General features: G+C 45.2%; 10 protein-coding genes across 41 annotated transcripts; 6 read left to right on the plus strand and 4 right to left on the minus strand.

Annotated features, from left to right (window-relative positions):
* Nucleotides 1-14,939: 14,939 nt before the first annotated feature.
* DPEP2NB (DPEP2 neighbor) lies at nt 14,940-17,190 on the minus strand. Its single transcript, XM_014738501.3, has 2 exons — nt 16,973-17,190; nt 14,940-15,862 (listed from the first exon to the last, which is right to left on the minus strand). Exons 1-2 carry the CDS (start codon nt 17,037-17,039, stop codon nt 15,561-15,563), a joined length of 369 nt encoding a protein of 122 aa, XP_014593987.1. The 5' UTR covers nt 17,040-17,190; the 3' UTR covers nt 14,940-15,560.
* Nucleotides 17,191-19,647: 2,457 nt separating this feature from the next.
* On the plus strand, nt 19,648-55,083 carry DUS2 (dihydrouridine synthase 2). Of its 5 annotated transcripts, none has more exons than XM_001498725.5 (18): nt 21,483-21,959; nt 22,436-22,566; nt 24,065-24,139; nt 30,463-30,605; nt 33,398-33,443; nt 35,805-35,896; nt 36,999-37,042; nt 38,182-38,242; nt 41,538-41,585; nt 43,984-44,049; nt 44,230-44,300; nt 46,285-46,371; nt 47,763-47,931; nt 50,316-50,437; nt 51,729-51,878; nt 52,994-53,081; nt 54,196-54,269; nt 54,492-55,083. In XM_001498725.5, exons 4-18 carry the CDS (start codon nt 30,480-30,482, stop codon nt 54,727-54,729), a joined length of 1,482 nt encoding a protein of 493 aa, XP_001498775.1. In that variant the 5' UTR covers nt 21,483-21,959; nt 22,436-22,566; nt 24,065-24,139; nt 30,463-30,479; the 3' UTR covers nt 54,730-55,083. The 5 variants fall into 5 exon arrangements, 4 of the variants coding, with proteins under 4 accessions (XP_014593913.3, XP_014593914.3, XP_001498775.1 ...); XM_005608352.4 differs by having other exon boundaries at nt 21,869-22,083; XR_011437360.1 differs by lacking the exon at nt 22,436-22,566 and having other exon boundaries at nt 19,648-21,959; nt 51,729-52,083.
* Nucleotides 55,084-60,262: 5,179 nt separating this feature from the next.
* Nucleotides 60,263-188,268, plus strand: NFATC3 (nuclear factor of activated T cells 3). 2 transcript variants are annotated; one of them, XM_023637171.2, is made up of 11 exons: nt 60,273-60,816; nt 95,363-96,491; nt 98,536-98,698; nt 128,669-128,868; nt 134,308-134,480; nt 137,818-137,958; nt 149,222-149,277; nt 150,341-150,467; nt 160,419-161,426; nt 176,383-176,486; nt 185,373-188,268. In XM_023637171.2, exons 1-10 carry the CDS (start codon nt 60,714-60,716, stop codon nt 176,481-176,483), a joined length of 3,201 nt encoding a protein of 1,066 aa, XP_023492939.1. In that variant the 5' UTR covers nt 60,273-60,713; the 3' UTR covers nt 176,484-176,486; nt 185,373-188,268. The 2 variants fall into 2 exon arrangements, with proteins under 2 accessions (XP_023492938.1, XP_023492939.1); XM_023637170.2 differs by lacking the exon at nt 176,383-176,486 and having other exon boundaries at nt 60,263-60,816.
* Nucleotides 188,050-201,391, minus strand: ESRP2 (epithelial splicing regulatory protein 2). 5 transcript variants are annotated; one of them, XM_070263047.1, is made up of 16 exons: nt 201,052-201,391; nt 194,598-196,116; nt 194,381-194,509; nt 192,765-192,878; nt 192,538-192,652; nt 192,075-192,173; nt 191,799-191,853; nt 191,620-191,730; nt 191,412-191,544; nt 191,288-191,330; nt 190,821-191,122; nt 190,495-190,707; nt 190,190-190,388; nt 189,864-190,050; nt 189,385-189,550; nt 188,050-189,308 (listed from the first exon to the last, which is right to left on the minus strand). In XM_070263047.1, the coding sequence occupies exons 2-16, from the start codon at nt 194,793-194,795 to the stop codon at nt 189,219-189,221; spliced, it is 2,154 nt and encodes a 717-aa protein (XP_070119148.1). In that variant the 5' UTR covers nt 194,796-196,116; nt 201,052-201,391; the 3' UTR covers nt 188,050-189,218. The 5 variants fall into 5 exon arrangements, with proteins under 5 accessions (XP_070119148.1, XP_023492940.1, XP_023492941.1 ...); XM_023637172.2 differs by lacking the exon at nt 201,052-201,391 and having other exon boundaries at nt 194,598-196,545; XM_023637173.2 differs by lacking the exon at nt 201,052-201,391 and having other exon boundaries at nt 191,620-191,727; nt 194,598-196,412.
* A 5-nt stretch (nt 201,392-201,396) lies between these two features.
* On the plus strand, nt 201,397-211,807 carry PLA2G15 (phospholipase A2 group XV). Of its 2 annotated transcripts, none has more exons than XM_001498913.5 (6): nt 201,397-201,666; nt 204,833-204,989; nt 207,014-207,132; nt 207,380-207,478; nt 207,876-208,100; nt 209,885-211,807. In XM_001498913.5, the coding sequence occupies exons 1-6, from the start codon at nt 201,552-201,554 to the stop codon at nt 210,394-210,396; spliced, it is 1,227 nt and encodes a 408-aa protein (XP_001498963.1). In that variant the 5' UTR covers nt 201,397-201,551; the 3' UTR covers nt 210,397-211,807. The 2 variants fall into 2 exon arrangements, with proteins under 2 accessions (XP_001498963.1, XP_070119159.1); XM_070263058.1 differs by having other exon boundaries at nt 201,532-201,666; nt 208,001-208,100.
* On the plus strand, nt 207,962-251,689 carry SLC7A6 (solute carrier family 7 member 6). 9 transcript variants are annotated; one of them, XM_023637181.2, is made up of 10 exons: nt 207,962-208,100; nt 225,548-226,103; nt 237,346-237,471; nt 239,407-239,551; nt 240,204-240,327; nt 240,543-240,646; nt 243,829-243,925; nt 246,406-246,555; nt 246,670-246,853; nt 247,327-251,689. In XM_023637181.2, the coding sequence occupies exons 2-10, from the start codon at nt 225,584-225,586 to the stop codon at nt 247,419-247,421; spliced, it is 1,545 nt and encodes a 514-aa protein (XP_023492949.1). In that variant the 5' UTR covers nt 207,962-208,100; nt 225,548-225,583; the 3' UTR covers nt 247,422-251,689. The 9 variants fall into 9 exon arrangements, 7 of the variants coding, with proteins under 7 accessions (XP_023492949.1, XP_023492948.1, XP_023492947.1 ...); XR_011437362.1 differs by lacking the exon at nt 207,962-208,100 and adding an exon at nt 213,790-214,531 and having other exon boundaries at nt 246,738-246,853; XM_023637180.2 differs by lacking the exon at nt 207,962-208,100 and adding an exon at nt 213,790-214,531.
* SLC7A6OS (solute carrier family 7 member 6 opposite strand) lies at nt 248,291-258,765 on the minus strand. Its single transcript, XM_001499093.6, has 5 exons — nt 258,279-258,765; nt 257,877-258,155; nt 254,041-254,244; nt 252,463-252,598; nt 248,291-251,551 (listed from the first exon to the last, which is right to left on the minus strand). Exons 1-5 carry the CDS (start codon nt 258,471-258,473, stop codon nt 251,421-251,423), a joined length of 945 nt encoding a protein of 314 aa, XP_001499143.3. The 5' UTR covers nt 258,474-258,765; the 3' UTR covers nt 248,291-251,420.
* Nucleotides 258,497-302,272, plus strand: PRMT7 (protein arginine methyltransferase 7). Of its 6 annotated transcripts, none has more exons than XR_011437361.1 (18): nt 258,497-258,649; nt 262,613-262,722; nt 266,297-266,333; nt 271,525-271,674; nt 276,511-276,619; nt 282,767-282,879; nt 284,866-285,107; nt 285,319-285,499; nt 288,956-289,083; nt 289,483-289,618; nt 290,650-290,733; nt 291,114-291,161; nt 291,837-291,926; nt 297,147-297,308; nt 298,429-298,503; nt 300,631-300,791; nt 301,075-301,786; nt 302,045-302,272. XR_011437361.1 is itself a non-coding variant. In XM_001496879.5 (18 exons), the coding sequence occupies exons 2-18, from the start codon at nt 262,628-262,630 to the stop codon at nt 302,222-302,224; spliced, it is 2,088 nt and encodes a 695-aa protein (XP_001496929.1). In that variant the 5' UTR covers nt 258,497-258,649; nt 262,613-262,627; the 3' UTR covers nt 302,225-302,272. The 6 variants fall into 6 exon arrangements, 4 of the variants coding, with proteins under 4 accessions (XP_001496929.1, XP_014593782.1, XP_070119152.1 ...); XM_001496879.5 differs by having other exon boundaries at nt 301,690-301,786; XR_002806795.2 differs by having other exon boundaries at nt 258,522-258,649; nt 262,545-262,722.
* Nucleotides 302,273-303,325: 1,053 nt separating this feature from the next.
* On the minus strand, nt 303,326-388,691 carry SMPD3 (sphingomyelin phosphodiesterase 3). 2 transcript variants are annotated; one of them, XM_070263052.1, is made up of 9 exons: nt 388,489-388,691; nt 331,970-332,039; nt 316,409-317,947; nt 310,981-311,056; nt 310,709-310,864; nt 309,060-309,149; nt 308,678-308,741; nt 306,651-306,813; nt 303,326-306,383 (listed from the first exon to the last, which is right to left on the minus strand). In XM_070263052.1, exons 3-9 carry the CDS (start codon nt 317,732-317,734, stop codon nt 306,282-306,284), a joined length of 1,977 nt encoding a protein of 658 aa, XP_070119153.1. In that variant the 5' UTR covers nt 317,735-317,947; nt 331,970-332,039; nt 388,489-388,691; the 3' UTR covers nt 303,326-306,281. The 2 variants fall into 2 exon arrangements, with proteins under 2 accessions (XP_070119153.1, XP_070119154.1); XM_070263053.1 differs by lacking the exon at nt 388,489-388,691 and adding an exon at nt 334,487-334,619.
* Nucleotides 388,692-466,293: 77,602 nt separating this feature from the next.
* On the plus strand, nt 466,294-534,712 carry ZFP90 (ZFP90 zinc finger protein). 8 transcript variants are annotated; one of them, XM_070263062.1, is made up of 6 exons: nt 466,345-466,610; nt 466,802-466,869; nt 478,100-478,226; nt 478,557-478,652; nt 485,937-486,004; nt 486,611-488,496. In XM_070263062.1, the coding sequence occupies exons 2-5, from the start codon at nt 466,837-466,839 to the stop codon at nt 485,945-485,947; spliced, it is 267 nt and encodes an 88-aa protein (XP_070119163.1). In that variant the 5' UTR covers nt 466,345-466,610; nt 466,802-466,836; the 3' UTR covers nt 485,948-486,004; nt 486,611-488,496. The 8 variants fall into 8 exon arrangements, with proteins under 8 accessions (XP_005608417.1, XP_005608419.1, XP_070119163.1 ...); XM_005608360.4 differs by lacking the exons at nt 485,937-486,004; nt 486,611-488,496 and adding an exon at nt 482,105-485,903 and having other exon boundaries at nt 466,294-466,539; XM_005608362.4 differs by lacking the exons at nt 485,937-486,004; nt 486,611-488,496 and adding an exon at nt 482,105-485,903 and having other exon boundaries at nt 466,294-466,500.
* Nucleotides 534,713-535,133: the final 421 nt, after the last annotated feature.

Consider the following 535,133-nt stretch of genomic DNA (forward strand, 5'->3'; position numbering starts at 1 on the left):
CCAGGGCCCAGATGTCTAACACCCCAGGGGGAAACTCTACCCCAGCAGAGCCAGGCTGCGTTGAACCAGAGAAGGTGGACACTATCTCTGTAGAAGATTAGCTAGGCAGAAAATTTTCTTTAGCGTTTGTTTTCGGTCATTAAATAGGCCAGCACTGCTAGCCATGGCCTTGAGGTGACCACACAAAGCCAATCACAAAAACACAAACATCCAGACCCTTATTCACCCAGGGGCATGTGAGCACTCACACCCAAGTGGCAAGCAGATGTTAGCTAACAGAGTGGCCTGTCCTCCCTTAAACTCATATGAGGTCATCTCTGTGCCCTGCTCTGTGCAAGGGGAAACAAGCACACACTGGGGAAGTCTTGTCCTCTAGGAGCCTCAGTATCAGACAGACTTGGACATAAGGACAATTTTGGGGTAGAGGTTATGACAAAAGTTATCCAGATGTTGTTGGCAGTGGGCAGAAGTGGAAACAGGGTGGAGGCAGGGAAGCCCAGGGCCTGGCTCCAGAGCTGACCTTAATGTCATCTGTGATGCCTCCTGCCCTCTGCCCATCCCTCTCCTTTCAGGGCATCTCCAAATCCTGCTGGTTTAACCTCAAAACATCTCCCAGACATATCTCATCTCTGTTCCCACCGCCTTTTCCCCTGTACAGGCCACCTTCATCTCTCACCTCCTCCTACTCTCCCCTCCTCCAGTCCATTCCCCACAGAGCAGCCATACCTATCCCTCTTTGAAAACTCTGATGTCATCCTCTTGCCTAAAGTTCTTCTGTGGCTTCTCATTGCTCTTAGGATATATCAAGATTCCTTTATTTGCCTTTCAAGTCCTGGGGAGTCTGCTCCCGCCAGCCTCTCCAGTCTTAGCAAATACCACAAACCCCCTTGCCCTCTAAATTCTGGCCACACAAGCCATGCTTCCTGCTGCCATAGGGCTTTGGCACATGCTGTCCTTTCAGCCTCCAGCTGGTGGGGCTGCTGAGGCAGGGCCAGTATGGAAATCTTGCCACCAGGGAGGGGTACATGAATGAGCCCCTTCTCTTCTAATCCCTCACCTATGTGGTGTTTACATAAATCAAGACCTGCAGAGGAGGCAGTGGCAGAAACAGGCTTCTCGTGGGACCAAGCTTACTCTAGTGGCAGAGTCCTCCCCACCGCCCACGCCCCCGATCTCCAGTGTATTGCAAGAAAACGCGGAGAAGAAGTCAGGCTGAGAGAGAGCCACACAGGCCACCTCACATGCTCAGAGTGCAGAGGTGGGGCAGAGGCAGCGGCTTCAGTATCCAGCATCATCCAGGTGATAGTCATCTGCATTCAGGGGTCCTTGGTCCTGGAGACTCATGCTGCCCCTGCTTCTTTCTGGGTGTTGTTCTGGTTCTACTGCCATGATGACTGACATAAGTAAATTCCCAAGAAACAACAATCTCCCCAGCCAGAAGACAGCCTGGCCACCATGGACACACATCCTCCAATCACAAATCTGAGGCTACCCTTCTTGAAGTCGCAAACAACTAGCGCATTATCCTTCCTCAAGAGGCAGCCATGGTTGATCTTGCTAGCAGAAGTGCAGTAACCACTAAGGCATCTTTGTCTCCTGCTTCCACCCAGACTTCTCCCTAATCCCCACCTTCCTCTTCCACATCCTTGCCAGCCTCTCCATCCAACATTCCTGGGGCTGCTTTTTGATGGAGAGGACTGATGACTTGGGTCCTCTTGCAGCAGGGCTCTGCCTGATTTTAGGCGGTTTGGAGGATCCAGTATGCAAGATCCCCAGAGCAAAGTCAAATGTGGTGTCTGACAGGCTTGAAGTGTCTGACTAGGCTGCTTTTGGGGATCAGATGTTCTGGTGACTTAGATGTGAAGCCCACAGGACTTGGGCCTCTTGTCCTGAAGTTGGTTTGCATGCTGTCCCATGTCCTTGAGGTAGTGCCATCAGCCAGGGGGAAGCTAGAGAGCCTGGGGCACAGGAGCTCAACCCAGGAAGGCCTTCCAGGGAGTCCCTGGGATTCAGATGGCACCTCTTGAACTGTGATATTCAGTTGCCTGGTGGGGGGTATATCATGAATAACTCTGCCAAATCCAAAGCCTCCTTGGTGATTTACCCTCTCTAAAAACAAGGACATCAGTGAGCCTCTTGGATTATCCAGGTTCAGGTTTTTCTGGGACCTCTTCTTCCCCCTCCCCCTCCTGCTTCTGGCAGCAGTCTTTAGTGGTTGCCCCTGCTAAAGCTGGCAAGGGAACTCAATGAGACCATGACCACCGTATTCCAGCACCTGGCACCACACCTGCACACAGCGAGTACTCAACTGGTATTCATTGAAGAGTGAATCATAGGAGCTCAGGAGGCTGCTGCCTTCCCTTCCTTCACAGAACAAGAGCATGTGACGACAGTGACGACACATGAGAGCAGCCAAAGTTATGGTGTGTCCGGAGCTGTGCTGCCAGTTAGTAGCACATAGTCCATTCAATCCTCATAATAGCCCACAAGGCAGGTTTCTACCAACCTCATTTTCTATGTGAGGAAATTGAGGTTCAGCTAGATGAACTTAACTTTCTTAACCAAGAGCTGGCAGGAGGAGCTGGAATCTGAAATGAAAATTCCCTTATCCCCAGATTTTTTGAGCTTTGCTCCCTCTAATTCTGTTTGCCCTCTGTGACCACTCCAGGTACAAAGCAGTTGCCCCAGCTATATGAATGCCCTTTCTTGGCCTCTGTACCTCTCTGTCTGGAGGCCTCCCTGAATCCAAATCTGGAATGCCGGGCAGGGGAATTCCTGAATTTGAGGGCAGCTTGTGAGGACAATGGGAGAGTTTGTGGAGGAGAAATGTACCTAATCTTCAGTGATCTAGGGCTCTCTGGGACCCCAGGACGGACACACCAGAGTCTTTGTCTCTTTTGCCTCCTCCTCTGTGAGTGGTCCAGGCCCTGAGGGGACAGAATTTTGGAAAATGGCTACCAGCCACTTGGTAAGGCCTGCCCTGTCTGCTTCTGCATGTGCCCCCTCACCTTCTGTTCACTTCTGCCAGGGTCTCCAGGATTGGGCTAAACTGGCCCTATCTTCAGTAAGGGTTCATGGGACATAAGGAAGCCATCTGGGGAAGCCAGCAGTGGTAGGGAAACTAGCTCACTGGCCCTGGGACAGTACCTTCCTCGAACCTGGCTGAGGGGGAGGACAGGTGTGGGGAGACCAGCTGCTGCACAGGCAAATGATCACAGAGATGCCTTCCTAGCTAAGTCAGACAGGGGTTCCTTGGACTTCTTGACTTCCAGCTGCTGCTTCTCTCACCAGAAGAGGCCTCCAACCCCTTACATCCATCTGTTTGTCCAAATATCATTTACTGATCACCCACTGGTGCTGGCCCTTTGCTGGGGTCTGCAGTGAGGGGGCTGTATAAGTCTCCAGTTATCTGGACGTGCTGGCATAAATACACAGAAGTATGGGCTGTGGGGGCACCAGGTACTGGGAGTCAGACCTGACCAAACAAACGTTTATTCCACAGCATATGTGATTTCTCTTTTAGCCTCAAGTTCAGACTTGCTGTCTCTTTGCTCATCCTGGCCTGCTCATTTCCCAGGTCTATGGGATCTGTCTTCTGCAATCACATGCTGTGCACAGCACACCCTGCCCCAGAGCCCTCCATGCTTCCTGTTTTCATGCAGGAAGACTGCCCTCCTCTGCCTGGCTTCCACGGCTCCCACAAGCTATTTTGCCCTGTGAAACTGACTACATGAGCCCTCACTGATTCCAAACATGACTGAACATCAAGATTCACATGAGAAACCTTTATTTTTATTTCTTTTAACTTATTAGGGAAAATTTCAGACATATAAAAAAGCAGAGCGAAGAGTATATTGAACTCCTATGTACCCATCCCCCAGCTTCAACAATTATCAACTGATGGCCCATATTGTTTCATTTATATCTTACCCATCCCTTTCTACAGAATTTTTTTTTTTCAGGAAGATTAGTCCTGAGCTAACATCTGCTGCCAATCCTCCTTTTTTTTTGCTGAGGAAGACTGGCCCTGAGCTAACATCCATGCCAATCTTCCTCTACTTTATATGTGGGACGTCTACCAAAGCATGGCTTGCCAAGCAGTGCCATGTCCACACCCGGGGTCCGAACTGGTGAACCCCGGGCCGCCAAAGCAGAATGTATAAACTTAACCCCTGTGCCACCGGGCTGGCCCTACAGAATATTTTAAAGCAAATTAGACATTTATTTCATCAATATTTAAGTTTGTATCTCTGAAAGATAAGGGCTCTTTTTAAAAGTCTGATCATGGCAGAGGCTCTGAATAGACATTTTTCTGAAGAAGACATACAGATGGCCAACAGGTACATGAAAAAGTGCTCAACATCACTAATCAACAGGGAAATGCAAATCAAAACCACAATAAGATCACCTCACACCTGTTAGAATGGCTATTATAAAAAAAATAAATAAAACAAGAAGTAACAAGTGTTGGTGAGGATGTAAAGAAAAGGGAACCCTGTGCACTGTTGGTGGGAAAGTAAAGGATGTAGCCACTATGGAAAGTAATTTGGAGGTTCCTCAAAAAGTTAAAAATAAAACTTTCATGTGATTAAGCAATTCCACTTCTAGGTATTTATCCAAAGAAAATGAAAACACTAACTTGAAAAGATATCCCCACATTCATTGCAGCATTACTTACAATAGCCAAGATATGGAATCAACCTAAGTGCCCATCAATGGATGAATGGATAAAGAAAATGGTATATATACCATAGAATATTAGTCAGCCATAAAAAGAAGAAAATCTTTCAATTTGCAAAAACATGGATGGACCTGAAAGGCATTACGCTAAATGAAATAAGTCAGACAGAGAAAGACGAATACAGCATGATTTCACTTATATATGGAATCCAACAAAAAAGGAGCTTATAGATACAAAGAACAGATTGGTTGTTGTTAGAGGTGGGGGGTAGTGGGTGGGCAAAATAGGTTAAGGGGGTCAAAAAGTATAAAATTCCAGTCATAAAATAAATAAATCATGGGATGTAATGTAAAGCATGGTTACTATAGTTAATAATACTATATTGGATAGTTGAAAGTTGCTGAGAGTAAATCTTAAAAGTTCTCATCACAAGAAAAAAAATTTTATAACTATATATGATGACAAGTGTTAACTACACTTATTTTGGTGATAATTTCACAGTATATACAAATACTGAATCATTGTGTTGTACACCTGAAACTCACATAATGTTATATGTCCATTATACCTAAATAAAATATAATTAATTAATTAATCAAAGACAGATCACTTCACTACCATACTATTACGGCACTTAAAAAAGTAAAAAATATTTCCCTAATATCATAAATTATCTATCATGTTCAAATTTCCCTGATTGCCTAATTTTTAAACAATTGATTTGAAAGATAAGACCCTCACATTACATTTGGTTCTTATCTCTCTTAATCCATGGGTTCTTCTTCCTTCTTTTTTCTTCCTTGAAATTTATTTGTTGAAAAAAATCATATCCTTTGAGCTTTAGAGTTTTCTATGTTTTGGAATTTGCTGATTTCATTCCATGTTGTCATTTCATATGTTCCTCTGTCCCTTGTATTTCCTATAGACTGGTAGTTATGGGAAGCTTCTAAAACTTCAGATTTCTGAGCATCATGGCACAGTGAGCTGTTCCCTTAGTCTCTTAGTCTCCTAAGTTACAACCAAATGCACATTCATTAACCAATAAAGGATTCCTTACAAAGCACAATGTGACATCTGAGAGATCCATGCAACCACACATCTGAAGGTGGGGGTACTGGATTCCTGGGAAGCAGTGGAAGGAGGTGAGTGGATTCCCTCCAACTCCCAAGCAACAGAAATGTAGGTCACAAGTCCTCAAGCAGCAGCCAGTGTGTGACTGTAAGAGGATGTCGGGGAGCAGGCAGACCTGTGCAGGAATGCTTTCTCTTTTGGAGTGCAGCCCAGCCTGTGGGAATGCTCCACTCTGGCTGGTGCAGCTCAGCCACCACGTGGGTGCCCCCACCAAGTGCAGCAGCTCAGGCGAGCCACTTGTGAGCACAGAATAGGCTCATGCACACAAAAGAAAGCTCCCCTGCACCCTGCCTAGTGCAACAGCTCAGCCAGTCCCCAGCCAAGGCAGAGGTTCTGCATCAGAGTGTCTGTGCGCATATGTGTGTGACCCACCAAGAAGCTGGGCCCAGTGGGCAAACACAGATGAACCCTATCAGCACAAAGGGTTCAGAAAACAAAGCTATTGCCCTCCCCTAGAAGTGGCAGGTGGAATCTGAGACCTGATACTATCACTATGCGCAGGCAAAAGATCACTTCATCAAACACCATGAAGAACTACATTAACACCCCAGGGCAGAAGAAAATTGACAAGTCCCCAGAAACCTCTGCTGAACTCACAGAAATTTCCAATCTAAATGACAGAGAATTCAAAATAGTTGTCATAAAGAAACTCAACAAGTTACAAGAAAACTCAGAAAGACAGTTCAATGAACTCAAGAATAAAATTAATGAGCAGAAGGAATTCTTCACCAAAGAGATTGAAACTCTAACAAAAAACAAACAAGAATTCTGGAGATGAAGAACATAATGAATGAGATTAAAAAAAAAAATCTAGAGGGGCTGGCCCTGTGGCTGAGTGGTTAAGTTTGTGCACTCTGCTTCAGTGGCCCAGCGTTTCGCCAGTTTGGATCCTGGGTGCAGACATGGCACTACTCATTAGGCCATGCTGAGTCAGCGTCCCACATGCCACAACTAAAAGGATCCACAACTGAAAATACACAGCTGTGTACCGGGGGACTTTGGGGAGAAAAAGGAAAAATTAAATCTTAAAAAAAAAAAATCTAGAAACTGTAAAAAAAAAAAAAACAACCACAGAACTGACATTATGGAGGACAGAATTAGTAATTTAGAGGACAGAAATATAGAAATGCTTCAAGTGGAGGAGGAGAGAGAACTAAGACTTAAAAAAAATGAAGAAACTCTTCGAGAATTGTCCAACTCAATTAGGAAATAAAACATAAGGATTGTAAGTATTCTAGAGGGACAAAGGAGGAGAGAGCTTATTTAAAGAAATAATAGCTGAGAACTTTCCAAACCTGGGGAAGGAACTGGACTTACAAGTATATAAAGCCAACAGAACTCCTAATTACACCAATGCAAAAAGACCTTCTTCAAGGCATGTAAGAGTAAAACTGGCAAAAGTCAATGATATGGAAAAAATATTAAGGGCAGCAAGGAAGCAGAGAATAATCTACAAAGGAACCCCAAGCAGGCTTTCAATGGATTTCTCATAAGAAACCTTACAGTCTAGGAGAGATTGGAATGATATATTCAAAATACTGAAAGACAAAGACTTTCAGCCAAAAATATTCTATCCAGTGAAACCATCCTTCAAATATGACAGAGAAATAAAAACTTTCCCAGATAAGCAACATCTGGGCAAGTTCATCACCACTAGACCTCCCTTACAAGAAATGATCAAGGATGCCCTCATACCTGAAACAAGAAGGCAAAGGTTTACAAAGCCTTGACCAAGGAGATAAATAGACAAAATCAGAAAATTGCCCCCTCTATCAGAACAGGTTAGCAAACAATTATAACATAAAAGATAAAGGGAAGGAAAGCATAAAAATGACTATAAACACTTCATTTTGATCACAAACTCACAACACAAAACAGAATAATTTTTGACAACAATAACTTAGAAGAGGAAGAGGAAAGGGATGGAACCTGCTTAGGCTAATAGAGAAAAGAGGCTATCAGAAAATGGACTATATAATCTATGAGATCTTTCATATAAACCTCATGGTAACCACTAAACAGAAAATCAGAGCAGTGACACAAATCATAAAGAGAAAACTGAAAAAACATCAAAGGAAACCAACACAGTGAAATGGCAGTCAGAAATACAAAGGAAGAGAAAAAAGGGAAATATAGAACAAGCAGAAAACAAGATACAAAATGGCAGTATTAAGCCCTCATATATCAATAATCACTCTAAATGGAAATTGATTGAATTCTCCAATCAAAAGACACAGAGTGGCTCAATGGATTAAAAAACAAGACCCAACATTATGTTGCCCCCAGGAAACACATCTTAGCTCTAAAGACCAACACAGGCTCAGAGTGAAGGAATGCAAGATGATACTCCAAGCAAATGGCAAGCAAAAGAAAGCAGGTGTTCCAAACTTATCTCAGACAAAGCAGACTTTGAGATAAAAAAGGCAATGAGAGACAAAGAGGGGCAGTATTTAATGATAAAAGGGACACTCCATCAAGAGGACATAACACTTATGAATATACATGCTCCTAACACAGGAGCAGCAAAGTATATAAAGCAACTATGAACAAACCTAAAGAGAGAAATTAACAGCAACACAATAATAGTAGGGGACCTCAACACCCCACTTACATCAATGGATAGATCATCCAGATAGAAAGCCAACAAGGAAATAGTGGACTTAAATGAAAACCTACACCAAATGGAGATATATATGTATATATATATAAGATTCCATCCAAAAGCAGCCAAATACATATTCTCCTCAAGTGCACATGGAACATCCTCAAAGATAGACCACATGTTGGGAAACAAGGCAAGCCTCAATAAAAGTAAGAAGACTGAAATCATATCAAGCATCTTTTCTGACTACAATACTATGAAACTAGAAATCAACTATAATAAAATAGCTGAGAAAGTCACACATCTTTGGAGACTAAACAACATTCTACTGAAAGACCATTGGATCAATGAAGAAATCAAATGAGAAATCAAAAAGTACCTGGAGACAAATGAAAATGAAAATACATCATATCGGCTTTTTTTTTTGAGGAAGATTAGTCCTGAGCTAACATCTGTGCCCATCTTACTCTACTTTATATGTGGGATGCCTGCCACAGCATGGCTTGACAAGTGGTGGTAGGTCCACACCTGGGATCCGACCAGCAAACCCTGGGCCACCAAAGTGGAATGTGCAAACTTAACTGCTGCACCACCAGGCTGGCCCTCATACCAACTCTTATGGGATGCAGCGAAAGCAGTTCTAAAAGGGAAATTCATAGCAATAAAGGCTCACCTGAACAAACAAGAAAAATCTCAAATGAGTAATCTTTCATTTTATTTATTTATTTAAAAGATTTTATTTTTCCGTTTTCTCCCCAAAGTCCCCTGGTACATAGTTGTATATTTTCAGTTGTGGGTCCTTCTAGTTGTGGCACATGGGATGCCGCCTCAGCATGGCTTGATGAGTGGTGCCATGTCCGCGCCCAGGATCCGAACTGGCAAAACCCTGGGCCACCAAAGTGGAGCACGTGAACCCAACCACTCGGCCAGGGGGCTGGCCCCCATCAAATGAGTAATCTTAAACTACACCTAACAGATCTAGAAGAAGAAGAACAAAGCCCAAAGTGAGCAGAAAGAAGGAAATAATAAAAATTAGAGCAGAAATAAGTGAAATAGAGACAAAACAACCCCCAAAACCCTCCAGCCAAACAAACAAAAAAACCCAAAACCAGTAGAAAGGATCAGTGAAACTAAGGGCTGGTTCTTTGAGAAGATAAACAAAATTGACAAACCCTTAGCCAGACTCACTAAGAAAAAAAGAGAAAAGGCTCAAATAAATAAAATTAGAAATGAAAGAGAAGAAATTAAAAGGGATACCTCAGAAATACAAAGGATTATGAGAGAATTCTATGAAAAACTACATGCCAACAAATTGGATACCCTAGAAGAAATGGATAAATTCTTAAACTCATACAACCTCCCAAAACTGAATCAAGAAGAAATAGAGAATCTGAATAGACTGATCACAAGTAAAGAGACTGAAACAGTAATCAAAACTTCTCAAAAAACAAAAGTCCAGGACCAGATGGCTTCTGTGGAGAATTTTACCAAACATTCAAAGAAGATTTAATACCTATCCTTCTCAAACTATTCCAAAAAACTGAAGAAGACGGAATGCTTCCTAACTCGTTCTATGAGGCCAACATCACCCTGACACCAAAACCAGACAAGGACAACACAAAGAAGGACAATTACAAGACAATATCGCTGATGATCACGGATGAAAAATCCTCAACAAAATATTGGCAAACCGAATACAGCAATACATTAAAAGGATCATACACCATGATCAAGTGGTATTTATACCAGGGACACAGGGATGGTTCAACATCCACAAATCAATCAATGTGATACATACACCACATTGACAAAATGAGGAATAAAAATCACATGATTATCTCAATAGATGCAGAGATAGCATTTGACAAGATCCAACATCCATTTATGATAAAAATGCTCAATAAAATGGGTATAGAAGGAAAGTACCTCAACATAACAAAGGCTATATATGATAAACCCACAGCCAACATCATACTTAACGGTAAAAACTGAAAGCCATCCCTCTGAGAACAGGAACAAGATAAGGGTACTCACTCTTGCCACTCCTATTCAACGTAGAGGTTAAGCCCAGAACAATTAGGCAAGAAAAAGAAATAAAAGGTATCCAAATTGGAAAGGAAGAAGTGAAGCTCTTGCTGTTTGCAGATGACATGATAGAAAACCCTATATATATATATATATACACAAACCTAAAGAAAACCCTAAAGAGTCCACCAGAAAACTAGGGTACAAAATCAACTTACAAAAATCAGCTGCTTTTCTATACACTAACAACAAACTAGCAGAAAGAGAACTCAAGAATACAATCCCACTTACAATGACAACATAAAGAATAAAATATCTAAGGATAAATTTAACCAAGGAGGTGAAAGACCTACAACCGAAACTGTACTGAAAGACTATGACTGAAAACTATAAGACATTATTGAAAGAAATTGAAGATGATGTAAAGAAATAGAAAGATATTCCATGCTCATGGATTGGAAAAATAAACATAGTTAAAATGTCCATATTACCTAAAGCAATCTCCAGATTCAATGCAATCCCAATCAGAATCCAATGATATTCCTCACAGTTATAGAAAAAAGAATCCTAAATCTCATATGGAACAACAAAAGACCCCAGATAGCTAAAGCAATGCTGAGAAAAAAGAACAAAGCTGGAGGCATCACAATCCCTGACTTCAAAATATACTACAGGGGCCAGCTGGGTGGCATAGTGGTTAAGTTCACACACTCCACTTTGGTGACCTGGCGTTCACCCGTTTGGATCCTGGGTGTGGACCTATACACCTCTCATCAAGCCATGCTGTGGCAGTGTCCCACACAGAAGAACCAGAAGGACTTACAACTAGGATATACAACTATGTACCAGGGCTTTGGGGAGAAAAAAAAGAGGAAGATTGACAACAGATACTACTTCAGGGACAATCTTCCTAACCGAAAAAAAAGCATATATAAAAAGAAAAAAAAAAGAGTGGGCTTACCTCTGTGAAAAAAAAATATAGGAGCCAGCCCGGTGGCACAGTGGTTATGTTCGCTCATTCTGCTTCTCGGTGGCCTAGGGTTTGCTGGTTCGGATCCTGGATGTGGATATGGCACCTCTTGGCAAAAGCCATGCTGTGCTAGGCGTCCCAAGTATAAAGCAGAGGAAGATGGGCATGATGTTAGGTCAGGGCCAGTCTTTCTCAGCAAAAAGAGGAGGATTTGCAGTAGTTAGCTTAGGGCTAATCTTCCTCAAAAAAAAAAAAAATATATATATACATATACTACATACATATATATACATATACAGACATACATATATATATATATATATATACACATACGACAAAGCTATAGTAATCAAAACGGCATGGTAATGGCACAAAAACAGAAACACAGATCGAGGGAACAGAATTGAAAGCCCATCTACGACAGTTAATCTTTGATAAAGGAGCTAAGAACATACAATGGAGAAAGGGAAGTCTCTTCAATAAATGGTTTGGGAAAACTGGACAGGCACATGCAAAAGAATGAAAGTAGACCATTATTTCACACTATACACAAAAATTAACTCAAAATAGATGAAAGATTTGAACATAATACCTGAAACCATAAAACTCCTAGAAGAAAATATAGGCAGTACGCTCTTACCAGTCTTAGCAGCGTCTTTTCAAATACCACGTCTACTCAGGCAAGGGACACAAACAAAAAATTAACAAATGGCATTACATCAGACTAAAGAGCTTCTGGAAGGCAAAGGAAATCACAACCAAAATGAAAAGACAACCCACCAACTGGGAGAAAATATTTGCAAATCATATATCCAACAAGGGGTTAATCTCCAAAACATATAAAGAACTCATACAACTCAACAACAGAAAAACAAACAACCTGATCAAAAAATGGGCCGAGGATATGAACAGACATTTTTCCAAAGAAGATATACAGATGGCCAACAGGCACGTGAAAAGATGTTCAACATCTCTAATCAATAGGGAACTGCAAATTAAAACTACAATGAGAATGGCTATAATTACCATCAGAATAGTTATAATTACAAAGACAAAAAATGACAAACGCTAGAGATGATGTGGAGAAAAGGGAACACTCATACACTGCTGGTGGGAATGCAAACTGGTGCAACCACTATGGAAAACAGTACAGAGATTTCACAAAAAATTAAAAAGAGAAATATCACATGATCCAGCTATCCCACTATTGGGTATTTATCCAAAGAACTTGAAGCCAATGATCCAAAGAGATTTCTGCACCCCTGTGTTCACTGCAGCATTATACAGAATAGCTGATGCAGAAGTGGCTGGGTGTGCATTTCCAGGCTCTGCTTTCTTTTCTGACCCTTGGTGGCAGAGGAAGAGGAGAGAGGATTGAACTGTTTTACAAAACTGGCAAAATAAGCATATAGCATCCTCTGACTGTCTCCTAGGTTCCCAAGTGCCCATCAAGTGATAAACAGATAAAGAAGATGTGATATATATATATATAATGGAATACTATTCAGCCATAAAAAAGACAATGTCACCCTATTTGCAACAACACGGATGGACTTTGAGGGTATTATGATAAACGAAATAAGCTAGACAGAGAAAGACAAACACCACATGATTTCACTCATGTAGAAGATAAACAAACACATGGATAAAGAGAACAGATTAGTGGTTACGAGAGGGAAAGGGGGTTGGGAGGTGGGTTTAAGAGGTAAAGGGGCATATATATATGGTGATGGATAAAAATTAGGCTATTGGTGTGAGCACGATGCAGTCTATACAGAAACTGATAAATAATAATGTACACCTGAAATTACACAATGTTGTAAACCATTATGGCCTCAATAATATAGTTTTCAAAAATAATTAAAAAAATTAAATAGTCAAACAATAAAAAAAAAAACGTGGAATATCAGATTCTGAGAGAGAGGAAAAGTTGTTCTCTAGAAAGCTGATTGAAGGATCATATCAGATGTGGGTAAACAAACTTTTTGAGTAAGAAAAAAAAGAAACCTGCAGATTTCAAGACCCCACCCTAAAAACATATTCAGTGGGTGCTCGGGATCTCTAGTTGTCCTAGAGCACCAGGTGAGTCTGTTTGCCTCATGTTTGGGATTTGCCAACCTATGTGACTCCCCCAGTAACCACAAGTCTGCCTCAGTCACACCAAGTCTCAGAGAGAGATTCTGAGGTTCTAATTTCCAGTAGTGGGCAGTGGAGGTCACTACAAAGAGGCGTTAGCTGTCTTTTGTGGGTTAACTAGACTCACCGAAGGAACTTTCTGGAAACCCCAGGGCCTGTGTCCCTCCTCTAACCCAGGTTAGGGAAACTTCTTAAGTTACCAGCACTTTCTCTGGCCTTGAGGGTGTGTGTCGGGGGAAGGAACCATGGTCTTGCTGCTGTGGCCCTGAGAACAAGCGTGCTGTCCACAGGGTGGGTGACTTCACCTGGGCCTGAGGGCTACGAGCTGCTGACAGTGCCCCCTTCTGTTCTGCGCTGATGAGGCAGGTGGGCCTGGGATACAGGCCCCAACACTGTGCTCTTTCCTCTCTGCTGATTTTCTCCCACCCCGACTCCCCAGGAACAACTGTCCCCTTACCTGCTGAGAGAGGCATTCCACTGGGAACAGCCAGCAGCTCATTGCCGTGGCACACGGCACTCAGTGAGCTGTTTAGCATCTACATCAGATCACTTCACTACCCTGTTCAAATCCCTCCAATGACTTCCCGTCCATTTAAGACAGGATGCTCTCCTCACCATAGCCAAGGCCTGCTACGGTCCAGCCCACGCCTACTTCTCCAACCACATCTTTCATCCTTCTCTGTCTTTCCTCACCAGCCCGACTGCTGGTCCTAGAACAGGCCAGCCTCATTCTTACCTCAGTGTCTTTGCACTGGCCATTTTCTCCTCCAGGAATACTCTTCCTCCAGCTGCTCACATGACTCCCTCACTCACATCTCCACTGAAATGTCACCTCCTCAGAGAAGCCTTTCCTGACTACCTTGTGTACTATAGCACCCCTTCCTCACTCCATCCTCTTATCCTATTTTACTTTTCTTTCTAGCAATTATAATTACTTGAAATTATATTGTTCACTTGTTTCTTCCTTTAGTTTGTGGGTGCCTTAGGAGAGGGGCTTTGATCATCTCATTCACTGAAATATCCCAAGACACCAGCACAGTGGCTGTGAGATAACAGGTGCTCAATAAATATTTGTTAAATAAATGGATGGATGGGTGGATTAGTAGATGTAACAGCATCTTCTCAGTTCTGCCTCTCCTCTCCTTTCACACACACACACACACTTGCACATACAGAGGGAAGTACTCATTAGGCTCTGCATTTCTTAAAGAATGGGCTTGTGTCCTGCCTGAATTTGCATAGCCACATAGTGAGAAGCTGCACCCAAGGGCCCGTTTTAGAGGCAGAAGGTCTTAGAGGACCAGGTACCACATGTGGGAATGCACTTGAAGGGAACAGGGAGGTTTGGGGCCTGGCCTTGGACAAGCTGGATTTCAAGTCACACACTGTTACAGAAAATCATTTTATTGAACAGAAAGGGCTGGGAATAAAGGAGCATGTGAGCCGCAGGGGAGATGCTGCTTGCCTCTTCATCCTGTTCCTGCTCCAGGGAGCAGGTCTTCCTGGGTCTCTTTATTCTGCCTCCTGAGACCCCAGGCAGGAGGCTCCCTGGGTAGCCACAGATTGCTTCTTTCAGATTCAAAAAGCCCAGCTCCTCCTGGTTTGTGCTGGTAGCTGCTGGCAATGAGTCATGCAGGAGTCCATCTGGTAGACTGGGCCCCTGATAAAGCCGCCCTGCACTGTCTCTCTGCTCCTGCATCCTCCTTGGCTCGCAGAGTGCAGACTTTTCTTTCTTCTGCCCAAAAAGGGACTCTAGAGGATGGAGCAGAGGAACAGCAGGTTTTCTTCCAGGCCAGCTTCAGTCCTGGGATGCTCAGAGCAGCCTCTCATTTCAAACCTCAGTTGCTGAGGCTCCTTGCCCATGGCCAGTTAGTATGGAAGGAGGCTCCTGGTGGAGAAAGGCTCAGACAGAATGGCTCAGGTTCTAACCTCCGATGGTGGGCAGTGGGGCTCACGGCAGGAAGAAGCATTAGATGTCTCAGGCCGTTAAATGTTTGCCCTCTCTACAGACAGACTCAGCCAGCGAGCTTCCGTGGGGTCCACCTTCTGCCACCATGCTGCAATCGCTGAATTTTGGGGGTGGGGCAACCTAGATCTTTGTCCGGCTCTGCCACAGCTCGCTGTCTCTTGGGCGTCTGCCTGGGGATTGGCTTCTCTGCTTCCACTTTTGCTGGGGTGGCCACAGGAGCATCCCCATAGGCCCTGCAGCCACCAACCAGGCAGTATGTCTCTCCATGCCAGCCCATCTGGGTTTCTCCACACCCTCGGTAGAGGACATGGTATAGACAAGGTGTAGGAGGAGTAGTGGGAGCCACTGCTGGAAAGAAAATCACAACTGATCAGTCACTTCTGCTGGACACAGTGTCCTGCCAGGACCTCCCCTCTCTCACGTCTCTTTCAGCTTCTGGTTGAAAGCCCTTTAATCTGCTTGGCATCCAAAACACAGCCTTGGCCCATCACCTCTGAGTCCCCTAGAGAAGCGATGTCGGCGGCAAAAGCAATTCCCTGGAGCCTATGGCAGCAGCAGACCAGGAAATCTCTTCCCCATTCCTAGAGAAAACTGTAGAACCCGAAAATAATTGCAATGAGGATCCCTTCCATCTCTCCCTTCCACAACAGAGAAAACATTTCTTAAGCTCTGTCACTTCTGAGGCTTTCATGGAAATGCCTTTCAAATTTTAGAAAAAATAATCTAATTTTAATCGGTTAAGAACCCCTTTCACCTTGGCAACTCCTCTTGGGCCTCGTTCATTCCACCTGTTTCAACCACCATGAACTGTAGCCCTCTGATACTTTTATCTAGGTTAGAAGAATGGCCAACTACTGAGACAAGAGAACCGGAGGTTCAAAGCCAGAATCTGGCAACCAAGTCTAGGCTCACATCAGCCCAACCTCCTGTGACACCGTTTCCTCAGCCCTCCAGGCTCAGAATCACTTCATCACTCCCCTTGCCTCCTCTGTTCTTCCCATCAATGTGACACCACTCTTTCCCCCAGTACTCAGCAGCTCAGTATCTGAGGGGACTCACGTGCATGTCTACATGACAGCACAGTGAAGGTGTCTGGGTTGGAAGGTGAGGTTCAAGAGGGGTTCTTCCTCAAACTGCTCCATTTATCGCTTGCCAACAAAAACGCACTTTTGCTAAGAGGCCAATCAGGAAAGGGTCTGAATGGAAGCATCTTGTAGCCCAAAGGGAAAGGCTACCTTTGTAAACCTTTCTGAACACTCGCCCAATGGTGACGTTTCACTGGTCCTCAGCAGTGAGCAGGAACAGTGTGGGTCCCTGAGGGGGCCCTGGGCCACAGGCATTACTTACAGCTGGGGATGTTCTGAGGTGTGGTGGGCAAGCCCAAAAGGAACATGTGGCAGCCAGGTGAGGTTGTGTGTACACCAATGCCTCTTACACAGATGCCTGCACTAGGCCTACCTGCTCCGTTGCCCTCCCAGGGGACAGAGGACAAGTTCGAGTTAATATAGAAGATCCGGTCAGACATTCTCTCTCAGGCAACCTAACAGATCGGTATCTGGTAGAGAACTAGTCGGGAAGTTTCCCCAAGAGCACCACGTTTGCGTGGTTATCCTGCCATGGAAACTGTGAGGTTTGTGAGGTCATCACTACCCAGTGAGGTCACATAAGGAATCTGTGACTTGAGGGGCAGGCTTCAGGTTCCTGGGGTTTTGTGGAGGAGAGTAAGGTGGAGGTAGAGAGGCATCCTGCCTGGGCCCTCACACCTGGCTCTCCCCACTCATGCCCTAGTCAAGTAGCCACTCCCTGTGGAGGATACTTGTGGGCTGGCACAGCCTCAGGGACCACAGAAGGGCAAAAGAAACCCATATTCTGAGACTGGCTGGAGAGGCAAGATTAGCTTAAGAGACTGCTGGGTTGTGTGTCACTGATCCTAAGTATTCAACAGCTGGAGAGGCAGAGATTTGTGTGGATTGGAAATGAGAGAAGGCACCTGGATGGTGGGCCTGAAGGACAAGTGAGATTTGGACCCATGGAGAGGAGGGAAGATATTCCAGGTGGGAAGAATAAAAGCAAAGACTAACTCTTCCTGACCTTGTCCTGCCCCAAATGTAAATTCATAGATCCCTCACATTTTCACAACTGAGGCCTCCAAAACCCGAGAGGCTAAGGGGTCTACCCAAGGTTACACAGTACTGGAGAGGTGTTCTGCTCCATGATAGGGCTCCATGTTGGGACTCTGGATTTGTAGCTGATAGGAACATGAGGGCAAGCTCATCACATTCCAGGGACATGGGGAGAGATGTTAAAGGTGCTCCAAAGCAAAATGAGGGTCTCGAATGATGTCGCAAAGTGGGAAGGATGGGTTCATTTAAATATGAAATTTAAAACAAATTCATGACAAAATGACATCATACAGAATGACAGCCTAATCATTACACTCCTCTCTCCCCCAAAAGGGCAAATAATGACAATCCCAACATCATGAACGAAAGAGACGTGGGCTCAGCTGGTGAAGAACCTGTTCAACACCGTGAAAAGGTCTTACTAAAAGCCGATTTGGTCCTACTCAGAGGAGGAGGAAAGAGATAACTCTGCTCTTAGCCTGATCAGGCCCATGGGAAGGAACTATATTTCAGGCAGCCTTTGATACAGTGTGGCCAAGAACTTCCTAGCAATGAGAGAGAACCTTCCTTAGGAGGAGGCTCCCTGTGGCTGACCTTGAATAAGCAAAGATGGGACATTTGTTGACTGGGGCTGTTGCAGAGGGGATGTGCCCAGGAGGTAGAGACTGTCCAGGCTACTATTTTAGAGGTTGGCCACTCCCAGTTGAGAAGCACCTTCTCTCTACTCCTAAGTTGCCTGATCAGCGTGGTACAGGATAGGACAGATGAAGTCAGGCATAATTAGAGCAGACTGCTTTTGGGGAGGGCTCTGGAGGAGGTTCATCCTGGCAGGTGGGCCAGCATGAGACCCCTCAGATTCTCCAAGGCTCCAGAGAGATTACTCACCCGGGAGCACCCCTCTGCTTTGGTGGGGCTACTGAAACCTTATCTGGATCTGGCGGGGTCTCTGGGGAAGGCAGAACAGCATACACAAAAGGTTTATCAACTTAAGAGGGTTTGAGACTCACCTGGAGAGTACACAAAACAGCTTAAAATTACTCGTACATGGATTCTTGGGCCAACCCTCAGAAAACTTATCCAGATCTGGAGTGGGGCTCAGAAATCTGCTGGGGCTGGCTGGCTGGCAGAGTGGTTAAGTTCACACGCTCTGCTTTGGTGGTCTGGGGTTCGTTGGTTCAGATCCCAGGAGTGGACCTCCACATCACTCAAGACCATGCTGTGGTGGCATCCCACATACAAAATAGAGGAAGACTGGCACAGATGTTAGCTCAGCGACAATCTTCCTCAAGCAAAAAGAGGAAGATTGGCAACAGATGTTAGCTCAGGACCAATCTCCCTTACCAGAAAAAAAAAAAAATCTGCACTTTTAACAAGCTTCCTGGGCAGTTCTACCATCGTGGTCCAGGGAGAGCGTGACCAAATTATTCTGTAAAGTGGGTCACTTTTGAGAGTCAAAGCAGGCAATATTAAGAACTGAGTCAGGCATAGATGTAAACAAGGAATATTCAAGGAAAACAGAGATGTAGAGTAGTTCTGTGCATGTATCACATTTGAAAAAAGCTAGCATGGTAGCTAAGAACACAAACCTTGGTGTAGATAAGACCCGATTCTGTCCAACCTACTTGTCTGATTTTGAGCAAGTTCTTTGTCCCTCTGAGCTTCAGTTTCTTCATATGGAAAAGAGAGCTATGATTGTACATTTAGTACAATACTCTCTTCTGGCAAAGGCTGCCCTGGGCCCACTTCTGTTCTCTGAAACCTTACTGTCTTCTGTTTGCAAGTATTTTTAGGTTGTTTCGTAGAGCATTATATTTCGACTCTGACCTGTTCATTACTTTAGGCAAAACTCATATACGGCAGCAGAGACTGGAACCTAGAAGTCAGAGGATGCTACACGCTTATTTTGCCTGTTTTGTAAAACAGTTCAATCCTCTCTCCTCTTCCTCTGCCACCAAGGGACAGAAAAGAAGGCAGAGCCTGGAAATGCACACACAGCCACACTTCTGTGTCAGTCTGCCTTTTATTCTTCTGCCAGTACTTCTCAGAGAGATTTCAGCAAGAGTGCCCAAACCTGCCACGGGCACTGCTGGTGAAGAAAATTTCTCCCTACTGCTAGTTACTTCACCTTTCCCTTTTCCTGGCGGCTTAGTGGATATTTTGGGGGCAGGAAATAAAATCTAAATATTTATAAGTGAAACCATCAGTTGAAAGAGCCTTTGTCCTAGGTGTGGTAGTTTGGAGTGTGAATCTTCTCAATCCAATGAATTCTGCCCCAGTGGTAACTATTATTAGGGGAGATCCATAAAAACATCATTTATTGTTAGAAATCATGACATAACGCAAGCCAAAATCTACTTTATTTTTCATGAGTCATAGGAAAGATGACAGAGAGCCATGCTCAGAAGTTCACCCTCCCGTGCTGGCCTGCTGCTTACCAGGCCTTTGGGGAGGTGACTGGGCAGCCCAACACATCCTGCTGACAAGCGTGCTCACCCACCCAGGGCTCAGGGAAAGATCTCTGTTACGGCATCATATTTAAGCCAGCTGTAATCAGGTTTGCTGGGGCAAAGGCTCTCTCACTGAGGACCCTAGTCCTGGAAGGCTTCTCCTCCGGCGAGCTGCCAGCTCAATCTTCTGAACCAGGCTCACATCCCAGGGATGGGTCACAAAGCTAATGACTGTTCCTGGCACGTCGCTTCCCACACGGCCCACCCTCCCCGCTCTGTGGATGTAGTCTTGCAAGGTGAGGGGGAAATCATAATTGACAACCAGCTCCACGTGGGTGCTGTCCAAGCCCCGAGAAGCTATGTCTGTGCAGAGAAGTATGTCTCGGGAGCCCTTTTGGAAGCGCTGGAAGATACCTGCCCTCATTGAGGCTGGCATTTGTCCCTGCAGCCTGAGGTGTTGGATTTTGTGGTCATCTAGAATATAGCCTAGCCAGTTCACAGTGCTGGAGCTATTACAGAACACCAGAACTGTTCCTGAGGGGCCCGTCCTATATGCTCTGTCATGCTGCTTGAGGATCTGTACCAACTCAGTCACCTTCTCTGCTCCCTTCAGCCTCATAAATGTCTGTCTGACATGAGGCATGACACAGTGGAGCTTGGAGCTGGTGATAGTGGTTAGAGAGTCTGGGCTGGCAACTTTACTCAGCAGCTGGCTTACACCTTCGGGAAATGTGGCCCCCACCAGCACTAACTGAGCTTTGGGATTGAAGGGGTCTTTTAAGTCAGCTGGGCCTTCCGCTATATGGCTCTTCTCCAAGATGTAGTCCACTAGTTCCAGGAAGCTTTCATCCAGCAGTGTGTCTGCCTCATCCAACACCAAGAAGGAGAGCTGCTCCAGGCTGATCAGTTGTCTTTTCAGGGCCTTCCACAGAGCTCCCGGAGTGACCACTAGTACATCTGCTGGAGGTTGTTTGGACAGTTGCAGCTTGATTCTACTCATGCCATGCCCTCCCCCTAGCTCCCGCACCTGAAGGCCCAGGGAGCTGCCCAAGGGCTGGGCCACGGCACGGACCTGTTCGGCTAACTCTCGAGAAGGCACAAGGACCAGGCCTCGAGGAGCAGGGATACGCTGGGAGTCCAAGCGTGGCCGGCTCAAGAGCAGTTGAAGCAGAGGTAGTAGGTAGCTGAGGGTCTTGCCACTGCCAGTTTCCGCAGCGCAAAGGATGTGGCGGCCGCGAAGTAGTGAGGGGATGGTGCTCGACTGTACGGTTGTAGGCCGAACGACTTCGGGAGCAGCTTCCTGTAGCGCGTGCAGCACGCGAGGCTCCAGACCCAGATCGGCAAAGCCGTCCTCAGATGATAGGTTCCGTAGCGCTGGTACTTCGTGTTGCGCGCGCTCGATGGAGAAGTGGTCCTGGCGGGCGCGCCGATTCTTCCAGCCACGCGAAGCGAGCGGCGCGCGCTCCCAACGGCCCAGCGTGAGGCGCGCCGGCTGGTTCAACTCCTGCCGCCGCGCCGAGATCAGCAGCGGGCCAGGTCGCACTAGCACCGGCCGCGGGGGACTCCGCCGCCCACTCTGCCGCAGTTCCTGCCGTCTCAGTAGAGCCCGCGGGATGCGCACCACCGGCAGGGGCTCGTCGGGACCGCGGACCGCCAGGTCCCGTCGAGGCGCCAGAAGCAACCGAGCTGCCAGCGACAAGAACCCCGGCGGCCGTGCCAAAGCCATATTCTCTTTGCTGCAGGAGAGGCGCGCGACAGTGACGTCACGGGCGCGCCAAGGCCTCGTGGACGGTGGCTGGCGCGGCTCAGTAAGGCTTGCGGATTTGGCGAACCGTGAGGAAGAAGCGAGGACCTGTAGAATTCGACAGCGGCGAGGTCTGTAGTTCCAAACAGAGGATGGCGACGTCCAGATCCGGCTAGCCTTGGGGAAGGGCGCACAATGGAGGCAGGACCGGGGTCCCCCAGTGCGCGCCGGTGGGGCCCTGGCCTTATGAACCAGGTCCGAGCCCTGCGTTTCTCCTTTGTTGCCGTCACCGCACCTGTGACGGCTTGTCCAGTGCCAGTCTCCCCATGTAAACTCTGAGGGTGCAGTGATGTTTTCCCAAATGTGGTCCCCGCGCAAGGTCTGGATTTAATAAGTGTTTATTGAGAGTCTGAATGAATGATCAGGCCTAGGGGCCGAGACAAGGGCCAGCTGTCTTATATCTAGACTCAAACGACCCCTTTCCTGGCTAGCTGAGAGCCCAGAGGGCAAGCTTGTGGCCTTCTCTCTGTGTATTGGGAAGTAAGATCTTCAGGCTTTATTTCAAGCGGAGTGCTCTCTTCTTCACACTTTTTTCCTTCCTTTTCAGCCAAGGTTCACTGTCCATTCCCTTGTCACCTCTCCCAACTTCTCATCCTGAGCCCACCACTTTTGCAGCCTGCTCAGCTTCGCTGGCTTCCCACTAGTGAGTAGGGTCCTTCTACCCTACCAAGTGATCAGGTATGTGGCTTGTCTGACATAGCCCTGTCAGGCAGAATATTGTACTTGAATTCAGATGTTCAGGTTGCAAAAAAAACCACCCTGCACTGTTTGTACTTCTTGAACAGATCTAGAAAATGGGTGTCAGATCTTTTCCATAGTCCCCAGTACCTGGAGTGGGAGATAAGGTAAATGTGGATTAACCACCTGGGAAATTCTTGACATCTGGAGAAAGTGTTTTAGTTTCATTAAATACCATTAAAAAGATAAATACTTAGGGCCAGCCACGTGGCTAAGTGGTAAAGTTCCATGCTCTCCGCTTCGCTGGCCCCGGGTTTGCAGGTTGGGATCCCTGTGTGGACCTGCTCCACTCATCAGCCATAATGTGGAGGCATCCCACATACAAAGTAGAGGAAGATTGGCACAGACGTTAGCTCAGTGCTAATCCTCCTCAAGCCAAAAAAAAAAAAAAGAGGGTTGGCAATGGATGTTAGCTCAGGGTGAATGTTCCTTACAAAAAAAAAAAGATGAATACTTAAAAAATTTCAAATACTATTTTGATACACGAATAGACTTTCTGGACATTTAGCTTGTAAACCAGCAGAGGAGAGAGTTTTGAATAGTAATGGGTGAAGAGAGTCGTTGGATAGAGCAGTGGTTCTCAGATGAGGGTGATTTTGACCCCACCCTTCCCCACAGGACATTTGACAATGGCTGGAGACATTTTTAGTTTTCACATCTGGGGAGGTGCTACTGGCATCTAGTGGGTAGAGCCCAGGGATGCTGCTAAACATCGTACAATGCACAGGACAGCCGCCGCCCCCTGCCCAAGAATTACCTGGCCCAAAATGTCAGTAGTGTGCTGCTGAGAAACCCTGGTTAGAGGATGAGGACTGAGGAGAAGCTGAGGTTACCACATGTACTCTGACTTCGGGTAGGCACATTTGCCAGACTTTTGCACTGGCCCTGCCCCGTCCCCAGAATCTGTAGCAGGCACACTGATGCCATTGCTTGTCATGCCCTTGGGCTCAGGAATGTTGGGGGGTCCCTGAAAGTCATAAACACAGGAAGGAGTGATTCAAGAGGGTGAAGCTGGAGAAGGGAACTTTAGGGAGAACAAAGCGGTCCTCATTTATTTGGAGAATGGGCCAGCTGGAAAAGAGATGAGGTGTGCTGTGCAGTGTACCATTCCAGAAGGCAGAACTGGGACGGATGGGTGACAGGGAGTCAGAATCTGAATTTGGTATAAAGAACTGCTATAGCAGCTAGAATTGCCCAGATCTGTTTTGAGAGTGCTGAGTTTTCTGTCATTCAAAAGTTCATACAGAGGCTGGATGACCACTGGTTGGTGATATGATAGAAGGGAATTGAGGTAAAGGATGCTCCAAGACTCTGTAATTCTATCTTACTCTTATGATTCTTTCCAAGAACTCAGGGCTCCTTCTTCTTTAGCTAAATAGCTCCTTGGACATCTGATTCGACAGGTTTCATCCATTTACATGTGCCACTATTTTTTCAGGTATAAAACGGAATTTCTTTGCACCAAGCCAGAAGAAATACATTGAAGGCATTATCAGAAAAGAACAATACATAGGTATGTACTTGCATTGGGGTTTTGTTCAAATATTTGGGGCAGGGTAGCTGGTTAGTCGTTGCTTTCTAATGCTCAAGCCCTTACGATATGATTACCTCAAAATGTCATCGGGATTGGAGCCTGTTTCTTCTTGTCAGTTCATCAGATACTGCTTAAGGCCCCTCTCTTTTCCTCCCGCTCACAGCAGACAGTAAGCAACCTCTAGTTGTTGAGATACATGCTTTATAGTATAGTGCTTTAGAAATAAGAAAAGTTTACTTATTATGGAAAAAAGTGTAAGCTTAACTTGATCGTATTTTTTCTCAGGGCTGCCACCACGGTAACTTATATTGCCTGGTTACCCTCTAAGTTTTAAAAAGAATTGTTCCTTGGGTCTCAGGTGATAATGGTACATTCATTTGTTCATTTATTCACTCATTCGATAAATATTTTCTGAGCACCATGTATGTGCCAGGCAGTGGTCAAACAGTGAGCAAAACAGACAAAATTCCTGCCCTCATGGAGTTTACATTCTGATTTAATTGGTTTGGGGTAAGGCCTGGACATTGGTATTTTTTTTAAAAACCTCTCCATAGGATTCTAGCATTTGGCTAGGTTTGAGAATCATTGGGAGTTGAAAAGCATTGCAAAAATAGAAAGTGGCTATTAGTATTCCTTCACTATTCCTCCATTTTCCCGCCTGCATCAGAACTTTTGTGCAAGTGCTGGCCATTTTCTTTTCAGCCCTTTTCACTATATTGCTTAGACCGTTCCACCCTCTTTCTAACCCAAGTCCCTACCTCCTTCCTGTCTTTCACCTTTCCGTCCATCATCGGTTGCCTGAGTGATCTTACTAAAGTACAGCCATGCCTGTGTCACCCCTTGACTCAAAAGCCAGCAATGGATTCCCTTTGCCTACAGATTATCTCCTAATCACTGTCCAGAATCTGGCGCCAACTTTATCTCCTGCTGCTTTCTTACCTGAATCTCGTTCACTCAAGTGGTGGCTCCCATGCAAGTTGCATAAAAGGCTTGTAGTCCTTTACTCGGTAAGCAAGGGAGTGGGTTAGTCATTTGTCTGCTTTATAACCAAACTTGAAGTATGGCAAGACACTTTTAATGCAGTTTGTCTGTGATAGAGTTCTTCTGTGGCTGAAGCATGAACCGTCTCATGGCTTTCGTTGCTAATTAGCCTGTTAACTTCTTTTTACAAACTTATGCCAGATTGTGTGCTCTGTGATGAGGATCTGTTGATGAGCAAGACACAGTGCTTGCCCTCACCTTATGATGAGGGAGGCAGATTGACAGTTTGTTCTTGTAATTATAAGAGTATGTTCCATGCCAGGGTAGGAATGATCTCAGAGGGGGAGCCCTTACCTTGTGTTTGGAGGATGTGGATCAGGGAAGGCTTCTTGGAGGAGATGACATCTGTATTGAGGTTCTGAAAGGCTAGTGGAAATCAGCCAGATGGAGGAATAGGGATGTGGCTTCTAGGCAGGGGCAACTGTTTAGAGACTCCAGACTGATAGAGTGGGCCAGTTTGGGAAACTAGAAATACTTCAGAACAGCTGAAGCTTGGTGCAGGCTAGTTAAGAGGGCAAGAGGCAAGTGATGAAATATGAGGCTTCTATGGAAGGCAGGGACCAGACCTTGTTTGCTATCTTAAAGAGCTTGGACTTAATTCTACGGGCAATGGGGAAGGCTTCCAAGAATGGGAATATCGCATCCTGATTTGTGTTTAGAAAGACCTGTCTGGCTGCTGGAAGGAGCCTAGACTGGACGTGATGGGCCTAGAAGCAGAGGGACTGGTTTGGAGGCTGTTGCTGTGGTTCAGTTCATAGATGATGATAGTGACAGAGCTGAGAAGCTCCTTAAGGTCAAGAGCTTAGTTCTTTCCATTTCTTTACCTTTAACAGCTTACACACTACCTTGATCCTAAAAGAGCTAGTAGATGTTTGTTGATGTAACAGTAGACTTAGAGTGTGCTGAGAGTGTAAAAGTCTGATGATGAGAGCAGTTAACGTTTATCAAGGCCTTACTGTGTGCCAAGAACTGTTGTGCATCGTGGAATTTACTCTTCACAGTATCCTACCTGACATAGATTCTCTTGGAGTCTCATATTCCAGAGGGAGAAGCTAAGCCTCAACTAGGTTAATTAATCTGCTCAGGGGCAGATTTGGGATCCAGTGCAGGTCTGTTTTATTCCAGAGTTCAGAATCTTTTTTTTTTTGAGGAAGATCAGCCCTGAGCTAACTACTGCCAATCCTCCTCTTTTTGCTGAGGAAGACTGGCCCTGAGCTAGCATCCATGCCCATCTTCCTCTACTTTATACGTGGGATGCCTACCACAGCATGGCTTTTGCCAAGCAGTGCCATGTCCACACCCGGGATCTGAACCGGCGAACCTCAGGCTGCCGAGAAGCGGAATGTGTGAACTTAACCACTGCACCACCGGGCCAGCCCCAAGAGTTCAGAATCTTAACAGTGATATGCTGTATCACACCTCTTTCTCTTACAAATATAATGGATCATTTTAGTTTTTTCTCATTTGCACATGTTTTAAGTGGGAAATAGGATAATTCTCTAAATATGTAATCCTAATTGACTTTCATATTAACTCTAAATTTGTGTTTTAAAGAAGTCGCTTTTAAAACAAGGTCATAGTCTTTGGGAAAATTGACATGGAAGAGATTGGTAAAGTTTTTCCATTCATTGCTTTCCCTGAATAGTGTTATATTCAATCTGAAACTCTTATAATTAATGGGATGTTGTATCTATGCAACTGAAGTTAAAGTTACTGTCTGAAAAGGGAATTGGGAGTAATCCAAATGTCATAGAGGAGACCAGCCCTAAAAGGGCTGGTATAAGAGATTTCCTGAGAATGTGTGACTACAGTGGTGATCTAGGGGTGACCTGAGGGCAGGTGAGTGGTTGTGACAGTAACTGGGAAAGGGTGGGGGCTGCCTAGCTTCTCTGACAGGAACCTTCTTGGAGGCAGGCAGTGTGCCAGAAGGAGTTCCCAGACCAACCACCCTGTAAGAGGATGTCCTTTTGGCCACCACAGAGGTGAGTGTTCAGTCACAGCTTATGAAGCAGCTGCTTAAGGGCTAGGTACTAGGCTCAGTGCTAGAAACCTGGCGGTGAACTCAGCAGCCATGCTGTGTCCTCGTGGAGCGTATTGTCCTGGTGGTCTAGAGGAGGAGCTGGGGGTTAAACAAGAGAGACCACGAGGAAGTGTGGACACATGGCTTGTAACTGAGCTGTGGGGAAGCACAAGGTGTTGTGAGAGCATGTGACCAGGGGCCTGAAGTAGATTGTCTTGTAGGGAAGTGTCTCCAAAAGGGGGACATTCAAGGTCATGAAGACCTTGGTGTAGGTGTGCATGAGTGAGTCAAGCAGAAGGTTCCAAACAGAACTGCAAGTGTACAGGTGCCAGGGCAGCAGAGAGCTTGGTGTGGGAGACTTTAAAAGAAGGCCAGGGTGGCCAGAGCAGAGACAGTGTGGGGGAGAGGCTCCAGTGAGGCTGGAACAGGTCATGCAGGGCTTTGTGGGCCGTTAGAAGAGTTTGGGATTTGTCTTAACCTCAATGGGAAGCCACTGAAGGGTATAAAGAGGGAAGTGGTATTATCAGAGTTGCCTTTTTAAGATGCTATGCTGGCTGCTGTGAAGAGCATGGATAGTAGGGGGCAAGAGTAGATTTGAGGAGACCAGATAGGAGGCTGGCTTGGTGCACAGTGGTGGCCATGGAGATGGAGCAAAGCAGATACGTTCAAGGTATATTTTGAAGGTTATTTCAACAGGAGTTAGTGATGGATTGGATGTGGGGAATGTGGGTTAAGGAGGAGTAATTGGATGAATGGAGGTGCTACTTACTGAAATGGGAAAAATTTTCTACCTACTCATTGGCCTGGTTAATGCCTTGTCCTTTACACCTTGAATCAGTGATCATTTCTTAAGGGAAGCCCTCCTCAACCCCTGTCAGTCCTTTCCCTGCAGACGTAGGCTACCACAACCTCATATAACTGCCCTTTCATAGTACTGTACGCAAATCTGTAATTTCACACATATTTCTAAGTTCCCTTGTACAACCCTGTCTTCTACTGTACCTTTTTTCCCCCACTCATCATTTTATTTCCAGTGCCAGGCAGTGCTTGGCATATCATAGGGGCTTAATAAATGTCTGTTGAATTAATAAATGAAGACAGAGGAGGAGGCTTCAGCGGGAAGATCCAGCTTTGTTTTGTACATATTTACTATAAGGTGCCTTTAAGACATCTGCATAGGGATGTGTATTGAGCAATTGGTGTGAGGTTGAGATACCTTTGGAGATCACCAATGTATCACCAATATTTTAAGCCACTGCCAGGGAGGATGTGTGGAATTAGAAGGGAAGAGAGCCCAAGACTAAGGAGGAACCTCTACATGTGGGTAGAGGAGGTGAAACCAGCAAAGGAGACTGAAAAGCGGGGGCAGAGAGGTGGGAGAAAAACCAGGAGAGGGTAGGGTTGAGGAAGCTGAAGGAGGAGAGAGATCAAGTGAAAGGCAGGCTCAGCTGTGTCACGTGCTGTTAGCAAAACGAAATTGAGGACAGGTCAGTGTCTAGTAGTTTCGGCAACTTTGAGGTAGTTGGTGACTTTAATCAGCGCAGTTTTGGTAGAGTGGTGGAGGTAGAGGTGGAAGCCAGGCCAGAGGGGGCTAAGAAGTAAAAAGAAAGTGGAGACAGTGTTAGTAACTCTGAGCAGAGCGTACTTGACTAGCTTCATGACTATTTAGAGGGTACCATATTTGCTTAAAATAAATAAATTAATATTAGCAGTTATCTGTGGGACACGAGATTTTGATTTTGTTTTTTTTTACTCCTGTTGACTTTACCTTCAGAGTATTTTTAGAATATGATCACTTCTCACCACTTCCATTACCAGCTCCGTAGCCTGAGGCACCATTATCTCTCACGTTGGCTACTGAAGGACCTTCCAAGTGGTCTTCCTGCATGTACCCTGCTCTTCATGTAGCAGTCCTGTGATCATAGGGAAATGAGATCAGTCCTGCCACTCCCCTCCTTAAAATCCTTTACTGGCTCCTATTTCATGAAGAGCTAACGAAGTCCATGGAGTGTCCTATAAGGCCATACAGGATCTGACCACTGTGTCTTATCTGCTTACTTCTATTACATCATGTATCTGACTTCCGTTAGTCTCTTTTCTCCCTTCTGTGCTCCAACCACCTTGGCTTCCTTCGTTTTCTTTCTTTTTTTTTTTTTGAGGAAGATTAGCCCTGAGCTAACATCTGCTGCCAGTCCTCCTCTTTTTGCTGAGGAAGACTGGCCCTGAGCTAACATCCATGCCCATCTTCCTCTACTTTATATGTGGGATGCCTACCACAGCATGGCTTGCCGAGCGGTGCCATGTCCACACCCAGGATCCGAACCAGCTAACCCTGGGCCGCCAAAGCGGAACGTGAGAACTTAACCAGTGCTCCACTGGATGGGCCCCTTGGCCTCCTTCCTGTTCCTCTAACACACTAGGCCTTGGCACTGGCTGTTTTTGCTGCTGTATACTCTTCCACTAGATACCGACTTGGCTAACTCAAATCTTTGCTCAAATGTTATCTTCTCATTGAAGCCTATTTTGGCTTCTCTATTTAAAATTTTAACCCATGAGGGTGGGGGAAATGGGTGAAGGAAGTCAAAAGGTACAAGCTCCCACTTATAAGATAAATACGTTTTGGAGATGTCATGTACAGCATGATGACTATAGTTGACAGTACTGTATTGTATATTTGAAAGTTGCTAAGAGTGTAGATCTTAAAAGTTCTAGTAAGAAGAAAAAAATATAATTATGTAAGATGATGGATAACTAACTTATTGTGGTAATCATCTTGCAATATATATCTCTCTCAAATTATTATATTGTACACCTTAAACTAATACAATATGTCAATTACATCTTGATAAAACTGGAAAAAAATTTTAATTCATCCCCAGTGTTTTCAATCTCCTTTCTCCCTGTTTCTTTTTACTCTATGGCACTACCAATTTTCCAACATACTATATAATTTATTTATTTGTTATGCTTATTGTTTTTGCCTGTGTTCCCCCACTAGAATGAAATTATTGCCTGAGCAGGAATTTTTGTCTGTTTTGTTCTCTAATGTGTCCCAAAAGACTGGAACAGTGACTGGCACTTAGTAAATATTTGTTGGATGAGTGAATGAGCTTGCGTTATTTTTGTCATCAGAGAAAAGAAAAATAAAGTGCTTTGTGTTGGAAGGAAGAAGGAAAGCCTACCCTGGGTAACAGAGATTTTCTTCATTTGAATTTCTGCCTCCTGTTTTCCCTTTCTTTAGGCTGTAGCAGAGGAGGAATGATTGTGAACAGCCTTTCGCTGTGCTACCACAACAAACTCATCTTAGCCCCTATGGTTCGGGTAGGGACTCTCCCAATGCGGCTGCTGGCCCTGGACTATGGAGCAGACATTGTGTACTGTGAGGTAAGGGGATCCTTATTTTCCAAAGGGCTTTTCCTCAAGTGCAGCCTCCCCATCTGTAGGTGGGGATGGTCAGGAGTTGGAGGGGCAGAATTGGTACTTCACAGGTGCTCACTGAAAGCATCAGGAGACAAATGTGCATGATACTTACAAGTTCTGAGATCCTTGCTGAGGTCCAGGAGCCTGGGTACTGTGGAGGCATTGTGGGGTACCTGGGCCAGGTGGATAGATGAGCATGGTGTCAGGTCACTGCCCTGGGCCCTATAGGAGTTAATACACATTCAATACCTGAATGAACGAACTCAAGGTTAGAAAGAGGAGGAAGAGATCCAGATTCAGGCCAGGGAAGCTGGATGTGGTTGGTTTTGGGAGCCACAGGATTTTCTGGTGGCAGTAGCTAGTAGACCAGCTACTTGCTGGCTGCTCTGGAGAATATCTGGGCTTCAGACTCAGGTTTAGAAATCACGTCTAGGCTTCAGACTCAGGTTTAGAAATCACGTCTAGGAAAAATAGAATTACAGGAGTAACTGATATTGGATAGTGAGGGAGTGTGAGCATTGGTTCTTAATTGGGCATGTATCAGAATTATCTGGGGAGCTCCCTAAAACCCCAAATCCTGATATGTCCCCCAGGTGGGTGTGAGAAGTTTAAGAAGCTACCCAAGTGCTTCTGATATTTCCATCTTTAAAAGCCACTGGTGATGGGGTGGGGACTGTGGCTATAAAAAGGCAACACAAGGAATCCTTGTGGTGGTGAGACTATTCTTTGTCTTACCTGTATCAATGTGAGTATCCTGGTTGTGGTATTGTACTTTAGTTTTGTAAGATATTACTTTTGGAGGAAATTAGGCGAAGAGTACATTGGATCTCACATTCTTGTAAATGCATATGGACCTCCAATTATCTCAAAATAAAAAACTTAATTAAAAAGGGAGCCACTGGTATAGAGAGAAGAGAGGGCCTAAGAGGGGATTTGGGAAGAATATACCCTTACATACTGGGGGTATTTGTGTGTTGGGGTTGAGGGACAGTAGTTAATGACAGAAAAGTAAAAGAGTGAGAGAGATAGGCACATTAAGAAGAGAGTAGTGTCAGGGAAGGCAAAAGTCAGGTTTGTTAGCTATCTACTATCTCAGATGATACAGAGAAATCTGATTGCAAAAAGACCAAGAAAGTATTTGATTTGAAAACTAGGTGGTTGGAGGACAGTTGTGGCACAAAGACGTGAACACTTGTAGGGTTAATGGATTGAGGAGTGAGCAGCAAATGAGGAAGTGGAAATAGGGCTGGTGACTTCCCTCAGGAATTCCAGAGGTGAAGGGAGGAAGAGTATAGGCGAGGAGCTGGAGGTGAAGGAAGCTGGTTGAAGGGAGTTGTTTTTAGGCAGCTTGCATGTGTGTAGCATAAGAGGAAGGACTTAGCAGGGAGGGGAGGTCTGAAGATTTGGAGGAATGAGGGGGATGGCTAGGGCCAGGTCTTAGAGAGGACAGGATTCTTGATGAGGTGGTGGTACCTGCCTTCTTCTGAGACAGGGCAAGGAGGAGAGGGGAAGATGATGAAAGGGAGGGAAACCGAGGGGTTTTGCCTGAGAGACTCAATTTACAAGATGTAGGAAGCCAGTCTTCTGTTGGAAATGAGGGTGGAGGAGTGGAATGGGGACCTGAGGAAAGTAGGTGAAGACATTTTAGTCCTGTTACTGTTACTGTGGGGAATGAACGCTGGGAAGTTTGCCTGGCAGCCAGGTGTGCACAGTGATGTTGGTTTGCAGCTTTAAGGGAAGGAGAGCTAAGAATCCTGGCAGGAGGATACTCAAGGGTATTGGCATGCCAGTATCTACAGCAGGGCAGGGGCAGAGGCATGTAGGGTGCTGGCAAGGTGAAATGGGCGGGAGGGATTATGTATTGTCCAAAGGTGGGAATCCGAAAGGGAGGTTCCAGAGTTCAGGATCACAGAAGCCCGACACCTGACTCTTGAGTGAGTGTGAGGATGAGTACCAGGGGTGAGAGTTTCTTCCTGTGTTCTTCTGGAGCCCCAGAATCCCTGGGCATGAGCTTCTGGGCAATGCAACAGGTGCCTGGCTCTTCTGATTTGTGTTCTATGTCTGTTGAAGTGATAAAGCAGAACAGTTTTGTCTCCCACTGAAAGGTAGAGAATCTTAATCTTTCAGGAGACATGGGCTTTCCCTTTGTTTTTATGATCCTGGTTTTGAAGAAACCCTCTTTTCCTTTCTTTCCCTAGTCTGTTTGAATATTTCCAGAGCTGAGGAGCTCACCCCTTTTGTTTCCACACAGTGTGACCCATGTTGGATAGGGGTTTTAGACTTTTCTCTCCTGTGTTGATCTTAAATCTTCCTCGCTGTGCTTCTATTCACTGGGCCCACTTTTGTCCTTGGACATTTCCTGCAAACCCTTCACTGCCTGTCATTTGTGTGGGATGAGCTGGGTGGTTCTTTGAGGGTATGGACTGGAGCTGAGACTAGTAGATGAGGAAAGTGTCCAAGTATCCACATTTTGCGCTATTGTCTTCTCTGTGGCTTCCTGAGTGGCTTGCTCTTTCTAGACCCCAAACATCTCCAAGGTTCCTGGGAAGAGCAGTTGATTGAGGGTAGCTCACTCAGGCCCCTGCTTGCCATGCTTCCATGGGGAGGACAGCACTACATGTCCCGAAAGCCATTATGTGTTTTTGGTAGTAGGGTGACAGGCCAAGTGTCCCCATTAGGGGTGTGATGAAAGTCCTCCCCCAACACCCAGGGCCTACGAGTCCAGGACTGATGAGTGTCCTTTGATTCCTCCACAGGAGCTGATCGACCTCAAGATGCTTCAGTGCAAGAGAGTTGTCAATGGTGAGTGCAGCTGTGGTTCCAAGATTGTGCATGTGCCTAGTCATGCCCAAGCCCTACCACCACCCTTGGCTGGTTGCTCCTTGCCTGGCCATGTAACTTTGTGGATCATGTGCTCTCTTGAGAATAGTCACTGCTTTTCAGAGACTGTGACAAAGAGCCGGATGTGAAACAGGCTAAGAATGCCTTCCACGTGCAGGCTTCCTGGTGTAGAAATTGCCAGATTTCATAGTACAGGAAGGACCTTAGAAGTCTTGGAGTCAGGATGGCTTCAGCATTAGTCCTGGCTCTGCCACTCCCTAGCTATGTGACCTTGGGCAAATCACATGACCTCTCCTACCTCAGTTTCTTTAGCTGTAAAATGAAAATCATAATCCCTACTTTACTTCAATCATAGGGTTGGAGTGAGGATCAAATACGATAAGGTGCATGTAAGTACTTTGCAGATGGGAGTGGTTGTGCTGAATTGTGGTTTTGCTTATACTTTATTGATGAGGCTGATTCTGCTTTGATTAGAATTGTGGTATTTGAGGTTTTTGAAATATATACACATTTTTGAAATCTCAATATAAGTTTGCTAGAAAGTATGACTCAACTTTGTCCTTGTTTTAGATTTATATTTTCTTCTTTGTTATGAAAAATTCAGTTTTACAGACCTCTATAACCTAGAAAATGAAAGTCCTCCATAATCCCATACGTGAAGAGGTAATCACAAAGAGGAATGGTGTGTATTTTTTACACATTTAGTAAAGTGTGTGTATAAAAATATAAAGTGTTTATATATTTCCTTTCCTGGCCCCTTGGGATCAAGCTACACGTTTTGCCACTTACTTTTCCACTAGGACATTTTCCCATGTCACTACTTACAGATGGCTATGTCAGAATTGATTTTGCCAGTGCTTTAATGGAGGTTTCAGTATTTTGCTGTTAGAAATAAAGCTGTAGTATAAATATTTAAGTTTTTGTGGTTCTTCTCTCAGACTTCTTACTACCAGTCCTGAGCTATCTCTGTTGTTGGCAATCACTTTGATTACCTCTCCTAACATGCCACTGCCTTTATCCTACCTTTTTAATCTTCTAATCTGTCTGGTGCTGGGATGATAATAACAGCTTCCATTTATGGAAGTGCTTTACTTACATTAAAGATCTCATTTATTTCTCAAAATAAATGCATGAGGTAGGCATATTCTCCCATCTTCCACGTTGGATCTCTTTCCATTTGATAGTTATCTTTGAACGCTAATAATGGTAGTACCTATTGTAGAGCTTCATTATGAAGCGCATATGAGATTCTTGTTTGCAGTAGTTATGTTCTGTGAAGTTGTTGTGAACACCATTGCTCCTAGGGGAAATACAGGGTTAGGTTCCTGGAAGCCTCTGGTCACAACATTTTCATTAACAGATCAATACATAACTTTGTTTTATGTGTGTTTCTGTTTAAAGACACGTAATTTAATACATTCTGTTGATTCATTAACATTGAACACACAGCCAAGAGCACTATCATTTTATGTCTGAACAAATCTTGTCCAACACATATCGTTTCTCCATAAGGCATATCACAGCCTTGTTATGCTTGGTGACACTAGATAGCACTTCAGCACTCTGCTTGGGGCCATTTTAAACAGTGAGAGCAGCAAGAAAAAGCACAAAAATATGGCATTAAATATGCCACCATAAGGACACTGGTTTACAGTATGAGAGCTGAAACCAGAAGGCAGAGCATTGCCTTTTTTGACCTCGGCTGGGAGTATGTGTGTCAAGTAACTGAAATTTTTTGCAATTCTGTGCATATCTGTAAATGACCACAAAAACGCCATGAGTATGTATTGATTTTGGGGTTACAAATAAATTTTAGCAAGCAGGCAAATTTGCAGATATACAACTGTAGGTAATGAGGGTTGACTGTAATGTAGTAAATCTCTTCTCATGGTACCTGGCACATGATAAGTTGTTAAGAAACAGCAACTTTGCTGAACTTTAGAGTGACATCTTCTGGGAAAATTTGGGCAAAATCTGAAACACAGACAAGATTCCTTGTATGTATATTTTTTCCCTAACATTTAAAAAATTTGGAAATGTAAACATCACACAGAGAAAGTGCATAAAACATAAGCATGCAGTTTAACAAATAACTGCAAAGTGAACAACCACGTAACTAACCATCACCAGGTTAGGAAACGGACCATCATCAGCACCTCAGAAGCCTCCCACGTGCACACCGATTTCTTTTAAGAGTGGTCTACTTCTAGAGTTCCTGTTTTCCCTTCAAGGTAATACTTTTGCTGTGTTTTCTTGCAGCAGTTAGGCTAAGTTGAACTTGCTTCTTCATTGGGTGGCCCCATGTGTTTTGTTTTCTTGCAGAAGTGCTCAGCACAGTGGACTTTGTTGCCCCTGATGACCGAGTAGTCTTCCGCACCTGTGAAAGAGAACAGAGCAGGGTTATCTTTCAAATGGTATGAGATCCCAGGGCTGAATGCCCTCCCAAGGCTCACCCATTCCCTAGATTTCCAATCTCATGCCTTGTGCCAGGCCAGTGTCAAATGGCCTGGGCTCCATGGCATAGTGGTGGCTTCCTGAAGACTCTGCTTTAATATTTTCCAAAGATCTGCTCATGAGTGATTACACTGTTGGAGACAGCTTATGGAAATCAAACTATAGCAATCCTATTACATGCCTCCAGGCTCAAATTTAATTTCTTTAATTATAGGAATTGTCTATTTGGCATGACATGTGTGTATATATATATATATATATATATTTTTTTTTTTTTTTAAGACACCCCTGATTTTTTTTTAAAGATTTTATTTTTTTCCCTTTTTCTCCCCAAAGCCCCCCAGTACATAGTTGTATATTCTTCGTTGTGGGTCCTTCTAGTTGTGGCATGTGGGATGCTGCCTCAGCATGGTTTGATGAGCACTGCCATGTCTGCACCCAGGATTCGAACCAACAAGACACTGGGCTGCCTGCAGTGGAGCTCGTGAACTTAACCACTCGGCCACGGGGCCAGCCCCAATGACTTATATATTTTTAATCCCTAGCATTGGTTATTCAGATCATGGTCTTTATTTTTATGTAGTCTGTATATGTTTCCCATAGGAAGAAATGAGGTTTCCTCAAAAATAGTTAAGATTTCTGTTAGGGTTGTAATGACTATGTAGCTCTCTTCTCTCACTTTGGGCATTTCTTGGTGCTTTTTCAGAAATAGTTTCTGAATGATAAGGTTTTTAAAAAATTGATAACAATGGATAGACATATAATAGAGCAAATGTACCAAAATATTAATTGTAGAATGTAAATGGTGGGTATATGAACGTTCACTATAAAACTTTTTCAGCTTTTTTGTATGTTTGAAAGTAATCTCAGCGTTGATGACATTTTCTAGGCCCACCAGGTCCACTTTTTGCCTCCAATAGTGAGCTAGTCCAGTGGGCTGGCTGTTTAAGAGAACACCAGCCAGACTCCACTTGCTGACGTGTGGGCATAGCATGCATAGGTGTGTTTGTGCGTGTGTACCTGTGTCAGGGCAGTGGTTGATGCAGCCTCTTGTATTCCCAGGGGACGTCAGACGCAGAGCGAGCCCTTGCTGTGGCCAGGCTTGTGTAAGTTCTTCACTCTTGGGACTGCCTTTGCCTCTTCTGTGGGCTCTGAGGCCTGGTGACATTGGAGGTGACCACCCTTCTGCCTCCTAGTTCACTACCTTCTCTTTCCAGGTTAAGAGTGTCTGGTTTCCTTCTCTATTTATGGCGTTTGAGGGCTGGCCTGGGACTCATGTGCACACTGTGCCCAGATCCCAGATAACCTCTGTATGGGAGCCTGTTTTTTTAGTGTTTATTTATGAGGCTCCCTTTCCAGGGACTCTCCTGACTATGAACATGAGGTTGTAAATCTCATGAATTGTAGGTAAGACTTTCCGCTTCCTAAATTAACAAAAGCAGGAGAGTACTGTGGTTAAGGAGATGAACTTTGGATTAGACAGACCTAGGTTAGAATTCTGGCTTTGCTGGTTGTTAACTATGTGACCCTGGGTAAGTTACTTAACCTCTCTGAGAACTTAGTTTCCTCATCTATAAAATGAGACCAATAGTACTACCTCCTTCTGGCATTATAGGAAAGGGTAAACGAAATAATCCTTGTAAATATCTTGCAGTATGTGGCACATAGTGCTTAGTAAGTGTTAGCTGTTGTTATTAATTACAATAGGAGTGAGAAGGAACTCAGGGAGTAGTTGCTGCTGATCACAGACTGTTAACTGCGTATATTGCAGAAGGTGAGGTAAAGGTCCTTTCTATATCTGAGAATTGTTTGGAGTAAGCCAACTGGCAGCCCAGCAAACAAAGGCAGTCCTGTAACTGCCATCAGAACCAGTGCTCTGGGAAAGGGCTTTTATGCTCATGTCACTTTTCTGTGTTGACAAATGGCTTTCACTGCCTCAGTCAGGACCTCAACTCCGGGATGGAGTTCAGTGTGGCTGTCGCTTGCTATTTGAGTTACGCACTACAACTCCAAACCAGCAAAGTCCTGTACAACTAGCCCTTTATTGTGTTCTTCCTCTTGAGCTCTGCTCAAGGGAGGCAGTGGCACATTTTAGAGACAGGATTTTTCAGTTTCTGTCACTGAGGGTTGGTGTGTTTCCAGGGCCAGGGACATGGTCAGAGGTTCATGAGCACAGACCCATGTCTTGGTACGTTCTACCCTCAAGTTGAATATTTATTACCTTTTCTCCTTCATGTTTCTCCAGAGAAAATGATGTGGCTGGTATTGACGTCAATATGGGCTGTCCAAAAGAGTATTCCACCAAGGTAAACTGATTTTTCATACTGTTCACAAATATAGGGTGCAGATTAAAGGAGACCAGTGAGACATGGCAACTAAGTATAGTGTGTGACTCTTGACTAGATCCTGTACTAGTTGGGGAAAATGCTCAGAAGGATACTATTAGATCAGCTGGAAAAATTGGAATACAGACCATGATAGAGTAGCTAAGAATACTATATCAGTGTAAATTTATGAAGTTGGTAACTCTTCTGTGGTTGTGTAAGAATATTCTTATTCTTAGAAAATACTGAAGAACGCATCTTTTAAGTGGCTTGTTAGAACCCTCTTTATAAGAAGTTCCTTAAATACTTCACTATATGTGTTACAGAGTGGGTATTACTTAATTTCACTGAAAAAAAATACACACTGAAATATTTAGGGGTCAAGGGCTATGATATATGTAAATGGTTCAGGAAAAACTTTATATGCACACACATATACATATATATGTGTACATAGACACGTAAATAAATATACACATGCACACACACAAAGCACTTGTGCCCAAGTAATAAAACAAATGATGTAAATGTTAAAAGAAAAAATAATGCGAACAGGGCTTTGTCTTTTCATGAATAAAATCAAGACATACATTAAAAAAAAAATAGTATGTAATACATGTGTCTCCATTGTCATATCAGAAGAGATCAGACCAGAGTGCTGTGGTAGCTCAGAGACAGCAGTGGAAAGGCCTCCCTTAAACTTGGGATCCTATAGGGAAGTGTGGTCCTTGAGGAGGAGGTTTGGGACCCTGCAGGCAGAGCAAGTGGCACAAGCAAGAGCTTTGGAGGCCAACATGAAGTAGAGGCAGAGAGCCTTGATTTGACGAGAGGGTTGGGAAGTGGGAGACGACGAGGAAGCAGAAGAACACAGGATTAAATCTTGGTTGGGACCAGATTAGCTGGACTTGGACTTTAGATATTTCTGACCTTTTTTGAACAGAGAAGATGTGTAGTCAGAAACTTAATTTCCTTCCCCAGGGGAAACCAGTGTTACTAGTTTCTTGTATGTCTTTGCAAATATATTCTATGAAGAAAAATACTTAGAAATACCCATCTGGAAGCTATGTGTCTGGTAGATCCAAGTGGAAAGAGGCTAGAGATGGGGACACAGATATAGGAGGTGACTGTCCTGGGTCCACAGGAGAGACCAGGGCTCAAGAGAGGAGAAGCCAAACTGGAGCAGAATTTGACTGGATTTGGCTGGCAAGTGATTAGACTGGGTATGGGGAGGTGGGGTGAGTGGTGGCAGTAGAGGGAGGAAAGACTGGCAATCAGGAGGATGGTTGGTCTTCAGCGTCATCAGGACTGCTAGAGGAAAAGCATGTTTGGAGCAGATGACAAGTACAGCTTGTGGTTGGCTGAGTGTGAGGCACCAGAGGGCCTCCTTGAGGGCTGCCCCTGGGAACTTATTGCAGGGTGTGCGATCAGGGTCTTCAGTGTAGGTATAGCACATGTCCCCCTGGGCCCACTGCCCAGAGTCAGCCTGTCTGCTCTCAGGAGTTAGGCGGCCTGGGGACGTTTGCTTTAGGCTGGGAGACTGAAGACTGCCGGAGGGAAAGGCCCTTGACATGCTTGAAAACCAGGGGGACTTGTACACAGCTGCTTCAAGAAATTATGGAGGTGTGAAACTTGTCTATGAGGAGTTGAAAACTTTGGACTCTGTTTTGCAGTCTTCTAATTAGTCCTTTGTTCTCCTGAGTTATGTAAGGAGCAGAGTTGAAATTATTGGAATAATCTCCCTGAGATCATGGAGTGGAAAAAGCAAGGAGCAGACTCGTATGGGGGATGGGGAACGAATATTTATATATATTTACTTTTCTCTTCATAGAAGGTATTTGGAAAGACACAAGAAACTAGTAACACTGGTTTCCCTTGGAGAAGGAAACTAAGTTTTTGTTTGGTTTTGCATAGGGAATAAATTCCCATTGCAGAGGTGCTACTCAAAATAATTAACAACTGGTATAGCACTGGCACCGACCAGTCAGAACAGATACCTATCGGTATGCCATACCACCTCAACACCTGGTCTCTTACTGTTCAAAAATTGAAGCCATAGGAAAAGTATAAATTGACAAGTTTTCCATTCCTCAGGGAGGGAGAGTTCTTACTTTTTACACTTTTGAACCTTAAAATTTTGGTGTTACATATTCAGAAAAGCAAATAAGTTAACTAGAAAGAAAGGAAGGAAAGGAGGAAATACCAATGGAGAAAGCCATTGTTGTGGAAGGGGCAGGCAGATTTTAGATCCTGTGATTCTTCAGGGAAGGCTGGATTGTGTGTGAGGTGAAGCACAGACGGAGCCAGGGTGAGTAGCTCCTCCACCCTTCCCATCGTCCTCTGAAATGCAGGCTCGGGCTGGCCAAGTCTTTGGTGGTTCATTGTTCTCCCTGATTCTAATCTGTCATCCTTAAACGTGAAATTAAACTGTAATAACTGAATTTAAACCTTCTGAGCATTCTAGTGAGCATTCATTAGTATGCAGTCTATATACTGACAGCATATATTTATTGGATTTGTTTTTCTCTCCTTCACCTCACTCTTAATAGGTTCAGATTTTTAAAACGACCTCCCCCGCCCACCGATTATTGAAGTAATTTATATCATTGTCCAGAACTTGGATAATATAGAAAAGTACAAAAAAGTCACCAGTAATCCCACCATCAAGAGACAAGCACTGTTGTTAATGTTGAAATTTAAGTGGCTTCACAGGTTGTTGGTTTCCACTAGCTGGGGCTTTTGTTAGAGTTTGACATTGGTCTGGGTACTCAAGACTGGGCCATTGTTGCTGGCAGGGGAGGAGGGCCTAGACAAAGATTTGCGGGTTATATGCCTCTGAGTGGCTTTGCTAGCGGTGGTGGTACCAAAGCAAGTGATAGTAAGATAGGAAGAAGGTGCATTTGATCTCATCTCAAAGGAAGAATGATTCATTGTTTTTTTACGGGCTTGGCAGATGGTGGGGTTTAGTTTATTAAGACACTGAGACCTTGGGTAGGGAATGAGGAGTCCTCAAAAATGATTTTTGTAGAACCCACTTTTAGATAGATCTGTGGGTTTTGCTATGGGGATCAGAGTGATAACTTTTAGAATTCATCAAATTCTGATCCCTGATAACACGGGCGTGGATGCTGCTGCTTTCCTACTTGCTTAGGGCAAGTGCTGATTTGGTCCCTTGGCAGTGAGTGCTGGGGTGGTGCCAGGTTGCCACACCATGTTGCCATACCGTAGGGCGGCGCCACCCTCATCCAGCTGTAAGGAGACTCTGTATGCTTTTCCTTAGGGAGGAATGGGAGCTGCTCTGCTGTCAGACCCTGACAAGATTGAGAAGGTAAGTCCTATATGAGTGAAAACAGAGGTCCTTAAACGTGCCTGTGGACTAGAGTTGCCTGGAATGCTCCCTGCTGCCCGAGGCAGATTTAGTGTATCAGTCACTCCACTTGGGGTCTGGAAAATTTTTAAAAGGCTTCCCAGTGATTCTGACGTGCAACCAGGTGTGGGAACCCCCGAGCCAGCCTACAGCAGCCTTAGAGTTCCTTAAAAGCCAGGGCTAGGGACATGAGAGCCAGGGGGCTTGCAGACTCATTTAGAGCCTCCTCTGTATTGCCTCTCTCTATTCTGAGAAGATCATGAGTGCATATGCCAGGCTACCTGCTGGTTGTGGACAGGCTGAGTGGCTGTGGGGTGGGTGGGGTGAGAGGGGTAGCTGGTTACTAATTTCCTTCCTGGTCCTGACCATGTACATGAAATGAACAGAAATACTGAAGAAAGTGCTTAGTGCTACTTGGGTAAAATATACCAAAAGGAAGTTCTGCTAAACAGAGAATTGGATCAAACCAGCTGACGTTGCCTAAATCACCAAACACCAGAGGATTCTGTCAGCACTTGCAAAGGAACCCTACAGAGACAGTACTGTCAGCCTCAGGGATGGGACTAGAGTGAGGATTTTTTATTGCGTATCTTGATGGATCTGGCCGTCTCCCCCTTAAAGGGTAGGTGCTCCTTTAAGGCCTGCCAGAGTGACCCTAGGACCTCAGACCCATTCTGCCTCCTGGGGCAGCACCTGGGGGTTGTACCTTCCTGCCAGTCCCTGGCAGTTGTGCCAAGGCCAGCAGGTTCTGTCTTGCCCATGATCTGTCTATCTGCCTGTCATCCTAGCTTCTTGGTCTGATGTCTTCTGGAAGGGCCTGCTTCAGCCTGTCTCTGAAAGGTCTCTTCTACTGCTTCTTGCAACCTGGTTCTCTGCTGCCCCCACCTGTCTAGAACCAAGACCGGCAGCAGCTGTCTGGGTGTCCCCTCTGTTCTGCTCGACAGCGATCCAGTTCTTCAAGGAGAGCTCTTGGGATCACCTTCCCTCCAGCTTGCTTGATCTGAAATTTTTGATGAGGGAAGAAGATAGCAGTGCCACAGACATTCAGTATCATCTGTACATCTCTTGATCTCTGATTCTGATCTGGTCTTGCTACCTCCTTGACGCTTTCCTGTATGACTTCGTGATCTTTCTTTGAAGTCCTTTGCAGTTACTATGCAAATAAACTTTTTCATATGTTGAATATGTTTTCTTTTCCTTTACAAGTTTCACTCCTGTATATCTGACTCCCCTAAAGAGATGGGTACCTGAAGACAGGGCCCAGGACCTGTGAAGCCTTCCTGCTCCCTCACTTGGCAGATCCTGGAGCAGTACTCAGGGAACATTGCCTTCAAGCAGGAAAGTAGCTGTCAGCTGTGTTCTCAATCAGGACTAGGCCTCAGAATGATACTGAGGAGGGAGTGTGTTAGGCAGAGCCTTTAAAAAATTTTTTTTCCAGTTTTATTGAGAAATAATTGACGTCACTGTAGAAGTTTAAGGTATACAGCATAATGGTTTGGTTTACATATATTGTGAAATGATTACCACAAGAGATTTAGTTAGCATTCATTACCTCATATAGATATAATAAAAAGAATAGAAAAACAATTTTCTCCTTATGATGAGAACTCTTAGGATCTACTCTCGTAACAACTTTGCTATGTACCATACAGCAGTGTTAACTGTAGTCATCATGCTGTACACTACATCCCTAGTGCTTACTTATCTTGTAACTGGAAGTTTGTACCTTTTGACCACCTTCCTCCTATTTCCCCTTCCCCCACCCCCTGCCTCTGATAACCACAAATCTGATCTCTTTTTCTATGAGTTTGGTTTTTTTATTAGATTCCACATATAAGTGAGATCATACAGTATTTGTCTTTCTCTTCCTGACTTATTTCACTTAGTATGATGCCTTCAAAGTCCATCCATGTTTTTGCAAATGGTAGGATTTCCTCTTTCTTTATGGCTGAATAATACAGAGCCTTTTGAAAACATATCTTCCTAAGCCCTGCCCCTAGGGACCCATTCAGGAAATATGGGGTAGAATCTAAGATTCTGTATTTTCTTATCTTCTCCAGGTGATTCGGATCTTTGCCCTGGCAAAGGATCACTGTGTTCTACACAGGCATGCATGCAGATCCATTCATTCATTCACTTACCAAATATGTGTACACCGTTATGTACCAGGCAAGGGGCTACTGGTGCTGGGGCTCTAGCATAGAAAAAAGGTGGACTCCTTGCCTCATGGACATGTATGTGGACATAGACATGTCCATGCCGCTGTGATGCATAAGTCTGTAGCAGAGTTAATTAGTATGAGCAGTTGTGGCTGTTTGTTCCAGAAGAGGCAGGTACTCTTGTGTTCTCATCTCTGCAGATCCTCAGCACTCTTGTTAAAGGGACACGCAGACCTGTGACCTGCAAGATTCGCATTCTGCCATCGGTAAGGATGGTTGGGTTACCTTTGAAGGTCCATTTTCTCTGGGGATGTCGAGTTGGGGGTGCGAATGATTCTTGAGGAGCTGAATTAGGTTTGGAGGAGGGGGTGGAGCTGAGCCCACTTTAGGAGCTGGCACCTGCTCCCTCGGCTTCAGTAACCACTGTATGTGGTCCTCTTCCTCAGCTAGAAGATACCCTGAGCCTTGTGAAGCGGATAGAGAGGACTGGCATTGCTGCCATCGCAGTTCATGGGAGGTGAGTGGTCACTTTTCTAGCGCCTGGCTTGCTAGGGGGTCCTCAGCCATCTTAATAATCCTTCACCAGACTCCAGGTACCAACCAACTTCTCTTCTACATCTACAGCCTACCTCTGCCTAGCTCTTTGACATCCTATAAGTCCCAAGGGCAGTTGAACCCTTTATAGGCTTTATTTTTGTTTAATTCATTGAGCACCTACTGGTGCTAGACACTACACTGAGCTTTAGAAACACAGGCCAAGAGGAAGAAGAAACACCCATACCCGCAGAATGTGTAAATGGTAGAGTGTGAGTGATTTGCTCAGAATCGTACCATGTAGCCAGGGAGTGGTGGAATTAGATCTCGGACTCTGAATCACATTTTCTTTCCACTAGGTTGAGCAATAGCTTCTCCCCTGAATGATCCCAGGCAGAGTGCTGTTCTTTTAAAGTCGCTGTCTCTTTTGTCTGCCTTTGTTGGACTGCCGCTGTCACAATGACTACTTTAAACAGTCCTTGTTTCTGTAGCTCATGTGCTCTCTGCTGAGAGCTGAGGTGTTGCTGAAGGCCATCCCTGGTAGTCAAACTTGTTCCCTGTGTCAGGAACAAGTGTATTTTGTATAGAATCGCAGGTCAGCAGACTTTTGTCAGAGTGACCTCTCTTCTCTGAGTGATGCTCCTTTTGGGTTCAGGGGTCTTGTAGGAACAGTCCATTTTTTGCTGGTTGTGTCTATTACAGCATTTTCAGAGAATGGAACCTAGAACTCCAACATATAAAAGAGACAAAAGCAGAGCTGTGCAAGTTGAAGCCAGTAGGGGGAAGTGAAAGGCCACACACATACACACATGCTCCTCCCTGAGACAGCAGGCTCTGGGCTCAGACTGCTTGGTTTCAAATCCCAGCTCTGCTGCTTTTGGCTGTATATCCTTGGAGAAGCCACTTAACCTCTCTGAGCACCACATTCCTCATTTGAAAATTAGGATAATTTCTGCTTTATAGGGTTGTCGTGAGGCTTTTATGAGATTGTGAATATGCAGCCTTGGCACAGTGCCTGGCATATGCTATTATCTGAATAAATACAGCTATTCCTTTTTATCAGTAGTTGGAAACACTAGGAAGACAGATTTGGGTAAGTTTAAGGAGGAACTTTCTGGCCATCAAAGCTGTTAAGGAACAGCTAGAACTGGCTGCTGGGGGTGCGGGGAGGTGGAGGTGAGGCTGAGTTGACAGGGCCTTCTGAGGCCCTCTGATCTCTGACCCTTTTGTTGAGGAGAGTAGCGGAGGGAACACACCCAGACAAGACCTGGGCAAGGGCCATCTGGTCGATGACCTCTCTTGCTTGTTCCTGAGCACAGCTTAGGTCAGGGCTCACCTCAATATTCCTAAGACTTACTCACTCATACACAAAAACTTCTTGCAGTTGACCTTGGAAGGAGGGGCCCCAGGTTGTGGTCTTGCATCCCCTGTGGCTTGTCATGACAGCCAGGGTCTGTGGCCCTGTCTGCTGGATCTACCCTATGCCAGGTGCTTCTCCCTGGGTTCAGCTGCCCAACTTGTCCCCAGCATAGGCAGCTGTGTGGGAGTGGCCAGTCTGAGCTGTGGCAGCTGTTCCTAGTTCCTTGGGGAGGGCAGGACTGGGACAGTAGGGGCAGCATTCTTATGGCACTGTCCCTCATCTCTGGCAGAGGTGAGGGGAAGTCAGGGAAAGGTAGTGTGACCTTAGGAACCGGGCTACCTACATCAGCCCCCTGTAGCCATGCCTCACCTGCAGGCCTCCAAAAGCTGGATTTGTCTTCTCAGCATGGACCTATGCTGCTCCTGCCCCTCATGCCAGAGGTCATGGAGAGCCATCCCCTCCAGCCCAGACGCCTGTCTTTCATGGCCACATGACCTTCCTGAGGTCCAGTAGGGAGGACAGTAGGGTTTGGCTAAGGTAACCTTGTGTCACCTGTGATGTGGCCTTTAGCACTCAGCTCTCAGGCTCATCTTTTTTCATCTCCAAGGAAACGGGAGGAACGACCTCAGCACCCTGTCAGCTGTGAAGCCATCAAAGCCATTGCTGAAACCCTCTCCATTCCTGTCATAGCCAAGTAAGCCCCCACTTCCTCATCATTTACTTTTTTATCTCCCACCTCACTCAGAAGGGATTTGAGCTGGCGTACAGAAAACAGAAAAAGATAGCATTAAAGAATGACCTTAAGGGAAAAGAAAAAAAGGGTGGGATGAAAAGTGATGTTGGGAGTGAGGCTCAAAAGTACCTATTATGTCCTTTGGCCTCTGATGAGTGGCTGATGTAGGTGTGCAGTAGGCAGGGGCCCAGGACATTCTGATTGACAGGTTGAGGATAGGAGTGTTCAGGGGAAGGGAGAGCAAGAAGGTGGCCGCTGAAGCAGACCCAGGGGAAGGTGATGTCACACCCAGACTTAAATGTGCAGGGTGTAGGGTGAGGAGTCCCAAGTCAGAACATGTGGAGCTATAACTCAGGGAGCATAAGGCAGGTCACAGTCCAAAGCCCAGACAAGCATTCTGGGCAGCTACGGGACCAGGAACCTAGACTGGTAGGTGTGAGGTACCAATAACTAAGCCCCAAGGCTTAGTAGTAAGACACTCTCCGGTTGCCATTGGGGAGCTGGTCTGTGTAGGCCAGTCGGAAGTCCAGCTCAGCTTTGTACCTTAGGATGGCACAGAGCCTGAGGGCAAGTTGGGAACAGAGAAGTTCTAAAGCCCTGATTCCTTGACAGAAGGCATGCCTCGCTGGTGGGAGGGAGGGAGGGAGCTAAGAGTTAGGGTGGTAGCCAGACCCGGCTTTCCCCAGGCCAAGGAGTTTTAGAGGTGGCTTGGAGAGTGTAGGGCTAATCAAGAGCCTGCACCCTATTGCTGCTATTGCCACCTGAGGGTCTCCCCACAACCCTAACACACAATGCTGTCTCCGGACTGAGGCTGCTGCCTGGCTCCTAATGGAACAGATGAAGACAGAGCAGTTTTCAAGGCGCCCTTGGTGCCACAGGGTGGCAGGAAGGAAAATTGCAACCAAACTGGGCCTCCTTCCTTCCTCTCATGGTCACCACTGCATCTGTTCCCTCTCCAGGGTTTTGACCCAGCTGGTTTTGCCCAGGTTAATGGGCATAGAGGTGCCCCAGCCTGGGGGTTTTCCTGTGATTTCAGTATTTACTTTCAGACCCATGTCTTCAGATGTGGGCTGGCTTTAGGCACTGTTTAGGATTGGGGGAAGGAAGGTAAAATCTCCGGGATACCTGTTAAGTCCAGGCACGGTTTGGGCTGCTTTAGTGTGTATTGTCTCACTTGGGGCTCCTGACTCCATAGTAGGGTATGTATTATAATCTCCAGTCTCCGGAAGCACTCATGGCTGAAGGACTTGGCCAAAGCCACACAGTTAATGAGTGGGAGATCTGGGGGTTGCCTTTTTCTGAAAATGCTGGTATGAGGATAGGGACACCCCTTATCCCCCTGTGCCTTTCAGTGGAGGATCTTATGACCACATCCAAGAGTATTTGGACATAGAGGACTTTCGACAAGCCACAGCAGCCTCTTCAGTGATGGTGGCCCGAGCAGCTATGTGGAACCCGTCCATCTTCCTCAAGGAGGGTCTACGGCCCCTGGAGGAGGTCATGAAGAAGTACATCCGATACGTATGTCTCTGCATTTTTTCAAAACAAACGTTTCTCCTTGTCTGCCACATTCCTGCAGAAAGCACTTTGGGAGAGCCCCTACTCCCAGCTCTTGTTGTTCCTCTCCTTTTTTTCTTAGTTCATTGGGTCCCCCCAGCTGCAATGTGAAGAGAGGGTGCTGGGGAGATGTATGCCTACCATCACCTCCTTCTAAAGCTTCCAAGGTGTGGGAGGCATAGTAAAGACCCCTGGATCCAGGATGCTATTGGGGCCCCAAACACATGATATCTCTCTTTCTCTCTCATACCCCACTCCCCACACATACACACGCATGCACAATGACAAGGGGGTCTGTGTCACTGAAGACATCCATGCCAAAGTGTCGGCACTGGAGCAGCCACAGCCAGGAGGAGTCATTGTAGCTGTTTTTCTTTTTTCTTTTTTTAATACATTTCTTTTTTTTTTTTCTCCCCAAAGCCCCCCAGTATATAGTTGTATGTTTTTTCAGTTGTGGGTCCTTCTAGTTGTGGCATGTGGGATGCCGTCTCAACATGGCCTGATGAGCCGTGCCAGGTCTGTGCCCAGGATCCGAACCGGCGAAACCCTGGGCCCCTGCCGCAGAGCGCACAAACTTAACCACTTGGCCACGGGGCCGGCCCCTTGTAGGTGTTTTCTTGAGGACAGATTCTCTCCATAGAGACTTTTCACCAGTCAAAATCACTTCTAAAACTCTTTTCTTGCTAATCCCCAAAATGCTTTAACTTCTGACTTAGGGAATAGGCTAACTTTAACCCTCTCCTTAGGGAAGAGCTTTTCTTCCTCACTGGGAGCTTGATGGTAGTAGCAGAGGTATTTCCCTAAAAAGGAATTTTTTTGGCAAGTTCACCTGCCCTGTCCCTTTGTTATAACCCTAGAACTCTGTGGGACTCTGTGATCGCCATGCATGCTACAGGCAGAGACAGTGAGTGGTCCTCAGATTCTTCCTTGAGTTGGGCCTGAGCAGAGGGTATGGCCCTCACCTAGAGCAGACTCCTACCCTCCTCTTCAATCCTGGGGCTCACACCCTCCTGGGAGGGTCGGGAGCTTCTTAGATCCTCCAACGGCCTATACCCTCTTCAAGCTGTGGCTATACCTGGGAAGTTGTGGCTGCCATGGCATGTGGGTATCCCCAGGGCTATGTAAGCTAGGGGTGGTAGGAAGCCCTGAGGCCTGTGTCCAGAGCTGGACAGTCTCTGTCCTACCACCTCCCTTGCTCAATGCTGCAGCCCTCCTTCCCTTGGTTCCAGGTGTCCTGTTGGGCAAGTTGGTGACCACCCAGTTTTCCAGTGGCCTGGTTTGGCCAGAGGCAAGTGGGTTTGCCTTAACCCAGGTCAGCTGTCTACCTTTTCTGGCCAACTGGCAAGTCTTTGGCAGAGAAGATATGTTCAATAGTGCTGAGCTTGCTCACTGGGTGAAAGGTGATGTTATCATTCCTGCTCAGCCCGTCCCTTGGCAGCTCCTCAAGAGGGTGTGTTGTCCCAGAAAAAGGGAGCAGCTTTCAAGCATAGGCAGGGCTGTTTCTGGTCCAGCCAGTTGTCTTTTGTCTCAAAAAGCTGAATCAAGGTCTTGCCGCCGGCCGGGGCTTACCCACATCTCCCTGTTTTGTCCTGAGCATGCCATGGCACCTTCCCAGGCACTTAAGACATAGGCCTAGGTGGAGATATTAGAAGAGTGTAGGGGGTGAGGGGTGGGAGGGGGTTCTGGAGGGCTGGGTTACCCTTCACCCACTGTTCTCCTGCCTGTCCCAGCCAGGCGGGCTTCTGCTGGGTATCCCTGAGCAGTCATCTTGCCTCCCTGAGCCTACTTTTCCCAGTCTGTGGAGTAGTGGTGACAGCTGCATCTCACGCTTGTATAGCTCAATGAAGTGACAAGTGCTTGGTAGATGGTGCTGTGCTTCACCCATGTGGGGGAAATTGGAGACAGGCTATTAAAGATATGGGAAGGGAAGGTACCCATGGTGGTTATAACGAATAGAAGAATGTCACCCCTGTCCTGGCTGGTCCTGCCACACCAGAATTTGGCTTGTTCCCCCTCCCTACCCTGGAAGATGCTTGGCAGCAGGTTCTCTGTAGTAGCCTATGGTGGCTGAAGCAGGAGGGGCTCCCTGTACATCTGGACCTTGGTCAGGTTGTCCAGTAGAGTGTGCTTCCGACCCTGGGCCTCAGGTGTGACGCTCAAGCTTTCCACCACTAAGGGGAGGAGTAGATGGCCAGGATGGAGGTGGCTCTTCTTATGGGGTTATGCTGCCTTGGCTGCAAGCATACCTCTGGTGTCCCCTTGTAGCCCTTTTCCCTGCCACCAGAGCATAGCTCAGGCCTCAGAGCCTGCCTGGGCAGCAAGTAGGCTCATGCTGGTTCTTCTCTCAGGCCGTACAGTATGACAACCACTACACCAACACTAAGTACTGCTTGTGCCAGATGCTACGAGAACAGCTGGAGTCGCCCCAGGGAAAGTTGCTCCATGCCGCCCAGTCTTCCCAGGAAATTTGGTGAGAGGGGCAATGGGCTGTCCATCTGTCCTGCAGACATTGCCCAGGCTTGACCCTGAGCCCTAAGCTGACTTCCCCAGGGTACCAGGGACACAACTTCTGGAGGCGGATGTGCAAGAGTGGGGAGATGGTACAGCTTTGCCTCACAGAAGGGGATACTTTCAAAGCTTTGGAACTTTCCATCCCTGGACTGATCTCAGCAGCAAAATTTCAGGAATTGGGGCACTGGTAGGGTGGAGGAATGTGAGGGCTAGGCTTGGGAATTCCTAGGGAAGAAAGAGCTTTCCCAGTAACAGATCTGTCATATGCTAGGCCACCAAGATCTGATGGTCAGAAGAATTGGGGTTGTAGAATGGAGCCCCTGACCTGAGCCTGTGCCCACACTTCATCACTCTGCAGTTGAGAGGCCACCCCTTGGTCCTCTAGATCTGGTACAGCTCCAACTCAGGCAGTTGACATTTGGGGCCCCTCACAACCTGGCCTAGTGTCTGTTCCCATAGCTCCCTATTTACCCATCCTTTTTCCCACCTCCACATCTGTACTCGTAGTGGGTCTTCTACCTGAATGCTCTCTCCCCCTCATGTTGGCTCCCTTCTCCGAAGAAGCCTTTCTGAACCACTCTCGCCCCCAGGCATCCATCTTCGTGAATGTCCTCCAGCTCTCAAGATGCTTCCTAGAAGGGAAAAGCTTTGCCAGAACCTTCCTCCCCACCCTGGGCTTGGGTGTTGGTTCTGTCCCTACTCCACATAGCTTAACCAGCTTGCCCAGGTGTCTTGAGAGCTCACAAGAGTATAACTCTAGTTCTGGGTAGTACCTCAATTTAGGCTAGGCCTAACTGCTTGTGGCCAGGGCAGGAAGTGGGGAACTACTCAATGGTTGGGCCTCTGTCTCTTCCTCCCGTGAGCCCACACGAGGATGAGGCTGTGTATATCTCTGGCACTTGATCAGTGTCGGTCAGCTCACTCACTGTTGCCTGGGGACACCTGCCTGTGTACTCATCCTCAGAAGAGAGGCTGGGCTCAGTTGGTGGAGGTGACCTTTAGAACCTTTTCCACCCAGCCCAGCCTGCCATCCACTGTCCACCCTCAGCGGCTTACATTCACTCTCCATCTACCAGTACAGGCTGATCCCGGGGGCGGGTCAGAAGCACCTTCTGATGGCCAGGTCCTGGTGATGTTTTGGTGTATGTTGGAGGGTATTTCTCAGTGTTGGGGCCCTGAGCTCTTGCAGTAGTTCTACTAATGCATGGCTCTACTAAGGGGCTTGCTCTGCTCTGCTTGTCCCTCCATAGTGAGGCCTTTGGCCTTGGTGCCTTCTACGAGGAGACCGCACGAGAGCTGGATACCCGGAGGGCCGAGCTCTTGGCCAGGACCCCAGAGGCGGTGGAGGAGCCAGCTGAAGACACCTCTGGTATCATTAAAATGGCTGTGAAGTTTGACCGGTAGGTCTCCAGCTTCGCCTGAGCTTCGTCCAGGACCAGTGCCCTTGGGTCTGACTGGGCCAGCAAGCTGGCTGCTGTACATGGTTAATGCCAAACTTAGGGACCACAAGTCTCCTTGGTTTGGGCACTTGTTCGTGATTTTCAGCAGTCAAAAGAGGCACTTTGGAGGAGACAGTGCCTGAAAGCCCAGGCAGCACTGTTAGGGGTGAGCATGTTTCCCAAGGGTGACTAAACTCCACCTTTTTCCTGACCCATTCCCTCCCACAACTTGGGGTCGGGAGATTTGTCTCCTTCTGTTCCTGAAAGGCTGTGCTTTTTCCCTGGCCCTGAGCAACTAGCTGCCTACAAGGAGCTCCCCAATAGCAGCGGAACTCTAGCCCTCATCTGTCTGTGCAACCCGTGCCCACACCCACTGCCCCTCACCAGCCCTTTGGTGCCCTCTCTAGGTAGAAGTAGCCTCAGGCTGATTATTGCCTCAGACTATGACTCAACTTTGAATGGGGCCCTCATCCTTGTCCCCTGCCATCTGGAATCTGAGCCTTTCTCAGGGCCCCAGGCCCAGACCAGGAGCCAGTCTTGTCTGGCAAGGGCTTAGGAGCAGTATGGGCACAGCTGTTGAGAGCTTCTGGTGGGAAGTTGGAACATGGTGCCTCCCACCTTGTAACCCTGTCACAGGCTGACTCTGAAACCAGAGTCCACTGTGTCCAAGGCAGCAGCAAATCATCCTAACACTTGGCAGACATAATCAGAGTGGGCACTCAGCTAGATCCCTGAGACCATTGTATGGCTACCTATGTTCCCGACCCTGACTCACTCCCTTCTGATCTTGTCTTGAGAGGAAAACTGGACCTTCCTTCTTGGCTGTTGAAGGCTATTTTCCAGGCCCAGGCTGGAGCTCGGAGTGCTGGAGTTCACATTGTGCCCTAATTCCCCAAGCTTGCTGAAGCCCATTTTCCCTTTACGTAGAACTCAGGCCCAAAGCTACTGGTAGGACAGAAATGGGAGCTCAGGGGAATAGATACAGGAGTCTTAAGGCAACAGCCTGATGTCTGAGTTCCTACAGCTCCTACCTATGCTGGTGGGTGGGCCCTGACTCCTACCCTTTCTTTCCCCAGAAGAGCATACTCACCCCAGGTCACTCCCAAGATGTGCCTGCTGGAGTGGTGCCGGAGGGAGAAGTTGGCACAGCCTGTATATGAAACGGTGAGTTCCTGGCTGTGGCCTGCCCTAGAGCACTCCCATAGCTGGTGCTGTCACCCCCAGCACACCCACAGTTTGTACCCTGAACTCCAGACTGCTTGGCTGGAGCCTGGCTTTGCCCTCTGTGGGCATGCAGCAGTTGCTAGTGGCCAGGCCAGTTGCTGATAGACCCTTCTCTTTGATAATGGACCTATTGTCTAAATCTGGCCACTTTCATAAAACTAAACTAGAGACCTAAGTAAGGAGCTTCTTGGGCCAGTCCCTGCCAGCATCATTGCTTAGGCAGGGAAGACTTCTCTGGAAAGGGCCAATTGGCTTAGGAAGGATGTTCAAACCTAAAAGTTAGAAAACATGTTTTTGGACCAGGCCTCAGCCAATGGGGCACAGAATTGGGCCCCAGACATGGGGCCCCTCGGTGGAAACTTTGAGATAGTCTTGCTTGACCTCCTTTGATCCCCATGGCTATGCCTTGTTTAGGTTGCTGTGTCTTTTCTGGACTGGCCTTCTGACCTCCACGCTTGTACCTTCTGGGCCTTGTGTCCCCCTCCGTCAGACTGACATTTCCAAAATGAATCTGACCTCTACCTCCCTTGCTCAAGTCCTAATTAGCTCCTCAGTGCCTTTGGGATCAAGCCCTAGTGCCTCAGTCTGACCCCCTGCATGCCTTTCTGCTTCATGTCTCATCCACTCAGCTTTCTGTCCAGCCACGTCACCTGGTCACTCTGCCAGGTGTACTTTCTTTACCCCAGTCCCTGTCTCCTCTCAACCCTTTGCCATCTGGTGAACTCCTCATTTAAGGCGACCTGACCCATCCAGATGTCAGTAGGAGGAGGCTCCATAGTCACGCGCAGCTAAGGGCTCTGATGGCCCTTTGCTTATGTCCATGACAAAACTCCTGACACATTGGGATGTCATTCTCTGTGTATCTGCCTTTCTTTCCTGGAAGATGCAACCAGGCGCTTCTGCTGGAAAAGGAGCATATGTTACAAGTAGCCTTCATTTGAGTTAGTTGGGAAGTACTTCCTTTTATCTGCCTTCGGTATGACCCTGGCAGGTAGGCCTCATTCCTCTTGCCCTTGTGCAGTCATCCGTATTTCCTTTGCGCTCTCTGCACCAGGTTCAACGCCCCCTGGATCGCCTTTTCTGTTCTGTTGTCACTGTTGCTGAGCAAAAGTACCAGTCTACTTTGTGGTGAGTGTCCTCATCCGTGGACATGAGGCTTGGGGTGGGGGGGGTCCTGATCCTAGCATTGGCCTGGGAAGTTGGAGGGATGGTATACCTGGGCAGTAGCATCCCTGGGCGATGACCCCTTCCTCAGTTTTGTCAGAATCTCTGCCAAGGGTGTGTAGAGTCAGGCCTCCCAGCCTCTAGTCCTGTCTATCTGCCTTATTGCCCCATGCCTCATCTGCCCAGGGACAAGTCCAAGAAACTGGCGGAGCAGGCTGCGGCCATCGTCTGTCTGCGGAGCCAGGGCCTTCCTGAGGGTCGACTGGGTGAGGAGAGCCCCTCCTTGCACAAGCGCAAGCGGGAGGCCCCTGACCAAGACCCCGAGGGCCCCAGAGTTCAGGAGTCAGCAATGCCTGGGGAGCTGTGCAAGAAGCCATTTGTAGCCTTGGGAAGTGGTAAAGACAGCCCTCTGGAAGGCTGGTGACCACTGTCCCTACTCTGGTCACCCCCTTCACGAGCCTGGCCCTCAGATGACTATGGGTACAGAGCATGAACCAGATGCCATTGAACAGTTTGCTGCCTCTGCCTGGCAGCAGTTAAGAAGTCTTGGCCTGGGCCATCAGCCTGGAGACTGGGCCAAGGGGTACAAAGAATGCCCATCTCGCTTGGTGGGTCTGAGTAGCAAGGTCAAGTTCCCAGCGACCTCAGTATTTTCTTTGAAAACATGAGCTTTTCAGGCGGCACCTCCCCAACCTGACATTGGGTACAGTGCAATAAAGACACCCTCCACCCTTACCCATGGCTGGCTGCTTCAGCCTTGGGTATCTTCACATACGGACTGATGTCCTGGCGTAATTATTCTACTCCCACCCTCTATGTAGAGCTGGAGCTTCCTAAAGCATATCTCCTACCCATTGTTACGGGTCTGGGTGGAGGTGGTGGACCGGGTATCACCTTAATGCTCACTGGACTTGGGCTGAGCCAGGAAGGCCCAAGAACCCCATTCTACTGATGGTAAACCTGAAGCACTGGCCATCATTTGGCTTTCCTGATGAGAGGGAATATGGAATCTGGGGGAACAATTAGGGTATCTGGTGTCCCAGTAAGGGACCAGCTCAGGTGAGTAGAGGGTACTGGGTCTGACCCCCAGCTGGCTGGAGCTCAGATCTATAATATGCCTGCTCTGGGCAGAGGACATTGGAAACTGCTGATGGCAGCAACTTGGGGCCCTTGTGATTGCTCTCCCACACCACTACTGCCGGCGTCCCCCCACCACCTCCCCCCCCCCACCTCCTCCCGTTTGGGCCGGAAGGAAGTGGCAGATTCTCTTTAATTTCCTCCTGGCAGTGAGAAGCAAACAAACGGCTACCACATCTTGTGGGGCCTCCCCCGCTTACTGGGAGGGGCATTTTGACCAAAGGTCCCTGCCCAGCACCGCCCCTGCTTCCTTGGCTGTAAACATGTTGCTTCTCCCCTTTTCCAAGCTCTACAGGGAGGAGGAATTCCCCTCTGGGCCAAGGCCATGTTCCTCTCATCTCCCCAGGGTCAGGCTCCTGTGCCAACCACTAACTCCTGGCTCTGCTGGCCTGAGTCGAGGGTTGGGCAGGTGAAGCCTCTGTCTCAGTCCCAGAGTGGCCCCTCTCTGCACCTACACTTGCTCTTCTTACTGTATGCAGATAAGGATACAGCACTATCAGTGGCCTCCCAGAACCCATCGCTCTCTGACCTTGGGCAAGTCACTTCTAGTCTTCTCTGGCCCAAGGGCCCTGCTCTGAGAGTGGGATCAGCTGTTCTCTGCCTGCTTGAGGCTGCCTGGAGAATAAATAGGCTAGGCCCGTGGTAGGGTACTGTGTGGCTAATGGGGTCACTCCATGCTGAGGCTGGTCTAACTCACTTCCCAGACCAGTGCTCCCAGAAAATGGGCCCCACTCAGGAGAGAGACTGAGGCTTGGTTCAGTCTCAGCCATCAAACTTCAGGCACAATTTATTTCTAACTTTTTTTTTTTTTTTTTACAAAAACTGTCTCAGAGAAAATGCCGCCTTTTGCCTTTCCTTACACCCCTACTGGAACAGGGCAGACAGAGAGGCCCCAGTGGACCCCCAGGCATCCTGAGCCAGTCAGACCTTGTGGGAGGACTCTGTGTAGGCCAGGTACCGAATCTTAAGATCCACTTCCCCAGTGGGGTTGGGCTCTGTCCTCAGGCCTCTTGTCCCACCAGTGTGGTTTCCCTGGAGAAGCCACTTCTGTGGCAGGGTCAGGTTCGTTTCTGGACTATGGGGAAGGAAAGGCAGGAGTAGAGGTCAGCTGCTAAGATAGGGCCCAGGAAAAGCAGTGGGAAGAGGGCCATTCACAGGTGAACAGGGGGAGAGGGGCTAGTGTGTGTTCCATCACTGGGGATATCTGGCAGAGGTCCTGGTTGAATATGTTGGTTCCTCAAATGGTCCCACTTTAGCCTACCTCAGTGATGCCTACCCTGGTCTCAGAGTCACCTGCCTGCCTAAGACCTGGGACTGACTGGAAGGGCTCAGTCAGGTCTGAAAGCTCCACCTGCTGTTCTCACCATGCCCACCTTAAACTAAGGCCACTTACGCTAGTGGCCACAACACTTATCCATCCATTCCAGTCACTTTAATTGAGGACTTTCTCTTAGCTCATCACATTTTTTGGGACAAATGCTTTGTTATGAGCACGAGAGGAAGGGGTGAGTAAGGCTGGTTCAGAAGGTGGCAGGTCTTCTGAAGGCCACAGCAAGAAGACCAGACTGTGTGCAAAGATGAATGGGGAATCTCTTACCCCTACAGTCCTGCTTATTTAGTTCCTTCCAGGTGTCACTCCTGCTCAGGACTCTTCCATGGCTCTCCACTGCCTCTGGATCAAGTCCAAACTCCTCAGCCTAGCATTTGAGGACAAAGTGCTGACCCTGTCTTCTCAGCACCCTTTGCTGACTTCAGCAACTAACTTTCTTTGATTATACTTGGCTGGTCTTATTGCCTCTGCTCAGAATGGGAGCTGCTCAAGGGCAGTCCTTGTGTCCCCTATGGCCAGCCTTGGCATGGGGGTGGGGAACAGGCACAGAAGAAGAATCAAATAAGAGCTTGTTAGGGGCGCAGTGTGTGGCATGGAGAGAAAGAGCTGTTCTAAACTCTTTCCTCCAAGGCTCCTATTTCCACTACTGTGGAACAAGGAGGGCTGGACGGGGCTAAGTTATACCATCCTATGGCTCAGAGGCCACTGGAGAGTGGTCAACAGTGGCGTCTCAGGGCCAGGCTTGTGGCAGCTGTTGAAAAAGATGGCTTTCCCTAAATCTCAGGCTTAGCTGGCATTCTTGCAGGAGGGAGCAGGGGTGTACAGGGACTCACACAGTCCTTGTCCACCAACCTGGCCCAGTCTGGGGTTCTGACTACTACACTGGTCCCCTGGGCCTCCTGGTTTCACAGGGCTCTCAGAAGGCTGGAGGCAGGTCAGATGGCCTCCTGCCATCTAAGAGAGCTTTGGAGCTGGCCTGAGGAAGAGTTCATGGAGGAGGTCCTGGCCCTAGCTGAGAAAAAGGAGTGGAGAAAGTTTTTGTATTGGTGTGCAAGTAGGGGACAGACCCCTGTCACAGCCTGCAGAGCTCCAGCCATTGCTGCCTTTCTTACAAAGGTGGTGACACTCTTCCTGCAGTTGGTGCCTACCCCTGTCCCAGCCCTCATCACTCCAGGTTAGGGTTTTGTTTTCTCCAGACCAGAAACCTTCCCCAAGGTATGGCCCCTTCTAAGTGTTCTCCAGGTGCACAGTGGCTGAGAACACAGATGCATCACTGAGCATTTGATGAATGGTTGAATTTTTCAACCCATCTGCAGCTTCTATGGTCCCTTCCCAGTGGTGGGGCTGACAGGCCCAGGTTCTCCCTGCCTTCTCCCTGGCCTGGCTGGCTGGCTGGCTGAGCTCCTGGTTCAGATCAAGTTATGCCTGGAGAGCACAGGGGCTAGATAAAGGTCCATTTTATCGATCCAGATGATAACCTTGGAAGTATGTGTATGTAGGGACAGGGGGACACATCCTGCATTAAGTTTTATGGAGAGTGGGAGGTGAGCTGGCCAAGCTTCTGGGGCCTTTCACTATACCAGGGTCATGTTACATGTGGTACTAATTGGAGGGCTAGCCATCTACCTAGGCCATAAAACTGCAAAGTTAGTGTGGTGTTTGAGCTATGAGTTCCACACTAAGGCACTCAAGGCTGGAGATCCTTTGATGGTAGGATAGCTTATTGGGTGGATATTCCACGCATCTGATGCCATTTGCTCTCACTCCTTGATGACAGTTATCTTCTCCTGTCTCTAACCTCACCCTCCCCCAATCCAATCCAGTGATTCATCCAGAATTCTGAACATGGAAGTCCCCTGCTTTAAACCCTTCCATGGCTCCCTACTGCCCTCAGGATGAAGTCCAGATACCTTGCAGTGGCCTGCAGCACTCTGCCCATTCATCCTGCCTTACCTTTGTCTTCTGCTCGCTGCATGTACTTTCTGGTCTCCAAGTCTTTGGAAGTTTGTTCTCTGCCAGGAACCATCTTCCTTATCTTTTGCCCATCTTTCTAATTCCTATTTAACCCTTGGAGGTCCTGCAGCCAGGGGATTATGAACCTTCTCTGAGCTCCTGGCACAGCCCTAGTCTCTCTGTACAGTGATTATAGATTTGTTGGCTTCCTCTTCCCCACTGCTGAAGGGAGGCTAATTTATCTCTGCGACCCAAGGTCCAGCACAGGTATGGGGACAGAGCACAAGGCAGGAAAAGTTTTCTGACTTAGGGGATGAACCGATCCAAGATGAACATCTCACTTACTCTGGACATTTCCTGTCCTCCTGACCCAAGGTCTAGTTGGGCTCTCCATAGCGCTCCCTAGTAGCTCAGGTTATCAGTCCATATGTTGACTCTGCAACCCACTCCACCTTGCCCTCTTCTCCCAGGAGCTTTTTGTGGGCGGTTGTGGGATGTGCCTGGGCCCTTGCACCTGCACCCCAGCCTCTGAGACATAGCGCCCTGGGTTTCTCCAGCAACGGGCTTCTAGGGATGCTATGCCCTGCGGGGCCTGGAGCTAGGGAAGTCCCTCACCGCTGCCTCTCCCAGCTCCTGGTCCACTCCTCGCCTTGGAGGAGCCCTAAGTAAACAAGCCAGGCTCAGCGTCCCCGGGCATGGCCTTCACCCCAGACCCCAGGAGGAGGCATCTTGGGTCCTCTCGGGGAACGACAGGCCCGCTGGGGAGTGGCCGAGAGCGAAAAACGGTTCTTCAGACACAGTGTCACTTCCTCCCCACTAACAGCCACTGTTTAGGTAGCATAATCCCTCCCACTTTCATGGATGTGCATTTGGATGCAGAGGTCACAGAGGCCGTGAGTGGCGCGAGTTCACAACGGGCTTTCTGATTCAGTCTGCCCGACTTCCAGCAGGGGACAGACCCTGCCTGTCGCGCTTTGCCGAGGCTTCGAATGTGCCGGTACTCCTCGAGGGAGCAGCTGCCAGGCCGTCTCCTGGGGGCAGACAAAGGCGCAGCCAGCCAAGCGCGGGCCCCGCCCCACAGGGGTGGGTCTGCAGCGACCCGGAGCTCAGACTCGGGACATGTCACGCAACCCAGGTCTCCGACTCCGCCCCAACCTAGCTGGAGGCTCGATCCGGTGCCCGCCCCCTCGAGACTCCGCCATTAGGTTTGGGGTAGGGGGATTAGGATGTGAGTGGCGTCCACGTAACCCTCCGGGGCCCTGACACCTTCTCCGTAGCCAGCCATCGAGAGTAACACTTCAGTCGCCCGTTACCGAACCCATAACCCCAGAGCTCTGTAGCCCCTTCCTCGACGTGAGGTCCGCCCAATAAGGAAAGGGATTTTCTCCAATTGGCGGGTGGTGGGCTCCCCAATCCAATTAGAGAGGGCTATCGGCCCCACATCCCGGGCCTGGCTTAGAAGGAGGTGAGGGAGGGATAGAGACCGAACTACAACTCCCAAGAGGTAGCGGGGCTATCCAGCTCTCTACGTTCACGTGACTTCCTCCTCCGGGAGAGGGAGTCACGCGGTAGGCCGGCCGCCCGAGGCGCCAGTGGCCTTTGGGCTGCACAGTCCGATGGGCGCGCGGTAGGGGGCGGGGTCGGGCGCGCAGCACGGCGCGGGAGCGCGCCGGCGCCGGCGGCTGTTCGGGGGCGGGGAATATCGGCTAAGGCGACGGTGGCGGCTTAGGCACCAGCGACTGGCTGTGGCGGTGACTCCTGCTGCATTTCGGCGCGCGGCCACCTCTCGAGTTCGGAACGGAACGCTCAGCGTCGCGGTCCCCGCCCGGAAAGTTTGCCGCGGAGCCGCGACCTCCTGGCCGGCGCGGCCCGGCATGAAGCGGCGCTGAGGAGCCGCCGCCGCCGCCGCCGCCGCCGCCGCCGCCGCCGCCGCCGCCGCCGCCGCCGCCGCCGCCTGAGGAGGAGCCGCAGCACCCTGGGCCACGCCGATGACTACTGCAAACTGTGGCGCCCACGACGAGCTCGACTTCAAACTCGTCTTTGGCGAGGACGGGGTGCCGGCGCCGCCGCCCCCGGGCTCGCGGCCTGCAGGTGGGTGCCGGGCCGGGCGGGACCGAGGAGCGTCCGCTCCTCTCCTAGCTCGTACGAGCTCGCCCCCTCACTGGTCCCTTGGTTGTCCGAGTCGTAACACCGTGTGTGTTTGCGTGTGGTGAGTGTAGAGCGGATTTAAATCGCTGAGGAGGCGTGTGGGTCGCAGCGACGTGAAAGTGGCCGCGGGCTTGCCTGGGAGCGAACTAGTGGGGAACTCGACTGCGGGACGCCTGTGGCCAGTGGACGCTGGGGGTTTGGAGGCCGAGGGTCGGGGCCGCTGCCCAGGTGGCGTCTGATTGTCGCTGCTTTGCCAGCGTGGTGCGGAGAGAATGTTGTTATCCCCGTGAAGCGTAAGCGCACTTCGTTTTTCATCTATTCTAGGTGGTTTTTAAAAATCTTTATTTGGAAGATGCTCATTCTTGAAGTGTAGGAGCTCTAAAATTCGTTTCACATGTCTGTTTAAATCTCCTTTGCCAGGAGAGTAATGCTACCGTGTTAACTTCCACTTGGGCAAGTTTATGGCCCACATTTAATTCGAAGTGTAGCTATAACGGGACTTTTCTGAAAACTGGGTTTCTTTTCTTGAGCAAAGTGTTTCGGAAGATTAAAAAAAAGTGGGGTACCTTGTTCATAATATTCCTAGGAAGTTCTGGAAATCAGTTTTTATTTTAAGAAAAAGCTCACCTCGGAAGATGTTTTAAAGGAGATCGTGAATTTGGAAGGCTGGGCACCATAATGCTTGGAGGTCAGACCAATCAGGAAATAGAAACAGGATGGCTGGGGACTTAGAGCTCTCCTGTGACCTGGTTTGGAATACTGTGGTTCATTAAGTTGAGTTTCCCTATTACATATGCAGGCGAACTTCAAAAGGGAGATGGATAAGACTAATCCCTATTTATTCTTTCTGGATATTAGATGAATTACTTCATGTTCATGTTGATGTTCAACAGACTTCTGTAGAATTGCATTGAAAAACGTATCTGAACGTAAGGCATAAGCATTCTCTGGGCAGTATTTGTCTTATCAATCCTTTTAGTCTTTATATGTTAGATGTCTTTTTCAACGTAGTAAATAATTTATAATAGGTATTTGTTGGCTGCGTTTCTTTCAATTCTACTAACATCATTTAAGCCCCTATTGTTTTGAGGTACTGTTAGGTACTTGGTAATGTTAGGATGGATGCAATGACTGAGGCCCCTCACAGCGCTTGGGAAATGGGTCGAGGGACATATAACCCAAATAACTGTAGTAGTAGGTAGACTGAATGGTGGTGCATGTTATAATAGGGGTAGAAATGGGGAAAAGTGGCATTTGTGGAGAGAATGGCATTGAATTGTACTTAGATTATTGAGATTTAACAAAATAAAGACAAACCGTTTGAATGAGTGTTTTCATTATAAAGAAGATAAACAGTTGATGATGTCAGCAAACTTTTATTGGGCACAAACTTGATTAGAGCACATTATATACCAAATATATGATCAATAAATATGTTAACCAAAAATGAATAATAAGGGAGTATTATCATATGAGTAGGAAGTGTATATACATGCAAAATAATGAATAACATTCAAAAGCTGTGAAAACAGCTTTTTAAGAAATGATTTTTGACGTAGAAACCCAAAAAGCCATTTTGATATTAAAATGGGTCTAGAAGGAGTTAAGATTTAAAACTTGATTTATAATTGAAATTCCCAAAGTTAAACTTGAGCAGGTTTATTTGTGACAAAAAGTCCACCTTAAAATATTCTAGTGGGTATTTCGTTTTTTTTTTTTAAATTAAGGTGAGATACACATGACATAAACCATGTTAAAGTGAATGATTCAGTGGCATTTAGTGCATTCACAATGTTGTGCCAGCACCACTTCTATCTAGTTCCAGGACATTTTTATCACCCCAAAAGGAAACCCTGAACCCAATAAGCAGTTGCTCCTGGTTCTCCCTGTCCCCTTCCCAGTCCCTGGTGGCCCAGTCGCTAATCTGAGATGTCTCTGGATTTACCTATTCTGGATATTTCATAGAAATGGAATCATACATATGTGACCTTCTGTGTCAACCTTCACGTTGTAGAATGTAGAGTGAAGTAGTACTACTTCGTTCCTTTCTATGGCTGAATAATATTCTATTGTATATATGCCCCAATTTGTTTATCCATTCATCCAGTGAATGAATGGGCTTTTTCTACCTTTTGGCTATTGTGGATAGTGCTGCTATGAACACCTAGGAGCTAACATTTAAATTCTATTGAGAAAGATAGGTTTTACATTCAAAGCTAAGTTTTCAAAATTCTTTGTTCACAAAATTAGTTTTCATTTTAATAAGCATAATTTTGAGTGTGTAGTTTGAAGGAGCTAAGTGGATTAACTAATATGCTTTTAGAATGATAATATACAGTGAAGTCGGTCATGAGAACAAATTGCTTGGTAGAATTCAGATCAGTATCAGTGTGTTTACTTGTTTTTGGATTCTCTTCCTCACTGGAATGGAAGTTCCATGAGGGCAGATAATGTCTATATCTTGTTCATAGTGGTATTATCAGTGCCTAGCACAGTGCCTTTAACATGGTAGGCATCTAATATTTGTTGGATTAATGAATACATACTGCTTAAGTTTTGAGTCAGTGCTCACTTTTTTTTGTGGTAGAGGAAGTTGATGAGACTTGTTTCAGTTCTTTAGCTTTTATTGGTCAGTTCCATAAGACAGCAGATCTTGATAATTTTGGGCTTCAGGTTTTCCATCTCTCTAAAGTTTTGAGTGTACTTGTATCTCATCTAAATTTCCATACAGAAGATTTTTTGAAAAATATTTGGAGGAGGGGGTTAGTGGATGGAGACTGAGGACAAGCCAAGGGGCTGAATTTAGTGAATGTCCTAAGCAAGCTTAATAAAGTGCAGATTAGATGATTTGATGATTTAACACTTGATAACATCAGATCGGTTTGTGATTGACTTTTTAAGGTTATTGCTTACAGAGATGTGAGCAATTTTCCATTAAAGAAAATTTAAGATCCTAGAGTCTTTAGCTTTTTTTTTTAAAAAAAATGAGGACAGTGCTAGCTTGATTTTTTCATTTAAAAATTAATCAAACTATTCTGTTTAAACTTTCTTTTACTTAATGCCTAGCTTCAAAATGAAGATATATTTCAATAGTAAATTTGGGAGAATTTGAAATTGGTTAAATGTGTAATGTATTTTATTAACATTATTTACCGTTATAAAGGGCAGCTTGTGGTGCTCTGTTTTCGTGTATTGAGTGTATAGCTGTAGTTTAGTTTGATGTTATCATAATCTTTGCTTTTCAAATTTAAAGTTTAATTCTTAGGGTTTGTTCATTACTAAATAATTGACCTTCTAGCCCTGAATGAGAATCACTGGGAAGTGTATGCTATCCTGTATCTTATCTATGGCTGCTTTTTTAAAGGGGAGAAGTATCTTAGATACAATGTGTATTTTTGTAAGAAATTTAATTTATGATAAGATATGTGTAATTTGTCAGATATCACTTTAATACACAACTTTTTCATATGTAAAGTTGAGGAACCTTTCCTAGATCATTGTCCTTTTTAATCTGTGGTGTTTTTGCTTTGTTTAGTGTTTGGAGATCTGATTCATGTATTCTTTATAGTTTACTGTCTTTAGATAATTTCGTTTTCTCACTTTTCAATTTTTATTGATAATTTTTACTCAACAGTTTTGTTATAGCTTGTGTTAAATGAGATAATGTGTTTAAAGCTCTTAGCACAGTCCTTGGTCCAGTGGTGCTCATTGATTGGTGGTAGTTAACATTTCTTTAAACCCACACATGCACACACACACAAACTTGTGATAGGTTATTTTTTACTTCCTCCTCTTTTCTAGACTCTTTTCCCTATGTTAAACTAAAACGTTGAGAGAGAGTAGGGGCAGATGAGAGATCCAGTCATTTAAGCCTTACTTAAATGTCTTGGAATATTTGTCTTAGACATTTTTGTTTTATCCTCTTAATTCTATTATTCTTTGCAATCTTACCTTTTTTCTCATATCTTACTAAATATAAGTACTGAAGTTCATTCACTTTTAATTATGTTTTTCTACTTTCTTGAATTAAGTTGTTACTGCCTCAGTATAGTGTGAAAGATGGTTGTTTTGCTAACCATACTAAGTATAATTGGATATTTAAATCAGTACGAAAAAAGGGAAGTTGCTTGTATGGTTTCCTACCATCGGTCAGGTTTTTCTTTAGACTTGAATGTGGTGAAAATATGTATTAGCTGATTGGTCAGTGATAAACATTTCACCATTTCACTTGGAAGAATAATATATTGTTTCTTTGACATTTTTCCTGATGGGGTAGAGGATGCTTCTGGGGGTATTAGCAGAATTTTGTGATGGGGATTGGTGAATAAAAGTTTTAGTGAGTGTGGGGAACAATGGAGGAAAAAATTTCAATGTCATATTGTTTTGTTAAAACTTTATCATTCTAAGAGCATTGCTGTGCCTGCGCTTTCTTAGATTTTCCCATTTGCCAATACAGAAGAGATATTTTGGCATATATTCTAAACTATTAGCAGAGGTAATACTGTAGTAGTTTTATTAGAGGATATAAAAATTAAAACTTGAGTATTATGTACATGGTCAAGAAATTGTAGAGGTCTAGTAAGGCCTGTATCTTAAGCCTTTAAGGTATTAATTTAGAGTAATTTGTAGAATCAACTTCTTATTATGACTTACCTTTCTGTGGCAACCAGTAAACTTTGCCTAAAATTATACGTATTTTTATTGAAGGCGTATCCCAAGTTCTGCTTTGGAGTTTTGCTCTGTATTTGTTTTTTCAATGAAGTGTGATTGTAAGAACATTTTTGGTAAGAAAATGTGGAATTAATTTTTCTTCAGAGAAAGTAATAATATGAATACTGATTTTAAAATGGAAATCTTTTAAAAGAAAATAACAAGTTGTGTTACTGATTGTGAAGTGTAACTTGTCCTTTGCTTTCCTTCTTAGTATTGAGTAGTTGATGATTCAGTATGGTGGTGTTTTATTTTAAATAAGATGTGAGGTTGAGGAAGCCATAATGCAGTGAAGTCAATCACATTACTCTTGAGAGGATGGAAACCTGAGTAGGTTGAGCTTCATTTGATAGTAAGCGGTAGTTTGACTGCGCACAGCAGTAACATAAATAAGGGAGGTGTTGTCTAAAGCTGTCCTGGTGGGACAGGGGAGTAGACACAGCAGACTTGGCAGTAAGCCTGGCTTCTAAAACAAAATCCAAGTCATCAAATTTGCCCAGGCATGCCATATGAGGTTCAGGTAACAGTGGAATTTAAGAGGAGTGAGTTTGTTCAGGGAGGCTTAGGAGAATCATAAGCAGGAGCAAACTTTTTTGACAGCCATAATTTTAACTCAGGTATAGCATGGATCTGCCTATATTTCAGCATTTCTGGTAATGTTTATATAATTATATTTCATGACTCTCACCTGTTTGCCTGAATTTGGTAAACTTTAGAAGAGAGGAGCAATTGGACCTGTAAGGTTTAAGTGGTGTGATCTATGAATTGTCTGAATTGATAGGTGAAATTTAATCATTGGTACACTTCTAGTTAACATATTGATATTCTTGTGTGTAAGGGAACTACATGTCTATGAAAGCTTGAAAATACTTGGTACACTGGAGAAGTAACTTGAAGGGCTTCATTTTCTTACAAAATGTACAGTGTCGATAACTCTTATGTTACAGAAGCAGGTGAGAGTTTTAATATTTTACAATTTGTTTTCAGTGTCTTAAAATAAATTTTTTTATTTCTTAATTTTGTGTTAAATTTTCACAAGCTTTGCTGTTTATTTTAATTAGAAAATAGGTAGGATTATGTGAGCTTTGAAATTGTAACTTTTTTCCAATAATGTTGATTTGCATCACATGTAAAAATATTTCTAAAGGCATTTTTTTCCATCAGCATAATCATTGGCTAGAAAACTTTAGTGGACAGTTTGTGAGTTGTACTTAAATGTAAATATTTTTCAATATTGATTTAAAATAAAAACTTACGTAAAAGTGGCATTCAGGAAAGAAATGACATTCAAAAATTGTTGAAGCTAAATGATCGGTATATGGGAGTTCATTATAGTAGTCTCTCTACTTTTGTGTATATTTTAAAATTTCCATAAGAAGTTTTAAAAATGACATTCAAAAACTCTTCAAGCTCTTTAAGGTGCTAGATTAGGATAGGAAAAATGTTCGCTTTAAAAAATAACATCGTGAAGTTGATAGTATTTGCTGTTGCATGTAATTTTTCAAGAAAACGATTTAACAAATAAAAATTGTTATGTGTCTGATTTACAAAATATATTTCTTCCTTTGATTTTGTAGTATTAGCAATGGGGTGGTGAGATGAATTAGTGGTGGACATAAATAGGAAGTAAAGTGATCTTATGATATGCTTTTGGGTAGGTATTTTTAAATTTTCAAAATATTTTCTCAGTAACTGTATGGGGTCAGAAAAATTCATTTATTGTTTAGTTAAGGGCTTAGAAATTATTTTTAAAAATTTTAATGTTTGATCTTGTTGCTTGTATCCATCAGTCTCTTATTTATTAAGTATTGTCAATTCACTTGAATTTTTAAATTTATGATCATATGAAACTAGAGAACTTGGTCTTAATTTTAAGACTAGATTTTTAATCTTACTATTAAATTAATTATATTTAATTATAATTAAATATTTATATAATATATATAATTATATATAATTAATTATATAATATATATAATTAATTATAATTAAATTAATTAACTATAATTGATAGAGATTAACTCACAAAAATAGTAGGCATTTGATTTGGCAAACAAGATCTGAAATTTATATCTTACATTTTGCCATTTGTGAGATCATATTGAATACTAAAGGAATATAAATTTTAACTCGTCCTTTATATAAGGAAGTCTTTGGGGAAAGTATAGAAAGTTTTATTTAAATGTTGCTTTTTAAATTTTTTATTGCAACATAAGAGTTCTTATAGTTTTCACTTCCTTTCAGTAAAGGTTGTTCAATAAAAATGACATTCAGGAAAAAAATGACATTCAGAAATTGTTGAAGCTACATGGTAGCTATATGGGGACTCATTATACTCTACTCTCTACTTTATTTTTGAAAACTTCCATAATAAAAAGTTTTGAAACCTTTTTGACCATGATGCAGAGTAAGAAATATGTTTTATATTTCAACCTAGCACACACTACTTGTTTATACATGGACAACTGAGATAGAAATTTCAGATAAAACAGCCATTTACCTTTACTCCACCCTGACATTATCCTGACATTTTCTTTTTCATTATATTAAAAAATTGTTGGTCACGACTCATTAATTGATCACTACCTTCAGTTTGAGAAACAGCTCTAGGAGATGGTTTCATAGTTCTGATTATATTAAAACTGTTATGACATTGAGATGTTCTTGTTATTCAAGCCATATTTCCCATGTCTGTAGTTCCTTAATACGTTTTTTAAAAATTATTTTTTAAATTAAATTAGCTTATTGCTGTCTTTTTATTGGGTTAGTTGGTTACTAAATTTTTCCACTTCCTGAAAATGAGTTATATCTCCCCCTGTCTCTGTACTCTGTGGTCAAAGTGTTGGTCACCTCCTGTTTGGATTTGTGTAATTTTCTCTTCGTATTTTATCCCCCCAAATTCAGTTTTGAAAGTCACAGCTAAGGTTATCTTTGATTCCTGCTCCCTTGCGTTTATATCCTGCCTCTTCTCTGATCTTCCTCATTGTGCTCCACCTATTTTATATCCCTTACTCTGTACGTTAATATCAAGTTCATCACCTTTAATTTTATTCATTTCTTTTTAGTCCCAACATGAAACCTTTCCCTCCACCCCTTTGTCTTAACTGCCTCTGCCATCCGCATGTTGTTTCATAGTCTTTCTCCCTTTTGTGAGGCTATTTAGAAACATTATTTTGAGGTACTCCTGAGCTAGGTCTGAGTTCTAGATTCATGTCTATTGCTGATCGTGTGACATTGCTAAAAAGCACAGAATAATTTCAGGCTAATTCAGTCCTTTCATTTTACAAGAGAGGAAATTGAGGTTCAAGTTGACTTGCCCAGGGTCTTTTAACTAGTTAGTTGCAAAACAGAGATCCAAGACCTCTGACTCCTAGTCCTTTGTCCTTGTCTAATAAGTTGCTTAATTTCCTTTTGTTTTTTTAAAGATCGGCACCTGCGCTAACATCTTGCAATCTTTTTTTTTTCTTCTTCTTCTTCTTCTCCCCAAAGCCCCCCAGTACATAGTTGTATATTTTAGTTGTGGGTCCTTCTAGTTGTGGCATGTGGGATGCCGCCTCAACATGGCCTGATGAGCGGTGCCGTGTCTGTGCCCAGGATTCGAACCGGCGAAACCCTTGGCCACCGCAGCGGAGTAGGCAAACTTAACCACTTGGCCATGGGGCTGGCCCCCTAGAAATTTTTAAATGGTAGCATTGATGCCGCCAGATCACTTGAGGGTACCGCCACAGCTAACTGTTACTAGGCCCAAATTTAGCTCTTTTGGGCCTCTTTGCTTCCTTGTGGATCTGGAGGTCAAGAGATCATATTATTTTAGGTTTCAGGTAACGAGGATTTGGCCTTTCTCTTTGGTAACTCCCTCCCATTTTGTCCTGATTAGGGTCTAATTTGTGATCTTTGCAGGCTGTTTTGCACTTCATATTTAAAATTTAAAGCATTTTTAGATTTGTCATCAAAATTGCCCTAAACCTAAATGAGGGAAAAGTTCAGAATTTAAAAAATGCTAAATTACTAGTTAGGCCAGTTTTTTTTTTCCCCTAAGTTACCATTTTGCTTTTCTATGTTCCAAAAGATATGTGAGTACTATTTACTTCTTTGGTTGAATTTAGAACCCAAGTAAAATTGCTCTACCTTCCTTAGCCACTGACACACATTTTTTTCCTTAATATTTTGATCAATTTGCCATCTGCTGCTTATTCTTGTCTCCCAAGATCAGTACTGCCTTTTGGACTTCTCTTTGTTTACTACCTGTTTCTTTTTACACACACCCAGTTGTCTCTGAGCTTTACCACAACTTTTCAGAGCAAAGGCAAGAAGGCTCTGTTGTTATGTTACCTAGTAAATGTTGACTGATTACTGTTTTGAAACTTGTGTTAACGTTTTATCTTCTGATCGCTATTTGAGAAATAGTAATACTTTAAGTTTTCTAGTTGAAACATGTGCAAGGTAGTTATATTTGGGGTTGTTGTTTGGCAGGGGAGGGAAAGAGACACAAACACTGCCTTCACATGGCTCTTTTCCTTTTAAGAATGAGGAAGGACTTTTCCAGAAGCTTACAGCAAACTTAACCTCTCATTTCATTGACCAAAATTGGATTATATTCCCTTTCCTAAATTAGTCACTGGTAAAGACAGATGGAATTATTCTTAGCCAACCAGGCCCATCCCTTGGCCTGAGGATGTGGTTGGCTTCTCCTGAAACACATGGTCACATGGGAGAGGAGTGGTTACATGGAATGAAATTTGTTAGGAACGGAGGAGAAAATGGATGCTGGGGGTAGAGGCTGGGAAAATCAACCAAAAGAATCCTCTACATTTACTATCTGCAGTATGCTAGCAATTGAGGAATTCTTTTCTCCTCCTTTGTTAAAGTTCTTGGGGTGGATGTGAGAGCTTATATGTAAGTGCAGAGAAAGACAGAGAATGAGGTATGGCTATTGGGTTTCTATGAATAGTGGACTTAGTGTCTGGTGGGTGGGATATGTGGGGCAACAAATTGCTGTTCCTTGTGTAGTTCAGGTGGAATCAGATGGTCATGCAGGCATGGAAGCATAAACACAGAGTCATCTAGTTAAGCCAATCCTCATTTTTCGAAGTAGGGATAGTAAAGTATTTTAAAAATGCTTTTTAAAGAAGTGTTTCATTTCACTCTGTCTTTAATGCTATCGTTTGTTTAAGGATGAAATAGAAGGATATGCACTGGGAAGAGAAAGTAGATACCAGACAGAAACATTGTATGAGATCTTAGAGTAACTCAACGGAAGGGACCTCAAGACCATTAGCTGAGTGAATATACTAACCATTCAGTCTTTTAATAAAATGTATTGTCTATTATTATGTGTGAATATGATTCAGTTTATTGGAGTAGATGTGTAAATAAATACAGCAATATTTATATAATACAGGTACATAGAAGGCCTTCTGAGAGCATAAATGGTGAAGAGCTTGACTTTGAGAAGTCGGAGAAGAGGTTGCAATTGGGCTGAATCCAGTAGGATGATTCCCTAGATAGATAAGGTAGGAAATACATTTCAGGCCCATTGATGACCACACCCAAAGACACAAGTTAAAGACCATGGTCCTTTAATTTGGAAAGGTTTAAGATCAGGCTGTAGTGTCCAGATGTGACTAGAGGACAGTCTATTATGCTGAATTGAGGAGTTTGGATTTTAGATTGAAGACAGCAAGGAGCCATTGGAAGACTGCAAGCTGGACAGGAATGTCAGATTTGTGGCTTAGATCACTGCTACACTGTGGATAATGTATTGAGTAAGGAAGGAATGGAGGCCAGGGCAGATGTTGTATCTGAGAAGTGATAAGGGCAGAGGAGAAGAGATGGCAAAGTAAAAATAAAGCTGAGATAGGTTTAGGGGAGAGAAATCAATAGGACCTGGTATCACTTGAGTAAGGAGAAGAAGGAGGCTAGGATTATTTGTTTTTTTCTAGTTTGGGTCAATTGTGGTAGGAGGAGAAGCAGATTTGGAGGTGGGGAGGGGAGAGGATGATTCTGTTTAGTAAAATTTGCCAGGCACTGTGAAATGTTTGGGAGGTTTATATACCATTTTACCTAAGAGTGATAAAGTGTGGAGAAATGACTAGACAACATAAAAGGGAGTTTGGGCTCTTGCGGCCTGCGGTGTAAATTGTGGGAAGGTGACTAGGAAATGTTTCATAAATAAGAGTTGTTTAGTAAGATTTGTTATGTGGATAAGAGTAGTTCTCCTATTCCTGGTACTGGAGAGGGGACCATCTTTACAAATGGAAATTTATGTCACTTTACAAAGGGAAATTTATGCCCTACTTTTAGGCAGAAAGGGAGAGAGGACAGAGAGTTCTTCTTGTTTTCTGTTTTTCAGTTGCCTTCAGCTCAAATAATCCTTATGTCAAATTGGCATGTTTTGGGGTGGCATATTCTGATCCCTTTCAGTAATAAACTGTACTTATTTAAAGTGTGAAGTTTGATATGTTTTGACATATGTATATCTATGAAACTTTCACCATATTCAAGAGAGTGAACATATCCATTATCTCCAAAAGTTTCCTTGTGTCCCTTTGTAATCATTCCCTCCCACTCATCTTTCCCCCTTTCCCAGACAACCACTGAAGTCACTATAGAAAACATATAAATAGAATCATGAAGTATATACTCCTTTTTGTGCGGCATTATTACTTTGAGATTTGTCCATGTTAATGAACATATCAGTAGGTCATTCATTTTTATTAGAGAGTAGTTTCCATTGTATGCATATCCCATAATTCGTTTGTCCCTTCACCTCTTGAGAGACTTTTGAATTGTTTCCGAGTTTTGGCTATTACAAATAAAGCTGCTGTGAACATTCATGTGTAAGTCTTTGTATAGACACATATTTCCTTTATCCTTGGATAAATACCTAGGCATGGAATGGTTGGATCATATAGTAGGGATATATTTAACTTTTTGAGAAACTGCCAAACTGTTTTCCATGGTGGATCTATCATTTTTCATTCCTATTAGTAGTGGAAATGTGTATTTTCACATCTTCACCAACATTTGGTAGGGTCAGTCTTTTTCTTTTTTTTAAAAGATTTTATTTTTTTTCCTGTTTCTCCCCAAAGCCCTCTGGTACATAGTTGTATATATTTTTTAGTTTTGAGTCCCTCTACTTGTGGCATATGGGAGGCCGCCTCAGCATGGGCTGATGAGTGGTGCCATGTCCATGCCCAGGATTTGAACTGGCGAAACCCTGGGCCACCGAAGTGGAGCACACGAACTTAACCACTCGGCCACTGGGCTGGTCCCGGTATGGTCAGTCTTTTTAATTTTAGCCATTATAATAGGTGTGTAGTAGTATCTCCATGTAGTTTTATTGTATATTTCCCTAATGACTAATGCTGTTGAGCATCTTTTTATGTGTTTTTTTGCCATCAGTGTATCCTTTTTTGTGAAGTATCTATTCAAGTCTTTTGCCTATTTAAAAAAGTTTTTTCGATGGCGTACTGGTTAAGTTAGTTCATTCTGCTTTGGCAGCTGGTGGTTCACAGGTTTGGATTCTTGTCTCGAACCTACACACCACTCATCAAGCCATGCTGTGGTGGTGTCCCACATGCAAAATAGAGGAAGATTGGCACAGGTGTTAGCTCGGGGTGAATCTGCCTCAAGGAAAAAGAGGAAGATTGGCAACAGATGTTAGCTCAGGGCCAATCATCCTCAGCAAAAAAGAAAAAAAGTTTTTTATTTTGAAATAATTATAGATTCACAGAAAGTTACAAAAAAAATATAGAAGGAGGCTCTGAGTGTCTTTCATTCAGTTCCCTCCAATGATAACATCTTGCATAACTATAGTATATTACCAAGACCAGGAAAATAACATTGGTACAATCCACCAAACTCACTCAGATGTTACCAGTTTTACATGTGGTCATTTGTGTATGTGTATAGTTTGCGCAGTTTTATCATTATGTGTAGATTCCTGTAACCACTACCACAATCAAGAGACAGAACTATTTCGTTACCACAAAGTTCCATCTCACTACCCTCTTTATAGCCACATCTACTTCCCTTCCTCCTCCGTGTCCCCATCTCTAATTCCTGGCAACCACTAGTCTGTTCTCCATCTCCATACTGTTATTTCAGGAAAATGTTGTATAAATTGAGTCATATGGTATTTAACCTTTTGAAGTTGGCTTTTATCACTTAGTGTAATTCCCTGTTGATCCTTCCAAGTTGTTGCATACATTAAGTTTGTTCCTTTTAATTACTAAGTAGTATTGCATGATATGGATGTATTATAATTTGTTTAACCTTTTACCCATGGAAGGACATTTGATTATTTCAAATTATTGACTATTATGAATAAAGTTGCTGTGAACATTTGTATACAGGTTTTTATGTGAATATAAGTTTTCACTTCTCTGGTATAAGTGCCCAAAAGTGAGGTTGCCTCCCAACCTCCAATATGTGAGTTTAGTTTTATAAGAAACTGCCAAACTTTTACATTCCCCCGAGCAGTGCAGAGGTTACCCAGTTTCTCTGCATCTTAGGCAGCATTTGGTATTATCACTATTTCTTATTTTGGTCATTCTGATGGGTGTGTAGTGGTATCTCATTATGGTTTTGATTTATATTTCCCTAATAACTAATACTATTAAGCATTTCTTTTAATCATCTGCATATCATTTTTGGTCAAGTGTCCATTCAAGTCTTTTCTTCTTTTAAAATTGGATTTTTTTTTTATAGTTGGGTTTTGAGAGTTCTTTACTTTTTTTAGACACAAGTCCTTTATCAGATATATGCTTTGCAAAGAGTTTCTCCTAATCTATGGCTTGTCTTTTCATTGCAATGTCTTTTGCAGAAGTTTTTAGTTTTGATGAAGTTTGATTTATCAATTTGTTCTTTTATGGATTGTGCTTTTGCTGTTATATCTAAGAAATCTCTGCCTAAGTTCCCAAAGATTTTCTCCTGAATTTTCTCTTGGAGGTTTAATAGTTTTTGGTTTTACATTTAGGTTTGTAATCTATTTTGAGTTCATTTTTTGTGTATGTGACATATGGACCCAAGTTCATTATTTTTACATAGGATATCCAATTCTTTCAGCCCCATTTGTCGAAAAGGCTTTTCTTTCTCCACTGCATTGCCTTTTGCCATCTTTGTCAGAAATCAGTTGACCATATATGTGTGAGTTTATTTTTGGATTCTGTGTTGAGCTATGTGTCTATCCTTTACTGATACTACACTATCATGATTACTACACCTTTATAGTAACTTTTGAAATCAGGTAGTGTTGCTTGTCCAACTTTGTTCTTTTTCAGATTGTTTTGGCTATTCTTTTTTGTTCCTTTTTTGGTGAGGAAGATTGGCCCTGAACTAACATCTGTTGCCAATTTTCCTCTTTTTGCTCGAGGAAGGTTCTTGCTGAGCTAACGTCTGTGCCAGTCTTCCTTTATTTTGTATGTGGGACATTGCCACAGCATGGCTTAGATGAGTGGTATGTGGGTCTGCTCCCAGGATCCGAACCTGTGAACCACGGACTGCTGAAGAACAGCACGTGAACTTAACCACTGTGCCACTGGCCTGGCCCCTGTTTTGGCTATTCTAAATCCTTTGCCTTTCCATAGAAATTTTAGAATCAGCTTGTCAATTTCTTCAAAAAGCCTACTGGAATTTTGATTAGGATTGTGTCAAATCTATAGACTGGTTTTGTATTGAATCTTCCAACCCATGAATAAAATATCTTTTTCCATCAATTTTATTATTTTATTATTAATTATTTTATTATACATCACTATTATTTAATTTCTCTCAGCAGTGTTTTGTAGTTTTCAGTGTATGGTTCTTACACATCTTTTGCCAGATTTATGCTTATATACTTAATGTTTTTTGATGCTGTTGTGAGTGCTGCTGTAAGCATTCATGTGCAAAGTTTGTGTTTGGACATATGTTTTTATTTCTTTTGGGTGTATACCTAAGAGTAGAATTTGTGGATCATATGTTAATTCTATGTTTAACTTTTTGAGGAACCTCTAAACTCTTTTCCACACTAGGTGTGTCATTTTACATTTCCATTAGCAGTGTGTGAGAGTTCCAGTTTCTCCACATCCTTGCTAATACTTATTTTTTTGTTTTTGGTCTCTCACTGTGATTTTGATTTGTATTTCCCTAATGATTAATGATACTGTGCATCATTTCATGTATTTATTGGCTATTTGTATACCTTCCTTGGAGAAAGATGCATTCAAGTCTTAAAAATAGTCCTATTTTGGGGGCTGGCCCAATGGCCGAATGGTTAAGTTCCCCTGCTCCACTTTGGTGGCCCAGGGTTTCACCGGTTCGAATCCTGGGCGTGGACATGGCACCGCTCATCAAGCCATGCTGAGGTGGTGTCCCACATGCCACAACTAGAAGGACCCACAACTAAAATATACAACTATGGACTGGGGGGATTTGGGGAGAAAAAGGAAAAAAAAATCTTAAAAAAAATAGTCCTATTTCTAAATTGGGTTATGTCTTTGTTGTTGAGTTAGAAGAGTCCTTTATATATTCTAGCTACTTTTTTGTGGTTCTATCATATGCTTGTAGTACAGTACATTCTTTTTACGTGGTGTGCATTCCATCCTGGAATCCCCCAAACTCCTAGTTGATTTTTAAAAATTTGCATACCTTAAAGTTTATTCTTTGTGATGTACAGTTCTGTGCGTTTTGACAAATGCATAGAATTATGTATTCCTTACCCCAATACCGTACAGAACAGTTCCATCATCTTAAAAATTCTCCCATGGGCCCCCTTGTAGTCACCCACTTTCTCTTCCCTCTCTTTCCCTTCCCTTTTTTCCTTCGTCTGGGTTCTTTCACTTTGCAAAATGCATTTAAGACTCATGCATTTCATTGGATGAATTAATAGCTAGTTCCTTTTTATCACTATAAAATATTCCATTGTGTGGATGTACTACAGTTTATTCATTCATCTGTTAAAAGACATCTTGGTTCCTGCTGATATTCGGCAGTTGTGAATAAATCTCCTGTAAGGAGTCACATAGAGGTTTTTGTGTGAAGATAAGTTTCCAGTTCTCTTGCTCTTCTCAAAGAGTCATGTTTTGGCTTCACTGATTTTTTTCTCTTGTTTTCTGTTCATTTATTTTCTGCTTTCATCTTCATTATTGCCTTCGAAGTAGAGGATTTTCTTTCTTTTTGAGGAAGATTAGCTCAGAGCTAACGTCTGCCACCAATCCTCCTCTTTTTGCTAAGGAAGATTGTCCTTGAGCTAACATCTGGGCCCATCTTCCTCTATTTTATATGTGGGATGCCTGCCACGGCATGGCTTGATAAGTGGTGCGTAGGTCCACGCCTGGGATCCAAACCGGTGAACCCTTGGCCACCGAAGCACAGCATGCTCACTTAACCACTATGCCACTGAGCTGGCCCCTCAAGTAGAGGATTTTAAGGAGGAAGAGTGCCTACTTCTTCAGGGAGATTGATCCAGGTGCAGACTGTATGAAGAACTGTTTGGGTGGATGGATGAGACCTAAAGCCAGATAACATTGAAAAGTGAGGAAGTAGAGACATTGACAGTACACTACTCTTTCTAAAAATTAAGTTTTTAGAGCATGGTCTCTCAACTTTTGTATCATTGACATTTTGGACTGGATAATTCTTTGTTTTAGGGGACTGAGTTGTGCATTGTAGGATGTTTAGCAGCATCCCTGATCCCTACTCACTATATGCCAGTAGTACTCCTCCAACTGTGACTACCAAAAACGCCTCCAGACATTGTCAGATGTTTCCTGAGGAGCAAAATTTACCTCTATTGAGAACCAGTGTTTCAGAGGAAGGAGGACAGAGAAGACCCTAAAGAACTCAGATCTCAGGGAAGCTTTTGAAAGGAAGTGGCAGATTGAAGGAAGTAGCCAGTGGAAAGAAGGGGAAGGTTGAAGCTGTGAAAGAGAAGATAACTGATGGAGCTAGGGAATGGAATTTAGAGCATAGATGGAGAGATTAGCATTATATCGGTGATGGGTCACTTTTTTCTGAGAGAACAGGAAATAAATGTAGGTATTTGTAGAGATACATATGTGTATTTTTGAAGGTGGTGTAGGATATGGTGGCTCCCTGCTGTCTTTGTCAAGTAGGATCAAGAGCCCTTGCTAAATGGGGTGTCACTATGGAGAAAATGACCAAAGAGATTAGAGAAGGTTTGGGATATGGGAAATAGGAGTAGGAGCTGAGCTGGAAAAGGCAGAAATGTTGCTGAATGGCATTCAGGGCTCAGCTCAGTATACAATTTGAAGATTTCTGTTCCTCACAGTCTGGATGGTGGTTGTCCTGTCCCTGCCGACCCTCCCAGCATTATTTGACTACTTATGTGTAAAAACAGAGAAGACAGATCATGCATTGATTCTGGGCTGAAATTTGGTGGGTAGAAGGTCAAAGAGTGGTTGGAAATGAGCTGCCGGGAAGAAGGCAGTTGAAGTGACAGAATTTGAGATATAGACTAGATAAGGAAGGAAGTAAAGCCAGGAGATAAAAGATAGATTGAGAGAAAAAGGGGGGTTAAGAGACTGTACATCTAGAATAGCGTATAATGGAGTGGTTGTAATGGAGTAAGAGAAGGAGAGTGATAAGTAGTTGGGGGAGTGGTCAGAGATAGGAATTTGAGTTTTAAGATTACAGGAATCAAGTGGGCCCTGGCAATTTCAAGTTCCAAGTTATGTTCCTGGGAATTGGATGCTGAAGTGAGGTGAGGGTGAAGGACATGATTGTTGAAGATGCCTAGGATCAAGTAGACTTGAAGAGTAGAGGAAGCCTATGCCAGATGCCAGTGACCTAGAGGACATTAGATAATGGTAATAACAGACGGAAGGTGGTTTAGCTGGATGGTGTGGGCCTTCCAAAGACTGGCAAGAATTGTTCCAAAAGCTGGGAGAGGTGCGTAAGAGTAGTTGAGAGAGTGCTGACTCTGTCTTTTGGCCCCAGAGTATGCATTTGAGAATTGGTGAATGAGCAGCTGTACACTACAATGACTGCCAGAGAAGCAGGGTCCTCAAGGGAACCAGCCTTAAGTTTGAGGGATGGGGATGGAGGGAGATTCCTCTTAAGAGATTGAGACCAGAGAGGAGTCAGGTGGAACGTGTCATCCTTGTTAGCATCCTGAAGCCCACTGGAAAAGTGCAGAGTAGTAAGAGAGAAAGAGAAGAAATGATCTAAAAAAGAATGCTGGGTTTGGGAGAAATGGACAGACAATATTACATGGTATTTCTTTCTAGAAACCATGGTTCTTGTACACTCATTGGAAGTATAAGAATTAGTATTCATGTCACTGTGGTAAAGGACTTACTGATGTAATATATTAGGGGACTACTTTTTTCCCTTTTTTTCAAGATTGGCACCTGAGCTAACAACTGTCGCCAATCTTTTTTCTTCCCCTGCTTTACCTCCCCCAAATCCTCCCTGGTACATAGTTGTATATCTTAGTTGCAGGTCCTTCTAGTTGTGGCATGTGGGATGCCGCCTCAACATGGCCTGACGAGAGGCGCCATGTCCACGCCCAGGATCCAAACCAGCGAAACCCTGGGCCGCCGCAGGGGAGCGCTCGAACATAACCACTTGGCCATGGGGCCGGCCCTAGGGGACTACTTTTTAAATTCTTACATTGTGCTTTTATTATCTGATAATATGCTGTTAGTTTTTTAAGTGATGGAACTCTATCATTGACTTAAAAATTATAGTCAATAGTAATATGCAGATTATTGAGACCCAGATTTCTGTTCTATTAAATGATGTGTATAATAAATCTTACGTTTATTTGATATCTGTTCCAGACATAATGCTAGGTGTTGATATAGATTATTTAGAATCCTCAGAACAATCTTTCAGTGTAGATATTATCCTCAATTAACAGTTAAGGTAATTGAAACTCAGATAATTAACTTGATGAAGGCAAGGCAGCTAGTAAATGGGACTCCAAAGTCTGTGTTCTCCATTGTGTTTTTCTCCTTTGATCCTCCCCTTGGGCTTGTGCTACCTCCTTAATATGATGTACAATCCAGTTGTTGTCTAGTGTGGTCTTCGTGTATTCTGTATTTGTGTTGGAATCATAATTAGACAATTTTATTGTTTTCTCTCTGCTTTTAAGGGAATTTTTTTCCCAGCTTCTCATGGTCGTTTTGAATTTCACCTGCCATAGTAGCTACCATTATGTATAACTAATAGAAATAGTACAAAATTTGGAAGTATGAATATATATTAGATATATTGTTTATTCATAAGTAAGTTGAAAAGGAGAAGTTCTAAATGCTGATAAGTATGGGTCACTGTTTTCAAAACAATTTACCTGCTTAATTGCTACCACAATTTCTTGCCCCGGTGGTGAGAGTGTCACATAGGATGGACTCAATGGCTCATTATTATAATCTAGGTAGATTTGAATTTCTCCTAATTATTTTTTCCTTGTAGGCCACTGTAATGGTTATCTTAGGAGAAAATTAAATTGTTCTGGCATTCTTTTCCTTTTTTTTTTTTTTTTTTTTACAAAATCATACTAGTACATATTCTGTGTTCTCTTAGATGACTGTAAATTGGCCTTATTGATTTTTTCCTATATGTGGATGTTAAGCTGTGATTCCAGTACCATTTCTGTGCTATCGACTTTGTCCCTATAATCAAGCATAGTAGTGCTAAGTAAATGGTTGCCAAATGATTCTGCTGTTTTTTTTGTTTTCGTTGTGAGAATTCCTTTGATCAACTGTTCATTATTATTTTTCAGCAATGATAGGACCTAAAGACAATGAAATTCTTTGCTTTTTAAAAATCTTCACGGGAAGTATTTTCTTTCTGCTTTGGTGGGATAAGTAGAATTGAGTACCTGTGTGAAATTCCACATTCATTCCAGCACACTGCTTCTTAAAATGTTCTTGAATAAAGAGGATTTCCTTTGCTTAATGAACTTGGGGTATAAGTTAGTTCAATTTCTCTTGCTTCTTTGTTGCGTTATTTTTTCAGACTCTAGCTGTGCTAATATAATCTTATTTTCAACATAATTTTTCTTTTTTTATTACTTACCATTTTTTGTAATGTTCTGATTTTCCTTTCCAAGTTTCTGAATTGTTTTGAATTTAGGCAATTGATAGCTTGTTAAACCTCGTTTTTCTTATAAAGTGCTCTTCCTTTTTTTTTTTTTTTTTTTTTTTTTTACTTATTACAAATATTATACATGCTTTTGTTAAAGAATCAAATTGTTCAGTAAAGCTTCTCTGGAAGAGGTAGTTCCTTGATTCTGCCTCTGCCTTACCTTCCTTTTTCCCCTGCCTGGAGGCAGCTCCTTTCAGTTCTTTTAGCAGTTTCTTTTGGTATTTACCTTCAAATCTCTAGATAACATGCTTGTACCACTATTTCTTGATTTTTCAGTTTTAGCCATTATCTATGAACTTCCCATTATGGGAAATGATGTTTTAGCACACTGTCATTCCCAATTACACACGAGCATATTTCTCATTCCCCAATATGGTTATATCATAATTGTGATTAGATTAATATTGTTTACATTATTATGACTACATATTGTCCTGTTCATAGCTAAGTCATATAGTATACTATTATAATTTTTCCTTCCTTGTACAATTTGTTAATTGTTTTTAAAGTTAATGACTGTTATTGTTCTGTGTACTTACGCCAGTTCATTCTTAAAGTTTCCTCTAGGTGCCTGAATCTCATCTCAGTGCTTTCAAACACATCAGTTAGTCTGTCAGTTTTATTTTCTTGGAGACTTGTCTCAGAGCCTTCTAAACTTCTTTAATCTGGACTGGTTGTTACCTAAGCTATTGTACATCTGTCATTCTGAGATCTCCCTTCTCTGTCATCTTGAGGAGTCCCTTTTGCCTTTCTGTTGTGTTGGATGACCTGTTTCTTGGATACGTGTCCTTTTGCTTTATTACTTTATACTCTTTTTGGTGGAGTACTTCCTCTAGTAGCTTACTGAAGGTAAAGTTTTCAGACCATACATATTTAAAAATGTCTTTATTCTCCCCTCACACTTAATTATGGCTGGTTGTAGAATTCTGGATTAGACATAATTTTTTCTCAAAGTTTTGAAGGTGTTGCTCTCCATTTTCTTCTAGCTTCCAGTGTTGCTCTTGAGAAGTCTGAGGACATTCTGATTCCTATTTTTTTGGTGAGGAAGATTGGCCCTGAGCTAACATCTGTGCCAATTTTCCTCTATTTTGTATGTGGGAATACATGGCTTGATGAGCGGTGTGTAGGTCTGTGGCCAAGATCTGAACCAGCAAATCCTAGGCCACCGAAATGGAGCATGCAAACTTAACTACCACACCACTGTGCTGGCCCCTGATATTCTGATTCTGGAGTCTTCCTATGTAAACTGTTCCCTTTCTCCCAATCTTTTAAGTTCTTCTCTTTGTCCTTTGTGTTCTGAAATTTCTTGTTGGTATGTGTCAGTGTGGATCTGTTTTCATCCATTGTGCTGAAATCACCTTCAGTGATGCTTTATTTCTTCCTCTTCATTTTCTGTTCTCTTCTTCTGGAACTTTAAGTTACAACTGTGGCACTCCTGCACAGATTCTAACATTGTCTCCCATTTCCTATTTGTCTCTTTGCTTAACTCCTTGAAAAATTTCTTCAACTGATCTTTGAATTTTTCTTTGAGCCTTCCATTTGTTAAATTTCTAGGGATTCTTTATCTTTTTTAATAAGCACATGTTCTTGTTTCAAGTTTACAATATCTTCTTTTTACTCTGAGGTTACTGAGGATAGGCTTTGTTTTTATTTTTGAGGTTTGCATCTTACTGCGTAGTCTTCTTCCCCAACTTTTCTTTTCCACCTCCGCCTTTAATGTTGAAGCTTTTCTCAGACGTTTGATGATCTTTGACTATCTGCTTATTTTTTAAAATGGGGCACCAAAATCTTAATGGCAGTTCCGTGATCACAAGCAGCACTTGCTAACTGCAGGCCTCATTGTAGGAGTTTTGCTAGGTTACCTGTGATGTCATTAACTGTAGGTCTTCTCTCTTAGGCTACTCAGATTCCCAAGAGAAGAGTCTTCCAGTGTATTGCCTGAAGAGTATAAGCCCATTATACTGTGAGCCAAGAGATGGAAAAGTGCTGGGTGTTTCAATATACAAGTTTTAGAGAGACTTTATCTCATCACTCTATTTTCAGTATGGTTACCCTGGCCCTCAGTTGTTTTTTTGTTTTACCTCTTCAGGAAATCCCAGTCTTCTGCCTAGAGTAACAGGCATCCAGTAGTGCAGAGTGAGGAGGTGTGGGAAATTGGGAAGGATTTTAGTGACTCATTAAACAAACTTTGTACCAATCCTGTTTTCAGCTTTGCCTTCACCTTCACTTCCAAAAGAACCTGGTAGTGCGTTTCCTGAGTGTTTGGAGTTCTTTGTTGGAAATCAGTTTTCTTTTCACTGCTGTCTTAAGTTGTAGCTTTTTCAGGTGCTAAATCAGTTACCACTTGTCCTGCATTCCACCTTCTGAAAGTTTTGTTGCCATGGTTCACCTCCTGTTCTTTTTGTTCTTGTAACTTTATACCCTTAAAAAAAATCCTTTTGGGAGCCAGCCCCGTGGCGGCCGAGTGGTTAAATTTGCATGCTCCGCTTCGGCGGCCCAGGGTTTCACCAGTTTGGATCCTGGGCGCGGACATGGCACCTCTCATCAGGCCATGCTGAGGTGGCGTCTCACATGCCACAACTAGAAGGACCCACAACTAAAATATACAACTATGTACTGGGGGGCTTTGGGGAGAAGAAGGAGGAAATAAAGAAAAGATTGGTAACAGTTGTTAGCTCAGGTGCCAATCTTAAAAAAAATAAAAAAATTAAAAAATCCTTTTACTATCGTTTAGTGGTGTTTTGGTAGGGAATGGGCAAATGTGTGTCTTCAGTCCTGTCTGGAAGTTCTTTCAATTTGTTTTTGTTTTTTATTGAGGTGAAATTTACGTAACATTACAATTAACCATTTTAAAGTATATAATTAAGTGGTATTTCATGTATTTTCAATGTTATGCAACCACCAGCTCTTTCTAGTTTCAACACTTTTTCATCACCCCTTAAAAACACCACGTATCCATTAAGTAATCACTCAAGTAATCACTCTTCATTTCCTCCTCCCCCAATCCTCTGGTAACCTCTGCTCTGCTTTCTGGCTGTATGACTTTGCCTATTCTAGAAATATCATACAATATGTGATCTTTTTTGTCTGGCTTCTTTCTTTTAGCATAATGTTTTCCAGGTTCATTCATGTTGTAACATCTGTCAGTACTTCTTTTCATGGCTGAATAATATTCCATTGTATATATACACTATAATTTGCTTCCCCTTTCATCTGTTGATGGATATTTGAATTGTTTCTACCTTTTGGCTATTACGAATAATCTTGCTATAAATATCTGTGTACAAGCTACTGTGAAGGTGCATGTTTTCATTCTCTTGGGTGTATATACCTAGAGGTGGAATTGCTCGGTCCTATGGTAATTCTGTTTAACTTTTTGAGGCACTGTCAGACTGTTTTCCACGGCACTGCACCATTTTACTTTGCACCACTAATGTATAAAGGTTCCTATTTCTCCACATCCTCACCAACACTTGGTATTTTCTGTGTGTGTATGTGTGTGTGTGTGTTTTTGAGGAAGATTAGCCCTGAGCTAACATCTGCCACCAATTCTTCTCTTTTTGCTGAGGAAGACTGGCCCTCAGCTAACATCTGTACTCAACTTCCTCTCCTTTATATGTGGGACGCCTACCACAGCATGGCTTGCCAAGTGGTGCCATGTCTGCACCCGGGATCCAAATTGGCAAACCCTGGGTCACTGAAGCGGAAGGTGCGAACTTAACCTCTGTGCCACTGGGCCAGCCCCTGTGTGTGTGTTGTTAATTAAAGCCATCCTAGTGAGTGTGAAGTGGTATCTCATTGTGGTTTGTTGTTGTTTGTATTCTTTTTTTCCTTCTTCTCCCCAAAGCCCCCCAGTACATAGTTGTATATTTTAGTTGTGGGTCCTTCTGGTTGTGCTTTGTGAAATGGCGCCTCAGCATGACCTGATGAGTGGTGCCATGTCCACTCCCAGGATCTGAACCGGCGAAACCCTGGGCCGCCAAAGCAGAGCGTGTGAACTTAACCACTCAGTCATGGGGCTGATCCCCTCATTGTGATTTTGATTTGCCTTTCCTTAATGACCAGTCATGTTAAACCTAAATGTCTTTTCATGTGCTAGTTGGCAGTTTATTTATCTTCTTTGGAGAAAGGTCTATTCCGATCCTTTGCCAGTTTTTTAAATCGGGTTATCTTTTTATTGTTAAGCTGTAAGAGTTCTTTGTATATTATGGATACTAAACCTTTACCATATTTGTGATTTACAAATATTCTCACTTTCTATTTTTTTTCCCCAGGGAAGGATTTGCCGTGATCTAACATCTGTTGCCAGTCTTCCTCCTCTTTTTTTTTCTTCTTCTCAAAGCCCCAGTGCATGGTTGTATATCCTAGTTGTAAGCCCTTCTAGTTCTTCTATGTGAGCCTCCGCCACAGCATGGCTACTGACAGACAGATGGTATGGTTCCGTGACTGGCAACTGCCCAAGTGATGAGAGCACAAACTTTAACCACTAGACCATCAGGGCTGGCTAGGCTTCAGTTTCTTGATAATGCACAAAAGTTTTTAATTTTTATGAAGTCCATTTCATCTAGTTTTTCTTTCATTGCTTATGCTTTTAGTGTCCAATCTAAGAATCTATTGCCAAATCCAAGCTCATGAAGGTATACACCTATGTTTTCTTCTAAGAGTTTTATGGTTTTAGCTCTTATATTTAGGTCATCGATCCATTTTGAGTTAATTTTTATATATTATGTGAGGTGGCGGTTCAACTTCATCCTTTTGCATGTGGTTATCCAGTTGTCCCAGCACCAATTGTTGAAAGGACTGTTCTTTTCAACCCTTTGAATCATCTTAGCACCCTTGTCAAGAATCAGTTGATTGGGCCAGCCTGGTGGTGTAGCAGTTAAGTTCACGCGCTCTACTTCGGCAGCTCGGGGTTCACCGGTTTGGATCCCTGGCGCGGACATACGTACTGCTTATCAAGCCACACTGTGGCAGGCGGCCTGCATATAAAGTAGAGGAAGATGGGCATGGATGTTAGCTGAGGGCCAGTCTTCCTCAGCAAAAAGAGGAAGATTGCTGGCGGATGTTAGCTCAGGGCTAATCTTCCTCAAAAAAACAAAAACAAAAAACAGTTGGCCATAGATATTTGGGGTTTATTTCTGGACTCTCAATTCTGTTCCATTAGTCTATGTGTCTGTCCTTATGGCAATACCACACTGTTTTGATTGCTGTTGCTTTGTGGTAAGTTTTGAATTATGAAGTGTAAGTCTTCCTGCTTTGTTTTTCTTTTTCAGTATTATTTTGGCTGTTTCAGGCCCCTTTCAGTTTCATATACATTTGAAGAGTGGTCTTTCCATTTCTGCAGAAAAAGCCATTAAAATTTTGGTAGATTGCATTGACTTTGTAGATTGCTTTGTGGAGTATTGCAATGTTAACGATATTGTCTTCCAATCCAGAAACAAAGGAAGTCTTACCATTTATTTAGGTCTTCTTTAATTTCTTTCAGCAATGTTTTGTAGTTTTTAGTGTACAAATATTTCACCTCCTTGGTTAAATTTATTCCTAAGTATTGTACTCTTTTGGAGGCTGTTGTAAATAGAATTGGTTTTTTTAAAATTTCCTTTTTGGTTTCTTCATTGCTGGTATATAGAAGCACCACTGAATTTTAGGTGTTGATCTTCTACCCTGCAACTTTCCTGAATTCATTTATTAGCTCTAGTTGTGTTTTGTGAATTCTATGTGATTTTCTATATATAGAATTGTGTCATCTGCAAATAGAGGTAGTTTTACTTCTTCATTTCCAATCTGGATGCCTTTAAAATATTTCTTTTTATTGCCTAATTGCTCTGGCTAGGACTTGTAGTACAATGTTGAATAGCAGTGGTGAAAGCTGACATCTTTGTCTTGTTCCTGATCTTAGAGGGAAAACTTTCTGTTTTTCACCATTAATATGATGGATTTTTCATAAATGCTGTAGGCCATTTTAGGGAAGTTCCCTTCTATTCCTGGTTTGCTGAGTATTTTTTTTTCTTGTGAGGAAGGTTGGCCCTGAGCTAACATCTGTTGCCAATCGTCTTCTTTTCGCTTGAGGGAGATTGTTGCTCAGCTAACATCTGTGCCAATCTTCCTCTGTTTTATGTGGGATGCTGCCACAGCGTGGCTTGACAAGCGGTGCTAGGTCTGCACCCGGGATCCAAACCTACGAACACTGGGCCACCAAAGCAGAGCACACAAACTTAACCACTACCCCACTCGGCTGGCCCTTGAGTGTTTTTTTTAATGTCATGAAAGTGTGTTGAATTCTGTCAGATGCTTTTTCTGTGTTAATTCAGGTGATCCTGTAGTTTTTTCCTTCATCCTAGTATTGTGGTAATTGATTTTCATATGTTGAACCATCCATGCATTTCTAGGATAAATTTCATTTGTTTTTTTTTTAATATGCTGTTGGATTTGGTTTGCTAGTATTTTGTTGAGAACTTTGTGTCTGTATTTATAAGGGATGTTGATCTGTAGTTTTCTTGTAGTATCTCTGTCTTGCTTTGGTATCACGTTAATACTAGCCTCATAGAATGTGTTAGGAAGTGTTCCCTACTCTTCCATCTTTTGGAAGAGTTTGAGAAGGATTGCTGTTAATTCTTCTCTAAGTGTTTGGTAAAATTCACCAGTGACGCCATCTTGTTCTGGACTTTTTTTCTTGGGAGATTTTTTGACTACCGATTGAATCTCTCTACTTGGTATAGGTCTGTTAAGATCATCAATTTCTTCTGAGTCAGTTTTGGTAATTTATGTGTTTATAAGAATTTGCCCATTTCTCATAGATTGTCTAATTTGGTGGTGTACAGTTCATAGTATTCTTATTATTGTAGTATTCTCATATATATTTTTACCAACACCAGTTATAACATTCTACAGAATCCACTTAGGTGACACTCAGCTATTGTTTTCTCAACTTCTTTGAAAACATTCTTGCTTGAAGTTGTTCCATGCACACTGTTCATAGAGGCTAATTCTTCAATCACTTTAAATTCTGCAGTGACTCTTCAGATAAATAATAATTGAGGAGAATCGGTAATATCTGGTTACACATCAGGAGCCAGGGAAAACCACTTGAAATCATTTGCCTTGTTTTGTAATTGCCTATTGATGTTGCTACCAACATCCTCAATTTTTCAACCGACCGTTCTTGCTGAAAGGCTAATAGTTTTATACAAGTTTGTTTTCACTGAACAAGTTTCTTCATTTGCTGCAATCAAACACAGTTTAAATAAATCACCACTAGTAAATGACCTTCTTTGCTTGGCTAACAAATGAGCCATTCAGAAACTTTCTTTTTCTGAAGAAATCCCACTGTGATAAGATACTCTGTTTATTCTAATTTTTCTTTTGTTTTCCTGTGAGTTAGGAGTATTGTGATGAATGCTTACTGTGGCAATGCTGGTGTATAAGGTTTTCTTATATAACCCAGCCATAATGTCATTGCACAATAAACATAATGCTATGCCATCTAATTTGATAACAAAATAACCCACACTCCGTTGTGCCTTTAAGTCGTGTCATTCAATTTGAAGTCCACTTTACTCTTTCCTGTTTTGAAGTGATAGGTATGCACTGGTAAGTTAAATAAAGGTTGCAGTCAGTATTCGTTGCCCTCAAAATGCTGTCAAGTTAAAGCTGTCACTGCAATTTGTTAGTGCACCAAGTAGCAGTGGGAAGCAATATCTCTCACAGGTACTTAGCTCTGCCCTTGTTGTATGAGAGTAACTGTAGACACCAAACAAACAAATGAGCATGGCTCTGTTCCAATAAAACTTTATTTGTGGACACCAGAATTTGAATTTCACATCATCTTGTATTATAATACAGTATTTTATTTTTTTCACCCATTTGAAACCATTCTTAGCTTGTAGGTTGTGCAGAAACAGTGGTAGGCCAGGTTTGGCCCATGGGCTGTATTTTGCCAACCCCTGCTTTATAGTGTAGGTAAAGATATTCCTAGGCAACCTCTATTACCCAGATAACTGCATGCTTGCGTTGGGCCCCCTGGTGGCTGAAGGAACACAGAGTAAATAAATCTTGAGATGGTCAAATTTCTGAAGCACCATAAATTTGAGAATTTTATAGTTGGAATTATGGGCCTGGGACCACTTATCATAGTGAGATTGTAGAAGCCACTCATATCATTTCCAGAGCTTGGGCTTTGGTGACATTTGGGAAAAAGAGGAAGCAGCACTCCCCCAAATTTTATATTCAGATCTCTGCAGTGATTTAAGACATCGTTATGATGTAGAATATGTTTGCTTCATTTACAGTTTATTTGGCAAAAGGGTGTGGATTTCAGCATCAGTTAACCACTGAAATGACATTGGTACAATAATTACATTTGAATGAAACTATATCTTCCAAGGGTGACTTTCTTTCCTTCTCCCCTCTTTTTTTCACTCAAGGGGTTGAGGTTTAATAAATTAATAGTTTTTGCTACCTTATCAAGTACATTCTTAAGTAAAACTGGGTTTTTATTTTTTAACTATGAATGTGTGGTGTGAAGAATTCAGTGACTGTTAACAGTTGGGTGCTGCTGTCCCACTTTGAACTAAGGTGCCAGCAGTTTTTTGTTTTTTAAATTGTGGTAAATATACATAACATAAAATTTACCATCTTAACCACTTTTAAATGTACCGTTTAGTGGCATTAAGTACAGTTGCGTTGTTATGCAACTCTGGGGTGAGTTTTTGTAATATACCGTTTTGAACTCTTTATTTTGTGACTGGGATCCAAGAATGAAATCCACCTGCTCTTGTCAATCCTTGATTTACTACAGTATTTATGAAATAATGAACATGAACTAAATTTACAATTTGTATATTTTTAAAAGAGAAATGTAATTTGTAAAGAAGCAATACACTTAGATGGAATTCTTAAAGAACAAGTTGTTCTGGATGATTCTAGGTACTACCCTTAGAATGTAGGGATGGTTCTACCCTTTGGACTGTTTGCCTGTTTTTTCTTGTCTCTTTCCTTTTCTTTGCAACTATTTTCTCTCCATTTTGATTTCCTGCTTCTAATCTGTGGACTAGATGAACATATATATTACATGTTATGAGATCTAAAATTGTATGTAGAGGGTCTGAATGAGGGTCCAACGAAAATTCCTCTGAGTTAATGTATGAGCTTTTATGCAATATATGTTGGATTGATCGGAGACTTGTTTTACTTCTATCTGCTCAACCACCTTTTGAATAGGTGACATTGTCAGCTGAGTTGTAGAAAGTTCTTGGCTATCGTCCTAATTCAGCCAGCCTGACAGCTTGCCAAGAAAATAGATGGTTCAAAAATTCCTAATTGAGGGTTTTGTTGACATAACTTGAGGATTAATATGGATTCTATAAAGGAAAGTAGTTTCAACAACTTTAACAAATACTTTACTATAGACCTAATAAACATCAGGGACTTACTTGCTAGGTCTGGATATACCGCAATCAAAATTATTCTCAAATATAATAGAGATCATATCACTCCCTTTTTAAAACTGATAGTTTCCGTTATCCGTAGTATAAAAATTCAGACTCCTTACCATGATCCTTCTAGGTTTTGCTTATTTCAGTTCTCCCCCTTCAGTTGTTGGCCCTAGCCACATATTGGGCCTTTCCCTTTCTCAAAGAAGCCAAGGTCTTATCTGACTCAGTATTTGGTTTTTACTATCCCCCTGTGTTGGAACTATCAGCTTCTCTACCCATCCCTCCCCCTACTCCTTGCTTTGCTCCCTGTTTCCTGTTCATCTTTCAGGTTTTAGCTTACATGCTGGATTCTCAAAAGGGCCATCCCTGTACTCTTTGTAAAATAGGTTCCTTCTTTAGTCTCTTTTCCACCACTTAGGAGTACTTTCAATTTTTAATTTATGTTTTTGTCACTCTCCCCTGAGACTGTATGCTGCCTGAGGGCAGGGACCATGCATGTCTTATTTACTATTTATATACCTCTAGAACAGTTCCTAGAACATTGTAGTCACATTATAAATAGCTATTGAATAAATTAGCATTTTCTTCACTTGGCTTCTGGGATGCCACACTCTTTTGGTTCTTTCATTTCATTGACTCTCTCTTCTCATTCTTACTCATTCTTCTTTGTCTTCCTGATCTCTAAACTTTGGAATCTGCTATGCCTCAGTTGCCTGCTTTCTACGCTCACTTACCCTAGTCATCTCTTCTGATTTTATGGCCTTACATTATGACTCTCAAATTTTCATGGCCAGCCTGAGACTTTATATACAAGTATCTACGTGATATCTCCACTTGGAAAGCTTATTGGCATCTCACATTTAATGTGTCCAAGATAGAAGTTTTGATTTCATATCTCTGAAATCTCTCTCACTTTCTTCTTCATTTCAGTAATTAGAAATACTGTTCTTATAATAGTTCAGGCCCCAAACCTTGGTGTCATCCTTGATTCCTCTCTTTTTCACGTGCAGTCCATCAGTGAGTTCTGTCTGCTCTGCCTTAATAAAAAAATCTCATTTCTGACTGCTGCTTCTACTTTTATAACCCACCACCACCCAGGTCCTGTGCTCCATTATTTTATACTGGGATTATTACGGTAGTCTCTTAAATGTGTATCAGATTATGTATATCAGATTCTGACACTCCTTTGATTGGAACCCTCCAGTGGTTTTCCATCTCATAATAAAAACTAGTTGTTCTATTGGTCTGTGAGGCTTTACTTGACTAGCCAGTGCTCCCCACCCTCCCAGCCCTTATTCTACCCCCTCACTCAGTTCTATACCCACTAGTCTTCTTGCTTTCTCTGGTACACTCCAAAACTACTCCATCTTCAGGCCTTTGACCTCTTGCAGTGTTTTTCCTCTAGATTTCTCTATAGCTCAGTTCCTCATACCCTTTTGGTATCTCCTTGGGTATTGGAGACAAAACCCTTTCCTAACATTCCTATCTAAATTAACTTCCTCTCCTCCTTGCACTGTATTCTCCTTACCCTATTTTATTTTTCCTTATAACAAATGCCACCTTCCATATGTTACTAGAATGTAAATTCTATGAGGAGGGGGATTTTGTTTTGTTTACTCTTGTGTTTTCAATGTCTAGAACATGCCTGCTATATATAGTAGCTACTCAAAAAATATTTGTTAAATGAATCATCACATTACCTCTGGTTTAGGGCAGAATACACATATATGGTTGAAAAGTGAACAGCGCAAAGTTGGTACCCCAAAAATGGCAAAATAGGAATGTAGAAAGAAACTGATTTATTTTATTTTATTTTATTTTTGAGGAAGATTAGCCCTGAGCTAACATCTGCCACCAAGCCTCCTCTTTTTGCTGGGGAAGACTGGCCCTGAGCTAACATCCGTGCCCATCTTCCTCTACTTTGTATGGGGGATGCCTGCCACAGTGTGGCTTGACAAGCGGTGCATAGGTCCACACCCGAGATCCAAACCGGTGAACCCCAAGCTGCTGAAGTGGAACATGTGAACTTAACCACTGTGCTACCAGGCTAGCCCCAAGAAACTGATTTCTTAATGACCTTATTGAACTGATGAATAACCAATTCTGGAACTGTCCTACCTTTGGACTTCTTGTTATGTTGGATAAGATTCTCCTCCCCCGCCCAAGATGTTTTGCTTAGGGTTTTCTGTTCTTTGCTGCTTAGAAATTTTGAATTTTGTGCTGAACCATTTTACTTCTAAATTACACTAAATTTTAAAATAACATCCTGGTTGAAGAAACTAGTAAAATTGATACTCATGTCCCTCCACTGTTGCAAATTAAAACAAGTCTTTTGAAACAAATGTCTCTATATAGTAGGAGTGGTGAAAATGTGGGTGCTCTTTGATCTGGTAACCCCACCCTTAGGAATTTATCCTCGAAGACAATTCAGAAGGAGACAAAAAGGTATATGTATAGAGATGTTCAATATACACTATTTATAAAAGCAAAAAGTAGGAAATAAATATGATCATTGACCCTTGACATTTTGCATGGCCCTGAAAATTGTTTAGAAAGTTTCTGTAAAGCTCAATAAAATATTTTTGAAAACACTGAAAAAGTTGTATGTTATATAGGCTAAACAAATCTAGGCTGTTAGAAGTCAGTATAGTGGTTACTCTTGGGTGAAAGGTTATGACTTGGGAGGGTGCCAGGCGGGGGCGGTCTGAGCTGTTCATGTTCTTTTTTTTTTTAAGGGTGCTATTACAGGGTGTGTCTATTGGTGAAAACTTATCATGCTGTGTACTTATGATGTGTGCTCTTTTATGTATGTATCTTATATTTCAATAAAAGTTTAGGAAAAAACCCCCAAAATGTTGTGATCATAGGTATATAAAATATATACCCAATATATAGACCAAGACATATACAAAAACGTTGTGTTAGGTGATAGCATTTGTTTACAGTTTTCTTTAATAATTTTCTTACAGTTAGATAAGAAACAAATTTTTTTGACTTTTAAGAAACATTTTTATTTGTGATAAAATATGCATATTATATTCTCTAACTATATTTTTATAACAGCTTTATTGAGATACAACTCACATACTGTACAGTTCACCCATTTAAAGTATAAATAGGGGCTGGCCTGGTGGCAGAGTGGTTAAGTTCGCATATTCAGCTTCAGCGGTCCGGGGTTCGCTGGTTTGGATCCCGGGTGCGGACATGGCACTGCTTGGCAAGCCATGCTGTGGTAGGCGTCCCACATATAACGTAGAGGAAGATGGGCACAGATGTTAGCTCAGGGCCAGTCTTCCTCAGCAAAAAGGGGAGGATTGGCAGCAGTTAACTCAGGGCTAATCTTCCTAAAAAAAATATATATATATAAAGTTCAGTGGATTTTAGTATATTCACGGAATGGTGCGACCATTACCACAACTAGTGTTAGAACATTTTCGTCACTGCAAAAAGAAAACCAACACCCATTATTAGTCACTCCTCATTTTCCCCCAAACCTCTTCTTTTTGTTGTTTATTTTTTATAGCTTTTTCTTCCAGCTTTTTATCCCAGTCAAATATGGGTTTTCTTCTTTGGAGCTCTGACTTCCTACTCCTCTTTATTCAGTAAGTGGAATGCAAGAGTGGAGTGAATGGTGTATTCAAAAAGATGTTTCAATTTATTAGGACATATTCCGGAGTTAAAAAAAATTAAGTAGGATATAACATACCCATCTTAAATTTTAAAAAGGGAAAATCTAGGTAATTGGTGTGTATTGAGTTCTTGCTAAATATTAGTCATTGTGTTAGGTTACTTGTTTTAAAATGGTCCTGTGTGTTTCAGATGATACTCTACTCACCTCCTGTCAGTTTTATAGAAGAAACTGCCTCCCCAGATTGAGGTTCAAGCAGATTAAATAACTTGTCCAAGTTCGCACAGCTATGGAATGGCAGAGCCTAGGGTTTAAACCTAATGGGTTTTGTTTTGTTGTTTTAATACATGTAAAAACTCTTTACTGAATATATTCACTAACCACAGAACATCTTAAAAGTTCTGAAATCTAGGACTTAACAGAGATAGTTAAATTATAGGATGCTGGCTAATGATAGCAACGCCAGGAGTCTAAAGATATGTGTTATTTTCCAAGGGTACTAATATAATGAAACAACATGATCTCCTTCAGTACTTTTCAGAAGAGGCTAAAGGTTTGTGCTTCTCTCTGTTGTATCTATGAACAGTTTTGTCTTTAGTTTCCCAGTGATGAGCTCTTTGGAAAAAGTGAAGGTGTTCAACCAGCACCTTATACTGGGGCTTAGTACTTCTGCCTCACTGAAAATGGAAAATAATCACTCCTTCCTAAAAGTGAAATTGCAGAATACCCTTATTGTTCCCGACACTGTGGTAGGAAATTTGGCAGGACTTGTTTAGTGTTAAATATTCCAGCAGGGGGTGCATTTTAAAATTTCTACCCTTATGAGGGTTACTTGATCAATCATAAGTTAAAAAGCTTAATGAGTTATTTCCTAGTTGAGGTAAAAGATCCAATGGGATCATGTGGCTTTTGTAACCTAGTCTGCTATGAGCAAAGATATGAATTCTTGATGGTGTGACTATGGAGGAAAAAGCTGTTACTGTTAATCATAAACATTTCCTTAGGGAAAAGTTCTGAGTTTTACCACAAGGAAACTGGGGCCTTGAAGAGGTTAAATGATGTAACTAAGAGCTCACAGTTAAAGGCAGAGGTGGACTAGAGTCTGGGTTTGAGTGTATAAGCCTTTTCAGTAATAAACTTAGTGTTTATACTTACAACTAAAAACCTTTCAAAGACTCTGTTTTGTCCTTTACTCCTTTTTTAACCTGCAGACCCTAGATGAGGCTGAATTTATATGATTATGTCATTCTATAATTCTATCAGTTGTTTTGAGAATTATGGATATGATTATTTAAAAAATAAAAGTGTTTATTTTCAGATAATTTTTTCTGGTTCTCATTTTAGAAAATGTGGAAATAAAGAAAAAGAAAAAACTTCATGTATAATTACATATGTAAATATGTAGTAATTGCATATATCTGCAGAAATAACCAGATACATTTTTTTAAAAAATACGTACCACTCTTTATTGGAGCTAATGATGTACATTTTATGTCCTACTTTTTTCTCTCAAGATTATTATTATTATTTACTTTCTCATCTAGTAATTTATATACATCTAAATTTTCTAATTCCTTGTTTTGTTGATTTTGTTTTTTTTCTTTTTGCCTTCTCCCCATAGATCTTGAGCCAGATGATTGTGCATCCATTTACATCTTTAATGTAGATCCACCTCCATCTACTTTAAACTCACCACTTTGCTTACCACATCATGGATTACCGTCTCACTCTTCTGTTTTGTCACCACCGTTTCAGCTCCAAGGTCACAAAAACTATGAAGGAACTTGTGAGGTTCCTGAATCTAAATACAGCCCATTAGGTGGTCCCAAACCCTTTGAGTGCCCAAGTATTCAGATTACATCCATCTCTCCTAACTGTCATCAAGAAATAGATGCTCATGAAGATGACCTACACATAAATGACCCAGAAAGGGATTATTTGGAAAGGCCTTCTAGAGATCATCTCTATCTTCCTCTTGAGCCATCCTACCGGGAGTCTTCCCTTAGTCCTAGTCCTGCCAGCAGTATCTCTTCTAGGAGCTGGTTCTCAGATGCTTCTTCTTGTGAATCTCTTTCACATATTTATGATGATGTGGATTCAGAATTGAATGAAGCTGCTGCCCGATTTACTCTTGGATCCCCTCTGACTTCTCCTGGTGGCTCTCCAGGAGGCTGCCCTGGAGAAGACTCCTGGCATCAACAGTATGGGCTTGGACACTCCTTGTCACCCAGGCAGTCTCCTTGCCACTCTCCTAGATCTAGTGTCACTGATGAGAACTGGCTGAGCCCTAGGCCAGCCTCAGGACCCTCATCAAGGCCTACTTCCCCGTGTGGGAAACGGCGGCACTCTAGTGCTGAGGTTTGTTATGCTGGGTCCCTTTCACCTCATCATTCACCTGTTCCTTCTCCTGGTCACTCTCCCAGGGGAAGTGTAACAGAAGATACCTGGCTCAATGTCCAGGGTGGATCAGGCCTTGGCCCTGCACTTTTTCCATTTCAGTACTGTGTAGAGACTGATATCCCTCTGAAAACAAGGAAGACTTCTGAAGATCAAGCTACAGTACTACCAGGAAAATTAGAGCTCTGTTCAGATGACCAAGGGAATTTATCACCATCCCGGGAAACCTCAGTAGATGATGGCCTTGGATCTCAATATCCTTTAAAGAAAGATTCATCTGGTGACCAATTTCTTTCAGTTCCTTCACCCTTTACCTGGAGCAAACCAAAGCCTGGCCATACCCCTATATTTCGGTGAGTTGATGGAAATGACTGCCAGTCATTTGTTGTGCTTATGGGTTATTGGTGGCATGTAACTATATTATCTCTATAGAATGGTTTGACCATTTTTCCTCCTCCTCTTTTTTTCTCTTTAATTTCTTCCAAAGTCCACATTTATTTTCCTTTGAGTCTTAAAACTGTTTTTAGATAGGCTAAAGTCATAATTTTAAAAGCATATAGATAATAACAAATCACATTTAAGAATCCCTGGAAGGAATTTTCTTATCTAAAAAACCTTCTTGTAAAGGTTGATTATAATATGAATTAAATTAGTAATAAAACTAATTGAGAATAGGTTTTTTATATTTTTAAGAGCTCAAAATACAAATTAAATTTGCCTTTTCATATTTGCGGCAAGTATATTTTTTCATAATTTATTTTTTGTCTTTTGACTTTATAAGTTTGTGATTTTGTTATTGTAGAGGAATTTTTAACTTTTGTGTATTTAAATTTGTCTATGCCTTTTGGTTTTGTGTTATATTTGAAAGCCTTACCCTACTCTGAAATAATTAAAAATAAACAAAAAAATCTAACTCGTATTTCTAATGAAGTTTTTTATATATATTATTATTATAATATATGTATGTAACTATATATAGTATTTGTATTTGTATAACATGTAAAATAAAATATATATTATTAAAAATATTAAACATGGTAAAAAATATATAGATATATAATGTATATGTTTGAATCTTGAGTCTAACTAGGGACTGGAGTGAGGAATAGTGTAAAGACTTTATTTTCCAAATGGTCTGTCAGTTATCACAATACCATTTATAGAATAAATCTAGTCTGTAATTGATTAAAAAAGATAATTTTTGTCATTTATTATATTCCCACATGGAGTTGGGTCTGTTTACTTTTTTTTTAATGCTTTTTCATTGATATAAATCTTTATTTCTGGATCCAGATCTTTAGAAAAACATAATGTGGAATTATGGTAATTGAAGATACCTTTTGAGCCTATCGCTCTGCTTCTGAAAATTATCTTAATCTTTTCAGTGGTTTGCTTAAGTCTGCAGAAGAAGTGCAGAAACTGAGAGTTGATGAAGCTGAGTTGTTTCAGACTAATAAAAATTAATACCTTTGAGTTTCACAGTAGCTAGTAAAGCTAGGCTGCGGATATTCAAGGAAATAATGAAATAATTTAGAAATTTACAGTAGGAATGATTGTATTTCAGAGGTAGAAGAGATCTTAAAAGTTCCATTTCACCAATCACTAAGAAGATATTACTTTTTAAGACAAATCATTCTAGCTTTGGGTTCATCAGTATTTGACCTATATACATAAGTTCTTTCTTTTCTAATTTCATGTTTTCAGTGTTAATATGTCTAAATGAACCTGTTGCCTTTAAGCTATTTAAATTATCTTATTGATCAACTGACATTTGTCTCTAAAATTAACATTTAGAGATGCTGCAGTGATAGGCCTTGTATTTTTTCAGCCAAGTATGTACTGAAGTTAAATTTTTACCTCAAGTTGCAATACATCACTGACTATAAGTAATATTTCAGAGAGACAGGGAAAAGAGCAATAGAGAGGAAATGGGAGAAACAGCATGTACAATAGACTGACTTCTATAGTTACACACCAGGGAGGGAGACATATGTACTGAGTGGTATTTGAATCCTTGGGGAGATACTGACACACATACAATACACAGAGATGTTCATTTTTGCTTTAAGAAGTCAAATTATTATTATTTTGATTGTTTTTGTAGTTAGGTACACATAGTTGAGAAACAGTTATAGTTTTACAAACTGTTAGAATTTGTCCTTTTAAAAAAATACTGGAAAGAAAAAATAGATAAAATCAGTTTTATTCTTCAGGTTAAAGAATTCTTTCTTAAGCACCCACCATATCCAATGTTATAACTTATCACTAAGTAAAGTTTTATTTTGGAATACTTTACTTCAAAGATCTTGAAATGTTGGTGCTGACAAAGAAGTAATTTGAATCACTGCTTGGCAATAATAGCATGGTGAAATGCGTCTTTGTGTGTTTTGTTTATAGCACATCTTCATTACCTCCACTAGACTGGCCTTTACCAACTCATTTTGGACAATGTGAACTGAAAATAGAAGTGCAACCTAAAACTCATCATCGAGCCCATTATGAAACTGAAGGTAGCCGAGGAGCAGTAAAAGCGTCTACTGGGGGACATCCTGTTGTGAAGGTATGAGGTTTTGGGGGCATGTTTTGCAGATACTGTACATCTGTCTATGATAGAATCTATTCAGTTATGTACTACTGAGCCCAAAGAGAGAAAATTCAAACTAGAAACCCTCTGTTGAGGTTTTGTGTCCTTGTTGATATGACAGTACTTCCACGTTTTTTTTGCTAGGCTAAAAGATATTCTTCCTGGCATGACTCCAGCTGGAGAAACTCTGGGGAAGGAAAATTGTAGTGGTCAAACTGTTGTTTTTCTGATTTAAAAAAAATGACTTTATTATGTTTATAAATATTATACATGCTCATTAGAATCCAAGTAATACAAAAAAGTAGAGAGAATAAAGCAGTAAATTACCCCGAATCTAAACCCCTCAGAAATAAGCAATTGTTTACATTTTATTAACACCCCGAATAATTCTGTGTGTATGTTTAGTGGAAGACTGGATGGATGGCTAGAAAAATGAATGAATTTTTTAAGGATAGGATTATACTGAACATCTTTGTAATTGAAATATTTAATGTATTTTTTACTTGAATTTATTAGAAGAAAATAGAACTAAAGTAAAATTGTAAAAATTATGTATTGTGCGTGTATGAAACGGATTTAATATGGAAGTTTTGAATTACACCAGTTGCATATTAACTTTAATTTTACTTGAATAAAACATTTAAAAAGTGAAACAGAAGGAAAACTAAGAATTACTAAATCTTGGATACTATTCTTCACTCTAAGAGGACCTAGAAAATCTAAGATCAAAGTGATTAAATAAATTAAGAGATTGAATTATTGTTTTAGATTTAGATAGTATGAATTGACTCCCTGCTCTGAAAAATGAGGTAATTAATTGTCTCTCGTAAACTTTTTCCCTCTGCTCTTACCCTCCACCTCCTGAATTTTGTTGCTTAATTTATTTTTCCTTCCAGATCTACACCCATCTCCACATCTTGTGCCCGCTGACCCCCATTGTTTAGCCTTAGTCCTATATCTAGTTGGATTCACTGATTACTACGAATTCTGTTTCATTTATTTCGTTGTGTTTGTTGTTTTTTTAGGGAGGGCTTTGGATTCTGTATTCCTTGAGTTCTTTCACATTTGAGAATGTTTGTTTGTTGTCTTTATATAGTCAAACATCAGAATGGCTGTATATTAATAATCTTGTCACCCCATTTTCTCTCTCAGAAGTTATTTTGTGGCATTGTGTATTGTAGCTGAGAAATTAATTATACTGAAGTGAATTTGAACAAACACAATTTATAAACTATCATTTGCTGTACCAGCCATGCTTGATGATTTATCATTATCATCTAAACATGTTTTATAGTTCTTGACAAACAAAGCTTTACCTTGTAGGTGGGTTTTAAAATGACTTTGTAGCAAGAAATGTTGGTTATAGAAAAAGAGATCAGATTTGTGGTTACCAGAAGCAGGAAGTAGGGGATGGGGGATTTGGATGAAGGTAGTCAAAAGATACAAACTCCTAGCTATAAGATAAATAAGTACTGGGGATATGATGTACAACATGATGACTATAGTTAACACTGCTGTATGGTATATTTGAAAGTTGCTGAGAGAGTAGATCCTAAAAGTTCTCATCACAAGGAAAAAACCTTTTTTCCCCCTCCCTCTCCCTCTCTTTTTCTTTTTTTTTTTGGTAACTGTGTGAGGTGATGGATGTTAACTAAATTTATCATGGTAATCAATTTGCAATATATGTAAATCAAGTCATTATGCTGTATGCCTTAAAATTATACCATGCTGTATGTCAGTTATTTCTCAAAAAAACTGAAAGAAAAAAAGTAATGGCAGGAAAACTCAACATAGGAATTCTGCTATTTGTTATTAGAGTCATATTTTGATCTTAAATGAGACCTTATTTCATTTTGAATAAGGAGGAAGGTTCTTTGTTTTCTGTATCTTTGAATTTTCTTACTAGGAAAGAAATTGCTTGCAAGTGCTTAAATGAAGAAAAATCTTTTGGGAGTCCAAGTGATTTGTTTTCACAGTATTCCTTTAATTAAAACTGATTACCTGCTTAAGAAGAGATTAACACTTCTGATATCATCAATGTTTTATATTCTCCTTGTGAGTGATATTTTTTTTCTAAGTGAAGAGTTATATTATTCATTATACTTGAAATTATTGACTTAACCAGAGTATGTCTGGATGTTGATGTTCTTTATCAGTCTTTCCCAGTACCTATGATGCTCCCTTTCAATCTGAGATTCTTTCTCCTTTGTGCAAGAAAAATTTTCTGTCTTATGTATATATATGTTTCCTGTTCCATTTGTTTTGTCCTTTACTTTAGGGACTCCATTTATGATGCAAATGTTGACTTTTCTTTGCCTGTCCTTCACATCTGTGTTCTTTTCTTTGGATATTTTAATGTCATTTCTTATCATTTATTGTGATTTTTTTTAAGCCTTACCCTGATGTTTTTGATATCTTTGTCACTTGCTGTTTCTAATTCACCTTTTAGATCTGCAATTGTGTTTTGAATTTTAATTTGATTCCTTGGCTCCATTTTCCACTTATTTAATATTTTATCATTATATTTGGTCTCATGATTTATTGAATTTATATTCTTAAATTTTTTTGTGTGGAACATTGATCAGCAATCAATTTCACTATTTTGGTTTTTTTCTGTGTATGTGTTTTTGTTGAGGGGAAGTTTTGTTTTCATTTTTTATTATATTCTTCAAATGTCTTTTGCTTAATTTATTCCTGTTTTCATTAAACAAAAACAAAAAAAAGTATATTATGGTTGCTTAATTGCCAGGCCCCCCCCCCCCCAGCTTTGGTCTGTAGCCTGAGGGGCTTGTGGTAAAGTGGTAGAGAGTTAGTTTAGGATAGGCCTTGTTGGATTTGGCTCAAGAGAGTGGACAATATCATATATTATGGCCCACTTCCAGTATTCTAGTATGTATCATATTTTCATGAGCTTTGCTTGTTCCCCTAGTACACCTCAGAGTTCTGAAAGATGGTAAGCACCCTTGACCTTTTCTGCCTCTGCCAAAGGTCCTGGAACAGAATGTGGATCTCTTATTCTTAAGAGAAAGTTTTTCCTTGACTTTCCTCAGAGTTGCCTACTTAGAGCTTTAATCTACTTTGCTACAAATTATCAGTAATTATCATTCTCTATTTTATTTTCTCACTTTATTACTTTTATTGCATAAATTTACTCATTAATTTTATTTACTCACTTTTCCTTATTACTCTTCTTGGCAGATGAAGGTTTGGTTTGGTTAGCAGCTCTGCCACGCTGCCAGAATCTTCTGTTTCACACTACTCACCACCTCCTCCCTCCCCCTTTTGAAGTTGTTCTCTTTTTGGTCGGTTGTTGCTGGTAGATTTTTAGCTGTTTCCTTCCCTCCTCAACCCCCCAAACGTTTTGTTTATCTCGTTAGGTTTTAGGGGAAGAAGATTGTGATACTTCTTCATTTTACTGTCTTTATCCAAAAGTTTTCTTTTTCTAATATCAAGTGAAAAATAAACATTACATGATGAGACTAGGTCATCTCAAATTGGAAGTGAAACTGATACCTGATTCTACATACTCCACCACACTTGCAGGGTTGTGTGCTTTGTATGGCAGGAACACTCTATTTGTGTATGCCCACTTCTGAGACCACATTGTTCCCACTAACAGAGGTGGGCCTTCTCTAGCAACTAAGACGACTATTTGTAGATTTCTCTGCTAGTCTGAGAATTTTTTAATACTCAGAAAGAGAAAGAGGAAGTCATGAGTTGCCATTCCAGACTGGCTTGAACATCACAGACCAGTGTTGTGTGTGCTTGGTTCTCAAGATTAGGAAAAATGCCTTAGGGGCCAGCCCTGTGGCCAAGTGGTTAAGTTCGTGTGCTCAGCTTCAGTGGCCCAGGGTTTTGCTGGTTCGGATCCTGGGCACGGACATGGCACCGCTCATCAGGCCATGCTGAGGCAGTGTCCCACGTAGCAGAACCAGAAGGACCTACAACTAGAATCTACAACTATGTATGGGGGGGTGCTTTGGGGAGAAGAAGAAGAAAGAAAAAAAAAGATTGGCAACAGATGTTAGCTCAGGTGCCAATCTTAAAAAAAAAAAAGCCTTAATTTGGCTGTGTATGTGCTTTTTATTTTCAATGTTTTATTACTATATAAGAATACATCACTGAAGTATAAAAGTCTTAAGATGTACAACTCAATGAATTTTTAACACACACATATACATATATATATATATCTCTCTCTCTCCATGAAACTACTACACAGGTTATGATAGAACATTTTAAGCACTTGAGAAAGGCCCCTTGTGTCCTTCTCAGTTTGTACCCCCAAGCAAAGGTAATCTTGCTTCTGACCTCTTAGCACTATAGATTAGTTTTTTTATTCTTGAATTTCGTATAAATGGAATCATACAAAATGTCTTGTTTTCTGCCTAGCTTCTTTTATTCGACATTCTGACTGTGAGATTCATCCATTTTGGATTTTTGTAGGTTTTTTCTTTTTCTTTTCTGCGTGGTATTCTACATTCTTTTGCATGTGGCTGTCCAGTTTTACCAACACCATTTATTGAAGAGACTTTTTCTCCCTTGTGTGGTCTTAGTCCCTTTGTCAAAGATTAGCTGTCCATAGATGTGTGGTTTTATTTCTGGGCTTTCAATTCTGTTCCAGTGATCTATGTGCCTGTTTCTGTACCAGTACTATAGTTTGTAGTATATTTTGAAGTCAGGGATTGTGATGCCTCCAGCTTTGTTATTTTTTCCTCAGGATTTCTTTAGCTATTCGGAGTCTTTTGTTGCCCCACATGAATTTCAGGGTTCTTTGTTCTATTTCCTTAACGAAAGTCATTGGGATTCTGATTGAGATTGCATTGAATCTGTGGATTGCTTTGGGTAGTATGGACATTTTTATTATATTTATTCTTCTGATCCATGTGGATGGAATACCTTTCCATTTCTGTATGTCACCGTGGATTTCTTTAAAAAATGTCTTATAGTTTTGATTGTATAAATCTTTCACCTCCTTGGTTAAATTTATTCTTAGATATTTTATTCTTTTTGTTGCAGTTGTAAATGGGATTATATTCTTATTTTTTATTTTTTATTGAGTTAATGATAGGTTACAATCTTGTGAAATTTCAGTTGTACATTATTGTCTGTGAGTCGTGTTGTAGGTGCACCCCTTCACCCTTTGTGCCCACCCCTCACCCCACCTTTCCCCTGGTAGCCACTAATCTGTTCTCTTTGTCCACAGGTTTAAATTCCTCATATGAGTGGAGTCATACAGAGATTGTCCTTCTCTATCTGGCTTATTTTACTTAACATAATTCCCTCAAGGTCCATCCATGTTGTTGCAAATGGGACAATTTTGTTCTTCTTTGTGGCTGAGTAGTATCCCATTGTATATATATACTACATCTTCTTTATCCAATCATCTGTTGATGGGCACTTAGGTTGCTTCCACGTCTTGGCTATTGTAAGTAATGCTGCAGTGAACATTGGGGTGCATGGGACTTTTGAAATTGCTGACTTCAAGCTCTTTGGATAAATACCCTGTAGTGGGATAGCTGGATCGTATGGTAGTTCTGTTTTTAGTTTTTTGAGGAATCTCCATACTGTTTTCCATAGTGGCTGCACCAGTTTGCATTCCCACCAGCAGTTTATGAGCGTTCTTTTTTCTCCACAACCTCTCCAACATTTGTTACTATTTGTTTTAGTTATTTTTGTCATTCTAATGGGTGTAAGGTGATATCTTAGTGTAGTTTTGAATTGCATTTCCCTGATGCACAGCGATGATGAACATCTTTTCGTGTGCCTATTGGCCATCCGTATATCTTCTTTGGAGAAATGTCTGTTCATGTCTCCTGCCCATTTTTTGATCGGGTTGTTTGATTTTTTGTTGTTGAGTTGTGTGAGTTCTTTATATATTATGGATATTAGACTTTTGTCGGATGTATTACTTGCAAATATTTTTTCCCAGCTAGTGGGTTGATTTTTTGTTTCAATCCTGTTTTCCTTTGCCTTGAAGAGGCTCTTTAGTCTGATGAAGTCCCATTTGTTTATTCTTTCTCTTGTTTCCCTTGTCTGAGAAGACATGGTGTCCGAAAAGATCCTTTTAATACTGATGTCAAAGAGTTTATTGCCTACGTTTTCTTCTAGAAGTCTTATGGTTTCAGGTCTCACCTTTAGGTCTTTGATCCATTTTGAGTTTATTTTGGTGAATGGTGAGAAAGAATGGTCAATTTTCATTCTTTTACACGTGGCTTTCCAGTTTTCCCAGCACCATTTGTTGAAAAGACTTTCTTTTCTCCATTGTATGCCCTCAGCTCCTTTGTTGAAGATTAGCTGTCCATATATGTGTGGTTTTATTTCTGGGCTTTCATTTCTGTTCCATTGATCTGTGCACCTGTTTTTGTACCAGTACCATGCTGTTTTGATTACTGTAGCTTTGTAGTATGTTTTGAAGTCAGGGATTGTGATGCCTCCAGCTGTGTTGTTTTTTCTCAGGATTGCTTTAGCAATTCGGGGTCTTTTGTTACCCCATATGAATTTTAGGATTCTTTGTTCTATTTCTGTAAAGAATGTCATTGGGATCCTGATGGGGATGGTGTTGAATCTGTAGATTGCCTTAGGTAGAATGGATATTTTAATTATGTTTATTCTTCCAATCCATGTACATGGAAGGTTCCTCCATCTCTTTATGTCATCATCCGTTTCTTTCAGAAAAGCCTTGTAATTTTCATTGTATAGGTCTTTCACTTCCTTAGTTAAATTCACCCCAAGGTATTTTATTCTTTTTGTTGCGATTGTGAATGGTATTGTGTTCTTTAGTTCTTTTTCTGTTAGTTCGTTATTAGAGTATAGACATGCTACTGATTTATGTAAATTGGTTTTATATCCTGCAACTTTGCTGTAGTTGTTGATTACTTCTAAAAGTTTTCCAATGGATTCTTTGGGGTTTTCTATATATAAGATCATGTCATCTGCAAACAGCGAGAGTTTCACTTCTTCCCTCCCTATTTGTATTCCTTTTATTCCGTTTTCTTGCCTGATTACTCTGGCCAGGACCTCCAGTACTATGTTAAATAAGAGTGGTGATAGAAGGCATCCTTATCTCGTTCCTGTTTTCAAGGGGATGGTGCTCAGTTTTTGCCCATTGAGTATGATGTTGGCTGTGAGTTTGTCATATATGGCCTTTATTATATTGAAGTAGTTACCTTCTATCCCCATTTTGTTCAGAATTTTTATCATAAATGGCTTCTTGTCAGATGCGTTCTCTGCATCTGTTGAGATGATCATGTCATTTTTATTCCTCAATTTGTTGATGTGGTGTATCATGTTGACTGATTTGTGGATGTTGAACCATTCCTGTGTCCCTGGTATGAATCCCACTTGATCATGATGTATGATCCTTTTGATGAATTGCTGAATTCGGGTTGCCAAAATTTTGTTGAGAATTTTTGCATCTGTGTTCATCAGCGATATTGGCCTGTAGTTCTCCTTTTTCATCCTGTCCTTGTCAGGTTTTGGTATCAGCGTCATGTTGGCCTCGTAGAATGTGTTAGGAAGTGTTCCATCCTCCCTAATTTTTTGGAATAGCTTGAAAAGGATAGGTATTAAATCCTCTCTGAAAGTTTGGTAGAATTCCCCAGGAAGGCCATCTGGTCCTGAGGTTTTATTCTTTGGGAAGCTTTTGATTGCTGTTTCAATCTCTTTACTTGTGATTGGTCTGTTCAAATTGTCTGCTTCTTCTTGAGTGAGCCTTGGGAGATTGTAGGAGTCCAAGAGTTTATCCATTTCCTCTAGGTTATCCATTTTGCTGGCATATAGTTTTCTGTAGTATTCTCTTATAATCTGCTGTATTTCTGTGGAGTCTGTTGTTATTACTTCTCTTTCATTTCTGATTTTGTTTATTTGAGCTTTCTCTCCTTTTTTTTTTGTATGTCTCGCTAGGGGTTTGTCAATTTTATTTATCTTCTCAAAGAACCAGCTCTTTGTTTCATTGATCCTTTCTCCTGCCTTTTTTGTTTCCATAGCATTTATTTCTGTTCTGATTTTTATTATTTCTCTCCTTCTGCTGATTTTGGGCTTTGTTTGTTCTTCTTTCTCTAATTCAGTTAGGTGTAGTTTGAGATTGCTCATTTGCGATTTTTCTTGTTTGTTAAGATGTGCCTGAATTGCAATGAATTTTCCTCTTAATACAGCTTTTGCTGCATCCCATATGAGTTGATATGGTGTGTTATCACTTTCATTTGTCTCCAGGTATTTTTTGATTTCTTCTTTAATTTCTTCAATGATCCATTGCTTGTTCAATAGCATATTGTTTAGTCTCCACATCCTTGTGCCTTTCTCAGCTTTTTTCTTGTAATTAATTTCTAGCCTTATAGCATTATGATTGGAGAAGATGCTTGTTATTATTTCAATTTTTTAAAATTTGTAGATGCTTGGCTTGTTTCCCAACATATGGTCTGTCCTTGAGAATGTTCCATGCGCGCTTGAGAAGAATGTGTTCCCCCACGTGAAAGCTTTTCCCCGTTAGAGGGTTTCTGCTGCATGCGTCTGTGGGAGTCCTGGACAATCCCCAGACGCGGGGCCCCACCCCCGCTGCTTCCCTCACCCGGGGCAGTGATCCCAGTCTCTAGGGGAGGGAGCGAAGTTCTCTCTTACCCCTCTCCAGCTCCTCCAAGGTCAGCTCCAGCCTCTCTGCCCTCCGTCGTTTGGCTGCTGTGGGTCTCTGACGATTTCTGTTATTAGGATTTTTGTTGTTGTTGTTGGAAAGCAGTTGCTCTTTTTGGTTGTAATTTGGAGGGGAGAGAGTCCCGGGTGAGCTCACACCGCCATGTTGCTGACATCACTCGGGATTGTATTCTTGAGTTCGCTTTCTGTTAGTTCGTTATTGGCGTACAGAAATGCAACTGGTTTTTGTAAGTTGATTTTGTACCCTGCAACTTTACATATCTTTTAATGTACAAAGCATTCATCTTTTTTGGTATATGTGTAGGAGTGGAATTGGTGGTTTTTCAAAGGAGCTATACCAATGTTTACTCCTAACCAGCCATGTGTGAAAGTTCCAGTTATTCCACGTCAACATCAATACCAGTACTTGGTTGTTGGTCTTTTAATTTTAGCCATTCTAGTACGGATGTTGAGGTATCACATTGATTTTAATTTGTGATTTCCTGATGACCAGTGATGTTGAACATGTTTTCAGTGTTTATCAAACATTTGGCTATCCTCTTTTGTGAAGTGTCTCTTCACATCTCTTGACCAATTTTTAAATTAATTGTCTCTTTTTCTTATTGATTTGTAGGAATTTTTAATATTTTGGATATAAGTCCTTTGTCAGGTAGTATGTGTTGTAAATGAAATTTCTTCTCCTAGTCTCTTGCTTGGTTTTTCACTTTCTTAATTGTGTCTTTTGATGAATGGAAGTTTTTGTTTTGTTTTGTTTTTTGCTGAGGAAGATTCTCGCTGAGCCAATCTTCCTCTTTTTGTGGAGGAAGATTCAGCCTGAGCTAACATCTCTTGCTAATCTTCCTTTTTGTGTGTGAACTGCCGCCACAGTATAGCCAGTGATGAGTGGTGTAGGTCTGCACCCGGGAACTGAACCCAGGCCACTGAAGTGGAGCGTGCCAAACTTAACCACTATGCTGCTAAGAAGGCCCATGAATGGAAGTTTTTAATTTTAATGAAGTCCAAACTGTCAGTCATCTTTTCCATGGATAGTGCTTTATATCCTGTTCAAGAACCTTTACTTAACGCTGAGGTTATGAAGACAAGTTTCCTGTGTTTTCCTCTCCAATCTTTATTGCTTTATCTTTTAGCATTTAGGTCTATGATCTATCTCAAATTAGTTTTTGTGTATGGAATAAAGGTAAAGGTTAAGATGCATTTTTTTTCTTACGGATAGAAGTTGACCAAGTACCATTATTAAAAGCCCATCATTTTTCTACTGTACTACATCGGTTCCTTTGTCATCAATCAGGTGACCATATACCTGTGGCTGTCTGTCTTAACTCTTCATTCCATGCCATTGAACTATTTGGTCTTCCTGAGTACCATGACTACATTGCCTTAATTATGGTGGCTTTATAGTAAATCTTGGCATTTGGTAATGTGAATCTTCTTTTTTCTTTTAAGATTGTTTTGGCTATTATGGGTCTTCTGCATTTCTGTATGAATTTTAGAGTCATCTTATTAATCTCTACCCCCCCAAAAAGTAAAACTCTCCTCCTGGGATTTTAATTACGATTATGTTGAAAGTGCAGGTCAGTTTGGGGAGAATTGACCTCTTAATAATATTGATGCTTTCAATCCATGAACATTGTCTATCCCTCCATTTATTTTGTCACAGGCATACCTTGTTTTATTGTGCTTCACTTTATTGTGCTTCACAGATATTACATTTTTTACAAGACCCTCCACCAAGAAAAAGATTACAACTTTCTGAAGGCTCAGGTGACGGTCAGCATTTTTCAGCAGAAAAGTATTTTTTAATTAAGCTATGTACGTTGTTTTTTAGATGTAATGCTATTGCACACTTAATAGACTACAGTATAATATAAATATAACTTTTCTATGCATGAGGAAATAAAAAAATTTGTGGGACTTGTTTTATTGCAATGTTCACTTATTGTGGTGGTCTGGAACTGAGCCTGCAATGTCTCTGAGGTATGCCTGTATTTCTAAATTCCTCTTAGCAGTGTTTTATAGTTTTCAGTGTAAAAATCTTTCACATCTTTTCTTGTTTCTAAGGTCCAGTGTTGTTTTTTTTGTTTTTTTTGTTTTTTTTTAGGAAGATTAGCCCTGAGCTAACATCTGCTGCCAATCCTCCTCTTTTTGCTGAGGAAGACTGGCCCTGAGCTAACATCCATGCCCATCTTCCTCTGCTTTATATGTGAGATGCCTACCACAGCGTGACCTGCCAAGTAGTGCCGTGTCCGCACCTGGAATCTCAACTGGCGAACCCCGGGCCGCCAAAGTGGAACATGCACACTTACTGCTGCGCCACTGGGCTGGCCCCATGGTTCAGTGTTTTTTAAATGCTATTACAAATGGTGCTTTTTTTGCTGAGGAAGATTGGCCCTGAGCTAACATTTGTTGCCAATCTTCCTCTTTTCGCTTGAGGAAGATTTACCCTGAGCTAACATCTGTGCCCATCTTCCTCTATTTTGTATGTGGGTCACTGCCACAACATGGCCGCGAGTGACTAGTGTAGGTCCATGCCTGGGAACCAAACCCGGGCCTCTGAAGAGAAGTGCACTGAAGTTAACCACTAGGCTATTGGGCCAGCCCCTATAAATGGTATTTTTTATTTCGTTTTCGGATTTTTTGTCTGTAGAATATTGAAATGCAGTTGATTTTTTTTGACTCTGTATTCCTTGACCTTATAGTTTATTTTAGCTCTTTTGAGTTTTCTAAATAGTCAGATCATCTTTGAAAAATGAGAATTTTACTTCTTTCTTTCTAATCTTTATACCTTTATTCCCCCAGAAAACTTTGTTATGGTAAAATACATGTAACATAAAATTTACCATCTTAATCTATTTTATTTTATTTTTTTTGAGGAGGGGTAAGGAAGATTGGCCCTGAGCTAATGTCTGTTACCAATCTTCCTCTTTTTGCTTGAGGAAGATTGTCACTGAGCTAACATCTGTGCCTATCTTCCTCTGTTTTGTATGTGGGATGCCACCACACCATGGCTTTGTGAAGGGTGTATAGGTCTGCACTCAGGATCTGAACCTGTGAATTCCTGGCTGCTGAAGTGGAGCGTGCAAACTTAACCACTACACTACTGGGCTGGCCCCCATCTTAATCATTTTTAAGTGTACGGTTCACTGATATTAAATGCATTCATAATGTTGTATAACTGTCACCACCATCCATCTTTATAGCTCTTTTCATCTTGTAGAAGTGAAACTCTATACTCCCTTCCTCCTTTGCCAGCCCCTAGAAACCACCATTCTACTTTCTGTCTCTATGATTTTGACTACTCTCAGTACCTTGTATAAGTGAAATCCATATGATATTTGTCTTTTTGTGACTGGCATATTTCACTTAACATAATGTCCTCAAGGTTCATCCATATTGTAGCATATGCCAGAATTTTCTTTTTAAGGCTGAATGATCTTTTGTTGTATACACGTTTTGCTTATCCATTTATCCATCGATGGACAGTTGGATTGCTTCCACATTTTAGTTATTGTGAATAACACTGCTGTGAACGTGGGTGGGCAAATATCTTTTCAAGACCCTGTTTTTGGTTCTTTTGGGTATATGCTCAGAAGTAGAATTGCTGGATCATATGGTAATTCTATTTTTAACTTTTGGCGGAACCACCCTTCCCACTAACAGTGCACAAGGGTCCCCATTTCTCTACATCTTCACCAATACTTGTTATTTTATGGACTTCTTGTTAGTAACCATCCTAATAAGTGTAAGGTGACATCTTGTAGTTTTCATTTGCATTTCCCTAATGATCAGTGATGTTGAGTATCATTTCATGTGTTTATTGGCCATTTGTATATCTTCTTTGGAGAAATGTCTATTCAAGTCCTTTGCCCATTTTTTGAATTAGGTCATTTGGGTTTTTTGTTGTTGTTGTTGTTTTTCCATCTTCTTCTCCCCAAAGCCCCTCAGTATGTAGTTGTACATTCTAGTTGTAGGTCCCTCTGGTTGTGCTATGTGGGGTACCACCTCAGCATGGCCTGATGAGCAGTGCTGGGTCCATGCCCAGGATCTGAACCGGCAAAACACTGGGCTGCTGAAGCAGAGTGTGCAAACTTAACTGCTCGGCCATGAGACCAGCCCCTAGTCTGTCTTTTGATGCACAAAATTTTAATTTTCATTAACAATACACAAACCGGGATTTATTTTGTTGCCTCTGTCTTTGGTGTCATATCCAAGAAATCATTGCCAAATCCAATGTCATGAAGCTTTTGCCCCATGTTTTCTTCTAAGAGTTTTGTAGTTTGTCATACATTTAGGTCTTTTATACATTTGAGTTAATTTTTGTATATGGTGTTAGGTAAGGGTCCACCTTTATTCTTTTGCATATAGATATCCAGTTGTCCCAGCACCATTTGTTGAAAAGACTCTCCTTTCCCCATTGAATGGTCTTGACACTGTTGTCAAAAATCATTTGACCATATGTTGAAGGGTTTATTTCTGGGCTCTCTGTTTTGTTCCATTGGTCTATATGTCTGTCTTTATGCTAGTACCACAGTGTTTTGGTCATTGCAGCTTTGTAGTATGTTTTGAAATCCAAAATTGTGGCACCTTCAGCTTTGTTTTTTGTTTTTGAAGATCGTTTTGGCTATTCAGGGTCCCTTGAGATTCCATATGATTTTAGGATGGGTTTTTCTGTTCATGCAAAAAACGTCATTGGAATTTTGATAGGGATTGTATAGAATTTACAGATTGTTTTAGATAGTATTGACATCTTAACAATAATAAATCTTTCACTCAGTGAACGTGGGACATGTTTCCATTTACTTATGTCGTCTTTAATTTCTTTCAGCAGTGTATTGTAACTTTCACTGTACAATTTTTTCATCTCCTTAGTTAAAATTAAATATTTTATTCTTTTTTATGCTATTGTAAATGGAATTGGCTTCATAATTTTGTTTTAGATTGTTCATGTATAGAAATGAAACTGATTTTTGTATATTGACTTTGTGTTCTGCTACTTTGTTGAATTTATATAATAACTCTAATAGTTTTTGTGTGTGTGTGTGTGTGGAATTGTTAGGATTTTCGCTGTATAAGATCATATCACCTGAGAACAGAGAGAATTTTACTTCTTCCTTTCCAGTTTGGATATCTTTTATCTCTTTCTTGCCTAATTGCTCTGGCTAGAATGTCCAGTACTATGTTGAATAGTAGTAGTGACAGCAGGCATCCTTGAGTTGCTCCTGATCTTAGAGGAAAAGCTTTCAGTCTTTTACCTTTGAGTATGATGTTTGCTGTGGATTTTTCATATATGCCTTTTGTTACATTGACATAATTTCTTTCTATTCCTAGTTTGTTGAGTGTTTTCATCATGACAGGGTGTTGAATAATTGCCAAATGCTTTTTCTGAACCAGTTGAGATAATCCTGTGTTTTTTTCCCTTCATTCTGTTAATGTGGTGTGTTACATTGATTGATATTCATATGTTGAACCATTCTTGCATTTTAGGAATAGATCCCACTTGGTCATGCTATATAATCCTTTTAATATGCTACTGAATTCAGTTTGCCAGTATTTTGTTGAGGATTTTGCATCAATGTTCGTAAGGGATATTGGTCTGTAGCTTTCTTTTCTTGTAGTGCCTTTTTCTGGCTTTGGTATCAGGGTAATGCTAACCTCGTAGAATGAGTTAGGAAGTGTTCCCTTCTCTTCAATTTATTTGAAAAGTTTGAGAAATCTTGGTATTAGTTCTTCTTTAAATGTTTGGTTGAATTCACTGAGTCTAGGGCTTTTCTTTGACAAGAGATTTTTGATTGCTAATTCAATCTTCTTGCTAGGTATAGGAATATTTAGATTGTTTATTTCTTCATGATTTAGTTTTTCACTTGTATATGTACCACATCTTTATCCATTTGTCCCTTGATGGGCACCTAGGTTGCTTCCAAGTCTTGGTTATTGTAAATAATGCTGCAGTGAACACAGGTGTGCATATATCTTTAGACATTCATGTTTTCATGTTCTTTGGATAAATACCCAGCATTGGAATAGCTGGATTGTATGGTAGTTCTATTCTTAATTTCTTCAGGACTCTCCGTACTGTTTTCTATAGTGGCTGCAGCAGTTTGCACTCCTACCAGCAGTGTATGATAGTTTCCTTTTCTCCACATCCTCTCCAACACTTGTTATTTCCTGTCTTGTTAATTATAGCCATTCTGATGGGTGTGAGGTAATACCTCATTGTAGTTTTGATGTGCATTTCCCTGATAATTAGTAACGTTGAACATCTTTTCATGTGCCTGTTGGCCATCTGTATATCTTCTTTGGAGAAATGTCTGTTCATTTTTTAATTGGGTTGTTAGTTTTTTGGTTTTTTTTTTTCCTGCTTTTTCTCCCCAAATCCCCCAAGTACATAGTTGTATATTTTAGCTGTGGGTCCTTCTAGTTGTGGCATGTGGGATGCCACCTCAACATGGCCTAATGAGTAGTGCCATGTCCGCGCCCAGGATCCGAACCGGCAAAAGCCTCCGCCAAATTGGAGCACACGAACTTAACCATTCGGCCACGGGGCTGGCCCTGGTTGGTAGTTTTTTTGTTGTTGAGATGTATGAGTTCTTTATTTTGGAATATCCTACTGTTTAATTTGTGTCTTCCAGAAGGGAAAAAAAGAAAAATGGGGCAGGGTGAGGGGTGCCAGCCCTATAAATCCCCTGGAAGTCACTTTAGCCAGACGAGGAGGGGCTTGCAACAATGAGGGAGGTGCAGCATCAATGGCTACCCACCTCTTTATCTGCGCCTCTGTTATCAGAAGCAGCAATCAGTGATCAGAGCACAGATCCCCAATATTTAGAGGACAAGTATTTTTTTGTCCACATGGCTCCCACCAGCTGTAGTGCAAGTTGCTCAGGACCATACCATGTAATTAGGGGTAGGAGGTGAGTAGCTGCTACTGTGCTAATAGCTGAAATTGATCAAAATTAACCACAATTTACCCTCCAAATCTGTCCCTGGAAGTTGCAAGCCTTCAGTAGATTCCAGAGTTCCAAAATGGTTGTGTCAGACAGATTCTGCCAGTGTAATTGCTGTCTAACTGGGGAAACTGTTTCCTGGTAGGGAGATAGCTTCTTACTCTGACATCTTTCCAGAATCCTCTCCTAATCTTTATATCTTTTTTTTCGTTTTCTTGCCTTATTGCATTGACTAGGACCTCCTAACACACTCTCAGATTAAAGTAGTGATGGAGGGCATACTGGTCTTTTTCCCAAACTCAGAAGAAAATTGTTCATAATTGCACCATTAATTTGTTAGCTATGGATTTTTTGTGGGTTTATGTTTGTTATTTTAAATACATTTTATCAGATTAAAAATGTTCCTTTAAACTAATTTGCTAGCATGTTTTACTTTTTTTATTTTAAATCACAAACAGATGTTGAGTGTTATCAAATGCTTTTTCTTGCACAATAGTTTTCTGTTTCAAGGATGTTATAAGAACCATGCAACCAGTGTCTACTTCTTACTTGTATTTTCTGTAATGTAGTGAATTCATAGATGGAGAGAGCCAAATAGAATCTGAATGTTCTTTTATTATTAAATAGGGCTGATAGATGAATGATATGTATATATATGTAGTCTCATTTGTTTTTATAGTTTGTGGTTAGGGACTGTAGAATTATGCAACACTGTTAAGAATCTTCTTCCAAGTTCTCATTGGTTTTGTTTGGGATTCATATGTCCACAATGTTTTTGTGTTGTGGGGGTAAAAAATTTCTATAGTGCCTTCAGAATGCACAAGCATAATTGAGAAATAGAGGCAATTTAGTCTAAAATGAAATTAAATTGTGTGCTTGTTGCCAGGAAATTAATCTTTAATAAATTTAACATAGTCTATAATGAGTATTTAATCAGATTATTTTTCTTTTTAGTAATTATTCAAATATGGGAAAATTTTGTTTAATTAAAATCAATAGTTTTCATTGGAGTCCTCTAGTGAAAACACACGTTTTCATTCACTAGGATTGGAAGAGACTTTTGCAGATCTTAACTTTCTGAATTTTTTTTTAGATGGTTTAAGATATTATAGAGTCTCTGTTTTTTTTTTAGAATAATATTTAGGTTTTAGTACAAATAATTTTAAAATAATTTGATTTAATGTGGACATTTATCCAAAAAGTGCTAGAAAACTACTTGCTACTTAAATTGCTAAATTCAGTGACATTTTGCAGATTTGTGCTGCTGCTGATTGCAAGAGTTGACTTGTTTGTAGTGCTTTACAGTTTACAAAATGTTTTCTCAGAGTTTATATTTAATAGTCACCAAAGTTCTTTGAAAAGGGAAGGCAAGTGCATTGTACAGATGATTTAAGATTACACATAATGTAATTGGCAGAGATCTTAAACCCATGTCTTTTGACCCTGCTGTTTCTCTTTCCATTATACCATATTGCCTCTTATACTGCAGTTATCTTACAATTCATAGTGCTTTTAATTTTATAAAGTACTTTCACATTCATTTAATTCCCCAAGTAAGACTTTTTAGAAACCCTTGTCTTTGACTTAAAGTCTGGTACTGTTTCTACTACCTTTATATCCGCTGGTAAAAAATCTTAGACCTTGTTTACTATTATTGTAGTTTAAGCTCTCTTGGATTAATCATGGTAGACTAACTACTATGACGAATAATTCCCAGTTCTCAGTGGTTTAGGACAAAAGAAAAAGTTTATTTTTCACTTTGTTTCAGATTGTCGCTCATGACTCCAAGGTCTGTCCATCTTGTGATGTCATCATCTTAAACACATCTGGGAAAAAAGAAGAGAGTATAAGGAAGGCACATAAGATACACAGAATCTGGAAATTTTACCATTTATTACCACTCACAGTCCTCTGACCAGAAGTAGTTGCCTGGCTCTACTTATATGCAAGAAGACTGAGAAAGTTGTTACTGCCTGGGCAATTTTTCCTCAGCAACAACTCTATACTCTACTCTACTGTACAACTGTATACGTAGGCCTTGGGTGGTTAGCGTGCCTTCTCTGCCATATCCTCTACACAGTATTGATATGTAATTATATTCAGGAGTTAATAGTAGCTAAGTGATTAATAGAGGCTCTGCAACCAGACTGCTTGAATTTGAATCCTGGGCTCTACTGTACCTTTGGCCAAGTAACTTAACTTTTCTAGACCTTTTATTGAATCATTCATTGCTTAATTTATTCACCCATCTGTCCTTTCACTCATTCAATAAATATTTTTTGATTGCTCACTACGTTGTAGACAATATTCTAAATTTGGGGATCCAGAGATGAACAAGAGAGATAAGGTCCCTGACCTCAAAGGCCTTTCTTTTGTTATACTAAGAAGAGTCAATGAGTGAGTAAACAAATAAACAAAATTATATTAGAATGTATTAAGTGCTATATCAGAAATTAGAATGTGATGTGATAGAGGCTAATTATGGAGGGAACTTTACCTCCGGTTCCTGTTTTGTAAAATGATGATAATACAATCTGCCTAAGAGCTGATGTGAGGACTAAATGAAACATTGCACGTAAAGAACATGGCATAGTACCTTGCACATAGTAAATGATCAGTAAATGTTAGCTAATATTGTTACTTAGGCTTCTTTGAGTAGCTGGATCAATACTCTCTGAAGCCTGATGAAGAATACGTAGCAGAATAGGTATCTACATTGGCATCCTAGAATTCAACTGGGTTAATTACTGTCATTTGAAAGAGTTATGTTTGCATTCCATGGGTTCACGGTATAGCAAAATGAAAGGAGAAGGGCATTATGCACCAATTCTAGAAGGCTTTCTGGTATTTGCCAAAGGAAAATTTCAGATGTCCTCAATATACTTATACCTTGACAGCTAAGTTTCTGAAGTATATATTTCTTGAAATTATGAAAGAACTCAGAACTGTAAAGCTGTAGAAAACTACCACCTACCTTCTAGCCAACTAATAAATTAACTTCTTCTTTTATTTAAAGTAAATAATCTTATTCATTAGTATGATTTGCAAATATTTCATAAATTCAAGGCAGTCTGTTACTGTAGCTGGGAATTCAGTGGAGGAAAAAATAAGACTTGTTTCCTACTCCCATGAAATTTATAGTGAGGCTTGCTAGTGACATAATACAGTATGCTAAAGATTTAACGGAGGAAATTTAGATCTCTATGAGAGCAAATAGGGACCTGAAACCCAGAAGAAGGGGTTGAATCAGGCACTGCTTATTTGAGGAAAGTTCCTAGCTAATTAGTAAACAGACAGCCAGGGGAAAGGTGAATACTAAGGAAGGAAAAGTATTAAGAAGAGAGAAGGGTTTATAGCTGCACCATCCAATCCAGTAGCCATTAGCCACATTTAAATTTAAATTAACTAAAATTTAAAATTCATTTCTTCAGTTACGTTAACAAATACACTTAACGGTTTGGTAACCACGTGTCACGAATGGCTACATTGTCTTTTCAACAAATGATGCTGGAGCAATTGGACATCCATAGGCAAGAAAATAAACCTTAACCTAAACCTCACATCTTGCACAAGAATTGATACAACGTGGATCATGAATTTTTTAAAAATGCAGATATAAAATATTTTCATCATTTCATCATCTGTTGGGTAGTGTTGGTTTAGAAGCCTGTAAGACCAAGAGAATATGGCATATTAGTGAATTACAAGAAATACACAGCAATAGAATTTGATTTCATTTGTCTAAAAAGTACTAGCATTTTAGGAGTTATCTGAAACATTTTATTCTTGTTTTTCAAAATGTGAAAATCACTTGAAATTATGTCAATTTTTAATTTAACATAGGTAATGGCAACTGTATTTATGTAACAGATGTACTGTTTATAGACAAAGATAAATATGCTTTAAGAGCTTTTACATTGTCTTTTTAACAAATGGTGCTGGAGCAATTGGACATCTGTAAGCAAAAAAATAGACCTTAACCTAAACCTCACATGTAATACAAAAAGTAACTCAATATGGATGGTGAATTTTAACGTGAATTGTAAAACCATAAAACTTTTAAAAGAAAACAGGAGAAAATCTTCAGGACCTCAAGCTCAAAGAAGAATTCTAGGACATGATACCAAAAGCACTATGCCTAGGAGAAAAAACTGACAAATTGGATTTCATCAAAATTAAAAACTTTAGCTCTATGAAAGAGCCTATTAAGAGGATGGAAAAGAGAAGCTATAGGCAGGGAGAAAACATTTGCAAACCACATATCTGACAAAGATCTTGTATCTAGAATATATAAAGAACTCTCAAAACTCAACAGTAAAAAATAATTCAGTTAGGGGGCTGGCCCCGTGGCCGAGTGGTTAGGTTTGCGCGCTCTGCTGCAGGCGGCCCAGTGTTTCGTTGGTTCGAATCCTGGGCGCGGACATGGCACTGCTCGTCGGACCACGCTGAGGCAGCGTCCCACATACCACAACTAGAAGAACCCACAACGAAGAATACACAACTATGTACCGGGGGGCTTTGGGGAGAAAAAGGAAAAAATAAAATCTTTAAAAAAAAAAATAAAAATAAAAAAAAAAAAAAAAAAAAAAAAAAAAAGAAAGGTAATAAAAAAAAAAAAAAAAAAAAAAAAAAAAAAAAAAAAAATAATTCAGTTAGAAAATGGACAAAAGACCTAACAGACATTTTTGCTGAAGAGAAGATAAGATGGCAAATAAGCATTTGAAAAGATTTTCCTCATCATTAGTCATTAGAAAAATGCAAATTAAAACCACAATGAGATATTACTACATACCTACTAGAACAGTTAAAATAAGAAGAAGTGATAATACTAAATGCTAGCAAGGATGCCAAGAAACTGGATCCCTCATAAACTGTTGTTGGGAATGTAAAATGGTACAGCCACTTTGGAAAATAGTTTGTCAGGTTCTTAAAAAAATAAACTTGCACTCACCGTGTGACCCAGCAATTGCACTCTTGGGCATTTATCGCAGAAAAATAAAAACTATGTTCACACAATAACCTGTATGGTAATGTTTATAGTGGCTTCATCTTTCATAGCCAAAAATTAGAAACAATCCTAATGGATGAATAGTTAAACTCTGGTATTTCTGTACAGTGTACTACCACTGAGAAATAAAAAGGAACAAACTATTGATACATACAACAAGCTGGATGATTTTCCCTGGAATTAATGCTGAGTGGAAAAAAGTCAATCTCAAGTGGTTACATACTGTATGATTCCATTTATATATAGAACATTCTCAAAATGGCAGAGCTGTAGAGATGGAGACTAGAGAATTCGTTTGTGGTAATGGAAGAGTTCTGTATCTTGATTCTTATGGTAGTTACTTGAATTTATACACAGGATAAAATTGCATAAAATTACACACATACTTTATTATACAGTGATGTTTTGTTAAGGCATAAATATTTTGAATCTTATTGCAAAATTTACTGAAATTTTTAAAACGGGGATTGTAGTATTTTTTTCATATTTAGACTTTGATTTCATCATACACCAAGATCCCTTTCCCAGTGATGATTTTTTATATAATGTTGTTATAGGCACATTTTCAGTTTAAAGCAATTTATATTATGGAAATTTAATTTTGTATTTTTAGTATCTCTACAATGTGTTGACGTGTTTCTAATCTATTCAGATTCCCTCCCACCAGGTAATTTAGTGGAACTGATAATAGAACAGCTCTCTTATTGAAGCTGCTCTAGTCTGTCCTATAGTGACCTTCAGGCTTTAACCCTCCAGCTTTAGTTAAATTAAGCAGGCACAGACCTTTGCTATGGAAACGATATGGAAACATAACAAACAACTTGGCTTACTTTCTTCTACAAAACAGAAGGTGGTCTGAAAAGAAGTAAACTAATACTACATGAAAGTTTTTAGAGAGTAGTGTTAACAGTAGCAATAATTTGTTTATTGCCTACAACTTAATGTCCTGGGGAAATGGGATGGCATGGTAATCTTAATTTATTTGATGGTTCTTTAAAATCCCTGAGGTGCATAGAAGAAGCCCTATTTTTCTTATGCTGTAGTATATATGTTTAGAGCAGATGTTGGCTGAAATATGTATAGGAAATATATTCTTTTTAAAATGTTATATGCATGACTACCTTCCCCCATCACCAGTTCATTTTACCCTCGAAGTATAAAGGACAGGTGGCTTATTTCTTTGCCAAGCTGGTATTAATGTGAGTCATCTAATATGACTAGGATACTTTGGTATATAGTACTTACTGGTACGTTATGTGATATTTGGGTAACTTAATAGATAGCAATAAAAATTTTTGTTTTTTCTATTTTAGATTTAACTACTTCATTTTGAACAGCTAAGTTAGTGCTGCAATTCTTCTTTAAGTAATTATATTGACTAACATCATGAATTATTTTGCTCCACCAAATGATACTCTGTTATTCCAAAATTCATTCATTCAACAGTGAATACCTTTAACATGCTAGGTACTATACTAAGCTGTAGAGATAATAAGATGGTCACTGTCCGCTTTACTGACTTAGAAGTGAGTGGTAAAGTTGTTGGTATTTCTTGCTCTACTAGATGAACAAACAGTTGGTTTCGTAGAATAATTTGTTCAATTTAGGATTAAACATGAAAGAGCAACAGGTATAGTGAAGGAATGGCTAATCATTTATTAGCCGTGAGTTTGGGGAAGTTCCCTAATCTTTCTTAGCTTTAGGTTCTTCATATGTAAACTGGAAAAAATGATGTGTATTCCACAGGAGTTTTAAGATTAAATGAACTGGGGCTGGCCCGGTGGCACAGTGGTTAAGTTCACACGTTCTGCTTCTTGGTGGCCCGGGGTTCGCTGGTTCAGATCCTGGGTTTGGACATGGCAACACTTGACAAAAGCCATGCTGTGGTAGGCATCCCACGTATAAAGTAGAGGAAGATGGGCGTGGATGGTAGCTCAGGGCCAGTCTTCCTCAGCAAAAAGAGGAGGATTGGCAGTAGTTAGCTCAGGGCTAATCTTCCTCAAAAAAAAAAAAAAGGTTAAATGAACTAGTTTAGTTAAAGCAAAGTGTATCACCACTCTCTACCTTCACTTTTTCACCTCTGTGTACAAATGTGGATGAATCTCATTCATTGTTATCACTTAGCCTATCTGCCCTGCTGTAAACCGAAAGAGAAAAATGGCTGAACTTCATTTGTGTGCATATGCACACGTGCCCACACTTTTGCAGTTTCTTCTTTAGTTAGGCTTTTTTTTTGTTGTGATCATGTTGGCATTTTATTTTTTTATGGAATATTTTCCGTTTAATTAAAGCTTTAATGTTTGTTAACTTGTTTATACCAAAATATGTGAAAAGAAATCACAACTGAAAATTCTAATAGATTTCTTGTCTACATAAATATTTAAATATTTACAGAAAACCCCAGCTTCCAGTTAAATATAGTAGATTAAACATGTGTTTACCTTCATTAGACATTAGGCAGCTGCAACAATAAGGAGCACAAATCATTTCATACTAAAGAACCCTGGAAAGGCTCAGGAATTTGAGGCACTGGGTGTCTCTGAAAGTAGGATGTGAGGTGAGACTGAAAACAGGGTTGGTTGAAAGTCTACAAAAGAAGCAGTTATACTTCTTGGATTTTTCTCTTGTATGTGATATAGCCAAGTGATAACTGCTGTCTTGCCCTAAGAGCATATTGGAAATTTATTCTTTAGAGGGAATAAAATAGAGATTCTAGGTTTTGGAATAATGAAGGCAGGGCTTGAGGATCTGTACAGAAAATGAGGTGGATATGGAGGGGGAAGCATAATGAAAGGCTTCATACTGAATAGGGAGACCTCTGATCCCCTTTCTTAACTCCCAAAATGGTTGCGATAGGTTTATGCTCCCTAGACAGGAGACTGGAGGATTTGCTTTTAGGCAAACTGGTCCAAGACTAATGGTTCCCAATCCTATCAGACCCAACCCCATTCTCTTTTTTTAACAAAGATTTTGTAATACTACTTTATTAACCTGAAATGGGAATCAAGGATAAGTTAGTTAACCTACACATATAATTGTAAGAATATCAATATGATGCTCTAATATTAAGAGGAAATACAGTTAGAAAACTTATTTAGAAAAATCATTATGTTTCAAAATGAAAAGGCTGGAGGACTAGAGAAGACACCATGAAGTAGTTAGATACTGGTACCAGTAGTATCACTGTGAGTATTTCAGGTACAAAGGCAAGTGTGTTGATCAGCAACCTAAATTTCATGAGTGAGTGGCATTACTGGCAATGACATGATTTTCTGAAATGATGCTCTCTTGCTAAAGTTTTCCTCAGTTTACTTGGTCGTTGCATTCATGAAAAATTCATGTGTTAAAACTGCAATCTTGGGGGGTATTTATTTGTTCTAAGGAGTTGGATTCTAAGTTCATAAATTTTTCTATATACATGAATACATGATGGTACATTCTAAAGTTCTGTGCAACATAGGCTAGTTCTGCATTTTGAAGAACTATGATTATCCCATGCATTGATAGGAATTTGAATCTCTGGCCCTTTTTCATTAAATGCCTTTAGTCCACCTCACTGATCATGTTGCCATGCTCATTTATTGTATATTGCCTATGGCTGTTTTTGTGCAACAATGGCAGAGTAGTTATGATAACAAACATATGTGGCACTCTCATCACTTCACACTGCTGCTCATGGCACTGCAAATCACAATGATGCAGTTAAAACTCAGTAGTGTTTTAAGTGCCATGAGTATTGCTGCACTGGAAGTTTTACAGTGCGTGCTCGTGTCAAAACAAGAAAAGAAAAGTGGATTTCAAATTTATCAAATTAGGTAGCAAAGCGTTATGTTTATTGTGTAATAACAATGTGGTTGGGCCTAAAAAAGTGTATGTCTTACATAGCCTCACATTTCCATCTAGATGGCTCACTGTTACCTTGAATACAATATGACTAATGTTGAAAATATTACTTTATCTCCCTCCAAACCTGTTCTAAATCACTGACTTCTTCACTTTCTTTATTTGCTAGTGATACCCATTCTCCTAGGAGTTGAAGCTCAGAACTTCTAACTTCTTTGTTCACTTCTCTTTATTAATCTATACGTAGTCAGTTAGAAAAATCTCTTGAGGGTCTCAGGAAAGATTTATTGCATTCATCCCTCTCCATTCCTATTTTCTATTTATGTTCTCACTTCCACCCTAGTTTAAACTTTCAGTACATATCATTTTTTTTTTAATTTTTAAACTTTTTTTTTTGAGGAAGATTAGCCCTGAGCTACCTACTGCCAATCCTCCTCTTTTTGCTGAGGAAGACTGGCCCTGAGCTAACATCCATGCTCATCTTTCTCTACTTTATACGTGGGATTCCTACCACAGCATGGCTTTTGCCAAGTGGTGCCATGTCCGCACCCGGGATCCAAACCAGTGAACCCCGGGCCACCGAGAAGCAGAACGTGTGAACTTAACCCCTGCGCCACCGAGCCGGCTCCAGTACATATCATTTTTGTGCTTCAGCCTCTTAGCTGGTTTCCATGATTCTTTTTTCTTCTTCAGAGAGCCTTAATTGCTTTTTGTCATATGTTTCCCCACATCTTATATTAATAATCAACTTCTGCCTTTCAGAGTCTTCACTGATTCCTTAAAGTTTAATACATGCCACTTTGTTCTTTATTTTAGTGTCACCTATATAATACTGGCTGAAGCACTAACATTCAATATGACTATTTCCATAATGGATCCTCAGTAAAAAGAGGAAGGGGGTAGGGTGGTCAACAAGATGAAGTTTCTCTTTTTGGAACTTATATGATACTGAGGAAAACAGATAATAAACAAGTGTATAGTACACTTTTGATGGTGATCAATACTATGAAAAATAATAAAACAGGATAAGAGGACAGAGATGTGGTATTTTAGATAGGGTGGTCTTCTCTGGGGAGCTGACCTTTGAGTATAGAGCTGAAGAAGTGAGGTAGTATAAAGATTGGAGGGAAGAATGTTTCAGAGGAATAAAATATTAAGTATGAAGGCCCTGAGGTTAGAAATGAGCTTGGGTAGTTCATGCAATAAGGCCAGGATGGCCAGAGCAGACTGTGGAAGGGAGAGAACAGAACGTAAGGCAACAAGTTAGCCAGGGCCTGAATCATATAGGTTTTGTAAATCATCAAAGGACATTTGAATTTATTTCTGAGTGTGGAAGGAAACCATGAGAGAGTTCTGAGCAGGAAGGTAAAATTATCCGGTTAATGTTACAAGTTTGTTTTGGCTGTAGGGGAGCAAGCGTGAAAACAGGGAGAGCACTTACAAGGCTATTGCAATGGTCCAGGCTTTAATTGCTTCTCTATAAATGTTAGAGGACTGAAAACCATCCTGAGTAAATTATATTATCTGATAATAGGCAAAAATCTTCTTGTCTTTTAGTGGGTAGAGGAGGATAATCAATAAATTATGATGTTGCTTGGTTACAAACTCCAATGTAAAGCCAGGGATGGGCAATTAGGGGGGAGTAAAGCATTCACTGAAGGACCACATGATACAATAAAACTCCCCTTCTACACATTTGAAATTCTGACTCAATTCCATACTTAGAATCATGGATGCAGACTAATAGCTAGCATTTGTTTATCACTAACTACACGCCAGACATTGTACTAGGTACTCTATATTTGATATCATGTGTGAGGATACTTTATAAACCATAGTACAGAAACAGAAGAGAAAATTTTTTAAAGGTTATTAGGCAGCTCATAAAATCTCAGGCCTGGAAGGTACATGGCCTGGAACAGTATCCAGCCATCCTAGCCAGTACTGCTATAGTGAAAACATCACTGACACTGTGACTCACAGCTACACCTTGTACTGACAGTGCTTGGGAGTGGGTGCCAGAAATGCTACCAATACTCCCTTAAAGAGCTGGATTCTTCCTTTGCTATGCTTACTGAAAAATGGACTTTATGCAACCTACATTGTCATATTGCTCTCTTGCTGGTTTAAGGGATTAAAGCTGCCAGAGAGCAAATCTTTTTCCCAGAGGGCACTTGGGGCCAAAAGTAGAAGTGGGGATTGCTGAGAGAGATCTCTCCAAAGCTTGTAAGACTTCCACCAAGTGCAAGGAAGCCACCATCCCAAAGTAGAGGAGTCAGACTAAAGGTCCAGTAAAGCCCAGACATAGCTTAAGAACTGTGACCTGACAAAAGAAATAGCATGCCTCTTTCTGGAATTAAATATTTTTTACTTCAGTCTCCACAGTTCTTTTATACAAAATGTCTAGTATATGTTAAACAGTACACACATGTAAAAGAAAGTGTGACCCACAATAAACAGAAAACAATCAATAGAAGCAGACCCAGAGATGGCCTAGGTCTAACTCTACATCTGTGTTGGAGTTATCAGAAAGAGACGTTAATATAACCATGATAAAAATGCTAAATTATCCGGTAGAAAAAGTGAAGAGATGTGAGGAGATGGAGGAATTTCAGTAGAGACATGGGACTTTTTTTTTTTAATCAAAAGGATAATGATAAGGACAAAGATACAAAAGAAAACTGCAGATCAATATTCGTAATGAATATAAACACAAAAATCTTCAGTAAAAAACTAGCAAATCAAATGCAACAGTACATTAAAGAGATTATACAGGCTGACCAAAGTGGGATTTATCCCAGAAATGTAAAAGGCGATTCAACATATAAAAATCAATTGATCTAATACAGCACATTGATAGAATGAAGAACTAAAAACCAGATGATCATCTCAGTTGACAAAGAAAATGTTTGACAAAATTTAACAGCCTTTCATTAAAAACAAACAAAAAACACTCAGCAAACTAGGACAAGGGGGAAATTCCTTAGCATTATCAAGATCATTTCTGAAAGGTCCACAGCTAACATACTTAATGATAAAAGACTGAAAGCTTTTTCCCTAAGATCAGGAACAAGATAAGGATGCTTGCTTTTACCACTGCTATTCAACATTTGTACTGGAAGTTCTAGCCAGAACTATTAGGTAATAAAAAGAAATAAAAGGCATCCTAATTGGAAAGGAAGAGGTAAAACTATCTCTATTCACCGACAACATGTTCCTGTACATAGAAAATCCTAAATAACCCACAAGAAATTAGAGCTAATTAACCAGTTCAGTGAAGTTGCAGGGTATAAGATTAACGCACACTTATCTATATACCAGTGTTTCCATATACCAGTGAGCTACCTGAAGAGGAAATTAAGAAAGCAATTCCATCTGCAATAGTGTCTAAAAAAATTAAATACTTAGGAATAAATTTAACCAAGGAGGTGTAAGACTTGTACACTGAATACTATAAAATATTGCTGAAAGAAATAAAAATAATGGAAATAAAGTAAAATAAAAATAAAATCTGAATATACATAAAATAAAAATAAGTAGAAAGACATCCCGTGTTCTTGGATAGGAAAGCTTAACATTGTTAAGATATCATTACTCCCCAAAGCAATCTACAGATTCAATGCAATACCTATGAAAATCCCAACAGCCTTTTTGCAGAATGGAAAAGGACTTCCTCAAACTCATATGGAATTGCAAGGGGCTCCACAAAGCCAAAATGATCCTGAAAAAGAAGAGTAAAGTTGGAAGACTCGCTCTTCCTGACTTGTAACTTACAACAAAGCTACAGTATTTAAAACAATAGGGTACTGGCATAAAGACAGACCAATGGAATAGAATAGAAAGCCCAGAAATAAGCCCTTACGTATGTGCTCATTCATTTTCGACAGAGTGCAAAGACCATTCACCGGGGGAAAGGACAGTCTTCAACAGATGGTGCTGGGAAAATTGGATATCCACAGGCAAAATAATGTAGTTGGACCCTTACCTTCCCTCATACACAAAAATTAACTCAAAGTGGATCAAAGACCTAAACTGTAAAACTCTTAGATGAAAACATTGAGGAAAGTCTTCTTGACATTAGATTGGGCAGTGGTCTAAGTATGACACTGAAAGGATAGGCAACAAAAGAAAAAAGTAAATAAATTAGACTCCATCAAAATTTAAACCTTTGTATCAAAGGTCACTACCAAGAAAGTGAAGAGACAACCTACAGAATGGGAGATAGTATTCGCAAATCATATATCTACAAGGGATTAATATTCAGAATATGCAAAGAACTCCTACAACTCAACACCGAAATATACGTACATACAAATATAAACTCCCAAAGAATGTTGAATTTGTTTGTTTGTTTAAGCAGGCACTTAACTTGATTGGAGCCAGCCTGCAAAACTTGTCTCCCTGTGGTTGATGGCAGCTTATAATCTCATTTCAGTTATTTTAGCCTTGGTTAGGCTGCTTGAATCTGTCCTGTTTGTGGATGTTTCACAGGTCAGCCAAAGGGTTGGCAGAGTTTATATGTATAATTTGGAGCTCCACTTCTCTGGCTGTCTCCTTTCTGGGATTTCCGTCTTACTTTCCTGAGGCTATGGTTGTCTCAGATTCTGTCCTTGGTTCTGCAAACCCTTCAGACTATAGATTTTCTATGGAAATTTTAGCCACTCTGTAAGGCTTGGACTGTAGCTTTCCCTCAGGTTAGAAGCCTTAAAAACAGGAAGCACACCTTTTGTTATTCTTTTACATGTGCCAGTTTGCTTCCAGTATCTGCTCTCCATGTTTGCAAATCATTCTTTATATTTGTTCCAGTTTATGGTGGTTATCTTCATGATGATGGGTCAGATGGATGCTACACAGCCATCAGACTGGATGTGGGAGTCTCCCCTAGTGTTATTTGTATACTTCTTTAGGCTCTATTTCTTTTAATTGCTTCCTTTTTCGTGGTCCCTATTTTTGCCTCCAGCACCTCCTGGTCATATCTCTTATCAATCCTGTGTGGTCATCTTAACCCAGCAATAGTGAAGGGTACAAAACAAAGTCAAGTAGCCCAGCTTGTTAATAAGTCAGTTGAGTTTCTAAGTTGGTAACATGGAATTGGCTTTTTCAGACTTTCTACTAAATACTAAAACAAAGTGTCTCTGATTTTAACAGCCTGTTAGAGGATCTGTCCACACTCTGAAGTCTTTAGGTCTGGTCTGGATGGTTAATGTTGCCTGGAATACAGAGTTCAGCCCTCTAAGAAGGCTTTGCAAAATTTTTGTTGACCTAGATATTTATTAAAAAAAAAACCTCTCATCTCTTTGTAACACATTCCAGCATTTCATAACTCTTAAACTATTTCCAGAATTTGGAGGGCTGTTCACTTACTACTTTTTCTGTTATCTTTTTTGAAATAACATTTTATGTATCAATAATATATGATACAGGTATAATAGACTTACTTGTTGTAAGCTTATTGTAAAATGCATGGATAATGAATTGTATTTTTCTGTGTTCGTTCTTCCAAATTAGCTCCTGGGCTATAGTGAAAAGCCGATAAATCTACAGATGTTTATTGGAACAGCAGATGATCGATATTTACGACCTCATGCATTTTACCAGGTGCATAGAATCACTGGGAAGACAGTTGCTACTGCAAGCCAAGAGATAATAATTGCCAGCACAAAGGTTCTGGAAATTCCACTTCTTCCTGAAAACAATATGTCAGCCAGGTATCTTGAAACGTACCCCAAAATGGACAGTTCTTTCTTTTCCTAAAACAACTTTTAGAAAAAGTGTGTATTTTTTTATAGTACAAAAATAAAATATTCATTGTTCTAAATTAACTGAATAACATTATGTAAATAATTTTATTATATTTGCTAAGTTTGGTAGCATATTTCCATAAGGAAAGTTCAATTCAGCAAAAGTTTATGAACCATGTAGTACCAGCCAAGCATCATGCTAGGTGATAGATAAAAATAAATGGACTTTTTCCAAGTAGCTCTCGGTCTAATAGAGTAGACAATAAATAAACAATTTCAGTACAATTGTGATTGGCAAGTTTCCTTCACATGGGTTAGTTGGGGTTATATATAGTTGCCTGTAATAGAAAACTGAAATGCAATGGCTTAAACAGTGAGAGATTTAGTTTTTTATTCCATAAAATAAATATATAGATAGGCATTATAGGGCTAGCACAGTGGCTTGGGGCCCCAAGCTCCTTCTATTTTTTCTTCTGCTATTTTTACTTTTTTTTTTTTTTTACTATATATATATATATATATATATATATGTATATACATATATATATATATATATACTTTTTTCTTTTTCTTCTGCTGCCCAAAGTCTCCTAGTACGTAGTTGTATATTCTAGTTGTGAGTGCCTCTGGTTGTGCTACATGGGCTGCCACCTCAGCATGGCTTGATGAGCGGTGCCATGTCCGTGCCTGGGATCTGAACCAGCAAAACCTGGGGCTGCTGAAGCGGAGCGCGCAAACTTAACCATTCAGCCACCGGGCCAGCCCCTCTTCTGCTATGTTTAGCATCTGGTTCCCATACTCAAGGTGGCCTCACGATCCAGAAGGAATGAGGAGGAAGGGGTGGGATGAAGGATAAAAGAGAACTTCCATCTGAGTCAGGCCTCTTCAAAGAGCCTTTCCCAGAAACTTACCCAACACCTTTACTACATCTCATTGATCATCTTTGTATATAAGGAAGACTTGGCTGTGTTTTTTTCACATTGCCACCTCTAACAATATAGGGGCCTATTACTGAGGAAAAAGGGAAGAAAGGGTATTTAGTAGGCACCTGTTAATTCGCCACATCCAGGTATGTGAAACGTACATTGAAGTTTGTTATAGAAGTTGCTTCAAACTACAGTATGAACCTTTCTTAAAACGGCAGTAACGTCTATCCCAGACTATTGCAAGAACAGTCCTATAAAATCAGATTTCAGTCTCAAACTCTGTTCTTTTGAATTTATATTTAAATAACTTTTTAGGTAAACTGAATATATACCCCTGAAGACATAGCAATTTATGATATAATTTTACTATTGTAAAATAAGAATTGCCTCAAGAAATCGCTTATCCTGTTACCTACTTATTACCAGAAAAGACAAGTTCATGTAAATTTAAATAAAACCTTATTTTTGTCTTCCTTGTTCAAATAGTATTCAAGAACCCAACCCAGTAAGTCATTACACAGGGGCTATGACAGAGTTCTTTCACGGCAAAGGCAGACAGCTAACTGATAATCTCTACTCTTAAGTTTCTGTGTGCTATGATGTACAAAGAACTTTGGAATTTAAAACTCAGCTTTAAACTGTCTTTTTCTAAGAACTCGTAAAATTGATCCCTAGGAGACACTTTGCAGGCCACGTTTCCATTTGTTCCTCTGGATTTTCAAAGCAGTACATTTGAATCAAGTTAAATAGAAAATTACCAGAAGCCTATTATGCTTCGTAACTTTGCTTGAAAGACATTATAAGAAATAGTCATATGAATACCTCCTCATAATCTGGAAAACCCATCATTAAAGATATCATCTCTTTTTTATTTTTTTTAAAAGATTGGCACCTGAGCTAACAACTTGCCATTTTTTTTAATTGCTTTTTCTCCCCAAATACCCCCAGTACACAGTTGTATATTTTAGTTGTGGGTTCTTCTAGTTGTGGCATGTGGGACGCCTCCTCAACATGGCCTGATGAGGTGTCATGTCTGCGCCCAGGATCCGAACCGGCAAAACCCTGGGCTGCTGAAGCACAGCGCAGGAACTTAACCACTCAGCCCCGGGGCTGGCCCCAAGATATCATCTCTTAGATTGGTCATTATTACACACACACACACAAACACACACACACACACAGATTCTTCAAGTTAAAGGAAAAAAGTTGGTGTTTCCTGATGACATGGTGGATTTTGCTTTACCAGGCAACAAGAGACCTATAGTGACTTTATCACATTTACTGTTTGCTTTGGCTTCCAGGAAGTTCATGGTCAAGCTCAGTTATAGAAATTATAGTAATCTCTATAACTCTAGATTTGGGATATATTTATTTCCTGTTCTTTCTACTTAAAACATTTTTCTATTTCTTTTTTCTTCACTTTATTTGTATTTATATTGTAAAATCCCTCATATCCTTTCTAAAAATAATATATAAATCAACAAATTAAAGAAAAAAGAGTACCTGAGTTTCTAAGACACATTCTGGAGAAATTGGGAAAACCTCGCATACTGAATAGTGTAAAAAAATCAAAACAGTAGGATCTAAACATATCTGCCTCCTCCTTTTCCCATCTACTAGCACATGGAACAGAGGTGATGGGACATGATTCATGTCCCTTCCCTAACCAGACCTGGCGCATATACTGCCTGCCTGGATCAGACCGGATAGGACAGAGCTGCAGAAATACCATTGTCACTGGTAACAAGCAGCTTAGTCTCCTCACACCATCCTGCCGTATACATACCTGAAACTTCTCTGGCCATTCTATCCACTCTGGACTATTAGATTGGGGAACATGAATCCTATAGGAACCAAGGCTTTTGGCAAGATTGTGTGTGTCCAAGAAGGGGTTAAGTAAGGAGCAACAAGGAAGTTACCCAAATCTAAGAAACCTTTTCCATGTACCTTAGATAACAGAGTAGCTAATGCTGAATAAGCCTGTTTTACCCAGGAACTATTAGGATATACTTGGGTGATTGAGTGTAATTTAATTTCAGATAGTGGTAGATAAATTTATGGGGGCCAGCCCCATGGCCGAGTGGTGGAGTTTGTGCACTCCACTTGAGCAGCCCAGGGTTTCACAGGTTCGGATCCTGGACGCTGACCTAGCACCGCTCCTCAAGCCATGCCGAGGCAGTGTCCCACATAGCAGAGCCAGAAGGACCTACAACTAGAATATACAACTATTTACTGGGGGGTTTTGGTGAGAAGAAGAAAAAAAATGAAGATTGGCAACAGATGTTAGCTCAGGTGCCAGTCTTTAAGAAGACTAAAGAGGCCGGCCCCATGGCTGAGTGGTTAAGTTCATGCGCTCTGCTGCTGCGGCCCAGGGTTTCACAGGTTTGGATCCTGGGCATGGACGTGGCAAAGCTCATCAGGCCATGCTGAGGCAGTGTCCCAGGTGCCACAACTAGAAGGACCCACAACTATGTACAGGGGGGCTTTGGGGAGGAAAACATAAAGTCTTTTTAAAAAAGAAAAAAAAAAAATTTGTGAATGATAGATAAGAGCGTTATTCAGAATAATTTATGTACAAGTGAGTTGTAGGTATGTATTAAATGGCTCTATTGCTCTCTAAAAGCAGTAAAGTGGGAAAAGATGGATATATGCTCCCTTTGTTTTGCCTACTGGCCCACAGGCTTGGTCATTTCAAACCTAATCTGTTTTGCACATGGAAGACCCTTTATTTAAGCTCAGTATGCTAACCCATAAACCTGTAAAATACTTTAAATATAGGACACCAGTATTCATTGCCCTCACATATTCATAGCTCCTCCCTGTTTTTAAAACTAGATGAATGTGGATGAGGCAGTGTTACACTCTGGAAGTTGTAAACAGTTATTTTCATTCCTATATGTGTACTTTTTAAATTGGTTTGGAGTTTTTTCCTTTTCTTTTTTTGTATTTCTTAGCCAGAGTTTTAAGATGGTCATTTCCCATACTTTTATTCCAAATCTTCTATTAGAAATGGCTCTCTGCTAAAATACCTTCCCTCAAAATTCAATAAAATGTATAACCTCTGATATTTCCCTCTAAAGACTCATGTTGGATATTAACATGAATAATGACTACCTTGATAGAATTTGACCAATACTGCTTTGAGCTAAAGTGTAATTTTTCAATTTTAAGTTAAATATAATTTGTTATACATAAATGACAAATGTTTATTTTCAAAAGCATTTCCTTTCTTAGAAATTTATTCTCCTGTGTCTTTCTGAAAATGAAAATATTCATTCCTGTGGGATTCTTCCCTGTGCTTTACTATTCCTTCGTTCTTACCTTGATAACCTAGTTTTGTAATATATGTTGTCCTTTCAAGTGACTTCTATGGCCTCTGGGCAGTAAGCATTAGAATTGGAGCTATTGGTAGATAAAGGATGGATAACAAGGAAGCTATAAGAGAGAGTAAACTTTAATTAACTAGAATGTCTGATCATTAGTTATCCACTTTCTTTATTTTTCCAAAATGTGAATAACAAAGATATATTGTAGGTAGTTGTTTCCTACCGTGATTGTGTGTTAAGCAGCCATACTTAGTAATAAATTTTGAAGATAATGAAATATTAGACCTTAAATGCCAAAACTTTAATCCTGTGTGTGCATTCTTTAGAAATGCAAGAATCTTTGCCTGATCGATTGCTTTTATTAATAAACGTATCACTATAAAAGTATAAATATGCTATTAATGGCTTATTTGTGGTCTTAGAAGTGCATCTTCTCTGGCCTAGTTGCATGTATAGATTTAAAGAGTCTTTATTTTATGTTTCATTTATCTAGTTCTGTAAAACAAACTACCCCCAAAATTTACTGGCTTAAAGTAATAACTTTATTATTTTTCATGATTCTTTGGATTGGTTGGACTCAGCTGATCCATTCATGTGGTATCAGCTGGGATTACTTAGGTACCTGAATTCAGCTGGGAGCTCAGCTGGGGTGGCTGGAGTAGTTGAGGATTTTCTGGGCCTCTCTCTCCAGTGTGCTAGTTGGACTTCTTCATGGTGGTTCAGGGCTCCAAAAGAGGGAAAGTGGAATTTAAAAGGCTTCTTAAGGGCTAGGCTCATAACTTACACAGTATCACTTGGCGACATTCTGTTTGTCAAAGCAAGTCATTAGGCCGGCTCTCAAGGAGAGAAGGGACATAGGTACTCGACCTCTTAATGGGAGAAGTAGCATGTGACTACAGGAATGGGGAGGAATTATTGACAGCCATCTTTTCAGACAGTCGACCACACTTACTGTTACTTTTGTCATACAAAAACATTTTTAATCCCAAAATTGAAATAGCAGAAAATAGCTATCATACATCTTTCTCTTTTGGCCTGATTTCAGATAGTGATGATAGGTCTGCCCTGCTAAATTAACAGTAGCTATTTAGCTGAGTTATTTAGAACTACTAATTTTCAGTAAGCAAATAAAACTTTTATATTTTTCTCCCTAGTATTGACTGTGCAGGTATTTTGAAACTCCGCAATTCAGATATAGAACTTCGGAAAGGAGAAACTGATATTGGCAGAAAGAATACTAGAGTTCGACTTGTGTTTCGTGTACACATCCCACAGCCCAATGGAAAAGTTCTTTCTCTGCAGACAGCTTCTATACCTGTTGAGTGCTGTAAGTGAGCTGGTGATGATGTTTTAAAATTTTGTTTATAGTAGGTCATTTTCTGTTTTGCTTATAGTGTAATATTCGGATCAAAAGTGTAAACTGAGGCACACAGTCTGGATTGCTGGTGTGATCTTCTTATATGGAAATAAGCTACATTTTTAGGAGAGAGGAATACTACTCTTGGAGTTGTAAAATGGCTTCTCCTTATAATTTGACCCTAGATAGCTGTGTGACTGTAAATAAATTCTCTTGACCACACTTTTCTTATCTGTAAATGAGGAAGGAAGGCTTGATGACACCTGAGGACCAAATCATGAAGCTAATACTAAGTGTCACTTGGTCATGTTTGTTTTATTAAAATGTCAGCCTCCATGTTGGAAGATGCCTGTCTCTTTAAGCTGATACCTCAGCTAAATAAGCACTTACAGGATTTTGTTTTTTGTTTTTTTTTTACCATGATTTATTTACAACATCAGACTGAGAAAGTGAATGCTTTTTCCCCTGACTTACAAAGGCAAGAGAAGAGAAAAGGCCCTAGAACCTGATATCTACCCAAGCCCTGGAGAACTGTGGACCTCTGGCAGGTTAGCTGCTAGGACTGAAATATCAAGACTGCTGTTTAGATCTTTAGGGCATAGACTTAGAAGTGTTCTAATTCTGTGTCTTAATCTGGTGTAGGAGGAAACTGAGGCACGAATGTCTCAAGTACTTATCCAAGGTTATTTGCTTGTTGGTGACAGAGCTGTGTCTAGAACACAGGTTTTCTTAGTGCTCTTTCGATTGTACTATACTATTTTACTTCGTTAACCACATGCATTCTTAATTTGGGATCACACCTACTGTATTACCTTTCTACGCCTCCTTTTGCTATTTGCTGAATTCAAGTAATGCTTTATCATTTCCCAGTTGACTGTGGGAATCACTGAGTAAATCCATGGTAATAGAATTCACTGTAGAAGTAATTTTTGCATTAATTTTTGATAGATAATACAGGTAAATGGTACAAAATTTAAAAAGAATAAAAGGATATAGAGTACAGAGCAAATTTCCAAGTCAGCTAGTTCCCCTTCTTAGAAGCAGCTATCATTGCCAGCATCTTTATTATCCTCCCAGAGTATTCTATGCCCATGTAAGCATATATGTGTGTCTCTCTCTCTTCTTCTTCTTCTTCTTCTTATTTTTTTTTGCTGAGGAAGATTAGCCCTGAGCTAACATCTACTGCCAATCTTCCTCCTTTTTTTTTTTTTTTTTTTTTTTTTTTTGCTTGAGGAAGACCAGCCCTGAGCTAACATCTGTGCCAGTCTTCCTCTACTTTATATGTGGGTCACTGCCACATCATGGCTCACAAGTGGTATATGTCTGCACTTGGGATCTGAACTCACAGACCCAGACCACTGAAGCAGAGTGTGCCAAACCCTACCACTGCTCCACAGGGCTAGTCCCTCTGTCTCTTTTTTAACAAAGTAATTTAAATAATTTAAGTTCATAGAGTAGTTTGAATTGTTGAGATGAAGCTACTCAAATGATTTTCTGTATTTTCTTTTAGTTTATTAATATGTGATTATTGATGAGAGCATAGAAAAAGCAGAATGGTACAAAGAATATTATTAAAATCTTTTGTATAATATCACTTCCCCGAGATAGTCACTGTTAACCTTTCTTTGGATTTTCTTTTCTTTTCTTTCTTTCTTTCTTTTTTTTGTCTCTCTCTATATATACATATATACAATATTTTTTAGTTGAGTTTACTTGATATAGTTTTATATCTTATTTTGGTATTTTTCACTTATAATGGGCATTTTCTCATATTGTTAAATATTCTTCAAAAATACTATTTTTATCATATGCATAATTTTTTTAGTATGGCTATGCCATTTGTTGAACACACTTTTGCTGCTACTTTGAATGCACCTGTGATGGCTATTTTCCACCATAAATATCTAAAACTTGAATTAGTTTACTTCCTGGGCTAGTTAGTGCTTATTTTTATGACTCTGTGAGCTATTTGGAACACTCCTGGGGACATAAATATTTTCTGAGAGCTAAGTTGGTGCTCAGTACTTCCCAAGTGGTAGTTGATCCTAAATCCCAGACCCATCCCCAGTGAAAGGGTTTATTTTAACATTCTCTTCAAATGGGGCAGGGATCCCAATTCATATGCCTTTTGTGGCTTGGGAAAATAGTTGAGAGCGACAAGAGCCATAGTGAACTAAGAGTGCATGCTTCCTAAAGGCATTCTAGTTTAAATTTCTTTAAAATGTTGTTCTAGCCAAGGAAAACACAGCTGACCTTCAAAGCTACCAATTTTCCACCCAGGTAATAGGACTGAAAGTAGTCCTGTTTTCCAAATGTGAAGAAGAAAGTATAATCCACACTTCTTTTTACTTGTTTTAATCCAGAGAGAAACCTAGTTATCTTGGCATTTGGCAAGAAGAAATCCTTAGAGAACCTAGGCAATCAAAAGAAGTACAATCAATAGCTTGAAGCTCCAGCAGTTAAAGAAAAAAGAAAGAAAGAAAGAAAAGCCAGAAATATCATCTCTAGAAAAGATACCAACTTGGAATTATTGAATATCAGAGAAAGGTGGCACCAAGGTCACTGTTTCTAAAAGTTGATAATTTAAATAATGACTCTAAGGCATTAAGAAAAATTATGTTCACATACTCTGGGAAGAGTATACTCTGGGTTCCCACATACCTTGGGAAGGAAGAGTGCAGTGTACTCTAGAAACAATTACATCCATTTAAAAAGAATTCAGTATTGAAATGTGCAGTACTTCATGTATGCTTCAGTTACTTAGTTATTTAGAAAATTGTCCAAAATGGAATCTTGATATCTCAATGATGATGTAGATATTTTTTTGACGAAAGGGCTACTTGGTGTTTTTCCTTTAGAAACTTGTCTTCTTTTAATTGTATGCAATTTAATTACACATCTTTCAATTTAATTTGCTTTTTATAATTATATTAGATTTATAAATTTTAACAGACACTTGTAGGAAAGAAATGTAGTAAAGACTTAAGCTAAAAAGAGAAAAATGGATGAAGTGTTGGAGTCACTTTGAAGTTGCAGTCATTAATTAATTTCTCTTTATTAGTTGGTTTCTTTAAAGTTGTAATCTAAGAAAATAATTTAGAAATCACATAACTCTAATAAATCTATTTTGTTTTCCAAGTAACGTTAGTGATTTTAGTGGATATTGTTAACATTGTCTTGAATTTTAAAAGCCTGGAGTTTGCTTCTCTTTATTTTCATTTTATAGCTTGAATTTGTCATTTATATATGCAAGATTGTAAACTAATATTTTGTTTCTTCTCAACTCTTAAAAAAACCCAAAAAACAGCCCAGCGATCTGCTCAAGAACTTCCTCATATTGAGAAGTACAGTATCAACAGTTGTTCTGTAAATGGAGGTCATGAAATGATTGTGACTGGATCTAATTTTCTTCCAGAATCCAAAATCATTTTTCTTGAAAAAGGACAAGGTAAATAATATAAGATTTGAGTTGATTGACCTCAAATGAAGGGGCAAAATAATTCAGGTATTTCACCGACATTAATTATAAAATAGTTTTCCTAAAGCTACAGGTGTCATTTATGCAGATTTTATTGTAAACAAAGCATGTATAAAATTTTTATATAAATGTTAAGTTCTCATTAAGTATATCTCAAAAGTAGAAGAATCCTCCAGTAGTTCTACTTCTAGGTATAAATATACTCAAGAGAATTGAAACTTGGACATAAATGCTTATAACAGCATTATTCATAAAAGCAAAAAAAGAATGGAAACAACCCAAATGCTCATCAGCTGATAAACAAATGTGGTATATCCATACAATGGGATATTTTTCAATCATAAAAAAGAATAAAGTACTGCTTCATGCTACAACATGGATGAACCTTGAAAACATTGTGCTAAGTGAAAGAAGCCAGCACAATATGTCCAAAATCAACAATCCATAGAGACAGAAAGTAGATTTCTGGTTGTTAGGGGTTGGAGAGAGGTGTCACTGGAGAGTGACTGCTATGGGGAAGAGGTTTCTGGAATTAGATAGTGGTGATGGTTGTACAGCTCTGTGAATATACTCAAAACCTCTGAATTGTATACTTTAAAAGGGTGAATTTTATGTCTAATTATCTGAATTGTATCTTAATTTTGAGGAAAGTAGAAGAATCCTGTATCTATCAGGGTATTTGGTTTTAGCCCTTCTTGAGCATATTTAAAACACTTTTCCATCAATTATTTCCTCTCCTGTATTTTTTTAAACATTTTTAAAACTATGAAATACTATTCTAATAAGAATAATATAGCAAATACTCATACCTACTACCCAGTTTAAGATATAGGACATTTACCTTTAAAGGCTTCTTGATACTGCTTTCCAAATGGATCTCTCTCCTGAATCAGTCTTTGCTTATCTTTGTAGTTTTATATATTTTCCCCTGTTTCTGGACGTTATATAATATTGCATGTATTCTTCTGAAAATTGCTTTTTTCAGAAATCAACGTAAATGTTTTAAGATTGATCCATGTAACTGAAGATCTTTTGTTTTCACATTGTATGAAGGTGCCACAATTTATTTCCATTCTCTCACTGACTGTCTGGGCTGTGTCCAGTTTTTGGCACTGCCAAATGATAGCTAACAATGCTGCAATGTGTATCCTGGTTCTTATCACCTGGTAGACATAAGCAAAAATGTTATAATTGTTAAGTTTTGTTAATCCAATAGGTGTAAAATGGTATCTTGAACTTTGGGTTCGAATTTCCCTGGTATCTATTGAGATTGTTATGAATCATTCATGTTTTCTTTTTTGTGCAATGCCCGTTCATGTCTTTGCCCATTTTTTCTATTGAGTCAACTTTCATTTTCTTACTGACTTATAGGATTCTTTATACATTCTGGATATCAGAATGAGTTGGAGAGTGCCCCATCTTTTTCCATTCTCCGAAAGTCATGTAGTCACCTTCCTTTGAACATGTGGCAGAGCTTACCTCTGAAACCTTCTGGGTTGGGGGCTGTCGTTGTGGGGAGCTATTAATTTCTAATATAATTCCATTTATGGTTATAGGACCATTTAAGTTTATTTTTCTTAATTTAATTTTGGTGATTTATATTTTTGTAGGTGAATAGAAAAGCACACTCTTCCTGTGTTTCTCCTTTACTCTCACAATACTACCACACTCACAACATTTCTGACACCAGATATGTGGGTTTTCCATACATCGAGTAGTTCTTCAACACCAACTGGGTGTCCTCAGTTCACTTCAATTCAGTTCTGACACTAACTGGAGTTAGTGCAGACCCAACACATTACAGACTCAATCCCATAAGACTCCTCCCAACTTCAGGTGCCAGTTGAAAGTAGTAGGTCCCCAGGTTACTCACAATTCTATCCAACTTGGCTACAAGTCAGAGGTTCCTGTGACCCCCTTCTTGGATTCGATCATTTGGTAGAACAGCTCACAGAACTCGAGGAAACGCTTAACTTAACGTTTACCAGTTTACTATATAATAAAAGATATCATAAAAGATACAGGTGAAGATCCAGATGGAAGAACAAGGTATATGGGAAAGGGAGCAGAGCTTATATGCTCTCTACGGGCATGCTACTCTCCTAGAACCTCCATGTATTAAGCAACTCAGAAGCTCCCCAAACCCCATAGTATAGAAATTTTCATGGAAGCTTCATCACATAGGCATGATTGGATTATTCCATTTACAGCTCCTCTCTGGAGAATGGGAGTAGGGCTGAAAATTCTAAGCTTCTAATTATCGCTTGTTTTTTTTAGTGACCAGCCTCCATCCAGGAGCCCACCAAGAGTCATCTCCTTAGAACAAAAGACACTCCTGTCACTCAGGAAATTCCAACGGATTTAGGACTTCTGTGTCAGGAACCAGGATCAAAGACCAAATATTAGAATAAAAGATGCTTGTAGTGTACTGATCACTTAGGAAATTATAAGAGTTTTAGGAGCTCTATGCCAGGAAGTAGAGGCAGAGACCAATATATTTCTGTTGTGTTATTTCACACCAGAATTTTATTTATTTCATCCAAGTTTTCCAATTTATTAACACTAATTTGCTCATAATATTCTCTTTCTGCATCTGGAGTTACCTTTCTTTTAAAAAATGTATTCCTGCTGTTATTTATTTGTACCATCTCTTGTTTTTTTAATCGTTTTTTCCAGAGTACTTGGCTTTATTGATCCTTTCAGTTGTGTCTTTGTTTTCTGTTTCTCTAATTTCTGTATTTTTCCTAATTTTCACTGTTTTTTGGCTTAGTATTTTTTTCTTAATTTAAATGCTTATCTCATTTATTTTTATCTGTTTTAAACTTAAGTATTTGAGGGTATTCATTGCCCCTGTTGCCTATCTCTTGTAATTTCACTACCTCTTTCTCCACTGCATCCTTTTTTTTTTAGTTTAAATACGTTCAAATCTTCTCATCCTAAACATTCTCTTTCTCTTGACTCTGTCATCCTCATAAGCTCTTATTTCATTTCTCTTTCATTTATCATCCAACCTCTCAAAAAAGTAATCCGTCATCTACCTTCATTGCCTTACCTGTTACTTACTCTTTAATTGTTTATCTTTCACTATATTGAAATCTTAACATCCTAAAAATTTATTTGGCAGTCAGCTACCCACTCTCCTTGACACCCTTTTCTTTCTTGGCTTTTGTGTAATTGTGCTTACCTGGTTCTCAGCACATCTCTAACTATTCCTGCTCATCTTTTATTAACCGTTCTTTCTGGCCCTTAAATATAGAAGTTTTCCAAAGTTCTGTATTCAGTTTTCTTTTCATTATATTCCTTCATTCTGGGAAATTTCATCAGCTACCAAGTCTCCTGAACTTCTGACCTGTTTCTTTAATACCCATTGAATATTGCTATGTAAATGTCCCACTGATATTTCAAATATGAAAACATGTCAGACTTCACAAACCAGTTCATCTCACTGTTCCTGATCTTTATTATTAATGTCAGGACCTTCTTCTTCAGCTGGAAACCATGTTTTCATCTGTCTTCTTCTCCCTTAAAATTCACTTCCTTCCAAGTGAAACTTTCACTGTTTGCAGACAACATGATTTTGTATATAGAAAACCCTAAAGAAGCCATTGGAAAACTATTAGAAATAATGTAACAACTACAGCAAAGTTGCAGGGTACGAAATCAACTTATAGAAATCAGCCGCATTTCTATACTCTAAAAATGAACTAACAAAAAGAGAACTCAAGAATACAGTCCCATTTACAATCACGACAATAAAATATCTAGGAATAAATTTAACCAAGGAGGTGAAAGACCTATACAATGAAAACTATAAGACATTATCGAAAGAAATCGATGATGACATAAAGAAATAAAAGATATTCCATGTACATGGAATGGAGGAATAAACATAGTTAAAATGGTCATACTACCTAAAGCAATCTACAGATTCAATGTAATCCCAATGACGTTTTTAACAGAAATAGAATAAAGAATCCTGAAATTCACATGGGGCAACAAAAGACCCTGAATAACTAAAGGAATCCTGAGAAAAAAAGCAAGGTTGGAGATATCATAATCCCTGACTTCAAAATATGCTACAAAGCTATAGTAATCAAAACAGTGTGGTACTGGCGCAAAAACAGACACACAGATCAATGGAACAGAATTGAAAGTCCAGAAATAAAACCACATCTATAGGCAGCTAGTCTTCAACAGAGGAGCTAAGAACGTACAAAGAACAAAGGAAAGTCTCTTCAATAAATGGTGTTGGGAAAGCTCGACAGCCACATGCAAAAGAATGAAAGTAGACGTTATCTTTTGCCATACACGAAAAGTAACTCACAGTGTATTAAAGACTTGAAGGTAAGATGTGATACTGTAAAACTCCTAGAAGAAAATATAGGCAGTTCACTCTTTGACATCAGTCTTAGAAGGCTCTTTTCGAATACCATGTCTACTTGGGCAAGGGAAACAAAAGAAAAAATAAACAAATGGGACGTCATCAGACTAAAGAGCTTCCGCAAGGCAAAGGAAATAAGGAACAAAACGAAAAGACAACCCACCAACTGGGAGAAAATATTTACAAATCATATATCTAACAAGGGGTTGATCTCCAGAATATATAAAGAACTCATACAACTCGGTAACAAAAAAACAACCTGATCAAGAAATGGGCAGAAGACAAACAAGCATTTTTCCAAAGAAGATATACAGATGGCCTATCTGTATGACAGATATATGAAGACAGGCATATGAAAAGATGTTCAACATCAGTAATCGTTAGGGAAATGCAAACCAAAACTACAATGAGGGAGCTGGCTCATGGCCGAGTGGTTAAGTTTGTGTGCTCCACTTCAGCGGCACAGAGTTTCACCAGTTTGGATCCTGGGCGTGAATATGGCACCGCTCATCAAGCCATGCTGAGGTGGCATCCCACATGCCACAACTAGAAGGACCTGCAACTAAAAATATACAACTGTGTACTGGGGGGCTTTGGGGAGAAAAAGGAAAACTAAAAATTTTAAAACTACAATGAGATATCACCTTATACCTGTTAGAGTGGCTATAATTACCAAGACAAAAAACAACAAATGTTGGAGAGGATGTGGAGAAAAGGGAATCCTCATAGACTGCTAGTGGGAATGCAAACTAGTGCAACCACTATGGAAAGTAGTATGGAGATTTCTCAAAAAATAAAAAATAGAAATACCATTCGACCCAGCTATCCCATTACTGGATATTTATCCAAAGAACTTGAAATCAAGAATTCAGAGAGTTGCATGCACTCCTATGTTCGTTGCAGCATTATGCACAATAGGCAAGACATAGAAGCAACCCAAGTGCCCATTGACTGATAAATGGATAAAGAAGATATGGAATACTGCTCAGCTATAAAAAAGATAAAATTGTCCCATTTACAACAACATTGATGGACCTTGAGCATATTATCTTAAGCAAAATAAGCCAGAGAGAAAGACAAATACCATATGATTTCACTCACATGTGGAAGATAAACAAACATGTGGACCAAGAGAACAGATTAATGGTTACCAGAAGTGGAAGGGGGTTGAGGGGGTGGGCATAAGGGGTAAAGTGGCACATACGTATGGTGACTGACAAATAATAATGTACAACTGAAATTTCACAATGTTATAAACTATGACCTCAATAAAATAAAAATAAATTTTTAAAAATTCACTTTTTGCCAACCCCTTAGACCCTGACCAATACTTGCCTATGTTCAAGAAATAGCAGTTCTGTTTCACCATTTATTAATTCATCAATTATTTATGAAGCAACTGCTAGTGACTGATACTGCTCTAGGCTTTGGGGATGTAATGGTAAATAAAACCTTCAGGTTGCCTGCTTTGATAGAGCCTAGATTCTAGTGAAGGAGCAGACAGTAAACATATAAGCAAATAAATGAACAAGATAATTCCAGATAAAAGTGCTATGGATTAAGAGAGTAAAGTTATAGTGACTGAATAGTGGTTAGCCCAAAGCTAACATCATACTCAACAGTGAAAAGCTGAAAGCTTTTCATCTAAGATCAGGAATAAGACAAGGATGCCCACTCTCGCCACTTTTATTCAACATAGTATTGCAGGTCCTAACCAGAGCAATTAGGCAAGAAAAAGAAGTGTAAAAGTCACCTGAATTGAAAAGGAAGAAGTAAATTCACTATTTGCAGATGATGTGATATTATATTTAGAAAACCCTGAAGACTCCATCAAAAAACTGTTAAAGCTAATAAATGACTTCAGTAAAGTTACAGGATGCAAAATCAATACATAAAAATCTTTTTCTGTACACTAATAAAGAACTATCAGAAAGAGAAATTAAGAAAATAATCTTGGGGATGGCCCCATGGCCTAGTGATTAAGTTTGGCATGCTGCACTTTGGTGGCCCAGGTTCACAGATTTGGATCCCAGATGCAGACCTGCACCATTCATCAGTCGTGCTGTGGTGGCGGTCAACATTTAAAATAGAGAAGATTGGCACAGATATTAGCTCAGGGCTAATCATCTTCAAGGGAAAAAAAAGAGGAAGATTGGCAATGTGTTAGCTCAGGGCTAATCTTCCTTGGCAAAGAAAGAAAGAGAAAGAAAAGAAAATCCCGTTTACAATTGCATCAAAAAGAATAAAATACCTAGGAATAAATTTAACAAAGAAGGTGAAAGACCTGTGTATTGAAAACTATGAGACATTAATGAAAGAGATCGAAGAAGACACAAATAAATGGAATGATATTTTGTGCTCATGGATTGGAAGAATTAATACAGTTAAAATGTCCATTCTGCCCAAAGCAGTATACAAATTCAGTGCAATCCCTGTCAAAATTCCAATGGCATTTTTCACAGAAATAGAACAGACAATCCTAAAATGAGTATAGAACAATAAAAGACACTGAATAATTCAGCCAAAGCAATCTTGAGAAAGAGTAAAGCTGGAGGTATCATGTCCCTGGTTACAAGCCATATTACAATGTTATAGTAATTAAAATATTACAATATTGGCATAAAAAAGACACATAGGTCAATGGAACAAAGTAGCCCAGAAATAAACCAGTGCATATGTAATCAGTTAATTTAAGACGAAAGAGCCAAGAATATACAATGGAGAAAGGACAGTCTCTTCAATAAAAGGTGTTGGGAAAATTGGACAGCCACATGCAAAAGAGTGAAACTGGACCACTGTCTTACACCATACACAAAAATTAACTCAAAATGGATTAAAGACTTGAATGGAAGACCTGAAACCATAAAACTCCTAAAAGAAAACATAGGTGGTAAGCTCCTTGACATAAGTCTTGATGATTTTTTGAATCTGACACCAAAAGCAAAAGCAACAAAAGCAAAAATAAACAAATGGGACTTTATCAAACTAGAAAGCTTCTGCACAGGAAAGGAAACCATCAACAAAAGGGAACAGCAACCTACTGAATGGGAGGAAATATTTGCAAATCATATATCTGGTAAGGGGCTAATATCCAAAACATATAAAAAACTCATACACCTAAACAGAAGAAAAACCAATCTGATTAAAAAATGGACAGAAGATCTGAATAGACTTTTTTGAAGGAGATATACAAATAGCCGACAGGTACATGAAAAGATGCTCTGCATCATTAATCATCAGGGAAAATGCAAATCAAAACCATAATGAGATATTACCTCATACTTGTTAGAATGGCTATTATCAAAAAGACAATAAGCGTTGGCGAGGTTGTGGATAAAAGGGAATCCTTGTGCACTGTTTGTGGGAATGTAATTTGGTGCAACCACTATGGAAAACAGTATGGAGGTTCTTCAAAAAGTTAAAAATAGAACTATCATATAATCTAGCAATACTACTTCTGGGTATTTATCTGAAGAAAATGAAAACACTAACTAAAAAAGATACATACACCCCCATGTTCATTGCAGCATTATTTACAATTGCCAAGATATGGAAACAACCTAAGTGCCCATCAGTGGATGACTGGATAAAGAAACTGTGGTGTGTATGTATATAACAGAATATTATTCAGCCATAATAAAGAATGAACTCTTGCTGTTTGTGACAACATGGATGGACCTTGAGGGCAGTGTACTAAGTGACATAAGTCAGAGAGAGAAAGACAAATACTGTATGATCTCTTATGTGGAATCTAAAAACAATTTTTTTTCACATTTTTATTTTTTTAATTATTTATTTATTTATTTTTGAGGAAGATTAGCCCTGAGCTAACTACTGCCAATCCTCCTCTTTTTGCTGAGGAAGACTGGCCCTGAGCTAACATCCATGCCCATCTTCCTCTACTTTATATGTGGGATGCCTGCCACAGCATGGCTTTTTGCCAAGTGGTGCCATGTCCGCACCCGGGATCCAAACCAGCAAACCTGGGGCCGCTGAGAAGGGGAACGTGCACACTTAACCGCTGCGCCACCGGGCTGGGCCCTAAAAACAATTTTTTCAAAAAACTCGTAGATAACAGAGAACAGATTGGTAGGTGCCAGAGGCCAGGAGTGAGGGCTGGGAGAAATGGATGAACTATTTTTTTTTTTAAGTTTAAATAAATTGAATTTAAAAAATGCAAATTGTTAATAACCATTATTCATGAAGTAACTTAGGAGTTGTATGGCTTATTCAGAGGAATTCAGCAAAGAAAACAAAATTTTTTACCCTTTTTTTTTTTTAAAGATTGGCATCTAGGCTAACAACTGTTGCCAATCTTCCTTCCCCCCCCCACCCCCCCCAAAGATTGGCACCTGGGCTAACAACTGTTGCCAATCTTCTTTTTTTTCCTGCTTCTTTATCTCCCCAAACTCCCCCTGTACACAGTTGTATATCTTAGTTGCACGTCCTCGTGGTTGTGGGTTGTGGGACGCTGCCTCAACGTGGCCTGACGAGCGGTGCCATGTGCACGCCCACGATCCGAACCCTGGGCTGCCACAGTGGAGTGCAGGAACTTAACCACTCGGCCACGGAGCCAACCCCTACATTTATTTTTATCTCAAGTCACCTTTAAAAGAACAACTTAGGGAAATTTTAAAGCACAAAGTAAAATGCACCACACACACACATCCTCAACAACCATCTTAAAAAAATTATCGGCAATTCTGTCTCATTCTTCAGGTAACACTTATTCTTTTCTTATTAAGTATCTGGATTGCCCAAGCCTGCCTTACCTCATTAAAGAAACAGCAACAGCAACGAAAAACAAGTATAAGGAAGAGATAGTATCTCAAACCTGTCCCTTTCCATTGTAAAAATTCATTAGTGCCTGAATATAATAAATATGTATGTTTAAGGCAGTTTCATTATAGAATTCATTTTATTTAACCCAGAGCTTTACATTTAAGAGCTTTTGATTTAGATTGAATCTTGTTCCATGGTGGCAGTTACTTGCTTTGGATGGGATTGCAGTTGTGAACATGTTACTCCCATTCTGAAAGCACCTTCAGTGATCCCTTTATTTTTTAGCCTCCTTAATGTGGCATTCAGGCCACAATCTGTTGCCTATCTTTCCAGCCTAATTTCTTACTGCTCCCTGACTTGTACTTTAATACTGCACCAACACAGCTGCTTATGGTTCCCTAAATCGTAGTTTCTTGCCATCTTGCCTTTGCTCATGCTCTCTCTTCTGCATAGACTACATCATCTATGTTCCACCTTATCTTTAAGCCTCAGTTCAAGAGTTCTTCAGGAAGCCTTCCTTGTCTCATACCACCCCACCAAGACTAGGTTAAGGACCCTGATCTCTGTGCTCTTGGTACATCCAGAGTGTACCTTTATTAGTTATTGTAACCACCACATTTCATTGTAATGAATTGTTGTATTTGCCTTTCATTCACACACTGAAGGCAGGGTATCCTATCTCCATTATCTCATTAACCCAAAGTGCCTGGCATGTTGGGACCCAGCAAATGATTGCTGAACTGAGCTATAATTCTAAGGAGACATAGCATTTCTCTGTAGAGTCTCTTTTACACATGGGTAGTCATTATCTAATTATTGGACTGGAAAATGATAGTCACAATCTTGAAGGCATTTGATTGAGTCTCTCCTGATATCTTCACAGACCAGATGAAGAAGTCATGCTAGCTCTGAAGATACTTGTATGGGTTAGTCACTGAGTGACTGCCCATTGATATAAAAAGAATGGTTTAGAATAGCTGAACATCAGATTGGAGTGAGAGCTTTTAGTAGCAGGTGGGGCCCTCCCCAGGTGAACAATTCACTTGGGATAAAGTGACAGAAAATATGTTGACAAGATCTTCAGATGACAAATCTGGAAAGCTTAGCAAATATTTTAGAAGACCGTCAGTACCTAAAAATATCTTGGCAAGCCAAGTGATCCAAGAAAATAAAATCTAGTAGGGAGAAATTAACATAACAGGAGTTGCAGGGCGGTGGGGGGGGGAGGGGAGCAGCTACATAAGGGCACAATGTGGGAGCTTGAGCTTGGTAGTAGGAAATGTGGCAGACTGAGGGACACTTGCTGACCACACATTAAGTGTAAGGGTTAGACTGGTGCAGCTGCCCCAGAAAACTTTTAACAGAGACACAACATTTCCACATAAGGTGGCAAGAGCCTCAGTCACTCTCTACTCTGCTGGGTTATTTCTCACCTGGGCTCTTCAGTTCTAGGCCTGGTGCCTTTGGAGGGAGATAATCACAATGGAGGAGTGTTCAAAGAAGACTGACCAAGGAGGTTAAAATATTGTGTAAGGGATAGATGCAGAACTGGGGCTGCTAACCAGCCGAAGAGGAGATCCAAACAAACATAGCTGCTTTTAAACATCTGAAATACTGTCTTACAGAGAAGCACTCAAGGTTTTTTCGGTGGTGGCTACAAGGAGTAGTACTTAGACCAGTGGTTGGATAGTATAAGGAGACAGATGTCATCTATCATGAAGAGCTTTCCAGCAGCAATTATTGTCCAAAGATGAAATGGATTACTTGGTGAGGGAGTGAATTTACCATTACTTAAGGCATACAAGCAGAGTTGGCCACTTATTGGTGGAGGTACTCTCAGACGATTTTCAAACATCACTTGGTAGAATAAACTCTGTGGGGCCTGCTAACTCGAACAGCCCAAATTCTTTCTCCCCATTTTTCCTCATGGGTACACATTTTATTTTTATAATGGAAGTCAGTGAGAAAAAGATTCCCTTTGCCAAGAAATTATGACACTAAATATGTTATATTCTGTCTATATGTTTCTGACTTGAATTACTTTTAACTGTAAATTGTTTCTTTCAACAGATGGACGACCTCAGTGGGAAGTAGAAGGGAAAATAATCAGGGAAAAATGTCAGGGGGTAAGAAATTTACGTTATGTCTTTAGAAATATTTAAGAAGCTTAATGAGAAAGTTGGATAATGGTGCTTTATTGTATAGATGAGAAATCTTTTATCTTTTGAGTAGTAGAAAGATAGAATTAGAATTTTTAGAAGTTTGGATGTGAGATAGATACTTTCCTGATACTAAAATTAAAGTTTGGGAAAGGTAAACAATTGATATCTTTCTTCCCATTTTCTGTGTGTAGGAAGAGAGAAATTAGAAATGAAAGATCATTAGAAGGTTCTTACTGAAGTTGTTAGTTTCTTTCTCTGAATTTGGTGAAGAAATCAAACAAATTCATTCAAGAACATACGTAATGGGCAAAACTAGGAGGAGGACAAGCCCTCTGGGGTTTGTGTATTTAGTATACTATTCTCGACTCCTCAGCCTTAAGCCTTCCAGGATTCAACACTGAAAGCTGTGGTCCGTTCCTCGTGGTTGGAATGGAGACAGAATTGTCTCTAGGGTAGGGAATACCACTTTTCACAGTGCTTTCCAAAGACCTGGAGAAATTAGATTAAGGATTGTAATTAGTTTGGGGCTAAAGGTTTCCACATTGCTTATGTAAAATTATTCTTGATATTGATACAGATTTTGTGTATTACCAACTTAGAACATTTTGAATATAAAATTTAAGATAAGAAATCTAAACTATAATGGAACTACAGAAATATTAGACTTGGTTAAAAACCAGAACGAACTTCCAGTTAAGATGTATAGTAACATGCAATATTGAGTAGAGCAAAATATCTCATTACATAGTATGTAAGACTGTTTTTGTTTCTGCTGCAACTAGAAACCCAACTGGGTGAATAGAAGGCAATTTTTCCTGTAATGGTTTACTTTAAAGTGCTTATTTCTGTTAAGACTGAAGTATCCATAGAATAAATATCCAGATGACTTACATGAGCAGTTGATGTGCATAATGATCTATCGTGGGAGAGCCTGGGTCATTAAGACTCATGAGTTGTGCTGAGTTTAGCAGGTGCATTTCATTTTTAGTTCTGAATGTAACACAATCTTGCTTTCCATGCTCCTTAGGCTCATATTGTCCTTGAAGTTCCTCCATATCATAACCCAGCAGTTACAGCTGCAGTGCAGGTGCACTTTTATCTTTGCAATGGCAAGAGGAAAAAAAGCCAGTCTCAACGTTTTACTTACACACCAGGTACGAGGAGTTGTTGTGATGGTTTACTATAGAGCTTTCTTTCATAATGAATAAAATGTTATTCAATGAATCCTAAAGTAGAAAGTTTAAGGTAGGGTACTTAAAATCAATAAAAATTCTAACATATGCCTAATCTGTAAAATTTGTGTTGACTTTCAATATTAGATGTGATATCAGTTGTTATTCTGTAGGCATTTTTTTAGAAGGAAGTTAAAAGATTGAATTTAGGTTTGAAGTCTGTTTTTCAGGAGCTACCAACAATCACCAGTACTACAGGAAGGGCAGGTGTCTGTGAATATGTGTGAACTCCCCTTGTACCCTTAGCACTTCAAGAAGGCACTCTGCCTGTTTCATAGTGTCTTCATCTCAGCTGTTCCCAATCAGATGAAAAATTTCTCATTAGATTTTCATTTGGCAAGCAGTGACTATAGCATACTATGGCTGTGGAGACTATAAAGTTGATGCCAGAGTTCCTGGTTTTATAGATGCACCCTAACAAAGGAGGCTTCCACACCTCTTTCTGCAGAGATCAAGTGCTGTAACTTTCCAGGTCTTGATTGTGACACGTAAATATTATAGGCAGTAATTTATGCTGATGTTCACATACTTAGAGAACAAATATTTATAGAGGCCTTCTCGGTGCTAGGTGCTATGTTAGTCACCAAAGCATATTATAAAAAAAAATCATAGTGAACCTTTCTCTCCAAAACTTATTCCTCTGAAAACTTGTAAATGGTTTATAGTAAATGAAAAGAACAAACACTTGAATTTGAGAGGTTACTGGTCATTAGCGGTCATTCATTTGTCATTCATATTTTTTAAAGCTGACTTTAAAGAATTTATAGCCTCTAATGTCCACTTATATTCCATACTCTGAAAATTAATAGTACTTGATCATGTTAATACATTACTTGGTAATAAAATATTTCAGATAATTTTCAAATAGAATACAAACCTTTTGAAAACTAAAGATTTTGGTTAGCTATTTCATTCATTCATTAATTCAGAAGGTATTTGAGGGTGCCTGTTAGGTGGGCAAAACCTATCTCAGTCCCTTCTCTCATGGAACTTATAATCTAGTGGAACAAACAGAAGCTAATAAATCACTAAATAAATAAATAACTAACAAAGTTGTAATTGGAAACTGAGATAAGGAGGACTCTGAAAGAAAGGGACACAGTACTGTGTGAAAATGACAGAGGGACCCTTGCCTAGCCTGGTGGGTTGAGAAAAGGCTTCCATGAGGAAGTGATACTTGAGTTGATAACTGGAAAATAATAGCAATAGTTTGCAGTTATATAACATTACTCTGTTCTTAGTACTGTTCTAAGCCCTTTCTATATTTATTCATTTAATCCTCATGATAGACCCATGAGATAGATTATTATCTTGTTTTACAAATGAGGAAACTGAGTGGCGAATAAGTGCTTAGGGTCTCACAGCATATGTCTTAGAGCCAAATGTCATGCACAGGCAGTATGGTTCTAGGGTTTGGGCTCCTAGCTATTATGCTAGAGTACATCTCAGGTTTATTCATTTATTTAGGAAACATGTAGAACATTCAGAGTGTGCCCAGTACTGTTCTAAGCAGTTTATACCTAATAACTCATTTATCCTCACATAACTCTTATAAGGTAGGTACTTGTTGCCCTCCACACTTTGCAAATGGGTGAACTGAGGTCACACAACTAATAAATGGCAGAGGTGAGATTTGAATCCAGGCAATCTGTCTGTAGAATCTATACTGTTAATTGCTAAGCTAGGTAAAGTGTGGGAGAACATTCCAGATAAAGGCATCAGCATATGCAAAGGCCCTTTGGTTGGTTGGATCGTGGAGTATTAAAAGAGATGTAAGAAGTGAGCTTTAACAGGGAGGTGACATGATCAGATTTGTGTTTCAGAAATCCTTTTCTTCATATTTCTTCTGTCTCTTTATGACGTGTCAATGACCGCTTCAGACTTTTCTCAGATTACTAACTGTGGAGTGTAAGATTTATATGAGAGAGGCCCACGAAGGTTAAAAAGGTGATTCAAACAGCAAGAGAGTTTTGAATAGACAGAGGAAAGAGCATCAATGATGGTAAAGAATATCCGGTTTCTGAGAAAGGTGGGAGGGGATAGGATTTAAAATATAGAAGTTGGGATGGGCCTTCGGTAGCTGAAGGAACAGGAGGGAAGATAAAGAAGATGAACAAGATGGATGTACGTTAGGAAGATTGTAGATTTGGTAGTGGAGAGTTTAGAGAGTTTCCATATGATAGCTTCAGCATTGCTTCTGTAATGAATGACGTGAAGTCACCAGTTGTGAGCAGAGGGAGTGTGGGTGATTAGACAGTTTGAAGAGTGTAGAGAAGTTTGAAATAGTTGTAAGGAGGGGGAGAGTAAGTTGCCACAGAAACCTAATAGGATTCTAGGCATGATTGAAGGGCCCCTTTGATATTGATATTCATGAATTTATAGATACTAATTAGCCCTGCTTTATAATTTTCTGAAGCAACATTCAGATTCTTCAGGGCATGTGGTAAAATATGGATAGTAGGGCTCCTCCAGGGTGAGATTTACTAAGGACATATGGTCCAATAGTGTTATCAAATGCTGTTCAGATGGGGGACTATAGAATCTAACCTGAATAGGAAGGGAGAGGGCTTCTGGGATTGAAGAAAAACAAAAAGGCAATAGGGTCAGCAGATTAGAGGTTTTGATCACCACCGTCATAGTGGTAGTAGTTGAACAGGCAAACAGGAAGGAGGGAATATAATACCTTTACATTATCAGCTTGTGAATTGGGAGGACAATATAAAAGCAGAGTCCTAGAGGGCATTACATATAAGAATGGAAATCAATGGGGCCCCAGAGTGCAAAGAGAACATTGGATTGGACTACAGCTGTCATCACTGGCCTTATGGTTGACAGAACACAAACATCAGGTGGCACAGACTAACAGAAGAATGGACACACAGAAGTGTTTTGGACAGTTACTGTCATGTCTCTGTAGCATTTGGCTTTTTAAAATTTTTTTCTAAAATTAAATTTTGGATAAAATTTTTATAAAAGCAAATAACAATACTGTGTTTTTTTGTTTTTTTTTTTAAAAAAAGACAAGGTGAGAGGCTGGCCCCATAGCTGAGTGGTTGAGTTCGCACGCTCTGCTTCGGCAACCCGGGGTTTCTCTGGTTCGGATCCTGGGCGCGGACATGGCACTGCTCATCAAGCCATGCTGAGGTGGTGTCCCACATAGCACAAACGAGAGGCACTCACAACTAGAATATACCCTATGTACCCAAGGGGCTGGGGGAGAAGAAAAAAGACGAAAAAAAAAAGATTGGCAGCAGATCTTAGCTCTGGTGCCAATCTTTAAAAAAAAGAAAGAAAAGACAAGTTGAAAAAATATTTTAAAACACCCAAATTCTCTTCCACTCTGAAAACTGACATTCTATCCTAGATCCTTTTTCTTTCTTTCTTTCTTTCTTTTTTTTTTGAGGAAGATTAGCCCTGAGCTAACATCTGCTGCCAATCCTCCTGTTTTTGCTGAGGAAGACTGGCCCTGAGCTAACGTCTGTGCCCATCTTCCTCTACTTTAAATGTGGGATGCCTGCCACAGCATGGCTTGCCAAGTGGTGCCATGTCTGCACCTGGGATCCGAACCTGTGAACCCTGGGCCACCGAAGTGGAATGTGCACGCTTAACTGCTATGCCACTGGACCAGCCCCCTTCTAGATCCTTTTGATCCATATATAGACACAACTTTTTGAAAATAGAAATGGGACCACACTGTATAGACTAATTTTGTAACCTGAACATTTTTATTTTTCCTTGTCAGTGGATAGAGGTTTACAGAATTTTAATAGCTTCTTAGTATTCTATTGCATGACCCTGTCTTTATTGTGTTAGGGTTATTATGTTTGTCTTATTAATGTGTATGAATTCTTTTTTTTTTCTTAAGATTTTATTTTTTCCTTTTTCTCCCCAAAGCCCCCTGGTACATAGTTGTATATTTTTAGTTGTGGGTCCTTCCAGCTGTGGCATGTGGGATGCTGCCTCAGCATGGCCTGATGAGTGGTGCCATGTCGAGCCCAGGATCCAAACCGGCGAAACCCTGGGCTGCCAAAGCGGAGCACGCGAACTTAACCACTCGGCCATGGCGCCAGCCCCAGTATGAATTCTTTATATTAGAGATTTAGCATATGTGTATGATTCACAAATTACCCTAGCCAAAGAGGTAATAGAGCACAGAGCCCTTCCCTAGTGGTGCTGTCTGAACTTCTATCCAACCTCTAGCTTCAGAACTTCCAGTGTAGGAGGCCTCACCCCCACCCCAGCATCCCTGAAGCTCAGAAGTTATTTGTACTTGGAGGTACCATCTGAGCTCTGGTTTTAGAATAATGGGGCTTCTAGGGATAATATTAGAGCCAAATTCTTAGGAATAGTATTTTGCCTCTAGGAAAGTATATTCTGTATTCTAAGTAGTTGACTGGACAGACTGACTTGGATTATTCTGATTGGGAGAGAAAGACTGCTTTACAGTCAGGAGACTGGATCTTGGCTCTGCCACAGGTAGTACCCACAGATTAACTCATATAAAATAAGGATATAAGACTAAAGCAATGGTTTTGAAATTGTTAAATTGTTTTATTCTTCAAATAAAATCTTAGGCAGAAAGCCAATGTATAAAAAAGGATGAAAGCTGGCTTTAGATGCTCTGTTTGCACTGGAAGAGGAAATCCAGAGCTCCTACACTTTGGATCCTACTCTTCCATATCCACCACTTGAAGAAGAGTGTGAAGCTTCTCATGGTTTGAAAACCACTAGACCAGTTTTTTTTTTCTGGGTCCCTCCATCTATCAACATTCTAAATTTGAGAATGAGATATATAACACAAAAGGTAGAGTTAATCTATTTCTAAAACTCAACTTGTTCTAGATATGGTAAGATCTCTTTATTATTTTCCTCCAAACAAGAACGAATTTACCATAAACCAGTAGTGAGGACTTCCTATGGTTTGGTCAGGTTGGAGTCTGAATCCCTTATAGACAAAAAGTGATACCTGCTTTGGCAGAGTAGAAATACACTCAATTTAAGAGAGCAGAACTCTGAGTCTGGGTACCCAGATGTGGATCAGGAACATAGAAAAAAGGCTGGATCATGCAAAAAAGATTAATGTTATGCTGTAGTTTTCAGTCGCTCAGTCTTCTTTTTAGTGCGTGATAACCAACCACTTATGTAACGAAAGGCCTCCCCACCCCCTGCTCCATTCAGGATTAAATAAAGGATGAAAGTAGGCTTTCTTGGGTATTATCCTTCCTTATGTAGAAATAGAACTCTGGGTGTAAGATTCACTGTGGCTTTCCTGGGACCAGAGTAGGGAAGTAGAAGAGAAAAAAAAAAAAGAATCCAGTGGTCCAGGGAGAAAGTTCTAATTCTTTCAAAATCAGAAGGAAAGTAAGTACATCAAGATACTAGAGAGGTCAGGAGGCAGTAGACACAGTGAACCATACTTGAAACACCTGAGCAAGAATCAGAAACTTGATGGAGGCCTAGGTCAGGAACATGAGCATTGTGGCAGAAGCAACAAGAAGATTGGTGATATACCTTTCTCTGTGTCCTTGCTGTTGTAGTCTCATTGTTAGGGGTGGGCTTGCCAGTTGGCAGATTTAGAGGCTAAAGCAAATGAATGATGCGCTCATCTTGTTCTTGCTGGGAAGCCAGAGTAAAATGTAGAACTCAAATGTACCCTGAAACAAGTGCTTCATTAATTACCTCTTCTACAGTAAAATATACTATCAGAAGTATCTTAATTCTTACTTTGGTTTCCTCAGATTCGGACCATGCTTATGTGAAGAGACTTGTACTTTTGCAGGGTTTGGTAAATGGTCAAATGAGATTTGACCTTGCTTTGGGTCTTATTGTTATTTTTCTTTTGACGTAAAATGAAGTCCTTATTTTTTGTGAAGATCATGAAAATTTTCAACTAGTGGTAGAAACTTGGAAGGAACAATGAGATGTGAATTCAGGAAAATTATTTTGAAATGATTTATAGTACTCCAATAGGAGGCTAAGGTATATAATTTTTAAATGGACTGAAGTGCTTGCCAAGAGAAACAATGAAATCAACTGTTTTGACACATAGTAAATTAACTGATGGTTCTTTTCTCTTTTGATATGCATATTAAATAAAATAAACGAAATGCATTTATTTCTACTTTGAGCAGTCCTTTCATCAGACAGACTCATGCTAAATCATGGATCTTTTCCGTTTTTTGATGTGATGAAGGATACTGTTGGTATTCATGGCCTCTGCTTGCTTGATGGCATGGTGAAGTGGAATCCTCCTTGGTCATACAGTAAATTGCGGTGATTAAAAGCATGGACTTTGAAGGCAGAAAAACCTGGGTTCAAGTATTGTGATGCCACTTAGTTGCTGTGAGATCTTAGTGTCTTTAATCTCCTGTTCAGTATACTCATCTATAAGGCAGGGAAAAATAATAATCCCTACCTTATAAAGATTGTTTTGAAGTAAATTAGGACTTTCACTTGCAAATGACAGAAACTCAGTTCAAACTAGCTTCACAAAAAAGGGAATTTATTGGTTTCTGTAGCTGGAAGATTAACTGGAATGCTGGCTTCAGACATGCTTCAGCTTAAGCAGCGTTGTCTCAGGGCTTAGGTTTTCTCTTCATTTTAACACTGCTTCCCTTTTTGTTGGCTTTACTCTCAGGAGGACTTTCAACACTTGACATCTCTAGGTTTGTTTGATCTTCATAATTAGCAATCCTAGAGAAGAGCTGGTAAACCCCCCTCCCCATCACACCTCCATCTAGATCAGTCCTAGGGTCACCTTCAAATCTCTGGTTCAGTCTTGTTGAGCTGTAGGAGTTTTTTATGTATTCTGGATATTAAACTCTTTTCAGAAATATTATTTGCAAATATTTTTCCAATATTATCTTGGTTTTATTTTCACTCTCTTAATAGTGTCCTTTGATGCTCAAAAGTTTTAATTATGATGAAGTCTAATTTACTTACTTTTTCTTTTGTTACCTGTGCTTTTGGTATCATACTTACACCATTGCCAAATCCAATGTCGTGAAGCTTTGCCCTTTGTTTTCTTCTGCGAGTTTTGTAGTTTTAGTTCTTTTGTTTAGGTCTTTGATCCACTTGAGTTACTTAATTTTTGTATATGATGTTAGATGAAGTTCCATCTTCATTATTTTGAATGTGATATCCAATTGTCCCAGCACCATTTGTTAAAGAAACTATTCTTTCCCCATTGAATGGTCTTGGCACTGTTTTTTGAAGAGAAATTGATTATATATGTGCCAGTTTGTTTCTGGGATCTCTATTCTATTTCATTGGTCCATATGTCTTTCCTTATGCCAGTACCACACTGTTTTCATTACTATAGCTTTGTAGTAAGTTTTGAAATTAGGAAGTATGAATCCTTCATCTTTGTTCTTCATTTTCAAGATTATTTTTCATATTTGGGATCCCTTGACATTCCATATGAATTTTAGGATGGGTTTTTCCATTTCTATAAAAACAGCTGTTGGGATTTTGATAGAGATTTCATTGAATCTGAAAATGGCTCTGGTGAGTGTTGTGTTCTTAGCAATTAATTTAAGTTTTCTAATCCATGAACCCAGAATGTCTTTCCATGCATTTAGGTCTTCTTTAATTTTTTTTAACAGTGTTTTGTAGTTTTCAGTGTATAAGTCTTGCTTCCCTTGGTTAAATTTATTCCTAATTATTTTATTTTTTTGATGCTGTTATAAATGAAATTGCTTAATTTCCTTTTCAGATTATTTATTGCTACTTTATAGAAATACAACTGACTTTTGCATGTTGATTTTGTGTCCTGCGACTTTGTTGAATTTGTTTATTAGCTCCAACAGGGTTTTTGTGGATTCCAGTACTTTTTTTTTTTTTGGGGAAGATTAGCCCTGAGCTAACATCTGCTGCCGATCCTCCTCTTTTTGCTGAGGAAGACTGGCCTTGAGTTAATGTCTGTGCCCATCTTCCTCTACTTTATATGTGGGATGCCTGCCACAGCATGGCTTGCCAAGCGGTGCCATGTCCACATCTGGGTTCTGAACCAGTGAACCTGATCCGCCGAAGCGGAACGTGCAAACTTAACCCCTGTGCCACCAGGCCAGCCCCTCCAGTACTTCTTTTGATTCCCTATTATTATTTCTATTGTAATATGGATCTGATGATGATTGAGGATCAAATGAGAGACATGTGAAAATCATTGTAAACTAAAAGCTCTATGAATGTCAGATTCATGATTTCTGGTATATGATGCTGCAAAGGAAAAACACTCAGTTTTTTTCCCCCCTCTTATATAAGGAAGAACTCCGGTTCTTCCCACCGTGTTTCTCTCCTGTGAGTCTCCTTTACTACTCACACAGAACACTTTACTTCTGATACTTCTAGCCAACAAATGTGTGGAGGTTTTTCCCCATAACAAGCAATTCTCTGTGGTACCAACTGGGTGTCCTACAATTTAACTCAATTCTAATACTATATACATAGAGATAATGTCATATCTCACAGGTTAAGGGCTCAGTCCCACAAGACTGGCACCCCCCCCCCCCACCCCACTTCAGATGTCAGTTACAAGCTCAGGTTACCACCTGTGCTTCTGACCAGCTGGCTGTAGATTGGAGCTTCCAACAATCCAAGCCTTGGGTTTGATTAATTTGCTAGAGTGGCTCACAGAACTGAGAGAAACACTTACTTACGTTTACCAGTTTGTTGAAGGATATGATAAAGGATACAGATGAACATCCAGATCGAAGAGATGTGTAGGGCAAGGTATGTGGGAAGGGACAGGGAGCTTCCATGCCCTGTCCAGGTGTCCCACTCTCCCATTACCTCCACGTTTTCACCAACCTGGAAGCTCTCTGAACCCCATACTTTTGGGATTCTTATGGAGGCTTCAACACATAGCCATGATTGATCATTAACTCTTGTTTTCAGCCCTTCTCCCTTCTCAAGAGAATGGAGGTGGGTGGGAGTGAAAATTCCAAGCTTCTAATCATGGCTTGGTTTTTCCAGTGACTAGCCCTCATCCAGGAGCCCACCCAGAGTCACCTCATTAGAACAAAAGACCCTCCTATCACCCAGGAAATTACGAGGATTTCAGGAGCTCTGTCTCAGGAACTGAGGTCAAAGACCAATATTAGAACAAGAGGTGCTCCTAGCGTTCTTATCACTTAGGTAATCACAAGAGTTTTAGGAATTGTGTGCCAGAAACCAGGAACAGAGACCAATATATATTTTTTATTATTTCACAGATATAACATGCAAAACCAGGTAACTGGTAGGTTTCAGATCAGAGATCCCAAATTGAAGGCTTTTATTAGGTTATAGGGTTTTGGGGGTTTTAAAAGATTATTTATTTTTAAATAGGTACTGTATATATATGATGAAAAATATTCGAAAGGCACAAAAACTTACACAGTGAAAAAGTAAATCTTCCTCCTGCTCCTGTTCCCTAGTCACCTAGTTTCCCTTCCCAGCAGTTATCAGTTTCATGTCCATCTTTCTAGAGATATCCATACATATATAAGCAAAAATGTGTGTACATGTGTGCATGCATATGTATATACGCACACACACAATATTTTATTTTACATGAATTGTGACATATTCACATTATTCTGCAACTCACTTTTTTTTGTCGCTTAGCACATTTTAGAGGTCTTTCCATATTACTTCATAGAGTTCTATGCAGTATTTTTTTTTTAACTTGATTACTTTTAGAGCAAGAACCACTCCGTGTTGTCTTATGCTTGCTGACTTCACAATTTTATTTTTTCTGCCTTCTCTGAAGGTGTTTGAGCTTTCATCCCCTAGTTTGGATGCGTGCTACAGTTGTGTAGCCTAGAATGAAGCCCTTTCATGATTATTTTATGTATTATGTAATAACATTTGCTTTAATCATTTTCTTTTCAGTTTTGATGAAGCAAGAACACAGAGAAGAGATTGACTTGTCTTCAGTTTCATCATTGCCTATGCCTCATCCTCCCCAGACCCAGAGGCCTTCCTCAGATATAGGACACCCACATGAGAGTGAACTGTCAGCACAGAGAAGCTTGGTTTGTCCCATCCAGCAAACATACGCACCCATGGTAACTTCATCCCATCTGCCACAGTTACAGTGTAGGGATGAGAGTGCTGGTAAAGAACAGCATATGATACCTTCTTCAGTTATGCACCAGCCTTTTCAAGTCACACCAACACCTCCTTTGGGGTCTTCCTATCAGCCTATGCAAACTAATGTTATGTACAATGGACCAACTTGTCTTCCTATTAATGCTGCCTCTAGTCAAGAATTTGATCCAGTTTTGTTTCAGCAGGACGCAGCTCTTCCTAGTTTAATACATCTTGGCTGTCAACCACCATCGTCCATACCTTTTCATTCTTCAAATTCAGGCTCAGCAGGACATCTCTTAGCTCACACACCTCATTCTGTGCAGACTCTGCCTCATCTGCCATCAATGGGATACCATTGTTCAAACACAGTACGAGGATCTCATTCTTCTCCAGTGACTGACCAGGTCACAGGTCAGCCTTCCCCTCAGTTACAACCCATTACGTATGGTCCTTCACATTCAGGGTCTGCCACAACAGCTTCCCCTGCAGCCTCTCATCCCCTGGCCAGTTCACCACTGTCTGGGCCACCATCTCCTCAGCTACAGCCTATGCCTTACCAATCTCCTAGCTCAGGAACTGCCTCATCACCGTCTCTAGCCACCAGAATGCAATCTGGACAGCACTCAACTCAAGCACAAAGTACAGGCCAAGGAGGTCTTTCTGCACCTTCATCCTTAATATGTCACAGTTTGTGTGATCCAGCATCATTTCCACCTGATGAGGCAACTGTGAACATTAAACCTGAACCTGAAGAGCAGGAACCTAACTTTTCAACAATTGGTCTACAGGACATCACTTTAGATGATGGTAAGTTTGTCTTTGTGTTCTTGAAGCAGTGAAGATCCAGGAACTTCCTTCTCTAAGAGTCATGAAAAAGTTACCATAGATTGCTTATTCACATATGCTTGGGCTTTTTTAAATAAGTTGTTGTTACTAGAAATTTAATATATGATTTTGAGAATAGACATGAAAATCTATGCTTTAAAGCCTATTTTTATCACTAATGTCTATTGCAAGGTTGAGACCTTGAATGATAACCTACCACCCACTTGTGATGAAAGTGAAGACATGAGATTTATTGGGCATCTTTCTCCCAGAACATATAATGAGGTCACATTATCTAGAGAATGGAATTCAGGGGTGTTAATTCAGTAAACATTGCTGAGTGCTATTTATTTGCAAGGTGCAAAGTTAGATTCTGGGAATACTAGGAATGTATTAAGTTAGAGTTCCTGTCCTTCAGAAGACTCACACAAGTAAAGAACCTGCTTCTCTGTGGCCCTGCTGGCTTGCCGAGTCAGATAATGGTGATGGAACAGCTATGGGCACCAAGATAAAAAGAAGCTATTTATATAAATGTAGCAGGTTGGTATGTAGACCTCTGTATATATGAAATCAATAAATTGGAGAACAAACTCTAGAATATTAGTTATTTCAATAATCAAAAATTCCCCAAGATAGGATTTTCAGGTAATAATTTGGCTTTATTCTTGGCTTTATCATTTATATGGTAGTGAAATTTTATCTAAATAGGAATTAAGTGAAAGCTACCTATGACTGTTATCCAGTATGAAAATTCTAAAGATTCTGAAACAAAGATATAAAATTTTAGTTCTCTCTCTGCTTCTATATTAATCTGTAGAAAAGTAATTCTATGTCACCCATTTCCTTTACGTATCTGGAGAAGGTGAGTTTACTACTTAGTTGTAAAGCTGGTATTAGGGGCCCGGCCTGGTGGCACAGGGGTTAAGTTCGCACGTTCCTCTTCGGAGGCCCAGGGTTCGGCAATTTGGATCCCAGGTGTGAACCTATGCACTGCTTGTGAAGCCATGCTGTGGCAGGCATTCCACATATAAAGTAGAGGAAGATGGGCATGGATGTTAGCTCAGGGCAAATCTTCCTCAACACAGAAGAGGAGGATTGTGGCAGATTTTAGCTCAGGGCTAATCTTCCTCAAAAAAAAACAAAGCTGGTATTAAATTCCAAATTCCAAACCTAAGGGGAAGGGAAGGGAAATAAAATGTGACACCCACTCTCCCAGAGCTTTACCATTAGATCAGTGCATGACTGACTATAACCAAGATATAAAAGAAGCACATCAGGAGATCAATGGAGAATGTGACAGATTCCATAAGAAGAATTTAGCAAGCTTCCTTGAGGAGATGACATTTGAGTCGAGTCTTGGAGGATGAGTATATATTTTCAGTAATTGAGGATCAGAGGGCAGATCAGTCAGCATAAGCAGAAGCCTGGGGCTGTTTCTGGGAAAGCATGATTATCTGTGGCTGGAGGGCAAATGGCATAGTAGAGGATGGCTTTCAAAGCCACAAGGGGATGTGCCAGGTCATTTGTGTATAAACAGAAAGTATATATGTAAACCAAAGCAACACCTACAATTTTCATAACATTTTCCTATTTATCTAATTTAATCCTTACTAATCCTTTATCTCTGAGGTAGATAGTGATATTTAGAGAATTGGACTTTCTGAAGGTCATATAATTGGTAAGTAGCAGAGCTGAGACCAGAATCAGATCTTTTCTGTCTAGTCTTTTTCATGTAGCCCTGCGGCTGCCTCCCAACAACAGCAGTCCGTGATGGTTAGAACTCTGTGCTAAAGGGGATCCCTCAAGCTTTTCTTAATTCCTAGAGAGTAATGGAACATTCTCCTGGAATGCGTATGCAGAATTTCACTGCATGAACATGTTCACAACTGCATGTGATCTGTCACACTTGTGTTGGGAGTACTTGAGGGCTCTGATACTCTGTCTTGCACAGCTGGTGTAAGTGTCACTGCGTACTTAATGATGAACACAAGGTAGAGAGGAGGCTACTGCTTTGATGCAAAACAGATTTGAAATAAATAAAGGCTTTTCCAAATATACGTAGGCTTTTAAAATGTTATCTATTCATTCTTCTGGCAGTTTTAGACTAATTATTCATAGTGCTTTTAAGGTTTATATTTATAATTTTTTTTAATCCCTGAAACAAAGGGAGACCTTGAGTCATAACCTACCACCCATATATGATGGAATGAAGACACGAGATTTATTGAGCAGGTCTCTACGGGTCTTCTTGCTCATTTTTTCACAATGAAGATGTTTTTTCTTCTAAAAAGAGACCAAAGCTGGAACCTGCTTTTTCTAATTTACCACAGATTGAGTGATTTTGGGGGGCAATAAATTAGAACTTCCAGAAAGGTTTTGTGAGAATTTTATTTATTTCACCTTTTGAATATGTGAAGATGTGTTGCAAAAACAGAGACTCTGGAAAGATGAGGTCTATGAGGGCAAGTGTAAAAGCAGTTTCATTTTTGCTCTATTCATTGTAGAGGGCACATGATCAAGAAAATTCCCAATTGTAGCCCCACAGAGGACAAGGACTGGCTGTTGAATTCCCTCATTGCCACCTATCAGGAGGCTTGATAGTAGCTCAGTGGTGCTAGCAGTAATTAGAAAGGGGGGAAAATTAAAATACACTCCTGAGCACTTGGGCTTATTGGATGCATAATTTTTGGAAATTTCATTTTTGATGTTTAATTTGAACTCTAAAATGAATTTTTTATATTTGCCAACTAGTTCATTGATTATGTTATTTGAATTTGCCTCTGAAGGTAAAATTCTAGATGTTTAGAAAATCCTACAGTTCTGCAAAGTTTTAATATACACTCATTAAAAAACAATAACAACATACTTCATAGGCCTTGAACTATGTAGCACTTGAATGTCCCCTTTCTGGTTAGCTTTTAAAGTAACCCATAAAACATGCCAAAAAGGATTCGAAGCACTTAATGTAAAGTTTGCAGTTAGCCCAAGCTCAAGTTTTATTTTAACTTTTCTCTGTTGTGTTAAGTACAAAGTAAATCTTACTCTACAACCAGAGGACACAAGTAGTTTTTAGAAAATTTTTGCTATACTAGTTAAATATCCTTAACATCTAATCCTAGTAACTTTCGTTAATCCTATTCCTGTTTTATATTTATTTACACCTCCTTTTTATGTTTGAAGTTTTTAAGTAAGATGGAATCTGTCAGGAATCATTCAGGTATTACTTGACTGTTACTTTTAGGAACGTGGACATTAACACCTTAATTTTTTATTATAAATTCAGTGATGTTTCATAGAAAAGATATTAGTGTACCTCGTCTCAGAAACTCAAGACTTACAGAGCTGGAACTACTCTAATACAGCTTCTTCATTTTACAGATAAAGAATGTGAGTTTTGCAGAGCCTAAGGTATTCATCCAGAGTAACACCCTCAGTCAATAGCAGAGTAAAGACTAAAACCCAAGTCTCCTGACTTCTAATTCAGTACTTTAGGAGTTTTTCCAGTATCTGCAATCATGTTTCTCATCAGTCTGTGGGTTGAGACTGCAAATGTAGAGCAAGCAGAATAGATGAAAGAAAATGCTGTTTTCTCCATAGAGCCTTGGTCTGTGAGAGGGGTCAGGGCAATCTTAAGATTATAGATTCTGAGTACAGGTGAAGTTTTAAAGGCTCTCTACTCCATCTTCCTCTTTCACACTGGACTTCATACTTTGGTATCCCTAGTGATATTGTATTCCCGTGTGTCTCTTCCTCTCCAGCTTCTTTGGAACATCTTAAGACCTTTTGAGTTCCAGCTGCCCTTGTTTTATGCGGGATCTGATGCCTCGGGAGTCACACAGAAGAAATCTGATCCACCTTCTGTAATAGTGCTTCACATGTATGAAATCTTGATCTCTTTCCTAGTCTTTTTTTTTGAGGAAGATTGGCCTTGAGCTAACATTTGCCTCCAGTCCTCCTCTTTTTGCTAGGGAAGATTGGCCCTGAGCTAACATCCAGGCCCATTTTCCTCTACTTTATATGTGGGACACCTGCCACAGCATGGCTTGATGAGCAGTGTTTAGGTCTGTGCCTGGGATCCAAACTGGCGAACCCCAGGCCACCAAAGCGGAGCATGCAAACTTAACCATTATGCCACCAGGCCAGCCCCTCTTTCTTAGTCTTAAAAACACTCCAGCAATGTCACCTTTCCCCCACCTTTTTGTTCCCCTCTGCTTGAACCCTGGTGTTTTAATTCCTTTTCATAGTGCAATATCCAGAAGGGAACACACTCAGGCCAGCTCAGGGTGGATTGGGATTGTCATCTTCCGTGTTCAGAAGACTTTATTTTATCAGTATGGCCTGAGGTCAGGGGATTTTCTTAACTCCGTCTTGCTGTTAATTTAGTGAGTCATAAGTGCTGCTAAATTACATCCTTTCTCTCCCGCCACCTACTATAGATTTTTGCATAAGTTGCTTTTGGAACCCAAGACTAAACTTTACCATTATCCTTGTTCAGTTTCATTGAGGTGATTTTTATCCCTCATATCAACCTTCCAAGCTCAGAAGTGTTCCACAAGCGTTTCTCTGCTTCAGAGTAGTGTGGCTCCCTCCTCAGGGGATATTCCTTGGGGTAATAACAACAGAATACCCAAGTGATGTTCTCTTTCAAGCAGTGCCCTTGGAAGGCTGTGGTATATACTTATTCAACCAGTTAGGGCACTGTTCAAAACTCTTGCTACTTTCTTTTTTCTTTGCTACCTACATGTACCATTGCCCCTGCTTAAAAAGTGTGTTCTGCATCTAAAAAATTATCAATGAGTTTTTACTCATATGTCAATTTGTATACCTGGAGCTGTAATTTTTCCTAAACATTTCTATGCATTATAGTGTCTACATCCCAGTTTTTGGACCAAATGATACACATTAAAATAGTACAGAAATATAGAAATTGTCACAGCTATGTTAAGCATTTTCATTAAAATTAATTGTTAAATTAGACTGTCTTAGACCTGAAAATACAGGCCCATTTAATGTGTGATTAAGCTGAATCCAGTTACAACTTTCCATTAGAGTACCTCAGTTCCCACTTGTCCTCCTTTGTTCACAAACTAGCAGAGCCGCAGCTGCAGCTCTTCAGCAGAGAAGAGGGTACATGTTAAATATAGCCTGACCTGCTGCTGTGGTGAAAACTGACACTGCCACTTGCAGGCTCTGTGCAGTAACATGCTGATCCTGAATGTAGGGCAATTGCTAATTCGACTGTAAACAGGGACTCTAGACGTGACCTCAGCTCCTGCAGTTCTGTATATAGGTGACAAGCAGAAGAGCCTGCTTTCAAGTAGCAGGGGAATGATAAATACAAGATTCAGGTGGTTATTTTGGATGGGGGAAGCAGGAGGCTGGTATGGAAGAGCAGAGAGGGTAAATATTACTGTGGAGAATCAGAGAGGGTAAATATTATTCCGTGTTCTGTCCCACCTGTTGAATACTCGTTTCACTGGTGTTTATTGTAGTTAAATAAATAAAACAAAAGAAAGCTGTGTGTAGTCAAGAGTGAGAGTGGGTCACAAATGAGGTGTTTAACCACTCAGGGGCACTGGGTGGAGTAAGGTAGATAATATGGAACCTTCTCCTTTAACTGGGACTCTGGGTAACTCATGCATCCTCTTCTGGGAAGCATACATGTACCATCCAGCCTCTAACTTGTTTATGATGAATAATTCCAGAGGCAGAAAGGTCCCATAAATAATGCCCATTTAGGTTTTGGATCATGGCTCATGCAGAATGGACCGTGATGGGGATTCAGGACCTAGACACAGCTACTCTTGGACATATAATAAGAAAATCTAATTTTCAGACCCAATGAAGCAAGGACAAACATTTGAAGAGATCTTTTATTTCTTACATCAAGTGCATCTATATATCTCCATGGATACAAGTTAATTATACCCCATTTGAACAAAAATTTTTCTTTGAATCAACTTGACACTAAAATTTGTACATAAACTATGAAAACTCTGAGAGAAGCTACCACTAAATAACCAGAATATCACAGCATATCAAAAATCTTCAAAATAAGTTCACTTCAAAAAGTATATTTAAAAATAATAAATTGTGGTTAACGTTTCTTAATAAAGCTTGCAGTTTTGGGGCTCTGTGCTAGGCACTTTGCTAGTAGCTCATTAGTTTTTCCCTACAGTCTTTGAAAAGTGAATTATTAACCTTATTTTTAGAGATGTGGCTCAGAGATCTTAAGCACTTTCCTGGTGTTATGTAGCCAAAAACACTGGGACTGGCATTTGAATCCAGGCCTGTCTGAAATTTAGATTGTCTCACGTGTGTTTAGTGGTTTTTGAAATAGCTGTAATTGGTTACTTTATATTATCTCACCTCTATAAACACAACAACATAGTAATTTTCTGATGTCTACCGTATGTAATATACAAAGCCAGTGTCTCAAGATGTATTCTATTTTAAAAGTCGTATCCTGTTTCTGATTTCCTTTGGAAATGGATAATTCACAGGGACAAAAATATTTTAAATGTTACAGAAACTAGCTTAGTGACAGTCTTCCTCAAGCATAAAGAGGAAGATTGGCAGCAGATGTTAACTCAGCGCCGATCTTCCTCACCAAAAAAAAATATATATTTTAAATGAGACAGAAATAATTTTAGGTTCACCAGTTCAGCTTTTGTGGTTTGGTGACAGTTCTCTGGCTTTGCATTACAAGGTTACCTCTTGCCAGGGAATTTAGCTTTTGATAGAACTTACATAAATGTACTGAGACAGCTCTTCTCTGTTTGAATATATCTGACATTTTTGGGAGCAGGGAGGGAGACATTTTTGAAACATACCATTTAGCCCGTCTATCTGGGCAAGAGGAAAAGTATGAAACTCTTAAGTTCTGGTGGAAGATAGGCTAGAGTTGAGAGTGATGGTTGCAGGCATTCTAACTTTACATCCACAAGAATGTGGAACAAATCAAGTCCTTTATTGTGTATTTAAAAGCATCTATAGATGATTTTATGTAGAATGGGAGTTTTTAAATTTAATTTTACTTGGATTTCTTAAGATAATCATTAGTTTTTGAAAAAGTCATACACTCATATGTTAAAAATACTAAAGGTACAACAAAGTACGTAGTGAAAAGTCTCTACTGGGTACCCAGTTGTCTTCTGAATAGGCATATGGAGTTACAGTTTCTTGACGGTTACTCCAGAGCTGTTCTATGCATTTATAAGCAATTGTGTATATTTTTTCCCTTATTTTTACTGGCATAGTATGTATACTCTTATGCATTTTGCTTTTTCCATGTATGGAATCTTGGAAATTTTTCTACACTGTAACATAAAAGAACTTCCTTGGAAGATCTTCTTATAATAGAATATTCCATAAAATATTCTATCAAATATTCCATTCTATAGCTGTGTCATTATCTGTGTAACAAGTATAGTGATTAACTTTTTACAAATGTCACTTCCCACATTTTTGTAGACATCTGTGTACGTGTGTATATATGATAAATTCCTAGAAGTCAGATTGCTAGACCAGTATTTTGAGAAAGATTGCCAAATAGTCCTCCATTAAGGTTATACCAATTTACATTGCCACTGGCATTGTAAGAGAGTGCCTATTCCTCTCATATCTTTACCAACACATTCTGTTATCAAATGTCTTATTTGCCAGTGGGATAGGGGGAAAATAGCTTCTCAGTATAATTTTAATTTGCGTTTCACTTAGAAGTAAGGTTGTGTACCTTCTCATATGCTAAGAGAAAATCTTTATCACAAACATATGATCTCTGTTGATATTTGCTCACTTTTTTATTAGATTGTTCATCCTTTTCTTATTGATTTATAGAATATAGAAGAAGCCCTTTATATGTGGGGTTCATTAGCTCATTCAGCTATGACTTACAAGTTTTTTCCCTGAGTGTTTCATGTTTTTTGTCATGAAGAATTTTTTTTTACATTTATGTAACTTATGAATATTTTATTTTGTCTCCCATAGCTTCTATTACTTTTATGATTTTGTAAATCTTTGATCCACCAGGAATTTATTTTGGGGAATGTATGAGGAATGGATCCAATTATAATTTTTTCAGATAGCTACCCAGTAGTCTAAGTATTGTTTATTAAATAATCCATATTTTTTCTATTTGATTTAAAATGCCACCTTTATCTTATACTTAACTTCCCTGTATATTTGGATCTATCTCTGGACCTTCTCACAATAAGAAATTTTAATTTTAACTCTTTTCCCTTGCATCAGAAATCCAGTAGTATGAGTGACACAACACGTAATCTTGTTGGCTGCTGATTTATAATGTTATTACTGCTTTTTACAGTGTAATATTGATTTATTTTATATACTATGAATCATTGCAAATATAAAGTTTATAAATTGATTGATTGCATTAGTTTCTATATTGTTTGCCCTTGTTTTGAATTTATCTGTACTTATTTGTTCATTCAAACAGCATTTATTGGGGCCGAGTGGCTAAGTTCCCATGCTCCACTTCGGTGGCCCAGTTCTGACCCTAGTTCAGATCCTAGGTGCGGACATGGCACAATCATTAGGCCATGCTGAGGCGGCATCCCACATGCTACAACTAGAAGGACCCACAACTAAAATATACAACTATGTACCAGGGGGGCTTTAGGGAGAAGAAGAAGAAAAAAAAGATTGGCAGACAGCATTTACTGATTGCCTAGTATATGCTAAGCACCATTGTAGGCCCTCAGTGAATAAAACAGATCCTTGCCATCACAGAACTTGCTTTCTTGCATTCTGGTGGGAAGAGACAGATGGTAAACAATAGACACAATAATTAAGTAAATTATAAAATATGTTGGGAGGTAACAAGTGTTGTGAAAAAAGCAAAAGAGCAAGGTAAAGGATAATTGGATTGTGGTGGGGTAAAGTGGGGTAGCAAATTGTAGTTTTAAATAGAGTAATCTAAATAAGCTTCATTGATGAGGTAACATTTGGTCAAAAACTTGAAGATGAAGAAATTACCAATATGAATACCTATAGGAAGAGTATTCCAGGCAAAAGAGACAGCCAGAGAGCTCTCACCTCTCTCTAAGGTGAGAGCGTGTCTGGTTTATTGAGGAATAGCAATGAGGCCAGTGTTGCTAAAACAAGAGTGATCTAGGGGGAAAATAGTAGGAGATGTGATCAAGAGGTAACGGGGAAGCAGAACTTGTAGGATAACAGCTCTCAAACTTTTTGGTTTCAGGACTCCTTCATATAATCTTAAAAATTATTGACGATCCTCAAGAACTTTTATTTATGTGGCTTATGTCTATCAGTGTTCATTGTATTAGAAGTTAAAATGGAGAACTTTAAAAACAAGATTATGTAGGCACACATCCCATTACCCATTACAGCAATCAAGTTGTCACATACCATGTAGCTCCACTGGAAAACTCCACTATAAATTCATGAAAGAATGATAGTGAAAAAGGCAAAAACATCTTAGTATTATTATTAAAATGGTTTTGACCTCACAGACTCCTTAAAAGTTCTCAGGGAACCCCATGTGTCCTTGATCATTCTTTTAAGAACTGCTATGTAGGCTCTTGTAAGTCATTGTTGTCAGGTTTTGAACAGATGAATCATGATCTGATTCAGCTTCTAACAGGGTCGCTCTGCCTGCTGGGTAGAGAAAAGACTGTAGGGAGGCAAGGGCAGAAACAGAGACTGGTTAAGTCGCTATTGTAGTAATCCAGGCCAGGAATGGTGGTTTGGACTAGGTGGTAGCAGTGGAGGGCCTAAGAAATGGTCTGATTTTTGATGTATTTTAAAGATACAACCAGTAGTATTTTTTGACAGATTCCATGTAAGGGGTAAGAGAAGTTAAACATGACACCAAGGTTTTTCATGTGAGCAGCTGGAAAGATGGAGTTGCCATCAGCTAGGATGAGGAAGGCTGTGAATGCAGCAGGTTTTGGAGAAAGATCTGATGTTTGGTTTTGGATGTGTTGCGTTTAAGGATATCTTTTGAACATTCAAGTACAGATATCAAGCAGTCAGTTGGATGAAGAGTCTAGAGTTTGGAAGGGAATTATAGACTAAAGATATAAATTTGAGAGTTGTTGACATGCAGGTGGTATTTAAAGCCGTGAGACTAGATGAAGTCATTAAGTGATAAATTAATTGTCCTGTCTTTATCAATTTAAGTAATAATAATTGCATTCCTATAAAATGTTACAGAGTACCTATATATACATTTAAGGAGACACTAGCCTCTTTGAGTAAATAAGTAAACAGATTCACAAAAGTTAAACAACTTCCCTTTAGGTCACCAATCCAATAAGCAATCAAACTAGGATTCCAAAGCCTTTGTTTTTCTATACCCACCAGGTCATTGTCTTGTTTGTATAAACCAGAAACATCTATATATTGACGAGGTGGCTAAAGTAAGCAGCTTGCTAGTGGGCAGGCAGCTTAGACAAATGGGGAAATTTTGTTCATCTTCCCACAAACACATTTCAGGATTTGTAAATATTTAACTAATTTTTTTAACCTTTGAGATAAAAGGAAAATATTCTGTATCCCAAATTTATAAATTTTAAGAGAGTGTACAAAAGTCCTCCAGGTCTTGCTTTGAGTTAATGATTAGAGCTGTTAAAACCTAATTCACTCATTTCATACGATGTTCTCCCATGAGAAAACTCAAAGTTTGTGAAATTTTTTTAATATAGTAAAATATACATAACAAAATTTACCGTTTTAGCCATTTTAAGCGTACAGTTCAGTGGCATTAAGTACATTGACAATATTGTGTAACCATCACCGCTATTTCAAGAACTTTTTCATTACCCCAAACAAGAACTCTATACGCGTTAAACAATAATTCTCCATTCTCTCTCCCCACTGTCAGCCTGTAGTAACTTCTGTTCTACTTTCTGTCTCTATGACTTTCCCAACTCCAGATGTGTAAGTGGAATCATACAACGTTTGTCCTTTTGAGTGAGGCTTGGTTTCTCTTAGCATAATGTTTCCAAGATTCAGCCGTGTTGTAAGCATATATCTGAATTTTATTCCTTTTTATGGCTGAATAATATTTCATTGTGTATATATACCACATTTTATTTATCTATTCATCTGTTGAAAGACGTTTGGCGTGTTTCCACCCTTTGGCTATTTGTGAATGATGCTGTTATGAACATTGCTGTACTGTATGTGTTTGAGTCTCTGTTTTCTGTTCTGTTGGGTAACCCAGGAGTGGATTACTGGATCATCTGGAAAATCTTTGTTCAACTTTTTGAGGAACTTCCAAACTGGTGTTTTCCCATGGTAGCTGCATCACATTTAAAAAAAAATAATACCCGTCTTAAATGGGTATGAAGTGGTATCTCAGTGTGAGTTTTGATTTTTATTTCCCTAATGACTAATGAAGTTGGGCATCTTTTCATGACCTTATTGGTCATTTGTATATCTTCTCTGGAGAATATCTAGTCAAATCTTTTGCCCATTCTTTGGTTGATTTGTTTTTTGTTGTTGAGTTGTAGGAGTTCTTTACAAGGTCTGGATGCTAATCCCTTGTCAGATATATTATTTGCAAATATTTTCTCCCATTCCGTGGATTGTCTTTTCACTCTCTTGATAGTGTCCTTTGATGTTTTTAATTTTGATGAAGTCCAGTTTATCTATTTTTTCTTTTGTTTCCTGTGCTTTTAATGTCATACTTAAGAAATCATTGCCTAATCCAAAGTCGTGAAGATTTTCCCTACATTTTCTTCTTCTAAGAGTTTTATAATTTTAATTATGTTTAGGTCTTTGATCCATTTTGAGTTAACTCTGTATATGATGTGAGGCAGGAGTCTAACTTCCATTCTTTTGCATGTGGGTATCCAGTTTTCTGTGTACCGTTTGTTGAAAAGACTGCCTTTTCCCCATTGAATGGTCTTAGAGCCTTTGATTGAAAATGAATTGACCGTGTATTGTGAGAGTTTGTTTCTGGGCTTTCTATTCTATTACTTTGGTCTGTCTGTCTATCCGCATTGCCAGTATCACACTGTTTTGATTACTGTAGCTTTGTAGTAAGTTTTGAAATTAGGAAATATGAGTCCTCCATTTTGTTGTTTTTGAAGACTGTTTTGACTCTTCAGGGTCCTTTGAGGTTCCATGTCAATTTCAGGATGGGTTTTTCTATTTATGCAAAAACACTTTGGGGTTTTGATAGGGATTGCATTGAATCTCTACATTGCTTTGGGTAGTATCATCTTAAGCAATATTAAGTCTTCCAAACCATGAACATGGGATAGTTTCTATTTATTTAGAACTTTAATTTCTTTCAGTAATGTGTAGTTTTTAGTGTACAGATCTTACACTTCCTTGGTTAATTCCTAGATATTTTAATCTTTTTGATGCTGTTGTAAATGGAATTGATTTTTAAATTTCCTTTTTGGATTGTTCATTGAAAGTGTATGGAATACAGCTGAATTTTGTGTGTTAATCTTATATCCTATAACTGCTGACTTAATTTATTAGCACTAACATTTTTTTGTGTGTTGATTCTTTGAGCTTTCTATGTATAAGATCATCTCATTTGTGAAAATAGATAATTTTACCTCTTCCTTTCCAATTTGGATGCCTTTTATTTCTTTAGCCTAATTGCTCTGGCTAGAACTTTTAGTACTGTGTTGAATAGAAGAGGCAAAAGTAGACATTCTTATCTTGTTCTTGATCTTAGGGGGAAAGCTTTCAGTCTTTCACCATTGAATGTGATGTTATCCATGTGTTTTTCATGTATGGCCTTTATGATATCAAGCAAATTCCCTTTTATTTCTAGTTTATTGAGTGTGTTTATCTTGAAGTGGCATTGAATTTTATCACACGCTTTTTCTGCATCAGTTGGATGATCGTGTGGGTTTTTTTCCTTCATTTTAGTGAAGTGTAGTGTATTACATTAATTGATTTTTATATGTTGAACCATCTTTGCATTCTGGGAGTAAATCTCACTTGGTCATGATGTATAATCCTTTTAATATGCTGCTTAATTCAGTTTGCTAGTATTTTGCTGAGGATTTTTTGCATTTATATTCTAAGGGGATATTCTTAGTTTTCTTTTCTTGTAGTGTCTTTGTCTGGCTTTGCTATCAGGGTAATGCTGGCCTTAGAATGAGTTAGGAAGTGTTCCTTCCTCTCTAATCTTTTGGAAGAATTTAAACAGGGTTGGTGCTAATTCTTCCTTAAATGTTTGGTCACAGTTTTTGCAATAGAAATGAATCAAGTATTTTTTTAGAGCCATTAACAGAATTTTAAGGAACTAGAAAGATGTCTCCAGGAGTGCAGGTTTCCATAAGCACAATGTGAAATTACCACTGTGTGAGCTAACTCACAAAAGCTGCCAGTGTCAGTTGGGCTCCTTAGCTTTGTTCCTGGGCTTCTTCTAATTTGTGTGGTGATTACCTGGAATCATGTGTTCTATACCCCCAAGTCTGTTTTAAGGATTCAGTTGTGGAGATTGGGCACCCTCAGAAAGGAAACTTTTGACATTATATCTTCAGTCGTTAAGCTACTTTGCACGTACTGTAGTCCTTAAATCGCTTCTGAAAACTAGGTGAGTAATCTCAAATTTAGTAATAAAAAAGCTTAAGGCAGGGACTGGCCTGGTGGTGCAGCGGTTAAGTTTGCAAGTTCCACTTTGGCAGCCCAGGGTGCACCGATTTCAGATCCCGGGTATGGACATGGCACCGCTTTGGCAAGCCGTGCTGTGGAAGGTGTCCCACATATAAAAAAGTAGAGGAAGATGGGCACGGATGTGAGCTCAGGGCCAGTCTTCCTCAGCAAAAAGAGGAGGATTGGCAGCAGATGTTAGCTCAGGGCTAATCTTCCTCAAAAAAAAAAAAGAAAGCTTGAGGCAGAAAAATTTTTCATAAGCACAAAGGATTTCTGGGTTTTGTGTCGCATTTTGTTTTGTTTTACCCCTTTAGTGAGGCTGCATTTTGCACTTGGCTCCTTCTTTGTTTTCCCTCCTTTATCTGTCTAAGACAAGGGTATTAACCACTGTTCACAGAGACTACATACAGATTCTTCTCTTCTAAGGTAAAATAAGCATTCTTCTAGAATCTAAAAGGTTAGGTCCTTTGTTGTTAGTTGTATGGCAAAGACCAAAAATAATTCCTTATAGGCCAAAGGAGAAGGCTTTGCCTCATTGTATTTTGGGCTCTTTAACTGGGGCATCTGAATGTGTCAGCCACTACCACAAAACTGACCAGTACAATGACTTTCAAACATTTTTGACAGCTTCCCACAATAAGAAGTAGACTTTATAGCATGACCCGATATATAACAAACAAAAACATATATACAACTAACTTGAAAGTCTCACAAACCAATTCTTAACCTTTATTGAAGAAAATGCAGCCTGCTGTCTTCTATTTTGTTCTATTTCTTTTTTTTTTTTAATTTAAATATTGAGTTCAACTCTCTGAAGTGATTTTATAACCTGCTAATGTTTATGAACTTTAGTTTAAAAATTATTCCTCCATGACCCCTAAAGTATTGTGTGTTTGTAGTTTTCTGGGCTACTACCTTTAGACATTTTGATTCTGTGGACTGAAGTAGAGTCTAGGAGTTTATATTTTTATTGAGTGCCCAGATAATTCTAATGTAGCCATAGATGAGCATTTGGGAACTACTAATAGATCTAATCTAATAAAAACTAGTTTATTTAAAACTCCCTTAAAATTGCTGAAAACCATCATTGTAACTTTTTGACTTATTGCCCTTTCAGTTTTAGAAAATAAATAAGCCGTTACCTAAAGTCTCTAGACTCCAATATTCATATTATGTAATAAAATGTTGGGAGCCATTTAATGTGGTGATTGACAGATAAAGGACAATTAAATTCTTCTTGATTATAGAAGAAAAACAGGTTGGGCTATAGTAGATTGTTACCCTCTGGTTTGTTCCATTCAGTATGATGTTGTCTTCTTTGACACAGACCAGTTTATGTCTGACTTGGAACACCAGCCATCAGGTTCAGCAAAGAAATGGCCTAACCACAGTGAGCTCTCATTTCCAGCTCCTTTCTGGAGAATCTAGAGGGTGAGTGTTGATTGAAATGTATCATTGTTTTTGTGTCCAAGTCTGGTATTTGCATGCAGTGGCTGGATTTGCATGTACTGCAGAGGAGAGGGTACACACTGGTACCTTCTTGGTAGGACCACTCATTATCTTTGGAGCTACACTGTGACTGCAAGACTCTGCTTTTTAACTCTAACCACACTCAGGCTCTCACACTTGTGCTTGTAATTTTAGTCTAGGTTTGAATAAAAGGCAAATGTTTAATTGGATTTATCAAACAAAAGCAGAGAGAGGCCCATCTGTATGAATCCTGTGGCTTGGGTGCTGAGTAAATTTGGTTGGTGATCAGGTCTGTAAGCCTACTCATTTCTGGTCAAGTACTCAAAGTTTTGATGTGAGGCAGTATGGGATGGAAATAACCAGGAAATTTTATCCATTTGCCAGAGGCAACCTGGATCATTGACCCTTGAGCCTACCCTGTAGGCCTATGTTTGCATTCCTGGTAGTTCATCTGGGGCTTCATTTGGAAGGAGTCCATAGTAGAGTCAGTGTTTGTGAGGGAGGAGGGGCTAGGCCTCAGGCCTCTCTACCTTAGCAGCTGACCAGGAACACAGCCCTTACTGTCCCGCAGCTCCTTTCTTCAAAGACTCTCAAAGCCACTTAAGAAAGTATGTGATGGAAATTACAAATATACAAATTGTAATTCTCAAAATGCCATTTGAATTTCATTTTAATGAATTTAGATTTGGAAGGGGACTTAGAAATCATGTCCACTACCCAAATCTTTATTTTTAGGATACTGAAGCCTCCTGATCAGACAAGGCACCAAAACTCTGGCTTCTCCCAGAAGCCAGGCCTGCCCTGATCTCATATCATTCTTGTCTCTAATCATGAGAGAAGTAAAAGTGGCAGCTAAATTCCTCTGTATCTAAAATTCTCAGGAGAGTTATAACCAGAAGGATTTAAATGAATTTCCTCATATTATGGTTGAGAAAATCAGTTGAAGAAAGATTAAATAAATTGCCCTGGTCACATCACAGCTGAACCAAGATTAAAGCTTATTTCTTCCAGCGTTTACTCCATTGCTCTTCCCTTATGTGAAGCAACAAGTTGATCACTAATGATCTGGGTAAGAAGTGTTTCTGTGAAGTAAGTGGATGACTAAGGAGTGAACAGGAGGTAAGAACATAGAAACAGCAGGCAGTTTAGATAACTCCTTTAAGATGTTAAGCAATGAAAGAAGAAATTAGTTGTAGAGGGCTGTGTAGGGTCTAGAGTTTTTAATTGTCTGCTTGCTTGCTTGTTTGAGATAGAGAGACTTACCTGTATTTAAGCAGTGATGAGAAGGATCCAGGAGGGGTGGTGGGTAGATTGATTAAAGAAATGGAAGAATGAAGAAAATTGATGGAGCGAGGTCTTGAAGAGGCAAGCATGTGGGGTCCATAGTGCAGATGGTAGAATGAGTCATGTGGATTTATGGCTTTGGAGCTCAGGTTTGGCCCCTAGAGATCATAGATTTGGGAGTCAAAAGTATATAGAAATGGACAAGATTATTCAGAGAAAATGTACAAAGTGAAAAAAATAAGGAAATGAACAGAATCTTCTGATAATCCTAAAAGTCTTCTGAATCCCACATCTTAACCCAAATTGAAAAGAAGCTTTTTTTCTTTTACATTTCAATTTTTGCTGATACAAAAGGGTACATGCTGATACTTGAATATATATTCAAGTACCTGTGTACTGTTTACTCAGCTGGAGATTTAATGTTTGTCTTTGTAGAATGTTTTGAGTTACAACCTTTCCTAGAGGAAATACCTGTATGACACTGAGTATAGCATCAATCACGTACAGAAGAGGTTTCTTAAAAAGAAAGGACCCTTGGGGGCTGGCCTGGTGGCCTAGAGGTTAAGTTCTTGTGCTCTGCTTCAGTGGCCCAGGGTTTGCGAGTTTGGATCCTGAGCGTGGACCTATGCCCTGCTCATCAAAGCCATGCTGTGGCAGCATCCCACATATAAAATAGAGGACTATTGCCACAGATGTTAGTTCAGTAATAATCTTCCTCAAGCAAAAAGAGGAAGATTGGCAACAGATGTCAGCTCAGGGCCACTCTTCCTCACCAAAAAAAAAAAAAAAGAAGAAAGAAAAAAGAACCCTTAAGAACCCGTAATAATAGGACTGATCTCCCCCTCAACCAGTTGTGGTGGGAAAAAAGTGTCATAATTTTTCTTTACTGTTATTAAAAGCTAATATTAAAAGTGAAGGATATCTTCTGATCATTGTGCATGTATTTTCAGTCTGGCCTGTAGTTGAAAGCTATCTATAGCTCAGGGTGAAATTTAAAATAACTTGGCTAAAAACTTGGCATTATAGGCCTTAAGCTGTTTATCTTGGTACTTGTTTAAAATACTTAAAAAGTGTTTCTGTGTTACCTTTATGGTGGTCAGTTTTATTTTTGTTAATAATAAAAGCTAGGTTACTAGAATGGAGATCCAAAAATACAATGGCTTAACCACATTGGAAGTTTCTTTCCCACCTCATGGTAATTTAAAGATAAGGATTCTTTTCATTTCATTGTTCCTCTGTCACTCTAGATATTGTCAGAGCAGAGTCACCATTTTGACTAAGTCTTAGCCCAAAGCAAGGGGCCAGGGAAGGAAGGGAAGAGGTTATCGAGCAAGTGGTGAAGAGGATGCACACATCACTTTTGCGCACATTTCACTGGAGAAAACAGATCACATGGCCCTACTTAGCTATAAAAGGGAAGCTGGGAAATGTAGTCTATAGCTGGGTGGCCATGTGACTAGTTAAACTCAATTACTAGAGAAGAATGAGTTAGGACAGTTAGCAGTCTATCATAGATACCTTCTCAATTTTCAGGAACTTTTTTCTGTCCTTAGTCTGAGAAAGCAAATTAATTAGATTTTGATAAATGCAAATTAATTCTTCTGCTCATGCCATAAATAAGTGAATTCAATATTTCATGCATTTAGTTTAGATGGTGTTCTGTTTTTTTTCACAGATTGGCACCTGGGCTAACAACTGTTGCCGGTCTTCTTTTTTTCTGCTTTATTTCCCAAACCCCCCGTAGATAGTTGTATATCTTAGTTGCAGGTCCTTCTAGTTGTGGGATGTGGGACGCCGCCGCAGCGGAGCGTGCGAACTTAACCACTCGGCCACGGGGCCGGCCCCTAGATGGTGTTCTTATAACTTATCAAATAATCTAAAAGTAAATCTTAGCAAAACTGTGCTAGATAACCATATAATATACCATAAAATAATACCAGATTTCTCATCCATTTAAAATCATTTCTGTTCCTTTACTTTGAAACTTCTCTTGTTTCTTCATTTCAAGGGAAATTCAGAAAATTATTGCACCTATATATAGCCTTCATTAAACAAAAATAACATCTCCATAAAATTGTTCTTGTGGAGAATGAATTATATACCTTTAATCTTGGATTGTAGGGAAGGGAAGAAAAGATGAAACTTTGATGAATGTTCATTGCAGGCTCAAGATGAAATAACATATATAAATACAAAAATCCCTTACAAAAATGCTCAAGATGCTCATATGGTAGTTATTAATGCCCTTTGGGCTTTTGCATATATGACAGTGTGCATCTGCCTACTCCAGAGGCAGTGCCCTGGGTTACCCTGCTCCGCTCCACCTGATGGTGAGATTTCATACCCATACCATGCTTGTCAGCCCTAACTTTGGATCCTTAAGCATTGGAAATAGCTCTAAATAAGAGACCTCTTGTTACTCAAACACCTCATTCCTTTGTGTAGAAATAGCTTTCCTAGTGGACTGCAAATCTGAATGTTGGATAAAAAAGTTGTTTTTTCTTATAGCAAATATTGTTGATGGCTCTGACTACTACTGTTGTGGTGGCACAGGCAATCCAGATGTTGGGGTAGTGGGAGTTGAGGATGATGGCTGCCACAACTGGGCCAAATGCTGTGACCTACATAACCTCTTAGCCTGGGTGTTGAGGGCTGTTGACTCTTGTTCGAAGCTTTTAATTTACTTTACTCTTTAAAGGGGGTAAATGATAAAATTGTACAGTAGTGGCATAAACGGCTCTTTATGCTCTTAAATTGGTGAAAAAAATAAAGCTAGCTCATATATTTTGTGAACTAGAGTTTAAATAAATCAGTAAATTCATACATATATACATTCAAAAGGAAGTGAAAAATGAAATTGCAACCATTAATATTTTTAAGAAATAAGTATTGTGTTTATCAAGATTGCTAATGATTTATGTATAAATTACATCATAGATTTGTTTACTAGTAATAATTTAACTTGCTTAGTTGACTCTCAAATTTTGCCCAGTTACGGTAGAAAGATATCTCAGGAATCAATAGGTGGGAACCCGAACTCAGATCCCTCAGCATAAGGGAGAAGTGAGGGGCAAAAGAGAGCAGAGGACTTGTATACTACACTATCCTCAAGTTATTGCTAAAGGACAGTGGAAGTACTGCTTTGTGGGAAGCAGTTTGTTGAGTCCTTTGTTGAAAAGACTGCTTTGTTGCAGTTCTGACTCCCCTGTCCTAAAATTCATATTCACTATTCACCTGTAGCAATCATTTGAGCATAATTTTTGTTGTTACTTTTCCGAGTCCCCAAATTATATTAAAGATTCAGTTGGAAAGTAATTTTATTCAGCACTCAATATGTACCAAGCACTAAGGATTCCATGGAGAACAAGATAGACAAGGTCCCTGCCCTATTGGAACTTAAATCTACTGACTAATTATTATGTATTAATATTATGTATTAAAGTATATTTGAATGTAGTCAGCTTGAGTGCTTTTTTGTGAAAAATCTTCTGGGCTTTATCATAGTCTTAAAATCCTAAACTGTTAAGAACCTTCCAGGTTGCTTCAGCTAAGTGTGGTTAGGCACAGCAGGCAAAAGAACAGCAGAACTTTGGTAAAGGGGAGCAGAAATAACTCAGCTTCAGTTAGACTTTTGCCATAAACAACACCACCTGGCTACTTCAGAAAATGATGTGTTCATCCTTATCATCAAAGTATATTTCGTAAGTGGGTAGAGAATGCTAGATATAGACCCTTATCCTCAAGAAAATGTAAGCATTGACTTGCTCATAAAGACACAGGAAAACAACACATCATGTGGTTTTTTATGACGATGTCACCATTTTTAATCACCTTATAGTTTTAAAACTTGAACGAGATAAGAATTGAATAAGGTGGGTTTCATGGTAGCCTGAAACATCTTTGAATTTACCATCTTTGGAAACTAAGTGATAGGAAAAGATGAACTTGAATGTGAGCTGGGTTCTTACTTTTATATTTGGCTTTTTGCCATTGCTATGAGACCTGTCTAAAATAGACACTGTCTTAATTAAAATCATATCCATGTGTTAGTCTTAATAACTCTGGTCCCCTTCCTACTCCACTACCTACTGAACTTTCAGTGTACTAGTTTCAAATAGCTTCCAAGTAATTGTATTGAATTAGGATCCATTTATTGTTATCAGAAATTGATGTTTCCTCAAGTGGTAAGATCCTTGCCCTTCAGGAGCTCACAGCCTGTTTGAAAGATAATGATACCTACTGATAATCTAATGTGTTGAGTAATATTAGAGGGCATGCACAGAGATCATGGGCCATCCTTGTGCTGCCTCTTAACATGAGACTAGCCCATAGACCCACCCATGGAATTCACACTCAAAACACTGTTCCTTGCTTCTTATGTGGCTTGGAGTAACAGAGGTCCCAAGGGCTGCCTTCTCTATTTATGTCCCCTTTATATTCTCATTCTATATACTATATAAGAGGGTTTTTTAAAATCTCTATTATACCTATGAGGAAACTGGAAGAGAAAATGTATTGTCATGCAAAGCATTTTCATAACTTTTCATTTGTATAGAACTATTCCAGTGAGTTATTTCTAGCGGTCAAGTGTAGGTTTAGATTAATTCCATCCTTCTTTGCAAACCATCATGAACAGTCAATAAATCCTAGCCTGGCAAATTTACTTAAAAAGCATCCTCTATCTGACAAAGACCTTCATAACTTTGTACCAGTGACCTTCAAAAATTGGACTCAATGAGTGATTATTAGCCTGCCAGCACTGATTAATCTTCACCCTTTTGTAACTAGATTCCTTTAGCTTCCAGTCTCTACTACTTTACTATTCGATATTAGATACTAACTACAGTTCAGCCAAATCTTCATCCCTCATTTCTTTGCCCTTCTGAGTGCCCTTTGAAAATTTGTCTGTTGATATAAAGCCATAGATGTCTACAGTTGAAAGAGATCTTACTAGTTTAACACCATCATTGTATAGATAAGGAAATGGAGTCTTAGATATGTGAAATAATTTCTCCAAGGACACAGATGGCGTTAGTGGCAGGGCCTGTATTCAAAGCAAACCTAATTTCTAGGCCACCCCTCTGCTTACATATTTGCTTTCCCAGGTCCTATCTTCTTAGAGCACAGTGCTACTCCCCCGACTCATTGTTTTCAGCCTTCTGCTCTCTGTTGGAACTGTAAAACTTCCAGGTCTCTAGTATGAAGATGCCTAAATCTCTTCTTGCTCTGACTATTCACTGTAGTCTCTTGCCTGCAGGATTTTTCCATTTGGATGTTCTAATTTCCAATTCCAATTCCAGACCTAACCTACCACCTTGATCTAAATTCCTCCTTATTAGTTTATTTCCAGTAGCGACAGCACCATTCTTCCTAGACTCAAAACCTTGGTGGTGGTGGTGAATCAGTTTTTCTTTCCTCTCTCTGTCTTCTTACTGTGACCACACTCACTCTCCATCCCCCGGTATCATCACTTTTCATTTTCTTTGTCTAAATGATTTCTCTTCTCTACTCTTTTGGCTTCCAAGAAGTGACAGATGTTTTGAAACTGATTCCACTATTAACTAAGCAAATTATGTGACCTGTCAAAGCCTCAGTTAACTGATCTGTAAAGTAGGGTAATAGTAGTGATCTTAAAATGTTACGAAGATTAATTGAAATAAGATACAAAAGTTCAGTTGTAAAGTCTAACCCATAGATGCTCAATAAATATTTGTGGAATGAATAAATGTTAGTTCCCTTCTCCTTATAGCCATAACGAGTATATGAGTTTGAAGAATTTTCTTTCTTAACTACCTAAAAGATTCTTAACTATAAAAGATTAGATGTTAATACTTGAAGATTTTTTTAAACTATTGTTAGCGTCTCCTTTGCTCTATGATCACATCAAATTCTAACATAGAATTTTTTTTGTCTCGGTCTATTTTTGTTTATAACAGCTGCACTGAGATATAATTAACTACTATAAAATTCACCCCTGAAAATATACAATTCATTGGTTTTTAGTATAATCATGGAGTTGTGCAACCATCACCACTATCTAATTTTAAAACATTTTCATTACTCCAAAAAGAAATCTCACAACTGTTAATAGTCATTCCCCATTCCTTCATTCCCGTAAACTCCTGGCAACCACCTGCCTATTTTCTGTCTGCATGGATTGGCCTGTTGTGGTCAGTTTATACAAATGGAACCAAACAACTATGACCTTTTGTGTCTGGCTTCTTTTGCTTAGCATAATGTTTCAAGGTTCATGCATATTGTAGCATGTATTAGAACTTCATTCCGTTTTAAGGCTGAATAATGCTCACTGTATAGATAGACCATATTTTGTTTATCCATTCGTCACTTGGTAGACATTACGTTATTTCTCTTTTGGAGCTATTATGAATAATGCTTCTATGAACATTCAAATACAAGTTCTTATGTGATATATATGCTTTTCACTTCTCTTGAGAATATACCTAGGAGTGGAATTAGTATAGAATCTTTAGTTTATAAAGCAAAGAAATTTCATTCCAGAGCAGAGTTCTCATGGTGGGAGAACTAAAGGTTCTTATTTGGGGTGTTCCCTTCTGTATTAGTTCCTTAAGATGGAAATTCTTTGCACTGGACTTCACAGAACGCTATGCTTTCTGAAGTGCTTGGCACATCATAGAAACCAACAGAAAAGCAAGAGCCTTTTCTGAAAGGATCAGAAACAATACAAATGCCCCACATAATAAAAGATGCTTATATTAGCATAGGGTAGCAAAATAAGCCCCAAATCTCAATTGTTGAGTCTCACTAAAGCATTTATTTTCATTCACTTTATATGCAAGGTGCACTGCAGGAATCAGAGAGGGAAAACTCTCCTAAAAGGATAAATTAAGGAAAAGTTAGATTAATGTGAACACATTTCAAAAGTATCCTATCTTCTGCTAGAACATGAGCGTTTAGAGTGAGGATAAGAATGTTTCTCTTGGGGCTGGCCCGGTGGCACAGCGGTTAAGTTTGCACGTTCCGCTTCTTGGTGGCCCGGGGTTCACCAGTTCGGGTCCCGGATGCGGACATGGCAACGCTTGGCTAAGCCCTGCTGTGGTAGGCGTCCCACATATAAAGTAGAGGAAGATGGGCACGGATGTGCACTCAGGGCCAGTCTTCCTCAGCAAAAAAAGAGGAGGACTGGCAGTATAGTTAGCTCAGGGCTAATCTCCCTCCCCCCCAAAAAAAGAGAGAGAGAACCTTCCCTCAGTGCAGTTGAGTTTAATCTCTCTTCCCTATTGTAATAGCCTTGAATAAAGACTTGCCTTTAAAAAAAAAAAAAGAATGTTTCTCTGTTCTCTCAGCCATCCCCCTTCCCAACTCAAACTGAACTGAAAGAGAGAGAGAGAAAGAGAGATCTGGAAGAGCTTATGGCATGATGTTTCCATTCAGGTCAGGAGCAGCAGGCTTCAAGCAATGCCTTTACCTTTATAGAAAGCCATGGAAAGGGAAAAAATGTCTTTGAAGTAGAGCTCAGCATTGAGCATCATTTGGTCAGTCATGCAGAGGTCACTAATCACTCTCCCTTTTCTTGTTTTTCAGTGAACGAGATAATTGGGAGAGACATGTCCCAGATTTCTGTTTCCCAAGGAACAGGAGCGAGCAGGCAGGCTCCCCTCCCAGGTCCCGATTCCCTGGATTTAGGAAGATCCGACGGGCTCTGACAGTGCTCACTGCAGCCTTGTGTCCACCACCATGTACTTCTCAGCACGTTTCTATCTTTGGACCTTGGGTTTCCAACTCTGTGACCTTCAGGACTGGTGCCAGGAGTTGGGATCACCTTATGTGGGGAAAGCAGCATTCTTTCACCTCAGGCCTTGGATAGATTTTGTAAAAGAATAGGAGCAGCATAGGCTGTTTGAGCTTTGGGGTAATGAGCTTTGCTTTTTATATTTAAATAGGATACTTTTATATGATGGGTGCTTTGAGTGTGAATGCAGCAGGCTGTCCATTTCAGAGGTGCTGCTTTTGCAGGTGACCTGGTTGCTTAGCTAGGATTGGTGATTTGTACTGCTTTATGGTCATCTGAAGGACCCTTTAGCTTTTATGATATTTTTAAAATAGGAACTTTTGATAAAACCTTCCAGAGGCAAACATAAAAGAAAAAAAAATTGCCCTAAGCCCACACCTATGCCTCAGAAACTCAGCATGTGTCTTGAAGCCTTTCATAGATTTATAGGAAATAAAGCCAAATGTAGCTCATACCTCTTTATAAAAGTAAACTGTTAGATAAAATGAGAAGAGACCATTCCAATCACTGAAGTGTTGGAATATAAAATGACATTCCAGAGCATAGCCTTTTGTAACTTTCTAGGTAATCTTCCTGCAGTCTCTCCATACTGACTCCATGTTGAAATTGCTTTTTTCCCTCAGGGCCTTGGGTAAGATAGCTACAGGTAAGGTGACTTTGAAAGGTTGGGTTTTTAGCTTGGTAGCTTTAATTTCTTGCCATCCTACAAACAAGTAGGCTGTGGAGTGCTCTTCCCTTTTGTGTCCTCTGGTCCCACACCTTTTACAAGTAGGAGCATCTGTGTTTGGCTGCTCTCTAATCTTTGAAGCCACAGTCTCATGATGGTTTAGGCAAATTTGCTGATTCTGACTTGTCTCTAGAGGCCAGGCTGTGTCAGAAGCTAAGCATAAACAAGCTATGCTTCAGGACAGGAAGAGAGAAAATGCAGGACTCCAGATGGGAAGCTTTTAAGATTCACACTGGTATGGAAGGCTTATCCTTCATTCTGTTTACAGCCTAAAATGATTCTGGCTTACCCTGTCCCATCTACGTGGCCTAAAAACCAGCCTTTTCCCAGAAAGGCTTTGAGGCAAGTCCAAAAGTGAGGTAGCATCATAGACCTGACCCTGCACACCAAAGATGCTCTGGTGCTGCTGCTGGTGATGCTGGTGCCCAAGGCTGGGACCAGCAAGAAACTCCAGCCTGCTGTCTACCAAAGGAGGTACCCAAGTTGGGTACTGTTTTTCAAACCCTGCCCTTATCCCTCCCCTTAATGGGATTAGTTACCTGTTCCAAGGCCTGGGCCTATTTCAAAGCCTCTGAAGTTTGCAGTATGTTTTCAAATGAAATGATGTACTTTCATTTATTCAGAAAGCAAATTTTTTGAGTGCCTACATGTGAGATAGTGTGCTGGGCTTGTCAAAGGTTTGACGCTGTTATTCCAGGGGATTGTGGGTCCTGGATGCCAGGACTCTCTAGTGAGGCCTGGGTGGAAGAAGCCGGCTTATTGCCCACCACCTCTAGTCAACCAGGTAGGAGCTCTTGACCCAGGATGAGAAAGTATAGTCTTTTTTTTCTTTAAACCTTCATGTTTTAGATTTCTCCCCTAAAACTAGTTAGAGAAAAATGTCTATGTATCCTTCAGCAAATCACTCTGGTCCCTCTTGGAGCTAGGTGTTTTCATATTTTCTTTGAAAGTGAGTTTTGTGTCACAGAGTGTGGATAGTGAGATTTGCTTCAGGGCCTATGGTTGGAAGCCCACAGCTTACCTTGGAGGGGTTGTGGGAAGCTGGCCCCTGAGATGAAGTTCCAGAGAGCTGGCCAGACTTGCCTCCACCCTCTTGTCCCTGGGGTAGCTGCCTCATATGAGGTTCTTGCAAGAGTTCCCCTTGCAAGACCCTTTGGGGGTTGCTCTGCTGCCCTCAAGAATAAAAGCCTCTATGATCCAGAGTTGCTATGCACCAAATTTTGATGCCTTTTAAATACCTTGATGCCTGTAGCACTAGAAATGCTTTCCTATTTAAAATAAAAATTAAATTTTAAAATAGAGCATTGTATACTATGTAAGCAGTTTTGTATCAGCTTTGTAAAAGTCAATTATTTTTTGGCTTTGTAGATAAAGACAAACTTTTGTGCAACATAGTGGTGTTAAAGCACACATTCATTGGACTATGCAAATTGATTTCTAGTAGCAGCACTGAGCAACTGGGCATGTGCTCATACCTCCCCCTTTGGCCTCCAACCTCTACTAGATCTTGGGTTGAGGAATGGGATGAACAGCCTTCTGCTTACTGGAGATGCAGAGAAACATGGCTGAAAACAGCTTTAAAAGTAACAGATGTCTTCAGGTTCGTGTGTGGTGCTGTTGCCTGGGGTGCAGCCCACCCTCGCCCAGGGCTAGGCACTATCACCAGAGCTCTACTGTGTCTGGCTGTGAAGCTCTGTTTTTGATACTCAGAACAGATGATCATCTTTAAGGCTCAGAAGGGCTCAAGTTGAAACCTTGTATTTTATAAAATGGATGATGTTCAGTTAAGGAACTGGTTCTCAGTTATGTTTACAGCACTTGGGATTGTGTTTTCTTGTACATTTTGTATTTTAAAACCTTTTAGAGGAGTACAGTACTCCTTACACAAATACAAAGGGAAGAGCCAGCAATTCAGGTTCCTCAGTTACAGTGCTGAAATAAATGGTGACAAGTCAACAGTTTCCTTGAAATCTGCCTGAGTTTTCCTCCGCCTGGGGCTGGTGTGGAGCCCCTCACGGGGTGGCGGCGGGGGGGGGGGGGGGGGGGGTTGGGGGGGAGCTAAGGGCACTTTGCCTTTAAAGTCTACTTGGTTAGGAACCTTTGTTTATTTTACAGAGGAGAGGGTAGAGTTCCAAATTCCTTTTGAAGCCTCACTTCTGCACCCTCTAATGGGTGCAAAGGACATCCCCATGGTGTCTGCTGAGTTCAGGACCACTGGCCTGCCCAAGGTGTGCATAAAAAGTAGGCAGAAAGTCCCCTCTTAAAATTCAAGCCTGAGTTTTTTGTGTGAGGACCTCCTGCCCCCTAGTGTCCTCTGGGGATACTGCAGTACAGTCCGTCAGAATAGCCTGTGATTTTGCCATCTGATATTCCTGGTGCCAAGCTGAAGGCGGGCTAGCACCCCTGGCACAACGTGGCCTCCAAGGTCCAAGTATCCTGGGAGCTTGGACTAGTGCTCTCTGCCTTCCTGCCCACCACCAGAAGGGACAGGGGAAGAAGAACATTGGGATCTTTACTCAGAAGCTCCCAGGAGTCATACACTGAAGGCATCAGGGCTTAGATTTTAAAAAAGAAAGCAAGCCTGCTCCACAGAATCTGTGGGCATGGGTCATAGCCAGCACAGACCAAAGGCTCTCTGGGTGCTACTCAGGAGGCCCAGATCAGGCCATCAGGAGAAGGGTAGCACCATTCCAACCTCAGCCCTGCATGTAGGATCCAGCCATCATCTTTGGGGTGAACAGGCAGAGCAATAAATGAGGAATGGAGCTGGGACTTGAGCTCCTCTGGATGCCTTCTGAGAGCTTTGACAAGCCAAAAAGAAGCCACCAGGTTGAGAGCGCTGGTTCTCTGGACGCAGGAGAGACATGCTAGCTGAAGACATCAGCCAGCTTTTACCTCCTGGCTCCCTTACCTACAAACACACCCACTCTTTGGGGGCCTGTAGCACAGTGCGAGGTGGGTCACCGACAGGCATCAGACTGGTGTAGTCATCAGGGGCTAGCTGCAGAAGGGACAGAGATTTAGGGCAGGAAGCTCCAAGCTGAGCCAGGTCCCCAAGCCCTCCAGCCACACCTCACCTGGTAGGCCTGGAAGACGCTGAGCAGATCCTTCATACCAGCTGTGTATGGGACACCCTGCATACGGACCAGGGCTCCCGGCTGGGACAACACTGAGGTGGGAGCAGAGGCCAGGGCAGCAGGGGGCGTGGTGAGGTAGCCCACAGTGGTGGGAGAAACTGGGGGGCTAGGGTGGAAGAGGCAGGGGTTCACTAGTGCAGTCCCACCCATGGCCTAGACCAAGACCTGCCTTCTTCTTCCCTCGCCTCTGCCATTTACTTAGTTCACTTCCTCCTCCCTAAAACCCGTATCTCTACAGTCATCTCCATCCTAGTTTATAGATGGCATCAGCCAGCCCACACCTGTCACTCCCTCATCGTCTCAGAATAAAGTCCAAACTCCAACAGACCTTGGGTTATCTGGCCCAGGAAGGGGATCATGACCCTCCCCCAAACCAGGATAAGGGGCAAGACTGTCGAGTTCTCTTAGCAGCAGGGTACCTGGGGTAGTAAGCTGTGTAGTTCATGTAGAGTTGAGTGGCTGGCCCTGGGTAATAAGCAACAGGGGTGGGGGCAGCAGGCACCCTGGCAGCAGGGAGCAGTGCTGAAGAGGAATATAGAGCTGCTGTCTCGGTGGGAATGAGTGTTGGGGTGGCCTGGAAGGTGGCGAAGGCAGGTGGTGAAAGACCTAGAGGCAGAAGTAGAGAGTGCATCTGCAGGGAGCCCAGCATTGCCCTGGGTGGGGCAGCCAGAAAGGAGTTCCCACTATAGAAACTGGGAACTGGCCCCCACATGCTTCCTCCTTCCCCAGCCCCTGGGACACTCACAGGGCAGCTTGCAAGGCGGAGGGGACATGCCACTGCGGCCCAAGGTGCCCCCCATTAGCACACGGCTCATCTCATCTGTGGAGCAGGGGACCACCTCCACGTAGCGTTCCTTCATGACTTTCTTATGGCAACGCTGAGCAGCACCTAGGGCTCGCTCTGCTGATGTCATCTGGATGAAGGCATCTCCTGATGGCCGGCCCTGTGCACACTGTCTTGTAAGCAGTCTGTCATGTGCAAGAGGGCCTCACTCCCAACCATATACCCTTCCCTAAATATGTGTGTCCCCCTACTGGCAACAGCCTCACCTGCTGGTTGAGCACCATGTGCACACCATGGGGTTGGATGTCAGCTGCTGCCTCTCCTAGAAAGCTCAGGATATCTTCAATGGTGGCTGTGTAGGGCAGGCCTCGAAGGCGTACACAATCTCTCTCCGTCCCAGCTGCCAGTGGGAAGGGGATGGGCAGCAGTGGAGCAGTCACTGTGGGAAGGAGTGGGCTGGATGCATAGCGGTTCAGGACCTAGTAAGGAAGGCAGCAACAGGCTGATCATGCCAAGTATGGTGGGGCCACAGGGCATGGAAGGGGCACCCTGAAGAAGCACTTGGGGGATGGGGGAAGCCCTAGGTGCTCACCTGCTGCACCTCGGCTGCAGTGCTCCGGAAGAGTTCAATGTATCGCTTACCCAGCATGCCCTTGTGCCTGCGCAGTGCAGCCTGTGCCAGCTCTTCACAGGCAAAGAGGGCAAAGGCATCACCAGTGGGCCGGCCGTCAGGGTGGCGCACAAAGAGCAGTCCATCAGCACCCCCAGTCACTGGGCATTCTGGTCCCAGGAAGCCTAACACGTCTGCTGGCCCAGCCGAGAAGGGCAGTCCCCGCAACCGCAGGATCACTTGGTCTTCCCGTGACAGGAAACGAGCCACCTCTAGTGATGTGCCTTGGTGGGGGCGATGGGAGTCAGCATGGAAATCACCCACTGACTTAATTTGTGCCCTTCCAAATACCCACCCACACCTGGCACACAGGAGAGCAGAAAAGCAAGGGGCAATGGGACACAGACCAAGAACCAGGGGTAGCTACACATGTTTGGAAGCACACTCACCCCCTGCGATCTTTACAAATTCTTCTCCTGTTGCTTTATATACCTGTGGTATGGCATATACCATGAGTCTCAGGCCTGCCCAGCCTCAGCTCTGCCCTGCTCCACTCCCAGCCCAAAGCCCTACCTCGATATAGCGGACACCCATGTGGTGCTTGTGTCTCTGCAGCGCTAGGTCCCGCTGCTCGCTGTCCACAAAGCGGATGAGGGCCTCACCATTTCTGCGGCCCTGGGCGTTGAGGCAGAGTGCTACACCACCCCTGTGGAGCCAGTGCTGTGTTAGTACCTCCTGGGTAGGCCTGCCCTCCTGGGCCCACCCGTCCTGTCGTACTCACCTGGCAATGTTGAGCCCTTTAAAGAAGCGAGCCACGTCCTGGTCTGATGACTGCCAGGGCAGGCCACGAGCCCGAACCACAGTCTCACTGTCCACCACGTCAGCCTTGCTGCTGTGGGGCAGGGCAAAAGGTCAGAGTTGTCCAGCTGTTGTCACCCCCACCCCTGCCCCCACACTCACCAAGGCCCTGTTTCATATTTCTGCTTTACCACCTCGGGCTTCGAAAACAATTGACCTGAGAGGAGATGGCATTGGGGTCAGCAGGGTCTGGTGGAGGGGGGTCTCCCCACCAAGCTCTGCAAAAAGAGGACAGTTGAGGGGGATAAGGAAGTGACAAAGGGGCTTCCACTTTGAGGTCTCTCAGAGCAGGTAACGAGTGGGGAAAGGAATTTTGAGGAAATAATAAGCATTCACCCTGCCCTGAGAGCAGGTGACAGGTGGTGAGGGGAACCTTACCACTGGGCCCTTCGATCAGGTGGAGGATGACAGCTACCATTGTCTTCACTTCCCAGACCCCAAAGTCATCCTCTGTGGCATCTGTCTCCAGCCCCAAGTCTACGAGCAGAGAAATAACAATGAGGAAATCCCAGCATGAGAGGCCCTGGGGCAACCAGCATGAGCACTAATCCTGGTCCCACCTAAGCCCAAGTTCCCTACATAGACACATGGAGAATCCCAGCAAACACATGTTTTGGCCCAGTTCATGTATGCCCTTAGAGATCCCCAGCCCAGGCGTATGTTGACATGTGCCCACATTCCAAACGCACCCCAGCACAGGCAGAAGAGACATGTGCACTGAAGGACTCAGCAGATAATGTAAACTTGCAGTGTGTTCACATATCCCATCAGCATATGAATACTCAGACACAATACAGCCCACAGCCACCCCTCCACCCTAACCCTGCTGGGTCACAGATACCCTGTGCCATGGTGGCCACAGTGAGGTCCCTGGCACGGCGGGAACTTGGGTGCTGCACGTGGAACTCTCTGCGGAGGTCGTAGAAGGAGAAGAAGGTGTCCGGGAGCACCAGGTTCTGGGGGCACATGGGAGTGGGGATGAATGGGGGGAACTGAGCTTCCCTGCCCACCCCTATGAGAGTGGGGGTCCTGGGAACCCTACCCCCTGTTGTGCCCTCAGTGGCATACCTTCCTGGAGGCCTCAGGGTGCAGGACCTGTCGCAGCAGCTGCTGCCCATCAGTGCAGAGCACGTAGGGGCCCCCGCCCAGCAGAGCCACATCCCCGCTCACCAGCTGTGAGAACTGGGGATAGGGGGTGGGGAGAGAGACAGACACAGACTCACAGCTGGGCAGACAGGAGGAGGGAGCATGCAGTCTGCAAAGCTGGTTCAGCCAGATGTTCAGCCCTACCCTGCCTGGGTAGGAGGTGGCCACACCTGTTGCGCCTGGCTCCATGTCCCCCCTTCTCCCCCAGTTCACCCTCACCTTCTCCAGGCCAAATGGAGGCAGTCACATATCACCCAAGCCCCCATCACACACACTTGAGAAGTCTGGAGTGGGTCCAGAGCAAACACCTGGTGGAGTGGGACAAGCAGGTGGGAAGGGGCGGGGCAAAGCAGGTTAAACCTGTCCCTGACCAGGCACCACCCTCAGACAGGTGGGGGAGACCCAGTCCTGCCTGAGGCCCTGCCAGCTCATGGTCAACGGCAGCCCCGCCTCTAAGTCTGACCAACCCAGGAGCAGAGAAACTCCAAGGACAGAACTCCACACCTGGTCGCCAGAAGCGGTGTGAGCTTTGACCCACACCCTATCGACCGGCTGGCACTGAGCTGTTTGCTCATAGAGGGGGTGGCACTCCTGAAGCTGTCCAGCCCCTCCTCCAGCCTCCATCCCTAATGGAGAACAGGTATAAGCACTAAGCATAAGCCTAAGAACCTACCCCCAGCAATTTTACAATCTGAGGCTGGCAGAGCAAGGCAACCCAGGTCTCCTTCCGCACACTCCCCAAGTAGTGCCTAGCCTGGGAACCCTTCTGGACAGACTCAGGTCTTTGCGCCTCCATTTCCCGATCGGGAACCACCAGAGTTGTTGTAAGATGAAAGAATTTGTGCGTGTAAAGCACTTACACTCATTACTCTCAAGAGTCAGGCACAGGGTGATCACAGTAATGAAGATAAGAAAAAGAAAACAGCAATGGAACCGCCTCCCACTTGAGCCAGGGCCAGGAGGCACCCTAGGCCTTTGCAGTCAGGAGGCAGGTAGCCTCCAGGCGGGGTCCGGACAGCGCCCACCCCTGGACAGACGGCTGAGACAGGCCTAGACGAGCAGCTTACACCTGGCGGCGTCTGCCTCTGGGGCAGACACCGCCCTACACTCCTGCTTCAGCGTCTCCCGGGCGGGTGGGTGGACCGAGGACACAGGCGGCAGGGACCATGACTTATGGCCAAGTCCAGGCCCCTCGGCCCTTTCGGCTTCCGGCTGCTTTTCTGGGAGACCTGGCGGGTCAGGTTCCCAGAGGCGTCAGCCTCGCTCCCTCGCCGGCCGGGGACTCTTAGGGGTCTCGCAGCCTCCATCCCCAACCCCTCAGTAGGAGTGGATCCCTGGAAAGGCTGAAAAGACGCCCCCAGGAATGGTCGGCACAGGCGGACACACGCACACACGAGTCGCGGAAAGTTTCAAACAGCAGGAACCCGTCCTACTGCCCGGGCCAGCTGGTCGCGGTGCGCCAGGCCTGCTTCCTCTCCCGCCGAGAAATGTCCCAGCGGCCGGGCCGTGCCTCCAGTCACCCCGGCCCCGGCGCTCACCTGCTGCAACACCTTGTCCAGTGGCTCGGCCCGCGCCAGACTGTCGGCGCTCAAGCCGCTCGCCTCGCGGCACTGCGGGCTCAGTGCAGCCGCTTCGGCGCGAACCAGTGACTTGTGCAACGTTCCCACCTGCGAGCGGCGGGGGAAACCGATCAACCACTGCGCCCCTCGGATCCTGAAGCTCCCTGGGGACCCCACCGCCCCCTTTCCACCCTACCTGGCGGCTCCGAGGCTCCACCACTTGCCAGACTAGGAGGATTAAGTCGGTCTCGTCGGAGCCCAGGTCTGGCCCCAGCGCACCGGCCGTGGCCCCGAACAGTACGACCAGGGGTCTAGGGCCGGGGAGGGGGGCGGCGGCGGAGTCTGAGGCGGGGTGCGAACCCGGGGGCGGTGGCTGGGGTGGCGGCGGAGTCATGGCCGCGGAGTAAGGGGGCGCTCGGCCAGACACACGCGGGACCGACGAGGCGCACGCACGCACCGACCGACGGCAGACGCGGATCAGGTTGGGCGGGACACCGTGTGTCGGGGGCGGCACCTGCGGCCTGGCTGGCGCAGTGGGCGCTGCTGAGACCCGCCCGCAGCGCCCCGCAGGGCGGGGCGGCTACTGGCCCCCGCCCTCTCTGGGCGAGTTACCTGTCGGCTCTGTCGGTCACGTGACCGGGGCGGCCCCAGGAACCGTGGGGGAGGGCCGCTAGAACCTAGCCCAGGACATGCGGGCTCACACGCCCGGCCTGGGCTCGCGCTCAGGGCCGGGATTCCCACTCCCCCAGCCGGCCCTGTCTGACTTCGGAGGTGACCCCATCCTCCCCCACCCCCCGACCATGAGGCCTGTCCCAAGGAAAGTGCAAAACCATGAGCCTTCTCTAGTTCCTAAGGGTCACATAAGACTAGTGAAAATCACCAAGAGGGTCTAGAGCCTGTGGGGGTCACGACGACCGATCTGGGGGTGAAAGAAGTCACCAGGGGTCAAAGGGGGCGGTGAGAGTTACAGGGTATCACCCAGAGGTCTGTAGGGGAATCACCAGAGGTCGATTGGGGGAGGGCAGGGCGACTGAGATCACCAGGGGTCATTAGAGCCGTGGGGCGTCACCAGAAGTCACAGGGCAGGGCTTGTTCACACATGTGCGAAAGCCGGGCTTTAGCCTGGCTCCAGGAAGTGCCTGCGGTTTCAAAGCGCGGTCGTTGTGGGCCAGAGGTGTTCAGGCTTCGGTGCGGGGGAAGGAAGACGCGCCCTCAGTCCTCCCGCTGCCGCAACTCTCGAGAGCGGTACTCTAGACGGATAGTCCGGGCCTGGAGCTTCACCCCTACCCGACGTGGGGACGGACTCCTGTCTGTTTTCGTCGCCCTTCCCCCTTGATGACAGGCCTGTTGCCTGGAGACGTGAGCGCTCTGGTGGATGGGGGCTAGCGGCGAATGTACACATGTGCACGTGAGGACTGCAGATCCTTCACTTCTTCTCCATCCCAGAGCGGCAACCCAACTCGGACAGTCCCGCGTGGAAGGCTCTCAGCACCCTTCCGCCCCGTCGAGCTTGGTGAGGCTCCCTTACCGCGCATTTCCAGGCCGTCCCGAACTTCCCCCAATTCTCCCATTTATGTGACTGAGAAACTGAAGAATCTGGCGGAAAGAAGTGATTCCAGCCCAGCGGGAGCAGACATGGGGTTGCCAAGCCTCAGCTGAAACTGAAGCGGGAGCCACACCTCGCGATTTCGAAAAGCTGAGCTCTGCGTCCGGACCTTGGGACAATGGAGAGAGCAAAAGAGAGCGGGGTGGAAGGGGCGCCTCCGAAGCCTTGCCCTCTGAACCCACACTGTAGCACGTTCCTACTTGACAAAGAGACCGAGGCGTCTGGGAAGGAAGTGACTCGCGCTAGGACACGGCGGTCAGGAAGGAGTGGGAGGTAGACTGGCCTTCCAGCAGCTGAGGCGACCAGTGCCTCCCCTTGGGGGCGTAGGCGGGTGTCATTGCGCGGCAGCCCCTCTCGGGACTGTCCACCCGGGATTCCGCCTGCTTGTCCGGACCCCCCGGAAGAGCTAAGCCAATCAGGTCCGGGGGGAGGGGAAATGTCCCTCTGGGCCCCGCCCCCTCTAGATAAGCCTGGAATGTCAAATATTTGCTCGCGGGGCGGGGGGCAACAGCGAGGTAAGGCCCCTCCCCCACCCACCACCTGTGGCGCGCGTGCGCCAGGCGGAGTCCAGCCTTTCTCCGGGCCACGCCCTTGCAGCCGAGTCCTTTCACCCCAGCCCCTCCCCCGGCTCTCCCAAAGCTCCGCGGTGTGCGTCCTTCCTTGTCTGGCTCCTGTCTAGGCTCCTGCTTAGAGCCCCGGCGTCCCCGCCGGGCTACCCAGGCGTCATTTGGCCTCGGTCTCACCCTTCTTAGCGCCCCCATCTATTCCATCTCTAGACCTTCGTGCTAGGCCCTTCCCTATTCCTTCAGCGCAGGTCTGGACGCCGGGGAAGCCTCCCTCTTGAGGCGACCTCTCCAGTGTGGCATATCTGGCTGTCCTGAGCGCATTCTCACTGGAGACTCGTTCATGTGTGTCCAGGTCCCTGCAGAGTAGTGAATCTGTGGCAAGGGGCTGGCAGCGTGGGGCAGCTCCCCCAAACCCTCCCCAACTGGTCCGGCCGCCCCACCCGCATGACAATTCCCGACGCTTGGACTCTTCTTGAAAAACTAAATTCGGTAAAATAAGGTTAGGACCCCTGCTTTGCTGAGCTCCCTTCATCTCCTTCAGATGGGCCCTCCCAGATCAACCTAGTTATACTAAACAACCCACACTCCTATCCTCCAACAGGCTCTCGTATCTTCTTCCCCTCAGCAGTAAACCAACTTGTAATACAGTTAATAATTCATTTATTTTATCCCTACCACACCCCCACCCACCCATGAGAACATCGATCCACTAAACAGGCTTATCCCCAAGCCTATCACTTGGCTTGGCACGTAGTAATCGCTCGAGACTTAATGAATGAATGAATGGGTAATGAATCAATGAATGGTTATCTAAGCGCTTACTTCGTCTGCCTTGGGGTATTCCAGTAATAGCAACCTTCCCTGGGGCCACAGACCCCCTGCACTAGAGCTTCAACTGCGCCCTTTCCTCCCCTCTCAATCCACCCTTGCCCTAGTTAACCCCTACTCTTCCTCCAGATTTTCCCCTCTCAAGGCATCTCCCTCCGTAGCAGGGGTCCCCATTGTAGTTTGAGATTTCTGTATTTCACTGATAAATGTCCCCCACACTCACCCCTACCAGGGTTCAGGAATTATGAATGAATGAATTGGAGATACGGTACACGAGAGAGCTGAGTGAGGCTCCTACGGCCCAGCCAGATGCCTTTCCCAAACTCTACTCCAGGTCTTTGAGAGAAAGGAACTCGGTCTTGAGAGCCGGGCCGCAAGGCCCTGGAACCCCACCCTCACCTCGGCCCTTCGAGGCCTGCCACGAAGGCAGCTGGCGCTCCAGCCGCGGGTACATGAGCGTACGGGCAGACACAGGGTGAGGATTCTCACGTGGGGCGAGGAGTGTGGATGTTCTCGTGGACCTCCAGGGCGTCTAGGAGGGGTGTAAAAGCGCCATCCTCCCTGCCTTCCTCCCAGGTCAGAAATTATCCCGCTGTAGGAGAGGATTCGACGCTGGGGGCCTGCTGGCGTCCGCCGCAGCGATCCACACTTGCCAGCTCAGACCTATCCCCACCCTCAGCGGCCCAGTGCCTCCCAGCTACGCCAGCTGTTACATTTCCTTATGTCCAGGGCCTCCAGAGTACCAAGCGCCCTAGGCTCCCCTCGGGTTCTAATCGCGCCTTTGCGGAATCGTCGCTGAGTACCCACCAGAGGGCGCACTGACTCTGTCGCCTGAATCGTGTAGGGGAGCAGGGAGGAGGAGCGTGCGCTGGAGGGCTCGACCCCGGGCAACGTCCCAGGTCAGAGGTGAAAGAGGAAGGCCCTTGACACCCCCCCCCCCCCCCCCGCGGCTGCCCTCCTCTGGCTTTAGGATCTTCGAGACTCCTTGCTCCCTGGACATAGGCCAAGTTTTTAGGTTGGTTTTTAGGGCCCTCATCCTCTCTGTGTCCCTCTCACACACCATGTGCTCCAGACACACTGCTGTGATTTTTGAGGTCTCCAGGCTGCTGCGTATGCTAAGCACCCTGCCTGGAGCACCCAGCTACCTACTCATCCCTTTGTTTTCCTGGCAAACTCCAACTTATCCTTCAAGACCCATGCCTGTTCTTGGCCCCTTGCCCACAAGGGTCTGTCATGATTAGGTCAATGCTTGGCATCTCATGACTACAGAGAGGCTCTGGTAGCAGAAGAATGGGAGCCTATGTAAGCTTTAGGGAGAATCAGTTGGCCTCCAAATGGGCTCAGCTCTGGCTACTAAACCAGCTCAGAAGTCCTGGTCTTGGTTGGGTTACCCCAAGCTCAGCCACCCACGTGGTCCAGGTTAGGGGGGCTTGGAGCTTGGGCGAGGGAGAGAGAATGCAAAGGGCCCAATGACACAGAAAGGGCAAAGGTTGTTGGCTGGATTCTCACCTGAGGAAGATGCCACAACTGGATTGGCTCCTCGGTCTCTGGGTTTACTCTCACCTCCACCCTTTGCCCAGAAGTTCCCCTCCACAGGAACACCCTCCCTCTTTCCCAGTATTTTCCAGAACTCACATCCAGCCCTGTCAACCTCTCAGTCCCTTATCTTCTTCTCCAGGTCTGACAAGTACCAGGACCCTATCCTGGAAGAGGGGAGGGTTGTAGAGGAGGGGATGCATCACTCATTCATTCAACATATATTAAGCACCTGCTGTGTGCCAGGGACTGTGCTGCTGGTGCGACAGTAATAGGACAAGTGAGGGGCTTGCTCTTCTAGTGATTATATTCTAATGGGAGCCAGGCAGGGGCTGCTTCAAAGCCAGTGGTCATGTCTGGGGTGAGGCCTAAATGCAGAGCTCAGTTGAGTCCCCTAAAGTGGGGGCTGCAGAGTGGTCCCAGTGCAACAAGTGCATAAGTCCTAAGGGAGAATGAAGTTGTCCTGTTCTAGGCAGCAATGAAGGCATTGAGGGTGGGGATGAGATAGCTGGGGAGGAGGGAGAGTGGAAGTTGGAGGAAATGGCCAAAGTACACTGCAGGGTCCTCACTATGAGATGCACACGGTGCATGCAAACGGAGGGTCATGAGTGTGGTTGGGTGGACAGTGATGATGCCTGATTTAATGTTGAATGGTGTCAACCTGGCATGTGGAGAACAATCCACAGGAATAAGGGTATAAATTGGGACATCAATGAGGAGGCTACTATGGGGATTAGGGTAGTTTGACTTTGGGATGGTAGAGTTGGCAGACTTGGTGACCACCTGGTTGTGGGTCTGAGAGTCAGGGAGGTATCTAGAGTCCAGGATGACCCCAGGTCTACAGCCAGGGGGATCATGTGGATGGCGGGGTCATTGTGAAAAGGGGGGACCCTGACCTCCTGGCCCCTCTCCCCAGTGCCAACACAGGTCATTGCTGACCAGGCCTTGGCACCCTCTCCCCCAATGACCATGGTTCCTATCATCTACAGGGTCTGTGGGAGTGGGGCACCAGGGAACCACTCCCGAGGACAGGACCACCCTATGAGGGGCCCATGGTCACCTGAGGCTGCTGGGCTGACAAGACATGCAGACTGTGGCCAGAGTCCAAGGCAGCCCAGGCCATCCTGATCCCTATTGTCTTCCTACCTCACCCTTGGCTCTGGACTCCTGCCTGTCCCGAGCCCTGGCAGAAAGGTCTCTATGGTCTCCTACACTGGGCATGCACCAGATCGGTTTTCAAAAACCCCTTTGCTGGGGCTTGGGATGGAGGTGAGGGAGGCAGGGGTTTTGGGAGGGAGGTCCCTGGGCCAGACTTAAGTGGGAGATAGTTGGACCTTAAGAGAGTAGGGTACTCCAACCAGCAATGTGTTTCACTGTTAGAACACAGGAGAGGCAGACCAAGATGGTGAGTAGATTCATTGAGGAGCATTCAGAGAGGCTGGAAAGGGTCAGCCACTGACCAAGAGGAAAGAAGGAAAGAAGGGGCAGGATACAGGTCTTGGGACCAGCTGGGGATGACTAGGGTGTTGACTGGGTAGAGGCCAGGTCAGCGTGTTTCGCTTCCTCGGGAGGGGGTCTATGGAGGACCAAGACCTCCAGTCTCCAAACACACTCGTCCCCCTATCCCAGAGTGATGCATGGTGCCGGCTGTGAAGTCATTGACCACTCTGGTCTCCCCCGATTCCTCGCTCAGGGAGTCTGTGTCCTCCCTGGATCCCCAGGTTTGCGTGGGGGGGGGGGAAGGGGGGGGTACCGCGAGGTCCCAACACCCCTCCAGTTGTGTGGGAGAATTTGCCCATGGGCCGTGGCGCAGGGTTGAGGCTCAAGACCACTCTCAACACGACGTGCAAGCTGCTTGGTCTGGCGGAGTGACTCCACACTCCGCGCCTCTAAAACAGGCAGACAGACGTCTCACTCGGAAGCGAAACACGCTGACCTGGTCTCTACCCGTCCCACCCGCATCCCTAACCCTGGGCAGATGGCAGGGGACCCCTGGGTCAGGGAGCCTGAACCTAGGTGCCCTGGGGACAGGGTGCGAAGAACCGGTGCGGGAGTTGCACAAAGTCCTGGTCAACACCTGGTCCCCTAAGACCCAAAAACTGCTCGAGACTCACTTCTCCCCTTCTTCCTCTTTCTTTGACCGGGGTCGCTCAGCAGCGGCGAGCACTGGACCTTGAATCCCGGCTCGGCCCGGCCCATTCCAGCTCTCAGGTCAGGGAGGCGTCAGGAATCGGGGGCGAGGGCTGCCGCAGTGTGGACTTCGGGTACCAAAGGCTGGACTGGGCACCACCAGCTGCGAGCTGGGTCTTTGGCGTTGGCGGCTGAGAGCGTGGAAACCAGGCTGAGCTTCGATCGATCGATGAGCTCGGCGCGCGGCGCGGTCGAGGGAGCGGCTTCGGGATGAGCAGGGGCGGGGCGGCAAGCTCTACTGGGAGGGTCCCTCCGGCCGGCGAGTATCTATTGGCAGGCCGTTTGTGGGAGACGGGCCCTGATTGGCCTGGCCGCTGTGGGAGGCTGCGGGCGGCGGTGTTAAGCGCGTCGCCGCCGCCCGGGCCTAGGCGCGAGCCCGGATCGCTGAATCCGCACCTCGGACCTGGAGACGCTGTTGCACGCCATGGGGCTCCGCCTCTGCCCCTACCGCGCGGCCCTGCTCCCAGGTGGCCTCCTGTTGCTCCTGCTGCTCGCGGATCCGGCGCTCCCGGGCGGACGTCCCCCGCCGGTGGTGCTGGGTGAGGCGGGCGTCCTGTCGTGGGTCGGTTCGCTCGTGCGTCGGGCAGGACCGGGTGCGGGCGGGGCTATCTTCCAGGTTTACATCTGCTGTAAGCACGGGGTGGGGAAGCGTATGACTGTCTTGTCATCTGGGTCGGTCCGGCCATCTCCCGCCATACTGGGCGCGGGTGTGGTCAACCTCTTGTCACCTTCTCATGTAGATTGTGGGGGCGAGTGGGAGGGTTACCGTGAGGTTGCCCATCGGTCCGCCCGTCCTCGTCAGTCCGAAGCCTTGCCTTGCCTTGCCTTATCCCCATATCTTAGCTGGAAAGACCGAGGCCCTTTGGCTCCACTCCTGAGGGCTGGTGGGGGGTAGGGTGGCCTCGGAGCTGGCTCCCGGCAGCTTCAGCTAGGGCTTGACTTGGACTTGGCTGGGAGGCTCTCTCTCTCAACCCTTCCAGCCCCACACGGTTCAGAGGGCATTACTGAAAGGAAGCTCTTTGAGGAAAGGATTGTTCTCCTAGCCTGCCACCAAGGCTGTCTCCACACTTACCATATGGGTGGCATTGGCCCTGAGGGAGGAGGCTCAAGGGAATCTGAGGATGGCTCAAGACAGAGGTAAGAATTGGAACAATGGCTATGAATAGATTATCAGGGAACATACCCCTGCCAGACCCACTTGGACTAGGCTGTGTTGGGACTAGGTGACCTCCCCTGCCTACCCTCTCCTTGGCCCTGGCTCCGGCAACTGTACAGGAGCCACAGTGTTTCTTTGTGGTGGTGGATAGGGATGAGACCTCTGTCTTGAGGGCCTTGGATGCCATTCAGGATGTCACTCCCACCCAGAGCTAATGTGTTGGTGGCCAGCCAGGACTCCTGAAGGCAGAGGCATGCTGAGGTATCTGTTACATACTCAGTCTGCTGCAGCATGACCCCCAAGGTCTTTTCTGCTGGGAGTATCTTAATGGGGATGATGCAGATCACGGAAGGGTAGGGTTGGCAGTCAGTGTGGTCCCAGGGGGTACCCCACCAAGAGTTCTGGGCCAGAAAATGCTCCAGGGGGATACTGGGCCCAGGTTCACCACGAGATTTGGGGAGACTTGGCCCTGCCTTCCCTAAGCTTGCAGGATGATCCTCAGAGATGAAGTCTGTGCTGGGCAAGCACAGAGAATCTACCGACCCAGTCAGGGAAGGTTTCCTGGAGTATGCAGCTCGAGCTGAGGCCAGGAGAGAGTTCCAGGCAGAGGGAACTACATATCAGAGGGAGGGAGGGAAGCAGTCCAGGCTGTCTGGAATGGAGTGTGGGGGGGGGGGAGTGGATTGTGCAGGGCTCGTGACTGGTTGGGTCATCTGAACTTCATCCTGGGAGCCCGCAGGACAGAGATGAGGTCTGTGCTGGGCACGCACAGAGAACCCACTGACCCAGTCAGAGAAGGCTTCCTGGAGTATGCAGCTCAAGCTGAGGCCAGGAGAAAGTTCTAGGCAGAGGGAACTACATATCAAAGGGAGGGAGGTAAGCAGTCCAGGCTGTCTGGAGTGGAGTTGGGGCTGGAGTAGATTGTGCAGGGCTTGTGACTGGTTGGGTCATCTGGACTTCATCCTGGGAGCCCGCAGGATATGGGTGGGCCTAAGGAGTTCTGAATATGAAGGGTGTGGCATTGGAAAGTTTGTGGTCTCTGGCCAGCATGCAGCCTTATTGCCTGGGTTGGTGCTAACTGCACTCATCAGTTCATTCAGTTCTTGGTTATCCTAGGTCACAGGAAAGGAGCCTCAGGCCCCACCCAGAGTCAGGGAATGACTGGAATCCTAACCTGCGCAGCTTTTCAGAGAGTGAGGCTGTTGGCATTAATCCTGGGAAACCCTATAGTGGACTGTTCCTGGGCACACAGCAGGGACCTGACCCTGACCATCAGAGGACCAGCATTCAAGGGTGACCAGCCTCTATGAGTGGGACCCTGATTAGTGGTAGGGGAAGCAAAGGCCAGAGAAGTGATACAGAAGACGACCCTGGGCAGGGGGAAGGGACTGTAGCAAGCTATTTCTACCTCTCCCAACCTCAGTCTCATCTGTAGAGGGGGTATAATAAGGATGTTCTCTCCAGTGTTATTTGAGACAAAAGGCGCATGGATGGCTCTTGTCCTAGTTCTAGGCACAAAGGGGCTCAGGAAGTGACCACTGCTATTTTAGAGGCCACACAGCCTGGCCTGGGCGAAGGGCATGCAGGCAAAGCAGATCTGGTGACTTCCTCTTTCAGCCATTTCCTCTTTGATAGAGACACTGACCAAGGTCTCTGCACTGCGCTGCCCAGTCCGCAAGCATGTCATCCAGAGGCTGTTCCTGTTGAGGACTCCCCACTTCTGCACCCACATCTTAAAGGGAGGTGAAGGCAGGTGCTGTACTTGCCTCCGGTGGCCACCCTGAGGACACTATGGGATGGTGCACAGGAAGGGCATGCCCTCTGAAGGACTGGGTTCACACTTGGAGCCCAGTGAATGCCCAGGAGAGCTAGGCACTGGTTGTTCACTCAGTGATCATGGATCCTAAATGGGGATGTGTTTGGAAGTTGTCGGGAGCATGGCATGTGGGAGCAGGTGAGGCTTGAAAGGTCACTTGGAGTAAATAGACTGTGAAGGGCCTTGAATGTTGGGTAGTGAAGCAATGGGGATGGGTTTGAGTGTCACAGGGCCCTAGGGCTCTGCGTATGCTGGATAGGCTGGCTCCAGTACAGAGAAGTTGTCCTGGGGGCCGGGTCACACCCACTCCCACTGGGCTGTGGCTGGAATGGTGTGTTGTTTCAGGGTAGCCATCTCTGACACAAGGTCCAGGTGCCAGGAGGCTAAGGCCCTCCAGATGACCTTTCTTCTGAAATTTTACTGGGCTCTGGCCTTTAGCAAGGCCTTGGGACATTGATAGGCCAGCAGGTGCCAGTATGAGCTTCTCTTAACTTTGTTTCTGTTCATGGCCCAATCCACAAACCTGTCCTGCAGTGCCTTCTCTGGATTCAATTTCGGCTGGTTAAGTGGCCCAATGCTCTATTATATTTCCCACTCCTTCCCTCAGAGTGAACAACCCCTGCCTATTCCATGTCCTGGGACAGCGATGGGTAGAAGGCCTTTAGGTTCAAGCCTCGAGGGTCTCCAGTCTGCCAGGCCCAGGACCTCACGTATGCTCTGTGTGCCCCTACAGTGCCTGGTGATTTGGGCAACCAGCTGGAGGCAAAGCTGGACAAGCCAACAGTTGTGCACTACCTCTGCTCCAAGAGGACGGACAAATACTTCACACTCTGGCTGAACCTCGAACTGCTGCTGCCTGTCATCATTGACTGCTGGATTGACAATATCAGGTGGGGGCTGGGGCACAGATGGGGTGCCGCTCGCCGACCTAGCCTAAAGAGGCCCCAGAGCCTATTTCCATCTCGTCCCCACCTCAGGAGACCCTGAGGTCACTGACCTCTCTCCCTTCCCTTTTCCTCAGTCTAGTTGGTGCCACTTTTGCACTCTCCCAGACAGAACTTTCTTCCCTTTCTTGCTGCTCTTGTCCCTGTTCTCTCTAATTCAGGCCTTGTGCCTCATGCCCTGCATGTGGTTTCTATGCTCCAGGCCCTATTCAAAGCCTCAGTATGGCCCCCACCCCTTCCCCTGCCTCTGATTTGGCCACACCTCCCCCTCCAGCTGCTTATTCTTCCTGGGATGTGCCCTGTCTCCATGCCTTTGCACCTGGTGTTCTTTCAGCCTGGAGTCTACCTCTACCCCCTTTGCCTGATGAATTCCCTCCCGTATACCCTTTAAAACCTGAGCCTAGTCCCTCTGTGAAGTCTCCTCTGCCACTCCCCAGAGCTGTTAACCTCTCCTTCCCCTAGGCCACATGCCTCTTTCCTCTAACTCTCATCATGTGCCAAACTTATTTCCAAGGATGTTTCCCTGATAATAATGTAATGAGAATTACTACTTACTGAGTATAGGCAGTATACAGTTTACATACTTTCTTTTATTTAGTCTTACAGCGACCCTATAAAACAGGTGCTATTTTCAAACCTGTTTTACAAAAGGAAATATGGAAGCTCAAAGAGGTTACAAACTTGCCTAGGGTCACTCAGCCAATAAGTGGCAAGATCAGGACTTGAACCCAGAATTGTATAGTGTGGCGCTGAGCTAAGGTTCCCTCCCAGACTGAGCTTCCTGAAGGCAAGGACTGTGTCTCTATTATTTTTAGAGCAGCAGAACCAGGAACACAACTGGTGCTCAATAAATGTTTGAGCTGAATGGAGTCTCACAAATTAATAAATTTTCTTGGAAACACACTAGCTGTCTCTCCAGGCACCCTGCCCTTCCCTGTTGTTTATGATGCCTGCTTTGTTGACTCTTTCCTCTTCTGTGTGTGATCAGGGTTATTTCTGGGCTGTTGATCTGCATGTCTATTTTTGTACCAGAGACGTGGTCTTAGGTACTGCCAATTGGAGGTGCGGGCTGATACTGAGAGGGGCTTGTCTACCTTCATTGGTCCTCTGACCCGTTTAGACTTTCATCCAGCACAGAGCTGTACTGACTTTCCAGAACAATTTTCTGCACTTTGCTGAGTGGTCACTGGGATAATCTACAGACTGCCCTGGAGAGGGTGGGCCCCCAGTGCCTATTATTTGGGCCAATGTTGGGAATTCTGTCTGCTTTCCGTGGCTGATCTTTAAAGGGGGATGGGACTCAGGATCACCAGGGACTGCAGGTCTAGCGTGGTCTAGCCTGTGTTTTCTCAAGCACATTTGTCTCCTTGGTATCAGGGGAGGCCAAAGCAGAGTTCCTGGCCTGGCATAAAGCTTTCTTCCTGTCTCCATCATTTCTCCAGTCCTTGCCTCTCCACCCACACAGCAGATACAGGGGCTTGGGCCCTGAGGTGGGAGTCTCTCTATCCAGTTCTGTTGTGTGCTGCACTCACCATCTCCTTTGCCCTGTGATGTGTTATGGCGGGTGGCAGGAGTTGGGTCTGTGCAGATGGGGCGATGGGAGCCTGTGAGGTTAGCCTGCCTGCTTTTTTGGGTCAAGTGCGATGTTCATGGCAGAGCCAGGCCTGGCGCTTCCCTCTCCCAACCAAATCTAAGACCTGTATTCTGGGGTGAGTGACATTAAGGAGAAGGGAATATTGTCTCAGGTCCTGGGGTTTGTCTTTGGAGTGAGGCTTGTTAGGGGTCCTCATTTGGATGTGGTTACTCTGATATGTGCTTTATAAACTTGCTTTGTTACTGTTTGGTCTCCGTATACATCTGACCAAACCTAAGGATGGGAAGGGAGTATGGCTCAGGACACAGGGCAGTATTAGGACACACCAAGTTCAGAGTCACCTCTGGATCACCAGCTCAGTATCCCCTCCTGACAGGCTGGTCTACAACAGAACATCCCGAGCCACCCAATTTCCCGATGGTGTGGATGTGCGTGTCCCTGGCTTTGGGAACACCTTCTCACTGGAGTTCCTGGACCCCAGCAAAAGCAGTGTGGGTATGTAGCCCTTCCTCATCCCTCCAGGGAATGGGGTTGGAGGTTCTGCTGGACTCCTAGAGTGGGAGGAACCCTGTCAGTTTGAAGGGGTAGCCTGTGAACTGTCTCTGATCAGTGTCGGCACAGAGCCCTGTAGCATTCCTTCAGGGGTTTCCCAGCAGTAGATGTCACAGTCTCCTTGGCAGGTTTGGTAAAGGTGGCTGGCACTGACTGTACCCTCTCTAATCCTATGCATTTCTGTCTACAGGTTCCTATTTCCACACCATGGTGGAGAGCCTGGTGAGCTGGGGCTACACACGGGATAAGGACATCCGGGGGGCCCCCTACGACTGGCGCCGAGCCCCAAGTAAGTGGTCACCCTCGTTTCCTCCCTAAAGTCTTGGGAGATAGGGACAAGGAGGTCACAGCCACCACTGCCCTGGGCTCTCCTCTATCCCTGGGCCTCTGGTGTCTAGCCCAGGGCTTATAGCTACCACCGTTGGTCAATGTGTCCTGTCTTTCCCCATGCCTCACCCCAGGATTTCTAGGGCCCTGAGCCCTGGGGAGAGATAACGAGGCTGAGGAGGGGAAAAAGAGCCCCTTTGTTTCCTACCTTCATGGAAACTGAGGGGAAACCAGACCACTCCCACTTGGGTTTTAGCACTCTCCCCACCCACCTAGTCTTGGATCTGGCCTGAGAAATGGTCAGCAGTTCAGGCCCCAGGACCCTTCCTCCCTGACCCTCACCTGGCTCTGATCTGCAGATGAAAATGGGCCCTACTTCCTGGCCCTCCGGAAGATGATCGAGAAGATGCACCAGCAGTATGGGGGCCCCGTGGTGCTGGTTGCCCACAGTATGGGCAACATGTACATGCTCTACTTTCTGCAGCGGCAGCCACAGGCCTGGAAGGACAAGTATATCCATGCCTTCGTGGCACTAGGTGCACCCTGGGGGGGCGTGGCCAAGACCCTGCGTGTCCTGGCCTCAGGTAAGACCCTGCCTGGTCCAGGATGGGGGGTTGGTATTGGGGATGGCACCCTGTCTTTCCCTGTACAATGTCTTTCATGTCTCTTCTCTTGGGTCTGAACCCTTATTTCTCCAGAGTGGTATTCTTTTCCAAAGATCTCTTTTTCCAAAAGAGAATCTAACACTACTCCTAATTTCATCTCTCTAGTGGATGACCCTTGTTGTCTGTGTACGTTACTTACAGCATGTCATGGAGTGGCATAACTGTTGGTCGTACAGGTACTTGCTTGTGCACACAGAAGCATGGTGCTCAGGCCTGGCTGGCCTAACTTGTTTGGCCCAAAGTTCTTTGGGGGAGCCTTCTCCCTCTCTCTTGCCCACATCCTTACTTCTTCATCCCCACCTTTGCCCCAGAAAAGGAAGGTGGGACTACAGTTTCCTGTTTATGAGTTACGCCTCCATCTGTGGCAGCGGGGAGCCTCTGTGTGCAACACAGGGAGGAAGCAGGTGCAGTTTGTCTGGGCCTGCTTGCTTAGAAGTTGGGAAAACCACCTCGTTCCCCATTCCTCCCTAATCCACCTCCCTTTTCACAACTGTCAGAACCTGCTAGCAGCAGCTGTAGGGCTTCCCTGCCTCTGCTAGGACTGAGTGTGAGCTCCATGGGCCCTCACTTTAGGAGCCATGAGCCAGGACTGTGCCAAGTATCTGATGAGTTTTCTTCCTCAAGTCACCAGCACTGCCTGACCTACTTGTTGGCTAACTGATCGTTGTGAACAGGTCAGGCCCAGTGCCTCTCCTAGTAGTGAACCTGGATTGGCTGGGCAGTGAGGGAGTGAGGACTTATCACAGCCACCTACTCTGTCCAGCCTGGACCTGAATGGACAGATGTGGGCACCACCTGAGTTTGAGTCAGGGAGCCATGGTGAAGTTCAGGTCCCAGCCCTTTGAGAGCTTCCCTGTGAGTTCCCTTAGAGCTTTGCCTCAGATGCTGGGAAAGTGTTCTGTCAGGCCTGGCAGTCCGGGATCAGGGATGGGGTAGGAGGGGTAGTCCATGGACCCCTAGCTAGTGGCTTCCCATTCATCATGGGTCCTAGAGCCAGGTCTCACCTGGCAGAGCTGTGGTCCTGTGGTCAGTTAGAGAGGTAGAGTGATGAGTGGCCATGGCTCCTGAACAGGTCAGAGGCCCCTGTTCCCAGGGGTCTCACTGGCTGGTGGGTATGTTTGTGTTGTTGGCATTCCGGTGCGAGAAGGACTGCCATTCTGTCTGTAGCCTTCCCTCCTTCCCTGTCTCCTGCAGGCCTGGCTGCCCAGGTCAGTGACAGGCAGGTGGGTGGGATGATACCAGGGCTGGCTGGCTGCAGGTCTGAGCCTAGGAAAAGAAAAATGTTTACATAGCTCAATGTAATAAAAGAGAAAGAAGAATATGTCTCTGGGCTGCCAACCTGCTGATTCACCTTCAACAAGATCAGTGCCTACAGACCCAGTGATAAGAGCTCCCTCCAAGGAGGGTACTGTTTACACAATAAATCACCCTGTGGGTGTGTGCTGCCTAAATCCTTGGGGACGAAATGCAAAAGGAAAGAAAGAAATCTTGGTTGAGTGCTTCCCAGATATAACAAAACTAAAGGGAAACAATAAAAGCCAATGAAGGCATGGGAGTTCTAATGATGATAACAGTGTAGAGATGCTGGAGTGCTGACTGAGCCACTGGTTGGGGTCCAGCAGGGGGCCTAGTGGTGAACTTGATGCCCAGCCAGCTTGCATTCCTGAGCACAGACTGACCTGGCCGGAGCCCTCTCCCTGCAGGAGACAACAACCGGATCCCGGTCATTGGTACCCTGAAGATCCGGGAGCAACAGCGGTCTGCTGTCTCTACCAGCTGGCTCCTGCCCTACAACTATACCTGGTCATCTGAGAAGGTCTTTGTGCGCACACCCACCACCAACTACACGTTGCGGGACTATCACCGGTTCTTCCAGGACATTGGCTTTGAAGACGGCTGGCTCATGCGGCAGGATACAGAGGGGCTGGTTGAAGCCACACTGCCGCCTGGTGTGCAGCTGCACTGCCTCTATGGTACTGGTGTCCCCACACCAGACTCCTTCTCCTACGAGAACTTTCCAGACCACGACCCTAAAATCTTCTTTGGCGATGGTGATGGCACTGTGAACTTGCAGAGTGCCCTGCAATGCCGGACCTGGCGCAGCCACCAGGAGCACCAAGTGTCATTGCAGGAGCTTCCGGGCAGTGAGCACATTGAGATGCTGGCCAATGCCACTACTCTGGCCTACCTGAAACGTGTGCTCCTTGGGCCCTGATTCCTGTGCCAGGCAGGACTGTGGGATGGCTCAGCCACAGTTGCTTCTCTTGGCCTCTGGGACTGCCATGGCCCATGTGTTTAGCAGTTTGTGACTGACCATCCAAGGCCCTGGGTCTTGGGTTGTGAAATGTCTGCCATGGGAAGTGTTGTTTCTTCTCCTTCCTCTGAGGGAATAAGGAAGGAAGAAATAGTCTGGACTCACTTGAGGAACTCTTGATGGAAAGAATGCTGCTGATGGTGGAATTGTTGTGACCTCAGGACTGGCTTCATGGGTGGTTGTCTGGCACCTGGCCCCAATCCCCAACTCTGGGGCCATGTGTTCCTCCTACCCCTGTGGCCTTTTCACACTCGCCCACCAGGCCCTGTCCCCTCAGCCTTCCTGCGAGGGATATTACTGAGCTGTAACCCTACCCACAAAGGTCCTAGGGATGGGCTCCTGGACCCTGGGGTGACTCTTCCCACACACTGACCACAGGTGGACCTGCTACTGGCCAGGGTGGTTGGAGCTGCTGGCTTCCCTGTGGCCTAGCTGCTCAACAGCCTGACTGTGGCTTCCTGGGGGCAGCCTGGTTCCCCCTGCAGGCAGGGGTGGGTTGTTCTCCATGGTTCCCAGGCCCTAGAGCATTCACTCCTACCTCCCTCACCTCTAAGAGCAGCCTAGCTCAGGATTGGGCATCAGATAGCCCCCCAGTTCTGGGGGCTGTGTCCCAGGAGCCCTGTCCACCTTGGTTGGGCTGTTGGCTACAGTATTGATGGTGGCTCCCTTTGCCCTGGGACTGTGGCTCAAGGATGAGAGCAGGGCCCAGTGCCATGGCCTTTTAGGTACTCATGAAGGAAAAGAACACAAGGAAGCAGCCAAGGCCACTCAGAGCTGCCCTGAGCTGCCCTCTTGCTAACCCCACCATCACATTGTGACCCTGCCCTAGGGTCCCTCTAGCACCCAAATGGGGTACAGGGCTGAGAGGATGTAGGGCTCCTGCCCACCCTCTCCAGCACCTACCCCCACCAGGCAGCTCAGTGGTGTTTATTCTGCAGGGACTATCCCAGAAACTTGAGTGGACCCCTGAGAGCCAGGTGCCTTGGGGCCCCTTGAGGGTTTTCTGTCTGCCCCAGAGGTGCTGCATGGATAACAAGCTTAGGGAATCTCGATCTGCCTTGGTAGCAGTGGTCTCCAAGTAGGCAATAGCTATAGGCCATGACTTGGGTGTGGCCTCTAGGGTGGGGTTCCAAAGCCAGAGTCAGGCTAACTGTGCTGCTCTCCCACAAGGTTTCTGTGGAGCTGAAGTTTCTCTGTTGCGTACATACCCAGCATCTATGTCTTCCTTTGTTGTTGAGTAGTGAGCCCCACATGGGGCTCTGAGCAGGCTGTACCTCGATTCTGGCAATAAAAGTATTCTGGATGCTATAAAGTGCCCTGGTCTAGGCTCTCTGCTCTGAGCATGAGAGGAGGAAGGTAGTGGAGGGGTGAGGGGGCTAGAGAGGCAAGTAATCAGGGGCTAGACCTTTCCTGAAGGCTTGATGGGTTCTCTCAGCACCAAAGCTTTGCCCCTGTGCACCTCTTTGGGCTTCATCCTCCTGACCCCTCTCCTGGAATCTAGTTCCCCTCCTGGGACTAAGAATCATGACCTGAAACATTCCCATTGGAATGCGGCTCCCCCTGTTCCTGCCTGGTCAGCAGGCCCCACGTGCCACCCCAGAGCTAGGGGCCAAAGACAATCCTGCAGGTCACCCTGGCTGGACTCCCTTTCCCAGCCTTCTGTCCTTTCTCAACTTGCAGGTCTCAGAATCCTTTGAACCTAGAGTTCTTTTTTAGGACGCCACCCTTCTACTTTGTTCTTCAGCTCATCTGCTCACCATCTGTGCCTCTTTAGGGACAGAGTGAGACTGAGGGAGGAAGAGAGACTAGGCTGAGACTGATATGGACAGAGACCAAAATGGGCAGAGGCAGGGGCCGAGAGACTGAGGACCAAATGGAGATGGATAAATCCAGAGAAACAGAAAGAGTCCAAGACAGGGACACATGCATAGGGATGGGGTCCAGGCCTGAGTTCTGTGGTGCAGAGCCCAGAGCCAGGGGCCGGTATAGGTGATAGGAGCCCCGTTCCTACCTCCTCCACAGAGCTGGGCCAGCCTGGGCTTCAGGCTTCCATACACCTTGGGCCACTAGAGGGCACTCTGAACCCTCTCACCTCACCAGTTAACTGGCCAAACCTGGAAGAAGGGATGGCCCAGAGAGGGTCGCAGAGAGAGGATGCCTAGGGATACACAGGTCCAGCTGTATCACTGGCCTTGGTAAAAGGGTGATAACATGAGAGGGAGCAAACCCTCACCCCTAGGCCCTGCCCAGTCTGACTCCCAGCTCTGTCCTAACACTCACACACCCATGCCACCCCTTGTGGTAACCTTGCAACCACCCACTGACCTCTGATCCATTTCAGCCCCACCACTGCCACCCTCAGTTTCACAACTGCAGGGAGAGGTCATGGAGTCAGAGCAGGCTTCAGGACGAGCAGACGGGCTCAAATCTGAATTCTACCAGCTCCAGTCATGTAGCCTGGGGAGTCTCCAGACCTCCCTGAGCCTCATGTGAAGAAGGGGGACAAATAAATGTACCATGCAGAGTGGTTCTGAGGAACATTAATGGTGCTGGAGAACATCCCATTCACTGCTTGGTACATAGTGGGCTTTCAGCTGGTGGGCTGCTATAACTGGGTGTGAGACAGCAAAGCCAGAGGTCTGCGAGCTGGCAGGTTGGATATGCAGCTGTCGTAAGGACAGGTGGTCTAGCTGCCATTGGGTGACACAAGTGTCCAGAGCCCTTCCTCTGGCTGACCAGGGAGGCCTGAGGAACTGATCCAGGGGCCAAAGAGTCAGATTCTAATGACTCCAAATAACATACTCTCATTTACACTTAGGGAAAGTATTCCAAGTCTGAGCACAGGAGGGCAGCACCAGTGAGGGCTCTTCAAGGCTCATCATCTCAGGTCTATAGAGAGGAGGATTGGAAGAGTATTTAGGCACAGGAGAGACGAAATCATTTCAATTTGTATTTTAGGAGCACCCCCCAGCTTGTGGGGGTGGGTTAGAGGGAGCAGGATAGGGATTGGGAAGCTGTTATGGCTGAGGAGAAGAAAACCATGAGATGTAGGGCCTGGTGGGCGAGAGGAAGAAAGGTCTAGGGTGCTGCCCCTCTCTGGCTGGGTCAGTAGTGAGGCAAGGAGCAGGGGTTTGGATGTGATCAGTATGGAACCAGAAGAGGTGCAGTTGTGAACATGTGTCTGGGGGAAATGACTCCATGGTCCAGGGGAGAGGCTTGGCTTGAGGTGTGGACAGGAAGCTAAGGGGAAGGGCTCAGTTACCCATGAGGTCAGGAGGCCCTAGACAGAGCCCCAGAGGTACCAGAGGAAAAGGAGCCCTAGAAGGAGATGGAGGAGGAGCAACCAGAGGGAGAGGAAGGGGACAGGAGGATGCAGCTCTCCCAAGAGGGGTGTTAACGGGGTCAGGCAGGAGGAAGATGGAAAAATGTCCTCAAGCCTGTGGCTCAGGGAGGCCTGGCGTTGGCTATGGAAGCCTGACAGTGTCCATGTGTCTCTGGGGATGGATGTTTGATAGTCTGAGCTGTGGGAGCACAAGTCTTGAGTCTTTCTAGCGTCCTTAGGCAGAGGGTTGGCTGTGAACGGGGTATGGAGTCTATTTAGGGCTCCTTGTGTGAGCTGTATGGGGTCCCCCTGGGTGCGGGGCCTAGGCCAAGGGCCATATAGGAACGGGGGGTGGGGGCCGTTCCGCGGGAGCGTCCCCATATTGTGTCCCTCGGAGGCCCGGAGTGCCTCTGTGCAGGGTGAGGAGCAGCCATCCAGTCAGCGGGGGTAGCTGGGCCCCGGCGTGGCCCACAGACGCTGGGACCGCATCTCCGGCGCCGGAGCGCAGCCCGCCGGATCCCTGAGGCCGCGGCGGCCCCTGGGGCCCGGAAGCGCCGCCGCCCGTCGGCCCCGCGCGGAGCCGGGCGCCCTGTCCCGACGCGGCGCGCTGTCGCGATCCGGCGGCGGGTGACGTGGCGGGGGCGGGGCTTGAGCAGCCGCGAGGCCGGGGCGGCAGTGCGACAGAGCATCCTGGCGGCGACTGGCCACCGTGAGGTAACGGGCCGCTGGCGGGCGCGCCGGGGTAGCCGGGCCGGGGCCAGCCGGGCCCGCACCCTGTGGGGCCGGCCTCTCGGCGCCGCCGCCGCCGCGTGCGGGATGCGGGACCGGAAACGCGGAGCAGGGTGGGCGGGGGCACGTGAGAGCCGCTGCGAGTGAGAGCGTGCCGGAGGGTGACGCTGGCGTGTAGAGGGACCTTGAGCGTGAGGGTGACTCCAGGAGTGTGGGAGACCTTGAGTGTAAGACTGAGCGTGGGAGAAAGACTCCGTGTGTGAGAGAGAGACTCCGAGTCTGAGGGCGACTGTGAGTGTGCAAGACCGGGTGTGAGATGACGCTGAGAGTATGGGAGAAACCTTGTAAGGGAGACTCTGTTTGAGTATGTGTGTGTGAGAGAGAGAGGGACAGAGAAACAGACATCCTGGACTAGAAGGAGGCTGCATGTGGGTGAAACCCTGATTCTGAGGGTGAGTCTGTGAGTGTGTAAGACCCTGAGTGTGAAGGTGGTGCTGTTAGTGTGAGGGAGACTCTGTGTGTATGTGAGAGACCTCGGGTGTGAGGGTGAGTCCATGTGTGAGAGAGACTGAGAGTGTGAGAAAGACTGAGAGGGAGATTGTGAGTGTGAGGGAGACTGTGTGTGAGAGTGGCCCTAAGTGTGACACTGAATGTGTGAGAGGGACTGTTTGAGATATGCAAGTGTGAGTCTCTGAAGGTAAGAACGAGAAGCTGTGCTGTGTGTAAGAGACTCTGAAAGTGAGGAAGGGCTGAGGGGGCGAGACTTGGAGGACGTGAACGCAAGAACAGAGCTTCTTGGGGATGCTGATAATGGGCTCGTGTTGGGGCTTGGGAGTGCTGGCCTTTGGAGCTAGAGAATGGTGCGCTCCTCTTTTTATGGCTCTTTTTGGTGTCTCCACATCCTGTCATCTTGTTTGATCATCTCATGTCGTACATGGAAGGCGATATTTGTGAAACATTCTGAGAATTCTTCACTAAGCTCTAAGCAAACAGTCTAGGCACCAGGTTGTGTAATGGTCAGTACAAATAGGAATCAATATTTAATTTAACAGATGTTTTTGAGTACCTCTTGTGTGCAGTGGGTTATGTGCTTGGTGACACAGTTAAAAAGAATTTGGTCTCTGCCCTTGATGGGGGGGAAAAAAGCACTGCCAGCAAATCTAGCACCGTGGTAGCAGAATGCTCAGTTCTCCGATGCTAATCTCTGAGAGCTGCTCCCTGGTTTGAAGATCTGGGAGGAGCAGACTTTTGAAAGCCTGTGAGTGCTTTCTGAAATCATTTTCAGCTTTCTTTGCTTGCTGTGAGGCTGTATAGGAAACAGTCCAGGCTCCCTACATTGCTGAGGTCCCATTGTGTACTAGTGGCTTTTGCTTTCTGACTTTGGTCTCAGACTGTTCAAGTTCTTATATTTGATTTTCCTTTCCTGATAAATATGTAGAAAACCACAAGCCTGATTTTTCTCCTATCTTCCTCCTTCCCTGTCTGGCTGTGGACGTTATTTTTATTGCAGATCAAGAGTAAATACGAGTTATATGGCTGATCTCCCTGGCAGTTCTTGGTACAGGAAATTTCCTGACCTCTGTGCTGTCTGCTGTAGTCTCCAGGTTGTGGATATATTTCTACAAAAGTGACGCAAACGGTGCTCATGGGACCTGAGATTCAGGGAAGGGCAGCTGTCTACACATGCATGATTTGAGATGACTGAGCTGGTTCTCTGACACATTTGCTTCAGTTACATTCCGCTGTGAGTGAGAGGGAACTTATCAGTAATTGAGTGCTGCTCCTGCTGGGCATGTAAAGCTTAGATTTTTACAAAGGGAAATATCGCCCTACTGCTTCTTAGGTTCCTTTTTTGATAAGTTGTGTCTTACTCTTTATTGCAGAGATTAAATGGTCAAGACAGGTAAGTGGAATTAGGCCTTGCTGTGGAGAGTTCATTTTCTTCTCAGTACCTGACCATTTATGATGAGGTGGCTTAAGAAAATGTGATGTTTGTTTATTTCCTTACAAGTGAATATTATTGCTCTGTTCTCTATTAGCTTTCTTGGATCTTTGTGATTTGTAAAGAGTTTTAGTTATTTGTATATGATATGAACATGATACTGGTAAAGAGAATGGCTCACACATAATTAACAATTATTTAGCACTGTAATTTATTATATAAATAAATTATATACTTATTACATTGTATCTCTTTCTAAAGAGTAATTGTGGTGGTTTGTAATTAAAGATACTTGCAATGAGATTGTTAAAAAGAAATAGGAAACGAAAGCCATGGAAAAGACTAGATATCAAATACTGTTGAGAAGTGAGTGTATCTAGTCACTTTGATTGGGAGATGAATTTGATCTTGAGCTTCCTGGTAAAAAAGACAAACATAAAGAGTCACGTAATTTTTGTTATTTGATAGAAGTACAATAAATATATATATTTTTAAGTTTAAGCATTAAAAGATTAATGCATACTCATTGTGGAAAATTTATAAAACTCAGAGAAGTATAAAAAGTCCTGTGTCTTTTCACTGCAGTTAAGATTTTGGTGTGTTTCTCGACAGCATTTTTTTCCCCATAGTCATCAATTATAAAAGAATTTTTAAATCCAGCTTGTAAAATATTCTTTGTAATTAAACTTTGAAAGAGCCTTTTTTTTTTTTCTGAAAAATGCATGTAATAGTTTCATGGTTAAATTTTCATGAGGAAATTTTAGTGGCCTGGTGGATTTCTTTATCTTCTGCTCAGGAGCTTCGAAATAGGATGAAAACCTGTTAGAAAGCTGCACTGTGTCCTTACAAGCAGGACTTTATGCTGGCTTTTCAAGACAGGAACTTATAAGGTGCATTGAATGATTTAATGGCAATTGTCTTCAATAGTGATTTTAGAGAGATTGTGCGTGTTAGAGAAAGAGAGACCGAGAGACTGTACTGTGTGTGATCTTCACATACCCATTTCTCTTATCAGTTGGATAAAAATTGAAGGCAAAAGGATAGTCAATTCAGAGAGAGTGATCTGGTAGAATTTTGTTCCACCCCCAAATATCAGGCTGTCTAGCTAGAGATAGTGGCTTAATCATGAACTCCTTGAATCAGTGATTTTTATCCCATTGTTGCAGAAGGTCTGCAAATCTACTCTGTGGGGACAAGATAAACAATATATTTCACACAGTTATGGGCTGCTTTTTTGAGAATGTATGTAGATACTGTTGTGACTAATTAAATGCAAATCAATTAAAAACCATTGTTGTAGTCATAGCAGCTTTTTGTAATTTTTTTTTCCTTTCTCTCCTGTTAACCTGAAGAACAAGTACTGTGATAGAAAATGATGGGAACCACTGTCTCAGACTGGCTTCTCTGACTGAACACTTCCCTTTAGTTAAGGTTTTGTTGTTGTGTTCTGGGGAGCAAGTGGCTCAAGGTGTTAGACTTTCAGTAGGGTTTGTTGTGTGTTTTCTGTCCTTTATATATTTTTATTCAATGATCAGGGACTGAGTACCGATCCTGTGCTAGGCTTTGTACTTGGTGCTGCTGAAACAGACAAGGAGCTCACAGACTAGTTGAGAGAGACTGAAGGTAAGTAAATGCAACAGAGTGAGGCAGAAGTTTGTACTAGAAGCGTTAGGGGCACAAGGAGATATGTGGAGCAAGATGGTAGCGAGGATGTTGAGGAAAAGGTGGGAGAAGGGTGTTGGAGGCAGAGGGCTCAGCCTGAGCAAAGGTGTATTTGTCTGATGGGCTCTGGAAACCCTGGACTCCTCCAGGTTCTGGAAACTTCAGGTAATTCAGTGTGACAGGACCATGAGTGGGACTGTATGCAGCACGGGGTCTAGTGACAAGGCCCTGCTGAGAAGGTTGGAGCTGGTCCTAAAGCCCTCAGGCAGCACCTGAGGGATTGTTCCTAACTGTGCTCTGATAGCAGTTGAGTAGATCGGAAGGTTGGTATTCTGTTGTGAAACTTGAGGAGCCAGCCAAAGCAGTGTTTCTCCCTGTGGGGAGGCTCTCTCCCACCCCTGACCTGCTTCCATCTCCTGCGTGGAGGTAAGCCCTATTGCAGGTGCCAATTTTTTTTCTCAGAATTCCCATAATTCCTTAGACAAGAACTATGTTGGGACAGTCCTTTTTCAGGTCTTCTAGATCCCTGCTGATTTTATGTCTACTTGTTCTGTTGATGACTGAGAGAGGTGTGTTGAAGCCCCCAACTATAATCATGGTTTTATCGGTTTCTTTCAGATCTCTCAGTTTTTGCATGTATTTTGAAGCTATGTTGTTGGAGGAAATAGACATTTAGAATTGTCTTCTTGGTAAATTGACCTCTTTATCATTCTGTAATGTCCTATTTATCCCTAGCAGTATTTCTTATTCTGAAGTCTGTTTTGTCTGATGTTGATACAGCTACTCCACCTTTCTTTTAATTTAGTGTTTGTATGATTTTTTCCATCCTTTTGCCTGCAACTAATTTATGTCTTTATATTTAAAGTGGGTTTCCTGTAGACTGCATATTGGGTTTTGCGTTTTTCTCTAATCTGACAATGTGTTTCAATTAGTGTGTTTAGATCATTTACATTTCATGTTGTTGATATGGTTGGATTAAAATCTGCCATCTTGGGGCCGGCCCGGTGGCGCAGCAGTTAAGTGTGCATGTTCTGCTTTGGCCGCCTGGGGTTCACCAGTTCAGATCCTTGGTGCGGACATGGCACCACTTGTCAAGCCATGCTGTGGTAGGCGTCCCACATATAAAGTAGAGGAAGATGGGCACGGATGTTAGCTCAGGGCCAGTCTTCCTCAGCAAAAGGAAGAGGGTTGGCAGGAGATGTTAGCTCAGGGCTAATCTTCCAAAAAAAAAAAAAAAAATCTGCCATCTTGCTAATTGTTTTCTATTTGTTTCATATATTCTTTGCTTCTTTTTCTGCCTGCTTTTGGATTAAGTATTTTTTATGATCTGTTTTATCTCCAGTGTTGGCTTATTATTTATACATTTTTTTTTTAAGTTTTTTTAATTTTTCCTTTTTCTCCCCAAAGCCCCCCGGTACATAGCTGTATACCTTCAGTTGTGGGTCCTTCCAGCTGTAGCACATGGGACGCCACCTCAGCGTGGTCGGACGAGCGGTGCCATGTCTGCGCCCAGGATTCGAACCGGTGAAACCCTTGGCCGCTGAAACAGAGCGTGCGAACTCAACCACTTGGCCAAAGGGCCGGCCCCATATACAACTTCTTTTAATTTTTTAGTGGTTGCCCTAGTTTTACAATATACATTTTTAATTAATCACAGTCTACTTTTAAATAATATTACATTATTTCACACATAATATAAGAAGCTTACAATAGTATAACTCCCAATTCTTCTTTCCTATGTTTGTGCTATTGTTGTCATATATTTTACTTTTTTTTTTTTTTTGAGGAAGATTAGCCCTGAGCTAACAACTGCCAATCCTCCTCTTTTTACTGAGGAAGACTGGCCCTGAGCTCACATCTATGCCCATGTTCCTCCACTCTATATGTGGGACGCCTACCACAGCATGGCTTGCCAAGCAGTGCCATGTCCGCACCCAGGATCTGAACTGGTGAACCCCGGGCTGCGAAAGCCGAATGTGTACACTTAACCGCTGCACCACCAGGCCAGGCCCTATTTTACTTTTATATATGGTATAAATCCACAGTGTGTTGCTACTATTTTTTATTTAGGCAGTCAGTTCTTTTTTTTTTTTCTTTGTTGGGGAAGATTTGCCCTGAGCTTACGTATGTTAGCTTCCTCTATTTACAAAATAGTCTTCCTCTATTTTGTATGTGGGCCACCACCACAGCATGGCTGGTGAGTGGTGTAGGTCCATACCTGGGATCCGATTCTGTGAACCTGGGCCACCGAAGCAGAATGCATGGAACTTCAACCACTCAGCCACAGGGCTGGGCCCTAGGCAGTCAATTCTTAAGTAATTAAAAATAAGCAAAAAAAAGTATTTTTTATATTTACCTCAAACCATTTGATATCATCCTATAACTCTTGGCTGCTCTGTTCTATTTTTTTCATATTTTGACTCTTATGGTTTTCATCTCTCTGCTGAAATTCCACATCTGTTTCTGCATGCTTTCCAACTTTGCCATTAGATTCTTTAATGTATTAATCATAGTTCTTTTAAATTCCTTGTCTGATAGTTCCAATATCTGGATCATCTCTAAGTCTTGTCCTGTTGATTACTTTCCCTCTTGGTAGTGGTTGTTTTTCTTGCTTTTTTGTGGTGCTTGTAATTTGTTTTTGTCAGACATGGTATGTAGAAACAGTAGAGACTGAAGTACCTGGCATTTATTCTGGGAAATGGGTCTGCCTCTTCTTGTACTGAGCTGTGAGTGTGGGAGTTTGAGTCCCTTGGGAGATGAGTTGGGTTTGGGTTTTGTTGCTGCTATGGTTACCTTAGTTACACCTGTGGCTTCAAATTCCTCTTGTATTTCCTTGCTCTTAGGGTTGGTTTGGAGGGTGGGTTTTTCTCAATATTTATGCTCCACTCTCAGCTTTAGGTCTTCTTTGTGCCCCTTTGCCTCAATGCACAGTCTACCACAGTCTTGTTGCTGGGTGCTTGTTAACCTTGTGCAGGGAGCAGAGGAGTTCTCTGTTGGTTTGGTTCAGCCTCAGTCTTAGGCAGGCCCTGTTTCCCTGGGTCTGGGGGCTGCGGGGTAGATCTTTCTGGGTGATCCTGCCTGTCTCCCAGAGGTAGGACACTTCTAATGGTCTGGACCAGAGTTTCCTGCCTCTCCCCAAGGTGTAGGGGGTTGTTTTTTTTTTTTTTTTTGAAGATTAGCCCTGAGCTAACATCGGCCACCAATCCTCCTCTTTTTGCTGAGGAAGACTGGCCCTGAGCTAGCATCCATGCCCATTTTCCTCTACTTTTTATGTGGGACGCCTACCACAGCATGGCTTGACGAGTGGTGCCATGTCTGCACCCAGAATCTGAACCTGCCAACCCTGAGCCACCAAAGTGGAACGTGCGCACTTGACCACTGCTCCACCGGCCCGGCCCCTGTTTCTTTTTTCTTTTACCCTGCCCCAGCTGCCTTGGGAATGACAGAGTTTGCCACCCATTTCCCAGGGGTTTAAGACTTTTATTCTTTAGAGGCTGGATCAGGTGGACCTTTGTATTTTTTCCCAGAGCAGTGGCTGCATTCCTTTGACTGCTTTCCTTCTCTAGGCTAGCACTACTAAGAGGCTTTCCCTGGTCTCCTGCCTAGTATTTCTTATGAGCATCTACCAACGTCTGTGGAGAAAAACCTCTGAGTGTGTATGGCCCTTGCTAACCCACGCTCGACCTTTAATAATTAATTAAAAATTTTACCTGGGGGCCAGCCTGGTGGCATAGCGGTTAAGTTCGCATGTTCTGCTTCTCAGCAGCCCGGGGTTCGCCGGTTCGGATCCCGGGTGCGGACCTGGCACCACTTGGCAAAAGCCATGCTGTGGTTAGGTGTCCCACATATAAAGTAGAGGAAGATGGACATGGATGTTAGCTCAGGGCCAGTCTTCCTCAGCAAAAAGAGGAGGATTGGCAGTAGCTAGCTCAGGGCTAATCTTCCTCAAAACAAAACAAAAAAAAACAACAAACAAAACAAAACAAAAAAACAAAAAAAATTGTACCTGAATTCTTCTTACCTGCCTCTATGGTGGTCCCATTGTTCTTCTGCCACAGATGAGCCAGAGCTTACATCTCTCCGTGGAGGTGCCTATTTTTCCTTCCATTTCAGTCCAGGTGGTTGCTCTGTAACCTCAGCTCCCTGACGGCTTCAAGAAAAGTTATGGGGGGCTGTGGGGGGCTGACCCAGTGGTATAGTGGTTAAGTTCACGTGCTCTTGCTTTGGCGGTCCAGGGTTTTCAGGTTCAGATGCCGGGGCGGACATAGCACCACTCTCAAACCACGCTGTGGCAGCATCCCCCATACAAATTAGAGGAAGACTGGCACAGATATTAGTGCAGCAACAGTCTTCCTCAAGTCAAAAGATTGGCAACAGATGTTAGCTCAGGGCCAATCTTCCTCACCAAAAAAAGAAAGAAAGAAAGAAAGAAAAGTTATGTTTTGTAAAAAAAAAAAAAAAAGTTTTGTAAATTATCTGGCTTTTTCTTGTCATTGCAGTAGGAGTGATACTTTTCCTAGCTTTCTCCTTCCTAAATGGAAGTTATAAGTCAAGGAAATTCCATTTTATACTAGATTTTATTTTCCAGTGAAATGAGCTTACCTCTCTTTCCCTCCCTGTGATAGTGTGATTAAATATATATTTGATTTTTGTCCACTGTTTCTGGTACACAGCTCCCATAATTTCCCATATAATAGCCATGGGGCATTTTTTTGTTATAATATTTACTTTTGTTCCCAGTTCCTGAAATAGTTTCAGAGAAATAAAGATGAAATGGATGTCTTTTGTTATTTATTATTTATATAATAAGCCCCTTTCAACACATCTGAGTTTACGTTAATGAGGTGATTTTTGGAAAGCATCTAGATCCTCTAAGGATGGGGGCTGGTTGCTAGGGGAACCAACCCTGTGATTAGGGGGTTGGAACTTTCAGTCCAGTCTCGACCTCTTGGGAAGGGAGGGGGCTAGAGGTTGAACAAATCACCAGCGGCCAATGATTTAATCAGTTTTGCCTTTGTAGTGAAGCCTCCATAAAAATCCAAAAGAATGAGGCTTGGATAGCTTCCAGGTTGGTGAACACGTGGAGGTGCTAGGAGAATGTGCCTAGAGAAGGCAGAGAAGCTTATCTCCCCTTCCCTATACGTTTCCCTATGCATCTCTTCCATCTGGCTGTTCCTGAGTTATATCCTTTGTAATGAACTGATAATCTAGTAAGTAAACTGTTTTCCTGAGTTCTGTGAGCTGCTGTAACAAATTAATTGAACCCAAGGAGTGGGTAGTGGGAACCTTCGATTTATAGCCAGTTGATCAGAAGCACAGGAACATCCTGGACTTGCAGTTGGCATCTAAAGGGGGTGGGTGGGGGGAGCGCACAGTTTTTATAGGACTGAGCCCTTAACCTGTGGGATCTGATACTATCTCCAGGAAGATAGTGTCAGAACTGATTAAATTGTAGGACACCCAGCTGGTGTTGCAAAATTGCTTGATGTGTAGAAAACCCACACATCTGGTGTCAGAAATCCAAAAAGAACCCCTCGTAGCCCCAGTCCCCCTTCCCCCCTAGCTAGAGTCTGATGGAATAGGAAAAGCTGGAGCGTCCCTCGGGCCAAGTTTCTCTGCTTGCCTCTGTTGAGTTGGGTGGAAAAGGGCAACCTAGGGGTCTCTGCACCTGACTCTTATGTGAGAATATAAGCTTCTTAGCTGTTTCCTAGTTTTGTTTTCATGGATGTCGGGGCTCACCTGGCAGACATGTGAAAAGAAATATGTTCCCATGTGCCTGCATAGGGAAACCTTCATGGCTTGGTTCCGGGAGTGAAAGGAAAGGTGGTGCCACCTTAAAGCCAGGCCTCATCTAAGCAGAGGTAGGCTGGCTCAACTCCTGTGGGAGTGACAGAAGGCTTATTAGTGCCCCAGGGGAGCTTTTTCACTTGGGCTTAGGTCCAGACTCTGGAAAGGGACTGGGACAAGTAAGGCAGGAATTTTGGGTGGAGCCTGTGGAGGTTGGAGTTTTCCCTGAAAATTACTCATTCTTGAGTAGCTCTGGTTCCCTTGCTCTTATCTCCAGGAGGCAAGGTTCCAGTACATCCGTTTTTGTTGAGTAGATGAGAGGCTTCTGGGAAGATGATCTACTGATCCCACTTTTGGCCATGGAAGTTGTCTCCGTGACCTTAAAGAACTGACTCCTGGGTGGGAATCAAATGGCTAACCAGATTTCTTTCTCCAGAAGATGAGGTGGGAATTGGGCATCTGAATTCCTGATTCCTTGGGCATAGGACTTGAGGGAGGGAGAAGGCCATGCTGAATGTAGGGTCAGGATGGTGCTTGTCTTCTTCTGACGCATTCTGGGTCCTTCACTGGTAGGTTCCCTGAGGTTTCTGGACTGGCCCAGCTCTGAATGAAAGGTCGTAGTAGTAGTAATAGTAGTAGTAGTTGTGTGTGTGTGTGCGCACGCGCACGTGCGTGCGTGCACCATCTCCTTACAGGATGCCTTCTAATTCCAGATCTGTGGATAAGAGAAGCCTTGTAGCTTTGATTGAGTGTCAAGACTCTTGGGTCCTATTCTGAGAGAATCTCTTTACAACTCCAGATGGTAGAAAGGGGCATTCTGAGAAGGGAAGCAAATAAGCCAATAGCAGATAAGCCCCAGGTTAGAGTGCCCTCTGGATGTTCCTTTTCCATCTGGTCTTACTATGTTATCCCTCTTTTCTGGGCTCTTTGGAAAAACAAAGGTGTTGAATGGGCAAGCAGCAATGTAGGAAGTAAGGTAGTATTGTGGACACAGTGACACAAGGGTGTGTATTTTCATGAAGGCCAGTCTCTGCAAAAGCAATATGCCCTGGGCTTAGCATCTTCCTAGCCCTTCCCACCACATGCTTATTTTCTTTGCCTGTCTGAGAGTGGCTACAGATTTCTCCACATGTAGCGGGACACTGAAGAAGTCCCTGTTTATGTTTGGGTGGAGGTGAGTGGGTATAGACAGTGAGAGGCCTATCAGACTGGGTAGGGCTGTGAACCTAGTGCTGGGACTCTGGTCCCTCTGCAGAACAGGTTGGCAGGTTTTAAGCTTGTAAGAACAGAGCAAAACCTACACCTCAGCAAAACCTACACCTAATGCCAGCCTACTCTGGGCGTCAAGCCAGGTACCTCTTGTTGGAAGTTGCCATCATGTCATGCCTGAGCTCTCATGGTGTCTTTCTTGGCAGCAGTGGAGGTCTGCCTACCTTCATTTCTCTGTGTCCTGTGGTGAGAACTGAGACAGGCTCATTGTACTTAGATCTGTGTGTGATGCATGCTGTCCCTACATAAGAGGTGGGCAGGGAAATCTGCCTACCTTGCAGGTCTAAACCAGAGCCTCACCAGCTCTTTCCCTAGACTGACGTTCTTATATTCTTTGCCAGACCACAGTAAACACAGGTGTGAAGGAACCATTCGCCATGGAAACCAACGAGCTGGAGCGCCCCACTGCCAACTACCATCTCATTCCTGGAGCCAGCCAGCCCAAGGAGGAAGATGTCAGCATGCTACCTCAAGGGACTGCAGAAACTATGCAGCTGAAGAAGGAGATTTCTCTGCTGAATGGGGTCAGCCTGGTGGTGGGCAACATGATTGGCTCAGGAATCTTTGTCTCACCCAAGGGTGTGCTGGTATACACTGCCTCCTACGGGTTGTCGCTGGTCGTATGGGCCATTGGTGGGCTCTTCTCCGTTGTGGGTGCCCTTTGCTATGCGGAGCTGGGGACCACCATCACCAAATCTGGGGCCAGCTATGCTTATATTCTAGAGGCCTTTGGGGGCTTCATTGCCTTCATCCGCCTGTGGGCCTCCCTGCTAATCGTTGAGCCCACCAGTCAGGCCATCATCGCCATCACTTTTGCCAACTACATCATCCAGCCCTTCTTCCCTACCTGTGATCCCCCATACCTGGCCTGCCGTCTCCTCGCTGCTGCTTGCATATGTAAGTCTGGGGGCTTAGTGGGGGAGTATGTGTGGGGGTGTGGGTTACTTTAATAATGCTAATGGTACCTTATATTTGAACAGCATATTTTCTTTTGGGGGAGAAAAGAGGGGCATCTGATCTTTTGAAGTAATTTCACCAGTCATTTGATCTTGAGAGATAAGTAAGGGTAGAGGATGGGGATGGAAGAAGTTTGAATCTGTTTGTGGCCTTTGTTGCCTCACATTCCTTCTGCTCTTGGCTGTCCCTGAGTTCTCTTCCCTAGTCTGTGTGACAGGTTGTTGCATGTCTTATATTTGTCTTGTCAGGTGTTTTGATTGGAGTCGACATCACTAGTTGTAACTTAACCCAGGAAAAAACACCAGTGCTGATGCCTTTATTCTGCTGCCCAAAAAAAGAAAAGTTATTTTGCTTCCCAGCTTTTAATCTTAAACCAGTTTAAAGGTGTCAGTGAGGAATGGGCTTCTCTAGATTGTAGGGTCCCAGGGCATTATCCCTCAGGCCCACAGGACCACTCCTTCCTGTCACTGCCACTCTCTGCAGTCTGTTCTAAGCAGCAGGCACCACACCAAAATGGCTTTTTCCCATTGCTGTTTCAGGTTTCTTTACACTGACTGACTTTGTAAACAAGCTCTGCCTGCGGCCAGGGAAGGGAAGGTGGCTTCTACCCCATATTTGGATTTCTGCGGACAGAGCCTGAGAGATCCCAGTGGATCCTTCTTTGTTTTCCTTTTTCTCTTATGAGGTGGTAAGGAGGGATTTATGTGAAATCAATGAAAGGGAGAGAAGACTGCTGTGAATTTACACAGTCTTGTAGAGCTGGTGTTTTATCTGAGAAGTGGCCCAGAATTCCCTGTGTTCCTTAGCACTGTGCTGCCAGAGGCACTTAATTATACTCTGTTCTTTCCATATCTCTGCTTACAAAAGCTTTGGCAGTGGATGTAGTTTATCCACAGTGTTAAAAAGAGACTGAGAGTACCTTGGAGTCAGCACTAAAGGACTGCACAGTGCACTGTGCCTCCTGACTTTAAGGAATTTGCTAAAGACAAATGTTAAAGGGAACCCCTCCACAGATACCCCTGGGAGGAGAGAAGATAGGTACTCAACTGGATATCTGATAGAGTTTGGCCAGGGGAACTCTGGCCTGATTGAGCTTTCTAGAAAAGGGAATAATTTTCTGATTATAAAACATGTTCGTTAAGGAGAAAATTAACTTAGCCTTAAATCACCCATAATCTACCACCAAGACATGAGCATTTTTAATAGTTCTATCATGTCTTCATTTTTCTTTTATAGAACTGGCATCATACTTTGCATGTAACTTTATATTCTGCTTTTTTTTTTTTTTGAGGAAGATTAGCCCTGAGCTAACATCTGCCACCAATCCTTCTCTTTTTTGCTGAGGAAGACTGGCCCTGAGCTAACATCCGTGCCCATCTTCCTCTACTTTCTATGTGTGACTCCTACCACGGCGTGGCTTGCCAAGCAGTGCCATGTCCACACCCAGGATCCAAACTGGCGAACCCTGGGCCGCCGAAGTGGAACATGCGCAGTTAACTGCTGTGCCACTGGGCCGGCCCCTCATCAAATATTTTTAGAAAACATGGTTTGTGGACACATATGTAGTTTCCAGGCAGTATAGCATAGTGGTTAAGATCACAGCCTCCCATGCCAGACTAGATTTGATTCTTGCTTTACCAACTGTTTTTCCAGCTGTTGACCTTGGAGGAATTAGTTAACGGTTAGTTTGATTTTCTCATTTGTAAAATGAGAATATTGATTGTACCTATCTGAAAAGATGTTTGTGAAGAGTAAATGAATCAATATATGTCTAGTACTTCTCTCTGCTTGGCATATAGTAAGTGCTCTATAATATTATGATAAAGGATGATGCTGTGGGGGTCTTTGTATATAAATCATTTTCAGAGTTTCTGCATATTTTCTTAGGATAGAATTATACAAGAGAATCCCTCTGTCTAAAGAAATAAACTTTTTCTTTTTTTTTTAAGCACCTTTTTGGTGAGGAAGACTGGTCCTGAGCTAACATCTGTTGCCAATCTTCCTCTTTTTTTTTTTTCTCCCCAAAGCCCCCCAGTACACAGTTGTATATCCTAGATGTACCTTCTTCTGTGTAGGTGGCCACCTCAGCATGCCTTGATGAGTGGTGCTAGGTCCATACCCAGTGAACCGTTGAACCCCTGGGCCACCCAAGTGGAACGTGTGAGCTTAACCACTTGGCCACAGAGTCGGCCCCAAGAAATAAACTTTTTTAAGGATCTTTATGTGTTACCCAATTTCTTTCTAGAAGGGTTGTAAATTTGTTCTCTTATCTGAGCACCTGAGGGTGCCTGTGCATTGGTCTCATAATGGCCTTAGGATGAATTCCGAGAATAATTGTATCAAAGAGCACCTCAGTATATGATTTTTCATGTACAGAAGATTTTTATTTGGTAAGTCTTTTTTTTTTAGATTGGCACCTGAGCTAACGTCTATTGCCAATCTTCTTTTTTTTTTTCTTCTTCTTCTCCCCAAAGCCCTCCAGTACATAGTTGTATATTCATTTTTTGAGGAAGATTAGCCCTGAGCTAACGTCTGCTGCCAATCCTCCTCTTTTTGCTGAGCAAGACTGGCCCTGAGCTAACATCCGTGCCCATCTTCCTCTACTTTCTATGTGGGACGCCTACCATAGCATGTCTTGCCAAGCAGTGCCATGTCTGCACCTGGGATCCGAACTATTGAACCCCAGGCCGCCGAAGCAGAACATGCACCGTTAACCGCTGTGCCACCAGGGCAGCCCCCATAGTTGTCTATTCTGGTTGTAGGTCCTTCTGGCTCTGCTATGTGGGATGCTGCCTTAGCATGGCCTGATGAGCAGTGCTAGGTCTGCGCCCAGAATCCAAACCGGCAAAACCCCAGGCTGCTGGAGTGGAGCATGTGAATCCAACCACTTGGTCATGGGGCCTCCCCCTAAATCTTTTTTCCTTTATGATTTTCCCTGTTGTTTTTGTGTTTAGGGAGCCCATCCCCATACCAAGAACTGCTCTTTTGATTAGAGGAGAGACCTCACCTCTTAGAAATACAAAGTCATGGTATCTGTAGCTTCTTTCATTCAAATGTACTTTTACCCAAGTTGCAGGATCTGAATTCTGGTAAGCCTCTTGTCCCAGAAGCCCAGCCGTTTCCATAATGCAGGTTTGAGGGCAGAAACTTGTCAGAGGTGGGCTTGGATCTCCCTGCCAATGTAACCTGAGACTGGGGTGGGGGGGACAAGTCATAAGACTATGTCCCATCCTAACCAGCTAAGCTTTAGGGTTCAGCTTACTTCTCTTCTTGGAGTTTAGGGCATAGAATCAGGCCTATGGATCCAACAGAGCTGGAATGTGCTGGAGGGAGTTTCCTTGGGCAAAGGTGTCAGTGAGAGGAGCCTGGTCTCAAGAGACATAAATTGGAAGGAACCAATTAAGTCATAATTGAACAAAGATCTGCACTAAATCCAGAATGAGACTTAGGCAGGATAGGAGAATTGAGTTAGTCTTGAAATTGAGACATGAGCGGGGTCCAGGTTGTTGATTAGGAGACTGCCTAAAGAAGTTACAGCTATGCCATGCTAGACAATTCCATCCTAGAAGAAAAGGCCCAGGCAGTCTCCGTAATAACCAACGCTAGGGCAGAGCTGCAAGCTGATGAGCCATGGGCCAGACTTGGCCCACAGATATATTTGTTTGGCCTGCACAATGTTCTAAACAATTTTGAATTACTTGCCAACATTTGAAAATCAGGACTTGCCCTTTCTCTTGAAAAATCAAAAGTTCTGACAACCTTGGACCCCAATTCCTGCCTGACGCAGTCAGCTGCGTTTGAGTAGTGGTTGTTCCCTTTAAATGGACATATACTCTCCGGTCCACTAGGGTCCTCCACTTCCTCTTGTTTCATACCCAGACATTCTTGACTTTGCTCATTTGTGTTACCTTCATGGCCCTTGAAGACATTGCTGTTTCAGATCCTGGCTTTCCAGCAGCCCCCCCACCCCAGTCTCAGGTTACACTGGCAGGGAGATCCAAGCAACTTTCTTTGGATTTCAGGCTGTCTTATTACTTATTATCCTAGAGCAGTGGTTCTCAACCGCAGGTGAGTTTGCTCCCCAGGAAGTATCTGGCAAGGTCTGGAGACATTTTTGGTTGTCATAGCTGCTAGGAAGGGAGTCTGTGGGGTACTAGTGGGTGGAGGCCAGGGGTGCTGTTGAACATCCTATAATGCACAGGATAACCCCACACAACAAAGACTTATCTGGTCCAAAATGTCAATAGTGCTGAGTTGAGAAACTCGATCCTAAAGGTGCGTTCTGCTCATATGTGTTCTGGGACCTTGGAATCTTCTGTGGTAGATTGGGCCTCAGGCTGCAGACTAAACTCTTTATCCCTAGGGGCTCTTATCCACTTATGGGACTGTGGGGGAAAATGGCAGTTCCTCAGGTGCATAGGTCTCCTCTTCTGGCAGGTGACCAGCAGTGTTCTTGGTAACCCAGGTGCCTGGCGTTGTAAGAGTACTTGATCTGACTGTAGAAGGGTGATGTTCCTGGCTTAGGTGTTGTCAGTCCATTTATCTTTGTGGGATCCTGCCTGTTGTGTAGCCTCACACACATCATTGGAGAATATTTGCTCTGAAGGTTTCAACATAGAAGTCAGTTCAGCATTGACACAGTGGCATCAAAGCTGAGTCTCCATTTCCTCTGAGAGTTTGTTTGGTAAGGCTGACAGTGAGGAGGAGGAGGAGGTCGGGGTGGAGGGAGAGAGGGAGGAAGAACGAGAGGGGGACTGCTGAGGGTGAGACTGGAGTGAAGAAACACTGTATAAAGCCTGAATAGCTTTCTGTTGTCTTGTGCTGTCTTGGACTCAGACCTGGGCAGGGTTCTGAGTAGGAAGGGTATGCTCTCCTATTTTCAGTTGTTGCTGTGGATAGACAGCTTTCATGTTCCATTTTTTTTAAGATTGGCACCTGAGCTGACAGCTGTTGCCAATCTTCTTCTTTTTTTTTCCCTTTTCTTCTTCCCAAAGCCCCAGTACATAGTTGTATATTGTAGTTGTGGGTCCTTCTTGTTGTGGCATGTGAGACGCCACCTCAGCGTGGCCTGATGAGCTGTGCCATGTCCATGCCCAGGATCCGAACCAGCGAAACCCTGGGCCACCGAAGCAGAGCACACAAACTTAACCACTCGGCCACAGGGCCGGCCCCAGCTTTCATGTTCTGACAGTGACGCGCCTAAGGAAGACTGGGTCTTGACCATAGCTGTTCAAAGACCTGGACTCTAACCCTATATATAGTTTGAATGCTTTTTGATAATAAGAATATGTATATTTGTGTAATTAAAAACACGGAGGCTCTTTAAAAAGGCGTGTACATTACATATTCATATACATCCAAAGAAGTAGCTCTTGATTCCAGGATCGCCGTTTGGAAGAGTTTACCTCTCTTGGACCATCGTAGAACATTTCTCTCCTAATAGACTTGTAGATGTTTCCCCACCCCCCTTTTTTCTCTTTTTCCATCTTATTGTTAAGGTTTGCACTCCTCTGCCCTTGAATGCCCCTTAGTATATGCAGCCTGTTTGTGGGAGGAATTGGAAGGGTTCTTTCCCCTCCCTGTTGCTTGTAGGAAAAGGGATTTGTGACTGTCAGCATACCTGGGACTACAGCTTCAGATTGCCAGGCCATCTCCTCATCAGAAAGAGAGTATGAGAGGCGTAGTTCTGTCTGAGGACGCATGTGTTATTCAGGATTAGTTTGAGTTTCAAACAACTGAAAACCAAAAGCAGGATGGCTCAAACATACTGAAAATTACTTCTCTCACATGTTAAAAGTAGGCAGTGTGGAGCTTGTAGGATGAGTTCATAATTCTTTAGGGAGCCAGGTTCCTTCCTTCTGTCTTACTGCGCTGCCGTCCTCAGCATGGTGTAACTTCTAGCCGGTCACCCAGGATGGCTACTTAAGCTCTGCTGTCCTGTCTACATTGTAGCTGACAGGAAGGACAAAGAAAGGTATGCCCTACCCTTCAAAGATATGTCCTGAGGTTTTATTTATATAAAAATTTGCTTACATTCTTGGAGCAAGAACCTAGTTTCATGGCCATACCTGCCTGTAAGAGAAGCTGGGAAATGTCATCTTTATTTTGGGCAGCCATGACTCCAGCTAAAGTTTCTATTACTATGGAAAAAGGGAAGAACAGATATTGGAAGATAACTAGCAGTCTTTGCCACAGAGAGACTTTGGAGATTTGTTTCAGCTTTGGGATTGGGTCTGAATCTGCTATTTGAGTACTCCTTTCTCAGTAACAAGCCCCCAGAGAGCCTTGAAGACCCTCACATGGGTCTCACACTCCTTGGTGCAGGCTTTGCAGCGAGGAAGTGAGATCAGGAGAAGAGGCAAGACTTGGATGTTTTAATTGTGGTAGTTGAATCTGAGCACCTGGCCTCAGGCCTTGTTGTCTTATGTTTGAGCTCTAACAGAGTCTGTGATACTAGACAGGGATGGGAGATCTGGGAGGGCTGGGGATCAGATGGTGAAATTTTGTTTCTTGATTAGAACCAGGAAAACATTCAGGGGACTTGGCTTCTGCATGGTAGACTGCTCTTGGAGCTCTCTCTTCTCTGGCGGCACTGAGAGTAGGGTGAAGCAAGCAAGGCACCTGGGCCAGCATTTAAGGATGCACTCACTCTCAGATTGCTAAGTGGTCATCTGTGAGTCAATACCTCATTAAATTTCGCACCCTGGGGGCCTTGCTCCCCTCACCCTACTCCTGGCCCTGCTCCCTGTCTGCACATTGTTGTTAATTAGCTGTTTTTATTTTTATTGAGAAAGAAGCATATGTGCATGGTAAATAAGTCAAAGTATAAAAGGGAATACAATGGAAAAAGTCTCCTTGCCTCTCCAGAGCTTTAGTCTTCCTCCCCAGAGGCAGCCACTGTGACCAGATTCTTTTGTATCCTTCCAGCTGGTCTTTCAAAAGGGGCTTTGCAGAGACCTCCATGAGGTGCTGCCTTCATTCATCTGTTCAGCACCAGTAGTTGTTGAATTCCCACTGTGTGCAATATTCACTAGTGTGCAGAGAGGAACAAGCCATGGGAGTAATTTGTAGCAGAATGGAGTGAAGAAGGAGCAGAAGTGAGAGGGGGTGCTTCTCTGTAGGGCTGAAGAGTGTATCATTTCTCTTCCCCATCTTACAGTCACATCTTGGTGCCACAAACCAGAAGCACAGTGAGCATGATGCGGGGTCGGTGAGCCGAGGAGTCGAAAGAAAGATTTCTTGGACTCTCAAGGTCTGGCAGTAGTGCTCTTATTTAGAGAATAGTGTGGAATAGCATGGGGACAGGACCCATGGGCGGTAAAGAGCTGCTGCAAACATGAGTTGAGGGTGGGGCTAAATTTAAGGCATAAGTATGTGAGTTATCTCTTTACAAGACAAAGGAAAGAATATGTAAAAAGAGTTGTTAAAATGGTATCAGTGCTGGTGGGGTCTGGTTATTGGGTCCTGTAACTTTTAGATAAGAATCAAACCAGATTAAGTTGTCAGACTGAAAATAATCCATAACCAACCTATAAATGAAAATTTGGGATGAGTTTATTCTGAGCTAAAATCTGAAGACCATGGCCCCGGGGCCTTTCTTCCCGAAGGAAGAAAGGGTACCAAATAAGTGAGGTATACAGAGTGGTTATATGTCTCCAAACAGGATGTTTCACATATGATTGAAATGTCCCTCCCACAATAGTCACAAGATTGCCCTGTCAGCACAGCGCTTGATGGACACAGCAGGTAGTGGGTCTGCTGTCTTGGCGGGAGTAGCAGGAGGCAAGTCTATTGTCTCAAGCTGGGTGGTCACAGGTGAGCACAGCAATCAGTTCCTAGCCTAAGGAAAGATGCTTAATCCTTAAGGAAATGCCAACGTTGGGAGGGGAAGGGAAGTTGCACCTTTATCTCAAGGGCCTTTGTTCTTGCCATAGGGAATATCTAAAGCAGATATAGAATGCATGCTCAACGGCTCAAGGGTCACTGTCAGGCCCTTTTGGAAGAACAAGGTCAGGCCGAATTAGGTTTACACCAAATGGCTTCCTCATATACTCCAATATATCCTATTACTTGCCATTTTTATTTGTCAAAGTAAATGGCAGAAGCCACCGCTTAAATATTATCTTCAGCTAAAGACAAAGGAGGATGTTGGGGGGGGGGGGGTCAGTTACATGAGGTTACCAGACAGTAAACAACTTAAGTCCTTGCCTTCCCCATTAAGAGTTTCTAGAGATAAGGTCATCCCCACTTCCTCCTGGTGCAGAGAGGGAGACATCCCCCACAGATGGAGACTTCCTTCACAAATGCAAATGTCTCTCATCAAAGGGCAAGCAAATTCCACTCCTCAGAGCCTCCTTCTTGTCCACAGTTTTTAAAAGTAACCAGTCTAAAATAATATTCATCAAGCACAGCCAGGACATTGTGAGACAGTCTCTTTCGCCACGTGTATGTCTATCTTTTTTTCTCTTTCTCTTTCTCCCCTTCTCTGTCTTCTTATCTTTGTCTCTTGTCTCTGTGTATTTCTGCATCTTTCTCCATCAGCCTTTTTCTCACAAGCTGTGTGCCCTCACACTTCTTTTTGTAGTCCTGCTTCCTTCCTCTGCTTTCTTGTGGTTTTTGTTAGTCTGTAGTTACAAGGCTTATATGTGACTTTGACTTGCTATGGCCCCTGACTCTGCTGCTGTTAAATAGATTCAGTCTCTTAGTATCCTGACTTCTTGTTCCTGGAAGAGACAAAATCGAATAGGCTCAGCTTGGGTCCATTGTCTGGTTCAAATCAGCCATGATAGGGCAAGGAGAACAATTCCCAAGAAGGGGCTTGGCAGGTACCTCAAAATATGCTTACTGTATTGAACAGGGGTCTGCAGATTACTGGTGGCTATTAACTAGGTAATCCTTATGTTAGCTGATCTAGGCTTAGTCCTGCACAGCAAACTTTGAATAGCAGGGCAGATCCCTGGGAAGACCTGCCAGCAGCATGCATTCATTTGGCCTACTCCCCTCCTCCTTGACTAATACCCCCCATTCCTCCACCCTCCACCTCATATGACTGACTAGTAGTCACCTGTGTTATCTGCCAGCATATTGTGTGAAAGCTCTTGAAGTGCCATGAAGGCTGTTCAACCGCCTGTGTTTATTTCCACATGCTGGCTCTAGGCTCTCCTCTCCATTTGAGTGGAGGAATGTCCAACTTCCTGACATTTGCCTTGCTCCAGGGAATTGGAGGTTAAGTGAAAGTCATCACCACCTTGATTCCAACCAGAGTTCGTTAGTTCCCCTCTTTGCTTGGCAGTAAGCTTAAGAAAACACTACGATGGGGCCAGCCCCGTGGCCGAATGGTTAACTTTGCGCGCTCCGCTTCGGTGGCCTAGGATTTCACTGGTTGGGATCCTGGGTGCAGACATGGCACCGCTTGTTAGGCCACGCTGAGGTGGCGTCCCACATGCCACAACTAGAAGGACCTACAACTAAAATGTGCAACTCTGTACTGGGGGGCTTTGGGGAGAAGGAAAAAAAAAAGAAAACAATATGCTTTTGTTTCCCCCTAAGAATTTGTGATCTCGAGCACCACCCGAATGCCTGAGGGAGAGACCTTCTTGAGACAGATGTCTACATGACCATAGAATGAGACACTAAGCTGTGCTGTGAAGTGGGAATGCCATAAGGTTCGGGGAGGGAGAGCTTAGTGAGGGCGTGGCTCGTATGTTTGGGGAAGGTTTTACAGAGGAAGTGGGGGCTGAGCTAGACCTTAAAAGTGGGAGTTGCTGTTGGCCTTGACAGGAGGAGGAGGGGAGAACATTTCTTCTATGTCTATATCTGGCACCAGTAAGGAGAGAGTTTGGCTGAAGGAAAGAGTGCAAGATGGGTAGGGGTAGGTAGAGATGGCCCAATAGATTTTGTAATAACATATGAGGTTCACATAAAAGTTCTATTTTTGGAGGCTCAGGGAAGTACTTAGAGGTGTCACTGTGGAACCCCTTGGATACTGTTCTCATGTCCTCCCCATGGATCAGAGCAGTCCTTATTTAGCAGGGGTAAGGTGCTAGGACCCTCAACACAGGGCCCAGATATCACTAAGGTACATGAGGAGCTGGAACATAAAGCCAGCAGTAGTGATACGAGCCTAGGGAATGTCTAAAGGAGCTCACTTCTCCATGGACCTCACTGAGTATTGGGAGGTTTGGATAGGAATGGGGATGAGGGAGATCATTGGGGTCTGTGTGAGCTCGGGAATGGTAGTTAGCCTCTCTCAGCCTCAGTTTGTTGCAAGTTTCATGAGTTTATATTAAATAGAAATCATGTTATTGATATAGTAAAGCCAATATCTCTTCATCTATAAAATGGGAAGAGGAATGTCTATGTTTTGGAGTTGTGAGAATTAATTGAGAGGATGTATGTGAAACTGTCAAGCACATGACAGGCTTTTTCCTTTTTTACACTTGCATGCAAAATATTGTTTCTCTAATTCCTGGGTGACCTTCCACCTGTATTCAAATTCACCTCATTTATTGATGGGCCTCTCTTGTCCCCACTCTCTAATGTGGCCATGGAGAGGTCTTATTTGTTTTTTTGTTGGTTTGTTTTGAGAGAGATTAGCCCTGAGCTAACTACTGACAATCCTCCTCTTTTTGCTGAGGAAGACCAGCCCTGAGCTAACATCCATGCCCATCTTCCTCTACTTTATATGTGAGACACCTACCACAGCATGGCTTTGCCAAGCGGTGCCATGTCCGCACTCGGGATCCGAACCAGTGAACCCTGGGCTGTGGAGATGCGGAACGCGCAAACTTAACAGCCGCGCCACCAGGCCGGCCCCCATGGAGAGGTCTTATGCTGCAGGTGGTTTGGAACCTTGGGAGTCTGAGTGGGAGAGAGTGGGTGCTGTCCACCATTCCTGAGCCTGGGAAGGATTTCTAAAAATGGTTCCTGCTGTCAGAATGTATGAAAATGTGTTAATGTGTGCCTTTGTATCTTTGCTTGTCAACAGTGATGGGATATTCACGGAAGCTTTGAGCTGGGGCAGATGGATGATGTTCCCCCATTTCCCTCTTCTCCTGGTTCTGACTGGTCCATTGGCCCCTTTGCCTTAGGCAGACAGGGTAGTGATGCACTCTGTAAAGAGAGGTTGGGCCTTTGTGCCTTCAGCTCAAGCCTGCCAGTGACTTTATGGTTTTCCTCCTAGGTTTGCTGACATTTGTGAACTGTGCCTATGTCAAGTGGGGCACACGTGTGCAGGACACGTTCACTTACGCCAAGGTCCTAGCGCTCATTGCCATCATTGTCATGGGCCTTGTTAAACTGTGCCAGGGTAAGAAGGGCCCAAGGTGGGAAGGTGGGTGGATGACTCCTGGAGTTACCGTGGATTCGCTGAGGAGGACATGGGGACTCTGTTAGCTTTACTGCTCAGCTCTTTCTGTGTACATGGTAGACTGTGTCAGTGAGAGCGAGAGATCTGTCCCTGGGCTTCTTGGGTCAGGCTGGCTTGGCCAAATGGACTTGACTCAGCTCCTCCCTCAGGGCTGCTTTCCCTTTTGGGAGGCTAGGAGCACTGCGAGAAGCCAGCTGAGGGCCTAGGAGCTCTTGGAACATGGGTTGTAAATTGGGTCATAAAAGTAATCAGTGGGGATAGAGTGAGCCCTGCTCTGGCTCCTGTTTTTGGTCTGTGATTGCCAGGCAGTGAGTAGGAAGACTTGGCCCTTCTTGAGTGGGAAGGTGTGTGTAGGGGAGATGGGATGTGGAACTGAATGGTTATTTTGTAGGCTTTACTTTTCATCTGGACTTGCTCTTCTTCAGCATTCCCTCCCGAAGTCAACTCTCAGCAAAATATTAAAATATTGTGAAGTTGGCGCTGATTTTCCTGCATGTTGGCTTTAGAAAGCCTTTTATTCCTGGATCAGAACAGACTGGCAGTGAACATAACAGGCCTCCCAAGACCTCCTGAGCTCTAAGAGAAGTCCTGTGATGTCCTTGGCCAAGGATATCTCAATCGTTGAACAACCCACTTCTCTAGATCATCTGTCTCTAGACTTTGCTGTGTTTACAATCACCTGGGTACCTGAGACCCCCCATCTCAGACCTGTTGGATCAAACTCTCATTGTTTTGTAGTTGAAAAAGATGTTTTTAAGAAGTGCCTTGAGTGGTGCTTAGGCAGTTGGTCTAGCACCTTTGTGCACATGCACCAAGTTAGTACAGCCTGCCATCTGAATGTCCCTGGAATCTCAGAAACAGCTGGGGTCAAATTGGGTAGTTGAGTAATCCTCCACCCAAGATCTGTGCCTTAGGTAACCACTGCTGTGTGTGATGACTGATACCCCTGGGGCATGAGAGTCTCTATTTACCCTTCTCTTGCTGCCCAGCCAGCCCTTTTTGCCACATTGAGGAATGGGTCTAGGCTTTCTACAGAGGGTAACAGCAGGCTTCCTTAGATGTTTGGGTCTTGTTAAAAACCCCCAGTGTGTCCAGAAAGTCTCTCTCCTGGGCAGCTGGGTGCTGCTCTCTCAGTTTTTAAGTCTGCAGTCTCTGGTCTCTGGAGGCCTCCAAGGAGAAAGACAGGTGCTTAGGCTGGCTCTCCAAGGGTGGAGGTGGCCCAGGTCTACCAAGGCCCAGTGAGAGATAAGACCCCAGTTCCTACATTGCCTCTGTGAAGTGAGGCATTTCCTGCCTCATGCAATCACAGCTATTGTAAGTAGAGCAACAGTTCTTTCCATGAGACTGAGAAACCCATCTGACCAAGTTGTGCCGTGGTCTGAGCCAAGAGAAGTAGTTCCACAGGAAGGTCTAATTGTTTACGAAAAATGACTCCTTAATGTGAAACAGGGTTCTTTCTAAAAATAGGAAGATCTGTGGCCTGCTGTGAGGTCACTTGCAGGAAATGGAAATTCATTAGGGCTTTGGAAAAGGTGTTATCACTTCAGAGGGCAGCCAGAAATGCCTTTGTTTTTTTGAGATTCTCTAGTTTTACTAAAGGAATATGAACTTCCCTGAGGGAGTGGGTTGGGTGATCAAGTGCAGGGAGCTGGTGGTGGTTGTTCTTTTGGTGTTAAATTATGTTTTTTTCCCCCCACCCTCTTGCTTTTCCCTTCTTTTCTTGACCCTCGTCCTTTCTCCTTTTTCCCCATCTTTCCTTCCTCTTTCTTACTGCCCCTCCCCATCCTTCCTCATCTCCTGATACCTTCCCTCTCTCCTCTCCTCCCTCTTCCTCTTCCTTTTCCCTGAACCCCCCACCTGCCTCTGCCCCCACAGGACACTCTGAGCACTTTCAGGACGCCTTTCAGGGTTCCTCCTGGGACATGGGAGACCTCTCTCTCGCCCTCTACTCTGCCCTCTTCTCTTACTCAGGTTGGGACACCCTTAATTTTGTAACAGAAGAAATCAAAAACCCAGAAAGGTAAAGGCGGGATCACACTCTCACTCCCCAACTTGGCTGGAACTCCTGATGATAGTGGGCACACTTGCCCTCTCCCCTCCCCTCTTCCCTACATCTCTTACCCCTTCTTCTCCCTACTCCCCTTTCTCCAGCTCGGAGGGATTAGGGGCTAGGATGGGAATGAGTGAAGGTTGTAAAGCCCCTGGCTCCTTACCCTCATGTTCACACTGGAGGATCCCCAAGGTCCTTCCTTGAGGAGAGGTCCTTCAGTGGGCAACAGCTGACCCTTGTATTCTGGAGCTGACATTGAAGCCTGGGGAACCAGAAGCTTATTCTGGGCAGCCAGGTCCCCAGCCTCGCCTCCAGTCCCTAGAGGACACTGCTCCTTCTTCACTGGGACCCTTCTTCATTGGTTCAACTGTGGGGAAGATCAAATATTGATCAGCTATCTTCACAGAGAAGGATCTCTCTCTCTCTCTCTCTCTCTGTTTCTCAGTAGAAAGAGCCCAGGGGCATGGGATACATACTTACCCTAGGTCACATGGGGAAGAGGAGCCTGCGTCAAAGACCCAGAGAGGCTGGGGAACTGTTAAATGTTAGAAAAATCCCTCGGTGGACTTTGACCCCAAGGGGAGGTTGGTTCTAGGTAGTACTATCTCACTTATCCTGACAGAAATTTGCCCCTGGCCATTGGGATTTCTATGCCAATTGTGACGCTCATCTACATCCTGACCAACGTGGCCTATTACACAGTGCTGAGCATTTCAGATGTCCTTGGCAGTGATGCTGTGGCTGTGGTGAGTCTCTTGGGATCTCCATTTGCTCGTCATCTTATGATACTGAATGTCTCGATCTCTTTCTGCAGCTGCTCCAGCTCTGCAGGGCCAGTTGATGGATCTAGGCCAGAGGGTGGGCTGCTCAGATGCGACTGTGTTTGTCCCAGAACCATAGATGCAGGAGGCTTATGAAACCCTGTCCTGTGCTAAGTGCCCCTTGTGTGCTCTGCCTCCAGACATTTGCTGACCGGACATTTGGCATGTTCAGCTGGACCATTCCCATTGCCGTCGCTCTGTCCTGCTTTGGGGGCCTCAATGCGTCTATCTTTGCTTCATCAAGGTACTGTGCCTCTGTTTCACTGATAACAGACTGCAATATTTAATTCTTGGAGTCTCTAGGTGAGCCCATAAGGGCCCTTTTTTCCCTGTTTTTTCTCTGTGATATACAGGGTGGATATATGTGTGTATGCATGTGTGCCTGACTTTATGCAAACATCTGTGTACTGGTAACTCACGTTTCCATCTAAGGCAAGGACAGATTGATAAGAGGTGGAGGGGAGGAAGGCAGTAGCTTAGAGTAGTGATCCTATCAGGGACCAGACTCTAGGCTCCTTGTGGGTTATGCTGCAGCCCCAGGATTCATTCCTTTAAAAAATGATTATTGAGCGCTTGCTGTCTACCAGGTACTGTACAGGATGACTCTGCTACTCAGTTCACAGAAAACACTGAGGCTGACAAATAGGCTTCTGCTCTCCTCTCTGTGCAGAGACTTATATATAAGAGCACTGTCCTTCCCATCGTTTCAGAGAAAGGAGCAGTTCTGCCTCTCCAGGCTGATTCTGCTACCTGGTCTCAGGCTTCTAGTACTTCACCTCTTCTTCAGCACTTTGCTTCATCGCTTGGCCCTTCTCTTTGGGGGATGTTCAGTTGGAGCCAGCACTGCACAAGCTTCTCTCAGCTCCACTTAGAGAAGTTACAAAACAGCTTTTGTCATCTCCCCTTGTCCCCTTACTGGACACACTTCTCAAGGGAATGGTCTGCATTTCGACTGTCATTCATTTTTCTATCCATTATACTTTGGCTTCTACTACCTAAAAATGTTTCTATTAAGGGTATCAGTGACCTCCTTCTTAGCCTGCCTTCAGTCCTTATCCTACTGGATCCCCGAAGTAAGTGATGCTAACCACCTTCTACTTCTGAAACTATTTCTGTGCCTTCTGTGATATCTGATATCTGAGAGGAAGTCTTCTTTCAGGATTTCTCTTCCACTCAGCCTATGAATGTTGCTGTCCCCAGGGCCAGGTGTGTAATAGGTGTTCAATAAATATTTGCCACATGAACAGACAGGAGGGTGAATTAATAAAATAAATAGTTTTGTCCTATTCATTCTTCTTACTAGTTTTAACCCCCCAGTCCATGTACTTGGGGCCTCTCTGGGGCAACTAGAGTACTGGAGAGATCAAGGCCTTTTTTTTTTTTTTTTTTTTAAAGATTTTATTTTTCTCCTTTTTCTCCCCAAAGCCCCCCAGTACATAGTTGTATATTTCGTTGTGGGTCCTTCTAGTTGTGGCATGTGGGACGCTGCCTCAGCGTGGTCTGATGAGCAGTGCCATGTCCGCGCCCAGGATTCGAACCAACGAAACACTGGGCCGCCTGCAGCGGAGTGCGTGAACTTAACCACTCAGCCACGGGGCCAGCCCCTTAAGAGAATATGGTATCATCTTCCCTCTTGTCAGCCTAGTGTGGCCAAAGGTGCACCCGGTGTGGCTCTTCACAAGTTGCCCCACGCAAAGACGGTGTTTCCCATAGCCTCACCTTTACTGATACCTGAGACATCCCAAATGGCTCTGTCAGTCATCCCAAAATACTTAGATAGTAGGTGCCTTCTAACCTCACTCAATTATCTTGTGGCAGTGACAGGATAGGGGTGGGTGTAAGGCACTCAGTAGGAGTCTGAACCTGCACATAAAGGGGATGGCAGTGATGTCAAGATAATGCACAATTTTTTCTGCCTGTGTTACCTTCTTCACTTTTTCTTTATTACACATGTAGCTGTCTTTGGCTTTGTACTAGACACCTTTGCCTCACCTACAGATTACCACTTTCTAGCATCCCCTCTACCACATTTCTTTTCTTCTTAGTACAAATTATTAACCTTGTGAACCAACTCTAACATCTTGCCCTGTGCCACCTTTCCAGATGATATCAACTCCTGTGACCTGGATGGCCCACAAGTATCTCAAACTTAATATGTATCCTATATGTGCCTTGTCTCCAATTGTGATGTTGTCAGTCCGTCAATTCTCCTTGCTTAGCCTCTTGATTTTTCCCTTGGTGTCCACCTTGTCTCAGCTCAAACATGTGCGTGCACACTCACACATAGAGGATCACCAAATTTGATTGAAGTTATCACATCTTTTCTGATCGCTCCTTGGCCAGGGTGTCTACCCTTGTTCAGGCATCATCTCTTATGGGAGGTTGTTATGGATAACCTTCTTGTATGGCCTTCCCCCCACACCCTAGCCTCTGCCTGCTGTGGTGCAGTCTGTATGATGCCAACCAGAGTCTCTGAGTCAAATCCCATCAGGCCGTTACTTCAAAGCCACAGCTGGCTCTCAGTGTTTGTTCAGACTCCACACCATGGCCTCATATGCAGATTCTTCCCAGAACTCTCCTCCCACCACTTATCCTAGGACTCCAGGCATTCTAGCACCAGCCTTCAAAGAGGCCACACTCTTTCATGCCTCAGGTCTTTTTTGCCTTTGTCTGTGCTATTTCATGTTCACTCACCTTCTGGCAAACTCAGCACTCCTTCCCAGCCCAGATATGATCATCTCTTGTGAAGCTTTTTGTTCCCCAACACACACCCCAGCCTCATGATGTGTGCTGTGTGCTCCATGATGTTGCGAACTACCCTGGGTGGTGTTTCATTTCTCTACTACTCTATTTCCCAGTCAGTAGGGTTCTTTGTGTGCAGAGAGGAAATGTGGGTTGTGTCTTTGATCCTCAGGCTCACCCTAGTGTGTCACATCTCAGGAGCTCAGGGAAGATATGTGGAGGGCATGACCGAAGTCTGACTGCGCTTCTTTAAAAAGTCATTGTGCTAAGTATGAAATTTGTGGGGTAACAGAACAGGGGTACCCCTGGTGGCGTGGATTGGGGTGCCAGTGGACAATGGCAGGGTGAGGTATCCATTGGGAGATGTGAGGTATTTGTGATTGAGAGAAGTGGAGTGTCTGTGGGTGATAGTGGGTTCTATAGCTGTGGGGCTGGGAGTGTCAGTGGGTAACAGTGGGGTAGGGCATTCATGGGTAATGGTGAGGTGCCCATGATTGGAGTGTGGAAGCATCTGTGGGTAAAGGGAGGGGTAAGATGTGTTGGGCATGCCTAGAGAACATAGGATTCTCCTGAGAGACTACCTCCTGCTTTCTTCTGGGGCTCTGAGCCTAGTTTGTCTGAGTGAGAAGTGTGGTTGCGTGGCTGAGTAAAAGGATCCTGCTGACACATTTTTTGTCCTTCTAGGTTGTTCTTTGTGGGGTCTCGTGAGGGCCATCTTCCGGACCTTCTGTCTATGATCCACATTGAGCGTTTTACACCCATCCCTGCTTTATTGTTCAATGTAAGCTCTGCTGGGGGAGTATGGGAATTGGACACATCTGTGTGTTACTCCTCCTGCTGACTTTATGAGGAGACTGTTGGGTGGGAGGAATACTAGTTTCTTGAGATGCTTCCTGAGCTCCTTAGTGTTTCTTCCTTTTTCTTAAAATTATTTTAAAATATGAAAGTAAAACATGGTCATATTAGAGAAGGCCGACACTACAAAAGCATAGCAAAAATGAATTTGTAAGATTTATCTTTCTTTTCTCTATGTCAGTAGCTTCTTCTCTTTCTTCTAGCTCTTTTTTTGTCTTTTTGCTGAGGAAGATTTGCCCTGTGCTAACATCTTTGCCAGTCTTCCTCTGTTTTGAAAGTAGGTTGCTGTCACAGCATGGGCGCTGACGAGTGGTGTAGGTCTATGCCCAGGAACCGAAACCTAGCTGCCAAAGCAGAGTGTGCCAAACTTAACCACTAGGCCACAGGGCTGGCACATAGCTCTTTTTTTTTTTTTAAGATTGGCACCTGAGCTAACAACTCCTGCCAATCTTCTTTTTTTTTTCTGCTTTTTCTCCCCAAATCCACCCAGTACATAGTTGTGCATTTTAGTTGTAGGTCCTTCTAGTTGTGGCATGTAGGATGCCACCTCTCTGTGGCTTGATGAGCAGTGCCATGTCTACGCCCAGGATCCAAACCAGCGAAACCCTGGGCCACCAAAGCAGAGTGTGCAAACTTAACCACTTGGCCATCGGGCCGGCCCCAGCTCTTTTTTTTTAATTAAATAATTTTTAGAAAAGTCAGGTCAGTTGTACACCAACTACCCTAGGAGCTTCTATTCAAATCATAGATATCATAGATTTATATATAGTGAATTGCAGTAAAATGTTTTTATTTTATTTATTTATTTATTTATTTGAGAAAGATTAGCCCTGAGCTAAAATCTGCTGCCAATCTTCCTCTACTTTATATGTGGGGCACCTGCCACAGCATGGCTTGCCGAGTGGTGCCATGTCCGCACCCAGGATCCGAACCAGCGAACCCCGGGCCACCAAAGTGGAATGGGCGCACTTAACCGCTGCACCACCAGGCTTGCCCCAGTAAAATGTTTTATTCCAACAAAATCAGTAAATTATGAAAGTATTCTGACAGATGGAAAGAGTCCTGGAGAAGGACCTTCATTTTCTAATTTGCACTAAGGTATTATATATATAAAGGCTAACAGGGATCCTGAGAAAGGCCTTACTCCAGGATTGGAAAAACAGCTCATTTTTCTTGTCATTTAGTTCTTTTATGGTTTCATTACTTACGTTTAAATTTTGCATTCATCTGGAATTTATATTTTGGGGTATAGAGTGTGGTGGGGATTCACTTAATTTTTTTCTCAAATGGCTAGCCAGCTAGATCAGTATCATTTATTGAATAATCCATTTTTACACAGTTTTCAAATTGTTATAATATAAAAGTAATAATGGCTAATTTTTTAGAGTGCTTCAATGTGCCAAGTAAAATTATATGCCCCTTAAATGTATCATCATCTTAACTAATCCTCCCCGTTAGCACCAAGCTTCATTATTTAGCTTTATATTGACTATCTGAAAACTAAAGAGGGACTGAGGGTACTTCTTTAGTTTTTTCCCCCTAGAATTTTCCTGGTAATTCTCAAGTTTATTTGTCTTGATGAGCTCTGGTATCATTTTGACAAAATAATAAAAAATCCTCTTGATATTTTGATTGGTATAGCATTGAATTTATAAATTTAGGGGAGATCTGTCATCTTGTCTTTTAATTAATTATCTTCCACTCCACTTTTCTCCTCTCAAATACAGGGTCCCCCTTCTCTCCCGAGAATGAACTCTTTTAATTTTAAATCCTTTGTTGATAATCTGGGTGAAAAGATAGGTAGGAGGAACTCCATATTCTTGAAGTTTAAGCAAATCTGACCTTGTCCCAGGACTCTTGTCCCTTACCTCTGTCTTCTGGGTTTCAAGGGGCAAATTCAGCCATACCTCTCTCCCTAGGGGTATGGATCCATTTTGCTAATCTGCATTTCTAAGGCCCTAGGACAGTGAGATAGTTCTGGAGGCATTACCCCCATTTGTCTGCCAGGTAGTTGGGACCCATGAGTAAGGGTCTTCTGGCCTCCCAAGGGCACAGTGTGATTCATGTTGAGGTTGGTGTGTTGAAGTGAGGAGGGCCTTACTGTCTGCCATCAGAAAGGGAAAGGAGTCTGGTTTGTTGCTGAAGTGCTGGCAAAAAGAAGGGAGGCATTGAGTGTAGGAAAGGCCCCCAACAGAAGAGGGAGAGATGCCACTTTGAAGATTAATGCAGAGAATGGACCTACCTGATGCCAAAGGGTCGCTGAAAAGAACTGGAGGTAATCTGGTGAAGCTAAATCAGCAGTCAGCAGATCTGGTGCTGACTGCTGGATGGTGGAGTCTCCTGAGGTGGCCTGGTGGTGACAAGGCTGTCCCATCCCTCCCCCCCCCCCCCCCCCCCCACTTCCAGTGCACCATGACACTCATCTACCTCACTGTGGAGGATGTTTTCCTGCTCATCAACTACTTCAGCTTCAGCTACTGGTTCTTTGTGGGCCTGTCTATTGCTGGACAGCTCTATCTTCGCTGGAAGGAGCCCAAGCGGCCCCGGCCTCTCAAGGTCAGTGACTCTGGGCTGACGAGGAGGGGTGGGCCCTCTCCCCAAGGTGCCTTCTTGCCCATACCTGGCTCCCCCATCCCACTTTACCTGATTTCTCACCTCCCTCCATTTCAGCTGAGCCTGTTTTTTCCCATCGTTTTCTGCATATGCTCCTTGTTTCTGGTGATTGTGCCCCTCTTCAGTGATACCATCAATTCTGTCATTGGCATCGGGATCGCCCTCTCTGGGGTCCCCGTCTACTTCCTGGGTGTTTACCTGCCAGTCTCCCGGAGGCCACTCTTTATTCGGAATGTCCTGGGTGAGCTTTTCTTTGCCCATCACTCACTGGCCGTGTGTGTGTGTGTGTGTGTGTGTGTGTACGTACACAGATGTGTGCAGAGGTGCTGGTGATGGATAACAGCTTCCCACATACCAGTGATGTGCTGGAGGCTGTGAGACCTGGCTGCCCAGCATGACTTCTTCCCTTTTGATCTTGACATGATCACTTTAGATCTAACTTTAGAGTCCTTTTTTGGGGTTAAAACACTACCTCCTGAAAGTGCAATCCACGTGGGAAGACGAGGAGTGACGCATTAGACTCGCTGGCTGGGCATGGGTTGGAGGACAGTGAGGCTTGTTGGGGGTGAGGGGCAAAGCTTGGCACAGGGTACCCAAGGGACACTTAGGGAGAGAGCTACTGATGTGATGCTTTAATCAGGCTTGTGGTGTTCAGATTGGGGTTGCAGCTAAATGTCAGTCTGCTAAATCCTGTTCTTTTCTCTTTTCATTCAGCTGCTATCACCAAAGTCACACAGCAGCTTTGCTTTTGTGTCCTGACTGAGCTAGACGTTGCTGAAGAGAACAAGGTTGAGAGAAAAACTGACTAGAGGCCAGAGGTGATGTACCTGAGGCCTGGAAGGTTGGCTACCTGTGGCCACCGCCACCAAAGTCCAGATGACAAGACTGTATGGGCCCAACCCTCTTGTACTAAAGGAGCCTTTTGGCCCACATTATGTAAGGGGGCTGAGGGCTGATGGCCTGCTCAGGTAGTTACTCTCACTGGTAAGCTATGGGAGGAGACTCAGGGTCTCGGAGCAGCCTGAAGGTGGGGAACTTCACAAAGTGATGGTGGGGAGGGCTCCGGGAGCAGGGGAATGGTTGTTCTGGGTGGATACATGCAGCCCTTACAAACACTAAGTTGGTGAGTTTCACTGCGGGGAGGGGAAGTGCTAGGTTAATAGCTGTGGCTGATGGTTTCTGAATTTGATATTTGAGGTTTGAACCAGGAGTCTCTACAGAGGGGCTGCTGTATGGGATGTTTTCCCCTGACCAGGTCCAAGCACCTGACTTGAGAGGCCTGGAATGCTACCATTTATTTCTCTGGCTCAAAATCCTTCCCTGGGGAGAGGGCTGTATTCCATTACTTACTGATATTATTTAATCCAGAACACCAGTTCTATCAAAGCATTGATGTTCATTTATTTACAAGATGCAGTAGGCTGATTGTGTTTAAAAATTCAAAGTACCCCAAACCAAGTCCCTCTGCCCTTAGAGGTGGTGGTGGGTCAGACTCTGACCACAAATTTTACTCAGTTTTAGCACAATCTTCTGTTGAATCTTACCTGCAAAGGTGAACTTTAAGATTTTTTACTCATGTACTGGTTATACTTTAGTATATAGATAGGTCACATGTTATAAGCATCTGGCTCAAGTTCACCAAGGATAAATGAACAAATTGGAGTCAGAAGTCTGGTGATACTGCTATTTTGAAGGATAATCCTTTATTTGAGACCTTAGGTTTTTGTTCTAGTTGATAGAAAGTAAATCTCCAGGTTTCTGGTATGAACTTTAAGAGGATAGAAACTGTTGTAGAATTCAGGTGGATCACCTGAAGTCTTTCAGCTGTCCATGGCTTAGAGAACACCTCTTGGACCTAGGCCACCAAATAGCTTGTTCCTCTCTGTAAGGGCTGGTGTGAGGGACTGCTGTGCAGACCCACGCGAGCTCACCTTGGTGCTAGAAGTGGTCATTTTCTTTTTCTGAAAACCTTACACCAGGCTGCATCCTCCTCCTCTTCTGTCCCTGACACCAGGCTGTTTACACTGAGCCGCCTTGGTGTGGATCATCGGATAGTGCACTCCTCTCCTGCCTGCCTCCCCTTGCCCAGGTGTGGTGGGGCCGCAATCTCAGGAAGAGCTTGGTACTTGTGGGGACTTCTATTTTCTCCCTGTGGAGATCAGTGAAGACTCTGGGAAAACAGCTACTTCAACCTCAATCTGGCTCCTCAACAGACTGCATGATTGGAAGCAGCTAATCTGGTGCTCAGGCTGTGCTTTAGCATCCAGCTCAGACCAGAGCAGTAGGTTTGGCGTAATGGATGTTCCTTTATGGGCAGCATGGCTGCACTGGATTGTACAACTGTCCTGGGATGCCCCTGGACACTGTCATCCAGGACCCAGAAGAATCTGCTGGCTTGGCACGCCCAATGGGCTTCTTGTCCTTAGGTTTTGGATTGGTCAATGATAAAGACAAGAACTCAGGCAATTTCCCTTCTGACCATTCTTTTCAACCAAACTGGCCCCAGTCACAGACAAGGGAGTAACCTTGGTCATACTTGCTCAATAAAGACAATTTAGGGGAGCACGATAATTGCTTTTGGTTCAGGGCATGCATCTGTGAGAACATGGGGGGACATTCCTACTGTCATGAGTTAGGGATTTGCACAGCAAATTCCTGCCTGACAACAGGGAGTCTTGTGCAAAGGCTGACTTGCCTAGACTATGTAAACATGACTTCTATCTGAGCCAAGCTGGCATCTATCCCAGGGATCCTCTGGAGCTAATCCTTTAAGCAGAGTGTGCTTATCTTGAGGATCCCTGACCGAGGCTTTAGCTTTTTCCACTGAAGTAAATGACCAATAAATCCCAGGAACTTGCTGCCCTCCAGTGGCTTCTTGGGGAAGCAAGGGCCTCACACCCCAGGTGCCCTAGTACTTGCTTAGTGAGCCATGTCATCCTCCTGTCATTACTGGATGGTGACGGCGTTCTTCCCCTCTATACTGGATGCAGACTTCTCCCAGGAAGCCTTCTGTGGGAAAGAAGCCACAGACTCCCTACAGCACTCAGGCTTCATGGTGGAATTAATTTCCACAAGGTCTTTGTTGTTCGTCTCCTTCAATCCTTCTCCTAGTGCGCTAATCCCTTTTGCAGTGAGTACAGTTTGTCAAGTTGTCAGCCCTTTAATGTTGGCATACCTTAATGAGTACATAAACAGCAGTGAGCACATTATAATGGCACAGAGTGGTTTTTAATCCTTGTTTCTGTGCCTACAGGAGACTAAGATGACTAGTATTAGACATGTAAGTTGCTGCCTGTTACTTGCAACACTGTATTGTACCTTTGTGGATAGTAAGGGTGGGAAACCAGTTATTGGTGTAGCTGTAATAGTAGGGCCTGAGTACACATAGACACAGAATTTAGTCACTTTGGCAGGTTTAACTCCACGTAGATAGGAACTAATGTAGGTAAAGACTTACAAAATGAACATAAAGTGAAAGAATGGGTGGAGACAGGATGGAAAAGTAGAGATGCTTATGAAATCTTAAAAGAGGTGGAAAGACATATCCCTGTGTAATTCACCTGCCCACATGATAGCGAGTGTGCCACAGGACAAGAGGGCACATCCTGAATCAAAGGCTTTGAGTGTTGTTTCCCTAGACCTGCACTGTCCAGTACAGGAGCTACTAGCCAAACGGAGCTAGTTAAGTTAAAATTAAAAATTCAGTTCCTCAGTTGCACTAATCACATTTTAAGTGCTCATCAGCCACATGTGGCTAGTGGCTACTACTGCACAGTGCAGATATAGAACATATTCATCTTTGCAGAAAGTTCTATTGGCCAGTGTTACATTAAAAGAATCAATACCAACTCTGTCAGAGTTAAGGCATGTGAGGTTTGGAAAGGAATAGGGACAGAGTTTGCTTACAAGAGATACAAGTTCTGCTAACAAAATTGGTCCTGTTGATAGCAGTTTATTTTTGGTGAGTTCTGTGAATAAACATTTCCTAATGGAAAGCTAAGCTCAGGATGTGCTTGCCTTAGGTCCTTAGTGTCTAAGGTCAATTCTGAAACTTCTGTCTCATTAACCCTCCTTTTTCGTGGGGGGAGTGGAGGGAGTAGAGGGAGTACAGCGGGGAAACACCTAAGATATTCAGATTTAAAAGGTTTCAAAGGAATTACTTGCTCGCATATTTAAAGTTAGTTTTTACTAAACACAGAGTATTACATTCATACATACTCTGTTCCTTGGCACCACTGCCAAAGGAAGACAGCAATCTTTACAACCATTATTAGAGTCAGGGAGCAGGGAGGTAGAGACAGCTGTTAATTAAAACCTCTCACAGCTCAGGCAGATTCTACTTCCTTCCCTAATTGCCATTACTATCCAGTCTGTGCTGCTACAAGGGACCCACTACAGCCCTTCTAGATTCCCTTTATCAAAAGAAACAGGCTTTTACTGGAGCCAGGTGGCCTGCTGGTATCAGAAAGCTGAGTCTTAGTGCTGATGAAACAGGAGCCTCTCCTCCACTTACTGGCTTCAGTGTAGGAGATTGGGAAAATGCCCGGGCCAGGAAGCTTCATTTTTACAACATTTTTTTTTCCAGACTGTAAGATCACTTTTGATTGAAGCAAAGGGGCCCTAATGTTAGTGGAAAAGACACACTCCATTAGCACCAGTTTTCACTGGTAGGATAGTGCTGTTAGACATGCTTTTTCCTTCCATATGTTAAGCTAGGAAACCTGAGTGGATGTTATCAGGGCAGCTGGTACTGTAGTCTTAGAGCCCTCAGGGGCCTGAAATAGAACCTCATAGGTATCACAGGAGCATCAGTCTGAATCCAGGTCATGTGGGTTGTCGTAGCCAAACTCCTTCTGCACATCCAAAGGGTATTTGCGCCACATCTGTGGTCTGCTGCTGCCGCTTTCCTCTTCACTGAGGCTGCTGTATTCATCAGAGCCTAGAATGAGATAACAGGCATGGGCTCTAATTGTATGATTTCCTAGGTGACCAAGAAAGCCCCTTCCCTTCTCAAAAAGGTCTGTTTTCTTTGTTTCCCATTATAGAATACTTGCTCAATAAAGAGAATTTAGAACAATTTTTTAAAAGTCATATTCTTACTATCTAAACCAACATTGAAGTATCTTGTCATTTTTAAGTATAGGATTTTTTTTGCTATAATAGTTATATCATATTGCAAATATAATTTTGTACCTTGCCCCTTTCCTTTTAGCATATTATAGGCACTATCACGACAGAATATTCCATAGTTTAATGTTCCTCCGTTATCAGACACCAAGAAATTCTTTTTGTTGGCACTTAGAACATCATCACCAAAGGAACTGTGTTGCCTGAGTATCCTTCCTTCCTCTTCCCCCCAGATGCCATGTCTGTGTTGTGTCTTTCTCAAACAGTTGTAAATGCAGCAGCATCTTAAGAGGTTAGATAACTGATTTGTGAAAACCCTGGGCCTACTCCTGGCAAACCTCTCCAATACTTTTGCTGAGGCAGGGAAAGGGACGAAGAGCTAGATGTTTCACTTAATCCCAGCCACTCCAAACTGTTGCAATATTTTCCCATTTTCTGGAGAGAAAATGAAGCTCAGTGAGATGAAGTGACTTGCCCAAGACCCACAGCTAGGCAATGACAGAACTAAGGATTTGAGCCCAGGCCTGACTGACATTACACCCTCTGCAGCCCCCCTGGAAACACTAGTCCTTGGGTCTCCTACAGCTCCAACAGCTTGTGGTTGAGCTGTTGCAGTTCAATGGCAGAGAAGGAAAGCCAGTTAAGATGTACCTGTCAACTGTACTCATACCTCAGTGTTGGGTCTCACCAGTCCCTCCCCATTCAGAGCTGCCACCCACCTACCTCTGGACTCTTCATCTCCATCACTGTTCTCCTCCTCCTCCTCCTCCTCCTCTGGGTACTCATTGCGCCAGTTATTCTCACTGTTCTCGTCATCTTCATCTTCATAAATGTCCTCTGGTTGTTGGTCATCATTCACCTGCACATCTCAACACAAACATGAGTATAAGTCAAAACCTCTAAGATTATGCTCTGGCAGAAGCTATTAGCAGACTAACTTGGAGCTATCATTTAAGGGTCATGTTAGTCTGACTCTGTCTACAAAAGACTGTAGCAACCTTAGGCTACAAGAAGGAGACAGCAGCCCTATTCCATTCAGAGTCCAGCTCCAGACACCACATTCCTGGTGGGACAGACTGAATTCCACCAGAAGGGAATGCACCAGGGTGGGGAGGGGAGACAGCTTTGAGCAGGTGATGGCAGTGATCTTCAAACTCCCAAAGGGCAGCCAGGTGGGAGAGGGATTATAGAGATTATGGGTGATACCAAAGGTCAGAACCAAAATGTAAGTGTGAGGGGTACAGGAAAGCAAGCTATGCAATAATCCAAGGTGGGTGCCTAACTGTGAAACTTTGTGCAGGTGTGGGATAAGGCGTTCCTTTCATAATAAAAGTATGACAAGTACCACCTTAACCTTTCTCATTAATCGTTTTAGAATTTAATGATGATGATGTCAGGATGTTAGCTTTCTTAACCCACCGTTTTCCCCCTTTTAAGATATAACTTAAAAAAAGCGGGGCCAGCCCAGGGGTGTAGTGGTTAAGTTCAGCATGTTCCACTTTGGCACCCCAGGTTCGTGGGTTCAGATCCTGGGCACCGACCTATATCATCAAGCCATGCTGTGGCAGCAATCCACATACAAAATAGAGGAAGACTGGCATAGATGTTAGCTCAGGGCAAATCTTCCTCAAGCAAAAAGAAGATTGACAAAGGATGTTTGCTCATGGCCAATCTTCCTCACCAAAAGAAGAAAAAAAAAGGCAAAAGCTTTTGTTCTCATTCATGTTAGAATTTCTGGTTTTGTCTATTTTATTATAAGCCCCTATACCTTTTCCCCTGAGAGTGGGTAGGTATAAACAATAAAGATGATGTTGCAAACTTTGTAGAAGATTCATTAAGAGCAAAAATTATCAATATAGATGGTCTTTCCCCAAAACTCCTTGCACTAAACCCAGGTTCCTAGAAGGCATTTAGAATAAATTTTTCCTTTTAAGCAAGGATAAGAACAATGTTGATCAAGATTGGAAACCAGGGGCCGGCCCAGTGGTGCAGCGGCTAAGTGCACACATTCCGCTTCGGCAGCCCGGGGTTCACTGGTTCAGATCCCGGGTGCGGATGTGGCACCGCTTGGCAAGCCATGCTGTGGTAGGTGTCCCACGTATAAAGTAGAGGAAGATGGGCACGGCTGTAAGCTCAGGGCCAGTCTTCCTCAGCAAAAAGAGGAGGATTGGCAGGAGATGTTAGCTCAGGGCTAATCTTCCTAAAAAAAAGAAAAAAGATTGGAAACCAGAGAGGCAAAGCACCCTGACTAGAGAATTGCTTAAGCTGCCTCATACTTCTCACCCTCATGGATTCCCTTACCAGCTCCCACTCTTGGCTGTAGGGCTGCACAGAGAGGATGTTCTCAATCCATCCTGGAGTGGCCATTTCCAAGTAGTAAATGTCATACACATAGTCGTCCTTCTGTTCCTCCTGGTGCCCGACTCCTGGTCCATCTTCAGATATGGTCAACCGCTCACGAATCAACTCTACAGAATTGCAGAGGATCACATCTGGATCAGATGTCTGTAAAGAAAACATGATACATGTTTGACCTAAAACACGGCTGTTCCAAGAGGAAGAACCTAACAGCTGGGTAAAGGAAGCCCCCTTACAATTCTCTATGTTGGATTTAAGATTCTTATCCCTATGGCCTACTAATCTCTTTGTAATTAGCTATGAAATTTTAAAAATCAAATATCTCTAAAAAATTAATGTGTAGTACTTCTTGTGAGATAGAAACTTACAAGATAGCCTCCTGCTCTTTTGTGCTTGGCTGTCACAAGAAAGCACAAGTGAAGACTGGCCTGAGGAGAGGGGAGGCCAGCAGAGCTGGCTAGTCTTGCCCCCTTGTCTTCTCTGAGCTCCTCTGGTATGATGTTCTCCCCTTGGGGATCTGCAAGCCCAGAGCAGTACCTCTATGGCTGACTCCCAAGCCATCACCCACTTCTTAGCTTGCCCACACTGACATCTTGCTTTTAGTCACAAATAGGAGTAGACTCCCCTATAATCTTCTTCCTGCTAGAAAGAACAGCTCAAGATGGACTGCCCTCAAACAGAACTGACCTAGGTTAAGATGTACTCCAGTGCTAACAGGCTGTGTTATCCAGGGTAGCACAGGCCAATTTGGAAACCAGGGGGACATGCTGCAAATGACCCCTCTCTACAGCTTCATCACAGGAGGCTCTGCAGCTCAAACCAGATACCATACTAGGGGCATCCCATGGCCAAGGCAGACAAGGGCAGACCAATGCTCTCTATCACTTACAGGCTAAAGGGAATTAATTCTTTGCTCTGAACTCAAAAGGAACTAGAGACGTCAGTTTTTGTGCAGACCCTTGACCAACCTCAAGGCTGTTTACAAGGAAAGTTCTGGCTCTAACTCACACGTCCCCAGACCTTAGTCCAGCAAATTATGCAGCCATTGAAATATGTACAAAGACTAGCAAACAGAAAAATGCCAGACAGAATTTTTTATTCAGAAGACAACAAACCAATTTTACTCCATTTACCTTTGTAATAGGGATAAAATGGGTACTTTCCCTTCTTTACTTTTTACTTTTCCATATTTTTTCATATCTCTGATAATGAACATATATTATTTTCATGAAAGAAAAATTATTTTTAAGTCTAGTCTATGTGTATGTTTACCCATATTTTCAACTATACTACATATAACATTTTCTACTGTTAAACACATATAAGTACTTTCCCATCTTGCCAGTCTTCATGGTTATCTAAAAATTTAATAGTCCCGGCAGTCGTGTATGTCAAGTTCACAGATCTAATTTTTTGTCTCTATATACAACATTGCAATGAATGTGTAGTTTCTTGCATTTGAAAAATGAGGATAAAAGTACTTACCTCATAGGGTTTTTGTAAGGATTAAGTGAGTTAAATTAAGAGAATATAACAAGTCTTAGCACAGTACTTGATGCATAGTAGTTACTTACTAAACCAACAGCTTTTATTACTATCATAGCTGTTTGCTTCTCTTGAATTATTTCCCTAGGATAAATCCTGGGGAGGAGATTACTAGATAAAATGAACTGAACCTTTTCACTTTTTTTTTTTTTTTAAGTTTTTTTAATTTTTTCCTTTTTCTCCCCAAAGCGCCCCGGTACATAGTTGTATATTCTTTGCTGTGGGTCCTTCCAGTTGTGGCATGTGGGACTCTGCCTCAGCGTGGTTTGATGAGCAGTGCCATGTCCACGCCCAGGACCCGAACCAACGAAACACTGGGCCGCCTGTAGCGGAGTGCGCGAACTTAACCACTCGGCCATGGGGCCAGCCCCATGAACCTTTTCACTTTTTAAGATTTCCTATTAAGTAGTACTTCATTTGTTTGAAAGTCACATGGCATCAATTTAAGGAGAAAACCATTGTAATTATGGCATAGAGATGCTGTCACTAATTTTTAAATTTCTTCAGATTTTCAGATGGCTTTAGAGTCTGAACAATGAAAATAAATTTAAATTGTTTTAAAATAGGCCACAAGCTATTTTTAGGATTCCACATATGTAAAGCCATGCTGTTTCTAAAACGTTTCCATCAATTTTAAGCACTACAATTGTGTACATTTTGATCACATCCTTGCCAGTAGTGCTATCAACAACCTTTCCCCTGCTAGTCTAGTATGCATATAAACCTGAAGTTTGCTTTCAACCTAAATTCATGTTTTTTAAAAAAATAATTACTCTGTGCAAACGTTTTGGATGTGTATACATTTTGTATTGTGGTGGTGGAAAAAATCTGTGTTCACATCTTTCATCAGTTTATCTACTAGTTTTTCTTACAAAATTGAATGAGCTATTTAATTGACTCAATTCCACTGAACATCGGTTTACTTTTAAAAATTATTTGATTTGTAACTCATCAATCAGTCTGGAATTAGTTTTGGTAAAAGATGTGGCTATAGACATCATGCCCAAATTGCTATCCAGGTATACTAGCACCATGATTAAATATTTTTTTACTTGATATATTTTGGATTAAAATTTTTACTTTTTTTTTTTTAAAGATATTTAATTTTTTCTTTTCCTCCCCAAAGCCCCCCGGTACATAGTTGTGTACCTTTAGCTGTGTGTTCCTCTAGTTGTGGCACGTGGGATGCCGCCTCAGCATGGCTCCATGAAGGGTGCCATGTCCGTGCCCAGGATTCGAACCGGTGAAACCCTGGGCTGTCCAAAGTGGAGGGTGTGAACTTAACCACTCGGCCACGGGGCCAGCCCCCAAATTTTTACTTTTTAATCTTCAAAAACTAGTAGAAGGAATGAACTTTTTCTTTAATGTTTATCAAGAGGGAGCATACCATGGGCTGAGAATTTTCTATTTCTATAGTCTTACTGCACGTAGACTTTGTTTTTCAGAAGTGAGATACAAAGCAAATTTAGTTAACTGTAATGTAGTGGAAAGAACACTGGATTAAACATGAGAAGATTTGCATTGTAGACCTAAATCTGCCTTGAATTTGATATGTTAACCAGGACTAGTCCTTTAACTTCCCTTTGATGAGTTTTCCCATCTGCTCTATCTTTACTTTGCTCAAAACCCTCCAGTTACTTCCCATCTCAGGATGGAAGGCAACATTTCCTTAGAAGTACCTACAGGATCTAACAGGCATCTTCCCCCTAAATTCCTTACTATTCTCCCCCAGCTCACTGGGCTCCAGGCACAATGATCTTGAAAACACCAAACTCAACTTCAGGGCATTCCCACTTGCAGGTACTCAGCCTGGAATGCCTCTCCCCAAGATATCCACAATGCCCTGCCATTCACCTCCTTCAGGTCTTCACTCAAACGTCATTTTCTCAGCGAGACCGTCTCTGAAATGGAACCACTCATTTCCTTTTTTTCCCCCGACAGTCTATATCACCATCTGACACTGAATTTACTTGTTCACTGTTTACTCTACCTGATTGTTAGTTCCTCACTGCTATAGCCACAGAACCTAAGGACAATATAGTGGGCGCTCAGTACGTACTTATTGAATACGTAACCTAACCTGTAAAACGAGGCTATTGCACCGGATCATCCATTGACTCATCCATCAATAAGGTGAAGCCGGTTGCATCCCCTTAACTGTGTGTTGACTGAGCGCCCAGACTCTTGGCACTATCGGTCCAAAGCCCAGCGTTTGCCTCCGCGTGTGTACTCACTTTGCAGGAGTCCGCGGCGGCGGCCTCTAGGTCTCCTTCCTCGTGGACCAGGTCCAACAGCTGAAAGCCTGCGTCCTCGGCGGCTTCTGGGTTTCCTGGCGCGTCCTCGGACTCTAGGCCACCCAAGGGAATCCCCGAGGATCGGCGGCTAGAGACCACCCTGTAGCGGCCCTCCCGACGGATCTCCCGAGCCGATGCGCGGAGGTCGCGGCGGACACGCTGCTGGCTGCCCTGGGACGGGCGCAGGGCGGCCCGCACGAGCGGCTTGACTGGCTCCTCCTGGGGGGCAGTAGGGGAGGAGAACCAGCGTAAGCAGGGGTTCGTGAAGGGATGAGGGATACACTGTCAGTCCGGATGGGCCCCGAGATCCCCCTTCACGGCGGCTCCATCCCCTCCCAATACCTGGGAGCGCACGGTGGCCACCAACTGGAAGACATTCTTTTCTGCCGCTCTCTGTAGACCTTCCGGGGGCGTCTTTTGGGCCGCCGACTCGAGTGCGCCGCTCCGGAGGCGTTTACAGGCGAGGACAAGAGCCTCGGCGGGCTCCGCACTGCGCTTCCGCTTCACGCGAAGCACAGCTGTCCTGCCGGCCTCCATAGCGGCTGTCGCGGAGCACTATGGGAAGTCGTGGGGTGCGACGGGAGAGCCTTCAAATTCCGCTTCCGGGCCCTGCCCCCGGCACGCTCAGCGCGTGTTGGGAGTCCCGCCCTCGGACGCTGGCCGCAGCAGGACGGCGGTGGCGGCGGAAGTAAACGGAGAGGTTCCAGTGGAGGGTGAGACGCTGGGTGGGTTGGGAAGGTGGGGTCGCGGTTGGAGCCCCGGGTGCAGCCAGCATCCTGTCCTCAGCTCCAGAGCTCTTGCGTGGGCGTACTCGGACCCCGGGGTACACATCTCTTCGGGATTCTCAGGGACCGTTCTAGAATCCGCGTGGGACGGATTGGAGTGCCTGGGCGGGCGTGAGAGCGTAGTTCTAGGCGGGCCCCGGCTCTGGCGTTCTGTCGGGTGATTGCCGCTTACTGAACCCGGGGCTGAGCTCCTCTGTGGGGCCTTGATCGTAGTACCTGGCGCCTCTCCTCTGCAACAGAGACCAAGAACCGCAATCATAGGGAGCTCCAACCATCACTTCTCTAACTGGGCCACTGTTCTCTGATTCAGGGAACTGCTGATGGGCTCGCCTTTCCCGGTCTCTGTGTCTGAGTAGTTGGAAACCAGTCTTCACCACACGCTAGCTAGAGTGGCTCTGTAAAAGGATACACTGGACATGGATATTCTTCTACTTAAAACCCTTGAGTGTCTAGAACAAAATCCAAACACCTTTCCGAAGCTGACATGGCCCAGTGTGACTTGCAGAGGCCCACCCTTAATCTTTTATTGTTTCTTCTCCTCAAAGTGCTTCCATCAGTCAGGTTCTTGTCAGTTTTTGCCTATGCACCTAGTTCTTCCCCATCTTAGGGCCTTTTCTTGGAAAACCTGGGGTAAGGATTCCTGAAATGTAAGCACTACTCTTTCCCAACTTTTAACTTGGCTTATCTTGCTGGTCTCAACTTAAATGCCACCTTCCTCAGAGAGTGTCTCTATAATCTTGTTATTCTCTTTCATGGCACCGGGTGTAGTATTCCCTTTCTTGTGCTCACATAGTCTGTAATTGTTTATATTTAGTCTCTCTCCACCGTTAGAGTAATCTTTTGGAGGACAAGGAACTCTTCTATCTTATTTATGATAGTCCTCCAGTCCCTAACATAGTGCCTGACTTATAGAAGGTACTTAGTAAATTTTGAAATGAATGAACCAAACATCTGTTCTGGAATCTGACTAGTAATGCAATTAGAGCTTGTTGGCATGGTGGTTTCCATTCTTTCCTTGTAAGTAACCACATGTGTTCGTAGCTCTTCGAAAATGAGGAGTGGGTCGGAGTATCTCCTGAATCTGGAATGCGGGCTCCTCTTGGGAGAGGACAAATCATGATAATAGATGAGGGTATTTATCCAGAGAAGATGTGTAGTGCTCACCCAGAGAGATTACAGGATGTGGTTCTGGTCCTCAAGCATTTATTTAGGTTTATGTAAAACCAGTGACTTCTCCACGGTTCTGTAAATGCACTGTGGTCCTCCTTATAGGCTCAGCAACATCACAGGGAAAAGGGAATTCCACAGATTAAAGTTCTTACTACCTCTTAACCTTTAAATGACTTTAGAATTGATTCTACATAGAACACAGGATAAGGGTTTCAGAACTTTCCACAATATGGACCCCACCATTTTTGACTCCTTGTTCAGTTTCACTTCAACTCAAGTGATTTATTTACTGTGCATGACTGAGCCTTTCTAATCTGATGAAGTGCCCTCTTTCTCCCCATGCCCACCAAAATCCTACCCATCTTTTAAGCCTTCTCTGACATACAGCTAGATGTGGTCATTTCTTTCTGTTACAGCATTTGTTGGACAGTTTTCTAAAGCACTTTACAGATTCTAGTAGTTCTAGATACTCTGTCTTTTTAAAAGAAATATTGGCATATCAGATGTACAGAGCTGGTTCTAGCAATGCTTTTCAAACTAGATTGCAACCCATTGGTGAGTTGTGAAATCAATTTAGTGGATCATGGTCAGCAGTTAAAAAATAAAAATGAAATAGGATAGAATATTTCAGAGAGCCTGCCCACAGGAAGGCTAAATATTGTTTTCTGAAACTTTAAGTTAGATGTGCGTGTACATGTGCATGTATTGCATCTCAGTGTCAAGTGTATTTCTTTTCTTGTGAGGAAGATTGGCCCTGAGCTAACATCTGTGCCTATCTTCCTGTATTTTTTTTTATTTTTTGTTTTTTGTTTTTCCTTTTTCTCCCCAAAGCCCCTCAGTACATAGTTGTATATATTTTTTTAGTTGTGGGTCCTTCTAGTTATGGCATGTGGGATACCACCTCAGCATGGCTCGATGAGTGGTGCCGTGTCCGCTCCCAGGATCCGAACCAGGGAAACCCTGGGCCACTGAAGCAGAGCATGAGGACTTAACCAATCGGCCACGAGGGCAGCCCCCTTTCCTGTATTTTTTATGTGGGATGCCACCACAGTGTGGCTTGATAAGTGGTGCTAGGTCTACTTCCAGGATCTGAACCTGTGAACCCGGGCTGCCAAAGCAGAGCGCGTGAACTTAACGACGACACCACTGGGCCAGCCCCGTAAAGTATATTTCTTGCTGGAGTTGTCAGAAAGTTTGAGAGTCACTAGATTACAGGATAGATATGCTGGGATTTTAGTAGAGTTTTACTGAAGAACAAATTGACTACTTTGAACTGTGCTGGTGACTGCCAGAGTCATTTCAGAAAAAATTGTTTCCCATCCTCTTGTATAAAATTCAGTGTTTACTTAGTCTAGATAATTTCAAAAGAAAGTCAATAACTCTGGCCATTAAAATGCCTTAGGAATGTGTAGGGACCTGTAGAGTAGGCCTTCTTTCTAAGGTTTCCTGAAGATAGGTTAGTGTTTAACAAGAAATGAGGAGGACTGTGGGACGCTTACTTTTTTCTGAATGGTAAGAGGGATGGCATTGGGAGAGCTCATACCTGCTGAGAAGTACCTTCACACTTTGAGCTGTGGTGTTTCTCTATCTCTCCAAAATAGATCTCTTTGGGGAAACAGGCCACACAAAACATGAATCTGGTGACGTTTTATTTATTTGAAGCAAATTTTTTTTAGACGAAGAAGGGTTTTTAAAAATTCCTTTTAAAATTAAATATTGAGTAGATAATAAATAGTCATTATAAAAAATAGTGGGGCATAAAGAATGGCAATGTCATGAACACTTGTATTCCCACCACCCAGCTTTGGAAAAAGAACAAGTGTCCTGTGCGGCCCTCCTTGATCCTATTCTTTCCCATTCCCTCTTAGAGGTAACCACTCTCCTCATTGCCTGCTATGCTTTTTAATGTGATCCCTGAAAAATATATTGTTCTGATTTTAAATTTTATATAAATGTAATCATATGTATTCTGTGATTTGCTTATTTTTCGGCTCAACATTATATTCCTGAGATTATCCACATTTGCCTATAGCAATGACGGACTTGTTTAGATGAAGATTTTCCTAGTTTCTTTGAATTGCCCTATCTTTGTATTTCTCCTTAAATTAGGTTTTTAATATCCTGAGGCAGTATTGGTGGCAGTCCTTTACCACCATCCCCATCTCTTTATTCTCTTTTCCTCACTAGTCCTTTCCTGGCTTTATTTCCTTCTTATCTGCCTTTGCCTGAGGCTGTACCCAGATGCACCTGTGAGGCTCTTGGGGCCCTGTTGGAATCACTGTGGACTGCTGAACTTTCCAAATAGCTTTATAAATTTATGTATTAGTTTTTTTATTGCAGTAACATTGGATTATAACGTTATATAACTTTCAGGTGTACATTGTAATATGTTTCGAATTCTGTGTAGATTACATCGTGTTCACCACCCAAAAGCTAATTATAATCCATCATCACACACGATGTATTACAGTTTTTGATGTTATATGTGGAATGTAAAACCAAATAACTCTTGCTGGAAAGATTAAAATATCGATTAACAAATATTTTCAGTGGCTTTGACATTTTTATCCATTTCTTGATTTCTTTTTTCATTTGTTTTCTTATCTTTTAAAAATCGTTTTCTCTATATTCTTGGGCATTATGATGTGAATAGATTTTTGATGATCAGACCTGTCCACAAGACGTGAGCTGACAAGGTTGCTTTCCTATACTAAAACTAAGGAGCTGATTGACACCATGAGGATTTTCTGTGGGCGGGCCAATCCGACCACGGGATCCGTGGAGTGGCTGGAGGAGGATGAGCACTATGATTACCACCAGGAGATTGCAAGGTAACAAGGGTTTGTTCACAGTTGGCTGCAGTTGGGTGGGGCACTTGATGTCAAAGCAAATGCCTTGGAAACCAATCTTGCCGGAGTCCCGCCCCAGCTGAGTCCAGGTTCCTGAGGGATGGACGGCGTCGGCACAATGAGGGGAAAATAAAGAGGACGTGAGACTTGGGTTGGTGTTAGCAAGTCCAACTTTACTGTGCACAAGTGTCGTTTTTATATTTTTCAGGATTAGTACAGAAATAGCTCTACAAATATTCTCAGAGAGATAAGGAAGTAAAAAACGAGCACAAGAATATTTATTAGCATTCTATTCTATAGAGCATAAGGTTAATGGTAGTCTTCTCCGCAATTAACTAGTGTTTGTTGTCTTTAAGCTAAAAGAGATAGGTACCTAGGCATCTGTTGTAATTCATGGTAAAGTTAAGTCAAAGAGAGAAGGTTCAGGCCTCCAGACAGGACAGCAGTCCGTCTGGTTACATCCTGGTGGAGCCATCCCTGCCTCCCTCAATCATTTACGCCATTAGTGTAGATGGTTAATGGGAACAAAAGGCAACTCCAGGGTATCTTATCCCCAGGGCTATCTGCATTCTCAGCGGGCAGTTAAACATCTTTACATTTTTGCGCCCTTTAGGAGGTGAAAGCATTCCTTTGTCTTTTAGATTGTAGAGCTATCAGTCCCTTAAGCACACTGCTGGAGAAAGTATCATTTTGTTAAGTAAAGGGCTGAAAAGCTAAGCTAAACTATATATCTTCAAGAGTAAAAAACAGAAATAAGTATAGACATAACCTTGATAGAAAGCATGCATATAATTCAGAAAATATAAGGGGTGTTGGTCGGCCATACTTCACCAAGGGGCATCCCTGCACCCCTCGGCCCTTCTACTCATCAATTATTTATTATTTATTGCTTTTAGGAGAAAACCTCTGTAACATTTTAACAGAAAGCAGAAGGTCAAGAATAATATACAGATACTTCTTGATCATCCAATTAACCAGCAAACTTAGAAGGACGATGCATATATATATTTAGACAAAGAACTGGAGGAAGAAGGAAGCATTAACCAGATGGAGGCCATAAACCTAATTCGACATCTTATCTGGGCAGGATTCCTTTCTGCTTGTCTCAAAAGGGACTGTGCTCCTCCATTAATTAACTGAAAAATATCTTGAAAGTTACCTGCAGGTGGTCACATTCTCTTACTATATCTAATTTTCCCGGGAGGTAGTGCCTCCCAAGCAGCCACCCAAAGGAGTGAAAACTAGATGTTAAGAAAGGAAAAGGAATGAAGGGCAAATTAGAAGAGGCACAGGTTTCAGAACTATGTGAGGGGCCGGCTGGTTATTCTTCACCAAGGGGCGACCCTGCACCCCTCGGCGTTAATCGGCTGGACCCTGTCAAACAGCCAATAAAATGATGTAGCCACGGCTCCCGGCACAATCTGGGTGTGGAATAGGCTGTTACCTAATGCTTCTGATCAGGACAGGTGATGGTCACAAGCAGGTCTGCTTAACCAGGTAGGTTTGTCTGGGACTTAAGCAAAGTCATGCCTGTGTGGCAAGTCAGACGTTGTATAGCAGCCTTACCAGAGGATCTGTCTAGTGGAGCAAAGAGGACCCACAGTTCAGTAGTAGTAATTTAATCATTTACTTGTGTCGCTGAAATGGTGACACATTCATCATATGGTTAAATTCTGTTGAATGGAAAAAGTGAAAAATGCATTTTTTTCTTGGAAGGGATGTTGAAAAGTATGTGAGTGAATTACTGTTATTTAGCAATCATTAAGTGCATATGACATGCCAGCACTATGCGAGGGCTGTGAATACCAAAATGAAGAAGATAGGGTTCCCATCCTCAAGCAACGTGCAGTTTTGTGGAAGAGACAGACATATAAAAAAGTATGACGCAGATTTCCCAAATCTAAAAGGAGGGAAATTGCTTTCTGAGCATCAGGGATTACACGTAAACTTCCTGATGGGCCAGTTTGGGAAGTGGTTAGCAGTTCAGTGTAGCTGGAGTGTGGTACAAAAGTAGTGCTGTGGTGAGAGAGGATACTGAAGAGGGGTTGTTGCGAATGGTGGTAGCAGAATGCAGGAAGAGGAACATGAGTAGGAGCCTGGGCTCTGCCACTTCTTAACTCTGTGACGTTGGGCAAGCTATTAACTCCTCTGAGCCTCAGTATAGTAGTATACATCTCATTACATCAGACCCTTATTTTAGGGTTGTTTGATGATTGAATGAAATATAAGGTCTCAAAAATAGTACTTTCTAAAGATTTTGGACATGATTTTCTGAGTGATTGAGATGTTAAACGGGAGAAAAAAGATTAGGTTGCATTTTGAAACACTCACTGAGAGCAGTGTGGAAAGTGGGTGGGAGGGATCAGAGACCCTTTGGGTGGATATTGCAACCTCAAAGCCGAGGCATTAGAGGTGGGGAGAGGAGGAGACAGTTTTGAGGGAGCTTGAGTTTAGTAACTCATTGGATGCAGTGATGGAAGGAGAGAGAAAATTCAAGAAGCACCAAGATTTCTGGTTAGAGTGAGTAGGTAGATGGACCTGTTGTTTCCTGAGATGGAGAACACAGGAGCAGTGGGTGTAGTTTGGGAGGGAAAGGTGGTGGAGATTAGGTATTGGGGTTTGGACATCCAGATAGAGATACCAATGGGCAGAAGAATGGGAATCTGGAGATTTGCAGTTGGTAGTGAGAGTTGAAACTGGGAGAGGTGGTAGGCTCTCAGAGAGGGTGTGGAATGAGAAAGGTGAATGGCTGAAGAAGGAATCCTGGAATGGCTGTAGAGGCAGAAGAACCAGGAAGGAATGGCCAGAGAGTAGAAAAGAGGAGAGCATTTCAGGAAGAGGGAGTGTCCAGCAGCATCAGAGAAATCCTTTATGTTAGCAGTGGGAGTGAGCTGGTGGTGCTTATGAGGAGTGATGTCAGTGGAGTGGCAGGGAGAGTGGGTGATGAGGCAGAGAAGATGGGGAGTGAAAATGCCTCTTAAAAAGTGGAGAAAGGTAGAAAGGGTCAGATTTCAACTAAACATTCATAGGTGAGTTCAGATGTAAAAACCTTGGTATGCCATAAAAGAACCCTATTCTTTTAGTGCAGTGCTCCTCAAAGTGTGGAGTATAGAATGCCTGTGTCACAGTTGCCTGGAGCATCAGTTCGAGTACAGATTTCCAGACTCCAGCCTGACCTTCTGCATCAGAGTCTCTTTCTGTGTATCCTGGGAATCTGCATTTAAAATAAGCTCTCCAGGGATTTTGATGTTGACCTGAAGCTGTATATGTGATGTGTAACATGATCAGTTTGCTAGTGCCGTGGAATTACTGTGACAGGGCTAACTACCTGAGCATTTTTAGGTCTGAGGTTCTTTGCTGAAATAAACGTGTCTCTGAGATGTTTTCTGCAGTACTAGAGAATGACAGTTTATAACTCTATTAAAATAGTTTAAAATGGGCCTGGATGTTTCTTCCATCTGATTTAGAAATGCATTTATATATGTGAATACTCATATGTTGATGTATATATCATTATTGGCAGAGGTTTCTAACCTGTCTTTTTGGATTTTTTTAGATCATCCTATGCTGATATGCTGCATGACAAAGACAGAGTAAGTATAAGTATAAAAGGAAACCATTATCGGTCAAAATCAAAAACCATGACAACAGCCAGTGTTGATGAGGATATGGAGCAACTAGAACTCTCATACATGGCTGTGAGGGTAAACTGTTTAATCGACTTTGAAACTCATGGTGGTATCTCCTATAGATAGACATATGCATACTCTAGGACCCAACAATGCCACTCTTAGGTACATCCCCAACAGAGATGTGTTCATATGTTTGCCAGCAGACTTGCACAAGATGTTCAGAGCAGCATCTTTTGGCATATCCTCAAATTGGAAACAACTCACTGGGCATCAGCGGTGGAGTGGATAAATGGGTTATGTTTAAAAAAAAAAAGAAAATGAAACCATTATCTTGATGTGTTTTGAAACCTTCCACTGCAAGAAGGTTAAAAACTCCCACTGGAGGTGTGATGCTAGAATGATGTGGAGGGGCAGTATGGCTAGTGACTGGGAAATCAGTTGGGAGATTGAGTCCTTCCTCTGGCTCTGCTTTCGACCTGAGTGTGACTTTGGAGAAAACATGGGACCTCTGCAGACCTCGTTTATTAGGATTTAAAATGAGTGGGATATACTAGCTAATGTCCATGATCTCCTCTAGGTAAAACTTCTCTAATTACATGATATTTCACCTTCTGTTGTCAGTTTGTAATTTTAGAATAAAATCTCTAGAAGTCACTGCAGACTGTATTTTGTAAAGCACATTTGGCTTTTGAGGAAGATTAACCCTGAGCTAACTGCTGCCAATCCTCCTCTTTTTGCTGAGGAAGACTGGCCCTGAGCTAACATCCGTGCCCATCTTCCTCTACTTTCTATGTGGGGTGCCTGCCACGGCATGGCATGCCATGCGGTGCCATGTCTGCACCCGGGATCTGAACTGGTGAACCCCGGGCCGCCAAAGCAGAACATGCACGCTTAACTGCTGAGCTACCGGGCTGGCCCCTAAAAAACTTTTTCTTGTGACATATAACGCAAAGGAGTCTAGAATGTATATGTACAGTTTAAAGAATAATAATAAAGGAAATGCTCGTAGACACACCACTCAGCTTAGGAAATACAACGTTACTGTTACTCAAAATTCCCGTGTGTGCACCTGATTGCATTCCTTTGCTTCCCCCAGAAGTTCCACTGTCTTGAATTTTGTATCAATCACTCCCTTGCTTTTCTTTATAGTTTTACCACCTACTATGTATCCTTAAAAAGTAAATTCTTAGTTTTGCTTGTTTTTGAACTTTATATAATGGCATCTTACTGTGTTTATTCTTTGCGACTTGCCTTTTTCCTCAGCATTGTTCTTGAGATTCATCCATTTGCGTGTAGTTATTACAGTTCATTTATTTTCACTGCTCTGTGGATTCCATTGTGTAAGTATATCATTACTTACCCATTCTTCTCTTGATAGACTTTGGGGTTGTTTCTAGCTTTTTGCTTTTGTAAGTAGTGCTGTTGGAACATTCCAGTACCTGAACTCTGATGCATATGCACACTTTTCTATAGGCTGTGTATATTTAGGAATGGAATTGCTGGCCATTAGGTGTGTTCAGCTCTACAGATAATGCCAAATTCTTTTCCAAACTGTTCGTGCCAGTTTACATTCTTATCACCTGTGTATGATAGTTCTTGGTCCACATCTTCACCAGTATTTGATATTAACCAATTTTTGAATTTTTGACAATCTGGTAGGTTTAAACTAGTCTCAATTTGCATTTCCCTGATTGCTGCTGAGTATGAGCTGTTGTCATTTGTTTCCTCTTTTATAACTTTTAGTGATTTATAGCAATTTTTTATATATTCTGGATATCAGTCATTTGTCAGTTGTATGTATTGCAGGTGATCTCTCTTAGCTTATGGGTTGTTTTTTCATCTGATAAACCCAAGTTCTTAAATTTAATGTCCAATTTATCTTATATTTCCTTTATTGGTTGGTGCTTTTTGTCTCGTTTTAGAAATCCTTTCCTTTGCCAAAGTTTTAAAGGCTGTTGCTGATGTGTAAAATTTCACTTGGTATTTATTGATTGATTTGGAATCCTGTAATCTTTCTAAGTTCTGTTGTTCTAATAATTCTCTGCAGGTGTTTCACGTTTTTTTTAGAGACATTCATCTCATCTGTGAATAATAACAATTTTCTTTCTTTCTAGACCTTATTGCATCTTTTCTTGCTCTAGTGTGTTGGTTAGAACCTACAATACAATGTTATCTTCTTAGTCTGAATTTTTAAAATTTATTTCCTAAAAGTTCATAAAATCCTTGAATCTCTCTGATATCTGTAGTACACATACTGATACCCTGCCCCTTTTATCTCCTTCATCCCCACTGTTACTTGTACTTCTTTCTCTCCCTCTACCTTTTTTTTAGACTAGTCTTACCACAGGTTGATTTTATTAGTCTTTTGAAATAAGTGACTTTTATCCTTGTCGATCTTCTCTGTTTTAAGTGTTTCCTAATTCATTAATTTTAGTTCTTTATTATTTTTGTCCACTTATTTGGAATTTACATTGCAGTTCTCTTTCTAATTTTTTGAGGCGGATACTTACCTCATCTTTTGTCTTTTCTAATACATTTCTCTCCAAATATGGCTTTAGCCATTCCATGAGTTTTGATACAGCATTTTATTTTATTTTTTAAAGATTTTATTTTTCCTTTTTCTCCCCAAAGCCCCCCAGTACATAGTTGTGCATTTTTAGTTGTGGGTCCTTCTAGTTGTGGCATGTGGGACGCTGCCTCAGCATGGCCTGATGAGCAGTGCCATGTCCACACCCAGGATTCAAACTGGAGAAACACTGGGCCACTGAAGTGGAGCTTGCAGACTTAACCACTCGGCCGTAGGGCCGGCCCCAACATTTTGTTTTATTTATTTGTTTTTTTGCTGAGTAAGATTTGCCCTGGGCTAACATCTGTTGCCAGTCTTCCTCTTTTTTCGTTTTGTATGTGAGTCACTGCCACAGCGTAGCCACTGATGACTGGTGTAGGTCTGTGCTCAGAAACTGAACCCAGGCCACCGAAGCAGAGTGTGCTGAACTTAACCACTAGGCCGCCAGGGCTGGCCCTGATATATAATTTTAGATTTTTTTTTAATGTTTATTTTTCTCCCCAAAGGCCCCCAGTACATAGTTGTGTATTTTCTTATTTGTGGGTCCTTCCAGTTGTGGCATATGGGATGCTGCCTCAGCATGGCTTGGTGAACAGTGCCCTCTCTGTGGCAAGGATTCGAACTGGCAGAACCCTGGGCCACCAAAGCAGAACGTGTGAACTTAACCACTCGGCCACAGGGCTGGCCCCTGATAGATAATTAAAAAAAAAATTTATTCAGTTCTAAATATTTTCTAATTCCCCTTTGATTTAGTCTTTTACCTGTGAGTTTAGAATTTCTTAATGTTCAAAAATCTTTTTTTTTTTTAAGTTATATTTTTGTTATTAAGATTTCTAACTTGGGGGCCAGCCTGGTGGTGCAGTGGTTAAGTTTGCACATTCTGCTTTGGTGGCCCGGGGTTCGCTGGTTTGGATTCTGGGTGCGGACCTACACATGGCTTATCAAGCCATGCTGTGGCAGGTGTCCCACATATAAAGTAGAGTAAGATGGGCATGAATGTTAGATCAGGGCCAATCTTCCTCAGCAAAAAAAAAAGTGGAGGGTTGGTGGCAGATGTTAGCTCAGTGCTAATCTTCCTCAAAAAAAAAAAAAAAAAGAAAGATTTCTAACTTGATTGCACTGTGGTCAGAGAATATTGTCCTTTTGATACCAGTCCTGTATTACTTATCTTCTGTTGCAAAATAGATTATCCAAAAATTTAATGGCTTAAAACATTTAATATGTCAGAGTTTCTGTGGGTCAGAAATCTGGGCTCAGCTTAGCTGGATCCCCTGGCTCTGGGTCTCCCACACGTTGTGATCAAGGTGTCAGCTGGGGTCCAGCCCGGTGGTGCGGCAGTTAAGTTCGCACGTTCTGCTTCGGCAGCCCAGGGTTCGTCGGTTTGGAGCCTGGGTGTGGACATGGCACCGCTTGTCAGGCCATGCTGTGGCAGGCGTCCCACATATAAAATAGAGGAAGATGGGCATGGATGTTAGCTGAGGGCCAGTCTTGCTCAGCAAAAAGAGGAGGATTGGTGGCAGATGTTAGCTCAGGGCTAATCTTTCTCAAAAAAAAAAAAAAAGGGTGTCAGCTGGTAGGGTAGTCAACTTAAGGCTCAACTAGAGTGGATCCATTTTCAGGTATATGGCTTCTTAGTATTCCTTACTAACTTGCCAGGTCATAAGTTCATTTAAAAAGATTTATAAATGTTGTTTCTATGACTTTTAGTTATTTTCAGCAGAGGATCGAGGCACTTATTCAGCCAAACCGTTACAGATGGAAGCTGTATCCGTTTGAGTTACTCAAGACCTGAACCAAAAACCTTCACAATACAAAGAAATTATTTCCTGAGGGGTAAAATATATTTTAGACAAGGATTGTATGACGTGGCGTCCAGTAAGGAGACCAAAAGCCACATTCCATATGTCAGCAGAGGGAGTTGGTTACACAGGTGTGGGAGGACTGGGCAGCAAATGGAAGCACCGAGGTAACCCAGTGGTAGTAACTACAGGAAGCAGTTACCTTGCCCAGGGCTGAGGAAACAAAGGGAGAAGATGGGGTTTCCAGGACCTAGAAGTGTGGAGGAAAGGCTCTTTGGAGCTGGTGCTTAGCTCTCTGAGGGGGATCGCTGCTCAAGTGCTGTGCTACTTCTGAGGGGCCAGGGGCTGGTTAGGGGAGTGGTGGGAGAAGCTGGGGTCCCGAACTAGCTGCTGCTCATGGGAGGACACTGATGAGAGCAGTAGCCATGCAGGAAGGAACAAGCTTTCTCACTCCTCTTACCTTCCAGTCGCCCTCTGGCTTCCCCATTGTCTGTACCTAACAGCTAGAAAAAAGGAGAGTGTGGTTTGCGGAGCTCCAGTCCCAGCATCTCTAGGCCAAGTATAGAAGAATGGGTGTGGAGGGGAGAGACAGTTGCTTAAAAGAGGACAGGAGGCTGATTCAGTGCTCTTGGAGTCTCATAAGGCCTGCCTGACTCAGCCAGCCACTGCTGTTCTTCGAGGGGCCAGAGAGGCTGCTGCTGACCGTGACTCTAGAACCGCACCAAGTGCCTTTCTACTTTTTATCGTAACTGATATGAAATGACAGCTATTTCTCCCTTTCTCTTAGAATATGAAATATTACCAGGGTATCCAGGCTGCTGTGAGCAGGGTGAAGGACAGAGGACAGAAGGCCTTGGTTCTCGACATTGGCACCGGCACAGGACTCTTGTCGATGATGGCAGTCACAGCAGGTGCCGACTTCTGCTATGCCATTGAGGTGAGGCACACTCTTCAGGTGCGTGTCCTGCATCTTGTGTGGGAAGTCCCCTATGTCCCTTGCACTTTGCCTATCGGTTTGTTCACAGACATTCTTAGAGTCTCACTCCGTGCCAAGCACAGGACTGTGTTGTGAGGATATACAGCTGAGTCACACACAGTTCTTTCCTGCAGGAGCTTGTTTTCTCCTCTGAAGAGAGTGGTTCTCAGCTTTGGCTGCATGTCAGAATCACTGAGGAGCTTTAAGAAATACTGATACCCAGGCCCCCCCATATTGGTTTAATTACTCTGGGATGTGGCCTGGGCATTGGGATATGGGAATGTCCAGCATGGTTGAGATCCGCCACCTTAAATGTCCCTGCAGAGCCAGCTATCTTGTTACATTTACCAATAGTTTGACAGTGTCATTTTTTTCTTTTAATAAAACATTAAATGTTATTTTTCTGATAATGTAAATAATACATATAATTATAGGAAATTTTGTAAGTGTAAAATAAAAATAGTGTGTTAACCCAAAGTTAACCATTCTTAAAATTTTGGTGCATATTCTTCCAAGTGTTTGGCGAGGGAGACATGTATTTAAACACTTAACCCTACAAAGTTTGGTTCAAATGGTGATTGAGTTGCAAATAACAGAGTCCCAAAATAACAGTGGCTTACACAGGGTAGAAGTTGTTTGCTGTCTCACATGAAGTCTGGAGGTCAGCATGCCAGGGTGTGCTACCCACACTCCTTGCAGCGCCCCACCCCGCCATCCCTACAGTGCGTAGGATTTGGAATGGTGGGCATTTTAGGTTGAGGGAATATTGTGGTGTATTTGGGGAACAGTGTCATCCACAATTGTGGCAAAGGGTGTCCTGGTAGAAAAACCCAGAAAGGTAGATTGTAGCTAGGCTGTGGAGGACCTGAGTGCCACAGTAAAGACTTTTAACTCTAATTTTTTTTTTTCTGAGAAAGAGTCACTCTGAGCTAACATCTGTTGCCAATCTTCCTTTCATTTTGCTTGAGGAAGGTTAGCCTGGGTTAACATCCGTGCCAGTCTTCCTCTATTTTGTATGTGGATCACTGCACATCATGGCTGACGTGTGGTGTAGGTCCATGCCCAGGATCTGAATCCACGAACCCCAGCCACTGAAGCAGAGCATGCCAAACTTAACACTACGCCACGGGGCTAGCTGCTAACTCTAATTAATTTTTGAGTTAGATTTTTTTAACCCGAAATAAGACTAATGGGCTTCAGATCTCCATGAAAATCCTGAGAGTGGTATATATGTCTGTGTGTATGTATGTGTGTGTATGTGACTCTGTACACTTGTCTCATGATTTTATAAAAAGGATTAAGAGCCATTTCTTTGCCTTTAGAGAGTTATCAAGGTTTTTGAGCAGATGCAAAGAAATCTGTGTTTTAGGATGGTTGCCTTGATAGCCTGAAGTATATTTTATTATCCTTACTTTACAAATGAAGAAATTAAGACCCAGGGAGGTTTTTAAAGACTTGAGTCCCACAGTGTGTGTGTGAGAGAGAGAGTGAGTGTGAGTGAGAGAGAGTTAATTTTCTGTGGAGGGTTTCTGAGGGGACAGCAAGGCCATTGACTGGTAAGTGTCAGAGGAAGACACTTCCTTTGTGGGAAAGATAATGCGTTTCATGTTGGATGTGTTAAGTTTGGGAGAGGCATGTTCTGGAGCATGGGCCAGTGTGTGTGTGGACCATAATTAAAAATATAGGGTGAGAACATCTTATTTTTGATGCAATTGGGAGGACCGTGCTATTAGGTTTTTCTGTATTCCCATCTTACTTACCTAGATGTTTAATTCTCTCTTGCTGCTCTGGTCTATGACTCTGACACGACCTCCATTTAGCTCTTGACAGCTTATGGTGGCATCATTTTTGCTTCAGTGACCACCTATTTGAATCTCTAGCCTGTCTGTGGACTGCTTTTATGGTTTTCAGCTCTGCTTGAGCTGTGTGGCAACAAGAAAGACAGGTCCAGAAGAATGAGTGAGATAGAACGTGCTGGCTCCTAGAAATAGAAGTCCGAACCCTTAGAGAGTCGCAAATACAAGTGGATTTGAAACTCACTTGCTAAAGATGTAGCAGGTGAAGCTGGCCGTGTAGGAAATTGTCCAAGGAGAGAGAGTAGAGTGAGAAGAGCAAACCTTGGAACATGCCTGCGTTAGGGAGCTGAGAGAAGAGTGGCCAGTAAAGTCAAGTTCAGACAAACATAAAGAGACACTAGAGGGCAGAGGTGGAAGCCAAGTGGGGGCCGATTACATGGAAATAGTGGGAAAGAGGGAGCGGTCAACAGGTGTGGATGTTATGGAGCAGCACTGTCCAATAGAACTTTCTGTGATGATGAACATCTTCTACAGCTGTGCTGGCCACTAGGATGTTCCCTAGCTGCATGTGGCCATCGAGCGCTTGAAATGTGACGAGTATGACTGAGGGACTGAAGGTTTTATTTTATTCAACTTTAATCAATTTAGATATAGCTATGTGTGGCCACTGTATTAGCACAGGTGTAGAAGTTGAGCAAGACGAGAACTAAGAGAAAGCTGTTGGGTTGGCAGCTAGGCGACCTCCTTCAGGTGATGTTTCAGGAGAGAGTAGGGTTGAGGAGTGGATGGAATATAAGAAATTTCAGGAGCCGACCCCGTGGCTGAGTGGTTAAGTTTACATGCTCCGCTTCAGCGGCCCAGGGTTTCGCTGGTTCGAATCCTGGGCGTGGACATGATACTGCTCATCAGGCCATGCTGAGGTGGTGTACCACATGCTACAACTAGAAGGACCCACAACTAAAATATGCAACTATGTACTGGGGGGATTTGGGGAGAAAAAGCAGGGAAAAAAAAAAAAGATTGGCAACAGTTGTTAGCTCAGGTGCCAATCTTAAAAAAAAAAAAAAAGAAATTTCAGACACTGACTGTACACTTCTCTTTTAGTCCACTTGAAAAGGAAGAAGTAGGGGCTGGCCTGGTGGCGCAGCAGTTAAGCGTGCATGTTTGGCTTCAGTGGCCCCGGGTTCGCCGGTTCAGATCGTGGGTGTGGTCATGGCACCACGTGGCAAGCCATGCTGTGGTAGGCGTCCCACATATAAAGTAGAGGAAGATGGGCATGGATGTTAGCTCAGGGCCAGTCTTCCTCAGCAAAAAGAGGAGGATTGGCAGCAGTTAGCTCAGGGCTAATCTTCCTCAAAAAAAAAAAAAAAAAAAAAAAGAAAAGGAAGGAGTATTTGAGGAAGGTGTAATGGTTGCAGTGATTTCTACAGAAATGCCTTGAAAACAAAGCGTGGTCCTGGCTTCCTCACCTCCTTCCTCCTTTTTAAGAACAAGAAGAACTTACCCAGGAGTCTCTAGCAAACCTCTCCTTGGATATCGTTGGTCAGAATAAGGTTAAATCCCATTTAATTTACCTCATCGACCTGGCAAGCGAGATTCAGTTACCCTTAGACCAGACAGGTGCACCACTCGAAAGGTCAGTTCCCCAAATTGATTTGAGGGGCGAGGGAGGACACAAATGATGTTGGGATCAGCTTCAGGGTCCATTTCAGATATGTTTTGGGTGAGATCTTGAGTTCTTGCTGGATGGAGAGGAGGCTGTGAAGGTCAGAGCCTGAAGGGTCAGCAGAGGAGATGAGAGCTGTCAAGAGGCAGGAGGGCCGAGGGGATGGTATGAGCTTGTGATTCTTTTTGGGTGGAGGCAAAGTGACTGGTGAGAACTGAGGGTTTGAGGCCCTCAAACTACATCTAAAAACGTGAATCCAGATACTGGAAATAATTTGAAACAAATTGTGAAGATTTTTTTTTCTAGGTGAGCACATATACTCTGCAGAAGAATATAGCATTTCTCCCTTGATTATAATAAAAGAAATGTGTGTTCATGGTAGAAAATACGGAAAATGCAGAAAAGGACTTAGAAAAAATGGAAATCTTGTCATTGTGACCAGTTACTTTATCATTTTGTTGTATTTCCACTCTGTGTGGCCTCATGTGTGTCTGTATGTTTTATGCTCTAATGTGTTTGGAGCTGTGCACTCTAAATTGGACAGGCGGGAAAGTAAGAGTGGAAGGCTTATCTAGGGACATGTGAAGAGTTCAGGGAAGGCTTCTGGAGTGGGGAGGATTTGTGCTGCCCTGGAAAGTTGGGTTTGCTTTGGCAGGTTGGGGGTAGGGCAGGGAAGGCCTAGGGTTGCCTGGTGCACAATGAGGAGATCACTGTGGCTGGAGCATCATTGTGGGAGGGGAGTAAGGCTGGGGGAAGTAAGGTGGTCCATGTTATGGAGGCCTCAAATACCATAGGAAAATATAGGCTGTGTTCTGCCAGCATTGGGGATTTGGGACAGTTTTGAGCAAGAGGGTGACCTGCTCACACTTAATGTCTAATATGGTAACACTCTCACTTTCCAGATCACAGATAATGGTTTTGTGAGGCAAGTCCTCTTCCTGGCTCCCTCTGGCATGACACTGACACCTGCCGTCCTAACTAGGAAGTACAACCTCCTTGGTACCCCCTGCATCCCCACTGTAATGGAAACGCCTAGCTGCAAGTTAGGAATCTCATCCCTTTGTATTCATTTTCATGACACACATTTGAAGAATAAAGTATTTAAGTTACATAGATCTTGTTTATTTAGATCAAATCAGCCCAAAGAAGTATTTTGTATTTTTTGGTACATATACAAAGGTGCATTTTGTATATTCAGGAGGAAATTCTGTAGTGGAAGCCTCTTTTTGTTCAAATCTTAGGACCAGAATTAAGGCATGTCTTGCTAATCTTGGGTGGTAGGATGTTATTTAATTTGTTGCTCATTTTTATTTGGGTTTTTGCTCTAATTTCCAGGTTTTCAAGCCTATGGCTGATGCTGCTGTGAAGATTGTGGAGAAAAATGGCTTCAGTGATAAGATTAAGGTTATCAACAAGCATTCCACTGAGGTGACCGTAGGCCCGGGTAAGATCAACACATCCTGTGTCAAAAGCTTTACTTTCTTTTGTAGGAGAAATGGAAAAGGTTTATTCTAATTACCTCGAATAAATGTATCCAGGTAATCACAAAGAAACGGGGCCTCTCCATGTGGTGGTCGGAAGATAGGCACTTTGCTTGTCTACAAGCTAAAACAAATCAGCAGTAGTAAACCAGAACTAATGAAGAGCAACAATGGTGACACAAACAAAACCTCCTTTTGCTTTAAGCAAGTTGGAATTCTTGTGTGGCTTAGCTCTTAGAGTTTCAAGTTTTATCAGACAGAAGTGAAACTAAGTAGATAGCAGAAAGAGGTTTGCTTAGTTCTGACAGCCTGCTTCAGCATCCAGCATGAGAGATTTGCCTGTATGGCACAGTCTCTCCAGGTTTCCAGAATATGTTTTATAGTCTAGGAGTTTGAATCATTCTTCTAAAATTTCACATGCCACTGATACACAGTGGAGAGCACAGTGGAAAGATCTGTAAAAGAAGCTTCTGGGGTGAGATTACGGATATCATCACAGTTTTAAAAAATACAGTATTTTATTTTATTTATTTATTTTTTTTTGAGGAAGATTAGCCCTGAGCTAATATCCACTGCCAATCCTCCTCTTTTTGCTGAGGAAGACTGGCGCTGAGCTAACATACATGCCCATCTTCCTCTACTTTATACGTGGGACACTTACCACAGCATGGCTTGCCAAGCAGTACCTTGTCCGCACCTGGGATCCAAACCAGCGAACCCTGGGCCAGCAAAGCAGAAAGTGTGCACTTAACCGCTGTGCCACCGGGCTGGCCCCAATGCAGTATTTTCGAATAAAGCATCTACCTAAAGTCAACATTTTTCTCCCTTTTAAAAAAAAAATTTTTTTTTATGGAGAATCTGAAACATGCACAAAAGGGGTTAATGTTCCATTTATTTATTTATTTATTTTTGAGTGAGGAAGATTGGCCATGAGCTAATATCTATTGCTAATCTTCCTCTTTTTGCTTGAGGAAGATTATTGCTGAGCTAACATCTGTGCCAGTCTTCCTCTGTTTCGTATGTGGGATGCCACCACAGCATGGCTTGAGAGTGGTGTGTAGGTCTGTGCCCAGGTTCTAAACCTATGAACCCTGGGCCACCAAAGCAGAGCAGTTGAACTTAACCACTCCGCCCTGGCCGGCTCCCCCTTTATATATTTTTAAAACATAACATACATGCAAAAAAAGTGCACAAATGATTATCCCATTTTTAATCAACATTGAGATATAATTTACGTAAAATAAATGCACCCAATAGAAGTGTATAGTTTCATGAGTTTTGACAAATGTAAGTGCAATCATAACTGCTACCACAATCAAGATAATAGAATATTGCTATCATGCCCACAGAAATTCTTCATGACCCTTTACAGTCAGTCCCCCCATATCACTGGCCCTAGGCACCTAGTGATCTGCTTTCTTCAGTATAGATTAAAGGACAGCTCTGATGGCCTAGTGGTTAAGTTCAGCATACTTTGCTTCAGCAGCCCGGGTTTGGTTACCAGGTGTGGACCTACACCACTTGTCTGTCAGTGGCCTTGTTGCAGTGGCTCGTGTACAAAAAGAACAAGATTTGCAACAGATGTTAGCTCAGGGTAAATCTTCCACAGCAATAAGTAAATAAATAAATAAAGTGTGTGTGTGTATACATATATAGATTAGATTTGCCTTTTCTAGAATTTTGAGTAAGCAGGATCATACAGTCTATGCTCTTTTATGCCTGCTTTCTTTGCCATACGTAGCATGATGCTTTTGAGATTCATCTATGTTGTTCTGTTTGTCAAGAGTTTATCATCTTCCATTGCTGAGCAGCACTCGTGTGTATTTCCCATGATTTATTTATCCCTTCACCTGTTGATGGACATGGATGGTTTCTTGGATAGGTGTACAGGTTCCCTGATCATTTCTTTCAGTGTCTAATCTACTGGCAAGCACACTAGTGAACTTTTCATTTCTTTTATGTATTTTTCATCTGTATAAGTTCCATTTTTCTCCCCATTGTGTTCGTGTGTTCCTTTAAGTACTTAACATATTTATATTCACTGGTTTAACATCCTTATCTTCTATTTCCACTGTCTGTGTCTTTTCTGGGTTTGTTCTCTTGACTTATTTTTATCCTGGTTCTGGATCACATTTTCCTTCTTCACATGTCTAGTAATTTTTCTTTGGATGCTGTGTAGATTGGGAATTTTGCATTGCTGAGTGCTGGATTTTGTTGTCTTTCTTTAAAAGCTTTGTCTTGGGAAAAATTAAAAAAAATTAAAAATAAAAAAAAAGTTTAAAAAGCTTTGTCTTGGGGCTGGCCCAGTGGCATAGCAGTTAAGTTCACGCGCTCCACTTCAGTGGCCCAGGGTTCACCAGTTTGGATCCCGGGTGCAGACTTACGCATCACTTATCAAGCCATGCTGTGGCAGATGTCTCATATATAAAGTGAAGGAAGATGGGCACAGATGTTAGCTCAGGGCCAATCTCCTCAGCAAAAGGAGGAGGATTGGTGGTGGATGTTGGCTCAGGGCTAATCTTCCTCCAAAAAAAAAGGCTTTGTCTTGCATGCAGTTGGGTTACTTGCAGATCAACTTGACCCTTTCAGGGCTTGTTTTTAAGCTTTGGAGCAGGTATAGAGGAGCTTTAAGTCAAGGTTTCTCAGTAGTGGCACTATTGACACTGATAATTCTCTGTTGGCAGGAGCTGCTCTGTGCATTGTAGGATGTTTACCCCTGGCCTCTAACCAGTAGAAGAAGTAGCACCTTCCTCCTCCCCACCATTTGTGCCAACCAAAAATATCTCTAGACATTGTTAAATGTGGGCTTGGGGTGGGGGCAAGGTCGCTCCCTGTTGAGAACCACTGCTCTAAGGCTACTTTAGCCATACTAGTACAGCATGACCTTTCTGGGGTCTCTGCTAAGTGCCTGGGTGCTGGCTGATCCCAGCTTCTAGAATGATCCTAGAATGTTTCCCAGTCTTCTTTGAGCTCTGGAAATTGTTCACTTTGTAGTTACATGGTCAATCTTTGCCTGGCCTTCTAGTGTCTTACCCTTTGTGTGTGTGAATATATCCAACAAGAGACTTAAGGGGAGCCCTGTACAGATTTCCGAAGCCCTTTTCCTGTGTAACTTCCTCTCTCGTTCTCTCCCCTGCAAGTCCTAGCTGCCTCCGCTCCTCTGATCTCTGGCTGCTGTCTCCTCACCTCAGCAGGACTGCCATATCCTGTTTGACTTCTTCGTCCCTGTACTGTGATCTGGAAAGTGCCTGCTGGCCGAAAGCCAGAGCAGTAGTAGGGGTCACTTTGTTTGTTCTCCTTCTTGGGGAACAAACTGTGTTGCCTCTTATTCAACATCTGAAAACACTTCTTTTTTTTTGAGGCAGATTAGCCCTGAGCTAACATCTGCTGCCAATCCTCCTCTTTTTGCTGAGGAACACTGCCCCTGAGCTAACATCCGTGCCCGTCTTCCTCTACTTTTTATATGTGGGACGCCTACCACAGCATGGCTTACCAAGCGGTGCCATGTTCACACCCTGGATCCAAACTGGCGGAATCCTGGGCTGACGCGGAAGGTGCGCACTTAACCGCTGCACCGCTGGGCTGGCCTGAAAACATTTGATTCATATATTTTGTCTGATTTTCTAGTTGATTACACTGGGTGGATAAGTTTGACCTAGTTACTCCATTTAGGCCAGAGGAGGAGATCTTGACAGCACAGAGATGACCTGTAGAGCAGCCTTTGCTCTGTCACTCTCTCTGTGACTCTTTGCCCTGTGTTCTCCTCCAGGCTGTGTGCATTAGGCCAGGCCCCTCATATGCTTTCTTCCTACTTTGCCTTGGTAGTGCTTATCACTGCAATAATTAAATAATTGTGTAATTATGTGTTTAATATCTCTATCCACCCATAGCTGAAGCATCCCGAGGTCATGGACTGTGTGGTTTTATTAGCTATTCCATTCCATAACTTGCAAAGGGCCTGGCATATAAAAGAATTCAATAATATTTGTTTAGTGAGCAGGTTGTCAACTTGATCCTTAACCCCTTGTAAATGGGACTTGGTTTCCACTCCCCAGCCTGACAAGTGGCTTCCTCATTGCTAAGGCTGATGGTCTTCCCTTGCTTTTCCTCTCAAACAGTATAGCTTTGGTACTTTTGCCATTCGATCCTCCTGGAAGCTCTCTCTTGCCAGGCCTGATTGACATCTTCCAGTCTTGGTTCTCCTTTGCAGCTTTCTTTTTGCTCTCAGATGCATATTTCCAAGATTCTTTTCTCAGCTCTTTTTAAAAATGGCAGCTAAGTTTGCTTTCTGTTCCCCAGAGGTGGATTGCACACTGAGGCATGTGCAGCAGCTGACTCAGGGAGCAGCCTTTGTTCATCCATCCAGTCATTTGGTGAAGACTGAAGAGGCACCAGGGGTAACTGCCCCTGCTCAGACTCCTGCTGCACCCTCTGCTCCCTTCTACTTAGCACTCACATGTTAGATACCAGGCTCTTAAGAGTATTTGTTGAAATTCACTGGATCATAAAGCTTTGTTTATTTGAAGCAGATTTGAACAATAAATCATTTTAAGTTAAATAATTGGCTTAAAAATTATTCAGGAGGTAGAATTGGCAGTGCTTGGTGATTGGCTGGATGTAGGCTGACAGAGAAGGAGGAATCAAGAATTCACCTAATGTTTGCTGACTGTTAGTGGGTGCTAGGCCTTGTTCTGGGCACTGGGGTATAATGGTGAGCAGACCAGTCAGGGTCCCTGCTCTCCTGGAACTAGTAAATGGTGATCAGGTTTCAGGACTGTGTGACTGGTGGTGCCGTTCACTGAGGCAGAAACATCAGAGGGAGAAGCAGGTGTGTGTGGATGAGGTGTGGTTGGCTCAGTTTGGGACAGTGTATTTCAGTTGGAGTTTGGCATGATATCAGAGAGGATGGGCATTGCCACTTGGGAGGGTGGTCTCAGTGCCAGGAGATAAAAGTTTCTTCTCAGCGTCGTTTCATGGTGTGCTGCCACTGAGCACAAGTGTACTTCATCGGAAGTGGGCTGTCCTAACCACCACTGCATGGAGCAGATCTCATTACCCCTGTCTTACAGATGAGGTGGGTGATGGTCAGAACTGATTCAAAGCTAGAAAGTGGGATCCAGGCCCAGGTCTCTATGACTCTAGGTTCAAGCTCTCTCTACTGCACCTTTCTTTGAACCTCCTTAATGCTTCTCTTTTCTTGCATCATCTGTGTTCCTTGTCTTCTGTATAGGGAAGATGAGTGGGCTTTGTCAAATTGTAATTCATGAGCCATTAGGAGTGTTTACAGTTAATTCTCCATGATGAATAGCCCCTTCCAAAGTCAGTTTTATCTCTTGGCTCATTAAAAATTACAATTGTAGAAGTAACATTACATTACATTACAAAGATTTAGAAAATAGAATTAACAAGAAGACCCTCCATAATCTTTCTATCCTAAAACACCTGTTATTTGGGGGATTGTTTGGTAGCAAGCAGCTAACTTAATTAAGGGGGATTTAGTGTAAGGAACTGGGATTCTGAGTCCTGGATCTCCGTGGTATCATTGGGTCTCAGTGGAATCAGACAGCCTGTCTCTCTTGCTTTTGTTTTTTTCCCTCTTTGCTGCCTAGAAATATTTGAAGTACCAGTATTCAGTTTTTGCTTTTCAAATAGTTTTTGCTAATTTAATTGTTAACTTATATCTCTCTAATTACTAATAAGATTGAAAAATTTTCCGTATATTTGATTAATTTTTTTTCTGCTTTGAATTGTCTATTTTGGTGTTGCCTAGTTTTCTTTTTGGGTGTTTATAGTTTTCTTATCAGTTTTATAAGTCCCTTGTAATATTAAACATACGGAAAATTTGAATGAGGAGTACAGTGAACACCCCTCTTCGTTTAAGCAAGACTTACCAATTGTTAGCGTTTTCATGTATATATGTATATCAAAATGAATTTTTTTGCTGAACCATTGGAAAGTGAGTTGCAGATATGATGGCACTTGTAAATACTTAAGCATATGTATATGCTTTCAATTTAATGACCTATTAACCTTTTATCTTTTGCATATTGCTGTAAATATTTTTTCTAATCTGTTGCTTGCTTCTGACTTTGTTTCCTTGTGTTTTTCAGATGGTGACATGCCATGCCGTGCTAACATTCTGATCACAGAGTTGTTTGACACAGAACTGATTGGGGAGGGAGCACTGCCTTCCTATGAGCACGCACACAGGCATCTCGTGCAGGTGGGGACCAGGGGCCTCCCTCGGCTATATTGCTGTGATCTCAGCTGGCTCACACAGCTCTAATTGATACACCATGCTCTACACAGCCTCAGCCCTTAGTTCCTCTCCAGTCACCCTGGGACACCCCTCGATTCCTGTGGGATTCTGCTTCTCCTCAGTTACGACTTCTGTGCCTCTTGAATGCCAAGTCTTGGTAGGTTAGAGACGAAAGGCAAGAAAATATCTTCAAATTCAGTTCAATTCAGCAAACACTCTGTGAATGTCACCTATGTGTAAGGTGTTCTAGCATCCAGGGAGAAGTATGAGACATCCTTCTTGCTTTTGAGACCCACACTAGTCAGTGACAAGGACTGGATGGGCCAAATGGAGAGCCAGACAGAAGCACCACTGACATTTGGTTTAGGAGACTGGCAGAAGAGGTCATGGGTCAGGTAGGAGATGAGGGCATAAAGATGAATTGGTGCAGTGTCTCCCAGCCCCTGCAGATTGTTGGGATTATGGGTAGTGTGAGAGGTAAGGTTACAGATAAGGCTGGAGGGTTGGGCAGGGCTAGACTGAGAAAGGCCACTGTGCTCTAGAAGGTAGTATGGCATCACAGAAAGGTTTGTAAGCAGAGAAGTGACATCACAGGCAGGCATGTAGAGAGCAGTTGGGGTGCAAGAGAGCAGTTGGGAGGCAGGAAGACTGGTTAGCAGGTGTTTGGAGTCGTCCAGACGCTGGGCCGAGGTGGCCTCAGTCAAGGCCATAGAAATGGGCCTGAAGAAGGTAGACTTGGGGAGGGTGAGGGTGGTCATGGGCTGGGTGATTACTTAGATGTGGAGGCATTGAGGATAATGCCAGGGGTTGGGGCTTAGGCGACTGGATTGGCTGGTGGCACTCCCTGTTGAATGGGAGTATGAGAGGAGGACCAGATCCGGGCAGGCGGGGGAGAGGTGAAGGTGATTGTTCAGTTTGGTCTGAGAGAGTTTGAGCTATCTGAGGGTCAGCCAAGTAGAAAGGACCGAGAGGCCTTTGGATGGATGGTGTTTGGTAAATGAAGATGGAGTGGTTGAGGTCACTCAAGGGAGAGTGTGTGGAGGGAGAAAAAAGTGGTCCAGATCGGGTGTTTGGGGAGTCCCCTCAGTGAAGGATGGGCAGGGAAGCACAGCCTCGTGAAGGAGACAGAGGGGCAGAGCAGAGCTTCTCATCCAAAGCTGTATCCAGAGACATTTTTGGTGTCACAACTGAGACAGGGGTGCTACTGTCATCTTGTGGGTAGAGACCAAGGATGTTTCCAAACATCCTACAATGCCAGAACAGCTGCCACAACAAAGGATCATCTGGCCCAAGAGGTCACTGGTGTTGAGGTCGAGAAACCCTGTTTGTCATTTCCATGTGGTGGCAGCTGTGAATGTCCTCATCATGGCTGGGTCCCTAGTACCTGGCACCTAGAGGATATTGGATGAATGAATGAGATGGGGGGAAATTGGATGAGGGCCAAAGCCAAGTGAGGAGAGTGGTTGAAAGTGCCTAGTGAGGCCAGGAAGTAGGGCAGTTGAGGGTGGCCCCTTGTCCATTGGGCTGTGCAATAAGAAGGTTCTGGTGTCTGGGCCAGAGGTGCACTGAAGGGAAATTCTGAGCCCAATGCCAGAATTACTGCTTAGCAGGAAGACTTGGACTCTTTCTTCAAAGTCAGTGTGGGAGTTAATCAGCATGATGACAATTAAGGTTTATTTTTGAAGTATTTAAGAGTGTCAGGTAGCTAGGAACTTATCTGACATAAATCATTTTAGGCATAACATGTATTCTTTTTGAAATCTAGTTCCTTTTTTTTCTTTCCCAAGGGCATTAGGCTCAAAACAGTTCACTATCCTAATAGTGGTAAGGCGTTAGATATTACTAAACAGGCCTAATATTAAGGAATATTTTGATCAATGGACATTACTGTGGGTCCATGTACCTGGTTTATTTTTTTGTTCTTTTTTTTTCTTTTTAATATAAACTTAGGAAAATTGTGAGGCAGTGCCTCATAGAGCAACCATCTATGCACAGCTGGTAGAGTCCAGAAGGATGTGGTCATGGAACAAGCTGTTTCCCATCCGCGTTCAGACCAGCCATGGAGAGCAGGTCATCGTCCCCCCATCGGAAGTGGAGCAGTGCCCTGGGGCACCCTCTGTTTATGACATTCAACTGAACCAGGTGTCACCCACTGACTTCACTGTCCTCAGCAACGTGCTGCCTATGTTCAGGTACCAGGGAGCCACCCAGGGTGACAGTGCCTTGAGACCTTTGGTGGAATTGAGGTCTTTGGAAGTTCTTTTTGAGTGGGAAGGAAACCTGGCTGATGTCACCTGCCTTTGAAGGGTCCTTTGCAAACAAGCTGGTGAGGTCACCATAAAAGCTTAAAAATGGAGTGTGTGAGCTTAAAATATGCTTAAGTTCCTAAATATTCTTCCACAGTGTGGACTTCAGCAAGCAAGTCAGTAGTTCAGCAGCCTGCCATATCAGGCAGTTTGAACCTCTGGCGTCTGGCCGAGCTCAGGTGGTTCTTTCCTGGTGGGACATTGAAATGGACCCTGAGGGGAAGATCAAGTGCACCATGGCCCCATTCTGGGCACACTCAGACCCAAAGGAACTCCAGGTAAGAGGCAGGAGCTGAGCATGTTTTCATGTAAATCAGGAAACTTGTCCACTTTTGGTCATGAGAAAGTAGCGTGTTGAACCTTAGATTCACAAGAATTTAGAGACGGAAGGGACTATGTCAGAATCAATGTTAAAGAAAAGTTTAAAAAAAGAAAAAAAAGCAAGACTAGCTATGGTCAGATATAAGGTAGACCTCTCAGGCCAAGTTCATGGGCAGCACCAGTGAACGCAATGAGCCATTGGGAAGCTTTGGTGGGCTGACTCTCCTGTGTCCTGACACAGCCACTCTTAGATCCCATACCCCTCTCCCCCCGAGTAATCCCAGGGGGGCCTCAGATTGGCTTGGACTAGAGAACTACAGCCTGTCTTCAGCCTCATTTTCTGTGGCCTTAAAATCTACCTTCTCCAGCTCAATAGAAAGTGGGTAGAGGACATTAACTACAGAAGAGGAAACACAGAGTACTCCTTAACACGTGAAAAGTTGTTCAGCCTCACTCATAAGAGCAATGCAAATTTAAACTGTGGTGAGATACTGTTTTTCACCTTTGGTGAATAAAATTCAAAAAGTTTGGTAGTGGACCGTTTTGGAGCTGTGGGGAAGAGCAGGAAAGTGATTGTCAGAGCATCTGTGGAGCTCAGCGAGGCCCAATCCATCAAGATGGGAAGTGATGCCATTTGTCATTGTTTAGGCTCTGGACAGATTTGCATATATATATTTGTAGAATGACATGTGTGCCAGGATACTCACTGCACCCCTGATTTAATAGAAAAGAGTGGAACAACCGAGAAACCAGTAGGGGACTAGCTGAGTCCATTATCCTACATGCATTCAGAGGGTGAGGCAACCCTGTGCGCTGGTGTGGAACAATCTCCAGGATGTATCTATCATTAAGTGATACAAAAATAGAGGTGCAGAACAGTGTGTGGTATGCCACTGTTGGTGTTACTAAAAATAAGAATGTGTGTGTTTATGAGTGTATATGTGTGGTGTGTTTATAAGGATATCTTTGGAAGAATTCACAGAAATTGGTAAAAATGGTTACTTCTGGGAAGGGGCTGGAGGTTAGGGTTAGAAAGGAAACTTAAGTTTCACTCCATGACCCTTTTATATCTTGAATTTTCTTTCATGTGCATGTCTTAGATACCCCTCTACACATACATTCAAAGGAAAAAAGGTGGGAAAGACACTTTAGGGCTGAGGAATGGAACATTCCTTCTCTACCTGGGAGGCCTTGGGCACCATTCTCTGTGTGTTCTGTCTTCCTGTTACCACTTGCTGGGCACTGGCTTTGTTTTGATTGCTCACCTGTTGGTTCTGGGTGCACACGGGGTGCCTTTGGGGAAGGCATAACAGCTCCCCGGCTCTGAATTACTGCTTAGGCTAAGGGGTTGTGGCTGCTGCAGGATTGCGGTCAGTCCCCCTGGGCCTGTGAGCTCCCCCATCTCCACTCTACCCTCCAGTCGCCTGGTCCAGGCGGCTGTGCATTGAGCAGTGTGCATGAACTTCCCTCTGTGTGGCTTCTGTCCTCTGCAGGCTGTGTGTGTATATGTGTTTGGGGGGTGAGTGGAAGGTGGGAATTCTCCCACAGAATTGAGATTCACACTGAGGTGCTTTCTTCCTCTCCAGGAGTGTGATAGTTGCAAAATTATCATAAGAATATCATAAAAATGTTAATACTTTTCATTTGCATATCTTCAAAGTGCTGCTATGTGTATTTTCTCCTTGAATCCTCATATAAGACATGCTGGGCAACCACAGAATGCCCAAATTGAGACTCAGCCCAGCCCAGTGATTGGAGCAGAGCCTCGTGTCTAAGCACCAGTGGTGGGTGTTCGTCCCCAGGTCTCCTGACTGTGGGGCTAGTGTCCTTAGGTGGTGGCTTTTGGACTGTTAGGAATTTGAAGAGCTGTTAATGAATCTCCCTCATGACTTCCCTAAACTGCTTTTGATCCGAAATATATTCAGCCCATCTCACCTTGGACAGTGGATTCTGTCAGCAGCTCTTTAGCATTAGGACCTGGGAGGCTGGACCTGGTGACAGGGAAGCACTAGGCAAGCGGGGCAGAAGGGTCAGGGAAGGCTTCTCTTGTCTTTGGATCAAATTTGTGTGGTAAGGAACAAATAATGGGTTTTAGAGAAGCTTTTTTTCCTCCTTGTCACTTTTTGTTCTTCCTAGAACATATCTGGTTAGATTTTCATTTCTAGCTTTCATGTTCAAATAGACATCTTAGATAAACGAGAATGTCATTCACCTGCCTTTGAGTTAAATTCAGAACTGGGTCGGGTAGACTGTGTTTCTGAGAAGTGGGGCTGGCATCAGCTGTGTTTGCTTTTGTGCTGAGTGGCGCTCTTGGAGTCTCAGGGGCCAAGTTTTCCTTAGTTCCTGGTGATAACAGAGAATGAGGTGGCAGTCATCTCCTCAGAGTTGAGCCAGGCATCTACTTTTTTAGGTCAGGTCTTTCTTTTTTAAAAAGAGGCTTAAAGATTACAAGTAATAAACCTCATTATGTAAAACGAAAATGAATCAAAAGTCGCTCACGGTCCCACCAGCCAAAAGAACTCCCTTTCTTTGGTCTCTTTCCACATGCATGGGTCTTTTTCAGGGCTTATTTCTGTTTTTTCCTGCTGCACCATAGTCTTCACGTTCACCATTTTAAATGTCTGCAGGTATTCTGCATAAGAATTTATATATTCATTTCTGAACTGCTGGACATTTGGATTGGTTCCAGTTTTTGCTAGTATAAGTAGTTCTGTAATATGCATATTTATGTGAATATAGCTTTTTTCTTTTCTTTTTTTATTTGTTTATTCTTAGGATAGAATCTTGTATGTCTGGTTTATAGTAACAAGAAAGATCAGCACAGCTTATTAAAGGTTGACTCTGCATCATTGTAAACCATTTCACAATTTGGAGTATTCCATTTCTTTAAAAACTATTTAATTTAAAAGAATAAACAACACAAACCTTTCTGTACTATTTTCCCAATGTTTTATTTTGAAAAATTCTAAATCCACAGAATAAGTGAAAATAAACACTGATATGCCCTTTACTTGTTGTTAACATTTGCCACATTTGCTTTCTCTCTCTCCCTCTCTGCCTCCCTCCTTCCATCGCTACACACACACACACACTTGCGCGCGCATACGCGCACGCACAGGTGCGCACGTGTGCACACCCAGGGCAGGGGTTGGAGTCCTCTCCTCCTGAGCCCCTCTTGAATACGGCTGCCCTAGGCCACACTGTATCCTCCTAAAGCCAGCAGTGTTCCAGCAAGCTTTCTGGCATTAGCCTCTCTGACTTGAAATTTTCATCTCTTCAGCCACAGTAGCTTTCTGTAGTCCACACTGTGGTCTCCCTGCAAACTGATGTTTGGCTTAGATTTTGGCTCTTGGATTAGAAGTATTGCTCTTGTTGCAGCTCAGTAACAGCTGATTCTCTGTTCCCCATTTCAGTGGCGGGACCACTGGATGCAGTGTGTGTACTTCCTACCACAAGAGGAGCCTGTCATACAGGGCTCAGCCGTCTTCCTGGTAGCCCACCACGACGACTACTGTGTATGGTACAGTCTTCAGAGGACCAGGTGTGCCCTGAGCCGCATGGGATGGGGCACTGGGCCTGTGACACTGTGCATTTATGTAAATTCCCCATTTACAGACCCTGTAGAGGCACAAGTGGGCACATTTGTATCTGAACAGAATAAAATAAGAGCAAGTTTCTGACTGGCTATTTCAGCACCGTTTGCGAGGCCCCCATTGGGAACAGACATGTATGAGAAGTCTTCAGTGGGAGGGCCCTCCAGCCTCTAACAGCCACTCAAGAGCCGGTGCCTAGACTCATGCCCTCTGGAGGACTATGGGTGTGCCCCCTGTGCCCCGTCTCTGTTTCACTGGGGAAGTTTCTTGTGTCATGTCTTCATTCTTGCTGATGTCTAGCAGGTCATGCTCATGCCCTGTGTCTGTTGGTTCATTTCCTGGCTCAGCCCCGAAAAGAATGAGAGCATCCATCCTGGGCGTCCTGTGTGTGACTGCCAGGCTCACTTGCTCTGGAACCGGCCTCGGTTTGGAGAGATCAACGATCAGGATAGAACTGACCAATACATCCAGGCCCTGAGGACAGTAAGTGTCCAGCCCCTTGAGTGGTTGTGGTCAAGAAGGAGTTTGTCCCATGGGCCCCAGCTCACTCCTTGCTTGTGATTTGCTGGTTTTGTTTTCTGTGCTCCCTGGTCTGTGAGTGGCTTTGGCCAGCTCCTTCTGGGCGGGCACTTGAGCAGAGAGCTGGGGAGCTTGTTCCTGGACTACCTGAGGGCCTGTTCTCTGCTCTCCTGTGAGAGCCTCAGGCTAGGAGCCTCCCCCTGACCCCTGCCTTTGTCTCTCTGGACACTTCGCATTTGTGGTTACCAGCAGATCCTGTGAGTGCTCCCAGTGGATCCAGCCGCCCCATTTTTCCTTTCATCTGCTGCCTCCTTTCTAAAATTTTCTAAAATATAAATCTGGTCACATAATTCTCCTACCTGAAAACCTTTGCCCCCTGCTACCTACGGCAGGTGTCTCTCGGCCTGGGGACCACACACAGGGTTTGGAGGGGGGACTCTTGGACCCCTTAGAGTTATATGCAGAAATATGGGTGCATGTATGCACGTGCATGCGTTTTGGGGGGAAGGAGGATCCCAACTGTCCTAGGTTTCTCTTGGAGGGATCTATGACCCAGAAATGCATCCCTGTCTTTGGCGAGTCACTCGACAGGCCCACAGCTGTTGGTGCTGTGACTAGACAGGGAAGAGGCCTGTCGCCACGGACTGGGAGGAGGTGGCCTCAGGCACATGGGGCAGGTCTTCAGCTGGGCCTTCTAGAACAGCTAGAGGACGGTCTTTCCTGACACTGGGGTCTGAGTGGGGAGAGGTGAGTGAGGTGGATGTGTTGGAAGGTGGGGGCTATTGCCACTTGGGCCTGGGAGGCAAGTATAACTGGTGTGGGGGCACAAAGATCCAGCCGGGTCATGGCGGGCGTGGAGTGAGGAGGACATCAGACTGAATGATTGGAGTGAGTTAGTGGGGTCAGGAGAAGGGAAGTGTTTCTATCAGTTTGCCAACAAGAATTTCTTGACAGATTGTAAGAAAACCTGTGCTGAGGTTGCTCTTTTCCTGCAGGTGCTGAAATCAGACAGTGTCTGCCTGTGTGTCAGTGACGGCAGCCTACTCTCCATGCTGGCGCATCATCTTGGGGCAGAGCAGGTAGTGGACATGTGCCTTCTTCAGCTTCCTATGGGCAGCTCTTGACTTAGGGTGTTGTGTGGTTCGGGTGCTCAGTTTTGGGACTAAAGTTCTTTGCAAGTGCGGCTGCCGTGTGTGTGGCGTGCTTGGTTCAGGGGCTTAGGGGTGTATTGCCTCTGTGGGCAGGCAGGAGTCAGGCTGTAGCTGCAGCTCCGGTGTCTGAGTCTGCCACCTCACCAGGGGCAGTGCAGAATGTCAGTGCTGTCCCAGTGGGTAATAAGACAGGTAGAGTTGGTTAAGTGGCAGCCTCTGCATTGGAATGACTTTGTTGCATTTTAATCTTTAATTTCTTTCTCTCTTAAGTGAATCTCCTACAACTAATAGCATGGTATTTTCTTTAGGTATTTACAATAGAGAGTTCAGCAGCTTCTCATAGACTGATGAAAAAAGTAAGTGATAATTCTTGTTACTGAAATAATGAGGGGACCTGTGGGGCCTGCCTTCCTGAGTCTGGGATTGATTGCTCTGAAGCAGCGTTGGTGCCAAGGGAACTGGGAGAAGTAGCAGCTGCCAGTGAGAGTTCTCGTTGCTCCCACACTGAGAGCTGGCCTGGAAGTCTTCTGGGGCTGTCATTGAATAGCAGCAAATGTGTAGACTCTTGTTTTTTTGTGGCTGAAGGTGTAGGCTTTTCTTTTCACTTCACATAAAACTAAACTAAAATCTTTGTTTTGATAGAACTGAATTTATGATTTATTTCTGGGACATCAGCACCCAGGGAGTCACTGCTCACAGGCTGACCTGACTGGTTGGTTCCATGGTGGTATTTCTCCTCCTGGCCAGTGATTGGTTTTGATTTCTTCTCTGAAGGATAACCCACCTCCACCAGAACTACAAGCCTATTGCTAAGTCCTGCTGATGGGCCTACGAGAGAAATTTCTTTTGCTGTTACGTTTTGCTAGTGATCTCATCCTTGGTCTATTGGATGCCCCTGGAGGGGAGAATTTCCACAAAGCAGATCAAAGTAGTGCTCCAGAACATTTGGCCAGAAAACTACAAACAGATAGCGCAACTTGGAGGTGTTTTTTCCTGGACAAAAGCAATGCTTTTATTGTTTTCTCTCTAAGATCTTCAAGGCTAACCACTTGGAAGATAAAATTAATATAATAGAGAAACGGCCTGAATTATTAACATCTGCAGACTTGGAGGGTAAAAAGGTGAGTAGCGAGAGGCCTGCATTTGCCCTGGACAGCACAGCACTGAGTGGCCCAAGCTCCCCGACTCTCTCCGGGTCTCACTGTGAGGCCCCTGTGTCACTCACCAGCTAAGAACTCGCCACTGTTGAGGGTGTGGTGAGGGTTTGCAGCGATGCCCGATGAACACGCACTTGAACTACTCTGAACTCTGCCTAATCTCTGCTCCTTCAGGGGAGGGCATAACGGCTCTGCTGGGGTTGACAGCAGCCTGTCGTGTCCTCTCACAGACAGCCCTGCTGCCTTCGCTTCACCTTCCTGTGTCCTTCCCCCGCCGCAGTCGGTCTTCAGTCTCAGTGTGGGCCTCCGAAGCAGCTCCCACCTCTTAGTAACCTCTTAGTTACTAACATCGTCTCCCTGCCACGTCATCTCACTGTCCCCCTGGACCCTTACCACCCAGGGACCTCTCCCTCTTCAACACAGTTCTCTTTAGATTCTCAAGAGACTGTCCAGATTTTCCTCTTATCATTCTGGCTGCTCCTTCTCAGTCCTTCCTGGGTTTCTCTTCCTTCACTCGATCCTTCCTTAGGGATGTTTCTTGGACCTCTCTCCCTGTCCATCCTCTCTTCTCCCTGTTTCTCTTCTCCAGGTCATCACCTCCCTTCCCATTCAGGAATCCATGACCATCAAAGCTGGGTCTTCAAATCTCATATGTCTGATTGCCAACCAGATATCTTTCCTCAAATATCCCACAGGCTCTTCAGGCTGGAACCTGTCATCTTCCTTGCCAGCATTTTTGTTAACAGCTTTATTGAGATGATACCATAAAATTAACCCATTTAAAGTATATAATTCAGTGATTTTTTTCAGTAAATTTATGGAGTTGTACAACTATCATACAATCTAGTTTTACAACCTTTCTATCACCCTGCCCCCAGCCCCAGGCAACCACTGATTTGGTTTCTGTCTCTATGAATTTGCCTTTTCTGGGTATTTCATGTAAGTGGAATAATACAATATATAGTCTTTTGTGTTGGGCTGCTTTTGCTGGGCATGTCTTTGAGGTTCATCCATGTTGTAGAATGTGTCAGTATTTTGTTCCTTTTTAATGCTAAATAGTTCCATGGGATGAATATGCCATATTTTGTTTAACTATTCACCTGTTAATGGATATTTGGATTGTTTCCAGTTTTTGGCTGCTGTGAATAATGCTGCTGTAAACATTGATGTCTAAGTCTCTGCAAGGATATGTTTCCAGTTCTCTTGGATAGATGCCTAGGCTTGGAATTGCTGGGTTGTACTATATTTTTGTTTAACTTTTTAAGAAACTGCTAAACTGTTGTCCAAGGTGGCCGTACCATCCCCACCAGCAACGTAGGAGTGTTCCAGTTTCTCTAAGCCTTTACCGCCACTTGGTATTGTCTTTCTTTTTTGTTGTAGCCATTTTAGTAGGTGTAATGATGTCTCATAGTTTTGGTTTGTATTTGCCTAATGATTGATGATGCTGAACACCTTTTCATGTGCTTGTTTAAATATCCTGTGTCTTATTTGGTGAAATATCTAGTCAAGTCTTTTGCCCATTTTTTCCCATGCCTTTTTTTTTAAACTTAATTTTTATTGAGTTTATGATAGTTTACAATCTTATGAAATTTCAGTTGTGCATTATTGTCTGTGAGTCGTGTTGTAGGTGCACCCCTTCACCCTTTGTGCCCACCCCCCAGCCCACCTTTCCCCTGGTAGCCACTAATCTGTTTTCTTTGTCCACAGGTTTAACTTCCTCATATGAGTGGAGTCATACAGAGATTGTCCTTCTCTATCTGGCTTATTTCACTTAACATAATTCCCTCAAGGTCCATCCATGTTGTTGTGAATGGGACGATTTTATTCTTTTTTATGGCTGAGTAGTATTCCGTTGTATATGTATACCATATCTTCTTTATCCACTCATCAGTTGATGGGCACCTAGGTTGCTTCCACGTCTTAGCTATTGTAAATAGTGCTGCAATGAACATTGGGGTGCATGGGACTTTTGGAATTGCTGACTTCAAGCTCTTTGGATAGATATCCAGTAGTGGGATGGCTGGGTCACATGGTATTTCTATTTTTTATTTTTTGAGAAATCTCCATACTATTTTCCTTAGTGGTTGCACCAGTTTGCGTTCCCACCAGCAGTGTATGAGGGATACTTTTTCTCCACAACCTCTCCAACACTTGTTACTTTTTGTTTTGCTTATTTTTGCTATTCTAACAGGTGTAAGGTGATATCTTAGTGTAGTTTTGATTTGCATTTCCCTGGTGATCAGTGATGCTGAGCATCTTTTCATGTGCCTATTGGCCATCCATATATCTTCTTTGGAGAAATGTCTGTTCGTGTCTCCAGCCCATTTTTTGATCAGGTTGTTTGGTTTTTTGTAGTTGAGTTGTATGACTTCTTTATATATTATGGAGATTAACCCTTTGTCGGATATATGACTTGCAAATATTTTTTCCTTATTAGTGGGTTGTTTTTTTGTTTCAATCCTGTTTTCCTTTGCCTTGAAGAGGCTCTTTAGTCTGATGAAGTCCCATTTGTTTATTCTTTCTCTTGCTTCCCTTGTCTGAGAAGACATGGTGTCCGAAAAGATCCTTTTAATACTGATGTCAAAGAGTGTACTACCTACATTTTCCTCTAGAAGCCTTATGGTTTCAGGTCTTACCTTTAGGTCTTTGATCCATTTAGAGTTTATTTTCGTGAATGGTGAAAAAGAATGGTCAATTTTCATTCTTTTACATGTGGCTTTCCAGTTTTCCCAGCACCATTTGTTGAAAAAACTTTCTTTTCTCCATTGTATGCCCTCAGCTCCTTTGTTGAAGATTAGCTGTCCATAGATGTGTGGTTTTATTTCTGGGCTTTCAATTCTGTTCCATTGATCTGTGCACATGTTTTTGTACCAGTACCATGCTGTTTTGATTACTGTAGCTTTGTAGTATGTTTTGAAGTCAGGGATTGTGATGCCTCCAGCTGTGTTGTTTTTTCTCAGGATTCCTTTAGCAATTTGGGGTCTTCTGTTGCCCCATATGAATTTTAGGATTCTTTGTTCTATTTCTGTAAAGAATGTCATTGGGATTCTGATTAGGATAGCATTGAATCTGTAGATTGCTTTAGGTATGGACATTTTAACTATGTTTATTCTTCCAATCCATGTGCATGGAATGTCTTACTATCTCTTTATGTCATCATCCATTTCTTTCAGGAAAGCCTTATAGTTTTCATTGTATAGGTGTTTCACTTCCTTAGTTAAATTCACCCTGAGGTATTTTATCCTTTTTGTTTCAATTGTGAATGGTATTGTGTTCTTGAGTTCTTTTTCTGTTAGTTCTTTATTAGAGTATAGAAATGTTACTGATTTATGTAAGTTGATTTTATATCCTGCAACTTTGCTGTAGTTGTTGATTATTGCTAAAAATTTTCCAATGGATTCTTTGGGGTTTTCTTTTTTTTTTTCAAGGAAGATTAGCCCTGTGCTAATACTAACTGCTGCCGGTCCTCTTTTCACTGAGGAAGACTGGCCCTGAGCTAACATACATGCCCATCTTACTCCATTTTATATGTGGGATGCCTACCACAGCATGGCGTGCCAAGTGGTGCCATGTCTGCACCCAGGATCTGAACCGGTGAACCCCTATTCCACCTCCTCCAAGGGGGACTCCAGCCTCTCCACCCTCTATCATATGGCTGCGTGGGTCTCTCCGACGTTTTTTGTGTTGTGTTTGGATGTTCTCTGTTGGAGTATGAATGTCCTTTTCGTTGTATGTTGGAGGGGAGAGATTACTGGGGAAGCTCACTCTGCCATGATGCTGATGTCACTTTCTCATTTCTTTTTACTGCTGAATAATATTCCGTTGTATGGATATACCACGTTTTATTTATCCATTTGTCAGTTAATGAACATTTGGCTTGTTTTTACTTGTTGGCTAATATGAATGATACTGCTTTGAACATTCACGTACAAGTTGCCCTTTTTCTTCTTATAGGTAAGGATTAAAGATAGATTTAAATTCTGTAAGCCATTGATAAGGTGCACTGGGTAGACTCCAGGTCACTATTAAGTAGAGGTGGCGAGAGTGGGCATTCTTGCCTTGTTCCTCCTGTTTGGGAGCAGGGAGTACTCAGGGCCAAGCACTTTCTGTCTTCATTGTGTCCTTCTGTCTCTCTCGTCTCACCCAGAAACCCAGGTATCGTCTCTGGCTAGTCCCTCTCTTGGTGCCCGTCTGTATGGGCCAAACCCTGGATGGTCTGTCTCCTAGCATCTGCCATGTCTTGCTCTCCTCCTTTTACACAGAGTCCCCACTCCTTGCCTAGACTGTTGCAGTACTCACCCAAGTCACCTCCTGTTCCCAGCTCCACCTGCAGGTGGTCTCCCCACATGCTTTGTGGTCGTCAGAGCGATCTTTCTAAAAGGCATTCCTTTCATTTTGAAATCTTGATTAAAGTTTTTAGTGACCCCCCTCCTCTTGCCTCCAGGGCAGAGTCCAGCCCCCTTAGCCTGTCATCAGCTGCCTTTGGGTGTCCTGGCTCCTCTGCATCCCTCTGGCCTCACCCTTTATCGTTTTCCTTGCACCTCATCTGACGAGTTCCTGAAAGGGCCTCACTCTCACTCACACCTATGTTTTTGCCTCTTTCTGTCCCTCTGTCTGGGGGCCCCACGCCTTTCCTTTTCTGACCCCTGTTCATGCATTTGTTCATTCACTCAGCAAACCTTTACTGACCATCTGCTCCGGGCCAGGCACTGTGCTAGGTTTTGGGGATACTGTGCTGCCAACACCCCCACTTCTGTGGTGCTCAGAGCCTAGTGAAGGAGACAGTTAGACAAGACCTGAGGATAAATTGTCATGATAAAGCTTTGAGTGGGGATTCACAGGATGCTGTCCTGGAAGCCCTTCCTGATGCCCTTACCCCTGGGGTCCCTCTGTGTGCCCCTTTCTTGCTTCTGTCAGAGCTTACCACACTCTACGAGGACAGCCCCCAGCCTCATCTCCTTGCTCTTCCACTCTGTACTCCTGAGGGCAGGCCTTGTGTCTGTTTCTCATCTTTGTATCCTCAAGGGCAGGTGCAGACTTGGCATGATTGTTTGTTGACTGAGTGAGTGAGTGAAAGAATGAATGGCCAGTTACTTCCATGTACCTGTGAAACTTGTGACCTGTTCTTCATTCTTCAGCCAAATCCTTTGACGCCTTGGTCCTGCTTCTTGCTCTGGTCGCCAGGTCTCTCTCCTCCTGGGGGAGCCGTTCTTCACCACTAGCCTGCTGCCATGGCACAACCTGTTCTTCTGGTATGTGCGGACTGCGGTGGACCAGCACCTAGGGCCTGGCGCTGTGGTGATGCCCCAGGCTGCCTCGCTGTATGCTCTGGTCGTGGAGTTCAGGGTAGGCCACCCAAAGGTTTTTGCAGAATGGGTGGGGGGGGGGGACCTTGTTTTGTTGAAGACTTTGTATGCAGATGGAGCAAGTCAGGTCTTAATGATTTGGGCCCCTGCTTTTTTGGATCAGCGCACTGCAGGGTTGAATAGAAGAGGCTTACCTCTGTAAGAATGCAGTAATTTGGCGTATGAAATGGAAATGGCTGTGTCTTGTTATTTTACAATTATGTCTTATCAGAATAATTAAAAAAATATAAATTAAGAGTTTCAGAAGACATGCTGTGTGGCTTGCTCTGCTCTCATTAAGAGCTGAGGCTCCAGTTGTTAAAAGCGTTTTGAGACGGGAGAGTCGGCTTCTTTTTGTAAGAAAAACTTGAAAAGCTTCATTTTAATTTTCTCATCAAAGCAGAACCAGTCACAAAGTCATTTTGGGAAAGGCCTTTTTTATTAAAAGGATTTGAAATGCTGTAACCTGAAGTGTAGGGGGAGCCTCGTTTGATATTTCTCTGATAAGAATGGCTTTATCCATTGGCAGCTTAGTGGCTCCATCACTTATTTTCTGGACATTTCTTCTGTTATTTATTTACCTGGTCAGTTTTCCACATGAATTCTGGTTTTCATGGCCACAGAGGGAATGTGGAGAATGACACTTATCCACGCATACCTCCAGGAGACAGAGGACGCAGAGCTGCCTGGCCTGAGTGCGCTTCTGGTCCCCTCCCTCCCATTGTCCTCATACTGTTTATAGGCGCAGAGCCTTGAGAACTGATTTACAGATTTCTTCCCAAAGAAATGGTGTTCAGAATGGACAGGGAGTGAGAACCCCCAGCCTGGTAGCTCTGGCCGGTTGTCCCCTTGTAGGAGAGGACTTGGGGTCCTATGAGACTTGGCAGACTTGAAGAACCAACCTGGATCTTTGGTGTCTCTGAGTTCCTTCAGCCTTGGGGGTCTCTTCCAGGTGTGTGGGAATAGCAAGATGTATCTCAGGTTTTGGACTGGGGCAGCCCCTGGCCCGACCTCACTGACCCTTCTTGCTCTTGTCACCACACTTTTGTGTCCCCGGGTGGGTATGGATGTCTGTGTGCCTTGGCAGGTGGGTGTCAGTGAAGGCTGCACCTTCCTCACAGGACCTGTGGCGGATCCGGAGCCCCTGTGGTGACTGTGAAGGCTTTGACGTTCACATCATGGATGACATGATTAAGGTAGGTGGGGCCACAGCTCCCACCCGCAGTGTCCCACCCACCCACTCCTCACGGCCACAGGCCTCTAACAGGGACATCTGGCTTCAGTGGAGGGACCTGGGTTTGGCAGTGTGTGCAGTGTGCAGGGAATTCTTCTGTTAAGGGCGGTGAGGGCAGGTATATCTGTTCTGCTTGGTTCACTATGAACCTGAGAACTATTGTGTCTCAAAGTCGGATACTAGGCCCTTCTTGGTCCTGGGCTGTAACCCCTGAATCAGAGTTTTGGGCTGGAGCCTGTCCATCACCACACCACTGGAACTGTTCTTGCCAACGTCAGCAGCTTGTTCTCTCTGAACAGCTTTTCTAGAAGGCAGTTTGGTAACCTTCTGAGTTAGCCATTTTCATTTTGGGGACTCCATTCCAAGGGAAGCTGTTAGAGTATGGGGAGGGATGTGGAAGGGTGGTCCTTGGGGCTATTTATATATCAATTTAGGGGACTTAGTCAGTTACCAGGGTCTGCATCCCCCAGAACCAAGGGCAGACGTGCAAGTGCCAATGATAGTTGGATCTGCAAGGATTAAAGGAAATTGTCATGATATGTCCACATGAGAAGGGCAGAACAAGGGACACGACTCCATTTGTCTGTATTAAGAAAATTCACGCATACACACTGAGAAAAAGCGGAATAGTGGACACCAGAATATAAGCTGTGTGATTAGGAAGTGGTTAATTTTTTCCTTCTTTTGCTTGTCTTTCTGTTCAAATTTTTCTACGGTGATTATAGATTGCTTGTGTAAACATTTTTTTAAGTAAATAAAGCCAGTGGATATTTTCAGTTTGTATATTATCTGCCCTTCCACAGCACACCACTGACTGTTCCATGCTTTTAGAAATTTCTTTTGTGCCGAGTCACCTCACACTCAGGCTCCTTCCTGAACTCATCCCACCCTTCCAGTCCCCTAAGGTGTTGTGTGTTCTAGGTCACCCTCAGGCCTCTGCCTGACCCTGCCCTCCCTGGCTGTCCCCTTTGTCCTCTCTGTTGCTGGCCAATGTCTGCATCTCTCCTCAACTCAGACCTGAACTCAGACCAAATAGCTAAGAGCAGTGGACTCTGACCTTAATGCTTCCAAAATCCACCTGCTCTTCCCCCCTGCTCCCCCTGACCCCTAGTCTGGCTCCTTCCACTGCTCCCGTCCTAGGTCTGCCACCGCTTCATACCCAACTGCTTGGGCTCAGGGCCCCGGGCATCCTCCCAGGCAAGTCCTTGCCTTCAGTTGCAGTTTGTCATCTGGTCCTATAACAGTCGGGTCCTCAGTTTTCTTCCCCCACTGCTGCTGTTCTGGTCTGGGCCACTTTCATTTCTCACCTGTGACCGTGCAGCCTCCTGTCTCTCCCGCTCGGCCTTCCTCCACATGGAGCCTTCGTGAACCTGTAGATCCTCCGTGTGGCCCTGTCTGTCCCCTGTGGGAAAATCTTGTCAGGCTCCCCCAACCCCCACCCCTGCAGCGTCACCTCTGCCGCTCAGCCTGCCCTGGGCTCTTCTCTGCGTCCTCTCCCTACTTGGCTTTGTCCCCTCTCCTCCCTGCGAACTCCTGTGTGACCTTCAGGAGGCAGCCCAGAGAACACCCTTCTGGGCAGTTTTCTCACCCAGCCCCATTCTCCACTAGAGGTCAGTGCTCCCCAGGCCCTGCGATTGCTGGTGTCCATGTTGTCTCCCTTTAGACCAGGAGCCTTTGTTTGGGGGTGGTCTGGCAGCTGTAGTGCTTAGGAAGGGTCACGAATGGTCAAGTGGCCAAGTGCCAGGTGTTTTCACCATTGTAGACTTTTGGTTCTCAGAGCAACTCATGAAATGGGCAGTCTCATCCCATTTTAAAAAGGGAGAAAATGAGGCTTAGAGAGGTAAAGTGACTCCCCAGGGAGACGGCTCGTGAGTGGCGGCAGGGAACAAGAATCCAGCTGGTCTGATCCAGGTGCCTGTGGTCTTTCTGTGAGCATCCACTGCTGTGACTGTGGCAGTTACTCTGAGGAACCCGGGCCATGGAAGTGAGGGGCGACTGGCATAGACCCTGGAGATGGGGTACGAGCACCTTGTCCCCTGGGCTGCCTGGCTCTGTTTCTGCAGACCACCACACCCCTTTCCCTCCTCAGCGTGCCCTGGACTTCAGGGAGAGCAAGGAGGCTGAGCCCCACCCGCTGTGGGAGTACCCGTGCCGCGGCCTCTCTGAGCCCCAGCAGATCCTGACCTTTGATTTTCGGCAGCCAGTCCCCCCGCAGCCTGTGCGTGCTGAGGGCTCCATCGAGCTGAGGAGGTGAGTGTAGGCTCTAGGGTAGGGGGCGTGGGGGAAGAAAGCAGTGGGCCTACTTTCTGTCTAGTAGTTACTGCCCACATGGCTAAGCATGCACTTAGGCCACTTTCACATGGGTGAAATGGCTCTCCTTGTCTCAGCCTTGCCCTTTCTGGTCTGAAGTGGCCCTGAGTGTATAGCGGGTGTCTCTGGGTATGTGTGGGTGGGGAGGGAGAGCCAGAGTGGGCTTTGTTCATCCCCCCACATCTGAGACTCCCTTTGAGCTAAGCGGCATGTTGAATTACAGCTGCAGAGAAACGTGAATTTGGTTGCTATGGTTACCCATTGGACCATTTTCCTGAACTCTCCTGGGAATCAAAGCAGGTTTGGAATTGGCGAGAGCTGCTCGTTGCGAGGCACCGGCAGGCCCATCCAGCTCCACCTGTCTTCATGGGGAGGAGCTGCTGCTTCTGGAGGAAGAACTCTCTTCTAACTGGGTGGAGGCCGTGAGCCCAGAACCCCTCGGGGCTCTTTGACGAGGGGGAGGCAGGGCAAATACCCATCTGGGCCTGCCATCCAGGGTATCTGGGAGGGTGCTTCCAGTTTTTGGTGCCAAGGCTGCGCCCTGAGCCTCTTGGACCAAGCCTTTCGTGACCTCAGGCCAAGGAGGCTCGTGCTGCTCCACGGTTCTTTTGAGTGCTTGGCCAGGCCGCGAGGAGTGAGTTTGGGTTGTGGCTCTTCTTCCTCAGTATTTTACTGAGTAGCCTTTAGTCAGGGGGAGTGTTAGGAGCTTCCTGGCCAGGCAGGATGGAAGTGGGGAAGACCAGAGGTTTCTGGAAAGCAGAAGGGAGCCATGGCTGTGCTCACTCACCTCTCATATGGCTGTTTCTGTTTGGCCCAACATCCCACCCCACCCTCCCAGGCCTGGGAAGAGTCATGGGGTCGTCCTGTGGATGGAATACCACCTGACTCAGGACAGCACGGTCAGCACCGGCCTCCTGAAGCCTGCAGAGGACAAGGTAATACTGTGCTTGCAGGTCCCTGAGTGGGCCCACCCTGAGAGCAGGCACTGCTGGGGGAGGCCATGCCACTCACTTATGCTCTGGGTACTCCCAACCCATTCAGCGGGGTGATAACTCAGTGTCCTGGGTCACTTGGCCCTGGGTTACCTGGCCTTGGTAGCAGCTTCCCACTGCAAGCTGCCTGGACTAGTGGCTGGTCAGGAAGGGGCTTGGGTACTGGGAGCCCTCACTGCCTTCTTGCTACCCCTCCTGCAGGGGGACTGTTGTTGGAATCCCCACTGCAAGCAGGCTGTGTACTTCTTCAGCACCACGCTGGACCCTAGCGCACCGCTGGGCGGCTCTCGAACAGTCAGCTACACTGTGGAGTTCCACCCCCATACTGGCGACATCACCATGGATTTCACACTCTCAGACACTCTGGAGGATGAGCACTGACCCTCACTCATTGAGAAATAAAGTGGCCTGAGTGCTCTGGGCTCTGAATGGTGTGGCTTTCTGGGAAGGAAGGTGGAGGCACCTGTCCTTTCAGGGCCCAGCCTGGCCTTTTTTTTCCATTATTGTATTGCCAGCTCCTTGCTCCAGGTGTGGGCTGCTGGCTGAATTTGGAGCCAAGGAGGGGCCGGGGGACTCCCCCTGCAGTGGTTTTGAAGTGCTCAGAAGCTCAAAGGTAGCACTGTCTCTCGTGCCCTCCCTGGAAAGGAGCGGAGCCCCGTAGTCAGCTGGGCTGGGCAGGTTGGGTGCTGTTCTCGGCAGCACAGTGCCGAGGCGAGTGTGCTGCCCATGGTGGGAGCCGGCCTGGCCTGCACCCCAGGAACCTTTGGGACTTGCCTGCCTGGCTCCAGCTGGGAGGGCTTCTGAGGTGGAGACACTGACTTGTGGTTGGGCCCTGGGCCTTGAAGACCCCAGCAGGGCCAGGCCGAGGCTGGGGTTCTGGCCCTGTCACTTGCTGGGTAATGTCACCAAGCCACATTCAGAGGTGTCTGGCCTTGGTGTGCAGCACCAGCAGGTGACTAAGGCCCAAGACCTGGACACCAGGTTGCTGTTCAGAGGACAGAGAAGAGCTGTCCCAGAGCAGCTCCTGAGATGTAGACCAGGAAACCAGCCATCAGGACAGGGAGCCAGGAGGTGCGCCTCTTCCCGTGTGCCCCCCCTTTTAGCAAAGGACCTCCTGCCACCTCAGAAGTCTGGGGCAGATGGGTATGGTGCCGCCACCCCAGCCTGCCCTTGCCTCGCCAGGTAAGGCCAGAGTCCTGAGGAGGCCCCAGCCTTGCTTTGCCGCACACTCAAGGTGCCCTTTTGCTGTTTACTCCCAGTTCCAGAGGGAACGAGGAGACACCAAGTAAGAGAACCCAAGTGGCCCAGTGTCCTGCCAGTTCAGTGCAGACGTGGGCTGGGCCTGTCCTGCAGGAGGAGGCAAGAAAGGCAGGGCCTCCCCAGCGCTGCCCCCACAGTCCTGCCTGGCCACCCAGCCCTGGAGTTGAGTTGGAGCAGGGCCTGGCCCCAGCTTTTTGCTCAAATAAGTGGAAAACACAAGCCTTGAGCCTCACAGTTTTATTTTCTCCTCATTAGCCATCGTTCCTTTCAGCACCAATAAAGGAAAAAAACACTTCTCTTTTGAAAATATTTTATCGGTGTAAAGACTGTTTTTCTTCTAGGGAAGAATCGTCTGGATATATATTTGATAATGTTTTTACCAAAACCTTAGGTGTGCTTACCATATAAAACCCCTAATGTCCCATGAGGATACAATACAGAAAAGAATACAGAAATTAAAAAAGTGTTTTTTTTCTTTTTAAAACAGTATTTCTAAATCTTAGCAAGTTAATACAATAGTTAAAAAGCATCAAGATTAATATTCATACTTAAAACTCAAGGTGGTTTGGACAAATGCAAATGACTGTCTCCTTCCAGAGCTGACCCCACCTCCTGGCTTCCCCGGAGGAGGCCGGGCCCGGGGCAGGCGCGGGCCTTGTTTGGGGATTTGGGTGACCTGTGTCTGCCCCTCCCAGGCCTAGATGCCACAGAATCTGAGATCTTGGCAATGTTTCTTTTCTTTCTTTTTTAAAAATCAAAATGGAAAAGTCTGGCTTGTGCATGGCCCTGGGAGTCCACAGGCTTCATGAAACATGTGGTTGGGCAATGGCAGCCTCAGCAGAGGCCGCGCCAGAGGGAGGTGCGAGGGGGGCCGGGGGGTGGGCCAGCCCTGCTCTGGACGCCAGGGCCAGGCTGGGCAGAGGCGACCTTGTTAGGACAGGAAATGGCTGAGGCACAGGGAGGTATGACTTGCCTAAGGCGCCCTGTGAGTGAGGGAGAGAAGCATGTGCCCCCTGCGCCTTGGCTCCCACCAAGCTGCCCTGGGGGTAGGCGGCCTCTCGGAGGGATGGAAGCTGTGCTGGAGTTTCTCTGCTTCAGGAGCCCTGGCCTCGGCCTCTGCTGCTCTCCCAGGCACACAGCCGACTTGCAGCCTGGGGGGCCTCAGCTCAGGCCTGGCTATCTAGTTGGGCCCCACCCGTGGGAGCAGAGATTCTGGCTGCTCCTGGGAATGGGGGCCCTCTGACCGCAGGAAGCCTACCCAAGGCCCTGAGAGCCAGGCCCTATGAGGAGGGGCACAGCAGAGAGCCCAGGAGGGACAGCACCCTCAGCCGGTGGTGAGCAGCCTGTCCTGGCTTCTGGACACAAGGTGGGGCTGGGGGCCTGGCCAGTGAAGTGCTCCTAACAGCAAAGCCCTCAGCCCAGCTGCTGCCCTGGCCTGCTGGGTTTAGATAAACCAGTGCCACCACAGGTGCAAATCTCAGGAATGTCCTCCCCCAGTAAAGGGCCTGGCCTCTCGCTGGCAGCTTGGCTCCCTCTTCGTCCCTCTTCCAGCTCAGTGGGTGACAAGGCACAGCATCAGCACACCGGCACCAGGAGGCTCCCAGCAGCAGGGTCCTGGTGCACCCCCAGCGTTGCTGGGTGGAGCTGGCTTCAAGCCAGGTGGGCACGTGGTCAGGGCACTACGAGGAGGGGAGACCGGTGGGGGTTGTCAAGAACATTCCCCCGAGGCAGAGGAGCCTCACACCTGGAAACAGACAGAACCCTCCCTGCATGACCAGGGGAGCGGGTCCAGGTGTGTTTAAAAAGGCAGGTGGACAGAGGCAGTGCTGCCGTGGGGTGGGGAGCTGTGGGCCTCACCTGCAGGCTCTGCCACGCTATGCTTGGGTGTCCAGGACTGGCCCTGGTCACACAGTAGCAGAATAGGTGTCTATGCATCTGGACGCCAACTAGTACCACTCCTTGCCTCAGGCAAGTGGTGGCCATTGGCCTTGCCACCCCCAGCCTGCACACTGATGAGGCGACAGGCTGCTGTCGGCACCTTGGCTCCCCCGCCTTTGTCCAGGGCCCCTCGGTTGCTGTTGAGAATGGGCATGGGAGATTAGAGTCGCAGCCCCACCCAGAGGCAGGTGGACAGTTCCTGAGCTCAGCCAGCATGTGGATGGGGACGGGCCCCACAGAAGGATTGGTCCCAAACCAGAGGTGTCCAAGGGGGGAGACGGGATCAGGCAGAAAGATGTGTTGGTTTTGACAGAAGAGAAGTTACAAATCTTAGCATTTTCAAAACCAGAAGCCCCCCACCCCCCACCCCCCAAAGCCGTGAGTTCCCCTTTTTCCTGTAAAAAAGTGATGCTCTCCGGATTCCTGTCTATGGCTCCACTGCCCACTTCGGAGTCTCTGGGGCCCTGGTGCGCCGGGGGGAAGGGAGCCTATCTCGGGAAGAGCAGCCTTCTTCCGTGCGGCTTGCAGACCCTCTAAAGTGAAAGGTTGTCTTTGTTCTTAACTTTTTCTGTTTTTCTTTTTAAAATGTGATCGCCCTTGAATGCAAGACCCTGGGAAGAGCCCGGGCTCGCTGGTAACTGGACACAGCCTCACGGTCCCTGCTTGGGAGCCGTCCCGGCTGGCGGCGGTGAGCAGGTGGTCCTGTGCCCAGGAATGCTTCTTTGGCTGGTTCTGATTGTGTTTGGAGTTTGGCCTTGGGTGAGGCCCAAGCGAGGGGTCTGTGTGGCTACGGTGTGGCACGTGGCATGCAGGCAGCGTGCATGCGAGGGTGCAGGCATGCGAGACAACATGGCAGCAGACAAAAATAATGAACCCTGGACGAAGCTTGAGAAGAGATACAAAGAGTACAGAAACCCGGTTCTCATACTAACCCACGGGTTACAAACTAGTTTGTGCTGTAGATTTGTAGAAAATCACGTTTGGAAAGAATGGCACTGGTTGGGTAGCCGGGGCTCCCGGGGCTGACCTGACTCCTGTGTCCAACGGTGAGTGCCCAGAGGTGCAGGGCAGCGCTGGTTCCAGCTCACCCGGGACTAACCGCGGCTCCCCCTGGGCCCCTGCCCTCCTCCCCTGGCACCGGGGGTCGGGGGGTGCTCGCCGCTGGAGGAGACGTGGCCAGGAAGGGGCTTCGGCTCAGAGGGCTGGCAGAGGCCCAACTGCTCCCGGTGACTTGGCTGGTCTATGCCTCCTCCTCCGCCGCAGACACCATCAGCCGCATGGCTACAGGGAGGTGGTCTGTCAGGCCTGACAGCTGGGTGATAAAACTGAATTCTTCCACCTCCTGCAGGAAGGGGCGGGGCAGAAGCATCCCCGTTAGACCCAAAGACTGCAAAGGAGGGACCTGGAGGGCAGGGGCTAGGGCCTCTGGGCTGGGGCTGGCCCAGAGTTCCCTGAGGGCAGAGGGGTGGGAGGATCCCATGGGCCCCAGAGGTCTCTGGGACTGGCAGGTCTCACTTTGAGGGGAGAGTTCAGTGCTGTCGAGGGTGCAGGACGCAGGGTCTCCTATCTACAAGCACGGCCTGGCTGCCCGGCCCAGCCCCAGACTCACGGCTTTCCAGTCCAGGCACAGTCCCTCCTCCGTGTACAGCATGTAGTCGATGCGCCTGCCGTTGCCCTTCAGCAGGTCCTTGCGTCCCTTCTGGCCTGCCCCAGCGCTCTTGCTGGTGGGGAAGGCGAGGTACTCCCGGCGGCCTTCCTCACTCTCCAAGACCCTGCTCATGCAGACAGGAAGGCAAGGTGAGCCCCTGCCCCAGCCCCCAGGTCCTCAGTGTGGAGCCACATTCTCATCCCCAAGTGAGGGAAGCAGGTCAGAGCAAACCCCTGCATTTAAGATCTGTCTTCCCTGTGGACCCAAAAAGGGACTGGGATGGAGGGAAACAGTCTGAGCCTACAAGTTCCTGACTGATCTGGGCCACTCCAGAATCTGCCTGGGAATGTCCCATGTCCACCTTGGGCTAGCCAGCATTCGCTTTCCCTTTCTGAACTGGGACATTGTCCGTGGCTGCAGCTTGGACCCAGCACCACCCAGAGCCCATGGCCGAGTTAGGGATGGAACTGCCTAGCCCCTCTGCAGAATGGGGTTCTGCTCTGAGCCAATACGGGCCTGTCTGGGGGAACTTGGTCTTGGTAGTGAACCTCGGGTACCCTTCTCTCCTGAAAGTCCTCAGACTCCCCATGACTCTTGTTTCAGGCAGCAGGAGCGGGGGAGCCAGGGGAGCACCCATGCCCCCTCCCAGGACTGGATTCTGTCGCTCTGGCCCTGAGCCACCAAACCTCTGGGCTTCCACTTCCCCCTCTGACACAAGAACGATTGCTGTGGGCCCCAGGACACTTTAGGGGCCCGGTGTACCAGGAAAGGAACAACGTGGGATAAGGAAGGAAACTGATGTGGGTGCCTAAGTGCTGGCCAAAGTTCTACAGGGAGGGCAAGGCGCTTGGGTTGGGTATCACACCCTGAATCTGAGTCTTCTGACTCCCTGTCTGCCGACTCCTTCCTGCCGGATTTCCTCCCGGGCCCAGCCAGTGGGGAGGAGCCTTTATGGGAGACCCCGTCACAGAGAGCAGATGCAGGCTGATGAAGGGGACAGGAAGGGCAGCCACCAAGAGACACTACACAGGCCTGCCCGGCCGGCTAATGCCTGGACAAATGGAAGGGACGCCTGCACAGGCACAGCCAGCAAACATGGGCTCCTACAAGGTTTTTATCTGCCTTGAGATAAATACACGAATGACATGCAGAACATCGTTATCTCTCAGAAATATAATCCATTACTGTCCTTTGCCTTTGATAATTAATTCCAGCATCAATGATCTAAGAGTTACTGATAGTCATTTTTTAATCATCATCTCATAAAAAGATAATTTTCTCAGCATAGGATGATGTTTCAAATTTAGTCCATAATCTAATTAATTGGCTCAAATTAGCTGCGAGGAGCCATTACTGTGATTCTGTGCAGTCTCACATTGTGAATTATAAATTGGTTCTGCTGCTGGCCTCTCAAATGTGTCCTTTATGGACGTCTCAACAGGTTCAAGAATGAAGTTTGGCTGGGATGGAACTGTCTCTGCTTTGAAAATGACTGGCTTGTGTTAGCTCTTCTCATATTTTTATTTGCCTAATTGGTGGATACCAGCTGCCAGGCTCCCTGGAGCAGACGCCATCCCCAGGGTTCTTCTACAGGGATCTTGGCCTCGCCCTGGAAGATTCTGGTCCCTTTTCCTGTGCCCAGCAGGGCCCCAAGGCCGATGGGGCTTGGGGCAGGGCAAGCTCTTGGAGAGTGACCCGGACTCTGGGTGCTGGTGTAGGAAATGCCACCTCAGGACCCCAGGCCTACTGGGAGGCTTCTCCTTGGTGAGGCCAGCCCGTGAGGCCTGAGGGCCACCCTCGCCTCGGCACCCCCTCCCCCAGCTTCAGTCCCTGGGGCTCTCACAGGTTTCCTTCCCATGGAGCTGTGCTGGCTTGTCTGCCTCACACAGCCCGTCTCTCCACCCCTGAGTCAGGGCACACTGCTCATCCCAGACCTGGGAGCCAGCCCGGGATCCACCCGCGCCCACCCAACGCAGCTGGGTCCTTACTTCTGCAGATTTTCAGGGGTGCACGCGTCCTCATCGTAGAGGCCATCCGTGTCCAGCAAGGTACCTGAGGATGAGGCAGTGAGAGAGGTCACTGCAGGTAGGGCCTCGCCAGCCTCTAGAAGGGCTGCCTCTCTGGGGCAGGAGGGGTGGGCGAGGGCTCTGCTGGCCTGGGCAGCTGAATGACCTCCCAGCAGTGGGATCTTGGGGCAGGTCCTGGAGGTCTTTCTGGGAAGCCTGTGGGGAGCCCAGCCTTGGTGGAATATCAAGTCTCAGCACGGGGTGCTCAGGCCTCAGCAGTGCCTCTCCCCTGCCCCAGGCCTCTCGTCCCCCGACACCCTACATCCACGCCCCCACCCCAGCCCCAGCCCCAGCCCCAGCTCACCGATGGCCCACGGCTTCTCCTCCCCGGGCCCCAGGCGGCAGGGGTCCTTGTAGCGTGTAAACAGGGAGTGCTGCTGCTCCAGCTTGTCGTCTGCAGGAAGGGAGGGAGGGAGGGAACGTTGTGGTCTCGGGGTGTCTGGCCTGTCCTGGAGGGCCACCTGCCACTGGTTACTCTGACCACATGCAACCACGTCCCTGTTCCTCAGGTAACTGCCCCTGGGTGGGGTCTGTGGTCCATTTGTCATTGATTTTCTGTGTCCTTGAGAATACCCCCCTCTCTACACCCCCACTCTAGTGTTCAGCTTTCCTTCTGTCTAAGGACAGAGGTCATTGTCCCTCCTGGGCTCCAGGGAACAGTGATCTCAAGGCCTTCCCAGATGCTGTGGCACACTCTGCGGGGGGTTGGCTGGTTGATGCTGCCCCGGCCGGGACTCCTGCCCTTCACAGACCTGGGTGCCCAGGCGGAGTGAGGAGTGACCCCACCAGGCTCAGAGAGGGAGATGACCTGCTCTGGGTTCGGGTTTGTCCTGCCAACTTGTGGAGCCAGAAGGGCCTTTGTGAGACCCCTGGGAGGAAGGACAGGGCACGGAGTGGAGCCTGATGGGATGGGACCCCCTCCCGACAGCCTCTTCCTGTGTGCGCTGGGTCCCCACCCTGACTCAGGAAGATTCTGGGAACACCCAGCATTTGGAGCTGGCGTCAGGCATGTGACTGTGAGGGCACCTCCGGGCTGCAGGGGTGGACTGTGTGTTCCACGGTGAGCACTGGTCTCCCCACCCACCCTGGAGGTGCCACCCTTGTCAAGGGAGGCCTCCCTGGTCGCGAACAGATAGAAACAGCTGCCACCAGCTGCCACTTTGAGGTTTTCTCCTTTCGCTGAGGATTAGCCCCATGTTGCCCACCCATCCTCAGTTTCTCCTGGGGCTGTGGCCAGAGTAGAAGGAGCCAAGGAGCCAGTAGACCAGGAGGTTTTCCTTGAACCCAGCTCCTCAGGCCAAGGGAGGTTCAGAGCTGCCCAAACACCCAGGAGGTCCTAGGATCAGCATGATCATCTGAGTCACAGCTCACTTATTTAAATTAATTATTTGAAATTTCACCCATGATGAACTTTTAGTCTTTTAGCCTAAAGGCATGATTTCCAGGGTTCAAATCCCAGTTCAACCACTTCCTGGCTGTGTGACTTGGGACTAGTTACTCAACCTCTCTGGGTCTTAACCTCCTCTTCCACACCATGTGGGTAAAATACAGTGCCCACTCTTAGTGTTGTTAAATGAAACAGTAGGCCCGTGAACAGTGGTTAGAATTGTGTCTGGTGAAAGTAAGAGCTGAACAAAGATGTGGTGGGTAATATTAGCTGACTCGCCCTCAGTCTGAGTGTCAGAGGCCCCAAGCCTTCCCTTCAGAAGTTCAATTTGAGGGCATCTCTTTATCTCCAGCAAGGAGCCCTCTGAGCTTGCTAGGCAGAGCATGGGCTCTTCTCATTCTAGTGTTTCTAGGAGTCAGAGAAATCATAGCCTTGCTACTATCCCACTTACATGTTCGCGAGGAGCAGGAAGTTCTTCTAGCTGCCTAAACTGAGTCTTTCCAGCTGTGACTGGAGCCCACGCCCTCCCCAGTAGCCAACCCGGATGGGCAGGACCACAGGCTCACCGGAGGAGCAGTTGTCAAAGTTAAAATCTCCACAGATGACGTCAAACGCCACCAGCTCCTCGGGGTTGGCTGCGCTGGACGAGGAGGTAGATTTTCGGAAATCAGCCAGCCAGTCCTGAAGCAGGTCCAGCTGTTCACACCGGATGGCACTGTCCTCTTCGGGGCAGAACCACAGAGACCAGATGACGAAGATGCAGCCAGACCCCAGCGCCGATCCCAGCCCTCTGGGGGCAGATGCCCCACCCCCGACAAGTGCGGCCCACGGGACCTACCTGGCAGGGCGTGCAAGTGTGTGCAGGAGATGTACCCGACAATTCTTTGGTCCTGAGGTGTGCTTCCCACCTGCACCTGTGGGGGAGGAGGTGCAGTGTCAGTGCGGAAACCTACAAGCCATCACTGCTCTGAGCACCAAAGGATGCTGGCGAGCCCCCCACCCTCCCTGTGAACCCTCACAAGCCCAGCTTCGTCGGCTCCTGGCTAGGCCCGGGCCCAGGGAGGAACAGCACATGTCCTGCTTCTTGGAACTTCTGGTGCAGCATGGGAGGCAGATACCTAAAGAAATACCAGCCCGTGGCATGGTGAGTGCCGGCAGCAATTCACGCAAAGCTCTCGAGGAGGGAAAATGCTGAAATCCCCGAAGATTTCCTCCCCAAACGCCTGCCGTCTCCTGGTGACCAGAATGTCCACATGGATGACCCTCACGTGCCAGCCCCTCAGTTCCTTGTCCACGCCTGTCTGGTGGCTCTTTCCTCCTCCTCTTGGTCATACCCTAGACCCAGATCACGCCCTAGAGCCTGTCGCTCTGAAGTCGAAGCTGGGCTCCCCTCTGGGAGGCAGCCCACTTAGATGCTGGATGCTGGCCACCCTCCCTCCACTGTGAGAGGCCTCGGACCCTCCCCTCTGCTCTCTCTCCCCCGTCTCTGCCCTCTGGCTTCATGAGAAATCACTTCATCTGCTTTTTGGCTGTTGTCCTCGTTAGTTCCCCGATCTGGGATGACCGCTGTGGCCTGTGTCTCCATGGCACCTGTGTCATGGGCTGGCCCCAGGTGCCTCACGGCCTCCATCCAAACCCAGTCCTCCTTCCTCCACAGTGGCCTCCTCATACCTTCATGCTCCACTCTTCCCCAGTCCTCGGTCCTCACCTCCCTGCTCACCTCCTTCACTGCAGACAGAGTCCCCGGGGATGGAGTGGGGCAGGGGGCTCCTCCCCAACTCCCTGCCCAACCACAGATGACCCTGGCAGGCTGTCTCCACAGGTTGGCATAGTGAAATGGGCATCTCAATCATGCATCACAGGCAACTTGATACGGCCCCCAGAGGTGACCCTGATGCAAGCCTGAGCCGTTGTCAGCGCTGTGGTTGGGGGTGTAGGGATGGCCACCCAGGCTGCCAGCTCTCTCAGGCCCTCTGGCCACGGCCCAGGTGCTGGTGGCTGAGATGGGAGAGTCCCTCCCAGGCATGCTCCCCACGACCATCCGTGGGTGTCTTTCCCCAGGGACTTCTGGTTGGCTCCTCATCTTCTTCCTCTGTGGGCGCTCCTCCCACCTGAGCCTCAGCCGTCTTCCCCAAACTTCACTAACTCACAGCAGACTGGGTTTTCTGTGATGACGAGATGGCCCTGGGGAACTTTCCAGGGAAGCTGACTGTAGAGGCCGGTTCTTGGCTGAGGGGCCTGCAGCAGCACGGTGGGTGCACCCGGCACCTGCTGAGCAGACCCTGCCCATCCCCCAGCTAAGAGCAGCCTGGGCTCCCTGCTGCCGCATCACGGGCCCTCCACTCTGAGAGTCTTGGGAGGCGTCTGTCTTTCTTTTTGCTACTGACGTCAGGTCGGCATTTTTCTCCTCCACAGGGACTTTCACAGCATCAGCACCCTAGCTTTCTATGGCTCTCCCTCCCCTTTCCCAGCCGGGATGGATGCACATGTTCCCAGCGCCCAGGGGGATGAATGGCTGGCTACTTGATAATGAGCTATATGGCCTGGATTTGGGGCTGTTTACAAACTCACATGTTCACTATTCACTTCTTGCCCCAATTCCAGACCCAAACCTTGGCCCACTAGTACCCCCACCCCTGGAATGGCTCAGGAAATTACATACCGTCAATACCCTGTTGCAAAAACACAACACAGTTTTAAAACCACAATGCCCCCAAAGGCCACATGATGGCGCTCTCGCCCCTGCATTCCTTAGGCAGAGTCTGTTCCCTCCTCAGTAATATGAGCTCTCCTGCCTCCTGCTTCACGGACGCTGCCTTGCTCGAGCCTTACGACAACCATATACTCAAATTATACCACAACTGGCCGGGGTCACAAGGCTCCGATGGCCGAGGCTGGTTCAAATCAGATGTTTGCTGCCCCACGCTCAGCTCCCCACCCTCCTCTCTGCTGTTTTCTGAGCTCCTCTGACTTAGCCAGGCTTATCACTGGCTGCCCCTTTGACGGTTTCAGTGCGTCAGCCCTTCACTCACTCAGCACTTAGAGTTGCCTCCCGTGCTGAGTCCTGGGCAGGGACAGGAGACAGGCGCAAAGAGGCAGCACTGCCCCCGCGCTAAGGAGAACCCGCCCAGAGGGAAGACACGTGGTGTGAGGCCCCTGCCTCCCCCTCCCCCCGGCCACCGTTCACCGGTACCTCAACCCCTCAGCCTGCTTCCTGCTCTCAGTCGGCCATGGGAGCTTGCCAGGATCCACTTTATTACGTGCTGGGACTTATTGATTCCTGGCTCGAGTCCTCGGGAGCCGCAGAGGCTTGTGTTTCTCTTGCAAAAACAAATAATCACACTGAGAGGTTGTGCCTTTTAGTCCTGGTGGGCAAAGACTGTCAATAGAGAAGGGGCCAGAATCAGGTGCTCTCATATGTGAGGCAAAAATGATTCCAGGCCCTTCCTTTCAGGGCATCACAGTAGCAGGAAAGCACATTTTCCTCAAGGATCGGAAGTGCCACAGAGTAGATTGGGAGCAGGGCTGGACGGGAGAGCCCTGAGGATGCAGGGAGCACTGGCTTCCATGCACAGCCACGGGCAGCATCTTTCCAGGGCTCGGGCCCCTTCCTGGGCTGGCCTGTCTCCTGAAACCTCATTTATTTTACTCCTCCACATAGGAGAATCAGACACGCTCCGGCCAGCAGAGACGAGCTGGGTTTGCTATGGTGCCGGACACAACCGACTCTGCTCTTGAGGAGTTCTGACAGGAGAGATGGGCAATGGGACACCTGGGACAAGGGCTGAGGAATCTATGAAGGGAAAGCTGGTTTGTGCTGGATGGTTGTCAAGGAAAGCTCCACAAAGGTGGTGCAGCCAACCCAGGTTGGGACCAAGACGGGGAGCTGTGCACATGGAGGCCCCTTGGGGGTGTGGTGTGACTGAAGCTGAGTGCAGGTGAGGGTGGAGGGGCTCAGGTGAAGGCTGGAAGGAAGGGAGAAACAGGAGTCAGACCTGGGACGCGGGGAGGATGAGTTGGAAGGGGAAGGCCAACCGAAATACAGGTGGGTAGATGCGGAGGAGTGATGGCCTGGGCCATGATGGTGCAGCTGGAGACATGGGGTAGATAGACCCAGAGGCATCTGGAAAGTGAATTAGGAGCCTGGATGGATTGGATGGGCTCAGGGCACAGAGAGGATTCAAGGTGGGCCCTTCTGGCTGAGGGACGGTGGAACCTGGAGGAGGTGGGGTCCAGGGCAGATGATGAATTCAGTTCGGGAGTGAACGGGACTGTGTCCAGGAAGCAGCCAGACAAAGAGCTGGGGGCTTAGGGGAGAGATCTGGCGTGGGACAAACCTCAGAGTCCTCAGCAAGTGTGGAAATGGAGGCTGTGGAGTCCCTTCCCCGGGGCAGGCGTGTGGGGCCAGGCACTTGGAAATGAAGAAGGCTGGCCAAGCGGGTCACGTTGCTGTGGGGCCGCCAACCCTCAGCTTGGGCTGAGAGCTGGGCAGAATGCAGCAGGCCTGATTGCTGCCCCATCTGCTGAGATGGGGAGAGAAGTGGCAAACCGGGTTTTATGCGAAATATCTTGATTTTTAAATGTTGGCCAACACAAGAAATTTCTTAATGGTGTGGACCAAATTAAATATATCAGCAGACCTGTTTTAGACCCAGGAGTTAGAGGGAGCATCAGCATTTAAAGGATGGGCAGGTGACAAAGAGCCCAGAAGGAACAACCAAAGAGGTGGGAAGAAAGCCTTCAGCAGAGGGGCTGTCTCAGGAAGACTGTTGTGACCCTGGTGGGCATGGTAGTTGGGCTGCCAGATCAAGGAGGGAGACGAGGAGGGGGGGTGTGTGGACTGGGGGAGGGGTTGAGGGGGTCCCTGGCCTTGAACCATCTGTAGAAGGGGGGCAGGAGGGAGAAGGTGAACCCCGCCCCACAAGCCTGAAAACATGTCCCCTCCTTCCCCAGAAAGTCACTCTGGCTGCTCAGACAAAAATATATCTGTGGAACAGAACGTTGATGAACCATATGCCAAAATGGGGAAGCTGGCTCTCCCGTAAGAGGAGTGCAGTCAATTTCACCATTTCAGGCTGTGAATGGAGAGCTAGGGACTCCAACTCTGGGCCCGCTGAGCCACACAAGAGCCACTGAGCACCTGAAGTAGGGGCCCAGGCCCGGGGTGCTGCCCTGGCTCCAGTAGGCTCCATGCAGACAGTCAGCCTGGACCTTCACTCCCAGCAGGTACTTGGCTGACAGGCAGCACTTTCCTGGACAGACTGAGAACGGTCAGAGCCGAGAGCCTCGCCACGCTGGGGCTTCCGCACTAACCACACTAGGCACCCTTGCCCCCTGCCCCCCTACACCTGGACCCCCTTCCAGGGGGAACCGAGAAGTCTTGGGGAAATTATGGAGAGAACCCACACCCACAGCAGCTGCTGCCTCTGGGGGCAGAAAACCCTGTTCTGTATCAGCTGGCCAAATGATGCTTCAGAAAATTCTGGAAACACCAAGAGCGGCTTTTGGATAGGGAACAAAAAGTCAACACTCTGAGCATGTCAGGCTCAGCAGAAGATAATGTGTAATGACCAAATTACCATGGTCTAAAAACTCCTCCAATTGCATCCAAATTAGCAGAAATAATTATGATTCACTTTAATTAGTGACTATGGAAGCGAAGCCTCGGGCTGGTGGGCAGAGTGCCTGGCATGGCAGATGCCTGACAGCCAGGAGGGAGAGGATGTTCCGGCCAGTAAGGCTGGAGGCCTAAGCAAGCAGGCATGGTAATGGGCCTGGGACCTCAGAGCCCTGCCTGCCCGCTGCACCCAGTGGTCTGCGCGGGTCTCCCCTCGTGTGAACCTCTGCTCCTTTCCAGAGAGGGGGCTCCCTGCCTCCTCCTACTCCCCGCTTACCATTGCCATGCCATCATCACCTGCACTGCCAGCACCAGGAGAACCTCCCAGCCTCACCAGTCCAGCTCCACTGCCCACCCTGTGAGCAGGCTGTAGTTGCCCCTGCTTTACAGGTGAGGAAATGGTGGCTCAGAGATCTGAAGAACTTGCCCAAGATAACCCAGCCAGGTCTGTCTGAGCCCAGACCCTTGGCTCTTGTCCCTGCATTCTGTTTCCCTTGTCCCTGAGCTGATGGCCCCCCAGTTCAGCTCCATGAAAGACCTTGTCTGCCTCCAGCCCTCCAAGAGAATGAGGACCCCGCCTGCGGCCCACCTCCCGCCGTGGCTCTGGGACCAGTTGGCGTGTGCCCTCAGGTGGGGTGAGGCCTCCTACCTTGAGAAACAGAGCTCCCTTGGAGGCCAGGCTGTCGGAGCACCGCCCATTGGGGTAACAGTGATAGGCCACATCCATGATGGGGTAGCGGCTGGCAAAGAAGAGGCCGCTGTTGAGAAACTTGAAGCTGCAGCAGCCTTGGCAGCCGTAGACCCCGACGTCGTACAGGATGTACTCGAAGTAGCCGTGCAGCTGGTCTTTCAACTTGGCGGCCGCCCGCTTGTCAAACACCTCCTGCAGGCACAGGAAGTCCAGGTTGGCGGGGAAGAAGGCCGAGACCTCGTGGTCAAAGGCCTCGTCTGGGTGCCGTCTCTTGCGCGCGGCCGCCTTCTTCACCACCGAGGCCTTGTACGGGAGCTTGCTGTTGGTGGCACCTGGCTCCCCGCTGCCGCTGTCCGCCCCGGCTCGCGCCTTCACCAGGGACTCCCTGGAAGCTGAGTGGCTGCCCAGGCTCCCCGAGTCCCCATCCCGCTGACTGTGGTTGGGTGTCTGGCCCCGTGAGCCCCCGCCGGCCCCATTCCTGGCCTGGCCCCCAGTAGCAGGGTCATCGGCTTCGGGAGGCCGGCCCCCCTCGTCACCACCGCCGATGCGCACGATGCAGGCATCCTCAAGGCTGCCGCTGTCGGCCAGCTCCCCAGAGGCCGGGCCGTTGGCAGCCTCATCACTGGGGTGACGCCCGCTGTCACCCTTGTATTCCACAGAGGCCGTCCTCTTAATGCTTCCAGGGACGGCCCGGGCCACGCCATCACTGCCCTGTGGTGACACCAGGCTGCTGAAGCTGGCCGCGCTGATGGAGGTGTTGGTGGGGGAATCAATGTAGATTTTGATCTGGGGCCGACTGGCCCCGTTGCGGATTCTCTGCCCAATCTCTTTGGCCCGTGCTTGGGTGTTAAAAACATTGTTGAGCCTTGCCAGCGATTCGGGAAGAAGGCAGAGGTTGGCTGTGGTGAAGCAGAAGCTTTTGCCAGGACCTGTCCCCTTCCATTCACTGAGCAGGGCTGCCCCACCAGCTGGACCCTTGTCCTCCAGCCGGGAATAGACGTAGGGCCGGCGGGCAGATTGCAGAGGGGACCAGAAGAGGAACCCAAGAAATGCAAAGGGCAGTGAGGCGACCAGGAGGGCCAGGTAGACAGGTGTGAAGAGATAGGAGCAGAGCAGCTGGAGGCAGCACCAGTCGTCCGCCCGCTGGCGCGTCTCGTAGGTGGTGGGTATGAAAGGGGCCAGAAGCCGGTCCACCAGCCAGTAGCATGGGAAGATGAGGGCCCAGGACACGGCGTGCAGGGCGGACAGACAGCTATTAGGAAAGGGGGTTGTGTACAAAACCATTGCAGCTCACTGGGTGCCGTGGCCGGCCCTACTACATGGTGTCCGTGGCAGCGCGGGCACTTTCCTGGGTGGGGTGGGCGAGTGAGGGGACAGCTGGAGGAGGGGTCACCTTCTGGTGAGGTGTGACTCTGGATGGTCAGTGGTGAGTGTTAGCCAGCCAGTCATGGTTCACCTCAGTGGGCCATGCTGGGCCACCCAGGCCTGCTGCAGAACCTGCAAGACAGAAGGGGAGGGGCTTCATTCATCTTTAAGAGGAGCACGTCGAATTCTGGGGCTATTGTTCCCACTCACTCTGTTCCTACTTCCTCCAACATAAGCAGGACTGTTCCAAGGACCACGCTGGAGCCAGCAGGCTCACAAAGGGGTGCCAGCACACCCTGTTTGCCTGTGTGTGTTTGGTTCTCTTGGAGTGAATAGCTTGGTGACATGACTGCCTCTAGCTGACCATCTTGAACTTGTAACCTAATTGCTTGAAAACCGGCCCAGAATTTCAGAGGAGCACAGCTTTGTGGGGCCTCAGCAGGGAGGCTGGGGATCCTAGAGGATGCCTGGGCCTGACACTGGCCTGGAGCAGCCAGAAGCCCATCAGAAGCCAGAGGCGGGTTTAGAACAGGCGAGGGGTGAGCCTGAGTCAGAGGAGCTGCAAACGTAGCCACCTGTCACCAAGTGCCCGCGAGGTCAGAATGGAGAGGGAACAAACTGCAAAGAAAATGGGCCAGAGAGGCCTGGGGTGGGTGGCAGTGTGGCTGGCAGGACCCCTGAGAGGAAGGCCCTCCAACAACGAGGCTGTTGCTGTGCCCCAGCCTGCAGCATCAGACCACCTCTGAGGTCCCACCCTCAGCGACCCCCTACTCCCATCCCTGGGGCAGAAATCCCTATCTGATGAGGATCCAGGCACAGCGTGGGCCTTACCAACTTCCAGAATGATCAAGGGTACCCAGTTACAGGGACTCTGATGATCCCTGAGACTTTTGGAGAAGCTCCCTGGGGCTTTGAGGGTTTGGCCCAATCTTCTCCCCTAAGCCCCTGAGGTGAAGCCCTAGAGCCCAGCCGAGGCCCACAGCTGCCAGAATGAGTCCACTCCAGGTCCTTGTCCCAGCCCGTCTGGGAGCCACAGTGGGTCTCAGAGCAGGCGCCAGGGCCCCGCCTAGGAGAGGACACAGGTGCACTTCTTGCGCTGAATGTAGAATCAATGAAAGACAAGAGTGTGGAGTGTTTACCCTGCCTCCAGGGACCCGCAGATGATCATTCTGTGGTGAAGCTTGTGTAAGCATAACCCAGAGTTTTCATTACCAGATCAGCTGGCGGATTCATTTCCTGCTGTCTCACAGATGCAGCCCTGCTCCTGCCCTGGCACCACGAGGGGTCTGTGTCTACATTGCCATCCATCCTGGGCCCACACCCTCTCTTCCTCCTGCCTCCCTGGTCATCTCAGCCAGGACCTGAGTGTCATCTGGGCTCTGCTCTCCTTCAGTTCCCACTTCCCATTGTCTTCTACCCATGCAAGCCCCCTGGAGCCCCTGCACTCACTCACTTTGTTGGTCTCCTCTCCATCAGACCATCCTCCACACGATGGCTAGACAGTCTCTGTCTAATCAGTGTCACAGATGCCTCAACCCGGCTGAAGCCTCGCTTGGTCCTTATTGGGAGGCCCGTCTCCTAGCGGGGCCTGCCAGTACCTGCAGCCACATCTCCTTTTGTGCTCACTTCCCACTCCCCAGGCTGTGGATTCCTGTCCATGCCCTGCTGTTTCCCACGTCTGCCCCTCGTCTAGCTTACCCCTTCTCTTCTAAGACTTAGCTTAGAAATCACCTCCTCAGAGAGGCTGTTTTGCCTCCCCTTGCCGGGTGGCTAAGACTCTCCGGTGGGGGCTCCCATTCCCCTTGTGCATGGCCTGGTCTCTGCAGTTCTAGATCATAAATTCTCATGGGACACGACGACCTCCCCAGCAGACCAAGAGCTTCTTGAAAGAAGGGGCTGCGGTGAGGGTGCTGTGGGTCCCGGGCTGCACCAGCAGGAGCTCAGGGAGTGGGTGCGTGAATGGAGGTCGATCTGTGCTGCCTCCGGGCCCATGGTGTGAGGGGTAGTTTCCATGATGCATGTCAGTCACCCAAGCGCACTTCCGCGGCCACCATCTCTGGGCTGATGTGGTATGGGCAGGGTGCTCACCCTGGACCAGAGCTTAAAGTCTGCAGATGAACCTAAGCTGGTGGCTGTGTCTGGTTCTGGAGAATGCACCTTTCACAAAGATTTTACTTTTTTCAGGGGAAATCGCTTTGAAGCAAACACTGGAAAGTTATAGTTCGGAGAAGCAGGTGTGTCTACTCAGACCACAGCCCTCGGACCAGGAGCCTGACCAGGAGCCGTAGGAAATGGCTCCTTCGCAGACAGCTCTGCGCTGGGCCTTGGTTAAATCCGGGAAACGTGACCTCTGCCTGAGAGCAGCAGGACCGTGTGGCTTTGCCTGGCTCTCTAGTCCTGCTTGGGGCAGGGCCCCTCACTCCAGGGTGAGCAATGAGCCTCACTGGCAAGGATGGTGGTTGGTGAGGCCAGAGGGCCGTCCACAGTGTCCCCTTCTCCCTGACATCCTGCCCTGGAGCCCCAGACGCAGCCAGTGGCTTTCACCACCTCCCTCACACCCAGCCCAAGTCCTGTCTCTGACGGCTAGGCCCTCGGTGGGGGGTGTCCCAACCCTAATGGCCTTGACCCTGAGGTCAGCTGCTTCAGGGGCCCTGTGAAGTCAGGCCGGGCTGCTGGGCTAGGGTCCTGAGACCAATTGTATAATGACAGTAACTGAAATTGGAGTACTTGTTCTGTCACCTCTGTGGCCCAGTGCTCATGGCTCAGTGCTCAGAGGGGCTGGTGGCTGTCCAGAGTCCTCCCATGCCTGCCATCTGACATACTCATTTGTTGTTTCTTTAAAATTCCAGCACTTTCATTTGAATTTAACCTGGAGTTGGGGTGACAGCCCTCTTGCTCCCACACAGGCTGATGGGTTTGGCTGCTTTTGGCACACAGTGTGTACATGTACAGGCACACGTCATTGTGTGGAGCCGCTGGCTTCAGACTGGCCGGAGTGAGAGCTACAGAAGAGGACACAGAACTGCCTGGACCAACTGGGTCCAGAGGAAGAGCCTGCAGGTCCTGTCCCTGTGGGGAGGGAGGGTGAGATGGGGGCTCCCAAGCCTCCCCAGCTGCCAGCAGCCCCTGGTTGGCACCAAGGTGCGAAGGGTAGGGGGTCCCAACATCACAGGGCAGCCCCCTTTCCAAGTCTCCCTTGGCCCTTTCCTCCTCATCTCTGTGGCCCAAGGTCACCAGCCCAGCCAGCACCATCTTTGCCTAAGCACCAGCCCTACCCCATCACTGTCCGCCTGTCCTCAGTCTCAAGCCACAGGCCCCAAACCCACAGTCTGCACGGTGGTCAGGAGCTTCCTAAACAATCTGATTGTATTCTTCCTTTGGTGGTCCCATTGTCTTGGGGGACAAAGTCCAGTCTCCCTATCTCCATCTAGGGGCCCTTTGTGCTCTTGCCTCCACCATCCTCTTTCTTCGCCCAGCCCCTGCTCCCAGCTCCTCTAGCACCTCAGCCGCGCACTGCTGTCTGACCTCCAGGCCTTTGCACCTGCCAGGCTCTCTGTCTGAAACTTCTCTCCTGCCTTGTCTGTCAGCTCCTCCTTCCCCTTCAGGGCCCAGCTGAGATGCCACCTCCTAAGGGGTAGTGTTCCTTGACCCACTCAGGGCTGCCTGTGATGTTGCAAATCCTCTCCATATTGTGCTGTCATCCTGCCAGGAACTGGATCTGGCTAATATCTGGGTCCCACAAATGAGCTGGGAACTCTATCAGGATCCGTGTCTGTTGCGTGGCTGAGTCCAGGGCATGGCCCTGAGTGTTTGTGGAGGGAAAGAACAAATGAAGAAATGCCTGATTGAGGAATGAACGGACCCTGCTGCAGCCTCAAGGGTGAGAGGTTGGGAAGCGGGAGCAGCTGAGGTTGTCCACCCCCGAGGAACACTGTCACACTGAGTCAGGAGTCAGGCTTGGCCAGGCCCTGGCTGTGAAGGCAGTTATGGGGAAAGGATTTGGGAGGAGCGGATCTGTTCTATTCATGTCATGCTGCCCTCTAAGCTGAACTGGCCTGTATTCCACCGGATGTCTGTCCATATGGGTCAGAGGTGAATGTGTTTGACTTCATAAGAGGCTTCCTGAGAGAAATTCCCAAACCTTCTGTCCTCTTATGTGGCTCGTCCCCACCACTGGCCGATCAGGGTTGGGATCTGCTATTAGCTGAGACAGGGCTACTAGGGGTGGGTAGGGCTCCCTCTTCAGCTGCCCTGTGTCCTCACTCCTGCTGTGGCCCCAGAAACCCTTCTGGGCAAGTTCACTCCCCAGCCCTGCCTGCAGTGGCAGTAAGTGGCCAGGCCTGATCTTTCTGCCTCCACTGGTCTGGTCACAGGAATGCTTTTGGTCCTCATTCAGGCATCGACGGGTTTGAGGTGGCTGTTAGCCCAGGGGGCCAATAGGCAGTGGTGGCCACCAGGGCAGTCCTCTAGAATGTGGCAGACCCAAGCGTCCCAGCCCTTCCTGCCTGCCGTCTTAGCCCTTCATGGCTATCCGGGGTCCCCTTGTCCAGAGACCTCTCCTGCCTCCCCTCCTGTACGGCCCTGGACAGGAGCCTCCGGGTGCTGCCCACCTGACCTGCTCCTGCGTGCAGTCCCTGCATCTACGCACAGAAGCTGCTGACGCAGTTGACACAGAAGGGATTGCCACCAATGGAGCCCGTTTCTAAAGCTCTGTGGTTAATTATTTTGTCTCAGAGAAATGAAAGGAGGGTAAACAAACAACAACACATTAATTAGTCTGATCTACACTTTCCCCATGAAAGAGGAGAGCGAGAGTTAAACATTGGAGGCTGGCAACTTCTCAGAGAACCCTAGAGTCCTCGGAGGGGTGGCAGGGCAGGATGTGGACACACAGGTGCCCAGCCTACACCCCGTCTGGGCCCTTTCTCTTGCCTGAGCCCCCTTGGCTTGGTGGGACATTGTGGGCGGCCCGGCCCAGGCTCTGTCTCCCAGTGAGAAACGCCTTCCTCTCCTCCATGCCCCTGTTCTCTGCTTCCGTGTCCTGGGCTGGCACCTTTGCCAAGCAGAGTCCACCATTGGCATCTCTGATAGGGCTGACATGCCCCTCAAGGGCTATGTGTGCTGAGCTGTCACCACACAACCCCGCAGGCTGGATTGCTCTTTCAGGTTCCTGTTTAAAGCCGACAATCACCCTGGATTTATCCCCTTCGCAAATCCTGGTGTGGCTTCAAGTGTTGCTTGGGATGCCCTCTGTCCCAATACCATGGTCTCCAGAGCTGGGCTGGAATCCCAGACTCTCTCAGATCCTCATGGTCCCTCCTGAGCCCTGGAGTCAGTGTGGGGGCTACACAGTGCCCCCAGGGAGGGCTCCCTGGCGTCAACCTCTCTGTCCCAGAAGTAGAAACCCCACACCCGCCCCCCTCAACCCCAGCTGCATTGCTCAACACTCAGCTTGGGCTCAGGGATCAGGCTGACTGAATGAAATCCTAGCACTGGAGTCAGGCTTGCTGAGCCTCTGTCTCATCATCTGTGACACAGGGATAGCAATACCTACCTCCCAGGGCTACCAGGAGGATTAAAGGGGGCCAGCCCACTCATATTGCTGGCCTGTTTCCCTCCCTACATGCCCCCAACCTGTAGGTCCTACCTGACCCCTGATGTTGGCCTCTATGTGCCCTGTTGGCTCTCTCTGGCCTGTGGATTCGACAGATTTTGAAGATGGGACAAGCTTGTTCTGTGTACTGTTCTGGGACAGCCTGAGCCCACCCACTGAACTTCCAGGCTCCTGAATGACCCACGGTGCCTTCAGATCCTCAGAATGCTGTCCATACTGTTTAGGCTGGGGCTGCTGGCCTTCACTAACTTGTTCCTTTCCCTGCAGTGACGACTGGACTAGGCCTGATTGTGACAAGGAGACTGGGCTATGGAGCCAGGCCAGACAGAGGAAGCAGAGAACTTCGCAGGTTGACCCAGGTGGGAGGGGAACTCACCCAGGGAGGTTTGGGAGCCCAGATGACCCTAAGTCCAGACAGGAGAGGAAGAGGTGGCGGGTCAGGTCCTGGGGAGGACCAGGTAGGTCACAGGCCTGGCCACTCCTGGGCAGATGTGGGACACTGATAGTAAGCAGCTCCACACCACAGGTGCTCCTGGTAGGTACTGATGATCTGAAGTAACCTGTCAATACCAAGACACCTAGTTGCTAACCTGTGACCTATAGCCACTACAGCATGGGGAGGGACTCAGATTGCTCAGAGGCCTGAGCTAAACCAAAGTCTCTCCCCCATACACTATCCTGAGGGCTAAGGGCCAGCTGATCTGCCATCACCCTGGGAGGGAATCTTCAGGAATAGGGGCTGGCTAGGCCTGGTCCTGTTTGCATGTTGAAGATAGGGGAGGTGGGTCCCCAAAAACCTTTGTGGGCAAGCTGCAGTGGACAGGACATCTGCTACTGGATGCCAAATAACAGTGGCACCAGGACAGCCATTCCTCTTCTCATCTTCCTGGGAAATGGACCAGGCGTGCCAGCTTGTACAAAAGACCTGCTGCACAGAGGCTCAAAGGGTCCTATGTGGGTGCTGACTTTGACTCTGAATTTCTCCTGCAGCAGGAAAGTGAGGAAGCCAGACTAGTTTTGCTAGCTGAGGCAAGCCCTGGCCCCTCTGAGAAAGCCCGTTCCATCTTGAGGGATGTTGGAGCCTTGGGGAAATTCTGGGAATTTGACGAGGGTCAGGAATTGCCCCATGTTGGGGCTAGGATGGGACCTGTCCCTCCTTGATGACCCTTCCATCTGGTCCTCATGTCTGTTGAGCCCTCTCTTCCCAGTAGAAGGGCTGGGAGTCCTGGAGCAGAGGGACTTCCTCCTATCCTCTTGGTGTCCATGGGTTCACGTCTTAACAGGAGCTGGGCCAAGCCCCAGGTTTCCGCAGGAAGGGCCGAGAGGATTACTCCAATCCAATACCCGAATATGCTTGCATCCGCTGGCAACACTGAGATTGGGCCGGCCCATTTCTGCCTGGATGCCTGCTGGGGAGGGGTTGGCATGGCAACGTGAGCTCTGAGCTGCTGAAACTTGGAGTCAACTCATCGCTGGGAGGACAAAAGAGAGACTGAAGAGGATGCCTTTCTGAGTGATGCGGGTTGGACAAACCCAGGCTAATCCCTGAAAGCCACAGAACTGGGGTCTGGGGTCTGAGGTCTGGCATGAACGCGTGTGCCGTAGCGGTGACTCCCACTGACACAGCTGTGCCAGGTAAATGCCTATTTACCCTTCTAGATCCAAAGCACCTGCCTCCTTTCCCTGACGCCCTCCCAAGCCCTCCCCTGCAAACCCCTTCACCAACTGTCCCTCTAATCACACATGTGTCTGTTTGACCACTGGGCCCCTACCACCCCTGGAAGCTCCTGATAGAGTGTTGGGCACCAACACTCATCTGCTCCACCTCTCTGGTTGTGGCAGACATGCTTTTGTCTGCCCTGCTCCAATCCAAGGGGAGGGCAGTGGGCCACCCTAGGTCAATTGGCACCACAGCTTCCTGACCCCAAGGAGAACGGTCATATGACCCAAGCTCTCCTTGGAGCTATTACTGGACCCATCAGGAAAGAGGTCTGCATTTCCTCTGAGATGGAAGCACTAAGAGTCTGAAGCCTCTGGAGCCTTCCTTGAGAGTGAATCTAATTCAGAGGCAAACAGACGTTAGGGCTGGAAGGAGAGAGGCCAAGTCCTGGTGACATCTGTTAGCTCCAATTTCCCTGTGCCTGAAGCCAACACAACTCCCAGACTTTCTAATTAATGAGTCAGCAAATTACCCTTTTCTTTGCTCTAGTCACTTTGAGTTGGGTTTCTGTCACTTGCCACCTTAAGGGATCCTATCTAAAAGATACGAGCTACAAGATCTTTCTAAAACTCAATTCTTGTCAGTTCCCCTCCTCTGCAAACCTGTGGTACCCCCTGGCGTGCCCACTGGACAAATAGGGCCCTCCCTCCTGAATCCTCGAAGGTTGGTTTGTGTGACCTAGTGCCTATGGTTTGTGCCCAGTGAGCATCCCTCAGGAGACAGCAGTGCACACAGTATGAGCATAATCTCTGGTATCAAACATGCCGGGTTCTGGTTGCTTAACTGACTTTCTGAGCCGTAGTTTCCTCATTTGTCAGGCACACATAACAATATCTCAGGGTCATGCAACAGATGATGCATGGGCAGCACTTAGCGGAGGCCCTGCCACATCTCTATTAATATTATTTTTATTACTATTACTACTGTTAATTTCCTTGCTGCAAAGGCTGTTAAGATACAGCTGGAGCCTTCAAAGTTTCCTCCTTGATTGGTTGGTTGCTAGACAAAGAAGGTGCCCTGCTTTCCCAAACAAGGGGCAAGGATGGTGCAGGGGATGTCGGGGCTCCGTCTCCTGGCAGGACTGTCTGCTGCAGGCTGCGTGTGCGAGTCCGAGTCACAGGCCTCTGCAGAAGCCAGGTGCAGGCAAAGGGGCCATAAAACTTTCAAAAAGAAACTTTCCACGGGAGCTATTAATGCATCATGTGGTTTCTGAGAATAGGAACAGGCTGCAAGCAGCTCTGTAGCACTCCTTCAATCAGCCAGCCTCGGCATTTCCATGTCAGAACTGAGAAAGCCCAGAGGAAGCCACGTCTTGCGTGACTGGAAAGCAAATCTCAAGTCAGGTTGGAGATGATTGTGCCAGGGCTGCCTGAACCAAACTAATGTTTAAAATAGCAGTACCACTGGGTCTAGGACCTTGTGCTACAGTGACATGGGGCAGTTGCCCTGAAAGCGTGGGCTCCATCACAGGAGGGGGCTGTGTTTGAAGATCTGGCTGCCCTACCCACCACTGCCTGCCATTCCAGAATCATCTGTTGGTGACTGAAAAAGGGGCCATTAAGAAGGCTGGATGGTGGCTGGCACCTAAATCCATACCTGAACCACCCTGAGCGGCATCTTCTCTCATTCCCACGGACCCCATATTATGCTCAAGAACCTGCCCATAGCCAGATCTGCCTGCCTAGAGTCTGCTGGACGCTGAAGCCCACAGGGCTCCTGCAGGTCCTGTGCTCCCACAGAGGCTGAGCCCGGGGTCGGGAGAGAGAGGCTGGGGGGTAAGGGCTTCCTCCATGATGAAAAGCAGGTCCCAGATCCCTCTGTTCACGGGGTCTTCTTCATATGGGCTTTGACAAGGCAGCTGCAGGGCAGGACTGGAGCAGGCAGTTGTGATTTCTGGAGGGGAGGCTTCAACATCCTTAAGCGAGGCCCAAATCCGGAGGCCGTGTGCCAACAGCTGAGCATCTCGATTGGCCTGGGCCTCCTACCTCAAGTGCTTTGAGCCTGCCCAGGTGCTGAGGTCTGTGCCTGAGCTGGGCCTCGCAAATAACCATAAACAGGAGATCCTAGAACTCCCTAGCAGGTCATATCACCTGTCTCAGGTGAGCTCTGTGGGTCTGCTGCATGACTGACTGAGTGCTAGCCCCCAGCATGCTCCCAGCTGGCCAGCGCCACCTCTGCCCTCCGGAGAAACCCTCCTTAGGGACAGAGAACAGGAGGAATCTCGCTTCTCTCAGGCTCTGCCCTTGAGGCTTTTGTCCCAGCAAAGTCCCTGCATCCCTGACACGAGGGCTGATGTTAATGGTTCATGAGCTGAACAAGGCTTGGAACATAATTTGCTTAAGAAGAAATGACAACATACTTTCTGTGGGAGTAGAACTTTAAATACAAGTCCACACAAATGGTAGGATTTATGCAGACCCAGCGTTCAGCTGCATTTCAAGTACCGCCTTTTCTCCTGGAATGGATTGGCCGACTGAGCAGTGTGTAGGCATTTCAACACACCAGAGAACACAGATGAAGACAACAAACCTTCCTAAAACAGAACAGACTTGCTAAAATTCTTCCGAAGAGAATCATTTCACATTCAGCCTAAAGTTTTCTATGCAAAGAACATTTAACAAACTGAGTCCTAGAGGAGAATTTATGTAGAGATTAAAAAGCCAATCAGTGCGAATGAGTAAATATAATCAGGCATCAGCATCTCACCAACCCCCCTGGGCAGCCAGGCCTGAGGGCCAGATTTCTGGACCGATGCTGGGTCTCACTCACCACTGAAGGCTGCGGCCCTTTTCCTGGGCCCTTTCAGAGACCTTGGACCCCAGGCCACTGCTATACCCAGGTTCTCCCTCTGCACACAGTACCACAGGAGCCCTTGGCTCTGAGAGAACCAGCCAGGAGAGCTCCTCCCCCTGAGAGAGGATGCCCCAGCTCAGGCAGAACCACAGGCTCCTTGCCTGGGGAGGCCTATGACCTGCCTGCAGGGTTGTGAAGTGTCTGCTCCAGAATGTATAACTGGGAAGGGATGGGGGCTGCTGGAGTCTGCTGCCCGGGGGGAGGGACTTAGAGCTTTATTTGCATAAGACAGTGAATTAGTCATTTGTCCACAGCAAAGACCAGTAGGGAAGAGCTCATGGTTGACAGGTGCAGGCCAGGGCTGATCAAGGGAAGGGGCAGGGGCGGGGCAGCAACTGTTCAGCTAGGAGGCTGAGGGCGCTTGGCATCCATTCCCTATGAGTCAGATGCAGCACCGTGACTGCTCAGGGTATTTGACAGCAAGGGCCCTGGGAATTTCTGGGGGCAGAGCCTTTGCTTTCTAGGTGCGTATATTTGAGTGTGGGGGTATCTTCCTAGAGGGTATGGAGACAGGAAAGTGGTGGGTGGTGGGTGGAGCAAGCAGGGAGCAAGGGAGGGAGGTAAGGTAGAGTCAGAGCGGAGAGTAGGCGCGAGGGAGGCGGAGTCACTCCGGAAGTCCTGTCTGCCAGCCGCGCCCTCGATGACTACAATGACCCCCATATCCCAGACTGCAGGCCTCGAGGAGATGCTGGGGGAGGAGCAGCTGTGGAAAATGGGCCTGAGAGCAGGATCTGATGCATTCACTTACAGTTTATCCCTGGTTGGATTTGTTTAACTTAAATGCTTAGAATGTCCGGTTAGCCTCCACCTACACCGTGCAGACCAAGCTAAGCTAGAGTGATCCTTCTGCTCTGAGCAGTGAGAGCCTAGTGCGTCCAGGCTGGGTCTGTCCTGCACTCTGGGAGGGCTGAGTGACCCTCTGGCTGGCTGGGGATCTGGGCAGCCACCCAGCTTGACGCTACTGGTACCACCCCCACTGTTAGACAGAAGGTGGGCAGGCAGTCTCACTGGGCTTTCTGGTAACGTTTTGGGAAGAAAATTTCCAGAACAGAGGTCAACACCAATGAGAAAACAGTCTGTGCAGTTTCAATCAGATTTGCTTTAAGAAATAGGCCCAACAGGAGGCTTAAGCTGCTTGATCCTCATCTGTCCCTCAGCTCTCTGCCCCTTGGTCTCCGGCCACTGTCCTTCTTGTTCCCTTCCAGCCCTTGGGACTGCTCCTTCTCAGAGCCCTTTGTGGTCCCCTTCTCCCCTGCCTACCCCTAGCTGGACCTTCCCCTGCCTCTTCTGTCTTAGATGATCCCTCGCAGGTCATCTATTCCCAGGTGACGGCCATCCCAGGTGTCTCTCCTGATCTCTGACCCCATGAATTTGATTGAAAACTCTCTATCTTCCCCTAAAAGTTCATCATTCCTCTTCCTCCACTTCCCCAATACCAGCTGTCTCCTGAGTATTCCCTGGGTCCTGGGCTTCCTCCATACCTGGCCTCCTGTCACCAGCCCACAGTTCTGCCTCCCTATCCCGTTGTATCCATTCCCACAGCCATGCCCAGTTCAGACCTCGCCCTCTCCCACCTGGACACTGCAGCAGCCACCACCTGGTCTCCCTGCAACTGGTCTCCCCTACACTGGTCCACATGGCAGCTGGTGGGATCTTTCTAAACTACACATTGGACCACATTGCTCCCCTGTTAAGCTCTTCAGTGGCCTCTGCTGACCCCAGGATGATGCATCTGGCAGGGGAGGGCAGGCTAGGCCCGGCAGCCTGATCACTCTGCATCCCCTCCTACTTCTGGAGTCCCAGAGGTCCCTGACCTGCATACTTCCCCACCACGCCCTTCTAGACCTCCATGCCTTTGCTGGGGCTGTTCCCTTGTAGCCCTCATCTGTCTGAAGGAGTGAGGCCTCAGCAGCGGGGTTCAGGGTTCAGAAGTCACAATGATGGTCTCTTCACCAAACCCCAGCCCGTCCCCTACTCTATGGCCCCAGGGATAACTAAAGACCTGTGGCCTGGCTCAAACAGACCATTTCTCTCTTGACAGCTGGTGGTGTCTGTGCATTTACTGCATGTTTGCAGTCTGCACACCAGAAAGGTGACTTAGCCCCTTACACCTTCAGCTCTACCAAGCTAGAAACAGAACTGAGAGAGAGGAGGCGTGAGCAATGTTGGCCAGTTTCATCCCTCAAAACAAAAGGAGGGAGGGCCTTATGTGTGTGGCCCTATGGGGTGTCTCTGTAGGACCACAGACCCTGCCCACATAGCCAACACTAGCAGGCTTGGAACTCTAGGGGTGGAGCGTAAGGTGTCACCTCCCACTTCAAGCTCCAGTCCCGGGGAATGCGGGTTCTGTTTCCCATCTCTGAGGCCTGTGGCCCCTTGCAGACACTCTGTATTTTATGCTATCACTTGACCCTAGCTATGTGTTGGGCACATGGTAGGTAGATAATAGGAAACCCTGATCACTGACTGACAAGTGTCAGCCCTGCCCTGTGCAGACCTGGAGTAGAGCCAGAGTGACTTCAGCAACCCAGCTCATCTGGGGCCACCTGAGGCCTGCTCAGGACCTCAAACTCATTTCCTCCCCACCTTCCATTCTCTCTCCCTGTGTGGTGGGGGTACAGCTATGATCCAGTCCATGGCAGACATGAGGGAGACTAGAAATGAGCATCAGAAAGACCGTACTAACAGATCCAGCTCTCGGGGACATCTGAGCAGATGTTGCACAGCACACACCTCACAGAATGTGCTCTTCACATCAGTGGTGCATCTACACTGTACAACCACCCCAAGTGGGTACTGTTGGCCCCATTTACAGATGAGAAAACTGAGACTCACAGAAGTGAATGGCAGTTCCTGATAGGCGCATCCAGGTCACCTGACTCCAATTTCCCTTTCCTCACTACCTTTCTCATCAAGGCTGAATACGAATGATATGCAAACATATTCAAAATTTGTAAATGAGCACTGTCCAGAACCAAGCCCCTCAACCTCCAAGACAAGTTTCTGGAGGAAGCGTTACAAAGTCCCCACATTACCCCCCTTGTCCTGGCCCCTCAATTCCCACAAAACAAGATCCTCACTCCTTTTTTCCAGCCCCCTGAAGGTTACATTTGTCACCCACCCCCACGGTGCCCTTAGTGAAGACCCCAATAACCTTTCCCCCTCCCTGTGGACTGCTGGCCTCCTCCACCTCCTCCTCTGTTCTTCCATCCGGAAACCATCACCTTTGACCCCCAAATCTCCCTACTCCCAGCGTGGTGACCTCCCCAGCAACCCTGAAAACATTTAATTCGCCAATATTTGGGAGGGAGCTGGTTCTTATAATGGTCTTGCTGTCCTGGCTCCAGGACTGAGGTTTCCAACTGTCGGGGGGGGGGGGGGGGGTGTCACTGTGTTGCTGGTTTCTGCTTTTATTCTTGAGAATGGCCCAGTAGTTTGAATTATTTCTCTGGGATGGATTCAAGAGCAGAATTATGAGGTAAGCCTTAAAGCTTTGGTACATACTGTCAAATCATTTTCCACCAAAGTTGTTGGAGAGTGCCTGTTTCATAGCCTCCTTACCAGCCCGGAGTTTTAGCATTAATTTTTTTTTTTAATAGTTTAGCGGGTAATGATATCTGGTTGCATTTTCCAGTATGTTTAAACTGTATTCCTTAATTTAAGTGTCACTTCAATCCTTTTCCTACATACTGAAAGAGTTTGTATTTTCTCCACAGATTTGCGTGTGTCAGACACACGCCCTCTGCTAGCATTGTCCTCCACATGCGGGCAGGTTCAGAGTAGGACCAAACCACCTGCCCCAGACTGCTTACGCCAGAGCTGTGTTTCAAACTTTTCAACCAAACAGGAGAACCTTTTCTTAAACAATCTCACACAGCACCTCTTTATATAAAACATTAATAAGTAGGCTACGAGGGGAGGCCTGGAGCCCCGCCCCCTCCCCTGGTTCCAGGAGCCCCTGTCTTACCTGAGGATGGGCCGCTGGGACCTTCTTGTCCTTCTGTCTGAAGAGGGGGCGTCACTGTGGAGTCAAGGACCTGAAAGGAGATAAGCAATTCACAGAGGTGCCCGGAACTCAACCGAGCAGCCCAGTACAGGTGAGCCAGGTACAAAGACCAAGGGGCCCCACCTGCGCCAGAGTCACCGCCACACCCTCCAGGTCGCCAAGAAGAGGGTGTGGGCCCGGTTGTCCCAGTGAAGAAAGTGCAGCCAGAGGCGGTGGGGGCGGAGGTTTGTGTGAGAGACCTGGACAGGCCCCGGGGGTAGGAGAGTTGACAGGTCGAGAGGACTCCGCAGATGGGAGGGCTGAGACCTCCACGTGGACAGCTGGACCCAGGCTAGGCCGGGGATGTGCGGGGTGAGGGGCGAGGAGGGGCAAATTCAGAGCTGCAGCCGCGGGGCTTGGGTTCGATCTGACAGGCAAAGGTAGAACAATCAGACCTCTCCCCAGGAGCTTCGCGTAATCTCAGCCTCGCAAAGATACCGGAGGTGGGGGGTTGGGGGTGGGAGAGATCAGCCCAGGCCTGGGACGAGGGACAGTGGCTACTGGGACATGAGTGGGGTGAGGGACAAAGTCGTGCTGAGAGGCAGAACTAGAGGGATTTAGCAGCAGAAAGGGGGAAGGTAACAGGCTGGCAGAGGGGAGACTCAGCCGGGACATTTTGTGAACACAAGGGGATCTTTGGAGGGGACGGTTGGGGGGACACTCGTGTGAGCGGAAGCCTTAGGACGCTATACCACCAGCTCCCCGCATCTCTTGCAGACCCAGTTGGAGGATCCGCTGCCCCAGACACTAGCGCCGCGGAAGGGTTCTCACGCGGGGTCCCGCTCTCTGGCCCCGCCCCGCCAGTCTAGCCCCGCCTCTGGCCTCAGGTGCTGGCCCCGCCCCCCATTTCTGGCCTGGACCCCTGGATCTGCGGCGCTGCCCGGCCTCGGCGCTCCGGCCCCGGCCCGCTGGTTCCTGGCCTCACGAAGCTCTCCGACCGCGCCCCCTGGCCTCAGGTGCTGTCCTGGCTCCTCAGTCCCGCCTTCCAGCCCCGAGTCTCCTCCCGACTTTCCAGCCTCGTCCTTGGCTCCTGGCCTCACTCCCTGGACTCAGGCCCAGAAAGTTGAGCCCTCGACCAGGACCAGCGCGGCCCCATTCGGCGCTCTTTGGTCCTCCACCTTCTCAAGCCAGTTCTGCTGCCCGGCCCAAAGTCCTCTAACCACCTCAGCAGCCCGAGGCAACCGTTACTCCCCAGGGTCCCTTTGGTTCAGCCCGTCCTTTAAATTTATTTCTCACATAGCCCAAACTGTTTCAGAAGAATATAAAATTTAAGTTCCAATCCCTCTGCCCCCAAGCCAAAGATGTGGCAGAAGGGCTGGCAGGAGTGTCTCCTCACTTGGCAAACACTTGGCTCTCTTCTGATAATGGAGCGTTGAAAAACTCGAGCCTGGGTTCTAGTCCTGGGTCCGCGATGCGTCAGCTGAATGGTCTTGGGTGAATCATTTAGCCTCTGAGCCTCAGATACTCCCTCGCAGGTAACATTAGGGGTCACAGGACCAAGTGAGTGTGGGTACTTGCTGGTGCCAGATCAGGGTGGGAAAAAGGAAGACAGAGTCCCTCAGTCCTCGCTCCACACAAGGTGACCTGTGTTCCCCTAGGGGCCCTTATTTCCTGGTGGACACTCTGGCTTGTTTCCTCTGAGTTAGGCACCTGGCAGGTATCCCTCTCTACCCATAGCCTGGGGAGCCCAGCCTGCTGGGAGGTCAGAAGGTGACGTGCTGTCCTGGCCTCCAGGAGAGGTCCTATCTCCTGTACCCGGGATGCCTGCCTCCTCACTGTTGGTAGGCTGATGACCTGCATGAATCTCTGTCCCTCATCCTCTTGCTGGGCTAAGCTGACCTTGGACAAGAGGCTGGCAGGCATCTGGAAGTGGACGTGAAGGAAGCAGGCCCCTCCTGAGCCATCCGGCCTATAGGACTCTCAGCCCCCCCCTGCCCTCTCTCGGAGTAGGGAGGAGCTCACTCCTCATCTCTCAATGAGAAGTTTGTCAAGGGGGCGTCTTTGTCCTCAGGCGTTCCCCAACTGTCCCCCACCAGCTGCACAGCCTCTCTCCCCTACCAAACTCTTCTGAAAAATCCCCTGTGTGGTTTTTGAAAATAGAATAAATGACAGGAACTGACTATTTAGGGAGGGGTTCCTGAGGGGAAATGGAATCTCTTCAACCTTGAAATTACAGGACCTTTTCTTTTGAGAAAGGAAAAACATGTCAGAGCATTGATATTCTGAGCCAGACCTTGTTTTGAAATATGCTCTCCTCTGTCCTTTCACAAACTACAGCCTTTCTCCCTCTTTGAAAATAAGATCGCACCAAGTCAGGGATTAGAAATTGGAGAAATTCAATCAGAGCCTCCCTCTGCCAGTACACACCTCGGTACACTCCCGGGCGAGAAGAATCAGTTCCCACTACAACCCAGCTCAGCATCATCATTCAAAACGCACCGGTAAGAAGTGGTGAAACAGAAGGACCTTTCATCCCCGAGTGAGCGAGCAAGGCCTGCAGTGCTGCTCTCCTAGTTCCGGAAGCTGGTGGTGCCTGGGCCCAGTGAAGTCGGGGCCTCTTGCTTAAATAGGCAGTGGGAGTGGGGCAGGGCGAGCCTAGGGGGCGGGCATGGAAAGTGGGCCATTTACCCAGCACAGCAAGGCAGTGTCTGCGGAGCCAGCAGTGGTCCTAAGCACGCGCCTGCCTGCTAGTCCACCAGGAGCCTCAAGCCCACAGTCCCCTAGACCACAGACCAGCACCTGGGGTGACCCGTGATGGACGTGCAGTTCCAAGTGAGACCACGTCCCTGGACACACGGAGCTTGGTCCGTGTTCCTGGATGCCTCTACATCTTCTGAAACACAGCCTGTACAGCAGAACCAGCTACAGAGTTGGGCAGATCTGTTCCCTAGATCAGTAAGTAGTGGCCTCAGGCAGGGCATCTCTCCAGGCCTCAGTTTCTACTTTCTTGAGATGAGGATAATAATACCAACTTTCATAGGTCAAGCAATAATGTTTGCAAAAGGCCTGGCACCTAGGAGGTTGATTTATTTATTCAAATGGTGATGCTGGGGCCAGATACCTTCAACAAGATTCAAGCCCAGAGAGGTCTGGTAACATATGCAAAGTCACACAGTCCTCTGCTGAGTGTGCTGGTCAGACTTCATGCAGACCTGAGACCAGGTTGGGTTGGCAGAAGCCCCTTGAGGTGAGGGTGGGGAGCAGCTGCTGGCCTTGGGGAAAAGTCTTGACTGAACTGTGGTAAAGGAATTACCGTTAGACCCACAACACCAAGGGAAGGGAAGAGGCATGGCTGGACAGGCTTGTTCAGATAGCCTGTCTGTGTGTTTGGTTGAGACCTTAGAGGAGGTGCAGAATTACCCTAAAGTACCTGCTAGGGATGACTGGAGAGAGGAGCTGCCCCCGCCATCCCCCGAATTCATGTGTTGAAGCCCTAACCCCATAGTGTGGCTATATTTGGAGATGGGGCCTCTAAGGAAGTAATTAAGGTTAAATGAGGTCAGAAGGGTGGGGCCCCCCGATCGGAGAGCTCCCACCTCCTCGCACATGCATGGAGGGAAGGCCACGTGAGGACTGCACCCTAGGAAGGGAGATCTCACCAGAAACTAAATCAGCCAGAACCTTGATCTTGGACTTCTACCCTCTAGAACTGTGAGAAAATAAATTTCTTTTGTTTAAGCTGCCCAGTTTCTGATATTTAGTTATGGCAGCCCTAGCAAACTAATACAAATGGATGGGATCAAGAGGTGGCTAGGGAGCATGGAAAAGGACCGGGAATGAATCCAGAGCTTTCCACTTCAGCAACAGTATGGGCACTGAGGTCGATCACTGGCCAGGGGTGGGGTGGGTAAAGGGTTGTGGTGTTGAGGGACATATGCCTGGATGTGACCATGTGGCAGTGGGATATTCAGACCCAGAACTCAGAGGAGAGGTCTGAGCTGGAGCAGGATTTGGGAATTAGAGTGTAGGTGAAGTTTCAGGAGTGGTTACATTCTGTTGATCATTTAGTCTTCCTTTTTCAATTGGTCCATTCTGATTCTAATGTCTTGTTATATCAGCTTTTATCCTTTATATTTTTGTAAAAAGTCAGACATTATCTTTTGCTTTAAAAAGTACATTTGTGCTTTTTTCTCCCCTATTTTTAAATAACTTTATTTTCTTCTGCTTGCGTAGAGCAAGTCTTGTTTAGGAGCATAACTGATACGTGGTTAGAAGACACGTGTGGTTAGAATTGCGCATTTTTTCCTGAGGTTCATCTTGTCTTTACTATTTGTGATGTCGGTTCCCTTGTCATTCTTATCCAATTTCAAAAGAACATATCTTCCTTCACTTCAGCATGCCAGATAATTTATCATTCAAAATTTTAGCTAGCAAATTCTTATTTCTTTCTCTTAAACTTGAAAGTCACAGAGTGTGTACTTCATTTCTAGGCTGAGCTGTTTCTTCATCTCTGAAAACTTTTCTTGTATTATTTCTTTCCTGATGTTTCCTTCAGCATATGCCTCATCTCGTTCATCTCTCTCTCTCCTGTTTTAGGGCTCTGACACCATTCCCATTTTCCAAATCAGTTATTTACACCTCTGGTTATTTTCTTCTGGTTTGATGTTTTACTTTATCGTCAACACCATGATGTCTTTGTTCTATTGTTTCAGTTATGCCAATTACTACTTCCAGATGTTTTTCAATTCTTTTATAGTTTTCACCATGGACTTATAGCCATTTTTTGTATCTGTTCCTGGTAGTAATTTTTTTGGTCATTTATTTCTTTCAAAGTAATTATTGCCCAATTCATCTTATTTGTTCCTGATTCCATCATTTAAAAAACCAATGAATTTACATTTATTGAGGGCCTACTGTGTGCAGATACTGCTGTTCATTACTTCGCCCTTGTGGCATCCTGCTTCCCTTCTAAGTTTAGTGTGGCACAATTCTGCAGTTAGAGCTGCTTTGAGGGAGGTTCTGATTAACTAAGATTTATTCCCTCTTGTCCCCAAAAAGCTTTAAGGTGACTTAAACTGTGTTCTATGTATAATATAATGAAGTCTTTTTTTCCCTTTCTTTTTGTTTTTTTAAAGCAGTGAGGGAATTAGGGCTAAGGGAAAATAAAGGTAGAAAAGGCAAGAAGCGGCCACACGGAGATAGGAAGACAGAGTGAGGGGAGGGCCTTTGTTCTGATGGTGGCCTCAGGTGGGCACAGAGAGGACATGTCTTATGATTGAGGCCTGTCCTATTGATTTTTGTTGAGGGTGTTGAAATGACCCTTTGTTTTAAGGTTCTTCCTTGTTTTTTTTAAATTTTTAAAAATTTTGTTTTAAATTCTTACTTGAATGGCTGCAGCACAGAAGAGGCCCCCATGGTGTGAGTCACTCGGCAAGCCCCCTGGGTGGGGAGCACTTTTTTTTCCCCCAGTTGGAATGGAATTGAAAAGAAATAGAGGCAAGATACACTCGTGACGATGTGGGCCAGCTGCACATAAACGGTGGAATATTTGCCTCCTGCTCATCTTCCAAAAGTAAGTACTGATTGAGCGACTAATTAGCTGTGTTCTTCAGGTGCTCTGAATCAGATAGTTTCTTTGTTTTGGGGTGGCAGGTGTAATCTGGGTGAGAGGAAGGCTTCTTGGGGCTCTCTGTTCCCACAGAACTCCAGAGTGGCCTCATTTCACTCCTCTCAGGAAACAGTGTTCCGAGTGACAGATTGATTGGTGTATGGGTGGTTACCAAAAAAGAATCTATTTTATTAGCTGTTTGTCTTGCAAAGTGAAATCGTTTTTTAAAACTTTATCAAAATGTCATTGTCCCAGGGTTTAAGAACGTGCCCTCTGGCTTTGAGGGAAGATCCACAGATCCCACAGGTAAAGAACCGTCACATCAGGGTCTCACTGGAGCTTGAGCGATGAGCTTGGCAGTGGCTGCCCAGCCCGAGGCTCTCTCAGGGTGGGGTGGAGGGCCCCCAGGGGCAGCTGGGCATCAAAGCCTCATCCTGGTACCTGAACTGTCTTTTTTCTTTTTTTTTAATGCATCACGAGAAATAAAAATCTAGAGATTCATATACATCGAGACCGTGTATTGGTATCTTTGCTTTTCTGTTTGAGGAGGAAATAGAAAACATTCCACTTCCTCATTCTTTTAGATTAAAAACAAGGAAATATATTAAACAATTAAAAGGTATTTAGTTTCCTAGTGATGGCAGTTAAATAAGAGAGAAAGACCAGGGGAGACTGAAGGCAGTGGAGAAGGCAGGGGGCGGAGTCCTGTCCCCGAGGTCCCTCAGCTCTGTGCCAGCCGCACCTTCCCTGCTCCAGCTCCAGAGCTGTCAGCCTCGGAGGGCCCAGCCCCCATCAGTCAGTTGGGCAGAGGCCCCTCCCCCACCTTCAACCTGTTCTGTTCAGAGTCAAGGCCAATCATTCCTAGCTCTGAGGTCTGTTTCCAGTCCCTGCTTTCCTATCCGTCACCTTCCCTTAGGGCTCCTCATTTCTTGCCTGCACGATTGCACAACCATCAGCCCTGCATTTAGGACTCCCTGTCATGCTCCATGTCCAAACCTGTGATCCCCACTATAAGCTGCTCTGAGTTCATTCTGCCCTTGTCCAGCATCTCCAGATCTCCCTCCACACACAGAACAAATCCCTCTACCTAGCCTGGCTTGGGGCCCTTGGTGATGGGGCCCTGCCCCCCTCAGCCTTATTTCTACCTTTCCCTCCCTCCCATTGCTTCGTTCTGATGGCCCTAACCTCTGGCTTTCATCTTTCCTGGAACATGCCATGCTCTTTCACGCCTCCATGCCTTTGCACATGCTGTCCCCTGGGTCTGGACTACCCTCCCCAGTCTGTCCACCTGGCACCCATCCTCTCAGGCTCATCTCTACAGCTATCAACCTCATCCCCTCAATCGCACACCCACTGGGCTTTGTACTGGCAGCGTAGAGTGCCCCCTGAGCACAGAGCACAGAGCCCAGTCCCGGGGCATGAAGGGAACCTTCGCGGAATTAATAAAATGGTTTCTAGCCAGGCCAGAGTGTCAGTCACCAAAAGGTTCAATTCCTTCTGTACATACTGGGTGGCACAGCAGGAGTTATGAGAAAACTGCTCCCAATTGTTTGAACATCAATTAGGCTGCCTTGTATAAAGGGAGATATGCAAAAATGTAGCCTTAAAGGCTAAGACTTGTGTGAACTCACATGTGTGCAGTGGTAGAACCTACAGCTTTCTGTGATCATCATCATTATCATCATCATCGTCATCAACATTTTTGGGGCACTCACTGTGTACCATGCACTGTGCTAAAAGTGTTGCATGCACAACCTCTTGTTTAACCCTCTAAACAGCCTGGGAGGTTAGGTGTTATTGTTCCCATACTCAGAGAGGAAAAATGAGGCATGGGGAGGTTAAGTGACTTGTCTGGAGTCACATACCTAGAGAGCAGCAGAGCTTAGACTCTGTGGTTGACTTACCTGTGGCCCCATCCTGGTTAGCGTTCCAACCTCCCTGGGTTCCCTGATGCTCAGGAGGCACCCACAGGCAAGGGAGGAACACCTCAGGGGTCTGGGAAGCCTTGTAGCCACCTCTTCCCCTCTTTGCTGCTACTCTCCTCTGTCCCAGAGGGATTTGAGGTGGATGCTGCCCCGCTATTTGTCCTTAACACCTGAGTGTGAATTGCTCCATGGTCTGTTGTCTTGAATGTCTGTCTGGGCAGAGAGCTGGTGAGACTTGGAAAGTTTGAACCAGCAGGAGCCAGGTGGAGTTATTGTTGGGGGGCTGGGGAGGCAGTGGGGGGACACCCTGGTCAAGCCCCATCGTCTCTCACAGGGGTCCTTCAGCCTTGCCCTCATCCATTCTCCACACAGCAGACAGAGTGATCTTTGTACATGCAAACCTGAGCACCCTCCCAGCTTAAAACACTTTCACGGCCCCCAGGATAAAATCCATGCCCTGAGTCCACCATCCTCTCCTGTCTCACGCTTTGCCAATCTTATCCTCCCCTGCGTGTGCCTCCAGAGCCCTTCCTACTATTTCCTCCCGTGGTCCCTGGTCAGGGCAGGCCCTTCCTCACGCTGTCCCCTAATACTGGAACCCTTCGCCTTGCCTGGCTGGCTGCTCCTCACTTTCAGGTCTCAGCCGAAAAGTCTCTTTTTCAGAGAAGCCTTCCTGATCTCCCCTTGAATTCAGTATTAGGGCCTCCTGCAGGGAGTACCCCTTGCTCTGAAGGGGAGAAAAATATGCCACCCCAAAATATGCCATTTTGGCATATCGATTATATCGAATTAAAGTTATTTAAGAAAGAACTGGTGCAAGAAGGACACTTTGACCCTCCTTTGTCCCCCTGAAAGCAGAAAATAAACCTCTCATGTGAAAGGTACCCTTCCTGTACCAGGAGGGTAGAAGACAACCTTATCACCAGAGAGGGAATTCAAGGCTGAGAAGGCGATATAAAGAAATCTTATTACTTCCTCCCTAATTTACTACCCCAAGCCCAGACTTCTTTGTCTTGTTAATTCTTCACAAAGCTATTGCTTCTTTATCTAAAAGGTATTAAAGCTGCCTGCTTTGGTCACTTCTTTGAGTCTCATATTTTTATGGGCTCCCATAAGTATGAAATTAAATTTGTTTTTCTTCTATTAATCTGTCTATGTCAATTTAATTATTAGACCAGCCAAAGAACCTAGAAGGGAAGGAAGCAACATTTTCCTTCCTTCCCTCCAGCTCCCAGCCCTGCCTCAGCAGTGAGCTTTGGAGGGGTTGAGACTGGGGGTCACGTGTCAGACAGTCCTGGCCACCAGCATACAGACAAGGCCGTGGGGAAAACAACTAGGGGGAGGAACAGGCCCCAAATGCAACCCTCCAAAAGGAGAGGCCAAATCTGGTCCTGGGATGCTGGGGCCTCATAAGGAGGGGAACCGTCGAAGAGGCAGGCAGGTGCCTGGCATGTGCCAGGGCTGTGGACGCGTGGACCTGGTGCTGAAGTCACAGCTATGGATGCCTGTTCTCAAGGAGGGCAGGTGGAGGAGGAAAGGGGCTCAAGGACAGAAGCCTGGGACTCGTCCCGTTTTTGGCTTGGTGCGGAAAGAGGAGCCAAAAAGAGAAGGCAGAAGAACGCAGAAAAGATGGCTAAAATATAGCACTGTTTTTATTTAGTTCTCAGATAATCTTACTTTTTTTCTTTTTCACTTAGAATAGCTGGAAAAGGAGGGCCCTACGTGGCAGTCCCTGGGACGAGAAACCATGTGTCAAAGCTGTTGCTGAATCCTTTGCTCTATTTTTACCTTCCTGACACTACCTCTTTGAGCCGGAGGAGGGATCCTGGCCCGAGGCGGCCCGAGCCGGCGTCTCCGAGGCAGATGTGGCCAGCCCTCACCTCGTTCTCCAGAAACCACCAAAAAGCCGCTTATTCACTTCTCTTGACCAGAAATAAATGCATTAGACAAATGTTCTCAGGCAATCTTGAGGGATGTGAATACAAAATTAGCCCATAAATTACTTTTGTTTCTTTTCCTCGGCTCAAAGTTGGCTTTTTTGTTCACATTAGTTACATTAAAATTGGACAGTAATTAATGTTCTTAAAATAGAATGTCCACATTCCCAAGTTTAGAAAGAAAAACCACCTAGGAATGAAAAGATGTGGACATATGTGAAATGCCATTCCATTAGCCACAGAATCCTTTATGAGGCTCAGTGGGGAGTGCCTGTCAAGTGGGATTTGTGGCAGAACACACCATGGCAGACCGTGTCTGCGGTCGCTTTCCTTTCTGTTCCCGGCTCCAGGTCAAGGAAGCCTTTGACATCCGTGGCCAGGAGCTCTGGGGGCTCGCCAACTTCTGATTACATTTCTTTTTTTAAATATTGATAAACAGCGCCTCTGTTGCTTCAGACGTCTTGAAACACTGAGCCTGTAGCTGTTGGCTCTGCACAAGGAAAGCAGATCCTCTAGGCTTCCTCGGGCCCGCAGAGCCTCTCCCCGAACCTCGGGGCTCTCAGACTTCCATTCAAACACTGAAGGAAGGAAGCTGTCCCTCGGAGTCTTGGCGGGGAGGGGGGCGGGGAGGGAGGGTCACTTCAGGACTCAAAATCAGGCCTGGCTAGGCTACAGGGTGAGGCCCTGCGTTCCCCAGAAGGGAATTCTGGCCTCTACTACTGGCTGGGCTCCTCTCTGGGATCAGGGTGGAGATGTGGGTGTGAGGCAGGAGGGACCACCATTCAACTCCCACTGCCCTATGGGCTAATGCCCCCCTGCACATCCAGTCACCACCCTGCTTCACTGGTGAATGTCAGCCCCTGGTTCCACAGGCTTTGGATGTAAAAAGGACAACATTGGTGTCATATCCCCCCCCACCCCAATATGTCATGTCTGCTACCTGGGATGGTGGGGAGTGGGACTGGAGGAGACTCCCTTCTAGTCTCATGGGGTCTAGAAGAGCTAAGTGCCATCCATCCCATCTTGGGACACCCACACAGAAGGACCCTTGAAACCCAGGCTCCCCCTGAGGCAGCCGACTGCAATGTTTGGGGAGGGTGGTGATCCCCATTCCTCCTGGATGACTCAGAGTCCAGTCAGCTGCTTCTTGCCTGGATTGCCAGGTTCCCTGTCCTCAGTGATTAGAAGACTTGGTCAGCAGCCAGGTATCAACATCACTTCTGTAGTGACCATGTCCAGAGAGGAGCGCCTTGTTACAAATGAGGCGTGTCAGTGACGTCCATGATACCCCGAAGCCCTTGGCTCCATGGAGCTGAGGCCAAGTTCCTGACGTCATCACACATCCCCACTCTACACCACAGCAGGGAAGCTACTATTGTCGTCACAATTTGACAGTTGAGGAAACTGAGCCCCAAAGAGGTAAAGCGTGCTGCCAAGATCACAGTGGGGGAGTTGGGATTTGAACCCAGGTCCTTCTGACTCTGAAACCATAGCTCTTCTCAATCTACCCTGCCACAGAGCCTCCTGGTCCCACTTCCTGCCTTTGGCAAGTGGCCTCTGGAAGGGGCCACCTTCAAATACACGCATCAGGGTAATGTGGTCCTCGGTAAGGGTCAAGGGCTCTGTGGAGGTACCAGCAGCCATGGTGCTTCTTGTTGAGTCTTGCCTAGCTCTGCTGGAGTGTTGCCCTTAGTTGGGGGACCTGGGCGTGACCCATTTGGGCTGCAATTTTAAGAGATAATTATGGATGAGCTTGCTGACCATCAGGCCTTTCTGCTACAGCCCAGGAAATGGACCTAACCCTGTTACAGGGTAAATCAGATATAATCAGCTCCTAATTCAATATGGTGGCTCTAAGTAACATTTATCAAGATACAGAAGCTGGTCCAGTGAGTTAGACGACAGTGGTGGTCAGATTAGACTCAGACAAGAAGAACCAACCTGTACTTTCTGACAGTTTTTAAAAAATTAAGTGGAAGAGACAAACTTTTTTAGTACCACACATTATAGGTCTACAGACTCATGTGTTCTAGACACAGACAGGGACATCCTTCAGCCTGGCCATGTGCACACCTGCAGCCTCAGCCTGCCATGGTCACATCCTTCAAATCTTGACAAAGGTGCCTAGATACCTGGAACACTGCCCTGTTCAAAACAGAACCTGGGAGACCAGCCACGGGGTGAGCCTGGCCATTCCCTCCCCTTCTGTGCCTCAGGATCATAAAATCCTCAGCTACCAAGCTCATGTACATGGCACACTAATGATCAGTTCTGAGAGGGAGAGAATTTCTCTTCTGAGTGATGGTTTGGGAGTCACATAGGCCAAATAATAATCAGATTACTGGGTGACTGTGATTGGATCCTTAACTTTTGGATTGGATCGAACTTCCTGTCCCTGCGTTCCTCCTGATTGCCAGCCCAGCTGACCAACAGCGATTCCAGGCCCACAATTCTCTGCAAACTCACGGAGGCAGTGGCCACTGAGAGCCAACAATGTTCCACAGACTCCTACTCCAGACTTTCTTAGCTTCATGGGCCTGCCTTCCAGACCTCTCTGCAAGCTCCAATCGATGCCCCTTCACCCACACCAGGGCTGGTTAAGGACCTTCCTCTGATCAATCAGGTTCCCCTCTTCGGACCCTTCTTCCCCAGCTCCTCTCACAATTGGTAAGGTCTAATTACTGTAATAAATTTCTTATTCTATCATATTTATAGTGGTTCTGCCTCCCCAATTGAACCCTAAGCAATACAGCACCCAACCTCTCCAGGCCTCAGTTTCTCTCTCCTGTAAAATGGGAATGGTGTGCGACATACCAGCCCCAGGAAGGCGGCTGCATCCAGGTGCTAAGGGCCAGGAGCCTGGGATTGATCCAGGCATGTACATTTGTCATAATCTGAGGGCAAGCTTTAGGCCAGAATCATGACCCAGTTGGGCTTTCCATCTTGGTCCCATAGAGCCGAGTCCACGTGAGGTCTGTGGACGGCTTTATGCTGGTGTTGGAAGGTGTGGGGCATCCTTCCAACGGGCTGATTGATTATATAGCACATGGGTGCTGTGACTGAGTGTTTAAGGCAATGACTGGTCAGAGCCTTTCCTGATGAGATGCTAGTATCTCAGTCAGGAATGCAACCCCCAACTGGAGCATCATTCCCCTGGGAAGCAGGTGTGTGCTGAATTAGGAGGCTTCCAAGAAGATGCTGAGAAGGGTGAGAATGGCTCCTCAGGACAGAGACAAACTCTCCTGACTCGCTGGTGAGGAAGCTTTGTTTCTGTAATTATGATGAGCTAGCCTTGCTTTCTCAAGGCTGGAGAGTGGATTTGTAGACGCTGTATCAGGGTGCAGCACACAGTGCCTTGCTGCTTCCGGCCCCAGGGTCTTTGCTCCTACTATAACACTCTGCCCTCGGATGTCCACGTGGCTCACTCCTTTGTTCAGGTCCCTGCTTAAATGTCACCTCCTCAGAATAGCCCATATCACCCTGTACAAAGTAACACTCACTCCCATCACCCTCTACCCCCTTATCCCGCTTCATTTTTTTTCTAAGACCTCACCACTTAACACATGCGTCTGTATATTGTCTTTCTTCCTCCACTAGAAGGTAAAGCTCCATGAAGGCAGGGATTAGGTCTGTTTTGTTCCCTGCTGGATCTATGACACCCAGAACAGCACCTGGCTCATAGCCGATGCCAATACGAATTTGTTGGAGATCAGAGCTCACCTCTGTGTAAACAAAAGTCTCCTGGCCTCACCTCTCTCTACCTCTGTCTTTATTCATGCTTGAAAACACCAAAGACAGAGCCCGTAGCCTGGAGGAAGGCTACTTCTCGGTGTCAGGAAGGCTGGTTTGACCAATTCAGTACAAACATGTGTTCTCAACAGCCACAGGTTTTTAGTCTTTTCTTCTGATCATTACTCTCGATTGATCGTGGGATCTGTAACCGTTTTGGAAGTGGATTTGGTGTGATTAAATTCTTTCCTAGCCTAATCCTTTTTGGAAAACAAAAGTTTGAAATGAATGGATTTGCTGGTGGTTGATCGCTTGCATGATAACTTACCCCCACCCCCACTGGCTCACCTCGAAACCAGGGCTGGGCATCACGCCCTGAAGAACCCTCCATTGATCTTCCCGTGATGGACGAGAGAAGATCCCCATTCTCATGTGACAGCACTTACTGAGTGCCTGTGACTAGAGGGGTGGCCGGGCACAGGAGTCAGAGGGGCTGAGGCTCCCGAGGAGAAGAGCTGTCGGAAGGCCCACGAACTTTATTTCTCAGGGACCACCAGTCCTTCCTGCTGAGGCGTGGCGTGGTGGGACGGTGGGTAGCAATACAACCCCTGGCTTGGTTTCTCTGTTTTCTTCTGGAATCCCCACGACCACAGCTTAGCAAATCCAAGGGTGGGTGTGCAGAGTTTGGGGGCACAAGGAGGGTCTGGCAAGGAACCTTTAGCAGCAGGACTACAGGGACAAGTTGGGGTCCCTCAGGGAGGAGGTGGGGAGCCACCTGTGCAGCTGGCCGACCTGCCATTGAGACACTAGCCCTCAGAGGCTGTTGTGTTTCCAGCCCAGCCCAGGACAGAATCTGGGGGGTATCATAACATCCTGAAACACTGTTTCCAAGAATATAACATGGAGAAGAAAGCTTTCCACCAAAAGTGGAAACAAAAGGCACTGGTACTTGACAGGTTCACCCCAGTGACTTGGAATACTTGGGGAAACCTCATTCTTGGCAACATCAGAGGTGGGGCAGCCCTGAATTTCCTCTCTGTCAGCTTAGTCACACGTGTCCAGATTTGCCAGGTCCTGTGGGCCAAGCTCGGGTAGAACCTAGCTCTTACCCAGACATTTGGCAACTCTTGGAATATGAGTTTTCCTCTTCTACTGATTTGACTTTTTTTTTAAAGATTGGCCCTGAGCTAAGATCTGTTGCCAATCTTCTTTTTTTTCTTCTTCTCCCCAAAGCCCCCCAGTACACATTTGTATATGCTAGCTATAGGTCGTTCTGCTTGTGGGACGCTGCCTCAGCATGGCTTGATGAGCAGTGCCATGTCCCCACCGAGGATCCGAACCAGCTAAACCCTGGGCTGCCGAAGCGGAGTGCACGAACTTAATCACTTGGCCATGGGGCCGGCCCTGATTTGATTTCTGACTTGGGGAATTTATCCTTTGTAGAATCTGTAGCTTTTGGGTGGAGACTTATTTCTGAGGCACTGTGAGAGGGAAGAGCAGGGTTTCTTCCCCTAAGGCAGATGTTTTGTTGAGGGTTTGGAGTCACAGCCTCAGGACTCATGGCAGCCCTGCATCTTCTGTCCTACTGGCCTGGACTGCACCGTTCCCGAGACTCTGCCAGCTGCCTGGCCGGGCTTCATTAGAGAGATGCGCAGAATCATTCTGCCACCAAGCCTTATGTTCCTCTCCCGTCATGGACATAGCTACACTCAGATGACAATGGTGACTTGGGGTAAAACTTGGAGCCTGAAAGCCTCTTTCTAATGTAAGTAAACATGGCACTGGCTCTGGAGAAGTGCCAGCTCAGTCACATGATGGCACCTCCAGGTGTGGCCCTTTCACGGTAAAACCCTTAGTTCACTCGTCCTCCTCATTGGGTACAGGGGCCGGCCCAGTGGCGCAGTGGTTAAGTTCGCACGTTCTGCTTCTTGGTGGTCTGGGGTTCACCAGTTCGGATCCTGGGTGCGGACATGACACTGTGTGGCAAGCCATGCTGTGGTAGGCGTCCCACATATAAACTAGAGGAAGATGGGCATGGATGTTAGCTCAGGGCCAGTCTTCCTCAGCAAAAAAGAGAAGGATTGGCAGTTGTTAGCTCAGGGCTAAACTTCCTCAAAAAAAAAAAAAACAACCCTCATTTGGTACAATTTGAGGGCTGATGTGGGCACATGCCTCTCACTCAGCTGGCCTTAACCCTAAGAGTGGAAATCTAGAGTCATTCCCTTCTCTCAACCCAAGACTTAACCACAGGTGGCACATACCCTTTATGCCAGAATAGCACCAAGTGGTCTACTCACTTGATCCTCAACTTGGCCCTGTCTGAGAAACCTTCAGTGGTCGTAGCTTTTGCCCTTGGTCAGCAGCAGAGCTGGGCTGTGAAGCCGCATGGGTCTGATGCTAGATCCCAGCCAGTCTGCCATCCTTCCCGTGGGGCCTGTGTGATGATTCATTTCTTATTCTATACCCAGAGACAATGAGGCATAAACCAGAATAAAAGGGGGCTATTATGATATCACTATTTGCCATTTATCTAAATTAGATAATAAATCACTGAGCTGCTTGAAACAATATACATGTCAACCTCCTGAACATCTAGTTATATCACTTAGTACCATCTGATGGTGCCTATGGTATAATTAACACTTTCCTCTGGAAAACATGATATTTCTGTGAGATAGAAAAGTGAATGAGAAAAATTTAACTTGGCCCTCCTCTTCCCTGGGAACAGGGCAGCACACCCGTGGTGCTGGCCAGCTGGGACGGCTTGGGCTGGTGGCTGGGTGAGCGAGCATTCCCAGCCCTCTCCAGGCCAGGGTTGTGCACTGGGAAGGGGGGAAGCCTGTCACCGCAGTAGCAGCAGGCCCAGCTGAGTGATGCTGCCGAGCCTCAAATAACTCCGTGCCCATTCATCTGCCTCAGCATAATTGGGCATCTGCCACTGGCATCTCCAGATGTTTGCCTTTATCAGACGTTGATGTGGTTCAGTGTTTTCATTGAGAGCCTCATAAAAAGCTCTAGCTGGTTGGGGACGCTTATTGTTCATTTTATTTGAGTTCCTTATCATGTGCAAAATGTTCCAGGCAGCATTAGGAGACACAAAAGACTCAGAAAACACAGTTTCAGGGGGCGGAAGCTCACCGTAGCGTGGAAGAGACACGGCCACCGACATTTACAAACATTTGCTGAACGCAATCAGCTGGTAGGAATGAAAGTCACTCACAGCAGCGCATTAGGCCCTGGGGGGTGGGGTGGTGGAGACCGAGGATTTAATGCTTGCCTGAGGGCATCTTCTAAAATCAGATGGGTGTCCCAGGCTGTTTGCTCATTAATGTGGTCTTCAGATTACTTCTCAGCAAGATTGGGGAGTAAGGGCCACACATGGGGCAGAAGCTTGATGAGGAGAATATTAAAGGGGACACACATCTTGCTTGAGGTGAAAATTTGAGGTGCGGGTCCAGGCAGATTATAATTATTGCTTAACTATAAATGTAGCTTGGCAAGATGCATTGATTTACACATAGGTTACTAAGGGCATTAAAGAGGGAAAAAAAACTGTAGGCAATGAGAACTGTCTGCATCAATTTACCAAATTCAAGTCTGAGACAGCATCATGAAGTGTGACGATCCCTGCTCATAGGCCTAAATTAAAGCTATCTTCCTTGGAAAAGGATAATTTAAATGATCGATAACCTCTTTTGAAAGAATACTTTGAGAGTATTCCTTTTTTTAAATTGACTTCATTTATTCTGCTCCTCTTATCAAAAAAGGATTTGTGGAGGCTTATAATAAAAGATATGACAGTGAGCTTATTAAAATAGAAATGAGAATATTGGAACCCAGTCAGTAAAGAGAATACAAATTTTTTAACCATAATGGGTAACCTTACTTCTGTGACCAAGTCTAAATTTAGCTCTGAGCTTCCTGGAATCCAAGGTGAAAAGGGAAACAATCAATTACATAGGATCAGCTACTAAATTGGACAAAGCATGCCAATTCATGAGTATTTAAATTTTTTTGAAAAAAAAGATGAGCCCTGAGCTAACATCTGCTGCCAATATTCCTCCTTTTGCTGAGGAAGACTGGCCCTGAGATAAAATCCGTGCCCATCTTCCTCTATTTTATGTGGGACGCCTGCCACAGCATGGCTTGACGAGCATTGTGTAGGTCCACACCTGAGATCTGAACTGGTGAACCCCAGGCTGCTGAATCGGAACGTGTGAACTTAACCAATGTGCCACCAGGTTGGCCCCTCGTGAGTATTTAATGATTTGTGAATTTATAAAAGCAAGAGAGGCAGAGGAAATTTCTGGGGAAATAGGGGGAGATATTTTTTAAATATTTAGAAAGGAAAAGATGGATTTTGAGAATTTTTTTGTGAGAGGTAAAGCTTGGGCAACAGTGACAGACTCATCTACTAAGATCTGGGTGACCCTGGGGTGGCTCGGATTCCATCAGTTTATTGCTGAGTGAATCACTTCCTGTGGTAAGCAAGCCAAGGCCACGGACCAGGACCCAGGTGTTTGGTGCGTCTGGCCCGTCCTCGGGAAGAGGCTGTGTTCCATTTCTCTGGTCTGTCCAGACAGTGCCTGGTACATTTTGCACATAAAGAACTCAACTATGGCTCTGTCTCCCCTGGGCTGAGAACCCCAGGAGGGCAAGGACACATTCCCGGAACCCCCAGGTTTCTGCTGCTACTAGCAGCCACTCAGTTAGGGTTGGATGATAATAGCTCACAAACTAAAAACGGGAAAAGTATCTATAAAAGGACAAACACTGTTTGCAACTTAGTAGGAGCGTTTTCAGAGCTGTTGATGACAACACTTGTCACGGTGGGGACCTCCTGGATGGATTTGTCCAGGGGCAGGTGGGCAGTTATGAAGCGTTGGATGAGTGGGGACAGTGTGATGCTGGGTTTCTTTAAAGAAGGCCCTGTCATGGCCCTTCTGATAGAGTGCTCATGCAGGGGCTCTGCTTAGGTGGGCTGTGTCAGGTCTCATAAGAGCCTGCAGGTGGTAGGTGAGCCCCGAAGGGGTGGTGGTGGAGGGACCCTCAGGGACAGTGCTGACCTGTCTCTAGCATCCTCCCAGCAGGCTGTAGGGTGGGATTTGAGCAGGCACTGCATTTTACCAGCTGGTTTGCAGCTGCCTTTTATTCTCAGATACTCAGTGCAGATTCCTGTGCTGCTCTAAAGATCCTTTGTGTTTCACCATTTTGCTTGAAAACTCCCCAGAGGGCTCCTTTTGGCCCCAGCAGAGACTGCCTTTCCTGAGAAACGGAGGCCTGGGCCCAGGCAGGCAGGGTCTCATGGAGGCTCCTGAGGTCGGGGATGCTGGGGGTGGGGGTAAGGGGTGCAGTGAGGGCAGAAGACCATGGCCTGGACATCAAGCCCCCAGGAGGAGGGACGCATCTGCAAGCAAGACATCATCTGTGGCCAAGGCAGGGCTGTGTGGGTCCCTCGTGTCCGACCCAAGCTGGGTCTGTGTTGGGGACAGTCGTGTCTGAAGTGCAGAGCGGGGAGCAGGAAGGCTGCCTCTGCACATGGTAGCAGGTGGCAGCAGGGCAAGTTCCTGGTGGGAGGCTTGGGGTAAGTCCGGTTTCCTCGCTGGGCTTCAGTTTTCTTGTCTCTGAATGGAGATTTGAATAGCTCCTCAGTAACCCCAGATCAAGGTGTCCTGAGGGTAAACGCACACAAAATCCTGTCACAGTGCCTGGCTCAGAGCATGTGCTAGGTGTGGTTGTGATCACTGCGGTTACTATCTGTCCTGGGTGCTGAAGGACACACCAACTACCTCCTCTACTTTGACAGAGGTTTTACACCCTTGGGAGAGGAGGCTGAGCTTAGTTGTCAGCTCAGGCAAGCCTCATGGCTCCCGGACCCTGTGTGAGAAGTAGAGACGTGTCCTGCCTGTCCCTTGAGGGCTACGAGAATCAAGTGCTGCGAAGGCTCTGGACAGGCAGCCCCTGTCCCCCTCATCTTGCCTCATGAGGACTGAAGACAGTATTCAGAAGATCCACAGGACAGCGTCCCCCCCCGCCCCGCAAATGCCCAAGGAGTGCTGCTGTTAGTGTTACAGACTGTGCTGACTGCAGGGGTATTAGGAAGCACGGGGCTCGGAGAGGTGCGCAGCAGATGCTCCCGGGGGAGGGAGAAGGGGATTGCTGAGGGCGTGGACCTTGCCGCCCACAGATCCAGGATGTCCCCACCAACCTAAACATTGTTAGTGCTGGCACTCCAGATGCCCCTCTGAGGTTCAGGCACAAATGACACGTGAATTCCCCTCCCCCAGTGGGCCTCACCATCGCCACCCTCAGCCTCAGGGATGGGATTGTCCTATATTTTTATATGCTAAATTGGGTAACCCTAAGTGAAGGGGTTAAGAATAAACAGTGGATGAGCTACTGGGTTTAAATCACCCTGACTTTGGACACCTAAGACTCACAAAAAGCTGTGAGTGCATGAGCATTCTGGACCACAAATCCTCACTTTGCTGCAGGGTTCCAATGAGTCATTTTATCTGTTTCTCCACCACTATGGATAGAAATACTGGAGTAGATCCTGGGTTTTTTCATTGGTTTGTTTGTTTTTTAATTCAAAGTTTCCCAGACATGGAAAATGACTTATAAGCCACCTGAAAGGCCCAGCACTCCCTTTACAAGTAATTTAGGTAAAATAAAGAGTAACAGAGATACCTGCAATATTGATGGGCCCTGAACCTGTGATTGATGGAGAGAATTTAGGCAGAATGAAGACTCCTAAAGGCAGGACCATGGCATCTGAAGTATCAGGAATCGCTCAGGCTTTGCAACAGATGCCAGCAAGTTCTGTCTAAGTGGAGAGTCGGCTGGGCATCGCTGACTGCCACTGTGAGATGGTGGGGGGCGGCTGCTGTTCAGCATTAAGGTATGAAGAGCGAGAACAGAATGAGTTTGAGAAGCCAGCAGGAAGAGACCATGTGCTGTACTGCTCTGCAGCCAGAATGTCCCTGCGGACATGGGGTCGGGCAGCACCCAGGCAGAGGAGGCCAGTGTTTGGCCCCTGTGGGGGTCAGAGCTACAGGGAGGATCAGCACAGTCCCCCACCTGCCTCCCCACCCAGGCCTGTCCTCCTGCCAGGACCATCTCAGTCTAGTGAGCAGAGATGGGCACAAACTCCTTGGGTATCTGGTATTCGGGCACTGCTGCGGGGTTGGAGTGGGGAGCTCCAGTTATGGGGATCATGTTGCCTGGCCAGATAGAGGCCCAGAGTTGGGGTCTGAGGGCAAATCCCTGACACCCTCTAGCATCCCCTGCCAAAGCGACCACTATAGTTCAGCCTAGAGGCCTGGGCTTGTGCATCCCAGACCAGCCCCTGTCTTGATTCACTGGTTGGGGCCCCTTCTCCTCTCCCCCTGGAGGCAAAGGTAGAGGGGTAGGAAATGAGCTGTGGGAGGGGAAGGAAGAGGGAAGGGTCTGAGGATGAGCTGATCAAAGGAGATGGGGCTCATGCCCAGCAGTGGAGGAATGTGCAGCATCCTTGTAAAACTAGCTGAGCTGCCCCATGCTTTATCTCGGTTTTCAACTCTGTAAAATGGTGCTCCTAATGCCTTTCCTGCTTTGCCCTGGTGGCACTCAGGGGAAGTGGCTACAATACCCTGGGGATCCCAGAAGAGTGGGGCAACCATCAAGAAGTGCTGAGGGCTAGAAGAAGGGTGGGAGTTGGGGGCTAGGAATAGAAATGATAGACACGAGGAATTCAGGAGTGTGGACCATCAGGTTTTGAGACAGGGTGGTGGGGAGGCCAGTGTGCCTTGAGCAGAAATGAGGGTGTGGGGGAAGTAAATGTATTTTGTGACATGAAGAATTTGAGAAAGCGGCAGGCAGCTGGAAATGTGTGCCCGGACCAGGAGAGCCACGGAGGCGGGAGTGAGTGAGGGTCAGTAGCATCAGGAAGTTTGTGAGCAGCCAAGAGGCAGTTGCTGAGAAGAGAAACAAGCCAAAGAGGGTGCTGTGGGGAGGGCCCACATCTAGAACCAGCCAGGAGAAGGGGAAGAGGAGGTAGGAGGATGCTGTGCATGAAGGCTAGGGAGGCAGAGACAGTTGCTGGGCAGAGCTGTGACCGACTGGACAAGACTTGGAGAGGTCTGGGGCACCTTCCTGAGAAAGGAATAAGGGAGGGGAGGGCATGAAGCGTATGTTATGAGGATGAGTGGATGGCGAGGACACGGAAGAAAATTTTACTGACTGTCAAGGTACCCCCACAGCAGCCTGTTAAGAACCAGGAGTGCCCACTGGCCCAATGCCCAGTGCCAAAACATGCTGCCATTCCTGGCTGCCAGACACAAGCCTTGGGAGTGGGCAGGGAGGACACCAGGATGGCAGCTGCCAAGTCCCACAAGTGATCAAACCACCTAACATCAAGCATACAGAAAAGGTCAAGATGAGGAAATTCAACAGATTTCCAGGCACATCTACCTCCCAAACCATAGCTGGAATCCAGAAATAAAGAGAAGGCGTCTCTGAACAGTCAAAATGGCTGCCACAGCACCTCCATTACTAGTGTGCTTTGCTGTGTAGAGACCCTGAAGCCCTCATCAGAGCCAACCTGCTTTTACTTAGCACACAGTTCTGACAAACGTTGTCACTTGGTTTCAATTAAAAAAAAATCAAATCCAAGAGAAAAGCACAAGGTAAATGGCTGTTGCAGAGATTTGCAATCTCAAATGTGAGAGATCATGGTGAGGAACTAGCCTAACAGGCTCCCAATTCCCACTCAAGACTGATATTCTGTGATTCTCATATTTCATAATGAGGATGCCCCGTCATGAAGATGTGGTGAAATAAAATACCATCTGCATTGCTTAAGAAGGTGCACAGTACATGTCAGGAAGTTGTGCTTTAAAAAGTTTCAGCTGTTGAAGAGGGAATGGAACTTTTCCATTTGTTAAGCATCCACTATGTACTCAGCATCTTAAGTACTTTAACCTCCCAACAATCCTGCAAGTAACTATTATATTTACTATTTTATAGGAAAGAAAACAGGGGCCCGCCCGGTGGCGCAGTGGTGAAGTTCACATGTTCCGCTTCTCGGCGGCCCGGGGTTCACCTGTTCGGATCCCGGGTGCGGACATGGCACCGCTTGGCACACCATGCTGTGGTAGGCATCCCATGTATAAAGTAGAGGAAGATGGGCACGATGTTAGCTCAGGGCCAGGCTTCCTCAGCAAAAAAGAGGAGCACTGGCAGTAGTTAGCTCAGGGCTAATCTTCCTCAAAAAAAAGAAAAGAAAACAGACTTAGAGAGCTGAAGCAATTTGTCCCAGCTGACACTGCGAATGCTTTTTTCATGTCACCCTCTGTTTCCCTCCAGTTCTCAGCAGAGTGCCTGTGGGGAATGCCTGCTCTCTGACAACAGGTGGACCCATTGGGCCTGAGCTCAGGTGATGCCCTTGAGGGTGGTGGCGATGCTCTCAGTGTCCCGTCAGCTCTCTGTGGGGCCCGATGTTCCTTCCCTGGCCTTCACAGTTTTGGCCTCTCTGAGGGGTAGGGGGGTATCCTCCCCACTCCTGCCTCTGACTCTGGGACGAAGCTCCTTTCTCCTTGTGCGTATACCATGAGCGGTGGAGTCCTTGCAGCTAGAAGACAAACACATAGCTGCTTCGAGAGCCCCATCATGAGGGTTCGTTTGTGAACCCCATCCTCCAGGGAAAATGACTCCTCAAGGACTTTGACGGTGACAGGCTCTGTTTTTCATTCTCTAATCATTCAGAAAAATACGTCTATTTTACTTTATTCAAAACAGTAGAAAACCATTGAGGGTTTTTCTTGTGTAAAGGTCAAACTATAAATAGATAAGTGGACTCAGAGAAATCCAGACTAGTCGTGAAAACGTGGCAGTGTATTAAAATGGATCCGAAAAAGGATTTAATCCTCCTTTGGAAACAGCTCATCATAATCTTCTCTCTACTCTCCCCTATGTGTGTTAAATTCCTGTTTTTAGGTTCAAGGACAGGAAATACATGACTTTCAATGGGTGGAGCATGGGTTGTACAGATTTGGGTCCTGGATCAGAATCCCTGACCAGCTGCTACACACCAAGCGTGAACCCCGGAGCAAGTACCCTCACCTCCCTGAACCTCAGATCCCTTGCCTGCAAAATGGGGGAGATTTCCTGTCTTGGTGCTCTCCTAGAGGCCTGGTATGCTGCCTGGCAAGGTCCAAGTCAGTGTACATTGAGAACCTTCCCACCATTCTATCCATGACTTTCACCTGAGAGGCGAACAGATGCGGCCTGGCTTGGCCTGCTGGCAATAGAGACTCTGAGGAAGGTGCCGCTGGACCACGGCCCAGAGACACAACCTATCTCTGGTCTCTTTCCCCCTCTGGCCAGCAGACATTCCCAGACTCTGATAGGGCTCTGCCGAGCATGAACTTGGGTGACCTATGAAGTCCTTGCAGCTGGAAGATAAACACGTATCTGTGAGATCCCCATCACAAGGACATTTTAAAAGGGCACTTGGTAATTTAACTGCTTTTGTGAAGCTGAGCAAGTGATGAGGGAATGATAGAGTGTTTTGAAAACACAGCCTGGACAGTAAAATCCTCTTTCCTCTTTATTAATTAAGAACTTGGAGAAAATCTTTGAGTGTCTTTGGAAAGATAAGGAACAGCTGTGTCCCCTCTTCTTTATCAAATAAGGGCTCCATCTCCGCTCAATTTTGTGCAGCCCTGACTGTGGGTAGGCCCAGTGTGGTCTCTCCTACCTCAGCCCACCCACTGGTGGATAGAGGAGGGGATTTGGGAGATGCAGTCAGGTTTCCTCGTGGCAGTCCTTGGGCCTGGGAGGCCTACAAGCCCCACAAATGGGAGCTGGCTTTTGTTTTCTGATTTGTGTCCAAGTAGGAACAGAAGAAATGGCATGTGCAAAAATCTGTAGGGGCAAGCGCCAGCTTGTGGGTCTGGCCAACAGGGGCGTGGCAGGGGATGAGAGAGGCTGGCAGCCGGATCCTGCAGACATTGGATTAAGAGAGTGACATGTCTCATTCGTGTTCCACAAAGGTCACACAGTCTGTGGGAAGGGAAGGGCTCAGAGACAACAGGACCAGGTAGGAGGTTGCCTTGGTCACCCAGGGACGTGGTGGCGAGGATGCAGGACCTGATGAATCTGGAGGACTGATGGACCAGTGACTGGTGTGACACGGAGGAGAGAGAGGCAGTCCTGGGAGGAGGTCTCTCAGGCCTGTAGCCTGGGCACTTGGGTGGATGATGAGGCCTCAACATGAGATGAGATGAGATGAGAGAGGGCTGGTGTGGATTTGGGCATCTACGGGGAGTCAGAGTTGGGCAGGTAGCAACTGAGGTGACTGAGGGACATCCAGGTGGACCTGTCTATGAGAGCATGGGACATAAAAGTGCACAGTTAGGGAGAGAGTCAGGCCAGAGATAGAAAAGTGGATGAGGCCCGCACACAGGCGGCTGGTAACTGGAGCCATAGAGTGGACGAGATCCCACAGGGATAGTGCAGAGTGAGACCCCAAGAGGGCCAGGGAGAAGCTCTAGGAATCACTGATATTCTAGTTTGAGGAAACAGACTCCATGGGGAAGCCTAAGGAGCAGGCAGAGAGGTGACTGGGAGCCCTTGGCGTCTGGTGGAACCCGAGACGAGAGTCCGCAGGGGTGGAGGCAGCAGGGAGGATTGCCTTAGAGGTTTGGCTCACAGCTGGATCAACCTGTGGGTCACTGAGAAGGATTCGGCCTGATCGGCAATGCTGAGGTTCATGCTGTGGTTTCAGCCAATTCTGCAGGTTTGTAGATGGTTTGTTTTCCTGGAGAGAAGGTTCGAAGTTTCCAGGAGATCTGTCTGTGGAAACTTTATCCCACATCTTAAATTTTCTCCCTGCTAGAACCTTTTTAATTTAACTTGAAAAGTGTAACCACAGCTACTGTGTTTATATTATTTTAATCTTGACTTTTAACAAATATTTATAGCAGATGTTTATTTTAAACATCAACATGAAGTTCTATTTTACTATTCTTCATACTCTTCACATGAAAAGACTAATTTGAAAAGATTCACAAATTACATATGTAATTTGTAGACTCTTGAAGGGTCTACCTCTTTAGCTTTTTTCTTCTTTAGGTTACAAGACACCTGTCTTAGACCATTACGTATTCCATGTGACATGCTCTGCTTTGCGAAGTAAAATAGGAAGGGCAGTTTTTGGTTCAGATACAGCAGCTTTGCCCCCAGATGTGTCCAGCAGCCTGATTTAGTACTAAAGCTCTGAAGTTAATTGATTATCCATTAGGGTAGCTATTTAAAGATTCGTCACATCGGATTCAAACCGACAATATTTGCTCTGCAAGGGCAGCTTTGCAAGGCCAGGCAGAATCAAATGGAATCTGAATGGAGCTGTGGAAGCTCTGAGACAAGACCTCCAATAAGAAAAGTAACAGGTTGCTGTCGCCGCTGTGCCTGGTGAGCTGGCATGTGCCAGCTGCTTCCTGCTGGGTCCAGGTCAGGGAGGACTCCTCGCTGTGAATGAAAACTCTCATGGGGCATGGCTTAGAGCCGGACCCTTTTCCCTGTTCTATGCCTTGTCTCCCATCTCCCGTTGTCCCCTGCCACCCCTTTCCCATCTCCTCCTCTCTGGGGCTTCACTCCCTAAGCTGTTCCAGGCCTACACTCCCCATCCTACTCTTCCCTCCATGGTCCTTGCTGCTGCCCCTGCAGAGTTTGCCCCCAATCCCTCCTGATCCTCTCATCCAGCATATCACAGAGAAACTTTGCAAAGTCTAAGGCCATTGTCATTTTCTCCTAATCCTGGCAGGTTTCCTCTAAACGGCACCGCACAACTCGTCCCCTCATTCTGCGTCCTCCTTGTGTGCTTAGCAAATAGTTTACCTTGGCAGGTTCACCAGGAAGCAATAATGCTGCTAAACCTGGGCACCTGATGGACCTTTTGTTTCTGAAGTTGTGTGTGTGTAGGTAGGTGTGCCTTTGGTGGGTGTTTAACAGTTTTCAGGCTGAAGTGATTGCTGCCCATGCTAACAGGAGCAGCCTTTGGGGCTGTGGGCCTTGTCTACCCGGTGTGTCAGAGCATAGGCAATGCTATATTCCAGGGGCACCTTGGCTGGTCCTAGGGCCTGCCTTGTCCAAGCCCAGATATGAAGCCTGTGTCCTTGGAGAATGCCTCAGTCCCTACAAGAGTTCTGTGGCTGGAAAGCTCCCTACGGATTGCTGAGGCACTCAGTCATAAACGCTGCACCCAAAGGCTCTTTGTTGTGGCTGCTGTGGTTTCTTCCCAGACACCATCTTCAGAGCTGGCACACCCATCGCCTAGATACTGGGACTATCTCACAGCTGTGTCCCTCCCAAGGAATTGCCCTCAACTGAGGGGAACTGCCTCATTCAAAGTTAAGCCCCCGTACAGAGGTTGGCCTGTGGTCAATGTACCAAGGCCAGGCCTCTTGGCTTCCACCTGGGACAACTCTGAGGGGCAATCTCAGCTTCTGAGTTCCCTGTAGAACTGCTGAGGCCTCAGTTGCAGCCCCAATCTGGGTCATCTTCTCCTGCTGCCCAGTCCTGCCTTCTTCACTTCCTTGCACTCACCATCAAATCTACGCACAACTCGGAGAACCCAGTCTAAGACAGCTGCCTTAGCTTAACTGCGAGAGATGCTGGGCTGGCCCACAGCCCCTCACTTCCCTCCAGGGATGCGCTGGCCGTGCTGTGCTGCTGAGATGCCACAACTGTTCTATTGTTACACTCAAGTTTCCCTTGGAGGTCACTTGGGAGGCATTTATTTATTTTTGGATGTGGATTTAGGGAAAATTGTGCCTCTTTGGGCCTTTGGTCTATGTTTTGTCTGTGTTTATGCTACTGACATCAACCATTGGGGAAGAGACTGGACTTTCTTTGCTCTGGCTGCCAGGAAGCTTGGAGCCCAGTCCGAGGCCCAGGTGTTGCAAGACACCCTGGCGCCTTCTGAGTTCCCTTAATGCACCTTTCTCACTGTTGTTATTTGTGCTGTTTTGTTGTATCATACAGCTCTCTCTGAGCTGCCTCAAAGTCTGTTTGGAATGAGGTGGGGTATAAATGAGTAAACACATATACACAGCCGTTGGGGTTTGTTGTCAGACAGACCTGGCTGCTGGTTACAAGCTCTGGGACATTTGCCGAGTCACAACTTCTCTAAACCGTAGTTTCTTCACCCAGGGAGTGGGCCTGATGCCTGCATCACAGAATTATTTTGAAGATGCATTCAGTAAGCATGTGGCTGATACATATCAAGTGCTCAATAAAGGTAGAGGTTAATAATAATTTTTTATAAAAGCATGTTGCTCTCATGAACCTGCCCTACCACATGGTCAGATCTCCCTCCTAACCCCCTGTCACATGCCGGCTATAAGCCAAGATGCATTTCTGGCCTGTTGGGTTTCACTTTCCCGTGGGAGAAAGATGCCTACCCAGATACCCACAGCTCACGGCAGACTATGTGGACCAGCAGAAGGGCCAGAGGTGATCGTTAATCCAGGTAGGTGTATATACATAATTAAAACACCCACCATATAAATGAGCACTTGCTTGGCTGGAGAAAAACTAAAAATAAAACTCTTTATGTAAACTGAGCCTTCATAAAATGACGAAGAGGTTGTAGATGAGAGATTGGCGATGAGTAATTTAACCAAGACGATGTAAATCTGGCCTTTGAATACTTTAAATATAACCATCTGTTATAAAAAGAATTGCACACTAAATTTTTAAGAGCTGAGATCTTTCCTAGGGTGAGAGACTCACTTTCTTGATGGGGACATCGTCCCCAAAAGGCAAGCAGGGGAGGCAAAGAATAACACCCGTGCCAGCACCACAGCCCTCTCCAGGCGGCTTAGGCGGATTCTATGCATTTTGTAGTGTACACCAGCATCCCATATGCCACGTTTTACCTTGCAAACTAGTTTGGAACCCATATTGGAACAGAAAAGCCCATTTCAAAGGGGAGGTAGCTTAGGAAAGTCTTTATTTTGTTCATTCCTCAAGCCAACCAGCCCCTGGCCCTGTATAAATGTCACATGGGCCTGAACACTAGTCTGGAGCGCATGCAAAGATGGTTGTGAAACTGGAGTTCCTTGTCTTTCTTGAGGGTGAGGAGTCTGGAGGAGAGAACCATCCCCGTGCCGGGTCCAGAACAGATCTCTTGGGTGTATCTTCCTTGGGAGTACAAGGGGACAGCTGAGGGCAGGAAGCTGAGGAGGTAGACTGGAGAGGGAGTGCTGCAAAGGCAAAGCTGGGCACACAGTAGGCCCCAGCTGGTCTGTTTGTAGGAGTGAGCCTCAGGAAGGGGGAGAAGAGTGAGGGAGTAGGGGAGGCTAGGCAACAGAGCAAGTATCTGGCTGGGTCATTTAGTCCTGGAGGGGTGAGGGATACTGGGCCACACCCCTGGGGCTGGTTTAGGAGGGCCCAGGTGGGTCTTGGAGGAAGCTGCCTCAGAGCTGCTGTGGCCACCAATGAGACAGGAAGAAGCTTAGGGTTGATGGCCCTTGAGCCAGGGTCCCCTTGCAGGGACCGGCTGAAGTTCTGGGACATGGACGGAGCACATTCGCCAGCCTAGAAGGAGGTAGGGTGGGGCTGCATTTTCAGTCTCTTTCAGCGTCTATTGACTGCTCTCTCTAAAAACCAGTTGCTACACAGTTTCTTGTACCTACAGAGTTTTTTTTTTTTTTTTAAGATTTTATTTTTTTTTTCCTTTTTCTCCCCAAAGCCCCCCGGTACATAGTTGTATATTCTTTGTTGTGGGTATTTTTTTTTTGTTTCTTGAAATTTTGAGGAGCTTTTTTTTTTTTAAGATTTTTATTTTTCCTTTTTCTCCCCGAAGCCCCCCAGTACATAGTTGTATATTTTAGCTGTGAGTCCTTCTAGATGTGGCATGTGGGACACTGCCTCAACGTGGCTTGATGAGCAGTGCCGTGTCTGCACCCAGGATCCAAACCGGCGAAACCCTGGGCTGCTGCAGCACAGCATGCAAACCTGACCACTCGGCCACGGGGCCAGCCCCCCTACAGAGTTTTGATGACTGAGAAAACCCATACACTTGACCTCCGTCTCAATAATGCTAAGTTTCTTCCCTTCCTATGGAAATAGAGGATCAAAGAAGACCAGGGACCCCTGCCCCATGCCTGACATATGCCCGACATAGCACGGAAACCTCAGGCTCTGGTTTCCAAGCACTGGCTGGTACATTTACTCCGTGTAATGATAATAATGACGATGACAATTATAATGAAGCACACAGCCTTATTCCAAAAATGAGGATAATGACACTCATGACAAAGCAGAATCAGGGAGTCAGGGAGAGAACAAACTTTGGAGCCAGACTGCCTGGGCCCACATTCCAGCTCCATCTCTCACTAGCTGTGGGAACCTGGAGGTCACTTGACTTCTCTGTGCCAGGTTCCCTCATCTGTAAAATGAGACTCAGAGTAGCTAATTATGGAACATGGTTAGAAGGGTGCCTAGCACGTGGTAGTATCCTTACCAGCTATTGCTATTATTACTGTTCTTACTATTGATATCATTACTGTAGGGACAAGGCCTTTTCATGTACAATGTCATTCGAATTTCACAATCCTATAAGGAAGAAGGTATGATTATTATTATCCCACGTTACAGATGAGAAAACGGAGGCTCAGAGAGGTTGAGGGACTCACACAAAGACACCCAGCCTGATGTGGAGCCTGTATGCAATTCTACCTGGCTAAATCTGGCAAGGCTGAACAGCCTTGTTACCCAGGATTAAAAGAGATGCTTCGCTATTACATGACAGTCCTTGCATTATCTATACCCACTGGAGTGGGAAGTTTTATTGCCTCTACTTAATGCACAGAGACTAAGGCCAGGTGAGTTAAGTGGCTCCTAGACAGGCTGCCTCCTCCAGCTAAGCTGCTTTTGAGCCAGTTGATCAGGACCGCTCTTCAAAATCACAATTTAACTGTTCACTGCATCCATTGTTCTGTGCATGGCGGCAACTGCCCCACAGGCCACCCCACTTGGCGCTGTGGCAGTGATTAATAAGGATACTCTGTGTTCACTAGATGCCTCTCAGTCAAGGCCTCAGAGCACTTTGCAAGCCTTAATTAAGCTTCATGGTGGTGGCTCAGGTAGGCGGGGGCCCTGGATCCACTTTATATGTCTTTAGCTGATGCAGAAAAAGACCAAATCACTCCCCCAGCAAACCATGGCCTTCAGCACGGCCAGGCCCCACTGAGCATTCCCCATTCCTGGAGTTTGGCCAAAATCATTTGCAGAGAAAAGACTTCCTCACTTGTCCTTCCAGACTTTAAAATAGTAACCAGCACTCAGAGGCCATTTCTCATTCGAGTTAAGACCAGGCCAATAGTTCTGTGGCTGGGCCCCACCTGGTGCCAACCCACTGGTCCACCTAAGCTAACCAGGGGCTGATGTAGCTCATGGCCTGCACCTGCGTATCGGAGTCTACTCTACCTGTACATGAGGCCCTTGGGGTCAAGCCCATCCCTGCAACACCATCTGCACAGTACCCCCCAACCATTTGCCATCCCTCAACTGCTTTACCCCCATCCCCAGCTCCACCCTCACACATCTGCCACCTGCTTGCTGTGACTCTGACATCCTAGAGCTTGTGGGGAGGCAGGCAGAGACAACATAACTCAGGGTAAAGAGCTTGGGCTTCCACCCAAGGATGGGAGGGAAACGCAAAAGGGAGGGACAAGGTTAGATTGATGCTTTGGGATGACAGTTCCAGGGGATATATATGTGAGGAGAGGGATGGGGAGGCCAGAGGCAGTGGGGCCAAGAGGAGGCCATGGCGGGGCCAGCCCGGTGGCGCAGTGGTTAAGTGCACACGTTCCGTTCTGCTTCAGCGGCCCAAGGTTCACCGGTTTGGATCCCGGGTGCGGACATGGCACCGCTTGGCAAGACATGCTGTGGCAGGCGTCCCACATATAAAGTAGAGGAAGATGGGCACGGATGTTAGCTCAGGGCCAGTCTTCCTCAGCAAAAAGAGGAGGATTGGCAGCAGATGTTAGCTCAGGGCCAATCTTCCTCAAAAAAACCCCCCAAAAATTTAAAAAAAAAAAAAAAAAAAAGAGGAGGCCATGGCAATGAACTAGGGGAGATGGGTGGGGCTCCAGTTGGCCATGGTGGTGGGGTAGAGAGAAGGGGCTTGAGGGGCATTTAGAAAGCAGAGCAACGGGACTTGGAGAGTACTTGGAGGCAGGCATGAAAGAGGAGGAGCCCTAGATGGACTTCCTAGCCATTAGATCCACTCCACCATGCATTTGAGCCCTCTGTGTCTAGCATTGGGCTTAGTAAACTTGTGACCAACTGGGCACTGTTAGTGCAAACCAGCTCCCCTAGAGAAGCAGTGTCAGGTAACACAAATGAGCCCAAACCCCACTCCCTCGACTCCTATCTCCCAGGCACCAGCCATTCTGGCTTGGCCAGGGAGTGAGGCCCAACACTCAGGGCTCAGCCTCCATTCCTGGGCCACGGACATTTCAGGGCACCATTCAGTTTGACCCACACAAGAATCCAAGGGGAAGGCATTTGTTCCCCACTTGACCGATGAAACTAAGGCTCTGGGATGAAGTGACCTGCCTGTGGTGGGCTGAATAATGACTCCTGAAAGATGTCCATGTCCTCGTCCCTGGAACCTGTGAACATGTTACCTTATGTGGCAAGAGGAACTCTGCAGATGTGATTAAGTTAAGGATCTTGAGCTGGAGCGATTATCCTGGATTATCCAGATGGGCTCAATGTAATCACAAGGGTTCTCATGGGAGGGAGGCAAGATTGCCAAAGTGGAAGGAGGGGATAGTGATAGAAGCAGAAGCGACCTGCTTTGAAGATGGAGGAAGGAGCCACAAACCAAGGAATACAGGTAGCCTCTAGAAGTTAGAAAAGGCAAGGAAATGGATTCTCCCCTAGAGCTTCCAGAAGCCGCGCCAGCCTGCTGACACTTTGATTTCGGCCCAGTGAAATTGATTTTGGACTTCTGACCTCCAAAACTGAAAGATAATAAATTCCTCAGCATCATCCAACTACAACAGAAATCCTCGATAGGAGGTGCAATTTATTCTGGGTAAGGGAAGAGGTTTATTTTGATTTCGCAGAGGCCCTCTGCAAAACCAGAATCAACTTCTTTTCCTGCCCAGAACTGGGGGAGCCATAGATGCTGGGCCTGATCCTTGTTTGAGCTGTGACCTGGATCAGGTACTTGGGCAAGACAGAGGGATGAGCCCTCTGAAAAGGGGCTGGAAGAATGTGTGAGAGGCAGAGGGTAGGAAAGTGCCCAGAGGAGGAACACAAGCATTTTGCTCATACAAAAGTATGAGCCTGGGGCTGGCCCGGTGGTGGTTAAGTGTGCATGTTCCACTTCGGTGGCCTGGGGTTCCCCGGTTCGGATCCTGGGTGTGGATGTAGCACTGCTTGGCAAGCCATGCTGTGATAGGCGACCCACACATAAAATAGAAGAAGATGGGCACAGATGTTAGCTCAGGGCCAGTCTTCCTCAGCAAAAAGAGGAGGATTGGCAGCAGATGTTAGCCCAGGGATAATCTTCCTCAAAAAAAAAAAAAAAAAAGGTATGAGCCCCAGCTGCTTGAGGCTGCTGGTAAGGGGAGAACTGGAGGTAAGGAATTCTGCCTCCTACTGAGGCTTTCTGTTGCAGTTTGATGATGCCGAGCGTTTGAGGAGGAAGAGGAAAGACCTTTCTCCTTAGCTACAGATCTGAGATGATTGCAAACTGCTTCCTGTGCAGTCTCCTCGTTTTAACCTTCAGGGAATAGAGGGGGAAATCTCTGCCTCCCATGGGCATACCTGCCACAGAGAGGGAGACAGAGCTGGGAGTGCCTGGGCTGGGTCAGACTGGTTCCCTCATTAAAGTGAAGGGGTTAAAGTTAGGATCTCTGAGGCCCGTTTCAACTTAAAATGTCAGATTCTCCTTGCAAAAGAATGAGGCAGGTAGCGGTATAATCCCATTTTGCAGTTGAGAAAACTGAGGCTTGGAGAAGTGATGTGATTTGTTCAAGTTAGTTGTCAGAGCCAGGAATTTGACCCAGCTTTTCTGGCCACCTCCTTTATGGCACAGAGGGGAGCTCAAAGAGCATCCTGTTCACCCCTGTCCTGTGACTGTGCTCTGTGAGGCTGAAGACTTTTCCTGGGATTCCACATGGAGTTAACAGCAAACAGGATTGAGTCTTTCTTCCTAGGAATCTTATCCCTGCACTCCAGACCTCTGCTTCAGGCCTGGCGAAGGGGCCTTGGCCCACCCCATTGTTTATCTACAAACAAGTAAGCTTGGTACTATCCGCACTTGGCTGTGTGGAGAGATCTGAGCATGGAGGAACAGACTGACACAGATGAAGTAAGTCATGGGGACTGATGTGGGTGGCTCTGGAGGCCAGCAGTGCCTGAGGAAATGCTGCAGGAGCCATTGGGGTACTGTCATCCAGTAGGGCAATGCTGGGGAGAGGGAGCATCTAGAAGCCTCAGTAGGGTGTGGGCAGCCTACACGGTGGGCCGGCCCAAAGTGAGAGGGCAAGAGGTCAAGGTGAACAAGGGCTCGGACTGGGGAGGTCTCTTGCGCAAAGCCAAGGGGACTTTGTAAACTAGCCCTTCTCTGCTTCATCATCGGAAACTCCTGCAGAGCCCTAGCTGAGCCCTTCAGGCTTCCAGCTGTGTGTGTGTGTGTGTGTGAGTATGTGTGTTGGGGAGGTGCTGGGCCAGCGCATACAGAAAGCACGGCAGTTTGGTGCCCAGGCCCGAGGGGTGACCATAGCCCTCTCTGTCCTGGCCATTGGCCATTGGGATGACAGTCTCTTGATTCCCCTCTTTGGCCAGGAGTACTGTCTTGCAGTACACTGCAAGAGTCCCTGTGTATATAGGACAGGATGTAATTATCCTACAGATGCTACCTCGGGGCTTTGAATCCTGAGCCCTTCCACTGGGGCATTAACCTTGCTCTTCTGCCTGCTTCACTCACCCCTCCGCGTGCTGTCATGGGGTTCGCAGGAGGGTAAGCATCTCCAGAGACCCTTCTAACTCCTGGGCAATGTCTGTAGAGCATTAGCGCTGTGTGCCAGGGGCATGTGGCATCATGGTTACACAGTCAGACCCTCAAGTCAAGTTGGGCCTGTCTTCACCATGACTTAGGTAAAGTAACTTCACTTCTGAGCCTGAATCCTCTCATCTATCAAATGGAGGTAAACACAGCCACATTATAAGATGGTTGAGAGGAAGAAACAACAAAATCCATATAGAATGTTTCAGCACTGTGCTGGCCACCAGAATGCTCAATAGATGCTGTATTGTTCTCCTTCAAAGCTGAGGCCCTGGTGACTATAAAAACCAGAAGAACATCCTTAAGGAAATGGTTCCCAATAAAACATGCAGAAACCTCATGGGAAGGTGTAGAAGAGAGACCTGGACCTCAGCTGATGGGCCGGGGCCCATCACGGCACCCACCTCCACTCATCATCAGGCAATGGGGCTTACAAGGGCCAGGATCAGAACCTCTAGCTTTGGACCTTTGATTGTCAATTCTCAGCACATGAGTAATAAAAAGTGAACCTCATGGACATCCTTGGAGATGCCCTGCAGTCAAGGCTGGAACTGATGAGGGAGGATGTCCTCTGTTCAAAAGAAATAGGCTGCTTGGGGTGGAGATATTGTGGGCAGGAGCTCTGCATGCCAAGAGGGTCTCTTCCAGCTGGAAGGTTCAAAGATTTCATGTGAAGAGTCAGTGGCTGCGTTTACCCCAGTGAAGAGCGAAGGGGCCCAGGTACCACATCTCTCCAAGAGAGTCCTTGGTTCCTGGGGCATGTGGCAGGAGCGGGAGGCAAATTCCACTGGATGCCATGAGTGAAAGACCCCTAAGGAGCCGGAGTGCCTCTGATGGCTACTGGGACAGATCCAGGTTGGGAAGAAGGAAGGACACAAGCCAGGAGGCTTGAGGATAGAGGCGGGAAGGTGGAGGCCCTAGGGGAATCATCAAATCCTAAACTCTGTGGATTGTTGTTAGAGCTGCGAGATGAGGATGGGTAAACCTACAGGCTGGGGGATACTCAACAAGCTGTTTGGCCAAGCCCCAGGCTAGTGCTGAGTGGTGGGGATTTGGAGAGCAAGCAGTCCTGCTGAGAGAGAGGGAGACATATGCTATGCAGAAGGGATGGCACCTGGGTTTGCCAGCCCTCCTCTCTTCTCAGGGAAGTCAATCACACATGTGTCCCTGAGGTTGATGACGTATCCTTAGCACAGAGCCCGGCATGCGAAGGGTGCTCAGGGCGGCGCTGAGTGAGTGGGTTTGACTAAAAAGGGAATGGGGACCCCTAGTACTGATGATGGGCCAGATTTTCCTCAAGGAAAATAAACTTTAGACTTTAGAGAGTAGAACAAAGGTGAAAATAAAATGGAGGCTCTATTTCAGACTGTCTTATCTATTGCACTATTAGTAATCCTGCCCCACTTCTGCAAATGCATAGCATAGTTCTAAACAGGATCTTTATATGATCAGCCATCCAGTCAACATGTTTGCCAAGCGTCTACTAGGGTTTAATGCTGAACCAGTCCCTGTGAATGCCAGACACAGGTGCACCCACAAGGAAATGAATGTTGATATGATGAGCTCATTTGGTCTTTGACAACCCCATTCATTATGGGGGCTGGGCACTGGAAGAAGAAACAAAGAGTGGGTGGTGAGCTGGCTGGCCAAGGTCACACTGATCACCAGTTCATGACCGTCCCAAGAAGTTCCTCTGGGTCCCCCCATGGTGACCTTGAGCTGACCCCTGGCTGGCCCAGCAGCTCACCACTACTGTTTGGCTCTTATAGAAGTGACTTATTGATGGGAGTTTCCAGTGGGAGCTACTGAATATCTGAGGGAGAGCCATGTTCCAGAAAACTGTGAAACAATGAAAAGCTCTTAACGACTGATTTAAAATCAATATGGTGAGGAAATAGCACCCAAAATAGAAACATCCTCGAGAGGCCAAGGGACAGATCTACATCCCTCATTGCTGCTTCTGTCACTCATTTTCCAACCCTGACTCTGTGCACCTGTTTAAATCCCTCATATGGACTCGGGCCTCAACCCCGTGCTGTTTGACAGTTTATCAATATCAAGAACAATAACTACATTTTAGAACTGCTTCTCTCTGCTGGGTGCTTTAAATTTGCTCATTTAATCCTCCCATCAATCCGCTTAGGCTGATATGATTATTCCCATTTTACAGTTGAAGAGGCTGAAGCTTCCTAGGGTCACTCAGCCTCCAAGTTTTAAATCAGATTTAAACTTGAGTCTGTCTGATTTCAAAGAAAGATGGTCTTCCTACTTGTCTGTAGTCGTCAAACTTGCAGACCGCAGGGAAGAGCTGGGAGGAATAGCGAATACATTCAGTAAAGGAATCAGGGCCTTAAATATCTTGAGGCCCTGGGCAACACTGTCTAATAGAACTTTCTGCAAAGATAGAAATGTCCTCTATCTGTGCTGTCCAATATGGTAGCCACTAGTCACACATGGCTACAGAGAACTTGAAATGTGGCTGGTGTGACTGAGAAACTGAATTTTAAATTTAAATTTAAATTTAAATAGCCACATGTGGATCGTACTGTAGCTAGTGATATGGGCAGGAACCAACAGGATGACTGGGTCAGGATCTGTGTAGCATCTTGCATTTGGGTCATAGGGATGGGACTGGAAGTTGAACTGGGGGACCCTGACACATTGTGACCTCGGGCCTCAACAGGCGAGGCTTCTACAGTCACCTCTAGATATTGGAGCTGAGACAGTAAATCAGAGAAAGGAAGGAAGAGGGAGCTGGCAGGGCAGAGGGTAGAGGAGGCATTTGGAAAGCGGGAACAGGTACAAGATGGGTTCACCTGAGGATCCAGTCCCTTGTTCCTGGTGTGAAAGCCCCAGAAATGCAAAAGAAAGAAGTCTTCAGAGGGGGAGGGCTCAATGTCAGTTAATGAGTCTGCCCCAACGGGAAGTGCCTTTCTGTCCTTCTGCTGGGAACCCTAGAGTTCCCACAAGCTTGTGTCCACCTCTGTCCGCATCCTGTTCCTCTGTTTGCTTTGGAGCATCCGAGCAGCCTATGCCTCATCCTGGGAACAGGGAAATAAACATCACCGTGGAGACAAACTCACTTGACTCCACTTACGGCAGCTAACGGCCCATGATTTTCCAGCTCGAAGGCCCTTTTGCTTCTGTGAGCATCACCCGAGAAGATTTGGCCATGGAAAAAGACATTAGAAAGCTGAGGGCAATAAACTGCCTGTGATCAGATAGACGCAGGACAAATCTCTGAGGGGGAACTGGAGGCAATGTTTCAAATAGGACAACCACACAGTCTGCCTCAAACAGCCACTCTGCCTCTGGTTTGCAAATTGAATGCACCCCTCAGACTCCCACCCTACCCTCCAGATTTGGGGAGAGCAGGTGCAGCAGCAGAAGGGAACAGACAATTTGCTCTGGGGGCCTTTCAAAGGAGGGTGTGGGTTTAAGGTTTTGTCCTCATACTGTCTTGAATCTAGACCTCACAGGGCAGGAGTTAGATAGGAGAAAAGGACCTTCCAAGGAAGTCACGCTGGGAAGTGGGACATCTAACCCCATCTTTTCTGTTCCAATTATGGAAGGAGAAGAAAAGGTGACCTTGGGAGGTTTGCAAGAGGCAGTCCCTGAGGTATTCACATCAGAGAGCCCTCCATCTGCACCTGAGCCTGGACAAGGGGTGGGAGGGGGTCAGACTTAGTCCCTGACTGGAAGAGAGAGGCACACATGGACACAGATGGCCACAGTGCGGTGTGTACAGAGAGCCCAGAGGAGGACATGATCTGTCAGGTTCTTGATTCTGGGAGCTACACTCACAAAAAAATCCCAGCAGGCAGTGATGGCAGTGGCCAGAGCAGAGTCTCAGTGATGTAACCAAATCTGGCTGCTCCATGGGAGCTGACCCCTGTCTGAAGCCTGCACATTAGGTCCCACCGACAAGGCAATCATGGGTGAGGGTCTAGGTTACTGCAGAGTTATGGTTCTGGAGTTGGTCTTGGCCCACCAGGTACTCCAAGGTACAGTGTATGGAAACCCCAGGGCTGTACTACTGGTGATCTGGCTCCAACGTGGGCAGAGCCAAGGCCTGTCTGCTTTCCTGCCTGATACAGTGGGCTGAGTCCAGTCAATCTGCCTGCCAGACTCTGTACTTGGGGTAAAGTTCAGTGAAATAGCGACTGCCAGAGCCAGGCACCAGTCAGGGATGCGTGGGGGCTGGTTAGTGCTCTGTATTCGAGCAGGGTTGTTCTGAAAAAACTCACCAAGCCTCTGTGTCTGGTGCCCAGGGAACTCTGAGTGCCCTGGCAACCTTGGTGCTGGGCTGGATTTCCTGAGAAGGATCCGGGTGGATTGAGGGGCACTGGGCCTCAAGGTTGCTACATTGATTCCATAACAGTTGTTTCTGCTCTCAGCAAGAGCTTGGGTTAGGAGAAAGGAGCTTGGGGAACACGTGATGGGCACCACAGGCCCTTCCTCCTTGGCCTGCACTGTAGCGTGATCAGTTGTAACCCAGTTGGGGAAGAGTGAGACTGTGTAGTCCAGGGCTGACACTGGCTTGTCCTAGTTGTCCTTGTCAGCAATGAGTCTCTACGAGCCCTTTGGGCTGTGCTTTTCCCTATTCTTTTCCAAACGAAGGATGTGAGGACCAAGGAAGGAAACTGTTCCCAGGACCAAGCAGGGGGTCCCATCTTAACAGGAGAGAGTGAAGTCAGGGTCTGCAGCGCGGAAAGACACTTAAAGTGGGGCCAGGCTTCCAGCATGAATATAGAGGAGGTGACACTCAAGATCAGCTTTGACTTGATAGCAGCAGAAGCTGCCCTCACCTCTCCCCACCCACCACCACCAACATATACCCCTCTACCCATCCCTCTCCCTTTCTCCTCTCTCTCTCTCTTTCTTTCTTTCCAGGAATCCATAGAAAATATCTTCCAGAGATAACACACAGGCATCAGCAAAGCCCACCACGGTGTTCCTCTGTGAATATTTGATGCAGATGCTTTCTGCTGCTCCTCAGTCATGCTTTTTATTGACTGCAATGCCTGGGACACGGGTTGTGATTCTGTGGTGAGAATCAATTTCATAGATGTCAATAAACTAAGAGGAAGATTAATTCAGACTCTGGGGCAGCATGACAGCTATTTTGGGTCAAGTCCACACTTCATTCCTGAATGGACTCTGGCTTACCTATCCTTTCCCTGGTCCAGCTCCTTAACCTTCATTTTGATTTCAGCACGCTGAGTTTGGCCGTGTGCCTATGCGGAAGTTCTGGGCTAATTTCCAATCTTGTGGGCATTTTCCCCCCATCACCCCACTGCTCATTGTAAAACCCAAGCAATACAGATGAGAATTTGGAAACACATCAGGCGGAATCACACCCCTCTTATTGCAACAAATTCTGTTTGGCTTTCCCCTTTGGTCTGGGTCCATGAGTGTGATGGCTGGACCAGGACACTCTCTTTATGGTCTCTTTATTCAATTAATGTTAGATGCATCTCCATGTGGCCTTTAAGTCTTTGAGAGCATCATTTCCAGTGGCTGCAGAATGTCGTGTCAAGTGGATAGACATGCATTATTTAATCATTTGCCTTCTGTGCACATTATTGCTGGAAATCAAGTCACCTGACCTGATTTTGGCTCATAAAGCACATTTACCAGTCCCAGTGCAGGGAGGTGCAAAAGTGGGGCCAGAATTCAGATGCATTTATTCATGAAACATTTATTAACTGTCAACTAAAGACAAGGAACCATACCAGGGAGAAGACAGGGTTTGGCGGCGTAAGAAAATGTGGTCCTAGATACTCAGTTGGTTGAGAGCCTGACTGGAGCAAGGAGAAAGGCCCCCAGGTCTCACATGATGAGGGGGGATGTTAGGCCTTCTGACCCCCAGGGAAGTTGTAATATGCCTGGTTCTGAGAAACTACATTCTCAAATAATTAGGACTTATCTTTCAGACACTGTGCATCCCCATTTATTTGTTACTGATGATAAAGTAATAAGGTTTAGGACTGATTTACTTAAAAAACCAATAAACAAAGATTATAGGAGTTTTTCCTATAATCACTTCAATTTCAGTCATGTGCCTTCTGATGTTTCATGAGTGGGAGGAGAAAAGATGTGGAGTTAGAGCTGTACTGCTGGGAATTGTGGAAAACTGGGAGTGTTTCCCACATGGACTCTCGGCTATCATGTGCAGGGGTAGGGAGGCTGAGAGCTACTGTTTGATATGAGAATAACAGCTGCTGTGTTTACTGAGCTCCTTTTGCAAGACAGACACTGTAGCAGGCACTTTACTTAAGAAAATATGATTTTCTTTACAACAGTATTTGTGGTAGGTTTTATTTTCTTCATTTTTAAGAAGAGGAGGCTGTGAATTAGAAAAGTTAACTCACTTGCTAGAGTTTATTCAGTGATATCTCTTCTCCAAAACCAGATGGCTGTACAGTATTTCACACGAGACCTTTTTTCTAAATAGTGGTCTCATACATGTTTGCCTTTCAAAATAAGATGGTAATTGGATAGCAATCCAGACCTAGGAATGCAAGAGAAATTATATGTAATAATTTTAGAAAGCTCTCAAAGTAATTTACTTTCCAATGAGAGTATGTAGTTAGAGCCGAAATTGATAAGAATATATATTTAGAATTACTACTTAAGTTTATTTTTGTCATTTTCAAAAGAAGCTGTACCTTTAAATTAACATACCACATCAATGGTCTAAAAACCTGATCTCATTCTCACTCTTTTTCTGGTAGATTAAAGACTTAGGATGTTTACAGACTTTATGCTCTGCCCTGAAAAGTTAGGAGGCCAGGCCAGAAACCACTGGCCAGCAAATCTTAGTGGTGGAGCAGGATCTATCCACTGAACCGGCAACTAGATGTGTAGTGGGTAGAGGAGACACTGAGAGACATAGAGTGAGCTTCCCAACGGCCAGGGCAGCCTGGGCCTGGTTGTTAAATTTGACTTTGTTGTTTTTCTTGATTACTGCCAGAACCGTAATTCATAGTCCCGTAAGTCAGGGCTGTAAGTTTCATTTTTCAAATGGCATAGAGACAGCCATGCTCAAGGTGATGATTTATTCTGATTCTTTCTGAGAACCTTCTTCTACATCTGACTGTGGACGTCTAAATGCTTTCATCACCACCCCCTGGGGTATCCTCGCCTCAAACTCAATCTCTGTGCCCTGTCAGCACATGCTCAGAGGGGCCTCACTGATAGTTTCCTGTGCAGGCATGTCCAGCATGTCTGCCCCACATTAATGGGGTGATGTCTAGTCTGCAGGCTGATGTATGCCCCTGAAACTCTGTGATGAGTTTGGAGCTAGAGATGAATTGAGGAGTCCTTGGCATATAGAGGGGAGCCACGTCCCTCTACAAGAGTAGGTAAGGTCACTATGGGCATGGGCAGAGGGGGAAAGAAAGGGGACAGGGGACTATCTTGGGGTAGCCACATTTGAGTTGCCAGTGAAGGGTGGAAGGGTCGAAAAGGCATAGTAGAAGAGATGAAAGCTGAGTTGGGAAAACCCAGTGCTCTGGGGCAAAGAAGCAGATAGTCTCAAGGAAGGAGTGACCAACAGGGCCTATGGGAGCCAAGAAGCCAAGGCCATGTTGTGCCTGCTGGGATTCCTGTCTGTTGCATTTGTTTGTTAAATTTTACCCAAATCGTGGAAATTATAAATCTCATCCTATAGGGATGAGTTTTACACTTCTTTTTCAAGTCTTTTTTTTTTTAAGTCATAGAATATTATACGATCATTAAAGAACATTTGGAAGGAAAAATAGAAAGAAAAATTTTAAATATCTAAATTCCAACCTGGCTTTTTTTCTTTTTTTGGTGAGGAAGTTTGTCACTGAGCTAATATCTGTGCTGGTCTTCCTCTATTTTGTATGTAGGACGCTGCCACAGTATGGCTTGGTGAGCAGTGTGTAGGTCTGCACCTGGGATCCAAACTGGCGAACTCCGGGCTGCTGAAGTGGAGTATGTAAACTTAACTACTATGCCAGTGGGCCGGCCCTCCAACCTTTCTAAACATACCAAATGTTAACATTTTGGTATATTTTCTTTCAGTGGCTTTCAGCGGTTTAGGGTTTTAAGAATTGCAATTATAATTAACTGTATATATAAATTTGTACTCAATTTAACATTGTATCTCAAGTATTAGTCTCTGACGATCTTTTGAAACATGGCAAACATTATTCAGCTGGTACAAAGTTCAGCACCCACCTTTTAATTCAATCTTCTTTAGTATATTACTCCTTTTCTGTTATGCACGTTTTGGCTGCTTGATGTCAGGTACTGAGAGAAGCACGTAAACTTATGCTCACAACTGTCTTCTTGTATTTCTAACAGTAACAGGTATTGCTTCAAGTATTTTAATGCTAAAATACTGAGTGTACAAATGTTCAGAAGAGTTATCTTTCACAATTGCTCCTATGAATATAAAATTACCCTTTTTATCCTGCTTGACGTTGCTCATTGCTTAAATTGTGCTTTGTCTGACATAGCAACTCACGCTTTTTCTTTTGTTTGCATTTACCTGGTAGAGCTTTGCCTACACTGGAGTCGTTTTATTTTAGGTGAGTCTCTTGTATTAATTTAATCTGGGAACCTTTGTCTTCTAACAAGAGAATGTTAAATGCTTACATTTATTGTCATAACCATTTCGGGTGGCCTCCTGTCATCTTGTTTTACGTCTTCTGCGTTTCCTTTCTTTTCTGACTTTTGAGCCATAGCTGATGATTTCTTTTATCTTTTGCAGTGATTTGGAAGGGAGACATCTTGTTTCTCACTCCACTGATCTGCATTCTATTGCCTCCAATGAATGTTTTAATTTGTCTCTGTGTTCAGTTTCTAAGCAGCTCTGCTTATCTCAGCCTGGCCCTTCTCATCTCCTTTGGTGAGGGCGACATCCTCTGCAGAATGGTTTTAAAGGCCCTCTGTTGATTTTTCTTTGTTTGCTCACTCTGGGAAGGGAATCCTGCATAGCTGGAGCAGGAGCACTGAGGGCCACTCCCCAGAGGTGCCCCAGGGCTTCCTGAGCGATGAAGGGACCATCCAGGCCCAAGCCAGAGAGGATGTGTGTTCAGAGATGGTGAGGGGGCAAGGCAGGAAGTGCCATCACCACTGCCTGTGGAAGCCCCAGGACGAGGTGCCTGCTGCCCTTGGTTGAGAAAAGCAGCCTGAGTAGACCTGGTCCCAGCCAGCAGGGATGAGCTCTCTCCAGAGAGAGGGTCTCAGGACTGAGGGACCAGAGTGAGGGTGGGTGAGGGATTAGGGACCTGAGCTGATTGGGTCCTGGTTCTGGCCCAGACAGGTGGTTCAGTTCCTGTCAGTCTCAGACGTGAAATTCCGGGGTGCATGAATTGTTTTAAAATATGCTTTTCAGGACTTGTAAATGAAATTTCAGTGAGGGCTTCTTCAATGCCTCCATTTGTGTATTCTCTTAACCAGGTATTGCTCTAATGTATTATATATTAAAATTCTCTCTACAGGGCAATTAAGAGCTTTAAATGACTTGTTTAAATTTAAACACTGGCATTTTTTAAATTTATGGAAGATAGTTGCTCCTCTATATCCTCTAACAAGGAGGTGCCAGTTCTGGGGAGCCACTGCCACACCTATAGACAGGGGAGGGCTGGAGCCTGGGAAAGGCAGGGTGTGGCTGGCTGAGAAGGACAGCCTGCCAGAGCCCAAGGTCTTCAGAGAAAGACACAGGCCAGGTAGTGCTTTTCCTTTTCTTTTCTTTCCCAGTTTTACTGAGATATTATTGACATATAACATATGTAAGTTTAAGGTGTACAATGTGATGCATTGATACATCTATATATTGTGAAATGATTACCACCAGAAGATAAAGAAGGCTTCATCTTCTGGAGAGCCTGAGAGACAGGAGTGGAGTTGGCCTGCCACCAACGATCCTCTGCCTGACAGGGCCGAGGCTTTCTGAACAGTAGCCTTAGGGGGCTGGCCCCATGGTATAGTAGCTAAGTTCGGCGCACTTCGCTGCAGTAGCCTGGCCTGCTTTCGCAGTCCAGATCCCAGGGGCAGACCTACACCACTCATCCGAGCAATGCATGCAGTGGTAGAGCTTTGAGGGGGCCAGCTTTTCTGGGGATGGTGGTGAAGCCAAATAGCGACTCAGAAGAGCTAGACGATTGCCACTGGACAACACAGGCTGACATCTGATAAACACCAAGTTCTTCTGGGACCACCATTTCGGCTGATCCTCTGGCCCTCTGGGATGCCTTGAAACATTTCAGCCCGAATCGAGAGGTAGCATCACCAGGGTCCAGACAAGCAGGTTCTAAGAAGGCTTTGGGGCTGGGAGGAGGCCAGGCCTGGCCATTGGAAATCAAGGTCATCACTCTAATCTTCATGCTGCTCCAGGCCTGTCCAGTCAGGATGGATACTACCAAGCCTTTGGAATACCAGATGAAGAAACTGAGATCTAGAGATGTAGACATCCAAGGTTACTCACAGCCCAACTCCAGTTCCTTACAGTGTCTCAAAATATCTTAGCCCATTTGCTTTTCTCCTTCTATGTGTGTTGGTGTAAACCTTCTGACGAAGGTGTTAACATCCAGACCCAAAACATACGAGTATGTGTGTATTTGTATTCCCCATCAGAGGCATTCCTCGTCTGTGCTTCCAGTGCTCTCTGCTCATCCCTCTGTTGTACCACTTATCTCACTGCCCTGGAATTATCTGTCTGTTTGTCCTCCTCACAGGAGTGAGTACCTAAGGGTGAGGGCTTTGTGTTGTTCTTTGTATACAGTAGGCATACGTGAGTTTTGTTAAATGAATGTTGATGAATTCAAAACTCTCCACTCACTATACATAGGTTACAGTGACTTGGTCCAATTAAATGTGCAGTCCTTTTATGATCAATTAATTTTGTTTTCCTGCTTTTTTCTCCCCAAATCCTCCCAGCACATAGTTGTGTATTTTTAGTTGTAGGTCCTTCTAGTTGTGGCACAGGGGACGCCACCTCAACGTGGCCTGATGAGCAGTGCCATGTCTGCGCCCAGGATTGGAACCAGCGAAACCCTGGGCCACGGGAAGCGGAGCGCTTGAACTCAACCACTCGGCCACCGAACAGGCCCTCATCAATTAATTTAAAATTATCATCTTCTAAAAGTTAACAACTGAAAAACTACTTTGCTCAGTGCATCCTGCCTATGGGGAGCATGGCTCCTTGGACCACACTGATTCATGGTGCTTCCTGTGGCAGCATGCTCTAATTGCAGGTAAAGGGTCTCAAAAGAGTGAGTTTTCAAGTGGAGCACGTAAAGGAAAAACACTTTCACTGAATGTACGCAACAAGTTTCTGAAATACACCAGCCTCTGCCTCCTTCGCCTTCATGCTTCTACCCCAGATTCCACAGCTGGACCTGCTCAGACTTGACGTGAGATAAGGTTGGCAGTATTTATGAGATCCCAGTTTGGCTCACCTGCTGGGCTACATTATTCCAGAGGTGGGAGGAAGCACCTAGAAGGGAACATTATGAGGTGGCCATGTTCATTTGCATATTTCCTACACTGTGCTCCTTGTTCTATTTTAGAATTGACTAACCCCTTAAGGACAGGGACTGTGTCACATTCACTTCCATCTCTCCAATGCCTGGCACAGGGCTTACCACAGAGTAGGTGCCAGGTGCATGAGCAAGCTGTGAACACTTGCTGGACATCTACTGTGTGCCAGACCCTGTGCTGGGGGCTGATCACAGGAACATCTAAGAATTGGCATGTCAGAGCCTTGGGGTCAGAATGATCAGGTAAAAGGGACCTAGCTGGTAAAGCTCCTCTGAAGTAACCACCTTCTGATACCCAATCATTGCAAACATCCGTGCCTCTATTATTATTATTCTGATTTCCCAGTTTGATTTTATTCTTCAGAAGTCACCATTCCACCCCGTGGTGTTCAGTGTGTGCTGATACACATCAATCATTACTGGGGTCAATAGCCAGATGAGCCCTTAACATTTCATTACCAAGTGTTTGTCATTTCTCATTAGTGATATGTTTATAATCACTAGGGACTTATCCTTGGACAACTTGTCAAAATCTGTGTGGCCTTGCCAACCCATGTATTTATCCCTCCAGAGCTGTGGAGGGAATCTGGAAACCTAGCATGACTTTCCAGAGAAAACAACGCGGCACCATGATTTCTTTCATCTTCTATCATCTTGCACTTCAAAACTCCTCCTTTACTTATCAAGGGACTCTCTCATAGCTGTGAAAGTTACCTCTCCACTGCCTTACATCCTTCACTGCAGGTGCCTCTTGGAAGAAGTGCTACATCTGTGTCCCTCTCTCTTCCTGCCTTTATTTTCCATTGCTATTAGAAGTGTAGTCATGGAAAGAAATCTGGTGGTCAGTAGCAATTGCTGCCATTAGAAAAAATAGATTTCCTTCTAACCAGCCTAAGGAGAATAGGGTTTGGTTTCCAGTCCCTGCGGTTTGCAGAGAAATAAGCAGAATAAATTCAACATGGCAGGTCCAGAAAAATCTCCTTTTGTGAAACAAGCTCTCTGCATGGAAGGAGGCCATGATTGACAGGTGCTGCATTCAGAAAGGGCTGTGGGATTTGCAATGACCCTGACTCAGGTCCTCACAGCAGTCACCCTGGGAGGCAGCCACTCAGGGGTGTCACTGGAGAATCATAGACCAAAGGATAACAGTGCCTGCCTCCCGGAGCACAGAGAAAAGGCCTCAGCTCAGGGGGCAAGACTTCTGCCTCCTCCCTTGCAGAAAAAACCCTCCTAAGCTTTTTGCCTGGATTTTGGCACTGCAGCTGTGCCTGGCATCTGTGCTTCCTGGCAGTTCATGTTACCTGCCACAGGCAGTGATCCTTGAAGCAGACCTCTCACCCTGCAACAGCCAAGGGCTTTTGTGAAGACCAAATGAAAGAAAAGGCCATGCATAGTCTTTGAAAACTGAAGAGCACTGGTAGGAATACTAGACGGTGGTGCTGTCTGGCCACGTCTTCCACAAGCTCTGGCTTTGAGTGCTTGGTGAGCATGCTCCATACTGCAACAAAATGCCCAAATTCAATGAGATGCCCCAAACTGGTGGTTTCAAATTTCACATCCCTTCCTTTGCCTATGAAATTTTTTTGGCTCTATAACACTTGTTTGCCTGATATTCAAGGCTTTCCAAATCCTTCTTTCCAAACATCTATTTCCTACAGAAACCCTCTTCTCCATTTCAGGGCCCACAGAATACATCATTGGCATGCCCAGCCCTGTTCATTTGATCACAGCTTTTCCCTGCCTCCCCTCCTCACCCTACTCACTCCTCAGAGCCTCTCCATATTGTACCCACCCTTGAAAATCAAACAGAAGACCTCTCCACAAGCTGACCCACAAATCACCTCACCCTCCTCCAAAATAAGCTATTTGGTGCCTGTTGACCTTGGACCAGAGAGGCAGTGACCACAGTGGTTAAGAGCAGTCTTCAGTCAGATTGGCTGGGTTGGGGTCCTGCTCCCATCTCCTAGCACCTGTGTGACTTTGGGCAAATTACTTAAAGTTTCTGAGCATTGCTTTCCTCAGTTATAAAATAGAGATAATAACGGTAGCTTTTTAATGCCTATAAAGTGCTTGGCACAATGCCTGACACACTGTAAGTACTCGATAAAGGAGGGTTAGTACTGTTCTAAGACTGTTTCTATATGTTGCCATGTAATGGCCATAACAGCCCAGGAAAAGCAGATTTTATTGCCCCAGATGAGGAAAATGAGGCTAAGAAAGGTGAAAGCACTTGCCCAAGGCCACGCATTTGATGGTGAAGCTGAGATTCAGACTCAAGTCCACCTGGTTGGGATCCACAAGTTTCACACGGCCGTAGCCAACCTGCCTTAATCAGGCCTCCTGTGGTTACTTCAGCCCTCGTTCCTTGGTTGATTCTGCACATGGACGTCTTTCCTCTCCTCAGCTAGACCCTGGGATCCTCTACAGCAAGCTTTCTCAAAATGCCCCCACCCCAGCTATGCACCATTCAGCATTTATTGAGTGAACAAAAGAGTGAGTGGATGGGAAAAATACATGTCAAGACCAGACCCTATCCCAGAAGAACTTAGCCCTGGTACTTATGCCCCTGGAAGTCGGGGGCCTCTCAACAGAAGCAGGGGTGAGCCCACCTCCAGGTTCCTTCTCATGTCAATCCACCCACCACACTTTGACCATGTAAAACACATGTAAAACATTTTGACCTTCTAAAACAATTCCAGGGATCCCTGCACTTCCTGTGGGACTAGTCTGAGTTGTTTTCTCTAGGGGGTCCAACATGCTCTGTTAACATAAGTCTTTGCTGAGCTTAACATGTTTCTTTGATCCAGAAGTGAAGCTTTCAGAAGAGATGGTCAAGGACAGCAACAATGTGCTCCATCAGAGCTGTGCAAGGAAGGGACCCACAGCCTGCTCTATGAGGCAGGAGAACATGGTTCTCCTCAGGCTATGGTTTCTGGAGTTGTGTCCCTTTATTTTTAAAGCAAAGCTGCATGTAAAGTGCTCTAAACACCAAGATCAGAATGTCAGAACTTCAAGATAAACATGACAGAGAACGATGCTCGTTATGCTGCTTGCTTCATCATCCCAGTAGAAGAAACTCACGTGTGTTAATGGGACAGAGAGAACATGAAAAAGTGTGTGGTGTGCCCAAAGTTACTGAAACCCTACATTTTGGTGTAGACACACTTAATCAGATGAAACTGTCCTTTCAACCTCCTCAGGGACCAAGCAAAGATGGGGAATGAAGCAGTGGACTTGTAGAAAACACCATGGAGATTCTGAACAGAAAATACTCTATTAAAGAATACCTGAAATCCCATTTAGTCATAGCTACCATTTTTTGAGAGCCTACTATGTACTAGGTGTTTTATTTGCATTATCCAATTTAGTCCTCACCATAATCTGTAAGGGGGATGGTACCATCTCCATTTTACAGAAGAGGAAACTGATACTCAGTGTCTTGATCAAGGTCAATGGGTGGCAGAGCAGCTTTGACCTCCTGTATGTCTGACTCTTGTTCAGGATCTTTCTCCTAGGGCACAAGACTCTCATTTCCTGAGGAATCTTGGAGTTCAAGAGACTTAGAGCTCTTGGATTATCTGTTACAAGCACCCTCGAATCATTCTCTTCCTTAACTCATTAGCAGAGGTCAAGACCTGTGCATGATGCAGTTAGCTAATTTATTTATTCATTGTATGCTTATGTAGATAGCTTGAAATCGTTCCTCAGTATCATTATCTGCTGGAAAATCGGGGCCACATCAAGGTAATTCATGAGCTTATACTTAGCAAGTGTTTTCAATCATGTTTTAACTAGTAGTAAATCTTTTGCTTGATTTATCTGAAAATTGTCTGCTTGTTCTCTTTCTTGTTGCCCCATCTTGCAAGATTCTATAAGCCCCTTCTGATAAAAACAACAGCTAATATTAATTGAACACTTGCTATGAACCAGACACTGTTCTTAGTGATTTAACTCACAATTGAGGAAGCAGGCTCTGTTATTATCTTCATTTTACAGGTGAGGAAATGAAAGCATAGAAAGATTCATCAATTTGCCCAAGGTCACACAGCCCAAATGGCAGAGTCAGGATTTATCTCAGGCTGACTGATTACAGAACCTAGTTTGTTAAATGCCTCAGTTCAGAAAGAAAATTTCCTCCTAAATGGGAGGACTTTAGCACTGTCCACTAGAAACATAACGTGAGTCATAAATGCAAGCCACATATGCAATTATAACTTTTCTAGAAGGCACATCAAAAAAGTTTAAAGAAACAAATGAAATTAGTTTTAATAATATCTTTTATTTAATTCAATATATCCAAAATGTTTCAACCCGTGATCAATATTAACATTATTAATGAGCTATTTTATATTTCTTATAGTAATTTTTCAAACTCTGGTGTATATTTTATACTTACAGCACATTTCAATTTGGACTAGCCACATTTCAAGTGCTCAATAGCCACATGTGGCTACTGTATTGGACAACACAGATATAAATGGGCATTCTCTTTTTCCTATTTCATCTATTGTTTGTTTCTATTTCAACTTTAACTTTAGGTTTGCATGAAGATTGGATCAAAGAAGGCTATGTTAATGGAAATGTGCCCTTTGGATAATTTAATGAATAGAGCAGCAGTTTAGGACAGTGGAAAGAACATGCTTTAGGAGCTATAAAACCTGGTTCTTAATCCATCTCCACACTAACGGGACTGTGGCCAGTGGTAACCCTCAACTTCCCTCAGCCTCCTTCCTCATGTTAAAAAGGAGATGATGGTTTATGATTATTATGGTTCTTTCCACTTCTAAAAAGCTTTTTGCTTACAGGACACACTCTTTTCAGGGTTTCTGTATCTGTTTCCTCTTTCCAATCAAGATTTTTGTATGACAGGGCTTATCCCTTATCCTTGGGTGTGTTTCCTACACCTGTCTCTATGCCTGGCACATTTCAGGCACAAGAACTGTTTGTGGAATGAATGAAAATCCACTTCCTCTTTGAAGGACTCCTGGGCCTCCCAGTTTTTGCCAGAATAACTATGGCAGCCTTAGCAATTAATTACACTTTTATTTCCTTTCTCCTGTTGGCCTAAAATCTTGATAATCTAAGCTTCCTGAAGGTTATAGCCAGGATTAAAAACCATTTCCTGATCCTGTGAGCAAAAGAGATGGTGCTCAGCTGTAGGCATGGCTGCCTGGAGACCCCCTCAAACGGCCTCCTTCTTATTACATGCTGTTCTGATGCTGAGGAGAGTTAATTAATGACTCCAAATAAGAAAACAATCAAATCTGTCTGCGGTCATATGAGTCAGAGCAGACCCAGAACGGGAGCCGGGTCCTTGGCCTCCAAGTGCCCTCAGGAAAAGCAACAGCAGCCTTTGCTCCATGCGTCAGAGCCCTGCAAAGCCCCAACCTAGAAGGGAAAGGAATTGCTCGAAATGGAATGGAGACCCAGCTTGATGTGAAGCATTTCTTTTAGAAGGCCAGGCCCCCTATCTGGGTGTTGTGCAGACCGAGGTTTAGGGAGAGGAGAAAAAGCACAAGCCTATTCCTCTCTTTTCTCTTTAGACACCCAAACCTAAAGTTACGGAATCCTCATTCAGTACAGAGTTATCAGGTATAGGCCCCTTGTGAGTGTGTGGCAAGATTGGGGCAGTTGGCACTGCCATCCTGGGAGAACCAGAGGACATGTGGCCTAAGCCCACCAAGCCCCAAGCCTGCCCACCTTCAGGAGTCCTACAGCTATATAGGAAGGCAGAACATTGGTTGTGATGACATAAGTGCAGGAATGTGATGATTTGCTGAAATTAGTTAAGACTCACAACAGTGAAAACTTTTATTTTAGTGTTAGAGACTTTGCTGTGAAAGTCTGAGAGTGGGAACATATAGAAGGAGCCTCTTAACAATATGCAAGTGTCCTCCTCAGCATTGGAACAGAATGCTAGTAAATAAAGAGAAGCCCTTTTTCTTTGGCTCTGTATGTACTCTGTCAAATAATAACAGCCTCCTCTTGTTTTTTTCCCTCCCATTTTTGAAGATTATTAAAACACATTTTGTTGCCATCCAGTCTTGGGTTCCTGTGAAATTGTTCCACATTGGAAAGAAAACCCTGGGCCACTGGCCATGAGGGTCATTATACTCCCCTTTCCCCTTCTTCGGTAATGAGTTTCAGGTAACAAGCCTTTTGTCAGGATAAGATGTAAAGTATTTGGCAATATCCTTGCTGAATTTGAAAGGACTCTCTGTGATTTATGTCTGAATCTTAGCTGGTCCCCAATCCCATTCCAATAACATTTGGTTAGAATCTCATATAAGACACTCCAGTACTTCAATTTTGCTTCTACAATAGCAGTAGGAAAAAAATAGTGGTAAGGAGGAGAGTCTGGGGTTTAAGAGATTCAAGTTGGAACCTAAACTCTGCTTCTTCTGATCAGTGTGACCATGGGCAAGCCCCTTTCCTCTCAAAGCTTCATTTCCTCATCTTGAAAGTGAGAATAACACCACCACCTACCTCATAGGACTGTGAGGATTAAATACATTCTTACATGCGAAGAGCCTGACTCAGAAATGTTTCCTCTTACTATTAGCTCATAATTCTTTAAATAGGGATTGCTGATGGGTTCATTCGAAGCGATGCAGTAAAAGCCTCTACTGTTCTGTTTCCTCCTATTCCATTCTGCGATGAGCTTTGGGGAAATCCTCGTAGAGGTGGTGGTCCTCAGAGCTTGCTTCTGCTCCATGCACTAAAATCCTCCCTTCCCACTGGGGTGGGGCTGAGTCCAGAGCTCCAGAACCTTGGACAGCTCCATTCCTTAGCGCCCGCTGGCTGCCTGAGGGAGCAGGAGGGACCCGGGGGATTTTCCCAGAAAGGCTGTGTTAGTATGCGGATTTAGAAATCACAAAGGCTGCAGTCTCACTCCCAACATGCATGCCAGCCACATGCATGCATACTTAGACTCTTCAACATGACCAGCGCTCCTGGAAAATTCTGAGGAGCCTCGCCTCCTCAGAAACCCATTAACACCGTCCATAAGGTTTACCGAATCTTCAGACCCTTTCCTTCTCTCCTATGAACTCCAAGGATTTTTCTGAGCCCAAGAAGAACAGAAATGCCACCCACATCTTCCTGTATCTGCTGATATTTAATTGTTTGGCTTTAGTACAAAGATTAAACATTCTTGATTAACCTCAAGTGAAAGTAATAATGTATGAACATGAAGAAAGGTTTTACAAGACAAAGAGATTCAGGTACAAATTAAAAGAAACATAAAATAATGTTATTGCCCATCGGTGATGTTAAGCGCCATTCTCTAATCAGGATAAGCAGGTGGCTCAATTTATGAGACAGTTTAGCTTTTCATTCTCCAATGCAGAACACAACACACATATGCAATCACTTTCTGAACAGGCAAGGAAGAGATTAAGTCCTATTTTTACTTTATGATACCGAGTCACGTAGTTCAATGCAAATCACATGGATGCTAAAGTAAGAACAATACCAGGTATTTAAATACCTCCTTCCCTTTTAGGGGTTCTAAAGATTTTGTGGCTGTGTGAAATCCCTTCAGAGCAACTCCAGGAGAAGAGACAACTGTCATCAGGGGGGCATTTAAGACTAAGCACGTCTCATCCATTTCCCCCACGCCCATAAGGCCTGCAAGAACCAACACTTGCCAGCTCTTTGCATTTAGTAATAGCCTCCTGATATCTGCATTTTCTGGGCACATTGTCAACAAAGAAAATATGGTTTATCCTTGAAAAATGTGTTATTGACTAATAATGAAGTGAGGAAGACAAAAGTGGAATAGGAAAGAAAGGAGAAAAGAATTTTAGAGGGAGAGGAAGATACAGGAAAGATCCCTAAATGTCCTTGAGTTTGATAAAATGTTTTCCCTGCATTTTCCTCATAAATGGATTTGATGCCCACCCTCAATTGGACAGAAACTTGAACAAAGTCTTTTAGGCCCTCTTTAAATATTTCCATAAGAGCGAGGACAGTGACAGTCCCACTGCTTGAAGGAACTGCAGACAAGTCCATCAACTCATGACTCCAAAGGCAGAGAGAGAGCCCCCACATAGAAGAGTTAGGGGTTTTTACCTAACAATGCCCACACCCGCCCTGAGCCTCCACACCACGAGGGAGTGTTAGTTGCCAAATTTTGGCTTGGTTTAACTTCTGTCCAGTAGAGGCCGCTGTGGATACTGGCAGTGAATACCTGTGGAGACCAGACCAGGCAGTCTGGGCTGGATGGTGATGCTACTGTCTGGTAACTGCGCTGGAAGTCTAGCCCCTCATCTTTTGCAAAAGGGGTCTCTCCGTGGGGATGATCTCAGAGTGACAGAGCACCTTTGCCATAAAAGTGCTATGAAATTGAAGTCACTTGCTAGGAGTGGGCAGGTCTGGGAGGGCCATCCTCATCCTCCAGGGGTGTCTACCCATAGTAGTGTCTCTGTGTCACACTCATGCCCTCTCTGTAAGTGTATCTGGTATTTTTGAGAGGCCACCTGTTACTGACAAGCAACCCCAGCTCCATAGTCCTTCCAGATGCAGAGGCCAAAGTGACAAAAGTCGCTTTGCCACAATCTGGCACCCACATCATAAGGGACTCCAATGATGAGCCCTCCAAGACCCACTTGGCAGCCTGTGGTGTGTGTGTGGGTGCAGAATTCTGATCCTCAGGGCAGCCCATTACAGCAGGATAAGTTTTCTGAGGGATGGGAAGGGCAGGGCACTGGTAAGGATGTTAGCGTCAGACCTGAGATTCCAGAAGGGCTGAAGAGGCTCCACATACATGTGATGTCCCACTTTCTGGGCCACACCCAGGCATGCAGGCTAGGCCCAAGGCAGCCTGAAGATACTTGCCCACTGGGGGCGTCCACTGGGACCCTATGTCATTGCTGTGGCTTAAGAGTGGAAGGGGTGACTACTCTGCTTCCACCCCCAACGTTCAAGGCCAGCAGTAAGTGGTTCCTCTTCTCACACACACTCAGCCAGATGCATAAGCTCACCACGACACACACGTGAACACTGGAGCACACACTGGCACATTCACGCAGTCACACATTCACACTCACACTCTGACCTACACCATCACCCGTGCAAACACTTACACTGTGACATATATAAACACACTTGAACCCCGGAATCAGATTTGAACTAACACGGCTGATGGAGCTTGGGGGGCCAGTCAGGATGCCCCTGGGGACCCTGGCCCACTCACGCCTCCTGAACCCTGGCCCTTCCTCGCCAGGCGGAGCCCCGACCTGTCCACGTCCTCGTGGCCACAGGTCTTGAACGACCCCCAGAAGGGACCCTGATTACCATCGCACACACGGCATCCTGGGCGCAGGTCCGGCGGGGGTGTGCGGAGAAGGGTGTGGGGCTTAGTGCCCTGCCGGGGCGCAGCCGCTTCCTCCCTCGGGATTTTCCATCCCGGCTCGCGCGGGCCCGCGAGGAACGAGCACGCTTTGTCTCCAGCCCAGCTCCTGGCACGTTTCCGCAGAAGCTCCTCGCGCCGCACCCGAAGCCCCCCCTCCCCCGGCCGCGCCCCCCGCCCAGCCCGTGGCGCAGGCACGCCAGTGCGGCGACTGCCGCTTTGTCCTCCAGCGGATGCCGAGGCCGAGCGCGGAAGCCTAGCGCCGGAGCGGCCGCCGCGTGCTCTGGGCGCAGGTCTCCGCGGCCGGATCTAGGGCGCGCCCGGCGCGGAGTGGAGCATCCCCGAGGGGCTGTGGGCGCGGGAGGCGTCTGCCCGGAGCTCCGGGGTGCTTGAGAGGGACCCGCCCCGTCCCGCACGTGCCCATCCGGGTCTGGCTCTCTTCCGCGGTGCAGGAGCCCGGGTCCCCTGGGCGGGGCGGGGCATGGAGGGTCGTCTCGACTTCTGGCCCCTGGCCTGGACCCAGGTAGAGAGGGCCTGGGAGATAGCGCCTGGGGGGGGAGAGGTCAGGAGGAGTCCCTCAGCCCCTCTTGCTTTCCCCCACCGCGCACTCCACCCCCAGGCCACCTTAGGTGCGGAGCCGCGAGCGTGGAGGACCCCGAGAATCCGTCAGTGCTTTCTTGCACCAGCGACTCGGAGCAGGGTGGGGAGGGGTCTCTCCGCCTTTGCCCCTCGCATCCCAATCCCCTCCCCCATAACCTAGGCGGGTCCAGGTGGGAAGGGGAAGAGTCCCCTGACTCCATCTTCATCCCGTCCCCCCTCTTCACAAAACCCTAGGTTTCAAGAGAGGAGTGGGCACGGAAGGGATCTTGCCGACATCCTCAACAGCCCCAGGAGGGGCTGAGCAGAGGAGGCGGAGTCCCGCGGTCTCATCCATCACACCCAGACCTCCTTTGTAACCTCAAGCGGCAGAGGTGTTGTGAGGAAGGGTCGCTCTGCCTCCGAACCTTTCATCCCAGAACACTTGCTCCCATCCTCAACAATCCAAGCAGCTTAGACTTCAGGTACAGGGGGAGGGAGGCTCCCAGCTCTCAACATCCTCTCAGGAGAGATGGGGGGAGGGAGTCCCCCAGCCCTTCTCCCTCGCACTCAAGAGCCCGCTCCACCATAAAACAAAAACTAACCCAAGCTGTTCCGACTTCAGGCGCCAGGCCACAGGGAGGCCCGCGAGGAGTCAGTCAGCTGCTCTCCGGGACAGATGGTCTTGAGGGCGGTGAGGACAGGTCCCATCAACTCCCCAGGCCCCCTCACGCCTCAATTCATTCTCTCCCCAATAAAACAAAAGCGAACCGAGCAGCACAGACCTCAGAGAGGCGGGAGGGCGGTCAGAGTCTGGCAGCGCACCCAGCTCCTCCGGGCTCCTCACGGCCCCGGCTTCCCGGCGGTGGCTCTTGCGGCGGCGGCGGCGGCGGCGAGACCGCGGCTCTCGCGTCCCGAGCCTCCCTCGGACTCAGCACCTGGAGCGGCGAACAGCTCCGCGCCTCATTCCTCTGACCCCGCCTCCTCTGCGCCGCCGTAGCCAATGGCGGCCCAGGCCCCGCCCAGGAGGCCGCCCACTAGGTGGTGCCTTCCACCCCTCACTCTTCGGCCCCGCCCGCCGGTCCCTCAGTCTCTCCGCCAAGACCACATCCCCCAGAGACCGCCGGAGTTTTCGCACAGCCTTCTGGAACTTGTAGTCCCTTAAGGACGCGGAGTGGGCTCATGCCGCGGGCAGGTAACTAGAGATGAACTGCATTTCCCAGGGTGCATTGAATAAGCGGAGATGCTGAGGTGGGTGGGAGGACTGTTTCCATAGCAAAGGCGGCTGGATGGGGGTGGCTGACAGAAATGGGGCAGGCCGCGGACCCTCGAAGGATCGTGCGTGACTTCAGGCAGCCTCTTGGGAGGCCATTTCCATTCTCTTTTTTTCCCGGGCCTCCACTTCGAGACTCTGGGCTTCAGTTTTCCTACCTGAGAAGAAGGGCGTGGAACTATCCTCCCGCCCACGCTCTGTGGTGATGGGACAAACCGAGGGCGAGGCGCTTTGGTTTGCCCAGCGAAGGTGAGAGAGGATGGAGGACACCTTCCCACCGCATTCTGAACTTTATCCCTTTTTTTCTGTCTCGGTTTTGTCATAGAGGAGCGCTTTACTTTTGGTCATAACCCTTGGGCTATCAAGGCCTTCCCATCCCGGATTTTGGCCTCCTTCAAGCCACCCCCGGGTACCGCAGCATCTCCGCCAGTGTAGCCAGAGGGCGCTTTTCGTGCTTAAAACCTTTCACAGGCTTCCCGTTGCCTCCAGAATTAAGCCTACACTCAACGTTATTCGAAAGGCCCTTCAAGTCTCGACTCCACCTTCTTGCAACACTCTGAACTTCTTTGGAAGCTAGGAAGCTTTAAGCACCCGATTTCTCTCACGCCCGTGGGTCCCTCTACCCTGCACTCAGCTAACTCCTCACATTCTTTAAGCCTCACCGTGAACGGACGCTGCGTCGTCCATGAAGACTTCCTAGATGCCCTACTCCGTATTAGGTACCCCAGCTTGTGTTTGAGCCACACCCTCTACTTCCTTTACTCTACTTGCGTGTTTATGTATCCTTCTTTCACATTACATTATAAGATCCAAAGAGCAGGGGCCATGCCTATATTATTCCTACTTACAATCTTGTGCTTATATAGGTGTCTGGCACATACTAGGTACTCAGTAGATATTTGTTGAATTGAAAATCAATTGAACTTTAATTGAATTTCACTCACACCGCCATAATCTTGATTTCCTAAGGTTGGGCATTTCCCATTGCTGGAAGTAGTCAACTAGAGAGATGCCACCCTCTTGAAGAAATGTTGTGTTAGTACAGTGGGATTGAAATTTTGCCTGAATGCTTTGAGGGCCCTTCCAATCCTATGACACTAGGGATTGATAAATTCATGCCTATTATTCCTTGCAAGTCCTCTCAGTTCTCTCCTAAATGTCATCAGTTCTTCATGTTCCTCTATTTCTAGATGTTGGCCCTTCTCCTTTCTGTGCCTAAATGCCCTGCCTCCCACTCCCTTTCTGGGAGAGATCTTCTCCCCCTGTCAATTATGAAGTAAAGACAGTCTGAGATCCCTGCCCTTCTTTCAGCCCTCTGCTCAGTATCATAGGGCCCTGGTGATGATGTCCCACCTTGCTAGGTAGCATCTTTTCTACATTTTTCCTCACTCAGGGCCCTGGTGTTGGCCAGATGGTCCAATTAATCCCACACATGCTTCATATGTCACCTCATCCAGACATTTTGGGTGTGTTTCAGCTAAAGCTTTCTGGAAAGAATGCGTTAATATATGAGAAAAATTAATTTGTGGCCAAAGAAGTAACCAGGGGTATTATTACCCTTAGCCTAATTCAAACCAAAAAGATAGAGCTGGAGAAAAGCAACCCTGTCATCCTTGAGTTGATGACATCCAGAGAGGGAAGGCTAGGACAGGGGAATGAGTAAAATGGATTGCGTTTAGGGAATCACTAACAGGACTTCTAAGAGGCATGGCAGAGGGGCTTTGATCTTGGCTAAACCATGAGGGAAGGCCATTGGAGCTGGATAAACAGATGGGGCCTCATTACTGAGGATGAGAAAATTGTAAGGAGGCAGGGGAAATGGGATTTGTGCTGACACAGAGTACCTAATTCTGTGGATGCAGTGGCAGCAGAATAGTGGGTTGGAAAAGTGGGTGGGGGGAGGACTACATCACAGGGTGGGCATCAGCAGAGCATCAGCAGAATGTCAGCAGAGGGCTGCCAAAGAAGATGGCCTGGAGCCACAGCTGAAACTCTGGAAGTCAGTTTCACCCTTCAGGAGTAGCGCTGGTTTTAAGGAAATTGTTACAAACAGGGAAGAAGTCAGGGTTCCATGATTCTCCCAGAAAACAGGGACTAAAATAGCATCCATCCAGCCAAGTAGAGTCAGGAAACCAGGGTTCTAATTCTGACTTCGCCTCTGATTAGATGTGTGACCCTGTGCTGGATCTATTTTTTCAGCTGTAAAATGCTATTTATTGGTGTTAGGGAGCAGCTAATAAGCTGGAGATGGGGGAATTCAAACTCAATTGCCAGGTTTGTGACCTTGCACAGACTTACCTTCTTGGATCTGCAGTTTGCTTATTTGACAATGTTGTAATGGATAATTGAGATCCTTTATGTAAAGCCTTCATAAGTATTAAGCACTTAACAAATGGTAGTCTGTTTCCACGTTCTTCATCTTGGGTTATCAGAAATTGGTTTCACTGTGAATAAACAGGCAGGAGGTAAGGTCCTTGGTAATCTGGATTCAAATACCCATTCTCTCTCTTATTAGTTGTATGGTTTTTGTCAGGTATATGCTCACTATATTTGTTTTGTTATTTTTTAGGGGTGGCTTTAGAGCAGAGAACCGTAAGAGAATGGAATTCTAGATGCTTAGAAGCTAGAGTTTTAAAGCATTCTTGAGGAACATTGAGCTAGTTTCCTACTTTCTTAAAGGAGGGAAAAGGGTCTCAGTAAAGTTCTATGGGTCTTCTAATTAAGTAACAAGGAGATAAACCAGAATGCTGAATCTCAGATGTGAGGTTGGAGTGAATAACCAGGGCTGGGTTTTGAAGAGCCTAGTATGCCAGGTTGAGGAATTTAACTTTATTCTAAAGATAATGAAAATCTTTAAGGAGATGTGCATTTTGGAAAGGTATAGGGCCTGTATGGAGAATGGCCAGGAGAAGACGAGGCTGGGATGTGGGTTGGAAGCTGCTGCAGTGATCCAGCACAGTGTATGAAGATGGAAAAGAGAAGGTGCATCTGAGATGTAGTAAAGAGGTAAATATTCAGAGGACTTTGTGAGTGATAAACTGAGGGCACGGAGGGCATGGAGTCGAGGGTGATGCCTGGGTGTCTGCCTTGGGTAACTAGGTGGATGGATGATGGTACTTTCCCCTGAGGTGTGGAATGGTAAAGAAACAGGTTTAGGCAGGAAGAGGAGGAGGTAAGTTTGAGGTGAGTAGGAAACATCCAGGTGACATGTCCAGTAGGTGATTTGGAGCTTATCTTGAGAGAATGCCTTAATATATGCAAATAACTAACTCATGGCCAAGAAGAAGTAACCAGGGAGTCTATTACCCTGAACCTAATTCAAACCAAAAATGTAGAGCCTGAGAACCTGTCATCTTGAGAGATCTGATCTGGAAGAGTCTTAAGTTATCAAGTTACTGACATATACATGATAATTGAAGCTATGGGGATGGATGAAATCCCTCAGAGAGGGTGAAAGAGAAGACCAAAATCCTTGGAAAATACCAACATTTAAGGGACAGGTAGAGGAAGAGGAACCCAGAAGGAAAGGTGAGAAGAACAGTCAGAGAGATAGGAAGAAAACCAAAGATTGGTGTGCCATGGAAGCCACATGGAGGAAGTGAGGTGGCATGGTGCAGAATAGTCAGGTAAGCCAAAGTCTGAACAAGTGAACACCAAATTTAACAACAAAGAGGTCACTGGCGACCTTGGAGAAAGTAGGTTCAGTGGAGTAGCATGGGTAGAAGGCTAAGTGCATGGGAAATGGATGTAGATAATTCTTGGGAATGTTTTTGAAGGGGAGGAGGGAGAAAACCAAAAAGGATGTAGAGTTGAGAGACAATTTTGTTTAAAGTTGGGAGAGATTGGGACATTTAAAAATGCTTATGGGGAAAAGCCAGTAAACAGACAGTTGAGGATACAGGAAAGAGAGGGGTTGAAGGATGGAGTGAAATCAACAAGAGGGTGGGAGGTGGTGGGGTTCAGAGTGAGCCTCAGGCAGGAGGACAGCCCACTTTTCCCCTGAGATGGGAAGGGAGAAATGAAGGAGGATTTGGAGATGCAAGTGAGTCAGTAGTCAGTAGGTAGGTAATTGGGAGGCGGACTCAGGAAATGGAGGGAGTTCATACCCGATAGCCATTACTTCTCTTGTGATGTTGGAGGCAAGGATATCTGCTCAATGTGAGGAAATGGGATGCAGTGGGAAGCTTGGAGAAAGAGGAAAATGTTGAAGATGGCTGCTATGGAAAAGAGGAGAGAAAGCTAATAGCAACTCACAGAGACTGCAGGGCAGTAGTGACGGCCTACTGAGGTTGGAGGCCATGGGTTTGTGGAGGCACTAATCTGTGGGGTTGTGGGCTTTCTTTGCCATCCCATGAACCCTGAGATAGGCATGGATAAGGCTACGGTGAGGCTGATCCAGGTCTGGGCCTTGCTGGACAAGGGAGACAAGCAAGCAAGGAAGTTGGAGATGTTGACAAGAGAGGCGGAAGTGGTGGTCCACCAAGAGGAAGGAGGTGAAGCTAGGATGGAGTGGACAGATGGGAAGGGTCTGGTTCTTGGTGGAGTGAGAGGATAATGTGATAGTTGGGAGGGCAGAGCAGGGAGAGCAAGCAATGCTGGTCAGAGGTGAAGGAGCTCCAGTCAGGGGCAGGGGCAGGGTGGCTGGAATGGACAGAGGAGATCATGAGTTTGAAAGGTAAATTTGTTGGATAGGTCATCGGCAAGTCTCCCAGAAAGATGGCTGCTTTGAAGGAGAGAACAACCCTGGTAGCCCTGTGCCAAACTGCACAGTGAGTGGGAAGTTAACAGATGATGGCAAGGAGGAGGGGTAGGGTGCAGAGCCCTCTGACATTAGTGTCACAGAAATCAAGATGGGGAGCTAAGAAGTCCTCTTACCCAAGGCATGAGGGGTAAAGAGGAAGAGAAGCAATGAGCTTTCTCATACATTTTCACAGAAATATTGTTTCAACATCTACACATGGTCAGTTTTATATACACCTAAAAGGCAGAATGCCTAGGAATAAAATTAACCCAACCAAAAAACAACTCCAGATTTCATGGTGAAGTTGCATCAAGCAAGTTCACTGGTAGTGATTCCTGCAATTTATATTTTTGTATAGTTTGTAGGTTTAAGTATGTGCATATCAACTAGAAAATGTGTTTAAGAATTTTGTAAATTTCATTTCTTAGCAACGATTTGTTTTCTCAGTTTAGAACATAAATTAGAGAACTTGTGTTGATTTTTTTTCAAATGTAGAGCTTAGAGCTTAATTCATGCCTGTGAAATGCCATGAATTTGAAATGCAGCCATTTTCCTTTCTGCATGCTTGAAAAGGATTACAAGGATTTTATTAGTTTTTCAGATAATCTTGCCAGTACGTAGACTTTCCACAAGGGTCTCCTATCAGTAAGGATTGTGAGTGATGCTGCAGAAGTGTGTGTGAAATATTTAAGACAAGTCAAATAAGCAGCCAACTTTCGGATTTCCCAAACAGCAACTCAGTTTATAATTATGGGACTTGGAATAGAATATGAAATGTGCATCTAAATGTTAATTGAGAAAAGGGATCCCCATAATTTCTGAAGAAAAAAAGGACAAGATCAGTTAATTGCTTTGAGCAATCTCTGTCTTAAAAAAAACTCTAATGTTATTTAAAAATATTTTTGTATGGTTGATATGTCTTTGTAATCTTGAAATAGTCCCGCTATTCCAGCCCCTTGAAACAGTGGGTGCTCAGAAAATATTTTGTGAATTAATTCATGAATGTTATGATAATATGTCCTGTTTAAAATTCCTCCTTTCATCTTAAACATTCATAAAATATTCTTATAAAAGGAGTGATTCTGAGGCTGGCCCTGTGGCCAAGTGATTAAATTTGCATGGTCCACTTCAGTGGCCCAGGGTTTCACCTGTTCGGATCCTGGGCATGGACCTAGCACAGCTCATCAAGCCATGCTGGGGCAGCGTCCCACATAGCAGAGCCAGAAGGACCTACAACTACGATATACAACTATGTACTGGGGGGCTTTGGGGAGAAGAAGAAGGGGAAAAAAAAAAAGATTGGCAACAGATGTTAGCTCAGGTGCCAATCTTTAAAAGGAATGATTCTTTTTAAATATGTCAGATCATATCACACCTCTGCTCAAACCCCTCCAGTGGCTTCTTTGTCTCATTGAAAGCAAACTCTAAAGTCCTTAGGATGGCCTACAGGGCCATATGCACTCTGACTCCTGTAGCCTCTCTGCCTCATCCCCTGCGTGTCCATTGCTTCAGGACATTGACCTCCATGCTGTTCCTTTTTTTTTTTTTAATTGAGTTAATGATAGGTTACAAACTTGTGAATTTCAGTTGTACATTAATGTTTGTCAGTCATGTTGTAGGTGCACCACTTCACCCTTTGTGCCCACCCCCCACCCTACCTTTCCCCTGGTATCCACTAAACTGTTCTTAGTCCATAATTTTAAATTCCTCATATGAGTGGAGTCATACACAGATTATCCTTCTCTCGCTGGCTTATTTCACTTAACATAATTCCCTCAAGGTCCATCCATGTTATTGCAAATGGAATGATTTTGTTCTGTTTTGCAGCTGAGTAGTATTCCATTGTATATATGTACCACATCTTCTTTATCCATTCGTCTGTTGCTGGACACTTAGGTTGCTTCCATGTCTTGGCTATTGTAAACAGTGCTGCAATAAACATTGGGGTGCATAGGGCTTTTGGGATTGCTGACTTCAAGCTCTTTGGATAAATACCCAGTAGTGGGATGGCTGGATCGCATGGTAGTTCTATTCTTAATTTTTTGAGGAATCTCCATACTGTTTTCCATAGTGGCTGCACCAGTTTGCATTCCCACCAGCAGTGTATGAGGGTTCCTTTTTCTCCGCAACCTCTCCAACATTTGTTGCTATTAGTTTTAGATATTTTTGTCATTCTAACGGGTGTAAGGTGATATCTTAGTGTAGTTTTGATTTGCGTTTCCCTGATGATCAGCGATGATGAGCATCTTTTCATGTGCCTATTGGCCATCCGTATATCTTCTTTGGAGAAATGTCTGTTCATGTCTCCAGCCCATTTTTTGATTGGGTTGTTTGATGTTTTGTGGTTGAGTTGCGAGAGTTCTTTATATATTAAGGATATTAAGCCTTTGTCAGATATATGACTTGCAAATATTTTTTCCCAGTTAGTGGGTTGTTTTTTTGTTTCAATTCTGTTTTCATTTGCCTTGAAGAAGCTCTTTAATCTGATGAAGTCCCATTTGTTTATTCTTTCTATTGTTTCCCTTCTCTGAGAAGGCATGGCGTCCAAAAAGATCCTTTTAATACTGATGTCAAAGAGTGTACTGCCTACGTTTTCTTCCAGAAGCCTTATGGTGTCAGCTCTCACCTTTAGGTCTTTAATCCATTTTGAGTTTATTTTGGTGAATGGTGAAAAAGAATGGTCAATTTTCATTCTTCTACATGTGGCTTTCCAGTTTTCCCAGCACCATTTGTTGAAAAGACTTTCTTTTCTCCATTGTATGCCCTCAGCTCCTTTGTCAAAGATAAGCTGTCCATAGATGTGTGGTTTTATTTCTGGGCTTTCAATTCTGTTCCATTGATCTGTGCACCTGTTTTTGTACCAGTACCATGCTGTTTTGATTACTGTAGCTTTGTAGTATGTTTTGAACTCAGGGATTGTGATGCCTCCCGTTTTGTTCTTTTTTCTCAGGATTGCTTTAGAAATTCGGGGTCTTTTGTTGCCCCATATGAATTTTAGGATTCTTTGTTCTAATTCTGTAAAGAATGTCATTGGGATTCTGATTGGGATGGCGTTGAATCTGTAGATTGCTTTAGGTAGAACGGACATTTTAACTATGTTTATTCTTCCAATCCATGTACATGGAATGTCTTTCCATCTCCTTATGTCGTCATCCAATTCTCTCAGAAAGGCCTTGTAATTTTCATTATATAGGTCTTTCACTTCCTTAGTTAAATTTACCCCAAGGTATTTTATTCTTTTTGTTGCGATTGTGAATGGTATTGTATTCTTGAGTTCTTTTTCTGTTGGTTCATTACTGGAGTATAGAAATGCTACTGATTTATGCAAATAGATTTTATACCCTGCAGCTTTGCTGTAGTTGTTGATTACTTCTAACAGTTTTCCAATGGATTCTTTGGGGTTTTCTATATATAAGATCACGTTGTCTGCAAACAGCAAGAGTTTCACTTCTTCCCTCCCTATTTCTCCATGCTGTTCCTTGATTGCGCCAAGTACAGTCTGGCTTCAGGGCCTTTGTACTTGCTGTTCTCTCTGCTTGGAAGCTCTTTCCCTGGATAGCCTCATGGACATCCCATATAAAATGGCAGCCTTTCCTCTCCTGGCACTCTCTATCCTCCTTTCTTCTTTTTTTTTTCTCAGTAGCACTTATTACCATCTGACATATTATACATTCTCTTGCTTAGCTGTTTATTGACTGTCTCTCCCCTATTCTCACTCCTCCAGTAACCCACTAGAATAAACTGTGTATTAGGATAGAAACTTTATCTATTTTGTTTACTGCTGTACTCACAGCATGTGGCACAGCACCTGATACATAATAAGTACTCAGTAAAACACATTGAAAGAATAAGAACAACACATCATCCCTAGTACTTGACCCTAACATCTGTTTTTTTAATTTTTCCATATTACAGTCCACATGTAGGACACATATATATATAATCTTTTATATTCTGGATATCATAGTTTAGATATAATTTGAGTTCTGCTTTTTTTTTTTTTTAAAGATTGGCACCATAGCTAACAACTGTTGCTAATCTTCTTTTTTTTTCCTTCTTCTTCTCCCCAAAGCACCCTCAGTACATAGTTGTATTTTCTAGTTATGAGTGCCTCTGGTTGAGCTATGTGGGATGCCTCCTTAGCATGGCCTGATGAGTGATGCCCAGGATTCGAACCAGTGAAACCCTGGGCCACCAAAGCAGAGTGCGCGAACTTAACCACTTGGCCAGGGGGCTGGCCCTGCTTTTTTTTTTTTTTTAACATAACATGTAGCAGGCATTTTCCCTTGCTAAGACTGAATTCATTTAGTCAGTTGTTCATTCACTCACTCATTCAACGAATATTTAATGAGGTGTTTCTATGTTCCAGACAGTGCTGGGTTTACAGTGGTAAACAGGACGCAGGACTTGCCCTTGAGGAACAGTGATTCTTTATAAACGTGATCTTTAATCATTGCCTAATGTTCCATCGAATATCATACCATACTTAACCTCTCTCCTATTTAAGACTTTTTGTTTTATTGTTAATAATGATGTAATGCATATCTCCAACTTTATAGCAATTACCCATTGTAAATTATTCTTTAAGGTAAATTCCCAAGTGAAAAGTTGTTGGGTTGAAAGATTAAACATGATTTTGGTTTTTTGATGCCGTCTACCACATTGATTTCAAAAAGGGTGGTGCCCAATATACCCAATCACCAGCATGAATGTTCCAGCTTCAGCACAGCCTCTCCAGCATTGGGCATTACTTTCAGTTTTGGCTAATGTAAAGTATAAAATGATCCTTCCTTTTATTTTTACATATAATTGGTGTCTAGTAAGAGTGCGCATTTTTAGTTTTCTTCTTTTTGTCATTAGTTATTTAAGTAGGTCCCTAGGGGGCCCTTGGAGGGCCATTGTCCTGCCTTGTAGATCATGCCTAATGTTTAGCATGCATTGAAGGCTCATAGCATCTTAGAGTTGGTAGGGACCACATTCATCATCTAGGTCAACTGAAATTCCTGATAGATGGCTTTTCCCCAACAGTGAATACCTCACCAACTCACAGGAAGCCTATCTTGCCCTCTCTACAGGAAGTGAACTAGCACCTGGTCCTTGTGACTCCCATGTGGCCCCAGTTCTGCCCTCTGAAGTAGCAGAGCCCACATACCATATCTTACAGAAACCTCCCTACCTTGGCTGCCCATTTCTGCAAATATGTGGCCAGGCTAGAATGGTCAACCCTAGGTAAGTCTGGCAGGCCTAGAGGCCAACACATTGTCCTGACCACAAGTCTCTGCAGTGTCGCTGTCAACAGCCTCCTCAGCTGGGTTCATATGAGGCTTAAGGTCAATTGAGAGTCTAAGACCTTTGTATGGCCTGCAGCCAAACCTGGTTCCTCTTCTCCCACACTTCTGCAGTTGATCTTTTTAAACCAAAAACCAAGAATTTGCTTTTCAATGTTTTGGTAAATAAGATGCTCTGGTCCCAGTCCTGCTGTCTAAAATGAGGATAATAAAAGTCATTGTGATCACTTCACATGTTGGTACGATGATCAAATGAAATGCATAGTTGGATATTTGTCACTCATTTTGGTTTCCTGGCAGCTGAGTCTCCTTCCTAGTCTTGAGAAATTCCATGCCTCATGAGGCAGAGCCATCTTCCTTTGCAGCTAGGGCATGGGCAGCCTCCTGAGGCCCAGGTTCCTCCAGTCAGACAAACCCCTCTCTCCCATGCTACCTCTTACTGATTTTGAATTGGAAGCCAGTGACAGCAAAGGAGCAGGGTCTTCTTTGCAACCTTTTAGTGATTTGATAGATACAATCTCAGCTTCCAGTGACAGCAGTTCTATGGGCAGTATCCAACATGAGGGTATCTGTGCTGTAGGTTGCAGGATGGTATACCAGACTCAGTGTTCATGATGATGTTTTCTTAGACCACTGCTGAGTTGGGGTTTGGGGCATCATTCCTGGCTATGTGCTTCCAAGCCTGATTTTCTACCCTCTTGAAGATTTTGTGAGCTACTCGCTATCTTTTAATTTATGTCCTTTGCTATGCACATCAGCCAAAGTTAGTTACTTTTGCTTACAACTAAAAGTCCTAACCAATACATGCAGGTATGAAAGGTGCTAAACACCACACACATACAAGATGTTATTGTTTGGGATTTTGATTCTTAAGTAGTGGGCATGAGGGGAGTCGGAGGAGACAGGCCTGAGCTCTGTACCTGCTGAGAGCTCAGACAGGTCTAGGCATGTCTGGAAAGCTGGCCAGTGGGAGGGTGTGATGGCAGGAACTCGTGGGCTGGACACTGGCTCAACAGTTAAAGGCTGACTACTGACCCTAAGGCAGTTGGTGTGGGGATGGCAGCTGCCAGAGGGTCTGCTGGGCCCACATGAATGGTTAGCTGCTTGCCCTCTCCTACCCTTGGGCCATTACCAACAGCCAGGGCCAAGAGGTGGGGCTAGACTGTAAAGCAGGTCACCTGGGGCTGTGCAGCTGCCCTGGGGCATCCTTATTGGTGTGGAAGAGGAAACCTGTCTGGATGGGCCTGCCATGCCTGGAATCACAAGAGGGATTTATGAATAGGTTGGGATTCCATTCCGTGGTGCATTCAGGCTGCCCTTCATCCCACTGAGCTATAGCTTGTCTCTCTAGCCCAGCCTGGTTGTGCCTCCAAAGTCTTGCCTCACAGGCCGTCATCTGGGTCTGTCAGCCCTGGGTATCCCAGATTGGGGCTGAGACTGGCACTGCTACTCTGGTCAGTAACGGGCCCTTGGGAGCTTTGTGACATTGTGCACAACCTCTCTGGGCACCTCCAGGGAGGATCAAGATCACAATGTGTCAGCTGGGGGTCAAGTATTGGGCCTAGACTACAGTCATATCAGAAATGTAGTAGCATCATTCAGAGGGATCCTTGTAGGAAACTATATGTTCTATCTTTGCCATAGCCATTGATTTTTGTTATGTGAGGATCACAACTACCAATTTTAATCCTCTCGCCAAATATGACTGTATATGCTATTGCTTTGATATCAAATAAAATAAAATCCACTATAAAAACAGAATAGAATATAAATTCTTAAACTTTATCATGTGATCTAGATAGCCTTTCAGTGTCTAAGTTACTCTGTGTCAGGCAGTACCCTGGCACTTTACATGATTTCTCTTATTTAATCTTCACAGCAATCCCATGAACCAGGTACCATTATAATTCCCATTTTACAGACAAGGCAACTGAGGTCCATAAAGGTTGTGGGACTAGCCCAAGGTCACACAGCAAGTAAGTGGCAGAGCTGGACTGGTCATCCACCCCTAGAGCCAGAGAACTGCCCTTCCCTCAGCCCATTCCACTGTGGGGCAGCTCTGGCTGTTGAAATGTTTTCCTTCACATGGAGCTAAAATCTGCTTTGCCCTAAGTCAGTCTCATTCCTGTTTCTGCTTATCCCAGTGGCCTACCTTGTCTCTCAGTCTTCTGGCTTATTTCTATACTGCATTCATGCTGGGGGCACTTCAGCTTCTTCCTCTAGGACTATCTGAACCATTTTGTATGAGCTAAGTCCTTACAACAATCACTGCAGAAAGGTCAAGGCTGGGTAGCTCTCCAATTCTCTAGTTTCTTGGACTCCAAAGGTGCTGGCATCCAGTCTGTCCCACTCCTGGCTGGGTTACATCAAGAAATAGTTGAGCACAACTATAATATACAACTACGTACTAGGGGGCTTTGGGGAGAAGAATAAAGGGGGAAAAAAAAGATTGGAACAGATTGTAGCTCAGGTACTAATCTTTAAAAAAAGAAAGAAAGAAAGAAAGAGTCAACCTAGCCATTAGCTTTAGAAGGGACTTGATAGAAAGTTCCCCTTCTCTAAGAAAAATGGCAGGAAAACAGTCAAAACAGCATTATTACTATGCTAAGGCTTGTATTGCTGCATGGGAATCTTCTGTCTTCCTGACTGGAGTACAGGCTTCATGAGGGCAGGAATTTTTTCCAGTTTTGTTTACTGCTGTATCCCCAGCGCCTAGAATGGTGCCTGGACTGTAGTAAATATTCCAATATTTGTTGAATGAATTACCGGCACAGTTCCACATCTAGTGTCATTTCCTCAGGTTACTAAATTGTTTTGGAGAATAATGTGATCTCCCAAGCCTGTGGCTTTGAATTTCGTTTTCCATTGCCTCACCAACAGTTTTTCTAGTTTTGTTGTGCTTTTGATTCATAAGAAGATAACCTTGACCATATGTAAAGTACATTGGATACATAACCCTACCTCAAAAGCAATTTCATTTGGTCTTGTAAATCTAAGTATAAACTAGAGTTTGGTTCAGCTTGATAAAGGGCACTATGCAGGAGTTTGGATTTCTAGTCTCCTATCTTACGGAAAAACATTCTGTGACTTTCTGCTTTGAATTTTGAGCTTGAATTCAGAATGTAAAATCATCAGGAAATAGCTAAGTGAGAGGAATGTTAGTCTTTACATTTTTTCATTCTCTATACACAAATGATACATGCTCACTATTGAAAATGAGAAAATACAGGTGAGCAAAATGATGAAAATAGAAACCGCTTATATTCCCACCACTCAGAGATGGTCACTGCTACCATTTTTGTTTATATCAGCTACTTAAATTAGCTTAAATAGTGACTGATTCATGGACGAAGCTACATTTTTCTGATGAGAAAGTGAACATGGAAGATCTGGTTCCCAGCCCAGGTCGACCTGTGCTGAGAGGAGCCCCTGGATCTGAGTGCAGCAAGGCGCAGGTACCAAAAGTAAATGGATGGGGTCACCTTCAGTTCACATCTCAGAATCTGACCTTGGAGGGTGACCCTGGAAGTGGCAGGAGGCTAGAATTAGACGTGAGTAAGGAAAACAACTTTGACTTGGCTGAACATCCCAAATGGGACATACAGGAAATTTCATGGTTTTCCTAGAAATATCTTTTCCTAAGTATCTTTTCCTAAGAATTGAAGGTGAAATAATCTTGGAAGAGTCTGCCCCAAGATGACTTATAAGTCAAAAAGACAGACTGTGCAAGTAAGTCTCTGAGGACAGTGAGCACAGTGAGCACAAGCTCACTATGCAATTGGCTGGTTTGTCCTGGACTAGTTCTCTTCCACCCTGATTTCCTAGGGAGGGACCACGTCACTTCTGGTTCATAACTCACTGCAGGAAAAGATCCGTGTGAATCGGACCTGTGGTCACGTCTTTGGGCATCTTAGCATCTTCAAGCTGACCTGTATGGGATCCCTGAAAAGTCTGGGGCATTGGCCAAATGACTCATATTTTTTTTTACAGTTAATGCAAGTTTTGCATTCTTCTCTGTAATATTTGTCTTAATATTAAAATAATATTTTTAAAAATCTTTAAGTGAAGTTGATGTTCCAGGGTACCAGGCGTACAGGCACTTTGTATAAATGTTGGCTAGATAGATGAATGAATGTTCTTCACTCCAATCTCCAGGATGCCCTTGCTCAGGTCATGACAAGTCTGAAAAGGCATGATGGGACCACTGGATAGGGAGGTAAAGAAAGTAGTACTCACTGGGCACCACCTATATGCCAGGTAGGGTGCCAGGTGTTTTACCTACATATAGCCTCAGTTTAATCCTCATAACCCTACAAGGATCCCTATTCTATAGGGATGTAATTGGAGAATCAGAGAAATTAGGTAATTTTCTCAAGGTCTGGAATGGGGCAGAACCAAGATGAAGATCCTGGTGTGTCTGGGCCTCTGTTCTCTCTATACACCACATGGCCCCCTGAGGCCAGTTTACTCATCACTTTCTTGGAGACTGCATGGAAAATGCAGCCCACTGCTGTGTCCTAGGGGCGTGCAAGAAACTCCCCGTGTTCTGTCTTCCTGTACTGAAGGCTGAAAGAGCAGGAGTCGTAGACTTGGTGTGGGCAGAGGAAGGCAGCACTTCTGGAGGTCTGGAGCACATCGCCTCATTCCTGAGCAGGCCAAGTAGGAGCACACTGAGTTGCTTAATGAGGAAAAGGGCACACTTGCCATGTTGTTTTAGGATAACCTTCAGGATGGTTGTTGGCATTTTTAGCTCATTTAATCGTTTTTTTTTTTTAAGATTTTATTTTTCCTTTTTCTCTCCAAAGCCCCCTGGTACATAGTTGTGTATTTTTAGTTGTGGGTCCTTCTAGTTGTGGCATGTGGGATGCCGCCTCAGCATGGCCTGATGAGCAATGCCGTGTCTGCGCCCAGGATTTGAACCTGCGAAACTCTGGGCCGCTGAAGCAGAGCACGCAAACTTAACTACTCAGCCACGGGGCCGGCCCCTCATTTAATCTTTTGAACTTTGTTCCTAGTCTGTTATAGCTCAAGGTCAAGTTTCACTGGCTCCACTCAGCCATGAGTTGAGTGTCCCCGGTAGAGGGACCCACCATGGCTTTGTGGAACTTTCCAAAAGCACAAATTACAAGGTTCCAGATTATTCACAGATGTCCGGGGGTGGTTGTTAACATGATTATTCAGTGAGGGCATTGCAGTCCTTGAAGCAGATGTGGCCATTTCACCTTCCAAGAGGAGCCCACGATGTCTTTCTCCTCCTCCTTAGGTTAGCCTCATAGCTCCCTCAAATCTTGCTGCCAAAACTCTTTCCCTAGGACACAGGGCAGGTGGGTATGTGGGGAGTGCATAGGGAACTTGGGCCCTGGAGAGCTGGATTCCTTAAGGCAATTGTAAGTGGTTGCAAAAAGTAATGATGTGAACCCACTATATACAGGCTTAGAGAAGGAGCTGGAAGACCATGTTCCTGGGTGTTAACTAGCGATGGTGTCTCTGGGAGTACGTACGATCCTCACTTCTCCTTTTCCCCATCTGCTTTTTTAATTTCTCTGTCATGAGCATGCATTGTTTTTCTAATAAGAAAAAAGAGAAATATAAACAAATTCTATCATTGGATATTTAGGTAATTCTTACTTTTTATGAATATAAACATTGCAAGGCAGGAATAATTGGCTGAAAATACGTTAAAAATTGTAAAGCACAAAAAAGTAGACCCCATCTCTAAATTCTTAAAAACTGACAAAATTGCTTAAAGATGTTTAAGAGAGTTATAAAACTGCTGCAGTGTTCAGCAGCATGGTCCCTATTCAAAAACAATGACTAGACATAATAATTTTCAACCCAGTCATTTTTTCAATAATAGTTCATCGGGTTGACCAAAATACTGCAGTTTAGAAACTTGTAGACTTCTCTTTTTAAGCACCTTCAGCACCAGTCACCTGCATGGCAGTGGGAAATAAAGACAAGAATCTGATCCCATTGTTACCTCTAAGTTTGTGGGGTGGACATGAGGCCAAGAGTTGTAGGCTGGCAAGGTCATGTGCCCACAGAAGGCCCTTGACTCTGCTCAGTGTCCCAGAAGCAAGGTGGGGTACAGGTTGCTATTTCAATTTGGAAAACATCAACTCCAGTCATTCGAACGGCTTTCTACTTAATATCTTTTAAGTTACAACAGACTATTATCTCTTATAAAAAAAGAAAACTGGAAAAGTCTCTTTTGTCTGCCAACCCCAGCTATTCCCAGAGCTGCTGTCTTCTAACCATTGCTCCCGGTAGTCTTGAGACCCATGTTCAGCTGTACCCTCTCTTCCTACCCTGGAATAATCCAGCCTTCCATGTTCTCCACAGGGCTTCAGAGCTGTCAAGCTCTGCTGGGACAAAAGAAAATTAGCACCACCACAGAGATGTGGTTTCCAACTCAGCCAGCTCTTTGCCAGTTCTTTTTTTCATGCATGACCGGACACTAATCCCTTTCCCCTTGGTGGCTGTTTTCTGCTTGTCCAACTCTCTTCAAATTGTCCACCCCACCACTGTCTCTATCTACAATGACCTTAACTTCTGACACCCTGTGAGAGTGAAGCATATCAGGTTCTCAGCTCCTCTCTTCTTTGCTTCTAACAGGATCCATGGCATTTCTAAGACCAACCTTCCTCCCAGGCTCTCCGTTCCACCCTGTATTACCTCTTCCAGGATCCAGTTCCATAAACTACCTTCTTTCTCTGATTTTCTAATCCTTCCCTTGTGACCGGTTCCTTTCCTGTACCCTAAAAGCATAATTCTTTCTCATTCTAGAAAACCTTGCCTTCACTTTCTCTTCCCTGGCAGCTCCCACCCTGCCCTTTATAAACAAACTTCTTAAAGGTAGCCCATGTGTTGTGCCTCCATTTCCTCCACGCCAACTCTGGATTCCACCCCCATCATTCTACCAAAACTGCCCTTGCTAAGGTCACCAGTAGCTTTTTAATTGTCAGATTATTAAGTGACATCTTTTTACCTGAATTGACTTACCTCTGTGATATGTGATCAGTATTCGTAACTCCCCTTTAAAACTCTTGTGATTTTGTTGGCGTTTCTTGTCTCCTGATGCTTTCCAGCTGTCTCCTCTGACTTCTCTTCATCTGACCAATCTTTAAATGCTGGTGTGCCCCCAAATTTTGTCCTTGGTCCTGCTTCTCAGCCTTCCTGCCTTGGCTTCCATCCATGAGTTTTGTAGTGAGAAGGGGTTTGGGCTGTGGCCAGTCGCTGCCCAGCAGAGTACTACAGAAACAGAAACCATTAAGTCTTGTTGATCTCCAACACAGCACATAGCCTTGACCCAGAGGAGTAAATTTCCTATATTGGAAATTAGGGCTTTGGACCCTTAGTGGATTGGATGCAGGTGGGTGCATCTAATGTGAATGAACTCTCACATTCACCCGTAGAAGGCCATCCCCTGCCTTGCTCCAGGACTCAGCCAACTTGGGGGACATAGAGCTGTGGCTTGTGAAGGCTTTGTGCCCACAGGACTGCTCCATGTTACATTACAGATCTTCCATGTTGACGTATGTAGCTCTAATTCATTTGTCTTCATTGCTCTATAGTATTCCACTGCATGGATATACTACCATATCCATTCTCCTGATGAACATCAGGATTTTTCTCTGTTTTTTGATATTTCACACAATGCTGCTGTAACACTCTCATACCTGTTTCCTTGTGTACATGTATAGAATCTTTCTAGGTGTGGGTGCATCTTGGACTTTACTAGTGAATGCCAAGTGGCTTCCCAACGTTTGTACCAATATACCCTCCCACCAACATACATCATAGTCCCCAGCATTTTAAATGAAAGGTAAAGACAGAAGCCCTACCTGCCTCAATCCAGCCATCCACTTCCTTTTCTTTGCTCCCAGGCAGCTACCTGCTGCTGAAACACACCACATGGTAATGTGGATACCATACCAGACCCCAGTGTCTGCTTTCCGGCCTTGCCTGGGCCCTCAGTGCTGTTTGGCAGTCCTCTTGCTTAAGCCCTGCCGGGAGAAGTTGCCATGCTCAACAATGAGACTATTTCCAATTTTTCCAGGATAGAACTTTCTCCTATGAATGCCTGCTGCCAGGGCCAGCTACATCATTTGTAGAAGTGGGGCCTCTTGTTAAAAAAGCAAAAAAAAGCTTTTTCTTTTTTTCCCACAGTTTCTCTCTCAACCTGTAACAGCATTTTTAATTTGTTGTTTAATATTTAATGTTGTGCTTCCTCCGTCACAAGGGTTACTCATAGCTTGACTGCCCCATGACAGGGCACACTGACCCCACCTTGATCTCCCCTGGGCCTGCATCCAGACCCCTGCCAAGGCGGATTGGGCCACTGGGTGGGGGCAGTGGGCAGGCAGTGGAGAACCTGTCACAGGAGGCATGACCATGAGTGAATCAGAGTGCCCAGCCTTTGGTGCATGCTCTGTTGTCCCATGAAACTTCACTTACAAAACACAAATTCCAAGGTGAAGTTATTAAGGATTTCCAGATGGTAACTGTCAAGCATTTAATCCAGAGGGCAGGGCCCTGTGCAACTGCACTGGTAGCTCACCCATGAAGCCAGCCCTGCATAACACACCCCTCAGACCCAGGTGCCCAAGATCTCATTGCCTGCCCTATTCTAGATTAGTGGAGGACCTAGTGTGAGCGTGTTGAGTTTTATTGGCACAGGCGTCATGGTTTCTGCAGAAAGATCCCCAGATTGTCGAGTTTGTGTCTGTTTGAAGCTTGTGTTCCTCCTTTCATCCCTCATTGGCTTTAGCCACTTAACCTAATTCTTGTCTTGGTTCTCTTTGTTTCTGTAGTGTAAGTATTTTTGTTCACTACGGTTACAGTCACGTCACTAAGGCTACATTCATAATGTAGCTACATATTTTTATAGTCAGTCATTAATCGTTTCACCCAAAGCCCTGGGGGGTCAGACTCTGAATTGTCTTATGATAAACTGAGAGTAACAGAGCAGCTGCTTGCCTTGCTTGGAGATGAAGTGATGGCGTAGTTAGAAGGAAAGCGAGGAGGATGTTACATTTATGGGGTGTTTGTTATGTGACACTTGTTTAACACATATTCTTATTTAATCCTCACAACTGAGCCACTTGACAGGTGGGGAAACTGAGGCACAGAGCAGGACAGTCACTTGGCCAAGGCCACAGAGAAGCTGTCCAGCTCAAACCACGCTGTCCCTCTCAAGAACAGCAGTGAGTCCGGTGGTGCTGGACCCTGTGGTCTCCGGGAGGAAGCTGAGTGTTCTCTCAGGGCACACATGACTCTGGTCTGGTTCTTCTTTCTCTGTTCTCCTTTCAACTGTCTTTGGTCACTCAGGGCCATGTGGTGAGAAGCTGCTGCTTTCAGAGGCAGGCCCCTGAGTGCTCTGGCTGGTTGAGCTATCCACGAGCCACAGAGGTTTAGAGGAAGTTCACTTTCTCTGATGGGGGAAGATGAATGACCCAGACAGGCTTTACCCAGAGCTCAGCCCAGGCAGAGTGAGCGTGTTCGGTGGGCAAGTCTCCCCTGTGCAGCCTGCCACAAGGCAGGGAGTGCTTTGCCAATCAGGAGCCTGAGACCAAGAGAAAAGTGATCTGCCCGGGATCCCAGAGCAAATCCTGGCAGAACCTGGCTCAGTGCCAGTAATCTCGCTGCCTTCGCCCTGGTCAGCGTGTGCCATGCAGCTGCAGATGGTTGTGGATGGCGCTTGTTAGGACTGGTGGGTGTTGGCATCTCAGCATCATTTTCATTTATCAGGAGCCTTGGAGCCACATTCTTCTTGGGAGTTGATTACATGTTTCCAAAACTGAATTAACTCTTTGATGTTTGAGATCTTGAGATGTTGAATTGTTCTATGTGTCTCGTGTCATCCCAACCCTGCTCCAGATTTTGAATGATGAACAGATGGGAGCAGTTAACCTGAAATTCCTCATGGCAAGATTTACTAATTGTATCTTTGTGGCCTGCAGAAGCTAAGAAAACTCTCTCTCATGCCATACCCATGGAGTCCCATGGCCTGAGGAGAATCTAGCTTAGGCTGCAAAGTGAATGAGCTAGTATTCTCTTCAGAGCACCCAGCAGGCTGTCCCTTCACCCCAGAGCAGAGCTGTCTTGGTCACTGTGGCTCTTCCTCCTGCTGGCCTGTCCCATCTATCTGGCTTGCTTTGCCATGACCCTTCAGGGCCAAGCAGTATCTCTGAGATGCTGCAGGACAAGAACCTAGTGAGCCCAAATGAGAAAGATGCCCAATTTGACAGCTATCCCCAGCTACTTGCTGAGTTCCCTGCAGTCTCAGATTCCTGGCCTCAAGCCCAGTTTAGCAGCTCTCAACACCTCTCAGCTCAGCTCCTGGGATCTCCAGGAGGCTTCCCAGCCTCAATCATGACTGCCCCCTCAACCCTGTCTCTCGAATCTTGAACTGAACCTGCCTGTAACTCATGTCTGCCCAGGTGTCCTTGGTCCCACCCCCCACATCCAGCTCCTGAGTGGCCCCTGGTTTCTTACCAAAAATCCCTCACTTTGCCACACCTCCTTATTTGATCTGGTTCATCCTCCATCAAATAAAGGTCAGGGAAGGTCCGGAAGGACTTAGCAGCTGCCCTGCTAGGACCACCTAACCTGATACTTTGGCAGGTAGAGTTGGGCTGAGGCAAGAGTTGGGTCAGGTAGGAGCCAAAATAGCTGGAGGATAGGGAGAGCAGCTGGACATTGGGCTGCCAGGAGTCAGGCCAAGGAAGCCCAACTCTGATGTGGAATACACAGGGTGAGTTCAGACTGGATACAGATGTCACAGCCAAGAAGGGGAAAGGTGGCTTGGAGAGAAGTGGCGAGTGAAAAGCAGAGACTGGACGCCAGCTTCAGCAACTGAGGGTCTCTGGCTCTCATGCGTCTCAGCTGGGGACACGGGAAATACAGCCATGGGTCCACAGTCCTGACTTAAGTCTGCCCCATAGGCTATGACACAGCATTACCCCATCCTTTACTGTCACCTGGATGCTGACTTGGGCTGCTCCTCTCCCTCCACCCCTCAGGCCTACCTTCTGAACCTCTCTGCTCACTTGTGCACTCCTTGCTATGTTCCCACAAGCCCTGTCCTTGCGCCTAGCCCCCGCTGCTGGACCTCTTGCCTCAGGCTGGTGCAAGAGCTGCCCTGCTAAGATCAAGAGCAGTGCCTCAAGCCTTCAGGAGAGGCCCTGGTGTGGCCCGTGTCTTTCTTCAGATCCTCTTGGCACTCAGCCAGCCTTGGCCACTCATTGAACCTGGCCAGTATTCACACACACACACACATACACGCACCCCCTGTTTGCTTTTGGTTGAGATGTTGGCTGCTTCTGCCCTGAATTTGCCCCTGCCCTGTCCTGTCCTGAGTTCTGTCTCCTTTCACTCAGAGATGAAGTTCTGGAGTTCTACCTGGGCTGTTTTTGGCACCCAATCTGGCCAGCCCTGTTTTTGCTTCATGATCTCTTAGGGCTAATGTTGCAGGACTGAGGCTATGAAAACCATATGGACTGGGGCCTTGTACATCTTGTTTACTACTGAATCCTCAGTGCCAGCACATAATAGATGCCCCATAAATATTTGAACAGGGGCCTGAGTTCCCACTATGGAGGTGGGTGGTCTCAGTGTCAGGGCCCTGATGCCCCTCCACCTGTGCTGCTTAGAAGTACATCTGTGTGCGGTGCACATTAAACACCATGTGTGTCTGGGGCACCGAGATAGGTTTTAGATGGCAGAATTCTGCGTCCTTCTCCGTCTGACTCTGCAATTGGCTCTCAAGCCCTGCTTGTTCACACCCTCATTTTCCCATATGCTGGCAGGGATAAGAACTCTCCTGGGAAGTCTGTGTTCTGCTAAAACACAAATGCTTTGGGGAAATGTGTGCTGTGCCAACGTGAGCCTTGTGCAGGTGCTTAGTCAGGAGAGGGATCACTTAGTTTTGCCTTGCTCTCCAGGGTGGCCATTCTGGGCACATGATTTCAATTAAAATTTATCAGGAAGATTTACTGGGTTACCTGTCCAGATGATAAGTTGTCACCTGGTGTCTCCTGGGTGAGAGATCTAGAAAGTAGGCCTTTCCTACTGTTTAGGGGGATGAGCTCAGTCAGGAATGTGTGGGAGCATGGAGAGTGCTCCCACATTCTGAGCCTACAGAGTCATTGGGCCAAGGGGAGAATACAGATGCTGGCCAGAGCTGGAGGGCAGAGCATCGTCTGTGGCAGCCACGGAGGTCAGCGGCGTATTGGTAGTGGCCTAGAGAGGAAGCTCAAACTGTTTGTAAGGCATGCACCCTCCCCCTTCCATCCCCACTGCAGTCTGGCCCTTCCTCACAGCTGGGGTGAACTTCCTGAGGAAATGGTGCCATAGAAGAACCAGAGGAGAGGACTGCTCTCACTAGAAGAGTCACCTTGCTTCTCAGGCACACAGAAAATCCACCTGCACACAGTTCCTGCAAACTAGATTATTTTGTGGATGCCAGTGAGAGAGTGTGTGATTTAAAGGAATGCCCAGGACACCTGTCTATCAGGTGACTAATTCCTTTGTCATTGTGATGTAATAAGAAATATGTATTTGGTCTTTGTCCCCGATTTCTGGCACAGAGCTTCTAAAACTCTTGTAGCTTCCTGAGTGATAGATGAGAGGAAACTTTTTGGTTATTCATGTAAGTCCCTTAAAGCATACCTGAGTTTATGCTAACAAGATGACTCTTGGAGGATGAGAGCTGGTTTCCAGAGGAACTAGCCAAGTGATTAAAGGCTTGGAACTTTCAGTCCCACCCACAACGGAGGGAAGAGGGGCTGGGCATTGAGTTAACCACCAACAGCCAATGATTTAATCAACCGTGCCTTTGTAAGGGAACCTCCATAAAAAACCTAAATGAAGGGACTCAGAGAGCTTCTGGATTAGTGAATACATGGAGGTGCTGGGAGGGTGGCATGCCCAGAGAGGGCATGGAAGCTCTGTGCCCCTTCCCCATACCTTGCTATATGAATCTCTTCCATTTGGCTGTTCCTAAGTTGTACTCTTTATAATAAACTGGTAATAGTAAATAAAGTGTTTCCCTGAGTTCTATGAGCCACATAGCAAATTATGGGACCTGAAGAGGGAGTTGTGGGAACCCCCAATTTGTGGCCAAGTCAGACAGAAGTGTGGGTAACCTGAGGATCCACTACTTATGATTTGTGTCTGAAGGGGATCAATCTTGTGGGACTGAGCCCTTAACCTTTGGGGTCTGGACTAGCTCCAGGTAGTTAGTGTTAGAATTGCTTAATGTGAGGGAAAACTCCACATATTTGGTGTCAGAAGTGTTGTGAGTGAACAGCTTTTCCTTTAGTCCTATAAGTAGTAACCCCAACACATATGTCCATTTTGAGGTTGGATTTTTTAATCAAGCTTTCCTTTAGTGAGGCTAATGCTATCAAAGAAAATCCATAGAGGGTGAGGGCAGGTCATAGATCTTGGCAGAACTGACAACAGAGTGGAGGATTGCATTCTTAGCTTAGTCCATACTTTGGTTTACACAAATCTATGGGAACCATCGCCACCCAAGGCCCTTGTGGTGCTTGAATGCAATAGAAATTAACTCCTTCATGTAGAGTCAAAGGTTTGACCCTCAGAAAATCAAGACTTGGTAACATGCAGGGTTGCTGGCCTGGCTTCTAGCAGGGAGAGAGCTACAGATTTGGCCTAGCAAGGTCATCAACCTCTGGCTCCCTCAGCCAGAACGACAGTCTCACTACAGGACCATAGAGATTTCAATCAGGTCAGCCTGGTAAAGATTGGAATCTGAGTTAAGCCAACTGTTGGAGGAGCACCTTGCACATAGCAGTGGCTTCCTGGCTCCAGAATTTCACAACTCACTGTAGGTTACATAATGACCGTCTTGTCTGACAGCCCCGACCTGAAGGGTAAGCCCTGGTGCTTCAGTTTCTTCATAAGCCAAGTGTGGCTCAGCATCTCACCTCTGCCTTATCCAGTTCTGCTACAATGTTGGGAGTATTCCTGGAGTGAGTTGCTGCACGTTCCACAAACAAGGCAGGAATGATAGTGGTCCATGTGCTGCATGGTTGGGTGGACTCCTCCAGGATCCTGGTCTGATCGCCACTGATCCCAGTGATAGACTAGCCCTTCTGCTACTGCCCAAGGAGGATGCTCCATCATCATCATCCTTCTGTTTCTCAGCAGGAGAGACTTGACACAGAAAGCACAGTCCTGTCGTTGAGGAACCTGGAACAAGTTGGGGAGGTGCAGCCGAGTAGGTAAGGAACGCTTTGATGGCAGAGGAGATATAGATTCTGTAGACAAACTCCACACCCACACCCAACTGGGAGAGCTGAAGAGTAACCAGTCTCCACTAAGGGACCAGGGGCTCCTGCCTTCCCTCCTCCTCCTTCTTTTGAACAGCTTTGTTGAGTATAATTGATGAATAGTAAGCTGCACATATATAAAGTATACAATTTGATGAATTTGACTACCCCTTTCCTGAATATGTCTACCCCTGTGAAACCATCATCACAGTCAAGACAATGGATGTATCCATCACTCATTTCTTTGTATCCTTTTGAAATCCCTCCTTCCTGCCCCTTCTGTCCCACTTAGCCAACCACTGATCGGCTATCAGTCACTATAGATCGGTTTACATTTTCTAGAATTGTATACACATGGAATCATACAGTATGTGCACTTTTTTTGTCTGTCTTCTTTCACTCAACATCATTATTTTGGGGTTCATCCATGTCATTGCAAGTATAAATAGTTTATTCCTTTTTATTCCTGAGTAGTATTCCATCGTGTGGATATACCACAATTTGTTTATCCATTCATCTGGTGATAGACATTTGAGTTGTTTATAGTTTGGGGGCTATTACAAATAAAGCTGCTATGAACATTCATATACAAGTGTTTGTGTGAATATATGCTTTTATTTTTCTTGGGTAAGTACCTAGGAGTGGAATGGCTGGCTCATATGGTAGATGTATGTTTAACTTTTTAAAAAACTGCCAAACTGTTTTCCAAAGTAGTTTTTCAAAGTGGTTGAATCATCTTACGTTTCCATCATGAGAGTTACAGTTGCTCCATATCCTTGTCAACACTTGGTATGATCAGTCTTTTTAATTTTAGCAATTCCAGTGGGTATGTTGTGGTATCTCATTGTGGTTTTAATTTGCATTCCCTAATAACTAATGATGTTGAACATCTTTTCATGTGTTTACTTGCCATCTATATATTTTCTTTGGTGAAGAAATCCTTTGCCCATTTTTTTTTAAAGATTTTATTTTTCCTTTTTCTCCCCAAAGCCCCCCAGTACATAGTTATATATATTTTAGTTGTGGGTCCTTCTAGTTGTGGTACGTGGGACGTGGCCTCAGCATAGCCTGATGAGCGGCACCATGTCCACGCCCAGGATTCGAACTGGTGAAACCCTGGGCCGCCAAAGCAGAGCGTGCGAACTTAACCACTCGGCCATGGGCCAGCCTCCTTTGCCCATTTTCTAAGTTGTGTTATTTATATTAACATAATATGTAAAATAATTATAAAAATTTATATTATGTCATATATTATACATTAAAATAATATATAAGTAATATATTACATAACCTATATATTGTATAGATTACATATTATATATAAATATTTGCAAATTATAGATCTGACAAAAGGCTTGTATTTCAAATATATATTTAAACAAATTGTATTCCCCCTTAGAATTTATTGACAATTTCTGTGGTGAAATAGCACAAAGTAACAACCATGTTGAAATATCAAGGACGAGACTAAAGTTTATATTTGCTTGATTAAAAAATATATATATATCTTTTGATGGACATATAGTTTGCAAATATTTTCTCATAGTCTGTGGCTTACCTTTTATTTTTGTAGCAGTGTATTTTAAAGCATAAAAATTTTAAATCTTGATGAAGATTTTTAGATAACTATAGTGATTTTTATCTTTTAGAGCTTATGTTTTTTGTGTAATATTTAGGAAATCTTTGCCACATCCAAGGCCACAAAAAATTTCTCCTGTATTTTCTTCTAGTCATTTTATAGTTTTGGTTCTTACATTTAGGTCAATGATTCATTTTAATTTTTGTATATGGTGTGAGGTAAGGGTTTCAGTTCAGTCATTTTCTTTCAAGAGTCCCAGTGCTCTAAGTCAGTAATCTTGTCACTGCCATACCTCTGTCTCTACCTCTTCATGAAGCCGCCATCCTGTTCCAGTCTTTGATGTCTGCTAAGCTATTCAGCCTATGACCTCCTCTGCACACTCAAGCACTTGGTGGGGACAGAGATCCTGTCCCCACCCCTACCCTCATCCCCCTGCTCCGAATGCCCTGGAACACCCATGTGGCATTGATCATGGAGACAAAGAACAGACAGCATCCCTTTGAGGCCATCCCACTCTTGATGGCTGTTTAGTTCTGGTGACAATTTGCCTTCCCAGATATCCCTCTCCTGCAGTGACAGCCAAACTCCCCACTGGGAGAGATAACCAGACTCTTAGAGTTCTAAAAACCAACAGGAATCTCAACTAGCCTGACATCCTTGTTGGCACTTGCAGAAACTCATGTGCATGGAAGGTATGCAGGCTTCTTGAACGGGTGCAGGTGCTATCTTTTTATAAGGAGTGAGCAAACTGAGGTTTCATAGGATTCAATAACCTGCCCAAGGTCACTCAACTGGCTCATCACAGAATGCCTTAACCCTTGGGTCCAGAAAGAACACAGGCTTAGACCTCCTGCTTTCAGGCCAGCAGTTTTCACCCTGTATTGCTGCAACAAGACAACCTGCAGCCCCATGTGCTTTTATGTCTTTGAAGAAAAGCAACTTCAATGGATGAGGGGTTTCAAAGAGAGTATGTAAAGTCTTAGGTGCAAGTCAAAAAACTAGGTTTAGGAGACGCTGGTTTCCCTCTTTCAAATGGATCTAGGCTTTATTTTTTTCTTCTGCCCTTAATTGGGTCTAGAAGGGGGGTGCTCTTGTAGGGTTCAGGGGTCAGCTCACAGCACTGAGTTTGTGGAGGAAAGAAAGTAGGGACTGCCTGATGTACTTTCCTTCAGTCCTGCACACATCGGGCCTTCTATGATGCCTCACTGTCTCCCTGTCCCTCAGCTTTCCAGCATGAGTGCCCCTGTTCTCGGTCCCCTGAGAACCAGCTTGGGTCCCAGTTTCTCTCAGCTGGATGGGCCTGTTCCTGCCCTGGCACCCTCAGACCTGGCTACCTTCACAGGTCTTAAGCCTTTCTCTAAGGCTCAGCCTTGCAGAACCTCTTCCCTTATGCCTTGAAACTGGTAATTAGGCTTCATCCTATTTCCGTCTGCATAGCTTTCTCATGTGTCTTATCTCCCCAGCTAGATTATAAGCTCCTCCTGGGCACAGACAGGTCTGATCCTTCCTCATTCCATCCTATCGCCTCGGCTCCTGGCATCATCCATGCAGCCCCTAATCTATATGGATTGCTTCGATTTGATTTGTCCAGCTCTGAGTCTTGGCAGGAAGGCAGGAGGTTTGCCAGCTGTAGTTTATAGATTTCCAATGAATGCTGGAAAGGAAAAGGGCACTGGTGGCACAAAGATGCATACTGCTCCCAGGGCTGGAGGCTGGCATTCATCTCTGAAGGAGAGACAAACGAGGGTCCACGGAAGAGAAGTCCTGAGCTCAGAACCAGCCCTTATACCACCCAGGAGTGTCCCTGTGCACAGAAATGTCTCGGTGGCTTCACACGCTGGAAGGCACGTGGCTGGGATAATTACACAGCACGCTCACAAATGTTCAACATGCCCAGCTCCAAGAAAACTTGCCTGATCTTCCAAGCTGTGCTGCTTGGGAACAGATCTGCTTCTGTGCAGCTTCTACCCATCTGCTTGAACTGGTTTTCAGAAAACATGCATGCCATGCACCATAGAGGGTACTTCCGGGGGCCTGAAGGATGAACCTGGCATGCTCTTGGCTCTCGGTAAACTTGCCACCTAGCAGGACAGGTGACTCATGAACACACTTGAGCATGATGCAAGTCCTTGACAATCACTAAAGGCAGGAGCTCTTTCCTGGGGAGGAGACATTTAGGATGAGACTTCCAGAAGAATGGGAATTGGAGAAGGAAATTTCAGGAGGAAGGATCTGTGTGGGCAAAGACAAGGAGTTAGGATCATGCAGGGCATGCTCAAAGGACAGAACAGCGAGCATTGCTCAAGTATAGGCTGATGTTGGAGCTTGGGACCAATCTGTACAAATCCTTGAAAGTCAAGAGACAGAAAGTAGAATGGTGGTTGCCAGGGACTTGAGGGAAGCGAGAGGGGAGTTGTTGTTTAATGGGTATAGAGTTTCAGCTTTGTAAGATGAAGAGTTTTGGAGATGGATAATGGTGATGGTTGCACAAAATGTGATTGTACTTAATATTACTGAACTGGACACTTAAAAATGGTTCAGATGGTAAATTTTATGTGTATTTATTTTACCACGATCTAAAAAATCCTTGAAAGTCAGCTTACTGCTTAAGGCATGACCTCTGAGTCAGACGAGCACACTGTGGTTTGTTACTTTGTAATTGGGCAACCTTGGGCAAGTTAGTTCATTTCTCAAAGCCTCAGTTTCCTCATCAGTAAAATTGAGATGATGTTAAAAACAACTTGTGGAGTAAACTGTGAGGAGTAAATGGACATATTGTTGTGGTGTGCACAGTATGTGCCTGCATACAGCAAGAGCTCAACAGATGATTATCGTTGCCGTATCCTGAGGGGGATGAAGCCTGGTAGTGCTCAGACATGTGCAGTAGACAAGTAGTGCTGGGGGCTGTATCAGGAGGCAGTAGAGGTGCTCCGGGAATGGAGGATGACTTTCCAAAGCCATGTGGAGCCGAGTGGAGGCCCAGCTTCATCACATACACACACTGTGATCTTGAATCCACTATCCTGTTTTGTGCTTTCTGTTTTTCTCATCTTTTTTGTGTTTATTTCTCTTTTGGATTATTTTTTATTATTATCTTTTTTTCTCCTGTAGTAATTGGAAGTTATATACTGTGTTTTTCTTTTTCCTTTTAGATTTCTTAGAAATTACCACATGCATACTTATCAAAATCTAAAGTTAGTCAATCACTTTACCTTCCTCTTTGGTAATGCATTATCTTTAAACATCTTAACTCTGTTTACCCGCTCCTGACTGTTACGTTATTGTTATGTACTTTAATTCTATCTCGTTTTGTTGTAACCTCACAGAACGTTATAATTATTATGATATTATACAGACTATGTTTGTTTAGCTTACTCACATATTTACCACTTTTTTTGGCTCTTTATACCTTCATGCATCTAAGATATTCCATCTGGCATTATTTTCTTTCTGCCTAACATACATCCTTTACAATGTCCTTTAATGAGAGTTTACTGGTTACCCATTCTCTTGGTTTTTGTTTGTCTGAAAATGTGTTTGTTTTGTTCTCATTCATGGAAGATATTTTCACTGGATAAAGAATTCTGGGTTGTCAGGTCCCTTCCACTCTCAGCTTCTGTTGCTGCTGTTGATAAATCAGCTGCTAGTCTAAGGTACACTAACTTTTTCTTTGGTTTTCTCTCTCTCTTACTCTTGCTCTCTCTCTCTCTTTCTCTCTCTTGTGTGTATTCTGCAATTTACTGTATGTGTTTAAGTATGTATTTTTTTTAATTTTCGTACTCTTTTTTACAATGCTGCTTGGAATTCCTTGGAATCCTTAACATCTGTGAATAGTGTCTCTTATCAATTCTGGAAAATTCTCAGCCAATATCTCTTCAAATATTGCCTCTCTCCATTCTCTCTCTCCTCTCCTCCTAGAACCTCTACTAGTCACAGGTCACTCTTTTCCATGTCACTTAACCTATATTCCATATTTTCTATCTTTTGGTCTCTCTGTGCTGTTTTCTGTTCCTTTTTTTTTCATATCCAACTGCCAGTCCACAAGTTGTCTCTTTAGCTAAATCTGATCTTCCACTGCATTTTAAAATTTCAGTTATGATATTTTTCATTTCTGGAAGTTTTGTTTGCCTCTTTCTCAAATTTCTTAGGTCACTCTTTATAGTTTTTCCTGCAGAAGTTTTCAAGCTTGTCTTTTATTTGATTAAACAGAGTAAGCATGGTTGTTTTATAACCTGTTCTCAATTATTCCATTATCTGAAGTTGTAAGTCCGTGTCTGCTGTATGTTTTCTCTGCTGGTTCTTATTCATTGTTTCCTTGTGTGTTTGGTTATATTTGGTTTGTGTGCTGTTCAATAAACTTGAAAACTTATTTATGAGTATTTGTTGAGGCCTAGGATGAAGACCCCTTCCCCCAGAGAGGATTTGTCAGGTGCTTCAGGGTATTAGCAGCGCAGGAGCATTCTGAACTAAATTCATGACTTGAGGCTTTTTGAACTGCCCGTATGCTGTGGGCTTGGGCTGCTACTCTGTGTGAAGTCCAGCTTGTGGTTCCAACTTCTCAGGGACAGCCCCTCTTCCCTTCTTATGCATTCCCCTGGGGGTGAGGCTTTTAGGGTGCCTGCTATATTAATGTAGGAGGGTCTCCTGGTGGATTCCCCACTTGGGATGGGCCCTGAGTTTTGATATTTGTCCACATTGCCCCTCAAGGCTGTTAAAACTGAGATTCAGATATACCAGTATCAGCAAGCACCCACAGAGCCAAAAGGACTTTAGTGCTCCTTACTTCTCTAGATTCTTGCCTTTTCTTTGATTTTGACCTTATTCCTTTCTCTCTTGCCAGTTCTTTGATGCTTTTAAGAAGGCATTTTCCATGTTTCATCCAGTATTTTTGGTTGTTTTCAGCAACTATATTCCTAAAACAGAAGTTGGCAGATCTTCTCATGCTATGTGACCTTGAATAAGTCACTTCCCCTCTCTGGGCCTCAGCTTCACCTACTTCACAGGGTGGTTGGGAGGATTAAATGAAGAAATGAAGATAAAGGGCCTAGCACAGTACTTGGCACATAGTGCTCGTATTTGGCATGATAAACAGTAGTACCCTTTCCTCTTACTGCCTGGTGGGGCTAGATCTTTGAGACAAAGCAGGAGCCCAGTCATCCAATTTGATGCCCAAGGTGCTGAGGGCTGATGCCCAGAGTTCCCCCATCCTCCTTCGACTCGTGAGGTACCAGCTATCCTTGACCCCACAGATGGAGGTCTGTAGGCCAGCCAAGCTGGGCTGGGTGCCAGCTGACCACCAGCTCCAGTGCTGGGGAGCATGAAGGGCCCCTGGGGGAGTCCGGACCCATGGCCTCAGCAGCATCCCCAGAAGTGCTACCATCAGGCCTGCAAGAGTGCTCGACTATAGGCAGTTTGGGGTAACTCAGCTTGTGAACCAAGCTTCTGGGAAAACACTCCCTCTGGATCTAGATGGGCCAGGAGGCCAGAGTGCCCCTTTCCACCCTGAGGAGCTGCAACAGGGGAGACCCTTGTTCCCTTGTTCCCATGGTCCTGGGGACCATGCAGACTCTTCCCAGAGTTAACTCTGACCCCACCTCTTTCTTCCATTATAGTCCCCCAACTTTCACCACCCCCCGCCACCGCCTCCGCCCAGGTCACCACGGCTCTCCCTGACACCAGAAGGTTTTAATGAGTTTCCAAGGTCAGAGACACTGCTTTCTGTGGATAACATTTTCTCCCCAAGAGAGTTCCCAAAACTCAGGGTCAGATGACACTGCAGTATCCTGTCCCCTAAGCTCCATTTGGCATTGGTTGGGGAACCTCCTGTCCTTCCCTGAGCTTAATCTCAGTCATTTCTGTCCCCATGGCCCTTATACCAATTCCCTGGAAGGTGAGGTCTGCCTGGGCAGGCTGGACAGTTCCACTCAACAGTTTGCATTTCAGGGTCCCAGCCCAGAGAAACCCTTCTAGATTTCAGAATCAAGTGGGGGTGGGGAGCATGTTGGAAACCATTGCATTGGCTGTAGAACAGCCCAGGTCTGGAAGAATGAAAATTCCTATGATTCTAAATCATTATAGAATACACTATAGAATGAAGCCAATTTCTTATCAAATGCGGCACTTTTTGCCATTTTACTTGTATACATGCATAAAGTAACCAGCTTTTTAAATAAGCTCATCCAGCTAAAAAGCACGCCCTTACAAAATGGAAAATGAGATTCAAATGTGGATAAAATGTATCAATTAATGAGCCCTAGTCCCTGGGCTGCTGCAATTTATACCTTGTAGAGAACGTAGCCATTCTCAGAAGATTTGGCCACATCCTAATTATCCAGGGGGGAATCAGTGTGTCTTTGGAGGAAGACTTTACTAAGGGCTTTTAGCATGAGCTGTCTCCAAGAAACTCCCTACAGAGGCACAGGGAGGAGAATCAGGCCAGCGCCAGACTCAGGCACACATTCTTGTATCAAGAGGCAAACATCACTGCATCTTTTTTTTTAATCTGTAACTTCTCTGGAATTCTTTGAACTCTCATAGCAAAGTTTGTACTTCTTTTATGGCACTTCTTATCTCATGTCAGAAGATGTTTCTCTTGAGATTTGCTCATGTTGTTTCCTTGACCTGGGCTGTCCTGCCACCCTTTATCTGCCTGGGAAACCTCTGTTTTTTACTCAGAGACTGTTCAAGCAGCCCCTCCCCACAAAGCCTGCCCTGACCTTTGACACCCCAATAGAAAGCTCAGCTCATCTAATTCTGCTGGAGAGTGAGATATGAATGAGAATGACATAAAACAGGTGCTATTCCTGGCTTCCTCCCAGTACACCTGTTCTGGAACATTCTTTGATCAGTTCATGGAGCACTGTGAATTGTGTTGGCCTCTTGGTGCTCCCCCTAGGCTGTGAGCCCCTTGAGAACAGGGCTGTGTTCTCCCCCTACCCCTCACTCCTACTGCACATCCCCAGATCCTCGCTGGATCTGGTTCTACGGGCTGTGGGGGTCAGTGAACGTCTAAGTAGTGGCTGCAAGTCTCCATCTGGTAAGGTATTCATCTGTCTTTGCCGAGGCATCTACTACAGGGCCCCACATGCAGCAGGTACCCTAAAAATACTTGTGAAGTGAAAGAAAGAGAGTGAATTACAGACCCTTTGCAACAGAAGATGCTGAGGTGCTGAAAGTCTTAGCAACTTTCCTAAGCTAGAGTGTATGGGCTTAAGAATGAGTTTCTAGCACCTTGCTTTGGGATGCCAGTTTGAAAAACTTTCAAGCGATGTGACGTTAGAACGCCTGTCCCCAAGAGAGGTGCCATGGGGTACCTTCTAGGAGAGGCTGACCTTTAATTAGCCCTTTGGTGGGGAACCAGTTACTAAACCAACTAGGATGGGATCAAGGACAACCAGCTCACGGCTGGTTAAGCTCAAGAGTAAACAACAGGAGCAGTCCCCAACTGTGTCACTTGGGTTTTGAGAGCTGTGTTGCATTTATGATCATCTGCCTGTGGCATCAGGAAATAGTTTGACCAGCACTGAACAACAGCATTTCTGCCTTGGTCCCAGGCTTGTTACCCCTGGGCAGTGCCTCTGGCTCTTGGCTGTCCCTCCTCCCAAATGTGCTGCTATGGTGCAGGGACTTTAGGCTCCTGACACACACACATGTCTCTGGTTACCAAGCTAGAAGCTTGTGGGGCATCATTTCTGGGTATTTATCCCCCCAGATTTGATCCCTGAAGACTGATTTTTCCCTGGGCCTCCTGTACTTGGCCTCTACACTGTTCCCTGATTGATCAGGCAGAGTGGGAGCTCTTACTTGCCTGCATGGCCCAACTCCCAACACAAAGACCAATTCATCTTCAGCTGCAGCTGACCAGGAAGGCCAAGGCTGCAGGGCTAGGTGGAGAAGGAGTTGTCCCTGCACAGTCTTCTGGCCAGAGACCTGCTCAGGACCCCTGTACCTGCGGAGGAGGAGGCCGGGACTGCTGGGCAGTCACCTAAGGCATCGGGAGCTCGTGCGGTTCTCTTTCCAGTGTTTCTCTCTCCCCGTGTCCAGGAATCACTGCAGAGCCTGCTGCCCATCCCACTCCTCCAAGCTGCTAACTGCAGATGGAGTCTCTCATGCTGTTTTCCACCAGACCTGGAGAATGCAGATGAGCAAACAGACTTTAGAACCTTTGGATGAACTCTGGGGCAGAGGCCTCAGCCCCCTCCTCTGTGCAGGGGGAGGCAGAGCCAGTCTTTCTCCTCTGTCAAGGCTCCCTGTGTTTCTGAGAGGGGGGAGGAAGGGGGCACTCCCCACCCACCTGAGGCTCTGGCTGAACCCTGATCAGTTCAGTCTTCCTTCTTCCCAGGGAAGCGGCTGCCTCTCCTTCAAGGCTATGCCTTCTGCCCTTCCTGTCTCTTCCCACCTCTTAACTCCTGTTCTTCTGAACCTCTCACAGCCCACCCCATGCTGACCCACCCCACCTTCTTGGACACGTTGAATCCACTGAGTGAAGCCTCATGGATGCAAGTGTGCCCAACACAGGCAGGACAAGGGTGGACATAACGCTGTCCCTAGCCTTAAGGAGCCCACAGTCTGCTGGGACAGACAGATGCTAACAGCAAATTATCCTCCTGGACTGTGGAGCTCAGAGGAGGGAGCTGTTCATTGTGACCTGCCAGGACCAGGAAGGCTTCCCCAGAGAACTGAGCAGGGCCTTGACAAAGGCGTAGGAGTTCTCTGTATGGATGAGGCAGGAGATTGCCCAGCTGGCAGAGGAGACAGCGTGCACAAAGTCATGGAGGTGTAAAATAGCATGACCCATTCAGGGAGCCCCAACTGATTGATGGCCATGCCAGAGAGAAAGGAGAGAAGAAGCTGGAGTGGGTGGCCAGGCTGCTGGAACGGCCTTGCAGACGGAGCTGAGTGGTGACTTTCCTGAAGGTTATGGGAGAAGGCTGCAGTGAGGGTCCAAGAAGACTCTGCCCTTTCTTCTTATTTTTAAAAAATAGCTTTATTAAGGTATAACTCATATATATAAACTGAAAATACTTGAAGTGTATGATCTGATGAGTTTTCATCTGTATACACCTGTGAAACCATCACCACAATCAAGATAGTGAACACATCATCACCCCCAAAAGTTGCCTCGTGTCCCTTTGTCATCCCTCCCTCCCATCCCCACTGTCTCTAGGCAACCACCCATCTGCTGCTCTCTGTCACTACAGATTAGATTGTACTTTCTGAATTTTATACACAGGCATACCTCATTTTATTGCACTTTATTGTTTTTTGTACGTTTGTTTTTACAAGACCCTCCACCAACAAAAAGATTATGACTCACTGAAGGCTCAGGTGATGGCTAACATTTTTTAGCAATAAAGTACTTTCTAATTAAGGTATATACATTTTTTAAGACACAATTCTATTGCACACTTAATAGACTACAGTGTAGTGTAAATATAACTTTTATGTGCACCAGAAAACCAAAAAGTTTGTGTGACTTACTTTATTGCGATATTTGCTTTATTGCGGATGTATCTGGAACTGAACCCCCATATCTCCAAGGTACACCTATAAACAAAATTATCCAGTACGTACTATTTTTGTTTGTACTTTTTATCACTCAGCATATTTGTTTTTTTTAAACTTTTTATTGAGATTATGATAGTTTACAACCTTGTGAAATTTCAGTTGTACATTATTGTTGTCAGTCATATTGTAGGTGCACCACTTCACCCTTTGTGCCCACCCCCCATCCCCCCCTTTCCCCAAGTAGCCGCTAATCAGTTCTCTTTGTCTAAATGTTTAACTTCCTCATATGAGTGGAGTCATACAGAGATTGTCCTTCTCTATCTGGCTTATTTCACTTAACATAATACCCTCAAGGTCCATCCATGTTGTTGTGAATGGGACGATTTTATCCTTTTTTATGGCTGAGTAGTATTCCATTGTGTATATATATATATATATATATATATATATATATATATATATACCATATCTTCTTTATCCACTCATCAGTTGATGGGCACTTAGGTTGCTTCCACGTCTTGGCTACTGTAAATAATGCTGCAATGAACATAGGGCTGCATGGGACTTTTGAAATTGCTGATTTCAAGTTCTTTGGATAGATACCCAGTAGTGGGATGGCTGGGTCATATGGTATTTCTATTTTTTAATTATTTGAGAAATCTCCATACTGTTTTCCATAGTGGCTGTACCAGTTTGCATTCCTACCAGCAGTGTATCAGCATATTTTTTTTCCTTGAGGAAGACTAGCCCTGAGCTAACATCTGCCAATCCTCCTCTTTTTGCTGAGGAAGACTGGCCCTGAGCTAACATCTGTGCCCATCTTCCTCTACTTTCTATGTGGGACGCCTACCAGGGCATGGCTTGCCAAGCAGTGCCTTGTCTGCACCAGGGATTTGAACTGGCGAACCCCGGGCAGCCAAAGCAGAACATGTGCACTAAACCACTGTGCCTCAGGGCCAGTCCCAAGCATATTTGTTTTGAGAGTCATCCACATTGTTGTGTATATTAATAGTTAATTCCTTTTCATTGCTAAGTAGTACTCCATTGTACAGATTATACCACAATTTGTTTATTTCTTCACCTGATGGACATTTGGGTTGTGTCTAGTTGGGGGCTACTACAAATAATGCTGGTATGAATATCCATGTGCAAGTGTTTGTGTGGATATATGCTGTTATTTCTCTTGGGTAAATATCTAGAAATGGAATGTCTGGGTCATATGATAGATAAATGTGTAAACTTTTAAAGAAAGTGCCACACTGTTTTTCAAGTGGTTGTTTCATTTTATGTTCCCATCATCAATGTATGAATTTCCACATACCCTTTCTTGACTGTCTGCAACTGCTGGGTGAAACTTCAGAACTGAGTCTCCACTGGATTTGCCCAGCTGATGACTACAGCTGAAGCCCTGAGACACGCACTCCTTGGGCCCAGGACAGGGAGGAGAGGTATCTTGGAGATCCTTCCTGAAGATGGTGCCAGACTTGGCATCATCTCAGGAGGCTTGTTTGTGGTTGATACTGCCCCTGGGGCTGGAGGAATTGGGCAGGACCTGAGGATAATGAACTAAGGGTACCTCTAGGTCAGCACTTGAGAAAATCCCTCTGGATGAGAAGAGGCCACAGTCTAAAAGATTACAGCCCGATTTCCACAGAAACTAATTTTTGCATAAACAAGTGATTTCAGCTGGGGTCAGGGCCCCAGTTGTGGGAATGGCCCTGGTCCCTGGCTCAGAGCCCTGTTCCAGGGACATGGCCCTCTGGCCAGACTATCCCAGGAGGAGCCACAGAACCAAGAGCTCCAGAGCCCTGGAGCCCTTCTAGGTGAGGACTCCTGATCTAGGCCCATTCCCTGCAGGCATGAGGTATGGAGCAGCGTCCAGGACTAGAGGGCAAGGCCAATGTCCATGTCCCTCTGGCCACTTCTGGGGCCTGGCCTTTCTGAATCCTAATGTCTGTAGGGTGTGAGCCCTGCCAGAGTTTGTAGTACGCTGTTTGTCAACATTCATCAGTGCATCTTTGGAACTAAAGATGACTCAGGCAGGTTAGGGTCAGGTTGTGAAACCCTCAGTCCCTGCCAAGGGATTTGGATGGTATTTATGGGAAGGGCACAAAATGGTGATTAGATCAGGTTTGTGTTTTAGGAAGGGACCCTGGCAGCCAACATGAGGCTGGATTCGAGTGGGACAGACCTTGAGCAGGGAGGTCATTAGGAAGAAGTGAAAGAGGATCTGATCAGGTGGTGGCAGTGGGAGAACAAGGGAGGGATGGATGTGGGGATGAGGGAGAGAGGAGTCAGCACCACCCCATGGCCACGAGCTCTTTCCTCCCATGGCTTCAGTGACATGCTCTCTCTTGGTTCACACCAAACACTGAATGCATAAATAATAAATAAGTGGAAGGATAGTTAGAGGGATAGAGGATGGCTATTTGACTCAGGAATGAGCCAAGGCATGCATCTCCCCACCCACCCATCCATCACCTCCTGCCTAAGCAGCTATCCTTCACTGAGATGAAGGTGGGGACTGCAGGTGTCCTTCTGGTCCAGCAGGATGTCACTGACTCACATCTGACAGCTCTTAGCATGCAGTGACCTGTGGAGTCTCAGTCAGTCACCTGTGAAACAAGGGCACTGCGATCCCTTCTTGCCCGAATTCATAATGCAGTGAAGGACTCCCTGGGGCCGTAACTTTGAATTTCTAGGAAGGAAAGGCCTCAGTTTCCCATGGAGACCCCATCATTCGGGGCAGGATGGGAGTGGAGGAGAAACCAGAGCCTGGTGGAGAGGTCAAAAGTCTCAGTTTGATGCCTGCCAAGGAGTTAGGTCTCAGCTGTGATCACTGAGTGTTGACATCACGTGACCTTTTTCTGGTTAGGCACAGTGAATACAGCACCGTCCAGGCATGTTTCTGTCATTTACACTGACCTGCTGAAAGTTCCATCCACAGGTGACCTCAGATTGGCATTCATCATAACCAGAGTTCACCTTCAAAATAGTGTGTGGCGGCTGGGGCAGGGGAGAAGAGATGAGAGGGGCCGTGGGCCGGGGCCCCTGCATTTGTGTGATGTGGAGGAAAGAGCACTATTGACGTGCAGGAACAGCCTGGGGTCCTGGGTTCCAATCCCCTGTGCCACCTCCACTTAGCCAGGGCGGGAGAGAACCGCTTCACCTCTCTGAACTGATCTGGACCCTGATTACAGGGGCTGCAATTCAGTGTTTGTGTCTGTGCTCCCTCCACCTCAGTCTGGGTCTTGTGAGAGTCAAGGCACCTGGCACAGACCCTCTGAACTGAGTTTGAAAAGATGGATCAAAAGTGTTCACTCCTGCTTCTGCTCAGCCTGCGACTTGTTGACCAGTTGATGCCGAGGGCTGACAGTGAGTGAAAGTGTCTCAGAGCTGGGAGGGCACTTAGGGGCATCCACTCAACCCTTTGGTTGATGTAAGATGAAACAGAGGCCCACAGAGGGAGGAAGAGCAGCCAAGGCCCTGGCCAGATATGGCCAAGCTTGTCCTCATGGGCTCCAAGGACTCCTGGGGGACCTCAGTGCTTGGTGTTCTGGGCTGCAGTACAGGGGGCATGCTCACTGACTCAGAACTGCCTTGGCCCTGTCCCCTGCCCAGTGGTACCACCAGCAGGGCCCTCCTGTCCTGGTCCATTGAACTGCTGAGAGAAGAGAGCCTGCCTGGTCAGGCCTAGTGGCCTCTTGTCTGCCAGGCTATCGCGGAGGTAGCAACAGCAGGAGTGGGGAAAGTGGTCCAGGCACAGACAACAAAGGTGAGGAACCCAAGGACAGGGTGGGAAGGGAGAGGCCCAGTGCCAGGAGATAAGGCCTGTGATGCACCAGGCAGTGCCTGGCACACAGAGCAGGCAGCCAAGTGTTGTTGTTCTCAGTCCAGAGCACTCCCCTGGGGTTGATAGTAAAGGCCAGAGCCAGGCACTGAATGATGTGCCAGCCTGAGAAACTCCAGGAAGGAGGCCTGGTGATGAGGTGTTTGGCCCCAGGCCAGATGATACAGGCTGGGCATCCCTGGACCCAGGGCATGAATTTCTGCCAACAATTCAGGAACTTTGGAGCAGAGGAGTGCCCTATAAATCTTCTCAGCTTTGCTAGGAGGCCCACCTGGGGTGGCTGTCACCTGGCCTCAGATGAGTGAGGAGGAATGCAGAAGAACTGGGTACGTTGTGCCCCTGGGGAGGGAGGCTGTGATCTTTGTGCTGAATTTGTGCAGCAAACACTCCCCCAGGGCTCCTGGGTTCACCTGGGAGCTGCAGATATGGGGGACACAGTTCAGAGTGGTGTGGCCCTGCCCTGAGGCACAAGTCACTCCCACAAAGCTTGCTCTGGGCTTTTCTGTATCCTCTATGCCTTGCCTGTGCAGGGGAGCAGAGATGCCCCTGACTGCTTGCTGAAGACATGATGGAAGGGGAGGAGCAAGCAGCCAGACAGATGGGCCCTCAGCCCCCCTGCCTTTCATCAGCCGCCATGGGAGGGAGAGTGACCTGGGGCTCTAGCATGTCTGGGTGGGCAGATGGAGGGGGAAAACGAGCAGGCAGGATGAGCCACTGACCTTGGCCTTCTTGATGGCCACCAAGCACTTCCAGAGTTAAATGTCATGTCCTTCAGTTGTGGACAGACACTTCCCCCACCTTCTCCCGTCATGCCCTTATACCTCCAGCAGCACCCCTTCTCCTGCCTCTTGACCATCCCTTCCTCCCTCTTCCAAACCTTCCCTGCCCCTGCCCAGCCCAATCCCTCTGCCTCCTGCAGGAAGCCTTCCCTGCTGTACCAGCCTTTGCAGACCTCCTGCCTTTATCTGCTCCTGTCTCTGTACCAGTTTCAGGCAGGGTGGGGAGCTGGTGTAGGAGGCAGCCAGAGAAGGGAGGTAGCAGGAGAGTGAGGCCCCAGCCAGCATATTTACAGTTAGGCAGGGGCCAAGAGTAGAGGCTAGAGGCCACCAGGACTCCTAAGAAAGGAGGCCTGAGGGAGTGGTCATCTCTGAAATCTGTGCCAATGGGGCCTGGACACAGGGCTAGAAGAATAATGGGAGCCCTGATCAGAGGCCAGGCTGGTTGGGCCAGGTGGATGCTTCACTAGGGGTACCAATTGGGGCTGTGGTCAACAGAAGAGACAGAAAAATGGAAGAAGGGCCAGAGACAGGTCTGGGCATCTTTGGATGGTGACCTGAAAGCAGAGGCCCTACCACCTACAGCATCCATTGAGATTCTTGGCAGCAGGAGCCTGGTCGTGGGGCAGGGTGATGGGACCTTATTGGGAGTCACCTAAGAGCCCGTTTTGGGTGCAGAAGCAGACAACCCCATTTATGGAGCTCTACCCATTAAAAGCACCTCTTTCCTGACAGTTTTGGAGTGGAGCTCATGGGAGGCAAGCATGGGACCTTTGAAATAAGCCTTTAACATGGGAAGCTCCACCCCATCCTTTGCTCACACTCCTGGTACCACAAGTGCATCTGTGTCCCAAGTGGGGCCACTTTGGGTGGCTGGAGGTAGTCTCAGCACCAACTATTACAGCCTGACTCAAGTCACTACCCAGCCAGCTAGCCCACCACATGTGAGGAACTGAGCATGGTGGTACAGCAGTCACCCACTCATTTTGAGCAAAATGGGGCTCCTGGCGTAGCCCTGAGCTTGCTCCCTGCCCCTGCACAGGCCTCACAGTGGCCTGGGTACTCCCAGAACTCCAGGGGAGCAGTGTCTGGACCTGGAGCCCTAGCCAGCTGCCATGGAACTGACTGGCGATAAAACACGTTGATTCAACATCATTAGTCATAAGGGACATGAGATTAAAGCCACAAGGAGATAACACTTCTTAGAACCACACACTTCTTAGAACGGTCAAAAGGAAAAAAGTGATAATACCAAGTGCCAATCAGGATGCAAAGCAACTGGAACTCTCAGACATGGCTGGAGAGAATGCAAAATGGCACAGCCACTTTGGAAAACACTCTGGCATCTTCTTATAAAGTTAAGCACACTTACCATATGACCCAGAAATTTCATTCTTATACATTTACCAGAGAGAAATGAGCTTAGATTCACACAAAAACTTGTATGCAACCATTTATAGCAGCCTTATTCATAATCACCCGAAAATGGAGATGACCCAAATGTCCTTCAACTGGCAAAGGAATAAACAAACTGTGGGATATCCATACACTGGGATACTCGTCGGCAATCAAAAGGAATCAACTACCGATATGAGCAACAATAGGGATCAATCCCAAAGGGTTATGCTATTGAAAGAAGCCAGACTCAAAAGGCTCCCTACTGTTGATTCCATTTACATTTTGAGAAAAGCAAAACTATAGGGAGAGAAAACAGATCAGGGGTTGCCAGGGCCTAGGGGTAGGTTGGAGGGGCACTGACTACAAAGGGGCACAAGAGAACCTTTTGGGGTGATAGAAATTTTGTATGTATTGGCTATGGTGGTGATTATACGACTATGCACTTATCAAAACTCATAGAACAGTATACTACAAGGGGTGGATTTTATTATATGTGAGTAATACTTCATTAAACCTGACTTTAAAAAACACATTAATCACAGCCACTGTTTCTGAGCACCTCCAAGGCGCTGTGCCAGGGGCTCTGAGTGTTTTCTCATCCATCCACTTATTTGATTGCTCATTCAGCAAGCATTTATTGACGCCTCCCCCAGGTGCAGCACAAATGTCCATGAAATCCTCCCTAACACTTCAAGCCGTGAGGTTCCCTGACTTGGGTAGAGAAACCAGCAGGAAGACACAGCCAGAGCCCAACCCTGGGGGTCTGTGGATGAGCTTGAAGGTTCTCTGTGGGTGCATTTCCATGGGATGAGGAATTCATATCTTTATTATCCTCTCAAGGGCGTTTGCAACCCAGAAAGAGAGACTGAGGTGATGGAACAAAGAATGATACCCTTGCTCCCTCTCCAAGGTGCTGGCCCTGCACCGGCGGGCAGGCTGTGCCTCTCTCAGCTCTGAGCACAGAGCCTGGGCTGGTATGGAGTGTGGAGGCTCTGGGCCCACTTATCTGTTCAGTTTTCATACTGCGTAGCTGGTTCTCTGCCCAGCTCAGACAAGAGTGGCCCTGGCTTCTCTGGTGAGAATCCAAATGTGGGAACCCGTTGAATAAACCCAGTGGGGTACACATGCACAGGAACATTGTATAGCAGGAAAAAATGAGCAAACCAGAGCTGCATGTACCAACACAGATCCATCTCAAAAATACAATGTGGAGTGGAGAGACAATGACAAGATGGACAATATGTGACACCATTAAGTATGTTTTAAAGGCACAAAATAGTACCATAAGTTGTATGGTTATAAACTTAGGTCACAAAAATATAAAAACTTAAACAAGAAAGATACATACTAACCAGATCTGGATTAGCTCTGGAGAGGACATTAGCAGAAAGAAAAAAGCAAATATGGCAAAAGGCTAACAAACATAGTTAACAAATCTGAGATGTATGAATTAAATCAAGGGGCTGCATTGTATATTGTTTCCTGTACTTTTGATTGAAATATGTCATAATTGGAGGCTGGACCAGTGGCACAGCAGTTAAGTGCGCACGTTCCACTTTGGCGGCCCGGGGTTTGCTGGTTCGGATCCCAGGTGCAGACATGGTACTGCTTGGCACGCCATACAGTGGTAGGCATCCCACATATAAAGTAGAGGAAGATGGGCATGGATGTTAGCTCAGGGCCAATCTTCCTCAAGTGAAAAAAGAGGAGGAGTGGCAATGGATGTTCATTCAGGGCAAATTGTCCTCACAACAAATAAGAAAATAAATAAAAATGTTTAAAATGGTAAATTTTATGTAATGTTTATTTTAGCACAATAAGAATAAATAAAAACAAACCAGAATAGGCAATTCTATAGAGACAGAAAGTAGATTAGTGCCTTCCTAGGGATGAGGAGGATGCTGGGAAAATGGGGGGTCTTAGATTTTCTTTTGGGGTTCAAAAGGGTACAGGATTTCCTTTTGTGGTTCTAAAACTGACTGTGGTCATGGATACACAACTCTGGGAATATACTAGAAGCCATTGAATTGAATGCTTTCAATGGGTGAAGTGTATGGTATGTGACTAATATCGCAATGAAGTTGTAAAAAAAAAAAAAAGCTGAAAGGAGGGAAATCCTTTCAGTATCATGGAGTCCTCGGGAGCCCCAAAGCCTCTCCCACCCCGTCACCTGGTGACATGGGGAGGAAGCCCTGCCAGCCCAGCTCCCAGGGCTGAAGCTGTTTCCACATCCACAGGGCCCTAGGAGGGAAGCAGAGTCGTAGCCTCTGCAGAATGAGGTTAATGAGAATCTGCTCCAGGCTCCAGGGCTTTTGAGTCTTAATTAATACTTGCAAGGCCCTCGGTGATTGTGAAATCAGAGGTTCTGTAAATCTTCACAGCAGTGGCCTTATTACTACCAGTGCATTATGCAGGAGGAAGAAGCCAGCCTTCTTATCACTGACTTAGATTCCTGGAGAGGCTGGTCCCGGGGAGTCTCGGCCAGGCTGAAGCTGTCTCTTGTGGCCCCTTGTCTTGCTTTCTGGGCCACTCCCAGGGTCCAAGTCTGAACCAGTCTGGGGCTCCAGGGCAGCCACGCTGACGGTAGAAGACCCCCACTTTGGGGGTCTGCAGAGGGAAAGCAGGCAGACCCCCTGCAGCAGTCTTGGTGATTGTCCCTCCTGGCCTAAAGAAGGTGGAGTGTTTCCTTTTCTACAAATCTCAGGACTCAGTGAGGGTGCCTGCCACCTTCCCAGGCAGCCGTTCTTTCTGTTTTCCATGGGCCTCCTAGGACTGAGCACAGCCAGGTACTGTGGGGCCCTGAGGAGAGGACTGCCTCTGCCCTCTGCCCAAGGCAGCCTGGTGGCATGGAACCATCCTGTTTTGCCTTAGCTCAGGTCTTTCTTGCCTGATGGCTTCTTCCGGGCCCCCTCAAGCACCTTCCTCCAGCAGGACACAAGGTTCTCCCAAGTCCGTGTGGCACACCCTCTCTCCTCCTTTGTTATGGCACTGTCCTCCAGGATAGATCCTCAGACCACATCACCCTTTGGACCACCTACCCAACAGCACCTCACACCAGCCTCGGGGTCCCCTTTATGCTAGGCATCTTGAACTATCTCCACGTGGCAGAGCCTTGCTGCCCTTGGACACTGTGGTCACAAAGCCATTTGTAACCATTAGGATGGTTCTCTGGCTAGGGAGTTGGGAAGTAGAGGGAGGCAGGGGCCAGGAGCCAGGATCTGTGGCCCTGGGTGCCCTCAGCTCTGGGGCTGGTCACCCTTGAACTTAGGAACTCTGGAAGCTCATGAACTTGAGGATCTGCAGCCCGGGGTTCCTGTGGGCCTGTGTCTCCTCATCCCAGGGAACCCATAGCCCCTAATGCCTGCTGACCCTGGGGCCTGTGACCTTGGGCCAGCTTCTGGTATGTGGACCTCTCTGACCAACTCTTGATGGATACCTGTTAAGACTTGGCACAGCCTTCCCCTCACATATGATCCTGTTTCTGGGAACTAATCCCAGCTCTCCACATTTCTCCTGGGTATGTTACATCCTAATGGATGCAACTTGTCACTCCCACCAGGTAGCTCTGAGGATCCTAAACGTCATCCTCCACGTCAGCCGTCCCTGCCTTCCTCTCTCTCTCCCTCCCGGCTTCCTGACATCCTCAAATATTGCCAGCATACTATTTATCTCTTTCCTTGTCCAGGGCCTGTCAAACCAGATGAGGCTGAGGCCAGAGCCCAATGGCTGCCTGCCAAAGACCCCCTCAGGGCTGATGTAGGTCTTTTCCACAGCCTTCTCAGTGAGGCAGTGTAGTGTCATGGTTATACCTATAGGCACTGGAGACAGCTTCCTGGGTTCAAACTCTGTTTCCACCTCTTACCTGCTGTGTGACTCTGGGTGAGTTGCTTAACCTCTCTGTGCATCATCTGTAAAATAAGGGCAATCATAATACTATTACACAAGGTTGTTGTAAGGATTAAATGAGATCACTTGTGTGAAGTGCTGGGCCTGGCATACAGTAAATACCCAAGGAAGGTCAGCTGTCATCGGTGGTGAACTAACTGCTTCTAAATCTCCTTGAACATCCATTGCCCATGTCTAAGAATGTGTCCTGAGAGAGTGACCAGGCATCTTGCCCAAGCCAAGGTGACCCCTGTCCACAACCTGCCCCCAGGCCTGCCCCCAGCCTCCTGACCCAGCAGAGGAAATGCTGCCCACAATAGACAGATGCCAAAACTCCCTCCCCAAAAGTCTGTCTGTTCAGCATGCCCAAAAAGTGTCTCCTCAGCCCCGTCGACCACCCTAGCTGCCTCCCAGGGCCGAAGGTAGGACAGTGAGGAGCTTAATGAGAGGGTGCAGGCCTCTGCTTAATCAGACCATCCCAGGGGCAGCTCTCTCCTATTTATAGTTAAGCTTCTCTGCCATTATGGTCCATCTCTAACTTGGGAGCTCTTTTATTATGCTTTCTTTATGCTCTCTTCATGTGGATGAGTGGAAAAATAAATGAAAGGGAAAATCACGGTGTTGTGGTTAGGAAAAACTGCCAGGGGGAATAGTAGACTTCATGTTCCCTGCCTTGGTGGCATGTCTGGGATGTCCTGGGGCGTCGGAACAAGACATGGCCTTTCCCAGGCGTGTTACGGGTGTTCATGGGGCAGGGCTCCCCTGGCTGTAGGAACAGACAGGAGCTTGATTCCTGGCTTTGCTACTCACTCACTGGCAGGTCCTACCTCTCCAGGCTTCATCTGCCTTACCTTTATCTTTTATTTTTTTGCATTACCTTTAAAATGGGATAAAAGGCTGGCTCAGCTTCCTGGTGGGCTGGAATGCACAGTGCTCTTGGAGATGACAGAGGACAGCTTAGCAGCAAGAGCAGGAGAGGCTGAGGCCTAGTTCTGGCCTGTCCCAGGTGCCCAAGGCCCCTGGCCCCATGACTTTTGGAGCCCAGGGAAACGCTGCCCCTCCCCCCTTTTCTGCAATGACCTCTCCCCTGGGAGGTGGGGGAGCCCAGAGTGAACAGGCCAAGATGAGAAGAGCAATCCTGTTTAGAATGGGAACTGTCCTGCAGCCCCCGATGGAGAGGCAGGAGTTAACGTGGCCATAGCGGGTCACCAAGTTGCAGCCACAGATCTCCCTGCACATGAGCCCATTTTAGGAGGGCGGCCTGGCACTTCTCCCTGTGGAGCAAGGCCTGACTTATTTTAAGCTGGGCAGAAGAAAGGGCTTGGTGTCTCTGTGGTCTGTGGTCTGTGCACGTGGCAAGGTTGTGGTGGGAGGGACGCCAGTGGGCCCAGCTCTCAGCCCCCATCTGACCTCCTGTGGATCTGCAAGCCTGCATGGTTATCCATTCTTCACCCCAAAGGTCTGGCTTGTCTCTTCTCAGGCCAAGTGGACAGGCAAGGCCCATCCATAGGCCCCTGCCTGGGGCACTTGAGCAGGGCAGGGCAGGGCAGATGCTAGGGGTTGGCTGGGTAGCCAAGATCATTTCCAGGGGCTGTGGCTGGGTCAAGTTCACTGAGCTCTGGTCAGTACCTCAGGCAAAAGCAGTGGAAGCATCTTGTGAGTGGGAAAGCTGGGGATGGGGTGCAGGTGGGGGAGGGCTGAGGAGGACCAGGTGGGAGGAGAGGGTGGGTGTAGGTGCACAGCTGTTATACTTGAGCCAGACCACCTCGGTTCAAGCCCCAGCTTGGCCAGTTGTCAGATATTGTGTGACCTTGGGCAAGTTACCAAATCTCTCTGTTCCTCCATTTACTTATCTGTCACATGGGGATAACAGCAGTAACTTATACCAAGAATCATTGAGAGAGTTAAGCGAGTTAGGTGGGAAACATTTCGAACCATACCTGGCACTTTGCAGTCCCCTGTGGCCCAGCCCTCCCCAGCCCTGCTCTGTCCCTCTCCGAGGAGATGACGGGATAGTCGGTCACCTGTGACACCCCTCTCCCCCCATAAGAGGCAGGGAGGGAAGGACCCCAGCCCCAGGGCTGGCAGTGAGCCAGAGCAGGCTGCCAGCTGCTGTGGCTCTGCGTGGTTAGGGCAGTGGGCACGTGCAGGACTCGAGCCCCCCTCGCCCCCTGACTTCTCAGCCCACTTTCCTTTGCTCAGGCAGGGGCCTTGGCCAAGTTCTCGGCTTTCCCCCACAGCCTTTCCCTCAGGGTTCTAGTCAGTGTTTACCATGTCTGGTGCCCTGCCACATCAGTCAGGACCCTCACTGACCCTCTGGCACTTTGGCTTTTCCTCTCAATGGCTCTGGTGGTACCTGGCCGCCCGTGGAGACACACCTGAGCTCCTCATATGAGGTGCTGCCCCAGCTGTCAGCAGGTGTGTCTGTCAGCAGACCCAGGACTGTGCAGCCCAGTGCCCACACCCCAGGACAGACTTGGAGGCCAGTCCTGGCTACTTCTCAACCTAGACGTATGGCCTCCAACAAGTCACTGGGCTTCTCTCAGCCAGTCTCCTCACCGGCCGTGTCAGGAGGATGATTCCTACCTAAAGGGTCATTTGAGGACTGGGTGGGAGAACAAAGTGGGAAGACCCAGCCTGGAGCCTGGCATGCAGTAGGTGCTCAGCTCCTCCCACAGGCCTCTGTGACTCATTGGGGTAGGAAGGGACCCTAGGACCAGTATAGCATGCCCTGCCAGTTTCATTTCCTTAATTTCTCACCAGTCCACCCCCTCCTTGCCAGCCCTACCACCTTTGCCCTTGTTCGGGCCTCTCTAGATCTCTGTTCTGATCCCTCCAGTCCATTCACCACACTCAGAATGAACTTCAGAACATATGAATCAGAGCATGGCACTCCCTGCCTACAAGCATCTATAGCCATAGATGCTTGTATAGCCCACTGTCCTCAGGGTAAGGTTCAGATTGCTTGACCTCACCCGTTAGGCCGATGTGATCCATCCCTGCCTGCTACTTATCACCACTCCCGCAACTGCCCCCAGCATGTACCATGCGAGAGCTACTTGGAGTGACTTGTTCCCTGGACGTGCCTTGCACTTTCTATCTCCAACTTTCCTGTATGTAGTTTATGAGATGAGCTGGATTTGGCCTCTGCAAACCCCCTCTCCCTCCCACTCTCACCTCCACCTACTGGAAGAACTCTCAGGCATGCTCCAGCTCTTTTCCAGCCACCATCACGTAATCAAATACCTATCCTATCTAAACCTCTCCCTACCTCAACACAGGAGGCCTGCAGTGGGACAGGAGGTTGTGGTGTGCCTCTCTCTTCTTGCTTGCTCCAGCTCATCCTCCGTTTGCTGGCTGCCATGTGGTCCATCTCTCTAGGTATGGGCTAGGCTTGGGGAGTGAGGTGGAGAGAGAACCAAAAGGCCGGAGAAGGGCTTTCTTTTCCCTGGAGCTGGAATCTGACATCCTGGCCTTCTCTGTGGTAGATGCATGACTCCTGGATCTTTCTCAACTGGGCACTCTCATGGGATCCCCAGAGATCCTCCTTACAGCACCCCCACTAGGAACCTCCAAATGCAGTTCTCTGGCATAGGGTTCACCTCCTCAAGTGGCTGCTGTGACCCAGCCTAGTCTTTCTCTGTCACTGTCTTGAAGCTCTCTTGGGCAGGATTCCTTTATGATTACCCCAGGCCAGCTCCCTTCTGTTGGGGGTTTGGGGGGTGAGTGTGGAGCCCACAGTCTCTAGGCATCTGCAAGCCACTGCAAGGAGCTTGGATGTTAGCATTCTAAGAATGTGGGGAACCTCCTAGAGGGTTTGAAGCAGGAGAGTGACACGATAGGTGGCTACTGCAACAGTCCAGGCAAAAGACGGTAGCGGTTTTCCTAGGATAGGAGCTGTGGAAGACAGAGGAGCTGGCCAGATTGAAGATGGAGCTGACAGACTTGCTGCTGATTTGGATGTGAGGAGCAATGAAAGCAGAAGAGTCCAGTGTTTCTGGATTTAATAATGGTGAACAGAGGTGCCAAGCATTGAGAAGAGGAAGTCTGGGCTGGAGCAGGTTGAGGAGGGACAGAAATCAAGGGTCTCGGTCATGCAACATCTGAGATGCTTGTCAGACTCCAAGTGGAGCTGTCCAGGAGGCAAAGAGATAAAAGCAAAGCTTCCACCAGCCCATATGGCGCTTTTGTGCAAGTGAGAGAAGGGCATTCTTTCCTTCAGGCGAATGCAGCCTCCTACCAGGGCACACGGCTTGATGAGCAGAGCACAGCTGGCCCTCAGCCCCATGAGTCCCCTTGGCCACACACCCTTGTGCAGTGAACAAACTATACAGCTCTGCATGGTAGCCCTGGACGTGCGGTCTGGAGCTCAGGGAAAGAGCCATTAGCTTATAGGATGCTTGTTTGGATGCTGTGTGAGATAGTGACTCTCCCCGCCAAAGCGGGGAGGAAGGACCAGGGGTGCGCCCAGGTGGGCTGAGAGCCTTTCCTTCCCAGGGCCAGGGCTTTCCTTCTCTTCCTGCAGGTGAAGCCCCTCTGCTTCCCTGCGGGGCTGAGGAGCTGGGAACCCCTCAGTTTTGCCTCCTCTAGGTTCATCCTGGGGAGCAGCACACAGGTGGGGAGTGAGGAGGCCTCATCCTCTCTCTCTCTCCTCTCAGTTTCCATCCTTAGTGCAGGATGTTGACCTCTGTCACCATGCTGATGGCATGGTGACAGTGTCCCCAGAAGGGACCCACACCAGGCAGGGGGAGGGACACTCAGAGTGCCCCTTGGGACCCAATAGGGGAGGAGCAGGGGTAGTCAGCAAGGCCACGGAGACCATAATGGCTAAAGAAGCAAACAGCCAAGTGTTTGATGGAGGAGTGGTTGGCGTCAGACTTCCTGGGCCAGTTCTTACCAGCTGAGTGACCTCAGCAAGTCCATTAGCAGCTTTAAGCCTCAGTTTGTCCTATAAAATGGGAATGATAATAGTATCTTTCTCACAAGGCTGCGGTGAGAGATGAATGAGTTCTTTCACATAAAGCACTTAGTGCAGTACTTCAATTTGTAAGCACCCGGTGACTGTTAGCTTGTATGGTATCTCTCAGGAAAACCCTTCCCAGCAGAATCCCAAAGCCCCCACGAGTGACTGACCAAAGCAGGCAGGAGAAGAAGTGATCTTGCTGAGCTGGTAAAGCGTGCAGCTGCTTCTACTTCCCCAAATCGGGCTCCTCAAGGGGTCACATTCTCAGAGCCTTGTGGAGGTCAAGCTTGAGTCATAGCAGCTGAAACGGGGACTCTCCCCTTTGCAAACACATCCAAGAAAGGTGATTTCGCAACTCCTGAGGACCTAGTCCAGCACTGCACAGCCCCCACCCTCTCTATGTTTTCCTGGGGTTGCACAGAGTCCTGACCTTACAGGTGAGCTCTTTTCTATCTTCAGAGTAAAAGGGAAGTGAGCTCAGTGTGGGACTTTATGTTGCACCACCCCAGACCTTCTCTTCAGCGCCTGTGGGGTCCTGAGGAGCATCTTAGACTCTCTTCCCAGGAAAAAAAGTCTCCCAAGAACATATGTTCCAAAGCCAAATTTTGCAAGATTCATCATCTTTTAGGAAAGGTCCCCGTTATAACTTGGTAGTTAAGCTAGTGGGGTCTGGAGTTGAAATTCCTGAGTCCCAATGCTGCTTCTACTCTTTACTGGCTGCGAGACCTTAAACAAGACACATACCATTTCTAAATCTCGGTTTCCTTATCTTTAAAACAGAAGTAGCAAAGGTGGCTCCTTCATAAAGTTTTGAGAGGGTTAAATGCAGGATGACTAACTTGCTCCCATTTGAGACTTTCCCAAAAAGTCCCACTTCCAGGGAAATCCCTTAGTAGTGGACAGACTAGGACAGTTGGTCACCCTAGTAAATGACATAATGCCCAGAAAGCAATTAGCCCAGTGCAGGCAGTTTATCCTGTTTCCATCCCTGTCGGCTGGTACTATTGGTCTTTTCCCTAATTAATCGATCTGATAGGACTGTTGCCCTGGGGATCAGAAGTCTAGGACTCGGTTTACAACTCTGTCCCCATCCTGCTCTAATGGTTTCCTGGGCAAACCTGCAGCCCCCCTAGGCCTCAATTTGTTCACCCGTCAAACAAGGGAGATGAACTTGAGAGTCGCTGAGGATTCTTCCCATTAAAGCCTGTGGGGTTTATTCAGGGATGCCCTCCCAGTGCTTGGTAAGGCAGCCGTGAATGTAGATGGCACCAGGTACACATTTGCCTGCTTGACATGCTCATCAGCAAAGCCCACACTCATTCTAGCAGCACAATCTGCCCAGGGAGAAGTCTGGATTGGAAATTTCATTTGCAACTTGATGGCGACATTTTACCTACAGCTAGGGCTTCTTCGGCTCATAGGAGATCTTACCTAAATGTGGGAGGAGAATCACAAGACAGTTGATGTCCTCGTGCTTTCATGAGTTTAGCAGTCAGCCCCAGGAATGAGTGTGCCATCAAGAAATGGAGATTGGGGGCCAGCCCGGTGGCGCAGCGGTTAAGTTCGCACGTTCTGCTTCTCGGCAGCCCGGGGTTCGCCAGTTCGGATCCCGAGTGCGGACATGGCACCGCTTGGCAAGCCATGCTGTGGTAGGTGTCCCACGTATAAAGTGGAGGAAGATGGGCATGGATGTTAGCTCAGGGCCAGTCTTCCTCAGCAAAAAGAGGAGGATTGGCAGTAGTTAGCTCAGGGCTAATCTTCCTCAAAAAAGAAAATAAAAAGAAATGGAGATTGTTCCCAGGAGATCCTTTTCCTTGAAGAGATACAAAGGGTCGCTTCTTCTCCCAGGGCAGGTGGAATCTAAGTTCTAGAATGATGAATCTAGAATGCATATGGGCATCCCCACATTCAGATTTCAAGTCAAGCCAGATGTCCCAGTAGGAAACAACTGGGACCCCCCTCCCCCAAGATTTGGCATGTGCAAGTCCTTGAGGGCTTAAGTCCTAGGTTATCAACCTCCTCTACCTGTGTACCCTAGTGCTGGACACACAAAAGACGCTCAATAGTAGACCTTCTTTACCTTGTCATTCCTGGGCATTCACTGTTTGGGGCCTCTGTACACATCCTGCTGAGTGGCCTGCAGCAGGCTTGGTTGACAAGGAGGACTGTTCTAATGAGCTCTAATGAGGGGATAATGCCGAAGGCAGAGCTCCCCCAGACCTGGGGCTGCAGATCCCTCTCAGATTGTTTGATGACTGTCTAGTTGGGCCATAGGGAGTGAGGGGCAGTTGCCCCTGAAGAGAATAGTTTCCTTAGGTAACTATCCTGGAAATAGATAATCTTGAGGCCAAAGATGAAGATAGGCTTTGTACTGGAGGAGAAAGAGAGAGACTTATTTTCTCTCTGGGGCTGCTTGAGAGGCCTCCAGATTCTGAGATGTGGAGACACCGTGACCAACCATCCCCGGTTGCCTGGGACTATCCTGACTTTAGCATTGAAAGTCCTGTATCCCAGGAAACTCCTGAGTCTCAGGCCAAGCAGGACAGTCGGTCACCCTATGTGGAGATGTCTAGCTGGTTCAAGTGTGGGAACTGAGGATCCACATTGAGGCAGGAAGGAGCAGGGGAGTGGATAACAGAGGCCTCACTGGGCAGCCGCTGTTGGATGGGAAGGATCCGTGATGGTGTCATCAGAGGCGATCACGGTGGAGGCCGTAGCAATGCCCAAAGGCAAGCCATTTCTAGGACAGGTGACTTTCAGAAGACTGGATATCTAGCAATGAGCCTTGTTAGGACTGATCTCTCGGCTCCAAGAAGAGAGAATCCCTTCCTGAAGCCAGAGTGGGGCCTCAGGGGTGGCCAGGGAGGCTAGCAGTGCTCAGCTGAGTGACCATCTCAGGGTCACTGGCAGCAGAGGCAGCCTCATGGCCAAAGAAACCAACAGATGTGTCTGGAGCACAGTTGAGGCCACAGGAAAATCTCAGACATGGCTGGAGGTTCATTTAGACAGGTTGCTAAACCCAGCCAGACGCTGGCAGGAGCTCATGCTCTGATGTGAAATGTCATCCTAACTGTTCTGGGCTGATGTGATAGGCTGAATAATAGCCTTCCTCTTCCCCCCAAAGATATCCACATCCTAATCCCCACCGTGAATGTTAGTTCATATAGCCAAGGGAATTTTGCAGATGTGATTAAGCTAAGGATCTTGTGATGGGGAGATTATCCTGGATTATCTGGGTGCCTAAATGTAATCACAAGTGTCCTTAGAAGAGGGAGGCAAGGTCAGAGAAGGAAGTGGGAAACGTGCAGTAATGACAAAGAGGAGGCTGGAGTGATGCGCTTTGAAGATGGAGGGACGGGCCGCAAGCCAAGGGAGACAGGCAGCCACTAGAAGCTGAAAGGGCAAGATCTTTCCCGTAGATCCTCCAGAAGTAACTGGACCTGATGATACCTTGACTTTAACCCAGTGAACCTGATTTTGGACTTTTGACCTCCCGAACCAGAAGGAAATAAACTTGTTTTAACCACTAAGTTTGTGGTGATTTGCTACAACAGCAACATGAAACTAACACTGCTGGTGAGGTGGGAGACAAACATGGCTGTGTCCTGGTTGGACATTGCTCTTCCCAGCAATGCCTCCTCATTAGGGCTTAGAAAAGTGGAAGAGAACATGGAGATCTTTGTCACTGTGACTGTCCTGAGAATTAGGCTGTCCAACGTTTCAGACCCAGTGTCTAGAGCAGACCTTGAAACACAGTAGGTGCCCAATAAATAGTTGCAAGCTGAATGAATAAATTCCTGTCAGGTGATTGAGTCAGAATAGCTTGCAAGGGAGAAGCGATGCCCTCCAGGGGTCACTGACATGGACTCCCACTGAAGACCACGGGGCCCAACCCCAAGAGTGTCCCTCTTCAGATGACCCAGCTATTTCCAGACCCAAGGATTTCCAGGGGTCTCTCTAGCTGAGTCAGCCAGGGAAGGGCTGCCAGGTACTTTCAACAAAAACATGGGACACATTCAAAAATCTGTCAACCAAAATACTTCACACCACACGAGAAGGTTGTTAATGAAGTCCCCATTGCGTCTCATCTTTTACACAGTACTGTGTGGCTTTTATTCATTTAATTCCTCTTTTTGTTTCTGAGAAAACGGGAGCTGACTTTCGGAGAGCACAGGATCCCTTCTGGCTGCCCCAACACCTGACCTGGGGTGTCCACTGGTCCATAGACTGCCCTTGACATTGAACATGCATCCACTCTGGAATGGGGCATAGAGATTAATGCAGTTTTTTAAAAATTTGGAGCACTAGATTATTTTACTGAAGAAAAAAATTTATTCCTCTTACTAAGAAGAGTTCTCAAGGAAGCTGAATATTGTGTCCAAGGTACCAACTTCTTTGTAAGGAAAATTGGGGAGGCACTCTTCCCTCAAAGCCTTAGCATCTAAGGTGAAAACATGTAGGTTTGGACTAATTCATCACAAATTGTATGTTTATAAGAGGAGTGTCCAGCACACCTGGCAGCTATGTGAGGCACCTCGGGGCTCACTCCAGCTGCTGAGAGAGGCCTCAGGTGATGCAGAGGGCGCAGTGAGGGGGCTCCTCCCACCTCTGCTGAGTGAGTTCCCACTGTTTTAGTTGTGACAAAAATAATCCATAACCAATCTATAAATGAAAATTTGGGAGAGTTTATTCTGAGCTGAAATCTGAGGGCCATGGCCCGGGGCCTTTCTTCCCGAAGGAAGAAAAGGCACCAAAGAAGTGAGGTGTACAGAGTGGTTATATACCCCCAAACAGGATGTTTCACATATGATTGAAATGTCCCTCCCACAATAGTCACAAGATTGCCCTGTCGGCACACACTTGATGGACACAGCAGGTAGTGGGTCTGCTATCTTGGCGGGAGTAGCAGGAGGCAAGTCTATTGTCTCAAGCTGGGTGGTCACAGGTGAGCACAGCAATCAGTTCCTAGCCTAAGGAAAGATGCTTAATCCTTAAGGAAATGCCAACGATGGGAGGGGGAGGGAAGTTGTACCTTTATCTTAAGGGCCTTTGTTCTTGCCATAGGGAATGTCTAAAGCAGATACACAATGCATGCTCAACGGCTCAAGTGTCACGGTCAGGCCCTTTTGGAAGAACAAGTTCAGGCCGAATTAGGTTTACACCAAATGGCTTCCTCATATACTCCAATATATCCTATTACTTGCCATTTTTATTTGTCATAGTCTTGGTTTGTTGTGATCTGTATCCACCAGACTGTACACCCACAGGGCAAGCTGTGCCTTGACCACTTGTTGTGGGATCTGCAGTGCCCATTCCTGGGCCTGGCATAAGTAGATGTTCCATAAATGCTTCCAGAATTTCACTGAACTGTTCCCACAGCCTGGGTAGCGGAATACTTACATGATGGGCACACATAGTTCTGTCAGTAAAAGCTCTCCCTCCTCCTTGCCATCTCAGAAGTGAGGCCTGTGGAGGAGGGCAGGTGTCACTCCGGGCCCTGGGCCCTGGCCCCCAGCCAGCGGGCTCAGTGGATCGCAGGGCTGTCTCAGCCTGTGGACTCACCCAGAGCCCCACAGCTGTCTGCCCCAAGCAAAAGGGGAGTTGGCTTTCCTGTTTCTCCCTCCCTTTGATCCCTTCCTTCCACTCACACTGGTAGAGCACCTGGTTGGCCAGCCAGTATTCCAGGCACTGGGGACACAAGAAGGGCAAGGACCCTGCTTGGAAAGTTCTTTATTGAGGTGCACAGAGAAAAAGGTTGATCTTTGTTTCTGAGAGAGAGAAGGTGAGGGGACTCGATTACAAGTTACCCAGAGAAGTGGCCATTCGCTGTTGCAGGACTTCTGGCAGCCACTCCCTCCTCCTTTGGTGCCAGATTCCACATCTCATTTGGATGCCATCCCTCCCCCATGCAGCCCATGGACGTCCCACCCTCCCCCAGCTGCAGGGGCAGGCCTCGATTGAGTGAAGCCAGTTGGCACATCCCATCCACCTGGTCACAGTGATGGGCTAAGAGGTGGACACCAGACCCAACCTGGGTCAATCAGATCAGAAAGGACTTTTGATGGGTCCTGGGAAGATACTTTCTTGATTACATGGAGAAAGACCTACTGACTCCTCTGGGTGGTCCGAGTGTGGACATGGGTTTGGAGCAGCTTGAACCCCCTTGTGGCCTTGAGTGTGGCCAGGCTGGGAATGAAGCCCCTAGCCAGAGGCAGGAGGCCTGAGAGATTTCCAGAGAGAGGTGGGATCAGTGCCCTTCCTGCCTAAACCTCAACCACCTCTGGACTTTGAAGTTACATGAGCCACACCTACTCCCTTAATTGTCTGAGTTGGTTTTTTTTGTCACCTGTAGCTGAGAGCATGCTAGCTGATCTCACGAAAGAGGAACTTCAAATCAGGTTGCAAGGTCGAGACTGAGGCAGTCTGAGTTCAGGGGAAGGAGGATCAGGCAGCTGGTTGGTGACCTGTTCAGGGACCAACAGCCTTGCACTGCCAGCCCGGGATAAGTGGGACGGGGACTTCAATGTGGACGAGGAGCTGAGGGGCAGCAGGTTGGGGGAGGGGAGGGCAGGGCTGGTGCCGAGATCCCTCACCCTCAGCCTTGGCTGCCATCTCCCTTAATTTAACTCCACCTGAGTGGTAAATGCAGCATGCGGTCCACTTAAAGAAATCAGAGCAGCTGCCACTTCAAAGCAGGAAAGATGTGTGTAGGTGGGTGGAGAGGAGGCGGGTAATTATGCAGGGAAAATAGTTTTCTTGATATTCTTCTGGAAATGTGCGTGGTGCAGGAGAGATGACAGGAAAGGGAAAATGTATTAATAGAGGGTGTGCATTGTGCCTCTCCAAAGGGGCATAGAGATAGGGTTTGCGGCACTTCGCATGCTTATCTGACCACAGGTCTTTTGTGGGGAGCATCTAGGACTCCATGGGACACCACTGGACATGGGACATTATCCACAGGTTGACTAAAGGATTTGTTGGGAATGATTGAGTCTTTCTTTTGTATGTGTGTTTGTGCAACACACTGGCTTTTCCTCAGGACCAGTGGGGCTGGGTGCTATTTGCATACCGAGTCTGGACTTTTTACGTTCTGGGGAAAGGTACAGAACTCACGCCTAGCAGGAGACGGGGCTGCCATGTGCTAGGGAGGGCTGATAGCTCTATATGCCATCTCTTTGCCCCCTTAGGGATCTGCCTACAGATTCCACATACCCTGTCTGCCTAGAGTGGCAGAGGGACGCCACAGAACTTTGAGAAGCAGCTCCAAGGTTGTGAATGCTGGATGCCGATAATTATCCAGCTGTGAGTAAGCTGAACATTTCTTAGGGCTATTTCTGCTTAATTATAAATATTTGAGGATATTAAACTCCCAGGTTACACACTGAGGGTATTATTTGAGGAACAGTTGGCTGCAGAGCTGGAAACACAAACATCTTTTCATTCCTCCCTCCTAGAGCACTTAGAATACTTTATGGGATTCAAAAGAAAAAAGTTTCAGTGGAGAGAAAAAAAAAACCAACCTGGAAGCAAAGTCAGTGCTAATATTTCTAAATAGCTCTAAATCAAAAAAGAGGAATGTGGCCACTTAATTGTGGTGGGTTTGCGATGCATTTTCTCTATGGGTTTTGGAAGGCAATTACCATCAAACAACCTACTTGTGCCTCCGTTGTGATAAAATGTTCCCTCTAATGGGGCCGACACATACCAAGCAGTAGGCCTTTTAAAGTACTTAATGCTTCCAGAAGCGTTCTCACGTGTGGGGCTCCTCAGCGTGCACTGAGAACCCATGACTCATTCCCTCTAAGCATCTGTCATGATGCAGGGGGTTCTTAATAGGAGACGGGTCCTTTGAAGCAGCAGCCGAGGTCTGGGACACATGTGAGACCTCTGCTGCCCTGGTTCTGTCCAGAGGCCCACGTGATGCCTTGGGGTCTGTCTAACCTCCCACCCTCACAGCCTCGGTCACCTTATCCTGTCCTTCCATCTGCTGAAGTCTCATCTCTCCTCACCTGCTCCCCATCTGCAATCCTCCTGCCCTGGAAAACAGGGGCATCTCCCATAGACACAAACTCAGCCTCTCCCTCCATCTCCTGCCTTCAACCTGTCCCCCTCTTGCCACAGCTTCTCCACAGCTCCTGGAGGTTGCTGCTCATTCTCTAAACCACCCCCATGCCCCTGGAGACCATGGCTCCTGTGCCCTTGAACAAACCCCCCAGCCTTTGAGACGCCTGCATGCTGTTGCCCCCTTCCCAGCCTTTGCTCTGGGCCCTTGCCCTTTCCCACCTCAAAGAGCTGCCTTCATCTCGGGTAACTTTAACGGGGTGTGAATGACCCGTGCCACCATCCAGGTCACAGGCTTCCTTGATGCCCCTCCACTTCCTGCCACATCCAGGCTGCCATGGCCAGACCTGACTTTGTATAGTCTTGGCCATTAGGGTGACAGCCCTGACACATGGAGCACCCTGTGTCTCCCTCACCCTCTGTGTGGGCAGAGGCCTATGATCTGCAGCCCCGAGGATTTTGTGTCCCCTCATTTCTGGCTGGAACCCTGTGGCCATCCCTCTGCCTCTCTCTTGGGCCCCTGAACCCCATCATCTCCATCCCTCACCCCCAGAAGCTGCCATCTAGTGCCCCTGCCTGGGCGGGGAGTTGCTGCCTGGTGAACCTACTGATACCCGCTCAACACAAGGTTGACATAAGACAAGCCATACTGTAGAAAAGAAATCATATTGCAACTTTAAATAACCTCTGGTTAACTAGCCCAGACATGCTCTGTAGATTTTGTGGCCCCTCCCAACTGCTTTAAGAGGATAACTTTGTTCTTTTGAGTTCCTTAGGAATGTGATAACCCCTGGGCAGAGAGCATATGCTGATAGCCATCATCAATGACAACTGAAAGTCAGGGTATAGGGCGTTGCTCCATTCTCTGATGCATATCCAGTACCACAAAGGACTATCAAGAACTGGGACGAGATGTCTGCCCCACCTAGAGACCAGCTTTGTATATGACTGGCCTGTAGTCTTCCTTCTGCAAGATGGTTCTTTCGGACAGGAGTCGGCCATCTTCCCGTTTGCTAGCAAGCTGCAATAAAGTCTTTTCTCTCCTACCGCCTTGCCTCCTGAGTATTGGCATGTCTTGCCGTGAGCAGACCACTCCCCCCGCCCCCCTTGGGCGGTAGCACTACTAGCCAGCCCCAGCGGGAATCCCGGCCCTGGATTCCGTCTTGCTCCTCCTACCCGATCCTGGCTGCCGTCCCCAGTTCCGAGGGTCACAGCGAGATGCCGTGAAGACGTGTTAATCTGCAAAGTTCTTAAGCGTAAAACCACCTGGACTTCGTTTTCCCCATGATGCGGACAGCCAGCAGGGGGCGTCGTCCGAGACCCTCAGTCGAGCAGCCCCGCTGGCTTCCGCAGGGGCGCGGCGGGCAGTGAAACTATCCAATGTCACTTTGGAAACCAGGGTCTCAAAGGCGGGATGAAGCGGTGACCGGTCCAAGAGGCTGCGCTCCCCAGACGACGCGTCCACCCGCCCTAGCCGGGCCCCTCTCCAGCTCACCATCCTTCGGTGGGTGAGGGGAAAGCGGATCCAAGACGAGGGGGAGAAACCCAGGTGGACCCAGGTCGCGGCTTTGGCGGCAGTCCTCTGCCCCGAGGCCCGCAGGACGCCTGGTTCGGGCAGCGCGGGCCCCGGGCGCCCCCTGGAGGCTGTGCGGGCTGCGGGCGCGCAGCGCAGAACCAGGAGGGCGCTCCCGTCGAGAGCTTCCTGCCTGTCAACTAGAAAAATAACCCCCATAAAAATGGACAAAGGACAGGAACAAAGACATTTGAAATGAAACACAAATGCCCAATAAAACGTTAAACTGATGTTTACGTAGGCAGGCTCTGTTGCACGCCCTTTTATGCATCAACTCCTTTAAATTTCTCAACAACTCTGCTAGGGAGGGGCAGAGTATTCCTATTCTACGCATGAGTGAACTGAGGCAGCGCAGGCTGCAGTCTAAGTGACTTGCTCAAGCCCACACAGTAAGTGGCAGGGCCAGAATCTGACCTGGCAGCCTGGCACTGGAGTCTATGGCCTTACTCACTACACTAGTCTGATACTCAGCATATGAAAAATGTACACTCTGGCTGAAAACCAAAGTGTAAAAGAATTCATTCAGTAAATTAATTTATTCTACTAGTGTTTATTGGATGCCTACTGTGAGCCAGCCCTATTCTGGGTGCAAGGGAATGGACACTAAAACACACAAAACAGGAAGCTTACATTCCAGTTGAGAGACAGTAAACAAACAGAAAACCATATTCTATGGCAGGTGGGATAAATGCTTGGGGGAAAATAGCAGGGTAAGGGGGAAAGGGAGGGCTCTTTAAGTCAGGCGGTCAGGTGGACCTCTTTGAGAAGGTGACGTGAGCAGATACCTAAAGAAAGGGAGGAAGGGAACCTTGTGGTTTTCTGTGGGAAGAGCATTCCAGGCAGAGGGCAAGTCCCTGAGGCCAGTGCTGAAGACGCTGTCTGCGTCTACAGGAGGTGATGGGCTCCTGTCCAGCTACTGTTGTCCATCGCCTGTGCCCAGGGCTGTGCCAGGCATTCAGGGAGGAAGACTCACCTGCTAACAAGTCAGTGGGGATGACACCTGTCTTTGCCCTGAGCATTTGCTCACTTCTCTGCCACTGGCCCTAGGTGACAGCTGTCCCCCATGAGTTTCAGCAGAAAGTGTGATGATCTGGGGAAGAGGAAGGGAAGGCACCCACTAATATTTAGGTGAGGATAACTGGCCCAGATTTTAGGCCTCTGGGCTGAGATAGCAGCAAAATTCAGCCCTGTTAAATGCGTTGAGAGAGGTTTGAATTACCAAGGGGGACCATCTAACCTATACCCCAGACTCTGAGAGGGCAGCCTGCACAGTGGCCCAGGAGAACCCTGCATGAGTGCATCTGTGCCTATCGATGGGCCCAGTGGATTCTGGGTGCTCTTGCTGCTGTGTTCCTTTCCCAGGTCTCTGTGGTCTTTCTTCCTCACTAGATCTTGGAGGCACCTAGAATTCTTAGTGAAATTCCCTTCAGTGAGCGCCCTGTCTGTTGGATTGGGGTAGGAGGGCCAGGCCATGACTGTGGCCATGGCCTCCTTTCCTCCAGAGACAGAAGCCCAGAGTAAGGTCAGAGGGAGACTAGGTGGCTCCGGAGGAGGCAAACCCCATTCTTTCCCAGTGCCTACCGCCTCCTTCTTGCTGTGGCCAAAAGGCCAATCTTTTCCCTACTGAGTTGGTCTCATCACATCCCTTTGAGACTAAATGAATCACTCTCTAAAGACTGCTTATGTTTCATATGGTGAACTGCCCTGTTATTCAGTGCTGAAAAACTTCTTCTGATTCCTGTGTCCATCTGGGCTCTTTTGAGTCCTGCTTAGACCACCTTAAGAAGGGGTGAACTTGTTTTTAAGATAAGCACAAAGTAGGACAGAACCTGGAACAGAAGACAGCTGAGAGTGAGGGCCACTCTGGGGGCTGGCTGGTTTCTCCATCTCTCTTCGAGGGCCACACAGTCTCTCCCTGAGCTTGCTCTCTTCTCTCCCAGCCCTTTGTTCTCCCTTCACTCAGAGTTTCCTTTCCCTGTCTCCTAGCTTCTGTTTCCTGACAGTTTCTGCTTTCTCATATCTGAACATACTGCTGATCTGAACATCTCTTGACCTCTCCCTTTCCTCTTTTCAGCGTCTGAGCCAGCTGCTAACTGCATCATTCCTGGAATTCTTCATCCACATTCCCGAGCCAGCTCATCTATTTTGTGCCAGGACACATCGTATATCTCCGACTTGGCTGCCTTGGGTCATGGTCTCCTTGTGGTCCAATCTGCAGGGCCAAGGAGGGAGGGCACCAACGTGGCCAGCACAAAGCTATCCCTTCTGCCAGTGCCCTGGGTGATGCAGGCACCACTGTTAGACAGTGCTACAATCCCAGATTAATTTTTTTTTTATGTTTACTCATGCTTGAGTTTCCTTTGTTGACCTTTGTTACTGTTGCCTAGAGGTCTATTAAGGGTCCTTAAAAATTCCTCAGGCACCCAGCCTGGTTCATTGTGGATGCTCCTACGCGTTGCCTGGCAGGGGGAGGGCCATTCATAGTTAAACAAACAATAAGTCATTTCCTGCTCCCTCTTTAGTCTCACCTTTCAACAAAGAAGGGAGGGGGGACCATATTTAATAAACACCATCCATTAGATTAGATCAACAGTCTCCAAATATTGCATTTCTTCCAGAAACAGTATCTCTCCTGCCCTCACAGAAGAGCATGTGGTCAAGAGGAAATTGAATAAAATCCTTTAATCAGCCGCAGTAGTATTTGAATCATTTAATTTAGGATCTGACAACCACAAATTACTTTATTTTTCAGGCCAATTTTAGCTGACCAGGAGAGCTGGCCCAGTCCGACTCATGCTTAATAAATCACCCCCTTGCCTGATGGTGGAAAGTTTGGGGAAGAGATTTTTCTGGGGCTTTTCAAACAAAATCAAAAACAATCTGCCGTGCTGTGTGTGCCTCACATCAGTGCTTGGCTATGCTCCCTTTGCATGGCTCTGTGGCTGTAAAGTGAACCCTCGGGCTGGAGGGAGTCAGGGACTCGAGGCAGGGAGCTGTCACCTCCTCAGCCTATGCCTTTTATTCCTGGCTCCGAATTCTCATGGCCAGGAAAACAAGTCAAATCAGATTAGTTGCCAGACATGCTACTTATTGTGGCTCACCCTTTGCTGCCTCAGACTTTACAACACTTGCTGAAACCCCTTGGCTGGAAAAAATGAAAGAGGAACTTCTGATTCAAAATAATACCCACTGGACATCCCCAATGTGGCCTCTACCAGAGTCACATTAAACCACCTGTGAACTCCCGGGAAGGGCAAAATCCAGGACCCCTCCTTCAGAACCAGTCCCACAACAGCTGTATCTGATCCCCTGGCAGACATCTCCTCTGACCGCTAGGTGGATGCGGCTGGGCTGAGAAAAACCCGTGAGAATTTGTTCTAGCCCTTCTGCAAGCGACAGCCACGTGTCTGCATAAGGGACTTGCTTTTAGGCTGGCCTACCCATTTTTCTCCACCTATCTCAAGGAAACAAAATGGCAGGAAGGAGGCTGGGGGGACAAAGGCTGTGACCTTCTTGGGAGCATGTTGCCTTCTTGGAGGTATAGTACCGACAAGAAAATGGCATTAAGAAAGGAAGAATCTAGTGTGGGCCAGTGCATGCAGGGAATTGTAAATTTTTCATGAAATCCAGTTATTTCGTTTCTGTCTTAGTCAGGGAAGTGTTGCTGTGAGATAGAACCATCAACAACCAAGGGTACAAGGGGAAGCATGTTCCTGAAGGGACCCAGGGAAATCCTGGGATGGAGCCAAATGTGAGAGCCCTCCAGGCCTCCTGGGAACTGTCTAGTCACAAGCAGCATCTCTTTGGCCCTGGGCCTGGGGCTGCTCACCTGTCTCCTGGCTCTAGGCACCCCCCTCTCTGCAGATGGGCCCTTGGCTCCTGCTCCTCCCCAAACCTAAACTCATAAAATATGGCTCTGGGTTCACTAATTCTGGTCATGACACTTGACCCAGTGGTTCAAGAGCCACTATCAACTAAGGAACCCCTTCTGGCCCCTTTGTGGGGATCTCCAGGGGACAGAGTGCCTCATATACCCTCGTCAACATCCTAGGCAGCCACAGGGCTGTCCAAAGGCCCCACCTGGGACCTGTCTAAACAGCAGCTGCCCATACTTAAGAATGGGGGGTGGTGATGGATACTTGGGAGAGGGCTGCAGGAGCCCCTCAACACCCCCATTAGCACCGCCACTGCCTGCACGCCCACCCCAATCCCAGGCCTGACTTTTCCAATGAAACCTTGACTCTGCCACTTAGTCCTGTGTATCATTGAGGCTCTTTCTTAATTTCTAATCCTCAAAAGTGGAACAGAAACAAGAAAGCCCTTCCTTTCCAGGGTTGTTGTGAAAATTAAATGAGATAAGATTTCAAGAGCATAAACTCTTTGGGAAATAACAAAGATAATAGATCGTTTGACCTAGATACAACTGGAGATCACAGAAAATGTAGATGAGTAGGGACTGGAGATATGATCTTGTTTGAGAAAGATGAATATGTTTTGAATTGACACAAGAATGAAATACATTTCATTAAAGAAAAAAATTAAATAAGATAACTTATGTGTAGTCCTACAAACAAGACTCATAAAATAGAACTATAAAACAATTTGTCTTTGTCCCTCTTTGTCCTTTAATGTACTCTAGGGAGCTACTTTTCCCCTTGCCCCTGGATGAAATTGAAGCTAAATCCCCTTGTGACCCCTTCTTCACCCCTTGGCCTGGAAGAAACTTTCAGCTCATTTTTCCAATATCTTTTTGTTCCTCCAGGAGGCTTTCTTGATGAGGCTCTAAGAGGACCCCGTGATGGCTCTCTCACATCAGTGGCCATCCCCGGTCCACTGGAAACATTCACGCATCCTTTGCCCTCACGACCTCTGGGCATGCAGGCAGATCTCAACGTGGCTGCACGGCAAAACCATCTGGCCAGCCTGTCTCCTGCAGTTGAGATTTCTCTGGACTGAGTTGCCCTAGTTCACTGTGTCCCTGAAGCTCCAAAGGACATGTGTTGAGCTTTCGGAGTGTTCTCACAGGAGACCTTTCCCCAAGCTTGAGGTGAGGAGCAAGCATCCTTCACCATCACCCTGGGGAGAGGGGATTCACAGCACCAACCATCAAAATATGCCCCCATCGCCCAGCATGCTGCAAATACCCAGTAAATGGCAGCCATCCCGGGCCTCTGAGCCTGCCTCCCAGGGCCTGAGCAGAGGCTCTGTGGTCACTGGGCCTCAACTAACTCTGTCCTGAGAAGTTTAGGCCTTAAGTCCCAAAGGCAATCCCTAGTTCCTAAGTGACACAGTTATCAAGAGGCCAAGATGCGATTCCACTCCAAGCCAAAATGTGCCTTTCCGGTCTTTGCCAACTGTCTCCAGGGAGAAGAATCGTTCTCACCCCTACATTATGAGGACAGGTGGGCAAGTGAGAAGGAGAAAGGTGTCCTGGCCAGCCACAGAAATGTGGGTGGATGTGGCAGTGTCCCAAGCAGACACCAAACAACTCCACATTGACTGCCCTGCTGGATATTTTGTCCTGTTCAGGACTCACTCAGGGAACCCAATGAGAGAAGAATTATCAGACCCCTTGCTCAGTGTGACTAAAGGGGTCTCAGGAAATGCCAGGCCTGGAGGCTGAATGAACACCACGCCCCAGGAGACAGAAGAGGAGAAGGCTGGAGAGAGGAAGGCAATGGGTTTCAGGGGAGGGAGGACCAGTCAGAGTTGCCTTGGGGGGAAACCTCTGAGAGTCAGCCCAGAAGCCATTGGGGAGGTGTCTGGATCCTGTTCTCAGAGAGGCCCAGGAGGAGACAGATGGTCTGGAAGGCCAGGCAGTGCCCTAGGAACATCTACACCAGCAAGCCTATCTCAGATGATTAAATGGCAGCAGATAATTTTAACTAAACGTGAGTAATGGGGACACAAAGGGGAAGCGAAGAGAAATAGAATATTTCAGCAACATAAGGAAATGAGAAGAAAATGACTTTGCAATGAAATGTCAAACTTCTGTGCTGGAGGAGATGTAATCTGGTCATTGCAGGCTCAGGGGAGTGGGGAAGTCTGTGGTTATTTCAAGTAAATTTTAATTCACTTTAATTTAATAACATATGGCCAAATTTCTTTGGGACAATGTCAGGAGCCAGAACTGGGGGTCAGAGAGTGACAGCCCTGTTAACTTGGGTGTTTCTTTTTTTTCGTTTTACAAGGAGAAGCTGTACTTACATTCATTCATCCATCCATCCATTCATTCAGGGAGTTAAAACCTGAGTATTAAGAAAACAGGTGGTCAACCCAGAGGCTGAGTGGTTAAGTTCACGTGCTCCACTTGGTGGCCCAAGGTTCATGGTTTCAGATCCTGGGCACGGACCTACACCCCGCTCATCAAGGTATGCTGTGGTGGCATCCCACATAGAAGAACTAGAATGACTTACAACTAGGATATACAACTATGTACTGGGGCTTTGGGGAGACAAAAAAAAAGAGAGAGAGAGGAAGATTGGCAACAGATGTTAGCTCAGGGCCAATCTTCCTCACCAAAAAGTGTACCTTCAAAAAAAATTATTTTTAATAAGAAAAAGAGGGGCCAGCCTTGTGGTCAAGTGGTTAAGTTCACGCACTCTGCTTCGGTGGCCGGGGGTTTCGCCAGTTCGAGTCCTGGGAGCAGACATGGCACCACTCATCAAGCCATGCTGAGGCGGCGTCCCATGTGCCACAGTTAGAAGGACCCACAACTAAAATATACAACTATGTACCGGGGGGCTTTGGGAGAAAAAGGAAAAATAAAATCTTTAAAAAAAAAAAAGAAAAAGAAATGAAAGAAAAGAAAACAGAAGACACAGCCCTGCCTGCTCTGCTCCCAGGAGATCCTGGTCCGTTGGGGAGACAGACAAGTGAACAGACAATTATAATGTAGGGCCACATTCTGGCACTAACGCTTTGTGATCAGTAGAAGTTTGTGGAATGAATGCATGATGGAAAGCGTGGTCCTGGGAAGGCACCAGAAAGGAGTGAACATCAAGCTGGGTCTTGAAGGATAAATAAGAGTTCACTAGATAGGCAAGTAAGTCAAGAGTAGTCCAGGTAGAAGGGGCTACATGTAACAAGGGGAATGGACCACAAATAGCAAAGGAGTGCTGGTTACAATCATGGGACTAGAGGAAATTGCCCAGAGAAAGGGGACAGGATGAGAAGAGGAAAAGGGCAAGGAAGAGACACAGGATCAGTGGAACCCTGATGAGTAATAAAACCCTTAGGAAGGCAGACTCTGAAGAAAAGACCTCCCGGTCCGCCTATGACCTGCCATCACATAAATCTCTACTCCAGTCCAGATGCCTATTCGTCCTGGGAACCTCAACTTAGGCATCACCTCCATCAAGAAGCCTTTCTTTTGGTTCAGGATGAGGTGGGTCCCCCTTACCCATGCATGCTCCCAGCACATCTTTTGTCACCAACCTTGTCACTGCCCACCCGCAGTCCCATATTGGGTTAGCTTATCTGTATGCCTGTCCATCTCCCAACTGAGGCTTCCATGCCCAGATCTGGTAATGCCCCCCACCACACTGGTGCCTCCCTGGATCCTAGCCAGACTGTCCTGTCTCTGGGATCCCCTCCCAAGTATGGACAAGGTCCATCTGGAGAAGTGGATCCAGAAGCTGAGGTCTGAATCAAGGGCTGCTAGGGGGGTCTGGCCAAGGGAAAGGTGTTTTACTTCACATCACATCAGACTTTTGCACTCCCTAGAGGGACTCTGGAAGAGCCATGGGTGAGAGCCCTTCTTAAGTCTCCAGGACCCTGGCTAGAAGACGTAGGTAGTTAGGGCTATTGGGCCTGGGTGACAAAGCCAGAGAAGCCAGGCCCCAGTGCAGAGAAGCCGGAAAGGTTGGAAAGGCGAGGCAGGGAGCCGGCCCACTAAAGCCAAAGCTAGGGATAATGTTTAGCAAGGTTGATGGCACAGATCTGGCTGCAGAACATGCCGCCCAAGGGAAATAATGGAGCTGCAGATGCCCTAGATGACCGCTAGGGGGCAACAGAGGCTAAATCAGCCGGCGGGTCGCCATGGTAACAGCGGATCCCCAGGCTGCGTTATCCCTAGATGGCGGCGGGGAGGGGCGGAGAACACCCCGCGTGCGGAATCGTGTGTGCTGGCGAGTCTGTGGCCGTAAGCTCCAGCAAAAGGCCTAGGCAGGGACGAAGCACCCAGCTGACTTTTGCCTTCATGTGTTCTCACCTCTGCGCAGGTCACACCTTCACTGGTTGAGCCAGGCATAGCACTTGTGGGAGAAAAATAAAAGGAGGTTTTGGATCAGCCATACCGATCTTTCCTTTTACACGTAAAATGGAAACCCAGAGAGGGAAAGACACTTGCTGGAGACCTCACAACAACAGTCCTGGAAATAGAACTGAAGAGAAAATGGACAAGAAAGGAAGAAAACAGGGCAAATGAACAAAGACCAATCTGGCAAGGGGTTCTATTTTTTTTAATTACCATTTTTGAATCTAAATTGTTTTAAACCCCAGCTTTCACCTGGTGAGTTTTTTTTTTTTAAAGCTACAATGTAACTTAATTATCCCCTTCAGCAGATCACATGCATCTTTTTTTTTCCCCGTGTACTATATTCTTCCTTCTCCAGTTAGAGTCTTTCCTTCTCTGGGCTTCTATTTCATTTATAAAATGAAGAAGTTAGCCTAGCTGATCTAAAAACCCATTACTCTTTATCATAAAGCAAAGCCTTCATTTCATAAACTCAGCCCAGTTAACTGGGCTCACATTTCCTGGGCATATGAGTAGGTAAGGTCCTCTTGGGGCAAAAGCCCACTTGGCAGTCGGATGTCTCTGTAACTGGGCAGCGGTTAAGTACACACCTTCCGCTTCGGCAGCCCGGGCTTCCCGGGTTCGGATCCCGGGTGCAGACATGGCACCGCTTGGCACACCATGCTGTGGTAGGCATCCCACATATAAAGTAGAGGAAGATGGGCACGGATGTTAGGTCAGGGTGAATCTTCCTCAAAAAACAAACAAAAAAACCCCCCAAAAACCCAAAAACTACCTTGACTAGAATATTTATAAGTTAATTAATTTGCGAGTTTATTTAAAAATTCAGATACAAACATAGTTAATTCAATAAATATGATGTGAGAATAATCTTGTTTAATTTCTAGTCCCTCACCCTTTCTTTGCCCTCCTTCCCTATCCTGTCCTTGCCTCACTTTTCCCCCTTTCTGGTCTCCAAACAGAGTCCCTTGTTTGGCTGCAAAAGCCCTTGGATTCCATTTGCATCTTGGAGGGCCTGGTGGGATCAGTCTCCCCCACACAACCCATCACATCCCAGGGTCTTTGAATACCTTTGTCTCAGGGGGCACAAAGGTAGCTAGGGAAAGCCTTCCTTAAGTAGACATTTTCAATGACCCTAAGCCCATGGGGAGAACCTGGGATTAAAAAGACCAGGCCAGGGGCCAGCCCTGTGGCTGAGTGATTAAGTTTGCATACTCTGCTTTGGCAGCCCAGGGTTGCGCCGGTTCGAATCCTGGGCACGGACATGGCACTGCTCATCAGGCCATGCTGAGGCGGCATCCCACATGCCACAACTAGAAGGACCCACAACTGAAAATACACAACTATGTACTGGGGGGCTTTGGGAGCAAAAGGAAAAACAAAATCTTTAAAAAAAGACCAGGCTACAGGGTCAGGGCACAGATGGGATGCTAGGCTGCTCCTGGGGCCCATCCCATCAATTAACAAGGAGACTTGATAAACAAGGGAGCAAGTGACTGGCCTGAGGAGGGCCTCTCTGGAAAAACCAGGTGACTGGGCCACAAGCCAAATTGAGCTCTCCTGACCCCTAGCCCTTGTGACCTGTAGGGACTACATTGCCCCTGAGGTGACACCACTTGGCTTCAGCCTGAGTCACTGCAGCTGGGATGGAGCAAGAGCCTGTGGGTCCCTTCAGCTTGGCCGAGGGTGGCAGATCACCAAGGAGGCTTCATCAGGAAATCCAGGGTAGCAGGGGCTCAGAACAGTTGAGCTACAAAGGAGCTCAGTGAACTTTTGTTGAACTGAAAAACACTTTCTGGGGCTTGTGGAGGCTTCAAGCTTGACTTGAGGGTGGCTGGCAAGGTCAGTAATGATCAGGAAACTGACCAAGATCAAACCTTGTTAAAATGTCACCATGGGGTGTCTGTGACAAGGCCCAAGATGCTCACAACTCCCTATGTGGGTCTGGAAGACTGAGTCTCCCATTTTTCCCTTATACACCTTCCCCACCCCCATATATCTGAGTAAGGAACTTTCATTAGACTGAACTAGTGACAAACTGGTACTCTGTACAATAGAACAGTACTCAGTAATAAAAAGGAATTAACTATTGATACACACGATGACTTGGATGGACTTCAAGGGCATTATTCTGAGAAGGGGGAAAAAACTCAATCTCAAAAGGTCACATACTGTATGATTCCATTTATATAACATTCTAGAAATGAGAAAAGTATAGAGATGGAGAACAGACCGGTGGTTGTCATGGATTAGAGGAGGGGGCATGGATGGTATCACTATGAAGGGACAGCACAAGGAGCTTCTTTGTGTAATAGGAGTCTTGTGTCTTGGATGTAGTGATGATTTTATGAATCGATACTGTACATGTGATAAAGTGCCATAGAATTATACACAGGGACATAAAAAGAAAGAATATATGTGAAATAGGTAAAACCAAGTAAGGTCTGTAGACTAGTTAATCGTATTGTGCCAATATCAATTTCCTGGTTTTGATCATGTATTATAGTTATGTAAAATGCCACTATTGGGGGAAGCTGGGTGATGGGTACATGGGATGTCTCTGCACTCCTTTTGCAACTTCTTGTGAGTCTATAATTAACTCAAAACAAAAATTTTAATAAAAATTTTACTAGCGAGCTGGCTGTATTCTGTTTTGAATATTATGAGTTTGGAGGTGGTTAGCGTAACATGAATATTATCTAGGACTCTGGTTGCAAGTGTCAGAGAAGCCATTTTAAACTGGCATAAGACTAAAAGGAGGAAATTATCGGTGCATGTAACGAAACTATGGAACAGCAGGACTAGAGCTGCACACAGGACCGGCACAGACTAGACTCTCTCTAATTTCCCCTCCAATCCCCCATCTTGCATCCCTTCTCCCATTCCCTATTTCCTCCTCCCCTCCCTCTCTCTCAGTCTGCAGTCTGGGCTCCAACTTAGGTGTTGGCCTCAGACTCTCACAGCTGTGCTACAAGTCGGGGTAAAGGGCTTCCTTCTCCCAGCATCTGCATGAAACACCCAGGGGAAGAATCTAATTGGCCTGACTTGGGTCACATGGGGGCCTGTGATTGGTTGCTTCACCAGAACTTTATAAAGAAGAGAGACGACCTTCCACTAAAGAAAGGGGGTGCTTTTACTGAGCAATGCGGGCAGGGATGTTGGGCAGAGGGGAAAAAAAAGATGCCCATTACAACATATAAAATGGGTTAACGTATATATTAATTAATGAAAAATTAGCCCCTGAATCTATTGGCAATAAGGAAAAAGTTTGTTGGTACAATTTCAGGTGCCGGTGTGGTGGTCTATGTGCACAGTGTTTGTCATCAGATCTGTCTCAGTGCCAGCCAGCATCTGGCCTGAAGACTGGTGGGCGGGTGGTCCACAGAGGGGCATGAGAACCCTAGGGAAAAACTGCTGAGCATACAGGGTTAGAGGCAGGCTGGAAGGGCCCACTGGAGGACCCTTGGAGATGAGATCATCAGGGACTCAACTTTAACATGGGAGGGAATGTGCACAGGGGTCCAGAGCACGCCTGAGACAGGCCACCTGAATCCTGGATCTGACACTTGCTAGCTGAATGACCTTGGCAAGTTTCTAAAATTCTCTGAACCTGTTTCCTCACATGTAAAATGGAGATGAGAATATCTACCTCATAGGCTGTTAAATTAAATTGACATAATATAGGTAAATTGCCTAGCCTGGTTCTGGCAGGTAAAACCTGCCAAATTAGAGTTCATATTATTAATATTACGCGGATGACTTTAGAGCAGTAGAGGGTCGTAGTGGCCAGCAGATGGCACTCGAGCCCAGTGCTCTTGGGACGGACGCCCAGAAACTCCAAACTGAAGCAGATGCTCGGTCTTACTTGAGGAAGAGGACCGGGCGCTGAGACTCGCTTCCCCGGCGTCCGACTCACAGCTCGGCCTGAGACCTGGAGCAGAGGGCTGAAGCTACGCAGCCCCCATTCAGCGCCCCAGTCCTGTCCTCCTGGCTCGAGAGTGCACGGAAGTCAGGGGACCCGAGTTCCCTTTTGCTCCAGGAATCACTGGTCCTCTTGGCTTAACAGTGTCGGATCTGAGCGAGGTACTTTCCCCGGGTCCCATCTCCTCTCAACGGTTTTCGTGGAAACCATTGGGTGGAACGTTTTTATGAACATTTTAAGTGACTGGAACTTGGATATTCTTGTGTTATGGGGGAGGCCCCAGCCAGAAAGTTGAACCCACAGCAGGCAGGGTGAGGAGTTGAAGGTCAAATCCACGTTGTGAGGCGAAGGCCAAATCAACGTGGATGTTAAAGATGAAGCAGGCAACATGGAAGGCATTCGGCGTTAATGATGGGCCTCTTCCCCTCTGCCCTGGCTGAGATAAGATCCTGCTGAGTCCCGCATCATCTGCTCCCCAAGAGGAGGAGCGGCCTTTTGCCCAACGGGCGCGGGGTGTGACGAGGCTTTGGGGCACTACTCAGGCACCTGGAGGCCACTGCCGGTCCCTCTGGCCCGGCCCCGGTGCCCCGGGCCTCCACTGGACCCGCGAACTTTTCAGCGGGCTGAACTCCAGTCCAGAGCAGAAGCTGAGGTGGTCGTCATGGAGACAGCCCGGGGAAGAATGCGCTCTGGATTGGCTAGGAGGCTCGTTAGCGCCCGGCCCCGCGCCAGAGGGACAGCGGTCAACCTGAAGGCGCCGCCTCGCCAGGAGGAAACTGGCCGCCCGGCTGTCTTCGCCTTGCGGCCGGACAACAAGGGCCCACCCGGACCCCTGACCTTCAGCGGCAGACCCACGCCAAGTAGGGCCAGAGGCTGTCGCTCCCCTCCTGACGCCCCCAGCCCTCTATCCAGAGCGTGGACCTAGATAGGAAAGGAGGGGACTGCACCTGGGACCCGGGCGTCGCTGTCCAGAGCCACGCGTGGCTGCTCTCGGACTCCCACCGGACCAGCGCCCATTCCTCGGCAGGCTCGGCTTCCTCCCCAAGGCCTAGAGCCAGGTGGGGCCTCCCGAGCAGCAGTCAGCGGATGGGCGTGAGTTACATCGCTCACTTCTGGTGCACCCGAACCTCTGGCACGCTGGTTGGGGGTGGGGGGTGGGGTAGTTCTGGTTCGTGGCGGCGTTTTGGAGCTGTGAGGAGGAGCCAGCGAATTCTTCCAAGTGTGCGAATCGGTCTGTGAGTCTGTCTACGCACAAATCCAAGCCAGTCGCCAGAGTGCTGTGAATGCAGGGGCTTCATCCTCAAAATCTCCAGTTGGGCCCCCCTCCGATAGCAACCCCAGGTTTTATAAATATCCCTTGAAATGGATAATTGAAATTTTTTAAATCTTATGTAAAAAATGAATAAAAGTATCTTTGCACCATTTTGCTATTTTACTGCTCTCGAGGGCCAAAGGCTTGTGCACATTCAGCCCCAGCCCAACTCTGATCTCCCTCACGTCTCCCTAGATCCCTTCGGAGCCCTGACCTTGTGATGGGTGACATCTCTAGACACACTTAATTCTTTCAAGGTAATCTGTCTTTTCTCACTGGCTACTTTTAAGATTTTCTTTGGTGTTTTTCAGTTTCATTATGACGTATCTCAGTGTAAATTTCTTTTTATGTATCTGGCTTGGCATGCTGGTATTCTGGATTCTATAAGTTTGTGTATTTCATCAGTTCTGAAAATTCCCAGCCTTTATCTTTTCAAATATTACTTCAGTCCCCTTCTTTTCTTCTTCTGGAACCAGGTACATATATTATAGCTCTGGGGTTTTTTCTTTCTTTCATCTTTTCCATCTCTTTGTCCTTTTGTGGATCATTTCCTCAGGTCTGCTTTCTGTTCACTGATTTTCTTTTTCTTTTATTTTATTCTTTTTTTGTTGAGGAAGATTAGCCCTGAGCTAACTGCTGCCAATCTTCCTCTTTTTGCTGAGGAAGACTGGCCCTGAGCTCACAACCGTGCCCATCTTCCTCTACTTTTTTATATGTGGGACGCCCACCACAGCATGGCTTGTCAAGTGGTGCCATATCCGCACCCAGGATCTGAACCAGCGAACCCTGGGCTGCCAAAGCGGAACGTGCGCGCTTAACTGCTGCGCCACTGGGCTGGCCCCTGATTTTCTCTTTAGCTATGTCTAATCTGCTGTTAACTCTGTGTGTGAAGGTTTTAATATAGTTTTTCATTTGTAAAAGTTCTATTTGGTTACTATTCAATTCTGTTTGATATTTTTAGACTCTTGCTCTTTGTCTATTCAATCCCTACTTTATTAAAATAAGTTTTGAAACATATTATTGTAAATTCTGTGCCTGAGAACTCCTTATATTTGAGGTTGTTAGGACTGTGATTATGCCATTTTTTCCTATTGTCTGTCATTTACGGTTCCTTGTTTTCTATCTGTGTTTTGTGACTCAAGACTGTGAGCATATATTTCTCAGGATCATATTGAGGAAAGTCTTTTGAAGCCTGGGCTGAAGGAAGGTTCCTCAGGCAGGACTTGTGTTTGCTTCTGCCAGATGTCTGGAAGCCCCACTAGCCTGGGGCCAATATAAACTAAATTCTCAGTCGGCAGTTTTTTTAGAGCACCCAGGGACTGTGAATTCAGGCTGCAAATCCCCAGCTTGTGGTTACAAATTCCCAGCAGAGAGATTGTCCACCTCTTCCACTCACTGCCAAGGTTTTAAAAAGGCAATTTACCTTGCAGTTTCCACCAGGAGGTGTTCACCCTTGGAGTCCCAATTTTTATGTGTGTGTGTGTGAGTGTGAGTGTCTCCTGTTAGATATCCTACTTTGAATGGGAATGGGTTTTATCACCTGGCCACTGGGCTTACAGGACCATGAAAAACAAAGCTCAAGTTGCCTCATTTAGCAAATGACTTCCAGGTGAAAGCTGGCTTTCAGTGTTCCACCCACCACTTTAAGTTACCAGTTTTGCTTCATTTTTGGCTTCTGTGTATTCCTTACCAATTTTCTAGCTCATCAATGCATTGTAAAAGATTTTTAGGGGCCGACCCCGTGGCCGAGTGGTTAAGTTTGTGCGCTCCGCTTCTGCGACCCAGGGCTTTACCAGTTCGGATCCTGGGTGCGGACATGGCACCGCTCACCGAGCCATGCTGAGGCGGCATCCTGCATGCCACAATTGGAAGGACCCACAACTAAAAATACACAACTATGTACTGGGGGGCTTTGGGGAGAAAAAGGAAAAATAAAATCTTTAAAAAAATAATAAAAGATTTAAAAAATATTTTATCTAGCGTTAAAGTTGTTTAGCAACACTGGCAGAAACAGAAGTGCATTTGTGAGTTCCTTAGAGGAAACCCATAGATATGTCCCAAATCTCCATTGACTTGGGAGATCTGGCTCTGCCTCAACCTCCTCCGACCTCCTCAGCTCCTTCTCATACCCAGTTAATTCCACAGCCTCATACTGTTGTGAGCTGCACTCTCCTCCCCACCAGGAGCTAAAGCCCAACTGTTTTCCACTGTGTCCACTTACTACATGAACAATGAAAATTCAGGCTGCTGTCCTTACACTCAGCTGTTTTCTAATTCTCCTTTCCCTTGCTCAGGGAGGCATTAGGGCAGTTTATGAAGCTTCCCCTTCTCCTGGGTGCTCTCAGTGTTTGAGGGCTTGTCTTTGTCACATTCATGGTTGGGGGTGGGGGTGGGGGGGTAGACATTGCATTCCCCACCAGGTGGAGGGCTTGCTATTCTAGGGAATTCTTCCTTTTCTTTCCCATCCTAGTCTCCTTATAGGGCCTAGGAAAGAGGGGCAGCATTGAGGCAATGGTTGATAGTAGCAGGACAAATTCAACACCCAGCCTACCCCTTTGCAAGACGTGAAGGCATCTAGCCCCAAATGTTTTGTCTCTCTTTGGGATGCAGAACTTGATCCTCAGCTCTGAGAACTGGTTACCAATTCTGGGACAACAGGAAAAGCTTCTTATCCCATCATAGTAATAATAAGTGACCCCATTGCTGCTGCTAATCCAGTGGCTCCCATCACACTCAAAGTGAAATCCACACTCCTTATCACTGCCTCCAAAACCTTGCTCCATCAAACCACCCCAGCCCGCCTATCTTACCTCTACTCCGCTCACTCTGCTGTAGCTTCATTAGGCACCTGTTTCTAAAACACATCAAGCTTGTTTCCACCTCAGGGCTTTTACATCCTCAGTGCCTTCAGCCTGGAATTCTTTTCTCCCTCATGTTCCTGCAGCTGCCTCCTTTAGTCTCTCAACTACTAGGTCACTGCCTCAGAGAGGCCTCCTCATACTTATGAATTACACTTTCTGCTAATTCCAGAGCATTATATTCATGCGCAGTAATGGAAAGCATTAATTTTTAAACATCCATCCCCTTGGTAGAGCTATGTAACATAAGGAACATTTTGTCGCAATCGTTTTCTACCATGTGAATATGTGATACTCTAATCTTAAGAAATCAAGTCTAACCCTAGGAGATTGAGATTATTTGTGATATATAAGACACACAAATCTAATACAGTAGTTGTACCTGGCTTTCATTATCTTTGTGTTGAAATTTTCCATCATTTATAGCTTGTCCCAAGCACAAAATCCTGAGCAATGATATACCAAGAAATGAAATAACGTGGTCGTAGCACCGTCTACTTCTGCACACTGGAGGCCACGGATTTATCTGAAGCTTCTTTTTCTTCTCCTTTAGCATCATTAAATATCTCATCAAGTGTCTTTGTTGTAGTAGGTGTGGACTGGGGGAGTCAGGATCCCCACCTTTGGTAGTGACCCATGGGTGAAGATGGCACAGAAGAGGCAAGAGAAATAGCATCTTGTGATGAAGATGCAACGTTGCCCCACTCCCTTCACTGTTTTATTCCTGTAGCTAAAGTCAGTACCTAAAATTACTTTGTTATATGTTTTTATTGTTGACCTCGGGCCACAGGAGTGCACGCTCGCTCCTCGAAAGCAGAGTCTTTCCTGCCAGATCTAACGCTGTATCTCGCCCCTAGCAACATGCCCCTGGCACAGAGTAATAGTCAGTGACTATTACTGGAATAAGCGAATGCACGAATACTCAAGCCCCAGTCTCACACTCGCTCGGCCATCACGGCGCTCCCCAGCGTAGGGCCCTGAGGCAGGCGCGGCATCCTCCCAGGCTGCCTCGGCGGGACCCTCGCGCGGGGGCCTCTGGGAAGTGTAGTCCGCGCGCCAGCCGCGGCCCACGGGGTTGCGGGAGCGAGGCTCCGCGAGCGCAGGCGCACTTCCGGCTCTGTCCCGTCGCTGCGGCCATTGTCCGGTCCCGCTGCGGCTGGGGCCGCTTTGGGCCGCTCCTTCGCACATCAGAATTGGAGAGGACTGAACCTGCAGCGGGAGCGGGAGGAGCTGGCCCGAGCCCTGGGTGGGCCCGAGGTCGCGAAATCCAGAGCCCTCGGGAGGCGGTGATTCCGAGTGCGCGGGTCCGGACGGCACCTCCCACGGGTTTGGCGTGTGTCCGCGGGGCCGCGCCCACCATTCTGCGGGTGGGACTGGGCGTGGCCAGAGGAGAGTGTCCGGGGCACGGCGAGCATTAATTTGGGGGAGGGGGAGCGGCAGGCACAGGCGGGGCTCGCTCAGCTCCCCACCCCTCTCCAGTGGGGAAGTGGCTAAGGGGCGGGACAGGGTGGGATCGGCGGTTGCAGCCCTGAGAGTGGGCCCTCTCTTCTCTCCCCAGCCCCAGTCTGGGAGCCGAGCCCTGGTGAGGCAGGAATGGCCCCGAGGCCTCCAACAGCCGCGTCCCAGGTGAGCAGCACGTTCCTGACTAACCCGGGGCGACCCATCCAGTGAGGCCCCCGGGGCGTGTCTGGAGAAGTCATTGTTCTCCGCTTGAGAGACTCCTAGCCTTGCGAAATCCAAGGTGTCCAGAGCTGGAGGGAGCGGGCTTCCCAAAATGGGGGGCGCCTCACTGTGGGGAGGAGGGGCTAGGGCGAGGGCGATGTGGTCTTGTGGGAGGAGTTAGAGGTGGATGTATTGGAAAGTGTCAGTATTGAGAATCCTGAGTGCCAAGCTAATTCCTTGAACTCCGTCAAGGAATGGGTAGGGTGGGGTGACAGGAGAGAAAACTGTAGAGGAAGAAGTGACTGGCAGTAAGTGAGGGAGAGAGGAGCCCCAGCTTCTGACCCAGGGGCCATAGAGAGACCTTAAGGGGCCAAAGAAGCCTGGTCAGGACTTGGCTAGGAAGAGGCTGGAGATAAGCTTTCTTGGGCAAGGAGAAAAAAAAACAGGGGGTACTTGTCCTTTGCTTTTCATGTCTTTTTCTGCTTTAACAGTGCACATCCCCAGAAATCCAGCCCTCAGCTTAATTAATATGAAGATGATTTGTGAACTCATTTGTTCTTGTGAGGAAGGAGGCATTTTCTAGAACCATCACGACTCTGAGATTATCCATTGACTTACACAGAGTATATCGGTGAAAATATAACAGGATCCAGTTGGTACTTTAATCTATACTCTCTTTAGAATTAAGGAAAAATCATAGATTCTAGATAGGTGTGTGAGACTATCAAAATCAATTCAGATAAAAATACCCACTATAATGTCCTTTAAAAGCAGTTTACGGTAAGTTAAACACACGCAGTATATAATGCCTTTATGCTTTTTTGCTTCTTGTTGCACGTTTTTGTTTAACAGGGCTGAGCCTTAAGGAATAGGACAAGTAATAATAGAACCAGACAGTTAGTTGGTTTGAGGAGGCCCAGAGCAAATCACTGTTGTCAGCACGTCTCCATACAAAGTGTTTCCTCAGTAGGCTTGAGAATTAGGAAGATTTAACACACTTAGCACCTCATGGCGTTGATAATCCTTTCTGCAGGGGCTGTGGAAGTGGATTTGTGTTCTGAAAAGTGAATTTTAGGGACTGCTTTAAACTTCACTTTTAAAGCTGTGTTCCCCAAGCCCTCTGGGTCAGTTCTATTCTCAGGAATGACCTGACACTCCGCTTGGGTTACCTAACTCAGGCGGCAGAGGATGACCAGGGACAAAGGATGGAACAGAACACTAACCTTACAACAAGGGCTTTTTTTGTTTTTTTTTTAAAGATTTTATTTTTTCCTTTTTTCTCCCCAAAGTCCCCCGGTACATAGTTGTGTATTTTTAGCTGTGGGTCCTTCCAGTTGCGGCATGTGGGACGCTGCCTCAGCGTGGTGTGATGAGCAGTGCCATGTCCGCGCCCAGGATTCGAACCAACGAAACACTGGGCCGCCTGCAGCGGAGCGCGCGAACTTAACCACTCGGCCACGGGGCCAGCCCCACAACAAGGGCTTTTTAGGCAGAAATTTCCCTTTGTCAGTGGTTCCCCTTCTCTGAGCATGGCTCTCGGGGAGAGTGCAAAAGATGGGTAACTGAAACATGTGACTGCTTGTCCAGGAAGTTAATTTAGTGGAGGAAGACAGCCTCTTGCAAAAGTATAACGCAAGAGAGGTGGTGTCAGGTGGTGTTGCAGAGGTCCAGAGGCTGACTACAGAGCGGAGAGGAGATTCTGCCTGTGGGAGAGAGTCAGTGGACATGTCGCCTTTGAATAGGAGCAGAGTCTAAGCAGGTGAAAATGAAGGGAGTGGGGTTAGACCTGATAGACTGGGGGTCAGGGGAGTTGGGAGGCAAGAAGTTAGGATGCATATTCATGAAACTGTTGCTTTGTGACAGTGGATGTGGGCTGTGGGCAATGGTTGGATGGGAATAGAAGGGAGTTTTTTCTTTTTGGCCTTGGTAATCCCTTCGTTCATTCATTCATCTATTCATTTAGCAGATAGTCATTGAATGCCTGTGATCTGTTAAGACACTTTTTTAGGTGGTTGGGATACATTAGTGAATTTATAAAGGTCTCTGCTTTCATGGAGCTTACATCCCAGAAGGAGAAGACAGAAAAATTCAGTAAGTAAATTATATGATAATCTAGAAGGTGACAGTAGCTCAGAAAAAAAATAAAAGGTACAGAAAGGTAAGAAGGAATGTGGGGGCTTACAGTAGGGGTGTGATTTTAAGTAGGGTGGTCAGGGTAAGCCTTATCCTTGTTGAGATGGTGATGACTGAGCAGACTTGAAGGAGGTGAGGGGAGACAGGTCTGGGGAAGAGCACTCTGGATAGAGGGAACAGCGGGACGTGTGATCAGGGAGCAGCGAGGAGGTTATTGTAGCATGAATCAATGTTTTTGAGCAGGGAACTAGAACAATTCTTCTTAGTTTTAAAGATTGCTGCGAATTATGAAGTGTAGGAGCAAGAGTTTGAAAGTCAGAGCTCCTTTGGAGAGGTGTTTGATGAGTGGGACCTTCCCACTGAGCTTGGCTAACAAATACCTGAAGTGGCTCCAAGTGGGAGGGACTGGGAGCACAGATGGGTGGGGGGGATACCCTGAAAATCCTTAGGATCTGTGGGATTGTTAGTTGCTATATCTAGGTAAACACTATGTATCCTTGTTCGCCTTTTGTTCATTATACGTGTACTACATTTTTAGTTAGGAATAAAAAAAGGTATTTGTCACTCTTAAAGTTGAAGCCCCTAGAACAGTAAGAAATAGGGAAAGTTTTGTAAGAAAAAAGCTGTATATGGAGACCTGGTTTCTTGGTGTTTTACCTTGAAGGGGAGGAAATGCAGAGGGACCGGGGCCTGATCTCTATTGACTCCAGATTCCAAGAGCTTTGTAGTTAGACCATCAGGATGAACAAACTCGGCAAAAGCTGGCTAATGTCACCCAAACTCAGACATGATGCTCCGGGGCTCCCAGGGGAAGACAAGCCTCTTCTTGAACCAAGTCATGATGTTTGAGGTCAAGGATGTTCCAGCTCCCTTTGTCCGGTCCCCTTTCTCAGCCTCTTCTTGAGCTGACTGGAGCTGGTCTTTAAGCCCCAGATCAAACACTCCTTCCCTGAGATAAGGTCACGTGCCCCTCCGGGGCGTTCCCATAGCACCTGTGCACTCCTGTCATAGTACTTCTCTTGTGGAGTGGCTTGTTGACCCGTCTGTCTCTGTCCTGGGCCACTTGACTCCTTTCATCCATTGCTCCAAGGTACACACATAGTAAGCGGGTATTGAATAAGCAAACATTCATAACTGCTTAACTCCAAGTAGCAATTTTATACTTTCTATACGTTTTCTGCTCCTCACATAGCAAAAATTATATTTTTCCAGTTATGCTGATTTTTTTTTTTTTTTTTTGAGGATGATTAGCCCTAAGCTAACTGCTGCCAATCCTCCTCTTTTTTCTGAGGAAGACTGGCCCTGAGCTAACATCCGTGCCCGTCTTCCTCCACTTTCTATGTGGGACGCCTGCCACAGCATGGCTTGCCAAGCGGTGCCATGTCCACAACCGGGATCCAAACCAGTGAACCCTGGGCTGCCGAAGCAGAATGTGCGCACTTAACCGCTGCGCCGCCAGGCCGGCCCTGATTTTCTAATAAAACAATTGCATGAAACAATGTGACTTTCACTGAACAGTTTTAGGAAATTTTGTCTTTAAGACAATGTTAGAATGTCAAAACCTGTTCCTCTGAGACCTACTTTAAAAATATGATTCTTTTCCTAACTTTTCTATGTCTTGTTCTACTTTTATTTTATTAAAATATATCTTATTAAAGTATGTGAGCAAAATATAATGCAGACTTTTTAATAGAAAAAGTCACTTCTGCTGCCTCCTCTTCAGCACCTCTGTTTGTTTTGGTGAGTTTTCTTCTTTTCTCCCTGTGCATGTTTTTTCTCTTAAACATTTTCAGTTATAACATTTTCAATTTCATATAATTTTTATGGGGATTTTTCTTTTTTTACATCACTTTTAATGACTGTATTATATTGCTTTTCATGAACATACCAAAATTTATATAACCATTTCTCATAGGACATGTAGGTTGTTTTAAAAATTTTTACTGTAACAAATAATACCCAGATAAAATGCTGTTGGTTACAATAAATAATTTTTTGAAAATACAATTTAAGAAAATTCTTTACATCTGTCTTCTTAAGTGAAATAGCTCTCAGAGTGAGAAATAGAGATCCTTGACAGGTTTTAGTGTCATGCTTATCTTTTGTAGAAACATTCAGATTGCTTTTCATCTTTTTCTGTCTTTTGAAAGAATTTGCCTATAAAACATTTAGATCCAAGGTTTTTATTAAAAAAGATGATTTGGGAACAGTTTTCTCTATTTTCTCCTCAATTATTAAGGTTTCTACTTTGTCATGTCAACGTTGGTGATTTAGAACTTAAAAATTATTCACTTCATTAGTATTTTTTGCGTTTCTTAGCACTACTGGGTATTTTACTGGTTTGTTTATCACTTTATATTTAAATTGATGTTTTTTTGTTTTTTCACTAGATTTGTCAGAAGTTTTTTCTATTTGGTCAGTATTTAAGAGGAACCAGTTTTTGGATTTGGCTATTAATGCCATCATTTTTCTGTTTACCCCTCCTTTTTATAATCCAAGAATTTAATTCACTGATGTATAATTTTTTTAATCCTCGAAATAACTCCTTGTTTTCCTTCATTAAGAATTACCCAGACTCTGTAATTCATTCACTCAGCAGACATTTTTGGAGTGCCTGCTTTGTGCCAGGTGGCACCCACTGTGTGACCCTCTCTGAACAAGAGTCACGCTTCAGAACCAGTCAAGGAAAGGTACCTGCTTCCTGTGGGGCGGCAATAAGGCTTCAGTGAGGAAATTTATTGAGAGAATGCATATAAATGACCAAGGTCAGTGCCTGGCAGGCAGCGAGTGTTCCATGAATGTTAGCTGTTGCTTTTTTATAATGAATCACCGGAGGAACTTTTAAAAGTCGTTTGGCAGGGCCCTCCGCGCATGGGCAGTTTTTCTAAATTGGCTGCATGATTCTGGACAATCACAATGTGCTTGGTTTTGGAGATACTGAAATGAAAAGGAGTTTAAGAAATTCTTAAGGGAGAAAGGTGTAAATAAACAGCTGCAGTTCTGAAACGGAGATGTGGAGCAAATGCTGAAGGGGGCGGGGGAAAATGAGGCATCTGGAAAAGCTTCAGAAGGGAAGGGACCATTGAACTGGTTCCAGGAGGATGACTAGGAATTTTTCCTGTAGAGCTGAGGGAAGAAACCTCTATTTGCACCACTATCCTGGTGGTCAGAATAGGATGTGCAAAGGCTAAGAGACTTGAAAGAGAATGATGTAGTCAGGGCAAAGAGTCCATGTGGTAGAAGCATGGGGTGTATGTCAGGAAGCAAAGTTTGAGAGAGTGGTGATTCAGTAACCTGGAGAGAATGGCCTGAGCTGGAGATCTAGAACAATCTGGAACAGTGCAGCTCAAAACAAATATAAACTGCATGTGTAATTTTAAATTTTCTAGTAGCCACAATGTAGGAAAAAACAGGTGAATTAAATTTCAGTAATACATATTATTTAACCCAATATAGCCAAAATATGATTTCTACATGAACCAATATTTTAAAATTATTGATGAGGTATTTTACATTTCTTTCATATTAAGTCTTTAAAATCCAGTGTATATTTTACACTTATTCCATATCCCAATTTGGACTAGCCACACTGCTCTGTAGCCACGTGGTGGCTAGTGGCTACCATATTAGCAAAGATCTAGAATGTTATTGTCTAGTTTAATGGCGTTGTTGGCAAAAGAGGATGTGAGCTGGATTTGAGAGATGAAGGGGAGGGACTGAATATGGGAGACATTTTTGAGGCTCTTGGTGATTCCAGGGCATAAAGGAAAAATGAAGAGTCAAGGATGAGGTCCAGGTTTCCAGTTGGGGTATTGTACATGGTGAAACCATTAGCTTAAATAGGGTATCTATGTGTGTATGTAAAGGCTAACAGTAATAACGTTTCTTCTCTTTGTACTTGGTTGTTCCGTATGCTATAACTTTCAGCTTACCAAACTATTACTGGTCTGGTATGAGAGAGCACTGGGTACTTGAGTGAAAACGCCATACTGTATCCCGCTGAATTTAATGTGTTCTAATTGGGCAAACTAACTTGGTCTTAGAGGGGCTAGTTTTTATAAATTGCACTATTTCTACTCATTAGCTGCCATTCTCTGGTTTTTAGTTTTGCAAGGTTTCAAAGTTACGGAGTTTCCTGAGTTGCAATATGAGCGGATGGGCTCCTCCTCTGGAGTTGGCATATGTGGAGTTGGAGAAGTGGGGGAGTGTGTCTCTGTATATTTGCACATGTTGTCCTTTTTGGAAGTGCACTTTCATCCTCTGCTCTTTAAACTCTTATTTCTTCAGTTCAGGGAACTGATGTTATAGATGAGAAAAGTGGATCTCTAGGAGGTTGCTGATTTACCCGAGGATATTACACACCTATTAGTTATGGAGTTTTTTAGGGGCCTGTGAAATTGAGTCTTCTCAGCTTAATATATGCTTTTTCTAGTTCTTTGCTTTGCTCTCCACTATTTGGCCAACATACTTTTTATGTCAGCATGAGGAAGGGGAACATTTGATACTCGTTAATTTTTAAAAGGAGTTGATGATGAGATCCAGTTACATCTGGAAGAAGGGTGAGCAGGGTCTACAAGATGTTGCTAGATCGTTTCATTGCAGTCTGAGGTATGACCTGCTGCATTGGGAATCCCCTAAAGTTGATCTGACTCAGAGTGGCTAACACACACCAAGGATCCCAGAGTACGTTTTGCCTATTTAATCTTGCAAACTCTTGCTTGTCTTTTATGTACCAAAATGGTTCTGGCCTTTGGAGATTGAAAGGTGCCTGAGACAAGGTCTTGACCCTCCAGGAGCACAGTGAAGGACAGGTGACAGGCCGTGACGTAGTATCTTATGAGCTGTGCTGGAGAGAGGCCCAGGGTGGAGAGCCATGGGGGCATGAGAGGACACTTAGCCCAGACCTGGGGCCCCGAGGAGGGAACTTGACTGAGTCTTGGTGAGAGAGTAAGTGTTAGCTAGGCAGAAGGGGGAAAGCCAAGCATTTTGAAGCAGCACTTGCAGAGGTGAAAGAGATCCTTTGGTTTCAAGGAGCTATAACTCTTCCGCATGCTGAATTATGGGGTGTGAGGGGAGGAGAAACCAGAGCGGAGGCTGTGGAAGTAAGGTAGGGACTAAGTTATGATGAGGTCTGAAGCTCGCACTAAGGAATCTAAATTTAATCCCAAGAAAAGTATTTATTAAATATTTGTGGAGCACCTGCTATGTGCCAGTCCTGTTCCGGGCAATGGAGATTCAACTATAAGGAAAATAGATAGTGTTCCTGCTCTCGTGGAGTTTAAGTTCTGCTGTGGAATACAGACTGTAAGCAAATAAAAATATATGTCAGGTGGAAAGCACTATGAAAAAGGGAAAAAAACAGCGTGACAGTGAAGGGTGGGGGTGCTCTTTTATGTAGGATAGTCAGGGAAAGTTGTGGTGATGAGGTGGCATTGAAACAAAGAACTGAAGGAAGTGAGTGGGGAACCACATGTGTATCTGCAGGAAGAGGCTTCCAAGTCAAGGAGCAGCCATAGCAAAGATTCCAAGGCAGAAGCATGTGTAGCATGTTCCAGGAATCCTAAAGAGGGCAGCGTGAGTGAAGGGGAGGGAGCAGTAGGTTGGCGATGAGTTTCAAGATGAAGTCAGGAGATCGTGGGGGGCCAGACTGTGAAGGGCTGTGTAGGCCACTGGAAAGACTTTGGCTTTTACTTGGGATGAATTGGGATGCCATTGGAAGCTTTAAGCAAAGGAGTGACTTGATCTGACAGGTTGTGGCAAGATCACCCCAGTTGTTATATGGACAACAGACTGGGGAATGGGACATGAGTGGAAAAGGAGAGACAAGTCAGGAGATTGTAGCAGTGGTCCAGGTAAGAGATGGTGGTGGCATGGACTAGGGTGAGGCTGGTAGGAACAGGGAAAAGTGGGAAGAAATTAAAGGTTTATAAGCATGATCAAATTTGTGTTTTAGAGAAGTGACTCTGATAGTGCATGGGAAAAAGAGTCGGTGAGACCAAGAGTAGGAGCACAGAGGCCAGTTATTGCCCTGCCAAGGCAAGAGATGGTGAGTGGCTTGGACTAGACATTTGTTTACTGGTCAACACATTCTTTACTGTTACTGCAGCCTACTCGGGGAAGCAGAATAAAGTCAGGAGACCATGTGTTAATATGGGGAACCAGTTAAGCAAAGGAATCCAGGTTGCCCGCTGACTATCTGTTACTAAACCTAAGGGGCTGGATGTTTAGAGGACAGTAGGCAAGAGAGAGAAGGTGTTTGCTTCTCACAACCTAACTTAAAGTGTCGGCCTTGGTCAAAACCCTTTTTCCCTGCTGGCCGTGCATTTCCCAAGTCCAGCCTTCCTTCTCAAGTTTCTCAATCCCTGGATTGGAGTACCACTTTTTCTTCTCCCATCCAGTTGGTATTTACCTCATAAGGCCCGGGGCCTAGCCTACCTTGAAGCTTCTCTCCCTCTCCCAGTCTTCCCTGCCCTGAATGTCTGTAGCATCTCACTTTACTATGTATCGTCTCAAATAAATAACATGTTTTAAAATAAACTGAAACCTAGTCAAGGACTGCAGTTGTTTGTTTTGTTTTGTTTTTTGAGGAAGATTAGCCCTGAACTAACATCTGCTGCCAATCCTCCTCTTTGTGCTGAGGAAGACTGGCCCTGAGCTAACATCCGTGCTCATCTTCCTCTACTTTATATGTGGGACGCCTACCACAGCATGGCGTGCCAAGTGGTGCCACGACCCCACCCAGGATCCAAACTGGTGAACCCCAGCCACTGAAGTGGAACGTGCACACTTAACCACTGCGCCACCGGCCCGGCCCCAGGATTGCAGTGTTTTTGATTTACATTTTTATTTTGCCACAGTGCATATGGTAAAGCCAGGCACCTTATAAATATCTAGTGTTATCTTACCTGGCACAGTCAGATTCATGACCTCAGTCAGAAGACTCTGCCCCATTTCGAGCCTTTCCTGTTCCTGTGGGGACACAGCTGCAGTGTTGAGCAGGAACGTGATACAGAGGAGCCATTGTTGTGTGTGGAAGCAGTCATGCCTCTCCCTCAGGAGGAGATAGGGCCACTCCTGTCTTCTCTAAAAGTCAGATCTCAGCCATCTCTTTGTGGCTCAACCCAGGAAACATGTTTAGGGTGGTCAGGCACATGCTGGATACTGGTGTTTTAGAGTTTAAAAAAATATGTATATTTCCTGCCCTCTTAATGCTCACCATCTAACTAGGAAATAAGTCTATTTCCTATTAGGTTTATTTGAATACTTGTGCGTGTGCTAAGTGGCTGAAAGAACATAAAATGGGATTGGCCCCCCAGTGGGGAATCAGAGCACTTCACAAAGATCTGCTAACCAACACCAGAAGTGTGAAATGGAATTAGCAAGGGAAAGACTGGTGCGAGAATAGGGAGAAAATGATACTACCCAGGAAACAGAGAAGTTCAGCTCTGTCTAAGCACGTGGGGAGAAGGGTGGGGAATTAGGCAGAAACCTCCGTGTGACCTTCCCTCACTGCGCCGGCAAACTCATAGCTCTGCTTTCAACGTCTTTTCGTACTAATTGTCTTTATTATACACTTCTTGAGGTAGAAATCTAACCAAAGGAGATATTTCGAGTAAGGCATGGTGACAGGTATCTCCTGGCGTACTGAGGCAGACCTCGGAACTGACAATTGAAAGACATAGGGTTCCTCAGGCAGCCTGGTTTCTGTGGGGTGGTGAGGAAGAAGTGATGGGAGTGGGATATGAAGTGTGAAAAGACCTTTAACCAAGCAATTCCGATTCTAGCTAGCTAACCTACAGAAATTCTAGCATATTTAGACAAAGAATATGTATTGCGTAATGTTTGTAATAGCAAAATATTGGAAATAATGCAAATATCTCTTAACAGGAACTGGTCCGTTTATTCATTCACCAAGTATTTTTTAAGCTCCACTGTGTGCTGGGCATCATTCTAGGTACTAGGCATGTAACTGTGATCAACATAGATCAAGTCCCTGTTCTCATGCAGCTCACGGTGAGGGAGACAGAGAAGCTAACAAGTAAGCCATCTCAGATAATGGTTAGAGGTACAAGTGCGCTTTTATCTGAATCTGTTTGCTTCCTGAGTTCAGGGGGCAGGAATTTAGACAGTGAGAGATACCTATGCTAGGAGAAAAAGACAGCATAGTATAATGTGATGGAGAGTAAATTAGAGGGGGATGCTCAGACAACTTTCCTGAGGAGGCAGTGCTAGAGATGAGACTTAAATAACTAGTAATTAGTTGTCAACCATGTGGAGATCCTAGGGGGAGAGGGAGTACCAAGCATAAAGGCCTGCGGTGGGAACAAGCTCGATGTGTTCAGGGATCGGTAAGGGCAGCATGGCTAGAGCCCGTGAGTGGTGGGGGACTCTGAAGCTTATTCTTAGTACAGTGGGGTGCTGTTGGTCTTAGGTAATGGATATGTTCTGATACAACTGTACTGTGGAGTGCTAGGAAGCAATTCAAAGGGATAAGGTGAAATTAAATATACCACTGTGGGAAGATCTCCAAGATACATAGTTAAATGTAGAAAGCAATTGTAAAACAACGTATATGGTATTTCAGAAAACAAGACTGTGTGTGAGAGAGAGAGAGAGAAACGTGCAAAAGGAACTCTTAAGTGGATACACCAAATTGTTAAAGTGATTATTTCTAGGGACTATGGTGGGATTGGTGATGGGGGTGAAGGTGGGCTGTCACTTTTTACTCCTCATTGTATTTGGATTTCGTGACAAAGGAAGTACACAGACAGTGAGGAATTGGTGGTTGTATAAAAAGGCTTGGCTTTTAAGGGAAACAAGAAGAAAGCTAAGCAGGGATATAGGATTGCAAGACGTATTGCCCCTCATGACTTTCCTGCCTGCCACATTAGATTCTTCATCGAATTATGTAAATAGCTGGTGTATTTAACCCAACATTGGCCCCTCAGGATATCAAAACGTGTGATCGCTGCTTCTGATTGACCCTACAGTATGTTTCCAGTATTGCCAGGGGAGCATTTGTGGGGTTGATCCCTACTTGAGCACGAATGTGATCCTACAGGAATCAGTGACATTCAAGGATGTCGCTGTGGACTTCACCTGGGAAGAATGGCACTACGTGGACCCTGCTCAGAGGCGCTTGTACAGGGATGTGATGCTGGAGAACTACAGCCACCTGGTTTCTCTTGGTAAGGACCACCTCTCAGTGTCTTGCATATTGGTGCGTCTTTCCTTTCTCACTTGCTAAGGTTGTGGGGCTCATAGTTTGGGTGACTGTGAGCAGGGTATTTAGAGTCAGAGCTTGTTCATCTTTTGGGGACCCAGCTTTATAGGTTTCTGAGCCTATAAGAGGTCTTTCTTTTGCAGAATTGGAAATAGGCCATTTGATTGCATGCCTCCTCAAGCTGTAACTTTATTTTCCTTCAGAGTTCCTGAGGATCAGGGACTAGTACTGACTTGTAGGAGGGTTCTTTATCCACTTGCACAAACAACCAAATTGTGTATTTACCCATGAGCAGGATATCAAGTTTCCAAGCCAGAAGTGATCTTCAAATTGGAGCAAGGTGAAGAGCCATGGATAACAGAGGGAGAAATCCAAAGGCCTTTCTGTCCAGGTAACTGAGTGAGAATCAAGCATGTAATAATCAGTGCAGACAGTGGCACAGCCAAGGGAGGGGAGGCACCTTCGAATTGCTGCCTGGGAGCTCCTAGACTTGCAGAAGAGGCTGAGCATCTCTGGATGACACCTCTGGTGTCTCCCTTCTCCAGCCGGCTGCTCCTGCTGCTGGTAGGTCTTAGAGGGAAAGGTCCCCTTTTTCCTTTCCAAAAGTAGCCCTTTGTCCTACATTCTGTCTCCCTATCCTGTAACCCTGCTTGCTGGATTATTTTCTCCTCTGGTGTCCTCAGTCTCCCTTCATTATTTAGAGATCCCTTTTCTCACTCATTCAGACATTAATTGAACTTCTGTGTCTCCTCCTTGCTTTGTTGTGCTGCTTTCTCTGTTGGTGGCCTCAGACTTGTAGGAAATACCCACAGCCGTGATTCTCCCTCCCTCCATACCTTGCCTTCAGACTTCTTTCCCCAACTGCATTCCTATAACACCTGTTTGGGAAATGATACCATCTTTCTTCTATCCTGCCTTCATGCCACTTTGATTCGTTGCCTCCCTCCACAGTTCCTGGACCGTCATCCTCTCCTGGTCTTCTGACTTGCTAAGTGCTTCCTGGCTTTAGGTCTTTGGCCTTTCTTGCTTTTCTCCTTAAGAAAATTTGCCTTAAGGAGTCTTCTCTCCAGCTTCCTCCTCTTTCTTTCTATATTACCTCCCTAAAAGGGTGCCTGCCTTCTGTGGTTGCAGCTCTTTATTCTATGCTGTAGACTCAGAAATTGTTCTTACTTGTAGCCTGGTCACTTTTTTTGCGTCTCACAGGACACCTTCACTTGGGAGTCTCATGCAGTTCTTATTTAAAGACATAAAATCTAAATTAATCCTCTTTCATCCCCAGCCAGCATGTTTTGCTAGTTTGCCCATTACATGTTTCTCCCCGGCCTATTAAAAACCAGTGGATTTCTAATCCCTCAGGCCAGACACCACAGTCAGTTTAGTCTTTTTCTTTCAACCTTGGTTATTTTCCTCCTTTGAGAAGTATCTTAGATTTGCCTGCCTTTTAACTCCCACTGGTGACATCCTAAACCAGGCCTCAGGCATAGATTACTGTAATTCCCAGTTGAAATTGCTACTCTATCTTTTCTTTTTATGCTCCATATTGGATTTTTTAAATCATAGCTTTATTGAGAGAAGTCACATAACATAAAATTTACCCTTTTAAAGTGTACAATTCAGTGGTTCGGATATATAGGGTTGTGCAACCATCACTATTATCTAATTACAGAACATGTTCAACACCCCAAAAAGAAATCCCATACTCATCAGCTGTCACTTTCCATTCCCCATTACCCCCAGCTCCTGGCAACCATTAATCTACTTTTTATCTCTCTGGATTTGCCTATTCTGGATGTTTTCTACAAATGGAATCACATAATACATAGCCCTTTGTGACTGGCTTCTTCGACTTGGCATAATGTTTTCAAGGTTCACTCATGTTGTAGGATGTGTGACTTCATTCCTTGTATTGCTAAGGAGTATTTCGTTCTATGGATATACCACGTTTTGTTCATCTATTTATCACTTGTTGCACCATACTGGATTTTATTGCTTTATTTTCATAAACCACCCACCTCTGACAAAACCTTGCTATTACTACCTGTACCACATTGTAGGAAACAGAGACTCCCTTGATTTAAAGATTTCCATCATACCTTCCAGTATTATCTTTTATTCTTCCTAACATAAGCTCCACTTAAGTTGAACTTCTTTTAAATGTTCTCTGTAAATAGCATATACTTTCTCTCATTAGATAATACTTTCTGCCTATTTAAAGCCATCTATCCTTGAGTTCGAGGTCTGTCTAATCCATGAAACCTAATATACACTAATATGTTTATTTCTTCCTTCTCTGATCACAAATACCATTTATATCATCTCTACCTCACAAATTCAAATTTAATAATATACCATCTGCTGGTTTTGCTTTTTTTTCAGTTGTCAAAAGATTGAGTCTTGTTTCTGTTGTTAGATTTCAAGCTCCTAGAGAGTTTATTTGTTATATTTCTATATATTCTGTCTGTGTTGCAGAGCATATAGAAGACAGTCAGAAATTACTTAATCGCTTGTTAGGTAATCTGGCTTGGGGGAGAACTTTCTCACATTCATTTCAACAAACATTTCTTGAATGTCCCACTGAGAAGTATTCTAAAAGAAATACAAAGCATTCTCTGTACTTGGGAATTTAGAATTGAGTCTTGTTCCAGGGTAAGGAATTTTGGGGTTTAGGGCCCCTTAGTTGCTGTTTTTTTCCCTCCTAACATTTTATTATGAAAATTTTCAAACATATGAGAAGTTGAAAAAATTATGCAGTGAACACCATATACCTACCACCAAGAGTCTATAGTTGTTAACATTTTGTTATATTTGCTTTATCACATATTTCTTCATCTCTCCATCTATCAATCCATTTTACTTTCTGATGCATTTCCAAGTAAGTTGCAGACATAAGTACATTTAACCCCTACATACATCAGCATGCATATCACTAATTACAGTTCAATATTTGTTTGGGTTTTTTTTTTTAAAGAACACATTACATACAATGAAATAGACAACTCTTTTATGTACTATCCAGTTGGTTTTGACAAACGCAGTCACCCGCCTAACCCGAACTGGGATCGATATGAAACATTTCCATCATCCCAGAAACCTCCCTCCCCTTGGTTTTTAAAGGTTGCCATTCTTAGAACCTAGAAATAAATTAATTCTCTATTAGTATTCTCTATTAGGTTAAACAGAGGTTTAGAGATCAATTTATTAGGCAGATTAAAATCTTTTTGATTAAGAGAGATGAGTAGTGTAGAACCAGAACTCACATAGACTAAAACCATAGTCCCAATTTCAAGGGCAAGGATGATTTGCCTCCTGAAATATTAATTTGTTTTCAGTTTGTGAAGTATAGCCCTTGATCTCCAAGTATGTGAGAGAATCATTTCACTTAGATCACTGGCTGCAGATTTTCTCTGCAGGGTTTGAAGATCTGGAGCCTCAGAGGTCACTTTAAAGAAATCATGAGATGGATGCATTAGGAAGATAGATTCTGTTGTTTGTAAAATGCACAGGGGGCACAGAGAGCAGAGAGGACCCTGTAGGATGGAGTATGATCCTATTCTGTTTGTATCTATGCCTAACACACTCATGCTCACTTATTCCCTTACTCCCTAAGCAGCCCCCCAAAATGAGCGTCTTCATTCTAGACTTCCATACACTCTGGCTCTGCAATCTGCACTATCACCTCTCTTTGCTTTCCTTTCCTGCATTTTGGATCTTCTCCCCAAGCTATAGGACTAATTTCAAAACAGAGGCATGTATAATTTACATCTTTCATTTCCTCATTCCTACTGTAGCATTTTGTTTCAATGGGAGGGAATAGGGGATTTTTGCACCTTGGATTTCTTTCAGACTGGAAGACCAGGCCTGAAGCCAAATCACCAAATCTGCAGCAGAGCACATCTGAAATATCCCGTAGCACTGATGATCTCTCACGTGCCACGTTAGAAGACACTTGGGATGTTAGTAGCCAGTTAGAGAGGCACCAGGAAAACTGGAAGAGACATCTGGGGCCAGATGCATCCACCCAGAAGAAAATCACACCAGAGGAAAGCTTTGAGCAAAATAAATTTGGTGAAAACTCTAGATTGAACACAGACCTGGTTACACAATTGAACATTCCTTCAAGGCCTAGTGAATGTGATACACTTGGAAGCAATTTGGGACATAATTCTGACTTACCTAATCAGAATAATATCCTTGCAAAAAAGAAACCTTATAAATGTAATAAATGTAGAAAAGCCTTTATTCATAGATCATCGCTTACTAAACATGAGAAAACTCATAAAGGAGAGGGAGCTTTCCCAAGTGGTACAGATCAGGGAATTTATCCTGGAAAGAAACACCATGAATGTACTGACTGTGGGAAAACCTTCCTCTGGAAAACACAACTTACTGAGCATCAGAGAATTCACACTGGGGAAAAGCCCTTTGAATGTAACGTGTGTGGGAAGGCCTTCCGGCATAGCTCATCCCTTGGTCAGCACGAGAATGCTCATACTGGAGAGAAACCCTACCAGTGTAGTCTCTGTGGGAAAGCCTTCCAGCGCAGCTCCTCCCTTGTTCAACACCAGAGAATTCACACTGGAGAAAAACCCTATCGATGTAATTTATGTGGGAGGTCTTTTAGGCATGGCACATCCCTCACTCAACATGAGGTCACGCATAGTGGAGAGAAACCCTTCCAGTGTAAGGAATGTGGGAAAGCCTTTAGTCGATGTTCTTCCCTTGTCCAGCATGAGAGGACTCATACAGGAGAGAAACCTTTTGAATGTAGCATATGTGGGAGGGCTTTTGGTCAGAGCCCATCCCTTTATAAACATATGAGGATTCATAAGAGAGGCAAACCTTACCAAAGCAATAACTACAGTATAGATTTCAAGCACAGCTCATCTCTTACTCAAGATGAAAGCACTCTCACTGAAATGAAATCCTATCATTGTAATGACTGTGGGGAAGACTTCAGTCACCTTGCAGACTTTACTGACCATCAGAGGATCCATACTGGAGAGAACCCCTATGATTGTGAGCAGGACTTTAACCAACAACCTATTTCTCATCCTGGAGAGAAGCCCTATCAGTGTAATGTATGTGGAAAAGCTTTCAAAAGGAGTACAAGTTTCATAGAGCATCACAGAATTCATACTGGAGAAAAACCCTATGAATGTAATGAATGTGGAGAAGCCTTCAGTCGACGCTCATCACTTACTCAACATGAGAGAACCCACACTGGAGAGAAACCCTATGAATGTATTGACTGTGGGAAAGCCTTCAGTCAGAGTTCATCCCTCATTCAGCATGAGAGAACTCATACTGGAGAAAAACCCTATGAATGTAATGAATGTGGGCGAGCCTTCCGAAAGAAAACCAATCTGCACGATCATCAGAGAATTCATACTGGAGAAAAACCCTACGCTTGTAAAGAATGTGGAAAAAACTTCAGTCGAAGCTCAGCTCTTACTAAACACCAGAGAATTCATACACGAAATAAACTCTAGAAACCCTGAAATTAAGGAATATGCAAAAAGCTTTAGCTAAAATATTGTTCAGGATCAGAGGATTCTTACATGAGAGAAAGCTTGAGAATGTATTCAGTTATGTGTGTGTTTGTATGTTGCGTGTGGAGAAAACTGCTAGTAGACTTTTTTAAATAAATAAAAGCCACATTCTCAGATCTGATTATAAACTTTTGTAAGAAACAACTACAAATATCGTATCTAACCAGTTGGAAATTATATGCTTCTATATTGGACTTTATAAAGCTTTTGAATATATGTATGCAGGAGATCACCAACATTGAACAGTTTGACTTGTAACTCTTATTTACAGGCTTTTTTTAATAAATAAAAATCCTGCAGTAGTGACCAAAATTCACTTTTTAAAATTGCTTGACAACTGCATTCAGCTGCAGCTCTTACATTAAATTCACCATGGAAACCAATTCCACCTCTAGGAATTCACCATCCGAAGAATTAGGTCAACTGATCCAACCACTTCATTGTACAGATGAAGAAACTGAAAGCCAAAGATGTGAAGTGGTTTGCACAGTGTGATGCAGCTTATAATGGCAAAGCTGGGTGGAGAATGCAGGTCTCCTGGATCTTTGGTCCCATGGTCTTGCCACTAAAAAGGTATTTTGGAATTCAGAGAGCTTTAAAATAAATCAGATTCATGAACATTTAATGAGCACTCATGAGTTGGGTACTTTGGGAATTCATAAAAGCATAAGAGGCCCCCAAACATATGCAAATTTGTCACAGACTTACTGAAAGCAGCTTGTTGGAAGCTTGTAAACCAAAATGTTAACAGAAGCTGTAAATAGTTGAACTACTGGTGACTTTTTTCCTTTTCCCAAGTATCATAATTACACTTTCAGTTAACATGCATCGGTTTCGTAAAACTATCAAATACTCTTATTGTGCTTTTTATGACACTCCCATGAAAGAGCACTGTCCCAAGCTTCCTATAATGAATCAATGGGAAAACAACACAAAGCTAAGAGGAGAATTTTTCCCCAAATTCATTTTACTGTAGAGAAGTATATATCCAATTATCCATTGCCATAAAATTTGTCTTTAAATCAGTTTAAAGAATCAGCATGTAATGGTTCATTTTCTGTGCCAAGGAAATATTTTGCCATAAAAGAATTAACTTTTTTAGCTCTGTGCTGCTTTCCCATCAGTAAAGCATGAGCTAAATTTCAGTAGCCCACTCCAATATTTAATGTCCCCTAATGCCTCCTATGGGCTATCATAAAGGAATTTCTAGAAACTTTGTTGGCTCATTGGCACCAACAGTGCAGATAAATTTGGAAGCAGCTGTGGACACTGACCCCTTTCACACAAGAGCCTTTTTCCCTTAAGATAAGCAGATCTTCCCACCCTAATGATGGATCATGGGGAGGAGTGATATCGGTGGTGTTGATGGTGAACCTTCCCTACTGGCTGCTTTGCAAGGCGGGTAGCAAGACCCATCATCCTTGTCTCATCCTGGATAACATGAGGCAGCTCCCAAACATTCTTCATAATTCTTTGCAGGAGAAATGTACAAGGGGGCCAAGATGTGGGATGTCTGGCTCGATGAGTCTATCATGTGGAGCAGGATGGGGTGCTCCATAGCAGATCTGCCCTTCCGAGACAGTAACCATTCAAAAATACCTTGTTAGGTGATGTTCCATGCTCAGCACACACACAATGCCAAGGTCCTGCTTGTGTTGTCTGATGACATAGTTTGACAATGGGTAATTCTACTCCATCCGTCCCCTACTGGTTGGCTAGGATTCCTATCAGGAACTCATTTTGATGCTGATTGTTTGGGGATCCCAATAGTGAACTCTTTGCAAGAATGGCATGAATTGTGACCAAGTGAGTGCTACCCTACTGTTACGGAAGTTTATAAAGACTTAGTTCCAGAAGACCCAAAGGAGACTGCTGGTTTATGTGTGGAGCCTGGCCTAGATCCAGTCAACCTCTGAATTTCAGTGTATCCTCATTGATAGGGAGCCCAGGATGTATGTGTGGCTGATAAAGCAAAGGATTCTCTTGTCCCAGCAACTATGCACCATGCATTTATTAACCCCCAGCTTTCTAGGCCACGTGAAATGCATCCTTGTAACATCATTGTATTATTTCAATAAATAGCCTTCTTAGTTGATGGGAGTCAGTTTGTCTTTTTCAATTTTCAGAGCTTGGCTAAGACTAAAGAGTGGCACATCAAGGAGGAGGGATTAACGGCTAAACAAAGCACAGCCAGGTGAGTTGTTAATAGGTACCATTTATTGAATGCTTCCTATTTGAAAGAAATGGTGCTACGTATTTTACAGCCATCATTTCATTAATCCTTAGAAGTACCCATTCTAGGTCTTGTGATAGCTTTTGTCTTTGCCCAGCTGTTTTCTCCCTCTTCCTCTTGTAACAGTCCCTGCTGTGCTGACCACAGGAACACAAGTCAAGACATCCATGGGGCTTGGTGATAGTTCTAGGGGGAAGCATGTGACCTAGTTGAGTCAGTTGGAGTTCTTTGCCAGAACTTTTTCAAAATAGAGTTGGCAGGGACACTTTAATTTTGAGGTTGCTACGCTGGAAAAGTGAAGGCCTTGAGCTGCCTGGAGCCTGATTCCTTATCAGAGGGGAGGTCTGTTGTAGTAGGAGAGGATGCAGCTGATGTGATGGTGTTCTCATTTCTAATCCCTGAGGTCCTTGGTCCTGGCTTAATTTCTGAAACCTTTCCTGGGATTCACTGGGCTCCCCACTATCAGTCCAATGATCCCCCCCCTTTTGGATTAAGCTAATTTGTCAGATTTCTGTTGCTTGCATTAAAGAAACCTAGTACATATATTATATTCTTGTTTTATAATAGGGGGAAAAACCCAGAGATGTAATTCACTTGAGGTAGCACTGCCCATGACAGATTCAGGCTTCGAACCCAGGACTATCTGGCTGCAAAGACATAGCACTTAACCTCTCACTGTCTCCAGAGCCATGTTATGTTCAAGGAGCGGCATATGACGCAACATCGTTGGAGGGGTGAGTGGATGAAGGAATATAGTGATAGGTTGTAGGCCATGCAGAGACAAAACAATGAAGGGCCTTGGAATGTTTTTCCTATTTCAGTAAATTAAATCCCCTAAATTCACCCGCGACCTTTACACTTAATCTATCAGTTATTTACATTTGCCCATACTGTAGATAAGATCTTGTATCGTATTTTAAAAAAAAATGTTCGTCATAGATATTTTCCATGTTCCTACACAGTCTCAAGAGCTCCTTAACAAGTAAGTCCCCTACTTTTGCAACATACTTGGATTGTTTTTGGTGGTGTTTTTTATAATAATGACATTGAATACTTTATTTTTTTAAGCACCCCTCCTCTTTTTCTTATAGAACCTTTTCTTAAAATATCCAGAATGAGAGAAAATATCCAAAATGGGATTACTGGGTCAGCCTGTGTAGGTTAGTATAACCAGATGATGTGAGACTCATACAAGAATAAACTGGATACAACAGCACAGAAATAATAGTCTCAAAATTGCAAAAGGGAGCCAGGAGAAAACCAGTCTCCCGCTCCTGATGTCTGGGTGTCTCTGGGGAAGGCCCCAGGCAGGCATTATGTCCACCAGAGCATCTGGCGCAGCTCTGTGCCAGCTTGGGAAGATAAAACTGCAGTTAGAAGACACGATGATGGTGCTGCCCAATTCCTTATAGCTGCTGAACTAGTTAGTTCTTACTCATCTGTTAAAATGCAAATGTCACTTCAGGGAAGGTTTTAATGACTGCCCTACTTAAACCAAATCAGTCTCCTTTTATATTTTCACAGATTACTGTTAATGTCCTTCATGTTACCACAATTTGTGATTGTTTGCTTGTCTCCCCACCCCACCCTGCACTCAGTTGTGAGTTCCAGGAAGGCAGGGTCCGCGTCTACCTTGCTAACTTTTTTTGTTCCCCTGCTTATCACAATGCATAAGTAGGTACTTAATACCTTGTTAAATGAGAGATGAAGTGGAGATTTGTTGATAGACAAAGAAGACTGGCTTATAAATGAAAAGGTAATCAGTCTTGAAATCAGAATATTGCAAAAGAAAGCAGTAAGTTACTATTTCATGCCCATTAGATTGGCAAAAATTTGGAAGTCTGGCTGGGGAAAATGAGAACCTGTATACACTGCTGGTGAGAGGGTAAATTTGTATAATCATTTGGGGGAGTAATTTGGCAATATCCAGTAAATTGAAGCTAAGCATACCTTGTGACCCAGCAGTTCCATTTCTAGGTCTATACCCCAGACTAGACATTCTCCCAGGTGAGCACCAAGACATGCACAAGGATGCTCACTGCAGCAGTATTTGGAGTAGTAAAAATACGGACACAACACAAATGTCAGTAAGTGAATGGGCTAATAAATCGTAGCATATTCTTATAATTTAATACAATGCAGTACTTAAATGAAGGAACCACAGCATCTGGCAAAAACAAAAACAAACAAAAGCCCAGCTCTGCCTATTCCACTCCTGTACCCACGCGGCTAATCGTGGCTGGAGAAATGGAGCCACGGTGACTAGTCCCACTTTAAATTCCTGATTGCCAACCCCAAGCGTTTGTTTCCCTGGTCAAGTCAGTGTCCCAGTCTCCTAAGGCACTGTTTTACAGCTTCTCTCTTCTCAACCTCCGGCACTTCACCCCATCCTCACTCAGCTGGTTACCTTATTTCCTAGTTAACGGAGGAAAATAAAATCGATCAAAAGATAACTACTCACCTGCGTGCATCTTGTCTGTGCGCTCTTCCTTCCTGTTCCTGTGGTTGACACTTGGTTCTCTTATCTAAGACCAACTTCTTTTCTAATGCACTAGATCCCATTCTTAAACTAGGACGTCATTCCTACAACTGTCCTCTTTCCTGCATCTTTTTCTTGGCTACTGAATCTTTCCCATCAGCAAAATTATGTGTAGTTTTTCTCATCTTCAATATATATATTTGTAAATATATGTCAATATAAATATATATGCTGCATCCCCCTCCGCCTGCCACTCCATTTCTTACTTCACTTAGTAGACACTCAATAGAGGTGTCTCATACTCATTGTCTCCAGTTATCTCTTGCACCTCCTCCAATCAGGTCTTCGTTTCTGCTGTTGTCAAATGTCACTGATGGACTCCATGTGGCTAAATCCAATGGTCTTTTTCCAATCCTTTTTCTTGACCTTTCAGCGTCATTTGGTACAGTTGGCTACTTCCTCACTCTTGACACATTTTTTTCCCCTTGGTTTCCAGGTTATCACACTTACTTAGATTTCCATATACTTTATTGACAGCTACTTCTCCCAGGTTGTTTTTCTTTTTGCTGTAGACGTGGAAATTCTATGGCTGAGTCTTTGGACCTCTTTTCTTTTTCTTCAGTCACCCTCATTGGAGCTCGCTTCCTGTCTCCTGGCTTTCTGCTTGTTGACAACTTCAAATTTTCTATCTCCAGCCCAGGATTCCGTACTGTATATATATACCATTCCATACAACCAAGTGCCTATGCGACATCTCCACTTGGGTGTCTAACAGATATCTCCAATGTAATATGTCCAAAGATGACCTAACCCATAATCTCCCCTTTTCCCAGCGCTATCATAATCATGTTCCTCCCTCAGTCTTCCCATCTGGAAAAAGCCAACCCCATCCTTCCAGTTGCTCAGGTCCCAAAGTGGGAAATCATTCTTGATTCCTTTCTTTCACACCCCACATCCAAGCTTCAGTAAGTCCTGTTGGCTGACTTACAGGCTATATGAGGATGACCATTTCCTGTTGCCTCTACCTTCACCCAAGTCACTGTCATCATCTCTGCCTCAGATATTTGCAATAGCTTCCTAATTGGTTTCTCTGCTTCCATTCTTGCCTCTCTATGTTCACAGTTCATCAGCTAGAGTGGTACTGTAAAAATCTAGGATCATGTCACTCCTCTGCTCGTAGCCCTCCAATAGCTTTTCATTTTACTGAATAAAAGCTAAAGTAAAAGCTCTACGTAGTTTTGCCACCACCTGTCACCCCATATTGCCTGACTCACCATATCTTCCTTCATGATCACTCTGCTCCAGGCCCACTGGCCTCCTGCAGTAACTTAAACACACATGGCAAGTTTCCACTACAGTGTCTTTACGTTTGCTGTTCCTTTTCCTGGAATCCTCTTTCCCTAGATAACACATGGTTTGGCCCCTCACGTCCTTCAGATCTTTACTCAAGATCTTACCAGAGAGCACTTTCTTGCTTACCCTATCAAAATAGCAGTCCCCCTCCATGGCACACCCCTTCTCCCTTCCCAGCTTCATTTTTTCCATAATAGCTACCACCACCTGACATTCTAAGTATTTCACTTGTTTATTATATGTCCTTCTCTAGAAGGTAAGCTCCATGAGAGTAGGGATTTTGGGGGGGGTGGGAGAGGTGGTGGTAAACTTTCTTGAAGCATAACATACAGAAAAGTGCACAAAAAGCAAATGAACAGCTTGATGATAGAGGGCAGCAACTTTTCTCTCTTTTGTTCAGTGCTGTGTCCCCAGCACAGGAGATACTCAAGTATTTAATGAATGGTTGAACTCGATGTACATGTATTAACAAGGCTTACATACTGTAAACAGTTGAAAATAAAGTTGAGGGTTACATACACTGTGATATGTTAGAACTTTTTAAAAATCCATAATACCTATTTTTTATCAACTCATGAAGTAAAAGTAAGAAAGTATTAAAATAACAGCTTCAGAGTGGTGGTTTCCTCTGGAGCCAGAGAGGAGAGGGATAAGCAAGAATAAAAGAAAGCTTAGACTGTCCTTTTATTTTTTTTTAAGCAAGTATAGTAAAATATTAACATTTGTTAAAAGAGAATGATGCATAGATATGTGTTGTATGTGCTTCTCTGAATGTTTACACTCTGTTACAGTTAGTCAGCCTCCTTGCTCTTATCTGGTCCTTCCTCCCACAAAGCCACCTGCTTGGTTCCGCTCAGGGCGTGAGCCTGTCTGACCTGTACATCCAGCAGGCCTGATGGATTTAGGAGAAGGAAAAATGGGCATTCGTGTTCCCAAGGGTGAGAAGCAGATCCAAGCCCATAAACGAAGACAGGGGACTTGACACTGTCAAGATCAAGCAAAGTCATTTCAACTCCCTAGAGATGGCTTTTTAGGGACCAGATACAGTGGCCCTTTCCTTTTCTTCCTAGGCACAACACAAATGTGGACCCCCCTCCCCCCGCCGTACACAGTTGTATATCTTAGTTGCTGGTCCTTTTAGTTGTGGGATGTGGGAAGCCGCCTCAACGTGGCCTGATAAGCGGTGCCATGTCCGCGCCCAGGATCCGAACCCTGGGCCGCCACAGCGGAGCGCACAAACTTAACCACTCGGCCACGGAGCCGGCCCCTGTATCTGTTTTCTTTGATGCCAGAGATCACAAGACGGGATTTCAGTGGATCCTGGATAGGGTGACCATATAATTAATCGTCTAAACCAGGACCCTTGAGAATGAAGGGGGAGCTAACCAGACAGGAAGCTGGGGCTGTGCTCGAAAACAGAGACAAATGTTTACCCTGTTCCTGGAAGACAGAGTGGCAGGAGCCACAGGGCTGTCTCAGCAGCTGCTCGGCCAATCTAGGGGATGACCCACCTGGAGAAAGGTTAGAGGCAAGGACTGCATGGAGCCAAAGGGGAAACGAGGTCGCCCTACTATTGAACACATGGACTGGCGTGAAACTGAACGCAGACCCCAGACAGGTGTGCATCTCCCTTTGAGGAGGCCGCCCTGTCGGGGCAGGCCACTGGCCGGAATGGATGGGCACCTTCCTTCTCCTTCGCCGTCGCCCTTCTCACACCCCAAGTGCGGGCATGTAGGCATCTAAGAATAAAGTATGAGTTTGGAATTTTACACTAGGCTAGACTAAGTTTTAATAACCGTAAGTAAGCACAAAATTGCTTTTCCTCAGGTTAAGGGATCCTAAAGGAGGACTGACAGCGTGACTGGGGTGAGAAGGCCTCTTAATGGTGATATCACACCGGTTAGAAAGGTTTATACCACCAAATTTAGAATAACAGGATGATCTGGGTGTGCCACTTAAAGAGGTGTCAAAGGAAGCCCACTTGCAACCCCCGATATTTTACGAGCTCTGGGTGGGAAGCGCAGTCCACCAGACGCGGGCCGCCAGCGCGGAGGGAGAGGCCTCCGATTCCTCTGGTCAAGTGGCGCCGCTGGAGACTACATTCCCCGAAAGCCTTGGCGGTGGCGCACTTCCGCCTCCGGGTCGGAAGTCTTCCGCCGCCGGCACGGCCGCTCGTGGAGCGGAACCAGGCTTTGGAACCTTGCGCGCCTGGTTGTGGTCTGAATAGGCGTGTGTCCAGCGCTGCGTGTTCGCTCCCCTCTGAGTTTGGGCGCGTGTGTGACCTCTGCCAGCGTCTTGCCGCCGGGACCAGGCTAACCTCCTCCGGTGGCTGCCACCAGCCGCCTGTGCCCCATCTCCGGAACACCCCAGGCCCGCCCCTCCCGTCTTCTCCCGCGCTTTGCACAGTGGCTGAACGCTGCCCTTTCCTATTACGTTAGCTGGACAAAATGGGCATAAGTTAAACCGTATGAAATTGTCTAGGTAAGTGGAGAAACTCCAGGTAACCGTTCTCCTCCTTCTGAAAAAGTGTGGCTTTTTCTGAGGAAGTGTAAGTTTCTACTCCCCTGAAACAAGATCCTAAAAACAGAGACCCCATTTCCTCTTCCTCTGTCCTCCCTTCTGCTCCCTTCCTCGGGAGGACAGGAAGTGCGCTGAGGCAGGCTGAAGGGTTACACTCCCGGTGATGGTCTAGGTCATTAGCACCACCTCTTCCATAGGAAATCATTTAAACTGGATGAAATGTGTAAAAGAGAAGAGCATTCCAAAAGACTGACGAGAGAGGGAAGAATTAGGGCTCCAACTCTGGGAGAAGCAAGAGACTGAACTCACAATCCCAGCGCTCAGCTGCCTGAAGGCATTTGCTGGTGGAATGAGATACCTGTGAAACCCACCAGTGCGGTTGGTGGACTTGAAGTATAAGGGGTACAAGTGTAGAAGTGTGGAAAGCTGGGAGTCTGAATAATCGCCCCACATTTGAAAAGACACATTCAAGAAAATGTGGAGATACGCCCTGACATAGACATGTCTCCCAAATTCAGGTTGTCTTGGAGATGTAGGGAACCTCAGCCTTCAGGCTTACAACGCTGGCCAGACTAGTGGTGTGCCCAGGTGCCCGACAGAACCAAGTGAAAATGATCCCTAGAGAAAGCTATTATCGTCTCAAAGTATTCACTTTCACCTTTTTTTAAGTAACTTCCAGCACTTTCAAAGATAACCAGATATACAATGAAATAAGACTTGAAAGAGAACATGCAGAAATAACAGACAAATACAGACACAAACACTTCACATGTTGGAATTATCAGAGAAAGAGTATAATACCAATTCCTAGTATTTTTAAAGGGATAAAAGACAAGCTTGAAAATACCTACAAAAACAAGGCGTTAAAAATTGACATAGCAGGGGCCGGCCCAGTGCGCAGCAGTGAAGTGCGCATGTTCTGCTTCGGTGGCCAGGAGTTTGCCGGTTTGGATCCTGGGTGTGGACATGGCACCGCTTGGCAAGCCATGCTGTGGCAGGTGTCCCACATATAAAGTAGAGGAAGATGAGCACGGATGTTAGCTCAGGGCCAGCCTTCCTCAGCAAAAAAGAGGGGGATTGGCAGCAGTTAGTTCAGGGCTAATCTTCCTCAAAAAAAAAAAAAAAAAAATTGACATAGCAGATTTAAAAAAATAACCAAATAGAACATTTAAAAAAAATAATTTAACAAAACTGTTTAAGAGCAAATTAACGTAAAAAGAAGTAATGAGCTGAAATATAGCTGAGAAGAAATTGTCTAGAAACTAGTGGGCAGAGACAGTGAGATGAAAAGTACAGAAAACAAAGTAAAACACATTAAACCACTGGGTAAGAAAGCCCAACATAAATTTAATCAGATTCCCAGAAGGAAAATAAAGAAGAGTCTATAAGAAATATTTAAAGAGTTTTAAGAGTTAATGGCCAAGAGTTTTCCAGAACTGGTGAAAGATATACCAAGCTACAGATTCAAGAAGCCCAGTGAAACTCAGAGGATAAATAAAAATAAGTCCACAACTAGATACATTGTAGTAAAACAACAGAGTATAAAAGGTAAATAAAATCTTAAATTAGAGAAAAAGATTAATTAACTTCAGAGAAGTAACAGCTGACTTCCCAATATCGGCAGTGGAAGCCATGTGAATGGGGAATGAAATCTTCATTGTATTTAAAGAAAATGTCTGCCAACCCAGAATTCTAATATAGCAAAAATCTTTCAGGAATGGGAACACAATAAATCCCTTTTATGCAAGTAAGAACAGAAATTTCTTCATAAGCAGAACCTAAATAAAGAAAATTCTAAAGGCTGTGTTTCATACAAAAGGAAAATGATCCCAGATGGATGGTCAGAGACACAAGAAAGAATAAAGCCCTGGGGCCAACCCCGTGGCCAAGTGGCTAAGTTCCTGCGCCAGCTTCAGTGGCCTGGGGTTTCACCAGTTCGCCTCCTGGGCGCCGACATGGCACCTCTCATCAGGCCATGCTGAGGTGGCATCCCACATGCCACAACTAGAAGGACCCACAACTAAAAAAAATAAACAACTATGTAGTGGGGGCGCTTTGGGGAGAAAAAGAAAATAAATACATTAAAAAAATCTTTAAAAAAAAAAGAAGAAAGCCCTAAGTGGTAAAATGTGGATAAATTAAATGATTAACTATAAAACAACATTATATATGTCTTTAAACATATAGAATTACAAAACACTGATACTTCCATTTCTAGCTGTAACACAGTAGTTTGTAGTAAACTAAGACTCCTACTATAAATAGCTAGAAAAGCTGGATAAAATACGGATATATATATATATATATTTGAAGGCATTGGCCCAGGCAGCCAGGAATTGAGGATCCAAGATATCAGAGAGAAGGGAAGCTCAACATTCTGGTCCCTCCTCTCCCAGAGCAACAGTTGACCATAGCTAGGGACATCATTGTAAAACGATTGGAAAACAAAGGATTAGAAAACATTAGAAGGAGGTAAAGAAAAAACACATTTTACCTTCAAAAAGTAAACACTGGAAGAATGAGAAAAACAAAATAAAATCCCACAGGTATCTAACAAGCCAATGGATAGAACAGAATAAGAAGTATTTTATTAATTCAAAAGGACATGTGAGGGGCTCCCCAACACCCACAATACAGCCAGATTTGAGAGAGCTGCCCTGGAGTCCTCTCTTCCAGCTGAGGAGTCACAGTGGGCGATCTGACTCTCTGCTTGAGGGGTCGATGGAGGAGTGAAGTTGCGTCTCTGACCCTGACTTAAATCAGAGGGTAGTGGGCTGGATGGCAGCTCTGGGCCCGGAAAAATCCCAGTATTCCACAGCCACAGACGCCCTGCCTTCCATCCCCAACCTCACTCAGAAGCAATTCTGCAGCTTCTGGAAAGGGATGGCTTTGACCTACCACATCCCTGTCCCCAAATGGTCCCTGCATCCACAAGGGTTTGAGTGTGGAGCAAAGGGGCAGGAGCCCAGCATGGAAACTGGACCAAGGGTTGGGAGAAAAGCAGCACTCATTTGCTTCCTCTCAGTGTGTGACATTCCCCAGAGGTTGCTAGGTTAGTGGCATTTCCTGGCCCAGGGATCCAACTCTGGGGTGGGGCTGTGGAATGATGGCAACTCCACTGACCCAAAGACCCAGCAACCCAACAGAACAACAGTGGTGAGCCTGCCAAGAAGGTTTCGGCCTTGGGGCCTTTCCATGGGACAAGAATGGCCTCCATGTTGGGGAGTTTAATGGACTGACTCCAGGTCCTGCAGGATTCCTCACACCCTCCTCCACCTGCAGTGTTCCTACCCTCTGCCACTGAGGTCCTCACAGGGGTTACTAGGGAACGGGACATCCCATGGGGCCCAAAAGGAGGTGGTGAGTTCCGTGTCCTCCGTGCTGAGTCAGCAGCTGGAGACCCAGAAGCTAGGGAAGTTGGGGGGAGAGTTGAAGAAGAAAAAGCTGGAACTGGAGAAAAAGGATCAGAGGGAAGGGACCCAAAAGGAGAGTGGAAACGGATGGCAACAGGAGGATAAGGGACAGAGGGAGGGGCAGGATCCAGGAAAAACGCCTCAGGGACCTTTCGTGGGAGCTCAAGATTACTCAGTTAAGGGAGATCCTGCACAAGCTACAGGATCCCTTTTCTCCATGCCCACCCATTCCCACCTCCAGTCAGACCAAATCAACTGTTAAGAAGGACATTTTTGGTCCTTTCCTACTTTCAGTTCATTTTCTAATTTCACCACATGAACACTTTGAGGGGGGATTAAGGGACCCCACCCCAATACTACCCAACCCATCTGGATGCCTCTAGTTCATACTGCCTGATACCTCAAGGAGAGATGTTGAGTGGGAAAACTCTGTCCCACACCAGGCATTCTCTAGGCTCCTCTTGCTGTTATTTCTCAAATACAAGTCCATGTTGTCATGGCTAGGCGAATATAAATTCTTTTTTTTTTTTTTTGAGGAAGACTGGCCCTGAGCTAACATCTGTGCCCATCTTCCTCTATATTTGGGACGCCTGCCACAGCATGGTTTGCCAAGCGGTGCCATGTCTGCACCCAGGGTCCTAAGTGAACCCTGGGCTATTGAAGCAGAACGTGTACACCACCGGGCCGGCCCCTCATTTTTTGAATATCACTGAATTCGTAGGAGGTTTAGTCATTGTGTAGTACAGTGATTTTCAAATTTTAACATGTATCAGAATCTCTTGTTAAAACACAGATTTCTGAGCCCCAACCTGCCATTTTCGGATTCGTCAGGTCTGATCTGGAGCATATGCAGTTCTAAAAAGTTCCCAGAGGATGCTGACACTGCTGGTCCAGTGACTACACTTTGAGAACCACTGATCTAGGTTACCAAAAAGACAGCTACTTACACAGGATGCTCTGTTTGTTTTTTCAATCAACACTCACCTCCAGTTTATTCATACTCTTAGCCAATTTTTCCAGCTATATCCTTTCCTCAAATATATCCAGACAACATTTCATGGAGGAGGTAGACCAAAATAGTAACAAGGATGGTGAGAATGAAAATGATATTCAAACTCATCAAGTTGTATACATTGTGTACATTAACTATGTACAGCTTTTTGTATGTCATTCATACCTTAATAAAGTGGTTTTAAAAAAAAGAATGCTGGCCAGCCCCGGTGTCCTAATGGTTAAGTTTGGCATGCTCACCTTTGGTGGCCTGGGTTGGGTTCCTGGGTGTGAACCTACACCACTCGTCTGTCAGTGGCCATGGCTCACATAGAAAAAGAGGATTGGCAGTGATGTTAGCTCAGGGCATATCTTCCTCAGCAAAAAAAATTGATTAAAAAAAGAAGGGAAATGATCAAACCTTGTGCTCTTCATTTTTCTACAAAATTTCTGTAAAGAAATAAGTGAGCATTGGCAGGGAAGAGTGGTGCTCCGCTGGTCCTGAGCGTCCAGTCCTGGCGACATTGCAGCACAGGTGCCCTCATGGTGGGCTCTAAACCTGGCCTCCCGGGAGGGCTGCTTCACTCTGTGGTCTTGACCCCATAAGCAGGAGGTAATCTCTGACAGCGGCCCAGCAGGCCCATGTTGGGCCTTCCTAAGAAATCCAGTGCAGCAGGGGGCCTAGAGGTACCAGAGGGAGAAGGGAATCGACCTGGCAAGAGCAGGCGGCTGGACTTTCCTGGACCTCAGGAGGTGACTGAGCGCCCTGCACAGCTGCAACCTGGGAGACAGCTGTTCTGCAAGGGCCACAGACTTGGGGCAGAGGAGTTGGTTGCAGGTTAAATGGCCTTCTCTGAAAGCCAGATTGAATCGCCAGATTCTGTTTATCAGGAGTAGAAATTTTAATTCATGTCTCAAAAGCTACTCCTTTTTTGAGTTTCTCAGAATGACAGCACCCTCCTTTACTTTTCTTCAAAGTAAATATTCAGCCAAGCCTTAAATTAGGGTTCACCAGTGTGTTACTCCTGTGGCAGGTTGCAGTGAAAATGTTTATATTTGCTTAAACCATCTCTCCTTCTCTCCCTCAGAAGTGATGGGTTCACGTTTCCTTTTATTTCGGACTGATCTTAAACCATTCCATTCTCCCCTCGCTGCACACTCCGCTCTTAGTTCAGGGGCCTGCACCTAGTAGGTGCTCAATAAACATCTATTAGCTGAGCTAACAGTTGCAAGGCTCCTCAATGCTTTCCCAGTCAATACTCTCCTCTCTCTGAGTGACATGGGGCAAATTTCTTGAACTCTCCGTACCTCAGTTTCCTCAACTGTAAAATGGGCATATTAATAGAACCTCCAGGGCTGTTGTGGAGTGAGTTACTATATTGCACAGTGCATGGCCCATGGTCAGCACCATAGATGCGTCTTGCTATGATTTTATCGTTATCATTCACGTCGTCATCGTTGAAGCAGCTGGGCTGTTGTGGCACAGCATTGGACCTGGAGTTAGAAGATGTGACACTAGCTGTGCAATCTTTGAGCAGGTCACCTCATCACCTCGCCTTTTTGAGCCTGTCTGTCTCTAAAATGGGGGCTACCATAGTTCCACCTGTTCAGGCTGATGTGAGGATTAAGTGAGTTAATATCTGTAAAGCGCTTTTCCCTATGCTGAGCGTTCTTTTAAATGAGCGGTCCCAAGGTAAACAGACTGGGATTGTTGGGGCGCTGGCCTTCGGGGGAGCTCTCTCCGGCGCTTCCAGGTTGGAGCGAGGGCTGCAGGGCCCTGTCTGCCTCCCGGCCAGGGCGCCGCATGCATGCCGGCGGCCACCAGGGGGCAGTGCCGGACTGCAGAGGGCGCCCGGGAGGCAGCAGAGCCTGCGCGAGATGAGCCTGTTGCTGGCCTTCCTCTTTCTTTTCTTTCCCTCCTTTAAACGATGCTGGAATTTCTCAGCATGGAAATGACGAGACACGGGCACTCGAGGTCACGGCTCCTGCACTTGCGGGGAAGAGATCTGGAGCACCTGGCAAAAGGGGAGATGGATGTCAGCGTCGGCTGTGGCGAGACCCACATATCTGAGGCGCCCCTGCTGTAGTAATACACTAGGGGCTCAGCAGCTCAGCAAGCAAAGCTGGTTTTTTCCACAATTTTTACTTTGAAAAAATTTCAAACCAACAGAAACGTTTTTAAAACTGTGCTATCAACAAACATCCTTATACCTTTCATCTGGATTCACCAATTGTCAATACACTTTGCCAGATGCACACATTTATTTTATTTTACTTTTTGACTGAACCATTTGAGTTAGTTGCAGACATCCTGACACTTTACACCTAAATACTTCTGCCTGCATCTCTTAAGAACAAAGACATTCTCCCATGCAGCCACAATGCCATTAACACACCTCAGAAACTCATCGTTGATATCTTTAAATACAACTTAATTATATACAGTTTCATATTTAAATTTCCCCAATTGTTCCAGTTATATCCTGTATAGCTGTAGTTTTGTTTTGTTTGTGATCCAGGATCTGATCAACGTTCACCTCATTTTTTCTTTCATGACATTTTTTGAGTCCAGGCAAGTTGTCTTATAGAAGATTCCACAATCTGAATTTCTCCTATTTATTCTTCACAATTAGATTCAGGTAAGTCACTTTTGGGAAAATACTAAATAGGCCATGATATCTGTTTCCCATTACATCATATCAGGAGGCCCATCATGTAGGTTTGTCATCATATTGGAGACACTGTTTGATCATTGGGCTACATGTGACAGTTTCCTGTCCTTCCTTTTCTCTCCTCACCAAAAAACTGAACCTGGTCAAGACACTTCCAAGAAGCAACCAGCTAAATCCAGGATATGAGACAAATCGCCCAGTTTCTCCAACAAATCTATGGTACAGAGGGAAAAGGAAGACAAGACTGTTTTAGAATAAAAGAGATTGAAGAGATATAATACATTGGATGGACCTCATTTGAATCCTGATTTGAATAAATTAATTGTAAAAAGACCATTTTGAGACAATTAGAGAAATTGTAATGTGGACTGGGTATTAGACAATATTAAGAAATTACTGATAATTTTGTTGGGTGTGATAATGGAATGATTATTATTTTAAAACATTTCAATATATTAATAAGTTGTAACATATTCATGAAATGGAATATTATACAGCAGTGAAAAAGAATGAACTAGACCTTCATAGATCACACTGGATAAATCTCAGATATAACATGTTGAGTGAAAAAAAGCAAATTACAGAATGACACAATTGATATACCAGTGATGCCATGATATATATAGATATATATGTGATATAATACACAGAATATAGTATATATAATATATATGATATATATTAGAATTGCTTTTTTTCTCTTTTTATTGTGTTAAAATACACATAACACAAAATTTACCATCTTTAGCATTTTTTTCCTTCTTCTCCCCAAAGCCCCCCAGCACATAGTTGTATATTTTTAGTTGTGGGTCCTTCTAGTTGTGGCATGTGGGACGCCACTACAGCGTGGCTTGATAAGTAGTGCTAGGTCCACGCCCAGGATCTGAAGCAGTGAAATCCTGGGCCGCTGAAGCGGAGCCCGTGAACTTAAGCACTCAGCCGCGGGGCTGACCCCCCCCCCACCCCCGTCTTTGCCATTTTTGAGTTTACGGTTCAGTGGTAGTAAACATTCACAGTGTTGTGCAGCCATCACCACCATCCATCCCCATAACTCTTTTCATCTTGTAAATCTGAAATCTGTACACATTAAACAGTTATTCTCCATTCTCCAATCCCCCTGGCAACTGCCATTATACTTTCTGTCTCTATGAATTTGACTACTCTAAATACGTCATATAAGTGGAATCATACAATATTTGTCATTTTGTGACTGGCTTATTTCACTTAGCGTAATGCCCTCAAGGTTCATCCATGTTGTTGCGTAACGGCAGAATCTCCTTTCTTTTTAAGGCCAAGTAAAATTCCATGGTATGTATATGCCACATTTTCGTAGTTCATTCGTTGGTTGGTGGACGCTTGGGTTGCCTCCATGTTTTAGCTATTGCAAATAATGCTGCTATGAACATGGGGATACAAATATCTCTTCAATACCCTGCTTTCAATTCTTTTGGGTGTATACTCAGAAGTACAATTGCTGGGTCATATGGTAATTCTATTTTTAACTTTTGACGAACCTCCATCCTGTTTTCCACAGCGTCTGTGCCATTCTACATCTCCAGCAGCAGTGCTCAAGGGTTCCAGTATCTCCACATCCTCACCAACACTTGTCTTCTGTTTTTTTGACAGTAGCCACCCTACTGGGTGTGAGGTGGTGTCTCATTGTAGTTTTGATTTGCATTTCCCTAATGATTAGTGATATTGAGCATCTTTTCATGTGCTTATTGGCCATTCGTATATCTCCTTTGGAGAAATGTCTATTCAAGTCCTTTGCCCATTTTTTTTTAAGATTTTATTTTTCCTTTTTCTCCCCAAAGCCCCCCAATACATAGTTGATATTTTTAGTTGTGTTTCCTTCTAGTTGTGGCATGTGGGATGCCGCCTCGGCATGGCTTGATGAGTGGTGCCATGTCCCCGCCCAGGATCCGAACCGGTGAAAACCTAGGCTGCCAAAGCAGAGCGTACGAACTTAACCACTCAGCCACGGGGCTGGCCCCAAATTTGCCCATTTTTTAATTAAGTTGTTTGTTTTTCTTGTTGTTGAGTTTTAGGAGTTCTCTATATATTCTGGATATTAATCCCTTATCAGATATATGCATACATATTTTATATATATATTTAAAACCTGAAAAATCGTACTAGAGATTGTTGATGGATACATGCTTATGGAGTAAAAATATAAAGCCATATATGGGAATAATCAAGACTATATTCAGTGAGCGATGTTTGGGGCAGTGGGTTGGGATAGGGAAAGGTACACAGGAGGCTTCGGCCATAGCTGTTGAGTTTTATTTATCAGGGTAGGTTGTGGTTAAATGGGTGTTCATTATGTGTAAACTTTTTTGTGTACACTTGAGGTTATTTCACAAAATTTAAAAAATGAAGTGTAGTTTCTTAAGAGAAAATCTTTATTGAGCAACTACTAGATTCAAAAAGCTTAACATACATTATCTACTTTAATCCTCACCTCACCCCTATAAATCATCTGTGACCACTCTGCCCTTTGTACACTCCACTCCTGTCACAGTGGCCTTCCTGCTGTCCTTTTAAGAACTTGGGTATGATCCTGCCACAGGACCTTTGCACTTGCTGTTCTCTCCATCTGGAATATTCTTCCTCATGAAGAGCATGATTTCTTCCCTCACCTCCTTCAAGTCTTTGCTCAAATAGCACCTTTTCAGCAAAGCCTTCCTTGACTAGCTTATTTCCTTTACTGTGTTCTACTTTTTCCCCATAGCAATTGTCACCTTCTGACACAGCATATAATTTACTGACTTATTATGTTTGCTGTCTGTCTCTCCTTGATAGTAGATAAACTCCACAAGAGCAGGGATTTTTCTCTGCTTTTTTCATTGCTATAGTCCCAACACTTCAAACAACTTGGCACGTGGTATAGGCACTTAATACGTATTTGCTGAATGGATGAATGAATACATTTGTTATTTATTACTGCATTACAAATCACCTCAAAACTTAGTAGTTTAAAGCACAAACATTTATTCTCTCATATGGTTTCTGAGGGTCGTGAATCCAGGAGCTGCTTAGCTGGGTGGTTCGTGAGGTTCCCCACGAGGCTGCGGTCAAGTTGTTGGCAGAGCTATGGGCATCTCAAGACTTGGCTGGGGCTGCAGAACCCACCTCTGCGCTCTCAGCCGTGGCTGTTGACAGACCTCAGTTCCTCACTGGCTGTTGGCCGGGAGCTTCAGTTCCTACCTACATGGGCCTCTCCAGAGAGCTGCCTCATGGCAGCTGGCTTCCCCCAAAGTGACGAGAGAGAGAAAAGAAAGAAAGGGGTGGAGGGGAGGGTGGAAGGAGGGAGAAAGAAAGAAAGAAAAAGAGAAAGAAGGGAGGGAGGAGGGGAACAAAAGCACAAGATGAAAGCCACCATCTTTTATTACCCAGTCACACAAGTGACCTCTGTGGCAGACAGAATAATGCGCCCCCAAAGATGTCCATGTCCTGCTCCCTAAACCTGTGCATATGTTACCTTACGTGGCAAGGGACTTTCAGATGTGGGTAAGCTAAGGATTTTGAGATGGGGGAGACTATCCTGCATTGTCCACATGGGCCCAGTGTAGTCACAGGGTCCTTCTAAGGGAAAGAGGGAGGCAGGACAGCTGGTGACAAAAAAAGAGAGGTGATGGTAGAAACAGAGTGATGCACTTTGAAGATGGAGGGAGAGACCGTGAGCTGAGGAATGCGGGCGGCCTCTGCAAGAGGGAAAAGCCCAGGAGACAGGTTCTCCCCTGGAGCTCAGAAGGAGCACAGCCCTGCGGACACCTTGATCTTAGTCCAGAAAAACCCCTTTAGATGTCTGACCTCCAGGATGGCGAGATAGTAGATCTCTGCTGTTTTAAGCCTGTAGGTTTGTGGTGATTTCTTACAGCAGGAGGAGGAAACGATTACGCCATCACTTCTGCCATGTTGTGTTGGTTAGAAATGGGGCAGCCCACATCCACAGGGTGTGACTACCAGGACACGCAATTGTTGGGGGGCACCTTAGAGGCTGCCTACCACAATGAACAAATTATTATTAACCTCACTTTATAGATAGGTAAACTGAGGGTCAGAGCAGTGAAGTAACTTGCCTGAGGTCATAGCTAACAGGTGGAGTCAGTTCCATCTGACACTCAGGATAAAATCCCAAATCCTTTTGACAAATAGCTACAAGGACCTGTCTGTCGGATCTGGGCCCTGCCTGCTTCCCTAATCTCAAACTCACAGGGCCTTTACAGCTGCTGTTTCTTCTCTGAAACTGCTCTTCACTGAGCTGCCTCCTTTTCACCCTTCTACTCTCAGTTCAAATACAAGCCTTCCCTGATAACACAATGGCTTTTTATCTCTTTGCCCCATTTTAGTTTATAAATCTTATTTTTTGTTTACTGTCTAACAGCTGTTCCCACTACTCCCGGCCCTCGTGAGGACAGGGGCTTTGCCTGCTCTGTTCGTCGTTGTGTCCCCAGTACTGGAACACAGTAGGTGCTCAAGAAGTGTTTGCTGAATGAATGCATGACTCCACGGGGAGGTAAAACAGATAAAAACAATTCATGCAACTCAGTTCTCCAGGCATCTTGAAATAACAGTTCTTACCTGGAGAGCTTATGAAGATTTAAAAAAGGAAATAAAAGAAGTCACAAGGCCTAGAGCCACAGGATGTATTTTTAAAGACATGAGAGTTTTGGTTCTCCCGCCAACCAACAGCCTGGACCTGGGGGTGTTCACAGGCTCTGTGCTCTGAGCGCCCTTTGTCTGCAGAGAAGGAAGAGCCCTGGCAGGAGGGGTGAGCAATCCACCAGCACCACTATTTGGGTAATAACTAAGCCTTTTCTTCTCAGGCTGGTTCTGCTGGTCCGCACGCCCCTTCCCGCAGGCAAAAATCTCTACTTAGCCAGGAACTGGAGCTCTCTGAAGACTCTGCAGGTCAACCAGGATTGAAAGAGGGTGTGTCAGGCAGAGAGAGCTGGACTTGATTAGGGAGGCTGGGTTCCTGTGATCTTGGACAAGGAAGCTGTTTTCTCCATCTCTCTTCTTCTCTTCCGGGTGCCGGCGACTTGAGTAAAGAGTTGAATTAATCATCTCAGTTCACAGCCCACTCTCGTCGTTGGTTTGTGTAAGGGTCCTCTCTGGTTTTGTTAATTCACTCATTCATTCGTTCCTTTTTATCCCTATCCTCCACTCCCATTACCCTCCTCCTCCACTCTGTTTAATAAGTACGTTTGAATTTGTAGGCAGCTTTGTTAAAGGGGTGATGTTGTTTTATGTGAATGTGAATTTAGGTTTTTAATTACAAGATATCCTGCTCCAGATCACGTTCTGTTTCTTACTGTGGCAGCCAGCCTCCAAGGTGGCCCCCAGTGGATCTCCCAGTTTCTTATCTTTGAGCAGTCCCCTCTCGCATTGACTAGAGCTGACTCTACTCAACAAGTAGGATGTTGCGAGGATAACAATGTGCAGCTTCCAAGCCTAGGTGATAAAAGACATTGCAACATCCTCCTTGCTGTCTCTTGGATCACCCACTCTGGGAGAAGCCTGCTGTCATGTTATGACACTCAAGCAGCCCTAGGGAGAGGTCTAAGAGGATTTGAACCCAGGTGACTGGCTCCAGAGCCACGCCAAAATATTCCCCATGGTCACCTCCGTGTTTACACCTGAGGATTGAGACCAAGGTTTTCCTTATTTCCTTTCTCTATATTTTCTGATTTTCTATGATTAATGTTTTTTAAGAGGATTCCTCCCCCCCAGCCCCCTTAGTAGTGGTTGGTGCCTTGGGAAATATGGAAGTGGGGAGAGGCTGTGGACAGCGGCGCTGTGAGGAGCAGAATGAGGAATGGGATGGAGCTTTGTTCATCTCAAACCCTGCCCAACCCCAGACCTTTTCTCTTTTCATTCTCAAAAATATCATGGAAATCAAAGGTCAGATTTCAGCTGTATGACCTTGGACCAGTTCCTCACCCTCTCTGAGCCTTTTTCCAAATGTGTCTTATGGACGAGTTTCTGAAGAAGCTTCCCTGTCCTTCTCCCTCTCTCTTTCCCAGCCCCCTGAGTGAGGCATGGGGAGGGACAGCCTTGCTCAGCAGTGCTGGGAAGAAGAGACAGGGAGGAGCACAGGGACGGGGAGGAGGAAGCTGGGGGGAGTGGCGGCGGTGCAGCAGGCAGGGACAGGTCTATGGAGGAGTCCCCGCCTGTCATCTCCTCTGCCCTGGGGCTTTGGGGAGTGACTGCCCAGTTTCTGGGTGTAACTCTGGGAAGGTCTTGCTGCCCTGAGCACTGGACAGGGACTCCAGAGACCTGCATTCCGCTCACACCTCGCTGTTGGTTACCTGGGTCCTAGAGCCAGTCAGCCCCTTCTCTGAGCTTTCTCAGCTGTTGAAGGCGGTAATGCCGAGCTGGTTGTCACAGCACGAGGAAAGGTGCTGTGTGAAAGGCCAAACATAGGTGCCGTGTCGGGGTCCACAAACGACAGCACACCTCCTGTTGTTCCTTTTTGACGGCTTTGTTGAGATATAATTCACATACTACACAATTCATCCATTTAAAGTATACACTTTAGCGCGTTTTAGTATATTCAGAGTTGTGCAACCATCACCACAGTCAATTTTAGAACATTTTCATCATGCCCCAGAGAAACCCCGTACCCTTTAGCTGTCACCCCCCAGGCCCCTCAGCCCCTCCACCCCAGGCAACAGCTCCTCTGCTTTCTGTCTCTGTGGACATTTCATATCCATGGAATGATACAATATACCTTCTTCGTCTGGCTTCCTTCTCTTAATGTAATGTTTTCAAGGCTCATCCATGTTGTAGCATATATAAAACTTTCGTTCCTTTTTATAGCTGAACAATATTCCATCGTATGGATATACCACATTTTGTTTATCTAATCATCAGTTGATGGATATTTGTGTTTTTCTTCTACTTTTTGGCTAATATGAATAGTGCGGCTATCAACTTTGATGCACGCATTTTGTGTGGACATATGTTTTCATTTCTTTGGGGTATATACTTAGGAGTGGAATTACTGGGTCAAATAGTAATTATGTTTAATATTTTGAGGCAACACCTGTTTTTATACAGTCCAGGAGCTAAGAATGGTTTTTATGTTTTTAAATGGTTGGGAAAAAATCAAAAGGAGAATAATATTTAGTGACGTGTGAAAATTACATAGAAGTCAAATTTCAGTGTCTATAGATAAATAAGGTTTCATTGTACAGCTGCATTCTTTCATTATGTATTATCTATGGTGCTTTTGTACCACAATGGCAAAGTTGAGGCATATGACAGAGACCATGTGGCCTGCAGTGCCTAAAGTATTTACCATCTGGTCGTCCATAGAAAATGTTTGCTGACGCCTGAACTCTGTGTTGGTGTTATTATTATTGATTACTGTTTAGTGGAGGCAGCTTGGGTACGTACTGCCTTGATGGGAACAGGACTCCGGTCACCAGCCCCTCTCTGCCAGGTCCTGGCCTCGGAGCATAAAGAAATGAGAGCTCACATCTGGCCCCATTTTCTGGATGGAGAAACTCTGTCCTGCCGAAAGGCTCAGGCTCATCAAGGCTGAGGGGGAAGTCGGGGCCTAGGTTTCTTCACCTCCTGGGCAGCCTGCTCCCCTCCAGCTAAGACCTGGATGTGAGTAACTCATGGCTGAGGTTTGCAGAGCACTCCATCTCGTCAGAGAACTTTGATCATCATTAATTAGTCAGAACCTGGCTCTGGCTGTCGCGTAATAAAACAAAAACAGAAGTGGCTTTGATGTTTCCATCCCTAAAACTGGAAGCTTCTGTCTCCATTCCAGAGCTTTACCCCACAGATTCCTTCTCTGCCCATCACCCCATCACCTCTCAAAGACCTAAAACCTACTGTTTTGGCCTGGAAATCAGCTTTCCTGAAGGGAGGAGGGCAGTCCCAGGCGTGGAGCCCAGCTCTCATAGCTGGTGTCTTCTGAAAAGTCACGTCCTCTCTCTCACCCTTGGTGTCTTCATCAAGGAAGATATGAGTAACGATGCCTATCTGTGGCGTTGTTCTGGGGATTAACCAAGTGTGTACTTGTAAAAGTGCTCTGAAATGGGAGCTGACTGAGTGCTGTAGTGGTTAAGTTTGCATGCTTCACTTCGGCGGACAGGGGTTCACAGGTTCAGATCCCGGGCGTGGACCTAGCACCGCTTGTCAAGCCACGCTGTGGTGGCATCCCACATAAAATAGAGGAAGATTGACACAGATGTTAGCTCAGCAACAATCTTGCTCAAGCAAAAAGGAAGATTGGTAACAGATGTTGGCTCAGGGCCAATCTTCCTCACACTCACACACACACACACACACACAAATGTTCTGAAAGAAACCCTCCTACACTGTTGGTGGGAAGGTAAAATGGCGCAGCTGCTTTGGAAGACACTCTGGCAGTTCTTCAAATGATTAAACATGCAGTCACCATATGGCCCAGCAATTTTACTCCTAGATATATACCCAAGTGAAATGAAAACATGTTCACACAAAAACTTGTACACAAATGTTCATGTAGCCAAAGAGTAGAAACAACCCCAATGTCCATCAAAGGATGAACAGACATAAAATGTGGCATATCTATACAATGGAATATTATTCAGCCATAAAAATTAATGAAGTACTCGTTCATGCTACAACATGGATGAACCTTGAAAACATTATGTTAAGTGAAAGAACCAGGCACAAAAGGCCACATATTGTATGACTGTATTTATATGAAATGTCCAGAATAGGCAAATCCACAGGGACAGAAAGTAGATTAGTGATTTCCTAGCGCTCAGAAGGGGATGGAGAGTGACTGTTAATGGGAACAAGGTTTCTTTTCGGGATGATGGAAATGTTCTAAAATTGATTGTGGTGATGGTTGCGCAACTCCATGAGTATATTAAAAACCATTGAATTGCATGCTTAAAATGGATGAATTTTATGGTATGTAAATTATACTTCAATAAAACTGTTTTTAAAAAGTGCTCTGAAAACTATAAAATGATGAGCACAGTGATATTCACATACATAATGGATGATCATATTCATAATGGATGGAGCCAAGCGTTCTGACCAGTCAGTTTAGGGTACCTCCTAAGACTTTTGACATTGAAGATACCTGGATCTCTTGCTGTGTATGACCTCAGGCAAATCATTTAACTCTCTGAGCCTCAGTTTGCCTATCTGTAAAATTGGGACAATAATCTCTGTCTCTTGATATTGTTATGACATTAAATGAATATTGTAGGAAGAGGCTGAGCTTGGTATTTTACAAGTTGTAGGTGCTTAGTAAATGATTGTTATTTCCACATGGGGTTACCAACCCCTGCCAGCCACGCCAGGGAGCAAGCCTGTGCTGTTCCACCCTCCTCAGAATCCACTGTTTCCAAAATTTGCCTGATGATGAGAATTACTTGGAGCATTTGTTAAGAGCACAAATTCCAGAGCCCCACTTCAGACCCACTGATCAGAATCTATATTTTTAAAAACTCTCCAGGGGAGTCCTGTAATCAGGCAAGTTTGGGAAGTAGGGCTGGTCCAGCTTGGAATCGTTTTGCTTCTTATTTATACCCATCCCCACAAACCCTGAAACTTCCATCGTTTGCTGTTTCACCCCGACTTCCCGCTCTTTGCCAAAGATCCCTCTGTTTAAGAGCTCGTGTTCTTGACTTCAGTAACACCCAGCACTTGAGTTTATCGTTTCTTCATACTTTAATTCAGGGCAAGGATTGATAACCTTAGTAACAACAGCAATAGTGAAGCTACATGTGCTTGGCCGTCTGCGAGGGTTTCCCAGGCACCATCTCCTTTGTGTCTTCCCACAAGTGAGAAGTGGGTTTGGTTGTCTCCACTTTGCCTCAGAAAGATTAAATAACTTACCCAAGGCTTTTAGGAGAGTGAGTGGCAGAGTCAGAATTGAAACTCAGTTTTGCACGATCCCAAAGCCAACCTAGTTAACCCTACATTATACAATGTCGGGTGGTTATCCTAGTTCTTCATATGAAGAAATAGGGGCTCAGAGACATCAATGGACTTTTCAGAGATCACACAGCAGCTTCTTGACCAATCCAAGGTAGAACCCAGGTTTTTGTGTCCTCCACTCCGGGGCTTTCTCACTTCATCATGTTGTGACACAAGTCCCACTCAGTGACTTTATCAACAAATACCATACAAAAAGAAAAAACTGAATGCCTTTTAGAGTCGATTTAATACATTCTTTTTCACTTCCAGAAAATGTTCTCAATGACAGGTAATAGTGGTTAACATTTATTGAGCCTTTCCTTTGTGCCAAACATTACTTTAAGTGCTGTATTTGTATTAACACGTTTAGATCCTTACAAGAGCAGATGATGTGGGTACCATTATCATCATCATCATGCCCATTTTACAGAAGGGGAAACTGAGGCACCGAGCTGTGAAGCAGTTGCCTGAGGTCACAGAATTAGCAAGTGTGCGGTCCAGGATTCAGATCCAGGTGGGGTAGCTCTGAGCGAGCTTTAACCGCTAACCTGTGCTGCTTCTTACTGGGGAAGGTGTTGCGCAGTGTGGTTTATAATACGGAAAAATGGACAAGCTACACGCCCCGAAACAGGGCACTGGCCAGATAAATTATGGTGTACTTCTTGGATGAAATACTCTGAAGCCATTAAATATGATGCTAGGGAGGACTTTACAATGACACAGAAAAGTGTTCACAGCGTTTTAAGTGAAAAAGCCAGGTTCAAAAATAGTGTTACTCAGCGTCAGCCCAGTGGCACAGCAGTTAAGTGCTTCAGCGGCCCAGGGTTCGCCAATTTGGACCCCGGGTGCAGACATGGCACCGCTTGGCAAGCCATGCAGTGGTGGGCGTCCCATGTATAAAGTAGAGGAAGATGGGCACGGATGTTAGCTCAGGGCCAGTCTTCCTCAGCAGAAAGAGGAGGATTGGCAGCAGTTAGCTCAGGGCGAATCTTCCTCAAAAAGAAAAAATAAATAAAAACTAAAAAAACCCAAACATTTCACCCATTTCTCCCACCCCTCACCTCTGCACCTCTGGCAACCACCAGTCTGTTCTCTGTATCTGTGAGCTTGGATTTTAAAAAAATGTTTTTCGATTCTACATATAAGAAAGATCATACAGTGTTTGTCTTTCTCTCTCTGACTTAAAACTTCACTTCATATAATGCCCTCAAGGTCCATTCATGTTGTCACAAATGGCAAGATTTCATTCTTTTTTATGGCTGAATTATATTTCAGTGTATATATAGACCACAATTTCTTTATCCATTCGTCTGTGGATGGACACTTAGGCTGTTTCCAAATCTTGGCTATGGTAAATAATACTGCAATGTATATGGGGTACATACATCTTTTCGAGTTAGTGTTTTCATTTTCTTTGGGTAAATACCCAAAAGCAGAATTGCTGGATCATATGGTAGTTCTAGTTTTAATTTTTTTTTTTTTTTTGAGGAAGATTAGCCCTGGGCTAACATCTGCTGCCAATCCTCCTCTTTTTGCTGAGGAAGACTGGCCCTGAGCTAACATCCGTGCCCATCTTCCTCCACTTTATATGTGCGACGCCTACCACAGCATGGCTTGCCAAGCGGTGCCATGTCCATACCCAGGATCTGAACAGGCGAACCCCGGGCTGCCGAAGCAGAACATGCGCACTTAACTGCTGCGCCACCGGGCCAGCCCCATATTTTTAATTTTTTGAAGAACCTTCATACTGTTTTCCATAGTGGCTGCACCAATTTATGTTCCCACCATCAGTGTGCAAGGGTTCCCTTTTCTCCACATCCTCACCAACTTGGTATTTATAGTCTCTTTGCTAGTAGCCATTCTAAGAGATGTGAGGTGATACCCCATTGTGGTTTTGATTTACATTTCCCTGATGATTGCTGTGTAGAGCATCTTTTCATGTACCTTTTGACCATCTGTGTGTCTTCTTTGAAAACATGTCTATTCAGATCTTCTGCTCATTTTTTAATCAGATTGTTTGTGTTTTTGCTATTGATTTGTATGAGTTCTTTATGTATTTTGGATATTTTCCCCTTTTCAGATATATGATTTGCAAATATTTTCTCCCGTTCAGTAGGTTGCCTTTTCATTTTGTGGATGATTTCCTTTGCTGTGCAGAAGCTTTTTAGTTTGATGTTGTCTCACTTGTTTATTTTTGCTTTTGTTGTTTTTGCTTTTGGTGTCAGATTCAAAAAATCATCACTAGGACTTATGTCAAGGAGCTTACTGTCTGTATTTTCTTCTAGGCATTTCATGGTTTCAGGTCTTATATTTGAATTGAAGAGACCATCCTTTCCCCACTGTATGTTCTTGGCTCCTTTGTTGTAAATTAATTGATCATATATGCATAGGTTTACTTCTGGGCTCTCTATTCTGTTCCATTGATCTGTCTTTATGCCAATACCATACTGTTTTAATTACGATAACTTTGTAATATAACTTGAAATCAGGGATTGTGCTGGCTCCAGCTTTGCTCTTCTTTCTCAGTTTTGCTTTGGCTGAATTTTTCGGGGTCTTTTATGGTTCCATACAAATTTTAGAATTGTTTGTTCTATATCTGTGAAAAATCCTATTGGAATTTTTATAGGTATTGCATTGCATCTGTATATTGCTTTGGGCAGTGTGGACATTTTAACAGTGTTAATTCTTCCAATCCATGAGCACAGACTATCTTTTCATTTATGTCTTCTTCAACTGCCTTCATGAATGTCTTGTAGTTTTCAACATACAGATCCCTCACCTCCTTGGTAAAATTTACTCCTAGGCATTTTATTCTTTGGATGTAATTGTAAATGGGATTGTTTTCTTAATTTCTCTTTCTGATAGTTATTAGTGTATAGAAATGCAACAGATTTTTGTGATCGATTTTTTATCGTGCAACTTCACTGAATTCATATATTAGTTCTAAGAGTTTTTTGTTTTGAGTCTTTAGAGTTTTCTATATATAGTATCATGTCATCTGCAAACAATGAGAGTTTTACTTCTTCTTTTCCAATTTGGATGCCTTTTATTTTTTTTTCTTGCCTAAGTGCTCTGGCTAGAACTTCCAATACTGTTCTGAATAAAAAGGGTGAGAGTGGGCATCCTGGTCTTATTCCTGATCTTAACGGAAAAGCTTTCAGCTTTTCACCATTGAGTATATTAGCTGAGGGCTTGTCATATATGGCCTTTGTTATGTTGAGGGGCATTTTATAAAATAACTGGCCTACATCATTGAAAATGTCAAGCTCAAGAAACACAAGGAAATATTGAGACACTTTACCAGTTTAAAGGAAGCCGAAATGATTAGATCCTGAACTGGGAAAAAAAAATTACACACAGCTAATTGATTAATTTAAATATGGACTATAGATTATGGTATTGTTGCAATGTTAAATGTTCTGAGTTCGCTAGTTGTACAGTGGTTATGTATGGAAATGTCTTTGCTCTGATGAAATACACACTGAAGTATTTAGGGGTTAAAGGGCATGGTGTTTCCAATTTAATCTCAGATTGTTCAGAAAAATGTACACACACACATAATTATTTATATGGAGAGGGAAGATGATAAAGCAAATGGTAAACAACTGGTTAATATAGGTAAATGCTTTCTGGTAGTTGCTTGTACTATTCTTGCAACTTTTCTATGAGTTTAGAATTATATTAAAATTATAAATTATCAAAAAAGAGGAGGAGGGAAAGACAGACACACAAACTTAAACTCTTCTGGGAATAGTACTAAAAAATAAAATTGGAGAAAGACAAGTACTAATTTTCCAAATAGCCTTTTAAAAAGTCATAAAATAGCAGTATACTTTCCTGAAAGTGGAAAACAAATATGAAGGGAACTATACCAAGCATCAGCTGTGTCCACGTGGTGCTGAGACTCCCTGATGACATGCAAGGCCTCTAGTACAGGTAGCTTGGATTTGAATCCAGACTCTACTGTTTACTAGATGTGACACCCTGGGCAGGTCACTTAGGTTCCCTGTGGCCCTATTTCCTCCCCTCCCTGTGCAATGGGAAATAGCAATGCCTACTCATGGAGTCGTCACATGAGTCACAGGAGTATAAAGCATTTGTGACAGTGCTGGCACACACTGAGGCTTATGTAAATACCAGTCATTATCATATCTGGCTGGTGGGATTATCAGTGAAACAGTCTATGTATTTTTTAAACTCCATAAAGTGAACACAGAGTAATTTTGTAATCACAGCAATGACAAAACATCAGATAAAAATGTTACTAACTTTTTTTTAGGGGATGAGGGGAGACTCTTTCCAATGGCTCAGCTTCTCCATCTTGGGCCTCGGTCTGACTCTCCCCTCCACCTCCCCCCTCCTCTGGCCCCCAGCCCCCTCCCCTCTGCCCACCAGATCGCATTCCTCACGTCTTTTCCCAAAGAACTGTAATTAAGCTCGTACTCTATAATTGCCATTTCATGGTTCCCCATCTGAAATCACGCTCCTGCTTGGCCTGGTTTCCACCTCCTTCTCAGCCTTGGGAAGCAGAGGCAGGCTTCAGCGGAGCCCAGGATGGGCCTTGTGCGCTAAGTGGTATGAGCTCTAATTGTTGAATATTCCCTCTGTATGTGCCAGGTACGCTGTGTGCTCAGCCCCTTCCATGCATTACCTTGTTGGATCTTCACAACAATCCTGTGAGGAAACGAAGCTCAGCTGGCCTCAAAGCTGAGAGGTGATGCTTCTGCTTCCTCAGCTGACAAGTGTGTCCTGAAGTCCCCACAGCAGGCCCAATGCTCTAATGATATTTGATATCAAAACTGGCCACCCTCATCCCTCCCCGTATCCTCGCCCTCTATAATATGACTTTGCAGCTCCTCCATCTAAAGGATGGACTCGATTTCCCCAGCCCTTGAATCCAGGCCGGCCTTACTTTGGCCAATAGAATTCAGCAGAAGTGACGGTGTACCACACCTAGGCCCCCAGAAGCCTTGCATGCTTCTGCTCTTTTTCTTGGCACACTGCCTTTTCCATGAAAACAAGCCCAGGAGGCCGGCCCCGTGGCCTAATGGTTAAGTTCAACACACTTCACTTTGGCAGCCCAGGTTCAGATGCTGGTTGCAGACCTACACCGCTTGTCAGCAACCATGCTGTGCCAGTGACCCACATACAAAATAGAGGAAGATTGGCGCAGATGTTAGCTCAGGGTGAATCTTACTCAAGCAAAAAGAGGAAGATTAGTAATGGATGTTAGCTCAGGTTGAACTTCCTCAGCAAAAAAAAAACCCAAAAAAAACCAAGCCCAGGCTAGACTGCTGGAGTATCATGGCCCAGTCACCCCTCTTGCCCAGTCAAAAGCCAGCCAACTGCCAGGCATGTGAATGAGGCCATCCTAGACCTGCAGGCCACCAACTGACCTGCTGGCTGACTGTAGATACAACAGTGAGCCCAGTCGAGATTAGCCAAGCCTGCTCAGATCAGCAGAACTGCCCACTGGCCCACAGACTCATGAGCAATTGTTTCAAGCCACTGAGTTTTGAGATGATTTATTATACAGTAATAGCTAACTAATACAGCCATTTAAAGAGAGGACAAGGTGGGAGACTGTTGGGATGACCCCAGTGTTTTAGAGGAAAGAACACTGAGTTAGCAAGCATCTATTCAATGCTTACTGTGTGCTGAGCATTTTAACTTAATCCTTACAACAACCTTTAGAGGTTGGTCGGTACTTCTATTGTTCCCATCCTGCAGATGAGAAAACTGAGACAGAGTGGTAAATAATTTGCTCAGGATCTCACAGCTAGTAAGTGGCAGGCATTCAGCCAATTAACAAGTCAGGATGTGGGAAGCAAGAAGTGGAGTCCAGAAAGCTACCTTGTGAACCCACTTGGGGCAGAAGATGGCAATTCAGAAGCCTGATGATAGAGGTACTTCCCCACTGAGCAGTCAGTCAGAGGGTGGCATTTTGGGGAAATGAGTTCTTTAAAGAGACAGAACAATAATACTAATTGAATTTACAAATATTGGTTTCTTTACTAAACCTTGTTTATGTTTATTAGGTAAATAAGAATCTCCTCGGAGCCCAGTGAATCAGGAGCAGACCAGGGGGTACAGAGTTAGATGCTGTATTAGTCAGTGTTCTCCAGAGAAACAGAACCAAGAGGATGTGAATATATAGAGAAAGAGACTTATCTTAAGGAACTGGCTCACACAATTGTGGAGGCTCGGTGGGTCCAAAATCTGATAGGGGAGGCCAGTTGGCTGGAGATTCAGGAAAAAGTTGCAGTTCAAGTCCAAAGGCATTCTATTGGCAAACTAGGAAGAGCCGGTGTTGCAGATGGAGTCCAAAGGCAGTCTGCTGGCAGAATTTCTTCTTTTCTCAGGGGAGGTCAGCCATTTGTTCTATTCAGGACTTCAACTGATTGGATGAGACCCACCCAAATTATGGAAGGCCATCTATTTTACTCAATGTCCACCGATTTAAATGTAAATCTCATCCAAAACACCCTCACAGAAACATCCAGAACGATGTTTGGCCCAATATCTGGGCACTGTGGTCTAGCCAAGCCGACACATAAAATTAACCATCGCCAATGCCAAAGGAGGAGGTTAATGCCACTAAGAAGAAGTGACCTCTGGTTTGGGGACATGGAGGTTGTTGGTGGCCAGAGTGGATTCAGTGCAGTGAATACTCAAGATTAGCCAGTGGGGGGTGAAGAAAGAAGGAGGAACGAGGGGTGGCAGGGTGGGCAGAAGCTCTTTTGTGAAGGGGAAGTGTGCCATGAGGCAGGAGCTTGAGGAAAACATGGAGTTGGAGGAGGGCTACTTAGTTTCCTTTTTCTAATGGAGATGCTAGAGCAGCGTGTTTTTCAACTTGTGGGTGTTGATCCCATATCGGGTCAATTCAATGGGTAGTAACCAGCACTTTAAAAAAAAAAAAGGAAGTAGAACAGAAAAGAAACAATAGAACACGTCACACATAGTAAGAGTAAGCAGTGTTTCATGAAACTTTTGTGTCCTCACTTCTAACACCATAAATTCGTTTTGCCTATACTTAAATTTATGTAAATAGAATCATAATGCTGTGTACTCTCCTGTGTCTGGATTCTTTCACTCAACATTATGTCTGTGAGATTCAACCACGTTATTGCAAGTCACTGCAGCCCATTCATTCTCAGTGCTGTGCAGTGTTCCACTGGGTGAATATATCAATCGATTGATCCATTCTACTGTTGAAGCCCTTGAAGAGGATGCAGTCTTGGCAATAGCCCGAGAAAAGAATGCAATAATGGGCAGCTGGCACTTTTTCGATATTGTTATCTGAGTCACTAGGCCCTACCCACCTAGGGGTAAAGATAGAGTCGCCATGATAGGTGCAGAACATAGAACGGGGAAGATTTAGATGAGATGAGATGAGACTATGACCAAAAAGGTGGATGCTTTCTCAAGATCCCATAGCTCCATGGGTTACCTTTATACTAGTGTCTACTATGCATTATAGAAAATGTCTGTTCATTTGTCTGTCTCCCCACTAGCTAGCGGAGGAGACTAAGTCTTAATCATTGCTGAATACCCATCCCTGAGCCAAGCCTGAGGCTGGCACACAGTGGGCACTTGGGAAATGCTTGTTGAACTGAACTAGGTTTGGGTCAGTTCAGGAGAGCCTTCATTGCCAGGCTAAAGAGTTTGCACTCAATACTCAAAGGCAACGGCAGCCATTGAAGGTTTTTGAGCATGAGGAGGTCTTAATCTGAAGAGTGTTTTAGAAAAATTAACCTGAGCAGCAGCAGCGAGGAGGAGGACGTTTGGACAGAGAGAAACTGCAGGTGGGGTGGGGGAAGTGGGGCCGGTTACGGAAGGACAGTTAAGAAGCTGCTGCAGACATGAATAAGGACCTGAACTAGGGTCCTGGAGGAGGGAACAGAAAGGAAAGGACCAACTCGGATCATATTTCTTTTTTTTAAATATGGAATATGAACTCATTTTTATATAACCATGCATTATTTGTGTGTATTTCAAAATATAATATATGTGAAGAATCTTATAAATCACTGGACTTGACACTAGTCAGCTGAAGAGGCTTCTGGGGTAAATGGTGTTGTGCATGAATGTGTGTTTTCTTAATAAAATTGTGTACTATTTTTTATCCTTACAAAAAACCCTGTGATGTAGGATGTTGTTAGCTCCACTTTCCAGATGAGGAAACTGACGCTCAGAGAAAGTTTGAATCACTTACTAAAGGTCGTACAACCAATACTCTTGACGACTCCATCAGCCCTTCCCCAGGGATGCTGTGAAGAAATAATCAAAGAGGTTTCATGATTATGGATGGGGGAGGGGAGGGGGAAGAAAAGAGGAAGGGATTAACAATGACTAGGATGACTACTGGGGGTAAGCAGGATGCAGTCTGTGCAGAAACTTATATTTAATAATGTACACCTGAAATTTACACAATGTTATAAGCCAATATGACCTCAATAAAATAATTAAATTAAAAAATTGGACTACAGAAGGGAAAACTGAAAAAAAAAAAAAAAGACCAGGACACTTTGAGCCTGACCAAGTGGAAAATAATCAACAAGTCAGGAGGGAGTGCTGGATTACTGGGGGAAGATTTAAGCTAAAAGAATGAATGTCTAGTGATGGAATTTGGAGCATCAGATCAGGGCTTAGAGGAAGGTGTGTAAGTGCACTCTTTGCTAGCTGGTCCTGCCACTGAGGACCTGAAGCGCCCTAGCAACTGGGCATTTTCAAGAGAAAAAAATTCATCCCCACACTTTCAGGCCAGTGGTGTGTTCCTCTGGGTACTTGGGTCCTTCTGCATCAGCAGCTTATACTTTCTGTGGCTCAGACTATGTGCACTGATTGATTGACCAAGCTTAAAAGGCTTGCTGTTGAATTTGAGATCTCAGGCTTCCAGCCTCTATAGGTCGTCGACAAAGACCAGAAGGCTTGGCATGAACACAAGGTTATTATTCACCCGAGAAGACATTATAAACCACAAGAACGCAAGCCCAGCAGGCAGGAATGGCCACCCAGCTCACTAGGCACGCTATGTCCTCATCCATCCATCCAGAATGATTCATAATTAAATCTGCAGTAGGCAGGAGGCAAACTAGAGTTTTGTGTAAACTGGCATGGGGGGAGCACTTTGAATACAACTCAATTTCAAAGTTTTAGAGCTTCAGAACTTGAAATGCTTGTGACATTTCAAGTTGAGGCTGTTCCTCCCTACCCTTCACTGGGACCATCTCCTGGGAGGGAGAATACCCAAAGCGAAAAAAGTCATTGGGTTACTAGGTGTATTAGTCAGGATTCTTTAGAGAAACAGAAGCAATAGAATAGCTATTAGATACATAGAATGAGACTTGTTACGAGGGATTGGCTCACAGGATTGTGGAGGCTGAGAAGTCCCACAATGCGCTGCCTGCAAGCTAGAGGCCCAGGAAAGCCAGTGATGGAGTTCCAATCCAAACCCCAAGTCCTGAGAAATAGGGAGGGGCAATGGTGTAAGTCCCAGTCCGAGTCTTAAGGCCGGAGAACCAGGAGTGCCAGTGTCCGAGGGCGGAAGATGGATGTCCCAGCTCCAGAAGAAAACAAATTCACCCTTTCTCTGCCTTTTTGTTCCAGGCAGGCCCTCAGTGGATTGGATGATGTCCACCAGCACTGGCGAAGGCTGTCTTCTTTACTCAGTCTCCTGAGTCAAATGCTAATCGCTTCCAGAAGCGCCCTCGCAGACACACTCAGAAATGATGTTTTACCAGCTATCTGGGCATCCCTTAGCCCAGTCATGTTGACACAAAATTAACTATCACACTAAGTAAGGTGTAGGTTTGGAAAACAGTAGCACTGAAGATGCAGTATGCTCAGGCCCCATGTATGCTTCCAGTTAAATATATCTAGGGGGAAAAAAAGTCAACATATGGGCAGAGGACATAAAGGAAATTCAAATAGCATGTAACCATATTACAGGGCCACCATGTTGCACAACTCTGGGGGCAGCACTCACATCAAATTCTATTCCCAGAGATGCACATCGTAATGGTCTGTAAAAGAGGATGTTGAGTCTTTCCTATGATGAGAGAAATGCCAATTAAAACAACAAGGGACTGTTTTTCATGGATTGGATTGGTAAAGCTCAAAGAGTTGATGGGATCGTGTGTGCTGGGAGTGTCATTTGGTACCACCCCCACGGTGGGTGTAGTAAATGCTGTGGATTGACTCTCAACCTGGCTCATTCCACCTTCTTCTAGTGGGAGATGTAGGAAAGCTAAACCCTACACTTCCCAGTCTCCCTTGCTGTTAGAGTTCCACCCACAATGAATGAGAGTCCTTGTTGTCCACATCCTTGCCAGCATTTGGCATTATCAGCATTCTGGACTTTGGCCATTGTAATAGGTGTGTAGTGGTATCTCATTGTCGTTTTAATTTGCATTTCCCTGATGACATGTCGTGTGGAGCATCTTCTCGTATGCTTATTTTCCACTTGTGTATCTTCTTCTCAGGTCTTTTGCCCATTTCTCAGTTGGATTGTTTGTTTTCTTGTTGCTGAATTTTTCAAGTTTTTTTGTATATTTTGGATAACAGTCCTTTAGCAGATGTATATCTTTTGCGAATACAGTCTGAGTTGTCTTTTCATTTTCTTGAAGTTGTCTTTCACAGAGCAGAAGTTTTTAGTTTTAATGAAGTCAGCTTATTCTTTCTTTCATGGATAATGCCTTTGGTGTTGTATCTAAAAAGTCATTGCAGGGGCCAGCCCGGTGGTGCATCAGTTAAGTTCACACGTTCCGTTTCAGCGGCCCGGGGTTTGCTGATTCGGATCCCAGGTTTGGACATGGCACTGCTTGGCAAGCCATGCTCTGGTAGGTGTCCCACATATAAAGTAGAGGAAGATGGGCACGGATGTTAGCTCAGCGCTAGTCTTCCTCAAAAATAATAAATAAAAATAAAAGTCATTGCCAAACCCAAGGTCATCTAGATTTTCTCCTATGTTATCTTCTATTAGTTTTATAGATTTGCATTTTACCTTTAGGTCTGTGATCCATTTTTTTTTTTTGAGGAAGATTAGCCCTGAGCTAACTGCTGCCAATCCTCCTCTTTTTGCTGAGGAAGACTGGCCCTGAGCTAACATCCGTGCCCATCTTCCTTTACTTTATACGTGGGATGCATACCACAGCATGGCTTGCTACGTGGTGCCACGTCTGTACCTGGGATCTGAATCAGCGAACCCCGGGCCGCCAAAGCAGAACATGTGCATTTAACTGCTGCATCACCGGGCCAGCCCCCTGTGATCCATTTTGAGTTAATTTTTGTGAAGGGTATAAGATCTGTGTCTATATATATATTTTTTTGGGGGGGGGGAGCGGCTGAGGCAAATTTGGCCTGAGCTAACATCTGTGCCAGTATTCCTCTATTTTGTACTTGGATCACTGCCTCAGCATGGCCGCCAACAAGTGGTGTAGGTCCACACCTGGGAACTGAACCCAGGCCACTGAAGCAGAGCACACCAAACTTAACCACTAGGCCGTGGGACTGGCCCCTATAATCATTTTTTTTGCATATGGATGTCCAATTGTACTAGCACCATTCGTTAAAAAGACTATTCTTTTCTGGCTGGCCCCGTGGCCGAGTGGTTAAGTTCGCGCGCTCCGCTGCAGGCGGCCCAGTGTTTCGTTAGTTCGAATCCTGGGCGCGGACATGGCACTGCTCATCAGACCACGCTGAGGCAGCGTCCCACATGCCACAACTAGAAGAACCCACAACGAAGAATACACAACTATGTACCGGGGGGCTTTGGGGAGAAAAAGGAAAAAATAAAATCTTTAAAAAAAAAAAAAAAAAGACTATTCTTTTCTCCATTGTGTTGCCTTTGCTCCTTTGTCAAAGTCAGTTGACTATATTTACATGGGTTTATTTCTGGACTCTCTGCTCTTTCCTACTGATCTATTTGTCCATGCTTTTCTAATACCACACTATCTTGATTACTGTAGGTTAACGTTAAGTCTTGAAGTCAGGTAGTGTCAGTCCTCCAACTTTGTTCTTCTCCTGCAACATTGTGTTGGCTATTCTGGGTCTTTTGCCTCTCCATATAAACTTTAGAATCAGTTTATCAGTATTCACAGAATAACTTGCTAGGATTTTGATTGGGATTGCATTGAATCTATAGATCAAGTTGGGAAGAACTAACACCTTGAGAATATTGAGTCTTCCAATCCATGAACATGGAATATTTCTCCTTTATTTAGTTCTTTGATTTCTTTCATCAGAATTTTGTAGTTTTTTTCATATAGATCTTGTACTTATTTTGTTAGATTTATATCTCAGTATTTCACTTTGTGGAGTACTAATGTAAATGCTATTGTGTTTCTAATTTCAAATTCCACTTGTTCATTGCTGATGTATAGGAAAGCAGTTAACTTTTTTTACATAAACCTTGTATCCTGCAACCTTGCTAAAATCACATATTAGTTCCAGAATTTTTTTGTTGATTCTTTCTGATTTTCTATATAGACAATCATATCATCTCCAAACAAAGGCAATTTTATTTCTTCCTTCCCACCGTGTGTCCTTTTTATTTCCTTCTCTTGTCTTGTTGCATTAGTTAGGACTTCCAGTATGATGTTGAAAAGCAGCGCTAAGAGGGGACTCCTTGCCTTGTTTCTGATCTTAGTGGGAAAGCTTCAAGTTTCTTACCATTAAGTATGATGTTAGCTGCAGGTGTTTTGTAGATACTACTTACTCAGTTGAAGAAGTTCCCCTCTATTCCTATCTTACTGAGAATTTTTATCATGAGTGGATGTTGAACTTTGTCAAATGCTTTTTCTGCATCTATTGATATGATCATGTGATTTTTTTTCTTTAGCCTGTTGATGTGATGGATTACATTAATTGATTTTCAAATGTCGAACCAGCCTTGCATACCTGGGATAAATCCCAATTGGTTATGATGTACAGTTCTTACACATTGTTGGACTCAATTTGGTAATGTTTTGTTGAGGATTTTTGCATCTATGTTCATGGGAGATATTGGTCTGTAGTTTTCTTTTTTTGTAATATCTTTGTCTGATTGGGTATTAGGGTAATACTAGCCTTGTAGAATGAGTTAGGAAGTATTCTCTTTGTTTCTATCTTCTGAAAGAGATTGTAGTGAATTGGTATATTTTCTTCCTTAAATGTTTGGTAGAATTCACCCGTAAACCCATCTGGGTCTGATGCTTTCTGTTTTTGAAAGTTATCAATTTTGATTCAATTTCTTTGATTGATATAGGCCTATTCAGATTGTCTATTTCTTCTTGTGTGAGTTTTGGCAGAGTGTGTCTTTCAGGGAGTTGGTCTGTTTCATCTAGGTTATCATATTTGGGGACATAGTGTTGTTAATAGTATTCCTTGATTATCTTTTTTTTTTTTTTAAGATTTTATTTTTCCTTTTTCTCCCCAAAGCCCCCTGGTACATAGTTGTATATTTTGAGTTGTGGGTCTTTCTATTTGTGGCATGGGGGACACCACCTTGGCATGCCTTGATGAGTGGTGCCATGTTCGTGCCCAGGATCTGAACTGGCGAAATCCTGAGCCCCCAAAGCTGAGTGTGCGAACTTAACCACTCGGCCATGGGGCCAGCCCCTGACTATCCTTTTAATGTCCATAGGATCTGTAGTGATGTCCCCTCTTTCATTTCTGATATTGGTAATGTGTATCCTCTCTCTTTTTTTCTTAGTTATATCCTGGCTAGAGTCTTATTGATTTTATTGATCTTTTCAAAGAACCAGGTTTCATTGATTTTCTCTATTGATTTCCCATCCCTTGTCACTGTTGTCATTCATTTGACTTACACATAAGCATATATATGTAAGCATACATAGTCAAATACATTGTTGCTATTTATTATTTTGAACAAACTGTTATCTGTAGATCAATTAAGAATAAGAAAAAGTTGGGGCCAGCCCGGTGGTGCAGCAGTTAAGTTCACACGTTCCACTTTGGCAGCCCGGGGTTCGCCAGTTCAGATCCCAGGTTTGGACATGGCACTTCCCTCTTTGTATGGGCTAAATTCCATGGTCCATTATTATAGACCTCCTTATACTCCTTTATAGATCTCAACTTCCTTGCCCTTCTGCTTTACTCAACTGGAAAATATCATTAAATCCAACTCTTCAACTCTGCACCTGCACCCATGCAGCAGATCAGGACTGGGGAAAACTTAGACCATATTAATTTGTCTCAAATGCCTGACCATTCACTTCAGATGGACCCCCCAGGTTGCTTGGCAGTCTTCCTGCATTTCTTAGACCATTCACTTTCCTAGATTGTTTCATACCTTTTCCTCCCTCTTCTAATTTACAACACTTCCTCCACCCGCTGTGCTCACTCTCAGCTGATGATTTCATCAGAAAAGAGCTTCCGCAGTCTCACACATGAGCATGCCCCCAAGTCTTGGCACCTATGGCCGTGTGCTCCACCTTCATTCCTGTAACAATGACTGTCTGTGCTCCTTTTTTAAGACCAGCCCCTTGTTTAGCACTAGAGCCCAATCCCTCTTTCCCACCAGACCCATAGTGTCGATAACCCCTCCTCCCTTTCTCCTGCATCATCACCCCTCCACCCACTGAACTTTCCCGTCAACCTTCAGTTATGCCGTAATTTATCAATGTTAAATAAACAAAACCCTATCTTAGCAATGGATAGATAAATGGACATTTATGTGGTAAGGCAAGTATGGTAAAATGTTGGTACTAGAATCCAGGTGGTGGGTCTATGTGTTCACTATAAAATTCTATCAACTTTTTGGTGTGTTTGAAAATTTTCATTAATAAAATGTTGGGGGAAAATTCCTGTCTTGATCACACATCTCTCTCTTGCTGTTACCCTGCTCCCCAACCCCGCAGAACTCCTGAACAGCTTGTCTGAACATGTGTCTGCAGTTTCTCTCCACCATTCTTTCTCATACCAACTCTAATCAAACTTTTGCCCCAACAGTCTACCAAAATGTCTCTTAATAAAGCTCACCAGCGATTTCCACTTTAGGAAACTGACTGGTCATTTATCAGTCCTATCTTGCTCAACCTATCAGCGGTAGAATTTAACTCTCACGCTGATCACTCCTTGCTCCCTACAGAACTTTCTTTCCTTAATTCCAGGATAGCACTCTTTCCTCCATTTCCTCCTACCTCCTCAGTCTGCTTTGTTGTTTTCTCTTCATCTGTTTAACCTCTCAAAGTTGAAACGCATGAGGGCTCAGTGCTTAAACATTTTCTCTATCTACACTCCCTCCCTTGGTTATCTCCTGCATTTTCATGGATTTAATTGCTATAGGATTATTCCCAAATTTATATCTCTAGTCTGAACCCCTGTCCTCTATTCCAAACTCATGTATCCAACTGCCTACTCGACATCTCCAGCTGGATGTCTATGAGGCATCTCAAACTTAACATGACCACAGACGAATTCCTGGTTGTGGTAATTGTTATAATAATAGTCCCAATGAATCATACTTCCTTTGTGTCCATGCCCTTTTGCAGTGTAAGCATGCATTTCTTTACCCCCTTGAACCTGGGCTGGCCTGTGTCTTGCTTTGACCAACAGAAAGTGATGGGGTGTGAATTCCAGAGCCTAGGCCTTAAGAGGCTTTGCAGCTTTCACCCTCCCACTCCTGGAACCCTGAGACCACCATGGCAAAGAAGTCTAGGCTAGCCCTGGCTCCGGCCATGTAGGGGAGGCTGTCTTGAACCCTCCAGCCCCAGATGGCTTATCAGATAACCTCAGCCACTTGACTAATCGGTTTTGTTTTGCTTTACTGAAACACTGGTCTTCCTCACTATACCTTCTCCTCTGACCATCTTCATCTCTGTAAATGTCAACTCCATTCTTCCGATTGCTCAGGCCCGAAACCTTGGAGTTCCTCAACTTCTCCCTTTTTCTTACACTCACATCTAATCCTTCAGAAAATAGTATATCATTAACTTCAAAATATATCCAGACTCCCATACTTATCACCTCCATCGCTACTACACTGGGACAAGCTCCATGCTGTCTTGCCTGGATTACTACAGGAGCCTCCTTGCTGGCCTCCCTGCTTGCATCCTTGCTCCCCTCCACTGCATTCTCCAACCAGCAGGCAGAGCGAGCCTTTCAGAGGTTAAGTCAAGTCCCACCACACCTCTGCTCAAAAGGTTCCAGGGACTTCACATTTCACTCAGAATAGAAGTTAAAATCCTAACTATGGCAGACGACCCCAAATGATTCGGCCCTCTTGTCTCTCCCATGTCTGTAATCTCACTGTCTTCTTCTCTCCCCCTCATTCACCCTGTTCAGCTACCATAGCGTCTTTGCTGTTCCTTAAACAGGCTAAGTGCCTTCCTATCTCAAGGCCTTTGCACTTGCTCTTCCTTCTGTGTAAAATGGTCTGTGTAAAATGTGGATCTCCCCTAGAGACCCACGTGACTCACTTCAGGTGTCTGCTCAAATGTCACTTTATTGGAGAGGCCTTCCTTGATCATCTAGAGCCCACTACCCCATCCCCTTCCAAAAACCCGAGTTCCATCAGTTTCTAGCCCTCTCACCCTGCTTCGGACTTCACAGCACTCAATACCACCTGACATATTACATTTTTATTTGTTTGCTCATTATCTGTTTTCTCCCACTAGACTATAAACTCCACGAGGACAGGGTCTTTGTTTGGTTGTCCACTCCAGGATCTCTTATTCCTATTACCTAGCAAGTAGAAGGTGTTCAATGTAGTTTTGTTGAATGAATGAAAGCAGAAGGGTATTATATTAGTTTTCTGTTGCTGCTTTCAACAGATTACCACAAACTTGGTGACTTAAGACAACACAAATTTATTTTCCTACAGTTCTGGAGATCAGAAGTCCAAAACAGGTCTCACTGGGCTAAAATCAAGGTTTTGGCAGGGTTACGTTCTTGCCAAGGAAGCTGTAAGGGAGAACTGGTTTCCTTGGCTTTTCCAGCTTCTAGAGGCTGCCCACATTCGTTGAGTCATAGCTCCTTCCCACCTTCAAAGCCAGCAATGGATGATTGAGTCTTCCTCATACGGTATTGCTCTGACTGCTTCCATCGTCACATCTCCTTCTCCAGCTCTGACTCTCCCTCTTTCACAAATAAGGATCCTTGCGATCTCACTGGGCTGACCCAGATAATCCAGGATAATCTACCATCACAAGATCTTTAATTTAAGCATATCTGCAAAGTCCCCTTTACCTGGGAAGATAACATATTCACAGGTGCCAGGGATCAGGATGTGAACATTTTTGGGGGGGGTCATTATCCCACGTCCCACAGGGTATTTACCAAGAAACTAATGAAGCTTAAATTCAGACCTGTTAACACAAGCCCCTCATAAGACCGTGGACGGGGCCCTAACAATGTGTTCACATGGTCATATGTTTTTGAAAATTTACAAATGTAAGATATTTTAACTGTAACTGGTTAAATTTTCTGTCTCTTTCCACTCTGACTTTCCTTCCATCCTACTTTCCCTCCTGTTGGGTGACATGGGCATAGCCATGGGCATTTTGGGAATTTAGTTACTAAGAGGAAGTTGAATTGGGGATATATTTAGTTTGGGTTTAGGGAGATATGTTTATGTGGTGGTAGTAACTTCCGTGTATGGTTAAATTATTGCTACCCTTCTCAGTGTAGTAATGGTTTCTGAAGTACTGATGCTGCCCAATGTTGTGATGTAAAATTGCAAGGTCAGAGGTCTTGTTGTGATATGAACAAATCCTGAGGCATCTGGCTCCAAAATTCTTCCATTCATTTGATATATAAAATGGGAAGCAGATGATTCAGTTCTCATCACCGTGTAGCCAAAACAGAAGTGCTCTCCTGTCAAGAAAATATTTGGGGGGGACTAGGCCCGTGACTGAGTAGTTAAGTTTGTGAGCTCTGCTTTGGTGGCCTGGAGTTTGCTGGTTCGGATCCTGGGTGTGGACATACACACTGCTCATCAAACCATGCTGTGGCAGTGTAGAACATACAAATATACATATACATACAAATGCACCATACACTTCTCTTTTTTTATGATAATCTAGTGAAATAAAATTTATCAGAATTCCTGTGCTTAAAACTGTTGCTGTTTGACACAACAGACAAATATTGATGAAAATAACATAAAACTTACAACATGCCATTACTATGAGGACATCCATATTCAACTGGTTAATGAGTCTCATCAATTCAAAGATTAGTCACTGCACAAGAACATGCAAAACGCCCTAAAATTATTCAGCTTATACAGGAAAGGAATTTGTTAGGGGATTTCCCAAATTTGACTATCTAAAAATTTACTCATTTTTAATGCAAAAATATATTTTACAATTTTAATATATATAAAATAATAAAAATTTACTCATCAAAAATGAGAAGGAAACTTTTCTAAACTGTTAATGATAATCAACAAGTTTTGATCAACTGTGCTAGAAAAAGACTAAATAATCTTTCTTTTCTCTTGATAGAGAATATTATAAAATCATTGTCATATTAAGAGTTTGCAACCTAAAAATGCACGAAACAAAAGGATTAGAGAAAAGTGTCAACACCATTAATTAATAAAAATAATATTTTTATGAATTTTTCTAGTGTTTATGGTATTGGTTAGTTTTTTTAAAATTTGTGGTTTGTAGTAATTCATTTTCTCATTCTAAATAAATACTGGGGGCCGGCCCCATGGCCAGGTGGTTTGGTTCGTGTGCTCTGCTTCAGCGGCCCCAGGTTTTGCTGGTTCAGATCCTGGGCACGGACATGGCACAACTCATCAGGCCATGCTGGGGTGGCATCCCACATGCCACAACTAGAAGGACCCACAACTAAAAATATACAACTATGTACCGGGGGGCTTTGGGGAGAAGAAGGAAAAATAAAATCTTTAAATAAATACTAACTTAGGTACCTAATTTTGTGCTTATAATATTATGAGGGTTTTTTTCTTAAAGAAGGCTTCCTCACCTGTACACCCTTCAGCCTCCTGAAACCTGGATCTGCCTATGAATGAATGAAGGAACCCAAGTTTTGGTCCACAGAAATTTATGCAGGAAGAACCCCCAGGCCTCTTCCTCAGAGGCTCTGGGGGTGATATTGTTACTCTCCTGTGCACCTGGCTGGCCCGGGGGCAGGCAGATGATAAACACAAATGTGAGGCTTTTCGTATGTAAACGTTAACCCAAAGTGCAGATTGAAAGGGAGTTTCAGGCACTAGTTGAGGTGGGAAATTAACTGGTGTGAGCCTGGGGGTCTGGGAACAAAGAACCTGAGAGTGTCCCCAGGGCAGATTTGCATCAGGAGAGAGAAGAGAAGGAAAAGGAGGGACTTGGTTGGGCTGATCCAACCAAGCAAGTTGGTCATTCATTCATTCAACAGATATCTGTTGATCATCTGCTACATACCAGGCCCTGTTCCAGACTCTGGAACAAAACTCTCTACCTTCCTTGTGCTGACTGACACGGCAGGGCTGCGGGTGGCAGAGTAGGAGGGGAGAACAATAAACATAATAAACAGTAAATTATATATTACATTAGGAGGTGAGAAGTGCTAAGGTGAAAAGTAAAGCAGGGTGAGGGATTTGGAAAGTAGTGCGTGATGGGGTGCAGCTTTTAATAGGGAGGTCAGGGAGGGCCTCAAAGGAAGAAGAACCAAGATTTGAGGGACATGACTGAGGGGGCCCTGTGGCTATCTGAGGGAGGAGTGTGGCAGGCAGAGGGAGCAGCATGGGCAAAGGCCCTGTGGCAGAAGTATCCTTGGTATGCTCAAGGAACAGTTCTGAGGCCCACATGCTGAAAAAGAGTGAATGAGGAGGAAGTAGGAGAAAAAATCTGAGAGAGAGCGGGGGTCAGATCTCACAGGGCCTTGTAACCACTGCAAGGACTTTGGCTTTTGCACTGAGGATGGAAGCCATATGAGGATTTTGAGCAGAGCAGTGACGTGATCTGGCTGCTGTGGGAACAGACTATGGGGATAAAGGCAGAAGCAGGGAGAATAGTGGAGACCATTGCCGTAATCGAGAGTGAAAAGGGGTTGGACTCTGGATATGTTTTGAAGATAGAATCAACAGGATTTGGAGGCTGGCCCAGTGGTGCAGCAGTTAAGTACACACATTCTGCTTCGGCGGCCTGGGGTTCGCCAGTTTGGATCCTGGGTGCGGACATGGCACTGCTTGGCAAGCCATGCTGTGGTAGGTGTCCCACATAAAAAGTAGAGGAAGATGGGCATGGATGTTAGCTCGGGGCCAGTCTTCCTCAGCAAAAAAAAAAAGAGGAGGATTGGCAGCAGTTAGCTCAGGGCTAATGTTCCTCAAAAAAAAAAAAAAAAAAAGACTTCACAGGATTTGCTGGATTGGATGTGAGAAAAAGAAAAGACGGCAGTGGGGGTCACCTTGAGCTTTATGGCCTGAGCAACTGGACTGAGTTAACCGTCATTGAGGTGGGGAAGACTAAGTGGGAACAGAAGGAAGACTAATTCTGGGATCCCTGGGATGAGCTACAAGGGCCAGAGGAGGTTCCACCTCAACGATAACTGAGCCTGTGGTGTGCCAGAGGCTGACTCTGTCAGGGTGAAATTAAGATCCCCTGAAGGCAGAACAGGTGACCCCTGCTTAGGAAGCCATTTCCACCCTGTTCACACACTTGTGGTTGGTGAATGAACCCACCGCCAGCTATTTGTTAAAGGGGATGCTCTTGAGCATTTTCAGTTGTAGAAGGTCGGATTGGACACAGGCAAAGATTGTCTTAGAATAAGTAATGCTTATATACCACATAAAAAACAAATTGCGAGAATTGCAAACATATGTCCACATAAGAACCTGTATATAAATATTCACGGCAGCATTATTCAGGATAGGCAAAAGGTGGATTCAACCCAAATGTCCATCAACTGATGAATGGATAAACACAATGTGATGCATCCATACAATGGAATATTACTTGAAAAGAAAAAGAAATGAAGTACTGGTATACCCTACAACATGGATGAACCTTGAAAACATTATTCAAAGTAAAAGAAGCCAGTCACTGAAGACATATATTGTATGATTCTGTTTGTCCAGGATAGAGAAATCTGTAAAGACAGCAGATTGGTGGTTTCCTGATAACGGAGAGTTTGGGAGGAGATGAGGAGGGACTCCTAGTGGGTACAGAGCTCCTTTTTTAGGGTGACAGAAGTGTTCTAAAATTGATTATGGGGATGATTAAGTCTGTGAATATACAAAAAATATTGAATTGTGCACTTTAAATTGGGGAATTGTACGGTAGATGAGTTACATCTCAAATAAAGCTGTTATTTTTTAAAAGCTTAAAATAAAAAAAAAAGCGCACACCACAATTTCCCTAAGGGAGCCGTTACTGCAGAACGCCTCATGTGAGCGTGTGTCACAGCCTGACATTGAGACCAATCGGACCACAAATGACTCCAGCCAATCACGTTGGCAATGCTGGGTCACGCGCTGGTCATGCGCTGGGCACACGGAACTGTCGGTACTTAATACTGATCATGGGAGTTTGGACTGACAAAGCTAATTACCCATAGCATTATGTCAGTGATTCAGGGCACAGGCTCTGCAATGAGACAAAGCTGGTTTTGAACCTCAGCTCTGACTTATGACAGCAAGTTAGCCTCTCTCAGCCTCAGTTTCCTCATCTGTAAAATAGAGGTGAAAATACCTATTCCATAGGGTGATTAAGGGAATTAAATGAAATATTATTTGTAGAACAATTAACACAGTTCCTAAAAGTGAGTAAAGGATCAGTAAATGGTAGCTGGCATCATTATTAATGATGTGTTTCAAGCACTGAGCACAGTTCCTGGTCTATGAGGAAATCCTCAAAACACAAAATGATAAAATTATACTTTTCACTGGAAAAAGGTTTACAGGACAGAGTAAACTTTACAGACAAGGACAGAATTTGAAATCTGTTGCTTAAAGACAAAAGTAGGTGACTTTGGAAGACTGCTACTTGCCCGACACCTGGCTTCCACCTGGCTCCTCTGTGGCAAATGCTCACACAGCCTAAAGCATGAGGTTCTGCCCTGGAGCCTCTTGTCCACCTCCACCACATCATTAATGAGCAAATTCAAGCTTCTGGAAGCTTGTAGGAGCATTTGCCAACTAAGAAACTGGAGTTTTTGATGAGGAGCCAAGACAGGAAATGACGTTGCCCCTCGGAGGCATATCTGAGGCAGGGAGCTAGCAAAGAAACTCACAGTAGAAAATAATTGCAATTGGTTATCCCCGGAATGCAGTGGCATTCCAACAGCAGAAAATCTATTAATCTAATCATCACACTATCTGGTTAAAGGAGAAAAATGTAATCATCTCAATACCTGCAGGAAAAGGTAATGGATAAAATTCAATACTCATTTACGATTAAACATTAGTAAACCAGAATTAAAGGAAAATTCCTGTTCCTGACTTATATATATAGTATATGTATCTATATCCTCATATCAAACAGGATACTTAATGGTGAAACAATAGAACGATTCCCAAACCAGGAACAAGGCAAGGATGCTGGCTATCATTCTTACTATTCGATGTGGTAATAGTACCCAACTGATTTTCAGCAAGGGTCCCAAGACCACTCAATGGGGAAAGAATAGTCTTTTCAACAAAGTTGCTGGGACAACTGGACATCCGCATGCAAAAGAATGAAACCAGACCCTTACCTCACACCATATACAAAAATGAACTCAAAATGAAATCAAAGACCTAAATGTAAAAGCTAAAACTATAAAACTCTCAGAAGCAAACATAGGTGTAAATCTTTATGATCTTGGCAATGATTTCTTAGATAAGACACCAAAAGCATGAGCAACCAAAGAAAAAATAGATAAATTGGATTTCATCAAAATAGAAACCTTTTGTGATTTAAAGGACACTATTGACAAAATGAAAAGACAACCCACAGAATGGGAGAAAATATTTGCACATCATATATCTGATAAGGATCTAGAATCCAGAATATATAAAAAACTCTTACAACTCAACAATAAAAAGACAAGTAACCCATTTTTAAAGTGGACAAAGGATTCAAATAGACATTTCTCCAAAGAAGATATGCAAATGGCCAAGAAGCATGTGAAAAGATGCTTAACATCATTAATAATTAGGGATGCAAATCAAAATCATAGTGAAGGCCACTTCACACCCACTAGGATGGCTATGGTTTTAAAAAATGGAAAATAGCGAGTGATGGCAAGGATATGGAGAAATTGGAAACTTTGTACACTGCTGGTAGAAATATAGGTGGTTCGGCTGCTGTGGGAAACAGTTTGGCAACTCCTCAAAAAGGTAAACATAGAATTACCATTGACCCAGCAATTCTACTGTGAGGTATATACCCAAGAGAATTGAAAACATGTGTTTGTACAAAAACTTGTGCATGAATGCTCATAGCAGCATTATTCATAACAGCCAAAAAGCAGAAACAACCCAAATGTCCATCAGCTGATGACTGGATAAACAAAATATGGTTAATCAATACAATGGAATATTATTCAGCCATAGAAAGGAAGGAATTACTGATACATGCTACAATGTGGATGAACCTTGAAAGAAGCCAGGCACAAAAGACCATATATTGTATGATTCCATTTATTTGAAATGTCCAGAACAAGCAAATCCACAGGTGGTTGCTAGGAGCTGAGGAGGGGGGAATAGAAAGTTACTGCTAATGGGTAAGGGGTTTCTTTTTGGGCTAATAAAAATATTCTTTTTTTTTTTTAAGATTTTATTTTTTCCTTTTTCTCCCCAAAGCCCCCCAGTATGTAGTGGTATATTCTTCGTTGTGGGTCCTTCTAGCTGTGGCATGTGGGCCGCAGCCTCAGCGTGGTTTGATGAGCAGTGCCATGTCCACGCCCAGGATTCAAACCAACAAAACACTGGGCCGCCTGCAGCGGAGCCCGCGAACTTAACCACTCGGCCACGGGGCCAGCCCCTGGGCTAATAAAAATATTCTGGGGCTGGCCTGGTGGCGCAGCGGTTAAGTTAGCACGTTCCGCTTCTCGGCGGCCTGGGGTTCGCCAGTTCGGATCCCGGGCGCAGACAAGGTACCGCTTGGCACGCCATGCTGTGGAAGGCGTCCCACGTAAGAGTTAGAGGAAGATGGGCATGGATGTTAGCTCAGGGCCAGTCTTCCTTAGCAAAAAAGCGGAGGATTGTCAGCAGTTAGCTCAAGGCTAATCTTCCTCAAAAAAAAAAAAAAAAATTAAAAAAAATATTCTGGAATTAGATAATAGCGATGGTTGCACAATCTAAAAACTCTTGAATTCACCATTATAAAATGGTGAATTTTATGGATGTGAATTATATCTCAATAAAAAAAATCTTCATATAATTAAGAAACTGAAGTTGAAAAATCAAGTTCCAGCAATTCCACTTCTTGGTACACACTCTAGAGACACTGCCCATCTCGTGCACCAGCAGTATATATAAGGATGCTTACTTTAGTAGATTAAAAATGGCCACAGGGGGCTGGCCCCATGGCCGAATGGTTGGGTTCATGTGTGCCACTGCGGTGGCCCAGGGTTTCACCGGTTCAGATCCCAGGCACAGACATGGCACTGCTCATCAAGCCATGCTGAGGCAGTGCCCCATGTGCCACAACTAGAAGGACCCACAATTAAAAACATACAACTATGTACCAGGGGGCTTTGGGAAAGAAAAAAAAATAAAAAAAAAAATAGCCACAAATTCTTTACAGCCCTTCCCATCAAGAGGTGGGATCTGGGGCTGGCCCGATGGCGCAGTGGTTAAGTTCGCAAGTTCCGCTTCTCGCCGGCCTGGAGTTTGCTGGTTCGGATCCCGGGTGTGAACATGGCCCCACTTGGCAAAAAGCCATGCTGTGGTAGGTGTCCCACGTATAAAGTAGAGGAAGATGGACATGGATGTTAGCTGAGGGCCAGTCTTCCTCAGCAAAAAGAGGAGGATTGGCAGCAGTTAGCTCAGGGCTAATCTTCCTAAAAAAAAAAAAAAAGAAAAAGAAAAGAGGTGGGGTCTATTTTCCCACCCTTTGAATCTGAGCTGGTCTTATACCTCACTTTAAACAGTAGAATTCAGCAGAAGTGACTATTGCCATGTTCTGAACCTAGGTCTCAGAAGACCTTGCAGCTTCTGCTCTGTCTCTCTCCGAACATTTCCACCATCATGTGAAGAAGTCCTGCTGAAGAAAGAGGCCCAGACATCCCAGCTGAGGCTCCAGACGTGTGAGTGAGGCCACCACAGGCCAACCAGCCAAGCTGCCAGCTGACCACAGCCAGTAAGTGAATTCAGGTAAAATCAGAAGAACTATCTTGTCAACCCACAGAATCAGGAGAAAATAAACTACTATTGTTTTAAGCCACTAAGTTTCGGAGATGGTTTGTTACCCAATAATAGCTAATTGATAGAAGACTGAGACTTGCTTGCGCTGTCAAAAACTAGAAAGCCCAAGTGCAGGCTGGATGGTGCAGTAGATAAAAGCCTAGACTTTGACCCCAGACTTGGGCCCTAAATCCCACCCTGCCACTTACCAGCTGTGTGATGATGAGAAATTTATTTGGCTTATCCCTATGTCTTCCTAGATCCTTGTAAGAATCCAAGGGGTTAGTATACAGAGAGGGCTTAGAAGAGTTTCTGGTAGAGAGGAATGCTTTTAAGCCTTGGCTACTGGTATGACATGACCACCAACAAATGTGGTTCATATATGTGCTGGAGGTGATAAAGGAGTGAATTTCATGTACATCAACTTGGACAATTGTCA

This window comes from Equus caballus, chromosome 3, assembly GCF_041296265.1.
Source record: "Equus caballus isolate H_3958 breed thoroughbred chromosome 3, TB-T2T, whole genome shotgun sequence".
Taxonomy (NCBI): Eukaryota; Metazoa; Chordata; class Mammalia; order Perissodactyla; family Equidae; genus Equus; species Equus caballus.

Bases quoted from the DNA above. Each gene is read 5' to 3' on its own strand.
- DPEP2NB (XM_014738501.3), bottom strand. From the start codon at position 17,039: ATGTCTGACCGGATCTTCTATATTAACTCGAACTTGTCCTCTGTCCCC. The intron at 15,863-16,972 runs GTAGGCCTAGTG...TTTTCTTTCCAG, and splicing joins CTGGGAGGGCAACGGAGCAG to CAGTGGCTCCCACTACTCCT.
- DUS2 (XM_014738427.3), top strand. From the start codon at position 21,308: ATGTGGCGGCCGCGAAGTAGTGAGGGGATGGTGCTCGACTGTACGGTT. The intron at 21,960-24,064 runs GTCTGTAGTTCC...CTATTTTTTCAG, and splicing joins TAGAATTCGACAGCGGCGAG to GTATAAAACGGAATTTCTTT. The intron at 46,372-47,762 runs GTAAGCCCCCAC...TGTGCCTTTCAG, and splicing joins TCCATTCCTGTCATAGCCAA to TGGAGGATCTTATGACCACA.
- NFATC3 (XM_023637170.2), top strand. From the start codon at position 60,714: ATGACTACTGCAAACTGTGGCGCCCACGACGAGCTCGACTTCAAACTC. The intron at 96,492-98,535 runs GTGAGTTGATGG...TTTTGTTTATAG, and splicing joins GGCCATACCCCTATATTTCG to CACATCTTCATTACCTCCAC. The intron at 149,278-150,340 runs GTAAGAAATTTA...CATGCTCCTTAG, and splicing joins TCAGGGAAAAATGTCAGGGG to GCTCATATTGTCCTTGAAGT.
- ESRP2 (XM_070263047.1), bottom strand. From the start codon at position 194,795: ATGACTCCGCCGCCACCCCAGCCACCGCCCCCGGGTTCGCACCCCGCC. The intron at 191,854-192,074 runs GTAAGGTTCCCC...ATCTCCTCTCAG, and splicing joins CCTGATCGAAGGGCCCAGTG to GTCAATTGTTTTCGAAGCCC. The intron at 190,708-190,820 runs GTGAGCACCTAG...CTTCCTTACTAG, and splicing joins CTGCAGCCGAGGTGCAGCAG to GTCCTGAACCGCTATGCATC.
- PLA2G15 (XM_001498913.5), top strand. From the start codon at position 201,552: ATGGGGCTCCGCCTCTGCCCCTACCGCGCGGCCCTGCTCCCAGGTGGC. The intron at 201,667-204,832 runs GTGAGGCGGGCG...GTGCCCCTACAG, and splicing joins TCCCCCGCCGGTGGTGCTGG to TGCCTGGTGATTTGGGCAAC. The intron at 204,990-207,013 runs GTGGGGGCTGGG...CCCTCCTGACAG, and splicing joins TGCTGGATTGACAATATCAG to GCTGGTCTACAACAGAACAT.
- SLC7A6 (XM_023637178.2), top strand. The intron at 226,104-237,345 runs GTAAGTCTGGGG...TTTTCCTCCTAG, and splicing joins CCTCGCTGCTGCTTGCATAT to GTTTGCTGACATTTGTGAAC. The intron at 246,556-246,669 runs GTCAGTGACTCT...CCTCCATTTCAG, and splicing joins AGCGGCCCCGGCCTCTCAAG to CTGAGCCTGTTTTTTCCCAT.
- SLC7A6OS (XM_001499093.6), bottom strand. From the start codon at position 258,473: ATGGAGGCCGGCAGGACAGCTGTGCTTCGCGTGAAGCGGAAGCGCAGT. The intron at 254,245-257,876 runs GTGAGTACACAC...TTTTCTTTACAG, and splicing joins CCGCCGCGGACTCCTGCAAA to ACATCTGATCCAGATGTGAT. The intron at 252,599-254,040 runs GTAAGGGAATCC...TGAGATGTGCAG, and splicing joins ACAGCCAAGAGTGGGAGCTG to GTGAATGATGACCAACAACC.
- PRMT7 (XM_001496879.5), top strand. From the start codon at position 262,628: ATGAGGATTTTCTGTGGGCGGGCCAATCCGACCACGGGATCCGTGGAG. The intron at 271,675-276,510 runs GTGAGGCACACT...TCTAATTTCCAG, and splicing joins ACTTCTGCTATGCCATTGAG to GTTTTCAAGCCTATGGCTGA. The intron at 291,927-297,146 runs GTGAGTAGCGAG...TCTGGTCGCCAG, and splicing joins CAGACTTGGAGGGTAAAAAG to GTCTCTCTCCTCCTGGGGGA.
- SMPD3 (XM_070263052.1), bottom strand. From the start codon at position 317,734: ATGGTTTTGTACACAACCCCCTTTCCTAATAGCTGTCTGTCCGCCCTG. The intron at 311,057-316,408 runs GTAGGAGGCCTC...CCTCCCCCACAG, and splicing joins AGGGAGCTCTGTTTCTCAAG to GTGCAGGTGGGAAGCACACC. The intron at 309,150-310,708 runs GTGAGCCTGTGG...CCCTTCCTGCAG, and splicing joins CTTTGACAACTGCTCCTCCG to ACGACAAGCTGGAGCAGCAG.
- ZFP90 (XM_005608360.4), top strand. From the start codon at position 466,837: ATGGCCCCGAGGCCTCCAACAGCCGCGTCCCAG. The intron at 466,870-478,099 runs GTGAGCAGCACG...GTGATCCTACAG, and splicing joins CTCCAACAGCCGCGTCCCAG to GAATCAGTGACATTCAAGGA. The intron at 478,653-482,104 runs GTAACTGAGTGA...GATTTCTTTCAG, and splicing joins CCAAAGGCCTTTCTGTCCAG to ACTGGAAGACCAGGCCTGAA.